Source organism: Bombina bombina, chromosome 3 (assembly GCF_027579735.1).
Source record: "Bombina bombina isolate aBomBom1 chromosome 3, aBomBom1.pri, whole genome shotgun sequence".
Lineage (NCBI taxonomy): Eukaryota > Metazoa > Chordata > Amphibia > Anura > Bombinatoridae > Bombina > Bombina bombina.
In genome coordinates this window covers 906,958,394-907,535,109 of record NC_069501.1, presented here as the reverse complement: position 1 = coordinate 907,535,109, position 576,716 = coordinate 906,958,394, and positions in this window count along the sequence as shown.

The following is a 576,716-nucleotide window of genomic DNA, read 5'->3' as shown; positions in this document are numbered from 1 at the left end:
TATAATGCTAACTCCCTGATATGCTCTACTTTACATAGACAAATATTATTATGATTCCTATAGAGACTTAGGGACCATCTCTAATGAAACAACAAAATTGAGGCATCATGATCATGTGTCCAGATAATAAGGCTTGTCGCACTTTAACCCCTAACGCTACCAATTACATATGCTATAAGTGATACAGCAGAGATATTAGATAGTATACCATAACCTCACTCAAATACTACTTTTTGGCTATTGACATTGTTATATTGCATAACTGAATTTTCTTTTTTTTTGGTATTTTTGGTCCTGGGTGTATCATGACTGTAAATACAAGTGTAGTGTCGATTTCTGTGCCTTAAGGATTAGATCAAACCTTACTTTTTGTACGTAAAATCTATACTTGACTTTACCACTCTTAATCTGCTACTGGACACATATCTTTGTTTTGTTATGTTACTTTTGCATTTTACCTCAATAAAAAATGTTATTTAAAAAAAAAAAAAAAAAAGCTACTTATTAACAGGAAGCCTGTCTTACAAAAAATGTGGTCTACAAAGAAATATACTCAAAGTAGAAGAGCAGCAATTTTGGATATATTTAGGACAGCAGTCCGTCCAAATAGGGTGTCACTGCACCTGTAGCTTAAATATATATATATATATATATAATAAGTGTGACCAAATAGGGTGTTGCTACACCTATAGCTTATTATATCTATATAAAATATTTTGGACATATTTAGAACAGTAGTCCATCCAAATAGGGTGTCGCTACATCTGTAGCTTAAAAAATAAATAGACTGCCCTCCGTTCAGGCTTATCACCTAGTAAATATATATATATATATATATATATATATATATATATATATATATATATATATAATTTTTATTATTTATTTTTCCCTGTATATTTTTTACAATAAAAACATTTTTTTTATTTTTTTAAATAATATTTAAAATGCATATATTATTAATACGATTCCCATTGATCTCATAATAAGGGAACCAACTTTAATGTAAAAATATTTTCCCACAGGAACTGCACCTGTGTACAGGTGTGGCTCTGTTAGTTAATTGATAGGTTGGGCCTTTCAGTTAAATAAGATGTGTTTTACCTCTGTAAAAGTAGTTCTTTATTCATGAAGCTTTTTATCTTTTGAAAAAGGCTTTTAATATACTTTTGTCTGTGAGTGTATTCCCTTTAGTAGTCCTGGTTGCCCGTGTGTTCTACACCATTTGGATGTTTCAGAGGTTATCCGGTGTGCTACCTGTGAACTCCATGCAGATTCCTGGGAAAGGCTGGCGCCACTACACAAACTTGTATCTGGTTAAGGTCTGGTTAAACTCTGGTTAACTGTTACCCAAGACAAAAAAAGTTACACAAAATACACCATAATAAAATTTAAAATACAGTAATAATAATAACACTGTCTAATAAAAAAAAAATAAAAAAAAAATATTAAATTTAAAAGTTATAAGAGCTCAAAGGTTTGATGCCTCAGATTTTAGAAAAAAGGTATGCAAGGACTTTAACCTAAAGATACATACATATACATGTCTAAATATATATCTGTATATATACACAGTATCTCACACTTTTCATGTGACAACATTGAAGAAATGAGACTTTGCTACAGTGTAAAGTAGTGGGTGTACAGCCTGTATAACAGTGTAAATTTGCTGTCCCCTCACCACACAGCCATTAATGTCTAAACCGCTGGCAACAAAAGTGAGTACACCCCTAAGTGGAAATGTCCAAATTTGGCCCAAAAAGCCATTATCCCTCCCCGGTTTCATGTGACTCGTTAGTGTCACACGGTCTCAGGTGTGAATGGGGAGCAGGTGTGTTAAATTTGGTGTTATTGCTCTCACACTCTCTCATACTGGTCACTGGAAGGTCAACATGGTACCTCATGGCAAAGAACTCTCAGAGGATCTGAAAAAAAAAATTGCTGCTTTACATAAAGATGGCCAGGGCTATAAGAAGATTGCAAAGACCCTATTAAACCCTATTAAGCATCCTTGGGGCATCCTCAAACAGAAGGTGGGGGAGTGCAAGGTCTCTAACATCCACCAACTCTGTGATGTTGTCATGGAGTAGTGGAAGAGGACTCCAGTGGGAACCTGTGAAGCCCTGGTTAACTCCATGCCCAAGAGGGTTAAGGCAGTGCTGCAAAATAATGGTGGCCACACAAAATATTGACACTTTTGGGCCCAATTTGTACATTTCCACTTAGGGGTGTACTCACTTTTGTTGCCAACGGTTTAGACATTAATGGCTGTGTGTTGAGTTATTTTGAGGGGACATCAAATTTACACTGTTATACAGGCTGTATGCTCACTACTTTACATTGTAGCAAAGTGTCATTTCTTTAGTGGTGTTACATGAAAATATATAATAAAATATTTACAAAAATGTGAGGGGTGTACTCACTTTTGTGAGATACTGTATATATATATATATATATATATATATATATATATATATATATATATATATATATATATATATATATACAGGGAGTGCAGAATTATTAGGCAAGTTGTATTTTTGAGGATTAATTTTATTATTGAACAACAACCATGTTCTCAATGAACCCAAAAAACTCATTAATATCAAAGCTGAATATTTTTGGAAGTAGTTTTTAGTTTGTTTTTAGTTTTAGCTATTTTAGGGGGATATCTGTGTGTGCAGGTGACTATTACTGTGCATAATTATTAGGCAACTTAACAAAAAACAAATATATACCCATTTCAATTATTTATTTTTACCAGTGAAACCAATATAACATCTCAACATTCACAAATATACATTTCTGACATTCAAAAACAAAACAAAAACAAATCAGTGACCAATATAGCCACCTTTCTTTGCAAGGACACTCAAAAGCCTGCCATCCATGGATTTTGTCAGTGTTTTGATCTGTTCACCATCAACATTGCGTGCAGCAGCAACCACAGCCTCCCAGACACTGTTCAGAGAGGTGTTCTGTTTTTCCTCCTTGTAAATCTCACATTTGATGATGGACCACAGGTTCTCAATGGGGTTCAGATCAGGTGAACAAGGAGGCCATGTCATTAGATTTTCTTCTTTTATACCCTTTCTTGCCAGCAACGCTGTGGAGTACTTGGACGCGTGTGATGGAGCATTGTCCTGCATGAAAATCATGTTTTTCTTGAAGGATGCAGACTTCTTCCTGTACCACTGCTTGAAGAAGGTGTCTTCCAGAAACTGGCAGTAGGACTGGGAGTTGAGCTTGACTCCATCCTCAACCCGAAAAGGCCCCACAAGCTCATCTTTGATGATACCAGCCCAAACCAGTACTCCACCTCTACCTTGCTGGCGTCTGAGTCGGACTGGAGCTCTCTGCCCTTTACCAATCCAGCCACGGGCCCATCCATCTGGCCCATTAAGACTCACTCTCATTTCATCAGTCCATAAAACCTTAGAAAAATCAGTCTTGAGATATTTCTTGGCCCAGTCTTGACATTTCAGCTTGTGTGTCTTGTTCAGTGGTGGTCGTCTTTCAGCCTTTCTTACCTTGGCCATGTCTCTGAGTATTGCACACCTTGTGCTTTTGGGCACTCCAGTGATGTTGCAGCTCTGAAATATGGCCAAACTGGTGGCAAGTGGCATCTTGGCAGCTGCACGCTTGACTTTTCTCAGTTCATGGGCAGTTATTTTGCGCCTTGGTTTTTCCACACGCTTCTTGCGACCCTGTTGACTATTTTGAATGAAACGCTTGATTGTTCGATGATCACGCTTCAGAAGCTTTGCAATTTTAAGAGTGCTGCATCCCTCTGCAAGATATCTCACTATTTTTGACTTTTCTGAGCCTGTCAAGCCCTTTTTTTTACCCATTTTGCCAAAGGAAAGGAAGTTGCCTAATAATTATGCACACCTGATATAGGGTGTTGATGTCATTAGACCACACCCCTTCTCATTACAGAGATGCACATCACCTAATATGCTTAATTGGTAGTAGGCTTTCGAGCCTATACAGCTTGGAGTAAGACAACATGCATAAAGAGGATGATGTGGTCAAAATACTCATTTGCCTAATAATTCTGCACTCACTGTATATATATATATATATATATATATATATATATAAAATCTATATGTGTGTGTATATATGTATTTATGTGTATATATATGTATATACACATATAAACACATACAAATATATGTATATATTCTTACATATTTAAATCTGCTGCCCTTAGCTGCTCAACTTACCCCCTGCTTGCGAAAGTCCAATTTTGCGCTCTACTTGTAATCAAGCCCTTGATCGTATATCATATATACATATTATATAGATAAGTATAAGTAAATAAGCTGCTTGCTCCATTTCTCATCCATTGCCACCCAATCAAGTGTGCAACCATGTCTGTTCTCATCAGCTAGGTAACAACTCAAAAGTTGTTGGTCAAATGTCCATTGTCCTCTTGGTTGCCTCTGCATTATACAGTTTGTATTTGTAATGGGTATATAACTTGCTGCTGAGCCTCATGTGACAGAGAGAGTATATACAACTCCCATTTTTTCACAAATTTGTTAGATCTTTTGAGCGGGTCTCCTAATGTGTCCCATTTTTCTTGTGTCAATAGATAGGTAATGCTAACTTTTAGCTATGTCAGCATTGGAGGATGCTGGGATGCCCAAAATTTATATAGCAATTTCCTATCTTTCTTGTAAGCGATATTAGTGAGACATGGCAGGAGTGCTTGCGCAATGCAGGGGGTAAGTAGCGCAGTGATGGCCAGCAATTTGTAAATATATATTTATATGATTATAAATATGTATTTATTATGTGTTAATATGTGTATATATTAACACATAAATATATATGTATATAGTCATATACATATATATTTACTTGGAACAAACATTTTACATAGACCTCAATGTAAAGGCACTTTCCAGTGCCGTTTTTTTCTAGTGCCGTTTTTTTCTAACACCCTACTCCAACCAACTTTAAAGCCTCAAAACTTTAAAGCCCCAAGTGCAGTTTTTTTTTTTTTTTTGCACTGGGCATCTGTCAATGTGGTCTTAGGAGCGCCATCTTGCCTCTAAAATTAAAGTATTTGACAATGACATGTCTTGGTTGTTTAGTGATATCACAGCCTCCTACGGTGTTTCCTAATTTGTTGGCCCTTTCCACCCTGCTTGGGGTGTCTGCATCTGGTATCTTGAGAATCTATGGAAGTATTTTTTTATTAGCAAAGTCTGTTATGCCTGAACTGAGAACAGACTCTGGTAAAATGTATAATATTCTAGGTCACCTGTATTACCTTTTCTCATATGTACAGGCCATACATTACATTTTGCTTATTTTGATGCACTGTCTTCTTTACACTTGAAGATGGCTGACACATTCTTGTAATATGCCTTGATTGGCCCCCATTGATTAGGACTGGTGTGATGTCATCAGTGAGTGTGTCATAAGCAAGTAGAGTGGCTGCTGATAGAGGCTTGTAGGGAGGTGGAGGTTGTACAATTGTTCTATAGGAAGCTATTTTATTAAATAAACTCTGATGGGCTAGATTTGAAGTGGTGCACTATCAACTGTGCAAGGTTTATGCAAAAGCATTTGCAAGCTTGTGGTCATGGTTTTAACACCTTACCCATTTTACTAGTTAAGCAGCGGTTAGATTATTGCAAACTATGTTTTGCAAGCTTTGGAAAAACATTATTCTGTGCTCGTATTACAGGTAGCTGGGTAATATGCGGGTACAATTTCAAGATTTTTTAACAACAGACTCCACATCTGGTTAAATAATTATGCTTCTATGTTTTCAATTTGTTTTAGCTGCAAATGGTCAAGACTCATTACTAAGGTTCTCACATAAGTCTAGTGTACTAAAAATTAAACAAATAGCCAATGACCAACTTGGCCTATCAGGCCGATCTTGCCATTTTGATCACCATTTAGTAGCACTGCTCTTTTGATTGACTAATTGACTTTGCTATTTGGCTTTGCAAATATGAATTTAAACCTTGCTTGTTCACTTGCGTGTGGACAACTCTGTTTCAGCACAATCATGCCAGCCGTCATGCCCACACATGCAGAGTGTGTGCTATCATTGATGCTGAGGTTTATGACAACTAGAGTATTTATACGCAGCACATTATGAGTTTATACCATGTCATAAAAGATTACTCAAGGCTCTTTCACTGTCGGAATTGGGAAGTTTAGGAATGCCAGCCTCAACAAGTGACATGTTTGCATAATACCCTGGATCCGCTCACAACTACCATATCTTCAGGCACTCATCTCTGTGGACACAGTTGGAGGGCACAAAGTGGCATTATGGATGGATTAGTGTTTAGGACTGATGCACAATGGATACATGCATTTACAATGGACAGTACAAGAATGGAGGTTCCTTTTAAATGCACTCAGACATATGTGTGTACTAAATATGTGCCAACCAAGGATTATTTTAATCTTTGAAGTGTATCTAATGTTCTCTACATCAATAAGCTCATCAGCACAGAAGGCTAGTGGCAGGGTGAGCAACGACAGTGGCGGGATATTAACAGGACATAGGACACTGACATTGGCAAACCTGAAAAATGCTAACTTCATTTTCATGGAACCAAAGACCTTCAGAGGGTAAGCATACTCAATTTATGTGTTTCAAATGTATGCTACTGTGTTAATGACATACCAGAGGCAGACATTTGGACAGAGCATTTAAGCCCAGTATTTTAAGAACTTGAGGCTTTGGGGCCGAATTATCATTGTGCGAGAGGACATGATCCGATATTGCAGATCATGTCCGCTGCACATCAATAAATGCCAACAGCATAGTTCTTGTGAACTGCTGGTGCAATAGCCCCCCTGCAGATTTGCCGTTAGCAGGGGGTGTCAATCAACCCAATAATATTCAATCTGGTTGATTTCTGACGATTTCTGTCCACCACCTCAGAGCAGACAGACAGGTTATAGGGCAGCGGTCTTTAGTTTGTGTTTCCAGCGACCCTGAAGGCTCACCAGAAACACTGGGCATTAAGCTCCGTATGGAGCTTAATAAATATTCCCCTTTGTATTGGAATATTCAGTCATACATTAACTTTTACAAGTACATGTATTTGTTTCAATTAAGGTCAGCCTTTGGTGAAAAGATATTAACTGACATAATATGCAATGCATTATATTACTGAATGAGATATATCAAGCACATATGGGAAACTTTGGAAAACATATTTTGAGACAACTTAAAGATAAATGTGCTTTGTAAACTTAGTATAATGACATGTAAATGAATCCCTGCACAACCTAGTGACTCATATGTACAACTAGCACAAGACGAAACACAAATGACAGGCCTTTGTAAAATGTAAAAGTGTGGTGCATGACATTCCCCCTCCCCAAATCAATTAAACGAATAAATAAGTCACTCCTAAGAAAGCATGGTTTTTCTTTTTACTAAAGTGCTTGAAGTATGACAAAGATATTTTTTTATAAAAGAAAAAACAGAATTCTATATTAGGTGCAAAACATGGAGGCTCCAGTTTCCTCACATTTTCTCCAGCACGGACATAATATAAGCCAATTGTGCTTTAAAGTTATTACTCAAATTACAAAGTTGAGAAAAGGAAGTGAGAGGGAACTCTGTTAAAAAAAGGGAGGCACATTAGATCTATACTCGGAATTTAATGCAACCTACATGAATGAATAAAGAGATAGATTTCTCAGTTTTCTTATAGTTAAGCATTGCAGTGTTAAGGATTGATTTTGAATCTTATATAAAAAAAATGTTTTGCTGATTTTATTTTGTATATAATGTTTTGCTACAATTGTTTTTAGTATGTGGTTTATAACTTTGGTATCTACAGGGTTAATTCATGTGTACAAGTGTATACATTTATTGAGACCACTGGGTGACCACTAGAAATTTGAAGCTACACTAATTGGGAGGAGCTAAAAGAGCTATTTAAATAGAGATTTAATGTGAAAAACCATACATGATTAAGGGCTTGTGACCTGAAATGTTGCATATGGCATGAGCCTAAGATGAAGTGTAAAGGTCTTTTATGAATTAAACATTTGGTGCTGCTGGACTTTGCTGTTTGTAAGAGATTGGGGAGGGGCTTTGACAGTAACCCCTGTCAGCTTAGAAGAGAATTGAATTAAACTGACCATTGGCCTTCTTTGTGCTGATCCTATAATTAAATTTTGTATATGCAAATGCACACAGTAGATGTTTTAATATTCAGTTGTTCTAAGTGCTTTTCCAACACATTAATGGTTGCCAACACATTTTAATTAATTTGTCTGTTTTAATTAATATCCCCTGAATTAATGATGTCACAGCCCAAGTAGGCCTTGAGAGCGTGTAAGTGGTGCAGCGCGCACATGATATCATAGGAAATCCCTGCACGATAAAATACAGTAACCCAAAAAAATAGTGCAATGTTTCTTGTAATTCTCAAATTACAAGTTTTGAGTTATGAGTTGTGCTCAATAATAACATATAACAGTGCTAAACATTTAGTGATACTGGAGACCTAAAGTAAAGTGATATGGCTACAAGAAAAGTGTAGCAAAACACATGTAAAACATATGAAAATAAAGTATTTCACTCAAAATTTACATGTTAAATATAAAATGTATATAAATGTATCAAAAGTGTTTCAAACTGATATAGTATATGACGTCTACATATGTGTACATATTTATGTGCACAAATACATACATAAATAAACATACAGCATATACATACACACATTCAAATATACACACACATACTGTATATATATATATATATATATATAAATATATATATATATATATATATATATATATATATACATACACTATTAAACTCTTCCCAGTCAAACTCCTTATCATATACCATGAAAGAACAACAGTGCTATTTAAACTATTTCTTAACGCACCTTCGGCTTTAGTGCACTTAGACTTAGCGCACCTTTGGGTTCTCACTCAAGGGAAAGCCAGAACAGGGTTTTGTAGTGTGCCCCATAGAAGTCTATGAGGAGAGGGATTTAGCACAATTGCATTATTTGACCTCCAGATGTTAGCGAGCCTGAGGTTTTCAAGGCTTTTCAATAATTTTGCAACTTTTAATCTTAGCACAAAAATAAGAGTGCTATTGATTTAACTTGAGCGGTGTTAGCACACAAAAGTGCTAATATTTTTGTGCTCCTCTTGTAATCTAGGCCATTTTGTTTTTCAAATTATTATTTTTTTATAAAAATAAAATGCTTTATTTTGTGAAGAGTATTTTATTTTTAAATCAACAAACTCATTTAAGAGGTTAATTCCATAGAGAAAGTTGCATTCCCTGATGCAGTGCTGCTTATAATAAAGAAGCTTTATTTACAATTAGTGATATCGCGAATTGTTCGCCGGTGAATAGTTCCCGGCTAACATAGCATGTTCGCTTTTGCCACGGCGGGCAAACATATGCGATGTTCGATCCGCCCCCTATTCGTCATCATTGAGTAATACTTTGACCCTGTACCTCACAGTCAGCAGGCACATTCCAGCCAATCAGCAGCAGACCCTCCCTCCCAGACCCTCCTACCTCCTGGACAGCATCCATTTTAGATTCATTCGGAAGCTGCATTGTTAGTGAAAGGAGGGACAGTGTAGCTGCTGCTGATTTAGTAGGGAAATCTATAGCTAGGCTAGTGTATTCAGTGTCCACTACAGTCCTGAAGGACTCATCTGATCTCTGCTGTAAGGACAGCACCCCAAAAAGCCCTTTTTAGGGCTGCTTTTTTTTTCCTGTGTAATCTAATTGCAGTTGCCTGCCTGCCAGCGTTTATGTCAGGCTCACAGCGTATACTGTGCCCACTTGCCCAGTGCGACCACTCATATCTGGTGTAACAGTAGTGTAGATTTTAAAAAAACAACACTTTTTGGACTGTGTTAATTAATAGCAGTCAGTTTCCTTCACACGTGTGCGTTTAAGTGCCTGCCTTCCTGCCAGGGCACAGTGTCACCCCAGTGCAACTCATATCTGGTGTAACAGTAGTGTAGATTTAAAAAAAAAAAAACACTTTTTGGACTGTGTTAAATAATAGCAGTCAGTTTCCTTTACACGTGTGCGTTTAAGTGCCTGCCTGCCAGGGCACAGTGTCACCCCAGTGCAACTCATATCTGGTGTAACAGTAGTGTAGATTTTAAAAAAACAACACTTTTTTGACTGTGTTAAATAATAGCAGTCAGTTTCCTTCACACGTGTCCGTTTAAGTGCCTGCCTGCCAGGGCACAGTGTCACCCCAGTGCAACTCATATCTGGTGTAACAGTAGTGTAGATTTAAAAAAAAAAAAACACTTTTTTGACTGTGTTAAATAATAGCAGTCAGTTTCCTTCACACATGTGCGTTTAAGTGCCTGCCTGCCAGGGCACAGTGTCACCCCAGTGCAACTCATATCTGGTGTAACAGTAGTGTAGATTTAAAAAACAACAACACTTTTTTGACTGTGTTAAATAATAGCAGTCAGTTTCCTTCACACGTGTGCGTTTAGGTGCCTGCCTTCCTGCCAGGGCACAGTGTCACCCCAGTGCAACTCATATCTGGTGTAACAGTAGTGTAGATTTTAAAAAAACAAAACACTTTTTGGACTGTGTTAAATAATAGCAGTCAGTTTCCTTTACACGTGTGCGTTTAAGTGCCTGCCTGCCAGGGCACAGTGTCACCCCAGTGCAACTCATATCTGGTGTTACAGTAGTGTAGATTTTAAAAAAACAATACTTTTTTGACTGTGTTAAATAATAGCAGTCAGTTTCCTTCACACGTGCGCGTTTAAGTGCCTGCCTGCCAGGGCACAGTGTCACCCCTGTGCAACTCATATCTGGTGTAACAGTAGTGTAGATTTTAAAAAAACAACACTTTTTGGACTGTGTTAAATAATAGCATTCAGTTTCCTTCACCCGTGTGCGTTTAAGTGCCTGCCTGCCAGGGCACAGTGTCACCCCAGTGCAACTCATATCTGGTGTAACAGTAGTGTAGATTTTAAAAAAACAACACTTTTTTGACTGTGTTAAATAATAGCAGTCAGTTTCCTTAACACGTGTGCGTTTAAGTGCCTGCCTGCCAGGGCACAGTGTCACCCCAGTGCAACTCATATCTGGTGTAACAGTAGTGTAGATTTAAAAAAAACAACACTTTTTTTGACTGTGTTAAATAATAGCAGTCAGTTTCCTTCACACGTGTCCATTTAAGTGCCTGCCTGCCTGCCAGGGCACAGTGTCACCCCAGTGCAACTCATATCTGGTGTAACAGTAGTGTAGATTTTAAAAAAAAAACACTTTTTTGACTGTGTTAAATAATAGCAGTCAGTTTCCTTCACACATGTGCGTTTAAGTGCCTGCCTGCCTGCCAGGGCACAGTGTCACCCCAGTGCAACTTATATCTGGTGTAACAGTAGTGTAGATTAAAAAAAACAACACTTTTTGGACTGTGTTAAATAATAGCAGTTAGTTTCCTTCACACGTGTGTGTTTAAGTGCCTGCCTGCCAGGGCACAGTGTCACCCCAGTGCAACTCATATCTGGTGTAACAGTAGTGTAGATTTAAAAAAAAAACACTTTTTGGACTGTGTTAAATAATAGCAGTCAGATTCCTTCACACGTGTGCGTTTAAGTGCCTGCCTGCCTGCCTGCCAGGGCACAGTGTCACCCCAGTGCAACTCATATCTGGTGTAACAGTAGTGTAGATTTAAAAAAAACAACACTTTTTTGACTGTGTTAAATAATAGCAGTCAGTTTCCTTCACACGTGTGCGTTTAAGTGCCAGCCTGCAAGGGCACAGTGTCACCCCAGTGCAACTCATATCTGGTGTAACAGTAGTGTAGATTTAAAAAACAACAACACTTTTTTGACTGTGTTAAATAATAGCAGTCAGTTTCCTTCACACGTGTGCGTTTAGGTGACTGCCTTCCTGCCAGGGCACAGTGTCACCCCAGTGCAACTCATATCTGGTGTAGCAGTAGTGTAGATTTAAAAAAAAAAAACACTTTTTGGACTGTGTTAAATAATAGCAGTCAGTTTCCTTTACACGTGTGCGTTTAAGTGCCTGCCTACCAGGGCACAGTGTCACCCCTGTGCAACTCTTATCTGGTGTAACAGTAGTGTAGATTTAAAAAAAAAACACTTTTTGGACTGTGTTAAATAATAGCATTCAGTTTCCTTCACCCGTGTGCGTTTAAGTGCCTGCCTGCCAGGGCACAGTGTCACCCCAGTGCAACTCATATCTGGTGTAACAGTAGTGTAGATTTAAAAAAAACAACACTGTTTTGACTGTGTTAAATAATAGCAGTCAGTTTCCTTCACACGTGTGCGTTTAAGTGCCTGCCTGCCAGGGCACAGTGTCACCCCAGTGCAACTCATATCTGGTGTAACAGTAGTGTAGATTTTAAAAAAACAACACTTTTTTGACTGTGTTAAATAATAGCAGTCAGTTTCCTTCACACGTGTCCATTTAAGTGCCTGCCTGCCTGCCAGGGCACAGTGTCACCCCAGTGCAACTCATATCTGGTGTAACAGTAGTGTAGATTTAAAAACAACAACACTTTTTTGACTGTGTTAAATAATAGCAGTCAGTTTCCTTCACACATGTGCGTTTAAGTACCTGCCTGCCAGGGCACAGTGTCACCCCAGTGCAACTCATATCTGGTGTAACAGTAGTGTAGATTTAAAAAAACAACACTTTTGGACTGTGTTAAATAATAGCAGTCAGTTTCCTTCACACGTGTGTGTTTAAGTGCCTGCCTGCCAGGGCACAGTGTCACCCCAGTGCAACTCATATCTGGTGTAACAGTAGTGTAGATTTAAAAAAAAAAAAACACTTTTTGGACTGTGTTAAATAATAGCAGTCAGATTCCTTCACACGTGTGCGTTTAAGTGCCTGCCTGCCTGCCAGGGCACAGTGTCACCCCAGTGCAACTCATATCTGGTGTAACAGTAGTGTAGATTTTAAAAAAACAACACTTTTTTGACTGTGTTAAATAATAGCAGTCAGTTTCCTTCACACGTGTGCGTTTAAGTGCCTGCCTGCCAGGGCACAGTGTCACCCCAGTGGAACTCATATCTGGTGTAACAGTAGTGTAGATTTAAAAAAAAAAACAACAGTTTTTTGACTGTGTTAAATAATAACAGTCAGTTTCCTTCACACGTGTGCGTTTAAGTGCCTGCCTGCCAGGGCACAGTGTCACCCCAGTGCAACTCATATCTGGTGTAACAGTAGTGTAGATTTAAAAAAACAACACTTTTTGGACTGTGTTAAATAATAGCAGTCAGTTTCCTTCACACGTGTGCGTTTAAGTGCCTGCCTGCCAGGGCAGAGTGTCACCCCTGTGCAACTCATATCTGGTGTAACTTTAGTGTAGATTTAAAAAAAACAACACTTTTTTGACTGTGTTAAATAATAGCAGTCAGTTTCCTTCACACGTGTGCGTTTAAGTGCCTGCCTGCCAGGGCACAGTGTCACCCCAGTGCAACTCATATCTGGTGTAACAGTAGTGTAGATTTAAAAAAAACAACACTTTTTTGACTGTATTAAATAATAGCAGTCAGTTTCCTTCACACGTGTGCGTTTAAGTGCCTGCCTGCCAGGGCACAGTGTCACCCCAGTGCAACTCATATATGGTGTAACAGTAGTGTAGATTTAAAAACAACAACACTTTTTTGACTGTGTTAAATAATAGCAGTCAGTTTCCTTCACACGTGTGCGTTTAAGTGCCTGCCTGCCAGGGCACAGTGTCACCCCAGTGCAACTCATATCTGGTGTAACAGTAGTGTAGATTTAAAAAAAAAAACACTTTTTGGACTGTGTTAAATAATAGCAGTCAGTTTCCTTCACACGTTTGCGTTTAAGTGCCTGCCTGCCTGCCAGGGCACAGTGTCACCCCAGTGCAACTCATATCTGGTGTAACAGTAGTGTAGATTTAAAAAAAACAACACTTTTTTGACCGTAACATAGTAACATAGTAACATAGTAGATAAGGTTGAAAAAAGACTGAAGTCCATCGAGTTCAACCTATACAAATCTAAAATACTTACAAAAAGCTCCAGTTAAGCTTAAATAACCCCATTAAAATGTGACCCATTTAATACTAGCAATCATATCCATGAATTTTGTTTATATACAGAAATTTATCCAGACTATTTTTAAATGTATCTAAGGTATTGGCATTCACTACCTCCTTTGGTAATGAGTTCCACAATTTTATTGCTCTTACAGTGAAAAAACGTTTCCGTTGCAGGAGATTAAATCTCCTTTCCTCCAACCTTAAATTATGACCTCTTGTCAGAACCAATTTTCTTGGAATAAAAAGAGCTTCTGCCATCTCTGTATATGGGCCTTGAATATATTTATATAAAGTAATCATGTCACCTCTCAAGCGCCTTTTTTCTAAAGAGAACAGACCCAGTTTGGCTAGCCTCTCCTCATAGGTTAATTTCTCCAATCCCCTTATTAGCTTTGTGGCCCTTCTCTGAACTTTTTCTAGTTCTGCAATATCTTTTTTAGCAATCGGTCCCCAGAACTGCACTCCAAACTCAAGGTGAGGTCTTACCAGGGCTTTATATAATGACAGAATTATGCTTTCCTCCCTTGAATCAATGCCTCTTTTAATACATGCTAGTATCTTATTAGCCTTTGAAGCCGCTGCCCTGCATTGTGCACTCATTTTTAGCTTGTTATCTATTACTACTCCCAAATCCCTTTCCTCCTGTGTTTGGCTAAGTCTTGTCCCATTTAAAAAATACATAGCCTGCTTATTTTTACTTCCAAAATGTAGAACCTTACATTTTTCCGTATTAAATCTCATTTTCCATTCACTTGCCCATAGTTCTAATTTTCGCAAATCCCTTTGCAAAGAGAGTTCATCCTGCTCTGACCTAATGACCTTACTTAACTTAGTATCATCTGCAAAAATAGAGATGTCGCTATTTAATCCTTGCTCCAAGTCATTTATAAAAATATTAAAAAGAACAGGGCCCAGTACTGATCCCTGGGGGACGCCACTGATTACCTTTGTCCAATCTGAGTATGATCCATTTACTGCTACTCGTTGCTCCCTATCTTTTATCCAGTTATTTATCCATGAGCTAACATTTTCAGCTATTCCCAGTCCCTTAATTTTGTGCATTAATCTCTCATGTGGCACTGTATCGAATGCCTTTGCAAAATCTAAGTATATCACATCAACTGATTCCCCTTTATCTATATTTTTACTTACTTCCTCGTAGAATCTAATTAGATTAGTTTGACATGATCTATTTCTCCTAAAGCCATGCTGATTAGAACTCATAATCTTGTTTACACGAATATGCTCATCAATATAATCCCTTATAATCCCTTCAAATATCTTCCCCACTATTGATGTCAGACTAACTGGTCTATAGCTTCCTGGATCATCCCTGCTTCCCTTTTTGAAGAGTGGCACCACATCAGCTTTACGCCAATCCTGGGGTACCATGCCTGAGGATAATGAGTCTTGAAAAATTAAGAGTAAAGGTTTGTCTATAACAGTGCTAAGTTCACTTAACACCCTTGGGTGTATTCCATCTGGGCCTGGAGTTTTATTTACCTTAATATTTTTTAGTTTTTTCCTGATATCCTCTAAACAAAACCCAGTTAGTGGTATGGACTGGCATGTTCTATTCTGTTCCAAAGTATCATTCAATGGTTCCTCTCTTGTGTATACTGAAGAAAAAAACTGGTTTAGTACCTCAGCCTTTTCCCTGTCATTATTTATCATGCTACCCTCCACACATTTTAATGTACCTATATTATCCTTCTTAGATTTTTTGCTATTTATGTACTTAAAGAACCTTTTAGGGTTAGACTTAGAATCCTTGGCAATTAATTTTTCATTTTCAATTTTGGCTAATTTGATTGCTTTTTTGCATGCTTTGTTACATTCCTTATAAATATTGTATGCTGAGTCTGTACTATTTTCTTTTAATAATTTAAATGCCCTACGTTTTTTCCTAATTTCTTTTAACACATTTTTATTTAGCCATAACGGCTTTTTTTTATTTTTATTTTTATAACCATATGGTATGTATTGATATGTATATTTATTTAACAAATTTTTAAATATTATCCATTTATCCTCTGTATTTTTATTAGAAAATACATTGTCCCAATTTATATTATTTAATGATTTCCTTAAATCGTTGAATTTTGCTTTCTTGAAATTAAAAGTCTTAGTTAAGCCTTTAAAACACTGCATATGAAAAGAGATTTCAAATGTGACCATGTTATGATCACTGTTACCCAAATGTTCTTTAACTTCTATGTTTGATATTATATCTGTATTGTTTGATAGCACTAAATCCAATATAGCTTTACTCCTAGTTGGTTCCTCTATTAATTGTGACAAGAAGTTATCCCTGAGAACATTTAAAAATCTATCCCCCTTAGCTGAATTACTAGTTTCATTGGCCCAGTTTATATCAGGGTAGTTAAAATCTCCCATAATTACAGCACTGTTATTAGCAGCCTTACCTATTTGGATAAGTAGTTGAGTTTCCTCTGGGTCACTAATGTTGGGAGGCTTGTAGCATGTTCCTAGTAATATTTTTTTAGGATTTTTCCCCCCACTCTTTATTTCAACCCACAGGGTCTCTACATTGTCACTTGTATCATAAATATCTTCCCTTATTGTAGGTTTAAGGTCAGGTTTAATATACATGCAGATTCCTCCACCCCTTTTATTATTCCTGTCCCTCCTAAATAATGTATACCCCTCTAAGTTAACTGCCCAGTCATGTGAATCATCCCACCAAGTTTCAGTTATACTGATAACATCATAGTCCTCTTCTGCAACTAAGAGCGTCAGCTCCCCCATTTTACCCGTCATGCTTCTTGCATTTGTTGTCATACATTTAATTTTCATGTGCTTTCTGCTGCTACTTGGTGTACTTTCCTCTATACTTTCTAATGTGACATTTCTTAAGTCATCCCTTCCTTGAGATATTAATGGAGTGACATATTCAGACACTGATCTCTCTGTTCTATTTTGTTCAAATTGACCCTCCCCCCCTTTGCCTAGTTTAAAAAGTTCTCTAAACGTGCTACCATCCTTTCCCCCAACACACCTGCACCCATGTCATTCAGGTGCAATCCATCCTTACTGTACAATTTGTACCCTAGTGAAAAATCAGCCCAGTGTTCTAAAAAGTCAAACCCCTCATTTTTACACCATGTTTTTAGCCATGAATTAACAGACCTTAGCTCCTTCTGCCTTACTGAGTTAACACACGGCACTGGTAATATCTCTGAAAATATTACTTTTGATGTCCTTGCTTTAAGCTTGCTACCTAACTCCCTGAAGTCATTTTTTAGGACTCTCCATCTCCCACTGATTTCTTCATTAGTACCAATATGCACCATGACTGCATGATCAGACCCGCATCCCTCTAACAATCTATCAATATGCTCCACAATATGCCTAACACGAGCCCCTGGAAGACAGCAAACTGTTCTATGTAAAGGGTCTGGATGACAAATTACCCTATCAACCTTCCTTATAATAGAGTCTCCTACCACCAACATCTGCCTCTGTGTTAAATAATAGCAGTCAGTTTCCTTCACACGTGTGCGTTTAAGTGCCAGCCTGCAAGGGCACAGTGTCACCCCAGTGCAACTCATATCTGGTGTAACAGTAGTGTAGATTTAAAAAACAACAACACTTTTTTGACTGTGTTAAATAATAGCAGTCAGTTTCCTTCACACGTGTGCGTTTAGGTGACTGCCTTCCTGCCAGGGCACAGTGTCACCCCAGTGCAACTCATATCTGGTGTAACAGTAGTGTAGATTTAAAAAAAAAAAACACTTTTTGGACTGTGTTAAATAATAGCAGTCAGTTTCCTTTACACGTGTGCGTTTAAGTGCCTGCCTGCCAGGGCACAGTGTCACCCCAGTGCAACTCATATCTGGTGTTACAGTAGTGTAGATTTTAAAAAAAAAACACTTTTTTGACTGTGTTAAATAATAGCAGTCAGTTTCCTTCACACGTGTGCGTTTAAGTGCCTGCCTGCCAGGGCACAGTGTCACCCCTGTGCAACTCATATCTGGTGTAACAGTAGTGTAGATTTTAAAAAAACAACACTTTTTGGACTGTGTTAAATAATAGCATTCAGTTTCCTTCACCCGTGTGCGTTTAAGTGCCTGCCTGCCAGGGCACAGTGTCACCCCAGTGCAACTCATATCTGGTGTAACAGTAGTGTAGATTTAAAAAAAACAACACTGTTTTGACTGTGTTAAATAATAGCAGTCAGTTTCCTTCACACGTGTGCGTTTAAGTGCCTGCCTGCCAGGGCACAGTGTCACCCCAGTGCAACTCATATCTGGTGTAACAGTAGTGTAGATTTTAAAAAAACAACACTTTTTTGACTGTGTTAAATAATAGCAGTCAGTTTCCTTCACATGTGTCCATTTAAGTGCCTGCCTGCCTGCCAGGGCACAGTGTCACCCCAGTGCAACTCATATCTGGTGTAACAGTAGTGTAGATTTAAAAACAACAACACTTTTTTGACTGTGTTAAATAATAGCAGTCAGTTTCCTTCACACATGTGCGTTTAAGTACCTGCCTGCCAGGGCACAGTGTCACCCCAGTGCAACTCATATCTGGTGTAACAGTAGTGTAGATTTAAAAAAACAACACTTTTGGACTGTGTTAAATAATAGCAGTCAGTTTCCTTCACACGTGTGTGTTTAAGTGCCTGCCTGCCAGGGCACAGTGTCACCCCAGTGCAACTCATATCTGGTGTAACAGTAGTGTAGATTTAAAAAAAAAACACTTTTTGGACTGTGTTAAATAATAGCAGTCAGATTCCTTCACACGTGTGCGTTTAAGTGCCTGCCTGCCTGCCAGGGCACAGTGTCACCCCAGTGCAACTCATATCTGGTGTAACAGTAGTGTAGATTTTAAAAAAACAACACTTTTTTGACTGTGTTAAATAATAGCAGTCAGTTTCCTTCACACGTGTGCGTTTAAGTGCCTGCCTGCCAGGGCACAGTGTCACCCCAGTGGAACTCATATCTGGTGTAACAGTAGTGTAGATTTAAAAAAAAAAAACAACAGTTTTTTGACTGTGTTAAATAATAACAGTCAGTTTCCTTCACACGTGTGCGTTTAAGTGCCTGCCTGCCAGGGCACAGTGTCACCCCAGTGCAACTCATATCTGGTGTAACAGTAGTGTAGATTTAAAAAAACAACACTTTTTGGACTGTGTTAAATAATAGCAGTCAGTTTCCTTCACACGTGTGCGTTTAAGTGCCTGCCTGCCAGGGCAGAGTGTCACCCCTGTGCAACTCATATCTGGTGTAACTTTAGTGTAGATTTAAAAAAAACAACACTTTTTTGACTGTGTTAAATAATAGCAGTCAGTTTCCTTCACACGTGTGCGTTTAAGTGCCTGCCTGCCAGGGCACAGTGTCACCCCAGTGCAACTCATATCTGGTGTAACAGTAGTGTAGATTTAAAAAAAACAACACTTTTTTGACTGTGTTAAATAATAACAGTCAGTTTCATTCACACATGTGCGTTTAAGTGCCTGCCTGCCAGGGCACAGAGTCACACCAGTGCAACTCATATCTGGTGTAACAGTAGTGTACATTTAAAAAATAAATACAATTTTGACTGTAATAGATTGAATAGCAGTTAGTTGTCTGCAAGCGTTTGTGTCAGGCCTACAGTGTCTACTCTGCCAACTTCTGCCAGTGCACAGTGCCACTCATATCTGTTGTCACAGTAGCTTGCATGCATAGTACAACTAATCGAAAAAAAAATGACAGGCAGAGGCAGGCCACCCCGCAGGGGCCGTCGTGTTCGTGGTGCTGTGATTCCCTTTGGCCCTAGAATAATGCCCAGTGTTCAGAGGCCACGTACTCCGAACTCGAACATTTCTGACTCTGAGGACATAGTTGACTGGCTAGCACAGGACACCCAATCTTCTACAGCTTCCGCTCGGAACCTTGACGCACCATCCTCCTCCAGCGTAGCTTCGGGCACCTCTCAAGTTACCACTCGCCCGCCTGCCGCCACCACCAACACTAGCACCACAGCCGCTTCACTTGATCCGTCAGAGGAGTTATTTACACATCAGTTGGAAGAAATGAGTGATAGTGATGCGCAACCATTATTGCCAGAGGATGTAGATAACAGGGATATGTCTCAGTCAGGCAGCATTACACACATGTGCTAGTAAGATGTGTGGTGATATATGTGCAGGACTCAACTGTGCAGCCCCTAATTCTGATATGCTCCCAGTATCAGAAAGTGTTAAGTCTAAAACAAGTTGGGGGAGGGGTGCGCTCAAATACAGAGCTGTGAGTGGGACTTAGTCTATTGTGTATGACTAGTATATTTATTTCTATATTTTTGCAACCTAGTTAAGGAACATATATTGTCGTGATAACATATGATTATATGGTGGGGGGATATTATATGTGAATCCTCAATAGGATAAGGTACAAGTGTGTGTGCAATGTGGTTCGTTACAAATTGTGATACAATATGTTGCAAGAAACAATGCTTAAAGTGCAATATATATGGTGGAAACAAACAACAATATGTGGTGTAAAAAACAGATATTTCCTAATTAAAACAAAACAAATATTCAATTGAATTATTATTCAGTTTATAGATATAAGCAAATAAAAACAAATGAAAACAAATAAAATGATCATATCTTTGCAATGGAGTATAACAAATAATTCACTAAGTTAGTGAAAATGGTGTCGGTAAAAATAACTTATCAGCATAGACAAAAATACTGGGATTTGGCTGATATGTTAATAGACACTCTTAGACAAAATATGTCCTTGAAAGGATATGATGATTATAGTTCAGCGTGAAATATAAAAGTTAAAAGTTGTGGCCACAACTATTTGTAAGGGATCCAAATAGCTCCAAAGAGCTGTTTCCTGTTAGGGTAGCTTGTGTAGCTTGTAATGTCCCGTTATTAAAAATGGAGTATACGGAGTTCTTATGATGCTCACCCCTACCGGACTACCGATATCCCTTACCTCCTCTTCTACTAGCGTGGGTTATGGGAAGGTTTGTAATTAACCCGGGATGTGTCTCAGTTCGGCGTGTTGCCGTGTAGCTGTTGTAGTATGTGAGCGTCTCACCTTCAAATTTCCCGGTCAGTCCTTCCTACCCTGACGTCTACGCAGAGTAGTCACGTGGTCCTCGGAGGTCCAATCGGATAGCCGGGTCGTTGGGGGGAGTGGTGCGATAGCGGTTCTATCGGATTTGCTTGCTGGAGCCAAATTCGGTGACCGAATTTGGCTCCAGCAAGCAAATCCGATAGAACCGCTATCGCACCACTCCCCCCAACGACCCGGCTATCCGATTGGACCTCCGAGGACCACGTGACTACTCTGCGTAGACGTCAGGGTAGGAAGGACTGACCGGGAAATTTGAAGGTGAGACGCTCACATACTACAACAGCTACACGGCAACACGCCGAACTGAGACACATCCCGGGTTAATTACAAACCTTCCCATAACCCACGCTAGTAGAAGAGGAGGTAAGGGATATCGGTAGTCCGGTAGGGGTGAGCATCATAAGAACTCCGTATACTCCATTTTTAATAACGGGACATTACAAGCTACACAAGCTACCCTAACAGGAAACAGCTCTTTGGAGCTCTTTGGATCCCTTACAAATAGTTGTGGCCACAACTTTTAACTTTTATATTTCACGCTGAACTATAATCATCATATCCTTTCAAGGACATATTTTGTCTAAGAGTGTCTATTAACATATCAGCCAAATCCCAGTATTTTTGTCTATGCTGATAAGTTATTTTTACCGACACCATTTTCACTAACTTAGTGAATTATTTGTTATACTCCATTGCAAAGATATGATCATTTTATTTGTTTTCATTTGTTTTTATTTGCTTATATCTATAAACTGAATAATAATTCAATTGAATATTTGTTTTGTTTTAATTAGGAAATATCTGTTTTTTACACCACATATTGTTGTTTGTTTCCACCATATATATTGCACTTTAAGCATTGTTTCTTGCAACATATTGTATCACAATTTGTAACGAACCACATTGCACACACACTTGTACCTTATCCTATTGAGGATTCACATATAATATCCCCCCACCATATAATCATATGTTATCACGACAATATATGTTCCTTAACTAGGTTGCCAAAATATAGAAATAAATATACTAGTCATACACAATAGACTAAGTCCCACTCACAGCTCTGTATTTGAGCGCACCCCTCCCCCAACTTGTTTTAGCATTACACACATGGACGTACGGTGTGATGATGATGATGATGATGATGATGATGTTGTACCCGCTGCTGCTTCCTTTGTTGACTTGTCAGATACAAGTGAAGCGGTTGATGATGACGATGCATCCGTAGATGTCACGTGTTTGCCCACTAGAAGAGAAGAAGAAGAGGGGGAAAGTACAGATGGGGAGACAGAGAGGAGGAGGAGACGAGTTGGAAGGAGGGGGAGGTCATTGCAAGGAGCTAGTGGCACAGTCAGACAGCATGCATCGGCACCCGGGGTCAGCCAGACAGCCCGCCAATCAATGCATGCTGTTGCCACCACCAGAATGCCGTCATCGCAGAGCTCAGCAGTGTGGCATTTTATTTGTGTGTCTGCCTCTGACAACAGAGATGCCATTTGCAACCTGTGCCAAAAGAAATGGAGTCGTGGGAAGTCCAACACCCACCTAGGTACAACTGCTTTGCGAAGGCACATGATCGCACATCACAAATGCCTATGGGATCAACATATGTGTACAAGCAGCACACAAACTCAAAGCCGCCATCCTCCTCCTGGTGCAGCATCTTCAGCCACATCAACCACTGCTGTCCTCCTTGTCCCCTCTCAACCATCCGCCACTCCGTGTCTCGCCTTGAGCAGTTCCTGCTCATCTGCCCACAGTCAGGTGTCTGTCATGGACATGTTTGAGGGTAAGAAGCCAATGTCACAAAGTCACCCCCTTGCCCGGCATCTGACAGCTGGCTTGTCTGAACTCTTAGCCCACCAGCTTTTACCATACAAGCTGGTGGAGTCTGAGGCGTTCCAAAAATTTGTAGCTATTGGGACACCGCAGTGGAAGGTACCCGGTCGAAATTTCTTTGCACAAAAGGCAATCCCCAACCTGTACTCGATTGTGCAAAAGGAAGTAATGGCATGTCTGGCACACAGTGTTGGGGCAAGGTTCCATCTGACCACTGATACCTGGTCTGCAAAGCATGGTCAGGGCAGGTATATCACCTACACTGCGCATTGGGTAAACCTGCTGACGGCTGACAAGCATGGATTGCGTGGCTCTGCAGGGGAGTTGGTGACACCGCCACGACTTGCAGGCAGGCCTGCTGCCACCTCCTCTACTCCTCCTACTCCATCCTCTTCCATAACCTCCTCGGCTGAGTCCTCTTCTGCTGCTGCGTCTTGCTCCACATGAACGGCACCCCCCCAGCTCCCCAGGTACTATTCCACATCCCGGATACGGCAGTGTCATGCCGTCTTGGGGTTGACTTGCCTGAAAGCAGAGAGTCACACTGGACCAGCACTCCTGTCCGCCCTGAACGCACAGGTGGATCAGTGGCTGACTCCACACCAACTGGAGATCGGCAAAGTGGTTAGTGACAACGGAAGAAATTTGCTGGCGGCATTAAAATTGGGCAAGTTGACACATGTGCCGTGCATGGCACATGTGTGTAATCTGATCATACAACGCTTTGTGCATAAGTATCCAGGCTTACAGGACGTCCTGAAGCAGGCCAGGAATGTGTGTGGCCATTTCACGCGTTCCTACACAGCCATGGCGCACTTTTCAGATATCCAGCAGCGAAACAACATGCCAGTGAGGCGCTTGATTTGGACAGCCCGACACATTGGAATTCAACACTCCTAATGTTTGACTGCCTGATCCAACAAGAAAAAGCCGTTAATGACTGGGGTGCCAGGACAGCCTCTGCGGAGCTGGGATTTTTTTTGCCACGTTACTGGATGCTCATGCGCAATGCCTGTAGGCTCATGCGTCCTTTTGAGGAGGTGACAAACCTAGTCAGTCGCACCGAAGGCACCATCAGCGACATCATATGTTTTCTTCCTGGAGCGTGCCCTGCGAAGAGTGCTGGATCAGGCCATAGATGAGCGTGAAGAGGAAGAGTTGTGGTCACCATCACCACCAGAAACAAAAATCGATGCCATATAAACGTCCCCTGATAGGGGACGTAACAGGGATTAAATTGATAAGAATAGAACTACTTAACACACCACTCCTATCTGGTGGCACATTAGATTGCACGTGCAGTGCCCCAAATTTGAAGTAGGAGGACCAACCAAGCATCTTTTTCCATCTCCTGGTTTCTAAAATCGATACCATATACACGTCCCCTGATAGGGGACGTAACAGGGATTAAACTGATAAGAATAGTACTACTTAACACACCACTCCTATCTGGTGGCACATTAGATTGCACGCGCAGTGCCCCAAATTTGAAGTAGGTGGACCAACCAAGCATCTTTTTCCATCTCCCGGTTCCTAAAATCGATGCCATATACACGTCCCCTGATAGGGGATGTAACAGGGATTAAACTGATCAGAATAGTACTACTTAACACACCACTCCTATCTGGTGGCACATTAGATTGCACGCGCAGTGCCCCAAATTTGAAGTAGGAGCACCGACCAAGCATCTTTTTCTATCTCCCGGTTCCTAAAATCGATGCCATATACACGTCCCCTGATAGGGGACGTAACAGGGATTAAACTGATAAGAATAGTACTACTTAACACACCACTCCTATCTGGTGGCACATTAGATTGCACGTGCAGTGCCCCAAATTTGAAGTAGGAGGACCGACCAAGGATCTTTTTCCATCTCCCGGTTCCTAAAATCGATGCCATATACACGTTCCCTGATAGGGGACATATCAGGGATTAAACTGATATGAATAGTACTACTTAACACACCTTATAATAATGCAGAGAGAGGCAACGCAGAGAGAGGAGTCTGAAGAAGAGGAGTCAGAGGAGGAAGGTGGCTTTGAGGAGGTGGAAGACCAAACACAGCAGGCGTCCTAGGGGGCTTGTTGTCACCTTTTGGGGACCCTTGGTGTTGTACGTGGCTGGGTGGAGGAAGAGACCTTCAATGACATCAGTGAGGACAAGGAACGGGACATGGCTAGCTTGGTATCCAACCTTGTGCAAATGGGGAGTTTGCGGTTGTGCAAATGGACTGTTTGCGGTTGTTTGTGGTGCGTTAAAGGGACAGTCTAGGCCAAAATAAACTTTCATTATTCAGATAGAGCATGTAATTTTAAACAATTTTCCAATTTACTTTTATCACCAATTTTGCTTTGTTCTCTTGGTATTCTTAGTTGAAAGCTTAACCTAGGAGGTTCATATGCTAATTTCTTAGACCTTGAAGCCCACCTCTTTCAGATTGCATTTTAACAGTTTTTCACCACTAGAGGGTGTTAGTTCACGTATTTCATATAGATAACACTGTGCTCGTGCACGAGAAGTTATCTGGGAGCAGGCACTGATTGGCTAGACTGCAAGTCTGTCAAAATAACTGAAAAAATGGGCAGTTTGCAGAGGCTTAGATACAAGATAATCACAGAGGTTAAAAGTATATTATTATAAATGTGTTAGTTATGCAAAACTGGGAAATGGGTAATAAAGGGATTATCTATCTTTTAAAACAATAAAAATTCTGGTGTAGACTGTCCCTTTAAACGGGGAGTTTGGTCTGTCACTGTGAAGCGGGCGTAACCCTTACACTACCTGATTGATACAACATCATACCTGATGTTTTAAAGCACGTTATTCCAAACAATGTAGCAATATTAAGTGATTTATGCCCTTTATGGATTAAAACCAGACTCTGCATCAACTATGTAATTTTCCATGGGAGTTTTGCCATGGATCCCCCTCCGGCATGCCACAGTCCAGGTGTTAGTACCCTTGAAACCACTTTTCCATCACTATTGTGGCCAGAAAGAGTCCCTGTGGGTTTTAAAATTCGCCTGCCTATTGAAGTGTATGGCAGTTCGCCCGGTTCGCCCGTTCGCGAACAGTTGTGGAAGTTTGCGTCTGCCGTTCGCGAACGCAAAATTTTAGGTTCGCGACATCACTATTTACAATTTCAGTTTAGGAGCACTAAACAAAAAGCAATACTATATAAGCATTTATCAATCCTCTCTTATATGATATGCATGTAGGTCATATAGCAGAATTACTTTCTAGTAATGTTTGGTCCCACAAAAATCACGCAGGACACAATCACTTTAAATATATTTTTCATGAGAATGTAGCCTTGTGCGCCTATTTTTAAAGTTATCATTTCTTAAATAGATTCTGAACTGTGTTCCAAATCGCTACATCCAGCATATTTTAAATCATGATCACTGAAGGAAAATCAGGGGACCAGACTGGTGCCTAGTAGAGCTAACTATAGATTATAGAGTGTGTGTATGAACAACACATTTATTGCTTCAACTATGGTAGGAGTAATACGAGCAGTAATGTAGCTTTTGGTAAATGTAAGCAAAAAAAAAAAAAAAGTTTGTACACCTGGCTTATATGACCAAGTTTTAAATAAAGAACAACTTTTATTTTTACTTTGGAGTCATGTAAATAACATTTTTGTGTCAGATGCCTTCAAATTTAACATCTCATTGATGGTCTTTGCAATCGCCTTTCTTTTTTTTATTGTACTTTTGGGCTCAATTGGGCTACTCTGGACACAAATGCCATGGGAATTCAACTTGATGACTTTCTTATAAATGGACACCTAAACCTCTTTTACATTTGATTAAGAAATAAAGTGACTTTTAACTAAAGTTCTTTGATATTGAATATTTATTATATTCTCTTCCCAGATACATCAAACTTTAATTTAACGCTTTTATGTATCTAGCTGTATTAAATAATAAGCCGTATAATTAAATTTACCTCATTTTAACTGCAGTTGTTATAGTGGCCCATAAAAAAAATCCAAGTATTTAATAGCATGATTTTAATCAGATTCTTGTTCTGCAATTACTTTACAGAAAACCATATATATTATAGGTTGATTCTTTCAACATTAATTCAGTTTACAAGACTACAGTGCTTTTAATATTAAAATTATAATACTTATTATTATTATTATTATTACTATTACTACTACTACTACTACTACTACTAATAATAATAATAATAATAATAAAAAACAATGTAGAAATGTTAACTGACTGTTATAGAAATGGACATCTGAAGTTTTACAGAGCTCTAGGGACAACAGTCTATACATAATTCTGTAATATCTCACATGCAGCTTAAATTTACACTAGAAATTTTGCAATTACGATATATCTCTTGAACATGTTGCCATGAACTATGAACAAGATGACATATGCAAGTTTCTATGCAGACTTAGAATAACTTTTTTTACAGGATTTTCATTTCTTTTAAACTGTAATTTGTGATCTCACTTCCTTGCTGCTTAATATTTTTTTTATTTTTTTAGTGAACTTAAACAAAGTTTGTGCAATCATGAATGGGTTTTATAGGAGATGATCCTCCATGCAGTGCATATATTATTGAACTTATGGTAACGAATGCTCATTCCAGATTACAAGTTCAAAAATATATGCAAGTTTGGGTTTTCTCTGAATACCTTTTGGATCTCTCTTGGATTTGATGTAAGATTGAACTGTTTTTTCTGTTTACCGAACTTGGCCTTGTACCCTGATTATTCTATTGGTTTTCTCCCTGGATTTTTTTACTTTTCTAACTGCTCTCAGGTATCTGACCCTGGGCTTGTCTCCTGGCTATTCACTCAGTACCAGCCTTTCTCTGCTTCCAGTCTTTCCTGTTGCATCATTGTGCTTCTCTTGCATCCTGTTCCTGTATCCTAATCCTGCAGAGGGTGCTTGTTAAATGCTGGTATCCTGTTTCAGTGTCTAGCCCTGCAGAGGGCATTTGACAAGTTCCTGTATCCTAGTCCTGCAGAGGGTGCCTGTTAATGCTGGTATCCTGTTTCAGTGTCTAGCCCTGCAGAGGGCATTTGATAAGTTCCTGTATCCTAGTCCTGCAGAGGGTGCCTGTTAAGTACTTGTATTCTGTTTCAGTGCCTAGCCCTGAAGAGGGAGCTTGCCAAATTCCTGCATCCAGCACATGTTCCTAAGCATTGCAGAGAGTATCTGTCGAGTACCAGTCACCCACTTCTGTATCCAAGTTCCAGAGAGGTTTCTGCCAAGTTCCAGTATCCAGCACCTGTGTCAAGCTATGCAGAGGGTGTCTACCAAGTGCCATCTTCTCTGTCAAGCATCTGTGTCCCGCACCTGTCCTGGCCTCCAGTGGGCATCTCCTGTCTCTGCCTCCAATGGGCATTCCTGTCTTTGGCCTAAGTTGGCACTTTGTTCCTGGCCTTACAGTGTGCACTCCTGTTCCTTGCCCTATCTTGGGCATGACCTCAGACTACAGTTCTGGTGTGGGCATGCCTGCTCAATTATCCTGTTTCCAGCCTCCAAGTCTCCAGTTCCGGTACAATAAACATACTTGCTTCTCTGTTACTAAACCATGCCTAAATGGGGTTATTCCATAAAGAAGCACATATCACTGGCCCCTTTCAGTATTACAGACAGTTATAAGCCTGCCACCACCTCACAAAAACTCCTTACTACTGAGCATGACAGTGACCTGAGCTCATGCAAGAACAAGGAATAGATATAGTTCTAAAAATACTCCCACAAGTCACATTTGCTTTCCTTACTCTGTTGCTGCTGGAGAGAGTTCTGTGTATCACTTCATAGTAGTGCATGCCATGCTGGATTTGGGTATACCTTTTATATTTCTGGTGAAATGCTTGTGCAATGCCGCCCCCTGCACATTCGCAGCCAATCGGCCGCTAGCAGGGGGTGTCAATCATCCCGATCGCAGCCAATAGGATGAGAGCTACTGAAATCCTATTGACTGATCTGAACAGCCAATAGGATTTTAGTAGCTCTCATCATATTGGCTGATTTGAATTTGAAGAATCAAATCAGCCAATAGGAATGGAAGGTATGCCATATTTAAATGTGTAACTTGCATTCAATATTAAGTGTTTGATCATACAAAGAGGATCCTCAGCGCTCCATGGCTCTGCGGGCGCCGGTCTTCAGTTCTGCGGTCACCGGTCTTCAGTTCTGCAGTCCTGGATGAAGATTGAAGAGGTCGCTGCAATGGAAGAAGATGTCACTGCTTGGAAGAAGACTTCACCGCCAGACTTCAGGAACCGTGAGTACATATCTGAGGGTTGGACTTAGGCTTTTTTAATTTTTGGAGGATTTTTATTTTTTAGATTAGGGATTTAATGGGCAATTGTAAAAAGAGTGGAATGCCCTTTAAATGGCAATGCCCATACAAATGCTCCTTTAGGGGCAATGGATAGTTTAGGATTTTTTAGTGTTAGTTTTTTTTTTATTTTGGGGGGTTTGGTGGGTGGGGGGTTTACTGTTAGGGGGAACTTGATTTTTTTAAAATGTAAAAGAGCTGTTTAATTTAGGGTAATGCCCTACAAAAGATTAGGGCTTGTTTTTATTTGGGGGGGGGGTTATTTTTTATAGAGGAATTAGATTAGGTTTAATTTTTTTATTTTGGATGATTTGGTTTATTTTTTTCTGTAATTGTAGAGTTTTTTATTTTTTGTAATTTTAGATTTAAGTATTGTAATTTAATCTTAGGTTTAATTTTTAAATTAATGTTAGTTTTTATATTTTAATTGTAATTTAGGATTATTTTAATTTATGTAATGGAGTTAATTTAGGGGGTGTTAGGTTAGGAGGCTTAGTGATTAGTTATTAGCATTGTGGGGCATGGCGGATTAGGGGTTAGTGATTTAAATAGATACTTTGCGATATGGGGTTAATAGTGGTTTAGGGGTTAATAGTATAAATAGTTAGATTGCGTTGTGGGGGCATGGTGGATTAGGGGTTAATAGATTTATTATAATTTGCAATGTGGGGAGGGATTGTGGATAGAGGGGTTTTGACGTGTCGGGTTATATTTCAATGGGAAAAAGTTCTCAAAAAGCACCTTTTTCCTGTTTTACACCTAGTTGAGCTGGGTGTAATTTTTGTTAATGAATATGCAGCCTCCAACAGTGTATTAAAGATTTGCGTGGGCATTGGAAACGTGGTATTTTTAAAAAATTAGTGGCTTTTGATAATTTGTATGGGACATGAAAATGTTTCGGCAGTCGGAGTCCGGTTGCCAAAATTGAGTTATAATAGGCTGTTGGAAACAGTAGGTGAACAATATTGCTTCCAACAGCTTATTTAAAAGTTTGTGAGTGCATGCAAACCTAATTCCGGCTCAATGGAAACAAGCCCTTAGTTGTCTATCCCTCATAAAGGGTTAAATGTTCAGTGTTGATAGATTTAATAGAACAATGAGTAATCCTTTATCAAACTGTGAATAATCTAAATGGCCTATTATGTCAAAGTACATGCACACATCTAATTTAAATTGTATCAAACTTTAATTACAAAGAAAATATTTTTTTATTCTAGACACCTGAATATAATTTGGGAATCAAGAATGTTTAATGTTCCTTTAAGCATTATTTCCTGCAGAAATGGTAATAATACCTTACATACCACCTCTTTTTTAATTTCACAAAAGATGTTATACATGTTAAATTTTGATGCACAAGGAAGTCCTTATGCAATGATAACTGCGGGTAGCAGACAAACAGAAACCACTGCCCGCATGTGCATCCATCCTTCAGATAGTGAATTGGGCCCTTTATGTTTACTCCAAAAGGGCACACTGAGGTAGAAAAAATATTAAATTTGACACATTGCATCCACGGGGCCTTTATAATTTGATCACTGCTCGTTGGTGTGCAATTTAATATAGTCATATTTTTTTCATTTATAAAATTGGTCTAGCATGGGCTATTCTAGTGACATGAGGATTACTGTGTACATTAACTTTTCTGTAATTATACTTCATGGCTTGAAGATAAAAATAATCTTTAAAAGCTGTTGTGGAAAATATGGCTCCATTTATCAATCTGCAAAAGCAGTTTGGAGCTTTTGTGCTGCAGACGGTTATACAAGTGAGCACCAGCAAGTTAAATAAAAAGCATTCTACATCTTTTTACACCTCAGAGGTGGCAAACTTACATCATTCCATAGTGATTCGTCTGGGATGTTTGACAAGCCCTCCTCTCATGCATTTGGTTGTGCAAGAGAAGAGGGAGGGGCATTATAAATGTTTACTTGTATGGTGATAAATGCTGGTGGTGGTTGCTACTTTGCTAGGGATCCTCAGGAACAGTAATGCTCTACTGGGAACTAGCGGCAGATTGTTGACTGCACATTCTGACTCTTGTAATTCTCACCTGATGTATTTAGTTGTCTCCCAAAAGTGCATAGTTGCTTCTTCAGCAAAGGTTAAAAGAGAATGAAGCCAAATTGATAAGAGAAGTAAATTGGAAAGTTTTTTTGAAACGGGTATGAGCTATCTGAATCATACAAGAAGAAAATTGCTTTTAAATCATCTCTCAACATAGTAACAGTCTCCAACCCACTTAAAAGTTTGCAATCAACCAAAGCCCTCAAAGTCATAAATTCAGCTCTTTCTACCCTGTTACTGAGGAAAAAGTTTCTCTTCTGCCCTTATACTGTCCTCTCACTACCTGCCCCATCCCATCACAGCTACTAAACCTCACAGTTTTCTACCCTTACTACCATCCCTCTCTTCTTCCCTTACTACCCCCCTCTCTTCGTTTCCTCACAGCTACTACCCTCCATCTCTTCTCCCTTGTCTCAAAACTTCTTGAAAGGCTATTATATACACGTCCATCAAATTTCCTTAAATGAAACTCCCTCCTTGAACCACTGCAATCTGAATTTCACCCCAACACTTCACAAACACTTCACACTTTCAAAGAAAGACTTTGATCTCTGTATTATCCTTTATTCAAGGATTCAAAGGTTTTTTATTTCATATATATATTTTTCATTTTTTATTTTTATTTTGTTTGGTCCTTGTGATATTTGAATTGTTCTGTATTATCCACGCATAGTGATTCATTTTTTGCACTGAGTTATCCCTGCACCTTTAGCGCCCCCTCTATTTTGTTGTTCCAACACTTCACAAAGACAGCAATCGTAAAGGTTGCAAACAACCTACAGCAAAATCAAAAGGCCACTTTTCTCTGATAATTCTCTTTGATCTTTCTGCAGCCTTTGATACTGCTGACCTCCCTCTTTTGCTCCAAATCCTCCAATCCATCGGCATTTGCTACACAGACTTTTCGTGGTTCTCTTCCTACCTGTCTAACCATACCTTTAGTGAAGCCTTCTCTGGTGAGCCCAGTTGTTGGTAGATCACCGTCATAAGAGCTGAGTACAACAGCACAACTCTCTGCAGGGCCCTCTATCCACTTAATACCTATAAATCGTACCTTGCACATCATGCCTATGTTTATAGTGCTACAGAACCTGTTGGCGCTCTACAAATAACTGATAATAATAATATTCTTTCTTTTGCAACAGTCGATTCATAAAGCCATATCTTTCTGAAATCTGGCCTATAGTTTCAAAGTACTATTTCACTCAGCTGTATGTATATATATATATATATATATATATATATATATATATATATATATAAATTCAGTACTGAGTGTGACACTCTGTAGTAGGCTTGTCATTTAACATTTTAAAGAAACTAACAGAAAACACATTTTCTAGCAGATTTTCAAGGAGAATGGATTTATCTTCATATAGTGTGAAATTATCAGGACATAACCAAAACAGAATTATGTTGATATTCTACTTAAATACAATAAGAAAAGCACCTGTATGGACAGAGAGAAAGAGAGGCGCCTCATGGGACAGTGTCGTGCCAGTAGAGAAATCAGACAGAGCGACAGCACGTAAGTAAATATACTCACAAGGATAGCGGCATATATGGATGCCTAGTAGAGCAGGACGGGACTTTCTGTCGTCCGACAGACAAACGCTCTGGTGCTTGGACGTAGGATCACGGGAACCGACAGACAATCGGCAGCCACAAACAGTCAGTGGTAGGAGCTGTTCCGGGAGTAGCCAATAGCCAGACGTCACAGATAGAATGGCGGATCAACGGACCAATCAGAAATAAGAGAGTGTAGAGCAAGTGGTAGTAAAAAACTCGTATTTATTGAGTTGAATTAAAAACAAGAAGCATACAGCAACGCGTTTCTCGACCTACGGGTCGTTTCATCAGGCTGATAATGCCTATATAAAAACTTGCTCTATTTATAATACCACTAAGCCTATCAAAAGCCGACCTGACCCACACACCCCTGTTGGGGGCCAATGAGGAGACCAAGTGAGGATTGGCCGAAAGCTGGCCAATCACAATATCCCAGTCAATAGAGTGTGTGTGTGACGTGAGCTATATACAAAAATAAAAAATCAGCATTTAAATACGTCTACAATCAACACTGCAAATTATTAAATAAAAATGAATTATTCTTATACATGATATAATATCAAAATTACTAAAAAATATTAAATAATAAAATAAAAGACCTTAAGCCTATACGAGCAAGACTCGACTTAAAAGTCACATCATTGGAAATCAATTAATTGGTCCTAAAAGCGCCACACACATATGTAGTGGAGGCACCCTATATATATGGATGGATACACAGTATATACGTTGGGGCAGCCAGGACTATTATTGAGATGGTATTTCAACAGATTAAAAAACATAAACATATATATAAACCTACATATGTGACCAGTAACATTCTAAACGAAGGGATTAGTATAATATTAAAAAGCAAAATAATATATAGATATTAACGATGCCTATCAGACCAATATATGGACAAATATAAACACAAAAACTTACATACATAATCCAATTATGTGATAGACCCATACCTAACATAGGTCACAGCCAAATTGTAATAGTAAAGTTAATATTATATTCAGAAAAAGTATATAAAAATAAAAATCAATAATAACATATGCAAATACATGTAACCTATAAAAACAATCCATATAAAATATATATATATATATATGTAAAAAGAATATATAAATATGAAAAACCAAACAAAGTGGGGCCTAAAATGAATATTAGGGGTGCATAAGAGACAGAGACTCATTGGTGGAGAGGGGGACCTAAAGGGGCCACTCACTGGAAGGCGGCCAGATACACACACAAATTCAGGCCGTCAGGGTGCATACTCTTCAGTACATGGATCCAATAGGTCTCCCTCTGCCTGAGTCTAAAAAAGCGGTTGTATAAATGAGATTTGGGTATGTGTTCAATGGGATTTATAGAGAAACATTTCAGGTCACCATTATGAGCATTATTACAATGTCTGGAGACACTATGCAGTCTATAGTTGTTTTTCATATTTTGTTGGTGTTCGGACCACCTAGTACTAAGACGCCTGCAGGTGCGCCCCACATACTGTAACCCACAGATGCATGTCAGTAAATAAACTACATAGTTAGATGCACAAGACACATGCCCAATTATAGTGTATGATTTCTTAGTAACACTAGATTTAAAAGTTTTCTGTTTGTTGTCAACAAATATTCACATCTTGCATCTATTAGACCTACATTTGAAAGAGCCTGATGGTAATTGGCATGCTATCGGTTGGTTACGTGTGAGTGGTGTCTTGTGTTTTACCACTTTACTTGGGGCCAACAAAGTTTTAAAGTGGGAGCTCTTCTATAGACTACTCTAGGTTTATTACCTAATTGTTTTCCCAAAATAGGATCTTTCATCAGAATATCCCAGTGCTTATTAACAATCCGTTTTATTAAATGATAGTTAGAATTATACTGAGTTATAAATAGGGGACACTTATTTAAATCTTCGTTCTTTTCCCCAACTTGAGGGGTGGGGCTAAAAAAATATTTCTCTCTATCATCAAATTTGGCCCTTCTATACCCATTATTAATAATGTGTATTGGATAATTTTTCTCAATAAAACGTTCTCGCAAAATGAGGCTTTGGGACTCATAGTCAGATAAAGAGCTACAGTTGCGACGGACTCTTTTAAATTGCCCATATGGCACATTTTGTTTCCATGAGTAATAATGGCAACTCTTAAAGTCCAGATAACTATTACAATCAACTGTTTTAAAAAAGGTGGTACTAGTTACCCTTCCATCGGTGAAACAGAGATTTAGATCTAAATACACGATAGATTTTTTTTTTTTTATTAATCATAAAGAAACATCATACATAGACAGAATGTTAAACCATCAGATAATATAAGAGAGCATGTGTTTGAAATTTTTGAAAGCTGAGTTCTTAACAAGTAAAGAAATGGTGGTATCAGTCCATCACGGTTCAGGGTCCAAGAATGGCCCCCTTCCGATATCAAGGAGGGTAAATCCTTCAGTTTGTTTGCTGAATTATCCATTGGTCGCAAGAAAGAAAAAGTATTCTGGCGTAACATTCTATATAGCAAAACTTGGTCTTTTGTCGGTAAACAGTTCAACATTTTTTGTCCTTTGCTTGTTTTTAATAAGAAGTATACATTCTAACAAGAACCATAAATACAGAAGATAAGAATTAAAGAGAAGAGAAGTTAAAGTACAGAGCACCGTGAAGGAAAGGGGGGGGGGGGGAGGTTGACTACAAGGAAGGGAAGGGAAAAAAACAAAACAAAAAAAAAAACACACCCTTGTTTATATTTGGAGTCATTAGCTCGGTCAGGGTTAGGTGAGTATAAGTAGTGGGTTGTCATTACATTGGGCGTGTAGGGGGAGGGTTCCAAGTGGCCAACATCAGTTCATATGTGGCCATTTGGTTACTCCTAAGGTAATGGAGCTTCTCTAGGTTCAGCAGATCCTCTACTGCCAAACGCCAGTCAGGGAGGGTGGGTGTTTCCCTAGATTTCCACAGCCTAGGTATTAATCTCTTAGCACCGGTAAGCATAATCAGGAGAAGGGCCAGAGTATGGCTGCTTTTAGTGTCAGGAAGGTGAAGGAATAGTAAAGTTTCAGGAGACATTGGGATATGTGTATTAAGTTTATCGCACATCTCCCTCAGGACCAATGTCCAATAACTAGTCAACTTGGGGCATTCCCACCATATGTGAATAAGAGTGCCCTGTTCTCCGCACCCCCTCCAGCAAGTGTCCTTAACTGTCGGGAAAATCTGATGGAGTCTGTGCGGAGTAAAGTACCATCTGGAGAGTAGCTTAATTTGTATCTCTTGAACTGTGGCTGAAACAGAGGAACGTTTAATTAGTTTAAATGCTTTGAGCCAGTCTTCTTCTTCAACAGTAGAGTTAAGATCTCTATTCCACGCTCTGGTATATGAGGGGAGTGGAGTGTCTGGTGGTGTGAGGAGTAATTTTTGAAATTAGACGTTTTGTAGGTAAAGTCCCTGTACAGAGTGTTTCAAAGGGAGTGAGGTCCCTAAGAAAATTTCCTCTGTCATTATGGTGTGACAAGTAGTGTGATAGCTGATGATATCTTAACCAGGAGGAAAAGACATCCCCATGGAGTTCCAACATCTCTTGTTGTGAACGTAGTCTACCGTTATTGAGAGCGAAATGTAGTATTCCTGATCTCAGATTATGTGGTGCAGTTTTGCGTTTACACAGTTCATAGTAGGGAATCTCAGGGTTTTCAAGAATCGGCAGCATTGGGGATGCTCTTGCCGAAATGTGTGTGCTGGTTGCTAGTAATCTATCCCATTCTAGAAGTGTTTCTGACGTTAGATGATATTTATGTAGGAGTTTAGGGCGTTTAGAAGCATGAATCCATGCGAAGGATGCTACATTGTTGGTATGAAGGATCTGCCCATCTAACCTAACCCATTGTTTCTGAGGTGTGTTGTGTGACCACTCCACTAGTCTCTGAAGGAGTATAGCTCTTCTATATAAAGCCAAGTTAGGGAAGCCTAGCCCCCCCCTGTCTCTGGGAAGGTATAATGTTTTTTTTGGAATTCTGGGTTTTACTCCAGTCCAGATAAACCGCTCTAAGGATCCCTGTAACTGTGGTAAGAAGTCTGGGGGCAAACGTATAGGTACAGTTTGTATGACATACAGGATACGTGGCAGAATGTTCATTTTGACTAAGCTTATTTTCCCCAGCCAGGATAGAGATTTGTTTCTCCATGAGGACAGGTCATTAGTTATTTCCCTACGTAGTGTGAGGTAATTATGTTTATACAAGTCTGAGGGGTTTGCTGTTAAGTAAATACCTAGGTATTTCAGTTTGGTTGTAGCTATGGGAACATTATAATTGGTTGCCAAGAAACGAATTTGTTCTGGTGGGGCATTAATGTTAAGGAGCTCCGACTTCGAGAGGTTCAGGTGGAAATTAGATATTTTGCCATAATCCCAAATCTCTCTCAGCAGCTCCGGGATGGACGTTTCTACATTGGTGAGGGTATAAAGGACATCATCAGCGTATAACGCCTGTTTGTGCTCTACATCACCCACCTGAACACCTTTAATATTTGGATTGAGTCTGACTTTTTGCGCTAGGGCTTCTATGGAGAGGGCAAAAAGTAGAGGGGACAGGGGACATCCCTGTCGGGTCCCGTTTGATATTGTAAATGTGTTTGATAGTGTCCCATTTATCCTAATTCGTGCATTTGGGGATGAGTATAGCGCAAAAACCATGTTCAGGAAGGGTTCACCAAAGTTCATAATCCTCATAATCTGACGCAGAAAAGACCAATCGACCCGGTCGAAGGCCTTCTCCGCGTCAGTCGAGAACAGCGCCATAGGCACATTCTCGGCTTGCGCATAGTTCAATAACTGAATCACCTTATTGGTGTTATCCCGCGCCTCTCTTCCAGGGACAAAGCCAACTTGGTCAGAGGAGATGAGATTCGGTAAGAGTTTGTTGAGGCGATTCGCCAAGATCTTGGCTAGGATTTTTATATCCAGATTTAGTAAAGATATAGGTCTGAAATTAGCTGGAGAGGTGGGGGGTTTTCCGGGTTTGGGGATAACTGTAATATATGCTTCGAGCATAGAGCTGGAGAGTGTGGGCTGTTCTGTCAAGTTATTAAAAAGCTGGAGCATTAGAGAACTCAGAGTTCCCCCGAATAGTTTATAATACCTAGGTGAGAACCCATCCGGGCCCGGACTTTTCCCACTCGGAAAGTCCTTAATGGCTTGTGTAAGTTCTTCTGCCGAGATGCGTTTATCGAGGTTATCTCTTTGTTCAGAGTCTAATTGAGGCAGATTTAGTGAGGTTAAATATTGGTTTGCCAGATGGTCTCTCTCAGTCACATCTCCACCAACTTCCCCCGGTCCCTGTGTGTGCGTGATGTTATATAGTGACTGATAGAATGAATGAAAGGAATTAGCTATGTGTTTAGAACCCTTTAATACCGAGCCGTCTGGGTTTTGTATCCAATGTATATGTGTTTTAAGTTGTTTTCTTCGGACAGCCCTAGCCAACAATTTGCCGGGTTTATTGCCTCCTTCATAGTATTGTTGTTTTAAAAACAACATTTTACGCTGATAGGCGTGTGTTCAAATCAGATTTAGCTTTCTCTAACATCGTTTTGATATCTAAGTCTGAAGGGTCTTTTTTGTGTTTTTCTTCTATTTGAATAATATTTTGAAGCAGATGTGTATGTTTTAGTCTGCGATGCCTGTTAAGTCTCGCCTGATGTTTGAGAAACTCACCTCGTATGACGCATTTATGTGCTTCCCATACTGTTATGGGCGAGGTCTGAGAGGGACAATTATGAGCTAAGTAGTCATTCAGTGAATTTTGTATGTCAAATTTTATTAGAGGATCATTAAGTAGAGTGTCGTCTAGTCTCCAGGTGTATGCTGTAGGCGGTAAGTCAGGCCACTGCACTGAGCAGGTAACAGGGGCGTGATCCGACCAAGTGATCGGTCCAATTGAGCAGTCGGTAACCATGTCTAGCCCATTAGAATCAGTGAAGATATAGTCTATACGGGAATATTTATTGTGTGGGGAGGAGAAAAAGGTGAAATCTTTGCTGGTCGGGTATAGTGTCCGCCAAATGTCATGTAATTGTAGGTTTGTGATTGTGGACCTAACTGATTTAAGTATTTTGGGTGGGATGCTAGCCAATCCATTTGATGTATCTAATTGTATGTCCATAGTGATGTTAAAGTCTCCGGAGAGAAACACTGGGCCCTTCGCATGATCCAAGAGAATCTTAGAAAACTGAGTCATGAATAGATGCTGGTCAGTGTTCGGGCTGTATAATGTGGCTAAAGTGATAGGGTGTTCATATAACAGGCCTGTAATGATCAAATATCTGCCCTCTGGGTCTTTTTCAACATGTAAATTCTTCAGTGGGACCGAATGGTGTATCAGAATTCCCACCCCTCCCCTCTTAGATGTTCCAGAGGCAAAAAGGGCAGTCGGGTATTGTGCGTTGAACCATTTTGGTTCCCTCCCCCTACGGAAATGTGTCTCTTGAAAGAAAAGAACATGACTGTGTAAGTGCTTGAGAGCTCTAAAAGCGATAGACCTCTTACCGGGATTATTTAACCCTTTGGCGTTGACTGTAGTCAATGTCAGGGAGTGAGCACCAAATCTGCTAGTTCGTTGATTCATTCTGGAGAGGGGAAAAGAGAAAAAAAAAAAAAGGGGAAGGGGTGGGAGGAGTGAGAGGTCTAAGGGTTGGAGTATAGAGGAGGTTAGGACAGAGCGGTTAAAGGGAAAATGAGGAGGTATCCGGTGCAGGAGAGTAAGTAGAGATATATATAGCGCAGTTTAGAGGTATGGAGAGAAGAAAAGGGAAGTGTACAGTCAAATACCGATGGTGTATTCGACAGTGACAGTTAAGGCAAAAATACAGACGGGGTAGTAACCCTCAGGCTAAATTAACCATTAGATAAATTCACATCCTCAAGTGTAGGTCTAGCCCACCTCCTAGAGGACAGTTGTACATTAGGCATAATAGATTATTTGGTGTGGGAAAGGGGGGGGGAAAGGGGGGGGGAGTGAGGGGGGTTAAGGAAGGGAGAGGGAAGGTTATGAGTAGAGGAATGAAATGGGAAGGGAAAAGGCTGTATGGGAAAGAGGTAACAATCTTATATTTTTAGCAGAGACATTTTAACTTACACCCAAAAATGGTAACACATTATGAACTAACATTAGAAACCTTAGAGTAGTCATCATTATATAGACTAAATGCACTAAATTCTGGAGTCCATAGGTCTCTGGACCATGGTAGTCTTAGTAATAAAGGCAACATAGCATACCATGAAAGGTCCATGACCCACTATTTTCAGGTAGGCCAGAAATGTCATGTGGACCAGAGTTTTTACATAAGAGCACAGTCAAATGAAAAAGGATACATTATGGGTGAGTCCTAAGATGTAACTTCTGTGTTCTCATTATGGAAAGCTTCCTGCTTTGATTGATCCCAATCACATATTTGAGGAAGTGTGTCCCTGAGCTGTCTCTAGTCCAGGCCGGGACTCAGCAATTGAGAGGCTTGTGTAGAAGGCTTGTAGGTCCACTCCTGGGCTGAACGTCGCAGTTTTGTTCTGATGTGTGGCCACAAGGGAGACCGGGAAGCCCCAGCGGTACTGAATTTTATGCGCCCTCAGTTTGGTTGTAACATGGCTTAGCTCCCTTCTCTTTTGTAGGGTAGTAGGTGATAGGTCTGAGAAGATTTGAATTTCCTCACCTGCGTGGTGTATAGGGTGCTTGAGACGGGCAAATTTAAGGATCTCTTCTTTGTCTTTATAGTTTAAGAAGCGAACTATTATGTCCCTGGGGGGTGCCTTAGGTGGTGGTTTAGCTCTAAGCGCTCTGTGTGCGCGTTCAAGCATTATATCTGGAGCCGATGGAGAGTCTTTTAGGGTTCAAAATAAGCTCTGGAGGTAGCCATCAATAGCAGGTGGATGAACGGATTCAGAGACCCCTCTAAAACGTAAATTGTTCCGGCGGCCCCTGTTATCCAGGTCTTCAATTTTATCTGACAGCTGCTGTATAGCTTCATTTTTGTCAAGGAGCTCTGTGTTCAGTAACTGTACAGATGTTGCTTGTTCTTGCTGCGTAGCTTCCACCTGTGAGACCCTGGCGTCCAGCACTGTGATGTCTTTTCTAAGGTCGTTAAAAAGGGTGCGCATCTCTTGGACCGCATTTTTGATGTCCTCTTTTGAGGATAGATGTTTTATATCTTCCTTCGTTATGCGATCACTATTAGAGGCCGGCTTGTCAGAGTCTTTTTGCTGTGCAGCAGAATGTAGCAGGTTGGCCTTCATAATATCAGTTGTTGGAGAGCAGGGTTGCTCCACTTGTTTTAGATATTTGTTTAATGTGCTTACAGGTGTATTTTTGTCGGTCTTGACTTGTTTCTTAAAAGGCATCACTCAGTCTCTTTCCCTTTTTTCTTTTTTTTATGTCTTTTGTCTTTTTTTGTTTGTTTTTGTTTTCCTTTTTTTTTTTTTCTCTTTGCCTCTTCTTCTCCTTTTATATATCTTTTACTCTCTATCTTTTTTTCTTTTTTGTAAAGCAGGTAAAAGTCTGGTGTTCTATATCTGCGTGGCCAGATTCACACACGATAGATGTATCATTGATAGCACTCGTGAAGCAAAGGCCTCTATTATTAGAGTTAAGGTGGTCTATAAATAGATTTGCAGTAGATTGTTCGCCCCTCCATATAAATATGAGGTCATCAATGTATCTGCCATAGAATACCAGGTTCGCCCCAAAGCCCGATTGGTATATATATTCCTGTTCGAAAGAGCCCATAAAAAGGTTGGCGTAGCTCGGGGCGAACCTGGTACCCATGGCAGTACCTCTTGTCTGTAGATAGAATTCATCCTGAAACACAAAATAATTGTGTTCCAGGATAAAGGAAATCAAATCGAGTAAGAATACTCTTTGATTCTCAGGAAGGTATATATCATGTTCTAAATAGTCGGACACTGCTGACAGTCCAAGTTCATGGGGGATGTTTGAATAGAGTGCTTGGATGTCGCACATAATCCATATCATATCTGGAGTAATCTTAAATGGTTCTATTTTTTCAGGAGGTCAGCAGAGTCTTGAATATATGATTCGAGGCCCAATACGTACCTCTGCAGAAAATAGTCCACATATGAAGATACATTGTCAGTTAGGCTGCCTATCCCTGCTATTATGGGCCGGCCCAGTGGACATTTATTAACCTTATGTATCTTAGGAAGATGGTAGTAAAAAGCCTGATTAGGCTCATTAGGGACCAAATAGTCTTTTTCCTTTTTTAGTAATATTCCTTCCTTAAAAGCACATTCTACAATATCTCTAAGAGTGGCTTTAAATCTCACGGTTGGGTCAGAATCAAGTTTCATATAATAGGAAGTATTAAATAAAATCTTTCTAGCTTCGAAGAGGTAATCATCTATATCCTGAAGGACCACCCCTCCGCCTTTATCGGCCTGCCTTATGATGAGAGATTTATTATCTCTAAGGGCTGTCAAAGCTCTTTTTTCATTAGGAAACAAATTATCCTGTCCCATATTTATCTTTTTTGAAATTTTTTCAAAATTATCGCTGACCAATTGCCTAAATATTTCAATATGGGCATTATTGTTAAGTTGTGGTAAAAAATTGGATTTATTTCTAAAAGGTGTATGTATATAGCCGTCACATAGTTGATCTATTAATGAATCAGGCTCATAGACAGCAATGGTTTGCTGTCTAAGTCTTGTTTCCATGGAATCAGTTAGAATGGGCCTCAGTGTGTTATTTTTTTAACAATTTCTCAGCAAAGTACTTTTGCATAGACAATTTCTGTGTGAATTTATTTAGATCTACAAAAAGTGAAAAGATGTTATGTTTATTTGTAGGGCTGTAGGAAAGGCCCTTACCGAGGACCGGTACCTCATCGTTTGTTAACGTATGAGATGAAAGGTTATATATACCTTTCCTCAAGGTCTGTATTTAGAACGAAGATCTAAATAAGTGTCCCCTATTCATAACTCAGTATAATTCTAACTATCATTTAATAAAACGGATTGTTAATAAGCACTGGGATATTCTGATGAAAGATCCTATTTTGGGAAAACAATTAGGTAATAAACCTAGAGTAGTCTATAGAAGGGCTCCCACTTTAAAAATTTTGTTGGCCCCAAGTAAAGTGGTAAAACACAAGACACCACTCACATGTAACCAACCGATAGCATGCCAATTACCATCAGGCTCTTTCAAATGTAGGTCTAATAGATGCAAGATGTGCATATTTGTTGACAACAAACAGAAAACTTTTAAATCTAGTGTTACTAAGAAATCATACACTATAATTGGGCATGTGTCTTGTGCATCTAACTATGTAGTTTATTTAGTGACATGCATCTGTGGGTTACAGTATGTGGGGCGCACCTGCAGGCGTCTTAGTACTAGGTGGTCCGAACACCAACGAAATATGAAAAACAACTATAGACTGCATAGTGTCCAGACATTGTAATAATGCTCATAATGGTGACCTGAAATGTTTCTCTATAAATCCCATTGAACACATACCCAAATCTCATTTATACAACCGCTTTTTTAGACTCAGGCAGAGGGAGACCTATTGGATCCATGTACTGAAGAGTATGCACCCTGACGGCCTGAATTTGTGTGTGGATCTGGCCGCCTTCCAGTGAGTGGCCCCTTTAGGTCCCCCTCTCCACCAATGAGTCTCTGTCTCTTATGCACCCCTAATATTCATTTTAGGCCCCACTTTATTTGGTTTTTCATATTTATATATTCTTTTTACATATATATATATATATATATATATTTTTTTTTTTATATGGATTGTTTTTATAGGTTACATGTATTTGCATATGTTATTATTCATTTTTATTTTTATATACTTTTTCTGAATATAATATTAACTTTACTATTACAATTTGGCTGTGACCTATGTTATGTATGGGTCTATCAGATATTTGGATTATGTATGTAAGCTTTTGTGTTTATATTTGTCCATATATTGGTCTGATAGGCATCGGTAATATCTATATATTATTTTGCTTTTTAATATTATACTAATCCCTTCGTTTAGAATGTTACTGGTTACATATGTAGGTTTATATATATGTTTATGTTTTTTAATCTGTTGAAATACCATCTCAATAATAGTCCTGGCTGCCCCAACGTATATACTGTGTATCCATCCATATATATAGGGTGCCTCCACTACATATGTGTGTGGCGCTTTTAGGACCAATGAATTGATTTCCAATGATGTGACTTTTAAGTCGAGTCTTGCTCGTATAGGCTTAAGGTCTTTTATTTTATTATTTAATATTTTTTAGTAATTTTGATATTATATCATGTATAAGAATTATTCATTTTTATTTAATAATTTGCAGTGTTGATTGTAGACGTATTTAAATGCATATAGCTCACGTCACACACACACTCTATTGACTGGGATATTGCGATTGGCCAGCTTTCGGCCAATCCTCACTTGGCCTCCTCATTGGCCCCCAACAGGGGTGTGTGGGTCAGGTCGGCTTTTGATAGGCTTAGTGGTATTATAAGTAGTGCAAGTTTTTATATAGGCATTATCAGCCTGATGAAACGACCCGTAGGTCGAGAAACGCGTTACTGTATGCTTCTTGTTTTTAATTCAACTCAATAAATACAAGTTTTTTACTACCACTTGCTCTACGCTCTCCTATTTCTGATTGGTCCGTTGACCCGCCATTCTATCTGTGAAGTCTGGCTATTGGCTACTCCCGGAACAGTAGGAGACCACTGACGCTGACTGTTTGTGGCTGCCGATTGGCTGTTGGGCCCGTGATCCTACGTCCAAAGACCAGAGCGTTTGTCTGTCGGGCGACAGAATGTCCCGTCCTGCTCTACTAGGCATCCATATATGCCGCTATCCTTGTGAGTATATTTACTTACGTGCTGTCGCTCTCTCTGATTTCTCGACTGGCACGATACTGTCCTATGAGGCGCCTCTCTTTGTCTCTGTCCATACAGGTGCTTTTCTAAACCGCATTGTTTAAGAGTGCTGCCTGCTCCTCCGAGAAAGACACTGGGAATTACCACTATCTGAATGTTTTGGAACTCTGCGCACCTTATATAGAGACTCTATCTACTCTATCTTTTTGTTAAATACAATAAAATTCTTATGGGTATATGGACCAAATTCATATAAAAAGTAATCACTAATAAATATTTACAAATTTGCTAATTAACATCATAGATTTTATTCTACAACAGACCTTTCAATTCAATCAAATATTTTAGCTGATTCACAGCTGTGAATATGATACGAAATGACAAAAACAGTCAAAAAACAACATTATGCTGTTGATTTAAAAGCCATATAATTAATCACAAAGAGATAACAAAATAATGAGATTTGTGTACTCACTATTAAAACTTGTTCTTTACCTGATCTGAGTAACATGTAGCAGTTCTCCAAGTAGAAGAATTCAAATTAACCCAGTTGTCTCTTGTTTCATGTACTGTCACAATGAATGTGAGAGAAACAATGTTTTAATTAAATAAATATGTATTTGTGTCATACAGAAACAAAAAATGTAAACAATGCTCATAAACAATTCTATTTAATACATTTTCCAAAATACAAAGAGCTGCAAAAAATAGATTAAGGATAAACAACTCCCAGACATCGCAAAAAATATTTACTATACTTTTTTAACATTAAGTGGATTTCCCTATATTGGGCTACATTACAAGTAGAGTGGTCTTGCTTATGAGCAACACCTAATTTCTCACTTGTAATGCACTATCATTTAAAAGTATGAGGTGTTCTAAAAAATGTTGGCTGTGCTAACATTTTCTGGTTAATATATTTTACCATTCACTTGTAATATTAAATTGTGCACTATTCTTAGTGCAGGTTCACAATATGGATAGCGCTCCACTTGTAATCATGGTGAAAATGTGTAATTAAGCAGAGTACAAAATGAATGTAAAGTTAATTCATTTTTTTATTTTACTTTACTGTCTTGTAATTTAGTTTTGAAAACTACACATTTTCTTCCTCTCAGAAAAGCAAGCGTGCATACAACATACTTAAGTATGCTGCTGAGTCTCTGACTCTGCTGAATGCTACACTGGGTGCTTAGTTCAGTGCTAGAGCTCATTTCCATTTGACCTTAAAGGGACAGTACACTGTAAAATTGTTTTTCCATAAATGTCTTTAAATGACTTGTTATACCAACTGCAGAGTATAAAATATTTGAGAAATTGCATTTTCAGGTTTATTTGTGTATCTGAAGTAACTGGTTTTGTGCTTTGAAACCACAGCCTATTACAATGGGTTGAGTTTCAGGTAATATCAGATCTCATTATGTTATCACTTTTATTTACACAGACTTGCTTCCTTATCTTATATTTGTCTGGAACACCAAAGCTCAATACATAGAGAGAACAATGGAAAATGATCATTTTATTACTTAACTATCCTGCCCCCCACTGAGGGTGTAATCTCTTCTGCTGGCTCTGTTTACTTAGGCTTGTCAATAGCGTATACGCCAGTATCAAAACTTTCAGTATAGGTTGGGAAACCACAAGCAAAATCAGCTATTTCAAATGCTGAAATATGAGTAAAGGAGCTACTTGCAACCAATTTAATACACTCTAGCAGGTAAAAAGGATCATTGGGAATAATTTAAAGGGGAGAAAGTTTTTGGGTGAACTGTCCCTTTAACTAGCTATAGTAAACAAATCAAATGCCAAGTTCAAATTCTTATGAAACAGTTATTTTGTATGCAGATCTTTTGCAGTCGAGTGCTTTACTGCTGATATATACTATATATATAAATAAATTGCTATAATATTCCTTTAAAGTAGGCCGATCATATTGCCGCTTTAAGAAGGAACACATATGAAAAATTCATATGTCAGGGTTTTTATACAAAACATTTCTTTAAACAGCCCTGAAAACAGCCCTGACATATGTATTTTTCATATGTGTCCCTTTTTAAAGCGGCAATATGGTCAGCCTACTTTAAAGGGAAATACAAGATCACTATTGCTTGCACAGAAGTATGGCCCTGAGCCAATCTTTTGATAATACAAAACAGGATTGGACATTTTTTTTTATGTTTTTAAGTTGAACAAACTTGAGCTTGATATCTCCTATAATATTCAATATTTATTCCCACACAGCTATACCATTAATAACCATTAATGGCTGTTGATTACCAAAAATGGAATTAATAAAACAAACAATACAAAAGAGCAACTAAAACACAAACTTTAAAAGTTGTCCAGTCCTTACAAGTAACATGGCTTCTACCAGTGAGTGTTTTTTTTTTATTGTGGGTTAATTGGATTAGGAGCCTGTGTGTGTGTGTTGTGCCAACGCTGTGGGTGTTGAGTGTTTAACAGGTGGCTTTGGCTGTTGAATTTGATGTGTCCGTTTTGTTGTTAATATTTAGAAATAAGGTGGTCAGGAGAATTGGTTAAGTCTCTGATATTAAATATATTTATCAAATACAAGAATGGTGTCATTATTTGCATTATGAATGTTCCAATGCTGTCGTGAAGTCGTATCATAAGCTGAAAAGCCGATGACAAATATGACTGACTAGATTGGAATCAGCCCCAATTTGTTTTACTCCCATAAAGTAGGGTATAGTATATCTACATTTAGCTCTAGTGCAGCAATGCACTGCTGGGACCTAGCTTAACACATCGGGTGAGCTAATGGTAAAGACGTATACAGTATTTGCTTAGCCACCAATCACCAGCTAACTCAAGGAGGGCATTATTGCCCCTATACCTGCTATATATATAAAACAATGCCAAGAGAACAAATCAGTTTAAAATTGTAAGTACACTTAAAAAAAATCATTTTTGTTCACTTTATTGTGAATCCAGGTTAAAGGGATAGGAAAGTAAAAATTAAACTTTTTAAAATTGAAGATAAAGAGGGCGCCACATAGCGTGATATTGTTTAACAAAAGAAAAGGATAACACAAGACAGAGAGGTAATGTGCTTACCAATATCTGTGGTACTGTTCTGTGACCAGTACTGTCTCGCCTGCTAGCACTTTAATCAGTGGCTAGTACACTGTTGGATGTGATCCTTCCCGGAGCTTATCCTTGGATCAGGGAATCGTGCTGTGAGCTTTTCTCTGTTCAGCTGTTTCCCTGTGTTGTTCGATTGGGTTTGTAACTCATAAGAAATCCAAGGATAAGCTCCGGGAAGGATCACATCCAACAGTGTACTAGCCACTGATTAAAGTGCTAGCAGGCGAGACAGTACTGGTCACAGAACAGTACCACAGATATTGGTAAGCACATTACCTCTCTGTCTTGTGTTATCCTTTTCTTTTGTTAAACAATATCACGCTATGTGGCGCCCTCTTTATCTTCAATTTTAAACAGTTATACCCCTGCTCTCTGGGAACAAGAGGAGCTGCCTACACAGAAGAACAGCCTATACATACGGTCTGCCATCCACATTTGTTCAAAGCAGTGGACTGAGTGAGAGCACTCGACGAAGACCAAGATCAAGTGGCTAGTTGTGAGAACATTACACTCTCTGGGATCACAGATCCATTTTCTATGTTTGTCTTATTTTGTTTTTAAAAAAACAGCGCGCCTTTTTATCTCCTTGTGAGATACCATACTAAAAATTAAACTTGCATGATTCAGATAGAGCATGTCATTTTAAGACACTTCTAAATTCACTTTTATTTTCAAATGTGCTTTGTTCTCTTGGTAACCCTTGCTGAAATAGAATATTCACATATCATACACTAGTGGGAGCTGCTGCCTGCACACATTTGTCTTTTGTGATTGGCTAACTAGATGTGTTCATAGTGCTGCCAGTAGTGCAATGCTGTTCCTTCAGCAAAGAATAACAAGAGAACAAAGCAAATTTGATAATGGAAGTAAAATAGAATGTTTTTCATAATTGTATGTTCTATCCAAATCATGAAATCATTTTTTGAGATTTCCTGTCCTTTCAAAGCAGATATACATAATTTCTTGCATCCAAAATTAATATGGCTGCCTGAGATGTGTATTTTGCTAGTGTGTGTGGGTTTATTGTATAATGTAAATTACAATTATATTTTTTTAGTTAGGTTAGAAGACAAAGAACAGTTTGGATTTTAATTACTAATTATATGTAAGATGTACATTATTCTAATAAACTTATGGTTCCCTCATAATGATACATAACAATGTCAGCAGGCTTATAGAAAATCTTTTTCTGAGCAACTGTGATAAAATAGTGATATATGTTACGACTGATTTTGAGAATTTAACACTGTCAAATTTTTAGATTTGTAATCTTAAAAAGTAGAAAAAATAAAACTTGTGAACTGATGTGCACTGGGAAAAAAAACAAGATTAATTTTTTATTGTTCCTTTGGATGTCATCAATAGAATCTGCAAAAAACACATATTGCTAAAATCAGTGACACCAGTTCTAATTGTCTTAAATTAAGAGTTCTATCAAGGTGAAAAGGATGAAGATTTACAATAAAACAAGTAGTATTTATTATTGATATAACCTACAAGACTGTAGATGCTTTGTGCTAGAATGTTGACATCTTAGTGTGCTAATTATATTCTAAATAAATGGTTAATTATTTAAATGAAGCATAACAATGTAGCATGACAAAAATACATTACATTACATATTACTTGTATTACATATGTCAACTCACCATGCTACATCTGTATTGACATAAGAGTGGAAGACAATATGATCACATTTGTAATAGCTGAAATCATTAAAGAGACAGAAAATGAACAATGTCAGCTTCAATCTCTTGGTATCCTTTGTTGAAAAGCATGCCTAGTTAGGCTAAGGAGAAGCAATGCACTACTAGGAGCTAACTAACTATTGGCGGCTGAAGATATATACTTCTTGGCCTTAGCATATAAATGGTTTAAAGGTCAAAATTAAACTTTCATTATTCAGATACAATTTTATACTTTTCAATGTTCTTATATTATCAATATATTATCAAATGTACCTTTTTCTCTTATCTCCTTTCTGAGACTGCATACTGAAGTGGGCCAAGGCCATGCATGTGTCTTGAACACACGTGGAAGCAGTATGTTTAGCAATGTTATACAAGCAATCCCACAGAAAGCTTTAGATTGCATTAGGTTCAGCCAGTCTATGGTAAATCTCTTTTGTAAACTAACGGCTAGATTTGGAGTTTTGTCGGTAACGACCCGAAAAACTAACGCCGGCTTTTTTCTGGCCGCACCATAAAAATAACTCTGGTATTGAGAGTCCACATAAAGGCTGCGTTAGGCTCCAAAAGGAGCGTAGAGCATTTTTAACGCAGCTTCAACTCTAGATACCAGAGTTGCTTACGGACGCGTCCAGCCTCAAAAACGTGCTCGTGCACGATTCTCCCATAGGAAACAATGGGGCTGTTTGAGCTGAAAAAAAACTTAACACCTGCAAAAAAGCCGCGTTCAGCTCCTAACGCAGCCCCATTGTTTGCTATGCGGTAACACTTCCTACGTCTGCACCTAACACTCTAACATGTACCCCGAGTCTAAACACCTCTAACCTTACACTTATTAACCCCTAATCTGCCGCCCCCGCTATCGCTGACCCCTGCATATTATTATTAACCCCTAATCTGCCGCTCCGTAAACCGCCGCTACTTACATTATCCCTATGTACCCCTAATCTGCTGCCCTAACATCGCCAACCCCTATATTATATTTATTAACCCCTAATCTGCCCCCCACAACGTCGCCTCCACCTGCCTACACTTATTAACCCCTAATCTGCCGACCGGACCTGAGCGCTACTATAATAAAGTTATTAACCCCTAATCCGCCTCACTAACCCTATAATAAATAGTATTAACCCCTAATCTGCCCTCCCTAACATCGCCGACACCTAACTTCAATTATTAACCCCTAATCTGCCGACCGGAGCTCACTGCTACTCTAATAAATGTATTAACCCCTAAAGCTAAGTCTAACCCTAACACTAACACCCCCCTAAATTAAATATAATTTTAATCTAACAAAATTAATTAACTCTTATTAAATAAATTATTCCTAATTAAAGCTAAATACTTACCTGTAAAATAAATCCTAATATAGCTACAATATAAATTATAATTATATTATAGCTATTTTAGGATTAATATTTATTTCACAGGTAACTTTGTATTTATTTTAACCAGGTACAATAGCTAAAATAGTTAAAATAATTACAAATTTACCTGTAAAAGAAATCCTAACCTAAGTTACAATTAAACCTAACACTATACTATCAATAAATTAATTAAATAAACTACCTACAATTAACCTAACACTACACTATCAATAAATTAATTAAATACAATTCCTACAAATAAATACAATTAAATAAACTTGCTAAAGTACAAAAAATAAAAAAGAACTAAGTTACAAAAAATAAAAAAATACGCCGTCGGGCCAGCAGGATGTTCCGCATCGGAGGTCTGCAAGATGGATCCGGAAGAAAGAAGATTGAAGATGCCGTTGATAGAAGACTTCATCCGGATCATGGACCTCTTCAGCTCCCTCTTGGATGAAGACTTCATCCGGATCATGGACCTCTTCAGCCCCCCGCTTGGGCTTGGATCAGGACATCGGAGGAGCTCTTCAGGACGGATCGGTGAACCTGGTATGGTGAAGATAAGGTAGGAAGATCTTCAGGGGCTTAGTGTTAGGTTTATTTAAGGGGGGTTTGGGTTAGATTAGGGGTATGTGGGTGGTGGGTTTTAATGTTGGGGGGCTTGGGTATTGTATGTTTTTTTTTACAGGCAAAAGAGCTGAACTTCTTGGGGCATGCCCCGCAAAGGGCCCTGTTCAGGGCTGGTAAGGTAAAAGAGCTTTGAACTTTAGTTATTTAGAATAGGGTAGGGCATTTTTTTATTTTGGGGGGCTTTGTTATTTTATTAGGGGGCTTAGAGTAGGTGTAATTAGTTTAAAATTGTTGTAATATTCTTCTTATGTTTGTAAATATTTTTTTATTTTTTGTAACTTAGTTCTTTTTTATTTTTTGTACTTTAGCAAGTTTATTTAATTGTATTTATTTGTAGGAATTGTATTTAATTAATTTATTGATAGTGTAGTGTTAGGTTAATTGTAGGTAATTGTAGGTAGTTTATTTAATTAATTTATTGATAGTATAGTGTTAGGTTTAATTGTAACTTAGGTTAGGATTTCTTTTACAGGTAAATTTGTAATTATTTTAACTATTTTAGCTATTGTACCTGGTTAAAATAAATACAAAGTTACCTGTAAAATAAATATTAATCCTAAAATAGCTATAATATAATTATAATTTATATTGTAGCTATATTAGGATTTATTTTACAGGTAAGTATTTAGCTTTAATTAGGAATAATTTATTTAATAAGAGTTAATTAATTTCGTTAGCTTAAAATTATATTTAACTTAGGGGGGTGTTAGTGTTAGGGTTAGACTTAGCTTTAGGGGTTAATCCATTTATTAGAATAGCGGTGAGCTCTGGTCGGCAGATTAGGGGTTAATAATTGAAGTTAGGTGTCAGCGATGTTAGGGAGGGCAGATTAGGGGTTAATACTATTTATTATAGGGTTAGTGAGGCGGATTAGGGGTTAATAACTTTATTATAGTAGCGCTCAGGTCCGGTCGGCAGATTAGGGGTTAATAAGTGTAGGCAGGTGGAGGCGACGTTGTGGGGGGCAGATTAGGGGCTAATAAATATAATACAGGGGTCGGCGGTGTTAGGGGCAACAGATTAGGGGTACAGAAGGATAACGTAGGTGGCGGCGCTTTGCGGTCGGCAGATTAGGGGTTAATAAGTGTAGGTAGGTGGAGGCGACGTTGTGGGGGCAGGTTAGGGGTTAATAAATATAATACAGGGGTCGGCGGTGTTAGGGGCAGCAGATTAGGGGTACATAAGGATAACGTAGGTGGCGGTCGGCAGATTATTGGTTAAAAAAAATTATTCGAGTGTCGGCGATGTGGGGGGACCTCGGTTTAGGGGTACATAGGTAGTTTATGGGTGTTAGTGTACTTTAGAGTACAGTAGTTAAGAGCTTTATAAACCGGCGTTAGCCAGAAAGCTCTTAACTACTGACTTTTTTCCTGCGGCTGGAGTTTTGTCGTTAGATGTCTAACGCTCACTTCAGAAACGACTCTAAATACCGGAGTTAGAAAAATCCCATTGAAAAGATAGGATACGCAATTGACGTAAGGGGATCTGCGGTATGGAAAAGTCGCGGCTGAAAAGTGAGCGTTAGACCCTATTTTGAGTGACTCCAAATACCGGCGGTAGCCTAAAACCAGCGTTAGGAGCCTCTAAAGCTGGTTTTCACGGCTAACGCCAAACTCCAAATCTAGGCCTAAGCTAGTAAACATGATAGCAGTACAGCTAGAAGCACTGTTTAAACCAACTAGAAGTTTGGAAGTGTGTATATCTTTTCATAGGAGACGCACAAATCTTTTGTGTGAGTAATTGAAGGCAGAACTCTCATGCTTTAATTACTGTATATCCAATTAGGGCATTTAGGCAAGAATTCCTGCTTGCTTTTCTATTGCATCTATTAGAGTTGCTGCACGTACCAATGAGATTTCTGTGGTTAAACACTGTACTGGAAGCAAAACATGAGATGATGTATAGCTTATTTGCATTTCTTACCCAGAGTTCTCTGGTGCATTGGTAATGGATTCTTTCCTAGATGTGCTAATTGGCTATACACTAATCTCTCTCTCACTCCCTCTCAGATCCCCACAGATGAATCAATATGTGGGTGTTTTCTTAATTAAATACAAACAGCATTGTATAAAATAAATATTGCTCACATATTGGGCTCACTGCTCAAAAACTCACAGGCATGTATAGAAATCATCATCTTATTTTACTGCTCATTATACTGTATTGCTATTGCCCTTAATATAAAGCATACTAGTAAACTCCCCTTAATGAGATACATAGTTCCTAATGTAAACATTGCCTTAAAAACAAACCCTAAGAGGTCTCATAATACTGATGAGGCAAGAATGATAGAAATGGGTCAGAGGATGGGGTAAGGGGAGTGCTGAATGTTGAACCTTGGATGTGCATTGTGGTAATCTCTGAAGATGCTTTATTTCCAAGTGCTTTGGCCTTCATCTTGTTTTTGTAAACTGACCAGTTTATCTAGACCTGTTTGTACTCTGCCTGGACTCTGAATATATTATCTGGTCTTAAAGGGACATGAAACCCAAAAATGTTCTTTCATGATTCAGATAGAGAATACAATTTTAAACAACTTTCTGTTTCTAACCGAACACATGGGTGAGCCAATGACAATCAGTATTTAAATGCAGCCACCATTCAGAAGATAGAACCTAGGTTATTTGCTGCTCCTGAGCTTTCCTAGATAAATCTTTAAGCAATGGATAACAAGAGAAGAAAGCAAGTTAAATAATAGAAGTAAAATGGAAAGTTGTTAAAATTGTATTTTCTATCTACATAGTAGCATAGTAACATAGTAACATAGTAGATGAGGTTGAAAAAAACCCGAAGTCCATCGAGTTCAACCTATACAAATCTAAAATACTTACAAAAAGCTCCAGTTAAGCTTAAATAATCCCACTAAAAAGTGACCCATTTAATACTAGCAATCATATCTATGGATTTTATTTATAGACAGAAATGTATCCAAACAATTTTTAAATGTATCTAGGGTATTGGTATTCACCACCTCCTTTGGTAATGAGTTCCACAATTTTATTGCTCTTACAGTAAAAAAACGTTTCTGTTGCAGGAGATTAAATCTCCTTTCCTCCAACCTTAAATTGTGACCTCTTGTCACAAACAATTTTCTTGGAATAAACAGAGCTTCTGCCATCCCTGTATATGGGCCTTGAATATATTTTTATAAAGTAATCATGTCACCTCTCAAGAGCCTTTTTTCTAAAGAAAACAGACCCAGTTTGGCTAGCCTCTCCTCATAGCTTAAATTCTCCAATCCTCTTATTAGCTTTGTGGCCCTTCTCTGAACTTTTTCTAGTTCTGCAATATATTTTTTTGCAATCGGTCCCCAGAACTGCACTCCATACTCAAGGTGAGGTCTTACCAGGTCTTTATATAGTGACAGAATTATGCTTTCCTCCCTTGAATCAATGCCTCTTTTAATGCATGCTAGTATCTTATTAGCCTTTGAAGCCGCTGCTTGTTATCTATTACTACCTCCAAATCCCTTTCCTCCTGTGTTTGGCTAAGTCTTGCCCCATTTAAATAATACACTGCCTGCTTATTTTTACTTCCAAAATGTAGAACCTTGCATTTTCCCATATTAAATCTCATTTTCCATTTACCTGCCCATACTTCTAATTTTTGCAGGTCCTTTTGTAACGAAAGTTCATCCTGCTCTGACCTAATGACCTTACTTAAATAGTATCATCTGTAAAAATAGAGATGTCGCTATTTAATCCTTGCTCCAAGTAATTTATAAAAATATTAAAAAGAGCAGGACTCAGTACTGATCCCTGGGGAACTCCACTGATTATCTTTGTCCAATCTGAGTATGATCTATTTACTACTACTTGTTGCTCCCTATCTTTTATCCAGTTATTTATCCATGAGCTAACATTTTCAGCTATTCCCAGTCCCTTAATTTTGTGCATTAATCTATCATGTGGCACTGTATCAAATGCCTTTGCAAAATCTAAGTATATCACATCAACTGATTCCCCTTTATCTATATTTTTACTTACTTCCTCATAGAATCTAATTAGATTAGTTTGACATGATCTATTTCTCATAAAAATATGCTTATTAGAACTCACAATCTTGTTTACATGAATATGCTCATCAATATAATCCCTTACAATCCCTTCAAATATCTTCCCCACTATTGATGTCAGACTAACTGGTCTGAATTATGAAATAATTTTTTGGGGTTTCATGTCCCTTTAACTCTCCCTGGACAAGCGTTATTTACCTGCCTTTACTTTGTACATCCTGTTTGGACAGTTGTTTAATTCAGTGGTTTTCAACCTTTATGAAACAGGTTCCCCTTCAGGCATACATGTTTGCCTTAAGCACCCCCAAGTGCAGCATATAAATATTATTAGTTTAAAAAATAATAGGAAAGTATGCATACCCCAGAAAATGAGAAATTGGTATATATGTTTTTAGTTTTCAGGAATTTATTTTAAAATCCAGTTTTACTGAATACAAATCCAGGAACTCTTTGGAAATATTAGAGCAACAAATAATAAAGACATTTAGTGACTCAAATGTCACTAACAAAACAGATTGAACTAATTGATTACAGGTGAGTCACTCACAATGAATGAGCAGCTGACCAGCCCAGGCAGGAAATTATAATCTGGCCTGGTGCTTGAGAGTAGAACTGAAAAACCCTGCTGTTTTTGATACACTGATGGCCAGATTACTAGTGACGTGCTAACTGTTTTGTGCATTTGATATCAGGTTTATTGCAGCTGTTTCCACCAATTGGAAGAAGTGTTCATATTGGAAGTTGAAAGTAAATGCATGAGCGCAATCACGATTTACGCTAAAATGATTACCACAACCTCAGAGAAACAAAACATGCCCAAAACAGAATGAGAAGCAGTCTGCCAGAAACGAACAGCAGCATCCATAGCTTGTTCTATGGCCCGGTTGCCACTTGGGAGTAGTTTCTTTCTGCCCAATTGTGCCTTTCACAGAGGAAAATTTTCCTGTAGTATATCAGTCTGATCCCACTGACATGGTCAGTCCAGACCAGAAATAACAGGCAATTCTCCTCTGAGCAAGGAACATGACAACCCAGACGATCGTTTCAGCCACCTTTGGGCCTCGTCAGTGAGGTGCAGCCATATCCCTCTAAGCACATTGGGCAAAGAGTCCACGTTTGGTTTCCCCCATCACCCTTAGGGAAATTATCCCCAGGGTCATATTTACATATGCAAAACAGAATGAGAAGCAGTCTGCCAAGAACGAACAGCAGCATCAAAAGCTTGTTCTATGGCCCGGTTGCCACCTGGTAGTAGCTTATTTCTGCCCAATTGTGCTTTTTACAGAGGAAAACTTTCCTGTAGTATATCAGTCTGATCCTGCCGACATGGTCAATCCAGCCCCGAAATACCAGGGCAGAAAGAAGCTACTCCCAGGTGGCAACCGGGCCATAGAACAAGCTATTGATGCTGCTGTTCGTTCCAGTCAGACTGCTTCTCTTTCTGTTTTGCATATGTAAATATGACCTTAGGAATAGTCTCCCTAAGGGTGATGGAGAAAACCAGACATGGACTCCTTGCCCATTGTGCTTATAGGAATATGGCTGCACCTCACTGACGAGGCCCAAAGGAGGCCGAAGCGATCATCTGGGGTTGTCATGTTCCTTGTTCAGAGGAGAATTGCCTGGTATTTCGGGGCTGGACTGACCATGTTGGTGGGATCAGACTGATATACTACAGGAAAGTTTTCCTCTATAAAAAGCACAATTGGGCAGAAAGAAGCTACTCCCAAGTGGCAACCGGGCCATAGAACAAGCTATTGATGCTGCTGTTCATTCTTGTCAGACTGCTTCTCTTTCTGTTTTGCATATGTAAATATGACCCTGGGGATAGTCTCCCTAAGGGTGATGGGGGAAACCAGATGTGGACTCCTTGCCCAATGTGCTTAGAGGAATATGGCTGCACCTCACTGACAAGGCCTAAAGGAGGCCGAAACAATCGTCTGGGGTTGTCATGTTCCTTGTTCAGAGGAGAATTGCCTGGTATTTCGGGGCTGGACTGACCATGTTGGCGGGATCAGACTGATATACTACAGGAAAGTTTTCCTCTGTAAAAAGCACAATTGGGCAGAAAGAAGCTACTCCCAGGTGGCAACCAGGCCTTAGAACAAGCTATTGATGCTGCTGTTCGTTCATGTCAGACTGCTTCTCTTTCTCTTTTGCATATGTAAATATTACCCTGGGGATAGTCTCCCTAAGGGTGATGGGGAAAACCAGATGTGGAATCCTTGCCCAATGTGCTTAGAGGATTATGGCTGCACCTCACTGACGAGGCCTAAAGGAGGCCAAAACGATCGTCTGTGGTTGTCATGTTCCTTGTTCAGAGTAGAATTGCCTGGTATTTCGGGGCTGGACTGACCATGTTGGCGGGATCAGACTGATATACTACAGGAAAAATTTCCTCTGTAAAAAGCATAATTGGCAGAAAGAAGCTACTCCCAGGTAGCAACTAGGCCTTAGAACAAGCTATTGATGCTGCTGTTCGTTCCTGTCAGACTGCTTCTCTTTCTCTTTTGCATATGTAAATATGACCCTGGGGATAGTCTCCCTAAGGGTGATGGGGGAGACCAGACGTGGATTCCTTGCCCAATGTGCTTAGAGGAATATGGCTGCACCTCACTGACGAGGCCCAAAGGAGGCCGATACGATCATCTGGGGTTGTCATGTTCCTTGTTCAGAGGAGAATTGCCTGGTATTTTGGGGCTGGACTGACCATGTCAGCAGGATCAGACTGATATACTACAGGAAAGTTTTCCTCTGTAAAAATCACAATTGGGCAGAAAGAAGCTGCTCCCAGGTGGCAACTGGGCCATGGAACAAGCTATTGATGCTGCTGTTCATTCCTGTCAGACTGCTTCTATTTCTGTTTTGCAAACAAAACATGCCACAAGACACATCAAAAATAAATTTAAAAGTACAGATAGGAGATCACACCCCTCTTCTCATGTCCTGGATGAAAACTAATGGCCATTAATACAGAGTTTCTGTTGGTTGGCTTTGAATATAGTGATGTACCAAACACATATCCATCATCCTTTTCCACCTTGGAGATGTTGATATCCAAAAAAGGAATTGAGACCATGCTAATAGAAGGTGTTGATTAGAGGTCTGTCCTTTGTCGCTTCTCCAAAGGTGGATACATTCCAGGTCAATGTTGACATTTATAGATTGCAAAGGCAACTTAAACTAAATAATTTTTTAAGGACAAAGCACAGGCCAAGTTCAACACCTTCAAGAAACCAACTAAGTTTGATCCTCCTAATTCAAATCCATCCATACTAAGTTTTTCACGGATGCTGATGAATGATTATGAACTTTCTAAGGTTGAAAAACAATTTTATAGCTTAACAAAGAGTGAGAAACAGGCATTATGGGCACTGCAAAATGATACATCAATCATAATACAGGCAGCTGACAAGGGTGGGTCTATAGTCATCCAGAACTACTTTGACTATAAAAAAGAGGATTTAAGACAACTTGCTGACAACAAGGTGTATACTAAATTGAAAGGTAACCCTACCACCACTTTCAAAAAGATCATAGACTATATACTAAGATATGGTTTTGAAGCTGGTGCCATTGATGATAATGAGTTTGGCTATATGGTGACTGATCATCCGGTGACACCAGTATTCTAATTCTTACCAAAGGTGCAAACATCTTTGATAAACCCTCTTTTATGTTTTACCTATAGTTGACTTCATTGACTTCAATCTGCAACCAGTGGTCAAAAAATATTTTTCTTTTCTATCAGACTCTTCAACTCTATTGAGGAGACTAAGTGAGGTTGGTTGGCTTGAGGGGGATGCTATTTTGGTTACCATGTAGGTAGACAGCCTGTATACTGTCATTCCCCATGTTGAGGGAGTGCAGGCTGTCAAGATCCACAGTAAGTTCTTCATCTGCATATGTTGGTACTCCAATAGAATTCTATTAATATTCTATTATTATTATTTGCAAACAGAAGGCACTACTATGGGTTCCAACACATATGCCAACCTTTATATGCTGTGATATAAGACCTATATCATGCAACCCCACCTGTAAAATAATGTTAAATTTTATGTAAGGTACATCAACAATATATTTTTGGTATGTAGGGGGTTTGCTGAGGCCTTAGAAATATGGATAAACAACCTTAAAAGCTTTGAGTCTCCAATACGTTTTAAATTTATATATAGCGTGATCTCAAATCCTTTTTTGGATCTCAACATCTCAAAGGTGGAAAAGTATGATGGATATGTGTTTGGTTCCTTGCTATATGAAAAGCCAACCGACAGAAACTCTTTATTAATGGCCAATAGTTTTCATCCAGGACATCAGAAGAGGGGTGTGATCTCCTCCCAACTCACAAGGGTGGCAAAAAATAACACTCTGGACAGCACTAGGGCCAGTCATGGGGTGGCTATGAAAGAAAAAATAAAGATGAGGGGCTATAGATGGAGGAATATTAAAGAAGCATCTGTGAAGCTTACAGGACAGACTCAAACTATGTTGCTTAACAGGGATAAGCCAAAAGAAAATTCTAAACTTCATTACCACATACACCCCCTACATAGGACATTGGAAAATTCTATTAAGAACAACTGGGATACTATACAAATGGTGTACAGAAGAGCTCCCAATCTGAAGGATCTGTTGGTCCACAATGACCCTATAAAATGCTACCAGAAGGCAACTTGTTTGGATGGAAGTAGGAAATTGAGGTTATAAATGTGGTGATTGTACAACATGCAACAGCATGATCACTGGCCCTATATTCCATCATCCCTTCAATGGTAGATGGTACAAGATCAGACACAGATTGAAATGCACAAGCAACTATGTTGTTTACACCTTGACCTGTCCGTGTTCTCTGTTAGCTCCTTCTGTGAGCAAATGGCGAATCATCGCTGTGCCATTAGGGAGGCTATTAAAAAGGGCACTTCAGAACAACCTGTGGCTCATCACTTCACACAGGCTGGTCATACAGAAGCCAGCCTATGCACATTCAGCTAGATTATGAGTTGTGCGTTCCTCTTTTAACACTGAAAATATGGTATTTTCAGCATTAAAACAGCAACGCAGCCATTACGAGTCTTGTTGATATACAGTAGGTGTACCGCAAGCCTTTTAGCCTGTAATGCAAAGTCAGTACCGCACTCTTAAAAATGACGTTTTTTCATGGGATTCCCATAGCGCTGCCATTACGAGTTTTGCGGTGAAACTAAAAAAACGGTGTTACAGCCTAAAACGACAAGATCCGTACCGCCATCTAAAAACAGTAGTTATGAGTTTTACGCTACAAATCTGTTACATAAAACTCATAACTAAACTGCTACAAAGTACACTAAACACCCATAAACTACCTATTAACCCCTAAACTGAGGCCCTCCCGCGTCGCAAGCACTATATTAAATTTATTAACCCCTAATCTGCTGCTCCCAATATCGTCGCCACTTTAAAAAAATATTAACCTTTATTCCGCCGCTCCCTGACATCGGCACCACTATAATAAAGTTATTAATCACTAAACTGCCGCCCTCCCGCATCGCAAACACTATTTAAATATTATAAACCCCTAATCAGCCATCCTCCCACATCGCCTCAATATACTAAAGTTCATTAATTAATGTGGCATACTGATAAATTCTGTTAATTATTAGTAAGGCATTGATTTTTAGGTTTGAAACTATTTTGTTTCTATTGATTTATTCATGAAATCTTATTTATTTATTTTACATTTTAAAAACCAGTAAAATACATATTTAAATTTTTGAAACCTAAAAAAGACCTAATTTGGTTAAGACCTAAAAAATCCTTATCTTTTGCTTAACCCCTTAATGACCACAGCCCTTTTTCCATTTTCTGTCCGTTTGGGATCAAGGCTATTTTTACATTTTTGCGGTGTTTGTGTTTAGCTGTAATTTTCCTCTTACTCATTTACTGTACCACCACATATTATATACCATTTTTCTCGCCATTAAATGGAATTTCTAAGGATACTATTATTTTCATCATATCTTATAATATACTATTAAAATATTTATAAAATATGAGGAAAAAATGGAAAAAAACACACTTTTTCTAACTTTGACCCCTAAAATATGTTACACATCTACAACCACTAAAAAACACCCATGCTAAATAGTTTCTAATTTTTGTCCTGAGTTTAGAAATACCCAATGTTTACATGTTCTTTGTTTGTTTGTTTTTGCAAGTTATAGGGCAATAAATACAAGTAGCACTTTGCTATTTACATTTGAACACTGATATCTTTCAGGAATCCCTGAATATCCCTTGACATGTATATATATATTTTTTAGAAGACATCCCAAAGTATTGATCTAGGCCCATTTTGGTATATTTTATGCCACCATTTCACCGCCAAATGCGATCAAATAAAAAAAATCGTTCACATTTTCGCAATTTTTTTCACAAACTTTAGGTTTCTCACTGAAATTATTTACAAAAAACTTGTGCAATTATGGCATAAATGGTTGTAAATGCTTCTCTGGGATCCTCTTTGATCAGAAATAGTAGACAATGTATAATCACATTCTGTAATTATAAGGCCGCTAAATGCCACTGTGCACCACACATGTATTATGCCCAGCAGTGAATGGGGTTAATTAGGGAGCATGTAGGGAGCTTCTATGATTAATTTTAGCTTTAGTGTAGTGTAGTAGACAACCCCAAGTATTGATCTAGGCCCATCTTGGTATATTTCATGCCACCATTTCACCGCCAAATGCGATCAAATTAAAAAAAACGTTAAATATTTCACAATTTTAGGTTTCTCACTGAAATTATTTACAAACAGCTTGTGCAATTATGGCACAAATGGTTGTAAATACTTCTCTGGGATCCCCTGTGTTCAGAAATAGCAGACATATATGGCTTTGGTGTTGCGTTTTGGTAATTATAAGTCTGATAAATGCTGCTGCACACCACACGTGTATTATGCCCAGCAGTGAAGGGGTTAATTAGGGAGCTTGCAGCGTTAATTTTATCTTTAGTGTAGTGTAGTAGACAGCCCAAAGTATTGATCTAGGCCCATTTTGGTATATTTTGCCACCATTTCACCGTCAAATGTGATCAAATAAAAACAATTGTTCCCTTTTTCACTAACTTTTTCACAAACTTTAGGTTTCTCACTGAAATTATTTGCAAACAGCTTGTGCAATTATAGCACAAATGGTTGTAAATGCTTCTCTGGGATCCCCTTTGTTCAGAAATAGCAGACATATATGTTGCTTTTTGGTAATTAGAAGGCCGCTAAATGCCGCTGCGCATCACACGTGTATTATGGCTATCAGTGAAGGGGTTAATTAGGTAGCTTGTCGGGAGCTTGCAGGGTTAATTTTATCTTTAGTGTAGAGACCAGCCTCCCACCTGACACATCACACCCCCTGATCCCTCCCAAACAGCTGTCTTCCATCCCCCACCCCACAATTGTCCCCGCCATCTTAAGTACTAGCAGAACGAAATAAATAAAGAAAAAAATAAAATAAAACATATAAAACAAAGGGCTGAGTGATGAATGGATAAAGGCGATCCAGAAGGAACAGACAGGATATCCAAACGATTTCTTCTAATGTCAGAAGGGAGCTGGAACGAGAATGGAGTCCAAATCAAAAACAAGTAGAGAGCCACATTAAAGGTGTTCAATTTTACTTACACCGGAGTGGTTCTCTGCAGCGGTACTCGGATCCCTCTGAGCAGCGGTATAGCCATCCGTGCCCTGGTTGCATTATCTGGGGAGCCGGTCTCAGAAAAGTCCTTACAGTTCAAAGGTAGAACGTTACCAAACAATGGAAGCTGGTCAGCATCTGTTTGGATGACAGTCAGTGGGCGGAGCAACGCGTTTCAGCCCGTTCAGGGCCTTTGTCAAGCTCCAGATACAAGAAAAGAGCAGCCTTTTATACCCACAGACCTGAATACTATAGGTCAAAGTAAAGTTAGTGGGAGTTGCTTACAGATATTTTGTTACGGTAGTATCGACAGTATTTCTTTCTAACTAAACAATGTATCAACTCTGTGTACCCATTAAACAAATGTTTCACCGTATTATTAATGTTAAAAGTATTAAAAAAGGGGATATATTACAAAAAGAAGCTTCTTATAAAAAATACCAATTTAATATCACAACTTAATAAAATTAATAAATATATTCATACAACTTGATATACTGAATCATAGATAATAAAAAAGGGGATTATTTCTTGTCTATGGGACCAATGGTTATCCGCCTAAGTAAAAAAGACATAATGCAACAAATAATAAATTACACAATTCATAAAAATCACCAACCTTAAAAAAAGTGGATCCCAAACCAAATAACCGTACAGTAGTTAAGCTGGGGCTCACAAAGATAGGCACTTAAGAATAAATAAATAGATGAAATTGATAATAAAATAGTGACTATTTAAGAAAAATACCTATATCAAAATCTAAGTTAAGGCCATTGGGTTGCAGTGTTTTTAACTCAAAAATCCACTTAGTTTCTTTTTTTTAAAAGTTCTGAATGTATATTGGGGAGTCTGAAAGACCCCTACGAGATCGGATCCATGAACACATATGGTCCAATGAAAAACATAATTTAGATAGAAACAAAGATCTCCCTGTCGCTAGACACTTTGCTGTTTGCAATAATGGTAATTTGGCTCACTTCTCTTACATGGGTATAGAAAAGGTTAAACATAACTGGAGAGGTGGTAGCATACATTGAGAACTTTTAAAAAAAGAAACTAAGTGGATTTTTTAGTTAAAAACACTGCAACCCAATGGCCTTAACTTAGATTTTGATATAGGTGTTTTTCTTAAATAGTCACTATTTTATTATCAATTTCATCTATTTATTTATTCTTAAGCACCTATGTAATGTGGGAGACAATGTGCTGTCTTCATCCACCAATGCAGAAGGGGCTGGGGTGGAGGCCCCGCTCCATGTTGCAATGCCATGCCCACAACTTCAAACCCACATCTCTGGGAGAGCAGACCAACAAAAACCATACCTTTTATTTGCCTCTGATACTCCCTGCTTACTTGGGGCTGGCTGTAGCCCTAGATTTACATCGGTACTTTACCCTTCAGACGATTCTCAGCAGCGGAACATATGCACCTCTGGAGAGACTTTATGTGAAAGCCAGTGCATCTGCAATAGCGACGTGGCCTCTCTTCTAGCCGCACACTTGGATCTGTTACCACGCAGTTCTGCTTTTCTAATGACACACCTGGATCAGCTGGAACATTTAACACGGAGAGATTGCCCTGGATTGCGGTTTGGTGTGGGGTGAAAATTACTGTAACATTGCATCACTTCACTGTCCCCTATCCTGCTTCAAAGACGATAGTGAGCCAATGTGTTTTGTGATTTACTGCATATTTACCCTCACCTCTATGATAGTTATTGCCTTGATGCTTCAGATGATGTCTCCTTTGGACTATTTAATCCTAACTTGCTTAATTGGTTCAGCTGATTTTTTTTTCCCATCAGATGCCTTGAGCTCCCACTGTTATTGTTATTACTATTATTATTCTACACATATTGAATAAGGTTCATATATATTTACTCTTTCTTATGTTCTATTAGGATAAAGTTTCTTGCATGAAAGGCATATTATTTATCAAATTCTGCTATCCTATATTTATGTCTGATATGAAAGGTTTTACTCACTAATGTTACCCTTAGAGGAAATCCTCACAACTCAGCATATAAGTCTGTTTTTGTAATATTCTTTTTAGCCCACTCACATGCCTAAAACTCCCCTATATGCGCCTGTCTGCAATACGTCCTGCGGATTTGCACTGGTTCGCATTACTAATAGACATAGATGACCGCAAATACACTTGACCTGGTACCTCTAGCTACACTCACTCCTGTAATGCTTTTGACTTCTAGTACATTGGGGGGCTTGAATATCTTCAGCCGGGATATCCAGGTCTGCCTACATTCTGATCTGAAGCTATAACGTGTGGACCACATGTAGATTTGACCCCAGAATCCCCAGGTTAATCTTCATATTTAAACAATTGATTTATGTCTAGACTCTTACACAACAGCTTAGGCATGGGTGTAGTATTTAAACTTGATGTGTTAAAATAGGGGGTTTGATGTCACAGAAGGCACATACGCAGTGTGCAAGTGTTAAGTTCTCCAATTTTTTGTGTGTGATATGATATGCAAAAATTGTAATCTGTTGGCTTGATCACTGTTACATAGGGCTGCGCAGACTTATTCTATAGCATAGGATGTACGCCTAGTGCAGGCCGGACCTGCACCTTTGTTGTATATGCTACCTATCACAGTTCTTTGATCACCTCCCCCCCCACCCCTCATAATGAACCTCCTAAGTCGGGAGGGCTATTTATGCGGCTCATCTCGACTATGCCGCACCTTCACAATTTTCAATTTGACCTACCATTTGAGGAAAAGCTCTTAAACGCAATCCTACTGTTCATTACACTCCCTCTAAGGATAATTAATGCATATTAGAGTCCTTTAGCGGCTCAAGATGATTTGAGAGGGACTTACATTATATTATGTCCACACCTTCACAATTCTCAATATGATCTACAAACTGAGTAAAAGCTCTTAAACTCCATCCTACTGTTCATTACATTCAATCTAAAGATAATCAATGCATATTGGGGTCCTTTAGGGGCCCAAGTAGACATGAGAGGGACTTCTGTTATATTGTATTTTATTATACCATCTTATATCATGTTATAATTTATCTTATCGTTCAAAAAGAGGTTACAACTTTGCCTGTGTATTTTTATTTTACTGTGCCATCCATTATTTTACAGAAAATCAGTCAAATGTATTACTTTGTACAGTGCCCTTGTGCTATGTTTTAATACTTTAATCACAGTGAACATGTTATTGAATAGACACTTCACATGTATATCTAATCTTTGTATTCTGTAATAACCTCAATAAAAAAAAATAATAATAAAAAAATGTTGTCAAATGTTGTCGAATATCAAATTCATGGAATAAACATATCCCCAAAGAAATTCAAAATTAATTTCTTTGGGGATATGTTTATTCCGTGAATTTGATATTTGACAACATTTGACAAAGGTGTTGAAATAACGCCAAAACGTTTTTTTTGTTATTTGATGTCTTTCAAGATGAATTAAAGATTTTAGATATTGTGCTGAAGACCAGTGAGTGCCTTTTTTCAAAGAGGATTGTCTACACTACTAGGAAGTGCACCCTGGCGGCTGTGGTTATACCGTAAGACTGTGCTTATATCTTCTGGGAATTACACATATATATATATATATATATATATATAGTCATGGCCAAAAATATTGGCACCCCTGTATTTCTGTCAGATAATGCACCACTTCTCCCAGAAAATTGTTGCAATTACAAATGTTTAGGAATCTTCGTGTTTATTTCTTTTGTTTGCATTGGTTTTGCACAAAAAAGTGGAGAAAAAAAAAGCCAAATCTGACACATTCAACGCAAAACACAAAAAATGGACTGGACAAAATTATTGGCACCTTCTCAAAATTGTAAGAAATAATTGCATACCAAGTTTGCGATGCTCCTGTAATTTGTAATTAAGCTCACCTGTTTCAATTAACAGGTGCTAACAATATATAAATCACACCGGCAATCAGTTAAAATGGTGAAAAATGGACTCAACCTTTCTGTTGTGTGTCTGTGTGCCACACTGAGTATTTTAGAACAAAAATTGTGGAAAAGCATGGACAATGTCATGTCTATCTCTAGAGATCTTAATGTTCTTGTGTCCACTGTGTGCAACATTGTCAAGAGGTTTACAGCCCATGGCACTATAGCTACTCTCCCTGGATGTAGACTAAAGAGAAAAAATGTTTAAAGATTGCAACAAAGAATAGTTCAAATGGTAAATAAAGAACCTTGATCAACTTCCAGACAAATTCAAGCTGACCTTCAGACATAGGGTACAAATGTGTCAGCTCAAACTATACGTCACCAGCTGAATGAAAAGGGACATCATGGTAGAAGACCCAGGAGGTCCCCACTGCTTACACAGAAACATAAAAAAGCCAGATTGGAGTTTGCCAAAACTTACCTGAGGAAGCCAAAATATTTTTTGGAGAATGTGCTGTGGACAGACAAAACAAAATTACAGCTTTTTGGTAAAGCCCATCATTCAACTTTTTTTTCAGAAAAAAATTAAGCTTTTAAAGAAAAGAATACAGTCCCTACAGTCAAACTGATGCTTTGGGGCTGCTTTGCTGCTTCAGGCACTGGATGTCTTGACTGTGTGCATGGCATTATGAAATCTGAAGACCATAGAATTCTGTGGCGCAATGTAGGGCCCAGTGTCAGAAAGTTGGGTCTCCGTCAGAGGTCACGGGTCTTACCGCAGGACAATGACCGAAAGCACACGTCAAAAAACAACAAGATATGGTTTAAGACAAAGTGCTGGAGAGTACTGAACTGGCCAGCAATGAGTCCAGATCTCATTCCCATAGAGCACCTGTGGAGATATCTCAAAACAGCAATTTAAAAAAGGAACCCTTCCAATCTGAGAGACCTGGAGCAGTTGGCAAAATCCCAGTAGAGAGGTGTAAGAAACTCATTGATGGTTATAGGAAGCGATTGAATTCAGTAATCTTTTCCAAGGGGTGGGATACCAAATATTAAATTGAGGGTGCCAATAATTTTGTACAGTCCATTTTTGGAGGTTTGCGTGGAATGTGTCAGATTTAACTTTTTTTTTCTCCACTTTTTTGTGTCATACTAATACAAACAAACACAATAAACATGAGAATGCCTAAACATTTGTAATTGAAACAATATTCTGGGCAAAGTGGTGCATTATATGACTGAAATGCAGGGGTGCCAATATTTTTGAACATGACTGTATATATATATATATATATATATATATATATATATATATATATAAAGAGAGAGAGAGAGAGAGAGAGAACAAGGTGTTTATAACAGTGCTTCTAAGTAACTCAGTTGAACTATTGGGAGGCACTACTCTTTTCAATAGGGTGGAAGTAAAGCTGCTGGTGATTTGCAAAAAAGAGTAGTAAGTAAGCCCTTATTACTAACTACTCCAATAGATATGGTGAAAAAAGAGTATGTAATCTCTACAGCGCTAAACCATTAAAGGCTTCAAAATATTAATCATAATATTCAATATCACTATTGATAGAAGCAATATGAATAAGTTATATGAATAATGAAATAATGAAAGAGTAGATGCAAAATAGGGGCGGAATGAAATGGCTAATGACAACGTCCCATCAAATGCAATGTATAGATATATAGAGATGGGTACACACAAACAAGAAACAAATCTATTTTACAATTAAACCTTAGGTCCATTCAATTTTAACAATGTATTTGGGCTCAATAATTGTGGTCTTGAAATTGATATACAATCCCACTTTCAAGATAGTCTGGGTATCCTTACAAACAGCTTTAATTTTCTACTTACATTCAACACCCTCAATCCTATGAGGTAAGTGTCGGGCTCATCAATCTGTGGATTTAGATGGCTTAAACATTCCTGTCAGCTCTATTGGCAGTGTAAGTTCCCTCGGATGTAGACGCCGGTTTTCTTTTGGGTTTCCCCTGTGTAGATTATCTCCCCATGGTAGTTTAAATATTCACGTAAGTAGGAGTGAAAGGAAGAATAAACATAGCGTAATTCTGTTTAAATGGAGTACTACTGAATTCAATACACTGTTATACTCACAATGGAGACCTCAATCCATATGAGGTATCAGTAGAGCCAATCCACTTTAAAGATCCACCTCGAGGGTAACACCTGTGACTCTATTTGCTCAGAAAAGGTGACCTTAATTTGTATGAGGTATTAGTAACACATGAAATCAATCCTTGATTGTGTTAGTTATCGGTGAGTCTCTGATTAAAAAGTTTTAATAACTTTGAAACGCGTCAGGCAATACAGGGTGTTGTTCCGGCTGGTTTTAAAATATACTGTACAGTAATTCTTATATAATTCCTAACATTTTCTACATTTTTAGTTTATTTTGCTATTTTGTTATTTTGTATTTTTGCACATCAAATGTTATTACTATCAGCTGCTGAACTCTGATGTGATTGATACCTCATATGGATTGAGATCTCCATTGTGAGTATAACAGTGTATTGAATTGAGTAGTACCCCATTTAAACAGAATTACGCTATGTTTATTTTTCCTTTCACTCCTACTTACGTGAATATTTGAACTACCATGGGGAGAGAATCTATACAGGGGGAACTCAAAAGAAACCCAGCGTCTACATCCAAGGGAACTTACACTGCAAATAGAGCTGACAGGATTGTTTAATCCATCTAAATCCACAGATTGATGAGCCCGACACTTACCTCATAGGTTTGAGGGTGTCGAATGTAAGTAAAACATTAAAGCCATTTGTAAGGATACCCAGACTATCTTGAAAGTGGGATTGTATATCAATATCAAGACCACAATTATTGAGCCCAAATACATTGTTAAAATTGAATGGACCTAAGGTTTAATTGTAAAATAGATTTGTTTCTTTTTTGTGTGTATACCCATCTCTATATATCTATACATTGCATTTGATGGGACATTGTCATTAGCCATTTCATTCCGCCCCTATTTTGCATCTACTCTTTCATTATGTCATTATTCATATAACTTATTCATATTGCTTCTATCAATAGTTTATATTGTACCAAAAAACACTATATATATATATATATATATATATATATATATATATATATATATATATATATACAGTATATATATAAATATATATATATACAGGGAGTGCAGAATTATTAGGCAAGTTGTATTTTTGAGGAATAATTTTATTATTGAACAACAGCCATGTTCTCAATGAACCCAAAAAACTCATTAATATCAAAGCTGAATAGTTTTGGAAGTAGTTTTTAGTTTGTTTTTAGTTATAGCTATTTTAGGGGGATATCTGTGTGCAGGTGACTATTACTGTGCATAATTATTAGGCAACTTAACAAAAAACAAATATGTACCCATTTCAATTATTTATTTTTACCAGTGAAACCAATATAACATCTCAACATTCACAAATATACATTTCTGACATTCAAAAACAAAACAAAAACAAATCAGTGACCAATATAGCCACCTTTCTTTGCAAGGACACTCAAAAGCCTGCCATCCATGGATTCAGTGTTTTGATCTGTTCACCATCAACATTGCGTGCAGCAGCAACCACAGCCTCCCAGACACTGTTCAGAGAGGTGTACTGTTTTCCCTCCTTGTAAATCTCACATTTGATGATGGACCACAGGTTCTCAATGGGGTTCAGATCAGGTGAACAAGGAGGCCATGTCATTAGATTTTCTTCTTTTATACCCTTTCTTGCCAGCCACGCTGTGGAGTACTTGGACGCGTGTGATGGAGCATTGTGCTGCATGAAAATCATGTTTTTCTTGAAGGATGCCGACTTCTTCCTGTACCACTGCTTGAAGAAGGTGTCTTCCAGAAACTGGCAGTAGGACTGGGAGTTGAGCTTGACTCCATCCTCAACCTGAAAAGGCCCCACAAGCTCATCTTTGATGATACCAGCCCAAACCAGTACTCCACCTCCACCTTGCTGGCGTCTGAGTCGGACTGGAGCTCTCTGCCCTTTACCAATCCAGCCACGAGCCCATCCATCTGGCCCATCAAGACTCACTCTCATTTCATCAGTCCATAAAACCTTAGAAAAATCAGTCTTGAGATATTTCTTGGCCCAGTCTTGACGTTTCAGCTTGTGTGTCTTGTTCAGGGGTGGTCGTCTTTCAGCCTTTCTTACCTTGGCCATGTCTCTGAGTATTGCACACCTTGTGCTTTTGGTCACTCCAGTGATGTTGCAGCTCTGAAATATGGCCAAACTGGTGGCAAGTGGCATCTTGGCAGCTGCACGCTTGACTTTTGTCAGTTCATGGGCAGTTATTTTGCGCCTTGGTTTTTCCACACGCTTCTTGTGATCCTGTTTACTATTTTGAATGAAACGGTTGATTGTTCGATGATCACGCTTCAGAAGCTTTGCAATTTTAAGAGTGCTGCATCCCTCTGCAAGATATCTCACTATTTTTGACTTTTCTGAGCCTGTCAAGGCCTTCTTTTGACCCATTTTGCCAAAGGAAAGGAAGTTGCCTAATAATTATGCACACCTGATATAGGGTGTTGATGTCATTAGACCACACCCCTTCTCATTACAGAGATGCACATCACCTAATATGCTTAATTGGTAGTAGGCTTTCGAGCCTATACAGCTTGGAATAAGACAACATGCATAAAGAGGATGATGTGGTCAAAATACTCATTTGCCTAATAATTCTGCACTCCCTGTATATATATATATATATATATATATATATATATATATATATATATATATATATATATGTATTTATGAATACATAGAACATATTCTGCTATGTGAAGAACATTAGCACACATAATAATATGCAATTGGGTTTGCACGAAAGTAGGATATTAGGTTTTTACCCACTCTTTTGCGCCATTGACTTTTATGCGGAAATACGTGAACGTGCATACAATATTCTAAGTTTGTGTTTTGTGCTAGTTGGGTTAGTGTGCAGGGGAAAAAAGTTTACTTTCAACTCATAATACGAGCGCAACCCAACAGCACAAAAAGATGTAATTCGAGTGCAGTTAACGTTTCAGCGGGAGCTTTGATTTCGCTCTACTAATCTAGCTATTTATGTATACAATTTATTTAATGGTATTTATGATATCTGGGGTTGAAATGTCAGGGATTTGACAATTGTGTATCTGTAGTTACTGTTGTTATAAATATAGTTTGTGTACTGCATTACTGCTGCTAAATTATTCTAGCATTAGGGACTTTATCACTAGTTAAAAAAAGTCAAGAACTGTATTATTAATATATGCCTAGATTTAGAGTTTTGTCGGTAAAGACCCGTGGTGCTAGCGCTGCTTTTTTTCCAGCGCTCCCTTAAGACAACGCTGGTATTTAGTTGTCTGAATGGCTGTGTTAGCCTCAGAAAAGGGAGCGTAGAGCATAATTTAGCTCCACTTCAACCCTCAATACCAGCGTTGCCTACGGTAGCGGTAAGCTGGAAAAACGTGCTCGCGCACGATATCCCCATAGGAAACAATGGGGATGAGCTGGATGAAAAAAACCTAACACCTGCAAAAAAGCAGCGTTCAGCTCCTAACGCACCCCATTGTTTCCTATGGGGAAACACTCTCTAAGTCTACACCTAACACCCTAACATTTACCCTGAGTCTAAACACCACTAACCTTACACTTATTAACCCCTAATCTGCTGCCCCCACTATCGCTGACACCTACATTATATTATTAACCCCTAATCTGCCGCTCCGGATAACGCCGCAACCTACATTATCGATATGAACCCCTAATCTACTGCCCCTAACATCGCAGACACCTATATTTATTACCCCCCTAATCTGCCCCCCCCAAGGTCGCCGCCACCTACCTACACTTATTAACCCCTAATCTGCCGACCGGACCTCGCCACCACTATAATAAATGTATTAACCCCTAAACCGCCGCACTCCCGCCTCGCAAACACTATAATAAATTGTATTAACCCCTAATCTGCCGTCCCTAACATCGCCGCAACCTACCTACAATTATTAACCCCTAATCTCCTGCCCGCAACGTCGCCGCTACTATAATAAAGTTAACCCCTAAACCTAAGTCTAACCCTAACCCTAACACCCCCCTAACATAAATATAATTTAAATAAAACAAAAAAAAATTCCTATAATTAAATAAATTAATCCTATTTAAAAATAAACACTTACCTATAAAATAAACCCTAATATAGCTACAATATAACTAATGGTTACATTGTAGCTATTTTAGGATTTATATTTTTTTTATAGGCAACTTTGTATTTATTTTAACTAGGTACAATAGCTATTAAATAGTTAATAACTATTTAATAGCTACCTAATTAAAATAAGTAAAAAATTACCTGTAAAATAAATTCTAACCTAAGTTAAAAATACACCTAACACTACACTATCAATAAATTAATTAAATAAATTAACTACAATTAGCTAAACTAAAATACAATTAAATAAACTAATCTATAATACAAAAAAAACAAACACTAAATTACAGAAAATAAAAAAATACAAGAAGTTTAAACTAATTACACCTAATCTAAGCCCCCTAATAAAATAAAAAAGCCCCCCAAAATAATAAAATGCCCTATCCTATTCTAAATTACGAACGTAATCATCTCTTTTACCAGCCCTTAAAAGGGCTTTTTTTGCGGGGCATTGCCAAAAAGTAATCAGCTCTTTTACCTGTAAAAAAAAATACAACCCCTCCCAACATTAAAAACCACCACCCACATACCCCTACTCTAACCAACCCAAACCCCCCTTAAAAAAAACTAACACTAACCCCCTGAATATCTCCCTACCTTAAGTCGTCTTCACCCAACCGGGCCGAAATCTTCATCCAAGGTGCGCAGAAGAGGTCCTTCATCCGGTAGAAGTCTTCATCCAGGCGGCGTCTTCAATCTTCATCCATCCGGAGCGGAGCAGAGCCATCTTCCAAGGAGCCGACGCGGAGCCATCCTCTTCATCCGGAGTCTTCTTAAACAATGACAGTACCTTTAAGTGACAACATCCAAGATGGCGTCCCTTCAATTCCGATTGGCTGATAGGATTCTATCAGCCAATCGGAATTAAGGTAGGAAAAATCTGATTGGCTTATTCAATCAGCCAATCAGATTGAAGTTCAATCCGATTGGCTGATCAGCCAATCGGATTGAGCTCGCATTCTATTGGCTGTTCCAATCAGCCAACACAATGCAATCTCAATCGGATTGGCTGATTGGATAAGCCAATCGGATTGAACTTCAATCTGATTGGCTGATTGAATCAGCCAATCAGATTTTTCCAACCTTAATTCCGATTGGCTGATAGAATCCTATCAGCCAATCAGAATTGAAGGGAAGCCATCTTGGATGACGTCACTTAAAGGTACCATCATTGTGTAAGAAGACTCCGGATGAAGAGGATGGCTCTGTGTCAGCTCCTTGGAAGATGGTTCTGCTCTGCTCCGGATGGATGAAGATTGAAGATGCCACCTGGATGAAGACTTCTACCGGATGAAGGACCTCTTCTGCGGACCTTGGATGAAGATTTCAGCCCGGTGGGGTGAAGACGACTCAAGGTAGGGAGATCGTCAGGTGGTTAGTGTTAGTTTTTTTTAAGGGGGGTTTGGGTGGGTTAGAGTAGGGGTATGAGTGGGTTTTAATGTTGGGGGGGTTGTATTTTTATTTTACAGGTAAAAGAGCTGATTACTTTGGGGCAATGCCCCGCAAAAAGCCCTTTTAAGGGCTGGTAAAATAGCTGATTACTTTGTAATTTAGAATAGGGTAGGGCATTTTTTTTATTTTGGGGAGCTTTATTATTTTATTAGGGGGCTTAGATTAGGTGTAATTAGTTTAAACTTCTTGTGATTATTTTTTTTATTTTCTGTAATTTTGTGGGGGGTTTTTGTACTATAGTTTAGTTTATTTAATTAAATTTAATTGTAGGTAATTGTAGTTAATTTATTTAATTAATTTAATGATAGTGTAGTGTTAAGTTTAATTGTAACTTAGGTTAGGATTTATATTACAGGTAATTTTGTAATTATTTTAACTAGGTAGCTATTAAATAGTTATTAACTATTTAATAGCTATTGTACCTAGTTAAAATAAATACAAAGTTGCCTGTAAAATAAATATAAATCCTAAAATAGCTACAATGTAATTATTAGTTATATTATAGCTATCTTATGGTTTATTTTCTAGGTAAGTATTTAGTTTTAAATAGGATTAATTTATTTAATTATAGGAATATTATTTCGTTTTATTTAAATTATATTTATGTTAGGGGGGTGTTAGGGTTAGGGTTAGACTTAGGTTTAGGGGATAATAACTTTATTATAGTAGCGGCGACATTGCGGGAGATTAGGGGTTAATAATTGTAGGTAGGTGGCGGCGATGTTAGGGAGGGCAGATTATCGGTTAATACAATTTATTATAGTGTTTGCGATGTGGGAGTGCGGCAGTTTAGGGGTTAATTAATTTATTACAGTGGCAGCGATGTCCGGTCGGCAGATTAGGGGTTAATTATTGTAGTTATGTAGCGGCGACGTTGGGGGGGGCAGATTAGGGTTTAATAAATATAATGTAGGTGTCGGCGATGTTAGGGGCAGCAGATTAGGGGTTCATAGCTATAATGTAGGTGGTGGCGGTGTCCGGTCGGAAGATTAGGGGTTAAACATTTTTATTAGAGGGTTTACGATGTGGGGGGGCCTCGGTTTAGGGGTACATAGGTAGTTTATGGGTGTTAGTGTACTTTATAGCACAGTAGTTAAGAGCTTTATGTTCCGGCGTTAGCCCATAAAGCTCTTAACTACTGACTTTTTTTGGTGGTAGGAGTCTTGTCGGTAGAGGGTCTACCGCTCACCTGTTCCAAGACTCCAAATACCAGCGTTACGCAAATCCCATTGAAAAGATAGGATACGCAATTGACGTAAGGGGATCTGCGGTAGTCTGGAGTTGCGGAAAGAAAGTGAGTGGTAGACCCTTTCCTGCCTGACTCTAAATACCAGCGGGCGGGAAAAAGCAGCGTTAGGACCCCTTAACGCTGCTTTTGACGGCTAACGGCAAACTCTAAATCTAGGCCATAGTTTCTGCCGTATCGCTTTAAACAAAATGCAGTTTTTGTTATCAAAATTTTCTCTCATGTCTGAGTATTTATTGCAAGTGCAGGGTACTCATCTACTCAAAGTGTAGGTACAAGATATCCTGATCCTCCAACTATAGTAAAAGCTCATGTCATCACTGGAAGTAGGGCAGAAAAAGGTAAATCTAAAAAGCTTTGAATTAGAAAATTTCCAAAAACAGTTGAAGGTGTTTTTTGTTGTTGGATTAGATTAAATTGAAGTATCTATAAAGTTTAAGTGATGTGAAGCCATTCAAAAGCCATGCTGTAAGTAATATGATTTTCTTATGGTTTAGATTTGCTTACAGTGACGATTCTAGAAGGTTACTTTTCAATCATATTTATTACTGTAGAATCTCCAAATCCAAATGGTTCCAGCTGCCCTGAATTTGAGTGAGATAGAAGATAAGGTTCACATTCAGCTCCGTTTGCACCATTTGATATTTAGCTTTGTGTTTATCTTTTTGCAATATTCAAATGTTGTGGTTTTTCAATTCCAATTCTCAGGGCACACTTATGAGCCAGGAGATTATTTTATTTGTGCTTTAGTTCAGATATCATAAGGCATATTAATCTGCAAAAGGTTGGCATTAAAGACCATCTTAAATATTGAAAGGGACCCTATGATACCATTCTTTCATTATTACGTATGTTTCACTTTAAACCTAAATGTAGGGATATAATTTCAAATAGATATTTGCATGTGGATCCTTCATGAGGCTCTGAATGCAGAAGTAGGTGACCACTCATACCATTCAACTCTTTTCAGAGCCGGATTTATTTTTGAGAAAGATCACCACATTGAGATCTGGATTTGCACAGATTTTAGTGTGGTGATCTTTTACAAGAATAAATCCAGCTCTGAAAAAGGCAGAATGGCTCAAGCAGCCATCTACTGATGCATTTGGATCCTACCAAAGGACCCAAATGCTAATATATAATTTCAAATAATATTTACAGAAAAATCTTATGTATGACGTAGATTAAATTGCTTTCCTATATTGCAAAATGATATAACATAAAAAGCAGACTTAAATAATAAACATGGTTGGGTTTGTATGAACACATAACTTATATATTTTATCAATATTCATAAACTTTATTTATTAAATATAAATAAAATTGGCAAATTAATCTTACCGTATAAGAATTGTCACATTTTTAAACTTTAACAAACACTTTAGAAATATGTTTCATACAATCATCACATATTTCTATTTGTTAAGATTTAGTGTTACCATTGTAGAGCACAGTGGCTTGTTTGTGGCTACACTAAAACATAACAAATATCCCAGAGCACAACCTTCAACAAATCAGAGATTAAGGTTTTGACACATTTTTTCCCATTGATTGTATTTTTTTTTATTTTTTTTACATTATATCAGGAGTGACTACACTTTAAACCAAATCTCTTAGGAAGATGAACAACTACTTTTTACTTTTAAAGCAAACATCAAGTGAAGGATAGAAAGTGACAGATTATATGCTTTATACCAAAATACATTTGATTTATATATAAGAACTGTGAATATCTTATGTCTTTTTCTGGCCTGTTTACAAAGTCTTTGCTATCCTTTTGTCAAGTATTGATCACTTAAGTCTGTTGTTTGCTTATTGCAGTGTAGCTAATAATCTTGTTTTATTTGTCTTCATGACTCTGAATTCTCATCATGGCCTTTTAGGTTTCTCTGGGACCTGTGATATCTTTTTTTTCCTCACTACAAATTGGGTATGGAAATTAAGTTTCCAGAATAGCTTTCTAGTTCAAACAGGCTTTTGTTTTCCATCAATTCACATGTCAAGTGGTTTGCATGAAGATAAGAAACATTTGAAAGCAGCAGGAGTCACCAGTCTCTGTGACTTTCTAATACACTTTATTTCACCTTTACTATTTCTGTGGCAATCTGCAGGGTAACCCCTTTATCCTCTATGAGACACAGAGCTAAGCCTATTAAAGTGGTCTCATCATTTAAAATAAAGTTGTTGTTTTTTAATCACTTTTGCCATTTTAGACTGCTGTTGTACTGCTATTTATTTTTATTGTTATTGTTGCTTGTAAAGCCCTGCAGCTGTGCAAGAAGGCAATATTGTGCTATTCGTTTCTGTTGCATTCAAAATGTAATTGAAGGAAATCTGCTTACTGTGTGCAAATAAAGAGATTTTAGCATAAATGTTCATTTGTGGAATTCTGCATAACTGTAAGTCTAAAATAAAGTGCTTACTATTATTGATAAACAAATAGCTTTTTGTGTAAGAAGCTAAATATTACATAGGGGATTAAAGGCTTACCATGTCGCTCCCAGGAAGGAAGGGGAAAATTAACCCATAACACATAACTTTAAATAATAACTTAACGGACCCTAAAAGGGCCAACCTTTAATGAAGACAGACACTTGGGTTTGGGAAAATTGGACCATCACTGGTCCCCTTTATTAACAGATAACTTAGTAAATAAATAAATAACCGACAGACTATAAATGGATGGCGCAAATGAGAAGCTAAGACCAACCCCCGGACTAAAGAGGTCAGCGGCCGGATCCAGAAAACAGCAAGTAACCCTGCTCAGGTGAAGATGCTACTAGGGGTGAGTTCTCCTGGCCTACCTACCCAGAGGGAGGGGCACTCCAGTTAACTGAAGTAATCAGCCCCACCCTCATCAGCCTGGCCATCACTCCCCCCGTTCACCATTTCCATGGGCAACTGGCCGCTACCTCCCGCCACAAGGGATAACATCTCAGTTATCACTTGCCACCACCCACCTGACCTGACTTACAGGAAGGGAGCGAGAGCCCTAGTTAAATCCCCTAGCAATAAATCTAACCATGCGTCAGTTAGGTTCACCCCATCGGGCCTATATAGCTCCCGCTTGTCAGCCGTAATGGCATCATGCCTTACCACAAAGCCCTGGGAACCAGTGACAGAAGCCCCCACATCCTGGTTTAACTTCTTACTGACTCGTTAGGCTGCACTAGAAGACCCCATGTGGCACCACTGACGTCTGGCTAATACATAAGACCAACCAAGGGTTGCCCTGGGAATCGAGGCCCTAATTCAGGCTAAATCAGATTGGATAATTTTAGGCAATTCTAGTGAAGGGATGGCACCCATATCGTTCCACCCCAGGTGGATTACAATAATGTGGGGTTTACCCCAACGCCTGTAGGCATCTGTTAGGACACTGGGGAGCAGAGGCCAGCACATACCCCTAAACCCTAGCCATAGAAAAGAAGCCCTGGATGTTGGAAAAAACAAATTCTGCCCCCCGGGAGTAGTGAGGGCATGGATCACCACCCAATGGATGAAAGAGTGGCCCACGCTCCACACTCTTGAGACCCAATGGATGAAAGAGTGGCCCACGCTCCACACTCTTGAGGCCGCCTTGCGAGCACCTAGAAAAACAAAATAAAATTAACTGAACATAGTACCAGAGATTAATCAAACAAAAAACCCAGGGCCCAATAAAACACCATTTTACCAGGCAAACTGATTGCATACTTATAGTGGGCGAACATATAGCTTATACCGATTGGAGCACCACTGCCCCAATTTTTGGATAGTATGTGCCGTAGCCCCTTGAAGGGCAGCATTAATGACCGCCCCAATCCTAAAATAATGGGATGATATTTTAGAGGGGTCCAGGCCAGACTTCTACACAGCTTGCGCTAAAATCCTACGGAATTGATAAGCAGAGAGAGCAGCTCCATTCTCATGCGCAAGAAACTGCCCACCCCCCAATGGCCTGTGCTGTAAATATGTTGACAGCGTAGCTAAAGAGCAGCAAGAATCCCCTTGGGCTGGGAAAGTGAGCCAAGCAAATCTGGCCTCCTGATCAGTTTTTGATCTTGAAATAAGCAACAATATTGAAGAGGGATAAATCCTGACATGATCTAACTGCACTCCCTTGTTCAAATGTTTTTTGGAAGGGGATACTAATTTAGTAATTTGTAGGGCCCCCGCAAATGCCAAAAAAAAGGCTGCCTTGAAAAGCAGAATCTCATAATAGTACAGACTCAGCATACAATATTTATAAGGAATGTAACAAAGCATGCAAAAAAGCAATCAAATTAGCAAAAATTGAAAATGAAAAATTAATTGCCAAGGATTCTAAGTCTAACCCTAAAAGGTTCTTTAAGTACATAAATAGCAAAAAATCTAAGAAGGATAATATAGGTACATTAAAATGCGTGGAGGGTAGCATGATAAATAATGACAGGGAGAAGGCTGAGGTACTAAACCAGTTTTTTTTCTTCAGTATATACAAGAGAGGAACCATTGAATGATACTTTGGAACAGAATAGAACATGCCAGTCCATACCACTAACTGGGTTTTGTTTAGAGGATATCAGGAAAAAACTGGAAAATATTAAGGTAAATAAAACTCCAGGCCCAGATGGAATACACCCAAGGGTGTTAAGGGAATTTAGCACTGTTATAGACAAACCTTTACTCTTAATTTTTCAAGACTCATTATCCTCAGGCATGATACCCCAGGATTGGCGTAAAGCTGATGTGGTGCCACTCTTCAAAAAGGGAAGCAGGGATGATCCAGGAAGCTATAGACCAGTTAGTCTGACATCAATAGTGGGGAAGATATTTGAAGAGATTATAAGGGATTATATTGATGAGCATATTCGTGTAAACAAGAATATGAGTTCTAATCAGCATGGCTTTAGGAGAAATAGATCATATCAAACTAATCTAATTAGATTCTACGAGGAAGTAAGTAAAAATATAGATAAAGGGGAATCAGTTGATGTGATATACTTAGATTTTGCAAAGGCATTTGATACAGTGCCACATGAGAGATTAATGCACAAAATTAAGGGACTGGGAATAGCTGAAAATGTTAGCTCATGGATAAATAACTGGATAAAAGATAGGGAGCAACGAGTAGTAGTAAATGGATCATACTCAGATTGGACAAAGGTAATCAGTGGCGTCCCCCAGGGATCAGTACTGGGCCCTGTTCATTTTAAGATTTTTATAAATGACTTGGAGCAAGGATTAAATAGCGACATCTCTATTTTTGCAGATGATACTAAGTTAAGTAAGGTCATTAGGTCAGAGCAGGACAAACTCTCTTTACAAAGGGATTTGTTAAAATTTGAACTATGGGCAAGTGAATGGAAAATGAGATTTAATACGGAAAAATGCAAGGTTCTACATTTTGGAAGTAAAGATAAGCAGGCTACGTATTTTTTAAATGGGACAAGACTTAGCCAAACACAGGAGGAAAGGGATTTGGGAGTAGTCATAGATAACAAGCTAAAGATGGGTGCACAATGCAGGGCAGCGGCTTCAAAGGCTAATAAGATACTAGCATGTATTAAAAGAGGCATTGATTCAAGGGAGGAAAGCATAATTCTGTCATTATATAAAGCCCTGGTAAGACCTCACCTTGAGTTTGGAGTGCAGTTCTGGGGACCGATTGCTAAAAAAGATATTGCATAACTAGAAAAAGTTCAGAGAAGGGCCACAAAGCTAATAATGGGATTGGAGAAATTAACCTATGAGGAGAGGCTAGCCAAACTGGGTCTGTTTTCTTTAGAAAAAAGGCGCTTGAGAGGTGACATGATTACTTTATATAAATATATTCAAGGCCCATATACAGAGATGGCAGAAACTCTGTTTATTCCAAGAAAATTGTTTCTGACAAGAGGTCATAATTTAAGGTTGGAGGAAAGGAGATTTAATCTCATGCAACGGAAACGTTTTTTCACTGTAAGAGCAATAAAATCGTGGAACTCATTACCAAAGGAGGTAGTGAATGCCAATACCATAGATACATTTAAAAATAGTCTGGATAAATTTCTGTATATAAACAAAATTCATGGATATGATTGCTAGTATTTTTTGAAAGTATTTTAGATTTGTATAGGTTGAACTCGATGGACTTCAGTCTTTTTTCAACCTTATCTACTATGTTACTATGTTATGTATAAGATGTCCTACAAATATTAGGTAAAACCGCCACCAGCCTCTCAAGGCGGTCCCACTTAATGGGCTCCCTAATGTCACTCTTTTTGAACTGTGTGCGACCCCAACCCTTAAGTGCCTGCCTAACAAAAAAGGACCCAGTGGAATCTTTGGTTCACAGAATTTTAAGGAAAAATTACACAGCCGTCAGGTGGGACTGGACTGCACCCTTGCGCAAACCCGCCTCTTGCATACACACTAGCCATTTAAACAACATCACCTGGGAGCTAGCAGACAAATTCGCCCAACAAGCACTGATGCGAGGGATGAGCAGATTAAGGGAATTAAGGAGAGCCATTTTCCTCCAGCTGCCAAAGAAAACTGGGACAGGTTAACCCGTCCTTGACTGCCTGTGGTACTAATTTCCTAAAAGTCACCCAATCAAACCTGGACAGGGCATCCGCTAGGACATTGTTAGCCCCTGGGACATGTCTAGCCTGGAAATGAATATTTAGCTGAAGACATCTTAAAACCAAATTACGCAACAGCCGTACCACGGTCACAGAGGATGCAGAAAGCCTTTTAACAGAATGAGGTTGTCCGTCCAAAAAAACACTGACTTATTCTGCAACCTCTGTCCCCAAAGCTCAACAGTGATGACAATGGGAAATAATTTGAGTAGCGTGAGGTTCCTAGTGAGGCCAGATGAACTCCATGTGCAGGGCCAAGGCCCCGCTCACCATTCCCCTTGAAAATAAGCACCATAGCCATGAGATCCTGCCACGTCTGTAAACAAATGCAGGATCTGGCTAGATACGGTTAGAACGCCACACGCTGACCCCATTAAATTGTATCAAGAATGCTTCCCAAACCTTCAAATCCTCTACCATGTCTCTAGAAACCATTATTCTATCAGATACCCTAGAGTTGCCTTTAGGATGCCTTTCTAGTCTCCTATTGAACACCCTACCCATGGAGAAATTTAGCAAACCAAGGAGAGATTGAAAGTTCCTCAAAGATAAATATTTTTTGGAAACAGCTGCACAAACTGACTCCAACATATTCTGTACCTTGTCTAGGGGCAGCGTACATACCATCTCTAAGGTGTCAATTTCAATGCCAAGGAAAGTCAATTTAGTACACGGACCCTGGGTTTTGTCCTCAGCTAGAGGAACCCGGAGCTGGGACATGAGGCCTCTCATTTCCATCATGAGCTGATTACACCTGTCTGTTTCCTTGTCCCCCACCAGGAGAAAATCATCCAGGTAGTGTGCTATTGGATCCGCTCCTACCAGTTTGGCCACTGCCCAATGTAAGAAGGTGCTAAAACTTTCAAACAATCAGCAAGAGATAGCACAACCCATAGGTAAACATCGGTCTATATAGTAACTACCCTCAAATTTACAGCCCATAATATGGAAAGATCTAGGATGCAAAGGCAGTAGACAAAAGCTTGACTCAATATCTAGTTTTGATAACAAATCACCTCTACTCACCCCACTAACCAATTCAAGCACCTTATCGAATGGCTGGTAATGAAATGAGCTAAGTTCAGGATCGATAGCGTCATTGACCGAGCTCCCTTACACAGTTCCTTCTTTGGAACCACTCCCAGAGGAGAGATAACCAAATCAGGAAAGGGCAGTACCAGAAAGGAACCCACTACCCTCCCCAAAGAAATTTCTCTCACTAGCTTCTCCCTTACAGCTTCTGGATGTTGATAATCTGATTTAAGATTACAATGTTTGTGCGAACCCAGGACAGATTTGGCTACAGGGATTACAAATCCATCTTTAAATTACGCCAAGAGCAGTCCTGCTGTTTGACGGTTTGGATATGTACCCAACCACAGCTCAAGGGCATCCACCCTAACTGGGTTCCTTTAGCTGCAGGGAGGGAAAAGGCTGCTGTTTGATCACTACTAGAGTCCTTCTTCTTGAAACAGTCTGCCCCTGAATGGAAGGCCCGCAAAATTTGCATATATGCCTGTAAATACAGGCCCCACCTTTGTCACAACTTTTCTCCTGAAAGGGCCAACACTCCCTGCCCCTACGTCAATTTCTATTTAGAAAATGAGACCCTGTGCTTCTACCGGTTGCTGGGGGGAAAGGAGATCTCTCTGGACCCAAACGGGACCACAAGTGCATCTCCTGTGACCCAAAGGTTAATAAAGGATTTCCGGCCATCTTTCTCCTAAACTCTGAGTAATACTCTCTCCATACCCCCTCCTTATGGTGCTGATAAATCCAATGGATGGTATCAGTGTGTTTCAGTAACACTTGGCCCTGATCTGGGTATTTTTCCTTGTAACACAATGATAGTATTCTAAAACATTTTAGCCACTCATCAAATATTTCTGGTCTTTTTATTGCTTTAGGACCTGTCCCATCAGAACTCCTCTACTTATGTCTATGGGCGTCTCTGGAGAGTTCAAAAATATTTACGTAGCGACCCTCCTGAATCCTACAGGTGGGGGGTGTGAAGCATGGGGAATGGAACTGTGCCTCCGGTATTCATGGTTGCAGCTCCGATAGAAGAAGTTGTTGAAAATGACAGCAAGGTTAACAAGTGGGTCCCTGTGCTTTCTGGGGATACCACTGACAATGCGTTGCCAGAGGGAATCTGCTTTCCTGAGAGAACCTCCTGCAAAATAGAAAGAAATTTGCTAGCACTTTGCCCAGAAGCCAGAGGAAACCCAGGGGTGACCTGAGAAGCACTATCTGCCACTTGCCCACAAACATTTTCCCCAACATTCACCAGAACAGGGCCCCAGCTGTCTTGAGGCCCATAATTCTGATACAGGCATACCCTCATTACCCCCAATAAAACCATAAATATTTGCAGTTGCGGCACTTGTTTGTTCAGTGGGTTTGGGTGTAACAGAGGGCTGAAGTACAATAGGCCCTTCATAAATATTGTGCATCCGAACACTCAAACCAGCATCACACACATTCATACTCTGCATGGTAACCTTCATAGAAGAATCACCACTGAGACTATCGTTATTGTTTGCACCAACATTCATACTGTGTCTGTGATCATTTGTCACGTTTTCATTACTTCCTGAATCAAAATTCACGTTTTGTGCCCTTTGGCTGTAATTAACATCTATAATGTTGTTAACTATATTCTCATTAATTTGGTTATTAACCCTTTCATGCACTGTAACATTATGGCCCAAATTTGTTAGGCTTTGATTAAGTTCCTTATGTGCCATTGCCCCCTGCTGCCCTATATTAGTACTGCCCTGTACCAAATTTCTATTGTGCCCGCTTCCAACAATGAATGCCCCAGCACCCTGCCTAGTGGAGATCTGGCCTCTAGGGTGACCCACAAGACGGCCTCTGGTTTATGGTGCTCACCTGCCAGAGAACTGCATTGGACCGCTGATTTCCCTTGTGGATTTCTAACGAAGTGGCCCTTGACGTCACCGGAAGTGAAGCAAGGCGTGACCGGAAGGCCTAGAGTAATGGGCCCAGCCGGCGGCACATGTGGTGGCAGGAGAACGGTGGTAGAGCTGGAAGGACGAGGGGCAATGTGCGCACAGTCCTGCTGCACCCCTGGAGGGGGAGAGGTACCCGTTTTAGGGGTAGATGTAGGAGGGGGATCTGCCATAGGTGCAGGTACAAGCTGGGCTTGAAGGCCGGGTATGGCCATGTGGGCGAGGTGATGTGTGGGCCCAGAGGAGATAGACAAATCTGAAGGCCTAGAGGGGGAATGTGACCTTCCGGAAACCAAATTAGGGATTTTCTGGCCTGAAGTTGTTGCAGCCTCAATATAATTAAGCAGGGATGCAACCGCACCTGCCGCAGGTGAAGGGAGGGCAGAAAAAATGGACAAATAGACCCTGCTGGATCCTGATACTGGGAGGTTAATGTTGGGGCAACAACAATTGCCCCTGAAACAGCCGTTTCATTAGGAGCCTGCTGGGTTTCGGGAATAACACTGAGGGGACTGGGAAGGGCAGTTGAAGGTGGGGGGGTGAATCTCTGCCATAGCAATGACCCTATTTTTTGGAACAGGAGGGGGTTTGTTGGCAGGGGGAGGAGGGGTGGAGAAGGGGAGGTCTAGATATCAATTTGGGATGGTGGAATATATTCTTCAGATTCAATAACACTTAGCTGCTAATCCTGTAAACCTCGCAGAGTAACAGGTATCTTTCCTTCCTTAAATATCAAAGGTGGAACTGAAGATAGTCTGGAATGCCTCATGATGAAAATGGAGACTTAATGATGGAGAGAAGAAATCAACTTGACAGATTCTTGTCCAGGATAAAAGAGGAACAGGAACTGCAGACACCAGCTTAAGAAAGGTAAGCCACTCCCTGTCCCAACAACATTGTTGCAACTCACAACATTCCCCTCCATCTTCCCTCTCTCTGCCAGCCTTAACACTTATGACGCTGCAAGCCTATCTGGCTCTACACTTACTTTTTTTTTTTTAAATAGTTTTTTATTGAAGTCATAAACAAATATAACAATAATGAAACGTCCAACAATAATAACAAAGGAGAATAGTACAATACTAATACCATGATCTTGCCAGATAAACAATACTAGATATGCCCACATTGTATAGATTCAAGAATATAAAGAGTAATACTCTATGGTGAGTGGTAAAAGAATGTAGTAGCTATAGCTAGTTAGTGTTATGAAGGAGCATGGAGGTTTACTAGGCAATAACTCTAAACAGACGGGGCATATAAATCCCGTTTATTAAAGGTATTAGTAAAAATTTTCATATCCAAATTGAGACTTTTTTTTATTTTTTTATATGGTATGTAGACTAGAAGTGATCCAACCTTGTGATGGACAAATACACCATAAGTTATCAATTTAGAAAATATAAACAAGGAATGGGTTGGTTTTATGGGGGTAGAGGGAGGGGGGAAATAGAGTATATTCTCCACATTATCCTGAAAAGCGTTTGTAGCATAATATAAACTAGTAAGGTTAAGATAAACATGGATTGGCTTGTGTTTGGCCACTTATGGGCCAATTTAGCGGGGAGGGGGAGAAGGGGCGCAGCGGGCAAGAGCCGCTCAAAGTGGAGTGGGGAGGGGAATGGGGGGGGGCGGAGCCAAATAGGGCATGAGAGCAGGTATGGAAAGCCTTATTGGATGGATATAAGGGTGGACTTCACAGGGAGGGCTTGTTATTTACATGACTACTGGGATGGACATAGCTCCATCAAAGCGGAATAATTATCTAAATAAAGAATTATGCCCATATAAAGAGAAAGCTATGACAAACATACAATGAGCTTAGTTACATTGAGAGAATACGTTGAAAATGCTAGTTGGAAGGACTGGGTTCCAGGTCATTACAGGTTTAAGCTAAACAGTATGGGGGGGGTATTATGAAGCTAATATAGACTAAATAATATGAGCCCCGGTCTAAGCCTGGGTGTGGTAATAGGGATTGGAGTGGGAGGGCAGAGCCAACAAAAACAGAATAACTATTTCTTAACATGAACATAATCTTGTTTGATAAAACCTCTGCGCTCAAATAAAGGGAGCATAGAAACATAGTCGCACATTCTAAGATGAAAAGCAATATTAGATTATTTTTAACCCCTTAATGACCGAGGACGTGCAGGGTACGTCCTCAAAAAAAAGGCAGTTAATGCCTGAGGACGTACCCTGCACGTCCTCGGTGTGGAAAGCAGCTGGAAGCGATCCTGCTCGCTTCCAGCTGCTTTCCGGTTATTGCAGTGATGCCTCGATATGGAGGCATCCTGCAATAACCTTTTACGGCCATCCGATGCAGAGAGAGCCACTCTGTGGCCCTCTCTGCACCGGACATCGATGGCCGGTTTCGTTGGTGGGTGGGAGCCGACTTGGGAGGCGGGTGGGCGGCCATCGGTGTGCCGCATGACGTCAAGGGGGGCGGGATCGGGGGCGCGATCGTCGGGGGCGCGCACGGGCGCGCGCGCGTGCACGGAGGGTGGCGGGCGGGCGCGTGCACGGGGCGGGAGCGGGTGGGAACCGCTACACTACGGAAAATGTTTTAATAATTAAGACCTAATCTTGTTTGTGCAAAAGCACAAAAAGTGATCATGGAGGGGTGGGGGGTTGGTTTTGTGTGGGGGGAAGCTACACTACAGAAACTTTTAATAAATGTTAAAAAAAAACATTTTTTTCTTCTAAACTGGGTACTGGCAGACAGCTGCCAGTACCCAAGATGGCGCCCATTAAGTTAGAGTGGGAGGGTTATAGAGCTTTTTAGGGGGGATCAGTGAGGTTGGGGTCTAAGGGGGGATCGTACACATCAGCATATGTAAATATGCTTCTTTTTTTTTTTTTAAAAAAGGGCCAAATACCTTTTATTTTAGTACTGGCAGAGTTTCTGCCAGTACTTAAGATGGCGGGGACAATTGTGGGGTGGGGGAGGGAAGAGAGCTGTTTGGGAGGGATCAGGGGGTCTGATGTTTCAGGTGGGAGGCTGAGCTCTACACTAAATCTAATATTAACCCTGCAAGCTCCCTACAAGCTACCTAATTAACCCCTTCACTGCTAGCCATAATACACGTGTGATGCGCAGCGGCATTTAGCGGCCTTCTAAATACCAAAAAGCAATGCCAAAGCCATATATGTCTGCTATTTCTGAACAAAGGGGATCCCAGAGAAGCATTTACAACCATTTGTGCCATAACTGCACAAGCTGTTTGTAAATTATTTCAGTGAGAAACCTAAAATTGTGAAAAATGTAACTTTTTTTTTTATTTGATCACATTTGGCGGTGAAATGGTGGCATGAAATATACCAAAATGGGCCTAGATCAATACTTGGGGTTGTCTACTACACTACACTAAAGCTAAAATTACCCCAAAAAGCTCCCTACATGCTCCCTAATTAACCCCTACACTGCTGGGCATAATACACGTGTGGTGCGCAGTGGCATTTAGTGGCATTCTAATTACCAAAAAGCAACACCAAAGCCATATAAGTCTGCTATTTATGAACAAAGGGGATCCCAGAGAAGAATTTACAACCATTTGTGCCATATTTGCACAAGCTGTTTGTAAATAATTTCAGTGAGAAACCTAAAGTTTGTGAAAAAATTTGTGAAAAAGTGAACGATTTTTTTTATTTGATCGCATTTGGCGGTGAAATGGTGGCATGAAATATACCAAAATGGGCCTAAATCAATACTTTGGGTTGTCTTCTAAAAAAAAATATACACATGTCAATGGATATTCAGGTATTCCTGAAAGATATCAGTGTTCCAATGTAACTAGCGCTAATTTTGAAAAAAAGTGGTTTGGAAATAGCAAAGTGCTACTTGTATTTATGGCCCTATAACTTGCAAAAAAAGCAAAGAACATGTAAACATTGGGTATTTCTAAACTCAGGACAAAATTTAGAAACTATTTAGCATGGGTGTTTTTTGGTGGTCATAGATGTGTAACAGATTTTTGGGGTCAAAGTTAGAAAAAGTGTGTTTTTTTCCATTTTTTCCTCATATTTTATATTTTTTTTTATAGTAAATTATAAGATATGATGAAAATAATGGTATCTTTAGAAAGTCCATTTAATGGCGAGAAAAACGGTATATAATATGTGTGGGTACAGTAAATGAGTAAGAGGAAAATTACAGCTAAACACAAACACCGCAGAAATGTAAAAATAGCCTTGGTCCCAAACGGACAGAAAATGGAAAAGTGCTGTGGTCATTAAGGGGTTAAATCAGCATAAAAAGTCTAGTGACTTTTAGCTAAGTTAGCTATGTAGATTGTTATACTGGAGAAAGTGGTATTTGTCACAAACATTAAATGGTAGAGACAAAATGTTTAGTAATTAACATAGTCGATAAGCTACTGTACAAATAGGCGCAACCAAGATATGAAAACATAAAGGGTCACTCATTTTACCAGCTTATGGCATTAATGTTAAGACCACTATGGGTAAGAAATGTAATCAGTATCTCCCCTCGGTGACGATTGTCTCCACTGGACACAGACGGAAAAGGGATAGTGGGTATGACCCACCCTGAAACACAGAGTGGGAAAGGGTGAGGGGAGATACCTTCTCTGTCTTTACAATTTTTGTGAGGTGTTTAGTCATATAGAGCATGAAAATAGGGTCAGATCAAATAGAATAAAGGCATATTCAAAAATCTCTGAGAGAATATAGTGAAGATTTACCAGAAGTGCTAGCCTAACACATGCTTAAGTGTTGGGGATCAATCATATACCTGATGTGCAGAATTGGATCTAGTGAGTGTGGATCTATAAAAGAAACACTATGGGCAGATTTTGTGACAAGAACGTAACAGATGTTGTAGTCAACATATCTTATAAGACTACTGTTTACACAATGCTAGATAGCCCTCAATTATATATGGGGGTGATTTGAAATGGGGTCCATAAGGTAGGGCCTATGGCCTCTAATAATATTCTATTATAACTATGAATCAGATATATGCATCAGTTATAAGATATAAGCAAGTGTATGCAACAACTCCAGCATTAATAATGGTTATGCTAATATAGGAATAATACTGGCATAACTAGATAATTAAGATCCCTATTAAAAGTTCACATAAGATAGGCTGTACAATAAAATAAGAATGGTGTATAAGTGACTCCCAGTATTTTACACGTACCCATACCCACATAAGAACAAGTACAACAAAATAAATCAAGAAGGAGCTAGTAGCATTAACAGAACTGTGAACATAATTTTACACATATACTGAAACATGTTTAGATAAAGAATTTGCTAACGCTGCATTAGGAGCTGCAGTTTACCCTGCTCCGGATTTTAAAGAAACAAGCAAGTTCCTTGGATAGGAGAAGGGAAAAGTCACTAGTCCCATGTCTCTTATATCCGGGATTACAAGGACCCCATATAGGGAATAGTGTAGAAACCTTAGTGCACTAATACGGAGATCACTCCTTTGATAGAAACCCAGAATCTTACTTTAACGGCCTTGCCAGTGTTCATCAGCCGTATAGTGCAGATCTGAGAGCGAGCAAGAAGAGGGGCCTCCCGGATCAAAAGAGCTCCGCACCATGTGAGTGTAGCATGTGGAATCCAGCCTGCCGGACCTTGATGATAGCCGTACCTGGGTGTTCAATGCGGTTATGGTGTGATCCCACCCTAGGCCACCACTACACTGAGGCCAAAGTCCTAGCCCACTCCAGTCTCCCAGAGCGGTGATTGCAAAGTAAGTGTAACCGTTGTTGTTCCGCTGGGTCTCAGTGCCCCGTAAAGGCTTTTTAAGAATCACTCTCGCCATGTAGCTGGATGTGGCGCTGTAAACTTGCGGGATAGGCTCCCTCAGGATACTCGGCGCAGAGGGGGGGTGCAGTGGCCGGATTGACGGAGGGGGTTCTCTCTGAGCAATTACAAGTTTAGACTTGCGGTCTCTTGTGCCGACTTCATCCTCCAGATCTAGTTCACGGTTAGGTGGGGTAAAGCTTGCAAAAACACCAGGTATATCCTCACTAAGATCTATTCTAGCCTCTGATATCTGCACCACACATTGAGAGAGCTGAGCTGTATCGGAATGGAGGCCTGTATTGCCCAGTCTGTTCCCAATCGAGAGTGACGGTTGTGCCATAGCGGTCCTCAGACAGTCTGAGAGATCATCATATCCAGCTGATATTTGCATAGTGAGCTCCCGCAAAGCTGCGCAAATGGTTGAGGAGTTTTCTTTAGTGTGGGTTGCCATTACTGCTGTAGGCCTCAGATGCCTAGGCGTTTCTCAAGACACGACGGCAGTATATAGTATAGTCCAGTAAGAAAAATAAAGGAAAGAGGTCCCCCGGTATTGTAGGGGTAAACCTATCTACTCAGGGACAATTTGAGATAAAATTACATGTATGTAGCTCCAGTTAATCATTATATTAAATGCTTTTCTTCAGGAGCTCTATAAAACACGTCCTCCATGCTTGGTTGATGGCTCCGCCCCCGTCTCTACACTTACTTTTTATATATTGGTAAAATATAAAACATGTTTAGCAGGCTTGATTATTATATAACATATCCATATATTTCAGTATCCACAAACTGCAATGAATGATATATACATATGTTAGTAATGGTATATTTTGGGGATATTGCAATTCATTATAAACTTACACAATGCACATTAAGTTCTAGATTACAAGTGAAGCGCTATTTAACATTTGCCTGTAAACTGGTAAATTCGCCCGATAAAAGGAAAATGCAATGGCAGTGCATGTAGGGGGATATTTATCAAAGTCTCAACTATGCTGCATTCGCCTGCACCAATACGCTCACCTAACATCACCTAACATCGCGGCCACAGACCTGAATACGATCTCCATATTTATAAAAAAAGCCATCAAAAAACGCGCATGGGCCGATGAGCATTGAACTGTTGTTAACTAACAGTCATCGATCTTGCGTCTATTCAGACCCTACTCTAAAAATAAAACCCACTCAAAAAACCCTTAAATAAACCTAACACTAACCCCCGATGATCCACTTACAGTTCTTGAAGTTTCGCTTGAATCCAGCCGGCAAGAAGTCTTCATCCGGGCGGCAAGAAGTCTTCATCTGGACGGCCTCTTCCATCTTCAATCATCCGGCGAAGTCTTCATCCAGACGGCATCTTCTATCTTCATACATCCGGCGCTCAGCTCCTCTTCAATACGGTCGCCGCCGTAAACTGGAACTTGAATGCAAGTGACATCATCCAAGATGGCGTCCCTTGCATTCCTATTGGCTGAAAGGTTCCAATCAGCCAATAGGATTAGAGCTGCTAAAATCCTATTGGCTGTTCCAATCTTCGGCTTTTTGCCAACTTTATTTATACCCTGTCACTAAACGTCACCACTATACTAAAATGTTTAACCCCTATCCCGCCGCTCCCAGCCCCCGCCGCCACTAAATAAAGTTATTAAACCTATCCCGCTGCTTCCGGACCCCACCATCACCTAAATAAGTGTATTATCCCCTATTACTCTGCTCCGGGACCCCGCCGCCACCTAAATAAATGTATTAACCCCTATCCAGCCGCTCCCCGATCTCACCACCACTAAATCAACATATTAACCCCTAAACCTCTGGCCTCCCACATCACTACCAGTAACTAAACCTATTAACCCCTAAACCACCAGCTCTCCACATCGTCAGAAACTAAATTAAGCTATTAAACTCTAAACCGCTAACTTTAAATTAAAATTACCACATCCCTATCTTAAAATAAATTAAAACTTACCTGTAGAATTATAATAAACTATTTTTAAACTATTAATTAACCTACCCTAACTATTATACTACACTTAAATTAAACTACCAAATAAATTAACTAAATTACATATTTAAAAAAATCTAACCCTACTCAAATGATTTAAATCTACTATTTAACCTAATTAAAAATTACTAAACTACAAAAAAAAAAAAACGCTAAGTTACAAAAAATAAAAAAAATAATAAAAAAAAATTACGAGAAAAAAAACCCACATTATCAAAAATAAAAAAGAATTACACCTAATCTAATAGCCCTATCAAAATAAAAAAGCCCCCACAAAATAAAAAAACCTAGCCTACATTAAACTATCAATGGCCCTTAAAAGGGCCTTTTGTGGGGCATTGCCCCAAAGAAATCAGCTCTTTTGCCTGAAAAAAAAGATACAAAAACCCCCCAACAGTAAAACCCACAACCAACCCTCCCAAATAAAAACCTTATCCTTTGCCCTGAAAAGGGCATTTGTATGGACATTGTCCTTAAAAGGGCATTTAGCTCTTTTACTGCCCAGACCCTACTCTAAAAATAAAACCCACTCAAAAAACCATTAAATAAACCTAACACTAACCCCCGATGATCCACTTACAGTTCTTGAAGTTCCGCTTGAAGGATCCATCCATCCGGCAAGAAGTCTTCATCCGGGCAGAAAGAAGTCTTCATCCGGACGGCCTCTTCCATCTTCATTCATCCGGCGAAGTCTTCATCCAGACGGCATCTTCTATCTTCATACAGCCGGCGCGGAGCTCCTCTTCAATACGGTCGCCACCGTAAGCTGGAACTTGAATGCAAGTGACATCATCCAAGATGGCGTCCCTTGCATTCCTATTGGCTGAAAGGTTCCAATCAGACAATAGGATTAGAGCTGCTAAAATCCTATTGGCTGTTCCAATCAGCCAATAGGATTTGAGCAGCACTCATCCTATTGGCTGTTCCAATCAACCAATAGGATTGAGCTCTCATCCTTTTGGCTGATTGGAACAGCCAATAGGATGAGAGCTGCTCAAATTCTATTTAAAATTGCTTGCTCTATCTGAATAATGAAAGTTTAATTTTTAACTTGAGTGCCCCTTTTAAGTAGATACCAAAGGTATATTTCATGCCATCATTTCACTGCAAAATGTGATCATATAAAAAAATATTGTTAACTTTTTCACAAACTTTGGGGTTCTCACTGAAATTATTTACATACAGTTTGTGCAATCATGACACAAATGATTGTTAAAGCTTCTCTGGGATCCCCTTTGTACAGAAATAGAAAATACACATGGCTTTTTGTTTTTTGGTAAGTAGAAGGCTACTAATTGCAGCTGTGTACTACACTTCTGTTATTCCCAGCAGTGAAGGCGTTAATCGGGTAGCTGTTAAGGTTAATTTTAGCTGTAGTGTAAAGATTACCCTCCCACCCCCGATCCCTCACAAACAGCTCCCCCCCCCCACCTATACTCATCCCCACCATCCTTAGTACTGTCACACAGTCTGCCAGTATGCAGGGGTTTTTATTATTATTATTATTATTATTATTATTATTATTATTATTATTATTATTTTCTGCAGAGTAGTGATCCTCTCAACCCTCCCACCTATCTGATCCCTCCCAAACAGCTCTCTTACCCTCCACAACGCACTAATGGTGGCCATATTTGGTACTGGCAGCTATCTGCCAGTACCTAATTTATACATATTGTTTTTTTTTTTTTCCTTTTTATTTATTTATTTATTTATATATATATATATATATACATTGTGATAACACAAGAAACTCAACAACTATTTTGCATGGGAAGCCAAATGCCATATCAGGAGCAAAATGTGATCGACCCTTATATGCTCTCAGAGAGCTGGTGATGGTGTGTTTGTATTGTGTCAGTGAAGACCTAATTTGTGTCATAAATAATGGCTGAATCTCTAAGAATATGTGGTGTTTGAATGCTGGCGTACAGAACACTTACAAGATATCTGCTTTGATGGTGAAAAATTGTGATAACTTTTGCTAGAAACATTTTTGCAAATGAAGGTATATTGTAAAAATTCCTCTATTCATAATTCAAATGCACCCACACATATTTATATTTGACATTTTTATCCCTTTAACATTTGTGTGTCTGTTTAATTCCTAGGATAACAATGGTATTGAGCTGGTTGTTCATTCCTGTGAGTGAATGTATGTATTTAGTCTTCCTATGGGAAAAAGGGGCCACCAGACGTGGCAAGAAGAATTTAAAAATGAGCCAATAGAATTCTATTGAAAACGGCAATCAGCTGCCAAGATGAAAACTTGCATTAGATATACATTTTGGATTGTTTGTATTGTATTTTATTTTATTCCATATACTTTTTTTAACATTGTTTATATTCATGTTTTAATTGCTTTTATAAGTTTTTTCTATATATATAAATTCTCTTGAAATTGCATATTGGAAATATATTTGTAAACACGCCCAATCGTTTGTTGTATATTAGTTACTCTTCGACAACTGTTGACCAAAGTTCACAATAGTAACTCATGCCGTTTTTGGAGGTATTTGGAATAAAAATAAGAATAAAACATTTGAATTTTTATTTTTAACAATCATTGATCCCATTACTACTATCTTTTCAATTCACACATAGAAATACCGAAATTGGTGGGTTTAAAGCTAGTTTGAAAAGAACAATTATTTAAAGGAGAACACACAAATTGAACCCTAAGTTTCATACACATCTTTAATTTTTAGCATTCCTTTTTATAACACAACCATTTATATTTGCGCCCACTGCAAACCTCCTACTATAGGAATTTGCATTAGATACTTATTTTTAAAAACTGTAGCACAATATTCAGAAATTTTAACTTAGACAACATTTGTACTTTAAACTAGCAATAGCTTTATTTACTGGCTAAATTCCCAAGCTGGAAATGTTTCATGATAGTGCTGTACTAAGACCAGACTTTGTACTTTGGCAATTCTCCTATAAATTATTTATCACAACCTAATGCCGATTTTAACACAAACATCCCTGAATGAGGATACAGTCATCATTGATTAGAATCTCAGATCTCAGGGTATATACTATCAATATATATTAACAAAATTAACCAAAAGATGATAGGACTTGTTAGGATGCCTTAGCAAACAAGAAATATGTGATCCATTATGAGCCAAAATAATTCTGTTAAAAACAGCAATCAGCTACCAAGATGAAAACTTGCATTAGATATAAATTTTGGATGGCATGTATTGTATTTTATTTTATTCCATATACTTTTAAACATTGTTTATATTCATGTTTTAATTGCTTTTATATGTTTTTCTATATATAGATTCTCTTGAAATTGCATATTGGAAATAAATTTGAAAACACGCCTACTTTAGTCCTACTGGCCCCATGGTAACTAATTGGAACATTTGTGTTAGTATATATTGTGCTCCTTATTTACACCTGTTACATGCCTGATGAAACAGCTAGTCAGCTGAGAAACGCGTTGCATGTTTTATATGTTTTAAAATAAAACTGTGATTTTAAGTAGTCTGACTTTTAACTACTTTTTCACTTTGGAGCACTCTGCACCACTTATTCAAACCACTTAAAAGAACAATTCCGATTATCCTAGCTTGTGAAGGTATATTCTAGATTTTATTAAAGACACAGAGACGAGTATTTTGCATTTCTTTCTTTATACTACTCAATGCAGCCTTTTAAAGTGATAATACAGAAGTTAATACAACATTAAAACAGTACAGATAAAACATGGTGAAAACAGAAAAAATGGACCAATCGGATGTGTCATAGCTCCCATAAACTGTCCAATACGAGCCCCAACTTACTCTTTCTTGCTTGATGCTGAAGATCCAGAGATTACAAAAAACAGAAAGAAGTTCCATTATGAAAACAAAAACCAACAGAAAAATTGCAATCCAACAAGACTTGAGAAGATTTCTTTTAAATCCAAAACTTTGAGGTGTAGAAGAAAACCAGGATTCTTTGAACTGGGAGAAGAACTTCCGAGGATTTGAAGGAATTGATTGTAGAGACGAATGAAGAGGGATGAAACCACTTTTCAATAAGTCTTCATGATTAGTTGGTAACTGAAACCAAACATAATGTTAATAATGAGAAAAATAAAATGGGGAGGGTACATGCAGAGGAGGGAAAATACTCGTCTCTGTGTCTTTAATAAAATCTAGATTATACCTTCACAAGCTAGGATAATCGGAATTTTATTACAAGACCAGAGACTCCTATTTTGCTAGTTTAAAGCAAATATTAAATAAGTAAATTGTTGGCTGGATGAAGAATGGGTTTGAAATAAAACTGTTTGAAACAAGAGTTCGAAGACCAATCAGCAGAAAATAATTTTTTTTGTAAAGGAGCCACTTTAAGAAAAGCTTTAGAAGCAGTGGAACCTCTAACAGAGTGAGCAGAAAATATTGAAATATCAATAACAAGTTCTTTCATAACCCACTTCACCTAGCGGGAAATAGAAGTATTAGTGACAGGAGCATGAGGAGGAACAAAAGAAATAAAAAGTTTCTGAGAACGCATTTCTCGGTTCTCAGACCGTTTCATCAGGCATAAAAAAAACCTTTTTATGCCTGATGAAACGGTCTGAGAACCGAGAAACGCATTGCAGCATTTGGGGGATCACTTGACACCCCATTATCCACTTATACCAGCAACTATTGTGTTGTTGTTGTTTTTTAAAACCTTGTATTTTTTAATAAATCTGGATATTATTTTTTTATACCTTGAGTGGATTTCATTCTACCCTATATCTGCCTATACCCATATACAAAGATCAGTTCAATACCTGAGTGAGCCAATTGGGATTTCTATATACCTGAGACATCACTACCAAGATCCTATCTGTTTGGGTGAGCTGCCACACCTACCTTAATCTGCAGCCTGCGTCCACAAGCACATTGGTGTGCTCTGTGAGTATGTGAGTACCCTCTGTACTAAGAAAATACTATTGGTTATATCATTAATAGTCTGCACATGTGGTGCTTGTATTTTATGTCTCTATTCTAGTACCTACACCTCTTGCCAAGAGCGCTTGTCAGTGGGTGAGCTGTCACACCTCTATAATTCTGCAGCCTGTCTCTACTAGCACATAAGTGTGCTCTATGAATATGTGAGTACTCATTTGGCCTGAGCTGTGTCATTTGTTTGTTGTATATTTGACGATACCACACATGAGGCGCCCCTCTGTTTTTCTTCATTTTTTCTAGTTTTACCTGGACCAGACAGTGAGGAGGAGGCAGCCATCCCAGCAACCATTTCTATCTTTTTTTGAAGGACTCCCTTCTAGAGGACAATCATACCTCATTAAATAACGAGTGAACTTTTTGAAGGTTTTTCTTTTCTACATTTGTTGTTACAAAGATTCATAAATTACTGTTCTGAAGCGCCCTCTCTGTGACTAGGTCACCTGCACATAAGTAACCCTACTATCCTGGCTATATTCCTGATGGGAACAAATTGAGCTGATAGGGTACGAGATATTTCTTTCTTGATGTTCTTTATTTTGTCTGGAGGTAGACTGAGAGTAGATTTGGAAGTATCTATGGAGAAACCCAGAAAAATTAGAGATTGTGAAGGAGTTAAGACAGATTTCTGTTTGTTTATAATAAAACCTAGATTCTCTCGAAGATTAATGGTAAGGGATAATTGATCTTGCATAGAAATGAAACTCTGATTCATGATCAGAATGTCATCTAAGTAAATAATTAGACGAACTCCTCTGAGTCTCAGCCAGGCCATAACTGGTTTTAACAATTTTGTAAATATCCAAGGAGCTGAAGAAAGACCAAAAGAAAGGCAAGTAAAGCTCCACAATTGGTCTTTCCAGGAAAAAGTTAGGAATTTCCGATGCTCCGGGGTAATTGGAATGGTCAGGTAAGCATCTGTGAGGTCTAAACGAACTAACCAATCGTTTTCTCTTAGACAGTCTCTTAACAGATGAATTCCTTCCATCTTGAAATGATGATAGGAAACAAAGGAGTTTAGTTCTCTTAAGTTTATGACCGGACGAAATTGTCCGTTTTTCTTTTTTACTAGGAAGAGATTGCTGATGAATAAGTCTTGAGAAAATTCTGTGTTTTGAATAGCCTGTTTTTGAAAAAGACTTAAAACCTCTGATTGAACCAGATTTTGATCCTCTATTGAAAATTGAATGGGACGAGGTCTTAAGATATGAATAGGAGGGGAGGAAAATTCTATCAGAACACCTTGAACTGATTGAAGAATCCAAGGGTCTGAAGTTATTAAATTCCAATTTTGAACGAAAAGAGAGAGTCTGCCACCAAGATTTTCTGTTAAAGAAGGAAGAGAAGAAGGAAAAAGTGGACTTACTTGCAGGGGGGCGAGATCTTGCTCTGGAGCGCTGACCCCTTTGGAACCATGGTCTGGATCGGGATGGAAAGAACTGTGAGGTGGAAGGATCTTGAAAAGATCGATGGAAGGGTTGTTGAAACTGTTGTTGCTGGAGGTCTTGTCTGATAGTTTGTGCGGCCAGGAAAGCGACCTCTGCTTTTACCGGCCCTGTCGGAAAAACTATTAGGGTAGAAAATTTTACGAACTGAAGTTCTGACTTTATTAAGATTAGAAAAGGTATTAATATAATTATTGAGGTCTTTTAGGAAAATATCCCCAAAAAGAAGACCATTAGCATCTGAGTCAATATCATTATTAGCATTGTCATAAATCTTGGGATCGATTTTTCGTAGAATATTCTTTCTACGTTCGATAATAATTGCTGAATTTGCATTTCCAACAAAAGAGAGGATTTGTTGAACCCATTCCCTAACTAAAAAGGGATCTAGAGGGGAATTTTCCAATACTGCCTGCTCAGAAATTTCAAAAAGTTTGGAAATTGGGCCTACTGAGTCTAAAAGTTTATCCTGGCATGTTTTCCATGCCAGATCCATGCCCTTCTTGACTTTATAGCCAGGGGAGCAAATACATTTTATAATTTTTTGGTCAATTTCAGGAGTTATGCAGGAATTCTTAGGAAGGAGGGGATGAGGACATTCGGCTCTCATTTTGTTGCGAGAGTCTTTTTTGAGGGGAAATTTTAATTGGAAATCAATAAAATTGGCCATGTCTAAAGAAGGGCACCATTCAGAGGATCTCAGGTGGTGGAGATCATCTGCACAAAATCTTGGGTTACCAAGACAATGAAAAAATTTAGAATTCTCATTTTTTGAAGACTTAGATTTTTTATTTGATTTTTTACATTTTTTAGCCTTAGGGGAATCTGAACTTGAGGATAAATTATCCGATATATCCTCAAAATCAGAATCAGAATTTTCTTCTGTAGAAGAAACTGAGTCGGAGGATAAGACCACTTTTTTAGATTTTTTCAGAGATAAAGACTCAGAAATTTTTGATCCCATATGTGACCCCTTGGGATTAGGGAAAGGTTTAGCAGATGTTTTCCTTCCTTTGCCGCCAGGAATTGCAGAGTCAGTTAAAGTCTGACGAGACTTAGATAATAATTTTTTGCTTGCTAAAACAGAGGCAGAAAAGGGTCTTTTCCTTTTAAAAATTGCTTTAGGAATAGTCTGTTGGGATACGAGATTAGTCATATGTGACATCATTTTTCCCATGGAATTATCAATCATATTCTGCACAGATTGTGCAGTAAGGGGTTCATTTGATTGAGGAGTTTGTGACATGTTAAAAGAAAATTAATAAATTTTATTAATAAAGAATATTTGTCTAATAATTTTTTTTATATTAAAGCAAAGAACTTCAGTCAATAAAATCTTATAAAATATTTTGTAGCAAACGTTTTTTAAAACAGAAAAACTGTATATCAAATAAAGAGCTTAGTATAAAAAATAAGCCTGTAACACCATCTAGTGGTAGCAATAAAATACTATTGAGGAATTAAAATGGATACTAAATATATATAGCTGTATCCGGAATGGCAAACGTCATGAAGAGAGGCTCAGCCGATATGAAGAGTGTGAGAGTAACGACGTCAGGGGGCGGGAAAAAGAGGCGGGAAGAAAGGAGAGAGGAGCTGTGACGTCACAAGATGGCGGGCGGCCGCTCGAGACGCAGCAAAAAAGGAAAGTATTTAGCAAGAAAAGTAACATAGAAATAAGATCGTAAGGGGGAAAGAATAACAACAAGCACCGGCGGCATGAAAAGGAAACGAAGGGTACAAGGGAAAAAGGGAAAAAGGAAAAGAACAAACGCCAAATTGCAAAATATATGAAATAAACCCAAAAGAAAAAAAGGAAAATAAAACTGAAAGTGCTAAACAAAGGAAAATCAGGAATACAAAAAGGGGAAAATTTATTTATATATACATAAAAAGGATATACATAAAAATGACAAACATATATAGAGCAAATTTATATATAACTTATCTGCAGCGAGCAGCAAAAGAAAGAGGAAGTTGGGGCTCATATTGGACAGTTTATGGGAGCTATGACACATCCTATTGGTCCTTTTTTTCTGTTTTCACTAAAGTACCCATTTCATTGGCTACTTACGTTTACCATGTTTTATCTGTACTGTTTTAATGTTTTATTCACTTCTGTATTATCACTTTAAAAGGCTGCATTGAGTAGTATAAAGAAAGATATGCAAAATAGGAGTCTCTGGTCTTGTAATAAAATCCAGGGAGACCTGATTCAGACAGCTGGTGTCTGTAACATCCAGCCTGCTTTGTTTGCACGATTTAATTGTGCAAACTGCAATGTGAGTATCCATTTTGTATATTTTCTTGGAATTAATCTATTAAAAGTTTAACCTGCACTAGAAGAAGTTTTGTGTCCTTTATATTTTTAAAGGTTACAACATCTAGTATCCAGTTTACTGAAATCTGAGGGAGACCTTGCCCCAATCAGTCAGCTGGTGACTGCAAAGCCCGGCCTGCACATATTGCACTTTATTAGTCCTTTATTATTGCCCTTGTGAGTAATCACTTGTTAGCAAATTTGTATTCACTGAATTTTTATTTTTGATAAACTGCACTATGAGGTGCTCTTCTTTACATCTTTTTTAGATTCTTCTTGCAAGTCCAATCCTGCCAGAAGAAGAGCAGACTCAGGAACTTTTAAAGCACATTTTTTTTTCTTTATTATAATAAAAAAAAAAATTCATTTAATTTTTAATTTTAATTTTAATTTTTTTCACAATTATTGATGGTTATGACAATTGAATTGTATATACATGATTGCACATAACTGCACATTTTCCCATTATTATTATCTTTTCGATTCACACATAGAAATACCCAAATTGGTGGGTTTAAAGTAGTTTGAAAACAACAATTATTTAAACCTAAGTTTCATACACATCTATTTAATTTTTAGCATCTCTTTTTATTTCCTTGTTCAGAGAGGAATTGCCTGGTATTTTGTGCTGGGCTGACCGTAATAGGCGAGATCAGACTGATATACTACAGGAAAGTTCTACTCTGTGGAAAGCATTACTGGGCTAAAAAAAGTTGCACCCAGGTGGTAAATTGCCATAGAACAGGCTAACAATGGTATTATGCTGGCTGTTTGTCCATGTGAGTGCACTTCTCTTTGTATGTACTTAGTCTTTCTATGGGGAAAAAGGGGCAACAAGACGTGGACTTCTTGTTCAGTGTGCTTAAAAGAATATGGCTAGACCTCACTGATGAGGCCCAATGAAGGCCGAAACGATTGCCTTGGGTTGCTGTGTTCTTTGTTCAGAGAGGAGTTGCCTGGTATTTCGGCACTGGACTGACCGTAATAGGCGAGATCAGACTGATATACAATAGGAAAGTTCTACTCTGTGGAAAGGATTACTGGGCTAAAATAATTTGCACCCAGGTGGTAAATTACCATAAAACAAGCTAACAATGGTATTGAGCAGGTTGTTTGTTCCTTTGAGTGCACTTCTCTCTTTCTGTTTAGTCCCCATGTCAACAAAACAGATAATTTTTTATTAAAAAGTTAAATTTACACTTTTATACTATTACATTTGTACACAAATTTAACATGATAATCTAAAAGTTAAGTTATGATTATGATGATATTTGGAGATTTATGATGTTAATTCTAAAAATAATAGAAATTGTATGACATTATTAATAACACACATTATGAATTTATGTTACTAATACAATAAAAAAAATCTGTATTAAAACATTTGACAGTCATCGTCAATAATGTGATAATTATATTTTATTTTTTATATTTGATTTGCTCGCTAATCTTTTGTTTCCATTAAGTAAAAACAATTTACTTGAAAAGTCTGCAATATGCCTGTTTATTACAGGTTTTCAATTGCATTTAACTCAAAGTTTTCTAATTGGAAATATTTTCTTTTTCCTAAAATTAAGTCATAATTTCTCATTGTTTGGAATAACTTTGAAATTAATAATAATAATAATACTAATACTAATAATAATAATAAAAATAATAATAAAAACTTGATATAATATATGATGTTGCAGTGTACAAATGCAAACATTTTTGAAGGTTTTACTTTTGTTATCAATTTTGCTTCATTCTCTTGGCATCCTTTCTTCAAGGAGCAGAAATGTACTACTGGGAGCTAGCTGAACACATTAGTAAGCCAATCACAAAAGGAATATTTGTGCAGCCATCAATCAGCAGCTAGCTGCCAGTTCCTGAGCCTACCTAGATATGATTTTCAACAAAGAATATCAAGAGAACAAAGCAAATTAGATAATAGAAGTAACATGCAAAGGTGTGTAAAAATGTATGCTGTATCTTAGTCATGAAAGAAAAAAAATTGGGTTTCATGTCCCTTTAACTGAAGACAAACAATTCCAGTTTGCTTATGAAGTACTGATGAAATCTTTCTTTTATAGGAAACAACCATTTTCCGTTGAAAAGTATATTTCTGCTTTATTGCCAATTACAAAGTAAAATGGTAATTATATACTCTGCCATCACTTGTTTGTTTCAGCTGTTTGTGTTAATATTCTATACTAAAGGCAAGTATTGTAACATTTTGTTTCTTATCTGCTTGTCAGTTTTGTCTCATGCTATCATTCTGTTCATCAGTCTATTACCTGCCTTTGTTTATCTCTATCTGCCTCAATTGTTAGCTCCCATGCTTATCCATCTCCTTCTTTTATTTTTACTAGGATACAAATCTAAAGGGAATACTATAAAGATAAGAATGTACTTGTGTGCTCTCCTTGAATTTCCTGAATAAAACTTGTTTAGTCACAGAAGAAAGAACAATATCACTTTCCTGCTTTGAGATAAAAGACAATTTCAGATAATTTTCTAAGGAAATATATTTATATCAGTGTAAAAAGAGCGTTGGTATAGCTATATAAAATCTAAATAAGTAAATATTATTTTGCAGTTGTGATAGGCTTATTCATTCTTGTGTGTTTTCACAAAGTAAAAAATATCTTTGAGAATTAGAACCCAGGCAGCAATTTAGATTGATGCTCTGTCCTCTGTGTTTTGAATTTTTTCTCTCTAAGACCTATTGAGTCCAAACAAAGCCATTTTTTATAGTTGTACAGAATCCTAAGAGATGTATTTTCAGGTGGTCGTAGCACTATATTTTATGGACAAATAGACACATTAAGATGTTGTTCTTTTTTTATATCAATTTATCTCTCTCTTTGGAAAATCCTTTGAACTTCAAGCATGAAACACAAAATATCAAAACAAATTTTAAAGTTTTTTTTTTTTCCTGATGAATTAATATGCAGTGGTTATTCATATAGGGCCAGATTATAAGTGGATTGCTATTTAATGCTTTTGCTCTATCGTTAATTGCGATAGAAGTAAGCTTTTTGCGCACGTCGGGTTGTGCTCGTATTATTATGAGTTGAAATTAAATTGTTTTCGCTTGCACTCCAACCCAAGTGCAAAAAGTCAAACTTCAAATATCGTGCGTGCTATAACCTATTCCCCCATAGAAGTCAATGGAGCAAAAAAAGTAGAAAAAATCTAACATCCTACTCGCAAGCAAACCCAAACACTTTTTCTCAAGTGCGCTAATCCAACATGAAAATATGAATATTTCACATTTCAATGTTCTTCACATAGAATAATATGTTCTATTTAAAAAATTAAAGTGCTCCAATGCACGTACATGTGTATGTATATATATATATATATATATATATATATATATATATATATATATATATACAGGGAGTGCAGAATTATTAGGCAAATGAGTATTTTGACCACATCATCCTCTTTATGCATTTTGTCTTACTCCAAGCTGTATAGGCTCGAAAGCCTACTACCAATTAAGCATATTAGGTGATGTGCATCTCTGTAATGAGAAGGGGTGTGGTCTAATGACATCAACACCCTATATCAGGTGTGCATAATTATTAGGCAACTTCCTTTCCTTTGGCAAAATGGGTCAAAAGAAGGACTTGACAGGCTCAGAAAAGTCAAAAATAGTGAGATATCTTGCAGAGGGATGCAGCACTCTTAAAATTGCAAAGCTTCTGAAGCGTGATCATCGAACAATCAAGCGTTTCATTCAAAATAGTCAACAGGGACGCAAGAAGCGTTTGGAAAAACCAAGGCGCAAAATAACTGCCCATGAACTGAGAAAAGTCAAGCGTGCAGCTTCCAAGATGCCACTTGCCACCAGTTTGGCCATATTTCAGAGCTGCAACATCACTGGAGTGCCCAAAAGCACAAGGTGTGCAATACTCAGAGACATGGCCAAGGTAAGAAAGGCTGAAAGATGACCACCACTGAACAAGACACACAAGTTGAAACGTCAAGACTGGGCCAAGAAATATCTCAAGACTGATTTTTCTAGGGTTTTATGGACTGATGAAATGAGAGTGAGTCTTGATGGGCCAGATGGATGGGCCCGTGGCTGGATTGGTAAAGGGCAGAGAGCTCCAGTCCAACTCAGACGCCAGCAAGGTGGAGGTGGAGTACTGGTTTGGGCTGGTATCATCAAAGATGAGCTTGTGGGGCCTTTTCGGGTTGAGGATGGAGTCAAGCTCAACTCCCAGTCCTACTGCCAGTTTCTGGAAGACACCTTCTTCAAGCAGTGGTACAGGAAGAAGTCTGCATCCTTCAAGAAAAACATGATTTTCATGCAGGACAATGCTCCATCACACGCGTCCAAGTACTCCACAGCGTGGCTGGCAAGAAAGGGTATAAAAGAAGAAAATCTAATGACATGGCCTCCTTGTTCACCTGATCTGAACCCCATTGAGAACCTGTGGTCCATCATCAAATGTGAGATTTACAAGGAGGGAAAACAGTACACCTCTCTGAACAGTGTCTGGGAGACTGTGGTTGCTGCTGCATGCAATGTTGATGGTGAACAGATCAAAACACTGACAAAATCCATGGATGGCAGGCTTTTGAGTGTCCTTGCAAAGAAAGGTGGCTATATTGGTCACTGATTTGTTTTTGTTTTGTTTTTGAATGTCAGAAATGTATATTTGTGAATTTTGAGATGTTATATTGGTTTCACTGGTAAAAATAAATAATTGAAATGGGTATATATTTGTTTTTTGTTAAGTTGCCTAATAATTATGCACAGTAATAGTCACCTGCACACACAGATATCCCCCTAAAATAGCTATAACTAAAAACAAACTAAAAACTACTTCTAAAACTATTCAGCTTTGATATTAATGAGTTTTTTGGGTTTATTGAGAACATGGTTGTTGTTCAATAATAAAATTAATCCTCAAAAATACAACTTGCCTAATAATTCTGCACTCCCTGTATATATATATGACTTGAAATTTCCAGTGGTCCAGTGGTCCCGTACAACTTAGAAATTGCAGCATACTTAGAAATGTGACTTTTCCTATCTTTAACATTGAGTGGACTACTAACTTTTTTCCTCTGGGCTAGTAGCTTTTAACCCCAGGCTAGTAAACCATAATGATATTTTTCTACCCCTGTATATATATATATATATATATATATATATATGACTTCCTCCAGTTTTGATTTTAAACATTACTGAGTATCTGCAGACGAGTGCCAGGTTTTCTGTGTGTTGTGTTTATAATGTTTGTAATTATTATTATCGGTTATTTGTAGAGCACCAACAGATTCTGCAGTGCTATAAACAAAGGGGGAGTACAACAAAACAATTATAAGGATCAAATGGGTAGAGGGCCCTGCCAAGAGTTGCACTGTTGTAGTCAGCTCTTAAGAAGGTGATCTACAAACAGCTGGACTCTTAGGCTTACATGCTAAGGGGGTTCAGGGGATAGCAATGGAGGAAAGGAACTGGTATTAGGAAAGGTTAGTGTAGGTTGTATGCATCCCTGAACAGTAGAGTCTTTAGGGAGCACTTGAAGCTTTTAAAACTAGAAGAGAGTCTTGTGGAGCAAGGCGGAGAGTTCCACAAGATGGGAGAAGTCCTGTAAATGGGAGTGTGATGAGGTGACAAGAGGAGTAGGAGGTCATGAGCAGAGCGAAGGGGATGGGAGGGAGAGTATCTGGAGGCAAAGTCTGAGATATAGGGGGAGCAGTGCAGTTGAGGGCTTTGTATGTCAGAATGAGAATTTTGTGTTTGATCCTAGAAGCAAGAGGAAGCCAGTGAAGGGATTGGCAGAGAGGTGCAGCAGATGAAGAGCGACGTATAAGGAAGATGAGTCTGGCAGAGGCATTCGTTATTGATTGTAAAGGAGCTAGGCGGCAGGTGGGGAGACCAGAGAGGACAGATTTGCAGTAATCAAGGCGGGAAAGAATGAGAGAGTGGATTAAAATCTTAGTTGTGTCTTGTGAAAGGAAGTGTCTAATTTTAGAGATGTTTTTAAGGTTGAAGCAGCAGGCTTTAGCCAAGGACTGAATGTGAGGAGTGAAAGAAAGATCTGAGTCAAATGTGACCCTGAGATATCAGGCGTGCGGGGTAGGGGTAATGATGGAATTGTCAACAGTTATAGAGCGGTTGGGGGTGGAGAGTTTTGAGGAAGGGGGAAAATAAGGAGCTCAGTTTTGGAGAGATTTAGCTTGAGGTAGTGAGAGGACATCCAGTTAGAGATGTGAGAAAGACAGTTAGTGACACGGGTTAGCAAGGAAGGAGATAGGTCTGGTGCAGAGAAGTAGATATGGGTGTTATCGGTATACAAATGATATTGTAGACCGTGGGACTTTATTAGGGAACCTAGTGATGATGTGTAGATTGAGAAGAGAAGGGGACCGAGGACAGAGCCTTGCGGTACTCCAACAGAAAGTGGTGATGGGGCAGAGGAGGCCCCAGAGAAGGCTACACTAAAGGTACGGTTTGAAAGGTAGGAAGAGAGCCACGAGAGGACTGTGTCACAGATGCCGAAGGATTGGAGGGTTTGGAGCAAAAGAGGGTTGTCAACAGTGTCAAAGACTGCAGACAGATCAAGGAGGATAAGCAGAGAGAAGTGGCCTTTTGATTTTGCTGTAAGTAGGTCGTTGGTAACTTTAACAATTGCTGTTTCTGTGGAGTGATGGGACGAAATCCAGATTGCAGTGGGTCAAGGAGGGAGTTTATTGTAAGGAAATGGGATAGGCGTGCATAAACTAGTTTTTTGAGAAGCTTTGATGCAAGAGGGAGGAGGGAAATAGGGCGGTAGTTGGATGGGGAGGTAGGATCAAGGGAAGGTTTTTTGAGGATAGGTGTGACCAGTGCATGTTTCAGCGATGAGGGAAATTTACCGGTGCTGAGGGAGAGATAGAAAGTGTGTGTGAGTATAGGGGTGAGGTTAGCAGAGAGGGAGTGGAGTAGCTGTGAAGGGATAGGGTCAAGGGAACAGGTAGTGAGGTGAGAGCGCAGTATAAGTGCCGAAACTTCTTCCTCAGTGACAGGAGAGAATGAGCTAAGTTTAAGGTTATGTGGGTTGTGGTTGATTGAGAGCATTTGAGGGGGTGAGAGAAAGAAATTATGTTGAGAGCTGATATAATTTGTGATGGAGTCGATTTTGTTATTGAAGTGGCTGGCAAAGTCTTGAGCTGACAGAGAAGTATTAGGAGGTGGGGAGGGCAGAGAAGGGTATTGAAAGTGGAGAGCAAATGTTTTGGGTTTGAAGAAAGATTAGAGATAAGAGTAGAGAAGTAAAGTTGTTTTTGGAAATTAAGGGCAGAATAGTAGGAGTTCAAGATAAATTTGTAATGTTGAAAATCATCTGAATTCCTAGATTTTCTCCAGTGCCGCTCAGCAGTACGGGAACATCTGCATAGGTATCGTGTCAGAGGAGTATGCCAGGGCTGAGGATGAATGTTTGATTTCCGAGCTATGGTAAGAGGGGCGAGATTGTCAAGGACGGATGTAAGGGTGGAGTTATAGTGACAGATAGATTGGTCAGGGCAGGAAAAGGAGGAGAAGGATGAAAGGGAATTAGAAAGCTGTTGTTGATCTAATGACATAATGCTTCTGTGAAGTTTGGTGTGAGGAGCAGAAGGAGGGGAAGTTGTAGGGAGGGATGATATGTTGCAAGTAAGGAGATGGTAGTCAGAAAGAGGAAAGGGTGAGTTTGTGAAGTTTGAGAGAGTGTATCGATAGCTAAAGATCAGGTCAAGGGAGTGACCATCTTTGTGAGTGGGAGAATTAGTCCATTGTGACAAACCGAAATAGGAAGTGAGTTGCAGAAGTTGTTTTGCAGAGGAGGTAGTGGGGTTGTCAAGAGGGATGTTGAAGTCACCAAGAATGAGGGAAGGGGTGTCTGAGGAAATCAAATAAAGTAGCCAGGCAGCCAAGTGATCTAGAAATTGAGTTGAGGAGCCAGGGGGTCAGTATATGACTGCAACAGGTATAGAAAGAGGAGAGAATAAGTGAATCATATGGGTTTCAAATGAGGAAAATGTGAGGGAAGAGATGGGATGTATTTGTTGAAAGGTGCAACGAGAGGAAAGTAAAATACCTACACCACTTCCTTGTCTATTACCAGACCAAGGAGTGTGGCTGAAGTGGAGACCCCCATGTGACAGAGCAGCAGTGGATGCTGTGTCAAGGGGAGAGAACCAGGTTTTCTGTTAGGACCAGAAGGTTGAGGGAGTCAGAGATAAAGAGGTCATGTATAGAAGTGAGTTTGTGGCAAACAGAGTGAGAGTTCCAGAGTGCACAAGTGAAAGGGGTAGTGGCTTTTGATGCAAGAGGAATGTGAGTAAGGTTGTCAGAGCTTTGTTTTTTTAGTTTGTGGGACGGTACACATGGTTTTGCACGGCTAGGCACTTGTTGGGTATCAGGATTAGGGGAGATGTCAACAGCAGTTAGTAAAAGCAACAGGGAGAGTGACATGAGATGAGATACAGATTTGCAGTAATTAGACTGCTTTTGAGACAAGGTGCAGGGGGGAGAGAGAGTGTTTAGGAATAGGTAAAGTTCGTAAATACAAAAATAAGGTGAGTTTAAGAGAGATGGGCTAATGAACAGTGCAGGTGGAGAGGGAGAAGGAGTAATTTAATAATGTAGTTTGTTATAGAGACAAAAGGCAGCAAAAATGAATATAAAGATGTTAGGCATTTTTACAAAAGAGGGAATCAGTTAACCAGTTAAACACATAATGTAATGGATGTTCAAGGGTTAACTGCTGGGAACTGTGCAGCTTTCTGTCAGTGTTCAGGGCTGTGGAGTTAACAGTGGCTTAGGATGTGTACCCAGTCCAGTCTGTGAATGTGGTCCATTCCTGTGTTTTATATATATATATATATATATATATATATATAGTTTTTCACATAGAAGAATATGTTCTATTTATTAATAAATTCAATAAGAGAAAGTGGAGGCTGCTTCCATAAAACAATTCCTTTATTGATTAGTTTAAAAACGGCAAAACACAGCAAGGTTAGGACAAGGTGTAGAAGGCGCAGCACAGTCTGGCTTACGCGTTTCGGATGAAATCCGTAGTCATAGCCTACTGTGCTGTGCTCTACACCTGTTTAAAACTAGTTAAAACAAGTGTGATTGGTGCACACATAAAGACACGCCTTCAGGTTATAACCAATGCCTACAATGTTTAAATTTAACCCACTAGTGCCTGGACCGCACCTTATAATACATAACAATAGCTTATACAATCGTGAAATATACACTGCAACAAATATGTGCAAAACCAATATTGTAGTATACTATTATACACAAGAAGTCAAATCTTGGGGATTAATTAATAATAAATTCAAAATAATGAATTATGAATAATAAATTACAAATTATAAATTATTACTTATAAATATATAAATATATATATTTTGCCCTAATCCTGCGCATAGAGGACTCCATTGGTAAAATTCTCAATATGAAAGAGTCAAATTTTCTTCCTGTCTTATCTAATGTGCTGGTGGGCAACAAAATACAAGTGGTGTACTTATTAAGAAAATATACTGCAATGCATGGATTTCGTGTGACAAGTGAATGAATATATTAACAAACTAATGAACATACAATGTATAGGTATGTCATAGGGGGAGGGACCTGATGAATATAGATGAAATAAAGATATCTATGCAAACTGACATCATACTGACATCAGGTGGGAAACCACAAACAATCAAGTGGTGCCTCCCCATGTGTAATTTGTAATATTGTACCGGTCAAGCACACCTGACCACCCGATGTGTCTAGCACTATTGTTAACACGGGAGATCTATTTGTTAATGTGATGAAAGTACCCTACTAATTCATTCCCACAGGTTCATTACATCATATCTAGAATTTAAAACTTCTGGCACCCGAGTGCCCAAGGTGAATATCCAAAAAGCCTCGCGTCTAGCGAGCAGTTGGTCCAAATTGCCACCCCTAGCAGGCCTGGAGACTTTCTCAATCGCACACCATGTAAATCCTTTAAGTTTATTATCATGGTAGACTCCAAAATGTTGTACTATTGGAGTCGTGGATCTCTTAGTCGAGAAAGAGGAGAGATGTTCCCTAATCCTAGAATTCAGGTCTCTAGAGGTGAGTCCCACATATTGAATCTGGCACAATGTGCATTCAATCATATAGACTACCGATTCCGTTTTGCAATTCATGCACGAATTGATCTTATAGCTTTTCTTTGTTTTTACACTCATAAATTCTTTGGTCACCCTGGCAAAATCACAGGGCTTGCACTTTCTGTGACCGCATCTATACATCCCAGTATGTCTCAGCCAAGATCCCTTCTCATCTTTCTCAGTTCTTAACAAGGTTGGCGAAAGAATGGAGCCCAAAGTGGGGCTTTTTCTGTACGCACATCTAAGTCCTTGTCGGACTGTATCAACCAATTTGTCCTCAGCCTTCAATATTGGAAAATGTTTCCTAATTATCTCACATACCTGTGGATATTGGGTACTATGTGTAGTGACAAAAGTAATTCCCTGTTTGGTTGTACTGTGCTTATCTTTTGTTTTTAATAAGCTCTCTCTTGGTATTACTTGTACAGATTCTTTTGCCCTTTTGATCACTTTTTTGGGGTACTTTCTTTCCTTTAATCTCATCTCCAATTTTTTTGCCTCATTATGAAAATACTCATTGGAGGTGCAATTCCTTTTGATTCGTGTATATTCACCTTTTGCAATAGCAAAGGGAACATGTCTTGGATGGCAACTTGTTCCTAAGAGTAAGGAATTACCTGAAATGGATTTTCTGAAAATCCTGGAAAGTATTCTGCCATTGGGACTACCCTCCATGGTGATGTCCAAGTAATTGATTGAACTCTGACTAGCTTCAAAGGTGAAGCTAAGTCCAATTTCATTTTGATTCAGATAGTCAATGAATCCCTGTATGTCAGATGAGTTACCTGACCAGTATTTATTAATAAATACATATATCTGACTTTTTTGTACAAATATATATTTATAAATTTGTATTTATAAATAGTATTGCCTTGAGCAATGATACTTTTTAATTCTCTTTTCTCTTTTATATCTCTTTTCTGGAGAAAAAAGCCAAAAACTGCACCTTCGGATGAACTTACACAGACACTCAATCCAAAACCACTGTGAAACAAAATACTGTACCTTGTTGGTCACAATTTGACCCAACCTGTCCACTCCATCCAAAACCTCCAAATCAAGATTCTCAGAGGCAACTTCAAAAACACCATGGAAAGAAAAACCTTAAAAAAGGAAAATGATAATGCACTTCAACTTGCTAAATTCTGGACTAAATGTGGACTCTGGTGGCTCTTTCAACATTAGACGCTTTTATTTTATTTTATTTTATATAGCACTGAGTACCTGCATCCCATCTTTAAGTCCCATTTTTAGCCTTATTTTAGTCTGTTCTTAGAAAAGACGATTTTAGATATTCATGAATCTCCAAGATAACCTCTTTTGTATTATGGATACCATTACTATATGTACCTTTATCGAATGTACACCCATTGTATCCCCCTATTATATCTCCTTTTTTAATAGATGTCCCCGGGTCTTATTTATGCATTTTATATATCTTAAGACCATAGTCTATCATTTTTACCAATTTACATCTATAATCATAATCTATAATTTTATGACTCCAGTTTATCATTTTTACAGTAATTTTAAACTTCTTTTAATCCTGAAATTTTAAAATTGTTACTAACTGTAAGATTGTTATTTATTTTGGGTTTTTATTATGTGTTATGTTTAAGTATTTTAAGAATGTTACCCACTGTATTTCGAATATTTGCCCATATTATTTATTATTTGTATACCCCAAATATTAACACCTCACATGGAGCTTACATTTGCCTAATTTGTTTATGTGGGAGTTCCATATATAGCATCAATGCCCCCATTACGAATATCGTTATTTGCCAAACTGCCATAGAAATAATGTAACCGGAAGTACAAATAACCGGAAGTAAACAAACATGACGTCCGGTCCGACGCTCAAGAATTTATTTGCCAAACTGCCATAGAAATAATGTAACCGGAAGTACGAATAACCGGAAGTAAACAAACATGACGTCACTTCCGGTCCGACGCCCACGAGTTTATAAACTGAGCGATCGGCAATATATATTTCCAAAGATCTAGTATGACAGAATGGAACAATATTGATCAGTAAAAGATATACTGATCAATTAGGCATGCAAAAACATTACCCAAAACGGAAGTATAACAGCAATAGAACTTTCGGTTTTTTGGCGCCAAACCTGTTTTTTGGCGCCAAAACGAAGATAATTCATTGGCTGTTGATATATATAAATAGAACCACCAATACTCACCTTTAGTTAGTCTTGAGAAAGGCCTTTTATAGAGGCCGAAACGCGTTGACAAAATTGGTGAGCATTATTTCATATCTTTTCATATGTTAAAACGTTATTGCACTATGTTGTTGTTTTTTTAAATTACAGGGATAATTGAAGTTTACATTGCAAAGATCAAGTAAAGTCATCTAGCACACAAAAGTCCATTACCATCACTCATATGGAGAAATTCATAAGGAGGATCATTCACTAATATATTTTTCTTACCAAATACCACTTGGATTTCAATCTCATTTTTATCACTTATATTTTTACTATTTTTACACTTTCACACAATTTTACACATTTATTGCACTTACCACTAGTGTTAGGGGGATCCCCCGTTCATATTACACTTTTATATATACACTTGGATTATTTCTATTGGATTTTATATATATTATTTTTTCACTTGATTTTTCATCACTGTTTTTTTTTTTTTTTTTTTTTTCCACTGGATTTCTGGACTCATTAGCTACAACTAAGAATTGTACCACAATTCCTTTGGACAATTTTCTAAAAAATTCTTGTTTTTTGTGTATCCCCGTAATTGGTGATATTAATCTGTGGAATATTGTATTTTTATTGCATTTTTATTATATTTTTATTGTATTTTTTACTGTATTTTTTATTGTATTTTCCACTGACCTGATTATGTATTTTTAACTACATGTTCACTGCATCTCATTTTCGTATATGTTACATGGATCCATGGTTTTAATATATGTTCAAATAAATGTTTTTGACTGTTATTCACTTTTTTGTTAGAATCTTCCTTTGCCTCTAGTTGGCGCTCTTGGATTGTATTGTTAATTATTTGTAATCTTATCAGAGTAAGCTAGATACCCCTTTATCCAGGAGCTGTGAGGAAGCAGGTTGAGCGCTGTCAGATTTTTTCCGTGGACTCTGGTTTCTTAACCCATTATTAATTACTTTGTATATTCCACACTCTCTATGCATAGGTACGCAGGTAAGCCTATGTCCACACTTTTGTTATTATTATTATTCCCCTTTTTTTTTTTGCTTTCTTTCCTTTCTCCTTTTTTGACTATCCTATATTATCCTGTATACATAATTTCACATCTTTATATATATATATATATATATATATATATATATATATTGATTCTATGTTGATATATAAATTTATCAGTATATATGCTTTGTGTATAACCATATATCTCCCCTGTCTGTTATCCTTTACTGACACTATCAGCCTCTGTCTCCTAAACCCCCATCATGATTTTTACGGCACCCTCTCCTACCCCTGCATTCAGACCTCTGTAACACTTTCTGTCTTTCTAGCCATCCTATGTTTTAAGATATAATCTGTAAATTCCATCGAATTGGTCAGTAATGCTTCAGACTTGAAAAAGGAAGACATTCTTCTGAAAGCTTGTCATCTTATAAAGGTATAGTTAGTCCAATAAAAAAGTATCATTGCTCAATGCAATACTCTTGTTATTTTGATATCTAAATCTCTGGACTAACACGGCTACTCCAAAAAATGTAAATAAATATAAATAAATAAATAAATATATATATATATATATATATATATATATATATATATATATATATATGATTATATATAGGTATAGATATATAAGTTTTCTGATTCACCTGATGGCTTTATGGAGAATTTCCAATCCTTTGATTCTGCCTCTGAAGGGGAAACTTCTGAATCTGATTCTCCCATGACATTTGACACTGAAACAATTTTCAGGAATTAAGGTTTCTCTGGGAATTGAAGATGAATTGACAGAAGTTTCATCTGATTGGTTTAATTCAAGTTCTGTATCTGATTAGTATCTCCCTGTCTCTGACACTTTAACATCAATGGGGCCGATTTATCAATGTCTGTCCAACATGATACGCTGTAGCGTATCATGCTGGACAGACATCCCTGAATGCCGACAGCATACACTGTTGGCATTTAACATTGCACAAGCGGTTCTGGTGAACTGCTTGTGCAATGTCGCCCCCTGCAGATTTTCACCCAATCGGCCGCTAGCAGGGGGTGTCAATTAATGCGATCATATAGGATCAGGCGTATTGATGTCCGCAGCCTCAGAGGCAGCGGACCAGTTAAGGAGTAGTTGTCTTAAGACCGCTGCTTCATAACTGCTGGGGCTATTGGGCCATTGATAAATTGGCCCCTATGTATTTAACTATTTATTCTAAAACTTAAAAACTGTTTGGAGTACCTGAGACAATTTTTACTTTCCCTTGGAAAAACATTTGCATACCCAGTTTGCTACTCCACCTAAGATCGATGCTGCAATTACTATTATATATGATACAGGTGACAATGTAGAGACCCTGTGGGTTGAAATAAAGAGTGGGGGAAAAATCTTAAAAAAAAATATTGCTTGGAACATGCTACAAGCCCCACAACAAATAATGCAAAGAGGTAAGACTGCTAAGAACAGTGCTGGGAGATTTTTACTACCCTGATATAAACTGGGCCAATGAAACTAGTAATTCAGCTAAGGGGGATATATTTTTAAATGTTCTCGGGGATAACTTCTTGTCACAATTAATAGAAGAGCCAACTAGGAGTAAAGCTATTTTGGATTTAGTGCTATCAAATAATACAGATATAATATCAAACATAGAAGTCAAAGAACATTTGGGTGGGGCAGAGCCGAATGCCGAAGCGACAAGACATGCAAGTGAAGAGCTCCTGTCTTTGACAGGCTTTCAAAGGCCAAAAAGGGGGTTTTTGACAATTTCAAAACCTTATATTTGTATATACATAGTGAAAGATCTGCCTACTAAAGCTTTGGAGTGACTATGGAGTTGGCAGTGTGAACAATATTTAACCTAGGATCCCTAATGAGAACACGAGGAGTGTGTGGACGCCATTATGGAGGCTGCTATTAGCTAAAGGGTCTGTAACACTGACAGGCCAGGTGCCAACCTCTTACCAGGAAACTGAATATACCCACTAATACAGAGTTTAATAACCTTTTGAAATATGGGACAACAGGCCTACAAGTCACTCCAGACCATTTTAACTGTGCACTTCACCTGTGTTGAGGCAGAGCTGATGGAGGCTCCATGCAATTGCCTACTTGGAATCCCACCGGCAGAAGCGGAAGACCTACAGAGTGCCAAACAGCAGACTTCATTCTTGATTCTTCTTAGCCAAGGCCCGTGCACGTCAGAGGCAGCAGTAGAGAGGCAGACCACTTCACTGAGGAAACCCCTATCAAATGATGGAACCCTCCCTGGACTGAAGCAGCAGAAGTGTTCAGTGGAAGGTGAAGAATCAGCGACATCAGATCCCGCCGTGAGGTGGTTGATCATGGAGGGACCAGCAGCCAAGCTTCCAACAGATGAGTGTGTAACTGGTAGTTTGCGGAGGCTGAGAACTCAATGACAACTGCTTCAGAATATGAGGGAGATCATAGACAAGGTTATTTTTGAAAGAAAGATTTTAACCATGGCGACTGTCGCCCAGAGACTCATACCTACCTTAGTTTGTCCTCACCCGGTAGCTGAGACTTATACAAAAACTGGAAGATGGTGTTTCCATGTCCAAACTGGTTTGGGGTGAAGTTAGCTTAGAGACACTGGGACAGTCTTCTGGTTTGACTGCTTTTTGCTGTCCATTACTTATATGAGTTGGCTTATGTTTCAAGCCCATTGTTATGATATATACTCTGTTAAATTTGTTTACAGCCTTAATAGTTTTGTTATATATTCAAACTAGGATTTTTGAAAGGTTAATACATTGGTTTATGAATATATTAGTCTATCTAACCTGATTACAGTCCTATACTAAATACTTTGATATCTCAGTTGCCTAACACATATAGTTTTATAGATGCACCATATTCTTGTATTCTAAAAGTATACCCCCATCATGAATAATGCTACAGCCTATACAAGATATAACAGTCTTTATGGTGGTGTTTGTACCTACATTCTTATGGCAAAGATGTGAAAATCATATGCCCACACTAAGGCAGTAAAATCTGATTGTATAGAAACAAGTTCTCTTTAGTATACTATATAACTACAATCTAGCCCTACCTATTGCAGGATTCACTATATATTACTAGACAGGAAATTCCCAATACCAACACCAAACAAGCTCCCTAACAACCCATAGTTGATTCACAGAGCACAGACACTACTGATCGTATATTGTCTAAGGATATAGACTACACAATTTTAGTTCTGTAACTCTGACCTGATCTATCAGAAGCGTTATGCCACTATAACAATTTCCTTTCAGGGGTATATATCCAGTGTACAGCTGTGACTACCTTAGTTTTCTTGTGTTCAGTTTGCCTGTTTTGTTTACAGATACAGCTACCTATATCCAATTTACAGCTACACCAAACCTACACTAGATACCTGATACCTTACGGGCTAAATGTTCATGTGCTATATATGTTTGATTTAGGTGTTTGCTTAAGATTTGATTTAAGACATCAGAACTGAAATGAGCACTTAATACATTCAGTGTTTTCGATGGTCCTATATTCTTATATAATGGTCCAAAGGTGGCCCTAGATGCTATTTAGAAGGTCTTCACTACAACAGGCTAGCTTATATCCCTTAACGTATAGGCCTAAACATGTGGTCTGCCTTTCTGTGGGGCATAGGGCCTGTGCCCGCAGGGAGGGGGAGCATAACATGTTATTGAGGTCAGCCTTCTTAGCAGATTTGCATAACAGAGTTCTGGACTTATAATGACCTCCTAGTGTTAGGGGTATTTATGGAATGATACCCAGCTTTATGTTAGACTTTAGGTTACGTGCCCAAAATATAATCTGTTATTTTACCCTGTTCATAGGCACTCATATATCTAGTCCTAGGCTATGTAATTGCTCATAAGATAGATCACAACTGCTGTGCTTCTACTACTAGGGGAAGATTGTTTGACTATTCTTTATTGCGGCAGTTATATGTGAATTGCTAAGTGTGTGGTTCTTAGATTATTTATATGTACTCCCTGTGGTCATAGCTTTTATATTTTTGGCTCCGCCCTCCCTATATTTGTGTTTATTAGTTAAACATAGGAACGCAGATTCCATAGAATTCTTCCCTGTTATCTATCATATATTTGTTTCATCATAGGGGCCACCGATATTCCCACCCCTTTTTTCTACAATATGGATAGTTTATTTTTCCCCCCTCTTTTTTAAGCAGCAGCTTCTAGTGTTTAAAGACCCAAGAGTGGCCTCTTTAGTTGGGGGATGGCTATCTAATTTACAGTTATAAATAAAAATGAGGATGTTATAGGTTCTGAGCGCTAACTGGATATAATGTTTGATCATATTATGTATGTATGTATGATCTCCCACTATACTTGGTTGCAATGTAATTGATGTTGTATTTTTCTATACCCAAATACCCATTATGCTATATACTGATATATGATGTTTGCATAGAAATTCCTCAATAAAAATATTTTTTTTAAAAAAAGAACATGTGGAACAGTAATAATAATATGGTCACATTTTAAATCTCTTTTTATAAGCAGTGGCTTAAAGGTTTAACTATGACTTTTAATTTTAAGAAAGAAAAATAAATGGATAACATTCACAATGTTGTTAAATAAATATACATATTAACAAATACCATATGTTATAAAAATAAAAATAAAAAATCCAAGCCTATGTGGCTAAATAATAATGTGTTAAGAAAAAATAGCAGAGTTTTCATGCCACTTGTAATCTAGCCCTTTATGTTATTTCATTAACATTTCTAAGTAAAACAATATATATCATTTGCATTTCTCTCTTTTTTGTTTTGTGTTTTAACAGTAAGACTCTTTTGCTCAAGCGGTAACCTTGCTTCCAGCATGGAGTCAGACTGTTTTTTCTACCCTGGCTGTGTTTTAACTGTTCAGCCTCCTGATGCATTTACTGCCTATTTTTCTGAAGTTAAGAATATTTTTTCCTTCTCTTGCAGACCTTGAGAAAATTAAACACTTTTCTCTGTCAGCTAAGTACTAGCTATTTTAACTTTTTTGCTGAATCTATGGTTTCCACAACTGGTAAGAAGTGCCTAGTGGCTCAGCTATCTGATTATGTCTCAGAAATTAATTACATTCTTTACATTTTTAGAAAACTTATATGTTTTAAATAAGGATTGTTTCACAGTTATTACGCAAGACAGAAATATAATTTAAATGATTGTAACCTAACTAAAAATGTTTATTTTACAACACTAGTGTTTTTAGTGTGTTTTGATTATAAAATAAATCAAATCTACTTTTCGTTACAGGCAAAGAAAGTCAGAATTTAGGTTCTTTTTACAGGATTACTTCATGAGTAAATTTTGAAGGTGGCACAATGGTTTGTGGTCTGGTCCAGAGTAAACCTTTTTGCTGTAGTCCTATTGTAATTTAAGGTACAGGGAAGTATCTCTAGTCACAGTATTTAACTGATGTTATTTACCGATCTGTCTTATACAAGCTAGTTGTGTGTTTTTCAATTGAAAAAACTAAACTTGCCTATATCAGCAAAGGTCTCTCTTACATAAGTATTTTCCTCTTCACTTTCAAGATTGAGATTCTCTGTCTCAGACTAGAGGCAAGAGAGATGATATTCCAATTCAGCACTTGATGTTTTTCAATCATATTTACTTTCAGGTGCCTCTGCTTGCAGGCAACTTTCAAGCTAGATGACATTTGATCTAGATTTCCACTCCCTAAAGAATCTTTGAAATTGGAGGTCAAATTTCAATTCATAATAAGTTTTTGAACATGCTAGGGGTTATATATTTCCAGTATTTTAATCTGTTATTTCTAGAAACATCTGGCTCTTTTTTCACTGCATCTGCCCTTTTCAGTTGTACTAAGGAGCCTCTTCTTTAGTGAATTCAGAATTTAAATCTGTCAGAAGTCTACTTCTGTTAGAGTCATATTGGTTTATTTTTGCTACAGAGAAACAAGAAGTCAGTTTGTCCTGAACAAGATCTTTTCTGTATTTTTGCGGGCTCAATGCAAGCTTCTGATAGCCATTCACATTTCTATGTATTTCAGAGCAGACTTCCTTTGCAGGAGGTACGTCTTTCTAATTGAATTGCAAATCTAGAATTTAGTTTTTGCAAAAGATTGTGGACAAATAGAATGTTCCATAGGTGGATCTATGGATTTTAGTTTCTATCGTCAGTTTTACAATATATCTGTGTTTCCCTGATGTTCAAACTCTAGAAGTGGTACTCTGTCTTGTGAGTTCACTCTAATCTATGTGTTTTCAACATTTTCTCTGATTCCTTATCTTCTAGGGAGTTGTAAAAGAAAAGATAACATGTTTTGTAATCCTTCTCTTTTCTGGTCTTGCAGACTTTGGTTTCCTGTAGTGCACTAATTTACAGGCCTGTTCTCAGGCCTTTCTAAGTGAGTCTCATTTGAGGATGTCTGAGCTGGAGCACAGGTGAAATAATCAGCTGATTACTAAACATGGTGGTTTTATCTGTTCTCATCCAAGGTAGTCCTGGAGGCCTGGCCTGTTAGGGAGGCCTGGGAGAGGGTTTGGGGACCAGTGTTCTAGTGCAAAGGCCAACAATTCAACTCCCATAGATTTTCCAAATTCAGAGTTTTATATTTAAGGCATGGCTGCTGAAAGCGTCTGTTTGCTGCAGTTGTATTTTTCAGCCTTAGTTTTTTTTACACTCTTGTAAACCTACAACTATTGGAGGTTTTTTTTCGATTCTGGGTCTGTTTTTTCTTCTTGGATGATCCAATATAATGCTTTCATAACAGATATTCTGATATCTGTTAGGGATCTTCAAGTAGCTTATATCTCAGATTGATTAGAATGTTGGTCTTTTTGAAATGTGTTTCTGTTCCAACACTTGAGGCTTAAAGGGACAGACTACACTAAAATTGATATTGTTTAAAAAAATGCTTTTACTACCCATTCCCCAGCTTTGCCCAACCAACATGGATATATTAATATACCTTATTAATATAACTGTGTTGGTTATGCAAAACTGGGAAATGGGTAATAAAGGAATTATCTATATTTTAAAACAATAACAATTCTATTGCAGACTGTCCCTTTATGATCTCTTGGTAATGCAATCTTTTCAAGTGTTGGACCATACCCAACTATGTTAGAGTTTTAGTATTTAATCCTGGGATCTTCCATTTGGATCCTTTTTAGTGTTATTTCTATCTGGTCTCATACTTTGAAAACCACTTTTCTATTGACTATTTCATCAATAGGAAATGTTTAGAATTTCAGGAACTTTATGTGAAGCTGTCATACCTTATTCTTTTATTATGATGGAATGAACTTGAGAACTGTTGCCAAAGTTGTCTCTGACTTTTTATTGGAGTAAACATATTATTTTACCTTCATTCAGTCCTGATAAGCAGGAGAATTGAAGGAAACCGTTTTTTACCTTCTGGTTGTGGTCTGTTGTTTTCAGATTTTTGCTAGAGGACTCTGTAGGATTTTGTAGCTAATTGTCTCTTTGTTTTGTTACAAGGTCCTCATTTTAGGTAGGCTGTCGCCTATTTGGATTGTTCAAGCTATTTTGTGATCATACAAATAATAGAATGAGCAAGTTCCAGAGGGGCTCATAGTATTCTTGTCAGGGTCAGGCCGCTTCATGATCTACCATCTCTGGTTGGGTTGTACAGATGATCTCTAAAGCTTACAGACATAAAGGGGAACAGGTACATTTGTTTCTAGTTAAAAGATTTTGTCCACAGTTTAATTTTAATACATTTTGTAATTCTTGCAGTTTGTTTTGAAGTCTATGGTTTTACTGAATTTTATTCTCACTGGTAAGTATTAACGGGGGGGGGGGGGGGGGGCAAGATAACTAGAACTTATCACAATATTTACCAGGCTCACTACCGTTTGACTGGTTCATCTACTTGGTTGGATGTTGCTAAGAGGAGAAAGGAGAAACAGTGAGTGGGGAACAGCAACCAAACAATCAGGCACAGGAGCAAGGTGTCAGCCATCTCCTCCGTATCAATAAGTCTTGAAAAAATGTACTCCAGCCTTGGCAGATATTATAAACTGACCTTTATTGTACCATGGTCCACAAAAAACAACGTTTCAGACCCTCATTAGGTCCTTATTCATGTCTACCTGAGTACACAAAGAGACTACCTTTATACATGTACACAGGTGCAAATCAAATACCAATTAATTATACTACTGCACCATCTAGTGTGAATAATTTGTATATCACTTTCAAAATGAGTGCTTCTGTTCTTAAAGTGGCAGTGTAAATAATGGGTAATAGAAGTGATACAGAATATACAATTAAAATATATACATAGTGGCCTCTATTTATCAAGCCGTCGACTTTCTTGCATTCTACGGCACCAATATGCTCGCCTAAGATCGCTTAACATCGCAGTCGCAGACTTAAATACGCTCTCCAAAATTATCTAAAAAGATGTCAAAAAGCCGTGCACCAAGTACGGAGCGATGAGCTGCGAACTGTTGTTAACTAACAGTCATCGATCTCGCTGCTCTTCGGCGATTTCACCGCTTTCTTGCTATACTGACACTAAGCACCCACACTATACCATACTGTTTAACCCCCTAAACCGCCGCTCCAGGAGCCCCCCGCAACTAAATAAAGTTATTAACCCCTCAACCGCCGCTCCCGGACCCCGCCGCAACTCTAATAAATGTATTAACCCCTAAACCGCCGCTCACAGACCCCGCCGCAACTAAATAAAGTGTTTAACCCCAAAACCACCGCCCCCGGACCCGCCGCCACCTACATTATACCTATTAACCCCTAATCTGCCGCCCCCTATACCGCCGCCATCTACATAAAGTTATTAACCCCTATCCTGCCGATCCCGGACCCCGCCGCAACTAAATAGTTTTACCCTAAACTGCCACTCCCGGAGCCCACCGCCACCTACATTATATTTATGAACCCCTAATCTGCCCCCCCCCACACCGCTGCCACTATAATAAACATATTAACCCCTAAACCTAAGTCTAACCCTAACCCTAACACCCACTAACTTAAATATAATTTAAATAACTCTAAATAAATATTCCTATAATTAACTAAATTATTCCTATTTAAAACTAAATACTTACCTATAAAATAAACCCTAAGCTAGCTACAATATAACTAATAGTTACATTGTAGCTATCTTAGGGTTTATTTTTATTTTACAGGCAACTTTGTATTTATTTTAACTAGGTACAATAGTTATTAAAATGTTATTAACTATTTAATAGCTTACTAGTTAAAATAAAGACAAAAGTACCTGTAAAATAAAACCTAACCTAAGTTATAATTACACCTAATACTACACTATAATTAAAATAATTAAATAAAGCAGTTTAGGGGTTAAACAATTTATTTAGTTGCGGTGGGGTCCGGGATCGGCAGGATAGGGGTTAATAACTTTATGTAGGTGGCGGCGGCATAGGGGGCCGCAGATTATGGGTTAATAGGTATAATGTAGGGGGCGGCGGGGTCCGGGAGCGGCGGTTTAGGGGTTAATACATTTATTAGAGTTGCGGCGGGGTATGTGAGTGGCGGTTTAGGGGTTAATAAGTTTATTAGAGTTGCGGCGGGGTCCGGGAGCGTTAGTAAGTATAATGTGGGTGGCGGTGGTGTAGGGGGGGCAGATTAGGGGTGTTTAGACTCGGGGTACATGTTAGGGTGTTAGTTGTAGACATTACCAGAGGAATCAATGGGATATCGGGCAGCAGCAAACATCAGCTTTCGCTGCTGTCAGACTCCCATTGATTCCTATGGCATCCACCGCCTCCAGGGCGGCTGATTGAAATTCAGGTACGCTGGGCAGGAAAAGTGGCGAGCGTACCTGCTAGTTCTTTTATAACTAGCAAAAGTATTCAGATTGTGTCGAACTTGTGTTCGGAACATCTGTAGTGACGTAACCATCGATCTGTGTTGGACTGAGTCCAGCGGATCGTATGTTATGTCACTAAATTCTACTTTTGCCGGTCTGTAGGGTTTGATAACTACGGCGAATTAGGCTTGCCACAAATACGCTGTGGAATTCCAGCATATTTGCTGTTGACAGCTTGATAAATAGAGGCCATAGTCACTATGCATACAATTAAAAAATGAGAAGCAGCATTGAAAAATCAAATGCCACTATAATCTATACAGAGTAACAGACACCAATCAAAAATCACAGGAAAAGCAGGGTAAATAATCATGTGGCATTATATGAAAATACATCTTGGAAATGCATTTCTACATGAGCAATACAATTAACCGTATCCTCAAAAGACTTTGGCATATTCTGAAAGATCTGAATCCACTGGTTAGAGCTTTTAATAATCCCCCAATGTCAGCGTATAAACGGAACAACAATATTAAGGACTATTTAGTCCGAGCTGACATAGGTAGTGAGGCTTTTTTTTTTTTTAAATACCTTTATTTGGATTTACTTTAAGGCATACAATAGTAAAATATCAATACAAATATATGCAAATAAATGATTCCAAAACATCAATTCAAGTTACAAACCTTTGTGAGATCAAGACGTGTAAGTTATACCTATCATGATATTTACCCTCTAAAGAACTATAAGGCCACTCTTGGACCTTTATACGATATAAAGAATATAATAAGTCAAAGAAGGTAACTGAAAACAGTACAGGACCTCTCATGGGTCTCAATCAGTGAATCTTATTTTTCTAGTTTTAAGGGAAGGTGTTTTTAAGTAACTTTTATGCATTTCAACCATCAGTAGTTTATCCACCAAAAATAAACATACATAATAAAAATAACAGTATTAGTATAATTAATCATTTGTCATTCTATCTAATGACTTTCCAACACAACCAGTGTATTGGTCCCACTGTAAAGACTATTCAGACTTGAACCTTTTTTGGGATCACCAGATTAGAAAAATGGTTGAGAAATTAAGTAGGTAATTGGAAGGTTTCTATTGGATTTAGTTTCCTTTGCTTACAAAGTAAGCTCATTGGTGTAAGGAAGGGGAAAGGTGAGGGAACATGGCCAACATAAACTCAGGAGGCTAAGGTTAGGGGTACCAAGAAAAAAGAATAATATTTTAAAGCTGGGCTAATGAAGAAATGGCATAGGGCTAACTGTTATATCTCCCCTCAGGGGTTACTGTCACCACTGGACGAAGTCGGAAAAAGGATATGGGATATGACCCATTCTCTCTCAAGAGTGGGAAAGGATGAGGGGAGATATCTTTAACCAGGAGGAAAACTAGAATGGAGTGTATATATGAACCGTGGTTATTGAATCATATAGAGAAAAGTATAACGTTTATCTTATCCTCAGTGAGAGGGTCGTTTATTGAGGGCTATCTGGGGATACGTTAACCTAACTCCTGTATAACCCATTTATGCGGCCTCTTGTCGAACAATTTGACAGGAACAGTATTTCTCCTATACATTAAGGGCTGTGAGCCAGAAGGTATCTAAAATAAACTCTGCTGAATATAGTTTAAATAAACACATTGTACAGACTTGTAAAATAATATTAGTAGAGGAAAATCAATCGTGTAAGCTAAGGGCCGGAATGTAATATATTGAGGATATCAAGTATTCTATGGGTCTACATTAATAAAAAGATCAAAGAGCAAGTACTATAAACAGATAGACCCCTCACTAGGTGCAATTTAACTTATAATAAATTTGGTAATATGTATAAACAAATAAAAAAACATAACAAATAAAGTAGAAGCCGATATGATATAACATACTAATCTCACATGAGCAATAGCATTCTAGATGGTGCCTTATGAAACTAGAAACATATAAATTTATATGAAGAGAGAGTCATCCTCTATCAATTGTCCCTTATAGAGACCATAGTCACATCTGGAAATATATATTACTTCCATAAGTGTTACAGAAGCACTGGTAGCAATCAATATGTACAGATGGCTTTAGGGCAAATAAAACTTAAAAAAATATGGGGATTCCGCTTGAAAATTATAGTTATGATCTAGACTGCGCCATCTTGGCCGCTGACGACACAGTAAGAGAACAATTATTTGTAGGAATCATAAATATAATAGCCCCCTCTAAGATGCCAAAGTCATACAGACATATTAAATGTAGTGACATGTAAATAGATATGTTATAATGTGATCCCATTATCATCAAGTAAAGCTGGAAGCAGGGCAACAGAGATAGTATTATCTGGCGAACTATGTATCAGAACCCGCCAGGTTTAAGAGGGGAGCTTTAACATATATCGATGATGTTGAGCTAGAAATGTATATATTCCTCTACTTTAAAAAGTATATAACCTTGTAAACACACAAAATGACAGAGTGTACAATATATTAATCCCTGGAGTTATCCCCCATCACCCTAAATAGATAACCTAACGTTAAGCCAAGCTGTGAGTACCATCTAGTGTTGAGAGCTGGGAGGAAGAATAGATCTCACATTGCTTTTCTATGAAAATCTCTATCGAGCTAACTTTGCTATAACTTAAAATCTAAAAGAGCAGATAAAACAACCTATATATGCAGTACCCATAGACCTATAAACTAACTGAAATTAGATAATTGTCCCATACATAGTTACAGGTCCGTGTTTTCAGACAAATGTTTTCATAGGAAGTTCCTGTAGTTGAGCGGCTGCTATTAAAGTGTGGGACAAGTCACCATATTCAATAAATGGTGAAGTCACTTTCATGTGGGGCGAAGTATCTCATCCCACCTCCAATGTCCAGAAGAAATAGAGTCCCACCGCGACTAGCCATAGTGTCCATCTATATGCTCCACATTTCTCATAAATCCCCAAAATTATACCACAATGTGGTGTTATGTTCCGATCAGCACATGATATGTTAGTCGCACACCAGGAAGCCCAAGGTTGAGGTTGCATAATGGCAGTAGCAATGGTTGTAATTTTATCTGCATAACTGCTTGTTTGCTGTGAAAATTGCACAACTGACATATTTCGGCCATTCCCTGAATCAGCCTGCTCAGCTTTGCTTCTCCTCACACCATCCATCATCTCATGGGCGCTTCTATATGAAGTAAACTGGCATGCAAAATCGCTTTGTAATAGATGTGAGTCTACGATCCCTTCAACTGGCATATTGCAGGAGAGTGTAGGTGCCTGTTGTTGAGCATCGGAATCAGCAAAGCCCCTTATAGGTACATGAGCAGCATTCAGGTTTAGAATATCAGCTGTGTTGTCTCCAGCGGGTGTAGTGAATGCTGCTTGTAAGGACACCACAAAGCTGGCTTGGTAGACATCTAGGAGATCGCCAAATTTAGCTACCCAGAACGTGACCGATTCCATAATTGTCACAGGATATCACCATTCTATGTCGTGGAGGGGATACTCTGTTGGCTGTACCTCGTTTTTCTATATTGAGGGGAGAGTTGTATAGAAGCCTTAACCTCACGATCTTTGAATGCTGCTCACCGTTGTCTGGTTTTTGCGTTCCCTTCTCAGCCTCGTGGCTTTACTGAAGAGCTTAGGTTACAAAACAAACTGAACGAGTGCTCTCAGGGTCTCTAAAATCTCAGCTAGGAAGTGCTTCAGAAAGGAATTATGAAGATAGTCCCCAAGTACTATATAATTTAGTAAAATACCTCTAAAAACTATATTGAGATCAGGAGCTCCCTCTGTACACGTCCATCCACTTTGGTAGCCGGCTCCGCCCCCCAGGTAGTGAGGAAATTAACATACAAAAGGCTATAGGCCCAGATCATACAGGTTGTTACCCATGTTTAAATTGCAGCAACTGCAATTCCATGATAAAGGGAGAATTCTTCTGTCACCCTACACAAGGCACAAAATATAGGATCAGACAATACTTAATATGTAGATCCAAGTTTATAATATATCTCATTAAATGTTCGTGTGGGCTTAATTATATTGGCGAGTCCTGTAGAGAAGCTAGAGAGCACATGGTTTTTGATCTGTGTCTGATACTCTGTATAGATTATGGTGCTAATATCTGCTAAGGCTGGAGTATCCTTTTTTCAAGACTAAGAGGTGGAAGGGGTGGTGTCTCTGAGCTACCTTTATTAGGTAACTAAGGGAGTTAACGGTTCTGTCCATGCCACTCTGGAGAGGGGTCTCACTGGTAAGTATTACCCAGGGTATGGGCCATGATATAGAAATTGCTTATATTTGGGTGATAATTTCTAGTTTTGTGCAATGTTTTTTTTTAAATATTTGTTATTAATTGGTTTTATTATTAGTATAACTGTACTTTGTAATGTATTTGTGATGTGTTTTGTGATTCTTTTTTATTTCACAAAACAGTTAACCAGATATTTGAGGATACGCTAACCCAATGAGTGTTAACTTAAATTGCAGTCAAGCGATTGCATTTACTTTCAACTTGTAATAGGAGCGGAAAACCTGATGCATGCAAGAACCCATGATAAACCCCTTATCGTTTGCGCATAACTGTTAGCACTCTAACCATAATCTAGCCCATAATTTGTGTTTCTACTATTGGATTCTTTTCTACTTATAACCTCAACACAAAAATAAAAACCCAGAATATTGTAAAATAACGTAACAATATGTGCGTTCAAATCTTTGTATTACATATGATAAATATTTGTTCAGTGTTTATCAAGAAAACGTTATCACTTGATACCTTATCTTTTATTCATTTAGCTATCAAACAAATTAGTGAAAAAATAAGTAACTTTTAAAAATAATATAATGTATTATTATTATTATTATCAGTTATTTGTAGAGTGCCAACAGATTCTGCAGCACTATAAACAAAGGCATGGTATGCAAGGTAAAATTTATAGGGATCAAGTGGGTAGAGGGCCCAGCCTAGAGTTGCACTGTTGTAGCCAGCTCTTTTGAAGGTGATCTTCAAACAGCTGGGCTTATAGGCTTACATGATATTTATATGTAGCAAATAATTTATTCCATTGCCAAAAACTTCATTAAAGTGTTAAATAATGAAGGGGAAAATTAGAACAGGACAGGAAAAATGAATGATGGATATACATCACTTTTGTAGTACTTACTATATTAAAATTAAAAAATAAATAAAATATAAATTTATAAAACAATGTTATGTTAGAAGTTAAGTTAGAGTTTTTTTTGTTAGAATCTAACAAAAGTGAATGTTACTGTGCAACTCAGCCCAAGAAAAAAATTCTGCCATATTGAAACCCAAAGACTGAAGAATTCCTAAAAAACATAAATTATGCTTACAATTTTATTTCCACCAGGAGGAGGCAAAGACACCCCATTCAAAGGCTTAAATACCTCCCCAACTCCCCTCATCCCCTAGTCATTCTGCCGAGGGAACAAGGAAAAGTAGGAGAAATATAAGGGTATAAATGGTGCCAGAAGAAAAACAAAAGAAATGTAGGTCCGCCCAACGGAGAACTGGGCGGGAGCCATGGACTCTCCTCATACAGATGGAAATTAAATTATCAGGTAAGCATAATTTATGTTTTCCATCTTAATATGAGGAGAGTCCATGGCTTCATTTATTACTTGTGGGAAACAAATACCCAAGCTCTAGAGGACACTGAATGAAAATGGGAGGGTAAAAGAGAGACGGCCCCTAGTTTGAGAGCACCACAGCCTGCAAAATCTTTCTCCCAAAAGCTGCTTCAGCTGAAGCAAAAACGTCAAATTTGTAAATCTTTGCAAAAGTATCTAAGGAGGACCAAGTAGCCGCCTTACAAATCTGCTCCATAGAGGCCTTATTCTTGAAGGCCCAAGAAGAAGCCACAGTTCTAGTTGAGTGAGCCGTAATTCTCTGAGGAGGCTTATGTCCCGCTGTCTCATAAGCCAAGCGAATCATGCTCCTCAAGCCTTCTGCCCTCTGCGCTTCCCTTAATAGACAACAAACAAAGCTGAAGTCTGTCTGAAATCCTTTGTAGCCTGAAGATAACATTTCAAAGCTCTAACCACATCCAAGCTATGAAATAACCGTTCCTTTGAAAAAGAATGGTTAGGACACAAGGAAGGAACTACAATCTCCTGATTAATGTTGCGATCAGATACAACCTTAGGGAGAAATCTCAACCCAGTGCAAAGGACAGCCTTATTGGCATGAAAAACCAGGTAAGGAGGCTCACATTGCAAGGCCGCCAACTCAGAGACCCTGCGTGCCGAAGCAGTAGCCAGTAGAAAAAGAACCTTCCAAGACAGTATCCTAATGTCAAGAGAATGCATAGGCTCAAACGGAGCCCTCTGCAAAACCCTAAGAACCAGATTCAAACTTCAAGGAGGAGCAGAATGTCTAAATACAGGCCTGATTCTGGATAGAGCCTAAACAAAAGACTGTATATCAGGAAGCTCAGTGAGCTTCTTGTGTAACAACACAGATAGAGCCAAAATCTGTCCCTTTAAGGAACTGGCGGCAAGTCCCTTCTCCAAGCCATCCTGGAGGAAGGAAAGTATCCTGGATACTCTGACCTTATGCCAGGAATATCCACGAGACTCACATCAGAGTAAGTAGGTCCTCCACACCTTATGATAGATGCGTTGGGTGACCGGCTTCCTGACTTGAATGAGAGTATCAATCACACTCTCAGAAAACCCTCTCCTGGCTAAGACTAAGCATTCAATCTCCACACAGTCAGCCTCAGAGAATCTATATTTTGATGCACAAAGGGGCCTTGTACCAGCAGATCCCTGCGACAGGGCAACCTCCATGGAGGAGACAATGATATCCCCACCAGATCCGCAAACCACATCCTCTGCGGCCACGACGGAGCAATCACTATAGTTGATACTTGCTCCTGCTTGATGCAGGCCACTACTCAAGGTCGAAGAGGTAACGGTGGAAATATGTAGACTAGGTTGAATCCCCAAGGCACTGCTAAGCCATCTATCAGTTCTGCCTGGGGATCCCTGGACCACGACCCATATCTGGGTAGCTTGAATTTGAGTCTGGATGCCATGAAATCTATCTCTGGAGTCCCCCATCTGTTTCAAATCTCCGCAAACACTTTGGGGTGAAGAGCTCATTCCCTTATTCCCCCGGATGAAATGATTGTCTGCTGAGAAAATCTGCTTCCCAGTTATCCACACCAGGGATGTGAATCACTGACAGTGAGCAGTTGTGGGTCTCCGTCCTCTCCAGAATCCGAGATACTTCCCTCATGGCTAGGGAGCTTCTTGTTTCCCCCTGATGGTTGATGTAAGCCACAGAGGTAATGTTGTCCGACTGGAATCTGATGAACTGGGAAAAACCCAGGAGGGGCCAAGCCCTCAGAGCGTTGAAGATTGCTCGAAGTTCCAGGATGTTGATCGGAAGAAGCGACTCCTCCCGATTCCACCTGCCCTGTGCCTTCCTGGCACCCCAAACAGCTCCTCATCCTAAGAGGCTTGCGTCCGTAGTCAAAATCACCAGGATAGTTTAAGGAAGGATGTCCTCTGGGACAGCTGATCTGGACAGAGCCACCAAGAGAGGGATTCCCTCGAATGGATGTCCAGAGAGATCTGTCAGGATAGATCTGAGTGATCGCTGTTCCATTGCCTCAGCATGCACAACTGAAGAGGTCGTAGATGGAACCTGGTGAATGGAACTGAGAACCAGAGAACTCTTTCCTAAGTTTATCTTCTATCCATGAGATCAAAGAAGAAGTAGAAGAAGTCTTGAATGGTCCTCTGTCAGCCGGCAGGACGGAGCCTGGACCAGGATGTCGTCCAGATATGGTGCTACTGCAATACCTCTGGATCTCACCACCATGAGCAAAGCTCACAGAACCTTCATAAAGACTCTTGGAACAGTAGCCAGACCGAAGAGGAGAGCTACAAACTGGAAGTGCTGGTCCAGAAAAGCAAATCTTAGGAACTTGAACTGATCCTTGTGTATTGGCACATGAATTTAAGCATCCTTCAAGTCTATCGTATCCATGAACTGACCCTCTTGAACTAAGGGCAGAATAGACCTTATCATCTCCATCTTGAATGATGGGACCAACAGAAACTTGTTTAAGCACTTTAGGTCTAGAATCGGGCGAAATGTGTACTCCTTCTTTGGGACCACAAAAAGGTTTAAATAGTACCCTAGACCTCTTTCTGCTAGAGGTACCATTACAATTACTCCTAGAGAGGAGAGAGCCCTCACGCACTCTAGGAATGCATCTCATTTCTCTGGTCCTGATGATAGATTTGACAAAAGGAATCTGCCCCTTGGAGGGTGAGTTTTGAAACATATCCTGTAACCCAGGATAAAAACCTCCATTACCCAAGGATCCTGTACTAGTGATGTCGCAAACTTAAAATTTTCGGTTCGCGAACGGCGGACTCGAACTTCCGGTATTGTTCGCGAACCCGCGAACCGCCATTGAATTCAATAGGCAGGCGAATCTTAAAACCTACAAGGACTCTTTCTCGCCACAATAGTGATGGAAAAGTTGTTTCAAGGTTACTAACACCTGGACTGTGGCATGCTGGAGGGGGATCCCTGGCAAAACTCCCATGTAAAATTACATAGTTTATGCAGAGTCTGCTTTTAACCCATAAAGGGCCTAAATCACCTAACATTCCCAAATTGTTTGCAATAACGTGCTTTAAAACATCAGTAATGATGTCGTATCTATCAGGTAGTGTAAGGGTTACGGCCGCATCACAGTGACAGAGCAAACTCCAAGTGTAACACACCGCAATCAACCGCAAACAGTCCACTTGCAGAACCACGAGATAGGTAGATTTGATAGATAGATAGATAGATAGATAGATAGATAGATAGATAGATAGATACATAGATTACATAGCTCAATCGATGCAATATACATATGATCAATACACTGTACATAGCTCAATAGATGCAATATACATTTGATAGATACGAATTACATTGATCAATAGATGCAATATACATTTGATAGATACGAATGTTATTGAATCAAAGTTGCAATATACATTTTATAGATACGAATGACATCAACCAAAATATGTAATATACATTTTATAGATACGAATTACATCGATCAAAAGATGCAATGTACATTTGATTGATACGTTTGTTAGTTCGATCAATTTCATATATAAATAAATGGATTTGAAATATATATAATTTCCCTGACAGAGTATAACAATAAGACATGTGGTCTGTGACCCGTGGTGTGTAAAGTAGTACTATTCTTAACATTTTACTACAAACTGTTACTCCCCCAATCGGTTGAGGTCTATATGGCCTTCATTTTTGGAACCGGGAGATGGAAGAAGATGATTGTTCTGTCCTCCTACTTCAAATTTGTCAGAAACACAAGTGGCTGTCTCCAAACAGTCCGGACAGAAGATAGATAGGATAGATATACATAGATTGATAGTTAGATAGAATCGACCGAAGAAAAATAGATAGATTTTTTAGATATATAATTACCCTGATAAAGTCTAATAATTAAACATGCGGTCTTGGACCCAACTAGGTTGTGTTAAGTAGTACTATTCTTCGCACTTTCAGCCCTGTAACTCCCCCTATTGGTGGAGGTCTATATGGCGGTTATGATTACCCTGACAAAGTATAACAACAAGACACGCGTTCTGGGACCCATGGTAATTTTGTTGTTTTAAGTAAAACTTTTCTTATCACTTGAATCCCTCTTACTCACCCTTTTGTTGGAGTTCTATATGGCCTGCATGATTAGCCTGACAAAGTATAATAAGAAAACATCTGGTCTGGGACCCATGGTAACTAGGTTGTGTTTAAGTAGTACTATTCTTAGAACTATAATCCCTGTTACTCCCCCTATCAAGGGTGGTATATATGGCCTGCATGATTACCCTGACAAAGTATAACAACAAGACACACAGTGTTGGACCCATGGTAACTAGCTTGTGTTAATTAGTACTTTTCTTAGCACTTTAATCCCTGTTACCCTCCCTATCGGGGGAGGTCTATATGGCCTGCCTGATTACCCTGAAAAAATATAATAATAAGACATGCGGTCTGGGACCCATGTTAACTAGGTTGTGTTTTAAGTAGTACCATTCTTAGCACTCTAATCTCTGTAACTCCCCCTATTTGGGGAGGTCTATAAGGCCTGGATGATTACCTATACAAAATATAATAATAAGACATCTGCTCTGGGTCTTGGACCCATGTTAACTATGTTGTGTTAAGTAGTAATGTCCTTAGCATTTTAATAGCTGTTACTCACCCTATCGGTGGCGGTCTATATGGCCTGCATGATTTCCCTTACAAAATATAATAACAAAACATGCGGTCTGGGACACATGGTAACTAGTTTGTGTTAAGTAGTAATTTCCTTTGCATTGTAATACCTGTTAGGGGAGGTCTATATGGCCTGCATGATTACCCTTACAAAATATAATAAAACATGCGGTCTGGGACCCATGGTAACTAGGTTGTGTTAAGTATTACTCTTCTTAGCATTTTAATACCTGTTACTCACCCTATCGTGGGAGGTCTATACGGCCTGCATGATTACCCATACAAAATATAATAAGACATCTGCTCTTGGTCTGTGACTCATGGTAACTAGGTTGTGTTAATTTGTACTGTTCTTAGCATTTTAATACCTGTTACTCACCCTATCGGGGGAGGTCTATATAGCCTGCATGATTACCCTTACAAAATAGAATAACAAGACATGCGGTCTGGCACCCATGGTAACTAGGTTGTGTAAAGTAGTACTCTTCTTAGCATTTTAATACCTGTTACTCACCCTATCGGGGGAGGTCTATATGGCCTGCATGATTACCCTAACAAAATATAATAATAAGACATATGCTCTAGGACCTATGTTAACTTTGTGTTAAGTAGTACTGTTCTTAGCATTTCAATACCTGTTACTCACCCTATTGGTGGAGTTCTATATGGCCTGCATGATTACCCTTACAAAATATAATAACAAAACATATGCTCTGGGACCCATGGTAACTAACTAGGTTGTGTTCAGTAGTACTGTTCTTAGCAGTTTAATACCTGTTACAACACCGAATTGTGGCAGGTCTATCTGGCCTTCATGATTAGCCGCACCCAAACCCAAAAAAAAGCCAAGCGGTCTTGGATTAACACCCATGGCTAACTCGGTTGTTTCAAGTCGTACTATTCTTAGCACTTTCATGTCATCCCTGTTACTTCCAGGCCTCTCAGTGGTGGTCTACATGGCCATCATGATTAGCCTAACCAAATAATACAATACAACCTTGGTTCAGTCTTCATAAGGCCCTTCATAGTCTGTATTTTGGTAGTTCTCTTCTTATTAGTTTAATAGATGATACAACACCGAATGGTGGCAGCTCTATATGGCCTGCATGATTAGCCGCACCCAAAACAAAAATAAAGCCAAGCGGTCTTGGATTAACACCCATGGCTAACTCGGTTGTTTCAAGTAGTACTATTCTTAGCACTTTCATCTCATCATCCCTGTTACTTCCAGGCCTCTCAGTGGTGGTCTACATGGCCATCATGATTAGCCTAACCAAATAATACAATACAACCTTGGTTCAGTCTTCATAAGGCCCTTCATTGGCTGTATTTTGGTAGTACTGTTCTTATTAGTTTAATAGCTGATACAACACCGAATGGTGGCAGCTCTATATGGCCTGCATGATTAGCCGCACCCAAAACAAAAATAAAGCCAAGAGGTCTTGAATTAACACCCATGGCTAACTCGGTTGTTTCAAGTAGTACTATTCTTAGCACTTTCATCTCATCCCTGTTACTTCTAGGACTCTCGTTGGTGGTCTACATGGCCATCATGATTACCCAAAACAAATACTACAATACAACCTTGGTTCATTCTTCATAAGGCCCTTCATTGGCTGTATTTTGGTAGTTCTGTTCTTATTAGTTTAATAGATGATACAACACCGAATGGTGGCAGCTCTATATGGCCTGCATGATTAGCCGCACCCAAAACAAAAATAAAGCCAAGCGGTCTTGGATTAACACCCATGGCTAACTCGGTTGTTTCAAGTAGTACTATTCTTAGCACTTTCATCTCATCATCCCTGTTACTTCCAGGACTCTCGGTGGTGGCCTACATGGCCATCATGATTAGCCTAACCAAATACTACAATCCATCCTTGGCTCAGTCTTCATAAGGCCCTTCATTGGCTGTATTTTGGTAGTTCTGTTCTTATTAGTTTAATAGATGATACAACACTGAATGGTGGCAGCTCTATATGGCCTGCATGATTAGCCGCACCCAAAACAAAAATAAAGCCAAGCGGTCTTGGATTAACACCCATGGCTAACTCGGTTGTTTCAAGTAGTACTATTCTTAGCACTTTCATCTCATCATCCCTGTTACTTCCAGGACTCTCGGTGGTGGTCTACATGGCCATCATGATTAGCCTAACCAAATACTACAATCCAACATTGGCTCAGTCTTCATAAGGCCCTTCATTGGCTGTATTTTGGTAGTACTGTTCTTATTAGTTTAATAGCTGATACAACACCGAATGGTGGCAGCTCTATATGGCCTGCATGATTAGCCGCACCCAAAAAAAAATAAAGCCAAGAGGTCTTGGATTAACACCCATGGCTAACTCGGTTGTTTCAAGTAGTACTATTCTTAGCACTTTCATCTCATCCCTGTTACTTCCAGGACTCTCGGTGGTGGTCTACATGGCCATCATGATTAGCCAAACCAAATACTACAATACAACCTTGGCTCAGTCTTCATAAGGCCCTTCATTGGCTGTATTTTGGTAGTTCTGTTCTTATTAGTTTAATAGATGATACAACACCGAATGGTGGCAGCTCTATATGGCCTGCATGATTAGCCGCACCCAAAATCCAAAAAAAGCCAAGCGGTCTTGCACTAACACCCATGGCTAACTCTTTGTTTTCAAGTTGTACTATTCTTAGCACTTTCATCTAATCCCTTACTTCCATGCCTCTCGGGGGTGGTCTACATGGCCATCATGATTACCCTCACCAAAATATAACAACAATACGTGCGTGCAGGGAACCATGGTAAGGTTACTTCCTTTCGCAAAATCGAGTATAACAGTTGCAGGCAGAGGTTCTGACCCTGCATTGAGGTTCTGACCCTGCATTATGGCTGTAACCTCTCCCTAAAAGAGGCATGCGTTACAGAGTCTGTGGGCATGTATGCAAAGAGCTGGCCTGCCTAAAAGGAGCAGCAAGGCAGTACAGGTCATTCTCCTTCAGCCGTTTTATACGCTGTCCCACGGCCACGACCCTCAACAGCCACAACAGAATGAAACACCACATATGCCATCCTTTTGAACAATAGAGTACAAGTATGGCATTGATTTCAGTTACACAGCGATATTTATTATGAACCGTGAAATTGAAAACAAAAACAGGATTGGACACCCAGTACAGTACAGGTCGTTCTCCTTCGGCCTTTTTAGAAGAGTGTTCGGGACCCTCAATAAAAACAACAGCAGGAAAGAGGACATATGGCATCCTTTTGAACAATAGAGCACAGGTACATTATTGATTTTAGAAAAGTACACTTCTTTATCCTTAGGCCTTTTTATAAGAGGGTCCCGGACCCTCAACAGAAACGACAGCAGTAAAGAGGACATATGGCATCCTTTTGAACAATAGATGACAGGTAAGACATTGATTTTAGAAACCCAGAGATAATTTGTTGCAACTGGCAAATCAAAAAAAACATTGATTGGACACCCAGTACACTTCTTTATCCTTTTGCCTTGTTATAAGAGGGTCCCGGACCCTCAACAAAAACAAGAGCAGGGAGCTGGGCATAGGAGTACAAGGGAGTGTGACAATAATAATGTGAAGGGGAAGATTGCGGAGTTGTGGCATTTTGAATTTGTTATCGTGGGAAGTACTTGCAATGACCTTGCTCTGGTGAATCCATATCGCAAATGTCTTTTTTAAGGCACTGTTTGTCTATTTTTTGAATATCAGCATTTGGTAAATGAAGCGTGACTTAAGGCTGGTGAGAACCGACCTTTCTTCTGGCTGTTTGAAAATGTTGTGGCTCTGGACAAACATGTGAATAAGGGTCCATCGGCCATATTCTGCACGCAACCCCTTTGATGATTGATGCTAAAAATGTGTCACCTGCAAGCAGAGATCGTTACTTCTGTCTAAATCTTCTTGGTATGGACAGGCCACTGTTTCCCACAGCAAGTCATAAGCTTGAACTACAAGCTTGTCTTGAGTATGGTAGGAAATCATAGTTTATTAAAGTCTGTACTATCACCACAAAAGCTGAACTTCTTGAAGCAATGAAAATGCCAGCAATTTCCTGTGCTTATGGATGACAAGGAGGACGTCCTGTCGTGCACAGCGATGGAGAGTATTTTTGGTTTCCCTGTACACAACACAGAGATGTCTCCAACATCACCATAAACACAAGACAGCAACTCTTGTGTGAAGTTCCTGGAGTGTTCCGGTAGCCATCTCTTTGCGCCCCGAAAGGAATACTTTATCAGTCTTTTTGTATACATTTGACATCAGATTTGGAGACTGTGGTGACGCACATTTTATTTACTGTTGTGCAAGCTGTGGCAATTTTAATTGGCATTAAAAAGTAAGATTTGGAGACTGGTGACGCACATTTTATGCACGCTGTGGCAATTGCAATTTGCAGTGAAAAGAATCTGCTAAGTAACAACCACTACCTAGGACCACGCCTGACTCCTGAAGTCATGCTTCAGTTAGTAACTCAAGTTAAATTAAATTATTTTTTTTTATTATTATTATTAAGCTCAGCAGATTCAAAACATACCATTCTTCTAGTCATATCACACGACATGTCAAAATGCTGCATGGAAAATGGCAGTGTCATAATCTTAGTGAACCTATAAGTGCATTAAATTTTCTAAAATAAACAAAAATACAGAGAAAAAAAAAAGGAAAGAGGACATATGGCATCCTTTTGAACAATAGATTAAATTTAAGGCATTGATTTTAGAAACCCAGAGATAATTTGTTGCAACCGGGAAATCTAAAAAAACATTGATTAGACACCCAGTACACTTATTTATCCTTAGGCCTTTTTAGCAGAGGCTCCAGGACCCTCAACAAAACCAGCAGCAGGAAAGAGGACATATGGCATCCTTTTGAAAATTAGATTACAGGAAAGGCATTGATTTTAGAAACCCGGAAATAATTTGTTGCAACCGGGAATTTGAATCAAACAAATGATTGGATGGACACCCAGTACACTTCTTTCTCCTTAGGCCTTTTTATAAGAGGGTCCAGGACCCTCAAACAAAACACCAGCAGGAAAGAGGACATATGGCATCCTTTTGAACAATAGAGTACAGGTACAGCATTGTTTCTACAAACCCAGAGATAATTTTTGGCAAATGGGAAATAGAAAAAAACATTGAGTGGACACCCAGTACACTTCTTTCTCCTTAGGCCTTTTTATAAGAGGGTCCAGGACCCTCAAACAAAACACCAGCAGGAAAGAGGACATATGGCATCCTTTTGAACAATAGAGTACAGGTACAGCATTGATTTTACAAACCCAGAGATAATTTTGGGCAAATGGGAATTGGGAAATAGAAAAATACATTGAGTGACTTCTTTCTCCTTAGGCCTTTTCATAAGAGGGTCCAGGACCCTCAAACAAAACACCAGCAGGAAAGAGAACATATGGCATCCTTTTGAACAATAGAGTACTGCTACGGCATTGATTTTATAAACCAAGAGATAATTGTTTGGAAAAGTGAAATTGCCCAAAAAACCATGCTTGGACACCCACTCCAGGTCGTTCTCCTTCAGATTTTTAATAAGAGGGTCCAGCACCCTCAACAGAAACAACTGCAGGAAACACCACCACATATGCCATCCTTTTGCACAAGCGAGTACAGGTATGGCATCCATTTTAGAAACCCAGAGATAATTGAGAGGAACCGGGAACATTTTTCACCCATTACAGGTCGTTCTCCTTCAGCCTTTTTATACCATGGGCCATGACCCGCAACAGGCACAACAGCATGAAACACCACATATGCCACCCTTTTGCACAATAGAGTACCGTTATGGCATAGATGGAACACGGAGATAATTTAGAGCAACCAAGAGACAGATAAATATGCTTGGTCGGTCCTCCTTCTTCAAATTTGTGGCAATGCGCATTTAATTTAATGGTCCACCACATATGAGTGGTGTGCTAAGTTGTACTATTCGTAACAGTTTAATCACTGTTATGTGCCTTATTTTTTTTATTTGAGTTTTGTACCCACAGAGAAGCAGCAGAGGCCAGAAAAATTAGGAATGTACAAATGACTGAAAAATTTGGGTATTGTTGTAGCAACTGCTGTAGCAGCGGCCAGAAAAATTGATGTTTGTAAAACATTTATAAAGTGCCCTAAAAGCTTGTGGCTTGAACACTAGTTGTTGGCGGATAAGTCAAGCAAGTCCTCCGGCTTTATAACAAAAAAAAAAAGGCCAGCCTGTGTACCAGTTGTAGCCCAAGCCAGCTCATCTCATCATCAGGCCTTTTTTATTCAAATGTATCGCCCAATGTCAGTCCCTTCGGGATCCAGCCCTCATTCATTTTTATAAAAGTGAGATAGTCAAGGCTTTTTTTGACCTAGGCGACTTCTCTTCTCAGTGACAAAACCTCCTGCTGCATTGAAAGTCCTTTCGGACAGGACACTTGAAGCGGGGCAGGCCAGAAGTTCCATTGCAAATTGGGATAGCTCAGGCCACAAGTCAAGCCTGCAAACCCAGTAGTCAAGGGGTCCACCACTCCTGAGAGTGTCGAGATCCGCAGTTAAAGCTATGTAGTCTGCTACCTGTCGGTTGAGTCTTTCTCTAAGGCTGGATCCCGAAAGGCTCTGATGATGCATGGGAGTTAAAAAGGTACGCATGTCCTCCATCAACAAGACGTCGGGAAAGCGTCCTGTCCTTGCCGCCGTGGTCGTGGGAGGAGGAGGATTAATTTCATCTCTTCCCCTGTTACATTCCCGTGGTGCTGTGACATCACCCTTATACGCTGTGTAAAGCATAGTTTTTAATTTATTCTTAAAATGCTCCATCCTTTCCGACTTGCTGGAATTTGGTAACATTTCAGGCACTTTATGCTTATACCGGGGGTCGAGTAGCGTGGACACCCAGTACAGGTCGTTCTCCTTCAGCTTTTTTATACGAGGGTCCCTCAACAGGCACGACAGCATGAAAGAACCCATTTGAACAAGGTTGGATGCCAAGCTAATCATGTCCCGTTCCTCCTCCTCACTGATCTCACTGAGGGTATCTTCTTCCCCCCAGCCACGTACAACACCACGGGTACCAGAGAGGTGACAACAACGAGCACCCTGGGATGCCTGTTGTGCTCGGTCTTCCTCCTCCTCCTCCTCAAAGCCACATTCCTCCTCTGACTCCTCTTCCTCACAATCCTCTTCCTGCGTTGCCACAGGTCCAGCAAGTGATGCTGATAAGGCTGTTTGTGGGGGTGATGGACACCACAACTCTTCCTCTTCATGCTCATCTACGGCCTGATCCAGCACTCTTCGCAGGGCACGCTCCAGGAAGAAAACAAATGGTATGATGTCGCTTATGGTGCCTTCGGTGTGACTGACAAGGTTTGTCACCTCTTCAAAAGGACGCATGAGCCTACAGGCATTGCGCATGAGCGTCCAGTAATTTGGCAAAAATATCACCAGCTCCCCAGAGGCTGTCCTAGCACCCCGGTCATACAAATACTCATTAACAGCTTTTTCTTGTTGGAGTAGGCGGTCAAACATTAGGAGTGTTGAATTCCACCGTGTCGGGCTGTCGCAAATCAAGCGCCTCACTGGCAGGTTGTTTCGACGCTGGATAGCAGACAAGTGCGCCATGGCCGTGTAGGAACGCCTGAAATGGCCACACACCTTCCTGGCCTGCTTCAGGACGTCCTGTAAGCCTGGGTAGTTATGGACAAATTGTTGTACAATTAGATTACACACATGTGCCATGCACGGCACATGTGTCAACTTGCCCAATTTCAATGCAGCCACCAAATTACTTACTTTGTCAGAAACAACCTTGCCAATCTCCAGTTGGTGCGGAGTCAGCCACTGATCCACCTGTGCATTCAGGGCGGTCAGGAGTGCTGGTGCGGTGTGACTCTCCGCTTTCAGGCAAGTCAACCCCAAGACGGCGTGACACTGCCGTACCCGGGATGTAGCATAGTACCTGGGGAGCTGGGGGGGGTGCCACAGATGTGGAGCAAGATGCAGAAGTTGAAGAGGACTCAGCCGAGGAAGAGGTTATGGAAGCGGATGGAGTAAGAGGAGTAGAGGAGGTAGCAGCAGGCCTGCCTGCAAGTCATGGCGGTGTCACCAACTCTTCTGCAGAGCCACGCAATCCATGCTTGTCAGAAGTTAGCAGGTTTACCCAATGCACAGTGTAGGTGATATACCTGCCTGACCATGCTTTGCAGACCAGCTATCTGTGGTCATATGGACCCTTGCCCCAACGCTGTGTGCCAGACATGCCATAACTTCCTTTCTCACAACAGAATACAGGTTTGGGATTGCCTTTTGTGAAAAGAAATCTGTGACTGACTGTGGGCAGATGACCAGGAACTGCTACGTAAGAGAGACTCAGTGGAGGATGGTTGAGAGGGGGCAAGGAGGACAGCACTGGTTGATGTGGCTGAAGATGCTGGAGCAGGAGGAGGAGGGTAGCTTTCACTTTGTGTGCTGCTTCTACTCATGTGTTCTTCCCATCAGCCTTTGTGATGGGAGACCATGTGCCTTCGCAAAGCAGTTGTACCTAGGTGGGTGTTGGACTTCCCACGACTCAGTTTCTTTTGGCACAGGTTGCAAATGGCATCGCTGTTGTCAGAGGCAGACACACAAAAAAAAATGCCACACTGCTGAGCTCTGCGATGACGGCATTCTTGTGGTGGCAACAATATGCGTTGATGGGCATCGGCGTGCTGTCTGGCTGACCCCGGGTGCCGATGCATGCTGTCTGACTGTGCCACTAGCTCCTTGAGACGACCTCCCCATGCTTCCAAATCGTCTCCTCCTCCTCCTCTCTGTCTCCCCATCTGAACTTTCCCCCTCTTCTTCTTCTCTTCTAGCAGGCACCCACGTGACAACCACCGACACATCATCATCAACCGCTTCACTTGTATCTGACACATCAAGAAAGGAAGCAGCAGCGGGTACAACATCATCAGCATCACACCATACCTCCATGTCGGTAATGCTGCCTGACTGAGACTGATCACTATTATCTACATCCTCTGTCAATGATGGTTGCGCATCACTCATTTCTTCCAACTGATGTGTCAATAACTCCTGTGAAAGATCAAGTGAAGCGGCTGTGGTGCTAGTGTTGGTGGTGGCGACAGGTGGGCGAGTGGCACTGGTCACTTGAGATCTGCCCAAAGCACAGCTGGACGTAAATGTTGCGTCAAGGTTAGGAGGACTAGCAGCGGAAGCTGAAGAAGATTGGGTGTCCTGTGTTAGCCATTCAACTAGGTTCACCTCAGAACTTTTCGCTTCCCTTCTGGCACCCTGCGTCTGAACAATGTGCATATTTGTAGGGTCTAAAGGAATCACAGCACCACGACCACGACCACGGAACCTGCGGGGTGGCCTGCCTCTGCCTGTCATTTTTTTTTAAATGGACACTAACAATACTATTACACCAATTATATGAGTGGTGGCACTGTGAAAGTGGGCACAGTATACACTGTGAGACTGACAACAACAAAAAAGACAGATGTTTTAAAAATCACAAATTGTTAATTTTTTAAAATATTAAAAGTACTGTGACAACTAATATGATTGTTGGCACTAGTTGGCAAATGGTCCTGTCTGGCACACATGCTGGGAGAAAGGAAACTGCAATTCAATGGCACTAGGAGACTGAAGAATCACAGTCAAAACAGTTATGATTAACAAAAATTCCAATCCTGTTACAATAAATATGATTGGTGGTACTAATTGGCTAGTTGGGACTGGCACACAGGCAGGCAGGCAGGAGGAAAATGCAATTCAAGGGCACTAGTAGACTGCAGATTGACAGTCAAAACAGTGATGATTTACAAATTTTGCAATACTGTTAAAAGAAATATGATTGCTGGCACTAATTGGATAGTTGGGCCTGGCACACAGGCTGGCAGGCAGGAGAAAAGTGAAATTCAATGGCACGAGCAAACTGAGGATTAAGAACAACAATCAAATTTTTTTTAATTTTAATTAGTAACAATACTGTGACAACAATTATGATTGGTGTAAATCGTTGGCAAGACGGCCTGGCACACAGGCTGCAAGGCAGGAGGTAAATGCAATTCAAGGACACTAGGAGACTGAATAGTGACAGTCAAAACAGTGATGATTGACAATTTTTGCAATACTGTTAAAAGAAACATGATTGCTGTGAATAATTGGCTAGGTGGGCCTGGCACACAGGCTGCAAGGCAGGAGGAAAGTGCAATTCAATGGCACGAGCAAACTGAGGATTCTGAACAACTATTACCAAAAATTTTAATTTTTAATTATTAAGAATACTGTGACAACAAATATGATTGGTGTAAATATTTTGAAAGTAGGCCTGGCACACAGGCTGGCAGGCAAGAGAAAAGTGCAATTCAATGGCACGAGCAAACTGAGGATTAAGAACAAGAATCAAAAAACTTTTAATTTTAATTAGTAACAATACTGTAACAACAATTATGATTGGTGTAAATAGTTGGCAAGACGGCCTGGCACACAGGCTGGCAGGCAGGAGGTAAATGCAATTCAAGGACACTAGGAGACTGAATACTGACAGTCAAAACAGTGATGATTGACAATTTTTGCAATACTGTTAAAAGAAATATGATTGCTGGGAATAATTGGCTAGGTGGGCCTGGCACACAGGCTGCAAGGCAGGAGGTAAATGCAATTCAAGGACACTAGGAGACTGAATACTGACAGTCAAAACAGTGATGATTGACAATTTTTGCAATACTGTTAAAAGAAATATGATTGCTGGGAATAATTGGCTAGGTGGGCCTGGCACACAGGCTGCAAGGCAGGAGGAAAGTGCAATTCAATGGCATGATCAAACTGAGGATTCAGAAGAACACTTACCAAAAATTTTAATTTTTAATTATTAAGAATACTGTGACAACAAATATGATTGGTGTAAATATTTTTCAAGTAGGCCTGGCACACAGGCTGCCAGGCAGGAGAAAAGTGCAATTCAATGGCACAAGCAAACTGAGGATTAAGAACAAGAATCAAAAAACTTTTAATTGTAATTAGTAACAATATTGTGACAAAAATTATGATTGGTGTAAATAGTTGTCAAGATGGCCTGGCACAAAAGGCTGGCAGGCAGGAGGTAAATGCAATTCAAGGACACTAGGAGACTGAATACTGACAGTCAAAACAGTGATGATTGACAATTTTTGCAATACTGTTAAAAGAAATATGATTGCTGGGAATAATTGGCTAGGTGGGCCTGGCACACAGGCTGCAAGGCAGGAGGAAAGTGCAATTCAATGGCACGAGCAAACTGAGGATTCAGAACAACAATTACCAAAATTTTAATTTTAAATTATTAGGAATACTGTGACAAAAAATATGATTGGTGTAAATATTTTGAAAGTAGGCCTGGCACACAGGCTGGCAGGCAGGAGAAAAGTGCAATTCAATGGCACGAGCAAACTGAGGATTAAGATCAATGATCAAATTTTTTTTAATTTTAATTAGTAACAATACTGTGACAACAATTATGCTTGGTGTAAATAGTTTGCAAGACGGCCTGGCACAAAAGGCTGGCAGGCAGGAGGTAAATGCAATTCAAGGACACTAGGAGACTGAATACTGACAGTCAAAACAGTGATGATTGACAATTTTTGCAATACTGTTAAAAGAAATATGATTGCTGGGAATAATTGGCTATGTGGCCCTAGAACACAGGCTGCAAGGCAGGAGGAAAGTGCAATTCAATGGCACGAGCAAACTGAGGATTCAGAACAACAATTACCAAAAATTTTAATTTTTATTATTAAGAATACTGTGACAACAAATATGATTCTTGTAAATATTTTGAAAGTAGGCCTGGCACACAGGCTGGCAGGCAGGAGAAAAATGCAATTCAATGGCATGAGCAAACTGAGGATTAAGATCAACAATCAAACATTTTTTTAATTTTAATTAGTAACAATACTGTGACAACAATTATGATTGGTGTGAATAGTTGGAAAGACGGCCTGGCACACAGGCTGGCAGGCAGGAGGTAAATGCAATTCAAGGACACTAGGAGACTGAATACTGACAGTCAAAAAAGTGATGATTGACATTTTTTGCAATACTGTTAAAAGAAATATGATTGCTGGGAATAATTAGCTTGGTGGGCCTGGCACACAGGCTGCAAGGCAGGAGGAAAGTGCAATTCAATGGCACGAGCAACTGAGGATTGAGAACAACTATTACCAAAAATTTTAATTTTTAATTATTAAGAATACTGTGACAACATATATGATTGGAGTAAATATTTTGAAAGTCGGCCTGGCACACAGGCTGGCAGGCAGGGCAAAAGTGCAATTCAATGGCACGAGCAAACTAAGGATTAAGAACAAGAATCAAAAAACTTTTAATTTTAATTAGTAACAATACTGTGACAACAATTATGATTGGTGTAAATAGTTGGCAAGACGGCCTGGCACACAGGCTGGCAGGCAGGAGGTAAATGCAATTCAAGGACACTAGGAGACTGAATACTGACAGTCAAAACAGTGATGATTGACAATTTTTGCAATACTGTTAAAAGAAATATGATTGCTGGGAATAATTGGCTAGGTGGGCCTGGCACACAGGCTGCAAGGCAGGAGGAAAGTGCAATTCAATGGCACGAGCAAACTGAAGATTCTGAACAACACTTACCAAAAATTTTAATTTTTAATTATTAAGAATACTGTGACAACAAATATGATTGGTGTAAATATTTTTCAAGTAGGCCTGGCACACAGGCTGCCAGGCAGGAGTAAAATGCAATTCAATGGCACTAGGAGACTGAATATTTGCAGTCCAAAAAATTATGATTTTTATTTTTTTATATACTGTTACAAGAATTATGATTGGTTCCACTAATTGGCTAGTTGGGCCTTGAAAACATGCTGGCAGGCAGGAGGAAAGTGCAATTAAATGGCATGAGCAAACTGATGAATCACAAGCGATCAATTTGGAATTTTAAAGATTAACAATACTTTTACAACAACTTGGATTGGTGGCACTAATTGGCTAGTTTGTGCCTGGCACACAGGCTGCCAGGCAGGAGGAAACAGCAATTCAATGGCACTAGTAGACTGAATATTTGCAGTCCAAAAAATTATGATTTTTTATTTTTTTGATACTGTAACAAGAATTATGATTGGTGCCACTAATTGGCTAGTTGGGCCTGGCACACAGGCTGGCAGATATGAGTCGTGGATGGTAGGTAGGGCAGCAATTTAACACAGTATGCTGTGTAAGTGACAAAAACACAGGCCTCATAGAAAAATAAGTTAGATTACACTAGCAAAATATTTTAAAATTTTAGATTTTAATATTAAAATTATGTTAAGAAGTGCAATGCACATATGAGTGGTCGCACTGGCTGGCTGCTACGTAGGGCAGCAATTAACAACAGTATCCTGTGTAAGTCAGATAGACAGTTAGACACAGGCCTGATAGAAAATAAAATTAGATTACACTAGCATAATGATTTAAAGACTTTTTTTGGGAATTTAAAGAAAAAGGTTAAGCACATACATATGAGTCATGGCTGATAGCCTTGGAAGGGCAGCTATTAAAAACAGTAGGCTCTGTAAGTCAGATACACACACGCCTGATAGAAAATAATATTAGATTACACTAGAAAAATGATTTAAATAATTTTTTTTGGGGGGGGAATTAAAAAAAAGTTAAACACATATGAGTCGTGGCTCATAGACTAGGGAGGGCAGCAAGTAAACACAGTAGGCTCTGTATGTCAGCAAAACACACAGGCCTGATAGAAAATGATATTAGATAATACTATCAAAAAATTTTAAACTTTTTTTTTTATATATTTAAATTAAGGTGAAGAAGATATGAATGGTGGCTGCCTGGCACAGACCAATTAACCAAAAGACTGAAAAAAATGAGGTATATTAATGCTGAGTGAGCCTGGCAGACACAGGCCTGATAGAAAATGTAATTAGATTACACTAGCAAAATTATTATTTTTTTTTTTTTTTTAAATTTAAAATTATGTTATAAATGTATATTAACACTGGTGGCTGGCACAGAGCAATGAACCAGAGTATATGCTGTGTGACACAGGCCTGATAGAAAATGAAAAAAAATTACACTAGCAAAATAATTAAAATTTTTGGTTAGTTAAATTTAAACTAATGTTGTTAGGGAGATATCAATGGTGGCAGTAATCACAGCATATGCTGTGAGCCTTAAACACACAGGCTTAAAGCCAGGCAAATGCTTCATGACAATTTTGTCTCAGCAGGCTTCTTGCTCTGCTTGGCTTTATTCCAAGACTGAGATGGTTTCCAAGATCCCTTGGACTGCTCGGGCTTCACGGCAAGCTGCTGTCGTTGGGACTTGTCCAAACGAAAGGGATGAAAATTAAGACCTTTAGATTTATTCTTCTTATCCTGCAGTAGAAAGGCACCCTTGCCCCGTGGATATGATAGAGTCCTGGCATGGACCAAAAAGAATCTTTACCTTAAATGGAAGGGAAAGTAATCTAGATTTGGACGTCATGTCAGCAGACCACGACTTCAACCACAAGGCCCTCCGGGCCAAAACAGAAAAGAGTGATGTCTTGTCATTCAAGCAAATAATCTGCATATTTGCATCACAGATAAATTAATTAGCTACCCTCAGGGCCTTGATTTTTTCCTGTATCTCATCGAGGGGAGTCTCCACCTCGATCATTTCTGATAGAGAGTCACACCAATAGGCAGTGGCTCCCGCCACTGCAGCGACCACCGCTGCAGGCTGAAATATGAACCCTGTGTGCTAAAACATCTTTCTAAACAGGGTCTCTAATTTCTTATCCATGGGTTCCTTAAATGACAAACTATCCTCAAGAGAGATAGTGGTGCACCTAGTGAGCTTGGAGATAGCTCCATTCACATTAGGGACAATTCTAGCTGAGAATCAGGAACCAGGAGCAATTTCTTAAATAAAGAAGAAGGGGAGAAAGATGCACCAAGTATCTCCCATTCATTCTTTATAATATTCACCATTTTCACGGGAATCAGGAAAGTCTGGGGCACCACCCTGTCCTCATAGACTTTATCAAGCTTAGGAATAGAAGGTTCCTCCGGTAACTTTGGCTCCAGAACCTCTAGAGTAGCTAAACCTCCTTTAATAAAAAGTGTGCTCCATCCTAAACCTAAAGTCTGGTTCCTCTACAGCCAGAGGTTTAGAGGCCACAGATTCCGACCCAGAGAAAGAGTCCTCCAAAGTATCAGAGTCCTCTGCATCAGTGGATAATCTAGTCTCAGATACATCCAACGGAGTAGATGACCCCTGGGAAGGATAGCAATGTTTAATGTCTTTTGCTTGCGCTTAGCAGTACAAGGTAAAGCACTGAAGGCTGCAGACACCACCATTTGCAACTGACCAGCAAAATCTGGTGGCCACAGGGGCCTTACCGCAGGAGGATTAGTAGTGCACTGGGGAGCTGCATGTGTAAATGGAGAGGATTGTAGGGAATGCACCTCGTGGGACGGAGACCCCTCAGATGTAACCTCCTCACAATAAACACAGGCATTAGATTTTGGCAAAGAAGGAGTTCCCTCTAATGCATCAGAGTCCTCCATAGCTTGTGCCTTTAATATGAACTATAGAAAAAATAAATGGCACCTTTATACCCCAATGGCTGGGGCACTCACCACCTCCTATGACACAGGCCCACAGAGAAACAGATGGCGTTTATTGCAGCCGACGGTCAGGAAAAGGAACAGAATGAGGCCACACCCGGTTACATGGAGTGCCATGCAGGACCGCCCCTGCAGAAGAGAAAAAGCGTGCCAAACTAAACAGGCTGGGGAGTAATCAAATGAAGTTAGAAACTGACTCTTCACACTTTGCCAGAGCCACATCTCACACATGCCGCAGCAAAAAAAATACAATAAATATGTATCATGTATAAATCCCCCCCCTGTTCAATAATCACCTTCCAGAGATATTACCCTTGATTCTATAAAGATAAAAGGAGTCACACTGTGACCCTATCTTCTTGCGTTATCATTACAGGTATAAAAAATGAAGTGATCTTACCAGAATCTAAGCCGTGGAACAGGAACATGCCCTCTCAAGTTTAACAGTGTTGTAGCATCGGTCCTGACATGGACTTGAGTTATAGAAAGCAGGCAGTGAAACTCGTCAACACTGATTGCTTAATGAGCTGTTAATATGAGTCTGGATGGTTTTGCAGAAAGACTCTCCCTGTATCTCTAGACCCTAACATTCATCAATGCTCTCACTGAGAGGCTGACAAGACTACTTAAAACTCCAGTCCCAATCCGAAGAGTACTACCCTCCATAAGAGACTACTCTGAATCTTTTGACACGTCTCCCTCCTGTGATGAAAGGCAAATAATGACTGGGGGATGAGGGGAGTGGGGGAGGTATTTAAGCCTTTGGCTGGGGTGTCTTTGCCTCCTCCTGGTGGCCAGGTTCTGTATTCCCACAAGTAATGAATGAAGCCGAGGACTCACCTCAAATTAAGATGGAAAAATGTATCCACCCCACATCACAACTATGAGCTGAAATGAATTCTTCATTATAATCAGTAGAGCCACATCTATATTGTAACCCTTTACTTGACAACACATAGCATAGCAGCATCACCAAAATGTCTTTAATAAATTATAGAACAAGTGAATCACTGGGAAACAAAAGTCTTCAAAAACTGTTCACTTGAACATATGCAAAAAAGAAACTTGAAGACTATTAAAGAGAAATAAAATAAATGTAAAAATGAGTAAACTTTGTCAGCTATGCAATAGTGACGCACAACCAAAAGATGAAATAACTCACAAGGGCACTGCAGTCTTTATGAATTACACATGCTCGACCGAGATATAGGTAAAAAATCCCAACCACTCCTCTAGAATGCCCCAGAATGCCCAATGGCAGCATCTGGAGAAACTTTTAATTCTATCCAGCAGGATTACTGTATGCTAACTAGACATGTGACTTTACATACACCATTTTGCTCATATGTTTCCTAAGTGTTGTGGTTGTTATTATTGTTTTTCCGTTCTGTTAGCTATTCATGTTTGATAAGAGAGGTATTATGTTAATTATACATGCTAATGTTAGGAAAACCCACTAATAAAACTGGGGAAAAGATAGATGGGTGATGCACATTTCATTTTGAAAGCTTTACAACATGGCCCATAGTACACCTCATAAGTAAATGTTGATATAGGATATTTTTTATTGGCTGATAAAGGCAACTCCAACAACTTCTTTTATGGATAGTGACACACCCAACAAGCAATAAAACAAAATATTATATATTTTTATCACAAGAACATCCTTAAAACATGTGGTGATAGCTAAACCAGTAGTTATAGGTAACCAGTATAGCACAACAAACACACAGATTCATAGGTCGACATTAACATGCTGCATGTTTTTGTCTATATTATAAATAAACAGCTGTGCAGTGACATTTACATATATAACAGTAGGCAATTATATAGATTTTATGAATTCATAAATAAAGTTACTTTGCATAATTTTAATTGACCCTTCTCTTTAGGGAGCAATCATTTGAAGATAGGGTTTTCTGTATTAAAATGTAATTTGCACTTTTATGTCATAAAATGTGTTGATTGTGAAAAAGCATTTGAATAAGTTAGTAAAGACCAATGCAGTAACTGAAACTGTGTGGATAAGCATACTCTTCTGTAATGAATAAAAACAGATTTATTTTGTTTTATAATCAAATCACTATAAGGTATACTAAATATAAAATTTAAATGATCATTTTGTTCATATATAGAGCTAGGTTATGGCATACTATAATGTCGTTTGCACTGGGGTGAGGGAGCATAAGGAGTTAATAGTTTATTTTAGTATTGCTTTTATATCCAAGGTTAAAATGATTTGCATTGTAATGTATAATGAACATATCAACAGACCAACGGACTGCGAGGCAGACAAGGCCAGAAAGGCAGTTTCTCAATGGTCTGTCAATGCTACTTCCTGGACTTTTTATAAATAAGGCTTCAGTAGGACAAATTCGCAAGGCAGCAACATGGTCATCCCTACATACCTTTACTTAATTCTACAATTTTTATGCTTTTTGTTTCTTTGAAAGCAGCTTCTGGTAGGAAAGCCCTCCAGAAATTAGCTGCCTGCTTTTTCAAAGATTTTTTTATCCCACCCTCAATACTCATAGACTCCACAGCTTGGGTATTAGTTTCCCAGAAGTAATGGACTCATGGACTCTCACCACCATATGAAAGAAAAAAAATATATTCTTACCTGATAAATTTATTTATTTCAAGGGAGTGAGCGACCACGAGGCCCGTGCTATTTATTTTATTTGTAATTTTCTGGCGACAGTTCTAGTTTTGCACCTCATTTACCTGTTCTGTCTTTTCCTACCTTTCTACTTCTCCTTACTTGGTTATACATAAGACTGGCTAATCAGTGAGGTGGGAGGGATAAAATACTCTTAGAGGTTTTGGGAATTTTTGCCTACTCCTAGCGGCTAGGAAGTGAATTCCCAGAAGTAAAAGACTTGTAGACTCACCACCTCAAAATAAATGAATTTATCAGGTAAGTATCATTTTTTGTTTTTCTTTTATTTACTAACAGCTAGATTACGAGTTGTGCGTTATGACTCAAATATCATCGTTATGGGCCATAACGCTTCATTTTCCCTACTGCTGCTATTACAAGTTTCTGTTTCACCACAAATATCCCCATCTACATTCAAATAAATGCCACTCACACAGACCCAGTAGTTAATGATATACTGATAACAAAAACATCCGCAAATCACTTCAAAAACATTACACAAAGTACACTTACACTCTACAATATTTATTTATTAAATTAAAATTTTTCATGTCAAAATATAACGGATCAAAGTTACGAGATCTCGGGTGTTTGAAAAAAAATGCACACAAACCCATTTTACATTGACTTACATAAACAAACGGGAACATACACTCATCTAGCTACATCTAACTACAAATATTATCACATACATACAGAATTAGATACATACAAACAATATACAGCATATTACGTACACAAAACATATTTTTATTATGAAATTAACATGATTTAGCTACTTTTTCACAGAAGAACATGACGTCACTCACTTTACACTTAACACAAGTGTTTGATTTTATTTCTCTTGAAATTTCTCTCCTCCATTGATTTCTATGGGGAATACGTGCTCGTGCACGCGAACGTCAGATTTACCTAACACACGCAAAATTTTTAGACTTTAAAACTCGTAATACCAGCATTAGAATTGTGGAGATAATTAATTAATTCTTGCGTTAGTCCCCCTATGACAAATAGATCAAGAAATTACTATGGAGTTATGGCTTTTACTTGTGTGAACATCACTACAAAATCAAAAACTTTTACAAAATTACATTACATCAACTAGAAATCACCATCAATTCTATCATCACCAATACGAAATTGGTTTCCAAAATTAAATCATATTTAAACGTACAGAAAATTATTTTTTAACATTTCATTATTCACAAACATTAGGCAATTGTAAACACGTCTCATATACGTCTATTATAGCATTTCATTTATTCAACTCATATGCTTGGATGAACAGCATATCTACATAGGCTCACCAGATGATGATTGATGGATGCACATACATGCCTTTTGTCATTGACTCATACATGTGCATTGATATTCAGGCAAAAAAACAGATATTAACAATGAACACATTTACATCATACAACTACATTGGAAGGTTGTTTAACATTGGATTCTCTCTCGGAATCACAGAAGATCAATCATGTATTTAGTGTCCCTTTAACATCACGATTCACTCATAATATACCATTAGGAATTGTGTACAATAATAACATATTATTAGAAAATATTAGTGCTGTCACTTTTTTGGAGGGAACAACAATGCTATACTGCTTTATATAAATCAGCATATGTGTAAGAGAATCACCATACATACATAGATGTACATAACACACATCACACAACAACAAAGCACACATTTATCTTTTTAATCAGCACACAATAATAATGTTGAAAAATACAACACAACGAAGATTTGCAAACTAGAAAGGCAGGTTGCTAATATGATAACAGCATTCTAAGCTTCAACCATACAGATTACAGCATTAGGACTGCACCGCCCCTTTCAGCAGTTTCTCACTCAATACTACATATACGTAAACAAGAGGGTTGGAAGTTCTTCATTATTATTGCGATATCAATGGGACGCGTAAAATATTGACCTCTTGCCAATCACTTATATATAGAATATTATAGATGTCACCCATTACTTTATTGTTTTGAAACAATATTGCATCAACATTGATCAGATTCTATCCCATGTCTATGCACACATTACACACAAGTATGCACTTTCATTCATGTTAGCGTGGACTTGTGCTTTTTACTATAAGATCGCGTTTACTATGTACAGTATCTATTACGCATATGAACAAACAATATGAAGGTGCACTGTATATGTTAGATTTTTCACTTTCACATTAATATTCATTGGGGGGGAAATAAATTTCATCAAACACAAGAAAATCCGCCCACTTTGAAAGCATTTGCGGCGCTCACATACAATCAAGTGTATACAATCAGCAATCATTACGAACATGCTACCATTGGACATATTGCACTATAAATCCTCAAAACAACATGACCAAACCGTCCATTGTGATCGACATTGTATCAAATCGCTTCTGTGTGTTTGCATACCTTGTTACTCCATGTGTGTTTGCTCTGCTGTTTAGCTTTGTGCTGCTTGGCTTGGCAAATATGGATGATCCACAGTTAGTTGGTGCTGGTGCTGTTGCACGAATTGTGTACAACAGAATCAGGCCTGCTCAGCGTTTCCAAGAGAGACATAGGGCTCATCTGATTAGAGGTCCTCGTGTTGAAAGGGTGAGGCCCACCTTGGATAACATGAGCAACTTTGAGGTTTATGACAAGTATAGGCTCAATCGCGAGCAGCTCATTAGCCTTTACGAAGTACTTAAACCTCATCTGGAGCCACATAAATGTATGCAGACTGCAATCCCTGGCATGACCAAGATGCTAAGTTGCATACACATCCTGGCATCCGGAAGTTTTCAATCCGGAGAGGGGTACATGCATGGGCTGTTTTATGGTACCTTCTCTGTGGTTTTTGACAATTTTTCTGGACGCCATGGTATGAGTTTGTAAGCTTTACATAGGATTCCCTCAAAATGATGGCGATTGGAGGAGTCTGAACAGGGAATTCTATGCAATAGTTCGAATGCCCATAGTCTTGGGAGCAATAGATTGCACCCACATTGCGCTGCGTGCTCCAGCAAATGACCAGCATTTCCGAAATCACAAACATTTTCACAGTCTCAACGCGCAGTTCATCGGTGATGCACAGATGTGGATTATGAATGTGTGCGCAAATTTCTGCGGGGCTTGTCATGATGCCCGCATCCTCAGGCAGTCGTCACTGTGGCGGCAGTTTGAGGACAGACAGTTTCCCCATGGGTGGCTCATTGGTGAGGTTCAGAATTTAGACAATTGCCACTGTAATGTTCAAAAACAGTTTTGTTTGGGTAATGTGCAAAATGTACAGCTATAGAATGCGCTTTAACCATTTAATTGTCTTTCAGCAAATGTCTATTTTTAGCTCCCAAAGGATATGTAGCAGGTCATAGCTTAAATGTCTATAGAATACCAATTGCATGCGCAATTGGAAGAATGTTCTTAAATAGCACTCAGCAGCACAGAGTCAAGTAATCACTACTGGTACCATAGGTAATGGAGCCCTAAGAATGGGGGATTTTTAAAACTTAACTTTTAATGTTAATGTTAAAATTGGGGTGTACAAATTAAAAAATCACAGACAGTGTGAGAGTAAATGAATGGAAACCTGAGGTTAAATTTCTCTCAGGGGTCAGAGGTATATATATTCAGGAAAACCTCAGTGTGTTCTCAAGAGGATACAACATAAATCAAATAGAGGCAAAATAAACCTTTTATATAACTCTGGTCATTTTATGACTTCTGTCACAATCGGTGGTATAATTGCCCCTATTAATGGTTTGTGAGTAAATAGAGGGTGTCTATAATGGTAAAATACCACAGTATTGCATGTATGGTGCAAGTTCCTCTAGGAGATCTGTGGGGGAAATGTTAATCGCCTGGTGTGTACCTGGGTTATAAGTAAACCCAGAACATCTATAATTATCTGTAGATCAATTATGATACTCTTGTGGGATATTGCGTGGTTCACCTCTAAATATCATTATCAGATAGTCCAGGTGGTATTGGGCTGCTGGTATACTCCTCACATATTAACGTGAAAACAAAGGTCAAATTCCCATAAGAAGTATTAGTGTCTTAGCTGTTCGGCCCCTTTAAATGGAATTCATCATCTGTCTGGTGAATTCCCCTCAGTTATGAAATTTCAAAAATTATTGTTTTTTTTTTTTAGTTTTCAAAACAAGCTTTATTGATTTGCAAAAAAAGAAAGAACGACATTACATAGGTATGACATTTTTACAAAGGGTACATTACATTGGAAAAATACTATCTGATATAAACAAATTTGCCCTTTTATGCTCCCTGAGCTTCTAAGAGCTAGTATTTATTAAGCAGAAGCAGGATATTCCTGTTTACAAATAGAATGTCTTCAACTTCTTTCAGTATTGTCTTTGAGCTTGCTTCAACGAGTAGGGAGACTCGTTGTATATAATTAGTCTCACGACTTTCGCGTGACATGTTCATTGTAGCTTAACATCAGAAATAAACTGTTTTAACACTAAAGCACTCAGCAGGGTTTATCTTATACTGCTGAGAATTGGAAGTTTCTGACATTATGGCCCAGGCGGGCTAAAGAGGAAAAAGAGAGAGAAAAAAAAAAAAAAAAAAGGGGGGGGGGGGAGGGGGACGGGACGGTGGGGGAGGGGAAGATAGACAGGGGTGGCTGAGTAGGCAGGGAAAGGTGTTTAGAGGGTTTTGGGGCGAGGGAGGGGAGGGCGGGGTGGTAGCCACACCCAAGGGGAGGGGGGTGTGTACGGCTGAGGTGGGGACATCTGGCACAGGTACAGGGTCTACCCCCCTAGTGCTTTGGGTAATGTTCCCATATGTTCAGCTTTTGGTTTCCTGTTAGATTTCACTAAAGCCCTTTGCCCGACCATGTTAATGTCATCATTTCATGAGTGGCTAGTCTGCCTGTCTTAAGGTAGTGATACCTTTCGAGCTTCAACAGCTCCTCTACTCTAGATCTCCACTCCTGCATGTCCGGCACTCGAGTTGCCTTCCAGTGCCTAGGTATTAGACCCTTCGCACTGTTTAGCATGAGCAGTAGGAGTAGGTACTTGTCTTCCCTCGTCACTTTAGGGAGTCCGTGGTAGATCAAATATGATGGTTTTGGTGGGATAATGACCCCTAGTATTCTGCTCATGTCTCCCAACACCTCCTCCCAATAGGGTTGTATTAGTGGACAACTCCACCAGATATGCAAAAGGGTTCCCTCCCCACCGCATCCCCTCCAGCATCCCCCACTTGTGTGTGGATAGATTTTTTGTAGTCTATGAGGGGTCAGGTACCACCTGCTGAGCAATTTGAAGTGGGTTTCCTGTATTCTCATTGACACTGAAGCTCTCCTGGCCCTATCAAAGATCTTGAGCCAATCTTTATGTTCTATTTTCTGATCTAGATCTGCCTGCCATGCCTGAGTATATCTCGGAAGAGAAAAGTCCCCCTTCAGTAGGAATAATTTGTATATTTGAGAGATAAGATGGGTCGGGGTCTGTGACATTGTACAAAGAGTTTCAAAGATTGTCCTTTGCCTCGCGAGTGAGGCCCTGTCTTTGTGTGTTTTAAAATAGTGTGTTATCTGTGCCGTTCTGAACCAAGAGGCAAAGATATCTGGGGCCCATTCCATCAATTCTGCATGTGTTTTGAGCTTATCTTGATGTATTATGTTGGAGATGGAGGCCTCCTGGAGAGTGTGGAACACTCCCGAAGCGTGTGGTGTGTTTTCTATTCCCAATTCTGGGTTGTCTCGAACTGGAGTGTTTGGTGAATCATGGGAAGAGAGCTGCGTGTTTTCGCTAAGTAGTCTATCCCATGTCTCAAACACCTCTTTCGTCAGGGGGTACATCTGTACCTCAGGGGGGCGATGCCTGGTAGGGATCTATGCTAAGGCTCCCGTGTTGTTCCGGTTTAATATCTCATTATCCATCTGGACCCAGGCCTTGCTACGCAAGTTCCGGCTCCATTCGACTATCCTCTGAAGGGAAATAGCTAATTGATGTTAGAGGAGATCAAAATCCCTAGGTATTTGATGGACTGGTCTGCGATTTTGATGGGACAGTCCGTGTGGTGTGCCGCAAACACCGTGGGTGGTTCTGTAATGTTTAAAATTTCTGATTTCTGGGGGTTAAGCAGAAAGTTGGATACTTCTCCGTAAGCGGAGAATTCCGACAGTGCTTCTCTAAGTGAGCTAGGGGAGTCAGACAGCGTCAACAGAATATCGTCTGCATACATTGAAAGCTTATGCTCTGTCCCCCCGATCCTTAATCCTCTAATGGTCAGATTAGCTCTTATTTTGCTCGCCAGTGCTTCAACTGTCAGGGCGAACAGCAATGGCGAGAGGGGGCATCCCTGCCTTGTTCCGTTTTGGATCTGGAAAGAGTTTGATAGCGTGCCGTTGACCCTAATTTTGGCGTTAGGTGTCGAGTAGATTGACATAATCAAATTGATTATGCTGGGACCGAATCCGAACCTCTCGAGAGTGTGACGCATGAAGGGCCAACTCACCCGGTCAAACGCTTTTTCTGCGTCCGTTGAGACCAGGGTGAGTGGCTGATTATGAATATGTGCGTATGTGATCATCTGTAAGATTTTTAGAGTGTTGTCTCTCACTTCTCGGGCGGGTATAAACCCTACCTGGTCCGTTGAGACCAGGTTTGGCAAGAGCTTGTTTATTCGGGATGCTATAACTTTGGCCAGAATCTTCACATCTGAGTTTAAGAGAGATATAGGCCTGTAGTTTTCAGGTTTGTCAGGTGTTTTTCCGGGTTTGGGGATTACCGTGATGTAAGCTTCCAGCATGGACCGTGGAAGGGTTGGGGATTCAGATAGTGTGTTAAATAGTTTCATCAGATTTGGGGCTTATGTATCTGCGTATTTTTTGTAATACTTAAGTCCAAATCCATCCGGTCCTGGGCTTTTACCGGCGGGGAGATCTTTGATTGCTTTTTTAATTTCCAATATGGAAATGGGAGCATCGAGTGCCTCTCTGTCCCCCTCTGTGAGCTTGGGGAGGGCTACCTCTTCAAGGTATGCTATGATTTTCCCCTCCTCTCGTCCCCCTCCCTGGTGTACCTCCGCTTCTCTATGTGTTTGTTTGAGGTTGTATAGTGAAGCATAGTACTGTCTAAAGGTATCCGCTATTGAGTCTGCGTCTGATTTGATATTACCTTCTTTATCCACTATCTGGTGCACATGTGATTTAATTCGCTTGCGAGCTAGTGCCCTAGCGAGTAGCTTTCCTGCCTTGTCCCCCTGTTCGTAATAGAGTTGTCTCAATTTTAGTGCTTGGTTCTGGTACTCTTCCTGCAGGAATTGCATGAGTGTCTTTCTAGCAGTGATCAGTGTTTTGGAGTGTGCCTCGCTTGTTGGCTGTGCTTTGTGTTTTGTTTCGGCATTGGTTACTTGTGTCAGCAGGTTTTGGTAGTGTTCCCTTCTAGCTCTCCTGAGACCCGCTCTCTTTTTGATAAGAAGGCCCCTGATAGTGCACTTGTGTGCCTCCCAGACCGTGGTGACTGGTAATTGGTCATCGGTATTGTGACGAAAGTACTCCAGGATAGCGTCACTCAGTTTCCTACCGAACAAGGGGTCATCTAGTAGGGTATCCTCTAACCTCCACATATAAGGTGTAACTGGGACAGTGGGCCATAAGATTGCGCACCCCACGGGGGCGTGATCAGACCATGTGATTTGGTGGATATTGCTACTTCTAGTAATTGTTAGCCCTATTGTATCTGTGAAAAGATAGTCTATCCTGGAGTACTTCCTGTGGGGGTGTGAATAGAAGGTGTAGTTCCTGTCTGCGGGGTGGTGTGTTCTCCAAACGTCATACAACCCTAGTTCTGTCAATGAGGCATTAATGTGCTTCAGTGTCTTATGGGGGGTGCTGGAGAGGCCGTCGGAGGTGTCCAACAAGGGGACAAGTGATGCATTAAGGTCCCCCCCTACATATAGAATGCCCACCTTAAGTTCTTGTATTTTTCGGATGACTTTTGGCAGAAAGAGATGTTGAGAGTGGTTGGGGCAGTAGATGTTGGCTAGAGTGATAGGCCTATGATATAGGAGTCCTGTGACCACTAAATATCTGCCCTCCGGGTCTTTGCATGTCTGTATGACCTGAAATGGGGTGTGTGCGCTGAACAGTATCCCCACCCCGTTCTTTTTTTTGGGGCCTGACGCAAAAATCGCTGTAGGGTATCGGTGGGAGCACCACTTAGGTTCGTGACTAACTGAAAAGTGTGTTTCTTGTAATAGTATGATATCCGCACTCATTCTGTGCATATCCCTAATGAGTATGGAACGCTTATTAGGACTGTTCATCCCCTTAGCGTTTATTGTGATAAGCTCTATAGGGCACGGTCTGTTCTGGATTGGTGCCATAGTGTGTGGGGAGGACTGATAACTCCCAGAGGGCCTGGAGGGGAGGGGAAACGGGGTGGGTCAGGAAAGGGGGTGAGTATCTATGGGAGAAAGAAAAGGGGGGGGGGGGAGAGAGAAAAAAAAAAATTTAAGAAAAGTAAAAAAGAGTGAGTAGGCAAGAAAAATGGAATAGGAAATGAGTTGGTGTGGAAAGGGGATGGCAAGAAAATGTGGGGGAGAGAGAAAAAAAAAAAAAGAAAGGTGTACTGTGTTAGGCGTCAATTGATAATTAACTGACTCTAACTAAACAGTTACTTCAGTAGATCGGGGGGGTAGTTGTCCCCGCACTTTCGCTATAAACATAAGCATTTGTAATCAAATTAGTAAACTAACGTTCTCTAATTACTCACTTCTAAACGGCATAACAAACCATAACTGTAAACAACATGTGAAACATGAACTCAAAGCAGTAAGTACAGAAACATTGAATCACATAACCTGTTTCTTCCGATATCTTATCCATAGGTCCATGCCTGTACATCCCATACCACTCCCTCCCCAGGCTACTTCTATATGTGTTGTTACTATAAATTCCGCCCTCTCAGCCCCCGGCGCCCAATCCGGCGCCGAGGGCCGCGAGGGCGGATCCCCCCTCTCTGTTTTCCATGCTATGTAGGTAGGTATGATTATGAGGGGAGGGTGTGTTAGGTCGTGAGTCTTCTGTCTGTTCCTAGTTCACTGGCTAGATACATTGTAAAGATATGTGTTGTCCGATAGGACATACCCATGTTATCTAGTACCAAATACAGATGTGAAAACATAACATCAGGTAAACATTAATATCTATGAATATCTGTGCAACATACGACCTGTAAGTGATCCAGGCAGTGCCAGTTCTGTATCAACAGGTTACTTATGTCTTACTACTAAGAGTCCTTCTATTCTTTGGATTTTTTGTTCACTGTGCCAATGGCCGGCGGTCTCCAGGGGGAGGCCTTCTCGGGGCCCTACGGTTGTCATCATCAATGTCCTGTGGAGGGGTGACGTGGATGTCCAGTGCCTGGGTGAAACCGGGTAGATCTATAGATTTAAGGACATGTGAAGTATTGTTCTTTGTTGCTATCAGACAGGTGGGAAAGCCCCACCTGTATGGGATCCTATTGTCTTTAAGGACTGCTGTAATGAACCTCAGGTCCCTACGCTTTTGCAGAGTTGTTGGGCAAAGGTCAGAGTATACCTGGATCTCGGATCCTCTGAATTCTATCGGGTGCTGTGCCCTGGCAAGCCTTAGAATATCCTCTTTGTCCTTAAACGACAGCATCTTCATTATGATGTCCCTAGGCGGGGCTCTGCTAGGTGGCTTAGGCCTCAGAGCTCGGTGTGCTCTTTCTATCTGTACTTCTGAGGCAGACTCGTCCTTATTAGATGTCTGACGAATTCCTGTATGTAGTTCTGCAGGGCAGGGGGATCGACTGCTTCTGTTACTCCCCTGAGCCGGAGGTTGTTCCTCCGGCTCCTGTTCTCCAGATCTTCCACCCTGTCCATGAGAGCCTGCACAGTGCCATCTTGGGCCTGCAAGCAGCTGTTCTGTTGTTGTAGGTCTGAGCTCAGTGTGTCCTGTTTCTCTTCTATTATAGTGACCCACTGATCTACAGTTTCAATATTCCTTTTAAGCTCTCCAAACATAGATTTAAAGTCCATCATAGCCTCTTTAATATCCTCTTTAGAGGATAGGTGTCTTATGTCTTCTTTGGTAAGGTAGAGTGAACTGCATGCTTGCCCCTCAGGTTCATGAACCAATGCCATTGTTACCTGTCTCGCTGTACTCTGACTCCCACCTCCAGCTGGTGTTGTAGGTTCAGAAGGGGTGAAGTAATTCTCCAAAGCTGAGGATTGCACACTTTTTGGCAGTTTGGCGCGGACCTTTTGCTTGTCATCTCTTATTGCAGTGTTGTGCTTTTATCTTTGTCTTTAATTGGACCAGAGTCCTGAAGATCTCCTGCTGTTCTGAGTGAAGCAGGTCTCAGTGCGCACTCATTAGATATTGTAGCTTATCTTTTGTGTCAGGTCAAGATGGTCTTGTTTGTAATGGATCACTTGTAGTGAGCTCGGGCTTCTAATTTATGCCCTGTATAGTGCTGCAGTCCATCTATCTCAGCCACCACTGGCCCACGCTTGTATGCTGTTGTCTTGTCAAAAGAGCAGTGATATAGATTGCTGTAGCTGTGGATCTTGTTATAATGGGCCTTGGGTATTTTCAGTATATAATTGTTCGTTTGGCCCTGCTGTCATAAATTGCTTACGGAAGGGTGTCTCTCCCTCCGCTCAGTTTCTCCTCTGCAGCGTGAGGTTACGATGTGCTCTGGGTCACGTGGGTGAGGCCTAGCGTTGCGGTACTATGCCGCGTCTGTGTTTGAGAGGCCTTCTAAGTTATGGTCCCGAAAGACCACAGCTACGCCGGGGATCGGGCACTCCTGTTCTTGGTATATAGGTGAGCTGTGTTATGGTGTGAGTCTCCCGATTCACTCCGGGCACCTTAGGCTTCAGTGCGTGCGATGTCCGCCAGAGTGAGGGCCAATTTGCTGTTCCGCTTGCTACTGCTTTAGATTTGGGATCCTGCTTGCCTCACCACCAGATCCGCCGCTATTAGAATTTATTTAAGTTAGCCTGAGAGCGTTAATTTTATGCGAAAGTTTAAGGGGACTACAGAGCTCTAAGGGGATGCTGCCATCTTGGATCGCGGCTAGGCTCCGCCCCCCAAAAATTATTGTTTTGAATCCGGAACAATTTTCCCAATAGTAAAGGTTCTTAAACCTATAATGACTCGAATTATACTAGAATAATAGAATACCACTTTAATATAAGTTTAAACAGTTAAAGGAGACTGTGTTCCTGTCAGGTAGTGGCTAATATATATTCTATCTCTCATACGTACTGTGAGAATTTGTTTAGTATAGCACAATGGGTTTATTTGTATTTTTCTGGTTATATGCACATAATCACATTTTATTGTACCCGGCACTCAAGTAGGCATGAACATTAACCCAGTACTCAATCAGCTGGTCTGTTGTTGGGTATCGCATACACCCTTATAAGGATATGTATATGTCTCCTGACAGTAGTTGGGTAAATGTTGAATAATTACCGTGTAATCTGGGCTTAGTGTGGATTTTACTGTGGAATCAGGTTATGCCCCGTTATTTGGGTTATGCTGCTGTGCTTTAGACCTAAGTGGTTAGATTAGTATACTGGATTGCCACTAGTTTCTATCCAGGCTCCCAGCTCCACTAATATCAAGCATACCACCGATTGAGTAACCGTTATGATATTGGGTCCTCACACTTGCTTGGATACCTAATCCTGTTGTAAATGTTATTCAAAAATAGTAGTTCAGGGGGTGTTTATCCTAGTCTTGGTGGTAATTGCGGTATACTGCTCAGGTGAGCAAAGGGTCTTATAATCACACACCACCCTGGTTTTTAAATTACAATTAATAGTAATTATAAAAGTTCTCGAATAAGTGATAATTTAAAAAATAATAGAATAATATAATACCACTGTATAGTGAGTTTAAGCAATTACAGGAGATTATATTCCTATTGGATAGTGGCTAGTATATATTTTTTCTATAACTTATATGCACTGAAAGACCACTGTTTATATGGTACAATGGGTTTACTTATCTTTGTCTGGTTTGATGCACATAATCGTATTATATTATACCCGCCAGTTAAACAGCATCAATATTGACCCGCTACTCGGTCAGCTGGTTTGTTTATGGGTATCGTATATACCCCTTTGTACATATATATACCATAACAGTGGTTGGGTGAATGTCGGGTATTTACCATGAAATCTGTGTTTTGTGCCGGTTTTACTGTGGATTCAAGTATTGCATTGTTGTAGGGGTAGAGCTTTTCTCGAACAAGGTTCCTCGGAGGAGGATCACGACCTGTTCATCCTTAAGTTATTGGAGTTTGTCCTCAAATACAATTTTTTCACTTTTGCCAACCAGTTCTACCTACAAGTTCAAGGTACGGCGATGGGCACGGCCTGCGCCCCAACCTACGCCAACCTCTTCTTAGGATTCTGGGAGAAACATGTGGTATTCAATGATCTCCACTCAGCCGAAACTGATCAAATACCATTTTGGATTCGGTACATAGATGATATTTTGTTTATGTGGGAAGGGAGCAAGGAAGAATTAGAAATTTTCCTCCAGAATCTTAATCAAAATGATCTGAATATCAAATTGACTTATACAATGAGCCAATCTGAAATCAACTTTCTAGATCTCAATATCTTCAAAGACCTGGAGGGAAAAATACAAACAAATCTCTACAGAAAAGAAACTGTGACTAACAGCATATTACATAACAGCAGTTCCCATGCTCCCGGAACGACTAAATCCCTACCGATTGGGGAATTCCTAAGAATAAGGAGAAATTGTAGTGATAAAGAGCTCTTTAACGAACAAGCCAAACTGTTGGAACAACGATTTCAGGATAGAGGCTACAGCAAAAGATGCATCAAAAGAGCCAAAACAAGGGCAATCCAAACCAATCGCACTGAACTACTACGCAAAAATAACAAAAAGAAGGATGAACAGACTAGATTGATCCTAACGTATAATCCACAGGTTCATGCAATAAGTGACATATTGAACAAGCACTGGCACATTCTTACTCTGGACCAAGATTTAAAGCCAATCGTGGGCAACAAAGTCCAAATAGGATACAGGAGAACCCAGAATATCAAAAATATGGTATCTCGCAGCCACTATCAAGTGGGGAAAACAAGGAATGCCATTCGGGCAGGATCTTTTCCTTGTGGCACATGCTCCACATGTAAATATATTCGGAAAACGGATATGATCCAGGACCGGTTTGGCCACACACACAAAATGAAAAATTATATCAGCTGCACATCAGAAAACATATATATGTACTGTTTTGCAGCTGTTCCAAGATTTATGTTGGGATGACCAGCCGACAACTCAGGGTCAGATTACAGGAGCATGTCAGAAACATTAAAAATGCTGCAAAGGATCTGGAGGATGGTAAATCTATATCTTCAGTGGCATCTCATTTTCTGATACATCATCGTTCTAACCCTAGAGACCTTAAGTGCCAAGGAATAGAAAAAATATCCTTAGGCATCAGAGGAGGCAATCTCGAACAGGCTAACAGAGCTGAGTGTAGATGGATATATCTACTAGACACTGTCTATCCCAAAAGGACTAAACGAACAAAACAATTATTATTGTTTTTTGTAAATCGGGGATAAAGTTCCTGATCTGAAAATACGCATAAATATGAATATGAGATAAATATTATTACATCTATACACTCAGGGAAATATATTACATAGTATATAAACGAAAGTAAACGCAGAGGGACACTGACATACAATATCATATACGCCTAGTACAGGTGGAATCTGATAAATTAACATGAAATGAGGGTATTGAGTACCCTGAGAAATATACTAGATTCCACCACAATTCAGGCACACTTTGGGAAAGAGCTACATGTTACCTACTAAACGCTGTGTAACAATTGTCGGATCTAGAGGACAATTATCAATGCAGAGCAAGGACAACAAGAATGGATGTCCTGTTTATCATTATTATTTTTATATATCAAAAAATCAATTGGGAGATTTTTGATATCACCTTATTCACTTATATCCTAATGACAATTATTCCAATAAATTCCCTACACAAAACATTGTTACACATCGTATACAAATGCACCTGTCACTATTCCTGTTCACGACACATCATTTGTCCCTCACTTTATCACCAGGGTATCCTTTCATGGAACACACCACTGGGTATATTATGACCCCGTACGTTAGTTCATTTTATTTTATTTGATTTCACCTTTCCTGATTAATAATTAAGTCAGGATAAGAATTCCCAGACTTATGACACTTTCTTCACTTCAGGGCAAGTAATGGGTAGGATGTTCCCCCGATTCTTAAGCTCACGAAAATGACACATATTTCTAGATTAACAATGTCTATCGCATCTTTATTATTATTTTGTCCATCGCTAGTTTCTATGCACTTTACAATAGCGGTTGCCACATTTTCATATTTTTGCACTTTTCCCCAGTTTGAGAGAGATTAGTCACATTACACCTTTTTATTTCAGTCACTTCAATTTTTATTTCTCCCTTCACAGAGTAATGCTAAAACTTTTAATGGCTTCTCAGAATAGTCTCATATTCTTGACGTTCTAGCTCACGCAGTGTATTAAAGTAGATTATCACCTGTGAACTCTCCCAGTGTCTGACACATCGTGACACATATTTCCGCCTCATATAAAACAACACAACCTGGCCTCTATGAGGTGCCAATCCTTAATATGCAGCTTCCTTTCCACAACCAGTCGGATGAGAAACGGGTGGTGACGTAGATACACACCTCCTTCCTGGCCAATAGAATATGAGATGAGAGGAACCAATCATCCAAGCCGATTGAGACAAGCCTTTTGCAAGTCAGCCAATAAAAGGCCAATGGAATGGCGGGCGCCCCACTTTTGACAAAGCCGCAAGGTGAAACATGTCAGGGCAGCCGGAGACTCTTTCTCCTTTTTAAACCTAACAGCAGTGTGATTTGCAGAATGAATGGTTAATTAGAATTTAATTTAAAAACCAGTGTGAGTGTGTGAATGCAAGATTTTTGGCTCACCTGAGCTGTGTACCGTAACTAACACCGCAATAAATAGGAGTACCCTCAGAACCACCATTACCTACTATTATTTGTACCAAGATTAGATACCCTAGTAAGAGTGGGGAGCTGATTCCTTAACGGTTACTTAACTGTTGGTTTGCTTGCTATAAGTGGAGCAGGGAGCCAGGATAGAAACTTGGGTCAATCCAGCATACTGATTTAACTACTAGTCAAACCTGCACAAAACACAGATTTCATGGTAAATACCCCACATTCACCCAACCACTGTTATGGTATATATATATATGTACAAAGGGGTGTATACGATACCCATAAACAAACCAGCTGACCGAGTACCGGGTCAATATTGATGCTGTTTAACTGGTGGGTATAATATAATACGATTATGTGCATCAAACCAGACAAAGATAAGTAAACCCATCGTACCATATAAACGGTGGTCTTTCAGTGCATATAAGTTATAGAAAAAATATATACTAGCCACTATCCAATAGGAATATAATCTCCTGTAATTGCTTAAACTCACTATACAGTGGTATTATATTATTCTATTATTTTTTAAATTATTACTTATTTGAGCACTTTTATAATTACTATTAATTGTAATTTAAAAACCAGGGTGGTGTGTGATTATAAGACCCCTTGCTCACCTGAGCAGTATACCGCAATTACCACCGAGACTAGGATGAACACCCCCTGAACTACTATTTTTGAATAACATTTACAACAGGATTAGGTATCCAAGCAAGTGTGAGGACCCGATATCATAACGGTTACTCAATTGGTGGTATGCTTGTTATTAGTGGAGCTGGGAGCCTGGATAGAAACTAGTGGCAATCCAGTATACTAATATAACCACTTAGGTCTAAAGCACAGCAGCATAACCCAAATAACGGGGCATAACCTGATTCCACAGTAAAATCCACACTAAGCCCAGATTACACGGTAATTATTCAACATTTACCCAACTACTGTCAGGAGACATATACATATCCTTATAAGGGTGTATGTGATACCAACAACAGACCAGCTGATTGAGTACTGGGTTAATGTTCATGCCTACTTGAGTGCCGGGTACAATAAAATGTGATCATGTGCATATAACCAGAAAAATACAAATAAACCCATTGTGCTATACTAACCAAATTCTCACAGTACGTATAAGAGATAGAATATATTTTAGCCACTACCTGACAGGAACACAGTCTCCTTTAACTGTTTAAACTTATAATAAAGTGGTATTCTATTAATCTAATATTATTCGAGTCATTATAGGTTTAAGAACCTTTACTATTGGAAAAATTGTTTCAGATTCAAAACAATAATTTTTGAAATTTCATAACTGAGGGGAATTCACCAGACAGATGACGAATTCCATTTAAAGGGGCCGAACAGCTAAGACACTAATACTTCTTATGGGAATTTGACCTTTGTTTTCACGTTAATATGCAAGGAGTATACCAGCAGCCCAATACCACCTGGACTATCTGATAATGATATTTAGAGGTGAACCACGCAATATCCCACAAGAGTATGATAATTGATCTACAGATAATTATAGATGTTCTGGGGTTACTTATAACCCAGGTACACACCAGGTGATTAATATTTCCCACACGGATCTCCTAGAGGAACTTGCACCATACATGCAATACTGTGGTATTTTACCATTATAGACACCCTCTATTTACTCACAAACCATTAATAGGGGCAATTATACCACCGATTGTGACAGAAGTCAGAAAATGACCAGAGTTATATAAAAGGTTTATTTTGCCTCTATTTGATTTATGTTGTATCCTCTTGTGAACACACCAAGGTTTTCCTGAATATATATACCTCTGGCCCCTGAGAGAAATTTAACCTCAGGTTTCCATTCATTTACTCTCACACTGTCTGTGATTTTTTAATTTGTACATCCCAATTTTAACATTAACATTAAAAGTTAAGTTTTAAAAATCCCCCATTCTTAGGGCTCCATTACCTATGGTACCAGTAGTGATTACTTGACTCTGTGCTGCTGAGTGCTATTCAAGTACATTCTTCCAATTGCGCATGCAATTGATATTCTATAGTCTGCTTCTCACAATGTAAAGCACCTAAGTCCCAGTGTGTATAATTATTCAACTAATTATCTCTCCTGCTACACAAGAGAAAAGAATATAACAAGGGACACAGCACTAGTAGTGTCGTCGTATTTTTCTTTTTTTCAATACATAGCTTAAATGTGCAGCTATAGGATGCAATGTAACCATTTATTTCTCTTTCAGCAAATGTCTAGTTTATACGAAAAATGCATATGTAGCATGTCCTAGCTTAAATGTGGATATAGGATGTGATTTAACCATTTAGTTGTCTTTCTGCAAATGTCTAGTTTTAGCTCCCAACAGATATGTAGCATGCCCTAGCTTAAATGTGCAGATATAGGATGTGATTTAACCATTTAGTTGTCTTTCTGCAAATGTCTAGTTTTAGCTCCAAACAGATATGTAGCATGTCCTACCTTAAATGTGCAGCTATAGGATGCAATTCAACTATTTATTTGTCTTTAAGCAAATGTCTAGTTTATGCGAAAAATGCATATGTTGCATGTCCTAGCTTATATGTGCAGATATAGGATGCGATTTTAACCATTTAGTTGTCTTTCTGCAAATGTCTAGTTTTTGCTCCAAACAGATATTTAGCATGTCCTACCTTAAATGTGCAGCTATAGGATGCGATTTAACCATTTATTTCTCTTTCAGCAAATGTCTAGTTTATGCTATTTTCGTGTACACAAATGCATTGTATCTTATTGAAATATATTTTAATATAATAATTTTTAAGATATTTTTAATATTTGCCATTTTGTAATGTTCATTATTTATAGGTGATTTGGGTTACTTGAGCCGGCCTTGGCTCATTACGCTGTTGCGTAACCCCGCAGATGAGACCCAGGAGCGCTGCAATCGGGCGCACAAGCAGACTAGGGCTGTAGTGGAGAGGATGTTTGGGCTCCTCAAATGCACTTAAGATGCCTGGACAGGTCTGGAGGAGCCCTCCGATACAGCCCTAGGAAGGTGGCAAAGAACGTTATAGCCTGCAGCATCCTGCATAACATAGTTCATCTGGCTGGGATGCTGCAGGCCCTCGAGGCACCCTGAGACCTCCTCCAAGATGTGGAGGACAACCCAGTTCTAGAGGGGCCATTCCGGGATGAGGGGCTCAATGTCAGAGACAACATCATCAACCGCAACTTCAGACGGTAAATACTAGAAGTTATATAGGAGCTGAGACTCTGACTGACAGCGGCACAAGCGGCAGTGAAAACTGTAGCTCCGGTCACAGAAGAGGTAAGCGGCTGTCTCTAAATGAGAGTTTGAATTGTAGGTGAGACAACCGGTTGAGTGCAATGTCAGAGGGCTTGATAAGATGGTAAGTGAAGTCCCACTGAGAAGGTGTGTGAATTTTAATGATATGAGAAGTAGATAATTGTGCAAAAATGTTACGACTGTTCAACAAATGATTATATCAAAATATAATTTTATATTTTTCTTATCATAGGTAATTTATACATCAGAGGATTCTGGCATTGGCTCCTGTAATGACATTGCCACCTGATTTTCAAAGACAACATCAGATGGTAAGTATACACAATGTATGGACGGGGGGGATTTTGCACAATGATCCATATTTCATACAATTTTAAATGTATTATTTAGTTTACACATTACTAGATTTTTAGATAGAAAGGGATACTCTAGCAATACCATGTGCTTCAAAGTCATACATCAGAGTTTAGGTCTGCACAATGTAAGACTCAGCTTCACACTTGATTGATAGAACATAACACAAAAGATGCTACATATGCTTAGTAAGCTATTTATAAGGTTTGTTTCCAGATTGTCCAGAAATATAGGAACTCAGCTGCAGACTTAATGAGAACTGAATATGTATCACTTTGTTGAACAGGCTATTAATAAGCATAGACTGTTTGATAAAGTGAAATAAAGTTAATGTAATTTACATAGGAGGAGATAGAGTTATAATTCACTCTATTATTGTAACTGATATCAGTATAGGAGTAAGATTCTGAAATGTAAGCAGAGTTCCAAATTACTCATACATAGATTAGCAAGCAGGTATTGAGGGGAGTAATGTGCACAGAGAGGATTAGCACAGTTCGTCCAAAAGGTAAGCTAGCAGATTTTAACAAAGGACTTAGGTGTTAAGTTTTCCTTCACAGCGTTACCATGATGAGGGAATTACATACGAGACACAGAGTCTTTGTACTAGCCCTCTATAGAGCCGAGATCAGTAACCTCTGGTAGGAGGAGCTGAGACTCTGACTGACAGCGGCACAAGCGGCAGTGAAAACTGTAGCTCCGGTCACAGAAGAGGTAAGCGGCTGTCTCTAAATGAGAGTTTGAATTGTAGGTGAGACAAACGGTTGAGTGCAATGTCAGAGGGCTTGATAAGATGGTAAGTGAAGTCCCACTGAGAAGGCGTGTGGCTTGTAAGCAGCTGCAGGGAAAGTGCCGATTACGGCAAAACATGAAATGTGATAAAACCTTTGTGCAGCAGAGGGTATTAGGAGCTATATGAAAGTCGCTGTGTTATAATCCTCCTGAGGTAAAAGGATAAGTAGAATCCAGGTGACAAAGGAATAAAGCTTTGTAATCCACAAGGAGAGCTTGATAGAGAACTCAGTAGCAAGGATAGCAGGACTGCTACAAACAGCTACATGTGCAATAACTAAGCACCTGTCTGCAGTCAGGTGATGACTTAAATGCAGACAGGTAGAGACCATGTGATTGAAAGGTAACTGGAAAAAGCGGACTGGAATCCTTACATACGCCCCCCTTCAAGGAAGCCGATCCTCGGCTTGATGCTTAGGACGATCAGGGTAGCGTCTATGGAACTGAGAGAGAAGACGAGGGGCATCAATGTGTGTATAAGGCTCCCAGGTGTCGTCGTCTGGAGAGAAACCCTTCCATCGAACAAGATACTGTAGTTCACCGTTCAGAATCCTGGAGTCAAGAAGGTCCTGAACTTCAAAGGAATCGGAGTCCATAGGCAAATCTGGAGGGGGTAGGATACTAGAAGTAGGCAACAAATCGGTAGCTGGTTTTAACAAAGAGACATGGAAGGTTGAATGGATGGGTATGGTGGATGGAAGTTCCAAAGTCACAGCATTGGCGTTGACAACTCTAGTAATGAGGAACAGACCAATGTACAAGCCAGAGAGTTTTTTACATGGAACAGGCATTTTGATGTTCTTTGTGGAGAGCCATACCCTATCACCAACAGCATATGTAGGAGCAGGTCTCCTACGTAAGTCGTAGTACTTGTTTTGAGAGGCTTGAGAGTTTTGCAAGTTCCGTTTCAAGAATTGGAAATTCTCTGCTATGGTTTGCAGAAGGTCATCAACTGTTGGGGAATTGACTGGTTGGTTATCATGGATGTTGAAAGAGGGATGAAAAGCATAGTTAGCGAAGAATGGTGAAAGGTTAGTAGAACTGTGGTTGGAATTGTTATAAGCAAATTCTGCCAAATATAAATACTGTGCCCAGTTGTTTTGGTGATACGAGCAGTAACAGCGAAGATACTGCTCAAGCCACTGGTTTAGCCTTTCAGTTTGTCCATTGGTTTGTGGATGAAAAGCTGTGCTTGGACGATGATCTATCTGCAAATGCTGTGAAAGATGTCTCCAAAACTTAGAGGTGAACTGCGTACCTCTATCAGTTGTTATGATACTAGGTAAGCCATGATAACAAACAACCGTATTCAGGAACAACTGTGCTGTTTCACTGGATGTGGGCAGTTTATGGTATGGAATGAATATAGCCAATTTGGTAAGAATGTCCGTGACAACTAAGATGGTATTGAAGCCCGAACTACTGGGTAGTTCTACTAGGAAATCCATACCTATGTGGAACCAAGGTCTATCAGGTATTTCGATAGGTAGAAGTTGACCATAGGGTTTGTTCCTGTCCTTTTTAGAGGTAATGCAAATCGTACAGGCTTGTATATACTGTTTAATAGTTGATATCAAATTAGGCCACCAATAACATCTACAAAGAAGGTTTTTGGTTCTATTTATACCTGGATGACCAAGAAGAGGAGGGTCATGGTGTTGCTTGATTAGATCCGTCCTAAGGTCTTCTGGCACGTATAACTTATTTCCATGGAAGTACAGGTTGTTTCGGAAGGTGAGTTGTCGATGAGGTATGCCGTTATCTGATTGTAGAGACCATTGTACTTGTGATTCAAAGGTAGGTAGGATACCTAGGAATCTTTCAGCCGGAATAATAGAGATGGTTTCTTGTGTGTTTGGTGGTCTAGGTAGGCGTCTGGAAAGTGCATCAGCCTTGCCGTTCTTAGCACCAGGTCTGTAGATGATTTGGTAATTGAACCTGCTAAAGTATAGGCTCCAACGAACTTGTCTACTAGAAAGCGTTTTATTTTTTTGGAGGTATTCTAGATTGCGATGATCCGTATAGATGAGTATCGGGTTAGTCGTGCCCTCCAACAGATGTCTCCAGTTCTCGAAAGCCCTCTTAATTGCAAGCAACTCCTTTTCACCTATGGAGTAATTCAACTCAGCAGGAGAAAGTAACTTAGAATAAAAAGCAACAGGATGTAGAGGCTCCTTTAGACTCTTCCATTGGGACAAAACCGCTCCAAGAGCATAGTCCGAGGAATCAACTTCGAGAATGAATTGGAGGGACGGATCAGGGAACTGTAGTATAGGGGCCGAGGTGAAAGAATCCTTGAGTGAAATAAAAGCTTGAGTAGCAGCTTCATTCCAACGGAATGGTATGTTAACACTAGTGAGTGTGGTGAGGGGTTTAACTTTATGGGAAAAGTTTTTAATGAACTTTCTATAGTAGTTGCTGAACCCGAGAAAACGTTGCAAATCCTTCCTGGTACTCGGTTGAGGCCAAGATCTAACGGCATCAACCTTGCTATCTTGCATCTTGATGCCATTCGGTCCAATAGTATAACCCAGAAAATCTATTTTAGTCGTATGGAAGACACATTTCTCCAACTTAGCATAAAGCCGGTGGACTTGAAGACGGGACAGTATCCAACTAACATGTTTGATGTGTTCATCCAAGTTGTTTGAATAGATTAAAATATCATTGCCGTAGACAACTACGCAAGTATCAAGAAGGTCATGGAAGATATCGTTCACAAAATATTGGAACGTTGCAGGAGCATTGGTGAGGCCAAAAGGCATGACGAGGTATTCGAAGAGGCCATACCGAGTTCTAAAAGCGGTAAGCCACTCGTCGCCTTCTCTAATCCTAACGAGATTATAGGCACCTCTTAAATCCAGTTTAGTGAAAATTTTGGCGTTTTGTAGCCTTTCAATAAGTTCCGGTATAAGCGGCAATGGATATCTGTTCTTGATTGTGATTTTATTCAATTCTCTGAAATCTATTATAGGCCGTAGAGAATTGTCCTTGTTCCTGACAAAGAAGAAACCAGATGCTGCTGGAGAAACAGAAGGATGAATGAAGCCTTTCTTAATATTCTCGTCCAAGTAGGTCTTAAGGTGATCAAGTTCTGGTTGTGACAAAGGATAGAGATGCCCAAAAGGTGGTGACGTACCAGGTTTTAGATCAATGGGGCAGTCGTAGGAGCGGTGAGGTGGCAGCGTTTCTGCCTCCTTTTTGCTGAATACTTCTGCAAATTTCGAATATACCTCTGGGACCTGAGTGGAATCTACGATTTGCAATAAAGGATAATGCTGGAAGCAAGTTTGTTTGCAATATGGTGATGTAAAATCAACCTTTAGGGAGCTCCAGGAGATCTGTGGTTCATGTAGGCGCAGCCAGTGTATTCCTAACACAATAGGGAAAAGAGGTGAGGTGATAACGTCAAAGGTGATGTATTCCTGATGTAAACCAAGAGTAGTAACAAGAATCGGGATTGTGTGGTGGATGATAGGACCAGAGGATATTTCAGAACCATCGACTACTTTAATAGAAACAGGAGACAATTTTTTAATTAGAGGTATTTTATTTTTCGCTACAAGGGAAACATCAATATAATTGCCCTGTGCTCCGGTGTCAATTATAGCCTCTGTCTTCATGTGCTTGTTGTCCCACTGTAATGAGAGAGGTAAGATACAGTGAGCAGGTTGATCATACACAATCAGAGAAGTCAAGGAAGAATAGGACTTACTAGTTTTGTTCTTGCGTAAAGAAGTGCACTCTCTGATTGAGTGAGAAGCTGATCCACAATACATACACAATCCTCTTGTCTTTCGTCTAAATCTTTCTTCAGAAGAGAGAGGGCCTCTGAAGAAACCTATTTCCATAGCCTCAGGATTACTTGAGGTAGCAGTATGAGAAACTGGTACATGAGCAGGTAGGGTAGACTTTCTAGGACTGGAGTCAGTGTATTGGCGTTCAGATCTTCGTTATCTCTCAACCTCCGGTCGAATTGCATGGAGAGTCTAATAAGTCCTTCCAGCGAATCAGGGAGCTCAGTGCGAGCCAACTCATCCTTTACCAGATCAGATAGTCCCAGGCGAAATTGATTCTTTAATGCGATGGTGTTCCACTGGCTGTCAGTAGTGTATTGTTTAAAGTCTGTTATATAAGATTCAACAGGCCTGTTCCCTTGTTTTAGTTTCCTCAGCTTGGTTTCTGCTGTGAGCTGTAGATTAGAATCTGAATATAGCTCATCCAAAACTGCAAGAAATGACTCAAGTGAGGACAAAAGGGGACTATCTGTCTCAAACAGGGTACAGCCCAGGTGTGGGGTTCATCGCGTAGGTATGTAATCATAGTTAAGACCTTCACCCTGTCATTTGGGTAAGTATGTGGTTTTAAATTGAAGGTTAAGAGACAAGCATTTCTGTATTGGCGGTATAGAGATCTATCCCCGCTAAATAAATCCGGGGGGGAAATATGCGGTTCCACAGATGACTCAGTAGTATATGATTTAGAGGGGGCTATGTCTTTAAGAGCCTTCCTTAAGCTGTTGTTTTCAGCCTTAAGTTCCCTCATACCTTGGGTGAGCTCATCTACTCTTTGAGACAGATTATACACAATGTTAGGTAAGTCTGCTGGTTCCATCTTAGAAGAGGCTTAGTTATTCTATAAGGTTTGTTTCCAGGTTGTCCAGAAATATAGGAACTCAGCTGCAGACTTAATGAGAACTGAATATGTATCACTTTGTTGAACAGGCTATTAATTAGCATAGACTGTTTGATAAAGTGAAATAAAGTTAATGTAATTTACATAGGAGGAGATAGAGTTATAATTCACTCTATTATTGTAACTGATATCAGTATAGGAGTAAGATTCTGAAATGTAAGCAGAGTTCCAAATTACTCATACATAGATTAGCAAGCAGGTATTGAGGGGAGTAATGTGCACAGAGAGGATTAGCACAGTTCGTCCAAAAGGTAAGCTAGCAGATTTTAACAAAGGACTTAGGTGTTAAGTTTTCCTTCACAGCGTTACCATGATGAGGGAATTACATACGAGACACAGAGTCTTTGTACTAGCCTGCTATAGAGCCGAGATCAGTAACCTCTGGTAGGAGGAGCTGAAACTCTGACTGACAGCAGCACAAGCGGCAGTGAAAACTGTAGCTCTGGTCACAGAAGAGGTAAGCGGCTGTCTCTAAATGAGAGTTTGAATTGTAGGTGAGACAACCGGTTGAGTGCAATGTCAGAGGGCTTGATAAGATGGTAAGTGAAGTCCCACTGAGAAGGCGTGTGGCTTGTAAGCAGCTGCAGGGAAAGTGCCGATTACGGCAAAACATGAAATGTGATAAAACCTTTGTGCAGCAGAGGGTATTAGGAGCTATATGAAAGTCGCTGTGTTATAATCCTCCTGAGGTAAAAGGATAAGTAGAATCCAGGTGACAAAGGAATAAAGCTTTGTAATCCACAAGGAGAGCTTGATAGAGAACTCAGTAGCAAGGATAGCAGGACTGCTACAAACAGCTACATGTGCAATAACTAAGCACCTGTCTGCAGTCAGGTGATGACTTAAATGCAGACAGGTAGAGACCATGTGATTGAAAGGTAACTGGAAAAAGCGGACTGGAATCCTTACACTATTTATCTAAATAATTTTGGAAATGGTTAGGGGGAGATGCAGAACCAAGTCACACATTTTTATTAATGATTTTATTTTCACTTTATTTTCCATTAGGGAGATGACTTCATCTACAGACTGAAAGTGAAGAATCCCAGACTGAAAGTGATGAATACCAAACTGAAAGTGAAGAATCCCAGACTGAAAGTGAAGAAATCTAGACTGAAAGTGAAAAATACCAATGTTATCATGTCTGTTGCATTGTCTTTCAACTGTGCTGACTTTGAAAAACAGGACAAAAAATTTATAAACCACAGTGCTAAGATTAAACACACAAAACAGCTGTATATAAACAAGGGATCCCTTTCTCCTTATTAGACAAAATTTTAGGAAAAAATAACTACACTGACTGCAGTATAAACTGCAGGCATGTAATTGGATACAGCTGCGCTGTCACACAGATAGCTAAATGTGTACAGTAACTAGGATAGTGTGTGAACGTCAATTGAGGATAGTCTAATTAAATAGAATAAAATAAAATAAATACAATAGAATCACCCAAATATAAAAACAACTTGATCATAAAAATAAAAACATCATAGATAAAAATATAACAATTATAACAAATAATCATAAATAGTAATTCATAACATTTCATAACATTACAATGAATAACAGTAAACCTACAATATATAGCTCAAAATAGGCTGAAAATCTTTTTCAGACACAAAAAAAAGCGTCTTAATGTTAGCAGGAAAGCCTTTTAAGCAGAAAAGTCTTTTAGGCAGATAAAAAGAGCGTGTTTGCTTTCAAAGCGTATTTCTTCAAGCAAGCTGGTGTCTTGGTTAGTTGTTAAGCTAGTTGCACAGAGCTGTACAGTTAGGACGAGAAGAAGGATAGAGAAATCCTTTTGAACAGTGGTAAAGTATAAATGGCAAGGCAAGGCAAGGCACTTTTACTTACACCGATTGTCGATAGTTGGTCTCCAGAGGTTTCTGTCCGAATGCCGCTTGTCTCTAGGGCACCTCCTAGTCAATCAGGGAGGAATAACAATGAATATAATCGAGCTCCAAGAACTCTCACATCATCAGACTTGTAGGACTACGGAAGCCCAAAGAGGTCACAATACAGAGCAACGAGTTTCGACTTAGAACAGCCTTTCTCAAGCTCAATACTGATGTGGTGTAGACTTAGCATATTTATACGCTTTTCTTAAAGGAATATTTCAAATTAATGCGATTCTATTGACTATACAAAATCAGAAGACTGCATTTTGATATATATATATATATATAAAAAGAATAAAACAAGAATATTACGGTTTGATACAAATGAGATGTACATAGAAATTAAGAATTAATTAATTTAAGCAATATGTATCAATATACCCTAAAGGATCAAACAGTTAATCTATAAAATAAGAAATAAATCTATACAATGACTAAACTAGAATTTATTAATTTATTTATTTGTATTAGCGATCGACTTACTGGAAACTAATAAATATGTTACGGTAAGGGATATTGAGGTTAATGAAGGGCAAACCGGATCCATTGCACGTTGTGAATCGATGTTTAATTCTAAAGATCAATCCTATAATTCTATCTAATTTTAAGATGGTTATCTAAGGATCTTTAACAATATGATAACTCTAATATGGATGATTTTTTAATAAAAGACCTTAATTCTTAATTTTAGGATGTTTTAAAATTCTGAAACTTAGGGCTGGGTATTGTAATTGGTCATAGATGGACTAAGACTCTTTTGTGATTTTCATAGATGTGAATAGAGGACATTATAGTAAAATCATAAAGTTAGGGAAGTTGTTCATATTTCTATACTCTAATTTATCATGTAATGAAGTTCTATAATTTGATTTGATCTTATTAGATGTTGTCAATTTGTTTAAAAAATACATATATAATTTTTTAAATATATAATAAAAATGGTTGCAGAATTTAAACATCGGACTGAATTTATTTTCCTTGAAAAATATTTACAACACAAAAGGGTCCCAAGAGGACTAAGAATAAAAAAAAGAATGTTCTTTTAAAAACAGAGGAAATTGAATTTAAAACCAAATGGAATGATATACTAGAGGAGGCCTCTTTTAAACTAATGAAGCTAATTAATATAGGGGAGAGATTTTAAAAAAACTAGAAATAGAAATTCGTACCCTAGAAGAAAAAAAAAATTAAAATTTTTTTTTTTTAGAATTAGAAGAATATAAAGTTAAAGAAAAAGAGATTAAGATACTTATAGATAAAACTAAAGAAGAAATGTTGGCATTAAAAATTAGAAAATTTGAAAGGGATTGTGATGACTATTTATCCCATGAAGATAAACCTGATATTGATAAATATATCTCCCATAGATGGAGACATTATGAAAAAATAGGAATGAATGATGTTAATGATGGGCAAACGGATGATAAATCCAAAAAATTAGAGAAGGTTCAGAAACCACAATCTAGTTTCCATATAGCAAATTATATGGAAATAAATGGTAATAATAGTCATGATTACTATCCCAAGATGTCTGAACAGGGACAATATCAGACAAATTGGAATAGAGCTTGAAACTACCATCAAAATAGAGGACATCATGATGGAGGTAATTTTAAGGAGGGTTATCAAAATAATTGGAACTATCAAGGGAATAGGAACTATAGGAGGCAAGAACACAGGGGAAGATTCAATTATTCTAGCCAACTTAATGGGAATTTTCATCAATATGGAAATAGGAGATATGAAGGAACAGATGGGGAGGGCTGGAGACAACAGTATTATAGTAATAGAAATAATGGACACTTCAGAAATAATGGGGGTCAATACTGGAAGCAGTCTTCTGTTAGAAATTATAATAGGGAACCTGAGTACATCTCAACTTCAAATAGATTTGAAGTACTGAATAAATCCAAGACACATTTTAAATCTAATACCCCAGTAGGTCAAAAGGTAAAAGAAAAAAACAAACATGTATTTGACAAGGATACCCCAATATTTCCCTCATCTACATCCCATTTTTTAGAATTAGGCCAATTAAAAGACACCAAACAGTTATCCCAAAGGGAGGGAAGAAAAAGAAGATCGTCAGAAAGAGAAGAGGATCAAGAAGGACCAAAAAAACAAAAAAAATCCCAAATATAGGTGATGTAACCAATAAAGGGATCTTTAACTTAAGTGGGCAACTGCTAAATAAATCACAAAAAGAAATTCTGAGTAAAGGGCTTACATTTGCACCTACTGCAAAATTGGATAAGTTTGGGACATATATAGATGCCCATAAATTTATTCAGAAATTGACTGTTAAGAGATGGTACATGAGAAATGAGCCAGAACTGAAGCAGGACAATTCATCACAAGATAAATTTAAACATACCAATTTAAAAGAGAAATCGTGTTCCTACCCAAAATATGATAAGGGTCCACAGGTAGAAACTTTTGAAAAAATGATATTAAAGGATATTGAAAACATTAATAAAACAAAAATAGATAAACTTAAAAATAATTTAATCAAAAAACAACTAAACACCATTCGTGCTCTAGAAAGAGATAACAACCTTATAATAAAACTTGCAGATAAGGGTGGGGGAATTGTGATTTTGAACAAAGATCAGTATATAAATATGTGCCAAAATATTGTAGGAGATAAAAACACCTATAAAAAACTAAGCTATAATCCAACAAGGGAATATACTGATTCCCTGAGGGAACTTTTAGACTCAGGATATAATATAGTAATATTAACAGAAAAAGAAAATAATTATCTATTACCCAAATACCCTAAAATACCTCTTCTATATAGTCTACCAAAAATACACATATCCCTTGCAAATCCCCTTGGGAGGCCAATTATCTCAGGGATAGGTTCAATCACCTCAAATTTATCAGAGTATATTGATTTATTTCTACAGCAATATGTTAAAAACTTACCATCATATTTAAAAGATTCTAAAGACATACTAAATCTAGTGAAAGATATTGACTGGCAAGATGGAGATTTACTCGTGACCTGTGATGTCACCTCCCTCTATACATGCATAGCACATATAGATGGGATTGAAGCTATTAAATATTTTCTGAATCAAGATGATGGGATACCTGAAGAACAAAAGGGATTTATTTTAGATTGCATAGATTTTATTCTAAGACACAATTATTTTTATTTTATGGATGTTTTCTATAATCAAGAGCAAGGTACCACTCTGGGGACCAGGTTTGCCCCCAGTTATGCTAATTTATTTATGGGTCTGTGGGAAAAGTGTTTCTTAGAGAGCAGCCAACTGGGGTCAAACCTGGTCACCTATAGACGGTACATAGATGACATATTTATGATCTGGCATGGGACTGAAGACAGCTTAGACAAATTTATTTCATCCATGAATGTGAATGAAAAAAATCTGAAGTTCACATGGGAAAAAAGTAAAACCACTATACACTTTTTAGACCTAGAGATTTTTGAAAGGGATAACAAGTTACATTTAAAAACCCATTTTAAACAGGTAGATGCAAATAACTATATACATCAGTTAAGTTGTCATCACACTCAGTGGAAAAACAACATCCCAAAAGGGCAGTTTTTAAGAATGAGAAAAAACTGCAGTACTCTACCTGACTATGACACTCAGTCGATAGTTCTAAAAGAAAAATTTATAGATAGGGGTTACCCCACAGATGTCTTAGAAACTGCAATGGAAAATGTGCAAAACCTAGATCGAGACAAAATTCTGAGTAACAAGAGAAATGACAAAAAAGATAATAATGGATTCATAGTCCTACCATTTATTACCACATATAGTGGAAATAAAAATATAATAGAACAACTATTAAAGAAACATTGGAACATCCTCAAATTAGATGAGAAGTTAGGCCCTCTTTTACCTAATCGACCCCGAATTGTATACAAAAAGGCCAGAAATCAAAAAACTAAACTTGCCCCCTCGGATTTAAAAAGAAAACAAGATAAAAGGAATAAAGATTTATGGGGGAAAGATCTAAAAGTTTTTTTTCCATGTCATAAATGTAAATCCTGCCAACATGGAATGAAGAAAAAAGAAATAAAATAAAATTCCACAGGGGAAAAATTTAAAATTTCACAAATGATAAGATGTATAGATAGAAATGTCATTTATATGATAGAGTGTAAATGTGCAGCTCAATACGTGGGGGAATCAGAAAGACCCCTACGAAATAGAATAAGAGAGCATACCCTGTCGATTGAGCACCACAATAAAGAACGTTATAAAGACCTTCCAATTCCTAAACATTTTGCTGCATGTAACAATGCGAGCCTTAAACACTTCAAATTTATTGGTATTGATAAAATCTCAAACCACTGGAGGGGAGGGGACCTCCTTAATGACATTTTAAAAAGGGAAGGAAAATGGATCTTCCAATTGGGCTCCCTATCTCCTCGGGGTCTTAATCTAGAATTAGACCTACACTGACATCTAAAATAATCAACCAAATTAAAAATATCCCAAAATATGAAAATTTCAATTATATATCCAGCTTTTTATATATAATATAAAATTTAAAAAAATATATGTATTTTTTAAACAAATAAACAACATCTAATAAGATCAAATCAAATTATAGAACTTCATTCCATGATCAATTAGAGTATAGAAATTTGAACAACTTCCCTAACTTTATGATTTTACTATAATGTCCTCTATTCACATCTATGAAAATCACAAAAGAGTCTTAGTTCATCTATGACCAATTACAATACCCAGCCCTAAGTTTCAGAATTTTAAAACATCCTACAATTATGAATTAAGGTCCTCTATAAAAAAAAAAAACATCCATATTAGAGTTATCATATTGTTAAAGATCCTTAGATAACCATCTTAAAATTAGATAGAACTATAGGATTGATCTTTAGAATTAAACATTGATTCACAACGTGCAATGGATCCGGTTTGCCCTTCATTAACCTCAATATCCATTACCGTAACATATTTATTAGTTTCCACTAAGTAGATCGCTAATACAAATAAATAAATTAATAAATTCTAGTTTAGTCATTGTATAGATTTATTTCTTATTTTATAGATTAACTGTGTGATCCTTTAGGGTATATTGATTCATATTGCTTACATTCATTAATTCTTAATTTCTATGTACATCTCATTTGTATCAAACCATAATATTCTCGTTTTATTCTTTTTATACATATATCAAATTGCAGTCTTCTGATTTTGTATTGTCAATAGAATCACATTAATTTGAAATATTCCTTTAAGAAAAGCGTATAAATATGCTAAGTCTACACCACATCAGTATTGAGCTTGAGAAAGGCTGTGCTAAGCCGAAACGCGTTGCTCTGTATTGTGACCTCTTTGGGCTTCCGTAGTCCTACAAGTCTGACGGCGTGAGAGTTCTTGGAGCTCGATTATATTCATTGTTAATCCTCCCTGATTGACTAGGAGGTGCCCGAGAGACAAGCGGCATTCAGAGAGAAACCTCTGGAGACCAACTATCGACACTCGGTGTAAGTAAAAGTGTATACCTTGCCATTTGTACTTTACCGCTGTTCAAAAGGATTTCTCTATCCTTCTTCTCGTCCTAACTATAAAGCTCTGTGCAACTCTGCAACTAGCTTAACAACTAACCAAGACATTAGCTTGCTTGAAGAAATATGCTTTGAAAGCAAACACGCTCTTTTTATCTGCCTAAAAGACTTTTCTGCTTAAAAGACTTTCCTGCTGACATTAAGACACTTTTGTTTGTGTCTGAAAAAGACTTTCAGCCTATTTTGAGCTATATATTGTAGGTTTGCTGTTATTCATTGTAATGTTATGAAATGTTATGAATTACTATTTATGATTATTTGTTATAATTGTTATATTTTTATCTATGATGTTTTTATCTGTAATGTTTTTATTTTTATGATCAAGTTGTTTTTATATTTGGGTGATTCTATTGTATTTATTTTATTCTATTTAATTAGACTATCCTTAATTGAAGTTCACACACTATCCTAGTTACTGCACACATTTAGCTATCTGTGTGACAGCGCAGCTGTATCCAATTACATGCCTGCAGTTTATATTGCAGTCAGTGTAGTTATTTTTTCCTGACTTTGAAAAACATACAAAGACAGGTTCACATGGTAAGTGGCCACAATTCTCTGGAACAAGACTGGGGATGCAGGATGCATCCTATGGGAGACACTTATGGTTCATAATGTTATTTTTTATTTTTAGATGGTATTTCACAATCCTCTATTTTGAAAATGTTGAATAGGACACCTAATGAAGGTAAACTGATATTTTGAATAGAATTGCCTTTCAAAGACCATACATCTAGGTTAGTTTGCACAATGCATGCTATTTAAGAATCATAGGAGGAATAATGTTCAAAGAATTCATAATATATACATGTCCTATTTTAGAATATGTTTATTTTATATACATTACCCCTACTTTGTGCTAGAGAGGACTCAGATTCTGACAAATCAGACAGATAAAGGGATACATTTAATAGTTGACATTTAGGTATATTATTATTTGAAGGGACATGAAATATTAAATTCAATTAGGTCCCTCATACAATAGAACAACATTTTTTCTTAAACAATTGATAGTATGCATTATTTTGTCTAATTTAAAATGCTAATATGTGTAATTCAAATATTGATTAGACCATTTAATGTGATTAATTTCAAATTATGGATAGATATAGATCTCCAGTCAGAGTGTAGACAGAAGATGAATTTACAATTATTATATTTAATGAATATTTTGTTAGTCATGTGTTCATTAAATAACCTTATTGACTAATGGCTAGATTATGAGTTTTGCGGTATGAGTGAAAAAGCAGTGTTATGGCTCTTTTTCACTACCGCTGGTATTACGAGTCTTGCAGGTATATCTGTACCGTACACTTTTTTGCCCGTAATGCAACGTAACTACCGCAGCTTTCCAAAAGTCCTTTTTCAATGGGACTTCCTTTGCGCCGGTATTACGAGTTTGCCTGGGATGCCAAAAAGTGAGCTACAGCCCAAACCGTCAAGATCCATACCGTAAACTGAAAGTCAGTAGTTATGACTTTTATGTTACAAAGCCGTAACATAAAACTCATAAGCAAAGTGCTAAAAAGTACACTAACACCCATAAACTACCTATTAACCCCTAAACCAAGGCCCTCCCGCATCACAATCACTAAAATAAAATCATTAACCCCTAACCTGCCACTCCGGACATCGCCACTACTATAAGAAACATATTAACCCCTAACTGCTGCACTCCCGCAACGTAAACACTAGTTAGATATTATTAACCCCTAATCTGCTGTCCCTAAAATCGCTGCAACCTACACTACTGTTATTAACCCCTAATCTGCTGCCCCAAAATCGCCCCCACTATACTAAAGTTATAAACCCCTAAAACTAACCCTAAGTCTAACCCTAACACCCACTAACTTTATAATATTTAAAATAAATCTAAATACAAATTACTATCATTAACTAAATAATTACTATTTAAAACTAAATACTTACCTATAAAATAAACCCTAAGCTAGCTACAATATAACTAATAGGTTAGGTTTTATTTTTATTTCACAGCTAAGTTTGTATTTATTTTAACTTGATAGATTAGTTAGTAAATAGTTATTAACTATTTACTAGCTAATAAAATAAATATTTACTAGCTGTACAATTAAACCTAACCTGAGTTTCATTAACACCTAACCTTACACTACAATTAAATAAATTATATTAATTATATACAATTAATTAAATTACAAAAAAACAAACCCTAAATTACACAAAATAAAAAAGAAATGATCAAATATTTAAACTAATTACACCTAATCTAATAGCCCTTTCAAAATAAAAAAGCACCCCCAAAATAAAAAAACCCTATCCTACAATAAACTAACAATAGCCCTTAAAAGGGCCTTTTGCATGGCATTGCTCCAAAGAAATCAGCTCTTTTACCTGTAAAAAAATAATGCAAACAACCCCAAATGGTAAACCCACCACCCACACAACCAAATCCCCAAATAAAATCCTATCTAATAAAACCTAAGCTCCCCATTGCCCTGAAAACGGCATTTGGATGGGCATTACTATCATTAACTAAATAATTACTATTTTAAACTAAATATTTACCTGAGTTAACACCTAACCTTACACTACAATTAAATAAATTACATTAATTAAATACAATTAATTAAATTACAAAAAAAACAAACACTAAATTATACAAAATAAAAAAGAAATTATCAAATATTTAAACTAATTACACCTAATCTAATAGCCCTATCAAAATAAAAAAGCACCCCCAAGATAAAAAAAACCCTATCCTACAATAAACTAACAATAGCCCTTAAAAGGGCCTTTTGCGTGTCATTGCTCCAAAGAAATCAGCTCTTTTACCTGTAAAAAAATAATACAAACAACCCCCCAACAGTAAACCCACCACCCACACAACCAAAAAAAAACTAAGCTCCCCATTGCCCAGAAAAGGACATTTGGATGGGCATTGCTCTTAAAAGGGCATTTAGCTCTTTTTCCGCCCAAACCCTAAGTTAAAAATAACACTAACCCCCGAAGATCCCCTAACAGCTTTTAAAGACCCGACATCCATTCTCAATAAAGTGGCAGAAGTCTTCATCAAAGCCGGCAGAAGTCTTCATCCAAGTGGGCTGAAGTCTTCATCCAAGCCGGCAGAAGTCTTCTTCCAGATGGCATCTTCTATTTTCATCCATCTGGCGCGGAGCGGCTCCATCTTCAAGACATCAGGCGCGGAGCATCCTCTTCAATCGACGTCTCTTCCAGAATGAAGGTTTCTTTAAGGGTGCAATCAGCTAATAGTATTGAGCTTCAATCCTATTGGCTGATTCAATCAGCCAAAAGGATTGAGCTTGCATTCTATTGGCTGTTCCAATCAGCCGATTGGATGCTGTCTGGATGAAGACTTTGGCCCGCTTGGATGAAGACTTCTGCCAGCTTCGATGAGGACTTCTGCCACTTCGTTGAGGATGGATGTCGGGTATTCAAAAACTGTAAGTGGATCTTCAGGGGTTAGTGTTAGTTTTTTTAAGGGTTTATTGGGTGGATTTTATTTTTAGCTTAGGGTTTGGGCGGAAAAAGAGCTAAATGCCCTTTTAAGGGCAATGCCCATACAAATGCCCTTTCAGGGCAATGGGGAGCTAAGGTTTTTTAGATAGGATTTTATTTTGGGGGGTTGGTTGTGTGGGTGGTGGGTTTTACTGTTGGGGGTTGTTTGTATTTTTTTTACAGGTAAAGAGCTGATTTCTTTGGGGCAATGCCATGCAAAAGGCCCTTTTATGGGCTATTGGCAGTTTAAAAGTGCATATACAGCGCCAACATCCAAACAGATAAAAGCTCCCAAAGTGAGACCCCTAAAAACTCAAAAAAAATAATATAAATATTGAAAGAGGGAGCGCCAGCTATAGGCTAAAGTATCAGATTAACAGAAAAATATTAAAATATTAAAATACATTTATTACATTCACATAAACTAGGGTACCCTATGTACATATAACAATTCAATTGAAAACAATTAAAAATAGTTAAAAACAATAGAGTAAGTGCCCCTCAGGAGAGAGGAATAACAAAACATATAACACAAAAAAATATGTATTAAAAGTCCCATATGATATAAAAAGTCTTAATAAGTGATGATATCCTTAACAAATGTCCTATGTAACAGATCCGGTGCCCTTGTGAATCCAATTAATCCTTTGTGTATGATGGGGTATCCAAGAATTCAAAAATCAAAATAAAGATGGTTGTCAAAAATATATGATAAAAAAATAAATAACAAAAATAACAAAATTTGAGAGAAGTGAATCAAGTGAAAAAAGTGAATAAGAAATCCTAAGGGTCCAAAAACTGCAGTACCTGGAAAAAACATAATTCACATAGTGCAATAACGCTAATATGAATATAAACATAATTGAAAATAGGCTTACCCTAGAGGCTTACCCTATATGTAAACTCGAGCAGTGACTACTTATAACATGTATAATAACTATTGGCAGTTTAGTTTAGGCTAGGGTTTTTTTTATTTTGGGTTGGCATTTTTATTTTGATAGGGCTATTAGATTAGGTATAATTAGTTTAAATATTCGATCATTTCTTTTTTATTTTGTGTAATTTATTGTTTTTTTATTTTAGTTAATTGTATTTATTTTTATTTTACAGGTAAATTTGTATTTATTTTAACTAGGTAGTTAGTAAATAGTTAATAACTATTTAGTAACTAGTCTACCTAGTTAAAATAAATACAAACTTGCCAGTGAAATAAAAATAAAACCTAAGATAGATACAATGTAACTATTAGTTATATTGTAGCTAGCTTAGGGTTTATTTTATAGGTAAGTATTTAGTTTTAAATAGAAATTATGTAGGTATTAATTGTAATTTTTATTTAGATTTATTATAATTATATTAAAGTTAGTGGGTGTTAGGGTTAGGGTTGGGGTTAGACTTAAGGTTAGGCTTAGTGGTTTATAACTTTAGTATGGTGGCGGCGACATTGGGGGTGGCAGATTAGGGGTTAATAAGTATAATGTAGGTGGCGGCGATGTCGGGGGTGGCAGATTAGGGGTTATTAAATTTATGTAGGTAGATTAGGGGTTAATAAGTGTAGGTGGGTGTTGGCGACATTGGGGGCAGCAGATTAGGGGTTAATAAGTGTAATGTAGGTGTCGGCGATGTCGGGGCAGCAGATTAGGGGTGTTTAGACTCAGGGTTTATGTTAGGGTGTTAAGTGTAAACATAATTTTTTTTTTTCCCCATAGGAATCAATGGGGCTGCGTTATGGAGCTTTACGCTCCTTTATTGCAGATGTTAGGCTTTTTTTTAGCCGGCTCTCCCCATTAATGTCTATGGGGAAATCGTGCACGAGCATGTAAAAGCAGATCAAAGCAGCGATGGTATTTGTGTGTAGTACGGAACTCAATTTTGCTCAACGCTCACATATTTCCTGCTAATGCCGGTTTATGAAAACCTGTAATAGCGGCGCTATAGGGAGGTGAGCGGTGGAAATAACTTGCAAGTTAGTACCGAGCCGCTCATAACGAAAAACTAGTAATCTAGCCGTAATATTTTTAAAATTTCTCTTCTTTCTTTTTCAGATTTTCATTTTTGATGAATTCCAAAAAAAAATTTTTCTTAATAAATTTATTTACATACTATATTTTTCAATTTTATTTATTGAAATACATATTATTTGATACACATCTCTATCCCAGTAAGATAATAAGAAACACATCCATCTAATATTCTGACATGTAAACAAAATATGTCCCATGGCTGTTAAAGTATCTATTTTACAAGCACATGCCTGATATCAAATATACTAATTTTGATTAATTTACTGAATGAAAAAATATAAACACAGCTTAAGCAGATAATGTTAAAGTCAAGTATCTTACAAAAGGTGGAGTTAGATACAGCCATTTATGATTTGGTTGTGAGATTTATAGATGTCAAAATCATAAAATGTTTATGACGAGAATAAGCAGTATAAATTATACATAACAACTTTGCTCATTTCACTTTTAAGAAATTAAAGTGTTTAACTTCTTACATTAAAGTGACAGTGTAGTTTAATGTTATATTTACATTCTAATCTCTATAATCTTTCTTAGGTAACAAAAAACATTCTTAAAATAAATATAGGTTATTATGCTTTCATTATTTTCAAGGTAATCTAGTTTATATTATCTTTAAATAAAACATAAGTTAATTTCACATTTATACCAAGTTAGTTATTGTATGCCATATTGATGACTTTTCGCTCTAGTGAAGTCATTTGAAGTGTCAGTTAACTATAGATATATCAAAATATAAATTCTCACAATTATACTCTTTACCTGTTGGAATGTATCACATTTCTATAAGTATTTCTGTTACCCTTTATTTTAATTTAGTTTTTTTCTCCCATGTTAACTCCACCTATTCCTAATGGTTTTGTCCTTAAAGGGACATTAAACCAACATTTTTATTTCATGATTCAGACAGAGAATACAAATTTAAACAACATTCAAATTTACTTCTATTATCTAATTTGCTTCATTTTTTAGATATCATTTGTTAAAGAAATAGCAATGCACATGGGTTAGCCAATTACACAAGGCATCTATGTGCAGCGAAGAATCAGCAGAATTAGAGATTATCTAGATATGCTTTTCAGGAAAGAATATCAAGAGATAAAAGCAAATGAGATAATAGAAGCAAATTAGAAAGTTGTTTAACATTGTATTATCCATCTAAATCAGGAAAGAACATATTCTGGTTTAATATCCCTTTAAGGCAAAGCTGTATAAATACAGCCATTGTAAGATATTTCACTCACAGTGGGGCAATACAAATTTGAAATGTTTTATGTTGATTGTTTGGCAAATATAAGAAGTATGTATATGTCTAAAAATGGGATAAAGTTAGGAAATAAGACTATGGCCTATAGTTATCAAGGTCTGGCGGACCTGATCCGACACTGCGGATCAGGTCCGCCAGACCTCGCTGAATATGGCAAGAAATACGCTCGCCGTATTCAGCATTGCACCAGCAGCTCACAAGAGCTGCTGGTGCAACGCCGCCCCCTGCAGACTCGCGGCCAATAGGCCGCCAGCAGGGGGGTGTCAATCAACCCGATCGTACTCGATCGGGTTGATTTCCGGCGATGTGTGTCCACCTGCAGGCGGAAAGGTTATGGATCAGCGGTCTTTGTGACCGCTGCTTCATAACTGCTGTTTCTGGTGAGTCTGATGACTCGCCAGAAACACGGGGCATCAAGCTTCATACAGAGCTTGATACATATGCCCCTATCTATCCAAGCTAATACACATATTTGTGGTTTTCACTTTCCAATAATAATTTATAGAACATCATGAACCATTTAATTTCATGCATTATATACACTGCTGATAATAAAATAATAAGGAATTGTAAACACATTCATTTCTCAAAATATTATAGTATACTGTCCCTTTAACCCCTTAGTGACCAGACCACTTTTCAATTTGTTGACCATCTGGGACCAAGGCTATTTTTGCATTTCTGCGATGTTTGTGTTTAACTGTAATTTTCCTCTTACTCATTTACTGTACCCACACATATTATATACTGTTTTTCTCGCCATTAAATGGACTTTCTAAAGATATGATTATTTTCATCATATCTTATAATTTACTATAAAAAAAATATAAAATATGAGGAAAAAATGAAAAAAATGCACTTTTTCTAACTTTGAGCCCCAAAATTTCTTACACATCTACAACCACCATAAAATACCAATGCTAAACAGTTTCTAAATTTTGTCCTGAGTTTATAAATACCCAATGTTTACATGTTCTTTGCTTTTTTTGCAAGTTATAGGGCAATAAGTACAAGTAGCACTTTGCTATTTCAAAACCATGTTTTTTCAAAATTGGCGATAGTTACATTGTAACACCAATATCTGTCATGAATCCCTGAATAACCCTTCAAATGTATATATTTTTTAAAAGAAGACAACCTAAGGTATTAAACTTGGGGTATTTTGACTTTTTTCATGCAACCATTTTACCACCAATCTATGCCAAAGTTTGGGGACGAAAAAAAAATAATTTGATTTTTTGACAAAATAGCAATTTAAGAATACATTTACTGATAATATTAAGGGTTACTGCCAAATAACACCCTCATATGTCTTCAGCAGCATCTCCTGGGTACAGTGATACCACCCATGTATAGGTGTGTCGGGTTCTTGGGGGGCTAAAAGCTCTTATTTTTAGGGAGCGCATTCCAGTTTTTCAACTTGGAATTTTCACATCGGTCATCATGCACCCATGTCCTATTTGGGACATTTCTGAAGCTGGTCAATGGAATTTACCCCCATCAAACCATATATTTTTGAAAAGTAGACACCCTAGGGTATTTCAAATGCTTGTATTTTAAAACTTTCCATGCACTAATTCAACCACCAGTCTTTGTCAAACTTTTGGGTAGTCATTATTTTGTGTTATTTTTCACACACATTGTACTTTAGGCATGGATTCTCAGTTCCTGTTATGTGTTACTACCAAAAAAAACCTCAATATGTGTTTAACAACATCTCCTGAGTACAGTGATACCACCCATGTATAGGTGTGTCGGGTTCTCTGGGGGCTAAAAGGCCTTAATTTTAGGAAGCGCATTCCAGTTTTTCAACTTGGAATTTTCACATCGGTCATCATGCACCCATGTCCTTTTTGGGACATTTCTGAAGCTGGTCAATGAAATTTACCCCCATCAAACCATATATTTTTGAAAAGTAGACACCCTAGGGTATTTCAAATGCTTGTATTTTAACACTTTCCATGCACTAATTCAACCACCAGTCTTTGTCAAACTTTTGGGTAGTCATTATTTTGTGTTATTTTTCAAACACATTGTACTTTAGGCATGGATTCTCAGTTCCTGTTATGTGTTACTACCAAAAAAAACCTCAATATGTGTTCAACAACATCTCCTGAGTACAGTGATACCACCCATGTATAGGTGTGTCGGGTTCTCTGGGGGCTAAAAGGCCTTAATTTTAGGAAGCGCATTCCAGTTTTTCAACTTGGAATTTTCACATCGGTCATCATGCACCCATGTCCTATTTGGGACATTTCTGAAGCTGGTCAATGGAATTTACCCCCATCAAACCATATATTTTTGAAAAGTAGACACCCTAGGGTATTTCAAATGCTTGTATTTTAACACTTTCCATGCACTAATTCAACCACCAGTCTTTGTCAAACTTTTGGGTAGTCATTATTTTGTGTTATTTTTCACACACATTGTACTTTAGGCATGGATTCTCAGTTCCTGTTATGTGTTACTACCAAAAAAACCTCAATATGTGTTCAACAACATCTCCTGAGTACAGTGATACCACCCATGTATAGGTGTGTCGGGTTCTCTGGGGGCTAAAAGGCCTTAATTTTAGGAAGCGCATTCCAGTTTTTCAACTTGGAATTTTCACATCGGTCATCATGCACCCATGTCCTATTTGGGACATTTCTGAAGCTGGTCAATGGAATTTACCCCCATCAAACCATATATTTTTGAAAAGTAGACACCCTAGGGTATTTCAAATGCTTGTATTTTAACACTTTCCATGCACTAATTCAACCACCAGTCTTTGTCAAACTTTTGGGTAGTCATTATTTTGTGTTATTTTTCACACACATTGTACTTTAGGCATGGATTCTCAGTTCCTGTTATGTGTTACTACCAAAAAAACCTCAATATGTGTTCAACAACATCTCCTGAGTACAGTGATACCACCCATGTATAGGTGTGTCGGGTTCTCTGGGGGCTAAAAGGCCTTAATTTTAGGAAGCGCATTCCAGTTTTTCAACTTGGAATTTTCACATCGGTCATCATGCACCCATGTCCTATTTGGGACATTTCTGAAGCTGGTCAATGGAATTTACCCCCATCAAACCATATATTTTTGAAAAGTAGACACCCTAGGGTATTTCAAATGCTTGTATTTTAAAACTTTCCATGCACTAATTCAACCACCAGTCTTTGTCAAACTTTTGGGTAGTCATTATTTTGTGTTATTTTTCACACACATTGTACTTTAGGCATGGATTCTCAGTTCCTGTTATGTGTTACTACCAAAAAAAACCTCAATATGTGTTTAACAACATCTCCTGAGTACAGTGATACCACCCATGTATAGGTGTGTCGGGTTCTCTGGGGGCTAAAAGGCCTTAATTTTAGGAAGCGCATTCCAGTTTTTCAACTTGGAATTTTCACATCGGTCATCATGCACCCATGTCCTTTTTGGGACATTTCTGAAGCTGGTCAATGAAATTTACCCCCATCAAACCATATATTTTTGAAAAGTAGACACCCTAGGGTATTTCAAATGCTTGTATTTTAACACTTTCCATGCACTAATTCAACCACCAGTCTTTGTCAAACTTTTGGGTAGTCATTATTTTGTGTTATTTTTCAAACACATTGTACTTTAGGCATGGATTCTCAGTTCCTGTTATGTGTTACTACCAAAAAAACCCTCAATATGTGTTCAACAACATCTCCTGAGTACAGTGATACCACCCATGTATAGGTGTGTCGGGTTCTCTGGGGGCTAAAAGGCCTTAATTTTAGGAAGCGCATTCCAGTTTTTCAACTTGGAATTTTCACATCGGTCATCATGCACCCATGTCCTATTTGGGACATTTCTGAAGCTGGTCAATGGAATTTACCCCCATCAAACCATATATTTTTGAAAAGTAGACACCCTAGGGTATTTCAAATGCTTGTATTTTAACACTTTCCATGCACTAATTCAACCACCAGTCTTTGTCAAACTTTTGGGTAGTCATTATTTTGTGTTATTTTTCACACACATTGTACTTTAGGCATGGATTCTCAGTTCCTGTTATGTGTTACTACCAAAAAAACCTCAATATGTGTTCAACAACATCTCCTGAGTACAGTGATACCACCCATGTATAGGTGTGTCGGGTTCTCTGGGGGCTAAAAGGCCTTAATTTTAGGAAGCGCATTCCAGTTTTTCAACTTGGAATTTTCACATCGGTCATCATGCACCCATGTCCTATTTGGGACATTTCTGAAGCTGGTCAATGGAATTTACCCCCATCAAACCATATATTTTTGAAAAGTAGACACCCTAGGGTATTTCAAATGCTTGTATTTTAACACTTTCCATGCACTAATTCAACCACCAGTCTTTGTCAAACTTTTGGGTAGTCATTATTTTGTGTTATTTTTCACACACATTGTACTTTAGGCATGAATTCTCAGTTCCTGTTATGTGTTACTACCAAAAAACCCCTCAATATGTGTTCAACAACATCTCCTGAGTACAGTGATACCACCCATGTATAGGTGTGTCGGGTTCTCTGGGGGCTAAAAGGCCTTAATTTTAGGAAGCGCATTCCAGTTTTTCAACTTGGAATTTTCACATCGGTCATCATGCACCCATGTCCTTTTTGGGACATTTCTGAAGCTGGTCAATGGAATTTACCCCCATCAAACCATATATTTTTGAAAAGTAGACACCCTAGGGTATTTCAAATGCTTGTATTTTAACACTTTCCATGCACTAATTCAACCACCAGTCTTTGTCAAACTTTTGGGTAGTCATTATTTTGTGTTATTTTTCAAACACATTGTACTTTAGGCATGGATTCTCAGTTCCTGTTATGTGTTACTACCAAAAAAAACCTCAATATGTGTTCAACAACATCTCCTGAGTACAGTGATACCACCCATGTATAGGTGTGTCGGGTTCTCTGGGGGCTAAAAGGCCTTAATTTTAGGAAGCGCATTCCAGTTTTTCAACTTGGAATTTTCACATCGGTCATCATGCACCCATGTCCTTTTTGGGACATTTCTGAAGCTGGTCAATGAAATTTACCCCCATCAAACCATATATTTTTGAAAAGTAGACACCCTAGGGTATTTCAAATGCTTGTATTTTAACACTTTCCATGCACTAATTCAACCACCAGTCTTTGTCAAACTTTTGGGTAGTCATTATTTTGTGTTATTTTTCACACACATTGAACTTTAGGCATGGATTCTCAGTTCCTGTTATGTGTTACTACCAAAAAAAACCTCAATATGTGTTCAACAACATCTCCTGAGTACAGTGATACCACCCATGTATAGGTGTGTCGGGTTCTCTGGGGGCTAAAAGGCCTTAATTTTAGGAAGCACATTCCAGTTTTTCAACTTGGAATTTTCACATCGGTCATCATGCACCCATGTCCTATTTGGGACATTTCTGAAGCTGGTCAATGGAATTTACCCCCATCAAACCATATATTTTTGAAAAGTAGACACCCTAGGGTATTTCAAATGCTTGTATTTTAACACTTTCCATGCACTAATTCAACCACCAGTCTTTGTCAATCTTTTGGGTAGTCATTATTTTGTGTTATTTTTCAAACACATTGTACTTTAGGCATGGATTCTCAGTTCCTGTTATGTGTTACTACCAAAAAAACCCTCAATATGTGTTCAACAACATCTCCTGAGTACAGTGATACCACCCATGTATAGGTGTGTCGGGTTCTCTGGGGGCTAAAAGGCCTTAATTTTAGGAAGCGCATTCCAGTTTTTCAACTTTGAATTTTCACATCTGTCATCATGCACCCAAGTCCTATTTGGGACATTTCTGAAGCTGATCAATGGAATTTACCCCCATAAAACCATATATTTTTGAAAAGTAGACACCCTAGGGTATTTCAAATGCTTGTATTTTAACACTTTCCATGCACTAATTCAACCACCAGTCTTTGTCAAACTTTTGGGTAGTCATTATTTTGTGTTATTTTTCACACACATTGTACTTTAGGCATGGATTCTCAGTTCCTGTTATGTGTTACTACCAAAAAACCCTCAATATGTGTTCAACAACATCTCCTGAGTACAGTGATACCACCCATGTATAGGTGTGTCAGGTTCTCTGGGGGCTAAAAGGCCTTAATTTTAGGAAGCGCATTCCAGTTTTTCAACTTGGAATTTTCACATCGGTCATCATGCACCCATGTCCTATTTGGGACATTTCTGAAGCTGGTCAATGGAATTTACCCCCATCAAACCATATATTTTTGAAAAGTAGACACCCTAGGGTATTTCAAATGCTTGTATTTTAACACTTTCCATGCACTAATTCAACCACCAGTCTTTGTCAAACTTTTGGGTAGTCATTATTTTGTGTTATTTTTCACACACATTGTACTTTAGGCATGGATTCTCAGTTCCTGTTATGTGTTACTACCAAAAAAACCTCAATATGTGTTCAACAACATCTCCTGAGTACAGTGATACCACCCATGTATAGGTGTGTCGGGTTCTCTGGGGGCTAAAAGGCCTTAATTTTAGGAAGCGCATTCCAGTTTTTCAACTTGGAATTTTCACATCGGTCATCATGCACCCATGTCCTATTTGGGACATTTCTGAAGCTGGTCAGTGGAATTTACCCCCATCAAACCATATATTTTTGAAAAGTAGACACCCTAGGGTATTTCAAATGCTTGTATTTTAACACTTTCCATGCACTAATTCAACCACCAGTCTTTGTCAAACTTTTGGGTAGTCATTATTTTGTGTTATTTTTCACACACATTGTACTTTAGGCATGCATTCTCAGTTCCTGTTATGTGTTACTACCAAAAAACCCCTCAATATGTGTTCAACAACATCTCCTGAGTACAGTGATACCACCCATGTATAGGTGTGTCGGGTTCTCTGGGGGCTAAAAGGCCTTAATTTTAGGAAGCGCATTCCAGTTTTTCAACTTGGAATTTTCACATCGGTCATCATGCACCCATGTCCTATTTGGGACATTTCTGAAGCTGGTCAATGGAATTTACCCCCATCAAACCATATATTTTTGAAAAGTAGACACCCTAGGGTATTTCAAATGCTTGTATTTTAACACTTTCCATGCACTAATTCAACCACCAGTCTTTGTCAAACTTTTGGGTAGTCATTATTTTGTGTTATTTTTCACACACATTGTACTTTAGGCATGGTTTCTCAGTTCCTGTTATGTGTTACTGCCAAAAAACACCTCAATATGTGTTCAACAACATCTCCTGAGTACAGTGATACCACCCATGTATAGGTGTGTCGGGTTCTCTGTGGGCTAAAAGGCCTTAATTTTAGGAAGCGCATTCCAGTTTTTCAACTTGGAATTTTCACATCGGTCATCATGCACCCATGTCCTATTAGGGACATTTCTGAAGCTGGCCAATGGAATTTACCCCATCAAACCATATATTTTTGAGAAGTAGACCCCCTAGGGTATTTGAAATGCTGGTATTTTCACACTTTCCATGAACTTATTTAACCACCAGTCTTTGTCAAACTTTTGGGTAGTCATTTTTTTGTGTTATTTTTCACACACATTGTACTTTAGGCATGGATTCCCAGTTCCTGTTATGTGTTACTGCCAAAAAACACCTCAATATGTGTTCAACAACATCTCCTGAGTACAGTGATACCACCCATGTATAGGTGTGTTGGGTTCTCTGGGGGCTAGAAGGCCTTATTTTTAGGAAGCGCATTCCATTTTTTACACTTCCCCTTTTCACATCCCATGCACCCATGTTCTATTTAAGACATTTCTGAAGCCGGCCAATGTAATTTACCCCCATAAAACCATATATTTTTGAAAAGTAGACATCCTAGGGTATTTCAAATGCAGGTGTTTTAACACTTTCCATACACTAATTCAACCACTAGTCTTTGTCAAACTATTGGGCATTCATTTCTTTGTGTTATTTTTCACATACATTGTACTTTAGACATGGATTCACAGCTCCTGTTATGTGTTACTACCAAAGAAGACACCAATATGTGGTCACCAACATCTCCTGAGTTCAGTGATACCACCTATGCATAGGTTTGGTGGCTTGTTTGGGCGGTGCAATGCCAAATGTCTGACATGTGTTTGTGATTTTTTTTCACATTTAACATATTTTCTTTGCCTATTGTCTTTTTTGGGGGTCTTTTAACATACCCCAATTTATTTGTTTTCCATAAATGTGATTATATTTAAAAAGTTGACCCCCCAAGGTATTATACATGGAGTGGTTTGATGACTTTGATGCAACCGTTTTAGCCCAAAAAATTGGAGAAAGTATATGGTGGTAATTTTTCAATTTTCATTGTTACAGACACATTGCTTTTTTACTATGATTTAGGAGAGACTGTTGTAAGTTATTGCAAAAGAATACTTCAGGTTGTTTTCTGCAAGGCACCCTGAGTACACCTATGCCCCCCATGCATAGGTTTGCCAGGATTTTGGGAAGGTTATGTTACATGATTTTAGTTATTAAAAATGACAGTATTTCTTCTGATAGGCCTATCTTTAGTTTGGGGCCTATCACATACCCCACTTTTATTTATTGCATTCAAAGTGTATATTTTTTAAATGTTGACACCCCAAGGTATTGTATATGGTGTGCTTTGATGCCTTTGAAGCAACCGTTTTAGCCCAAAAAATTGGAGAAAGTATATGGTGGTAATTTTTCAATTTTCATTTTTACAGACACATTGCTTTTTGACTATGATTTAGGAGAGATTGTTGTAAGTTATTGCAAAAGAATTACTTCAGGTTGTTTTCTGCAAGGCACCCTGAGTACACTTATGCCCCCCATGCATAGGTTTGCCAGGATTTTGGGAAGGTTATGTTACAATTTTATGACTTGTGATTTTAGTTATTAAAAATGAGAGTATTTCTTCTGATAGGCCTATCTTTAGTTTGGGGCCTATCGCATACCCCACTTTTATTTATTGCATTCAAAGTGTATATTTTTTAAATGTTGACACCCCAAGGTATTGTATATGGTGTGCTTTGATGCCTTTGAAGCAACCGTTTTAGCCCAAAAAATTGGAGAAAGTATATGGTGGTAATTTTTCAATTTTCATTTTTACAGACACATTGCTTTTTGACTATGATTTAGGAGAGATTGTTGTAAGTTATTGCAAAAGAATACTTCAGGTTGTTTTCTGCAAGGCACCCTGAGTACACCTATGCCCCCCATGCATAGGTTTGCCAGGATTTTGGGAAGGTTATGTTACAATTTTATGACTTGTGATTTTAGTTATTAAAAATGAGAGTATTTCTTCTGATAGGCCTATCTTTAGTTTGGGGCCTATCGCATACCCCACTTTTATTTATTGCATTCAAAGTGTATATTTTTTAAATGTTGACACCCCAAGGTATTGTATATGGTGTGCTTTGATGCCTTTGAAGCAACCGTTTTAGCCCAAAAAATTGGAAAAAGTGTATGGTGGTAATTTTTCAATTTTCATTTTTACAGACACATTGCTTTTTGACTATAATTTAGGAGAGACTGTTGTAAGTTATTACAAAAATATACTTCAGGTTGTTTTCTGCAAGGCACCCTGAGAACACCTATGTCCCCCATGCATAGGTTTGACAGGGGTTTTGGTTAAAAAAAAACAGGCCCAATTTTAGAAAAAAATAGAGTAGTGAAATGTAAAAATCTGGCACAGTAAAAGTAAAAAAAACAAAAAAACATCTAACTGTAAACATAACCAAAAAAATATATATATATATGTAACAGCAAATGTATTTATTTTTTTAAAAATTGACCATTGTATGGTACCGCTTGAAGCAGTCCCCAATGCAGAGTGCAGGCTGTCCAGGGCAATCAGGACAGTAATATATGGTGTCCCTTCTCTTCCCCCTCTTGGTACAGACTCTGCATTTTTTTTGTGGTTTCTGCTTTGTGGCAGTAGGGGGGATTTTAAAAATAAAATGGGTAGCCCCAACTCTGCTCTCTCCCATCACCGCCCGGGGAGCAGGTGCATCATGGTACAAAATCCCCGTAATAATCTGGAGCTGAAACTGTAAAAAAGTCTTTTTAACTCTGGGGTTTGCTTTTTTGAACAACAAAAAAGCGTTGTGGGTTGCAATCTGCATTAGGTAAATTGCAACCTTTTTGTACCAGGCCCTTGTCTTCCGCATAATTAGGTAGGGCTGCAGCAGCTGATCAGCCAGATCAACCCCACCCATATGCCGGTTATAAGACTTGATGCACACTGGCTTCCTTATGATCTCAGCTCTGCCACGTACAGAAACCGCCACCGTCCTCTCTGTGTGGATGGTGGTAAGAAGGTATACATCCTTCTTGTCTCTGTACTTCAGTGCCAACAGCTCCTCTTGGCGCAGAGCTGAGGTCTCCCCCCTTCGTAGCCGGGTGCGTACAAGCTGTCCTGGGAAACCTGCGCAGTTCTTTTTAATTGTACCGCAAGCTACTGTATCAAAGCAATACAGTAGCTTGAACAAAAGGACACTTGTATAAAAATTGTCTAAGTACAAGTGATACCCTTTGTTCATTAGGGGTAATATCAGGTCCCAGACAATCTTGCCAGTGGTTCCCATATGTTCTGGGCAACCTGGAGGGTCAAGGTGGCTATCCTTTCCCTCATACACCCGGAAGGCCTGAGTATACCAGTCTCGCTGTCACAGAGCTTATACACCTTTACCCCATATCTGGAGCGTTTGGAAGGAATATACTGCTTGAATCCCAGCCTTCCCTTATACTTCATTAGGGATTCATCAATGCATATATTCCTTCCAGGTGTATAAGCCTCTGCAAACCTGGCAGAAAAGTGGGTTATCAGGGGGCGGATTTTATACAGCCTGTCAAATTGGGGATGCTCCCTAGGGGGGCACAGGCTGTTGTCGCTGAAGTGCATGAAATGCAGAATCATTTCATACCTCTTCCTCGACATAGTCTGGGAGAAAATGGGGGTAGAGCAGATGGGGCTAGTACTCCAGTAGGAGCGAATGGAGGGTTTCTTTATGATGACCATCAGCATAGTCAATGCCCAGAATTTTTTGAATTCTGGCACATTGATGGGGGCCCATTGCTGCTTTGCCAAATATGTTCCAGGCTTTGCAGCACGGAACTGATGGGCATATAAATTAGTTTGGGCGACAATGTTCCCCAATATATCATCGCCCAGAAACACTTCCAGAAACTGCTGGGGGCTAAAACCTGCCACATCTATATTTATGCCAGCATTTGCTGTGAAGGGTGGGATATCTGGCCTCTGGAGATGAGGCGTTACCCACTCTTCTGCAGCAATGGCAGCAACACGCCTCCTTCTGGCAGGGGGGCTATCAGGGGGGCTGGCAGGGGGGCTGGCAGGGGGGCTAGCAGCCACAGATACATCACTATCAGTTGAGACTGCATCTAGTGATGTATCTGAGCACATGGCAGGGTCAAAATTGGGGTCTGAGTCAGAAATAGAGGCATCTGACTCTGACGCAAGGATGGCATACGCCTCCTCAGCACTATATCTTTTCTGTGACATTTTTGTATCTGTCACAGAAAACAATTACTAAAAAAATTAAATTAACTAAATTAATTAACTAAATTAACTAGCAAAAATGTACAGCTATGCTACTGCCAGTGATTTATAGCGATCACTGGCAAGCTAGAGGTTAATGGCTCTGAAAATTAAATTAAATTAACTAAATGTTTCTGAAAAGAGCCTTTGGGTTTTTAAAAAATTACAACAACAAAATTAACCCCTAAAAAAATGCACAGACAGCAAAAAAGTACAGCTATGCAACTGCCAGTGATTTATAGCGATCACTGGCAAGCTAGGGGTTAATGGCTCTGAAAATTAAATTAAATTAACTAAATTAATTAACTAAATTAACTAGCAAAAAAGTACAGCTATGCTACTGCCAGTGATTTATAGCGATCACTGGCAAGCTAGGGGTTAATGGCTCTGAAAATTAAATTAAATTAACTAAATGTTTCTGAAAAGAGCCTTTGGGTTTTTAAAAAATTACAACAACAAAATTAACCCCTAAAAAAATGCACAGACAGCAAAAAAGTACAGCTATGCAACTGCCAGTGATTTATAGCGATCACTGGCAAGCTAGGGGTTAATGGCTCTGAAAATTAAATTAAATTAACTAAATGTTTCTGAAAAGAGCCTTTGGGTTTTTAAAAAATTACAACAACAAAATTAACCCCTAAAAAAAATGCACAGACAGCAAAAAAGTACAGCTATGCAACTGCCAGTGATTTATAGCGATCACTGGCAAGCTAGGGGTTAATGGCTCTGAAAATTAAATTAAATTAACTAAATGTTTCTGAAAAGAGCCTTTGGGTTTTTAAAAAATTACAACAACAAAATTAACCCCTAAAAAAATGCACAGACAGCAAAATGCAGCAAAAAAAAAGTGCACCTATGCTACTGCCAGTGATATATAGTGATCACTGGCAAGCTAGGGGTTAATGGCTCTGAAAATTAAATTAAATTAACTAAATGTTTCTGAAAAGAGCCTTTGGGTTTTTAAAAAATTATAACAACAAAATTAACCCCTAAAAAAATGCACAGACAGCAAAATGCAGCAAAAAAAAAGTGCACCTATGTTACTGCCAGTGATATATAGTGATCACTGGCAAGCTAGGGGTTAATGGCTCTGAAAAGAGCCTTTGGTTCTATATTTTTTAACAAATAAAAGAAATAAATCTCTCTCTCTGCTAAATACAGGTCTCTCTCTCTCTCCAACAAAATGGCAAGTGAGGAGAGGGAGGGAGATCCACACTGATCATAGTCAATATTTACAAATATTGACATGATCAGACAAATGGGGTATTTTATTATTATTATTTTTTTTAGAGTGGGAGGCTCAGATTGGGTGACCCTAGCTTGCCCCTATGATGAGGCAGGCTAGGGACACCCCCAGAGGCCCCATGATGCACTGGTCATCGCCATCTTGGATGCCTAGTGAAGGGGGAGGGGGGGGGGCTATTTAGGGCTTTTTTTTAATATACGTTTTTTTTTTTTATTTATTATTACTTTTATTTTATAACTAACTAAGTGCCTCGACCCACCGAGGCACTTAGCACACAATCAGAGCATCGGAAGCGTGTCCGATCACTTCCGATGCTCTGAAACACTGCCGGGCTCCACGTGGAGCGAAACCGGAAGTGATCACTCGTGGGGGAGTGATCAATCCGGTCCCGGCACTCGGGAACAGTATTGCAGGATGCCTAGACCTCAAGGCAAGCCTGCAATACTGTTAGAGCAGCTGGAAGCGATTCCGATCGCTTCCAGTGCTCTGTTAAACCGACGACGTATGCCATACGTCCTCGGTCGTTAAGTGCTTTTTTTTTGAGGACGTATGGCATACGTCGTCGGTCGTTAAGGGGTTAAGAGTCTGCACTGAATCATTTAAAAGCTCAATGAAAGGATGGAGATAAGTGGCATTTTACAAACAAGGTTCTCACACAGGTCAAACTTATATTCATATAACGGGATTGAATATGCAATAATTAGTAGTGTATTAAATAAAATATCTTTTGGGTTTACTGTCCCTTTTATATGTATATAAAATCATATATTTAAACTTAGTTTTAGTTTAGAGCTTGTGATGGATATTTCATTTTTATTGAAAGAGAAATGACAAAATAATCTAATCTACAATTATTCAGACAGAGCAGATTTGAATCTAAAATAAAAATGGACTTTAATAATCACATATGGTTTATTCTCATGTTATCCTAAATTTGCACAAACGAGATGCATAGGCTTATGATCAGCAAATCATTACTGTGAAATATTTGTGGGTGGGCAACAATGCATATTAACAATGTTTAGACAGATGTCTTTAGATAAATTTAAATATTGCATATCAGCTCAATAAAGGGACATTAATCCAAAAACGTTTCTTTCCTGATTCCTATAGAAAATATAATTTTAAACATTCAAATGTACTTCTATTATCTAATTACCGTCATTCTTTTTATATACTTTCCTTTAAAACCATATCTAGATATGCTCAGTAGCTGAAGATTGATGGCTGCACAGAGATGCCTTGTGTGATTGGCTCAACCATGTGCATTGCTATTTCTTCTGTAAAGGATATCTAAAGAATAAGATAAATAGATAGAGTTACATTTTAATGTTGTTTAAAACGGTATTCTCTATCTGGATCATGAAAGAAAATATTTGGGTGTAATGTCCCTTTAAAAATAAAGACGCTGTTGCAAAAAAAAATATATATATGTGAGCAGTTCAGACCAATACAGGCTAGATTTTTATTTACTAATAATGAACAAACGTTGATATTAAAATTAAAAAACATTTTAATCCAAGTTACGTCCATTATAAATACAAATTACGCATTTCAGAAATATAGCGTGTTAAACGTATCTTGCATCACGAGATTCGCATATTTAAAAATTCTATTCTAATGTCACGCACTAGCACACAATCAATGTGCATTGTTGGGATTATAAATACATTTGATAGAGCAATGTCAATACTTCACAATGATTCACGATATTTCTTTAATAAACAATGAATACATACAATGTTTACTTTTTTAATAAAATATATTTATATTAAATAACCTGATCAATATAAAACATCGAAATGTGTAAAACATTTACTAATGTGACTGGATTATATTTACTATAGTGAGTAAAAATAAAATCGAGATCAAATGTAAACTTAATATATTGATATTTAATGGATCACGTATATTAAATATGTGTCACAGATATACGCATAACAGTCCCATAAATTACAAATAAGTGTACATGCCAAATGTAGTAACATCACCTCCAGGAGATATGTGTATGGAAGTTACAAAAATATGAATCCATGAAACATTAAGGATCGGCCAATCAGAGTTCATCACACAAATATAACTTGAGTCAGTATGGCCTCACAGACATGATAACAAAATTTCAATATTTTATTTTATGTACAAATACCATGTCCCATGGTGCATATCATGTTTACTTCACCATATAAAAGTCCTTTACACGTTGCCATTTTTGTTAGTTCTCTAATGCCTGCTGTTGTACCTATACAGTATATATATATATATATATATATATATATATATATATATATATATATATATATATATAATATATATTACTCAGCAGGCATGACTTCTCCCAGGTCCACACGGGCAGAAAGTGCTGCACTGGTCAACGCGGTCGAGGAGTTTTATCCGCAGCTGTTTGGAAACAAGAAGAAGTTGACAAAGCCGAAAATTAGGAGGGCCCTCTGGGTATCTATAACCCAAGATGTTAAATCTGTGTGTAACATCCAGAGGACCCTGGATCAAACCACGTGGAGATTCAGGGATACATGGTTGCGGCTTTGCAATAAAGTGTGCCTCATAAAGGAGTGGGTTAAAGACCGTCAGAGAGATGGAACGCAGGATCCACCCCCACGGAAACTATACCTGCAAACTTATGAGAAGACTTTATGCACCCTTCTCAATCTCCATTTCCCCAGCAGATTTGCATCCGCATGCTCCTCGACTTCTTCTCAATCCCCAGTTGCTGGCTCTGACACTCAAGACCCAGAGCCCAGTGCAGCTGATTCTCCAATCGGTGACCTGGGAGAAGGAAGTAGAGAGGCTGAACCAGGTAAATATCAGACTTTATATGATATATTAATATTTGAGTATATATTTAACAAATGTGTATATAGTCATATATTCACTCTATATAGATCTCACAACACACGCTACATATGATGTTTAGATATCTGAATTTAGATTCGTCACACATGATATAGGAATGATGTTTCTTGCGCTCTCCAGAATATGCGTCACAGAGCTAAAATGATATTGCGCATCCGTGAAATCACTATCATCCGCTATTTCATACACTGAATATAGAATCATACAAAAGTTAGAAATATTAATTGGTATCATTCAATCTTTACAAATATCCAATTAGAATATCATAATAAACCCAGTTGCAAATATATTTGAAGTCTTTAGAAATTGAACTCATCACACTACTATATCCAAATCAATTCTGAATCACGGATGCGCAATTACGCTTTCAATCATTGCGCAATGATCACGAAAGATATAATTGCGCAGAGAAGGGAACATGTGTTTGCTGTAACAGTGGCATTACTTTAGACATGTTGGTCAAATGTATATGTTAATTAGTATATATGTGAAGAATACAGTATCCTTATTTACATAGTAACATAGTAACATAGTAGATAAGGTTGAAAAAAGACTGAAGTCCATCGAGTTCAACCTATACAAATCTAATATACTTACAAAAAGCTCCAGTTAAGCTTAAGTAACCCCATTAAAATGTGACCCATTTAATACTAGCAATCATATCCATGAATTTTGTTTATATACAGAAATTTATCCAGACTATTTATAATCTTCTACATTAGAAAACCTATACTAGCAAGATCAAAATAAAAATTGAACATTGTCTAACAATTGATGACAATGCAAGAAGACAAAAAACTACTTAAAGTGACAGTCAACAACATAAAAGATTGTAAATAAGAATACATGATCTCTTTATTTATAAATTAATTTTGAAAACAATGAACTCACACAAAGACAAATATCATTTTACTTTGTCAATTATAAAAAAAATATCTGATTGTTCGTGTCCATGGCCTGATTTGTATTAATGATATCCAATCCTGATTAAATCTTTTACAGATATGGATCTTGGTGCTGGAACCTCGAGCCCGTGTTTGTCACAGCATAGTATGTCTCATTATAATTTACCTTTGTCTTACAAACTTGTACATAACATTACCTAATCCATTCACATTGATATATATTAACATGGATACTCTAATTCAATTTTCTTGTTACTTTAAGATAAGAATCACAAATCAGAGTTAGGATTCCATTGTAATACAAATCTCAATTTATGAGTATTTGAAGATATACTTTTTTCGATTCTTGATATCTTCATTTTAATGTAATCTTAGGGTCATGGCCATTTTGTATTCTTCCCCTGGGTAGTGGCAGTTTTTGGCTACATTTAGACAACACTAACATATTTTTTACATATGTACAGATTATATAAATATACATCTCATATGCTTTGATATTTTCTTCTTATCATTAAAGGGACATGAAAGACAACATTTTTCTTTTATGATTTAGACACAACATGTGATTTTAAACAACTTTCCAATTTGGTTCTGTTATCTAAATTGCTTCAGTCTATTGTTATCCTTAGTTGAGAAGCATATCTAGGTAGGCTCAGGAGCAGCAATGCATTACTGGGAGTAACCTGCTGATTGGTTGATGCACAAAATTGCCTATTTTCATTGGTTCAACAGATATCTTCAGATAATTCCCAGTAGTGCATAGTTGCTCCTTTAAAAAAAGATTCTAAGACATTGAAGCAAATTAGCTAAAATAAGTATATTTGAAAGTTGTTTAAAAGCGCATGCTGTATTTGAATTATGAAAATTAATACAATTACTCATTTGTAGTTTCATGTCCCTTTAAGAGAGGATAATTAAAGATTGTAATTGTAATTATATATGAAATTATATATTTGATTGTAATTACATGCTCTATCCAATTCATTACATCAACATATGGATTAGACAATTCATTATCAGTGACATTGTCAAATAAAGATATTTTTATTTTTAATATAAATACAAAATATCTTAATTAATCCTTGCACTGTTTTGCTGAAACAATATTGACATATAAATCACATCTTTCACTCTTGGACTACATATATATATATGTATACAAATATTCTAACAGCACCATGATGACATTGTTTTAAATATATCTTATGTCTTGCATTGTGATCAATATGTGTTGTGTCCTAAAACAGATTACTGTACATTGCACAAATGGATCTATGTGCCACATGGATTAGGTTCTAGTTGTCAATAGTTGTTATTCAAAGTGTTGTTTGTGTGTCTGTATTATTTTTTAAAACAGGGAACAATAGTTATATTTAGATACACCATCGATTCATATGATAAGAATTGGCTGTCTAATATAGTAAGAATTCCAACATATGTGAAAGACATCATTTTCTTTACAATCACCTTGATGAACTCAGACATTTATTGTTCATATTAGTGCTCTAGTCTTCACATTTCTAAGTATATTATTTAGAATATTTTAGACTAATGTGATTTAGTGATGTCCAAACTGTGTTCACTAATATATTTTAATATCATTAATATAACTAGTTATTGTGATGAGCACAGAGGGATCCAGCACTGATGGTGACCTGCCTTTGCAGGCTTCTGGTAAGTCCATTGACTCATTCATATGTCATTGAAGGTGTATTTTTCATAAATATTATGATCATGATTCTGATGAACCATTCCATTTGAATAAAACATATAATGTACTCCTCTGATGATATATATATATATATATATATATATATATATATATATATATATATATATATATATTATTTTTATTAGTTTAATATTAAGATCTCAAAGCTTCTTAGTCTACACCTTTGGGCTTCAGAACATGGCTAGCACATGTTTATATTTATTATACATTTAGACAACAATCATCAAGTGATACACACATGAGGACTCTTAAATGTTCCATGTACTCAGCTTTTGTGAATATTTTCAAAATACAGACACTAAAATGCAATTATTACTCATCGATAATTTCAAATATTATTTCATTTGCATGCACCATCAAAATGGTTCAGTATCTCTTTAATGCAACATTGATATGTGTCCTTGAGCACCAGTAACACAGTAAAATATTTGGTTTTAACATGTATACAACATATTATGTTTTACAGAGATTGATGTAACATGTACAATAAAGGAGGAAGTGGCTCCCTTGGAGTCTAATGGTATGTCAAATATTTCTAACATGTATATAACGTAGGTTGACCATATTTCCTCTTTAAAAAGGGACACATATTAAAAATACATAGGTCAGGGCTGTTTTCAAGGCTGTTTCAAGAAATGTTTTGTATAAGAACCCTGACCTATGTATTTTTCATATGTGTCCATTTTTAAAGCGGGATTATGGTCATCCTAATATAATGTGTATTGATTCTAAATCATATTATTGACGAAAAATAAAGTCTTCAGCTTTGTACCTTTCAAATATATTATTCAATTCTTTGCAAATACACTACTGCCCCACTTTCTATATCATGCAGCATGAACATATTTTTTTTAAATTAAATTTATGTATGATTTGTCATTAATGACATCATGATGTCACATGCATATTCGATGCAAAACCACAATAATCATCTTCTGATTGTACAGACAGTCATTGCCATTCATCTGAGTGCCTAGATGCAGACCATATCATTATGTCATCATTGTTTAGAACTTCTAAACCACTTCTAAGTATACATAAAATAGAATTGTGTTGAAATTCCTTGATTTAATTTAATGTAAATTGATTTTAAAAAGATTTATGTGTAGACTGTCAATTTCAATCAAACAAACATTAATATTCATCAAAACTAAAGCATGCATTTTAGAATGTGTCTATTAATATTGGGATGACATACATTTAATCCTAATGTAAAAGAGAGATTCACAAAAAATACTCCGAAAATGTAATATCAGCTAGATAAAATCATATTCGTAATATTTAATATGAACGGTAGTATCTACTGTGTATATATTCTGAATAGTAATTGATTGAACCATCAAGCTTCAAATTATTCCATTTAAAGGGACAGTCTAGGCCAAAATAAACTTTCATGATTCAAATAGAGCATGTAATTTTAAACAATTTTCCAATTTACTTTTATCACCAATTTGCTTTGTTCTCTTGGTATTCTTAGTTGAAAGCTTAACCTAGAAGGTTCATATGCTAATTTCTTAGACCTTGAAGCCCACCTCTTTCAGATTGCATTTTAACAGTTTTTCACCACTAGAGGGTGTTAGTTCACATATTTCATATAGATAACACTGTGTTCGTGCAAGTGAAGTAATCTGGGAGCTGGCACTGATTGGCTAGACTGCAGTCTGTCAAAAGAGCTGAAAAAAGGGGCAGTTTGCAGAGGCTTAGATACAAGATAGTCACAGGGGTAAAAAGTATATTATTATAATTGTGTTATAATCCACTCTCGGCCCTTCCTAAACTGAACCCTCTCCTAGCCCTTCCCATTTTTACTCCTGTCCTGTCCCTCCCAAAAAAACATTTCCTTGCCCCCACTCGCTGCTCTCCCCATTTGGCCCACCTTGCATCTCCCCCACCTGCACAGCCACCAACTCCCCAGGCCCCTGACTCCCCAGCTGTGCAGGCTCCACCGGAGTGGTAACCCAGTCCCCCACCTTGCCCCATCCCTCCCCCCCATTCCTCCCCATCAAGAGCTTTACCCTAATCCCAATATCCACCTTCATTGTCCTGGGTGTTGGATTGTCCTTCCCAGCCACCGATGTAAGTATCATTACAAATCAACATTAAAACATACTTTCTTAAAGGGACATTATACTGATCTAATTACAAATAAATTGAATTTTATTTGAAAATGTTTTGGATAAACCTTTTCTTTCTTTGATTAATGTAAATATTTCTGATCTTCAGTTTTGGAAATCAACATCCACATTTTCTAATATCTAAATGATATTGGCTAGATGTTGGATATCTATTATGTATATATGCCAATATTTTGGATTTGGTATCTCTGCCCTTTTCACAGTGTGTCATAAACCAAAGAAATATATTTTAAAAGAATAATAGGGTTTTGATTTGTCTTAATATCTTAATGGTTTATCTCTGCAGAACATATTTAATGTGTAAATCTTCTATATAGCATATTTAATTATACTAATGATTTGTATTTTAATAATTACAATGTCTCTTTGCTCTCTTTTTATTATGTTCTGTAATTATTATTAATTTGTATTATTTACTTTTGTTTAGGTTGTGACTCAGCATGGTTAACGCTAGAGTATATAGTACGTATAGAGCAGACCATGCTGAGTAACAATCAGTTGCTGGGAAGGATGCATGAGACCATGCGTATCCAGCTGCGGCTTGATCACTTGACTCTAGAACGCTTAATGCGGTTAGAGGAAATCCATGAAGCCACAGCTGGAGATGCACAGGACAATGAAGGTGATGCTGATGCCCCATAAGTAGAGGATCCGGGGATGGCCCAAAGGAGAACGAATAAATCCTCCATCCACATGCTTTTTTTGTTAATCTGTTGCCATTTGGCCTATTTTGTTTTTATTGTTGTGCCTTTTGCACTATTTCACCTTGTCAGATATTCATTAAGGGGCCTTGTTGGCCTTTGTTTGCCCTTGTCAACTCCCTCCAAGGACTGTGATGCACTATGTCACCTTGTCAGATGGCTCCAATGGGGCTGTGTTGGCCTATGTTTTCCCTTGTCAACTAACTCCAAGGACTGTGATACACAATGTCACCTTGTCAGATGGCTCCAATGGGGCTGTGTTGGCATTTGTTTGCTCTTGCCAACTCCCTCCAAGGACTGTTATGCACTATGTCACCTTGTCAGATGGCTCCAATGGGGCTGTGTTGGCCTTTGTTTGCCCTTGTCAACTCCCTCCAAGGACTGTGATGCACTATGTCACCTTGTCAGATGGCTCCAATGGGGTTGTGTTGGCCTTTGTTTGCCCTTGTCAACTCCCTCCAAGGACTGTGATGCACTATGTCACCTTGTCAGATGGCTTCAATGGGGCTGTGTTGGCCTTTGTTTGCCCTTGTCAACTCCCTCCAAGGACTGTGATGCACTATGTCACTTTGTCAGATGGCTCCAATGGGGCTGTGTTGGCCTTTGTTTGCCCTTGTCAACTCCCTCCAAGGACTGTGATGCACTATGTCATTCTTGTCAGATGGCTCCAATGGGGTTGTGTTGGCCTTTGTTTGCCCTTGTCAACTCCCTCCAAGGACTGTAATGCACTATGTCACCTTGTCAGATGTCTCCAATGGGGCTGTGTTGGCCTTTGTTTGCCCTTGTCAACTCCCTCCAAGGACTGGGATGCACTATGTCACCTTGTCAGATGGCTCCAATGGGGCTGTGTTGGCCTTTGTTTGCCCTTGTCAACTCCCTCTAAGGACTGTGATGCACTATGTCACCTTGTCAGATGGCTCCAATGGGGCTGTGTTGGCCTTTGTTTGCCCTTGTCAACTCCCTCCAAGGACTGTGATGCACTATGTCATTCTTGTCAGATGGCTCCAATGGGGTTGTGTTGGCCTTTGTTTGCCCTTGTCAACTCCCTCCAGGGACTGTAATGCACTATGTCACCTTGTCAGATGTCTCCAATGGGGCTGTGTTGGCCTTTGTTTGCCCTTGTCAACTCCCTCCAATGACTGTGATGCACTATGTCACCTTGTCAGATGGCTGCAATTGGGCTGATTTATCATTATGACTTTTTTGAAAGTTATCTTATTTCATTATGTTTTATGACATTCCTATATCATATTCATCATAATAAAAAGAAACTCATTAATACGTTATTTTTCATCTTTATTTATTAATGTAATTTATTAAAAACTATATTTTATGTGGTTAATCCTTAAAGGGACATGAAACCAAAAAATGGTCTTTCATGATTCAGATATATAATACAATTTTAACTAAATTTCATATATACATCTATTATTTAATTTGCTTCATTTTATTGATATACTTTGCTGAAAGGTTTTTCTTTGCAAGATCATGAGTAGCAGAGAACCTAGGTTCTAGATGTTGATTGTTGGTTGCATATATATATTGGTTGCTATTGGCTCATCCATTTAGAAACCATTAGTGAATTGATGCACCTTTAACAAATGATCCCAAGATTATTAAACTAATGAGATAATTGATGTAAATTATGAAGTTGATGGAAATAGTATCCTCTCTGTGAATCATGAACTTAATTGTTTGTATTTCATGTCCCTTTACGTGATGCTGACCACAATTTCTTAATTTATGGATATGCATTTCTAATGTATTTATTTACTTTTGACATCAACATACACATATAATATGTTTAAAACCGACTATTAGTTGAATGTTGACAGCACATGTATTCCAATTTCACTTATATCTTATTGTAGTAGTATAACAAAAGAAATAACTGTGTGTAATGCACATATTTTACATGATTAATATCTTTATATTATTATTGATTCTCTTTAATTATCCAACGATATATTGCTATAGGTAGGCTGACCATATTTCCGCTTGAATAAGTGACACATATGATAAATACATATGTCATTATTCTTATTCCAAAAAAATATTTAAATAACTCTGAAAACATCCCTGACATATGTATTTCTCATGTGTGTCCCTTTTTAAAGTGGAAAGATGGACACCAGAGCTATAGGTAACATATAATATATAACCAATCCACATTTTCATAATGTATCTCGTAGCATTCTTTCTCAGTTAAAGGGACATGAAACCCAATAAAGTATTTTATCATTTAGGTATAACATATTTTAAACAAATTAAAATTTTACTTCAATTCTCAAATTTGATTCAGTCTCTTTGTATAATTTTTTTAAGGAGCAGCAGTGCACTACTGGTTTCTAACAGAACACATAGGTGAACCAATGACAATCGGTATATATATGCAGCCACCAATCACCAGTTAGAACATAGGTTGTTTGATGCTCTTGAGATTACCTCGAAACACATTTCATCAAAAGATAACAAGAGAAAGAAGCAAATTTAAATTATATCAGTAAATTTGAAAGGTAGTTAAAATTGTAATCTCTTACATAATCATGTAACATAAAATGTGGGTTTCATGTCCATTTAAACCCTGCTGCTTCCTAAATAGTTCTGAATCCTCCTATTCTAATGAAATATATACTTATTACCAACAATGGATTATATTTCATATGAAAATGAGGAAAAGGAAACACTGGGTCTTTTCGTGAATATAGTTTATTTGGAGCAGGCTTCCATACAGGATATCAGGTAAGCTCCTATCTTACGCGTTTCACGCATTAACACATGCGCTTCATCAGAGATCATATATCGATATATAGATTTCATATATAACAGTATTACGTTATCTAGCGTGACATTATGTGAAGCTGTGCATTACATGAAACAAACACGCTTCATAGATAACAATATGTTTAAAATATAAATATGTTTCTTATTGACATGCAAAGCTATAAAATGCGTCCTTTGATTGGATGACGTTTTTACGTGGAGGATTTTGTAAATTACCTCAATAATAATGCAGTTGGTTTACAATTCACCTATGAGCTTAATTACAAAAAGATAGCATGTTTGGATGTGCTACTTAAGGGCAATTGTGATAAGAATAAAATAGAGAGTGAGCTTTATCGTAAGCCGCTTCAATCCAATACAATTTTTCATGCATGAAGTGCACATCCTAAACATACTGGTTTTGGAATTATTAAGGGCGAGTTCATAAGACTGAAGTGTAATTGCTCTGAACAGAGCAGTTTTTTGGCAGAGAGTCATAGGCTTAGGGACAGATTTTTAGAGAGGTTACCAAAATGCTGCAATAGACAGTGCTTTACATCAAGTACTAAAAATAGACAGAAAGGATCTATTGTCAGAAGTACCCAAAAACAAAAGACGACATGATAAAAAGAAAAAATTAACTTTTGTTACCACCTTTTCAAATCAATACGAGCAAGTCACACGCATCATAAAGAAACATCTGCCTATTTTGAAGGGAGATAAGGATCTATATGATGTGATACAAAAAGGTTGCCATTTTGCTCCCAAGAGAAATCGCAATTTAGGGAACTATTTTGCACCCAGTATGGTCACAGAGAAGGCCGGAGGCAAAAGCCATTGGCTTACCAGCATAGGCCACTATAAATATGGTTTACACACATGCAAAGCGTGTGGCCATGCATGGGTAGCCAAGCAATTCCAATCATGTGCAACACAGAAAGTGTATGATGTGACAGGTTACACTAATTGCAGGTCAAAATATGTGGTCTACCTGGTACAGTGTGTGGCATGTCACATGCAGTACATGGGTATGACCACTAGGGAGGCCAGAGTAAGAATAAGGGAGCATCTGAACGATATCTCATCTACAACTCCCTGCTCTGCTCTTGCAGAACACTTTATTGAGAAACATGACAGCCAAGTAAGCACATTTAAATGGATGGTTATTGAAAAGGTTAGGAGCCCAGTGAGGGGAGGAAGCTTGGATATGCTTTTGTCCAGAAGAGAAATCTTTTGGATCTTTAACTTAAATACCAGACTGCCCCAGGGTTTTAATACTGAGGCTGATATAATCAATGTATGGAAATAGAATATGAATTTTTATGCAACTATCTTTATACATCTTCCTTTTCATTTCCCCTTATCTATTTCCAGTTTAGGTCTCCTTTATATGCCATTAATTTAGCGGTAGTTGACCATTAACACATGCACTGTTTAATTTTACATATCTGTTAAATTACTTGTTTTGATAAGCACCTGATATAAGATGGCTTTATACTAGTACATTTTGTTTATCTATATAATTTTGTGAAATGAACTAAATAGTTTGGACATATGAATTTTGTACATGTGTCGGTAAATCATAACACATTTAATTATGGTAACTTTAAATGTACATATAGCTTATAATATATTCTTATAATTCTCAGGATGATAGTAATGCTTTAGCCAAAGTTTTTGTTTACTTATGTATGTAGCCAAAGATAGGGGTCTAAGGGTTTAAATGACTAGGAATGAAGTTATACTGATATGTATTAGGTTTTTCTGTAATGGCTATCAGGTGGTTCCTATTAGATTAACAGATGCCCATAAAAGGCTGAAGTATTTGTTACTATCTAGGTATCTGATGACGGCTTAGGCCGAAACGCGTCATACCACACAGTCTGTACTTGCAAGTATAATTTTATTCATCTTAAGAGTGCTGCTTTAACATAATAAATGCTTTATTACTTTTTTCCTGTGCTCCGTTTTTCTTCTGTTAATTTAGTTAAAATTGTAATCTCTTACATAATCGTGTAACATAAAATGTGGGTTTCATGTCCATTTAAACCCTGCTGCTTCCTAAATAGTTCTAAATCCTCCTATTCTAATGAAATATATACTTATTACCAACAATGGATTATATTTCATATATCACAGTATTACGTTATCTAGCGTGACATTATGTGAAGCTGTGCATTACATGAAACAAACACTTTTCATAGATAACAATATTGTACATACTAGTTTTTAAAATATAAATTTGTTTCTTATTGACATGCAAAGCTGTAAAATGCGTCCTTTGATTGGATGACGTTTTTACGCAATCTCAGATACGCCTTTGATTGGATGATGTTTTTACGCGATCTCAGATGTGCCATGTTGCTTAAGACGTCAAATGCAAAGTTTTAAAATGCGTCCTTTGATTGGATGACGTTTTTACGCGATCTCGGATGCGCCTTTGGTTAGATGACGTTTTTACGTGATCTTGGATGCGCCTTTGATTGGATGACGTTTTTACGTGATCTCAGATTCGCCATGTTGCTTAAGACGTCACATGCAAAGCTGTAAAATGCGTCCTTTGATTGGATGATTTTTTAAGCGATCTCGGAACGCTCCTTTGATTGGATGTCGTTTTTACGTGATCTCGGATGCGCCATGTTGCTTAACACGTCACATGCAAAGCTTTAAAATGCGTCTGATTGGATTATTTGATTATTTGATTTTCCATGTAACCTACGTTTGCGAATGAGAACACAAGTTTAAAACCATGACTTTCTTGGATTATGGATTGTGTCAATCATGTACATTGTTGAAACATAGCTGATAAAGAACACAAAATATCTTTTGATGGCTGTCTCATTGAAGAAACGAATGAAGGCAATATGTTTTTCATACAGAATAAATTTTGAGGCAAGTGCAAATCTATGAATATACTCCATCTTGTTTAATATGTTTGTCAACAATATTTTCAATTTACAAAATAATTAATGTGTTGTGTTGAATTTTCTACATATATAATTCCTAAAGATGCGCTTTTGTATTTGAATAAAATGATCAATATGCATTGACCTTTATCATTTGATAAATAAATATGAGATTTCTACTTATTCTAGATGTTATGTCCTGATATTTTTTCTTAAAGGACCAGTCAACACTGTACATTTGCATAATCAACAAATGCATGATAAGAAGACAATGCAATAGCACTTATTCTGAACTTCAAATGAGTAGTAGATTTTTGTTAAATAAATTGCAAAGTTATGTCTATTTCCACTCCCCCTGTATCATGTGACAGCCATCAGCCAATCACAAATGCATATACATATATGCTGTGAATTCTTGCACATGCTCAGTAGGAGTTGGTGACTCAAAAAGTGTAAATATAAAAAGACTGTGCACATTTTGTTAATGGAAGTAAATTGAACTTGAGTGTCCCTTTAATGTAAATGCTCAGTATCATGTCATGTATCTTATATTCTCAAATGTGTTTCAGTCTCTTGGTATAATGTGTTGAATGAGCATCAGTTCACTACTATATTTTAAGTAAACGCATGGATGAGTCAATGACAATCAGTAGGTATATGCAGCCACCAATCAGAAGAGCAGTCCTAGATAAACCTTTCTGCAAAGGATAACAATATAAGGAGTCAAAGAATATAAGTGTTAAGGTTGTTTAAAATGTTAGACTCTCTCAAAATCATGTAAGTTAATGTTCTGCTTTCATACACCTTCTAAATGAAATGTCTTTCTTAAAAAATTCAAACACTATAATGTAGCTTAAAAAGAATAGACTTTATTTAACACGTCAAGAGAAATATGGCATACAGGCTTAGTATCCTAATCAAATATTTTCTTGTTTTAACAAGTATGTGTAGATATACCAACAAGCCCTAAAGATTAGTATATGTTAGCATATGTTCTTGTTTAAAGAAACAGTCAAGTCAAGCAAAACATTAATGATTTAAATATGAAAAAAATCAATTTTCTTCAAATTTCTCTTAAACTTTTATCCCCAATTTATCGTTGTTCTCTTGGTGCTCTTATTTGAAAGCTAAACCTAGGATGTTCATCTGCTAATTTTTTAGACCTTAAAGAGTGCATCTAATCTGAGTGCATTTTGACCACTAGAGGGCATTAGTTAATGTGTTTCATACAGAAAACATTGAGCTCATGCAGTATAGTTACCCTGGAGTGATCACTAATTGGCTGAAATGCAAGTCTGTCAAAATAACTGAAATAAGGGGTCATTTTGCAGAGGCATAGATACAAGGTTAATCACGTGTATTTCTATAACAGTCTTGTTATTCAAAACTTGATAATGCGTAATAAAGTGTTTTCTTTGTAACCAACAATAATTCATGTTATGACTGTCCCTTTAAGCTGTGTTGTTTGCATCAAAACTGTGATATGCCATCATGTATAATTGCAATGGTAATTTTGTTTGAGATTAGGAGAACAGTTTGGACATCACATCACAAAAAACAATTAATGTAATTAACAAGGACAGAATGTGATGATGTGGTCTATACACACTTGTAAAACACACTCTGCAAACAATCTGCCTCCATGGACCCAGTCCCATAGGAGCCTATTAAATACAGAGTGTGCTCCACAAGTGTAAGAAGACCACATCATCACATACCTATCCTTTACACATTAAATAAATAAAAATATATACAAAATTACTTCCTCTTCCTTCCCCTCTTCCCACGAAACTGAGGCTCTGCAGGGGCTACTGCCCCCTCTGACAAGTTGTCATAGGAGATGTTTGGGGAAGAGGGGGAGGAGGAGTACTGTGAGTGGTTAAGGGATCACCTTTCTGAGGAGGAGATTGAGGCAGAGGAGAAGATGGAGGAGGCCCAGAAGCAGATGGTGCAGGAGCAGATGGTCCAGGAGCAGCTGGTGCAGGAGCAGATGGTCCAGGAGCAGCTGGTGCAGGAGCAGATGGTGCAGGAGCAGATGGTGCATTTGGCGCCTCCCGGAGGACCTCTGCTATCTCTGGGGGGAAGTTCTCCTGAGGAGCTGCTGCATGGCGGGCTGCTGATGCACGGCAGGCTGCTGGTGCACGAGGGGCTGCTGCAGGGATCTCTTCTGCAGCAGGGGCTTCTTCAGGGGATGATGGAACAGGGATGTCTTCCATGTCTCCCCGAGGTGGTGAGTCATCTGCACCACTCTCATGCCTGGGTAAAGGAGAAGCCTGTGGGTGCTATGCTGCCTCCTCCCCAGCCTCAGACTCTGTATATTTGAAAAAGAAAGAAATCAAGATATTAGCACAGTTCCAAATAAAGATGTAAATGTTGTATTTGAAAGTGTATTAATTAGGCTGCCTTCGTAATTCTATTGTAAGCAAAAGCAATCAATATGATTTCAGCATTTGCAAACCCATCTTTCTGATATCTATATGGTCAATCTGAATGTCTTTTTGCATTTGTCTTAAATCTGTTTAAATGCACACCTAATCTGTAGACTAGATAATAATATGATGGCTTTTCTTAAAATGCAACTTTCGCAAGGTAATTGTGAATGCGTTTACATAATAATGTATAAAAAAACTTAATTGCATTAGTTATATCCTTAAATAATGTTTGCGTGTGAATGGGTTATGAGATGGATATAAAGAGATTAGTAAATCAGCTTACCGTCAGATGAGAGGGGCAGGTTCCTGGTATCAACTCCTCCGATACAACTATGGCCACCTCCGAGATGTTGGGATACATCATTTCCTCCCAGCGGGAATATTCAAAGATTATTTCCAGACTGCCACCGGTCCCTGCTAGGTATTCCCTCTCCCTTGTGAGCTTTCTTTTCAGTTCAGCTCTGTAGTCCCGATAACGATGCTGAATAGACTTCACATTCCTGTTATAGACCCCCACTGCATTTACGGCATCCCTGATCTCGTTCCACCACTTCCTCTTATCCAAAGGGGTGGCCTTTGGTGTCTGAAGCCTCCTAGCCCTCTCCATATAAGCCTCTTTAAGGGTCTCCTTCTCATCCATGGTATATCTCTCCTCCCTCTGCCTGGGCTTCCCATGCAATGTGAGTTTCTGTTCCTCAGACTGTGAAGCTCCCTGTCTGCGCTGCACACCACTGGGCCCAGCCACTTGTTCATCTTCAACAATGTGGCCGGGTCCCCCCACCCCTTCCTCTCCCCCTTCCTGTCCCGTTCCTCTCCCCCTTCCTCTCCCCCTCCATATCTCCTGCCTAAACTCATGCCTAACCTCCTCTACAAGCTCATCCCTGAACTCAGCCCTAGCTTCCTGCCTAATGAACTGTAATAGCTGCGGTCTCCCGGCATACTCAAACAAAATGTGAAGGTGCCCAAATGAAAGGGGGTCAAAATAATGAACAAAAAGTAAAAAGTGCTGAAAGTGTGAATGGGATATAAATAAAAGAGGGTAAGGGGTATTAAACAGACAAACGTATATGTGGAAAAAGACGAAAATGAGTATATGTAAACAATAAGTTTTTTAATAAAACAAAAACCTATGGGATGAAAGGGAATGGGGTATGGAGTGTAGGATGAGAGGGAATGGGGTATGGAGTGTATGTAGTGTTACCGATAAGTGTATGTATGTATTGAATGTGTTTGCGTGTAAATGTGTTTATATAATGAATGTAGGAACAAAACACTTGCACACTGTAAGGCTCACAAGTCTGCCTGCAACAAAACAAAGTAAGGTTTGGACCACAGCCACTGAGTTGGCAGTATAATAAGTAATTGTAGCGAATTGTGTACAAAGAGCAGTTACATAGGCATTACCCCAAAGCAATGTGTAAAAGCACAATAGACACAGTTTGCAGTTGATTTATGAATAATAGCTCACAGGTAGGTAAGGCTTCACAAGCATTAGCGGGGAGACAGTGAAACAGCAACCTGACTGTGAGCTAGATGTCAGAGAAAAAATAGTAACTCAATATAAAGCTTATTTTATGCGCAAAGTAGAAAAATTAGTATTGGCCAAAATAATACATGAGTAATGAGTAAAGCGTATTGTAGTACCTGGTGATCTGAGGCAAAAGGCTTTAGGTAGAACAGAGTTTTCAGGGCAGCTCGGATGAATCAGTGTTGCTTAGAGAGAAAAGCTGAGAGGCGCTCTGCTTGGCGTGTGACGTCACAGAGGCGGCAGATCCGGTTGCGCTGTGTAGAGTTCAGACAGGAACAATGATTGTGAAAGGCGTGATACTCTGGTGCTGGAGAGCTAATCAGAGTACAGCTCAGTTAGTTGCAAATTGAAACAATACCAAGCAAGGAGGTAACTGGGAAGCTGGTATTTATAGAGATACTGAAGATTAGTTAAAGGGGCAGTAAAATAGGCATAAACCTGACAGGACTCCCCCCCTAAGAGCAACTCCGGTGCTCAAGAAGCGGGACGGTCTGGGTTGCGTTGATGGAATCTGGAGATGAGTTTAGGAGCTGATATGTTGGATGATGGTTCCCAGGAGTTATGTTCCGAGGAATAACCCTTCCATTTAATCAGGTACTCCATGTTCGGGTCAATAGAGACCGGAGGTAGGGATTGTCCAGTTGGATGATCACGTAGATGTTTATAGGGTTTAAGCAAAGATACATGAAATGTAGGGTGTATCTTGAGCGTGGAAGGTAGTGTGAGACGGACAGCATTACAGTTGATGATGCGCTGGATGGGAAACGGACCCATGAACAGAGGTGAGAGTTTCCTTGAGGGTGTAGATAAACGTAGATTTTTGGTGGAAAGCCACACAAGATCACCAACAGAATAAGCAGGAGGAGGAATATGTTTACGATCATAATACCTCTTTTGCACAACTTTAGCAGTGTCAATGGTTTGTTTGATGGTTGCAAAGTTGGTGACAATGGAGGAGGTGAGATCGGAAATATGTGGGTGATCTGGGATTTTTTCAGGGAGAAATTGAAATTTGGGGTGAAACCCATAATTAATATAGAAAGGAGTCTGTTTGGTAGTGGAATGTACAGTATTGTTGAATACAAATTCGGCATAATGGAGGTATTGGGACCAATTGTTTTGTGCAGTATGACAGTAAGAACGTAGAAACTGTTCCACCCACTGATTGCACCGCTCAGTTTGCCCGTTAGTCTGTGGATGATATGAGGAAGATAATCTCTTCTCGATGCAGAATTGTTCGCAGAAGGCAGACCATAGGGCACTGGTAAATTTCGATCCACGATCTGTGAGGATGTTAGAGGGCAATCCATGTAATTTAAATACGTTAGTCATTAGTAGATGTATGGTTTCAGCAGCTGTAGGTAACTTGTGAAATGGTATCAGGTGGAGCATTTTGCTGAATAAGTCCACAACGACTAAAATTGTTGTGTAATTACTAGAGTTTGGTAAGTCCACGATGTAGTCTAGGGCAATGTGCTGCCATGGCTTATCCAGAGTAGGAATAGATAGTAACAAACCGAAAGGTGGTCGTTTAATCCTCTTTGCAGTAGTACAAACATAACAGGAGTTAATGTACTAGGTCACATCAGATGTGATAGTTGGCCACCAATAGGATCTGATTATTAGTTCCTTGGTTTTAGTTATGCCACAGTGTCCCCCCATGGGTGAATCATGAGCAGATTTCAGTAAGTGGTTGCGAAGTGATGGTGGAATGTATATCTTGTCCTGGTAGCAATAGAGACCATCTGAGTTCTTGAGTAATAATTTAATAGGTATTGTTGTGTCTTTAGTTTGTTCTGTCCGTAGGTATGTAGTAGTGTCAACTGAGAAGAGAAGAATGTTTTCCTTGGGAATGACCAATTGAGGGGTAGGTGAGTGATGTTCAATACCTGGCAAACGTGATAGAGCATCTGCCTTTCCGTTCTTATTGGCAGGCCTGTAAGTGATGAGGTAGTTGAACCTAGAGAAGAACAGATTCCAACGTACTTGACGAGCTGAAAGGGTTCTGGTGGTCTTCAGGTATTGCAAGTTACGGTGATCCGTATATACTATGGTAGGTGTAGTGGAGCCTTCAAGTAAGTGTCTCCATTGTTCGAATGCTGCTTTGATTGCAAGAAGCTCTTTTTCGCCGATCGGGTATTGTCTCTCTGCATCTGTTAGAGTCCTGGAGTAGTAGGCAACTGGATGTAGAGGTTGTTGGAATGCATCTCTTTGTGACAGGACTGCGCCAAGAGCGAAATCAGAAGCATCGACTTCCAATACAAAAGGTAGTTCTGTGTTAGGATACCTGAGTATGGGGGCTGTAGTGAAACTCGTTTTTAGATGGTCGAAAGCATTTTGAGCGCAGGGTGTCCATGCAAATTTAATGTTCTGTTTGGTTAAATTAGTAAGGGGTTTTGCAAGCATGGAGTAGTTCTTAATAAACTTCCTATAAAAGTTTGCGAATCCAAGGAAGCTTTGGACCTCTTTCCTAGTGGTAGGAATCGGCCAGTTCAGTACTGCCTGGATTTTATTATTATCCATGCATATGCCTTTGTCAGATATAATGTATCCTAGGAAGGGAATGCTGTTGGTATGGAAAATACATTTTACTGCTTTCACAAATAATGAATTACTTTGTAGGTGTGTGAGAACTTGGCGGACATGATTCTTATTTTCAGCTAGGGTTTTAGAAAAAATGAGAATATCGTCCAGATATATTACCACAAAGGAGTCCAAAATATCCTTGAAAATGTCGTTGATCAGATGCTGGAATGTGGCAGGAGCATTGCAGAGACCGAATGGCATGACGACATATTCGAACAGCCCATAGCGTGTACGGAATGCCGTCAGCCATTCATCTCCTGCCCGCATTCTGATCAAATTATAAGCTCCACGGAGATCCAGCTTGGTAAAAAATTTGGATCCCTCTAGACGCTCTATTAATTCGGATATGAGGGGTAGGGGGTAGCGATTCTTTACAGTAACTTTGTTCAGTTGTCTGTAGTCGACTATCGGTCTGAGCGAACCCTCTTTGTTTTTCACAAAGAAGATTCCAGCGGCAGATGGAGAGGTTGAGGGTCTGATGAAACCCTTTTTCAAGTTATCATCAAGATATGTTCTTAAGTGTTGTAGCTCAGGTTTAGACAGTGGAAAAATATGTCCACAGGGTATGACTGCTTCAGGAAGTAAATCTATAGGGCAGTCATATGGTCTGTGTGGAGGGAGATTTTCGGATTCAGTTTTACTGAATACCTGGGAAAATTCTTGATATTCTGGAGGGACAATAGGTATGTGAGAATCTGTAGGTGGCTGTAGAAGTAAGTGTGGGAAACAGGTGGATTTACAGTAAGTAGAATTAAATTGAATTGTAAGTGAGGACCATGAGATACAAGGGTCGTGTTGCCTGAGCCACTCTAAGCCTAAAATTAGATGAAAATCAGGGGATGCGATTACATCAAACTTAACAAATTCTCTATGGTTACAGGGGGTAGACATGAGAATAGGAATGGTTTCATATAAGACAGGTCCTGAGGACAAGAGTTCACCATCTATACCCCTTAAAGGAACAGGACACAATTTCTTGAGAAGGGGTATTTTATTTATGTTACAGAAATTCACATCCAAGTATGAAAGGGAGGCTCCTGAGTCAATAATCCCTTTAACGTTCACTCGTGATTGGTCCCACTGTAATACAAGAGGCATATTGCAGTAAAGGCTAGATTTTAGTACAGTTTTAATAGAACAAGAGGGTGTGTTTTGCTTACCCTTTTTCTGACGGGGAAGATTTGGACAGTCCTTTACCCCATGATCATCTGCGGCACAGTACAAGCATAAGTTCAGAGACCTACGTCTTAGCTTCTCCTGAGTACTTAAGGGTCCCCGCAAGAAGGCTATATCCATTGGTTCCGGTAGGGATTTAGGGTATGTATTGACAGTAGTAGGTGTGGGTTTTTGCCTGAGGTATGAATCATGGGAGGATCTTTCGTGATGTCTTTCCCTAAGTCTCCTATCAATGCTAATGCTGAGGTCTATGAGCTGTTCTAAGGTTGGTGGTATTTGAGTACGTGACAACTCATCCTTAATGGCCTCAGAGAGTCCTAGCCTAAATTGTTTACAAAGGGACAAGTTGTTCCACTGGGTGTCAGGGGCCCACCTCTTAAATTCTGCTATATATTCCTCTACCTCTCTTTTCCTCTGCTTTAGGGACCTCATAGCATTTTCAGCTGTTTGTTGTTTGAAGGGGTCCTCATAAATTTGCGCTAAAGCAGAGAAGAAGGAGTCTAGAGAATTAAGGATATCATCATTATGTTCGAGGAAAATATTTGCCCATGCTCTGGGCTCAGCTCTGAGATAGGAAATTGTAGTCATAACTTTTACCCTATCGTTGGGGTAAGTGAAAGGCTTAAGGGTAAACAATAGGTAGCATGAGTTTTTAAATTCTCTAAAAACCTTTCTGTCCCCAGAGAAGGGTTCTGGGTAGCTGATATGCGGTTCTTGTGGGGGGGGTTTCCTCTCCACAACATCTTTAATGTATGTTTTTAAGTTGTCATTTTCTAACTTAAGTGTGTTAAGTCCTTCAGTAAGGATATCAACTTTAGTAGTAAGCGTTTGTATGTGTGAGGCCATTTCAGTTGGATCCATTTTATCTTTTTGGGCTTGGTATTTCTGTCAGGCTCACAAGTCTGCCTGCAACAAAACAAAGTAAGGTTTGGACCACAGCCACTGAGTTGGCAGTATAATAAGTAATTGTAGCGAATTGTGTACAAAGAGCAGTTACATAGGCATTACCCCAAAGCAATGTGTAAAAGCACAATAGACACAGTTTGCAGTTGATTTATGAATAATAGCTCACAGGTAGGTAAGGCTTCACAAGCATTAGCGGGGAGACAGTGAAACAGCAACCTGACTGTGAGCTAGATGTCAGAGAAAAAATAGTAACTCAATATAAAGCTTATTTTATGCGCAAAGTAGAAAAATTAGTATTGGCCAAAATAATACATGAGTAATGAGTAAAGCGTATTGTAGTACCTGGTGATCTGAGGCAAAAGGCTTTAGGTAGAACAGAGTTTTCAGGGCAGCTCGGATGAATCAGTGTTGCTTAGAGAGAAAAGCTGAGAGGCGCTCTGCTTGGCGTGTGACGTCACAGAGGCGGCAGATCCGGTTGCGCTGTGTAGAGTTCAGACAGGAACAATGATTGTGAAAGGCGTGATACTCTGGTGCTGGAGAGCTAATCAGAGTACAGCTCAGTTAGTTGCAAATTGAAACAATACCAAGCAAGGAGGTAACTGGGAAGCTGGTATTTATAGAGATACTGAAGATTAGTTAAAGGGGCAGTAAGATAGGCATAAACCTGACACACACTCACCAAAAAAATTATCGCTCACTAACTCACACTAACTCTCAAACTAACTCTCACACTAACTAACTCTCACACTTACTCACACTAACTCACAATAACTCACACTAACTAATTATCATACTAACTAATTCTCACACTAACTAATTCTCACACTAACTAACTCTCAAATCTCTCTACTCTCAAATCTCTCTACTCTCAAATCTCTCCAAACCCTCCAATGCCTAGACCTGCACCTAACTGGAAAAAGCAATACAGTCAAAGAAGCCATGCTTATAGCGTGCTTATATACCCTATGTAAATGTTTAATGATGTACTGGTTTGCAAAGTAAAAGAGGTTCAGGTGTGCTTTCTTACGGCTAGATTTAGAGTTTTGTCGGTAAAGACCCGCGTAGCTAACGCCGGCTTTTTTCTGGCCGCACCATAAAAATAACTCTGGTATTGAGAGTCCACATAAAGGCTGCGTTAGGCTCCAAAAAAGGAGCATAGAGCATTTTTAACGCAACTTCAACTCTCGATACCAGAGTTGCTTACGGACGCGGCCAGCCTCAAAAACGTGCTCGTGCACGATTCCCCCATAGGAAACAATTGTGCTGTTTGAGCTGAAAAAAAACCTAACACCTGCAAAAAAGCCGCGTTCAGCTCTTAACGCAGCCCCATTGTTTGCTATGCGTAAACACTTCCTACGTCTGCACCTAACACCCTAACATGTACCCCGAGTCTACACACCCCTAACCTTACACTTATTAACCCCTATTCTGCTGCCCCCGCTATTGCTGACCCGTGCATATTTTTTTCAACCCCTAATCTGCCGCTCCGTAAACCGCTGCTACTTACATTATCCTTATGTACCCCTAATCTGCTGCCCCTAACACCGCCGACCCCTATATTATATTTATTAACCCCTAATCTGCTCCCCACAACGTCGCCTCCACCTGAGCGCTACTATAATAAAGTTATTAACCCCTAATCCGCCTCACTAACCATATAATAAATAGTATTAACCCCTAATCTGCCCTCCCTAACATCGCCGACACCTAACTTCAATTATTAACCCCTAATCTGCCGACCGGAGCTCACCACTATTCTAATAAATGTATTAACCCCTAAAGCTAAGTCTAACCCTAACACTAACACCCCCCTAAGTTAAATATAATTTTAATCTAAGGAAATTAATTAACTCTTATTAAATAAATTATTCCTATTTAAAGCTAAATACTTACCTTTAAAATAAATCCTAATATAGCTACAATATAAATTATAATTACATTGTAGCTATTTTAGGATTAATATTTATTTTACAGGTAACTTTGTATTTATTTTAACCAGGTACAATAGCTATTAAATAGTTAAGAACTATTTAATAGTTACCTAGTTAAAATAATTACAACATTACCTGTAAAATAAATCCTAACCTAAGTTACAATTAAACCTAACACTATACTATCATTAAATTAATTCAATAAAATACCTACAATTACCTACAATTAAACCTAACACTACACTATCAATAAATTAATTAAATACAATATCTACAAATAACTACAATGAAATAAACTAACTAAAGTACAAAAAATAAAAAAGAACTAAGTTACAAAAAATAAAAAAATATCTACAAACATAAGAAAAATATTACAACAATTTTAAACTAATTACACCTACTCTAAGCCCCCTAATAAAATAACAAAGACCCCTAAAATAACAAAATGCCCTACCCTATTCTAATTTACTAAAGTTCAAAGCTCTTTTACCTTACGAGCCCTGAACAGGGCCCTTTGCGGGGCATGCCCCAAGAAGTTCAGCTCTTTTGCCTGTAAAAAAAACATACAATACCCCCCCAACATTACAACCCACCACCCACATACCCCTAATCTACCCAAACCCCCCTTAAATAAACCTAAAACTAAGCCCCTGAAGATCTTCCTACCTTATCTTCACCATACGAGGTTCACCGATCCGTCCTGAAGAGCTCCTCCAATGTCCTGATCCAAGCCCAAGCGGGGGGCTGAAGAGGTCCATGATCCGGCTGAAGTCTTCATCCAAGCGGGAGCTGAAGAGGTCCATGATCCGGATGAAGTCTTCTATCAACGGCATCTTCAATCTTCTTTCTTCGGGAGCCATCATCTTCCATCCGACGCGGAACATCCTCTTCTCCCGACGCCTACTAGCCGAATGAAGGTTCCTTTAAGGGACGTCATCCAAGATGGCGTCCCTCGAATTCCGATTGGCTGATAGGATTCTATCAGCCAATCGGAATTAAGGTAGGAAAATTCTGATTGGCTGATGGAATCAGCCAATCAGAATCAAGTTCAATCCGATTGGCTGATCCGATCAGCCAATCAGATTGAGCTTGCATTCTTTTGGCTGTTCCGATCAGCCAATAGAATGCGAGCTCAATCTGATTGGCTGATCGGATCAGCCAATCGGATTGAACTTGATTCTGATTGGCTGATTCCATCAGCCAATCAGAATATTCCTACCTTAATTTCGATTGGCTGATAGAATCCTATCAGCCAAACGGAATTTGAGGGACGCCATCTTGGATGACGTCCCTTAAAGGAACCGTCATTCTTCAGTTGGACGTCGCTGGATGAAGATGGGTCCGCGTCGGAGGTCTTCAGGATGGAGCCGGTCCTCATCGGATGAAGATAGAAGATGCCGCTTGGAAGATGATGGTTGCTGGTCCGGATCTACTCTTCTTCCCAGATAGGATGAAGACTTTGTAGCCTCTTCTGGACCTCTTCAGCCACCGGATGATGGATCGCCAGCCCCCGCTTGGGTTGGATGAAGATTTTGGAGCCAGGACGGATCGGTGATACCTGGTGAGGTGAAGACAAGGTAGGATGATCTTCAGGGGCTTAGTGTTAGGTTTATTTAAGGGGGGGCTTGGGTTAGATTAGGGGTATGTGGGTGGTGGGTTGTAATGTTGGGGGGGTATTGTATGTTTTTTTTTACAGGAAAAAGAGCTGAACTTCTTGGGGCATGCCCCGCAAAGGGTCCTGTTCAGGGCTGGTAAGGTAAAAGAGCTTTGAACTTTAGTAATTTAGAATAGGGTAGGGCATTTTTTATTTTGGGGGTCTTTGTTATTTTATTAGGGGGCTTAGAGTAGGTGTAATTAGTTTAAAATTGTTGTAATATTTTTCTTATGTTTGTAAATATTTTTTTATTTTTTGTAACTTAGTTCTTTGTTATTTTTTGTACTTTTTGTAGTTCGTTTATTTCATTGTAGTTATTTGTACATATTGTATTTAATTAATTAATTAATTTATTGATAGTGTAGTGTTAGGTTTAATTGTAGGTAATTGTAGGTATTTTATTTAATTAATTTAATGATAGTATAGTGTTAGGTTTAATTGTAACTTAGGTTAGGATTTATTTTACAGGTAATTTTGTAATTATTTTAACTAGGTAACTATTAAATAGTTCTTAACTATTTAATAGCTATTGTACATGGTTAAAATAATTACAAAGTTGCCTGTAAAATAAATATTAATCCTAAAATAGCTACAATGTAATTATAATTTATATTGTAGCTATATTAGGATTTATTTTACAGGTAAGTATTTAGTTTTAAATAGGAATAATTTATTTAATAAGAGTTAATTAATTTCGTTAGATTAAAATTATATTTAATTTAGGGGGGTGTTAGTGTTAGGGTTAGACTTAGCTTTAGGGGTGAATACATTTATTAGAATAGCGGTGAGCTCCGGTCGGCAGATTAGGGGTTAATGTTTGAAGTTAGGTGTCGGCGATGTTAGGGAGGGCAGATTAGGGGTTAATACTATTTATTATAGGGTTAGTGATGCGGATTAGGGGTTAATAACTTTATTATAGTAGCGGTGCGGTCCGGTCGGCAGATTAGGGGTTAATAAGTGGAGGCGACGTTGTGGGGGGCAGATTAGGGGTTAATAATTATAATATAGGGGTCGGCGGTGTTAGGGGCAGCAGATTAGGGGTACATAGCTGTAATGTAGGTGGCGGCGCTTTGCGGTCGGCAGATTAGGGGTTAATTATTGTAGGTAGTTGGCGGCGACGTTGTGGGGGGCAGATTAGGGGTTAATAAATATAATACAGGGGTCGGCGGTGTTAGGGGCAGCAGATTAGGGGTACATAAGTATAACCTAGGTGGCGGTCGGCAGATTAGGGGTTAAAAAAATTTAATCGAGTGGCGGCGATGTGGGGGGACCTCGGTTTAGGGGTACATAGGTAGTTTATGGGTGTTAGTGTACTTTAGAGTACAGTAGTTAAGAGCTTTATGAACCGGCGTTAGCCCAGAAAGCTCTTAACTACTGACTTTTTTCTGCGGCTGGAGTTTTGTCATTAGATTTCTAACGCTCACTTCAGACACAACTCTAAATACCGGAGTTAGAAAGATCCCATTGAAAAGATAGGATACGCAATTGACGTAAGGGGATCTGCGGTATGGAAAAGTCGCGGCTGGAAAGTGAGCGTTAGACCCTTTTTTGAGTGACTCCAAATACCGGAGTTAGCCTAAAACCAGCGTTAGGAGCCTCTAACGCTGGTTTTCACAGCGAACGGCAAACTCCAAATCTAGGCCTTATTAATTAGTATGTGTGCAATGTGTATTAGTTGTTTGAATTTGCGCATGCTCATATTGATTTTGTATTTGTGTAATGTGTATAATGCGATCATGTCATAGTGATCGTTTTACATAACATTGTCCAAAAGTAGTATCTGTAATGATTTGTGATGGTCTCGTATTTGTCAAGTGGTGTAAATGTTTATTTATACTAATGTTACGTAATCGGCAATGCAAATGTTTTGTTTGTGTTTCAGTGTGCAATTCTTTTTGCATGTTGTTTTGTTCTGTATTGCAAGATCGGAATGTATTTATCGATTCCTCGTTTAGTGTAAATGTTGTGCATTATTTTTTGGTTACGATTGTGAATGTTGAATGCGTAAGTGCTATGTTGCGTGAGCGATTGTTGTTTGGACAGAGCAGTGTGTATTTCTCGCAAGATTGAGTGTTAGATGAAAAATCTGTGATTGATTAGTTCATTTAGCATTGATGTCTATGGGAGAATCTTTAATGCGCCCGTAATTACGCTTATTAAATAAACGCGGTAGTCGTGTTACTGCGACGCATTACAAGGTTGTTTTCATACTCGTAATACCTACGTTATAAAAGATACACAATGGAAATAACGTACAAGTAATTAGCGAGCAGCCATAACGCAAAACTCGTAATCTGGCTGTAAGTTATGACAGTAATATTAGACAAAATTGTTTTGCAGTGCCTTATCTATCAATCTCTCATGAAGCAACTTAGGGACAGGTATGTGGTAGGGTTAGGCTTCTGAAACCTTTTTTTTTTTGGTCTTACAGTTGTTCTATTTGATTATCTATTTTCTATAACATTTCCACTAATACTATACTAATTTGATTTTTTTGGGGGAGGGGGGAAGGAGGGTTGGGGGCTGGAAGTGATTGAAGCTTAATATTCTATGAACTATGAAGCACTACCTTTAAAGAAAAATAGTGTACAAGAAACAGAAAATGAAAGAGAAGTTGTAAAACTCTCCCCATGACCTACCAAAACTAGGTAATTCTATATAGTCATTTACTCCTGTCTTATTTAAAGGGACATAATACTCATATGCATTGCTAAATCACTTGAAAGTGATGTAGTATAACTGTAAAAAGCTGACAGGAAAATATCACCTGACCATCTCTATGTAAAAAAGAGAGATATTTTACCTCAGAATTTCCTCATTTTAGCAGATTAAGTGCTGAGGTCATGAACTTTTTTACTGTGATCTCATGAGATTTCACTTAACTCTCATGAGATTTCATAGTAAACTTCCTTAAACTGAATAGGGAAATAATATAAAGTGTGCACAAAGCTCATTCCCTTGCCTGTCCCGGGACAGACATACTGATTTGCTACTTAAAGTCCTTTACAATGGGGTGTGGCTACTGAGGAACTTTTAAGGTAAAAGATCTTTCTTATATACATAGGGATGTTAAAGTGATATTTTCTAGTCAGCTTTTTTCAGCTATGCTGCATCACGTTCAAGTGTTTCAACATTTGGATATCATGGCCCTTTAAGCTAGCCCATAGCAGTTAGTCAGCAGTGGCTTGTTGACACAATTTATATAATACACACTACCACCAACTCTCTGAGCTTGAATACTGGTGCATGGGTCCTTACATCATATATGCGTATGCCACTGCAATACAGTAACAAATTTTACTAGAAGCATTTTTGCTGAAGGAAATATATTGCAAAAATGCTTCTATTTAAAAATGAGATGTACACATGCACATTTCAAATTTTACTTTGTTATTTCTTTAATATGTTAAAGACCAAAAACATTCACAATTTTGACAGGATTTGAACATATCAAAATCCTTTCTGTTCATTTAACACATTCATTTTTAAATACATTTTACAACAATGGTATATTTATTTATAGACACATATATACTAGCATGATCCAGGTATAAAATGAGTTAAGCTATAGGGCACAGCAGAATTTCTAGCCTCCAGGGAAATATTTTTCTGCAGTTAAACATTTTATAAAAAGCACAAACTGTTTACTGTCCTTTAAAGGGGCATGAAACACATTTTTTTATTTCATGATTCAGACAGAGCATATCATTTTAAACAACTTTGCATTTTACTTCTATTATCTAATTTGCTTCATTATCTAGGTATCCTTTGTTAAAAAGAATACCTAAAATAGGTAGGCTCAGGAGCTAGGAGCTAGATGCTGATTAGTGGCTGCAAAAACATGCCTCTTGTCATTGGCTTGCAGATATGTTCAGCTAGGTTCCAGTAGTGCTTTGCTGCTAATTCAATAAAGGATACCAAGAGAACGAAGATAAATTAATAATAAAGTAAGCTGTACATTTGTTTTAAATTGCATTCTTTATCTTATCGTGAAAGAAAAATGTGGGGGTTCATGTCCCTTTAACACATATTGCACAGCCAGTACATATTTGTGCTAATGCAATTCTCGTCCTTTGTTTAGAAATGTAGAAATACAAATATACATACTTTTAGAAAAAGGGACCACTGTGGGCAAAATAAAACTGTAAAGTAAACCTTTCTGGTGTTATTTTTAATAAAGAAAAAATAAATTAGGTAGATGATACATTATGCTAAATTATGAATAACAGAAGACCTTGTGATGTTATGTGAGAAAATCATTACTGCAGTAGTTAGATATGATAAAAATGTTATTGTGTAGACTATAATCAAAACAATAACTGGTAATTAAATGAAAAATAACAGATGTATTCTAACTTCTATATGAACCTACTATTCACATGAAACTTGTCTTTGTGATTCTGTTTTTATATAGCAGATATAGTAGTTATCTGCTTGAATAATCTTATCACACAGCGCAGGAGCTTTGACCAGAACACTACAAATGTTACTAAATTTTTCTGAATTATTAAGCACTTTAGAACTCTTTTAGAAACTGCAATCATAAACTTCCTATTAAGTAGACATTTCCTGCTTTAACTCTGACAGCATGAAACAATTTACTGCTCTATGAAATGAAAGAAGATATTTCCAGGCAGCCCCTAGAGGTTCCAGATCAAATCAGAATACCAAATATGGAGCCTAGATTGGACATGCCTTCCTTGTTTTAAACATGTAGTCCTAGATAGGAGGATAAAAATTAATCTAGTGCATCCATCTGTTGCAATTACCAATGAGAAGTGTGAAAAATTATTTGAAAACATAAGTAAAATAGTCTCAAAGGCAAAATAGAGAACTGACATCCAGAAAAAAAATCTGAACTTTTTTTTTTTTACCAGCAACTTCCAATTAAAATTTAAACCATTTCATGTACAGCTTTGAAATAAAATAATCTAGCAAAGCAATAGGAGGTATAGTTGTTTTGATTGCAAAAGTGTAAGACAAATAGACCATCTCTGGAGTTCTGCATACGCACCATGTGAAAATAAATACATTTTGCATTAGAACTGAAATTACCCTATTGTACATGCTTCAGTTGTATTTTTTATTAAGATAGAAAATCAGACTGCATTTCAAATTGAGATGATAAATTTTAGGGGATTATTTATTGTTTTTTTAATTTTCATTATTATAATTTAAACCATGTTTTGTTTGCTTATATTGTTCTATTAATACTAATTAGCTTTACTGTCACATAAATACTACTATATTATTTGCAATGTTTTTAAAGGAACATAAATCTTTAAGAATATGCAGCAATGCATTATTGAATTATTGTTCTTTTGCTTGCCTAATACCTATGTGTTTAACCCTTGCAATTCTCCCCTACTTAACAAACATTTTGCTACATTATCCATATCTGATTATATCAATCACATTTACGATAATTAAAGCAGGACTATTTTTTATTGGCTATATTTTGACCAAACAGAAACTACCAAACTACTGTCTGTTTTTTTGTTTGTTTTATTTTTTAAATTACTGTGATCTATGAGGGTGACTAAATAATAGTGGCTCCTTCCAGTTGGTTGCTATGACCAACCACCCAGAAATGTATCATCCAAATCACCCCAGCTGCTAATACATTGCTTAAATGGTATAGATGAATGTGTTATACACTCACCACACAATATCACCCTAACAAAAAGTAACTTTATCTGCAGCTGATTCAGTCCTCCAAGCTGCAATTAATTAATCTTATCCACCACGGACATTGCCAATCAAAACACAATTAACCCTAACTGTATCCTACTACTTCATCAACTAATTAATAAAGCATCCTCTAAATGATGTCCCCCTTTAATCTAAATACCCTCACCAGCAACTCCATATCTAAATGATATTCCTATATGTTGCCTCGCCAAAGCAATGACCCCACTTACACTTAACTAATAAGCCCACTGAACTCATCTTCCATCACAGCACCATAACCGCAAAACCTGAAAATCTAAACCTCTTATGGATGATTGATTTGATCTTTTAAATGAATGGCTTTCTATCTATTAAAGGGATACTAAACCCAATTTTTTCTTTTATGATTCGAATAGAGCATGCAATTTTAAGCAACTTTCTAATTTACTCCTATTATCATTTTTTTCTTAGTTCTCTTGGTATCTTTATTTGTAAAAGAAGGAATGAAAACTTAGGAGCCAGCCTGTTTTTAGTTCAGCACCCTGGATAGCGCTTGCTGATTCGTGGCTACAATAGTTATGCTATAAGATCACTATTGCAACCAAAGTGTTACTCCACATTCCATAAGCACATCTAGGACTTTTCGTTATTATTGATGTAAGTATATATACAGGGAGTGCAGAATTATTAGGCAAGTTGTATTTTTGAGGATTAATTTTATTATTGAACAACAACCATGTTCTCAATAAACCCAAAAAACTCATTAATATCAAAGCTGAATAGTTTTGGAAGTAGTTTTTAGTTTGTTTTTAGTTATAGCTATTTTAGGGGGATATCTGTGTGTGCAGGTGACTATTACTGTGCATAATTATTAGGCAACTTAAAAAAAACAAATATATACCCATTTCAATTATTTATTTTTACCAGTGAAACCAATATAACATCTCAACATTCACAAATATACATTTCTGACATTCAAAAACAAAACAAAAACAAATCAGTGACCAATATAGCCACCTTTCTTTGCAAGGACACTCAAAAGCCTGCCATCCATGGATTCTGTCAGTGTTTTGACCTGTTCACCATCAACATTGCGTGCAGCAGCAACCACAGCCTCCCAGACACTGTTCAGAGAGGTGTACTGTTTTCCCTCCTTGTAAATCTCACATTTGATGATGGACCACAGGTTCTCAATGGGGTTCAGATCAGGTGAACAAGGAGGCCATGTCATTAGATTTTCTTCTTTTATACCCTTTCTTGCCAGCCACGCTGTGGAGTACTTGGACGCGTGTGATGGAGCATTGTCCTGCATGAAAATCATGTTTTTCTTGAAGGATGCAGACTTCTTCCTGTACCACTGCTTGAAGAAGGTGTCTTCCAGAAACTGGCAGTAGGACTGGGAGTTGAGCTTGACTCCATCCTCAACCTGAAAAGGCCCCACAAGCTCATCTTTGATGATACCAGCCCAAACCAGTACTCCACCTCCACCTTGCTGGCGTCTGAGTCGGACTGGAGCTCTCTGCCCTTTACCAATCCAGCCACGGGCCCATCCATCTGGCCCATCAAGACTCACTCTCATTTCATCAGTCCATAAAACCTTAGAAAAATCAGTCTTGAGATATTTCTTGGCCCAGTCTTGACGTTTCAGCTTGTGTGTCTTGTTCAGTGGTGGTCGTCTTTCAGCCTTTCTTACCTTGGCCATGTCTCTGAGTGTTGCACACCTTGTGCTTTTGGGCACTCCAGTGATGTTGCAGCTCTGAAATATGGCCAAACTGGTGGCAAGTGGCATCTTGGCAGCTGCACGCTTGACTTTTCTCAGTTCATGGGCAGTTATTTTGCGCCTTGGTTTTTCCACACGCTTCTTGCGACCCTGTTGACTATTTTGAATGAAACGCTTGATTGTTCGATGATCACGCTTCAGAAGCTTTGCAATTTTAAGAGTGCTGCATACCTCTGCAAGATATCTCACTATTTTTGACTTTTCTGAGCCTGTCAAGTCCTTCTTTTGACCCATTTTGCCAAAGGAAAGGAAGTTGCCTAATAATTATGCACACCTGATATAGGGTGTTGATGTCATTAGACCACACCCCTTCTCATTACAGAGATGCACATCACCTAATATGCTTAATTGGTAGTAGGCTTTCGAGCCTATACAGCTTGGAGTAAGACAACATGCATAAAGAGGATGATGTGGTCAAAATACTCATTTGCCTAATAATTCTGCACACAGTGTATATATATATATATATATATATATATATATACATTTTATTTATTTATTTATTTATGAACTGTAAACAATACACATGGCACACATCTTTTAATTCATAAAGTTTATAATATAGGGGCCTAGTTATCAAGCCGTCAACCTCAAATACGCTGGAATTCCGCAGCGTATTTGTGGCGAGGCTGATTCGGCTTAGTTATCAAAGGCTAGAGACCGGCAAAAGTAGAATTTTGTGACGTAAACTTCGATCCGCCGGACTCAGTCCGACACAGATCGATTCTTACGTCACTCCAGATGTTCCGCACACAAGTACGGCACAATCTGACTACTTTTGCTAGTTATCAAAAAACTAGCAGGTACGCTTGGCACTTTTCCGGCCCAGTGTACCTGGTTTTCAAACCGCCGCCCTGGAGGCGGCGGTTCCCATAGGAATCAACGGGAGTCTGACCATAGCGAAAGTTCATGTTCGCTGCTGCCAGACATCCCATTAATTCCTATGGGAGATGTCTGCATCTAACACCCTAACATGTACCCCTAGTCTAAACACAGCTAATCTGTCTCCCCTACACCGCCGCAACTAAATAAAGTTATTAACCCCTAAACCGCCGCTCCCGGAGCCCACCGCAAGCTACTCTATACATATTAACCCCTAAACCGCCGCTCCCGGAGCCCACCGCAACTATAATATATGTATTAACCCCTAAACCGCCGCTCCCGGAGCCCACTGCAACTATAATATATGTATTAATCCCTAAACCGCCGCTCCCGGAGCCCACCGCTACTATAATATATGTATTAACCCCTAAACCGCTGCTCCCGGACCCTGACGCAACCTATATTAAATTTATTAACCCCTAATCTGCCCCCCTACACCGTTGCCACCTATAATACATTTATTAACCCCTATCCTGCCCCCCACTACACCGCCGCCACTGTAATACATTTATTAACCCCTAAACCTAAGTCTAAAACTAACCCTAACACCCCCCTAACTTAAATATTAATTAAATAAATCTAAATAATATTTATATTATGAACTAAATTAATCCTATTTAAAACTAAATATTTACCTTTAAAATAAACCCTAATATAGCTACAATATAAATAATAATTATATTGTAGCTATCTTATGATTTATTTTTATTTTACAGGCATCTTTCAATTTATTTTAACTAGGTACAATAGCTATTAAATAGTTATTAACTATTTAATAGCTTACCTAGCTAAAATAAAGAGAAATTTACCTGTAAAATAAAAACTAACCTAAGTTACAATTACCCCTAACACTACACTATACTTTAATAAATTATTCCTATTTAAAACTAAATACTTACCTGTAAAATAAACCCTAAGATAGCTGCAATGTAATTAATAATTACATTGTAGCTATTTTAGGATTTATATTTATTTTACAGGTAACTTTGTATTTATTTTAGCTAGTTAGAATAGTTATTAAATAGTTATTAACTATTTAATAACTACCTAGCTAAAAGAAATGCAAAATTACCTGTAAAATAAATCTTAACCTAAGTTACAATTAAACCTAACACTACACTATCATTAAATTAATTAAATAAATTACCTACAAATAACTACAATTAAATACAATTACATAAACTAACTAAAGTAAAAAAAATAAAAAAATCTAAGTTACAAAAAAATAAAAAAAATAAGTTACAAACATTTTAAAAATATTACAACAATTTTAAGCTACTTACACCTAATCTAAGCCCCCTAATAAAATAACAAACCCCCCAAAATAAAAAAATGCCCTACCCTATTCTAAATTTAAAAAGTTCAAAGCTCTTTTACCTTACCAGCCCTTAAAAGGGCCATTTGTGGGGCATGCCCCAAAGAATTCAGCTCTTTTGCCTGTAAAAGAAAAATACACCCCACCCCAACATTAAAACCCACCACACACATACCCCTAATCTAACCCAAACCCCCCTTAAAATAACCTAACACTAATCCCCTGAAGATCATCCTACCTTTAGTCGTCTTCACTCAGCCGAGCAGCGATGGAACTGAAGAGGAGACCGGAGCAGCAGAAATGATCCTCCAAGCGGCACTGAAGAAATCTTCCATCCGATGAAGTGATCCTCCAAGCGTCGCTGAAGAAGTCTTCCATCCGGGCGATGTCATCTTCCAAGAGGCGCTGAAGAAGTCTTCTATCCGGGCGATGTCATCTTCCAAGTGGGGTCTTCAATCTTCATCCCGCCGACGCGGAACATCCTTCTTTCCCGACGGACTACCGATGAATGAAGGCTCCTTTAAGGGACGTCATCCAAGATGGCGTCCCTTCAATTCCGATTGGCTGATAGGATTATATCAGACAATCGGAATTAAGGTAGGAAAAATCTGATTGGCTGATTGAATCAGCCAATCAGATTGAGCTCGCATTCTATTGGCTGATCGGAACAGCCAATAGAATGCAAGCTCAATCTGATTGGCTGAATGGATCAGCCAATCGGATTGAACTTGAATCTGATTGGCTGATTCAATCAGCCAATCAGATTTTTCCTACTTTAATTCCGATTGGCTGATAGAATCAGCCAATCAGAATTGAAGGGACGCCATCTTGGATGACGTCCCTTAAAGGAGCCTTCATTCGTCAGTAGTCCATCGTGAAAGAAGGATGTTCCACGTCGGCGGGATGAAGATTGAAGACCCCACTTGGAAGATGACATCGCCCGGATAGAAGACTTCTTCAGCGCCTCTTGGAAGATGACATCGCCCGGATGGTAGACTTCTTCAGCGCCGCTTGGAGGATCACTTCATCGGATGGAAGATTTCTTCAGCGCCGCTTGGAGGATAACTTCTGCTGCTCCGGGTCTCCTCTTCGGTTCCATCGCTGCTCGGCTGAGTGAAGATGACTAAAGGTAGGGAGATCTTCAGGGGATTAGTGTTAGGTTATTTTAAGGGGGGTTTGGGTTAGATTAGGGGTATGTGGGTGGTGAGTTTTAATGTTGGGGGGGTTGTATTTTTCTTTTACAGGCAAAAGAGCTGAATTCTTTGGGGCATGCCCCACAAATGGCCCTTTTAAGGGCTGGTAAGGTAAAAGAGCTTTGAACTTTTTTTTAATTTAGAATAGGGTAGGGCATTTTTTTATTCTTGGGGGGTTTGTTATTTTATTAGGGGGCTTAGATTAGGTGTAAGTAGCTTAAAATTGTTGTAATATTTTTAAAATGTTTGTAACTTATTTTTTTTATTTTTTGTAACTTAGATTTTTTTATTTTTTTTACTTTAGTTAGTTTATGTAATTGTATTTAATTGTAGTTATTTGTAGGTAATTTATTTAATTAATTTAATGATAGTGTAGTGTTAGGTTTAATTGTAACTTAGGTTAGGATTTATTTTACAGGTAATTTTGTATTTCTTTTAGCTAGGTAGTTATTAAATAGTTAATAACTATTTAATAACTATTCTAACTAGCTAAAATAAATACAAAGTTACCTGTAAAATAAATATAAATCCTAAGATAGCTACAATGTAATTATTAATTATATTGTAGCTATGTTAGGGTTTATTTTACAGGTAAGAATTTAGTTTTAAATAGAAATAATTTATTTAAGTATAGTGTAGTGTTAGGTGTAATTGTAACTTAGGTTAGTTTTTATTGTACAGGTTAATTTCTCTTTATTTTAGCTAGGTAAGCTATTAAATAGTTAATAACTATTTAATAGCTATTGTACCTAGTTAAAATAAATTGAAAGATGCCTGTAAAATAAAAATAAATCCTAAGATAGCTACAATATAATTATTATTTATATTGTAGCTATATTAGGGTTTATTTTAAAGGTAAGTATTTAGTTTTAAATAGGATTAATTTATTTCATTATAGAAATATTATTTAGATTTATTAAATTAATATTTAAGTTAGGGGGGTGTTAGGGTTAGTGTTAGACTTAGGTTTAGGGGTTAATAATTTTATTACAGTGGCGGCGGTGTAGTGGGGGGCAGGATAGGGGTTAATAAATTTATTATAGGTGGCAACGGTGTAGGGGGGGCAGGATAGGGGTTAATAAATTTAATATAGGTTGTGGCGGGGTCAGGGAGCGGCGGTTTAGGGGTTTAACTATTTATTTAGTTGCAGCGAGGTGCGGGATCAGCAGGATAGGGGTTAATAACTTTATTATAGAGGGCGACGGTATGGGGGGGGCAGGATAGGGGTTACTAGGCATAATGTAGGTGGCAGCGGTGTCTGGGAGCGGCGGTTTAGGGGTTAATACATTTATAAGAGTTGCGGGGGGCTCCGGGAGCGGCGGTTTAGGGGTTAATATATTTATAAGAATTTAGGGGTTAGTAACTTTATTTAGTTGCGGGGGGCACCGGTATAGGGGGTAGAACAGTGTAGTTAGTGTGGGTGCTTAGTGACAGGCTAGCAAGAAAGCTGTCAAAAAGCCGAAGAGCAGCGAGATCAGATGAGTGCTAACTCTCACAATCCGCTGCTCATCGCCCCGTACTTGGTGCGCGTTTTTTTGACAGCTTTTTAGATACATTTTTGCAGGTCTGCGGCGGCGATGTGAGGCAAGCTTAGGCGGGCGTATTGGGCCGGCGAAGGCAGGTAAAGTAGACACGTTGATAACTACTCCCCATAGTGTTCTCTTTCAGATCACCACCTGTCTGTTTTGCTGAATTTGCCTCAAGAACTGTAAAGACATTGGATACATTCTCTTGTTTTCTCCAAAACTGCATTTGTTTTCCTTTGAATCAAACAAAATGTTGAGACTTTTAAGGGCCCCTTTTATAAGCACAATATTTTCCTTATATTTTTATCAGAGTATCATATGGTTTTCTAAGAGCTTGAGAGTTGACAGTGGCTACTGGTTTTAGAGCTGCAATCAATTTTTGATTTTTTATTTCCCATCACTGTAATTGTGTCATAAGTAAACGTCTTGTCTGTTCAGATCTACTAACCTGTGATTAACTTTAAAGGGACATGAAACCCAACATTTTTCTTTTTCTTCTTTTTCAAGATTCAAAGAGAGCATATATTTTAAACAACTTTCTTTCCAATTTACTTCTTCTTTCTAATTTGCTTCATTCTTTTGGTATCCTATTTTGAAAGAGCAGCTATGCACTACTGGGAGCTTTTTAACAAAGAATACCAAGAGGATGAAGCAATTTAGATAATAGAAGCAAATTGTAAAGTTGCTTAAAATCACATGTTCTGTCGGAAACATGAAAGAAAAATGTTGGGTTTCATTTTCCTTTAACCTTGGTTTTGTGACTTACTATATAGCCCTATATCCTGATTACTATCTTCAATTTAAATAGGTAAATGTGTTTTGGTGTGAATTAGCTGTTTAATAGTATTTATAGAATAACCCTGTTTTCTTAAATATTACTTTTGCCACACAAAACAATAAAAACAAAGCATTCCATTATCTAAAGTTAAAGGGACAGTCTACACCAGAATTGTTATTGTTTAAAAAGATAGATAACCCCTTTATTTACCATTCCCCAGTTTTGTATAGCCAACACAGTTATATTAATACACTTTTTATATATGTGATTATCTTGTATCTAAGCCTCTACAAACTGCCCCCTTATTTGACTTCTTTTGACAGACATCCATTTTAGCCAATCAGTGCTGGCTCCTAGGTAACTCCATGTGCATGAGCTCAATGTTACCTATATGAGACACATGAACTAACACCCTCTAGTGGTGAAAAACTGTCAAAATGCATTCAGATAAGAGGCCGTCTTCAATGTCTAAGAAATTAGCATATAAATCTCCTAGATTTAACTTTCATCTAAGAATACCAAGAGAACAAAGCAAAATTGTTGATAAAAAATAAATTGTAAAGTTGTTTAAAATGAACTGCCCTATCTTAATTATGTAAGTTTATTTTGGACTAAACTGTCGCTTTAAGCAATGGGCAAATGTATATTGATACTATGGTGCCGAATTATCAAGCTCCGAAAGGAACTTGATGCCCCTTGGGCTCGCGGGGAACAGAAGTTATGAAGCAGTGGTCTAAAGACCGCTGCTCCATAACTTGTCCGCCTGGTCTGAGGCGGCAGACAGAAATCAACTTGTTTGGGTTGATTGACACCCCCACTAGCGGCTGATTGGTCGTGAATCTGCAGAGGGCGGTATTGCACAAGCAGTTCTGGTGAACTGCTTGCACAATGATAAATGCCGACAGCATATGCTGTTGGCATTTATCGATGTGCAGCGGACATGATGCGCTACATTGTATCATGTCTGCTCGCACTTATAAATATGCCCTTATATGTCATTGTACCATTGATTACTAGAAAGTATTCCTGAATTTAAAGGGATGGATATAAAACACTCTATTAATTGTTGTAATAAAAAAACACTAAGCAGTGGGATGTACTTAATAGAAATCACTTCATTATGTATTAAAAGGATTTTACCTTTTATATTATTATTTTTTTGTTTGCAAATGATCCTTTTCTTCCTGTCCCAGCCCCACAAAGCGCCTGAGGTCTCTACAAGAAGGAAATCATGCAGTTTTTTCTTTGAAGTGTTGCTAGTAGACATCGACTCTAGCTGTAGTCAGTTTATTCCCAATGCTCGGTAAAGGATTTTTGCAGCAGGAATCATGTGACAGTATAACTTAAACAATGTCTGTTCTTTTATCTTGTTGCAGGCAGTGGCTACACTGATCATTTCTAAGTGCTAATTTAAGTGAAGTAAGTTGTTACTGTTTTTTTAACACAACTGGTTTCTTTTTATTTTCACTTTGTTTTAAAATATTTTCATATCTCTTTATACACTTCTTGCTTTTGAGTAAAAACTATTGACCCCAAATTAGGCATACATTACGTTTGAATGAGACAACACACTAGAGAATGGGGTATAAAGGCCGCAGCCCGCATTTATTAAAACATTTATTCAATAAATATCATAACGTATAAACTCACTAATAAATCTGAATAACGTATAAACATATCAACATAGGAACCATAAGTTGCTTGCCAACAGAGATGTACCTTCCACATGCTTACATGCCAGGTACATCCCCCAAACAGCTCTTCCACCTCCTTAGGGAGGATACCAATTTAGTGCCAACTTTCAGAAACTAAACAAGCACCTCTGCCATAGCACGTCACAGATAAGCACGCCCCAATCGGGCTAAGGCCTTTAACACCCCCTCTCTCATGTTAAAGTTAAAAAGGTAAAAACCAATCTCATTAAGATGAACCCTATCCTTCAAAAAGAAACAACAGCCCGATTCCCCTTCAAATTCCATGTGCCTAATGCCAAATCCCCCAATCTTAGATACAAAACTGGTAATGGTTCTGTTAATCTTTTTTCTAGAGGCCTCCAGCTTCCGAAAATCCTAAGCAGCATACAGAACGAGGTTCTATATCTTACCATACGATAATTAAATCAGGAAACAACTCTCTTAACCAAATCCTTCCTTATGCACTCAATCAGATTCCTCTTAGCCATAAAACCCAGGTCATTTCCCCCAGCATGTAAAACAAAAATAGCTGGAGGCCGAAACAACCTAGCATAATCAACCACTTTTCTAAAAATCTGGTCCCATTTTAAACCCTGAACTCCCAACCAATGTAAAATCACTGACTTTTCAGAGAAATTCAACTGCATCCCTTGACTCTTCATTGCAGCAGCCTTATGGGCCCAATAAATTTAAGAATGGCCCACAATCCAATACTGAACTGGACCTGTTAAAACAAATAAATACGCTAAACTCTCAACTCTGGTCTAACATACAAACAAAAGCATCCAGACTTCCAACCACCAATCCTTCTAATCACACTCTCACCTAAACACAAACTGGCAGCTTCTGTGGCAGCCCCAATACGAAAAGAATGCTTCCCAAACTCACCCGACGCGTACCCCAGCATGGACAAAACCCGTCGAAAAACTGCCGGAAACGGGTTAACGACTGTAGAATCTGCTAACTTTTTAGTTACTGTTTCCTCACTAATGTTACCTTTATCTTAGGAAATCAGGACACTGCTTGACTAAATTATTTATTTTATTATACAAAAAAAAAGTATTTACAAAGAAACAAGTTACTAACTAATGTAAGGCAAGGAAAGGGAATGTGGAAAGGGGGAGAGAGGTGAAAGGGAAGAGTGAGGAGAGAGCTTAGCCTTACATACAATGGCAACTAACTTATATAGTCATTCATTCTCTCACACAGCCCAGCCCACACTCAGCTGTAAATTCCTCAGTCAGAGACAAGATGACATCCTTAGATCCGTGGGGATAGAACGTCACTTCCTTAGGCTATTGGTGGTAGGAACAGAGATACAATCAAGGCATTGTAGTTTATGACACCACCTGTGGTGAAATAATAAATGTTGGTAAGGGTTGAAAAAATTCCTTAGTGAATCCTGTGGTATCCTTTTGATGCATTATTTTCATACAGTGTTTGATCAGATTTCCAACTGGTTTTCACAAAACTTTGTTTTCACCTCTGAACTGGAAACTGTAGGTCAGTCTGCATTTAACTCTTTATGTCCTTGATGTTAGCATTTCAATATCCAATAATGTCCATGGAAATAAGAGTCTGATATTAAAGTTAGGTGTGTTCATAAAATACAACATCCCCCTCTTTGATCATTAAATCATTTATGATCATAACTTGTACTACTCGCTTTATAGTTTCTTCTGTGAGTGGGGCAACCTGAAATAAAACCATTCATCACATCCATAATCTAAATTTGAGCTAAATATTAAAACACAATTCCCTTACAATGTGTTGCACATTCTATCAATCACATTATGAATAGGATGATTAAATTAATTTTACATCCAGCCATTCTGGAAGAGCATTGAGTCTCACTTTAAACAGATCCTCAATAATGGATTTACCTTGACCTCCCAAATAGCCTTACTAAACGATATCCAAAAATATTACTGCAAGCTTCGATCACATTTCCTACAAATCGGACTAAATGGAGAACATTCATTAAATGATAGATCATGGAAATCTAAAATAATCCCATCCAAACAAACATGGATGGACTCTACCACAGAGCTTTTAAACTTGGAAGAGTATGGTTATCTCAAAAAGGAAAAAACTCAATTATTTTCTGGACATAAAACTATATTGGGAACAATAACCATGCGGAACCTGACTTACCTAGACTAGGCTCATGTACACACTTGACAGTTCACTGGCCTGAATGATCAACTCTGCACATTATATCCTCCACCTCGACTTTCTCTCTCTCTTTTTCTTTCTTTCTCTCGATCCTCCTCTCCCTCTCACTTTGTCTCCTTCCCTATGTCTCCCCCCCTTTTTCCACCCCTCCACCCTCCCCTTTTTCTTACCTCAACCCCTCCTACTCTATTTACTCCTAGTTTTAGAATGTAACTGTGTTTACAAGATCTAGTTGTTTATACTCGAACTCGTATGTTAATATCTGTTAAAAACGGACAAATGGACCATTGAGGCAGTGCACGGATATATCCTGATAGTAGCACTCTGCTAATGTGTGACGATGAAGTGTACTGCCCCATGTATCAGAATATAATGAATGTTATTGTCCTTACATTGATTTCTCAATAAAAATTAACAACATTTAAAAAAACATTTTTTTTTACAAAGACAATACATATTTTACACCGTTAGAATTAACAATCATCTGAGATGTATATAAAATCATCAGCATATTCAGAATAATTATAAAATATGATACAAATTAATTGTTACATATCACACACAAACTTTATGACTTCTACTAAGAGTAGTGCTCGAAATTTGCAAATTATTTTCTGGCATATTGTGAGATTTGAATAGCATACATTTGTGACAGATTATAATTTATTAATACAAAACACCTGCTATCTGAGGTCATAAACAAAACGTAGCATACAGCTTGCGAAACATTTATACTACTATCTTTAACACTAAGTCATAGTATAATCAACTTCAAGGCATGCACACAGTCTTTTATAATCTACTGGTCAGCACTTAGAGACCTATAAGTAGACAATGTGGCTTATGGAAATAAAAATACTGAAAAACATCGTCCAGTGTGGCAAAACAGAAAAGAAATTTAAAAACTAATATGGAAGCATTTTAAAAAATGTTACCTGTTGAAATAAAAAGGCAAAATGAGATAAAAAATGTGCTTAAAAATAAAAAAAATTATAGTGAATATAAAATTTCCTTAAAAAACAAAAATGGTAGTGAATAAAAATGTCCTTAAAAATACAAAAATGTTAGTGAAAGGATCTCCCATGTGGTTCCTTGATAGAAAAGGAACCATATTTAAAAAAAAAAAAAAAAACACAGACACAGAACAAACACAACATAAAAACAGTACGTCACACAAAACATGTTGCTGCTCTCTTTAAATATAACAACATTCTTAAATAATTAAATTTGGGTTTTGCATTGAATTATCCAATTTAAAATATTTAGTCTTCTCAAAAGAAAAGGATTTGTGCTTCTTTGGGTGATGGTGTAGGTTGCTTCTGTAAATAATCAGAATTGTTAGTTCATGACATTAAAGTAGCATAAACAAAAGAACATAGACATATAAAACAGTGCTTGTGCTCATTCAAACCGTGACTTTTAAAATAAATTGGTTATGATCAATTGTTTGCAAACAATTCATTGTAGCTATATCACATTTATGTAACTGATGAGCTCATCATAAAGTACCACGTCGTCTTTAAGAAAAAGGGGGAAAATGCATTTCCTTATACTATAAAGATTTTATTCATGAATAGCAACCTGTGAATAGAAATAAACAATTACAAAACGATTAATTTCTTGAAGAAGGCTGTACAAATTTCCCTTCTCTTCAAGTAATATCCCTAAAAAAAAAGAAACATAACATTAATATAGTCATATATACCAAGTAAATATATGAAACAAAATACATCTCTACATGCCTAAGGTAAAATTCTACCATCACTATACATGGAATAAAGGTTGATAAAAATGTAGAGTAGAGACAGATTTTTGCAATTAATTGGCAATATACACAGACGGAGCTAAATTGAATATCAATAGATGCATTGCCAATTGTGTATAATTAAACAGTGCCCAAAATGGCCAGTTTATGTAAGGCATCTGAAATGGAGCATTTGTCCTTTCTTTTTTATATGGGGGCTCTTTGCAGTTTTGCTGAGATTCTTTTTTAGAAGGGGGATCTTTGCAAGTTTACTGACATTTATTATCCTTCTTAGTAATTTCTTCTATGACTTATATCTTTGTTAAAGGAGATATATTCTGTTCCTATTCCCCTTCAAATATATTACTATATTTTCCCTCCTTACTTAAAATATGATATTTTGTTCTATCTGTTAATGTAATTTGTATTACTGGTTCCTCTCCTGGACGTCACACATTCTCTCATGATGTGCCCAAACTTTCCACTGTCTCAAAAATCTCTGCTTTCCCTGACTCTCAGTTAGCATAGATATATTGTTTTGAGTAGCATTCTTATGCTTTAAGTCTTTAAACCAGTCTTTAAGTATGTTAACAAAGTTTGTATAGGAGCTGGCATTTCTAAGAGCGATTCTTGTGATACTGTCAATTAATGTGCATTTAATTGCCATAGAATACAGAAAATCATTATCTGGAGACATGTTAGGGCAGTTATAACTTATCTTATACAGTGCAAAGTACCCAATGCAAAACAAAACCGGGTCATCTCCTTCCTTTAAAATAGCATTTGCTATGGCACTGGTACCTCTGGCATCATGACAACACATACTATACTGTAATTCCTTTAATCTGTCCCCTGAATTTCCCCAGTTTGCATCAATATCAGGAGACACTACATTATGGGTGGCTACTGGTGCCCTTAGCTGTGCAGCTAATTGTGATGGCAACCAGGCCCTGAGCAAAGCACAAGAATCTCGGTTGCCTAAATTATACTGAGTAGTAACAGCCTCTAACTTATTAGAAAGGATTACTGGTGGTGTGAAGGTATCAAAGTGACCTAACATATGGCACAAATTATTATGGTCTTGTATTGTAAGGGGGCAAAGTTAGTATGATTATTTACTTTAGTCTGTAATTGAGGGTTACTTTCTCTGCATTCTATTTGAGTAGATAGAATAGAGGGAACATTAACAAAGGACTGTCAGGATTGTTAGGGGTTTGTACATCTAGTTCTATAGTTCGACTTTCATTACCATCTACTTCTAAAGGACACACATGTGCTAGACTACTCCTGTAATGGTTACATTTGTTTTGTATCTCCTGTGCTTTTAGATACAAGATACATTGTTCCTTATTTAACAGTTGGGATTTAGACTCCAATAAGTCTGCCTTAAAGTGAATGTCAATTTTATCTGCCTGGACTAGGTATACTGATTAGTGAACTAGTAACTAGTTAAATCGCTAAGTTTTTATTTTAAAAAATATATAGTTTATTTAGATTTATATTACCAACATTCAATACATTCGCAGCAGGACTCCTCCTACTTGCAACTTCCTGTTTCAGAGCAATGTGACGTATAGAGCGGTCCCACCCGCTCTACACGTATGTCTAATGCGCGCACCAGATAAGGCTCTTACTACACGCATCTGATCCTTGAAATATGCGCATGCGTTCTATACACTATTAAATTACTCTGCGCATGCGTTAACGTTTGTCACTCGATCTGCGCATGCGTTACCCTTGCATATACTCAGCGTGGACGCGCATCTCTTCAGAAGGTGGATAATATCGGCTAACGCATGCGCAGAAGAAGCTGATGACGTTGCAAGAAAGTGGCTGGACGCCACGGGAGGGAACAATGGATTGGCAATAGCTCTTGTCAATCATTCAAGGAAAGAGGGACAAAAATGACGGGCGGTGGAATCATGAACCAAATTATAATAAAAAAAATGATATTTGTGCATTTCAAAGTTTGAATAAAAAAAAACGATGAATTAAAGTCCCCATGATTTGGAGAGATCAATAATATGGTGTAAAGCACAACTGATGAGTTTACATTCACTTTAAGTGATGCAATAACATTTTCTCTCTGCATTTCCTTTTCTTCCATACATGTTACTAATTGCTCTCCAATTCCACACCTCGCTTCACATTCATTAAGCCGCTCTTGTAGCTCAGCATTTAGTTTAGTAAGTTTGTCTATCTCTTCACTCAGTTTATCACACTCACCTCTCTTTTCAGAGGAACTAGCAACAACCATAATATATTGACCAAGTTTATCAGCTGTTCTATGATAGCAATTCTTTCTGCCTTCCATTCCAACTCTTTCTGTTCAGCAATCTTTCATTCTTAGAAACAGGTGCAGAACTACCGGTGGTGCAGAAGTCGCAATTGTGACTGGGCCTGGCAGGTCCAACCCTTAGGGGGGCCCCAGCTTCAGCACAATAACAACAAAACATTTCAACAAACTATTTTTTTCAACTTTAATTTTTTTTTCCAGTTTTTTTCCAGCGGCAGTTTTAAATCAGAGCATTGCCGTGGGTTACCATGGCAACACTCTGAAACATTTGCTCATTTTGCTGCACCAACTATTATGGGCACTGCCACTCTGAGCGGACCTCTGCATTAGACTGGGAGTCGGAGAGAGGAGAGACCTGCTCCCTATACCCCCCACACGAGTGGCTCTAGTGGATCCTAAAGAGTGTATAACTGCCAGCCTGCCATATGGATCTCTCAGATGACCCACACAGGCACAGTGAGTACATTTATATGTGAGATGGTGGAGGAGTCTAGTCGCCCCAGAAATTGCTCCCGGCTATGGACATGCAAGCCTGGCCAGGCTGGCCCTAATCCCGCTTCCCACACTGGCTGCTGCGGAACTTCAAGTAGCTTGAAGGAAGTTTCTCCTGCGTGGCAGCCAGTGAAGGAAGTGTGGCAGCCGCGCGGGAGAAACTATAGGATTAGTTTTGCAATATGCTGACACAGCAGAACACTGTCACATTTCTTACTGAAACATGACTTTGTCCTAAACTGATAACGCAAAGGTTCCAATGTTCACTCATATACAAACTGCAGATAGTAACCTGCACCATGAATGATATAGTAAAAGGATATGTTTTATGTTACACTTTCCTTCAGTGTTTAGTGCTGGCACATGTGATTGAGCCTCTACAAAGTAATTCTGCTTTTCTCCTTTAAGCAATAGTGAAACTGCAGTGCAGTCACAAAGGTAAAGATTCTTGCACTCGAACAGTCATTTTCTTGGAGCTCTTATATAGTCTTGAAACATTTTACCCCATTGGCTGCCAAAAAGGGCATCCAATGAGATACAAATTACTAGCAAAACAGAACTATCTTTTGTTATCCTCTAGTCTAGGTAACAATACTATTATCAATATCATAAATATGCAGGCAGTATCAGATTCTTGCATTACACTGTCAAACTATTGAAAATTATGCATTATTAGTAGTTACTACATGTCTTATATTTGTCATTGTTTACACGTATTTACCTAAATCCCAAAAGAGATGGGTTAATGTTTTAATCAACAAAACAACACAATACAATACAGGTGTATGATATGTGACTATGTGTGGTATATACCCTTATACACAGTACACTGACTGTGGTGCATGAGATTATTGTGTTCTACTGTCTCTCTGCTATTTATTGTGTGTGTTGTTGCATACTATTTAGTAACTTAAGTGTGAGGAGCTCTCTGTAGCTCAGTGAGGCAGTTTCACAGGACCATATGGGACAGGGAACGTCTTACTCTCTGAAAAGTTGTAAGTTTAGTTCACTTCACTTTATTTAGTTCACTTTATAATATTCTAATGGGAGTCATTTTAATCTATTAATATTAAGTACCTAACTTTATTGTACTTATTGTATTGTACTTGTTATATTGTGTGTGTGTATGTGTGAGTGTGTAGTGTGTGTGTTTGTGTAGTCTGTGTAGTGTGTGTGTGTGTGTAGTTTGTAGTGTGTGTGTGTGTAGTGTGTGTGCGTAGTGTGTGTGTAGTGTGTGTGGTATGTGTGTAGTGTAGCTGAGGATCTGACATTAGCCTTACGTCCGATCTAAAGCTTATCTAAATGATCCAAAAGCACATAAGATAAAATATAATGCTCAAAAAGAGTGATTTTAGTTTTTTCTCCATGCCACTAGTTTTTAATCAGGCACTATGTGTTTGCAACTCCAGTGGCTCATTTATAAATATATTTGCTTTAAATACACAATTATTTCTAGCATTTATTTTCTCCTTTCTCCTTTAAAAACATTATGGTATTGGATGAGGTAATAATTGCAACGGTTAATATATATGTGTGTAAACAGCACAGTCAGATAGATTATATATATATATATATATATATATATATATATATATATATATATATATATATATGTATGTGTGTGTGTGTATACAGCATAGTCAGCTATATATATGTGTGTGTGTGTGTGTGCAGCACACACAAAAATGTTTTTTTTCCCTGTGTTAAATGTGTGTGTGGTGGGGAAACATATTAAATTAACTTTTTTTTTTTTGGGGGGGGGGGGCGAGGGGGCAGAGGGCCCTGCTTGGATTCTTGTACCTTTGCCCTATGATTTCTAGTTACGCCTGTGCTTAGAAACATACTCAGTAAATTACTTAGCTCTCTTTTTTCTATGTCTTTCTGAAACAGTTTTCTGCTTTGTTCATTATTGTTCTTTTCACGTTGTTTAATTACATCATAAAACTGATGTGTCAATGGATCTTCTGCACATGTAATAAATGTGACAGAGGGGCATATTTCTTAATGTATTTCTCAACCAGTTCCATTCTTACTAACAACACACACAACAGATCCACACAACACACTATAAACAGTAAAAATGTGCACCCTCACAAGTACACATCTAACATCAACATTTTCTTTTGCATTGTTAGCCTAAAATCTAAACCTAGAGGGATCTCCTTTTGAGCTGCATGTAAAACTGGGCTATGCCTATTACATTTTACACTCAGAGATGTCTGGTTACTCTCTAGTTTTCGGATTTTAGTAAACTTAATTCAGCAATAAACAATTGATACATTTACTTTTCTCTAGCATACAGAGACATATCATAAACACAAAGAAACATATACTTATGGTACTTGCAGCTTTTTCATTACACAATGCCTTGTAGATCTGAACACATCCTACACAGAAAGGTCTGGCCTCGATTCACAAAGATTTCTTGCAGCTCCAGTACTTTAGTTTAGCAAATTCAGCTATAGTTTAACGTGGAATTAGTGATTTATCCATGTCCCATCTGGGGTGCCAAATGTAGAATCTGCTGACTTTTTAGTTACTTTTTCCTCACTAATATTACCTTTATCTTAGGAAATCAGAACGCTACTTGATGAAAATATTTCTTTTATTAGACAGAAAGTAAGTATTTACATAGGAACAAGTTACTAACTAATGTTAGGGAATAAAAGGGAAGGTGGAAATGGGGAAAGAGATGTAAGAGAAGAGGTGAGTGGGGAGAGAGCTTAGCCTTACAAACAATGGCAACTAACTTATATTGTCATTCATTCTCTCACACAGACCAGCCCACACTCAGCTGTAAATTCCTCAGTCAGAGACAAGATGACATCCTTAGATCAGTGGGGTAGAACATTACTTCCTTAGGCTATTGGTGGTAGGAACAGAGATACAATCAAGGCCTTGTAGTTTATGAAATGCTAAATGTTGGTAAGGGTTGTAAAATTTCTAAAGTAAATCCTGTGGTATCCTTTTGATGCATTCTTTTCATACAGTGTTTGATCAGATTTCCAACTGGTTTTCACCAAACTTTGTCTGTCACCTCTGACCTGGAAAAGCTGGTAACTGTAGGTCAGTCTGCATTTAACCCTTTGTTACAGTTTGTGAAATTGCTTATGTTATAGTTCTATTTCTTTGTATATATTGTTTTTATGTATGAGCATATTTATGTACTGGTATAATATTCTTGTCATATTAATTAGCCATGAGAAATATAGAAGCTGTCTATTTACTATGCCTTATTTCAGTTACAAAAGCCATAAAGCCGTTTGTTTAGCATGCTCTTTTTACATGAACAAAAACCTCAAAGAAGGTCAGGGATGGTAAACATGGGGAGTTATTTCTTCAGGCTTCCTCCCATTCAATAGATTCACCAAATGTTTACATGTAAATAGGAGTCTTTTCATGTAGCTGTTGGCGTGGAGGTGGTAAATAACAGGTTATCATGGACAAAAGAACTTCTAACCTTACAATCAGAACAGCTGTCCAAGCCATATGATTTATAGATATCTACCCCCTACAATAGCCCCTATTTGGCGTTAAGTTTTCCAAATATGTTGAGAGCAGGAACATTGAACCAATTAAATCAAAAGTAATTTTAACAGATGGGGCATGGTTTAATTATAAAGAAGAAGATTTAGTCAGTAGGAAAAACAGAAAGAGAGAGTCAGAGAGTCAGAGGAAGGAGAGAGAAGAGAGGGGAGGATGAGGACAGGAAGCTAGCAGAAACATCCAGACTGTCCCAGACAACCCTATTACAACATCTGAATAAGGTACCTGTATCATGTATATTTGTATAAGTGTATATTTGTCTTGTAAGTAAATGTAATTGTTATTGTAGTTAGGCCTAAAGCCTTGAATATTGTGTCATTTCATGTTTTTTTAGCTGATCTAATAAATAATTGTGTATTTTGAAACCAACAGTAATTTTAAGAGTATTATTACATTGAGTTATTTATAATTTTCTCATCTATATGTGTATGTATGCAATATTTTAGGCTAGAACCTAGTCAATTCTGCCTAATAATATAATATAGAAATATCTAATCCCATAGCTACAAATTGTATATTGTAAACCTCTTTTTAACTAAATAATAAGCCAGATGTCATATACAGGGAGTGCAGAATTATTAGGCAAGTTGTATTTTTGAGGATTAATTTTATTATTGAACAACAACCATGTTCTCAATGAACCCAAAAAACTCATTAATATCAAAGCTGAATAGTTTTGGAAGTAGTTTTTAGTTTTTTTTTAGTTATAGCTATTTTAGGGGGATATCTGTGTGTGCAGGTGACTATTACTGTGCATAATTATTAGGCAACTTAACAAAAAACAAATATATACCCATTTAAATTATTTATTTTTACCAGTGAACCAATATAACATCTCAACATTCACAAATATACATTTCTGACATTCAAAAACAAAACAAAAACAAATCAGTGACCAATATAGCCACCTTTCTTTGCAAGGACACTCAAAAGCCTGCCATCCATGGATTCTGTCAGTGTTTTGATCTGTTCACCATCAACATTGTGTGCAGCAGCAACCACAGCCTCCCAGACACTGTTCAGAGAGGTGTACTGTTTTCCCTCCTTGTAAATCTCACATTTGATGATGGACCACAGGTTCTCAATGGGGTTCAGATCAGGTGAACAAGGAGGCCATGTCATTAGATTTTCTTCTTTTATACCCTTTCTTGCCAGCCACGCTGTGGAGTACTTGGACGCGTGTGATGGAGCATTGTCCTGCATGAAAATCATGTTTTTCTTGAAGGATGCAGACTTCTTCCTGTACCACTGCTTGAAGAAGGTGTCTTCCAGAAACTGGCAGTAGGACTGGCAGTTGAGCTTGACTCCATCCTCAACCCCAAAAGGCCCCACAAGCTCATCTTTGATGATACCAGCCCAAACCAGTACTCCACCTCCACCTTGATGGCGTCTGAGTCGGACTGGAGCTCTCTGCCCTTTACCAATCCAGCCACGGGCCCATCCATCTGGCCCATCAAGACTCACTCTCATTTCATCAGTCCATAAAACCTTCGAAAAATCAGTCTTGAGATATTTCTTGGCCCAGTCTTGACGTTTCAGCTTGTGTGTCTTGTTCAGTGGTGGTCGTCTTTCAGCCTTTCTTACCTTGGTCATGTCTCTGAGTATTGCACACCTTGTGCTTTTGGGCACTCCAGTAATGTTGCAGCTCTGAAATATGGCCAAACTGGTGGCAAGTGGCATCTTGGCAGCTGCACGCTTGACTTTTCTCAGTTCATGGGCAGTTATTTTGTGCCTTGGTTTTTCCACACGCTTCTTGCGACCCTGTTGACTATTTTAAATGAAACGCTTGATTGTTGGATGATCACGCTTCAGAAGCTTTGCAAGTTTAAGAGTGCTGCATCCCTCTGCAAGATATCTCACTATTTTTGACTTTTCTGAGCCTGTCAAGTCCTTCTTTTGACCCATTTTGCCAAAGGAAAGGAAGTTGCCTAATAATTATGCACACCTGATATAGGGTGTTGATGTCATTAGACCACACTCCTTCTCATTACAGAGATGCACATCGCCTAATATGCTTAATTGGTAGTAGGCTTTCAAGCCTATACAGCTTGGAGTAAGACAACATGCATAAAGAGGATGATGTGGTCAAAATACTCATTTGCCTAATAATTCTGCACTGCCTGTAGTTATGTCTTGCATGGTCAAGAAGCATAAATATATATTTCTGGATTAGTTAGAATTTAATTGTTAATTCCTCAATGAGCCATAAAAAGCTGTGTAAATAAACAGAAATATTTAATGGACATAGCTAAATTTCCACTCTGGGATGAAATCAAATAATATTGCATAGATATACATATACATATATAAATATTTGCACTTTACAAGTCAGATTAAGGAACTAAAATTCCTCATATTATTAAATAACCCTTAAGACTAAATATAATATTTGTACTCATATCATTTTTAAGAGTTATAATTTTTAAGAATTGAACGAAATATATTTTTAAGACCTTTATGTCCTTGATGTTAGCATTTCAATATCCAATAATGTCCATGGAAATAAGTGTCTGATATTAAAGTTAGGTGTGTTTATAAACTACAACAACGACAAACCATAAACAAGAAGGGGGGGAAGCCAACAGGCCTAGCCTTCATAAATGCCTCCAAAGTGGCCACCGGACAACAACCCCCATGCATTTTGAAAATTCTAATATACAGCCCCAACCCTTCTGGATCGTTTTTTTACTTTCTGAGCCAAATCCACAGAACCCCGTCTCGTATTGAAACATCTTTAGCCTGAAGGCCCCCAACATCCCCCCTATTAGCTCCGACAAATTCTGAGATGTGAAAAGCCCCAAAGAATGCTAACACAGAGACGGCCCGAAACAATAAAGTTTTGAAACTGGATGAACACACCGTCACCAGATTTTCAGTTGAACAGACCTTTCCCTTACAAACACCCTTAACTGCCAATTTCGCTACAAACAATTAAGTTAAGTCCTTCCACCATAGCTACTTGAGAAAAAAGGCCAACACATCAACGTTCCTTCTTACCACTGATTTTGATAAACTTCTGACCCTCCATTTGTCAATCCATGCCAACAATACCTGAATCAATCCCCTTCTTGATTCACCTAGTCCTTTTTCTTTTAAAACCTGAAGCCACTGCCCCCATGTTTTAACATACGCCTCCCAATTCCTCTGAGCTAAAGCTCCCCTTGCCACCTCCACCAACTTCAAAACTTCAACTCCCACAGTTCTGTCGGTCAAGTAACTCCCTCCACCTCTGGGGCTGCTTCCTAAAATCGTGACCACTGAAAGTGAGAGAGGGCATCAGAGATTACATTAAGACAACCAGGTACATGGACAGCACGAAAGAACACATTCAGCTACATGCATTCCAACACAAACAACCTGAGCAACGCACAACTGGCAGCGAGCTAGATAACAAACTGTTAAATGCATACACCACCCCAAGATTATCCATGTGGAAAACCACCCTCCTGTCCCGCAACCTCTTGTGCCAAACTTTCAACGCCACTTACAAAGGGAAGAGTTCCAAAAATACCACATTTTTTTTAAGCCCATTCTCATTCCAACTGCCTGGCCATTCCCCCGCATACCAACTCCCTGGACAATATGCCCCAAAACCCAACAAACCTGATGCATCAGTGAACAGGAACAGCTCCTCATTAGAGACCACTGCTTCCTAAACCATCATTTTGCTGTTAAATTCGGCCAAAAATGCCAGTCAAACCTTAAGATCCTCTTTTAATTTTGGCTGACAAACGGATCCGATGATGGGGTTCCTTAACCCCCGCTGTTGCAAGCAAAAGTTTCCTACAGAATACCCTTCCCGCTGGAATCACCCTGCAAGCAAAATTGAGCTTATCCACCAAAGATTAAATTTCCCAAAGTTGCAGCTTCTTTTTACTCATCGCCCCTTCGATTGTACGCCTCAGATCCTCCACCTTGTCCACAGGCAATCAACATTCCATCTGAATCGAATCAATCTCGATACCCAAAAAACTCACGAAGTTGAGGGGCCATCTGTATTCTCGTGCACTACTGGGATGCCAAAGTCATCAGTCACCTGAAAGAAATGCTGCATTAATTTACCACAATCTCCTGACTCTGCCTTCCCAATGAAGAGAAAATCATCCAAGTAATGGACCATAGATGACAAACCAAAACTCTGCCGCACCACTCAGTCCACAAAGGAGCTGAATTTCTCAAAATAGGCACACGAAATAGAACAGCCCATCGATAAGCATATATCAACATAGAAGGCCCCTTAAAAGAAACAGCTTAACAGATGATGACAAACCTGATAAACCGGCAACAGCCAAAAGGCAGCCTCTACATCAACTTTCCCCATCAACGCTCCCCTACCCACTTTTCTGACCAAACCCACCACCTTGTCAAATGAAGGGTACCGTACTGCTGCCAAAACCGGGTCAATGCCATTATTAACTGATTCCCCAATTGGGTATGAGAAATGATGAATCATACAAAATTGCCCTTTTCCTTTCATAGGTACGACCCCTAATGGAGAAACCATCAGCTTCCTGAAAGGGGGATGAGTAAATGGGCCTGCCATTCTCCCCAATGCCACCTCTTTATCTAGCTTTCTTAGAATCACCCTCAGAAATTGTTTAGCTGACCGAATATTCCCTGAAATTGAGACCTCCCCTATCCACAAACGGGATCCAAAATCTGAACTAAATCCCATAAGCAATAATTCTGCATCTCCAGACTTACCCCTGACCTTAGCATAATGGTCGAGCCATGGCCCCATCCTTCTTATTCTCACCAGAGTCCTTGCCCTTAGCAGTGGATTCCCCTGCTTTTCCAGCTCCACTACCCCTCTTGAAACATCGTACCCATGGATGGGCTCCCTCACATCCCAAGCAAGCATGCTTATACTTACAACCATTCCCAAATTTACACTTCCCTTCATTGAATTAAAATCAGAGGCCCTTCCGAATGGCCACCGCTGCTCATTCAATCGGATTAGCCTCCAGTTACGGTACCCCTCCCCAGTGTTCCCCTGAATTATGAAAGGAAATACCCCCACGCAATGGAGTCATCAACTCCAATCATGTTCCTATCATCCCATCTCATCTTGGCCTAACCTCCATTCTGTGATGGAACAGCTCATCGTAACACCACCACGCCAACCCACCATAAGTCTGATAAGCCCGCGCAATGTTGTCATAATAACAGATCAGCTCTGAGCACTGTTTGGGAATTTCTCCCCTTTTACTGTCGCTAAAATGCAAAAGTCCTTTGACCAGTTGTTCAATGTCTTCAGTAACTTGCGGTACCTTTTCTTCCTCTCATATTCTTCCTTCTTTTCCTTGTCCCCTTTTGCATCCTCCTTAATTTCCAACACCTAATCCAACGGTTGCAGGGAAAATATTTCCAGAAATTCTCTTTTCCATATCTTTTCCTTCACTTCCTGCACAAGGTGTATCCCTAACGGGCCTATTGTACAAACACATGGTCTCCTCATGGTGTTATCAGCCACCTTCAGTGTATTTGTGGTGCTGGATCTGCCTCCCTGCATCTGCCCTGTGCTGCCGTCACTGGGACCCCTACTCCCACTGCTGCTCCCCAAGCCGACCACATCCTCACCCTTCTCCCCCTTGCTACTCTGCCAGTTGTTTCTCAAATTGTGCTACTAGATCCCTCAAACCATTCACCAATGAACTCTGAGACACATTTAAACCATGCACACTTGCATCCAGACTCCGCCCTTTGTTAGCACCCTCACCTTCACTCCTAAGTGCCTTTGCCGCTCCAACCACCTCCACTCCCTGGTCAACTACCCTTGTAGCCATTTTTCTCCCTGACATGCTAGTCTCCGGCCTGCTGCCTTTTCACCCGATATCTGGGTCGCGGACTGCTCCTCCTGGGGGCTGGGAACTTGGACCTTCTGCCAGACCTGTCAGCTGCCCTCTCCAGCCTGCCCCATGTAGGCAATCTTCTTTCCCCACATGTCCTCCCATGGTCCCTTGGTGATCTGGATTTCTCCCACCACCATCCTGATCCAGACCTCTGAGGGCTATGGTGCACCAAGGTCTCCCTGCCTTGCGGCCGTGTCTGTGGAGTGGAGGCAGTGAAAACCCTACCCTGCGTTTCCTCTTCCCTCTCTCTCCTAATACTCTCAGCCCTAGGCCCCATCCCTACCCTATCCTCCTGTACCCCTTCTACCCTTTGCTCCCCCTGCCCAGGTACCAAAGAATGGAGCAATTGTTCCAACGCAGCCAGGTCCCCTACCTGAAGATACCAGTCCTGTTGATGGCCCCTCCCCAGGGTCTCCGAGATCAAAGTTGCAAATGGAGTGGTCCACCCACAGTGTGTCCGGATCCAGGTTCTGCATTGTTGTCTCTGCAGAAGCCTCTGCCCCTCCAACCATAAGCCCCTCAGACTCATCCCCCGAATCTGCCATCTCTCTGGTCCTGATCACTGTCCACCACCACAGCCTACTTGGCCATCCTCTCCTGCACCTCTGATGCGCTGCTCCTCCTCCCGCTCCAGCAACTGTGCCCACAGATCCTTCTGCAGACCCATTGCCACCTCGACTCCTCAGGCATGTCCCACTATCAGGAGATAGCCGATCCAGAAGCCTTGACCGCCTCTGCAGTCTGCCGTGCCTGTCCTCGCTCGCCGCCTATTCGAGTGGAGCCCCTGCCGATTCCGCCACCTCCAGGTAAATCAGCCCATACCCTTAGCCTCAGCCATCCACCGAACTGCAGTGATCAGGTCCTCCATGCTGCAACTCTCATTGAACTTCTCTTTGTCAATGTAGGAAATAAGGAGGAGGCTGCAGCTTCCGTTCCCCACTTAAATCCCCTACAGGCCCACCTCCCACAACACAGCTCCACCCACTTCATTGCCGAAATTGGGGTCAAAATACCCTTTGGTCGAAGGTCTCCTTCAGGGAGAATGCTTTGTCACAAACTCACTAAAGGGGCCAAAAAGCAAAATCAGTAACTTAGAATATATGGAAGTTTAGAATATATGCTAAGCACATATGCTTATATGATTTATCATGTTTATAATAGAAATGAAATAGTTTTTTTTCTATGATTTTGATGTTATGTAAAATGTATTAAAAATCATATAGTTCATATTTAAAAGTATTTGACTAGACATACATTTTTAATTATCACAAGTTAAAGGGATATGAAACAATGCTCCATTAGCATAAACAAAAATGTTAATTAAAATTAAACATAACAAAAAAGAGATTGTGTTAAAAACAGCAAACAACTTAATTTATTATACACAATGAGCTCTTAGAAATTCTCACTGCAGCCACTTCCTATAGTGACACAAAGAATCAGACATGCTGAAAACTTGCATTCTGTCTCTTCTGAGCATGGGCAAGAAATGGACTTTCTGTTTCTCCAGCATTCAGAGAACAGTAAACCAGCTCAGGTAACTCTAGAAGATTTATGACATAAAGCTATCAAGCATAGCCTTTCTGTAAAGATCCAAATCCCTATTGTGACAGAAAATAATGGACCCTGCACAAATGAAATAAAAAATAAATTAAAAAAAATAAAGAGTGAAATACTTTTAAAATGATAAAAAATACTTACTGCAAAGATTTCTATTAAGTATAAACCAATGCTTAGTGTTTTTTTTTATTACAACAACGAAACATACTGTTTAATATCCCATTAAATGCTTATGAGAACCATATATAAATCAACAAGTCAGTATGACAAATGGTGTGTATTAGAGTATAAACACAAAAGGCTAAACTTACAAAAATTACATACAAATGTGTAAAATAAATAAATGTAAGCATACTTATCTCTGATAAATTGTTGGGCTAAATATGTAACAACAAAATAAAAATTGCAGAATATTATGAGAAAAAAATAAGAAACAGATGCTCTACAAAAATTAATTAAAATGACACACAATAACAGCAAGATCATTTAAAGCAATAATTCTCATTATGTCTGATTATGGTTGCATGTCAGTGAGTAATTAGTTCAAGAATGAGTGTTCATTGTAAATCCTTTCATTGAAATGCTCATAGTTGTGTAAATAGCAATAAAATCAGCTGAAATGTTGAATTCTGTGACGTTATTAAAAATGTCAAACCCTTTTTTACTTATTTAGTTATTTGAGTATAGAATTTATGTATTTACTTTCACACATGACATTATTTCAAAATTTGTTATAACTACATTACATAAATTTACTTCAAATTTGACAGGAACAGTTTGCTGAAGGCTTATGGTGTCTTAGCACACAGGCAAGTAAATAAGTTTAGTAGTTCCTGACTTCCTACCATATATAATCTTGTTAAGTTTTAATGATATACGCTAATTTGTAGCATTGGGAAAAAATAGACCAAAAAAACAAAAACAGTGCATCTTTAGCAGTCTGTTCCTTGTTTAAAAGACAGTAAAGTCAGAATTGAACTTGCATGATTTAGATACTGCATGAAATTTGAAATAACTTTGCCATTACTTTTATTAGCTAATGTGCTTCATTCTTGTGGTGTCCTTTGTTGAAAAGCATATTTTAGTAGGCTCAGGAGTAGCAATGCACTACTGGGAGCTAGTCTGTGATTGTTGTATGCACATATAGGCCTTTTGTCATTGGTTCACCTGATGTGTTCAGCTAGCTCCCATTAGTGAATTGCTGCTCTTTCAACAAAAAATACCAAAAGAATAAGGAAAATTGTATAATAGAAGTAAACTTGAAAGTTTTTAAAAATGTTTGCTCTATCTGAATCATTAAATAAAAAGTGTGGGTTTCATGTTCCTTTAAGCTGTGTAACTTAGATTGCAATTTTTAACAATAATTAATAACTTTTAGGACTGATTATTTCTCCATCAGCTGTGAGTGAAGAAAGCATCTCTAAAAAAAACTTGTGGTGAGAAAATAGTTTTTAGAGATTCACCCCTCATTGTAATTTAGTTGTGAAAAATTAGATCCCAAGAGCATTATGGTATTGCAGGTTTCCACCCCCTTATGCGAGACAAGACTAAATGCTGTAGGCAGCTAAAATATACATGAGATGGTGAAAAAAGAAAGAAACATGACACTGGTATTATTAAAGGGACATTCAACATATTATATATATATATAAGCAATTATACAAGAACACTAGTAGAGGGTAAACTCAGAGAACTGGAACAAAGATCAGTAACCAGGAAATAATTTGTCCATGAATGTGGTATTGGTAACAGAAGTCAGAATGGAAAATCAGGGACAAACCAGGATATCCAGAACCAGAATAACAAAATGCAAGAATGCTAAGAGCAGGTGACAATCAATCAACGATAATAGAACGCTTAGTTAATTAGAATCTCCTAATCAGGACATGCACAATAAACTCCATTACCTCACTAAGTTATGATCTCCCTCCCAGCCTCAGCTCAGAATGCAGACATGGCCCTCTTAAGAGGGGGCATGGACATGTGCACACCTACAGCCCCTGTCAGCAGAATACACTCACCTGGAGCACTCCACTTGCCATGAACCAGGAGCAAACCAACAGATAAGTACATTGCACATAGACCTATCTTCTATTCAAAGCACAAAAGATAAAAGCATAAACTAAGGCCAGAGTATCAAAGCCAAAAATCTATACAGAATCCAGTCAAGAGTTAAGGATCTAATCAAGCAGAAAAATAATACAGAGTCTTCTAGACAAGTGCTAGCTTTCAGATCAGAAATCCTTACACAGGCAAGGAAGTGATCTTGCATGGCTGATTAAATAGTGAGCAGACATCATACAAGTTTGATGGAACAGAAATACATGCATTCATGACTATGGGGGCACAAAGCTTTTCACCTAAATTACAGATGTTGTGAGGGTGTGAATCCTGGAACTCCAATTCAGACCAGTATTTATGCACCTTTATTACAGACTGATATTGTAAGTAAGGTAATGCAAAATGCAATATTTATTGCTGTGCTTGAATGCTGTTCGGTACATAGATTGCTGAAATTATTTCTGCACCTCCATTTTTTAACCAATAGTTATGTGCTTGTATACATTAAAATAATATAATTTTAGTGCTCATTAATATGTTTGTTTGTTAAGTCACAATATATATATATATATATATATATATATATATATATATGATATTTATGATGATTAGAATACTGATTCCTTAAGGTTTAAACCCATGCATTAATGGGCAGTTGCCTTGAGCTAACCAACAACCCCTAACACTTCCTATAAACAGTAAATAAATACACAACTCAGGAGCTGAATGTAAAGACCAACATGGTCACTTTATTAACAATAACTTGCAAATAAAAGGCATGACTAAATTTTTTAGGAAGACTTTTTTTTCTTCCAGCAAAATAAGGGAGATGGCAACTGAGTTCCTATGAGAACCCAAGCAACTTGCTGTTGCTTAGGTTCTAAAAGGAACTCAGTTGCCGTCTCCCTTATTTTGTTAGAAGAAAAAAAAGTCCCAAGTTAATCGCACTGCAAAGCCAATTGGGGCAACGCAATAAACAATTGATTGCCGGATGCCCTCAGGAGTCTTGAGCCAGCAGACCCATGGGGAGGGGCACCCCAGGCTCCGACCTGGAATATCTTGCCTCTCTCCTTAGCTAGGCCCTTACTCCATCCAGACCTTGGCAGTAAAAATTTAAGGTTGACAGCGCCTGCAAGGATGACAGTAAGAAAAATTCCCAACCCGGTAGGGAACAAGTCCATACTAGCTAGAATTCCATAAAATAAATTACCATAGTGGACTTACAACAGAGAGCTAGCACGACTGCCCATGCTTCTGCCACCCTCAACTAACACAACCATAAGGAAGCTGATGCTCAGTGCCGCCTTCCTGTCATACAAACCTAAAACAAAGTTAAGGGGGTAAAGGAAGGAGGGAGAACAGATGAAGCAGACCCAGCAGGAGAAAGAGGCAGGTTCACAAAACAATGCAGCTTGTAAGGTAAGCTCAAAACCCCACCTACATAATGCAACAATATAACAGATACAAATCTGTGCAGCATCTGCCCTAAGGGAATGTTAACTTAAGGCATTTCAGTCTAGGATTCCTTACACTTTACTAAAACCCAACCCATCTAGATGAGCCAACAACCTATGTATGCATTCTGACCATTAGCAGTACTGTAGGTTGTAAAACAAAATAATTTACGCAATTGTATCCTCTTTGCAAACTGAATCAGTGGCAGCAACTTTAGAAGTGAACATCTAGATTTTTTAGCATCATTATTTTTAATGCATTACCTATATAGAGCCATATTACAAGTGGCGCACTTTTAATCGCTTTTGCTTGCTCAAACACTAACCCACATATTACAAGTTGAAAGTAAATTGTAAATTCAGGACTATGGATATTATGACTATGCTATCTTCTTCACCCCAAAGACATTAATGGAGCATGCATTAAAAAAGAAAGCTAACACTTAACACTTACACGCTAACCCAACAACGCTTTGGAGCTACAGCACTAAACCCAAACAGCTAGGTGACGGCGGTATTTTACCTCTCTATAGCACTACTATTACAGGTTTAAAAAAAGCAGATATTGTGGCGTTGAGCTCCATACCTCATCCAAATCCAAGCGCTGCTTTGACGTGCTCGTGCACGATTTCCCATTAGACATCAATGGGGAGAGCCGGCAAAAAAAAATCCTAACATATCGTGGAAACAAAAGCTCCATAATGCAGCCCCATTGAAGTCTATGGGGAAAGAAAAAGTTATGTTTAAACCTAACACCCTAACATAAAAAAACACGTCTAAACACCCCTAATCTGCGCCCCTAACATCGCAGCCACCTACATAATGTTATTAATCCCTAATCTGCCGCCCCAAACATCGCTGCCACCTATATAATGTTATTAACCCCTAATCTGCCACCCCTAACATTGCCGCCACCTACATTACAGTTATTTGCCCCTAATCTTGCCGCCCCCAACATTGCAGCCACTTACATAAATGTATTAACCCCTAATCTGCTGGCCCTAACATCGCCACCACCTACCTATACTTATTAGCCCCTAATCTGCTTCCCCAATGTCGCCGCCAATATACTAAAGTTGTTAACCCCTAAACCTCTGGCCTCCCACATCACTAACACTACATAAATATGTTAACCCCTAAAACTATCCTTAACCCTAACACTCCCTGACTTAAATATAATTAAGATAATTCTAACTAAACCTTAACATTATTACCTAAATAATTAATATTTCAAAATAAATACATATTTACCTATAAAATAAAAGCTAAGCTAGCTACAAAATAACTAATAGTTATATTGTATCTATCTTAGGTTTTATTTTTATTTGACAGGTAAGTTTGTATTTATTTTAAATAGGTACACTAGTTAGTAAATAGTTATTAACTATTTACTAACTACCTAGTTAAATTAATTACAAAGTTACCTGTAAAATAAAACTTAACCTGTCTTACACTAAAAACCTAACATTACAATAAAATAAAATAAATTAAATTAATAAAATACAATTATCAAAATTACAAAAAAATAAACACTAACTTACACAAAATAAAAAATGAAATTATCCAAAATAAAAACAAATTACTCCTAATCTAATAGCCCTATCAAAATAACCCCCCCCCCAAAAAAAAAAAAAAAAAAAAACCCTAGCCTACACTAAACTGCCAGTGGCCCTTAAAAGGTCCTTTTGTGGGGCATTGCCTCAAAGAAATCAGCTCTTTTACCTGTAAAAAAAAAAATACACCCCCCCCCCCTTAAAATGGCATTTAGCTCTTTTATGGTGCCCAAACCCTAAGCTAAAAATAAAACCCACCCAATAAACCCTTAAAGCAACATGAAACCCAAATTTTTTCTTTCATGATTCAGATAAAGAATACAATTTTAAACAACTTTCTAATTTACTTCTATTATCTAATTTGTATAATTCTCTTGGTAAAATGTATTGAAGGTGCAGCAATGCACTAATGGTTTCTAACTGAACACATGGGTGAGCCAATCACAATCAATATATATATATATATGCCACTACCAATCAACAGCTAGAACCTAGGTTCTCTGCTTCTAATGAGCTTGCCTATATAAACCTTTCAACAAATGATAACAAGAGAAGGAAACAAAATAAATAATAGAAGTAAATTGGAAAGTTGTTTAAAATTGTATTCTCAATCTATTTTTTGAATTTCATACCCCTTTAAAAAAAAAATAACACTAACCCCCGAAGATCCACTTACAGTTTTCGAAGACCGGACATCCATCCTCATCCAGGCGGTAGAAGTCTTCATACAAGCAGGCAGAAGTCCTCATCGAAGCCGACAGAAGTCTTCATCCAAGAGGGCAGAAGTTTTCATCCAAGAGGGCTTCTTCTATCTTCATCCATCCGGCGCGGAGCGGCTCCATCTTCAAGACATCCGGCACGGAGCATCCTCTTTTTCCAATCGTCGGTGGAAAATTAAGTTCACTTTAAGTGACGTCATCCAAGATGGCGTCCCTTACATTCCGATTGGCTGATAGAATTCTCCAATCAGTCAATAGGATTGAGCTTGCATTCTATTGTCTATTCCAATCAGCCAATAGAATGCGAGCTCCATCCTATTGGCTGATTGGATCAGCCAATAGGATGAAAGCTTAATTCTATTGACTGATTTCAACAACCAATAGGATTTTTTCCCCTTTAATTCCAATTGGCTGGTAGAATTCTATCAGCCAATCAGAATGTAAGGGATGCCATCTTGGATGGCGTCACTTAAAGTGAACTTCATTTTCCAGCGACGATCGGAAGAAGAGGATTCTCCGGGCCGGATGGATGAAGATTTCTGCAGCCTGGATGAGGATGGATGTCCGGTCTTCAAAAACTGTAAGTGGATAGTCGGGGGTTAGTGTTAGGTTTTTTTTAAGGGTTATTTAAGTGGGTTTCATTTTTAGCTTAGGATTTGAGCCCCGTAAAAGAGTTAAATGCCCTTTTAAGGGCAATGTCCATCCAAATGCCCTTTCCAGGGCAATGGTTAGCTTAGGTTTATTAGATAGAATTTTATTTGTGGGTTTGGTTGTGTGGGTGGTGGGTTTTACTGTTGGGGGTGTTTGTATTTTTTTACAGGTAAAAGAGCTGATTTCTTTGGGGCAATGCCCTGCAAAAGGCCCTTTTAAGGGTCATTGGCAGTTCAGTGTAGGATAAGGTTTTTTTATTTTGGGGGGCTTTTTTTATTTTGATAGGGCGATTAGATTAGGAGTAATTTGCTTTTATTTTTGATAATTTCATTTTTTATTTTGTGTAATTTAGTGTTTATTTTTTTGTAATTTAGATAATTGTATTTTATTAATTTAATTTATTTTACTGTAATGTTAGGTTTTCGTGTAAGGCAGGTTAGGTTTACATTTACAGGTAACTTTGTATTTATTTTAACTAGGTAGATAGTAAATAATAACTATTTACTAACTAGTTTACCTAGTTAAAATAAATACAAACTTACTTGTGAAATAAAACCTAAGATAGATACAATATTATTATTAGTTATATTGTAGCTAGCTTAGGTTTTATTTTACAGGTAAGTTTGTATTTAGTTTTAAATAGGAATTATTTAGGTAATAATGTTAAAGTTTATTTAGATTTATTTTAATTATATTTAAGTTAGGGGGTGTTAGGGTTAGGTTTAGGGTTAATATATTTATGTAGTGATATGGGAGGCCAGAGGTTTAGGGGTTAATAGTTTAATTTAGTATATTTCTTTGTGGGGGGCTTGCAGTTTAGTGGTTAATAGGTTTATTATAGCGGTGGTGTGGGTGGACGGCAGATTAGGGGTTAATAATATTTAAATAGTGTTTGCAATGTGGGAGGGTGGCGGTTTAGGGGTTAATAGGTTTATTATAGTAGCGACGATGTTGGGGAGCAGCGGAATAAGGGTTAATACATTTTAATAGTGGCGGCGATGTCCGGAGCAACAGATTGCGGTTTAATACATTTATTTTAGTGTTTGCAATGCGGGAGGGCCTCAGTTTAGGGGTTAATAGGTAGTTTTTGAGTGTTAGCGTACTTTGTAACACTTTAGTTATGAGTTTTATGCTACAGCTTTGTAGCATAAAACTCATAACTACTGACTTTAGATGGCGGTACAGATCTTGTGGTTATAGGGGGTACCGCTTACTTTTTGGCCTAACAGGCAAACTTGTAATACCGGCGCTATGGGAGTTCCATTGAAAAAGGACTTTTTTTAAAGTGCGGTACTGATGTTGCATGACGGCCAAAAAGTTGTACGGTACACCTATACCAACAAGACTTGTAATAGCGGCTTTAGGGAAAAAGCAGCGTTATGAAGCATAACAATTCTTTTCCACTCATAACACAAAACTTGTAATTTAGCTGAAAGGTAGTTATCAATATTTCACATTCCAATGTTCTTCACATAGAAGAAAATGTTCTATTTTATTTTTAAATATATATTTTTAAATATACAGACATACCTTAGAGATCTACATACCTTAAAGGGACAGAATTGTTATTGTTTAAAAAGATAGATTAACCCTTTATTACTCATTCCCCAGTTTTACATAAACAACACGGTTATAATAATATACTTTTTACCTCTGTGATTACTTTGTGATTACTGCAGACTGCCCCCTTATTTCAGTTCTTTTGACAGACTTGGATTTTAGCCAATCAGTGCTGACTCATAAATAACTCCACGGTAGTGAGCACAATGTTATATATATTGCGCACATGCACTTGCGCTGTCCGGCTGTGAAAACATTTCATATGTCAAAATGCAAATGAGAGGTAGCTTATAAATTGGCATATAAACCTACCTAGGATTAGCTTTCACCAAAAAATACCAAGAGAACAAAGCAAATTTGAGGATAACAGTAAATTGAAAAGTTGTTTAAAATTGCATGCCCTATCTGAATCCTGGAATATTAATTTTGACTAAACTCCCCCTTTAAGTAAAAAATACTTTATTGCTAAAACATATTAACCATCATCTGAGTCTTCAGCAGATCATAATTTTTTTTGATGATGGTTTTTGTATATATATATATATTTATACTGTATCTCCATTATAGTCCTTCTCTGTCAAAAGTATCATATACTTTTTAGAATTTGTATTAAATATTTTATCAGACAGTGTATATATTAGTGTAACACTTTATTATAATGTATTTATGTGGTGTTTGGTGAACTTTTTTTTCACTGTTACTCTTCGGTCTGAAGCATGCTAAAGGTCTTTGCACTCAAGTGCCACTTGTATTCTAGCTGTTGCACATAACTATGAAATCTCCATAGACAAACATTGGCTGTACAAGGTGTCATACTTTGTATCGACTCATACAAAGAAAGAGTATAAGATACAGAGCCGCATTAATTGCAACTCAAAGTTTGTCATATATTTAATAACCTGTAATATTTGCAAAATGCAATATATAGGGTTAACTTCAAGGCTTTTGAAAGATAGAATTCGGGAGCACCCTCTGTCCTTGGAAGTTGAAATACCAAAACACTTGTAGCAAAACATTTTGCAAAACACAAAAATAAGCTTGGAGCTTTCAGCTTCCAGGGAATAGAATGTGTTACCCTAGGTCTGAGAGGAGGAGACAGGTTTGCTGCCCTGAGCAAGCGTGAGATTTATTGGATCTACACTCTAGGTACAGGACACCCGCATGGCATAATAAAATAAGTGATCAAAAGCTATTTATTGATCAAACCTGAAGTGGACTAATTAACACAAAAAATTATTCATATAAATGTAACTATACTATCACTTAAGGTGAGAGTCTAACTGTAACTCTCTGTCCTCTCTATCTCTCTTCTTCTATCCTGATTTTTTTTTCATTTTTCAATTTTCAATATTCAATTATTAATTTTTAATTTAATTATTTTCATTTTATCTTATTCTTGATCTAACGTCTTTTTGCTAACATTAGACATTAACTCCAGCAAACATACTGTAGAATAAAACAAATGCATTGATTTTGGATTAACATTTAAAGGAGCGATAGTAATACAGCAACACAACATAGGGAAATTAAGATAACAGTAAGATATCATGAAATATAGATTATTTGCAACACTCCATTTAAATTTGTATAAAAATTGGAGTATCTTGCAAACTATAGATGTTCACAGAAACTTTTTCATTACTTAGGTTACATAGTCCCAGTCTCCCAGAATCATTTCCACAATACAACACTAACGGCTAGATTACGAGTTTTGCGTTAGGCATAAAAAGCACCATTGGCCGGTCCCAAAGATGCTTTTTAATGCACGCTGGTATTACGAGTCTTGCAGGTACAGGTGCATAACCTATATTTTCAATGGGACTTTCATAGCGCCGGTATTACAAATCTAACCAAAATTGAGCGGTAGACCCTCTCCTATCAAGACTGGTACCGCATTTAAAAGTCAGTAGTTAAGAGTTTTACACTACAACGCCGTAGCATAAAACTCTTAACTAAAGTGCTTAAAAGTACACTAACACCCATAAACTACCTATTAACCCCTAAACCGAGCCCCCCCCCCACATCGCAAACACTAAAATAAAATTTTTAACCCCTAATCTGCCGAACCAGACATTGCCGCCACTATAATAAATATATTAACCCCTAAACCGTCGCACTCCTGCCTCGCAAACACTAGTTACATTTTATTAACCTCTAATATGCCATTCCTAACATCGCCGCAACCTACCTACATTTATTAACCCCTAATCTGCCGCCCCCAACGTCGCTGCCACTATATTAAATTTATTAACCCCTAAATCTAAGTCTAACCCTAACCCTAACACCCCCTAACTTAAATATAATTTAAATAAATCTAAATAACATTACTATTTAAAACTAAATACTTACCTATAAGCTAGCTACAATATAACTAATAGTTACATTGTATCTATCTTAGGGTTTATTTTTATTTTACAGGCAAGTTTGTATTTATTTTAACTAGGTAGAATAGTTACTAAATAGTTATTAACTATTTAATAACTACCTAGTTAAAATAAATACAAAAGTACCTGTAAAATAAAACCTAACTTAAGTTACAATTACACCTAACACTATAATTAAATAAATTAAATAAATTAAGTAAATTAAATACAATTAAATAAAATTATCTAAAGTACAAAACCCCCCACTAAATTACAGAAAATAATAAACAAATTACAAGATTTTTAAACTAATTACACTTAATCTAATCCCCCTAACAAAATAAAAAAGCCCCCCCAAAATAAAAAAGCCCTACCCTACACTAATTTATAAATAGCCCTTAAAATGGCCTTTTGCGGGGCATTGCCCCAAAGTAATCAGCTCTTTTACCTGTAAAAAAAATTACAAATCCCCCCCCAACATTAAAATCCACCACCTCCACAACCAACCCTACTCTAAAACCCACCCAACACCCCCTTAAAAAAACCTAAAACTAACCCCTTGAAGATCACCTTACCGGCAGACATCTTCACCCAACCGGGCAGAAGTCCTCAACGAAGCCGGGAGAAGTCTTCATCCAAGCCAGGCGAAGTGGTCCTCCAGACGGGCAGAAGTCTTCATCCAGAAGGCATCTTCTATCTTCATCCATCCGGCGCAGAGCGGGTCCATCTTCAAGACATCCGACGCAGAGCATCCTCTTCTTCCGACGACTAACACTGAATGAAGATTCCTTTAAATGATGAAGATAGAAGATGCTGTCTTGATGAAGACTTCGGCCTGACTGGAGGACCACTTCGCCCGGCTTGGATGAAGACTTCTCCCGGCTTCGTTGAGGACTTCGTCCCGGTTGGGTGAAGACGTCTCCCGGTAAGGTGATCTTGTTGTGTGGGTGGTGGGTTTTAATGTTGGTGGGGGATTTGTAATTTTTTTACAGGTAAAAGAGCTGATTACTTTGGGGCAATGCCCAGCAAAAGGCCCTTTTAAGGGCTATTTGTAATCTAGTGTATGGTAGGGCTTTTTTATTTTGGTTGGACTTTTTTATTTTTTTAGGGGGATTAGATTAGGTCTAATTAGTTTAAAATTCTTGTAATTTGTTTATTATTTTCTGTAATTTAGTGTTTGTTTTTTGTACTTTAGATAATTGTATTTAATTGTATTTAATTTACTTAATTTATTTAATTTATTTAATTATAGTGTAGTGTTAGGTGTAATTGTAACTTAGGTTAGGTTTTATTTTACAGGTACTTTTGTATTTATTTTAACTAGGTAGTTATTAAATAGTTAATACCTTTTTAGTAACTATTCTACCTAGCTAAAATAAATACAAACTTGCCTGTAAAATAAAAATAAATCCTAAGATAGATACAATGTAACTATTAGTTATATTGTAGCTATCTTAGGGTTTATTTTATAGGTAAGTATTTAGTTTTAAATAGGAATTATTTAGTTAATGATAGTTATATTTATTTTGATTTATTTTAATTATCTTTAAGTTAGGAAGTGTTAGGGTTAGACTTAGATTTAGGGGTTAATATGTTTATGAATACATATAAGAGCAGGAGCGCTGCAGCTAAAGGTGGATAGAACTAAACAATAAAAATTATAAAATTATGTGAAACAAGTGAGTGAGCCAAACTAAAATTAATAATGTGGATCAGTATATGTATAAATATCAAAAAGTTAATTCGCAAAGATAGTTAATAATGGCTATGCCAAGATTTAATAAAGGTACAGTAAGAACAATATGAGCAATAAAAAACAAACACTAATAACAGCTAAAAACTAACACTAATATTAGCTAAAAACGGACGTCTCCATATAAAATAAGGGGAAAAGGTTGCCACCACATTAATGGATTAACAAACAGTCATAAAGTGTCACAAACTTCAGATACTGCAAATAGCAAATCCGGATAAGTAATAAAATAACTCCTTTAAGTTCTGGTAACCGTCTTACCCTCGGGCAGTGTGTGGCTCTGGGGCCTCCGTGAAAAACTTACAGCCGTGGCCAGATTACGTCACCTTTATGGGCGCTGTCCCAAAGAAGCAATCTGATTGGTCTTATAGCAATCCTCTTGAAAGAGATAACAATATAGCTGCCGGACTCCACACAGTAAAGTAACCGCTCATCAGTGCCTAATAGCATGCAAGGAACTTGTTGGAAATAATGTGTGGGAAGTGCAAATGGCAATCTTGGTTTAAATAGCAATCTTGGTTCACAGTGATTCAACTGCAGATTAGGTCAGTGACCTAGCTGTAAATTGAGTCAACCGTCTCAGTGCACAAATGAATTCCGGTACAATGATAGGTCATGCTGGCTTGTTAGATAGTTTTTTAAATCTTTCCAACCAGGTCTCACAAGCGTCACAGTTCCAACAAAGTGGTGTAACTAATGTAGCTCAAACTACAAAAATAGAAAAGTAGATATACAACGTCTGTAGGTTGCAACTTCACATCAACGCGTTTCTCCCTATACAGGGCTTTCTCAAGATGAAGTTGTTGCAACATATGGACCTTTTTAAAGTTGTTTCCTGTTTTTTCATTGGTCAAACTGAATAAGTGAGAATTATGGTATGACCTATTAGAAGTGGTATTGGCAAACCTGTGGTGTTAAGGCAACCAAAAAGTTGTATATATCTATACATATAAAGCTCCTAATAAATAAAGTAGTTAAATAAATAAGTGCATATCAAACAAGACATAAGATGATTTAAGTGTGTAATTTTAAAGAGCAATAGTGATACTTGTAGCAATGAATATCAAAAATATATATGAGAGAGTAAATAATAGTAACAGAAGTCCTGCCTGTAATAGTGCAAATAAAAAGATAGTCTGCTAAGGAATTAATAAGAGATCAATCCATTGACGAATTGAAGACTTAAAACTTAAACAAATATTTAAAAAATATGTAAAAAAATACAAAATTTATATTAAAAACATAACAAATTAGTCCAATAAAAACTGGGAGATATCCAACTGGCCTAAATTCAGAGTTGGATATCTCCCCGTTTTTATTGGACTAATTCCTTATGTTTTTAATATAAATTTTGTATTTTTTAAATATTTTTTAAATAATTTTTTAAGTTTTAAGTCTTCAATTCAACGCAACTGCAACACTATTAAGCACCGATCCTTTGTTCTATGTCATAATGAATAACTCAGTAACTTTAAATGTAGCACTGTTATAGGATGCCACCTTTGCCAAAAGTCATTTTGTGAAATTTCTACTAGATCCCGGGTCAACTGAAAGTGCTATTATTGTGTAGTAGAAGTGTCTAGGAGCAAAAGCAGCCAGCCACAAAGTTGCACACCACAGAATATCAGAGAAGAGCCAATGAGTGCTGAAGCAAATAGAGTGTACAAATCTTCTGTTGCATTACTTACTACAAATTTGCAAACTGCCTCTAGAAGCAACATCAACACCAGAGTTGGCTGAAGTGAAGCAGTGGAAACATGTTCTCTGGAGAGATTAATCATGCTTACATATTTGGCAGCCTGATAGAAGAAAACGAGTGTGGCAGATACCAGAAGAACAGTATCTACTGGAATGCATAGTCCATACTGTAAAGTTTGGTGGAGGAGGGATAATTTTCTGGGGCTGTTTTTCAGGGTTTGAGCTGGGTCCCTTAGTTCAAGTAAAATGTCATCTTAATACAAAGATATTTTAGACAATTGGGTGCTTCCAAATGTGTGGCAACAATTTGGGAAGGCCCTTTCCTGTCCCAGCATGAATGTACCCCTGTGCACAAAGTGATGTCCATGAAGACTTGGTTTGATAAGTTTTGGTGTATAGGAACTCAAGTGGCCTGCCCAAAGCCCTGACTTCAATCCCATTTTATACCTTTAGGATGAATTGAAATGACAACTGGCTGAATAGGCATAAAGTTTCACAGACATACGCCTAAATCTTGTGGAAAGCCATCCTAGAAGGATGGAGGCTGTTATAGCTGCAAAGGTGTGTGTGTGTGTGTGTGTGTGGGGGGGGGGGGGGATACCATATTAATAATAACTTCATATTAATACCCATGGTTTTGAAATAGACTATAAATGAACATTTCTTTAATTCTCAAAGATTCATACAATACTTTTGTTAAGCACATTTCATTAAAGCTGAAAGTCTGCACTTCAGTCTGATCTTAATTGATTCATATAAAGTCCATTGTGGTGGTGTACAGAGCTAAAACTATGAAAACTGTGTCATCATCCAAATGCTTATGGGCCTAACTGTATTACAGTCATCCAGACACCTAATCCTCATTTTAAGAAATCTGAATCAGTTTATTTCTTGTCTTGTTCTCACATTTGCCTCATTAATTTGCACACCATAGAAACAAATTTGATGGCAGATAAGAACCATAGGCCAATAAGTCTGCCCAAAATTTCCTAAAAGTGTAAGCTTATTTAGTTTGTAGGACAGCCTTATGCTTATCCTAGGCGTTCTTGAAGTCCACCCATAGGGGCCAAATTATCAAGATCTGAATGGAGCTGGATGCCCCTTGTTTCCAATGAGCGTGAAGGCTCGCCGGAAACAGAAGTTATGAAGCAGCGGTCTTAAGACCGCTGCTCCATAACTTGTCCACCTGCTCTGAGGCAGTGAACAGAAATCAATCCGATTGAGTATGATCAGGTTGATTGATACCCTCTGCTAGCGGCCGATTGGCAGCAAATCTGCAGGGGGCGGTATTGTACAAGCAGTTCTGGTGAACTTCTTGTGCAATGCTAAATGCCGACAGCGTATACTGTTGCCATCATCTATTGATGTGCAGCGGACATGATATGCTACATTATATCATGTCCGCTCACACTTTGATAAATATGCCCCATAGTGTTTGTCCTTACCATATCTAAAGGAAGTTTATTCCATGAATCTATCACCCATTCTGTTAAGAAGTGCTTACACCAATTACTCTTAAAACTACTATCCTTCAACTAGAGATCATGTTCCCTTGTACTACAATTGTTCAGAAATACTGACAGTCTCAGCTTTACTAAACCCCTTAACCCTTTGGCTGCTAAGCAATTTCCCACCTGTGTGCTAAGCTGGTTTTGAGCTTTTTGTTGCAGCTCACATTTAACACTTTTAGAAGTAAAGTTTATATGAATAAACTATACAAACAATATATTGTTTTTTTCAGCAGACCCAGAAGATTCAAAATATATAATTTGTTATATGTGTATGTATCATCAGATTGAAAAAATACTGCATAAAATGTGAAAAAAATGTATTTTTCTACTCCTCACTCAATACATAATAGTATGTAATTTTATTTTTCTAAGCTCTATCATCAAAACCTGTGTGGATAAATAGTTGTAGTAGGTAACCTGTCTGAAATAAGTAGAAATTAATTAATATTTTACAGTTTTTTTCCCCCCACGGTATTATTGCATGCATGTCAATTTAATAAATGATCAAAAACAGCATCTTAGAATGTATTGTACTGTTTTCAGCAATTAAACAGTTCTTGCCACCTGAGAAATTAAAATGGTGTACACAAAGCACACATATGCAGAAAGTACACCCCTTGGTGCATCAAATGAGGGGCTTCAAGAATTTCTAGGATGAAATTGGGGTGCACAGCAATTGATGGAATAAGTTGCATTGCTTAAAAAAGGAAATTCTAAGCAAAGAGACATATTCCACCTATTATTACTTAGTCTATTTTAAAGCTAGTAATACAGGTATCCCCTCATTAGTGATGTCACGAACAGTTCGCCGGAGAACAGTTCCTGGCGATCTTAGCTTGTTCGCATTCGCCGCGGCGGGAGAACATATGCGATGTTCGATCCGCCCCATATTCGTCATCATTGAGTAAACTTTGACCCTGTATCTCACAGTCTGCAGACACATTTCAGCCAATCAGCAGCAGACACTCGCTCCCAGACCCTCCCAGCTCCTGGGCAGTAGCCATTTTAGATTCATTCTGATCCTGCATTCTTAGTGAGAGGAGGGATAGTGCTGCTGCTGGTGATTTTATAGGGAAATTGATAGCTAGGCTAGTGTATTCAGTGTCCACTACAGTCCTGAAGGACTCATCTGATCTCTGCTGTAAGGACAGCACCCCAAAAAGCCCTTTTTAGGGCTAGAACTTCAACCCAAAATGGTAGTGGAGGGCCCTCTAGTGGGCCTGGAACAAAATTAAAATTGGGAAGGCCCAGACTAGTGGGGTTAAGGAGGTAGCATCCAGCCCTGGGCTGCAGCCCGGCAGGGTTATCCCAACTTTGAGGGGTTCTATGGTGGGAACTGAGAGGGGGTCAAATGCGGTGGCCCCAGCGGATGCAGGGGCCAGCCTAGCAGGGCAGATTGCGGCCTTGCCGCCGGCGGCCTTGGTGGCAGTCTTGGCCTTGGCCCAGTCTTTCACTGGGGGCTCTCCTCAGGGGGATCAGGGCCTTGGCGTGGCTGGCGCGGGGGCCGGCGGTGGTATGGGACCAGGCCCAGAGCGCAGCCACATTGCAGAGTGCGCAGCGGAGTCTGGCCCTTCGGGTGGCGGTTCCCGCAAGATCTCCTCCGAGAGTTCTGAGGAGGAGGAAGATCGCGGCCGCCATTTTGAGGGAGGACATGGAGGAGAACGGACCGGCTCGTGTGACCGGAGCCCCGAAGGTAACTTGGGGGGACTCTGGGTCACGAGCGGGTCACCAGGGGGGCAGGCAGGGAGCAGTGTTGGCCACTTACCAGGCAGGAGTATGGCTGATGGTCTGGGTGCCGGGAGGAGAACGAGTGGCGCAGTTGGTTCCCACGTGGGTATGCCTGTTGATAGTGCGCGCATTGCAGTAGATCGCGGTCCTCATGCGGGCCCATCAGGTGTGTCAGGCAGATCAGTGTGTTCAGGGGAAAGGCCTTCAGAGCGGCCTAGCACAAGTGCACAGGTGGTGGCTACAGATAGAGGCAATGAAGGGCAAAGGCCCGCGGTTGTTGTGAGAGAGAGTGGAGACACATTACGGAGCGCTGGTAGAGGGGTCACATCGGGACAAGCTTGCATGAGGGGGGGTGTGAACCTGAGGTATGAAGGCGCAGATGCAGTATCAGAGGCCGGTGGGCCTATGGGGGCATATGGTCGATTGGAGACTGGAATGAGTTATGAACCACATAGGGGTTGGGGACATGCGGGGATAATGCATGTATATGAGGGAACTTCTCAGTTTAGGGCTGGGGGAGTTGTGAGACCGAGTGATGTGCCGAATGATACGCAGTATGACAGGGGGCAGATCCCTAGAGGTGGCCAGACAGATAGTGGGGTGGATGAGGATATGATCAGGAGAGCTGTTGAGGCAGCGCTACGTGCAAGGGATACTGCGAGGCCCCAGCCTGGGTTTAGTGGTTTCGCCCGGGAGGGGGCTGCGCAGGAGGCAATTATTAGGAATGCTGTGGCTAATGTGCTGGGTATGTCAGTTGGGGGGAGGCCGGGGGAGGGGAGAGAGGGAGTTTCACCTGTTGTCCCTCTCGCAGACCAGAGTACCCCCCAAGTTGTTTTGTCTCAACAGCAACAGGCGAGCACAGCAGAGATGGCATCAAGCCCAAGCAGCGCCCTGGCAGTGGCAGGGCCCAGCAGAATCCAGAGTGCTGCAACCCATTCCGGAGCAGGGACTCAAGGCGAGGGTGAGTGCAATGCACCAGACATCATGCACACTGACACGGGGTCATCCTCTAGTGAGTCAGGATCAGATAGCGGGGAGGATCTTGGATTAGTGGGGAAGGGTCAGCGCAGGATGTTTAGGTGGATAAAGAAGATGGCGTCGGCGCAAGCTAAAGACAAGGCAGGCGCTAGAGATCAGGCACCTGAGCTGCAGGGGTCGCAATCTTTAGGGGGCGCTATAATGCAAGTGGGACCAGTGCCACGTAAAGTGGCGGCACAAGGGGATACGTACCCCTGTTTGGTCCACTCGCTTTACGGCCATTTGAAAGTGAAGGTCATTAAAAAGATACAGGAGGGAAGATACGTTAATGTATTTGAGCTCTCTCTAGACACGGGCCAAAGAAAGAGCGGCGGACGGCTCAGGCCCAAAGAAAGTGCGTAGGACGGAGATGTACGAGGAATGGCTTAAATGCTTCCGTGTGCTGGCTGCGTGCTATGTTGACAGATGGCCATTGCAGGGGCACAACCTGTTTAAGTACCAGGATACCATAGAGGATATCCGTACGAGATTTAAAGAAGGTGCATGGCGTGAATATGACATGGCCTTCAGGAGAAAGATGGTAGGGAACCCTCTACTGCATTTTGGGACGCAGGATATGCACTTGTGGTCCAAACTGGGAGTGGAGGGCGGTCCCCCCTCCCCCTTGGCGTCATGTCAAGCACCGCCGTGCCAAGGGCCGCGGATGGGCAGGAAGGGGAGGGAATGCTGGAAATTCCAGGATAGGCAGTGTGATAGGGGGAGCAGTTGCTCCTTTCGTCACATCTGCAAGTTCTGTGCAGGACCTCACCCAGGAGCTGATTGCGGAAAACAAAAGGACCAGGGACAGCCCGAACTCACGCCTAAGTCGGGAGTTACAGTCAAGGGCACCAACCCCGCTTAGGTTGAAGGCCATGTTGATATGGCTGGCGAACTACCCCGACATAGAGGCAGCTGAGCTGCTGAGGTCGGGGTTGGAATGGGGTTTCCGGATACCGGTCATGGGACGGGTGGTGGGTTCTTCAGTGCACAGAAATTTGAAAACGGCCTACGAATTCCCACACGTAGTTCGGGAAAAGTTGGCAAAGGAGGTGGCACTGGGCAGGGTGTCAGGGCCATTCTCCACCTGCCTGATGGAAGAACTGGTGATCTCCCCATTGGGAGTGGTGCCCAAGAAAGAGGAAGGGAAGTTCAGGTTAATACAGCACCTTTCTTTCCCGAAAGGGGAGTCAGTTAACGACGCAATTGACCCAGTATTGAGTTCTGTGCACTATCAATCATTTGATCATGCGCTGAACGTGGTCAGGGCGTGTGCGGGCCGGCGGTGTTGTTGGCGAAGCTAGACATTGAGTCGGCCTTCCGCCTACTGCCGCTGCACCCCTCGGCATTGAGACTCATGGGCATGAAGTTTGAAGGGGAATATTATGTGGACAGGTGTTTGCCGATGGGCTGCTCATTGTCCTGTTCCCTCTTCGAGTGTTTTAGCTCGTTCCTGCATTGGGTAGTGTACAAGGCGTCCAGTGGGGGAGCAGTGGCACACTACTTGGACGATTTCTTGTTGGTTGTGAGGGCCGGTTCCACGGAGTGTGAACGGCTTATGGAAGTCATGCAGGACATGATGTCACGCTTTGGAGTGCCGCTCGCGGATGACAAAACGCAAGGGCCTTGCACCTGTCTCACATTTCTGGGGATAGAAATAGACACAGTGCAGTCGGAATGCAGGCTGCCCATGGACAAGGTTATCCAGATGTTGGATGCGGTCCGAAGGCTGAAAGGGGCAAGCAGGGTGGCAATAAAAGAGGTGCAGTCACTGCTGGGCCTCCTGAATTTTGCGGGTAGGGTGATCCCGATGGGAAGAGCATTTAACCGCAGATTGGAGGGCCTTCTGAAAGGCCCTACCGGTCTGGCAAAATGGGCAAGCATTTCGGCAGAAGTCAGGGAGGACCTGGAGATATGGGAAAAATTCTTGGTGAATTTTAACGGGGTGTGCCTATGGAGGGGTAGGAAAGTACCTAACAAGGCAATAAACTTGTACACGGATGCAGCGAGGGGTTTCGGGTATGGAGCATACCTGGATGGTGAATGGAGCGCTGCTCCATGGCCGAGGGACTGGATATCTGCGGGATACACCAAAAACCTGATGCTTTTGGAATTATTCCCGATAGTGGTGGCTGTGGAAATTTGGGGGGATAGATTGGCTAATAAAGTGGTGGTGTTCTGGACGGACAACCTGAGTGTGGTGTACGCCATTAACAGGCTGTCTGCGTCATCGCCAGCGGTTATGTGCTGCCTGCGGCATCTGGTGTTACGATGCTTGCAGTGCAATATACATTTTACCGCCAAACATGTCCCGAGAGTGCAGAACATTATTGCGGATGCACTCTCTCAATTTAAATGGGAGCAGTTTAGAGCAGCGGCACCCATGGCGGCAGAGGAGGGGTTAACATGCCCTTCTTCTCTTTGGCAGCTGGTGAAGGTTGGATGAGCATACTGGCCTTGGTTAAGGCATCCTTGGCGCCAAGGACATGGTCAGCTTATAAGAGTCACTGGGACTGCTGGGAGGCGTTCTGTCAATGCAGAGGTGTGCAGGTACAAAGGGCTTCTAGAGTACTGGTGTTAGATTGGATGGCTTTATTGCGGTCAGAAGGGGTCAGTAAGGCTGGCGCGAGCGGTAGGCTATCGGCGTTGGCTTTCTTTAACAAGGTGCTGGGCTTTGAGGACCACTCTGGAACATTCGTAGTAAGGAAGGTGTTGAAAGGGTGGGGCAGGTTGGCCCCCCGTCAAAAAGATCGGAGGGAACCCATTACCCAGGAGAGGCTGAGGGCATTGGCAAAGGGCGTGACAAAGGTTTGCACCTCAGATTACGAGCAGCTTCTTTTTAGAACGGCATTTGTATTGGCGTTTGCAGGAGCACTCAGGGTGGGGGAGCTTGTGGCGTCGGCCAAAGATAAGGGCCGCAGTGGAATACAGTTAGAGCACGTCCGTTTGACGGATGGGGGGCTCCTGCTGTTTGTACCCAGGTCCAAGACAGACCAGGAGGGGGTGGGGGCATGGTTACCCCTAGAACGATAGGAGTTTGAGGATTGCTGCCTGGTGTTTTGTGTGGAGCAATACCTTAAGGTGAGGCCAGAGGTAGGGCAACTGCTCCTGATACATGAGGACGGTTTGGCCCTGTCGGTCTTTCAATTCCGCCAGGTACTGGCAAGATGGCTAAACATGCAGGGCTGGATCCGAGCAGGATCGCCCCGCATTCTTTTAGAATAGGCGCAGCGACCAACGCAGCTCAAAAAGGAGTTGCGGTGGTGGAGATTAAGCGCTTGGGTAGATGGAAATCCTCCCAGTACAAAACGTATATTAGACCGGCAAAAGGGCACTGCTAGAGCGCAGGCATGTTGAGGGTCAATATTCCAAGGAGGGGGTTTTTTCTTGGGGGACCCAGGATGTGCAGGGGCAGTTTGTTCATGGTGGTGTACTCTGTTTCATCAGGTGTTGAGAATGTGAAAGCGCCTCCGGTTCGTGTATGGATAGTAGGCCATTCATACATCCACTGGGCTCATCTCAGGGCGTTGCGATCGCCGGAGGGACAGCAACTTGGATTCCCAACGTCCAAGGCAAGCTTTCGGTGGTTAGGGCGCAGGGGATTGTCGTGGGCCAATTTGCCGGCACTCTTACAGGAGGCGCACAAAAGGTGGGGGCAGCCTAACATTTTAGTGCTGCATCTCGGGGGAAATGACTTGGGGGCATTGCCCGCGCTGGATTTGATCAAGAGAATGACAGCGGATGTGCAATGGATGCACACTTGGTTGCAGGGTGTGACTTTGGGGTGGTCAAATGTAGTTGCTCGACTGCACTGGCGACACATTGTCACACAGAGGGCTGCATATAATGTGCGCAAGAAGGTGAACAGGGTGATGGGAAGAGCGGTCACGGGCATTGGGGGTTTCGTGGTTAGGCACGAAATGATAACGGCCGACAAAAGGGACCTATTTAGGCCAGATGGAGTAAACCTTATGGACGTAGGGTTGGATATGTTCCTAAGGGACGTCAGGGGAGCATTGTTGGGGGTTATTCGTTAATATAAGTGCTGAAATGGTTGGTGTTGCAATCTGTTAAATCATTATATTGTTATTGTTATGTTAGTTAAATTATGGTTAATTACTGGGTTCCTGTTGGTTTTGTTTGGCGACAAGAGTTCACCTGGCTCTTGTGGCGGGTGGTCAATGCCCTGGGGAGTGGGCACAAGGAGAGAAGAGTGACGGTCCTGGAAAAGGGAGGGGTTATGCCTGCCAGGCGCCGGCATGGGGGTCCTCTCCCTCGCAATGGGACCGAAGACCTCTGAACATCACAGCTCTCTCTGAGTGCCATGGGGCATGACAGCCGGGTGTCACGCTGCAGGTATCGAAAGGGGCCTTGACCATCTGCTAGTAGGGGCTAGGTTAGGGTGAGATGCCGCCAACGTTTAGGATCACGAACTTGTTGCCAAGTTTCATTGATAGGTTGATCACGTGACCGTGGAGGGCCCTCTAGTGGGCCTGGAACAAAATTAAGGGTTTACCAACTTGAAGTCTGGAGTAATGCTAAATGGTGTTGTTACAATGTTGCAAAGTGGAGAGGAAGTGTCTGTTTCTTACCTTTATAGGGTCCTGCAACAGTGAGATCAGCCTCTTTCGGTTTCCAGACTTCAAGGAGAAGGTTTCCCCGCCCACCCGTCCCTGGATGAGGAGATTGGCGGCTACGATGCAGCTTTGTAGGGTGAGTTGGCTCGGCAGGGGTGGGTTTAATTGAGCTAGCCCGCAGTAAGACCGAGCCTTTAATGTAGCCATCCACCCCTGCGGTTGAGTTGCACGATTCGGCTGGCAGGGGGTGCCTTACCAGGCTGGTTGGACATGCCTCAGCTGGTGAGTGGTCAATGCCCTGGGGAGCGGGCACATGGAGAGAAGAGTGACGGTCCTGGAAAAGGGAGGGGTTATGCCTGCCAGGCGCCGGCCTGGGGGTCCTCTCCCTCGCAATTGGACCGAAGACCTCTGAACATCACAGCTCTCTCTGTGTGCCATGGGGCGTGACAGCCGGGTGTCACGCTGCAGGTATCGAAAGGGGCCTTGACCATCTGCTAGTAGGGGCTAGGTTAGGGTGAGATGCCGCCAACGTTTAGGATCACGAACTTGTTGCCAAGTTTCGTTGATAGGTTGATCAAGTGCCTAAGGGTAATTTGAATGACGCTTAGGCACAAGTTAAAGCGTTTATGTAATAAACGTGAACCGTGACCGGTTCTTTCTCCCAAACAAGTGGTGTTGTGTCTTATTTACTAGATAAGGTACTAGACAGTAAGAAGGATGGAATAGATGGTTTAAACCTTAAGCCCTTTTTAGGGCTCAGTCATTTTTTTTTTGTAATCTAATTGTATTTGCCTGCCTGTCAGCCTGTGTGTGAGGCTCACAGCAAATACTGTGCCTACTTGCTTACTGCCACCACTCATATCTGGTGTAATATTAGTGTAAATTAAAAAAAAAAAAACTTTTACATCAGTTTGCTAGTGTAATCTAATTTTATTTTCCAGCAGGCCTGTGTGTCAGGCCCACAGCATATACTGTGCCTAATTGCTCTGTTTTCCACCAGTCATATCTGGTGTAACATTAGTGTAATTTTTTTTAAAAATAACTTTTACATCAGTCTGTTAGCGTAATCTAATTTCAGTTGACAGGCCAGCCTGCCACTGCCAGCCTCAGTGCCACCACTCATATCTGGTGTAACATTAGTGTAAACATTTTTTTAAATAAACTTTTACATCAGTCTGCTAGTGTTATTTAATTTTAGTTGCCAGGGCAGCCTGCCACTAGTGCCAGCCTGTATGTCAGGCTCCCAGCATATACTGTGCCTACTTCCAATCCTCAGTGCTACCACTCATGTCTGTTGTAACATTATTGTAATTTTTTTTTTACAAAATTTTTACATCAGTCTGCTAGTGTTATTTAATTTTAGTTGCCAGGCCAGCCTGCCACTAGTGCCAGCCTGTGTGTCAGGCTCCCAGCATAAACTGTGCCTACTTCCATCCTCAGTGCCACCACTCATATCTGTTGTAACATTAGTGTAAATTAAAAAAAAAAAAACTTTTACATCAATCTGCTAGTGTGATCTAATTTCAGTTGACAGGCCAGCCTGCCACTGCCAGCCTCAGTGCCACCACTCATATCTGGTGTAACATTAGTGTATTTTTTTTTTTAAATAATTTTTTACATCAGTCTGCTAGTGTTATTTAATTTTAGTTGCCAGGCCAGCCTGCCACTAGTGCCAGCCTGTGTGTCAGGCTCCCAGCATATACTGTGCCTACTTCCAATCTTCAGTGCCACCACTCATATCTGTTGTAACATTAGTGTAATTTTTTTTACAAAATTTTTACATCAGTCTGCTAGTGTTATTTAATTTTAGTTGCCAGGCCAGCCTGCCACTAGTGCCAGCCTGTGTGTCAGGCTCCCAGCATATACTGTGCCTACTTCCATCCTCAGTGCCACCACTCTTATCTGTTGTAACATTAGTGTAAATTTAAAAAAAACAAAACTTTTACATCAATCTGCTAGTGTTATTTAATTGTAGTTGCCAGGCCAGCCTGCCACTAGTGCCAGCCTGTGTGTCAGGCTCACAGCATATACTGTGCCTACTTCCATCCTCAGTGCCACCACTCATATCTGTTGTAACATTAGTGTAACTTTTAAAAAATCTTTTACATCAGTCTGCTAGTGTTATTTAATTTTAGTTGCCAGGCCAGCCTGCCACTAGTGCCAGCCTGTGTGTCAGGCTCACAGCATATACTGTGCCTACTTCCATCCTCAGTGCCACCACTCATATCTGTTGTAACATTAGTGTAATTTGTTTTAAAAAAAACTTTTACATCAGTCTGCTAGTGTTATTTAATTTTAGTTGCCAGGCCAGCCTGCCACTGCCACTTTCCAACTAGTGCCACCAATCATATTTTTTATAACAGTAGTGTAAATATTTAAAAAAAAAAACTTTTTTGACTGTGAAACATCAGTCTGTTAGTGCAATCTAATTGAAGTTGCCTGCCTGCCAGCGTGTGTGCCAGGCCCACTTGCCAAGTTAGTGGCACCACTCATATTTGTTGTAACAGTAGTGTAAATATTTTAAAAAAAACTTTTTTGACTGTGAAACATCAGTCTGCTAGAGCAATCGAATTGCAGTTGCCTGCCTGCCTGCCAGCGTGTGTGCCAGGCCCACTTGCCAACTAGTGCCACCAATCATATTTGTTATAACAGTATTGTAAATATTTAAAAAAAACTTTTTTGATCGTGAAACATCAGTCAGCTAGTGTAATCTAATTGCAGTTGCCTGCCTGCCTGCCTGCCAGCGTGTGTGCCAGGCCCACTTGCCAATTTAGTGGCACCACTCATATTTGTTGTAACAGTAGTGTAAATATTTAAAAAAAATCTTTTTTGACTGTGAAACATCAGTCTGCTATTGTAATCTAATTGAAGTTGCCTGCCTGCCAGCGTGTGTGTCAGGACCACTTGCCAAGTTAGTGGCACCACTCATATTTGTTGTAACAGTAGTGTAAATATTTAAAAAAAAAACTTTTTTGACTGTGAAACATCAGTCAGCTAGTGCAATCAAATTGCAGTTGCCTGCCTGCCAGCGTGTGTGCCAGGCCCACTTGCCAACTAGTGCCACCACTCATATTTGTTATAAAAGTAGTGTAAATATTTTTTAAAAAAACTTTTTTGACTGTGAAACATCAGTCTGCTAGTGTAATCTAATTGAAGTTGCCTGCCTGCCAGCGTGTGTACCAGGCCCACTTGCTAAGTGCCACCAATCATATTTGTTATAACAGTAGTGTAAATATTTTAAAAAAAACTTTTTGGACTGTGAAACATCAGTCTGCTACTGTAATCTTATTGCATTTGCCTGCCTGCCAGCGTGTATGCCAGGCCCACTTGCCAAGTTAGTGGCACCACTCATATTTGTTGTAACAGTAGTTTAAATATTTAAAAAATAAACATTTTTGACTGTGAAACATTAGTCTGCTTTTTTGTGTCAGACTCACAGCGTATACTGTGCCCACTTGCCCAGTGCCACCACTCATATCTTGTTTAATAGTAGTGTAAGTGTACATTTAAAAAAAATAAACTTTTTGGATTGTAAAACATCAGTCTGCTTTTTTGTGTCAGGCTCACAGCGTATACTGTGCCCACTTGCCCAGTGGCGCGACTCATATTTTGTTTGATAGTAGTGTAAGTCTACATTTAAAAAAAAAAAATGACAGGCAGGCCACCCCGTAGGTGCCGTCGTGGTCGTGGTGCTGTGATTCCCTTTGACCCTACAATAATGCACAGTGTTCAGAGGCCACGTGCCATGAACGTGAAAAGTTCTGAGGAGGACCTAGTTGAATAGCTAACACAGGACACCCAATCTTCTACAGCTTCCACTCCTAACCTTGATGAACCATCCACCTCCAGCTTAGCTTCGGGCACCTCTCAAGTGACCAGTGCCACTCGCCCACCTGCCACCACCACAACACTAGCACCAACGCCGCTTCACTTGATCTGTCAGAGGAGTTATTGACACATCAGTTGGAAGAAATGAGTGATGCGCAACCATCATTGACAGAGGATGTATATAACAGTGATATGTCTCAGTCAGGCAGCATTACAGACATGGACGTACGGTGTGATGATGATGGTGATGTTGTACCCGCTGCTGCTTCCTTTGTTGATTTGTCAGATACAAGTGAAGCGGTTGATGATGATGCGTCCGTGGGTGTCATGTGGGTGCCTGCTAGAAGAGAAGAAGAAGAGGGGGAAAGTTCAGATGGGGAGACAGAGAGGAGGAGGAGGAGACGAGTTGGAAGCAGGGGGAGGTCGTCGCAAGGAGCTAGTGGCACAGTCAGACAGCATGCATCGGCACCCGGGGTCAGCCAGACAGCACGCCAATCAACGCATGCTGTTGCCACCACCAGAATGCCGTCATCGCAGAGCTCAGCAGTGTGGCATTTTTTTTGTGTGTCTGCCTCTGACAACAGCGATGCTATTTGCAACCTGTGCCAAAAGAAACTGAGTCGTGGGAAGTCCAACACCCACCTAGGTACAACTGCTTTGCAAAGGCACATGGTCTCACATCACAAACGCTGATGGGATGAACACATGAGTAGAAGCAGCATACAAACTCAAAGCCACCATCCTCCTCCTGGCCCAGCATCTTCAGCCACGTCAACCACTGCTGTACTCCTTGCCCCCTCTCAACCATCCGCCACTCAGTCTCTCTTACGTAGCAGTTCCTGGTCATCTGCCCACAGTCAGGTGTCTGTCAAGGACATGTTTGAGTGTAAGAAGCCAATTTCCCAAAGTCTCCCCCTTGCCCGGCGTCTGACAGCTGGCTGGCCTGAACTCTTAGCCCACCAGCTTTTACCATACAAGCTGGTGGAGTCTCAGGCATTCAAAAAATTTGTATCTATTGGGACACCACAGTGGAAGGTACCCGGACAAAATTTCTTTTCACAAAAGGCAATCCCCAACCTGTACTTAATTGTGCGAAAGGAAGTAATGGCATGTCTGGCACACAGCGTTGGGGCATGGGTCCATCTGACCACTGATAGCTGGTCTGCAAAGCATGGTCAGGGCAGGTATATCACCTACACTGCGCATTGGGTAAACCTGCTGACGGCTGACAAGCATGGAATGCGTGGCTCTGCAGAGGAGTTGGTGACACCGCCATGACTTGCAGGCAGGCCTGCTGCTACCTCCTCTACTCCTCCTACTCCATCCTCTACCATAACCTCTTCCTCGGCTGAGTCCTCTTCTGCTGCTGCGTCTTGCTCCACATCAACGGCACACCCCCAGCTCCCTAGGTACTATTCAACATCCCGGATACGGCAGTGTCACGCCGTCTTTGGGTTGACTTGCCTGAAAGCAGAGAGTCACACCGCACCAGCACTCCTGTCCGCCCTGAACGCACAGGTGGATCAGTGGCAGACTCCGCACCAACTGGAGATTGGCAAAGTTGTTTCTGACAATGGAAGTAATTTGGTGGCGGCATTGAAATTGGGCAAGTTGACACATGTGCCGTGCATGGCACATGTGTGTAATCTGATTGTACAACGCTTTGTGCCTAAGTAGCCAGGCTTAAAGGACGTCCTGAAGCAGGCCAGGAAGGTGTGTGGCCATTTCAGGCGTTCCTAAACGGCCATGGTGCACTTGTCAGATATCCAGCGGCAAAACAACCTGCCAGTGAGGCGCTTCATTTGCGACAGCCCGACACGTTGGAATTCAACACTCCTAATGTTCGACCGCCTGCTCCAACAAGAAAAAGCTGTTAACGAGTATTTGTATGACCGGGGTGTGGCTTTGAGGAGGAGGAGGAAGACCAAGCACAACAGGCATCCCAGGGTGCTCATTGTTGTCACCTATCTGGTACCCGTGGTGTTGTACGTGGCTGGGGTGAAGAAGATACCTTCAGTGAGATCAGTGAGGACGAGGAAAGGGACATGAGTAGCTCGGCATCCAACCTTGTTCAAATGGGGTCTTTCATGCTGTCGTGCCTGTTGAGGGACACTCGTATAAAAAAGCTGAAGGAGAACGAACTGTACTGGTTGTCCATGCTACTAGACCCCGGTATAAGCATAAAGTGTCTGAAATGTTACCGAATTCCCGCAAGTCGGAAAGGATGGAGCAGTTCAGTTCAAAAATAAATTAAAAAGTATGCTTTACACAGCGTATAAGGGTGATGTCACAGCACAATGGGAATCTAACAGGGGAAGAGATGAAAGTAATCCTCCTCCCACGACCACGCCAGCAAGGACTGGGGGCTTTCCAGACATGTTGTTGATGGAGGACATGCAGACCTTTTTAACTCCTATGCATCGACACAGCCCTTCGGGATCGAGCCTCAGAGAACGACTCAACCGACAGGTAGCAGACTACCTCGCATTAACTGCGGATCTCAAAACTCTGAGGAGCAATGGACCCCTTGACTACTGGGTGTGCAGGCTTGACCTGTGGCCTGAGCTCTCCCAATTTGCAATCGAACTTCTTTCCTGCCCCGCTTCCAGTGTCCTGTCAGAAAGGACCTTCAGTGCAGCAGGAGGTATTGTCACTGAGAAGAGAAGTCGCCTAGGTCAAAAAAGTCTTGATTATCTCACCTTTATTAAAATGAATGAGGGATGGATCCCGAAGGGACTGACATTGGGCGATACATTCGAGTAAAAAAGGCCTGATGTTGAGATGAGCTGCCTTGGGCTACAAATGGTCCACACGCTGCTGTATTTTATCTTCGAATGCCGGATGACTTGCGTGACTTATCCGCCAACAACTAGGGTTCAAGCCGCAATGTTTTAGGGCACTTTCTAACTGTCAAACAAACATAAATTTGTCTGGCCGCTGCTACAGCAGCGGCTGCAACAATACCTAGTTTTTCAGGCATGTGTACACTGTACATGCCTAATTTTTCAGGCCTCTGGTGCTGCACTGTGGCTTCAAAACCCAAACCAAAAAAAAAGGCACATAACAGGGATTAAACTGCTAAGAATAGTACTACTTAACACACCACTCATATCTGGTGGCACAGTAGATTGCACGCGCAGTGCCTCAAATTTGAAGTAGGAGGACCGACCAAGCCTCTTTTTCCATCTCCCGGTTCCTAAAAATTATCCCCGGGTTCCTAAAAACTATGCCATAACTGTACTCGATTGTGCAAAAGGAAGTCATGGCATATGGGGTCTTTCATGCTGTCATGCCTGTTGAAGGTCGGGGACCCTCTTATAAAAAGGCTGAAGGAGAACGACCTGTACTGGGTGTCCAAGCATCTTTTTCCATCTCCCGGTTCCTAAAAAATATCTCCGGGTTCCTAAAATCGATGTCATACCTGTACTCAATTGTGCAAAAGGAAGTCATGGCATATTAGGTCTTTCATGCTGTCATGCCTTTTGAAGGTCGGGGACCCTCTTATAAAAAGGCTGAAGGAGAACGACCTGTACTGGGTGTCCAAGCATCTTTTTCCATCTCCCGGTTCCTAAAAAATATCTCCGGGTTCCTCAAATGTACATAGATCAAAAGATGCAATATACATTTGATAGATACGAATTACATAGATCAATAGATGCAATATACATTTGCATCTTTTTCCATCTCCCGGTTCCTAAAATCCATGCCATCTACAACTCCCCTGATAGGGGGAGTAACAGGTATTAAACTGCTAAGAATAGTACTACTTAACACACCACTCATATCTGGTGGTACAATAGATTGCATGCGCAGTGCCCCAAATTTGAAGCAGGAGGACCGACCAAGCATCTTTTTCCATCTCCTGGTTCCCAAAATCCATGCCATATACACGTCCCCTGGCTCCGCAACTTCCTCTGGGAAGCTTACCATGGGTCTCAGACCACACGTCTTGTAATTCTATGTCTGGGAAACTATATATCTATCAAATCTATCTATTTATCTATCAAATCTATCTAAGTATCAAACTTATCTATCAAATGTATATTGCATCTATTGATCTATGTAATTCGTATCTATCAAATTTATATTGCATCTATTGATCTATGTAAATCGTATCTATCAAATGTATATTGCATCTATTGATCTATGTAATTTGTATCTATCAAATGTATATTGCATCTATTGATCTATGTAATTCGCATCTATCAAATGTATATTGCATCTATTGATCTATGTAATTCGTATCTATCAAATGTATATTGCATCTTTTGATCTATGTAATTCATATCTATCAAATGTATATTGCATCTATTGATCTATGTAATTTGTATCTATCAAATGTATATTGCATCTATTGATGTATGTAATTCAGATCTATCTAATGTATATTGCATCTATTGATCTATGTAATTCGTATCTATCAAATGTATATTGCATCTATTGATCTATGTAATTTGTATCTATCAAATGTATATTGCATCTATTGATCTATGTAATTCGTATCTATCAAATGTATATTGCATCTATTGATCTATGTAATTTGTATCTATCATATGTATTTTGCATCTATTGATCTATGTAATCTATGTATCTCTCTATCAAATCTATCTATCTCGTGGTTGTGCAAATGGACTGTTTGCGGTTGTTTGCGGTGCGTTACACGGGGAGTTTGGTCTGTCACTGTGAAGCGGGCGTAACCCTTACACTACCTGATCGATACAACATCATACCTGATGTTTTAAAGCACGTTATTCCAAACAATTTAGGAATGTTAGGTGATTTAGGCCATTTATGGCTTAAAACCAGACTCTGCATCAACTATGTAATTTTCCATGGGAGTTTTGCCATGGATCCCCCTCCGGCATGCCACAGTCCAGGTGTTAGTCCCCTTGAAACAACTTTTCCATCACTCTTGTGGCCAGAAAGAGTCCCTGTGGGTTTTAAAGTTTGCCTGCCTATTGAAGTCAATGGCGGTTCGCCCGGTTCGCCGGTTCGCGAACAGCTGCGGAAGTTCGAGTCCGCCGTTCGCAAACCGAAATTTTTAGGTTCGCGACATCACTACCCCTCATTTGATGCACCAAGGGGTGTACTTTTCAAAAATGTGTACTTATTTATTTAATGTATCTTAGTTTCCCAGGTTTCTACAGCAGTCTGATTGCAGACATAACCCTTAAATGTTGAAAGGCTATTTATTTTAGACAATTTCAAGATTGCCATGCCTGCAAATATTCTAGCCACTTGGAAAATTAAAATATGGTACACAAAGCACACATTTGTAGAAAGTACACCCTTTGGCGCATCAAATGAGGGGCTACATGGAATATGGTGCTTTGCATAAAAAAAAGTTTTTTTTAGCAAAGAGCCAAATTCCACTTATTATTACATTGTCTATTTTTGTGCTAGCAATACATGTGACCCCTTATTTGATGTGCCAAAGGGTGTACTTTCTAGAAATATTTAGTTTATATACCATATGCATCATCAATGAAGGAATCAGAGTCTGAGTTCATAGAGAACTCAGCTGCTTCCTCAGCACTGAGATGCTTCACCATAATTTTCTTTACAAAGTAAATAGATATTTTTAAAGGAATTATGTAGCTAGAAAATATACTGGCCCCTATTTAACAAAGGTCTTGTGGACCTGATCCGACAGTGCGGATCAGGTCTGCAAGACCTCGCTGAATGTGGAGAGCAATACGCTCTCTGTATTCAGCATTGCACCAGCAGCTCACAAGAGCTGCTGGTGCAACGCCACCCCCTGCAGACTCGCGGCCAATCGGCCGCCAGCAGGTGGGTGTTAATCAACCCGATCATACTCAATCGGGTTGAATTGCGGAGATGTCTGTGCGCCGGCTCAGTCTTTGTGACCGCTGCTTCATAACTGCTGCTTCTGGCGAGTCTGAAGACTTGCCAGAAACACGGGGAATCAAGCTCCATTCGGAGCTTGATAGATAGGCCCCATAATTTTTATTGCAAAAAATAAGTTTCTTTGAATAAAAAATACAGAAGTTTTGAAAGATGGACAGAGCTGCGTAAAGAGGGTGTTTTTACTCATCTTCCACACACACTAAAAGACTGATTATAAAAATATTATTTGGTGTTTTTTTTTTAAATAGCATTCCTCTATCATTTATTAATTTGTAACCACACTATCCAGGTGATCATGGGATTACAAATATAATATCAGCTAGGTGATCACTGCAGTAACCCTGGTTACCACGGTGATCATTTAAAGGGACAGTCTACACCAGAATTTTTATTGTTTTAAAAGATAGATAATCCCTTTATTACCCATTTCCCAGTTTTGCATAACCAACACAATTATAATAATATACTTTTTACCTCTGTGATTATCTTGTATCTAAGCCTCTGCAAACTGCCCCTTTTTTCAGTTCTTTTGACAGACTTGCAGTCTAGCCAATCAGTGCCTGATCCCAGATAACTTCTCGTGCACGATCACAGTATTATCTATAATATATGAAATACGTGAACTAACACCCTCTAGTGGTGAAAAACGGTTAAAATGCAATCTGAAAGAGGTGGGCTTCAAAGTCTAAGAAATTAGCATATGACCCTCCTAGGTTAAGCTTTCAACTAAGAATATCAAGAGAACAAAGCAAAATTGGTGATAAAAGTAAATTGGAAAATTGTTTAAAATTACATGCTCTATCTGAATCATGAAAGTTTATTTTGGCCTAGACTGTCCCTTTAACTATAATATTTAAACTGATATTTATTTTTTTAAAATGTATTTTGGGGGTCTCTAGGCCATTTTGATCTTTATTTATATGCCTTTAAAGACCCCCAAATCCGTTTTTTTTTTTTCACTTTTTTAAATATTTTTTTTTAACTTTTTTATTTGTTATTGTATACCCCAAATACTTGAAACATTAGAAAGGGTTGACGATTACCTTTCCAATGGTGGGTCTTGGATGTCTGTAGCTGCATGCCCCCATCTCCCTATAACTGACAATTGTCAGTTTTAAATAAAGTTGTGTGATGATGTCATTGCGTCATTTCGCGTGACCTCACTGCATGTAACGTGAAGCCCTGGCGATGCCTGTGAGTATCCAGCCCAGATCACTGGGGTAGGAGTGGATGGTGGTCCTCAGACCTCCATCAAGGTGGAGGAGTGCTAGTGACGGCTTTGAGCCATCGTTAGCACCTGAGTGGGAAAATTTGCAATGGCTCAGAGCCATCATTAGCACTCAAGGGGTTAAAATACTTGAAAGTTACCATCATATCCCCTACTTCCCTTCTCTCCAGTAAGCTATAAATATGTAGGTTATTTTTATCCCTTATTTTTTTATTGTTTTTAAACATTATGACAACACATACAGCAAGATAGCAGAGAAAAAGAAAAAAGAAAAAGAATACAAAATGTTTATCCACAGTGTTATCCAGCTATAGTTATTTACCAATCTGCTAGTACATCATAAATTCTCTAAGGCATAATAAAATATAAATGTGTGCAGAAGATACATAGATGCATATAGATAGTAAATAATCATAAGAATCAGTGCAATATTATCAACAGTAACATTACTTCATAAAGATTTCAATTATTGATAAAAACCTTCCAACTACTTATCTCTTTGAGCACAGGTTATAAAAACAATGGTCTAGATTACAAGTGAGCACTAAATTACCGCACTCCCGCAAACGGACAAATTTGTCCATTTACCGGACTGAGATAATTAACCACCCATTGCAAGCTTGCAGTAGCAATTGGCGCTAATAAATCGGATCTCTGGTTAATTTTATTAATCTGCCCCAAATGCCCCCAAAATACTGTCAATTGTAATTTCTTAAAATATATATATATATATATATATATATATATATATATGCTTATATACATATATGTATGTGTTAATATGTGTATATTACCACATAAATCTATATGTATATCAGCATATACCTGTACAATGTACATATATATTTTATTGCTGCCATCTCTGCTTGACTTACCCCTTTTGCTGGCGCTGAAGTTATGGTGCCGTCTCTGACAGCATCAGAACGAGGCTCCCAAACTTGTAATAACACATTATTGTGCGCTGGTATTACAAAGGGGAGCACTAATATTGCTTTCATGAAAGTTATATATAGAGCTCCACTTGTAATCTAGCCCATATTCAGGTTTCATAATTATATATCAATACATCCAGAAGAATTCCTGATGACAACCCATAAAACTTATACCACCTATATATGTAGGTTATTGGTGTTAATAAAAAAAAATGTAGGACTACTGTGTTACTTTGCCACTGTGTCATATTTGGGCTTCCTTGCATCCAGAACTGCCCAGTCGAGCTGGACTTATGTGCCAACACTGAAGGGGTTACATGTGGAGCAGACCTGAGCTAATTGTTATCATGTCTTGGTTTTATCCAAACTTAACGGTAAATATATTGGTCATATATAGGGATGGGCGAATGTTTCTAAAAATTCGAAATTTAAAACAAATTTGATACATTCGTTCGTTCAAATTGAATTTCGAATGTTTATGTAACATTCTAACATTCTATTTTCAAATTTTCGTTTTTCGAATTTTTCAATAAAATTCGAAAATATTAATTTGAATAATAGAATGTTTAGCTATGTATTCATTCAATTTCGAAATGTAATATTCGAATTTGAATGGGATATTGGAATTTGAATGTGACATTCAAATTTTAAATAGTATTTCTAGTCTAATACTGTGTTTTAAATGTGATATTCAATTTGAATGTGATATTCTAATTCAAAATAGTATTTCTAGTCTAATACTGAGTTTTATAAATGTAATATTCGAATTCGAATGTGACATTCGATTTGAATGTGATATTCGATTCAAATGTGACATTCGAAATAGTGTTTCTAGTCTACAATTGTGTTTTATAAATGTAATATTCGAATTTGAATGTGATATTCGAATGTAACATTTGAATTCAAATGTGACATTCAAATTCAAATGTGACATTCGAAAACTGTAAATAACATTTGAAAATCGAATTGTTAAGAATATCCGTTCTTATCAACATTCTATTATGTAAATCGAATTTCTACAAAAACATTCGTTCTAACATTCGAATTCGGATATAAACACATTCGCCCATCCCTAGTCATATATTAGTCATCAACCCACAAACTAGCTATAAGATTATTTTTTTTTCAAAGTTCTACCACACACTTAAATGTATTGAATCATTTGTACTGCTAGCGCTGCAGAATCTGTTGGCGCTCTATAAATACTTGATAATAATAATACAGTCATGACAGGCTACAGATACATTATTTACATTTATGGCATTTGAAAAAAAAAATCTTAGCATCTTCACTTTCCTGGCTTATTTTAGGGAATGTGATACATGGTTGACTACTGCTCTTTGTTGAAATTAAAACAACTTCTTGATAGCTGAATGTGCTCATTAGGTTATCCTACCAACAAGTGTCTTCATTAAAGGGATAGTAAACCAAAATATTTTCTTTCATGATTCAGATAGAGCATGCAATTTTAAGACACTTTCTAATTTACTCCTATTATCATTTTTTCTTCTTTCTCTTTCTATCTTTATTTAAAAAATCAGAAATAAAAGTTTTGGAGCTGGCCCATTTTAAGTTGAGAACCTGGGTTGTGCTTGCTGATTGGATGGCTAAATGTAGCCACCAATCAGCAAGTCCTATCCAGGGTACTGAACAAAAAATAGGCCGGCTCCAAAGCTTTCATTCCTGCTTTTTCATATAAAGAAACCAAGAGAACGAAAATAAATTGATAATAGAATTAAATTAGAAAGTTGCTTAAAATTGCATGCTCTATCTGAATCATGAATGAAAATATTTGGGTTTACTATCTATTTAACCCTTAATGACCAACATCTTACAGGGTACTTCATACAAAAACTGGTCATTAACAACCAACGACATACCCTGTATGTCGTCAGGGGTTTCAAGCGGTGGAAGCGATCCTAATCGCTTCCAGCCACTTTAAAAGTATTGCCTTGATGCCTCAATATTTAGGCATCACTGCAATACTTTTGTTTTTACACAACAATGCAGAGAGAAATGGGTATGGAAGGGGGAGGGGGTATTTCATTGAGTGGGGGGGGGGGTCTTCTACACTACAGAAAAAGTGGGAATAGCAGTAAAAAAAGCACAATTTTATTGCAAAGTGGGTACTGATAGACAGCTGCTAGTACCCAAAATGGTGGCAAATAGTTAGTGGTGGGAGGGTGAGAGAGCTGTTTGGGGGGGCTCAGGGAGATTGGGTGGTAAGGGGGGATCCTACACTGCAGAAAATATATAATTTACATTTTTAAAAAAAAAAAAAAAACGAAACAAAACCTTTTTATTTTTATACTGGCAGACTTTCTGCCAGTACTAAAGATGGCGGTGACAATAGTGAGGTGGGGGAGGGAAGAGAGCTGTTTGAGAATGATCAGGGAGGGATCAATGGGTGGGATGTGTCATGTGAGAGGCTGATCTCTACACTAAAGCTAAAATTAACCCTTTAAGCTCCCTACAAGCTACCTAATTAACCCCTTCACTGCTGAGCATAATACACGTGTGGGGCGCAGCGCATTTAGCGGCCTTCTAATTACCAAAATGCAATGCCAAAGCCATATATGTCTGCTATTTCTGAATAAATGGGATCCCAGAGAAGCATTTACAACCATTGTTGTCATAATTGCACAAGCTGTTTGTAAATAATTTCAGTGAGAAACCTAAAGTTTGAGAAAAAGTGATTTTTTTTTTTATTTGATCGCATTTGGCGGTGAAATCGTGGCATGAAATATATAAAAATGGGCCTAGATCAATACTTTGAGTTGTCTACTAAACTACACTAAAGCTAAAATTAACCCTACAAGCTCCCTATAAGCTACCTAATTAACCCCTGCTGGGCATAATACACGTGTGGTGTGCAGTGGCATTTAGCGGCCTTCTAATTACCAAAAAGCAATGCCAAAGCCATATATGTCTACTATTTCTGAACAAAGGGGATCCCAGAGAAGCATTTACAACTATTTGTGCCATAATTGCACAAGCTGTTTGTACATAATTTCAGTGAGAAACCTAAAGTTTGTGAAAAAGTTTGTGACAAAGTGAAAAAAAAAATATTTGATCGCAATTGGCTGGTGAAATGGTGGCATGAAATATACCAAAATGGGCCTAGATCAATACTTTGGGTTGTCTGCTAAAAAAAATATTTACATGTGAAGGGTTATTCAGGGATTCTTGACAGATATCAGTGTTTCAATGTAACTATCGCTAATTTTGGAGAAAAAAAAATGGTTTGGAAATAGCAAAGTGCTACTTGTATTTATTGCCCTATAACTTGCAAAAAAGCAAAGAACATGTAAACATTAGGTATTTCTAAACTCAGGACAAAATTTAGAAACTATTTAGCATGGTTGTTTTTTAGTAGTTGTAGCTGTCTAACAAATTTTTGGGGTCAAAGTTAGAAAAAGTGTGTTTTTTTTTAATTTTTATCATATTTTATAAAAAAATATATAGTAAATTATAAGATATGATGAAAATAATGGTGTCTTTAGAAAGTCCAGTTAAAGGCAAGAAAAACGGTATATAATATGTGTGGGTACAGTAAATGAGTAAGAGTAAAAACACACACAGCTAAACACAAACACTGCAGAAATGTAAAAATAGCCCTGGCCCTTAAGGGTAAGAAAAGTAAAAAATGGTCTGGTCCTTAAGGGGTTAATTGGAGGCGATGGCCAGAAGGGGAGGAGCTACACATAGCATGCAGCATGCGCTCTGGCTGGGATATAGTGGGCAACAGGCCCCAAGTGTTCCGAGGAGCAGGGTAGCTGGATACCCGTGGGGAGGGCTAGCACTATGGCCGTCAACAACAGGCGCATTGACCCGTCGCCTGGGTCACCTCTTGGAGGAGTGCCAAAGCGGAGCTGAAGCAGGAGTCTGCATCCGTCATACAGATGCAAGACCGGAACAGCTGAGACAAACTGCGGAGTACGGTACTAAAGTGAAATAAACCAAAGTCAAGGTGAATGGGGAGAACGAAGAAAAATATATTAAAGTGATGCACAAACGCTAAGAAACATGTATTGATAGCCCGTAATAGAGCTTGAGCAGTGTCCTGAAAAAAGAGTATAAATTGCAGGAACGCTCTGGCTAGTCATCTGTTGGCAGACATTTAAGGCCCAGGGTGGAATTATGTAAAAAAGTAATAAGCCCCATCACAGAGAAATAATCTGTTCTACAATAAGGGTCCCCCCCCCCCCCATAAAGAATAATATTGCCAAACGAAATTGTGGTAAATAAATAACTGAGCTGGCTCTGAGAGATTTATACTGTTAAGGTCGATTCCTAAATTTAAAAGGAGGGTGTTAAGCTTCATATCCCTCAGGCTAATCTGAATTGTCGGTTATTCAAGCTAGGTACCACAAAGTGGGTGAAAGGGAAGAAGTTGCCTTTTTTTTTCTTGTGGTTTCTCTGGTCTCTTTGCTCAGATAATCAAACTGATTGCAGTAACAGAAATCAAAGAACTATCTGACCAGACAGTTTAAGCTAATGAGCCTGTTTGGTTAGATCTGTTAGACATTACAAACTGAGTTATTAATTCCATTAAAGGGGTATTCCAGCTTGCAGAAGCAGTAACAGAGCATTTAAGTTTGCAATGATATTCTGGATAAACAACTATCCCCTACATAAGACAACCTACGGAATGGCGGTTTGACAAGTCCCTTGTGAATACTGCCCTGGAAGATATTGTGTTTTAGGTCATTAGGTGATCTGAAAGGGGAGTGAAGGGGACATTATCAAGCTGGACTGCTTATAGAATTGTCTGGAATGTAAAATATGCGCTGTATAACTCATATTTGATGTGACAATAACCAATAAGGTTTATCTGTAGTCTGACACTGTTTACACAATGGGAATAGTGTTGTGAGGTGAACAGCTGAGAACATAGTTAGTACCAAGGAGATGTTCATCTTAGAAAATTTTATAGTTGTATACAGGCTTTATGCCTTAAGAGAATCTGGAACCAAAATATCTATTGTGTATGGTATTTGCCATTGGGAATAATAAAAAAAAACATATTGTCTAGGCAATTAGAAATCGAGCTGAGTGGGACAGTAATAAGGGGTCCTGGTTCTGACTATAGAGACAATAGAAAAGTAAATAAGTTTTTTTGCAGACATTACGCTGTACAGGTAATAGCTAACTATTGTGTGATAAGTTGATAATGTTTATTCATTAAGTTACACCTGCTAAAAGGTCAACAGGTGGAAGGATGTGAACCTCATGAGAACTGTGGTTTATGTCAGACGAGGTTAGAGATATACATACATATAGAGGCATATAAGAGACAACAGTAAGGTAAAATAAGTTTTTGTAGACACTATGTTGTACTGGTAATAGCCAATAATTGTACGAAAATTGGATAATGATTACACAATAAGATATAAGACACTTTTAGTTATTAACTGTATAAATTGTTAATGGCAAGCGGATTTAATTATTTGAAATGTCTGTGTTATAAAAAGATGCTATTATTGTATTATCAAAAGGATAATTCTTTATAAGGATTAAGAAAGGAAAAGAACAGAGAAGTGACCATAGTGTTTATCTATATCTAAAGGGAAGTTGCATAAACCAACAAGGGTGGTGCATGGGGGGTAAGCTATAAGGATAACTGTTCTGGCTACTGGTTTTGGCATTGCCAGACACACTTACAGTACACAAGGTTTTGGAATCACCACACTAGGGATTGTCCCCATGTAAATTACACTTAGGGCTCACCCCTACACCAATTTGTTAAACACCTTTTTTTATTTTTTATATATATATATATATATATATATATATATATATATATATATATTTATTTTTTTTTCTCTCACATGGCCGGCTCTAGGCCCTTAACTTATTTTACAGTTTTTTTCACACAGACTCATGGAAAAGTTTGTCGCTATTAAAAACAAATCTCCAGCAATGCCACCTGAAGGGAAGGACAAAAAAAATGTGAAAAAGAACAGTTTAGATACAGCTAATGGAAGTATAGTGGAAACAACAAATATAAATATGCACCAAATGGAGTCTCAGGATTTGGTAAAACAGTTATCAGATATTATGTTACCCCAATTTGACCAGGTCAAGAAGGATATTTAAGAGTTAAGATCAGAAGTAAAACAATTTTTAGAGAGGCTGTTGGAGGCAGAAAACAGAATATCTGATATTGAAAATACTAGTATAAGGCATGAGACAAGGATTAAAGAACAGACTAGCCAGATACTCTTATTACAGAATAAAGTGGAGGAGCTAGAAGACCGCGCAAGATATAATATAATGTTAGAATTATAGGACTTCCGGAATCAGAAGAATTTCAGGATTTAATCCATGTTCTGTTGAACATTTATGAAGAAGCTAACGCATTCTGGGGTACAAAGCAGAAGGCTTAGAGTAAGCGCTGGAGGAAGTAAAATAATTGCGAGTTACTAGTGTAAATAAGAGCTATGGAAGCCCAAGATAAGATCAGTGACTCATGCTATAGGTTTAGGAGGGTAGGTCCTCCTAGAGGTGTGGTTATTTTAGGAGTATTTGAATGTAATCTAACTGGTTGTCAAGAGACGTCTAGGGGTGTTATCCCCGATACACTCTTTTTATTTGTTGAGAATTATAAATGTGTTTTCTTTTCCCTTTTTTTTTCTTCCCCTTTTTCTTTTGCGCTCCTCTGTCCCCTTCCCCTTTCGACTCACTGTCCCCCTACCTACTATATGGGTCCGAATGTTAGACTAGTCTAAATGACTAGTCTAAATGGCTGACCAATTAAAATATATATCATGGAATGTGGGCGGGATACATGGAAAAGGAGAAATATCTTGAAGCAATGTAAAAAATACTCGGCAGATATAGTTATGTTACAAGAAACCCATTTGAAAATGCAGGAAATAGGTAAACTCCAAGTAGGCTGGGTAGGGGAGGTGGTGGCAACACCATGTATAGCAAGGAAAAGAGGAGTGGCAATAATATGTAATAAAAAGTTGGATTACAAAATCGTGGCAAAAGAGTTAGATACAGAGGGGAGATTAATAATCTTGTGTATTGAAGTCCAGGAAAGATCGTTGATTTTGTGCAGTATCTATGGCCCGAATGAGCTAGACAAAACCTTTTGGAACGAGATGCAATTTAAGATAATGAATTTTGGTGTGGAAAACATAATTTTGAGAGGTGACCTAAATATGGTAATGTACCCAACTTTGGATAGGTTAAAACCTTCCATGAATAGAAACAGTTGAATGGAAATGAAACTACTTAAGAATTTTTGTAAAAATTTAAGACTTAAAGATATTTGGAGGATTCAGAATCCTGATAAAAAATGTTTCTCATGTATATCACACAGCCACAAAACATTGTCTAGAATAGTTGCTTTCCTAGTCTTAGAAAATCTGTTAGGTACAGAAATAGTTGCAGATATTAAAGAGATTATGATATCTGACCATGCCATTATTGCAATAAATTTTAAATTCAAAAAGATTAAAAAAGATCATGCAAAGTTTTTTTCCCCACTTATCTTAGCTCTAATACCCAATTTAAGGAGTGGCTAAAGAAAAAATTGTATGATTATTGTCATTTCAACAAAGAATATGAAAACAAAAGGAATGCATGTGATATATAATCACTAGAGGGCGCTAAAGTGCAACTGGGAGGATATATCTCTGGTTATCGGAGCCCATATGGATATGGGCTCCAAACAAATTCAAATGAAGAACCTTTTCACAAATATAGTGTGTTCTTGACTATGACACTATCTATGTGATCAAAGAGATTAGATAAAAAATGATGAATAACGACTAAATATATATAAAACTACAGCTGCACCTCTCAACACATATACTATAAAAGTAATGTAAATCAGAATCCTAAAACAAGTGCAAGAAACACCAGAGGGCGCTAATGTGACTAAAAATTGTGTACACCATATATAAAAATATTATAAAACAAATGAACAATTGATTAATTAAAATGGATAATGGCACCTCATTAAAACGAATGTCCCAGTATAAAAGTCCCCTATAGAATGTGTAGTCTTATGATTTGACCAAAAAGTTCAAGATTTTTTTCAACCGTCAGCAGTGGACTCTCCCTACTGCAGAATCAAAATCCTTCTTTTTCGGATAGAAGCCAATCTGTGTAGGATTTAAACACAAACAAGATCGACCATTGTGTGCATCCACAGCCCCAATATATCTCACACAGCAGTATTCAAATTCCAGGGTACTCACACTTTTGCAGAGCACACCAGTGTGCTTGTGGAAATGGACTGGTTATCAGAGCAAACCAGCTTGCTCTCTCCGGTATGCTCTCTCCTCACAGGTGTGGAAAAAGACAGATCCACTGGCTCCTCACAGCAAATCAGGATACTAAGACTTCACTTAGCAGCGGCTTGGTAATGAGAACCTCACTTGTCAAGGAATGGCAGACAATGATCATAAAAAAACAAGTCTTTAATCATTAGTAAAACCAAAATCCTTACAATACAAGTAGGTGGACAATGTGTAACAATAAAATTTGCTACGCGTTTCTCGGCTCACTTGGCCGTTTCCTCAGGCATCTGAGGAAACGGCCAAGTGAGCCGAGAAACGCGTAGCAAATTTTATTGTTACACATTGTCCACCTACTTGTATTGTAAGGATTTTGGTTTTACTAATGATTAAAGACTTGTTTTTTTATGATCATTGTCTGCCATTCCTTGACAAGTGAGGTTCTCATTACCAAGCCGCTGCTAAGTGAAGTCTTAGTATCCTGATTTGCTGTGAGGAGCCAGTGGATCTGTCTTTTTCCACACCTGTGAGGAGAGAGCATACCGGAGAGAGCAAGCTGGTTTGCTCTGATAACCAGTCCATTTCCACAAGCACACTGGTGTGCTCTGCAAAAGTGTGAGTACCCTGGAATTTGAATACTGCTGTGTGAGATATATTGGGGCTGTGGATGCACACAATGGTCGATCTTGTTTGTGTTTAAATCCTACACAGATTGGCTTCTATCCGAAAAAGAAGGATTTTGATTCTGCAGTAGGGAGAGTCCACTGCTGACGGTTGAAGAAAATCTTGAACTTTTTGGTCAAATCATAAGACTACACATTCTATAGGGGACTTTTATACTGGGACATTCGTTTTAATGAGGTGCCATTATCCATTTTAATTAATCAATTGTTCATTTGTTTTATAATATTTTTATATATGGTGTACAAAAATTTTAGTCACATTAGCGCCCTCTGGTGTTTCTTGCACTTGTTTTAGGATTCGAATATGAAAACAAACATGAAATATTTTGGGAAGCGTTTAAAGCATTCATTAGAGGGGAAATTAAGGCTTATTTAGTTTGGATCAAACGAGTAACTCAACAGAAAGATTTACAGCTAGCAGGACAAGTACGTAACAGCTATAATGCTTTTCTAAGTGATAGATCGGGTGAACTATGGGACAAATATATTAAGGCTAGACAAGTAAGATAAACTTTCCTAATGCAAAAATCAAGACAGGAGAATCTTAGAACAAGGGCCTTCTTTTATAGACATAGTAGACAAGCAGGGAAATTCCTGGCAAACCTGGTTAAAATTAGGAAGACAAAACGTGACATACAGGCCATCAGTAAGGGAACGGAGAGAGTGACAAATTTGGAAGAAATAAATGATTGTATCTATAAATATTTTCAAAAAATTTATGCAGCAGATAACATAAATTTGGAAGCAAAGGCAGAGTTTTGGGATACAATTAGGCTACCTAACTTACGCCTAGATTTAGAGTTCTGCATTAGCCGTCCAAACCAGTGTTAGGGGGTCCTAATGCTGGTTTTGGCCGCCCGCTGGTATTTAGAGTCAGTCAGAAAAGGTTCTAACGCCCACTTTCCAGCCGAGACTTTTCCATACCGCAGATCCCCCTACGCCATTTGCGTATCTTATCTTTTCAATGGGATCTTTCTAACGCCGGTATTTAGAGTCTTGGCTGAAGTGAGCGTTAGAACTCTAACGACAAGACTCCAGCCGCAGAGAAAAGCCAGGAGTTAAGAGCTTTCTGGGCTAATGCCGGTTCATAAAGCTCTTAACTACTGTGCTCTAAAGTACACTAACACCCATAAACTACCTATGTACAACTAAACCGAGGTCCCCCCACATCGCCGCCACTCTATTAAATTTTTTTAACCCCTAATCTGCCGACCACACACCGCCTCCACCTACATTATCCCTATGTACCCCTAATCTGCTGCCCCTAACACCGCCGACACCTACATAATATTTATTAACCCCTAATCTGCCCCCCCAACATTGCCGCTACCTACAATTATTAACCCCTAATCTGCCGACCGGACCTCACCGCTACTATAGTAAATGTATTAACCCCTAAAGCTAAGTCTAACCCTAACCCTAACACCCCCCTAAATTAAATATAATTTTTATCTAACGAAATAAAATAAATCTTATTAAATAAATTATTCCTATTTAAAGCTAAATACTTACCTGTAAAATAAACCCTAATATAGCTACAATATAAATTATAATTATATTGTAGCTATTTTAGAATTCAAATTTATTTTACAGGCAACTTTGTATTTATTTTAACTAGGTACAATAGCTATTAAATAGTTATTAACTATTTAATAGCTACCTAGCTAAAAGAAATACAAAATTACCAGTAAAATAAATCCTAACCTAAGTTACAATTAAACCTAATACTACACTATCAATAAATTAAATACAAATACCTACAAATAAATACAAATAACTAAACTAACTAAAGTACAAAAAATAAAAAAAGAACTAAGTTACAAAAAATAAAAAAATAATTTACAAACATTATAAAAATATTACAACAATTTTAAGATAGTTACACTTACTCTAAGCCCCCTAATAAAATAACAAAGCCCCCCAAAATAAAAAAAATGCCCTACCCTATTCTACAATAAAATTTGTAAAGCTCTTTTACCTTACCAGCCCTTAAAAGGGCCATTTGCGGGGCATGCCCCAAAGAATTCTGCTCTTTTGCCTGTAAAAAAAACCATATAATACCCCCCCCAACATTACAACCCACCACCCACATACCCCTAATCTAACCCAAACACCCCTTAAATAAACCTAACACTAAGCCCCTGAAGATCTCCCTACCTTGTTTTCACCACACCGGGTATCACCGATCCGTCCAGAAGAGGGTCCGAAATCTTCATCCTATATCCGGGCGATGTCTTCATCCAAGCGGGGGCTGAAGAGGTCCATCATCCGGCTGAAGTCTTCATCCAAGCGGGGGCTGAAGAGGTCCATCATCCAGCTGAAGTCTTCTATCAAGCAGCATCTTCAATCTTCTTTCTTCCGGCTCCATCTTCATCCCGCCGACGCGGAACATCCTTCCTCCACAACTAACTCCAGACGAATGAAGGTTCCTTTAAGGGACGTCATCCAAGATGGCGTTCTTTGAATTCCGATTGACTGATAGGATTCTATCAGCCAATCGGAATTAAGGTAGGAATAATCTGATCACGTTCAATCCGATTGGCTGATCCAATCATCCAATCAGATTGAGCTTGCATTCTATTGGCTGTTCCGATCAGCCAATAGAATGCAAGCTCAATCTGATTGGCTGATCCAATCAGCCAATCGGATTGAACTTGAATCTGATTGGCTGATTCAATCAGCCAATCAGAATATTCCTACCTTTATTCCGATTGGCTGATAGAATCCTATCAGCCAATCAGAATTCGAGGGACGCCATCTTGGATGACGTCCCTTAAAGGAACCTTCATTCATCGGGAGTTCGTCGTGGAGGAAGGATGTTCCGCATCAGCAGGAGGAAGATGGATCCGGAAGAAAGAAGATTGAAGATGCCGCTTGATAGAAGACTTCAGCCGGATGATGGACCTCTTCAGCCCCCGCTTGGATGAAAACTTCAGCCGGATGATGGACCTCTTCAGCCCCCGCTTGGATGAAGACTTCGTCTGGATGATGGACCTCTTCAGCCCCCGCTTGGATGAAGACTTCAGCTGGATGATGGACTTCTTCAGCTCCCGCTTGGATGAAGACTTCAGCCGGATGATGGACCTCTTCAGCCCCCGCTTGGATGACGACATCACCCGGATTGGATGAAGACTTTGGACCATCTTCTGGACGGATCGGTGATACCCGGCGTGGTGAAGACAAGGTAGGGAGAGCTTCAGGGGCTTAGTGTTAGGTTTATTTAAGGGGGGTTTGGGTTAGATTAGGGGTATGTGGGTTGTAATGTGGGGGGGTATTGTATGTTTTTTTTACAGGCAAAAGAGCAGAATTCTTTGGGGCATGCCCCGCAAAAGGCCCTTTTAAGGGCTGGTAAGGTAAAAGAGCTTTACAGTTTTTATTGTAGAATAGGGAAGGGCATTTTTTTATTTTATGGGGCTTTGTTATTTTTTAGGGGGCTTAGAGTAGGTGTAATTAGTTTAAAATTCTTGTAATCTTTTTTATTTTTTGTAATTTAGTGTTTTTTTTGTAATTTAGTTTAGTTGATATAATTGTAGATAATTGTAGATAGTTTATTTAATTAATTTATTGATAGTGTAGTGTTAGGTTTAATTGTAACTTAGGTTAGGATTTATTTTACAGGTAATTTGGTAATTATTTTATCTAGGTAGCTATTAAATAGTTATTAACTATTTAATAGCTATTGTACCTGGTTAAAATAAGTACAAAGTTGCCTGTAAAATAAATATTAATCCTAAAATAGCTACAATATAATTATTATTTATATTGTAGCTATATTAGGGTTTATTTTACAGGTAAGTATTTAGCTTTAAATATGAATAATTTATTTAATAAGAATTATTTTATTTCATTAGATAACAATTATATTTAATTTAGGGGGTGTTAGGGTTAGACTTAGCTTTAGGGGTTAATACATTTATTAGAGTAGCGGTGAGGTATGGTCGGCAGATTTGGGGTTAATAATTGTAGGTAGGTAGCGGCGACGTTGGGGGGGGCAGATTAGGGGTTAATAAATATAATATAGGGGTCGGCAGGGGTTAGGGGCAGCAGATTAGGGGTTCATAGGGATAACGTAGGTTGCGGCGGTGTACAGAGAGGCAGATTAGGGGTTAATTGTATAATGCAGGTGTCAGCGATAGTGGGGGCGGCAGATTAGGGGTTAATAAGTGTAAGGTTAGGGGTGTTTAGACTCAGGGTACATGTTAGGGTGTTAGGTGCAGACTTAGGAAGTGTTTCCCCATAGGAAACAATGGGGCTGCGTTAAGAGCTGAACGCTGCTTTTTTGCAGGTGTTAGGTTTTTTACAGCTCAAACTGCCCCATTGTTTTCAATGGGGGAATCATGCACGAGCACGTTTTTGAAGCTGGCCGCATCCGTAAGCACTGCTGGTATTGAGAGTTGCAGTGGAGGTAAATTATGCTATACGCTCCCTTTTTGGAGCCTAACGCAGCCCTTCTGTGAACTCTAAATACCAGTGTTTTTTAAAAGGTGCGGGGGGAAAAAATACACGCGTAGCTAACGCACCCCTTTGGCCTCAGAACTCTAGTTTACAAAATAATGGAGGGGGAAATAACCTCAACATTAGAAGCTCTTTTTAATAAACTATACATAGAAAATAAGATGGAATCCAAGTATTTCACTACATCAACAATTTCGCTAATCCTCAAAAAAGATAAGAACCCGGAAGAGATGGGTTCATATAGACCCATCTCATTACTAAATAACGATTACAAATTATTAATGAATGTGATTTCTCAAAGATTAAAAAAGGTGATGGCCCCACTAATCCATAAAGATCAAGTTGGCGTTATGCCAAATAGAAGTTCAACGACCAATCTGAGGAAATTGCAATTGATAATCAAGTCATACTGGAATCAAACAAAAAAAATGGAACCTGAAAACAAACAGATATGGCGATTACATCTATTGATGCTGAAAAAGCTTTCAATATGATCACATGGGATCATTTATTTACGACAATAGGAAAATTTGGAATCTCAGGCCCTTTCCTCAGATTGGTACAAATGATCTACAAAGACACTCAGGCCAACATTTTAATAAACGGTAGTACAACACCAAATTTCATGCTTCAGAAGGGAACTAGACAAGGCTGCCCACTTTCCCCTTACCTGTTTAATTTAGCCATTGAACCATTAGCTATTTATCTGAGGAAAGAAATAGAGGGTATTTGGTTGGGGAGGAGAAGAATGACACTATTATTATATGCCAACGACTTGTTGGTGTTCATAAAAGACACTAAAAGTAATATCCCCCTGCTAATTCATATATTAGAAAAGTTTGGTATGTTTGCAGGTTATAAAGTTAATATTAACAAGTCAGAGATTTTATGGCTACAGAAACAGAAAAATAGCTATAAAAATTCCCCATTTAAAGAAGCAAACGGAAAGCTGAAATACTCGGGCATTGTATTGACTAAGGATCCAGAGAAGTGGTATATATCTAATTATCCCCAAATATGGAAAAAAATGTCTAAAGACCTGGCAAACTGGTCCAATTTCCCGCTATCTCTGACAGGTAAAATTAATCTAATTAAAATGGTATTATTTCCCAAAATTTTATATATCCTACAAAACTTGCCTTTATTTATCAAACGCAAGGATCTTATATTGTTCAGACGGGATTGCCTAAAGTTTTTATGGGGAAAGAAACGCAAGGCATTGGCTTTACATAATTTGACCTTGCTTAAAACAGGGGGAGGTTTGGAGTTTCCGGACATTGAAATATATAACCTAATATGCACAGGGAAATTCGTACTTGAGTGGTTAACGAAGGTTAACTATTTCGCCACATCTGAATTAGAGGAGTATTCAGTGGCCCCATACAGTTTAAAAGCATTGGTACATTGTAAAGGGAATTTACCAAATAAAGTGAAAAAAAATTCTACGATAAAGAATGTAATCGTGGCATTGCACAAACTGTTGAAAATTTTACGAATAAGCCCTGAATATTCTAAATATTTGACAATAATGGGGAATCCTAAGTTTATAACGGCATTAGAGTCGAAAATATTTCATAGATGGAAAATGAAGGGCTTGACCTTTGTACAACAATTAAGAGACAAAGTAACGAGAGGCTGCAGAACATTCCAAGATCTAAAAAAAGAGTTTAAAATCACCAATAAAGAATTCTTCGCCTATATGTAGGTACGGCATTTTTTGAAGCATTAAATAAAGACAATATAGAAGATAATCTGGGGGAAGGGATAAATATGGTTATAAATTTGTACAGTCAAGGAACCCATTCTATTTCCTTTTTTTATAAGACAATTACAAAATTTCAAGAAATAACAAGAATCGGGGCTTTAGCAGCGAGCTGGCGACAGCCAGTAGAGAGGTTACGAAAGAGCTTTGATATGGTAGAGAAAGCAACTTTGTCTATGGGATGGAGAGAATCCCATGTCAAAGTAATAAATAAGGTATATATTACACCAGCTGTAAAAGCAAAATGGTAAAAGAATATAGAAAACAAATGCTGCAAATGCAGCCTACCATTAGCAGATTTAGTTCATTGTCTATGGAAATGTCCAAAAATTCAAAAATTTTTGGGAAAGCTGAATTATTGGTTCAATAAAATTAACAGGAAGGAGATCAAATTAGATACAGATGATATCTTGTTTATATTCCAAACACCCAAAACACAAGTTAATTTAAGATTTGTGAATACAGTAATTCTAGTAGGGAGATCTCTAATATTGAAATACTGGAAAGCAAAAAAATGCCCCAATCTGGTAGAGTATATTAACAGAATTAAGGGACAATTGATAGTGAAACAATATGATACGACAGTTAATTCTGAATCACAGATTAGATGTTTCCTTAGTAAGTGGAAAAGGTTTATCCAGTCATTTTCAGAGGAAGAACAAGCGCGGATAATATATCCTTTCAGGAACTCAGAAACTCTGACTAATACGATTGCTAGAAACAAATTCCCCAATTGTGATTAGGTTAGACAAGGATTGGGACGATGGGGGTCGGGGTGAGTGGGGAGAGGGAGGGCACAGAATATTTAATTCTTTTTTTTTTCTCTCTCTATCTCTTCTTTAATTCGTTTTGTTTTAATTTATTTTATGTTATTTGTGCGTTTGATTTCAAGAATATAAGCAGAAGTATGATGTATTAGGTTGAACTAGCATTAATCTAGAGAGGATTTTTGAAATGTAAATGGACTGGAATAAGCAAGGAAGAAATTCAGTTTGTTTAAAAAAAAAGAAAAGAAAAGGGGTTAATTGGAAAAATCCACTTTCAAAAAATTAATAGAACTTTTGGGTTGCAGAGGTGTGACGGGTTCAAAGACAGGAAACAATTCTTAAGGTGAGTGAGTTTCTTGCTATGGAAGAGGGTTTTCTCTGTGGCCTTCTGTTTCATAAGGTTCTAATCTCATACTGATAGCCAGCATAGCATTACAGAATCACCATGTTTTTTGTTTTATATTAGAATACTTCCACCTTTTTTAAATTAACATTTTTTCAATAAGGATGTGGTTTAAAGAATGATCTGACTTTATGAGAATTTTTATTTGTCACAACTGAAAGTGAGAGCTTTTGATAAGGTCTCAAATAATAGCAACAAGATTGATATGTTCTCGCTATTATTTTTTTAGCAGGTCCCTTAGACTATTGTTGCTTTTTCATTTTTTGTGCCATTCATTGTCATTCAGCTGCAAGCTATTTAATTGTTAGCAGGATTTAGTCTGAGCAAACCATAAATGTTAGCAACAGTGTTGTCACTATGCTTTTTATTATTAAATAACAGTAATTACATTTAGAACTGGTTTTATAGTTGATGAATTATTTAAGTGTATCTCAGAAAAGAATAGCTAACTTACTTAAATGTAATTTTAAGCAGATTGTACTTTTCCCTCAAGACCAATTGTAGGTCTCGATATAGATACAGTTTATTTCACATTGCTAAAACTATGGATTTTATTATTTGGATCCTAGTAGGCATTACAATAATATGTAAAGCTTGATTTAAATTTTTATAATAATCAAAATAATCTTTTAGTATATTGTAAACTTCATGGCAACTTAAAAAAGGATTATTAAACAGCGCTCCTTTGGTAAATATGTTAAATCAAAGTAAACATAAAAATAAACAGATTGTTTACAAAAAACAGCAGACAACTTATTTGTTTTCTTGCAATATGAGCACTTAGAATTTCTTAGTGTAGCCCCTGCCCCCAGTGTGATAAGAGAGCTGATATCTTGGCAACTTATGTTATATTATGACTGATCTGAGCATGATTTTTTTGAATTTCGGTTCGGAGCGATTCAAATTCGGAAAAATTTGAATCAATTCGTTTCGGATTTGTTTCAGATTCATTTGGATTCAAATAAATTCGTCTGGATTCGGTTCGATTTGGTTCGATTCGGTTCGAAAATTCGGAATTTCGGTAAGTGTTAGGTGGGATTAGACTAGTATTATGTACTGTATATTAGGTGTAACCCATAGCAGAGTGATACAACCTAATATACTGTACAATACTAGTGTAATCCATGGCCATCCAAATCTACCGAATAAATCCGAATAAATCTGAATAAATCCGAAGTAATTCTATTTGGGAGATTCAGCACTATTTTAATTCGGAAATTCGGTTCGATCCGAATCGCTGAATTTTCCGAATTTTCCGAATTTCCAAATCGAACCGAACCGAATCGCACATGCCTAGTATCTAGTCTTGTCAATTCACTTTATAGTAAACTATAGATAAACCCTCCAACAGAGGCCACAGCTGTGACAGGAAGTAATGTACACTGCACAAATGTAGCTTCAACTAAAGGGGCCCAAAGGCATTACTGAGGATGAAAAAGGGAATATCGTTATTGATAATTACAACTTTAGAGGGGAATTAATTGGGTTCCCTCGCAATAAGTAACTAATAATGTAGTAATATGGTGCTATGTACATTGTCTAAACTAGAAAAACATCTTGGAGGTATGACCTCCAAAAAAAAGTACATATAGGTAGCACTCAAATTCCCTTTAATAATGGTATCGACAGAGATGTGAGTGGCGGATAAACTAGGTTGTTTAAAATATAACTTTTATTGGGACTTTTAAAATAATGGTATGACAAAACAATTAAAATTTCAGAAACTTGGATCCATTTATTTAGGGACAGGGATGAAAATTTCCCTGGAGGTGAGATTTTCTAAATAAAGATATACTAATATATTGAATTGGTAGCTCTGGTTTATCCAATTATTGGTAAAAGTATATACTAGTGGTAATACAGGCACAATCCACTAATATAAAATATATTTCTTAAGTTGTGAATAGTTGTACACACTGTTTTATTTCCACAAGTTGAAGGTGGTTATGGTATATTGTGATATACCATGTATTTATTATTCACCGAATCTATGGAGCATAAAGAGATAGGTTTGTAGATTCAGTAACTCGATATACTGCCCTTATAGTTGTGTAACTTGTAAATATAACAGATGGTATTTGTACTAAGTGAATAACTTTATACTGATTGGAGTTACACCAAAACTACAACCACTAGATGTTAGTCAAAATGATATCCACAGTGAGTAAAGTGTGTTTTCACTGGATGATTAAAATACTGATAATGCGACCACTTCAAATACTAGGATATACCTCTGTGTGTTATAACAACTGTAACATATAAGATACTACCCTTATAGTTGTGTAACTTGTAAATATAACTGATGGTATTTACGCTAAGTGAATAGCTTTACACTGATTAGAGTTACACAAAAACTACAACCACTAGGTGTTTAGTCAAAATGATATCCACAGCGAGTAAAGTGTATTTTCACTGGATGATTAAAATACTGATAATGCGACCACTTCCAATACTAGGATATACCTTTGTGTGTTATATCAACTGTAACATGTAAGATGGTATATCGTTGGTAGACTATAGTCTAATGGTTGTCAGGGATAGATTTAAAGTAGTTCTACAAAATATTTAACTTCTTAAGTGTAGTTATTACACCCAGTACTGAAGACACTGTTGTTTGATCAACCAATCTCCTGGTTTTGATATTAATATGTAAATCACACCACCACTTTAAGCGTTATGTTAAAACCAGTGCTTTAAGCTGTAAGCACTGGCATGCTATATCAAGTTGCTAATAGTTAGGTGATTAAGTAAAGCAAAAATGTATGTCTCATCACCACTAATTTGGAATTCAAAACCAAATTAACTCACTTATAATAAGTAAGGTTGCCATTGTATAAAGTTATAAAGGTCCGTATACCTTATTACCCATATAAAGAAATAGCAACACTGTATATAGTTAGACTAAATTGAAACGGTACCGATATTGCTATAATCTTTTAGCTATATCTTTGATAATGGTTAGATGTATATTTAGTTCTCTCCAGTTCAAAGATTACTTTGTCCCACTGTCCCTATATATAATAAGTATAATAATTCATCTTAGCTTATAAAATAGCTGTGGCTATAAATGTCCACATTAACTGTTAATCAGCTTGACAAATTAAATCAATATTATCCAAATTATGAATTTAGGTTTCTGCTACATTAAAACCACATATAAACGGAGCCCATCAACTCCCAACCTCCCCTGACATGTTTCGTCGACAAACTCGGCTTTCTCAAAGGGTTTACCGAGGTTACGGTCTGGCGCGTATTTGTGCCAAGTGACTCCGCCTAATTCAGGTGATTAACCAATGGACTGCTCTGGGTGTGAATGTTTTGCTGGTGACGTACCAGCAGTTCTCCTCCAATCCTAATCGGTGGGTGTGAATATTATGCTGCTAACATTACAGCTGACTTTATGCATCTGACAAGTGTGATGTTTTCTTAGCAACGGCTTATCAAGCCAGATCGCCGTGTATACTTTACGATATTAAATAAGTTATCCTCCAATTTTAACAAGAGGGTATGCATAATGTGCTGGTGACATTCCAGCTGACTTTATAAATCTGACAAGTGTGATGTTTTGCTGGCAACGGCATGTCATGCCCGATCGCCGTGTATACTTTTCAATATTGAATGAGTTCTCCTCCAATCCTAACAGGTGGGTGTGAATATTATGCTGGTAACATTCCAGCTGACTTTAAGAATCTGACAAGTATGATGTTTTGCTAACAACTGCAAGTCACGGCCGATCGCCATATGTACTCTTCAATATGTCCTCATGTCATAATACACACTTTTGCTCTGCAATAGTCCACTAAATAATTGTATTATAGGAGTCTTAGTATAATACTATGTCAATGACAACATATCTTAGCCCAATCTTCCTATATGTCGTAAGATGCCACATCACCGTTATTATGTCTAACCAAGCCTGTGTAGCTCATTCATGTCTATTGTAAACATTAGCCTGACATCGTGTTTAAGTTTTCAAAAACAGTGGCTGTATCTACCATAAGCAACGTATTGGGCACGATTGCCTGTATTGATCCCTGGCTACACTTAACATTGTTTGATCCCTCTAAGCATCAACAATGTAAATACTGCATGTCCAAAGTATCATACATTTATTATATAAATATCTTCATGAAAAGTAATCAATAATGAATAAAAATATTCAATTATTATGTCATTTTAATCTACTAGAGCCGCAATCTAATTCCTTAAATTCATTGTATGTAAATAATATCCAAAGGAAAAGTAATCCTAAAATATTCCATTTATTGATTATCAACATATGCTGTTTAATTTGTTCTGGGTTATCTCATAATAACGAGATTAAAATGTAATAGATAACAGCATATAAGTTTATCTCCCTAGGGTGTTATGACACTAATGTTGCCAATGGCCAATACAGATAAAATAATACATATTATCTTGTTGATATTGCTGTTACTAAGTAATAAATGAGAGCAGTGCAATAGAGCCTCATGATGTCTTATAATTATTTTATGTAATAAGTATTACATCTGGGAAATATGTTCATACCTTATGAGCATGCTTTATAAGGACGATTGCCCCATTTTGTTAAAGTTCAACTACTCTCCCTTAATAACATAGGTTATGTGTGGATTGAAAAAATATATATAATAACTAATAATTACTGTGATACAATCATAAGGGATTTAATATATACATGAATCCTATGTGTGGTGTTCAATTAATTTAAATTTTGATAAATACTGAATAATATAAGGTGTCTGTATGTGTAAATATGAAATCTAATTAGAACACAAAAGTGTGTATTATGACATGAGGACATATTGAAGAGTACATACGGCGATCGGCCGTGACTTGCAGTTGTTAGCAAAACATCATACTTGTCAGATTCTTAAAGTCAGCTGGAATGTTACTAGCACATTATGCATACCCACTTGTTAAAATTGGAGGATAACTTATTTAATATCGTAAAGTATACACGGCGATCTGGCTTGATAAACCGTTGCTAAGAAAACATCACACTTGTCAGATGCATAAAGTCAGCTGTAATGTTAGCAGCATAATATTCACACCCACCGATTAGGATTGGAGGAGAACTGCTGGTACGTCACCAGCAAAACATTCACACCCAGAACAGTCGATTGGTTAATCACCAGAATTAGGTGGAGTCACTGGGCACAAATACCCGCCAGACCGTAACCTCGGTAAACCCTTTGAGAAAGCTGAGTTTCTCGGCGAAACATGTCAGGGGAGGTTGGGAGTTGATGGGCTCCGTTTATATGTGGTTTTAATGTAGCAGAAACCTAAATTCATAATTTGGATAATATTGATTTAATTTGTCAAGCTGATAAACAGTTAATGTGGACATTTATAGCCACAACTATTTTATAAGATAAGATGAATTATTATACTTATTATATATAGGGACAGTGGGACAAAGTAATCTTTGAACTGGAGAGAACTAAATATACATCTAACCATTATCAAAGATATAGCTAAAAGATTATAGCAATATCGGTACCGTTTCAATTTAGTCTAACTATATACAGTGTTGCTATTTCTTTATATGGGTAATAAGGTATACGGACCTTTATAACTTTATGCAGTGGCAACCTTACTTATTATAAGTGAGTTAATTTGGTTTTGAATTCCAAATTAGTTGTGATGAGGCACACATTTTTGCTTTACTTAATCACCTAACTATTAGCAACTTGATATAGCATGCCAGTGCTTACAGCTTAAAGCACTGGTTTTAACATAACGCTTAACACATTTTTGCTTTACTTAATCACATAACTATTAGCAACTTGATATAGCATGCCAGTGCTTACAGCTTAAAGCACTGGTTTTAACATAACGCTTAAAGTGGTGGTGTGATTTACATATTAATATCAAAACCAGGAGATTGGTTGATCAAACAACAGTGTCTTCAGTACTGGGTGTAATAACTACACTTAAGAAGTTAAATATTTTGTAGAACTACTTTAAATCTATCCCTGACAACCATTAGACTATAGTCTACCAACGATATACCATCTTATATGTTACAGTTGAGATAACACACAGAGGTATATCCTAGTATTGGAAGTGGTCGCATTATCAGTATTTTAATCATCCAGTGAAAATACACTTTACTCACTGTGGATATCATTTTGACTAAACACCTAGTGGTTGTAGTTTTTGTGTAACTCTAATCAGTATAAAGCTATTCACTTAGCGTAAATACCATCAGTTATATTTACAAGTTACACAACTATAAGTGTAGTATCTTATATGTTACAGTTGATATAACACACAGAGGTATATCCTAGTATTTGAAGTGGTCGCATTATCAGTATTTTAATCATTCAGTGAAAACACACTTTACTCACTGTGGATATCATTTTGACTAACATCTAGTGGTTGTAGTTTTGGTGTAACTCCAATCAGTATAAAGTTATTCACTTAGTACAAATACCATCTGTTATATTTACAAGTTACACAACTATAAGGGCAGTATATCGAGTTACTGAATCTACAAACCTATCTCTTTATGCTCAATAGATTCGGTGAATAATAAGTACATGGTATATCACAATATACCATAACCACCTTCAACTTGTGGAAATAAAACAGTGTGTACAACTATTTACAACTTAAGAAATATATTTTATATTAGTGCATTGTGCCTGTATTACCAGTAGTATATACTTTTACCAATAATTGGATAAACCAGAGCTACCAATTCAATATATTAGTATATCTTTATTTAGAAAATCTCACCTCCAGTGATATTTTCATCCCTGTCCCTAAATAAATGGATCCAAGTTTCTGTAATTTTAATTGTTTTGTCTTACCATTATTTTGAAAGTCCCAATAAAAGTTATATTTTAAACAACCTAGTTTATCCGCCACTCACATCTCTGTCGATACCATTATTAAAGGGAATTTGAGTGCTACCTATATGTACTTTTTTTTGGAGGTCATACCTCCAAGATATTTTTCTACTGCACAAATGTAGTATAACAAAATAAATAAAAGTACTATCCATTTACAATGAGGAATAATACATATTACAATGATTTCTATTAAGTCAAGCCACTGTTTGGAGCTATTTTTTACTAAAACAATGAAACAGATGTCATTATAGAAAAAGTGCATACAAGCATTAAAAACTGTATACAAACATAAGACAACTGTAACCATAATAGCTCCCTTACAACTTCTCCAATCTTACGCCTAGATTTAGAGTTTGGCGTTAGCCGTCAAAACCAGTGTTAGGGGCTCCTAACGCTGGTTTTGGGCTACCGCTGGTATTTAGAGTCAGTCAGGAAAGGGTCTAACCCTCACTTTGCAGCTGCGACTTTTCCATACCGCAGATTCCCCTACACCATTTGCGTATCCTATCTTTTCGATGGGATCTTTCTAACACCGGTATTTAGAGTCTTAACTGAAGAGAGCGTTAGAAATCTAACGACAAAACTCCAGCCGCAGCAAAAGCCAGGAGTTAAGAGCTTTCTGGGCTAACGTCGGTTCATAAAGCTCTTAACTACTGTGCTCTAAAGTACACTAACACCCATAAACTACCTATGTACCCCTAAACCGAGGCCCCCCACACCGCCGCCACTCTAATAAAAATTTTTAACCCCTAATCTGCCGACCGCACACCGCCACAACCTACGTTATCCCTATGTACCCCTAATCTGCTGCCCCTAACACCGCCGACCCCTATATTATATTTATTAACCCCTAATCTGCCCCCCCAACGTCGCCACTACCTACCTACAATTATTAACCCCTAATCTGCCGACCGGACCTCACCGCTACTATAATAAAGTTATTAACCCCTAAGCCGCCTCACTCCCACCTCAATAACCCTATAATAAATAGTATTAACCCCCAATCTGGCCTCCCTAACATCACCAACACCTAACTTCAAGTATTAACCCCTAATCTGCCGACCGGACCTCACTGCTACTCTATTAAATTTATTAACCCCTAAAGCTAAGTCTAACCCTAAACCTAACACCCCCCTAAGCTAAATATAATTTAAATCTAACTAAATAAAATAAATCTTATTAAATAAATTATTCCTATTTAAAGCTAAATACTTAGCTGTAAAATAAACCCTAATATAGCTACAATATAAATTATAATTATATTGTAGCTATTTTAGGATTTATATTTATTTTACAGGCAACTTTGTATTTATTTTAACCAGGTACAATAGCTATTAAATAGTTAATAACTATTTGATAGCTACCTAGTTAAAATAATTACCAAATTACCTGTAAAATAAATCCTAACCTAAGTTACAATGAAACCTAACACTACACTATCAATAAATTAATTAAATAAATTACCTACAATTATCTACAATTAAACCTAACACTACACTATCATTAAATTAATTAAATAAATTACCTACAAATACCTACAAATAAATACAATTAAATAAACTAACTAAAGTACAAAAATAAAAAAGCTAAGTTACAAAAAATAAAAATAAATTACAAACATAATAAAAATATTACAACAATTTTAAAATAATTACACCTACTCTAAGCCCCCTAATAAAATAACAAAGCCCCCCAAAATAAAAAAATGCCCTACCCTATTCTAAAATAAAAATTGAAAAGCTCTTTTACCTTACCAGCCCTTAAAAGGGCCTTTTGCGGGGCATGCCCCAAAGAAATCAGCTCTTTTGCCTGTAAAAAAAACACAATACCACCCCCAACATTACAACCCCCCACCCACATACCCCTAATCTAACCCAAACCCCCCTTAAATAAACCTAACACTAAGCCCTTGAAGATCTTCCTACCTTGTCTTCACCACGCCGGGTATCACCCATCGGTCCTCCAGAGGGTCCCGAAGTCTTCATCCTATCCGGCAAGAAGAAGTCCAGAAGAGGCTCCAAAGTCTTCATACTATCCGGGCAGAAGAGGAGATCCGGACCGGCAAACATCTTCATCCAAGCGGCATCTTCTATCTTCATCCATCCGACGACGAGCGGCTCCATCTTCAAGACCTCTGGCGCGGATCAATCCTCTTCTTCCGACGTCCTAACACAGAATGAAGGCTCCTTTAAGGGACGTCATCCAAGATGGCGTCCCTCGAATTCCGATTGGCTGATAGGATTCTATCAGCCAATAGGAATTACGGTAGGAAAAATCTGATTGGCTGATGGAATCAGCCAATCAGATTCAAGTTCAATCCGATTGGCTGATCCAATCAGCCAATCAGATTGAGCTTGCATTATATTAGCTGATCGGAACAGCCAATAGAATGCGAGCTCAATCTGATTGGCTTATTGGATCAGCCAATCGGATTGAACTTGAAACTGATTGGCTGATTCCATCAGCCAATCAGAATTTTCCTACCTTAATTCCGATTGGCTGATAGAATCCTATCAGCCAATCGGAATTCGAGAGACGCCATCTTGGATGATGTCCCTTAAAGGAGCCTTCATTCTGTGTTTGGAAGAAGAGGATGGATCCGCGCCGGAGGTCTTGAAGATGGAGCCGCTCGTCGTCGGATGGATGAAGATAGAAGATGCCGCTTGGATGAAGATGTTTGCCGGTCCGGATCTCCTCTTCTGCCCAGATAGCATGAAGACTTTGGAGCCTCTTCTGGACTTCTTCTAACCGGATAGGATGAAGACTTCGGGACACTCTGGAGGACCGATCGGTGATACCTGGCGTGGTGAAGACAAGGTAGGAAGATCTTCAGGGGCTTAGTGTTAGGTTTATTTAAGGGGGGTTTGGGTTAGATTAGGGGTATGTGGGTGGTGGGTTGTAATGTTGGGGGGTGGTATTGTGTTTTTTTTTTACAGGCAAAAGAGCTGATTTCTTTGGGGCATGTCACGCAAAAGGCCCTTTTAAGGGCTGGTAAGGTAAAAGAGCTTTTCAATTTTAATTTTAGAATAGGGTAGTGCATTTTTTTTATTTTGGGGGGCTTTGTTATTTTATTAGGGGGCTTAGAGTAGGTGTAATTAGTTTAAAATTGTTGTAATACTTTTATTATGTTTGTAAATTATTTTTTTATTTTTTTGTAACTTAGCTTTTTTTATTTTTTGTACTTTAGTTAGTTTATTTAATTGTAGATAATTGTAGGTAATTTATTTAATTAATTTATTGATAGTGTAGTGTTAGGTTTAATTGTAACTTAGGTTAGGATTTATTTTACAGGTAATTTGGTAATTATTTTAACTAGGTAGCTATTAAATAGTTATTAACTATTTAATAGCTATTTTACCTGATTAAAATAAATACAAAGTTGCCTGTAAAATAAATATTAATCCTAAAATAGCTACAATATAATTATTATTTATATTGTAGCTATATTAGGGTTTATTTTACAGGTAAGTTTAAATTTAGCTTTAAAAAGGAATAATTTATTTAATAAGAGTTAATTTATTTTGTTAGATTTAAATTATATTTAATTTAGGGGGGTGTTAGGGTTCGGGTTAGAGTTAGCTTTAGGGGTTAATACATTTATTATAGTAGCTGTGAGGTCCGGTCGGCAGATTAGGGGTTAATTATTGTAGGTAGCTGGCGGCAACGTTGTGGGGGGCAGATTAGGGGTTAATAAATATAATATAGGGGTCGGCGGTGTTAGGGGCAGCAGATTAGGGGTACATAGGTATAATGTAGATTGCGGCGGTGTACGGAGCGGCAGATTAGGGGTTAAAAAAAATATGCAGGGGTCAGCAATAGCGGGGGTGGCAGATTAGGGGTTAATAAGTGTAAGGCTAGGGGTGTTTAGACTCGGGTTACATGTTAGGGTGTTAGGTGCAGACATAGGAAGTGTTTCCCCATAGGAAACAATGGGGTTGCGTTAGGGGCTGAACGCTGCTTTTTTGCAGATGTTAGTTTTTTTTTAAGCTCAAACTGCCCCATTGTTTCCTATGTGGGAATCGTGCACGAGCACGTTTTTGAAGCTGGCCGCGTCCGTAATCACCGCTGGTATTGAGAGTTGCAGTGGCGGTAAATTATGCTCTATGCTCCTTTTTTGGAGCCTAACGCAGCCATTCTGTAAACTCTAAATACCAGAGGTATTTAAAAGGTGCGGGTCGTTACCGACAAAATTCTAAATCTAGCCGTTAGTTAAGCCAACCTATATACATATATGATACAACATTTATAATGTTTTCAAGCACTTGGATTGAGTAAGCAAATGAAAAACTACAAGAATCAAGGGCTCCATTACATATGTGGCATCGCCCGCAAAAGCTTGCGCCGCCGGATTTTGCGCAATTTTGGTATTACATATACGGCGTAGCATACAAGTTATGCGCGTATATTTCACCCGTCGGCCGTATTTTTTTCTCCCATAGATTAACATAGAACAGCCACACAATTTGGTATCCAATATACAGCGTAAGAACTTATGCGCGCAGAATTCAGAAAATCTACTCCATTCTCATCTCGCCACACATTGCACACGCAGCAACCCTTGCACTGACTAAAAAAACAATGTAACTCACTGGAAGCCTTAGCAGACACATACATATTTTGAAGCCACAACCTAATCAAATGCATGGAGCTTGTAGGTATAATCATATCTCATTACTTTATCACATTGTGTACATGTACTTGCTTATTTACTTTATATTTCTCCTTAAAACAATCATCAATACTTGGAGAGAACAATGGGCAATCATAATTGTATTACCTTTATCTCTTTAGAATGCATTGGGAGTGTAATTTATTCTACTGTTAACACAGCTTGGCATTGATGCTACAATATATAATGGGACAGTCAAGTCCAAAGAAAACCTTCTTGTTTCAAATAGGGCATGTCATTTCAAACAACTTTCCAATGTAATTCTAACACCAATGTTGCTTTGTTCTCTTGGTATTCTTAGTTGAAAGATAAACCTAGGATGGCTCATATGATAATTTCTAAGACCTTTAAGGCTGCTTCTTTGCAATTGTGTCAAACAAATCACAAACAACACAACCTCTCACCTGCAGCCTTAAAACACATGATAATGCACACCTATCAGTAACATCAGTATTATATATACCCATGTGTCAATTTATATTGGATGTGAGATATATTGATTTACATCTTAGAAGTGAATATTACTATATGTACCCTTCATAAACAACTATTGTGGATGTGAGTTATAGTACAAGAATATGTCATAAACATGATAATATTACCTGTTGTTATTGCCATTTCCACACAGGTCATATTATATGTTTTAACAATATTAGTGTAATAAAACACACCTTACAGGAATGTGTATGACAATGACATGGTAAATAAAAGAGGACAAGGTTTATGGTGAACTATAATAATATTTATTAATTTTTTTGGCTTCTTGGATGAGGGAACTGAGGTGCCTGTAGTGTATTTCCTTGTTTTCCTGTTTTTAGAAGATTCTGGTGTTTCTGCTGGGGTGCTGGCCACAGATGATAGGCTGCAAGCAGTGTCCTGCTGGTGTGTAAAGTGCTCAACCAACACAACCAAGAGTTGATTTTGTTCTCGCCATCTATTGTCCATCTGCATCTGCATCTGCATATCAGACAGAATTTGCATCATCTGTGACTGGTTCTGAACACTTGCACTTAACTATGCTGCCATGTCCCTCTGCAGCTCTATGCAACATTGTTGTATCCTCTCTTGCCTCCTGAAGAACCTCTCTTGGCCTCTTTGTATGCTCCAAGTGCTTGTTATGAGCCTCCTTTTGAGTCCAATGTATTCCTCACCCAGGGGAGAATGCAATGTATCCACAGGCTCTTGAGCAACAGGGCTTCTAGTTGCTTGTTGGGCATGTTCACCTGCATCTGCTTGTGCTCATGGGGCAGGTTCAGCTGCATCTGCTTGTGCTCGTGGGGCAGGTTCAGATGTATCTACTGGTGCTCGTGGGGCAGGTTCAACTGCATCTACTGGTGCTCATGGGGCAGGTTCAGCTGCATCTACTGGTGCTCGAGGGGCAGGTTCAGCTGCATCTGATGGTGCTTGAGGTGCAGCTGTAGTTTCGGATATATTTCCATTTGCAGATGGTGGAGCTTGTCCCATGGATGAGGATGGGGGATGTCGTCCCATGGATGAGGATGGGGGAGGTTGTCCCATGGATGAGGATGGGGGAGGTCGTCCCATGGATGAGGATGGGGGAGGATGTCCCATGGATGAGGATGGGGGAGCTCTCATGGTTGATTGATAGTCCTACTGATGACCAGTGTGCGACCACTCAGCCTCTCCAATTGGCACTTCTTGTGACATGTCAGTAAAATCCATGACTAACATGAGATTGTGTTGTGTGGAGGGGGGGTAAATACATGGACCCTTTGTGGCTGTCTTGGCTCCCCCTCAAAGCCAAAATAAGGATATTTCTCTGGCCAGGAATCTTGCCAGGGGTCATATGTCATATGCATCACTCCCGGGTCCTCAACTGAAGTCATCCAACCATGCTCATGCCTGGGAGCATACTGTTCTCGCGGTTGCCTAAAGACTGGTGGTGGTGGTGGCATGGATGTTTGCATCCTCGTGACAGGAGGTTCTGTGGAGTCAAAGGATGAGAGGGATTAGTACAGTCAGATATATGTCCATGTGTGCATACAATTACATGTGGCTTGTGGCCTGTGTTACTCTTAGACATGTTAGTATTGCACTATTCCACCTCATATCATGAATTGCATTGTGTTAAGTAGCAGTAATGTCAAGTAAAATTGTAGATGTTTTTTTAGTACACCAAATACCATGATCCTCATCATGTACATGAATAAGTGATATTAAAGGATGATATATCTCAAATACATATAATACTGTTGTGTGGGATGATACTCACCAGCATGCTGTGTTGTGGTTGCAGCCCCTGAGTCACGAGCCCCTGAAAGTCAACGGACTGCTTTGATACTCAGGGACCTGCGTATCATCAGAGTGTAATAAATTGCAGGCACTACTCAGTTAGTGAAAAATAAAAATACAAAATGTATTAGTTCCAATTAAAACATGAAGTGTTCCCAGACAGGGGTCAACACAAAAGTAAGGTCTGATGCGTTTCACGCCCCCTAGTGGTGCTTAATCATAGACTGTGGTTATAGGAGAGGGGCCACCCTTTTATGAAAAAACAACAAATGTTTTACCCCTAACAGACCACAAAAAAGTTAAAGACATGCTCAATGCAAAAACAAAGTGTATAAAAAAGCAACATTGCTTAAACTGTATAATAACTGAGATATGGCATAGGGCAAAAAAGGGTGCATAAATATGTAGTAATATTAAATTATCTTCAATCTATAAACATAATAAATTTAAGTTCAAATGCTGAAAATAAAAATCTAAGAGAAATGATACTTCTGTGTTAATAACAAAATAGATATTAATCATCAATGAAATAACTAATATTGAATTATTTATTCATAGCTAAGGGTGTGTTTGTTTGTAATTTCAAAATCCAAAATAATTATTTTTTTATCAAGGATTTTGTGTTTATTGCCCCCTCTGATGGGTACCCGTGCTAAGTCTATTACTTGTACAAATATGTCTGCTTTATTTGTGAAATTAATACCATTAAAGTGGCTAGCGACAGCAGAATCCTTAGCATAGTTTTTTACATCCCTAACATGTGCTTTTTTTCTTAATTCTCCAGATGTTTGTCCTGTATATTGATTGTTGCATAAATTGCACGTTAGCAAATATACAGCCCATTGGGTACTGCAATTGGCATAAAAATCAATATCAAATATTTGATAAGTGACACTAGATGTGAATGACTGGCCCTTTAAGATCAATGCATATGTTTAGCAGTTCCTACTTCCACACTTAAAATTGCCTTTTTTGGATAACCAGCTAAATTCAGATTTATGTGTGTTCCTTTGGACCAGAGAGTGACTGGCTCAAAGTTCTTGTTTTTTTGGGGACGAATTTGCAGTTATCAACACAGGATTTTAATATATCATCTCCAGATAGGAGATGCATGTATTTTTTAAGTATTTTGACAACTGAGTCAAATTGTGTGGTATATTCAGTGGTAAACACCACAGAATCTGATAGGTCATTATTATTTATTTTTTTCTTCTTGGACTGCTTATTATGATCAATATTTAGATTTTTAACATGTTGGCAACATTGAACTAAGGTATCCTTCTTATAACATCTCTGTGCCAGTCTGTTCTCAAGTTCTGTAGCTTGTTGGTCATAAATTTTATCTGATTTGGTGTTACATCTAAGTCTGATGAACTGACCTTTTGGGATAGCTGTGACAAGATGTTTAGGGTGTTGTGATGTGGCATGTGATATTGTGTTCCCTGCTGTGGGTTTTCTAAAAGTTTTTGTGCATATTTGTCCATCTTCAATATATAAGGATAAATCTAGAAAATTTACCTCTGTACTACTGTGTATGCCAGTACATTTTAACCCCATGCTGTTAGTATTGAGATAATGCATGAATCCATGGAATGTGGAGTCATCAAAGGATCTGAACAACAAATCATCAATGTATCTTACAAACATGATGATATCCTCATGCCATGGGTTTTGCAAAATATAAATATGACTAAGTTCCCAAAATTGGCAAACAATGGGGAAAATGTTGCCCCCATCGCCGTGCCACAAATTTGTTGGTAAAACTCTTAATCAAATAGAAAAAAGTTGTGAGATAACAAGTACCTGAGGATATCACCAATGAAGGATGTGGTGATATCATCCTGATTTTCTTTAGTTAGAAAAGACTCAATGATTTGTACTCCCAAAAAGTGAGGAATGCACGTGTATAATGAAGAAATATCAACGACTATCCAAGTGAAATCAGACTGCCATTGAATATATTCCAAGCTTTCCAATAAGTGGGAGCTGTCCTCCAGGTAGCTCAACTGTCTCTTGGCAATGAGTTATAAGATGGCATCCAGCCATGTTCCCATAGGTTCAAAAAGGGAGCCAATGCCAGAGACAATTGGTCTACCCGGAAGATGCTCACAATCCTTGTCCACCTTTGGCATGTGGTAAAAAATTGGAATTATAGGATTTGCTGGAACCAAAATGTTTAAATCCTTAGTGTCAAAGATGCCCAGGGAAATACCGTCTTCCACTAGACGTGACAATTCATTGGTGAATGTCACGGTCGGATTAGATGGCAATTTGCTATATGTGTCTCTATCAGACAATTGTCTATTGGCTTCTGAAAAATAGTAATCCTTGTTCATAATGACAATGCTCCCTCCCTTGTCTGAATTTTTTATGACAATGTTGTGATTATTTTGTAAAGATTTTATTGCCATGCGTTCTTTATAAGTCAGATTAAAGGCAGGAGCATTGTCACTAGTGTTTTTTCTAACTTTAAACTATCATCCTGCACAGCTTTTTGATAGGCTTTAATAGAGCGCCTCTGTGTTCGATGGGATAAAAGTGCCTGAAGTGGATGCATCAGTACAATATAGTTCATTCAAGGTGTCTAGCATACAAGCGCCTGGAAAAGGTAAGTGAGGATGGATATGAGAGATATGCTGGATTTCACCACTTTCTGCATGATCAGAAATGTCACCAAAGTCAAGTGAGAGAGAAAAAAACCTCTTTAGTGCTAATTTTCTCATAAATTTGTTTACATCCAAGAGAGTGGTGAAGCCAGTAAATCTATTTGTGGGGGCAAATTCTAATCCTTTTGCTAATACAGATTTTTCACAAGCAGTAAGATTATGTTGGGACAGGTTAATACTAACATTTTCAGATAGGCAACAGTTGTCATTTAATGTACCTTTTTCTTCTTCTTGCATATCATCTCCTGCCAGGTATTATACTCTATATCCATGGATGGACCACCGCCTGTTCCCTTCTGGTGCATAGCTTCCTGCCCCATCTTTTCTTTGACCCGCCTCTTGCAGTCATTCCAGCGCTTTTTCAGGCCCTCAACAGTCCTCCTCTGTGGGGTCACACTGTTGACAGCATGCTCTACCGACAACCATGCCATGTTTCTCTTTTTGGCAATGCCTTTGACCTTCTCCTGCCCAAAGAGGCCACTATAATTGTCCATGATGGCCTGGACAAGGGCAACATTTGCCACAAATGAGAAGTTGGGACATCTCAGCCTCTCATCCTCCATGGCCACTTGGCTTCCTTTCTGTGATGTCCCTGGTGTGGGTTCCTCCCTATCCTCTCCCTCCTCCGCCTTCTGTCCCCATGTTCACCCTCTGTCCCTTTTCTGGATGTGCCTGCTCTCTGGGGCTCTCGGGCATCTTCCCATCATCCCTTCTGGCTCTCCCTCTCCCCACTCCACTTACTCCCTGATGGAGACTCCACTGCTGCTCCTGTCCTCTCCAATATTCTCCCTGCCACTCCTCTCCCCTCCTCCCTACCTCTCCCTACCATCCTCACACTAAATCAAACACTCAAACTCCCAGTTCAATCACACACAATCACAACCAAACACTCAGCCTATCACACTGTAAAACTCAAATAAAATATGTGTGAGGAAAAAAGTGGGGCGTATTTGTATATGTATGTATGCAATGTGTGCAATATGTAAGAATATGTGTAAGTATACAAGCTTACTCAACAACAATGCGACCTAACTAACTCCTCTGTTTGTGCCTATCTCTCTACTCTCACTAATCCTCCACTCTAGTGTAGTGTGTTGTAGCTCAACGAACAATCCAAACAAACTGAAGAAAATGGCGGCTGCACATGGGTTTATATATGAATTTTAATATCATAATTATGTGTCGCATTTTTATTTGAATTCCGGGTATGTTTTTACGCGTGTTAACCTAATTTGCATAAAACTACTCTTTATTGACACTTTCCGTGAAAAAAGACTGGCATAAGTTACTTGCGATGACTAAAATGTGTATTTGCGTACATTTCAGAAGATCGCAAGTTTGTCCTACTTACGTCAGTCTAGCATCTAACGGCACAGTATATGTAACACCCCGATGTGTGAGGTGAAATTATGGGCGGTGTGGGTTTCAACGCTTGCACCGAAGCCTGCGGCATATATGTAATGGAGCCCCAAGCTTTTCTTATGACTTTCCTAAGGGTTATTTTACTGCTGTTTCTGCGGAGCTGCAAAAAAAAAGAAAATGATAGGCAGCCAAAGAAAAAGGAAAATGTGCTGGTTAGTAGACTCCATATTGATATCAGCTATCTGATGTGGTTGAATGCATATTTTTTCCACTTAACTTTTAGTAATAAAGATGTGTAATTAACAGATTCATATAATGCTGTGTCATTTTATAAATAATATTTTTATTTAAATGGGGTTTATGCAATCACATTTTGGGTTAGATTACAAGTGGAGCATTTATTTGTTGTGTGCCCACAAATGGGCAAATTTGCCTGTTTGCATGCACACAATAAATAACCAGCCATTTTACAGGGAGTGCAGAATTATTAGGCAAATTAGTATTTTGACCACATCATCCTCTTTATGCATGTTGTCTTACTCCAAGCTGTATAGGCTCGAAAGCCTACTACCAATTAAGCATATTAGGTGATGTGCATCTCTGTAATGAGAAGGGGTGTGGTCTAATGACATCAACACCCTATATCAGGTGTGCATAATTATTAGGCAACTTCCTTTCCTTTGGCAAAATGGGTCAAATGAAGGACTTGACAGGCTAAGAAAAGTCAAAAATAGTGAGATATCTTGCAGAGGGATGCAGCACTCTTAAAATTGCAAAGCTTCTGAGGCGTGATCATCGAACAATCAAGCGTTTCATTCAAAATAGTCAACAGGGTCGCAAGAAGCGTGTGGAAAAACCAAGGCGCAAAATAACTGCCCATGAACTGAGAAAAGTCAAGCGTGCAGCTGCCAAGATGCCACTTGCCACCAGTTTGGCCATATTTCAGGGCTGCAACATCACTGGAGTGCCCAAAAGCACAAGGTGTGCAATACTCAGAGACATGGCCAAGGTAAGAAAGGCTGAAAGACGACCACCACTGGACAAGACACACAAGCTGAAACGTCAAGACTGGGCCAAGAAATATCTCAAGACTGATTTTTCTAAGGTTTTATGGACTGATGAAATGAGAGTGAGTCTTGATGGGCCAGATGGATGGGCCCGTGGCTGGATTGGTAAAGGGCAGAGAGCTCCAGTCCGACTCAGATGCCAGCAAGGTGGAGGTGGAGTACTGGTTTGGGCTGGTATCATCAAAGATGAGCTTGTGGGGCCTTTTCGGGTTGAGGATGGAGTCAAGCTCAACTCCCAGTCCTACTGCCAGTTTCTGGAAGACACCTTCTTCAAGCAGTGGTACAGGAAGAAGTCTGCATCCTTCAAGAAAAACATGTTTTTCATGCAGGACAATGCTCCATCACACGCGTCCAAGTACTCCACAGCGTGGCTGGCAAGAAAGGGTATAAAAGAAGAAAATCTAATGACATGGCCTCCTTGTTCACCTGATCTGAACCCCATTGAGAACCTGTGGTCCATCATCAAATGTGAGATTTACAAGGAGGGAAAACAGTACACCTCTCTGAACAGTGTCTGGGAGGCTGTGGTTGCTGCTGCACGCAATGTTGATGGTGAACAGATCAAAACACTGACAGAATCCATGGATGGCAGGCTTTTGAGTGTCCTTGCAAAGAAAGGTGGCTATATTGGTCACTGATTTGTTTTTGTTTTGTTTTTGAATGTCAGAAATGTATATTTGTGAATGTTGAGATGTTATATTGGTTTCACTGGTAAAAATAAATAATTGAAATTGGTATATATTTGTTTTTTGTTAAGTTGCCTAATAATTATGCACAGTAATAGTCACCTGCACACACAGATATCCCCCTAAAATAGCTATAACTAAAAACAAACTAAAAACTACTTCCAAAACTATTCAACTTTGATATTAATGAGTTTTTTGGGTTCATTGAGAACATGGTTGTTGTTCAATAATAAAATTAATCCTCAAAAATACAACTTGCCTAATAATTCTGCACTCCCTGTAAGTGGTTATTGCTACCACAAATTTGATGTAGCAATTAGCGCATATAAAATTAACAAGAAATCAGATCTCTAATTAATTTTATAAATATGCCTCAAATGCCCACAAAATACAGTGTGGTGTATTTTATTAAAAATTAAAATTGTAGCAATTTTATTTTTTAATAAGTTGGCGGGAGTGGGGTGTTAGAAAAAAAAAAAAAAACAGCACTGAAAAGTGCTTTTACATTGCGGTCTATGGGAACTGTGTGTTCCCAGTAAATATATATGTATAAGATTATATACATATCTATTTATGTGTTAATATGTGTATATACACATATTAACACATAAATATATACACATATTAACACATAAATAGATATGTATATATGTATTTAATATTACCCCCTTATCTGCGCTTAGGTTCTGTGGCATCTCTGACGGCATCAGAATGAGGCGCCCAGCAATGCAAATGTGAGTTTGCGTTTCCATCGCTGTCAGCTTGTAATAATAGAGCACAATACGGTGTGCTTGTATTACTCAGTGGAGAGCAAATATCGCTTTCACGAAATCGTTATTTAGCGTTCCACTTGTCCCTTTGTTGTGTACTAGTGCCTGATGATATAAAGCTCTCTGCTCAAATGAGATGATATAAAATGATCATACAGCTTTGTGAAATCCCTAGTAAAAAAAGTCAATTTTGCTAAAACTTCTCCAAAGGGTGTTCCCTTAATTTCAGGATATGAAAGAGAAACGAGGCCAGTGCATGACATGAGAGTTAGGATGCATTTATTCTTTGTGCTTTGCATTTTATGTTAGACTTCATATTAAGCTTTATTTTATTTAAACTTTGCACTCTATTTTATACTTTAATGCATTTAGATTATGTATACAGCAGTGTATTTAGGATTGTAATTTTACAAAATCTGTATGCTTTGACGGTTTCTGTGTAACTTTAATAAATTAGGGTTATTCTTTGTATATGTTTGTATATATTTTACAAATTACATTACACTTTCCAGGCAGACTCATTACTTTCTATGGGCCCAATAACCAAAGATTCTCTAGTTTTGAGAGAAATTATAGGGGCTGCACTCACTGAGTTATATAAGAAAAAGTGTGGAACTTGGAATTCCCATGGAGATGAGAGATTCCTTTCACAGAAAATAATGGGCTCTCTATTATACAAAATTTCACACAGGAGAGTTAATGTAACAGGAGAACATCTGGGGGTAATATAAATGTTCAGTTTGCAGCAAACACAAATTAAACTAAATGTTTTTACTATGATTTAATATTCTTTTTTTCTAGTTTAGTATATGTTTATTTTCTGTCAGTAAGTGTATTTTGAATTTTGAGCAATCTTCACCTGCATAAAGCTGCTGTCAGTGTGACCAGCTTGAGTAAACTGCTTACAGCATTTCATGAAAATTGTGAGAATGCTTCAGACATACCCAGGAAATTCCCCTGTTCAGCCCAGAGAGATCTCATGTCCCTCCCGCATTCTGAAGCTGTCATTTTTTTTATTTAACTATTTTTATTGAATATATTAACAGGCAATGGAAGTAAGTACTTAATTAAATGCCCTTGTGGGCGGGGCTACGTCGGTGAGACAACTAGAACTATCAAAGATAGGATAATTGAACATAAAAGCTCTATTAGAACTAAGAACTTAAAAGCCCCGGTAGCACAACATTTTGTGGAAATAGGCCATTCAATTGGGCAACTGCGTTTTCAAATTATTGAGAAAATAGTAATGCCACGTAGGTTAGGGAATAGAAAACTCCTCCTTAAACAGAGAGAGTGCTTTTGCATTTGGAAACTAGGCACTATGGAACCGAATGGGTTAAATAAGGATCTAGATATGTCTGTATTTCTATAAGTGGTTATCTATATATATGTCTGTTATTGAGATTGTGTTAAGATTCTATTAATACATTGTATTATTGGTTTTAAATTGTTTGCATAAGCATAATAAATAATGTACATAAAGGTTTAATAGGAAGCTGCATTTGCAGCGCCACCTAGTGGCGATAAGGTATAAATAGAATCATTTGAGTATGATGTTTAGCATGAATAAGGTAGCAATACCGAAACGTTCCTGACAGTGTTGTGTTGTACCCAATAGACACTAACTTTTGCTGCTACTCTCTTTGGATTTCTTTTGATTGATGATTCAAAGATTGGAGTGGGTCTCTGGAGTGGCTGGCAAAGGGGGTCGTTGTGTGCTGGGACATTGCTTTGAATCTAAGCAAATAAACAGTGACAGCTGGTGTAAATGTGATATAACCAGTACCGGAGCCGCATGTATACTCATCTAGCACTAGAATTTTGTTTGTTGAACAATACGTATCATAAAAACACATGGAAAACATATTAAAATAATGTTTTTAACACAGACACACAAATAAATATAAAATATAAAATATATGTTTATTATTAAAAGTGTTTAAAAGGGATATGGTATACATCAAGCTGTTTGACTGGGAAAAGTTTAGAAATATATCTATACTCTGTGGGAAAAGGGTTTTAGCATGGTTGTGCTGTCTGGCCTCCAGATGTTAGCATGCCTGAGGCTTTTGCTCATGTACTAACATTTTACATTGTAACTTGTAATAGCTGTGCAAGAATATGAACGCTATTGATTTAACTTGAATGCATTTAGCACTCAATAGTGCTAATATTTTTGCACTCCACTTGTAATATTGCCCTATCTCTTTAGTGCAGAGGACAAACACATATTTTTGTCTGTTGGAGGTGGATTTCAGAGCTAATTGCAGCCCCCCACATATAAAGTGGCTTAAGAGAGCTGGATGGAGTGTTAAGTAATCAAACTCATCAATCTCTGCTCACTTAAGACATAGAAACAACCAATATCCACTATTTGAAAGGAGATTGCCTGTTGCTCAAATAGTATGTGTTGTGGGCATATAAACTTAAAACACAATTTAAAAAAAATAAATAAAATCATCTACATTTAAAGATATTTACATATTTACATATTTATAAAATAGAGCCCCTACATAAGTTTTAGTCACCAAGTGATCATTTTAGTAATAGTGATCACCTGGAAAAAAAGAATTACATTTATTTGAGTGCATTTATATGAAGATAACCCCTTCTTCTTTTGACTATAGTGTTAAGAAAAAAACAAGAAGCAAAATGTATGCTTACCTGATAAATTCACTTATTTCATGGTGGTGAGTTTCCATGAGCCATTACTTCTGGGATTCAACTCCTGACCACTAGGAGGAAGCAAAGATCCTCAAATCTTTAAGAGAACTTAATCCCTCCCTACTTTCTGGAATTCTAGTCTGACATATAGCCAAGAAAAAATAAGTAGAAAGGTAGGAAAGGCCAAAGTAGGGAAAATGAGGTGCAAAATAGAGCTGCCACCAAAAACATAATTATATATAATTATATAAAAAAGGAAATTGGGCAGGTCTTGTGAACTAAAATGAAAGAAATGAATTTATCAGGTATGCATAGATTTTGTTTTCTTTTAGGTGGTGAGAGTCCACAAGCTGTGGAGTCCATCAGTAATTGTGCAGGACAAACATTTTTTAAAGCAGGCACCTAATTACCAGACACTGCTGCCTGAAGGACTTTGCTACCAAACACATCAAAGTGGTAGAATTTAGAGAAAGTATTTTGCTGCCTTGCAAATTTATTTAATATAAGCCTCATTCTTGAATTCCTCCAAGAAGAGGAAACTGATCTAGAAAAATGAGCAACAAAATGTTTTGGAAAAAAACAACCTCCAATTAAACCTTGGTAATCATGAGATTTGGCCAAAAAGCTTAAGAAATGGGTGTACCCTCTGACCTTTACGTGGAAAAACAAATTAAATTATTTTCTATAAAACTAATAGAATAATTATTTAAAAGTAGAATAATAATGCTTTTATAATATCTAAATTAAGTAAAATGTCATCAAATGAATTATTTGGATTAGGACTAGGAGATTAGCTATAATTTCCTGATTGATGTTATCCGAAAAAAACTAAATTTATGCTTGCCTGATAAATTTCTTTCTTTCTGGATAGGGTGAGTCCACGGCATGATCAATTACTGTTGGGAATATATCACTCCTGGCCAGCAGGAGGAGGCAAAGAGCACAGCAGTTAAACTGTTAAGTGTCACTTCCCTTCCCACAAACCTCAGTCATTTGACCGAAGGTAAATGGAGAAAAGGAGTAACACAAGGTGTAGATGTGCCTGACGTTTTAGTTAAATAATCTGTCTTAAAATAAAGGGCAGGGCTGTGGACTCACCCTATCCGGAAAGAAAGAAATTTATAAGACAAGCATACATTTTGTTTTCATTCCTAATATATGGTGAGTCCATGGCATCATCAATTACTGTTGGGAACCAATACCCAAGCTAGAGGACACAGATAATTATGGAGGGACAAGACAGGTAACCTAAACAGAAGGCAACACCCCTTGAAGAACTTTTCCTCAAAAAGGAAAACTCACCAGAGGCAAACAAAATTAAATTGCACAGAAGACCAAGTTGCAGCCTTGCAAACCAATCCACAGAAGCTTCATCTCTGAAAGCCCAAAAAGAAGAGACAGCCCACGTGTAATGAGTCATAACTCTCTCAAGAGACTCTAGCCCCACAGTCTGAAAAGCAAACAAAGTAAACTTCTCAACCAGAGAAAAGAGAAGTAGCATTAGCTTTCTGCTACAGACAAAACAGAAGAAAAAATATTAAGTAGGCACAGCATCCAAAATGTGCACACATGTTCCTCAAGAGATAAGAATGAGGACACAGAGATAGAACAACAATTCCCAAACAAAATTTCCACTTAGGAGAAAACAACCACCTTATCCGAAATAAGATAAAGAGAATCACACTGCAAAGTCAAAAGTACGTAAACTCTCCGAGCAGAAGATATATCAAAAAAGAAAACTATAATCTATGGAATTTTATGTCTCAAACTGAGCCTGCTGCAAAACTTGAAACCAAGGATAAAACTCCAAAAGGAGCAACAGACTTAAGCACAGGCCTGATACTAACCAGGGTCTGACAAACAGATTAAATGTCTGGCAGACATTTGTGTAAAAAAGGATAATGCTGAAATCTGACCCTTCAGAGAACTGTCTGACAAACCATCCTCCAGACCTTCCCGGAGAAAGGACAAAACCCCTAGGAATCTGGACGCTACTTCCAAGAGATGTCCTGGGATTCAAACCAATCAGGGAATTTACCCCATACCTTATGGTAAAAATTACCAGTAACAGGCTTGCAAGCCTGAATCATGGTCTTAATGAATGATTCAGAAAAAACATGCTTAAACAGAAGTAAGCATTCAATCTCCAAGCAGAAAGCTTCAGAGAAAACGAAATTTGGATGAAAGAATGGACCCTGAATTAGAAGGTTCTTCCTCAGGAACAACCACCAAGGTGTAAGAAATCCATCTCCGTTATGTCTGTATACCAGATCCTGCAAGACTATGCAGGAACTATTAAAATATTGATGCTCATACCCATTTGATATGAGCAATGATTCGTGGAAGGAGAGCAAACGGAGGAACAGGTATTACAGACTGAAATCCCATGGAACTGCCAGGGTATTTAACAGAGAAGTCTGCTGATCTCTTGACCTTTAACATAATTTATAAGCTTGGCATACTGCCATCTCCAACTCCAGCACCCATCGTTTGAGGGTTAACATGGAGTACACCTCCGGGAGAAGTGCCCACTCCCCGGGATGAAAAATATGACTGCTCAAGAAGTCAGCTCCCGGTATTCACTGCTGAATTTTGAATAGTGGATAAGCAACGAATGTGAGCGTCTGCCCACTGAACAATCCACGCCAATCATGGCAAAGGAACTCCAAGTTCCTCCCAGGTTGTTAATGTAAACAGAAAGTCATCAGATCTATGTCTTGGAGACACTAATGTTCCACAATCTAGTAGAAAACTACTTGAAGGAGAAACCATTCCTGTGGAAGGGATTGCCTATTAAGGAAATCTGCTTCCCAGATTATTTTACATGGATGCAAAATATAAAATATGTTTCTGTGTCATGACACATTTCATTGTTAAGGAACTGCAAGTTCTCCCTTTATAGCAAATATAAGCTACAGCTGTAACATTGTCTAAATTAAAACTGGAATGTTTCTCCTTTCAGAAGAGGACAGCTCTGAAGGAAACTAGGAAACTAAAGATTGCAAATCCAATATTATTATTGGTAATCTCGTCTCCTGAAGAAAAAAAACTCCCTCAGTTATCCTGGATGCCCAGACTGAACCACAATTAGAAAATGGCATCTGCAGAAATTATTTTCCAAATTGGTGGAATAAAGGTTCCCCCAGTATAATAGTTTGGAAAACTATCCAACAGGACAGAGATTTCTTCACTGAAGAATCTCTAAGAATTATATGGGATAGTTTAGTGAAATTTTTTGCACCACTGTCGAATCATGCAAAGTTGAAGAAGTCTCATTTGAAACCAAGCAAAAGGAAGAGCATCTGAATGCTGCAATTATGAGACCTAACACTTTCATACACTGAGCTACTGATGAGTTGGAAATTTAGTGTAGTTCTGAAATGTAACTTTAGTATGACTTTCAAACATAGAACTTGTGCATAGTATTTGAGGAATTTAAAAAAAGAAAGGCAAATAGTGCAGTTACTAACTGCTGTGCTAATTCAGTGCACAAAAAAAAAAAGAATACACAAAGAAACTCCCCTTCACAATGCCAAACAGTTCAATTAATTTGACTGTATATATAACAGAAACGAAAGTCACTGGTGAATTAGCTGAAAAAGAATAAAGTAGCTATTACCAAATAATAAAGTTTTGTTAGTATATTTATAAGAATCCTAGCAGAACTTTCCAAGCAATATGTGAGTATAGGGCAGGGTTATAACTTGATATATTTAACAATCTTCTTTAAACTAAACCCACAATCAAATATGTATTTACTAATACAAGAAAATTAATATAAATATCTGAATTCTTTATTATTAGTAAATAACTATGAACACATTGATATATATATATATATATATATATATATATATATATATATATATATATATATATATATATATATATTTGTAAGAATTAAAATATGAGTCAGTATTATATGCGTTTAAACAAAACTATTCAAATATGCTATGCAGAGTTCATACACGTTTACCTTTAGAACTGGCCTTATTCACAATAGCCTTTCATTCAGAGTTGCATTTAAAATATCACAGTGAGACTTAAAATAACAGCTACTAATATTCAGCAATACCATTAACAGTGCTAAGAAACAATAGGACAATATATATATACGCAGCTATTTAGCTGCAATTGATTCTAATACAATTCTAATTAAGATACTAAAAATACATGTATTCTTAATGTGAAATGTCTATTTATTTAAACTGGCACAAATTTTTAATCACTTATAATTAAAATCAATTCTAAGATATATATATATATATATATATATATATGTATATATATATATATATATTCTATATTTTGCACAGATTAATTATTTAGCATCAGGGATATATGTTTAACAATATACAGGCTTATGAAATACTAACTTAAAATACAAACTACTTCTTTAAATCTGCTATATACAGCAATAACCAATGTTTACTTTAAATATTTGTATACAAAAAGTAAGCTAAGAGCTATTCAATACTATGAAATACAATTTAAAAACGCTGAGTGCTCCTTTAAATCTTCTAATCATAATTTAAATATGGTCTTACCAATAACCTTTGTATACTTTACCAAATAGAAAAAATCAATATCCAGTTTCCAATGTTTCTAAATAGGAATTATCTCACCTCAGAATACCAATAATAAGTATATTTTGCAATCAATGAGAAAGGCAGATCAGCTTTGCTAGAGTAAAATGGTATTTTCACATCCAGTAACCAGTTACAAGTTAGCCAGCAGAATCTGTGTGTATTTGTGTCTTTCTCCCTCTTGCATTGACTTACATAAGCTTTCAATCACTGGTGAGTTTGGAAACGCCCAAACAGAAACCTTGTCTCGGATTGACCCTCGTGTCCCTGCTGATTGGATATCTGGAATATCTTATTTTTAACAGCCTAAAAAGCCTTCTGGCTGTAGTTCTTGCATCATAACACCGGGGGCAGCATTACAAACAAACACAGCAATACATGTAGCATGACAAACAAACACAGCAATACATTTACTACCCAACATTGAAAGAAAATACTTCTTTAAAATGTGTAATAAATGCCATAATTTCCTTACATTAATAAGTTATAATGTTAATATGCATTGGGCTAGGTCACACTATTTATTCTGATTATTTGGATATGAAATATCATGTGCCTTTAGCATTATACTATATTTAAATAAATCAATACTGCTAATTATTTTGAAATTAATGGCATTTATACATCTGTTATACATGCATTTAACCAAATACAGCATGTTTCACATTTCTGTGTATTTCGTTCTGGATATATGAATTAATGCCCATATCCAACTGTTGTATGTAACCAAAGAGATAATTGTTAGAATGCTCATGTTAAATCTCAAGATATTCTATGCTTCCAAAAATATATATAGGTATATACACATTCATTTCTATGCAGTGTTCAAAACCATACAAAAATCCAGCAGATCACACACTGTCATATATTCATTCATCCAGATATCTCATTAACTCAGTTGCTCTTATAATTTTCATTAGATTTCTGGAAAACAGAGAGAATAAAAAAAAAAATTTTTTTTTTTTTTTTATTCCATGTTTCAGTGCTTGCATACCCTATCTAAGTGTCAGAGCCACACAGCAGGGTTTATTTGCATTTGAAATGCACAGGGTTACTTTCTCACAAAATATGTCGCCTGTGTCAGACTCTTAGGCAACATTGTGAGCGGTAAGAGATTTTATCTTACATTTCCAGGCAGTCACACATATGGTCTCCTGAAATGGTTGTTAAATTTTAATTGAACCAAATGCTCTATTGTTCTCACTTGTATGCCCTTTTAACTTTTGCATCCTGAGTGGGGGAAAGCTGACATGAGTCAAGTCAATTTTTCTGAATGAATTGAATCATTTTCTACTGACCAGTCAAACATATGATCAAAATATGTATATACATTCATTAATCTTTACATATACCTTGACAGTTTCCATAATTACTAGACTAAGTATAAAAAGTCTATGTAATAAAGTTGGAATTAATCCGGCACATGTGTATGTCCCCTGGCTATGATATACCTCAAAATTGGTGCACCTACTAATAGCCTGTTGGCTTTGTGAGTGCAAGAAATGGCTGCAATCTAGTGTGCATAGTAGCTGCAGAATAGACTGCTTCTGATAGAAAGCCCATCCAGTGCTGTGTATGTCACAGCAGAAGATCTAAGTAAAGGGTATATTGATGACCCAAGCTGAGAAGGCTAGGGGACCGGCCCCTAAGATAACTGTGGCAAGCTTGTGACTAACTCCTTCACTAGGAGTGGTTCTGTCACTGCTACATACACCCCTCTGTCTTTCTGTAGCACCTCTCTGAGGAGAAAATTGGCTTCAAATCAGTCTGAGGGCCCCTCTCAACAAATAATCTGGAGCACCTCAATTCTTCAACTACCTCATATGCAGACAGTAATAGACTAGGACAGTGTTTTTCAACCAGTGTGCCATGGCACACTAGTGGGCCATGAGAGATCCTCAGGTGTGCCGCGGCAGACTGACAACAGTGCGGGGGTGTCCCTCTTTCAAATTTTGAAATAATGGGAGGTATGTGACAGGCTCATCAGGCATCATTTAAAACCATGACATTGACATTCATTCACAGACAATGATTATGATTGTTTGTGAATGAATGTCAATATGTCATGTATAGTTTGTAGGAGGCATGGCATGACAGCACAGTACAGTGTGTGTATATATATATATATATATATATATATATAAATACTGTATATATATCCTGTATTAGGCTACAATGTGTGATTTTGTAAAATTTTGGAATGGTGGTGTGCCACAGGATTTTTTAATGTAAAAAAGGTTGCAAATCACTAGACTAGGATATGGGAAAGGTGTTAGGGATTAAGTGCTTTTAGAGCTTTTGGAATCTTTGCCTCCCCTAGTGGCCAGGAGATGAATCCCTGGAGTAATGACTCGTGGGCACTTACAACCTTACTAAAGAAAAACACACACAAGCACACATAATATTTTACAACCTTGTTATATAATATGTCTGGGTTTCTAACTAAAAAATATCCTACAATAAGGCTTAAATATGAGCAGCTTCCAAAAACTTTTAAAACCATTAAAGGGACAGTCTACTTTTTATCATTTATAAAGATAGATAATCCCTTTATTAGCCATTCCCCAGTTTTGCAAAACCAACTTGATTATATTAATATACTTTTAATCTCTGTGATTACCTTGTATCTAAGCTTCTGCAGACTGCCCTCTTCTCAGTTCTTTAGACAGACTTGCATTTTAGCCAATCAATGCTAACTCATAAATAACTCCACTGGAGTGAGCACAATGGTATCTATCTGACACACACAAACTAGCACTGTCTAACTGTGAAAAACTGTCAAAATGCACTGAGATAAAAGGGAGCTTTAATGGCTTAAAAAAACAGTTTATGAGCCTACCAATGTTTAGCTTTCAACAAAAAATACCAAGAGAAAAAGGCAAATTGGATAATAAAAGTAAATTTAAAGTTTTATAAAATTGCATTGCATCTAAATCATGAAAGGTAAATTTTGACTTGACTATCCATTTAACGGGTTAAACCAAGAAATTGCCATGTTTATTAAAGGAATAGTTTAGTCAAAATTAAACTTTCATGATACAGATAGAGCAGACAATTTTAAGCAACTTTTTAATTTAATCCTATTATCAATTTTGCTTTGTTCTCTTGATATGTATATTTGAAAAAGCAAGAATGTAAGAGTAGGAGCCCGGCCCATTTTTAGTTCAACACCTGGGTAGCACTTTCTGATTGGTGTCTAAATGTAGCGACCCATTAGCAATTGCTACCCAGGTGCTGAAACAAAAATTGGATTGGCTCCTAGGCTTACATTCAAATAAAGATACAAAAAGAACAAAGACAAATTGATAATAGGAGTAAATTAGAAAGTTGCTTAAAATTGCCTTCTCTATCTGAATCATATGTGTTTTAAGATGTGTGAGTAGAAAATATATCAAATATGTCCCTGAGGGGAGGGATATTGCCCTTATCCACAGGGGGTGCTGGATACAAATTGCAAAGTAAATTAAAACAAAAGAAAATTAAGTTGCATCCCCAAAGCACTCACCAAATGCAACAATATACCCTAGACAAAACAAAGTCTCACCCCACCTAGAGTGGTGGGGTGAAACTTTGTTTTGTATAGAGAATATTGTTGCTTTTGGTGAGTGCTTTGGGGATGCTACTTATTTTTCTTTTGATTTAATCTATCTGGATCATGAAAGTTTCATTTTGACTAGACTATTCCTTTAATGTGTGTACCAAGCATACCCAAAACTGATGTTGAATAAATAAACAAATACATTATTATTATACTTTATTTATATAGCACCAACATAAGGCTACAATTTGTTTAAATAAAACAATGATAAAAAACTTGAAAGAGACAAGACAAATGTTGTTAAATACATTCAGGAGGAGTTGAAGGCCCTATTCCCGTGGGAATTTACAATATAGAATGGTAGGAGTGCCATTCTTCTAAACAACAAGCCAAAAAGTGTGCAAGAAAAAAATTGCTAGTGGATTAGGATAACATTGGTTTGGTTCTTAATGTTTAATACCCATGTGAAATTAAAAAAAAATGAAAACCATGTGAAAACAGGGATTTCTATTGTTTGTGAAAAGAGTCACTTTTGAAACCCTGACAAAAATCTATTGAAATTACTCAATAAACTATTCCAATGGATTAAAAAAAAGGAGTAGAATAAAAAAAAAAAGAAAATTCTTATTGAATTATATTACTATGCGTATCAAAATCATTCTGCAGTCATGTTTGACATTCATCTATATGTGACATTAACAAATTGGGTTGCATGTTATTTATTTGTAGTGTAAAATAAATACTCCATAATAGGATTTTAGGTTTAGTATTCTTACATTAAAATGTTTCAGAAACAGTTTGCCAGTAAAATTAGATGACCAGGAAAATGGAAACATTTATTTGATTAACTTTTCCGTTTCATCTTCCTTAATTGCATTAATGTTTGCAAAAACACTGACAGTGTTAGCTGCAATAGCTATTTAACAGTTTAATTATTACCATAACTCTTGTGCATTAATTTTTAGAATTCTACTTAAAATGCTTGGTTGTGTAATAATATAAAATATGTCTTATTTAGAAATTGATTGTACTCCTCTGGGAAATACTCCATTTGATTTTATTTCTAAACATAAAGCAATATGCCATCCCATGTGAATTGAGAAAATAAATTATCAAAGTTCATTTTAACGAACCTTAATTAACTTAAGGGTAAGTTTTGTTTATTCCATCAGCATCATTGATTGACATTGCCTGTGTTTTTTGTTTTTGTTTTGTTTTTTGTAAATCATCCTTACATATTACAGACATTTCTTTATACTCTGCAATTTAATGACAACTTTACAATATATTCAAACTATTTCTAAAAATACTTAAAGACAGACAATGGAAGTGTCAGTAAACATTTTTTCATGACTGAAAGCCCTCCTTTAGGATTTGCAATGTTTAAATAAACAGTCAAATGCTAACATCTAAGAATAAGTGCAACCTTCTATCAAGAACACAGTGATATTTCTTTTAATCCCTTAGCTGGTTGTCAATTCAAAGAGCAACATCACAGGTAAAATACAAATGCAAACAAGTTGTTTCCTTTTATAAAGGTGAAGTTAGCAAATTAAATTGTGAAACAAGATCTTTTACTTAAGTGACAGGCATTTACTCATTTAATCAATATGTTACTGAGAATAAATGTACAATTAGGGCCACCTTGGCTAGATGAAATAAATCATAGACACAAATGAATGTCTCTACAGGTTCATTGTACTGTGAGCAAGCGAAAAATGATTAAAGACACACTGAAAAATATTTTACAATTACTAAAAATAATTAAACAAACGTTAAATAGTGTTAGTACATATGATACAAAAATGTAAGCACTTACAAAAACATGGAAAAAATGCAATTGCTTAATTTTTGTTATTTTTATTTTATTATTATATTAAAAACATATTAACTAACAGCCTATGGAAAATAGCATTGTGCACTGCAGTTTTCTATAGTACAGGTGACCCAGTAACACATTACAAAGTACAGTAATTAAATACATTATTGCAGAAGCTCACTTTTATTTGGCTCCTGGCTTGCCACAGAAAAAAGACATAGGGCGCCATGTACTAAGATTTGAAGTGACCGTTCGTCTGTATTTCCACGTCAAAACTTGCTTACGATCTGCATCTCGTATTTACCAATCTGCGATCGAATAGAAAAACCACTATTTTTCATCAGCTATTGTAATTTTATGCAACTGATCGTTCCTAAGCCTTTTTCCACTTACTACATGTTCAATCACACGTAAATTCACTTTAATCGGAAATTATGAATGTTACAACTAATCCGTCTGCTCCAACTTTCACTGTAACTTCGCGTGATTTGCTTCACGACCGTTTAGGTAGCGAATACAATAGAAAACTATAGGGGGTATCAACCTGACCCCAGGTAAAAGTACTTAAGTGAAAGGACTAGACTACTATTGTATCATTATTGGTTTTTGGATCACTGAATGAAGATGGAGACACTTTTTCACATGTTTCTTTTCCGATTGATTCAATTACGAGGAAGAAGGGCTATACAGGCACCGGTTGACAACAATGGATTGCAAAGAAGGAGAGGTAGAAGAATCAGAGTCCCTAGAGTTTTCCTTCCACATATGGGTTTGGAAGGCATTTCTGATAGGGAGATTATCCAGACATTCCGTTTGGACAGAGAAGCTATTATCAAACTTTATAATGAAATAGCAGAATACCTTGAGCCTATGACAGCGCGTTCACAAGCCATACCGGGACTATTAAAACTTTTGTCAGCCTTACACTTTTTTGCCACCGGTTCATTCCAAGCTGTGTCTAGCGTTATAATTGGCATCAGCCGGTCTGCTTTTTCGAGGCACTTACCCAAAGTAATTGATGCATTGATGGTCCTCTTTCCAAGGTACGTGTGCCTTCCATCCACTCCTGAGAATTGGCAATCTGTGTCCAATTTTTATAGAATGTCCGGAATGCCCAATGTCCTTGGAGCCATCGATTGCACCCATGTTGCAGTCAAACCATCACGAGAACGTGAGGAAGTTTTCAGGAACCGAAAACAGTACCATTCCCTCAATGTTCAGATGGTGTGTGACCATAACATGAAAATAATCAGTGTCCATTCTAACTTCCCTGGATCCTGTCATGATTCCTATATCTTGCGTCAGTCTGGGTTATATCGGAAGTTTGAGGAGGGAGAGATGCCTGAAGGATGGCTGTTAGGTAATTATATTTTGTTGTTGTTATGTAAAATAGATGATTATTTTTATTATCAAATTTCGTTAATGTTATGGAGTTAGATTATATATGTAACTCAAAAACATAGTTAATTCTCTTTAAAATAGATGAAGAACTAAACCAATTAGGTCGCAGACTGCTTCGTAACTTTGCTCTTTCTCGCCGAACGAAGCTTCAAAGTTATCAATAATCCGATTGTCTTCGAGACACAATAGATGCAAAATTTTACAGCTTGGTTTTTAGTACATTCATGTAACGAAGTTCTATCCGCATGGTGCGAATTCGATACGGTCTGTGCGAAAAGGTAGTTGAACTGTATAAAACAGGAAAGGGATATCCAAGGAATTGAGAATGCAAATCAGCAGTGTTCAAACTCTAATCAAGAAGTGGAAAATGAGGGGTTCTGTTGAAACCAAACATCAGTGCAGCACTGGATGAAGATGCAAGGGTCTGTCAGGAGTCCAAAAACTCATTGACCATTTATAAACACAAACTAATTACAAGCAAACAGATCACGGGTGAGGATGGTTCCCTTTAATAGCCATTCAAACCCCTTTGTGTCAACTTGTGTGCATGTTATCAGGCCAAAATCACCAGGGTATGTAAACTTTTGATCAGGGTAATTTGGGTAGCTTCTGTTGTCATTATGATTTAAAAAGAGTAAACACAGTTGATTTATAATAAATGACTTCAGCCAAACACTAACCATGAGTGTAAGAAAAGTGTTTGTGTTATCATTCATATTCTCTGAAAAATGGCCAAGAAATCATAAATTCTGCCAGGGTATGTAAACTTATGAACACAACTGTATGAAAATGCAGGCAGTTATACGTTTGGCTCCTATTAGTCAGAAAAATCAATTTATGAAAATGAAGGAAATAATATGTTAGATGATAGAAGAAGATGAAGAAGGGGACATTTTTTAGACAGAGAAAAGATGAGTTTAAATGAAAAGCCTGGAGGGGAGGAAGAAGGATACACATGAAGGGAAACTGGGAGACAATGCAGATATGCTCTGCAGAGCTTCTAGAATACCACCTAGAAAAAGTGGGAGGTCTGAAAGTTGTGAATCTATCCGACAAGTGATGACAAAGGCATATAAAGCCTTATTATTAAAGGCAGTGGTGCATTTAGGTTTTGTGTTGCCCTAGGCACTTTCTGCTGCCCAACCCCCCATGGTTTTAGGCCTTTTTTGGCAATAATATAAGTTACAGATACTTACACACACAGAGTCATACACATGTACATACACATATACAGATACACACACATGCACATGCGCACATACACACACATATACACACATACATAAACGCACACTCATCTATCTATTGCTGCAATATACATAAAAAACTCACAAACAAATGTCTTGAAACAATACTTCCACACACACAATACTATGTTCTGAAAGCCATCAAATCTAAAGGCAATAACTAGCTGAATAAAACAAGGGTTCAGAGCTACCTCTAAACTGTACTTCCCTAGAATGTTAACTTTTTGGGCAAAATTATATATCTGTATAATACTTCTAAAATAAATGTAAGCTTCTTACAAATAAAGCCATAAAATGTGCTGCCCCCTCCAAATCTGCAAGTGCCTTGTTTGCCTAGGCCAAAATATGCCCCTGATTAAAGGGACAAACTTTCTGTCCAATAAATAGATTGGATAAGTTCACAACTGTAAAGGACCTCCATATGTTTGCAAGAAAGGTAGCATTAAAAAAGAAGTACATTAAAAAAATGAAAAAGAATCATTAGATATGCATGATCACAAAACATTGAGTGAATAAGAAGCCCTCCTACAAGAAAATGAAGGACAACTTAAATGTGAATGAAAATATAGAGGTTTTAGTAATCTCAAACCAAAATCAAAATAAATGCCAGAACTCTCCTTAGCATAAAATGTCCAACAATTTTGTAAAATTAGTGGAGAAAGATATAAATGATATGATGAAAAATATAGAAATAAATCATAATATATCTAAAGATAAAAGAAAGATACTAGATGCATTGATAAAAGATCCCATCATAATAATTAAACATTTGGATAAGGGAAGAATATAGTTGTAATGAATAGGCAAGACTATGTCTTAGAATGTAAAAGACAATTGGGATGTAAAATACAATATGAATATCTGAAAATGATCCCATAGAAGAATACAAAGATGCAATTCTCCTTACTACTTAAGACATTTGATGAAGGCATAATTAATAAAGATGATTTTAATTATTTATTTTTGTAATCAAAGTTTTTTTTAATTAGGCTATTTAGTAATACAACATTCTCATCACGTCATCATGAATACCATCTCTACATCATAAAGACAATCCTCTGTGCAAAATGAGAGGAAAAAAAAATCACAAGTAACCTCTGAAATAACACATCTAAAGGATCATTACATATGAAAAGTATTATAACAGCCATTTTTAGTGCAAGTATTGGAAACCAAATTGATACCTTGGGTTTTTATTATGTTTATCAAGATTTCTGTAGTACCTCTTTATTAGGATATACTGCCTAGTAGGGTGATACTTTAAACATGAATACTTAGAGTAATAGCATACAATATGAGAGGTTCAATCCTTGATTATGATGGAATATTTTAACTCTCTAACATATGTTCCTCACATAATTAGAGGGTAATTATTGGACCTTGCTATACTATTGATATAGGCAAGAGGAATTATAATATTAACAATGACCACTCTTGGGCCTTATCAGAATTCACTATCCAATGATATGAGAACCACGCATGCTATCTTTCATATCAATAAATGAATAATAATATAGCACCAACATAAGACTACAATTTGTTTAATTGACAATAAAAACATTTTAGTAACTATTAACAAAATTAACAAAATAAGCGAATAATTAGCCAGTAATAACTAGCCATGAAGATGTTAAGAATTAGCGAATTGACAATTATAAACTAGGATAAAAGCTTATGTCTTGTGGGTGAGCAGGTATAGCACATATGTGGAAGGAGTCTATGATATCTCAAAAATTGTAGTGTGATAAAAACAGATAAGGTTATGTAGCGTTGCGCTACGTAATAGGGTATTATGACTTAACTTATGAAGCACAGTTGGTGACTATTTGGAATATGGTAGTGTAGTTAGGGGAATAGGCAAGCTACAAGTATGGTTCTGGGACAAGATGAGAGATATATATTGTACATATATAATGTTATAGGGGTTAACCTACAGGGCTGTTATAGTTTAGGCATTACATGGTAGCTTCTAGAGTGAGTTGGAGAGGCATTAATTGCTGATGTATGAGTAAAGGTATTCATGTGTTTGTATCTATATGGGTTTTCAAAGTATAATAATTTGATTCACCTTACCTCAACCCGTTCTATCTGCTAGCAAAAGGAGCTTGTAAGGCTCTCTACTTATGGTACAGACTAGTATTGTCTAAATGCTAAGTCCCCATTAAATAAAAGTGCATACCAACATTGAACATTGCAACTATAGTTAAACATGAATATAACAACATACAACACTATGAACAACAACATTGAGTAAATAGCTGGAGATAAATCCGTACCATTTGTATGGAGGTTCAATACCAGGGAGATTCCATCGGCTAAAGTCTTGGGGCCATTTTAACTGTAGTTGGTTACGTGATATATGTTTTGTGACAGATAGCATCACATGTTTTGGTCTGTGGCACCAAGCTCAAATTCACTTGCTTTGTACTGTTGGAGACTGCTCTGGTTTACTCACTTCTCTAGCTAAATTCCTCTGACATACTCAGAGGTCGGCCGCGCCATCGCGGGTTTCAACCAAAAAGGACTCTTAATGTGGGCTTATAGCTCAAGTAGAAGTGCGATAGCCCAGCGTGAAACGGGAGGTTATTAGCTCTTCATAGAAGGGGATGTTTCCTTGTTCCTCTATTGTCTCCACTTTCGTTGATCTAAGATCTGTGAGAGGATGGTGATTCTCGTTGGTTGTTAGAGCTGCTTTTGACAGATCATCGCTTAGATTGTTCACCCTTTTAGGTATGTCACTATGTTTAGTTTCCCTCAAGACACGTATTGTATGCGTGAGATCCTCATAGTCATAGCAAATCCGGTGCTCTAGATCATTTAGAAGAACCTGTATCTGTAGCTATAAAGTCCTTCTTCATGTGGAGGTATATGGAGTGGTAGCAAGTTAGCAGCTGCTCATCCCCAATATAAATACAGCTTTAACCGGGGGGGATAGCTGTTATTGTGAGATAGGCCACTGCTCTCTGGATTAGTTTATTCAGCTTCTACTTAGACCTTTTCAATGGAAACTGTATCTATTGATGCAGGAGTGACTCCTCAAGAGGTAGTCGCATATAAGATGCCGAAATTTATATATATAGCTAAAGAAAAACTTTTAAGTATTCAAGTAGAGATCAGAGCTCAAGAGTTATGCATCTCATCATGGCCGCAGCTTAGTCATCCCCCCCATTTTAATTTTGTGACAACTGATTTCCCCATATTTCCAACATTTTACAATTTTACACCACACCCAAGCTACACAAAAACAGAACACCTCCCCCAGGTCGACCAATTATTTCAGGCCAGGGAATCCTGAATGAGAATAAAGGGAAATATATAGATTGGTTCTTAAAGGGACAGTATACAACGATTTTCATATAACTGCATGTAATAGACACTTCTTTAAAGAATAATATGCACAGATACTGATATAAAAATTCAGTATCAAACATTTTAAAAACTTACTTAGAAGCTTCAAGTTTAGCACTGTCTTGAATTGCAGACACTCCCCCCTCCCCAGCATATGAAAAGACAGATTATGCAAACTGAAGCCAGCAGTAGACTGGAAAAGCGCATATACTTCTGACACTTAGGGGCTTGGTTAGGAGTCTGAAAATCTGCACAACGTTATTAAAAAAAAAAGCAAAAAAATACATTGTTACAAAAACACTTCCAGATGGGCTGTATAAATGGATTATCTACAAAACATTTAAGCAAAGAAAAATGTGGTGTATTAAGTGTATTAATATTAAGGCCAATATTGCTATCTCTCCCTTCCTATGTGAAAGATAGTACAGAGGTGCTGAAAAAACTAGATAAAATTACAGTCTCAAAAAATACCCTATTAAAGTCAATTGATGTTGAGACATTTTAATCCTCAATTCCCCATAAAAATGGCCTAGAAGCAGCTCAAATATTTTTAACTCAAAGAGGGAGTAAATATGAAAATCATACAACATTTGCATTATCCCTACTGGAATTTATACTGAAACACAATTGTTTGAAATTTAATGCAAAAGGTTATAGACAACTACTAGGAACAACAATGGGTGTCTGCAGTTCCCCTACATATGCTTGTTTGTATTTAGGTAAGTGGGAATCAGATAATATCATTGGTACACCACATAAAATTTGAAGAAATTAGCTTTGGAAAAAGGTATATCAATGATGTCCTTTTCTTATGGGAAGGGCCTCTAGAAGATCTAAAAAAGTGGATGCTGTTTATTAATAACAATAATTGGAATTTAAAATTAAGGTTTAACCTGCCAAGATCTAAAAATAGGAAAGGAAGGGGGAAGAATAGTGACTAGTGACTAATAGTGAATAGAATCCTTTAGAAAAACAACAGCAGCAAATACTTTACTAGAAACAAGTAGCCACCATCCTGGATCTTTGGTTAGTGCATTTCCCATTGGCCAATTTTTGAGACATATGCAAAATTGCTCTACAATAGAAGACTGTAATTATCATGCAAAAGAACAGCAGTTGAGATTCAAAGCACATGGATATTCAAATCAAAATATCATAAAAGGCTTTAAAAGGGCAAAAGAGACAAGTAGCGAGGAGAGCAAGTGGATATACAGTTTAGAAACATTACAACCAATAGGCCTGAATGAGGAAATATATTTTTATACGAAGGAAACTAATGCAGTATTTAATGTGAAAAGGACTATAATATATCAAGTGTAAAAGATGTGGTTTTTGTTATTGAGTTGTTGAATTTGAAATAAAGCCTCTCAATTTAAAATATAGAGGATATAATTTGCTAAAAATAAAATTCAAAGTATGACAAAAGTGTAAGGAAAAAACGACACATGGTTGTATCCTTTTTTATCTCTTCATAGAAAATGTCATGATTCAGGGAAAATGTACATTGGATCAAGAACTGACTCTGTACTTTTAAGATGTATTATTAATAGTATGAATTGTAAAACCCATTGTAAATATGTAAAAATATGGAAGTATTAGATCAGTTAAATATAATATATGAATCATTCCCACTCCTTTTGTTTTTTAATATTATATAGCTAGATTGATGTATTTTAAGTATAAAAAATTGTTAACAAAAATTCTGGCAACTAACAGAATATTTCACCAGGCAAGTGAATAGGTATTTAAAGAAACTAATACAAATCAGCAACAGGTGACACTTGAGAAAGCCTCAATGTTACTGGAGGAAGGGGTGAAACCTGCATTGTGTTTACTAACCACGTCCCATCAATCGATGGCGTGGTTTTGAGTTTTTCAGCCCTTACAGAAGGGATGCCCCTCTGTTTGATGAAGCACCCCACTTTAAATTTAACCTAGCCAAAGGATTGTGGTCCAGTGGGTGTCAGCTCTGAGAAATTATGCTGGAGAACCAGTGAACACTATCTGGAGTCCAGTAAGCACAGAAGTATCTGGTAAGGGTGTGACTTTATTGTCTACCACTAGTAGGATCCTCTAACTGACTTACTCTGCACTAACAGCATGAACTGCTTGTTATACTAATAACAATTCTGACTGATGATCCTATGTTAAACAAACTAAGTCAACAATACTGATAACTTGATTATATACAAGGCTGTTAACAGTATAATATATTTTTTTTCTTATGCATTTATTAAAAACTTTCATTCAGGGATCCAAGAAAACTAAATTTTCCAGCGATATTTTGTATAGTGCTTAAGCGCAACACATAGAGTGATACTAAACCCATTTTTTTTCTTTCATGATTCAGATTTAGACCTCTAGTTATCAAGCCATCAGCGAGGCTGATTCGCCTTAGTTATCATGTCCTACTGCCCGGCAAAAGTAGAATATAGTGACGTAAGCTTCGATCCACCAGATTCAGTCCGACACAGATCGATGCTTACGTCACTCCAGATGTTCCAAACTACTATCAGGTACGCTCGCCACTATTCCGGGCCAGCGTACCTGGATTTCAATCCGCCGCCCTTGAAGGCGGCGGATCCCATAGTAATCAATGGGAGTCTGACAATAACGAAAAGCTCATGTTCGCTGCTGCCCGATATCCCATTGATTCCTATGGGAGATGTCTGCACCTAACACCCTAACATGTACCCCGAGTCTAAACACCCCTAATCTGTCCCCCCCTTACACCGCCACAACTAAATAAATGTATTCCCCCTAAACCACCGCTCCCGGAACCCGCCACAACTATAATAAATATGTTAACCCCTAAACCGCCACTCCCGGAGCCCACCGCAAATATAATAAATATGTTAACCCCTAAACCGCTGCTCCCGGAGCCCACCGCAACTATAATAAATATGTTAACCCCTAAACCGCCGCTCCCAGACCCCGCCGCAACTATAATAAATATGTTAACCCCTAAACCGCCACTCCCGGACCCCGCCGCCACCTACGTAATACCTATTAACCCCTATCCTGCCCCCCCATACCGCTGCCACCTATAATAAATGTATTTAACCCTATCCTGACCCCCCATACCACCGCCACCTATAATAAATTTATTAACCCCTATCCTGCCCCCCCTACACTGCCGCCACTATAATAAAATTATTAACCTCTAAACCTAAGTCTAACACTAACCCTAACAACCCCCTAACTTAAATATTAATTAAATAAATCTAAATAATATTACTCTTATTAACTAAATTATTCCTATTTAAAACGAAATACTTACCTATAAAATAAACCCTAATATAGCTACAATATAACTAATAATTACATTGTAACTATTTTAGGATTTATTTTTATTTTACAGGCAACTTTGTATATATTTTAACTAGGTATAATACCTATTAAATAGTTAATAACTATTTAACAGCTACCTAGCTAAAATAAATACAAAATTACCTGTAAAATAAATCCTAACCTAAGTTACAATTAAACCTAACACTACACTATAATTAAATGAATTAAATAAATTAGCTACCAATATCTACAATTAAATACAATTAAATAAACTAAACTAAATTACAAAAAACCCCCACTAAATTACAGAAAATAAAAAAATATTACAAGAATTTTAAACTAATTACACCTAATCTAAGCCCCTTAATAAAATAAAAAATCACCAAAATAATAAAAGCCCCTACCCTTTTCTACATTACAAAGTAATCAGCTCTTTTACCAGCCCTTAAAAGGGCTTTTTGCGGGGCATGCCCCAAATTAATCAGCTCTTTTGCCTGTAAAAAAAAATACAACCCCCCAACATTAAAACCCACCACCCACATACCCCTACTCTAACCCACCCAAACCCCCCTTAAATAAACCTAACACTAACCCCTTGAAGATCTCCCTACCTTGAGTCGTCTTCACCCAGCCGGGCTGAAGTCTTCATCCGATGGGGCAGAAGAGGACATCCAGACCGACAGAAGTCTTCATCCTATCTGGGCAGAAGAGGACATGCAGATATGTGTTATTATCAGATATATATTGCACCATATCTTTGAAGCTATAAGGCTAGATGGTAATCAATTGGATGCTATACAAAGATTTAGAAAAACTTTTTTAAAGGGACATTTAACTTCTAGTATATGTCACCAATTATGTTTTGCATTGCAAAACAAATGTGTTAAATGGACATATATGCTAAATTACTTGAAAGTGATGCAGCGTAACTGTAACAAGCTGGCAAGAAAATTACAATTAGAATAATCTTTATGTAAAATAGGAAGATATTTTACCTCACAATTTCTTCACCTTACAACATTAAGTTCTCTGCCAACAGTTATTCTTTAGCTACTGTCAGCTGCATGTTGAAACAAATAAATAAAACAGCTTTATCAGTACTTATGCCACACTTTATGGTGATCTCATGGGATGTTACTGAAATCTCGCAAGATTTCATAATAAACGTTTTTAAACTGAGGAGGAAAATCAGATGCACATGCCCTTGCAATTCCCAGGACTAGCATTTTGATTGGAAGCTTAAAGTCCTTTTACAATAGGATGTTAATACTGAGGAAATGTTGAGGTAAAATATATTCCTTTTATACATATTCTGTAGATGATAAGATGATATATTCTAGTCATCTTTTTAGAGCTATGTTGCATCCCTTTCAAATGCTTCAACATTTGGGTATCATGTCCCATTTAAACTATTAAACACAATTATTTTAGCATAGCTTATAAGGTTTTGCAAATAAAGAGCAGTTCAGAGATACTGCTTTTGAAAAGCTTGTTTGTTTCCTTGTTACTTGTTTCCTTTACATCAGCATATGCTGTCCACATTCAGCAATGTCTGTCGGACATGATACGCTGCAGCGAATCATGTCAGACAGACATTAGTAAATTAGCTCTATAGCATGAACTCTGCACATATGCAGTTGAAAGAGAATGGGTAAGCCTGTCCTTATCTTTTCCGTTAAGTTGGTTTAGCACTGATTCAACTTAGTAACTTTTGCAAAGAATAATTACCCTATTATGATTGTTGATGCAAAACTGATAACCCACTTTTTACAAACATGTGACTGCTGAGAATCTTAGGGGGAGGGTGAAGTAAATAAAAGCTTGCATTAACTGCATAAAAAGTATTAAAGTGATGGTAAAGTTACCTCTATGTCTATCAAGCATAGCATTATGGCTGAAAAAACAATATAAGTTTAATTCATCATTTTATATATGGTATTGTATATATTAAGTTATTACCTTTAGAAAGCATTTTCTTTGTGTCCTCTAATTCAACCCATATATTATTATTTTTTTCCGCTCTTGATCACATTTTTTTTAGCACAATTGACATTTCAGCCGTTAGGCGGCCGTCCCTCCACGTCATCCACCCCTTTACTCATATGCACATGCGATATTGAATTTATTAACATTTTTGAGCATGCATATTACTTACAAGTAAGCAATCCTTTCAATAGCGATCTATCCAGCTGCTGTCTGTCTCGTATCAAATAGTAATGAATGGAGTAATATTCATTCAATACTATATTGCAATGCAAGTTAGCGCGTGAGCATTTGGAAATCTTGAATGGCGATTGGCTCATTCGCATGTAGAGACTGCAGCGTGAACAAGCATTTTACAGATGCAGAGAGCGGATCGGACCGCTGAAGATATCAGAAAGATTAAGAAGACGGAAGTAGGGTTTGGGGGGAGTCGTGAGTGAAGCGGTAGGGATTTTTAAATATAATTTTTAATGAAAAATATAAAAGTAATAAAATAAAAAACTTAGCGACTAGATTAGGGTCAAATGGATAGATGCTAGGTTGTGTTGAATAGTGTCAAACTTCACCTTCACTTTAACCCACACGTGCCTGGGAGAAGGTAAAACAAGCACATTTTTAAGATGTGTTTTACAGCAAAAGGTAGCAAAATAAATAATGAATGTATATTGCAACAATGTTTCACTTGCAATAATGAAATATTTTATGCATTGTTGAAATGTCAGTTTTAATGGTCCTTTAAAGGGATAGGAAGAAAAAATTATACCAGCATGATTAAAATAAAACATGTATTTTTAAGACACTTTTATATTCACCTCTATTTTCAGATTTACTTTGCTCTTGGTATCCTTTGTTGAAAAAAAAATATATATATGCATATCCTACACAGCAGGGAGCTAGCTGGAGGGACCACACACATTTGTCTAATTTCACAGGCTCACTAGAGGCCTGATGATATAAAGCTCTCCACTCTGATGAGATGATATACAATGATCCTCCAGCACTATCCCTAGTAAAAAAGGAAGATTTTGCTATATTTCTCCAAGCAGTGTTTGTTGCATTTCTGGATGTGAAGGAGAGACAAGCCCAGTGCAATGTAGCCCTGCATAATAAAATAATTCTGCTAAACTAACACTTATTGCTTGTATTTTATATTTTGCTTTACTATTCAGATTACGTTTCATTACATTATTTAAACTTTGTACTTTCTATTTTGTATTTTATATATGGTAGTGTAATTTGGATTGTGATGTTACAAATACTGATTATACTTTTACAGTACCTGTATAACTTTAACAAAGAAAAACTACAACATGCTGGTTAGTACACTCCATATAGATATCAGATACCTAATGTGTTTGAATGCAGATTTTTTTTTAGTAATAAAGATGTGTAATTATCAGATTCATATAATACTGTGTCATTTTATAAATAATATTTGTAAAATATCCAAATTGCAATCACATTTTGTTGTAGTGCCTGATTATATAAAGCTCTCTGCGCACAAAAAGATGATATAAAATGATCATCCAGCTTTGTGAGTTGTGAGAAAGGCAGATTTTGCTACATTTCTCCAAATTTCCTTAATTTCTGGATATGAAAGAGAGACAAGGCCAGTGCAATATTGCACTGCATGTCATGAAAGTTTGGATGCATTTACTCTTTGTGCTTTGCATTTTATGTTACGTTAGAAGTCGGATTACATTTAATTAAATTTAAACTTTTTCGCTTTCTATTTTTATTTTATATTAATTTTGTGTTTTATATATGGCAGTTTATCTAGGATTGTGATGTTACAAATACTGATTATACATTCACAGTATCTGTATAAATTTAACAAATTAAATTTGTGAATTTATGTTTATCTTTTACAAATTACATTGCACTTTGCAATTCTTATATTAACAATAAAACTGAAAAACTGACAGCTTCAGTTTCCCAGGGAGCCTCATTGCGTTCTTTGGGCCTGATAACCAAAGATTGTCTAGTTTGAAAAATTATAGTGCAGACTTCACATGGAATATACCTTACTGAATTCTATAAGAAAAAGGAGAGGATCTATAGAAGTCACAGAGAGGTGAGAAATGCCTTCCGCAGAAAGTAATGATACAGAATTTCACAAGGGAGAGATAATTTAACAAGAGAACACCTGGAATTGATATAAATGCTCAGTTTTCAGCATACAAATTTAATTGAAATATTTTTACTACAATTTAACTTGTTTTTTAACCAATAATTTAGTATGTATTACTTGCCTGTCAGTTAAATTTGTGTATTGTGAATTATGAGCAAGCTTCACCTGCATAAAGCTGGAAAGACTATTTAATGAGATCAGCTTGTGTAAAATGCTTACAGCATTTCATAAGAATTGTGAGAGAGCTTCAGACATATACAAGGATCTCCCTTGTTTAGCCTAAGAAACTCCCCTGTCCCTCCTACTTTTTGAAGCTGTCAGGATTTTCGTTTTTAATTTTACAATAGAGCAGCTACTGTAAAAGAAACACTGGGATACACACAGTATGATCCTAATTTGTTAAAGTTACACAGAAACTTTCAAAACATAATCAGAATTTGTAAAATAACTGCAGGATCTAAATCTAAATGTATTAAAATACAAAATAGCAAGTATTAAACATAAATCTAATAATACTGAAACAACTAAATCTGAGGTATAAAGTAATATAAAATACAAAGCACAAAGTGTAAGTGTAACAAAACTCTCATGTCATGCAGTGCTATATTGCACTGGGCTTGTCTCTCTTTCACATACAGAAATGAAGAGAACACCACTTAGACAAGTATAGCAAAATTTGTCTGTCTAAAATCTGGTGAGGGATCTATCAGTGCAGTAAGATTGTGACCTTTTTCTTTTAGCATTCAATGAATTAAGCCCCTGTGAAGTATACACTACAATTTCTCTACAAGCAGGAAAATATTTAATTATCAGGCCCTAGATATTTTCAGCTAGCTGCCAGTAGTATTGTTCATTCAGCATAGAATACTGAGAGAATGAAACAAATTTCATAAATTAAATTGCAAAGTTGTTAAAAACTGTATCTCTCTCTGACTCATAAAAGAAAAAAAATGGGTTTTATGTCCCTTTAAGCGGGAATTAAAACACTGCTTGTACCCTGCATGTGTGTGGTGATGTCATTGAGCCCCAGAAACCTTTAAGGAATATTAGAATGACTGAGAATGACCACAGGGATTAAGGGAGCTGGATGAGGGGAGCCCCCAGGTTTGAAAGCTAATCGCCTGCTCTTTCAAGCATTGTTGGTTTTGGAAGGGAGGGTTAAAATCTAAGCATATTTCTTATTAATAAAAAATAAAAATAGATAAATTTCAATATATTTTACAGATATCTACCCTATAACAGACCATCAAAACTTGTTAAGACCCCCAGACCACCTTTAAAAAAAAGCCAAAATATAAGTCTTAGGGGCCGAATTATCAAGCTCCGAATGGAACTTGATGCCCCTGTTTCTGAAACAGCAGTTATGAGGCTGCGCCTGATCCTATACGATTGGGCTGATTGACACCCCCTGATAGCAGCCGATTGGCCGTGAATCTGCAGGAGGTGGCATTGCACAAGCAGTTCTGGTGAACTGCTTGTGCAATTTTAAATGCTGACAGTAGACAGACTGATAAATTGGCCCCATAATATCCAGGTGATCAATATGGTAATTCTCACCTGGGGTGACTAAATATCCATTTATTTGCATACAGTGCAGATCAAAGTTATATAACTATACCATAAAGGCTCTTATTTATATGATGATAACCCCTTATTTTTACTATAGAGTTTAGGGTAAAGCATATACACATACTATTACTTATAACCTTGATGATTAACATTTTAATTAAAAATGCGTCTTCACACTTTTTGTTGCAGGTTTCTTACATGTCAACATTTTTACACAAAGTAATGGTATCACTTGAATCCTTGCACTCCTTAAAAAAAGAAGAAAAATATATTTATAATTATGATTTCTTGCTGAAAAATAGCCTTCAGTAGTGCCTAAATGTGAGCAGTTTCTAAAAACTGCAAAAATGGGGCGCGATCCGATATAGATCGTAGTTTGCGGCGCAAGCGAGGGAACCCGCATCGCCCGCAGTTTCAGCTCGCAACTCGAGCTATCCCATATATGTCGCCGTCAGATGCTAACGTGCCGTAAGTCTGATAAACCAGCGATGTCCAGAAATCTGCGCAAGTACAAATTTCTGGCGTCGCCAGTGACTTGCGGCACGTTAGAAACTGCCGGCGCCTACAAAACCTGACTAAAGTCTAAATCACCCGCACTGTCTAACACGCCTCCCTAACATAGCCTGACACGTCTAACACGCCTCCCTAACATAGCCCGACACGTTTAACCCTCTATCCGCTATCCCCCTTCACTAGCCTAACAATAAAATATGTATTAACCCCTAAACCACCGCTCCCGGAGCCTGCCGCAACCTAATAAAGTTATTAACCCCTAAACCGCCACCAGCTATACTAAATCTATAACCCCCTAAAGTGAGCCCCTAACACCGCCGCTATCTACCTTACCTACCCCCTAAAGTGAGCCCCTACCCCGCCGCTATCTATTTTAAAATTATTAACCCCTAATCTAATCCCCCTATCCCACTGCCATCTATATTAAATTATTTAACCCCTAAAATACTAAACTATCCCTACCACTAAACCTAAGTCTAACCCTACAAATAGCCCTGAAAAGGGCTTTTTGCGTGGCATGGCCCCAAAGTAACAGCTCTTTTGCCAGCCCTTAAAAGGGCTTTTTGCGGGGCATGCCCCAAAGTAACAGGTCTTTTGCCAGCCCTTAAAAGGGCTTTTGGTGGGGCTTTGTCACAAAGTAAACTGCTCTTTTGCCTACAATCTACATCCCCCTACACCGCGGCCACCTATAATAAATGTATTAACCCCTAATCTAATCCCCCTACACCGCCACCAGCTATATTAACTATATTAACCCTAATTATTTTAGGGTTAATATAGTTAATATAGTTATTATATTATATATATTAACTATATTAACCCTAATTATATTAGGGTTCATATAGTTAATATCGTTATTATATTATATATATATTAAGTATAATAACCCTATCTAACTCTAACATCCTAACTAAACTCTTATTAAAATAAATCTAATATTAATATTATTAATTAAAATATTCCTATTTAAATCTAAATACTTACCTATAAAATAAACCCTAAGATAGCTACAATGTAATTAATAATTACATTATAGCTATGTTAGGGTTTATATTTATTTTACAGGTAAATTGTTAATTATTTTAACTAGGTATAATAGCTATTAAATAGCTATTGGCTGATTGGTTCAGCCAATCGGATTGAACTTGAATCTGATTGGCTGATTCAATCAGCCAATCAGATTTTTCTACCTTAATTCCAATTGGCTGATAGAATCCTATCAGCCAATCGGAATTCGGCGGACGCCATCTTGGATGACGTCATTTAAAGGAACCTCATTCGTCGGGAAGTCGTCATGCCGGATGGATGCTCCGCGGCGGAGGAGCGAACAAAGAAGATTGAAGATGCCGATTTTCTTGAAGACATCGCCGATGGAAGAAGACTCTCTGCCGCTTGCTTCAAGACATCGCCCGGATGGAAGAAGACTTCACTGCCGCTTGCTGGAAGACATCGCCCGGATCGGATGAGGAGTTCTGCCCGGCGGGGTGAATACAAGGTAGGGAGATCTTCAGGGGTGTAGTGTTAGGTTTATTTAAGGGGGGTTTGGGTTAGATTAGGGGTATGTGGGTGGTGGGTTGTAATGTTGGGGGTGGTATTGTGTTTTGTTTTGCAGGCAAAAGAGCAGTTTTCTTTGGGGCATGCCCCCACAAAAGGCCCTTTTAAGGGCTGGTAAGGTAAAAGAGCTTTGAACTTTTTTTTAATTTAGAATAGGGTAGGGAATTTTTTTTATTTTGGGGGTTTATTATTTTATTAGGGGGCTTAGAATAGGTGTAATTAGCTTAAAAATCTTGTAATCTTTTTTTATTTTTTGTAATTTAGTGTTTGTTTTTTTTTGTAATTTAGTTTAGTTGTTTATATATTGTTTATATTATTTAATTGTATTTTTAGATAGATATTTGTAGTTTATTTAATTTATTGATAGTGTAGGTGTATTTGTAACTTAGGATTTATTTTACAGGTAATTGGGTAATTATTTTAACTAGGTAGCTATTAAATAGGTAATAACTATATAATAGCTATTATACCTAGTTAAAATAATTAACAATTTACCTGTAAAATAAATATAAACCCTAACATAGCTATAATGTAATTATTAATTACATTGTAGCTATCTTAGGGTTTATTTTATAGGTAAGTATTTAGATTTAAATAGGAATATTTTAGTTTATAATATGAATTAGATTTATTTAATAAGAATTTAGTTAGGGGTGTTAGGGTTAGATAGAGTTAATATAGTTAATATAAATACTATAGTAACTATATTAACTATATTAACCCTAATATAATTAGGGTTAATATAGTTAATATATATATAATGTAATAACTATATTAACTATAATATACTTAGGGTTAATATAGATAATATAGCTGGCGGCGGGGTAGGTAGATTAAATTAGGGGTTAATAATTTTAATATAGATGGCGGCGGCGGTGTAAGGGGTTCACATTAGGGGATAGATCAGTTAGATGGTGGCGGTTTTAGGGGCTCACAGTAGGGGGTTAGTTTATGTAGATGGCGACGGTTTAGGGGTTAAATACTTTATTATGGATTGCGGCGGGAGATCGCGGTCGACAGGGAGATAGACATTGCGCATGCGTTAGGTGTTAGGTTTATTTTAGCAGATCGCGGTTGACAGGGAGATAGACATTGCGCATGCGTTAGGTGTTAGGTTTATTTTAGCAGATCGCGGTTGACAGGGAGATAGACATTGCGCATGCGTTAGGTGTCAAGCGTAAGGCTTCTTACGGCTGCTTTTTGTGGCGAGTTGAAAATGGAGTAAGATTTCTCCATTTTCGCCACGTAAGTCCTTACGCTGTATATTGGATACCAAACTGCGCGGGTTTGGTATACCTGCCTATGGCCCAAAAAACTACGGGCGACGGCAGAAATATACGCACGTAACTTCTAGGTTACGCCGTATATAGGATACCAAACCCGCGCAAATATTGGCGTCGCCGACTTTTGCGGGCGACGATTTTTATCGGATCGACCCCATGCTCTGCACATGGCTGGAAGTGACATTTAAAGAAACATTTGTATTGCAAACCTGGCTATAGTGCTGAGCTATTAACCCACAAATGCTCTTTAAGAAGCTGATCCCTATAACAGCTATACAGAGCAACACAAAAAAGAAACCTTAAAAAGCACTAAAAAGGTAAGGATTAAACCTATTTAACAGAGAGAACAAGGTAAAATATCCAAAAAGACAAATGGATTAATATCAATCCAAATATTTAATCAATTATATATAAACAAGAACAAATAGGAGTAAAAATAAAATATTTGTTTGGATATTTTGGATATCCATTTGGATATTTTACTTTGTTCATTTTGTTTAATAGGTTTAACCCCTAGCTTTTTAGTGCATTTAATGTTTCCTTTTTGGGGTTTTCAGCAGTTAAAGGGTTAATTAAAAATGTTTAGGTACATTAAGGGTTCCATTTATAAAACTGCAAACGCAGCTTCAGAGTCCTTGTGGTTCAGGAATGCTTATGTAAGCCTGAAACTGATAGTTAAGAATCACCATCTGACCACTGTGAATAACAAATGATTGGTTAAGCAATAGCATGGAGCAGGGCTACCTAAATAGAGTTAGCAGGGCTACCTAAATAGAGTTATTGTGCAACCTAAACTTCTGTCAGCAGATGCTGCATTGCTGGAAGTGGACGTGGCTGCACAGGTTCTCTATAATGGGAACCTTTTCTCCCGACACTTCCTAAAGCCCTAATTGTTAAATTTAATGTCCTTTTTAATGGTGACTCACAATTACCACCATTACCTCAATGAAGCAATACTTTTACAGTGACAGCTTGTTAAATTTGCTGGTGTTAACAGTAGCTGTCCTTCTGACATTTCCAAAGTCAGAGCTCTTATTTTGATATGCCTCTCTGTTGATTAATTTCAGCTGTGGTTTCACCTTGGTCCACTTTTGCCCTATAGAGTAGTGTTTCTCAACTCCAGTCCTCAGGACCCTTAACAGGCCAGATTTTCATTATATCTTAACTAGAGCACAGGTGAAATAATCATGTGAAGGGTGAGAGCAGGTTAGTAACCATGGTTACTGATCAGCTTCCTATTTTTTGCTTCTGTGCTCTAGTTAAGATAATGAATATCTGGCCTGTTAAGGGTTCTGAAGACTGGAGTTAAGGAACACTGCTATACGTAAAGTATAGAATATTGTCATTTTCTTTTTACAGAACTGGTGGCCTATTGAAATATGAACCTAAATAGAAAAATAAAAATAACCATCTGTTTCGGCATCAGATTTGACTACATTAACATTTTTTTAAGATGTTAAGATGCAACGAGTAACTCCATATAAGAGTATGTTTTGTATTGCTTTCTTTTTAATTGTAGCTTACTGTGGTCTGTTTTCCACAGAGATGTTTAATTGGAAACATGATGTAAGTTAAATAAATATGTGAAGAAAAGCGTTCCTATAAATGCAAATTGTTATAGATACACTCAATGCATAAATGAGTAGATGCCATCAAATCCAAGTTTTTTTTTTTCTTAACAGACAATAAATCAGGAAAATAAAATAAAAAGCAATGATGCATAAATACATTTAATTCTTAGAAACCTATTGTGTATTCAGTTTGCTTTGTTAAACATTTTAAAGTAATTTTTAATTGACAACATATGTTTAACATCAAACAGCAATGTGTGCAGAACTCTTTGCATCTGTCATTGCCTCGAAATGATAATCCTCTTTTTAATGTGCTTTTGTTTTTTCCTTTTTTTATTGCTGCTGGCTTTCTTTCTGTTTACAGTTTAGAAGGGAATCAAATAAATGCCTTCATCAAAACAACTATCTTGTTATATACATTATTCTATTAGCCTATTTACTGGTTGTCATACAATTTACCTGCTTTCTCTTCTGATACAAAATATTGTTATTTATTTATAATTTGGTAAGTGAATGCCTTTGAAAATGGTTTCCTTAATATATTGCTGATTATATTATTTTAATTTGATTTATGTTTTTGGCTGTATAATATTCTACATAAATATTGTCACAAAAGTTGATATATGATTTTTCATTATCAATCACATTTTCACATATTTTGCAGGCTAAAATGTTTTCATCAAGGAAACATTTTAGCCTGCAAAATATATAGGAATTATTATACCACTGCATACTCTATTATTCATTACATATTTTAAATAAAACTAATTTACATTATATTTTAATAGAAAAACGTAATAGTTGATTAATTAACTTTTATATTTCCGTAAAATAGGGTCTTTTTTTTATGAAGTGTGTCCATGTGATCTATTTATGCATGTGCAAGTATAAGAAAATCTGACACTGCACATGAAATTGATCTTCGATTTACACAGGCAGTAATATTTGTTATATGTGATACACATTGTTACATTTCTTTCAACTTGAGCACAAACTATAACTATTAAAAAGAAAATGGAAATCACGCAATAGTTTTTTGATCTTCTGGTTAGCAGTTAGAGAGCTACTGGTTTCTCGCAATCGCCTTCATAAAATGCAACATTTACATAGTATATTTATTTATATAAATATTGCAGTAAAATCTTGTAATGAAAAACAGTGTTTACTTCACATTTAAAGGGATATAATTTAATTGAAATAAAAAACATAAGAGGTATGTTATACTTAACAGAAATCACTGCAATGTGTATTATTGATTATTTTAAAAGGATTTGACATTTTATGTATTTAATTTGTGCAATGTCCATTCCCTCTATTGAAGTTAAGGGCTTAAACAGCAGAAATGGTACAGAAAAGTATCCAACTAGCTGATACTGCAATATGCTCGTCATCATGGAGAGAGTCACACTTTAAATTAATAAATAGATCCTACATCACCCCTAAGATACATGCTTACTGGGATGAGGCAGGGGCGTGTTGCTATAAATGTAAAACTAGAAAGGCAGACTTACGTCATTGCTTTTGGAGTTGCTATAAAATAAAGAAATTCTGGCATAAGGTAAACTATTGGCTTAATGTAGTAAATTTGAATCAAGATAGAATAACAGAGAATCAGGTCTTCTTTTTAGCAGACAACCATAATGAGAATCAACGTCGAAATAATCGACAGATGAATGCGGTAATAATATTGGGCAGATTACTAATTTTGAAATATTGGAAATCTAGAAAGGTGCCCAACTTGTTGGAACTTAAACAGAAAATATTAAATTTAATAATTATGGAACAGATGGATACTTCTACCAACTCAGAATCCCAAATTAAGCACTTCTTCCATAAATGGAAGAATATTATTCTAGCATATCCTATAGAAACTCAAAAACAACTTATTGCCCCTTTCAAGGGCACAGTATATTTAGAGCTTGCCATTATGGACAATGTATTCCCAGATATATAGAGGCTGGAGAGGGCCCCATTTGTTGAGACAGCGCCTGGGGGTCCCATTTCCCCTTTTTTTTTTTTTTTTTTTTTTTTTGTTTGTTTGTGTTTTTTTTTCTTGTGTATGTAATATAGGTGTTTAAAAAAGGTAAAAAAAACAGCAGCAATATATATAAGGCACTGAGTGCATGAAACTTAATTGTCTATGCTAATCTATTGATATATTTCTTTCTGTTTTTTTTTTTTCTTTCGTCTCCATGCTTATTTTTGATGTTCTATTGACGTAGCATCCTGCGTGATGCGGCAAGCTGTTAAACTGTATAATAGTATAGGCTGCTGGCCATAAATAAAATTTATAAATGAAGTTAAGGGCTTAAAAAACTTGTATCCAGGCACGACTATGTCCCTTTCATGAGAATCATTGTACCGTGAATCCATTATAACTACAAGAGGGGGCTGTCAATCATCCTGATACGATTGGGATGATTGCAATCCGCAACACTTCTTGTGGTGTAGAGGTTAAGTAGCAGTGATCTTAAAGACGCTGCTAGCGGCCATGTAACATAGAAAATGTCATCCACAGGCAGGCTTATTACAACAATTCTCTACTCAGCGCCTTTGCGCTTATAAGCTGCTCCCAAATGAAACAAAGTACATAAACAGCAGAGGACATCCCGTCCTTAACAACACATTACTGCCCACACCGGCCCAGTTTTGTATGTAAATCATGCTACTTAATGCTTATGTACAGATACCATAGCGCTTGCACTTTGTGAGATCTAAGGCTTTTGTAATTATGTAGGACAGATGGATTTATTTATACTGCCCCCTTACTACTTTAAACTAATAAACCTGTTAAATATCTCTCCCAAATATTTATTTTGCATCCAAATGCAAGCCAGCTCTTTTCAATAACCTACTATCTTGCCAACCAAGCTATAATGGACAATAAAACTAAACCTTCTTTCCCTGCAACAGTAATAGTTACATTGTATTATTTACTACATCTTTCATTTCTATACACAGGTAAAATAGCAGATGATACAGTTGATGCCACATGATATAAATGATTGCCTAAGTCAAAATACTCTTTCTGAACAGCAGCAACATCATTACTTGTGTTAGAGAAAGTCCAAGCAAAAGTAATGAAATTGACAACTGCAGAGACCGATTTAAAGGCAGACCCCAAGGCCCTGATTCTAAAAAAATCAGGGCCTTGGGTCTTAAACATATGTGGTAAATGAGCTTACCAGAATCAAATGCACCGTACTGTGACCGGTGCCAGCAGGCAGACTAGCACTCAGAGTAGTGGCTAGTACACTGGTCAGGAGATCCCCAAACTACCAGGCAAATGGGCCTCGGCACTTCAACAAATCTCTGAAAGGCTGTGGGCACTCTCTCTCTGCTTCCCGCTGGAGTCAATGAAACGATAAAAGCAAAAGGACAACTTCCAAATGTTTAAAAGATAAAAGAATGCTTTATTTTCATGCAACACGTTTCTCGACCGCAACTGGTCGTTTCTTCAGGCAAATAAAAGCAGATACAAAAGGTATTAATCAGCAACATTATATACACTTGTAACATTAAAAACGGAAGTTGTCACATCTGAGGAAAACCAATGCTAACAAAGGTAATAAAGGTGTGTTAAAACATGAAATGAAAATAAAGCGTTGTTTTATCTTTTAAACGTTTGAAGTTTTCCTTTTGCTTTTATCATTTCATTGACTCCAGCGGGAAGCAGAGAGAGAGTGCCCACAGCCTTTCCGAGATTGGCTGCAGTGCCGAGACCCAGTTGCTTGACAGTTTGGGGATCTCCTGACCACTGTACTAGCCACTGTTGAGTGCTAGTCTGCCTGCTGGCACTGGTCACTGTAGGGTGCATTTGATTCTGCTAAGCTCATTTACAACATATGTTTAAGACCCACCTGGGATATACGATTCTTTTTGCTTTATCATCCTTGTAATTTTTGTATGCATATGTTTTTCATTCATAATAATTATTGTTTTGAATATTTTGTTTTGAATATTTTGTTTTGAGAAAAAATACAGATGTATACAAAATGTAGTGTGAAATGTTTATAGAATTATGCTGGGATTTGAGAGAAAATGTAATATATGCCCATTGAACACACATGTCCAGTCCATTTTAGGAAAAAAAGAAACAATTATGCTTTGAATTTTGCTTTTTTTTTTTTTTAACAAACTTTACTGACTTTTTAAAGCATAAGAATCATCTGACAGACAATTACACAATTATCTTATTGATTTTTCCATACAGAACGATACAATTAGTCATAGCTACCTTCATCTTGAAGGGATAGATGATCAAAGAAGAAAGTGTCAGGCATAATTTGACAAGGAGAAACTGACAGATGAAATTTGCATTATCGTAGAAATGAAAATGAGGATTAAAGCATTACAAGAAATATGTATTTGAATGTAACGTAGGTAAACATAATAAAGGTTGGCACTGATTAACTGATTGAGGCTCATATTCAATATATGTCATTGACTAAAGAGGTCAGTATTGTATTTTGTACTTATAACAAGTACAAATTTATTTTATTTTGCACATCCAGTGTACTTAAATCGCGATTTTTGCTGTGCATAGCTAATACGATTTATTCCTGTGTAATTTACCTACGATTTTTATTATAAAATAATAATTTTGATGCACCTTAACAATACACTTATTCCTGTGTATTTTTTATGTGAATGGTTCAATTATTCATTTAGTAAGATTTTAAAATTACAAATATTATTGTGCACTTTTGTAATGTATGCATCTCCTTCCCATACGAAAATGCAGCATATGCCCCTTAGCGAGACAACCTGTTTTCATGGTAAAAAGCTGATTTATATCATTCAACCAGGGAAATAGAAGGGCTGGCGAGCATTTTTATAGCATCTTTTTAGAATCAGGGCCCAAATATCAAGTGCCAAACAAAGACATGTTCACAGACAGGAAACCCAGCACAGAACAAACAAGAAAGAAAAACTCCTATGCCAGAGCAAGGATTAAAGGCCTAGTCTGTTTTATATATAGTCACAAATCAACTCCTTAATTGACTGACTTTCAGAGAATGTAAAGCTGGGACACACTTACTAAGACAAAGTTTTTCTACAAACTTCCGCTAGAAACGATCCTGTAGTTGCACAATTAAAGTAAGCTGTACTCTGAACCTGGAGTCTCCTGGTTTGATCCCTAGAAGGACAGTGGGGAAAGTCACCAGCATTGTCCCCACCATCCAGTTTGCATATTAGCAAATAATCACATCTAACTCACTTTCCTTTCTTGCTACCTTAACAATTCTCAAAATACTATTCTTATCCCTGTGAGCAGTAGCTCCTGGAAGACATGTAACATTACCTTGCTTCCTCTTTACTTTTTACAATTTTATAGTAAGTTCTGGATACAAAAAACAAAAACAAAACAAAATACATGTAAACAAGAGGGTTTAGATAGAATAATGCTCCCAGTTAGTGTCTGTGACAGAGATACTAAAATGTTAATTCTTCATTATTCAAAACCTTGCCTCACAGGCGAGATATTCTAAGAAGTGTCATTGGTACGGCGAGGCCCTTAAAAAAATGTAGAAACACAAATTTTATCTTGAGAAATGTTTATGTTGCTTTCTAGTGTTCTTTATGTGATACAGAGATTTCTACATTTCATTACAAGTTCTAAAAAAAATCTCTAACAGAGAAGATAAGGAGGGCTTGTATAAATAATAAAATCGATTATATAATGAGGTCAGCTTTCACTGCTATCTATAATCATTTGGGGCTAGATTACAAGTGGTGCCTTATTTTTTTCCACAATCACGAAAACTCCACTAGAGTTAAAGGGACAGTATACACTCATTTTCATATAACTGCATGTAATAGACACTACTATAAAGAATAAGATGCACAGATACTGATATAAAAATCTTATTTAAAAGCTCTCAGTTTAGCTCTGTTGAAAAGGTAGGGGTAGCTGGAAAGCCCACTGCAAGTGGGAAATAGCAGACACTCCCCCCTCCCCCTTCTTTTGCATATGAATTTGTTACCTTGAATAGTGCAAAAATCCTAACTTACGTTTTCACGTGCACAGTCATGTATTCCCCCATAGAAATGGATAGAGAAAAAAAAATAGAAAAAAACTAACACCCGAGATTGCACAAACACCATTGCATTTTTGCATTTCCCATGGAAGTCAATGGAGAAAAAAAATGTTGAAAAAAACATCAATCGCACAAACAACATAGCATATTCGCATTAGCGAATGTGAAATATTTACAGTAAATAAATAGTTAAAATCTTTATTAAATCTGAATATTGCATAAATATGTATTTTAATGTTTTCATCTACTTAATGGCAAAGGGCTATAATGCACTTATATATATGTCTATATGTGTGTACATATACAGTCTATTAACATTTTATATGTGTATATATGACTGTAAATACATATATGAACATATAAATACATTAATACACATATATAAACATATATATATATATATATATATATATATATATACATACAAATACATATTTAGTAATGTATATGTAAGTATCTCAAAGTTAAAGTCATTTGCCTGACTTTAACACCCAAGATCTCATATCTTTGAGCCCTTATAACTTTTTTGTGCAATATTTATTTAAAATAATTTTTGTTAGACAGTGTTAATACGAGTGTAAATGAACTTTGTAATGTATTTTTTTAATTGTTTTTAAGTTTTTTTTTATTTGTGAGTCCCTTCACTGGCTCCCAATTCACAGCAGAATCAAATTAAAAATTCTCACTCTAACCTAAAGAGACCTTACCAATGCAGCCCCCCTACCTGTCCTCACTCATCAACAAATATACTCCAGCCGCCCCCTAAGATCCAACAATGATCTACGCCTTGCATCTTCTGCCATCACCTCCTCCCATACTAGACTACAAGACTTCTCTCGTGCGGCACCAACCCTCTTCCTAAAGCTATCAGACTTTTCCCCAACCTCTCCTCCTTTAAAAGCTCCCCAAAGACCTTCTTGTTTAGGGATGCTGATCACCAAATCAGTAACTAATGAATTCCATGTGCCTAATAGTTACCCTCACCTAACTCCACACTAATATCTTTCCCACCTTTGCAGTCCCCACCTCCTGTTTCTCACCCTCTTACCCATATAGATTATAAGTTCCCACGGAATCAGGACCCCCAAATCCCCCTGTATTTGTTTGTTAAATTTTGTCTGGTGTCTCATGTTGTGAGACAGCCAATTGTACTAGACAGCCAATTGTATGGAGCTTAGCATCTGCTGTTCAAAACAGCCAATAGGATGAGACCTACTGAAATCTTATTGGCTGTTCAAATTAGCCAATAGGATTTCAGTAGCTCTCATCGTATTTTCTGCATTCAAATCAGCCAATAGGAATGCAAGGCACGCCATTTTGAAATGGCTACCTTGCATTAAACTTCAGTGTATGATGGCGACCGTATGAAGAGGACGCTCCGCGCAGGATGTCTTCAGCTTCCAGGATGGCTCCGCCCTGCGCCGCCGGGATGAAGATAGAAGACACCCCCAGGATGGATGAGGACCTTGTCGCCTGGATGGAGATGGATGTCCGGACTTCAGAAACCGTGAGTAGATTTTCTGGGGTTAGTGTTATTTTTTTATTTTTTTTGGGGGGGGGGGTTTAGATAAGGGCTTTGGGCTTGGAAAAAGAGCTGAAATCCCTTTTAAGGGCAATGCAAAAGAGCTAAATGCCCTTTTAAGGGCCCTTTAGGGGCAATAGGTAGCTTAGTTTTTTTGGAGTTAGGTTTTTTATTTTGGGGGGTTGGTTTGGTGGTGAGTTTTTCTGTTGGGGGGACTTTGTATTTTTTTACTTGTAAAAGAGCTGACTTCTTTAGGGCAATGCCCTACAAAAGGCCCTTTTAAGGGCTATTGCTAGTTTATAGTAGGTTAGGGGGTGTTTTTATTTGGAGGGGGCTTTTTATTTTTATAGGGCTATTAGATTAGGTGTAATTGTTTTTATTTTTGATCATTTCATTTAGTGTTGGTAAACTAAGATTTTTTTTATTTTTCGTAGGATTTGTTTTTAGTTGTAATTTTAGATTTTTAAATTTTTTTAAATTTTTTTCTTAGTGTTTGCAATTTAGATATTTTAATTGGTAGTATTTTTTATTTTATTAGATTCGTTATGTTAGGTTAATCTATAGTTTAATGTTAGGTTTATTTTTATTTCACATGTAAGTTTTTATTTATTTTAATAGAGTTATATTGTCATTTTAATTTAAAGTTAGGGGTTTAATTTAGTGTTTTGCGATGTGGGGGCCAGCGGTTTAGGGGTTATTAGGTTTATTTAGTGGCGGAGATGTGGGAGGCAGGAGGTTTAGAGGTTAATAATTTTATTTAGTGGTGGCGATGTCGGGGAGCGGTGGTTTAGCGGTTAATATATTTAAATAGTGTTGGCAATGTGGGTGGGCAGCAGATTAGGGGTTAATAGGTTTATTTAATACTCGCGATGTGGGGCAGATTAGGGTTTAATCAATTTAATATAGTGTTTGTGATGCGGGAGGGTGGTGGTTTAGGGGATAATAGGTAGTTTATGGGTGTTAGTGTACTTTGTAACACTTTAGTTATGAGTTTTGTGAAACATTTTTGTTACACAACATCCATAACTACTGGTCTCAGATGGCGGTATGGATCGTGTCAGTATAGGCTGTAACGCAAGCATTTTAGCCTCACCACACAACCTGTAATACAGGAGCTATGGAAATCCTACGCAAAAACGTCATTTTTTTTGAGTGCGGGATTGACGTTGCGTTACAGGCTAAAATGCTTGTGGTATAGCTATACCGACACGACTCGTTATATGCATTCCTGGCCATTATGCTGAAATTGCCATTTTTTCACCGTTAAAAGCCTCAACGCAAAACTCATAATCTAGGTGATACAGAGAAACGTAAATTGATGTTTCAGCTGCACTGGCTTCTTTTGATTATACACATTTAGGAACTATGAGCAAAATAATTCAGAACAAAAAAGGAATAGGATTTATTCTATTGGACTGCTGGAAAATGTTACAGTGACAGTCTAGTGAAAATTAAACTTTCATGATTCAAATAGGGCTATGCAAATTTCCAATTTACTTTGTTCTCTTGGTATTCTTTGTTAAAAGTTAAGCCTAGGTGGTCTTACATGCTAATTTCTATGCCTTTAATCTTTAATTGACAGTTTTTTCATATGTTCATATGTATAAGTTCATATGTGCCATACAGATAACATTGTGCTCACTCCCATGGAGTTACAATGGAATCGTGTTGATGGGCTTAAATGCAACTGTCAAAAGAACTGAAAATAAGGGGGCAGTCTTCAGAGGCTTGGATACAAGGTAATCACAGAGGTAAAAATATATTAAAGGGACAGGAAACCCCCAAATTTTCTATCATGATTTGGATAGAACATAACATTTTAAACAACTTTCCAATTAACTTTTATTATCAAATTTCATTCTTTTGTTATCATTTGCTGAAGGAACAGCATTGCACTACTGGCAGGTACCTGAACACATCTAGTTAGCCAATCACAAGAGACAAATGTGTGCAAGCATCAATCAGCAGCTAGCTCCCACTAGTTTAGGATTTGTGCATATTATTTTTCAACAAGGGATAGCAAGAGAATGAAGCACAATTGAAAATAGAAGTGAATTTAAAAGTGTCTTAAAATAATATGCTCTATCTGAATCATGCAATTTTAATTTTGTCTTTCCTATCCCTTTAATATAACCAAGTTAGCAGTGCAAAACTGGAGAATGGATAATGAAGAGATTATCTTTTTAAACAATAGAAATTCCGGAGTAGATTGTCCCTTTAACTTTGCTAGCAAATATATATTATTAGTTACACAATAAATTTTATAGTTTAGCAAGACCAATGATGACTTCAAAAATACAAATAAACAATATTAAAAATGAAACTGATGTGTTTGCATAAGATAATGATAATTATTATCTTTTTCATGTTAACAGGATATTACATTGGGTCAGACCAATTAATGCAAAAATAACCCATGTAATAATGACCAATGGTATTAAACTGTAAATTTAAATTGGTAATTAATAATATCCATTTTATGAAATGCTGACAAAAGTTTTAATAAAAATGCAAACTAGGTTTCAAATGTCACAGGCATTATTTTGGCATTTAAATTGTCTTGATAATGCTAAATACATTTACAGGCATTAAACAGTAAATGATAATGCATGACAATGACTATTCTTTTTTTTCTTTTTTTAAGCCCTTAGTAGATCAGGGGTAAAGTCAGGCGATTGGATTAACTCACTTTCATAGTTTTAATCCTGTTTGTAATAGAAAAACTCAGCGTGATTTCAGCAATATACAAAATGAGTCCTTTATCTCACATTGCAGAGAACAAGGTTTCTGATTAAATAATAAGCAGGGCTCATCATGCTTCATTTATTATTTCCAGCATAGAGAAGAAATGGTCTGTTTCTCATGCAATCTGTTAGAAAAATGACTACTTTTATAGGCAAATGATGCATAGTTTCTTTGGTTCAATTATTTTGCTGTACAGACTAATAAAAGTGACTGTTTCTGAGATTATTTGCTATTTTTTTCTATTCAGAAAGTTCTACAATTGCTAAAGAACAGAAATGAAGAAGCGCCAATTATAATTAAATAGTTCTGATAGCTCTGTATGTTATACGCAGTTTATGTTCATTACTGTTTGTATTTTCCTATATATGCAAACACATATTTATACATATTTACTTAAACCAAGGCACCTATGAAAAAAAACAACTTTAACTCTAATTTACTGGAATTCCGATTAAGATCCTGAATAAAAGAAGATAATAATTCAATTGTAATATATTTATACTATATATATTTGTAAGAGTGCACCTTAAAAGAGACATTAAAGTTTATTTTATTTATTCTAATATAAATATAGTATTGTAATATAAATCACAGTTTGTTTTTTTATAATGCTGGACAAATAAAAACAAAAACTTTTTTAGTCAAATGTCCTTTAAGAATAACATTTTCTTTCCTAAGACATGGTCGGCTAGATTTAGAGTTCTGCGGCCAAAGGGGTACGTTAGCTACGCATGCTTTTTTTCTCCTGCACCTTTTAAATACTGCTGGTATTGAGAGTTCACAGAAGGGCTGCGTTAGGCTCCAAAAAAGGGAGCGTAGAGCATATTTACTGCCACTTCAACTCTCGATACCAGCGGTGCTTACTAGCGGTGCTACAAAAACGTGTTCGTGCACGATTCCCCCATAGAAAACAATGGGACAGTTTGAGCTGAAAAAAACCCTAACACCTGCAAAAAAGCAGCGTTCAGCTCCTAACGCAGCCCCATTGTTTCCTATGGGGAAACACTTTCTAAGTCTGTACCTAACACCCTAACATGTACCCCGAGTCTAAACACCCCTAACCTTACACTTATTAACCCCTAATCTGCCGCCCCCGCTATCGCTGACCCCTGCATATTATTATTAACCCCTAATCTGCCGCTCCGTACACCGCCGCAACCTACGTTATCCCTATATACCCCCAATCTGCTGCCCCTAACACCGCCGACCCCTATATTATATTTATTAACCCCTAATCTGCCGCCCCCAACGTCGCCTACACCTACCTACAATTATTAACCCCTAATCTGCCGACCGGACCACACCGCTACTATAATAAATGTATTAACCCCTAAAGCTAAGTCTAACCCTAACCCTAACACCCCCCTAACTTAAATATAATTTAAATCTAACAAAATAAATTAACTATTATTAAATAAATTATTCCTAATTAAAGCTAAATACTTACCTGTAAAATAAATCCTAATATAGCTACAATATAAATTATAATTATATTGTAGCTATTTTAGGATTAATATTTATTTTACAGGCAACTTAACCAGGTACAATAGCTATTAAATAGTTAATAACTATTTAATACTTACCTAGTTAAAATAATTACAAAATTACCTGTAAAATAAATCCTAACCTAAGTTACAATTAAACCTAACACTACACTATCAATAAATAAATAAAATAAAATACCTACAATTACCTACAATTAAACCTAACACTACACTATCAATAAATTAATTAAATACAATACCTACAAATAAATACAATTAAATAAACTAACTAAAGTACAAAAAATAAAAAAGAACTAAGTTACAAAAAATAATAAAATATTTACAAACATTAGAAAAATATTACTACAATTTTAAACTAATTACAACTACTCTAAGCCCCCTAATAAAATAACAAAGCCCCCCAAAATAAAAAAATGCCCTACCCTATTCTAAAATTAAAATAGAAAAGCTCTTTTACCTTACCAGCCCTGAAAAGGGCCCTTTGCGGGGCATGCCCCAAAGAATTCAGCTCTTTTGCCTGTAAAAAAAACCATACAATACCCCCCCAACATTACAACCCACCACCCACATACCCCTAATCTAACCCAAACTCCGCTTAAATAAACCTAACACTAAGCCCCTGAAGATCTTCCTACCTTGTCTTCACCATGCCAGGTATCACCGATCGCTCCAGGATCCGAAATCTTCATCCAAGACCAAGCGGGGGCTGGCGATCCATCATCCTGCTGAAGTCTTCTATCAAGCGACAGCTGAAGAGGTCCAGAAGAGGCTCCAAAGTCTTCATGCTATCCGGGCAGAAGAGTAGATCCGGACCGGCAACCATCTTCTTCAAAGCGGTCACAAGCGGCTCCATGTTGAAGACCTCCGGTGCGGATCCATCCTCTTCTTGCGACGTCCTAAGTCCGAATGAAGGTTCCTTTAAATGACGTCATCCAAGATGGCATCCCTCGAATTCCGATTGGCTGATAGGATTCTATCAGCCAATCGGAATTAAGGTAGGAAAATTCTGATTGGCTGATTGAATCAGCCAATCAGATTCAAGTTCAATCCGATTGGCTGATCCAATCAGATTGAGCTCACATTCTATTGGCTGATCGGAACAATTCAATCAGCCAATCAGATTTTCCCTACCTTAATTCCGATTGGCTGATAGAATCCTATCAGCCAATCGGAATTCGAGGGACGCCATTTTGGATGATGTCATTTAAAAGAACCTTCATTCAGACTTAGGACGTCGCAAGAAGAGGATGGATCCGCGCCGGAGGTCTTCAACATGGAGCCGCTTGTGACCGCTTTGAAGAAGATGGTTGCCGGTCCGGATCTACTCTTCTGCCCGGATAGGAGGAAGACTTTGGAGCCTCTTCTGGACCTCTCCAGCTGTCGCTTGATAGAAGACTTCAGCCGGATGATGGATCGCCAGCCCCCGCTTGGGCTTGGATGAAGATTTCGGATCCTGGAGCAATTGGTGATACCTGGCATGGTGAAGAAAAGGTAGGAAGATCTTCAGGGGCTTTGTGTTAGGTTTATTTAAGGGGGGTTTGGGTTAGATTGAGGGTATGTGGGTGGTGGGTTGTAATGTTGGGGGGGGGTCTTGTATGTTTTTTTTACAGGCAAAAGAGCTGAATTCTTTGGGGTATGCCCCGCAAAGGGCCCTTTTAAGGGCTGGTAAGGTAAAAGAGCTTTTCTATTTTAATTTTAGAATAGGGTAGGGCATTTTTTTTATTTTGGGGGGCTTTTTTATTTTATTAGGGGGCTTAGAGTAGGTGTAATTAGCTTAACATTGTTGTAATATTTTTATTATGTTTGTAATTATTTTTTTTATTTTTTGTAACTTAGCTTTTTTTCTTTTTTGTACTTTAGTTAGTTTATTTAATTGTATTTATTTGTAGGTATTTTATTTAATTAATTTATTGATAGTGTAGTGTTAGGTTTAATTGGTTAACTTAGGTTAGGATTTAGGTTTAGGATTAGGTTAGGTTAGGATTTATTTTACAGTTAATTTTGTAATTATTTTAACTAGGTAACTATTAAATAGTTATTAACTATTTAATAGCTATTGTACCTGGTTAAAATAATTACAAAGTTGCCTGTAAAATAAATATAAATCCTAAAATAGCTACAATATAATTATAATTTATATTGTAGCTATATTAGGGTTTATTTTATAGGTAAGTATTTAGCTTTAAATAGGAATAATTTATTTAATAAGAGTTAATTTATTTCGTTAGATTTAAATTATATTTAACTTAGGGGGGTGTTAGTGTTAGGGTTAGACTTAGCTTTAGGGGTTAAAACATTTATTAGAGTAGCGGTGAGATCCGGTAAGCAGATTAGGGGTTAATTATTGTAGGTAGGTGGAGGCGACGTTGGGGGCGGCAGATTAGGGGTTAATAAATATAATATAGGGGTCGGCTGTATTAGGGGCAGCAGATTAGGGGTACATAGGGATAACCTAAGTGGCGGCGGTGTACGGAGCGGCTGATTAGGGGTTAATAATAATATGCAGGGGTCAGCGATAGCGGGGGCGGCAGATTAGTGGTTAATAAATATAACTACTGACTTTTTTCTGCGTCTAGAGTTTTGTCGTTAGATTTCTAACGCTCACTTCAGCCACAACTCTAAATACCTGCGTTAGGAAGATCCCATTGAAAAGATAGGATACGCAAATGACGTAAGGGGATCTGCAGTATGGAAAAGTCGCGGCTGCAAAGTGAGCATTAGACCCTTACCTACACGACTCTAAATACCAGCGGGCGGTAAAAACCAGCGTTAGGAGCCTCTAACGCTGGTTTTGACGGCTACCGCCAAACTCTGAATCTAGGCCGGTGAGTCCACAACGTCATTCCAATTACTAGTGGGATGTTCACTCCTGGCCAGCAAGAGGAGGCAAGAGCACCACAGCAAAGCTGTTAAGTGTCATTCCCTTACCCATAATCCCCAGTTATTCTCTTTGCCTCTGTCAATGGAGGAGGTGAAGTTTGGTGTCTGAAGAATTTGATTGCTTTTTTGGGTACTTTTCCCTGCAAGCAAGGATTTGGGTTTAGCTGGGTCCATGTCAATCTCTTGAGTAAGAGTAGTGCTGGCTTTTAAGCAGTTAGAAAGTGATGATGTGGTCTTTGCTTGATTTTTCTAACATATTGCTGCCCTTGGTATAGAAAACCAGAGTTGCTTACTCTGCTCTTTCTTTTTCTACAGGTCTCTGATAGGAGTATGTGTCCTGTCACGCCTTGTGAGCTGTCTTCCTGCCGGACAGCTGAATATGCAGGTAAATGCTTTTGTCTTTTAGGTCTTGGAGACTTGCACTTGAGAAGAATTTACTAGATCTAAAAATAGTGCACTTCTCTTCTGGCTGAGTGCCTGAGTAGAGCGACAACATTTTAAACAGCTCCTTTGTGTTGGATTGTTTATTGATTGATGGTGCAGCTGTTTTTTTCTATCAACTTGGGATTGAAGGGTCAGGTAGGGCACCTCAGTCAATCTGAGGTGTGGAGGCAGCTTGTTAACTTGTACTTAAGATTCGTTCTGAGCGTGTATCGCTCTGAGAGATTAAATGTTATTTCTTAAAGTAACAGTGTCATTTTTATTTTACAAGGGTTTGCTCCTAGTCATTCCTTTATTTTTGGGATTCTTAGTGACCCAAATTGTTTTACTATGGACACGTAACAGGGGTCTGCTCTTATGGGTAAATGTTTATTGTGTCTTGAGGCCCAAATTGTTTTACCTATGCAATTTTGTTCCTCATGTTTAGAAAAGACTTTAAAATATAAAGATAAACTTTTGGTTTCTGAACCTCATGTCTCTCAGGATGATGCTGTTCAGGCAATGCCACAGCTTTCTCCTCAAACGTCCCAAGCCTCAATGGCTACACATATAGTGCCCTGCAATTCCTCTCAGCCTACTGGAGGAGTTTATTTGCCATCAGATTTTGCCACACAGATATCTTCAGCGGTATCTGTGTCTTTCTCTGCTTTCCCCATGTTAGGGAAGGGCAAGAGGAAATCTAAAGATGTCTATTCCGACTGCTGCTACACAGGTTGCTCTCCCTCATAAGTCTAATGAGGAGGATACCTCAGTAGCCTCTAAGGGCGAAATCTCAGATTCGGACAGTATAATTCCTTTGTCTGACTCTGAAGAGGTAAACTTCAGATTTAAGCTTGAACACCTCTGTGTACTATTAAAGGAGGTATTGGCTACTTTGGACGACTCCGATTCTTCTGTCACTGTCAATCCTAAAAAATTTTGTAAGCTTAACAAATACTATGATAATCCTTCCTCTGTGGAAGTGTTTCTTGTTCCAGACCTTGTGACGGAGATTATTACACAGGAATGGGAGAAGCTAGGGATACCTTTCTCCCCGTCTCTCGTCTTTAAAAAGATGTTTCGTGTTGCAGACTCAATTAGAGATTCATGGTACACGGTGCCTAAAGTAGAAGGGGCTATTTCTACTCTGGCTATGAGAACTACGATTACTATTGAGGATAGATGTTCCTTTAAGGATCCCATGGAGAAGAAGCTGGAGGCATATTTGAAGAAGATATATGTTCATCAGGATCTTCAATTGCAACCTGCAGTTTGTATTGCCATAGTAGAAAGTGCAGCATCTTATTGGTGTGATGCCTTGTTTGAATACATTTTAGAAGAGACTCCCTTGTAGTAGATCTAAGATAGGATTAAGGCTCTCAAATTAGCCAATTCATTTATATCTGATGCTAACATGCAAATTATTAGACTGGGAGCCAAGATGTCTGGCACTTCCTTACAAGAGTAAGACCTTGTTTGTTCCTGGTCTGGCAGTAATAATTTCTGATATTACAGGTGGAAAAAGATCTTTTCTACCACAAGACAAGAAGAATAGATCTAAAGGACATCACAGTCATTTTTGTCCCTTTTGTAATTTCAAAAATACAAAAGTCTTCCTCTCCCTCTTCCAAGCAGGAGCAGTCCAAATCTTCTTGGAAACCAAATCAGTCTTGGAACAAGGGGAAGCAATCAAAGAAACACTCAGCTGAGTCTAAGTCAGCATGAAGGGTCTGCCCCTGGTCCGGGATTGGATCAAGTGGTTTGTCAAACATGTATACGGGATCTCGTCCTCCCAAGGGCAGATTTCTCCTCTCAAGGTTATCTTCGGATCAGTGATTGTTCCAGTTCTAGTAAGAGCACAGGGATTTTATAGAAATCTTTTTGTGGTTCCCGAAAAAGAGGGAACTTTTCTACCCATCCTAAACCTAAAATGTCTCAACAAGTTTTTTAGGGTTCCATCCTTCAAAATGGAAACCATTCATTCCATTCTTTCCTTGGTCCAAGAGGGTCAGTTCATTGCAACCATAGACCTGAATGATGCCAATCGGCATGTTCCCATCCACAGGGATCATCACCAGTTCCTGAGATTTGCTTTTTAAGACAAGCACTTTCAATTTGTTGCTCTTCTGTTTGGCCTTGCCAAAGCTTCCAGAATTTTCTCAAAGGTTCTGGGGGCTCTTTTGGCAGTTGGCAGGTCTCGTGGAATTGTGATGGCACCTTATCTGGACAACATATTGGTTCAGGTGCCATCTTTTCAACAAGTAAACTCTCATACAGAGATCTTGTTGTCTTTTCTACATTCCCATGGATGGAAACTGAATCTGGAGAAGAATTCCCTTGTTCCAGCTACAAGGGTTTGTTTCTTAGGGACCATCATAGACTCTCTATCTATGATGATATTTCTGACGAAGGTCAGAAAATCCAAACTTCTTGCCTCTTGCCTCTTTCTACAGTCTACTGTTTGGCCACCAGTGGCTCAGTGTATGGAGGTAATTGGTCTGATGGTAACTTCCATAGACATTATTCCTTTTGCTCGATTCCATTTGAGAGCTCTGCAATTATGCACACTTAGACAATGGAACGGAGACCATTCAGATCTGTCTCAGAGAATAAATCTGGACCAGTTGACAAGAGACTCTCTCTCGTGGTAGCTTTTTTTAGGATCACCTGTGTCAGGGCACATGCTTCAGGAGACCTTCCTGGGTGATTGTGTCCATGGACGCCAGCCTGCTAGGCTGGGGAGCAGTCTAGGACTCATTAAAGGTGCAGGCCTATGGACTCAGGAGGAGTCTTCTCTCCCCAAAAATATCTTGGAGTTGAGAATGATCTAGAATGCTCTGATGGCTTAGCCTCAATTGTCCTTAGCCTGGTTTATCAGGTTCCAATTGTACAACATCACCTCGGTGGCTTACATCAACCACCAGGGAGGAACTTGGAGTTCCTTAGCCATGAAGGAGGTGGCACGGATTATTCAGTGGGTGGAAGCTCATAATTGTTGTCTATCTACCATCCACATTCAAGGAGTGGACAATTGGGAGGTGGATTTCCTGAGAAGACAGACTTTTCATTCCGGGTAGTGGGCTCTCCATCCGGAGATGTTTTCCATGCTAACCCTCAAGTGGGGGGTGCCTGTTTCCTCCGTTTGCACTCCTTCCATGAGTCATTGCTCGTATCAAGCAGGAGAGAGCATCTGTAATTCTAATAGCTCCTGCATGACCTCACAGGATCTGGTATGTAGACCTAGTGAAGATTTCATCTCTTCCTCCTTGGGGGTTTCCTCCATCCAAATCTCGTTTCTCTGAAGCTAAGTGCTTCGAGATTGAACGCTTAGTTCTGGCTAAGCGTGGGTTTTCTTGATACAGGTCCGCAAGCCTGTTCTCGGAAAATTTACCATAAGGTATGGCGTAAATACCTTTATTGGTGTGAATCAAAGGGCTACTTTTGGAGCAGGGTCAGGATTCCTAGAATTTTGTCCTTTCTCCAGGAATGTCTGGAGAAAGGGTTGTCAGTCAGTTCTCTGAAAGGTCAGATTTCTGCACCATCTATTCTTTTACATAAGCGTCTGGTGAATGTGCCAGATGTTCAATCTTTTTGTCAGGCCCTGGTCAGAATCAGGCCTGTGTTTAAACCTTTTGCTCCTCCTTCGAGCCTTAACCTTGCTTTTTCCCTCTGGTTGAGAAGTATGATTCGTTTTGCAGCTCATTCCACTAGGGTTGTCTCTTCTTCGTGGGCTTTCAAAAATGAAGCTTCTGTGGAACAGATTTTCAAGGCTGCAACTTGGTCCGCTCTGCATACTTTTTCAAAATTCTACAAATTTGATACTTTTGCCTCGGCTGAGTCTTCTTTTGGGAGAAAGGTTCTTCAAGTAGTGGTGCCTTCTGTTTAGGTCTTGTTCTCCCTCCCTATTCATTCCGTGTCCTCTAGCTTGGGTATTGATTCCCACTAGTAAGTGAAGTGACGTTGTGGACTCTCCATGTCTTAGGAAATAAAATAAAATGTATGCTTACCTTATAAATTTCTTTCTTTCCAGACATGGAGAGTCCACAACCCCACCCTTCAGATTAGACAGTTATTTTTTACTAAACCTCAGGCACATCTACATCTTTGTGTTATCTTAATTTTCCATTGGGCTGAATGACTGGGGGTTATGGGTAAGGGAAGTAACACTTAACTGCTTTGCTGTGGTGCTCTTTGCCTCCTCCTGCTGGCCAGGAGTGAATATCCCACTAGTAATTGGAATGATGTCGTGGACTCTCCATGTCCGGAAAGAAAGAAATTTATCAGGTAAGCATACATTTTATTTTTATTATAAAGCCCATTTAGATAATCATTATGTTTGCAGCAGATAAAAAAATCTTTTGTTTTGAGGATAAAAATACAGATTAAGCACACTCACTAAAAGGTGCAAATGAAATACTAGCTGTTGGATTATAATGGTGAAGTTTGGAACTTAACTATTTTATTTACATGTTGTTATTGTTAACATTATTGCTAAAATGTTTTCTTAAGATACACCTTTATATATATATATATATATATATATATATATATATATATTGACTTTAAACGTGTTAGCTCAAATGCAACTGAAATGTGCACTTGCAAGAATTAATTTCTTGATTCTGAGGAAAAGGAGCAACTTATTAAACTTATATATATAAATACTTTAGAAAAAATAATAAAGTAGAAAATAGGGCAAATGTGGTCATTGGTATGATTTTTCTCTATTGGTGGGGCATAACAAACTATCGGCTAGATTATGAGTTTTGCATTACGGTGCGTTACTGCTTTTAACACTGAAAAATGCTGGAATGGCCAGGAGCGCATATTACGAGTCGTGTCGGTATAGCTATACTGCAAGCATTTTGACCTGTAACGCCATGTCCATTCCGCACTCAAAAAATTAAATTTTTGTGTGGGATTTTCATAGAGCATGTATTACAGGTGGTGCGGTCCAGCTAAAATGCTTGCATTATGCTCTATACCGACTCGATCCATACCGCCATCTGAGAGCAGTAGTTATGGATTTTGCAAAACAAAAATGTTTAAAAAATCTCCTAATTAAACTGTTACAAAGGACACTAACACCCATAAACTACCTATTAACCCCTAAACCGCCACCCTCCCACATTGCAAATACTATATTATCTTTATTAACCCCTAATCTGCCACCCACCCACATCACGACTACTAAATAAAGTTATTAACCCCTAATCTACGCCGACCTACATCGCCAAAACTATTTAAATATATTAAACTTTAAACCGTCGCTCCCCAATATCGCCAACACCTAAATAAACCTAACAACCCCTAAACCACCGGCCCCCACATCGCCAACACTATAATAAAGTATGAACCCCTAAACCTTCAGTACTCCACAAAATGACAGTGATTTCTTAAGGAAGATGGAGGGCAACCTAATTCTGACTTTTGGGGTCAAGGACCTTGATTTATGGTCTCAACTGGGATCAGAGTGGCCAGCAGCGCAGGGGCCACTACAGCACACTGGTCCACCCAAGACTCAGGGCACCATACAATGCAGGGGAAGGGAGTTCTGGAAGTTTAACAAGTGATAGTGTGATAGGAGAGCAACCTTCTCCTTTCGGTACAAATGTATGTACTGTGGTGGATTGCACCCAGGGGTTGACTGCCCGAAACAGAGAGAGAGATCAACAGCTAAGGGTAACCATAGAGGATTGCCTAACAACAAGGGCGCCAACGCCTCTGAGGCTGGATGCACTTAGGCTGTGGCTGGCGGCCTACCCGGATAGGGATATGGCAAAGTTGTTGCTGGAGGGTATCCAGGTGGGGTTTAGCATCCCTGTCCAAGGAGTGGTGAAAGAGTCTCCGACACAAAGGAACCTTCAATCGGCCTACAAATTCCCTGAAGCTGTTCAAGAAAAAGTTAATAAGAAGCTGGCCATGGGTAAGTTTGTGGGTCCTGTCAAGGTTTCCCCATTGCCATCTTAGGTGGTATCTCCCTTAAGGGTGGTCCCAAAGAAGGAGTCTAGAAAAACCCACCTCAATTAGCACCTGTCCTACCCGAAGGGTGGGTCAGTGATTGACGCAATAGACCCAGAACTTAGTTTGGTGCGGTATCAAACGTTTGATCATGCTTTGGCCCTCGTACGGGCAGGGGGCCCAGGAGCATTGATGGACAAGCTGGACATCGAATCAGCCTTTTGACTGCTACCTATTCACCCGTATTCGTTTGGGTTGATGGGATGCAAGGTAGGCATGTGCTATTACATTGACAAATGTCTTCCAATGGGCTGCTCCATCTCGTGCACGTATTTTCTCATGCATCTCGTACATTTTTGCACTGGGTGGTGATCATGGCGGCAAGAGGGGGCATGATAGCCCATTACCTGGATGACAAACTCATTGGAATGCGAGAGGTTAATGGGGGTCATGCGCACTAGGATGTCTGAATTTGGGGTGCCATTGGTAGAGGACAAAAAGGAGGGCCCATGCACACAATTAATGTTCCTGGGGATAGAGATCAACACCGTGGTATGGTGTTGTTGTCTCTCGGATGACAAAGTACGATGCATGCGGGCGGCTGTGGGAAACCTGGAAGCCTCACACCGGGCTAGCATTAAGGAGTTGAAATTGGCTCTGGGACTTCTTAACTTTGCATGCAAGATCATCCCTATGGGCAGGATACTCAATCGGAGGCTTGAGGCTCAGTTATCCAGGAAAAATAAGGGGAGGTACTTTGTGGTAACCGGCGAGATGAGGGAGGACTTGGTTATATGGGAGACCTTTTTGACAGGATTCAATGGGTTGCTGCTATGTCGGCAGCCACCCGTGCCCAGCCAAGTTATGCACCTGTTCATGGGTGCTGCAGGCACTTCAGGGTACGGGGTGTACCTAGATGGGGAATGGAGTACGGAGGTTTGACAAGGAACTTGACACTGCTGGAATTGTTCCCCATAGTGGTGGCCATTGAGTTGTGGGGTCCGCGGCTAGGGAATAGGTTTATAGTTTTCTGGATGGATAACGCCAGTGTTGTGTTCTCCATTAACAGGTTGTCGACATCCTCACCAATAGTGGTACGCTATCTGCATCACTTGGTGTTGCAGTGTTTGCAATTTAATATACAATTTGCTGAGGAACACATTCCAGGGGTGAATAACACTTTGGCGGATGCCTTGTCTAGATGCCTTGTCTAGTGATAGTGATGTCGCAAACCTAAAATTTTGCGTTCGCGAACGGCGAACGCAAACTTCCACAAAAGTTTGCGAACCGGCGAACCGGGCGAACCACCATAGACTTCAATAGGCAGGTGAATTTTAAAACCCACAGGGACTCTTTCTGGCCACAAAAGTGATGGAAAAGTTGTTTCAAGGGGACTAACACCTGGACTGTGGTATGCCGGAGGGGGATCCATGGCAAACTCCCATGGAAAATTACATAGTTGATGCAGAGTCTGGTTTTAATCCATAAAGGGCATAAATCACCTAACATTCCTAAATTGTTTGGAATAACGTGCTTTAAAACATCAGGTATGATGTTGAATCGTTCAGGTAGTGTAATTGTTTTTTTTGTTTTTTTTTAAATGTACACGTGTGAGGGAAACTGACTGCTATTATTTCACAATAAAAAAGTTTTTTTTTTTTTAAATGTATGTACACTACTGTTTTAGCAGATATGACTTGCACTGGTGTGACACTGTGCCCTGGCAGGACCTGGAACGCACACGTGTGAGGGAAACTGACTGCTATTATTTCACAGTAAAAAAAGGGTTTTTTTTTTTTTTTAAATGTATGTACAATACTGTTTTAATAGATATGACTTGCACTGGTGTGACACTGTGCCCTGGCAGGACCTGGAGTGCACACGTGTGAGGGAAACTGACTGCTATTATTTCACAATAAAAAAGTTTTTTTTTTTTTTTAAATGTATGTACACTACTGTTTTAGCAGATATGACTTGCACTGGTGTGACACTGTGCCCTGGCAGGACCTGGAATGCACACGATTGAAGGAAACTGACTGCTATTATTTCACAGTAAAAAAAGTTTTTTGTTTTTTTTAAATGTACACTACTGTTTTAGCAGATATGACTTGCACTGGTGTCACACTGTGCCCTGGCAGGACCTTAAACGCACACGTGTGAAGGAAACTGACTGCTATTATTTCAAATTAAAAAAAGGTTTTTTTTGTTTTTTTTAAATGTACACTACTGTTTTAGCAGATATGACTTGCACTGGTGTCACACTGTGCCCTGGCAGGACCTGAAACACACACGTGTGAAGGAAACTGACTGCTATTATTTCAAATTAAAAAAAGGTTGTTTTTTTTTTTTTTTTAATGTACACTACTGTTTTAGCAGATATGACTTGCACTGGTGTCACACTGTGCCCTGGCAGGACCTCAAACGCACACATGTGAAGGAAAATGACTGCTATTATTTCAAATTAAAAAAAGTTTTTTTTTTTTTATTTTAAATGTACACTACTTTTTTTAGCAAATATGACTTGCACTGGTGTCACACTGTGCCCTGGCAGGACCTCAAACGCACACGTGTGAAGGAAAATGACTGCTATTATTTCAAATTAAATAAAGTTTTTTTTTTTTTTTTAAATGTACACTACTGTTACACCAGATATGAGTGGTGGCACTGGGCAAGTGGGCACAGTATACGCTGTGAGCCTGAGCTGGCAGGCAGGCTGCAATTAGATTACACAGGGAAAAAAAAAAAAAAAGCAGACTGATGTTCTAGCCCTAAAAAGGGCTTTTGGGGGTGCTGTCCTTACAGCAGAGATCAGATGAGTCCTTCAGGACTGTAGTGGACACTGAATACACTAGCCTAGCTATCGATTTCCCTATTAAATCAGCAGCAGCTACACTGTCCCTCCTCTCACTAAGAATGCAGGCTCCGAATGAATCTAAAATGGATGCTGTCCAGGAGGTGGGAGGGTCTGGGAGGGAGTGTCTGCTGCTAATTAGCTGGAATGTGTCTTTTGACTGTGAGCTACAGGGTCAAAGTTTACTCAATGATGATGAATAGGGGCGGATCGAACATCGCATATGTTCGCCGTCTGCTGCGAACGCGAACATGCTATGTTCGCTGCAAACTATTCGTGGAAGAACTGTTCACGACATTACTATCTAGCGACCCTCTTTGAATTAATTCTGGATTCATTGGCGCCATCCACATGGCAAACATATACTAGGCATTGGAGCGAGTGGACTAGGTTCCTGGAGGGGCATAGGGCCTTAGCAGGTAAGGGCTATCAGGTAATATTATTTCAATGGATGGCCAGCCTTAGACACTGGGGGGTCAAGAAAGTGGCAGTATGCGGCAGGTTAGCGGCCATGTCATTTTTCTGCAGCTTACTGGGATACCCCAACATCACCAAGGGGTTCATGGTTTGCCAGATTTTGAAAGGCTGGTGTAGGATGGAGTTCAGACGATGTGATAGCCGTGAGCATATCACTTTAAACAAACTTTACGTTCATCCACCATTATAGAATGGACACTAACAACTGGGGGTAGTAGGGGACGTATCGGGAAGGTAGGGGCCAATTATTTGGTTATGTGTTAACAGTTTTGTTGCGTTGTAGGTCTTGGGAAGGCACCCTTGCGGGTGTGGGTAGTGGGGCACAACTATGTCCACCGGGCTGCTTTAAGGGCACTATCCCTTCCAGACGGTCAACAACTGGAACTGCTGGCGTCAAGAGCATCTGTTAGATGGCTGGGTCATAGAGGTTTGCTGTGGAATAGCTTGCCGACCCTCCTTCAGGATGCAGGTGGGGCCAAACCCATGTAATCCTACTACACATGGGGGGAATGACCTAGGGTCAGCAGCGGCTTTAGACCTAATCAACAACATGAGGTCTGATAGCACTCCAGGGTCATATATCTTAATAATAAATAAGTGTAGGAAGTAACTTTAAACTAACTGAACGTTAGAGAGTAGAAATGGGAAAAAAAGAAACAATATTTAAAACATAGCTTTTATTGGGGTCAAATAAAATTAGGATACATTTATTAAAAACACACTTAGGTACCTAATGTAGTGAATATATAAGATTGCAAGGTAATTCTCGTGATATATGGTCTTACGTTCAAGAATATTCGATACTGATATTGTAAATCACAAATGCCACTTAATATCGTGGTTTATTACCCAATAATAGGTGAAAATCTATGTGGTATTATTGCATTCTTGATAGTGAATGTAAATTAATATCGAGCTTAGATAGTAGACTGAGAGTTACTGTATCTTTAATTGAATGTATCACTGTTACATGTTATTTAACCAGTGTTCCGCAAGTATAGGGATAGTACTTATTGCTGCATTGTGAATTACACTGATATAGAAATTTCTATCGCAAGAAATGTACATTATATCATGCTAATCGTACTTAGCACCAAACACATGTGTCAGTAAGTGTGCTAAAGGTTTTTTGTTGTGACTGATATTATAAAATAATAGATAATTGATTCACAATTTGCTGGCTAGAAGGAGAATGCCCTTAACATAATACAGGGTTCAATACTGCTTAGTAGTATGTTATAGTTACCAAAGTTAAGTCACTGTTTAACATTAATACTATGCGTTTGCAGTTTATGGTATACTTAAGATATATTGATTATACAGGCAATATCTGCTTTTAAGTGTTGTAACACTCTGAAGGTATAGAGTAATCTTCAGTATATTGCTTTTAATGTGTAAAAAAGAAAGATCAAAAGTATATTGTGTGTCAGTAATATGATTTAAGTAACGTAATAACTCTTAATCTTGCCCGATATTGGCGTATTAGGCTAAGTAACAATTGCCATATCATTGACCGCACAAAGACGGCACATGTATGTCCCACCTGTATACTCGGTTAAATATTATATTACCGATATAAAGAATCAGGAATTACACTTATTCTATGTTAAGGTGCAGGAACACGGATACAGATAAACAGTAACTGCCATAATGCGGAAATACCACAATCTCACTATACCGATGGTATCATGTTATCATTCACTCCGTATCAAGTAGTTACTGGAATTGCCCGTTATTAGTAATTACCCATTATGTCACCAATACACCACAGTAAAGTTAGGTAGCCTAAGGCTTGCTAAAAACACAGGAGCTCCTAGGACTCCTCACCAATGCCCTAGCATCCCTAACATGTTTCGCCAAAGAAATGGCTTTTTCAAAGGGTAAGCGCGCCGCACTGTAGTTGGCTATTTAAGGCGGTTTGTATCACACCCCCAATAGGCGTGTTAGTATTTACCAACCAATCCGTTACATATGTGTCTCATCTTGTCAAAGGAGGGTGGGTTAGAACGTGTTAGGATATTAACTGTTTGATGTCATGCTGAGGATTTATTAAGCATATTGATAGATCGTAATGGTGGAGAAAGCTGATGAGATTTTAAGATAAACATCTTATGCTAATGTATAATGCCAGATGCATCACAAAGTAAATAAAAGTTCACATACAGATAACTATCAATTGTCACAGCGTATTTATCAATGTAGACTATTGATTTAATACGGCATGTGTATAGTGCTCCTGAGTTGAGTATTACAATTCAATGTTAATATATGCTGGTAATATGTCACAAGATATTGGAAGCTTAGCTGGTGTATGCGTTTAGAGGGGGATGTCGGTATAAACAAGACTGATAAGTCATCCAGATAAATATAAGTATGAGTATAAATATATTTCCAACATCACTGGATGCTTATCTGGATAAAGTATGAATGAATGATATACCCTTCACATATCAGATTTTAAAGGATACGGTCGCATTTGTATATTCATCAACAGAAGAATCAAAGTCTATTTATTGTGACACTACACATTAACTCAATATATGCTTCAATATTAGTAATACTGTATATAGAATTTTGAATCTCATTTAGGTCAAAAATTGTTTCTACAGCATAGAAGAAGATATTTTATACCTGGTAAAATTAATGGCATTTTCTACAATTACCACTACCTAAGAGGTGAGGTGCTCAAAGTGTCTATTTTGGCTGATGCCAAAACGTAGGAATCAGGAGTGTTTAATAACATATTATAATATGAACAATTATAAGGGTTTTAATTCTAAATTAATATTGTGAAAATAGTGTCTACCGAATGGTAGAGTATAATGTGATGGTAATGATACCAAATAAGAGTGAAATAAAACCTCAGTTGGATAGGATGCCAAATGATCCAAAGTGTTGTTAATTTGATTTACAGTAAATGTTTAAGACTAATAATACACTAACTGTTTTAAGATTAAGTGCAAACTCAAAATAAAAGTGACAATAAAACCAAACATAAGTGTGATTGTGTGAATCCTAGTAAATATGTTACTAATAGTTAATGCTACATAAAAAAGTTTATAAAACCTGAATGATATCAATATTATACCAGAAATATATAACTGATGCATATATGATGTACACTACTGCTGTTGAAAAAACTTTCTCTCACTAACTCTCTTCTAAAAAGTTAATATATTTGACTACAATTAGAGGAATGGAATGAAATTATTTTGTTCATTCAGTCCAAAAGGTTGGACTGTGTTCAGTAGAAATATCCATTTCCTCTCTACTTGTAATAGAATCTTTTCTAGATTCCCACCTCTTATTCCCAGTTGTATTTTCTGAATTCCGAAACATTTGAGCTCTGACTGTTTAGAATTATGTCAATTGCGAAAATGATGGGCCACTGACGTAAGGGTTTTACCTGCTTGTAAATCTTTAGTAGCATTTTTAATGTTCCTCAGATGTTCTTGAAGTCTTAACCTGATTATCCTTGTCATCATGCCTACATAGGTCTTATTGCCATTACATTGGAGGGCATAGACGACTCCCTCTGTGTGACAATTGATGTATGAATTTATCTTATGAATTTTGTGAAAGCGATCAAGAATTTCATGTTTTTTCACCATGAAACGGCAGGTGCTACATGTGCCACATTTGAATGAACCCTGTTGGAAGGCTCTTGTTTTAGATCCTTGTAGATGACCTGGGCTGATGAGGTCTTTTAGGTTACGAGTTCTCCTAAAGCCTGTTTGAACTTTTCCCCCTATAATATGTGATATAATGGGGGTCAGATCTTAGGATATGCCAATTATATTGAAGGATATTCAGAATGTGCAGACTCTTCTGATTATAGGTAGAGAGTAACCTGATTTGTTCTTGTTTAGGTTTGTTCTTTTTCCCTTATTTTATTAAGGGGCTTAGAGTAGGTGTAATTAGCTTAAAATTCTTGTAATCTTTTTTTAGTTTTTGTAATTTAGTGGGGTTTTTTTTAAATTTAGTTTAGTTTATTTAATTGTAGGTAATTGTATGTAATTTATTTAATTAATTTATTGATAGTGTAGTGTTAGGTTTAATTGTAACTTAGGTTAGGATTTATTTTACAGTTAATGTTGTAATTATTTAAAACAGGTAGCTATTAAATTGTAAATAACTATTTAATAGCTATTGTACCTAGTTAAAATAAATACAAAGTTGCCTGTAAAATAAATATAAATCCTAAAATAGCTACAATATAATTATTTGTTATAATGTAGCTATATTAGGGTTTATTTTACAGGTAATTATTTAGTTTTAAATAGGAATACTTTAGTTAATAAGAGTTAATTTATTTTGTTAGATTAAAATTATATTTAATTTAGGGGGTGTTAGGGTTAGACTCAGCTTTAGGGGTTAATACATTTATTAGAGTAGCGGCGAGGTCCGGTCGGCAGATTAGGGGTTAATGTTTGAAGTTAGGTGTCGGCGATGTTAGGGAGGGCAGATTAGGGGTTAATACTATTTATTATAGGGTTGGCGAGGCGGAAGTGAGGCGGTTTAGGGGTTAATAACTTTATTAGAGTAGCGACGAGGTCCGGTTGGCAGATTAAGGGTTAATAAGTGTAGGTAAGGTAGTGGCGATGTTGGGGGGGCAGATTAGGGGTCAATAAATATAATATAGGTGTCGGCGATGTTAGGGGCAGCAGATTAGGGGTTCATAGGGATAATGTAGGTGGCGGTGATGTGCTGTCAGCAGATTAGGGGTTAAAAATATTTATTATAGTGGCGGCGATGTGGGGGGACCTCGGTTTAGGGGTACATAGGTAGTTTATGGGTGTTAGTGTACTTTAGAACACTGTAGTTAAGCACTTTATAAACCGGCGTTAGCCCGGGAAGCTCTTAACTACAGCCTTTCCATGGGCGGTAGGAGTTTTGTCGATAGAGTTGTACCGCTCACTTCAGCCAAGACTCTAAATACCAGCGTTAGGAAGATCCAATTGAAAAGATAGGCGTAAGGGGATCTGCGGTATGGAAAAGTTGCGGCTTGAAATTGAGCGGAACACCTTTTTCTACCTAATTCTAAATACCTGCGGCGGCCAAAAGCAGCGTTAGGACCCCTTAACGCTGCTTTTGACGGCTACCGCAGAACTCTAAATCTAGGTGATAGTTACTAGGATTCACACTATTGTCACTTTTATTTTGAGTTTGCACTTAATCGTAAAACAGTTAGTGTACTATTAGTCTTAAACACTTACTGTAAATCAAATTAACAACACTTTGGATCATTTGGCATCCTATCCAACTGAGGTTTTATTTCACTCTTATTTGGTATCATTACCATCACATTATACTCTACCATTCGGTAGACACTATTTTCACAATATTAATTTAGAATTAAAACCTTTATAATTGTTCATATTATAATATGTTATTAAACACTTCTGATTCCTACGTTTTGGCATCAGCCAAAATAGACACTTTGAGCACCTCACCTCTTAGGTAGTGGTAATTGTAGAAAATGCTATTGGAGCTATCCATTAATTCTACAGGTATAAAATATCTTCTTCTATGCTGTAGAAACAATTTTTGACCTAAATGACCTAAATGAGATTCAAAATTCTATATACAGTATTACTAATATTGAAGCATATATTGAGTTAATGTGTAGTGTCACAATAAATAGCCTTTGATTCTTCTGTTGAATATACAAATGCGACAGTATCCTTTAAAATCTGATATGTGAAGGGTATCTCATTCATTAAGACTTTATCCAGATAGGCATCCAGTGATGTTGGATATATATTTATACTCATACTTATATTTATCTGGATGGCTTATCACTCTTGTTTATACCGGCTAAGCTTCCAATATCTTGTGACATATTACCAGCATATGTTAACATTGAATTGTAATACTCAACTCAGGAGCACTATACACATGCCGTATTAAATCAATAGTCTACATTGAAGACGCACATTGATAAATACACTGTCACAATTGATAGTTATCTGTATGTGAACTTTTATTTACTTTGTGATGCATCTGGCATTATACATTAGCATAAGATGTTTATCTTAAAATCTCATCAACTTTCTCCACCATTACTATCTATCAATATGCTTAATAAATCCTCAGCATGACATCAAACAGTTAATATCCTAACACGTTCTAACCCACCCTCCTTTGACAAGATGAGACACATATGTAACGGATTGGTTGGTAAATACTAACACGCCTATTGGGGGTGTGATACAAACCGCCTTAAATAGCCAACTACAGTGCGGCGCGCTTACCCTTTGAAAAAGCCATTTCTTTGGCGAAACATGTTAGGGATGCTAGGGCATTGGTGAGGAGTCCTAGGAGCTCCTGTGTTTTTAGCAAGCCTTAGGCTACCTAACTTTACTGTGGTGTATTGGTGACATAATGGGTAATTACTAATAACGGGCAATTCCAGTAACTACTTGATACGGAGTGAATGATAACATGATACCATCGGTATAGTGAGATTGTGGTATTTCCGCATTATGGCAGTTACTGTTTATCTGTATCCGTGTTCCTGCACCTTAACATAGAATAAGTGTAATTCCTGATTCTTTATATCGGTAATATAATATTTAACCGAGTATACAGGTGGGACATACATGTGCCGTCTTTGTGCGGTCAATGATATGGCAATTGTTACTTAGCCTAATACGCCAATATCGGGCAAGATTAAGAGTTATTACGTTACTGAAATCATATTACTGACACACAATATACTTTTGATCTTTCTTTTTTACACATTAAGAGCAATATACTGAAGATTACTCTATACCTTCATAGTGTTACAACACTAAAAAGTAGACATGTGCATTTCGATTCGGAACAAATCGAAATTCGGACGAATTTGTTAAATTCGGAGATTCGGATCGATTTGAATTTCCGAATTACAGTAGTACCGAATTTACCGAATACATCCGAATTAGTTCTGATTTATTTGTTACATTTGGATGGCCATGGATTACACTAGTATTGTACAGTATATTAGGTTATATCACTCTGCTATGGGATACACTTAATATACAGTACATGATACTAGTGTAATACACAGCACATCCCACCTAACACATACCGAAATTCTGAAATTCCGAATCGAACCGAACCAAATCCTTCTGAATTTATTTGAATCGGAATGAATCTGAAACAAATCCGAAACGAATTCATTCAAATCGATCCAAAACTAAATTCGAAAACATCCGAATCGATCCGAACCGAATTTTCCGGCCATGCACAAGTCTACTTAAAAGCAGATATCGCCTGTACAATCAATATATCTTAAGTATACCATACACTGCAAACGCATGGTATTAATGTTAAACAGTGACTTAACTCTGAGATATTTATGCTCACTAGTTTTTGCAACTTTGGTAACTATAACATACTACTAAGCAGTATTGAATACAATACAAAGTGGTGAGGAAAGAGTGCTGTGGTGTGGAACCAGTCCAGAGGGGATAGGTATCAAAGAAGTGTTATGCAAAAATAATCCCTGATGGATAAGCATCAATCCAAACTGCTCAAGTATCCAAAGTATAAGGGCATCCAATGAACCTGATTTCTCCTTATGCAGTGATGCAAAGCTATCCAGAAAATAACACTAAAGTTCAAATCATTTGACCCCCTGTGTGTGGGCGCTTGAAGCAACAGCGGGGTTCCTCCCCCCCGTATTTAGTAATATGTGGAGAACAGACCTTAGGGTTACTAAATACAGCATACAATATGCATGTAAAAACAAGACAGTAACACAGCTCCCCGGACTCGGTTATCAATCATACCTCTTCTTTTCAACGGCGTTGTGATAGCAGACGTATTGCTACTCCATGATCGTGTTTCCGTCTGTGTGAGCTCCGGTCCCTTATCTCCAACAGCGCTCCAATAGGATAAATACCCCTGCAGCCCTTTGCCGTAAGCTCTGTGCTCACTCTGGCCCAGGATTAATCAAGACTAAACAAAAACATGAGAAGCACTCGAGCAGCAGCAGTATAGTGCATTTATTTGAAATTCCAGTGTACAAAAACAAAAATGGTGCAAAAAGCAACAAAATAGGGGTAACATAACAAAGGTAAAGAAGAGACAATGTAATTTGGAGTGTCTTAAGTGAACGGCTTACGCGTTTCGGCCTAAGCCTTACTCATAGCATGAAATTTGCGTGCTTTAAAACCTCACTCCAGCGTGGCTAGGCCACCAGGATCCCTGCCTGTCTTTTACTGGCCAATCAAGAAATCATAAACATACACACCCCCACGCCATTCATTCAAGTGAATGAACACATGCGCACACAGAAACACCCTAGGGAGATTCAGACTGCCCTATGTAACCTAGCAACCGGCAGTGCATTCCCTAACAACAGGTGCGTTAAGCCTCTCCGTCTCCCCGCTGGGTACTATCCACTAGGCAGCCCATAAATTTCAAGGATTTTCAAGATCCCGATGGGCTATTACGCAAATTACAAGTTAGTGCTTGCGACACAGCAAGGATGACTGAGAGGGTGAAAGAACGGAGATAATGAGTACATGCAAAAGACCAGTTTAGTGCCACACTCCAATAAACCGTGAAGTTGAAACTTGAAGATAATAATAATCTAAATTTCTCATGCTAAAGAATCAATTGCAAACATTCATGACAAGTGCAAGGAGGCTAAAGTGTCAATCATAATGCACACAAGGGGAAAGGGGTGCAAAAATAAGTTCTGCATACAACGGATAAAAACAAGGAAAATAGATAGCAGTGCAGGGAGGAAAATGCTGTCAATTGTGAATATGCAGGCCATTACAACTTGAGGTGTGCTAAAAATGACAAGTTAAGCATAGGGCCACCCACTTCCTTTGAGGAAACCAAAAGAGTTATAGACCGGATCCTCCCTACAAAGCAAACAAAGAAAACAAAAATAGCAATGAATAATGATAATAATACATAAAAGAAAAATAAACAAACAAAATTAGGGGTAAAAGATAAGCAATACACATTGTAATTAAAGAGAGTTATCCAAATTATGGCTATGAGTAAGGCTTAGGCCGAAACGCGTAAGCCGTTCACTTAAGACACTGTTTTACCTGGGTTATGTTACCCCTATTTTGTTGCTTTTTGCAACATTTTTGTTTTTGTCCACTGGAATTTCAAATAAATGCACTATACTGCTGCTGCTCGAGTGCTTCTCATGTTTTTGTTTAAGCAGTATTGAACCTTGTATTATGTTAAGGGCATTCTACTTCTAGCCAGCAACTTGTGAATCAATTATCCATTATTTTATAATATCAGTCACAACAAAAAACCTTTAGCACGTTTACTAACATATGTGAGTGGTGCTAAGTACAATTAGTATGACATAATGTACATTTCTTGTCTATAATTACAACTGATAGAAATTTCTTTATCAGAGTAATTCACAATGCAGCAATAAGTAGTGTCCATATACTTGCTGAACACTGGTTAAATAACATGTGATACATTCAATTAAAGATACAGTAACTCTCAGTCTACTATTTTAGCTCGATGTTAATTTATATTCACTATCAAGAACGCAATAATACCACATAGATTTTCACCTATTATTGGGTAATAAACCATGATATTTAGTGGCATTTGTGATTTACAATACCAGTATCGAATATTTTATTGGTATCTTGAACGTAACACCATATAACACGAGAATTACCTTGCAATCTTATATATTCACTACATTAGGTACCTAAATGTGTTTTTAATAAATGTATCCTAATTTTATTTGACCCCAATAAAAGCTATGTTTTAAATATTGTTTCTTTTTTTCCCATTTCTACTCTCTAACGTTCAGTTAGTGATAAGTTCCTTCCTACACTTATTTATTATTAAGATATATGACCCTGGAGTGCTATAAGTGTATCCTTTTCTTTTCCTTGTGTTAATTAAATTTATACACAGCACCCATTCCCTGTCAGACTTGGTGACTAAATCAAAGAATAAGGGTCTATCCAATTTAAGTAGTGCCATTGGTATTATCAAATATAACATGAGGTCTGATCTCCGCTGGATTTGCACCATCTTCCCTAGGGTGAGGTTAGGGTGGTCCAATATTATCTCCCGTCTTAGATGGAGAAACTGCCTATAGGGTGAGGAAGAAAGTTAACAGGTAGTTAGGTAGAGCTGTCATGGCCACAGGGGATTTTTGTGGTCCACCATGAGCAGATCTCCACTGATAAAAAGCAATTGTACTGACCCGATGGGGTAACTTATCGGATGAAGGCTTGTGGATCTTCTTGGCGGACCCCAAAAAGGGGTTAGTTACCCATATTTAAATGTTGGCGGCAAGAGGCTGCCTTTACAGGTAAAGTTGTCTCTTGTGGTGGGAGGTCATGGCCATAAGCGAAAGTGCAGGACCTGTAGGGGTGACAGCCGAGCTAATGGGTGGGGTGATGACCCCAGGTCATGCCCTGGGGGTACCCCGACCCGCGGGCCTGCTGGCTGGAGATCCTTTAGGGCATCTGGGACTATCAAGGAATGGGGCGGAGCGCAGTTTTGGCCTCCCCCTTTTCGTCATCAATTCCAGATATCATTGGCCTTGACCTCTGGCTGTATGGAGTTAATTTCCTAGGCCTCGAATGCTGCCACAAGTTTATATTGTGACTTTTGAAGTCGGAATAGTTAATTTAATCAAGTTAAATAAATGCAGCCATGATATGGTTTTATACCAAGCTCTGAGTCTCTGTTTGTGTTATTTATTTACAAGTTTGTTAGGTTAAGTGTAAGGTTAAAGGGGTGGTTAACTATCAAGTAGGACATCAACAATTATGTTTTGATTGTTTAAACATTATTTACTAAATAAAATCATATAGTTTAATGAACTTAAGGAATACATAAATCATACATCACATTAATTGATTGTTCAGCACAATTAAAAAAAAAAAAAAAAAACTATTTTACAAAAAGGAATCTAAAGAAATTTTAGTAAGAGTATGTTAGGAAAAAATATTTGTTAGATACAAATAGTTTTAAGCTACTAGCTTTTCTAGAAGAAAATCTAAGTAAATGGGAGGTGACCTATTATTTGCAGCAATTAAACAGTAACAATGCATCTGCTGAAGCAAGTCATTGCAGAGATTAAATATTATTATCAAGGAAAATGTGTGCATTTATATATAAAGTAAAGTAAAGACCTGCAGTTGAAGATGATTCCTATGTTTTGAGCTCTATAGTGAGGCTCCCTAATAAATCCAGAGATTGGACTTCCAATTATATGTCACTTGTTGATTTACAGAATAATGTGTCCCAATGAGTAGACCCAATCCAAGGGTGGTGAACCTTGGCAAATTTACCTTAGATAGCACTTTACAAAATTATGGTGGCAAGTAGAGATCAGTGCTGAATCTTAGATAACACCATAGCATGTTTTTTGAAGATTACTGCTAATTTTGGGACTTACTCTCAAAAAAGGTTAAAGTCATACTCTTAAAAGGTATATTGGCTTTCTTATAAATTAGATAATATAATAGGTTTTGTATTAGTGAGCTAGGCAGGGCATGCTCGGTAATTGGACTGGTACAATGGGACAATAGGACCTAGGGAAAAAGGGGTGAAACCGGTTGAAGGACAGTATCTTGGACTAATTGGGGTTTGTGATTATCTTAATTTGAGCATTAATTTTCCTGCATGTCCTGTGCACCAAGTGCAGGATAATAGATGAAAGACATGAACTGTAGTTTGTGAATAGATTACTTTAAGCAATGAATTTCCTGTGTGCCCTGGTGCACTAAGTGCAGGATTGAACCTTTTCTACTTGCTGCTGTGATACGAACGAGAGCATTAGCCAACATGTTCCTGAAGTGTGCAGATCACGTTACCAGGTCAGCAAGTGTCTGGAGCAGAGACACTCAAAGTAATTGAAGATGCATTAGCAGTCTGATGTGGAATAACAAGTTATGCAGGAGGTTTAAAGTAATCTGTTTTGTAGCTCTAACTACCGGGACTCATAACATACAGGTATATCATTTGTGGCCAACTTGTATATATGTTTGTGAGCAAAAGTGTCTCATGTGAGTCTGTTGTCAGAACGGCTTTTCAAGAACTTGATATTGTAATAAGCTGTACCTAAGGGCAGACGATATTGCATAAGCATTTTAAATTGGACTATATAAGCCTCTTTTTTGTGTGAGAGTGTGGATGCTAGTGGTTTGGGGAGACATCCTTATGTTTGTTGGGTATTAATTTATTTTTATGCTTTTTTCATGTGATTTTCTAATTATTAAATCTATTTTAAATTCTAACTGCTAGATTTAGAGTTTTGTCAGTAACGACCCGCGTAGCTAACGCATGCTTTTTTTCCCCGCACCTTTTAAATACCGCTGGTATTTAGAGTTCACAGAAGTGCTGCGTTAGGCTCCAAAAAGGGAGCGTAGAGCATAATTTACCGCCACTGCAACTTTCGATACCAGCGGTGCTTACGGACGCGGCCAGATTCAAAAACGTGCTCGTGCACGATTCCCCAATAGAAAACAATGGGGCATTTTGAGCTGAAAAAAAACCTAACACCTGCAAAAAAGCAGCGTTCAGCTCTTAACGCAGCCCCATTGTTTCCTATGGGGAAACAGTTTCTAAATCTGCACCTAACACCCTAACATGTACCCCGAGTCTAAACACCCCTAACCTTACACTTATTAACCCCTAATCTGCCGACCCGCTATCGCTGACCCCTGCATATTATTATTAACCCCTAATCTGCTGCACCGTACACCGCCGCAAACTACGTTATCCCTATGTACCCCTAATCTGCTGCCCATAACACCGCCGACCCCTATATTATATTTATTAACCCCTAATCTGCCCCCCACAACGTTGCCTCCACCTACCTACAATTATTAACCCCTAATCTGCCGACCGGACCTCACCGCTACTATAATAAATGTATTAACCCCTAAACCGCCTCACTCCCGCCTCAATAACCCTATAATAAACAGTATTAACCCCTAATCTTCCCTCCCTAACATCGCCGACACCTAACTTCAAGCATTAACCCCTAATCTGCCGACCGGAACTCACCGCTACTCTAATAAATTTTTTAACCCCTAAAGCTAATTCTAACCCTAACACCCCCCTAAGTTAAATATAATTTAAATCTAACGAAATAAATTAACTCTTATTAAATAACTTATTCCTATTTAAAGCTAAATACCTGTAAAATAAACCCTAATATAGCTACAATATAAATTATAATTATAGTGTAGCTATTTTAGGATTAATATTTATTTTACAGGCAACTTTGTATTTATTTTAACCAGGTACAATAGCTATTAAATAGTTAAGAACTATTTAATAGCTACCTAGTTAAAATAATTACAAAATTACCTGTAAAATAAATCCTAACCAAAGTTACAATTAAACCTAACACTACACTATCAATAAATAAATTAAATAAAATACCTACAATTATCTACAATTAAACCTAACACTACACTATCAATAAATTAATTAAATAAAATACCTACAAGTATCTACAATTAAACCTAACACTACACTATCAATAAATTAATTAAAAACAATACCTACAAATAAATACAATTAAATAAACTAACTACAAAAAATAAAAAAGAACTAAGTTACAAAAAATAAAAAAATATTTACAAACATTAGAAAAATATTACAACAATTTTAAACTAATTACACGTACTCTAAGCCCCCTAATAAAATAACAAAGACCCCCAAAATAAAAAAATGCCCTACCCTATTCTAAAATTAAAATAGAAAAGCTCTTTTACCTTACCAGCCCTGAAAAGAATTCAGCTCTTTTGCCTGTAAAAAAAAAACATACAATACCCCCCCCAACATTACAACCCACCACCCACATACCCCTAATCTAACCCAAACCCCCCTTAAATAAACCTAACACTAAGCCCATGAAGATCTCCCTTCCTTGTCTTCACCACACCGGGTTCCGATCAGTCCAGAAGAGCCTCCGATGTCTTGATCCAAGCCCAAGCGGGGGGCTGAAGATGTCCATGATCCGGCTGAAGTCTTCATCCAAGCGGGAGCTGAAGAGGTCCATGATCCAACTGAAGTTTTCTATCAAGCCGCATCTTCAATCTTCTTTCTTCCGGATCCATGTTCATCCCACCGACGCGGAACATCCATCTTCACCGACGACTTCCTGACGAATAACGGTTCCTTTAAGGGACGTCATCCAAGATGGCGTACCTCGAATTCCGATTGGCTGATAGGATTCTATCAGCCAATCGGAATTAAGGTAGGAAAATTCTGATCGGATGGAAGATTTCTTCAGCGCCCCTTGGAGGATCACTTCTGCCACTTCGAATCTCCTCTTCAGTTCCATCGGTGGCTCGGCAGAGTGAAGACGACTCAAGTTAGGATGATCTTCAGGGGGGTAGTGTTAAGTTTTTTTAAGGGGGGTTTGGGTTAGATTAGTGGTATGTGGGTGGGTGGGTTTTAATGTTGGTGGGGTTGTATTTTTCTTTTACAGGCAAAAGAGCAGTTTTCTTTGGGGCATGCCCCGCAAAAGGCCCTTTTGAGGGCTGGTAAGATAAAAGAGCTTTGAACTTTTTAAATTTAGAATAGGGTAGGGCATTTTTTTATTTTGGGGGTCTTTGTTATTTTATTAGGGGGCTTAGAGTAGGTGTAATTAGTTTAAAATTGTAATATTTTTCTAATGTTTGTAAATATTTTTTTATTTTTTGTAACTTAGTTCTTTTTTATTTTTTGTACTTTAGTTAGTTTATTTAATTGTATTTATTTGTAGGTATTGTATTTATTTAATTTATTGATAGTGTAGTGTTAGGTTTAATTGTAGATAATTGTAGGTATTTTATTTCATTAATAAATTGATAGTGTAGTGTTAGGTTTAATTGTAACTTAGGTTAGGATTTATTTTACAGGTAATTTTGTAATTATTTTAACTAGGTAGCTATTAAATAGTTATTAACTATTTAATAGCTATTGTACCTGGTTAAAATAAATACAAAGTTGCCTGTAAAATAAATATTAATCCTAAAATAGCTACAATATAATTATAATTTATATTGTAGCTATATTAGGGTTTATTTTACAGGTAAGTATTTATCTTTAAATAGGAATAAGTTATTTAATAAGAGTTAATTTATTTCTTTAGATTTAAATTATATTTAATTTAGGGGGGTGTTAGGGTTAGGGTTAGACTTAGCTTTAGGGGTTAATACATTTATTAGAGAAGCGGTGAGGTCCGGTCGGCAGATTAGGGGTTAATATTTGAAGTTAGGTGTCGGCGATGTTAGGGAGGGCAGATTAGGGGTTAATACTATTTATTATAGGGTTATTGAGGCGGGAGTGAGGCGGATTAGGGGTTAATAACTTTATTATAGTAGCGGTGAGGTCCGGTCGGCAGATTAGGGGTTAATAATTGTAGGTAGGTGGCGGCGACGTTGTGGGTGGCAGATTAGGGGTTAATAAATATAATATAGGGGTCGGTGGTGTTAGGGGCAGCAGATTAGGGGTACATAGGGATAACGTAGGTGGCGGCGGTGTGCGGTCGGCAGATTAGGGGTTAAAACATTTTAATAGAGTGGCGGCGATGTGGGGGGGACCTCAGTTTAGGGGTACATAGGTAGTTTATGGGTGTTAGTGTACTTTAGAGCACAGTAGTTAAGAGCTTTATGAACCGGCGTTAGCCCAGAAAGCTCTTAACTCCTGACTTTTTTCTGCGGCTGGAGTTTTGTCGTTAGATTTCTAACGCTCACTTCAGCCACGACTCTAAATACCAGCGTTAGAAAGATCCCATTGAAAAGATATGATACGCAAATGGCATAGGGGGATCTGCGGTATGGAAAAGTTGCGGCTGGAAAGTGAGCCTTAGACCCTTTCCTGACTGACTCTAAATATCAGCGGGCGGGTGATGGCTAACGTCAAACTCTTAATCTAGCCGGAACTTTCCTAGCTTCCTTAAAATGGCCTCCTTCATTTTTGTCTATTTTTTCTGTTCTAAAAAAAGCCAACACCAAAATAAAATAAAAAGTATACTAACACTAAAACCAACTCTAAAAATTGCCCTGAAACGGGCATTTGTCAGGCAGTGCCCCAGTTGAAGTGATTATCTCATTTGCATCCAAAATACCTTATACTACAACCAAAATAACACTCATCCCCCCAAAAAACCTATCTTTAACCCCTTAGCGACCAGAGCACTTTTCAATTTTCTGACCGTTTGGGACCAGGACTATTTTTACATTTCTGTGGTGTTTGTGTTAAGCTGTAATTTTCCTCTTACCCATTTACTGTACCCATACATATTATATACATTTTTTCTTGCCATTAAAGGGACAGTATACACTAATTTTCATATAACTGCATGTAATAGACACTACTATAAAGAATAAGATGCAAAGATACTGATATAAAAATCCAGTATAAAACTGTTTAAAAACTTACTTAGAAGCTTTCAGTTTGGCTCGGTTGAAAAGGTAGCTGAAAAGCCCACTGCAAGTGGGAAATAAGACACTCCCCCCTCCCCCTTCTTTTGCATATGAAAAGACCCTTTACACAAACAGGAGCAAGCTGGAGAAGGTAGGACGGTATTCACATAAAACTTTGGGGCTTGGTTAGGAGTCTGAAAATCAGAGCAATGTTATTTAAAAATAAGCAAAACTATACATTCAACCTTGGTTAACGGTCAAATGGAGATACTGACTTGTTTTTCAAAATATATTTACAAAAACATATTTGTCTATTATAGCTTAGTGACGAGTGCCATCTTCCGAGGGAAAAATATTCTGACTGCTAAACCTTAGCTCATTAACAAAATTTTTAATTAATCTGTAATTAGTGTTAGCTAATCATTTACGTGAACCTTACCTTATAAGTGGGGGTGGTGTTAAAAGTTTTCCATAAAATACACACTTACCCACAAGAGGGGGGATGAGGAAACACAAACAGACGGTGATAACCACACCCTATCCAGAGGAGACGGGAGGCTAAGCTGACCAGATAGACAAGTCAGGATAATGGCCAGAGAGGGTCCAGGGGTAACCTAAGAGGGTCTATTTACACTGAACCCCAGTGAAGGATCCTACCATGTTGATAAGTATTAAACAAACCCACATGAAACAGTTTTGTTAATATGGTTTATGTTCTTTACATTTATATTCAAAGTTTTAATAGTGAATCAGGTGAGTTAATCAATTCTGGTTTGCCCTTTATAGTCACAAATATTTTTGTTTGGTAATTCCTGTTAACCCGGTCTTATCTGTCGACAATAACACTGGATCAATCAGGAATCTGGTAATAATATCATTTCTTATGGTTTGCCAGGATTATTAGTTTACCTGATTCTTGCCAGCTATGCTGAGAATTTAAATAACAAACATTTCTGTTTCTCTATTATGCAAGCTACTGCAAATAAAATCATTTAGTGATTGTTTTTATTAGTTTTAACCTGATAATCATTAAATCATTGTAATGATGTATGCTTATTGATTTGCTTTATTCAAATATTGCTTATTATTTCCAATAACTCTTTAAATAAACTAGTGGCTAGATTACGAGTTTTGCGGTAAGAGGGGTGCGGTGCTAACGTGCATGTTATTGTCGCCGCTCACTTACCTACAGCGCTGGTATTACAGATTTTTATAAACCCGGCATTAAAAGATAAGAAGTGAGCGTAGAGCAAAATTGTGCTCCATACAGCACTCCAATACCAGCGCTGCTTAAGTCAGCGGTGAACTGCTTATACACGTGCACGATTTCCCCATAGACATCAATGGGGAGAGCCGGCTGAAAAAAAGTCTAACACCTGCAATAAAGCAGCGTAAGGCTCAGTAACACAGCCCCATTGATTCCTATTGGGAAACACATTTTATGTTTACATCTAACACCCTAACATGAACCCCGAGTCTAAAAACTATTAACCCCTAATCTGCCGACTCCGACATCGCCGACACCTACATTATACTTATTAACCCCTAATCTGCCGCTCCGAACATCGCCACCACTATAACAAACATATTAACCCCTAATCCAACACACTCCTGCATCACAAACATTAGTTAAATATTATTAACCCCTAATCTGCCGCGCCTAATATCGCTGCCACCTACCTACAATTATTAACCCCTAATCTGCCGCCCCTAACATCGCCGCCACCTATCTACATTTATTAACCCCTAATCTGACGCCCCCAACGTCGCCGCCACTATACTAAATTTATTCACCCCTAAACTTAAGTCTAACCCTAACCCTAACACCCACTAACTTAAATATAATTAAAATAAATCTAAATAAAACCTAATATTAATAACTAAAAATTCCTATTTAAAACTAAATACTTACCTGTAAAATAAACCCTAAGCTAGCTACAATATGACCAATAGTTACATTGTATCTAGCTTAGGGTTTATTTTTATTTCACAGGCAAGTTTGTATTTATTGTAACTAGTTAGCATAGTTACTAAATAGTTATTAACTATTTACTAACTACCTAGCTAAAATAAATACAAATTTACATGTAAAATAAAACCTAACCTGCTTACACTAACACCTAACCTTACACTACAATTAAATAAATTACCTAAATTAAATACAATTACCTAAATTAAATACAAATACCTGAATTAAAAAAAACACTAAATTACACAAAATAAAAAACAATTACAAGATATTTAAACTAATTACAACTAATCTAATAGCCCTATCAAAATAAAAAAGCCCCCCCAAAATAAAAAAAAATCCCTAGCCTAAACTAAACGACCAAAAGCCCTTAAAATGGCCTTTTATGGGGCATTGCCCCCAAAGAAATCAGCTCTTTTACCTGTACAAAAATACAAACAACCCCCTCAACAGTAAAACCCACCACCCACACAACCAACCCCCAAAATAAAACCCTAACTAAAAAAACCTAAGCTCCCCATTGCCCTGAAAAGGGCATTTGGATTTGCCCTTTAAAGGGCATTTAGCTCTATTGCTGCCCTAATCTAAAACTAAAACCCACCCAATAAATCCTTAAAAAAACCCTAACCCCCGAAGATCCACTTACAGTTTTGAAGACCGGACATCCATCGTCAACGAAGCTGGGAGAAGTCCTCAACGAAGCCGGGAGAAGTCTTCATCCAAGCCGGGAGAAGTGGTCCTCCAGACGGGCAGAAGTCTTCATCCAGACGGCATCTTCTATCTTCATCCATTCAGCACGGAGCGGGTCCATCTTCAAGACATCTGGCGCGGAGCATCCTCTTCTTTCCGATGACTCCCTTCGAATGAAGGTTCTATACATGCAATTGGTTGGTGATGCTGGCGATATTGGGCATATTGGCGATGTACAGTAAACGATCCCTTGGAATATCACTGCTGTGCCTAACCACTAACCATAAGTACCCCTAAATCGAAGTACCCCACAATCGCAAACTAACACTATACTAATAAATATCTAAACCACCACATACCTACTGCAAGTACCTGTCTATTCTATTAACCGCTCAATTCCAGTCCAGCGCTCAGTTCCAGGAGCCCTGCTAGGCCTCCAGCAATTAGCACATCTCAGTGACACATCATTTATACATTGTTTATAATTTTAGTGACATAGCTCCTATAGTTATAATGGGGAGGTTTAGTATTTAGTATACTTTATTATAGTAATGTAGTTTACAGACAAAATGAGTATTTGGGAGTTAGCTGTGATATTCCAGTAGAGTGTAGGTTAGACATTATGTAAGTATAGGCAGTATTAGGGACTTAACTGGGTGTTCCAGGAGTGTGTAAGTTAGGCATGACGTAGCTGCTGTAGGTTGTCAGGGGGACTTAGCTGGGCGGTGCAGGGGGGTGTAAGTTAGCTCTGATGTAGGTGTAGGCAGTCAGTGGGGAGGTAGAGAGGTGGAGCAGGAGGAATGTAGCTTAGATGTGATGTAGGTATAGGCATTCAGCGGGAGTTTGTGGGGCATGCTAAAGGGAGTAGGCTGCAATTTTATTTATATATATCTCCACCAGTGAAAAATGTTTGAATAATAAGTATAGGTTTCAAGGAGAGTAGCGTTTTATCTTTTGTTTGTTACATCACCTAAGGTAGTTAGCTTAGGTGTAGTGCAACTTAGGTCTCGCCGGCAATATTTTGAGCAGTTCTATATGAAAACTATTTTGGTTTGTGAGTGTCACTATTTTGTCAGTGAGTGCACTGTCTGTGACATGCAGGCCCACTTAAAATAGAGCCCCCTCCCCCGGCTGCAGCAAAATACTGGAAATGCTCCCATTGACTTCTATGGGTGAGACATCCCTGCTTGCCAGCACTGCTTGGCCACGCCCTTTTCTTTGAAAATATTGATGCTTAGTCAGAACTTTAAATGAGTATTAGATTTCAACAAATTTCAAAGTTACGTCTATTTCCACTCCTGCTGTTTCATGTACAGCCATCAGCCAATCACAAATGCATATTCATATATTCTATGTATTCTTGCACATGCTCAGTAGGAGTGTAAAAAGTGTAAATATAAAAAGACTGTGTACATTTTGTTAATGGAAGTTTAACAGTGCATGCTGTTTCTTAAACATGAATTTTAATTGTGACTCGACTGTTCCATTTAACATATTCTCACCTTCATAACATGGCCCCTTTGGCAAACTCACAAGCATCTATTAATCTAGACAATTGTTTTGTAATTAAGGCAAATTTTACAAGGTTACTGCACAGACAACAAAACTGAGTGAAAGCTGAAAGCTGGAAAAAAGACTCTAGGGAAAGCAGGTGTAAGTGAAGAAAAAATGGAAATGTCAGCTGAGAAGTAATCACACAGGTACAAAAATAAATACTTTTCAGCTGAGGAGAAATCCAGGTAATTGTGTAAACAGGAACAATTATTTAAAATGAAAATATGTAGGACTTTAGATAACAAGGGTTGATTGTTTAACTAGACCAACAGGGGTGCAGAGTCAAGGTCCAATCAGTAGTAAGAATAGTACAGTACATGCTGTTTCTAATTTTTTTATTTTGTATTTTATTGAGGTTTTTAGCGATATCAAAACAAACATTCAAGAAACATAAACAGTGTCTTTTAGGTAATACAGGTTACACAATAAGCTGTACTATGTTGGAGGTACAAGGAAAAAGATAAAAATTATTATCCTATTAACAATAGTGACCTATATGGCTGAAATCTCTTTACCTTATGAGGTCCTCCCACTGGTCAGGAGGCCTAAACTCATTTGTCAATGTTATGTTTGGGAGTCTAGCATCTGAAAGGATTCTCTGGGGCCTAGTGAGAAGATAATGATAAAAGAGCTATATAATGTGAAAATTGTAATAGTAAGGTCTAACATTAACTATGTAATGGTACAATATTATATAGGTCTCTTGAGTTGAGCTCCCTATTTCCCCCCTTCTTCCAAAATCTCCACCCCCAATCTCTCTATAACTGTCAAGAACTCCATCATTACCCCTACCCCGCATGCCCGATGTCTTGGGGTCACATTTAACTAAGATCTTTCTTTCACTTCTCACATTCAGCTCTGACTAAAGCCTGCTGCTTCCACCTTAAAAACATCTCTTAAATTAGACATTTCCTTACACAAGACACAACTAAGATTTTAATCCACTCTCTCATCCTTTCCGGCCTTCATTACTGCAACTCTGTCTTCTCTGGTCTCCCCACCTGCTGCCTAGCTCCTTTAAAATCCATAATGAATGCCTCTGCCAGGCTCATGTTCTTTACACGTTGCTCTTCATCTGCTGCACCCCTCTGCCAATCCCTTCACTGGCTTCCTCTTGCCTCTAGGATTAAACACAAAATTATCACTCTGACATCCAAAGCCCTCAACTGCACAGCTCCCCCCTATATCTCAGACCTTGTCTCCAGATACTCTCTCTCCCGCCCCCTTCGCTCTGCTCATGACCTCCTACTCTCCTCCTCTCTTGTTACCTCCTCACACTCCCATTTACAGGACTTTTCCAGACTGGCTCCCATCTTGTGGAACTCTCTGCCTCACTCCACAAGGCTCTCCCCTAGTTTTGAAAGCATCAAGCACTCGCTAAAGACTCTACTGTTCAGGGATGCATACAACCTACACTAACCTTTCTTTATACCAGTTCCTCTCCTCCATTACTATCCCCTGAACCCCCTTAGCATGTAAGCCTAAGAGTCCAGCTGTTTGTAGATCACCTTTTTAAGAGCTGACTACAACAGTGCGACTCTTGGCAGGGCCCTCTACCCATTTGTCCCTATAAATGTTTTGTTGTACTCTGCCTTTGTTTATAGTGCTGCGGAATCTGTTGGCTCTCTACAAATAACCAATAATAATAATAAGTTTGATGAGAAAATTATAGGAGCTGTATACTGTTTTAATTATAGTAAGTATGAGCTAAAATGAATAATATGGTGCTCAAACCTCCAATTTAAGGTATAACATTATACATGTGCACCCATCAACACCAAGGTTAGATATTACATAAGAACTTGTAGAGCAAGATAGGTATAGCTGAAACCTCTATATTTTTTTTCTTCTTCATAGAATTCCCCTACTAAATAGGAGTCACTCTTGGACCTCAAGATTATCACTTTACTTGTATATAAGGGGTCTAGTGAACTGATATAATTAATTGTTAGAAAATAAAATGTTAAGGAAAGTTGCATGAATGTTTAGGAGGAGAGCCCTTGTAATTAAAGGCTTAAGAGACATTTGATGGGGTATTCAAATATAAGCAAGTTCTGGACCTGAGTGTATGCATAAGCTAGAGCTGATCAATAAATGCTAACCTCTAGGTATGAACATTGCAGTGCTTAAAATAGATAAGAAATGACATTGAGATCAAATTTTTATAATGGATTGCTTAGCTAGTATAAAATATTATCTAACACTTTCAACCAAGACAGAATGAAACTGAGGGGAGGTAAGCCTCAGTATGTAATAAACTATTTTTATAAAATGATCCAACTGACCAACTGTTACTACTTGAAGCTAGATGAGGATTTACACTAAATGTGCTGTACTGCCTCTGCCGAAGACAGCCCAGCCCTTGAAAAAGTAGGAAAAAGAGTGAATATATATTATGTAAAATAAAAAGGTATTGTATTGGAGAGTAAATAACAGTTATTTGAACAGGCTATAACAATATTCACGTCATTTTTTTTTTTTACCCCTTATATACTATATTGTAGCTGACAGAAAAACATTAACTATTTGTCTCACTTCCAAATTATTCTTCAAAGTATGTTTGGGTCTTAACCTTTATGCATAAGAAATATTGTCTTGCTTTGTTCATATATAATAAAGGAATCCAGATCCGCAGAATTTAAAGCAAAAAACACTCTGGCTGGAGACTTCCGGTGGGCGGGCGTAACGGCAAGTCGCACTTCAGCAGAGCTCCGTGCGGCTTGCGGTTTAAGAGGGATATTTTAACCCCTAATTCAGCCCAGCTTACCTATCCTTGGCAGTACACCACCTTCCAACTGCCGGAGCATTACAAAGCGGGAGCCAACATCGAGCTCCACTGCCGGAAGGGCACATCAAGCGTAACGCCGCAAGAAGGCGGAAAGCCACTGCTGCCGATGCAGCGAGACACGGAGACCAACAGCACATAGAGCGGTCCGTGAGTACGGGGGATAAACCTCCTCTCAGGCAGAAAAGGTGGAGAGAGAGGGGGATAAAGGTGCAGGAACCAGGTGGTAACTTTCTGGGAAAGGCGCGGGAATAAGCGCCATCTTAGGGCCTTCACTGCCCACCATAGACTCACTCACGGCAGTCACTCAGAGGGGGCCACATTATAGGAAAAGGGAGGGAAGTGCTCACAAGACCCATTACTGCACCGGAGGCCCCCTAAGGTGTTCAAGGGACAGAGCTAACTTGCTAGGCCTGGAGAACAGCAAGAAACAGGCTCCATCTAGGCCCCACTCAAGATTAAAACACAACAAATAGAAGCCTCCAAGAAATAAAGCTTGGTGAATCAACCCCCGACATGGCATACTAGGCATACTAAAGGTTGGTGAATCAACCCCCGACATGGCACACTAGAACGGAGCCAGAGGCCTCCCCCCCCACCCTCCAAGTCCCTCCATCTATAAAGAATTAACTGCATTGGTCAAGCCGGTGAGGATTAACACACTACCTTTAGCGCATCAGAATCCTGAGAACTGCTTGTATGCAAAAATATTTTTTTCCTTATAATAAACAGACTGACAAAATGGCGGGAAGACAAAAACAATCCGATAGGCACCAAAAGCATCAGATTGAAACCCAAGGCGGTCTACAGTCGCAAGGGGATATCCCAGAACTCTCCCAACAAGACACACACCCTATAGTTGCCCAGCTTTCAACTCTGTTCCTGCCTAAAATTGAGCAACTTCAAACGGGGGTAGACACCCTTTCTACAGACTTCAAGGCCTTCTCATCTCGACTACAGAATGTGGAGCAGAGAGTGGCGGAGGGTGAGGAAAGACACAGAGAGGCATCATCTGCTCTTTCTACGCTACAGAAACAAAATAAGATGTTGCTAACTAAGCTGGATGACTTAGAAAACTGGTCACGTCGAAACAACATTCGCATTGTAGGGGTTCCAGAGTCTGTCCCACCTAGAGCACTAATTGACTTTGCAGAGAACATTCTCCCCAACCTGCTTAAACTTCCTACCTCCTGTACGCCATGAATAGCAGAGAGGGCTCACAGAATAGGAGCTCCGCTCCGGGAAGGCACCGCTGCTCAAGGCCCGAGACAAATCATGGTGCGCTACTTAAATTTTAAAGACAAAATGATGCTGATCAGAGCTTACAGACAGATGCCATCCCTCATGTATGAAGGAAAGAAAATTCACATTTTTCAGGACTACTCGGCAGAGGTTGCCAAGAAGAGGAGAGACTTTTCACCATACTGCAGAGACCTGATTGCGCAGGGGGAGTCTGTGGCTCTTCTATATCCAGCTCGCCTACGATTGCAAACAGCGCAGGGTCCCCTGTTTTTTGACACACCTAAACACCTACAGGCATTCCTGGCGATATCTGAGAACTATGCAGGGACATCATGGAGAATACATCAGGAGGAGGAAGAGGAGACCTGATGAAGGCAGAAGCACCACAGCTTGCAGAGACTATAACCTAAGTTACTATATTGGCCAAATGGAGGGCCGCTAGAGACTCAGAGTGGTGTAATCCATCCACTACCTAGAAGTTCTTTTCAAGTTATGGGGGGGGGCTGTTGGGTCGTTGCAGAGTTTACGTGTTTTACTGTTTTATTTTATTTTGCCAGTTAGGAGAACAGCTATAAGATAATTACCTAGCTTGTAACTTACTGTAATAGGGAACGGGAGGAACGTTTCCATTGCAAAAGTATTGCATTGAATTGTTGATTTTCTTTACAGCTCTCCCAATACACCTCTGAGAGTCAAATCCAGCACCGGGTAGGTTAGCGCCTTCTCCCTTGGCCGGCTAACAGTGAGTACCCAGGACAGATCACCCACATCATATAAATACCGCACACCACATATAAACAAGTAGCACACTAGCATAGCAAGTCATGGAAATCATCTCATGATATGTGGGAGGTATCACCTCACCCATAAAACGGAAAGCCATACTCAAATATCTCAAAAACCAACACACAGACTTAGCGATACTGGAGGAAACACATTTGTCCTGCATAGAGCATCAGAAACTGAGACAGGGCTGGGTGGGTGAGGTCATACACACCGCTTACGAGGAGAAAAGGGCCAGGGGGGTTGCAATTCTCCTTAGGAAAAATCTTGATTATCGCATTGACAAACAACTAGTAGCTCCACAGGGTAGATACGTCCTCCTGAAGCTTAGGATTGAAAATAAAGTTATTGCAGTTGGGGGGGGGGGGGTATATGGTCCTCACACTAACAAACGAGACTTTTGGAGGGACTTTCATAGTGTGGTGCTAAAATTTACAGATGCACCCCTGATACTGGGAGGGGATTTCAATATAGCACCCCAGACGCCAGCAGATAGATACAGAGACCCCAGTACACGATCCCTACAACGAACACAACACCTTAACACTAGGAGAGACTCACAAATCCTGTCCAAATTCAAATTCTCACTGAAATTAACAGACATCTGGAGAGACAGACACCCAGAAGAACGTAACTTCACATGTAACACACTAGCCAAACACACCCTTTCCAGGATTGACTTATTCCTGACAACAGACTCTTTAGGACCATTCATTACAGCTGCAGACATAGATGTAGTGACAATATTGGACCACGCTCCGATTAGCCTAAAAATAAAGCTGACACCACCAAGAGAGGGGCCATGAAGGTGGAGGTTCCTGTCGTATCTCTATGGGGACATCAACTTTAAGAGACTGCTTACGGGGGAGTGGAAGACATATACATCACTAAATGCCGCACATATTCAAGACACGCTTCTGTTCTGGGAGGCGGGCAAAGCGGTAATGAGGGGTGTCATTACCTCATACGTAACTGGCAAATTGAGGCAGATGAGGAATAGGACTGAAGCACTGCTGCAAAGGGTTATCAGTTCTAGGAACAAATATCTAAGACAGCCTAACCAACTCACAAAGCAGAAATACATAGAAGCAAAAAGACATAGAGACATGATACTGCACCAGAATGCGATAAGGGAAATGACAGTGACGCAGGCAAAATTTTATAGACATGGCAGTAAGACGGGCACATTCCTGGCAGACTTACACAATTAGCTGCACTTAGTAAATGTATAGGTGCAATTAAAGTGAAAGACTCCATATGCACCACAACAGTGGGGATTCAAGCAGCTTTCAAAGACTATTATCAGACATTATACTCCGGACAAACAGTGAATAAACCCGAACAGACAACATTCTGGGAATCCATACAAGCCCCCCTTATATCGGACGAGCATCTAACACTCTTAAATTCACCCATCACAGAGACGGACACATTGCGAGCTATAAACTCCTTGTCTCTAGACAAGACTCCAGGCCCAGACGGTCTGCCCGGGGAATACTACAAGCTGTTAGGGCGGGAGGTGGTGGGGGTGCTCACTAAACTGCCTGTTTAACAAAATTATGACAGGGCAGATAAAACCGAATGAACGCTTTACGGAAGCTAATGTCACAGTAATCCCCAAGGTGGATAGAGACCCACTCTTGCCCAATCTCCTTGATGAATCAAGATTATAAACTACTCACAAAAATTATGGCAGACAGGCTGGCAGTTGCGCTCCCTTCTGTGATCAGTCAAGATCAAACTGGCTTTGTCAAAGGCAGATCTTCCGTACTGAACCTAAGGAAGCTACAATTCATACTGATCCATTTCTGGAACAAGACAAGAGAGGGGGAGGATACCCCGGAGGCCTGTGCCCTCCTGGTGGACGCGGAGAAGGCTTTTGATATGGTCCTTTGGGACCATCTCTTCTTCACCCTTGAGAAGTTTGGCATCTCTGGTCACTTTGTGCACACGGTGAGGGCATTGTATGCTAATCCTAAAGCTTCCATCATAGTTAATGGCGTGCCCTCCCCTCCTTTCCAATTGGGTAGGGGGACTAGGCAGGGGTGCCCGCTGTCACCTCTCCTCTTCGACTTGGCCATTGAGCCCCTTGCCATTAAGATAAGAGCAGAAACTGAAGGGCTGTGGGTGGGAGGAGAACAGTACCACCTATCCCTTTTTGCGGATGACATGATACTTTATGTACAGAATCCATCTAAAAACATCCCAATAATATTGGGAATTATTCAGCAATTTGGCCTAATATCGGGGTACAAAATAAACATGCACAAGTCTGAATTAGTCTGGCTACACAAAAAATCAACACACCCGCATTTGCAGCACTCTTTCAAACAAGTCAACCATTCTTTTAAATACCTGGGGATCGTGTTATTCACGAACCCAGGGGAATGGTACAATCTCAACTATGACCATCAAATAAAAGACATTCAGGACATGCTAGTCAGGTGGGGGGGGCTGCCCCTCACAATGTCAGGTAGGATAGCCCTCATAAAAATGATCGCGTTCCCGAAACTCCTGTATCTGTTCCAGATGATTCCCGAAAACATCCATAAGTCTGATCTGAACAAACTTAACAAATCATTTATCTCCTTTGTGTGGGCAGGGAAAAAACACAATATCAAGGTGAGCAGGCTGATGGCAGGGGTCTCCGCAGGGGGACTAGCGCTCCCCAATATAGGAGCATACTGTAGCGCAGCACAGATTAAATATGTGATAGACTGGCTGACAGGGAAACAAAACTTTACACTACCTTAACTGGAGGAACAGGGGATTCACTCTTGGTCCTTGCAGGCGGTTCCCCACATGTCCCCAGCGCAAGCGGAAATGTTTGTTAAAGACTACCCACTGATACTGCAGCCCTTAAGGGCGTGGTGGAAGCTGTGCAAGATGCTAAAATTCGACCACCAGTACACAAGATTTCTCCCACTAAAGGGAAACCCAGAGTTCCCTGCGGGTATTGATTCCAGGGTGTTCGGGGGGTGGAAGGCTAGAGGTCTGACAACGGTTTCTCACATGATAAACAAACTAGACGCGACTGTTAAGACATTCCAGGACATGCAAAACCAGTTTCAGCTACCTAACTCTCACCACTTTGCCTATCTGCAGGCTAGACACTATGCTAGAGAGCTGACCAAGAGGGAGAGCGTTGTAAATAAAAATCTAGGAATAAACAAGTTGCTCTGTGCGGCTGAGCAGGGGGCGACTTCCATAACCCGCATATGGCTCCACATGAAAGACACTAGTGATTCAACTTTAACCCACATCAGTAATACTTGGACAAATATACTTAACACTGATATAACCACAGAAATGACCCAGTTGAGTATCCAACTGTCAGGTACCTGTTGGAGTGTATGTACCTTTAAACAAAACCTTCATAAGGCTACTCCTCCCCCTTCCACCTGCCAATTAATTTGGTTGTGTTACTGAACAAGCTACCTTGATGCAGGCTCTGCTATCACTCTGCAAAAGATAAATTCTACCAAGCTTCAAGTTTATTATCCGTGCACTTGCTAAGTGCTTTATCCTCCATTTCACCCGTCTGACTGGAAGTAGTTAGCAAAACGGACTGCATTCTACCTGGGCATTGTCACCTAATTTAACCCAGTTCAGGACACCACAGTTGTTTCAACTGCCAACACCTTACCTTAACAACCGCTTAAACCGCTGTCATAGTAGCTGTGATTCCTACGAACTCAGAACCTGTTACAGGCTACTTTGCTTCCAGCCTCTTCCTGTCTCTCGCGGCTCCCAGCCGTCCGCTCTCAGTGCGCTAAGCGTGCACACAGCCTGTCAGCAGTTCCAGCATTCTGATTGGTCTGACCGCTCACACCCTCCACAGACACTGCCGCTGCAGCACCAAGCACCTCTCCTCTCTCCACACACGCTGCCGCTGCAGCTCCAAGCACCTGTCCTCTAACAGTTACAACGGATTCTCTTGTGAAATCACTGTTACTATTTCCTTGATTCAAGATTAATACCAGCTCCCTCAGTGAGTCTTCAGCCTCCTCCTAGCTGTTATATAAGGCGACTAGCCTCTGAACTATACTTAAGCCTCTGTTAGCCAACTACTCTGGAAAAGGCACGCTTCCCTTCACATTGCAGTTAACCTCTTAACCGCTGCTCTCTTGCTAACTGCAGCCTGACTATCTCCTGTAACAAGATAACAGGAGTCTCCCTATAATACCTTATCCTGTATACTCATACCTGGTCTGCAGTTGAGATTCACTGTATAGAGATCTCGTACCTCACAGCACCTGACATATTAATTGGCCATAATAATGGATCCAGCAGACCTCCCCAATGTCGTGTATAACCTCACACAATGTGTGGATCAACTCTCACAGGCTTTCAGAGAGCTCCAACTGCAAAATGACAACCTGAGGGCAGCTTTAAGGGATAACACACCAGAACCTCAAGTCTGCTTACCCGAAAGATTCTCAGGTGACAGGAAGAATTTCAGGCAATTCAGGAATGCCTGTTATCTTCTGTTTCAGATGCGCCCAAGGACATATCAAACAGAGAGACTAAAGGTTATGACAGTGATATCCTTTCTGTCTGGTGAAGCCAGGATTTGGGCTGATAATTTATTCGAAAATAATGATCCGACCCTCACTTCCCTGACTGATTTCTTTACACAAATGAGCTTGCTCTACGAAGATGCTCAAAAACAGCTCACGGCGGAAGCCAAGATGCGTTCCCTCAGACAGGGCAGACGTCCAGTGGAGGAATATCTCTCATAATTCAAACTGTACATCAAAGACTCTGAATGGAGTGAGGTTGCGCTACGGAATCAGTATCGTTTGGGACTATCTGATATCCTGAAGGATGAGCTAGCCCGACAAGCTTGTTGGAGTTTGTTCTTTACAAGGTTTAATTTTCAGATCACCTACCGACCTGGAAGCAAAAACGGGAAGGCAGATTCTCTATCCAGATACTCACAACGTCCAAGCTTCTCTACCCAGCACTCAAGTATCCTAAACCCCCATCATTTTCTGGGATTCCCTAGTCTTGCTTCCTCTACCCTATGGGCTCACCAACAAGCTGACAGCACTCTATCTAAACACCTACAGCATCCCGATTCCAGAGGTATCAATCATGTGTATGGCAAAATATATGTTCCACCTACATTAAGACAGGAAATTCTCCAAGAACACCATGACTCTCCGCTCGCTGGCCACTCAGGTATTCGCAAAACCAGCGAACTCATTACAAGAAACTTCTGGTGGCCGAACCTCCAGCGAACTGTGGATTCATACATCAAGTCTTGTCAGGTTTGTGCAGTATCCAAGTCTGACAGATCCAAACCTTTTGGCGAACTCCAACCACTTCCGATATCCGAAAGGCCTTGGCACACAGTGGGTTTTGATTTCATTGTGGAGCTACCAGAGTCTAATCATTCCAACATTATCATGGTAGTGGTGGACTTCCTCACTAAGATGGCCCACTTTATTCCACACCACAAACTATCCACAGCTTCGGAAACCGCAGCCCTCTTCCTAAAACATGTTGTACGTCTCCATGGCTTGCCTTCAATCATAGTTTCTGACAGGGGCTCACAATTCACTTCCAGATGTTGGAGACACTTTTGCTCCGTATTGAAAATAGACCACCGATATAGCACGGCTTTCCATCCACAAACTAACGGACAAACGGAGAGAGTCAACCAATGGATAGAGCAGTATGTACGTTGTTACTGCTCCCACCAACAAGATAATTGGGAGAGTAACATACCTATGGCAGAGTTCGCGTACAATAACACCTTAAACTCCTCCATAAAATGCTCACCATTTTATGCAAACTACGGATTTCATCCGACCTTCCATCTCTACCCGCATCTCAATACCACATCTCCACATGTGGACGATACTTCCAGAACCTTATCGGACATCATCGTATTCCTCAAGGATAATATCAAGCTGGCTCAGCAAACCCATAAAAAGTATTATGACTCTAAGAGACGTAAGCCCCCTTCTTACCTTATAGGAGATAAGGTATGGCTCTCAACAAAATACTTAAAACTGAAGACTCCATCAAAGAAATTCTCCCAACTATACATAGGACACTACGAGATTACTAAACTAATAAATGAAAATGCCGTCAGGTTGGCTCTTCCTCCTGAGAAACCTGTGCATCCCACATTCCATGTTTCTCTTTTGAAGCCCTATCTCTCCACCAGACAACAGACATCTGACCAGCCAACCCCTCCGGTGGTCGTCGATGAAAGTGTATATGAGATCTCAGCTATACTCAACTCCCAGATACACCATGGTCAGTTGCAGTATTTAATCCGATGGACAGGTTACACCGCCGATGAGGATTCCTGGGAGCCTGCTGCTAATGTTAACGCCACTCGCCTCATTGCCCGATTCCACAGGGATCATCCGGAAAACCCAAAAGCTGGTACTGCAGTGCAGCACCTTTGACGGAGGGATCTGTCAGGTACCTGTTGGAGTGTATGTACCTTTAAACAAAACCTTCATAAGGCTACTCCTCCCCCTTCCACCTGCCAATTAATTTGGTTGTGTTACTGAACAAGCTACCTTGATGCAGGCTCTGCTATCACTCTGCAAAAGATAAATTCTACCAAGCTTCAAGTTTATTATCCGTGCACTTGCTAAGTGCTTTATCCTCCATTTCACCCGTCTGACTGGAAGTAGTTAGCAAAACGGACTGCATTCTACCTGGGCATTGTCACCTAATTTAACCCAGTTCAGGACACCACAGTTGTTTCAACTGCCAACACCTTACCTTAACAACTGCTTAAACCGCTGTCATAGTAGCTGTGATTCCTACGAACTCAGAACCTGTTACCGGCTACTTTGCTTCCAGCCTCTTCCTGTCTCTTGCGGCTCCCAGCCGTCCGCTCTCAGTGCGCTAAGCGTGCACACAGCCTGTCAGCAGTTCCAGCATTCTGATTGGTCTGACCGCTCACACCCTCCACAGACACTGCCGCTGCAGCACCAAGCACCTCTCCTCTCTCCACACACGCTGCCGCTGCAGCTCCAAGCACCTGTCCTCTAACAGTTACAATGGATTCTCTTGTGAAATCACTGTTACTATTGCCTTGAATCAAGATTAATACCAGCTCCCTCAGTGAGTCTTCAGCCTCCTCCTAGCTGTTATATAAGGCGACTAGCCTCTGAACTATACTTAAGCCTGTGTTATGCTGTGGGACGATCAAACCAAGCGCTTGGGGTATACCTAAAGTCGCTCTACACAGAGGTGTTCTAGCTCACCTATAAGTTGTAATGTGGATCAAATAAACAACGTGTAAAGCGCCAATAGGAAAATACAAAGGATTTAATATAAAATCAAATATAAAAACATGTGGTCTATCTGACCAACTGGGAATATATCCAAACACAGTCACAGTAAATAACGCATTAAACAGTATATGCAAAAATAAAACAAACCAGATAAGATAAAACAATAAAATTAGGTGCACCTAAAGATGTATAGAGTACCGTCTATAGGTAAAGGCGGAGACGTGTCCTACTCCGTATAATCCATAAACAAAGTCAAAGAGTTACAATGTCAATTGTGTCCAAGAAGTGAATAAAGTGATGAGTGGCTCTGATGTGTGTTCGTGAGTAATCCAGTGGGTGTGCAAAAAGTAAAAAATAAAAATCAAAAATGAGAAAATACAACAATATAAAAATATATAAAACAATGTTGAACCTTCAAAATGTGTACAGAAAAAATGTAAAAAACCAAATGGAGAACAAAAAAGTGTGGTTAGTTGTTCCTTTGGTGTATAGGATCTTCTAATCTTCTTCAAATACCTGTGGAAAATAATATAACATAGTGCAATATTGCTAGTGATCCAATAAAACAAATTGAAATAAGGCTTACCAATACTATCAACGCGTTTCGGCCTTCTGTCATAGGCCTTTATCAAGACTAGTGTATGGTAATGCCTCTAAGCCTTATATAGTGTTTGTCCTAGTATGTTAATTGGTCCGTCCTGTGTTATTTTGGCGCCAAAAGTATCTGTTAACTTCCTGCGTCCCATATAACTCTTCCCCTTCCTATTGTGTGAAGTATGGGCAGAAGTGATGTCATAAGTTGATAGTATGGGCAGAAGTGATGTCATGAGTTCAAAGTGTCCCTCTGGTTATGCAGCCTCTCACATGAGCGTTTCCCCCTTCCTATTGTGTGAGGTATGGGCGGATGTGATGTCATAAATAGATATTGTCCCTATCGTTATCCAACCTATAAGAATGAGCATTTACCCACCTCTAATGTCATTACAGTTCTTTATTGGGTATCATTTTTGCCTTTCTAGTTGTTTCTAACACTATTATGATTGCTTTTCCTTTCAAAATTAATACCGCGACTTACTGGGATTTGCATTCGTCACTTCCGGTTTCATGCGGTTGGATTATTCTAATTGTTAGTGACATTGATGGTTACTTTCTCTATCACTTGCGCGTGGCGAATCGGAAGTGATACACACACTTACATCACTTCCGGTTCCCCGAGTTTATGTGGCACAAAGTATGTCCCTTATTTACTCTATACTATGAGATTCCGTCTCATCGTTCCAGAGCTATTGGGATCTATTAAGCCTAAGTACTTCTTTGTTAAAAATAAATAACAATCAGTGGCTATAGATATTTGTGACCGATCGGCTCCTATTTTGAGTGTGCATGTTATTACTCCGTTGTTAAGGAGATTGCGTCTTGTTGTCTTGGTAACTAGTGTTAAGACAATATTGCGTCTCGGCACTGGTTACGGATATTCCGCTATAATTGTCAAGCCCTTTCTTTTAATGGTGAAATATATATAAGTACATTAGTTGGATATATTGTGTAAAAGGGGATATTAGGATGATACTATGTGATGTTATATAACGGATACCTGATATTGACATGTAGTGCACAAAATCGCCAGGCGTGCACAGATATATATTCATTCTATCGTGACTATATTTAAACTCTTATATATGGTGTTATATATGTTGTGTCAAGGGGAGATCTGATAGAAGTAAAGCAGCCTTACTATATGTTGATTGGCGCTGCGTGATTAAATATAAAATTGAGTGAGTAGTACAATAGAATGATTCGAATGTATACCATCGAGCCTAAGAGTAAGACAGATACATCAATACATTTGTTTAGATAACGCACATAGGTGCGGTCGGATATGGATGGCTTAAATGTCAGTATTCACATATATATTATTATATACATGAGTGGTCAAATTTTATGTTATGTGAAACATCTGTTATGCACACGCAATTGGTGGTATTGAAATATCATGCTCATCTAATTGATGAAGTCTAGTGGTATCTAGCTATCTATTTAGCAGACTTCCCGCTACTACGGGTGGACGTGCATCATTATATAGCTTGTAAACATTTTTCTATGGGTCATTCCTCTTATATCTCATTACTATTTGGAGTTGGTGGCTATCTATAAACATACGTTTAAGACACATATAGTCTAGCGGAGTTAGTGTGAAGACACATACATAACTAGATGTAATCTATATATAGCCATATGTGTATAGTGCCTTGCCTATGGATAGATCTTGGCGTGGGTTCTTATCGTGTTGATATTTGAAAAACCTATACCTCCTCAAATAGATCGTTATACAGATAGAGATGGTCGTGGTGGTAATAATACTACTTGTGTACCTGAATCCAGCTATGTCATCTACCTAAATGGTAACTTGCCTATGGATAAATCTCGGCATGGATTCTTATCATGTTGATAATCAAAAAACCTATGCCTCCTGTTTTCATCGTGTTGATAATCAAAAAACCTATACCTCCTCAAATGGATAGTTATACAGATAGAGATGGTCATAGTAATAAAAATACTACTTATGTACCTGGATCCAGCTATATCCTCTGCCTCAATGGTAATCAAGACTAGTGAACCTTGGCAGGGATTTGTATCTTATTAATAGCAGTAAGCCTGTGTTGAATCCATTGGATAATAATACATGTGTTATTACAACCCTTCTGATTTAGATACAGTTTGGTCAAATTCCTAGAGTATATTGGTCGCAGGCGACTTGGCTGTTCGAGGATGTTATATACTAATCCGGTCACTTGATTGTGGCCTCCTTGGATGTATGACCTCATAGAGATTTCGATATTATAGCTTGTATTTGTCTGTCATGGACTTCCACATGTTTATAAGTGTGGGACAGACTTGTTTACTTATGGGAGAAGAGAATGTGGTTACAATAGTGTGTTCCATGTGGTATCTATAGAGGTATATGTATAGATATATATGTGGACAGTCAGGTATTTCCACTTCTAGGGCACTTTCATTGTCCCCATGTCCCATAATATGTTCCATGTGGTTTCTATAGAGGTGTATATATAGAGATATATGTGGACAGTCTAGTATTTCCACTTTTAGGACACTTTTATCGTCCCCATGATCCATATGTCTTATGATGCACATTTTATCTACATATATGTGCTAAGATTGTTCAAGATGTTTCCTCATCTACACTGGAGGTCCATATGGTTATGCTTATAGTTCATATGATATTAATCTGTGTGTGGTTTTATATCTATATTATGATATAGCCACATCAGTCTTACTCAGACCTTCATATTTATAAGATGTACTAGGTCTTCCTTATGGTTAAGGCCTTTAGGGAACAAGCAGTCTAGATAAAAAAATCCATCTGGATTCAGCAATAAGGAGTCTTTTTTCATAATCTCCTCCTCTCCAGTTTTCATTTATTTTCTGGATCCCTAGGTACTTAAGGCTTTTTGTGTCTCCATTATGTTTCATCGTAAAATGTTTGTAGAGTGGTGTTTCTACATTGTTTCTCTCTATCAGTAGTAAGTGCTCTCTGATTCTATCTCTGAGAGGTCTTGATGTCTGTCCGGCATATTCCAGTCCGCAGGGGCATTGTAAACGATATATTACCCCTTTGTCCTGGCACCTGATGAGATTTTTAATTTCATATTTTACTTTGGTATTATTGGAGATCAAATGACTTGCCTTAGTCCCACATTTGCAGGCTTTACAGCTTAGGCATGGGAAAAAGCCTTTAAGTTTTTTACATCACTTCTGCCCATACTTCACACAATAGGAAGGGGAAGAGTTATATGGGACGCAGGAAGTTAACAGATACTTTTGGCGCCAAAATAACACAGGAAGGACCAATTAACATACTAGGACAAACACTATATAAGGCTTAGAGGCATTACCATACACTAGTCTTGATAAAGGCCTATGACAGAAGGCCGAAACGCGTTGATAGTATTGGTAAGCCTTATTTCAATTTGTTTTATTGGATCACTAGCAATATTGCACTATGTTATATTATTTTCCACAGGTATTTGAAGAAGATTAGAAGATCCTATACACCAAAGGAACAACTAACCACACTTTTTTGTTCTCCATTTGGTTTTTTACATTTTTTCTGTACACTTTTTTCATTTTTTTACACATTTTGAAGGTTCAACATTGTTTTATATATTTTTATATTGTTGTATTTTCACATTTTTGATTTTTATTTTTTACTTTTTGCACACCCACTGGATTACTCACGAACACACATCGGAGCCACTTTATTCACTTCTTGGACACAATTGACATTGTAACTCTTTGACTTTGTTTATGGATTATACGGAGTAGGACACGTCTCCGCCTTTACCTATAGACGGTACTCTATACATCTTTAGGTGCACCTAATTTTATTGTTTTATCTTATCTGGTTTGTTTTATTTTTGCATATACTGTTTAATGCGTTATTTACTGTGACTGTGTTTGGATATATCCCCAGTTGGTCAGATAGACCACATGTTTTTATATTTGATTTTATATTAAATCCTTTGTATTTTCCTATTGGCGCTTTACATGTTGTTTATTTGATCCACATTACGACTTATAGGTGAGCTAGAACACCTCTGTGTAGAGCGACTTTAGGTATACCCCAAGCGCTTGGTTTGATCGTCCCACAGCATAACTTTCCTCTCTAGCAACTACCGTAGCAGCTAGGGTTTCGAGCCTCTTTAAGTTATCTGTTATATTACATACAGACCTTACTCCACACCATCCACAGCTCTAGTTTACTGGAAGTGATTTTTCACACCTAGAGCTATAGCATATATCTATAGTAAATTCAATTTTATAGTGCCTTACACCTATATTTATTTTGCATACATTTAGAAAGTTCCATTACGGCCTAGGGCTTAGATATATACTCCCTGGAAGTCATACTAGTATATCCATTCGCTCATACTACATAAGAATATGGAATCACTAAGAACCTTAAGGCAAGATATAACATTTAATATACTAGATACAAATGGAAATGACAATTCTAGGGAAACAGATACTCTTGACATTATATCTATCTTCAAAGACTTAGAGAAACTGTTAACATCAGAAGTCAAATATAAAGCAGAAATCTCATTTTTGAAGAAATGTCTGGAGTTAGATATAATTCCTAAAGGTTTGATTATGAAAAAAGATTGTGATTTCCAATTATCTAAACCAGAGTTTCTTGACAAATGGGCAAAAATTCTAATTGCTACATCCAGGCAACTAATGGGACTTATCATAGAGTACAGGGAATCTCTAATAAAAGACCTAGACTATGAAATAAAAGAGGATGAAGAAATACTACTAAATATAGAGAGTTCATCCACCGACTCGACAGATATACCAGAGAGAAAAAACAACCTTATTAAAAAAGTAACGAAAATAAAAGAATATATTATAAGTAGAAAAACAAAGAAACTAAACAAAGAGATAGAAAGTCAAAACAGTATGTTAGAGCAAAGACAGACAATATACACGTAGACAAACCAACTACTAATAATAAGACTAACGAACCCCAAAGAGCAGAAATAAATAATGATAATCAAGATTCTTGGACTGAAGTAAAACATAACAGAAAAGGTAGAAATTCAGCCAAAACATCACAAAATTTGGCATCTAGAAACAATTACAATGAATACTACACACAACCATTTAATCAACAATACAGACCGAATAGACACAATGGGAGAAATTATCAACATGATTGGCCAAATCCTTCCAAGGGTCCACAGAGGTACAATAGACATGAAAGTTATAATATAGAATATTGGAATAAGGGCCCACAGAGATACAATAGACATGACGACTACAATGCAGAATATTGGAATAGTAGAGACAGAGGCCAGCACTTCCCACATGGAAAAAGCAGATGGCACCCAAATAACCAACACCACTATAATGAATTTGACAATCATTACTATCCCTCTAACAATAGAGATAGAAATAGAAACGGTGAGATATACCCAAGGGGAAACAAGGGATACTATCCCCACAATAGGGATACACACAGGTATGATGAGACCTCATCATGGGACAATAGGGGGTATGAACCTAACAGACAAGAAAGGAACACATACACCCAAAGAAAAGGGGAGAGGCAGAATGGTCAACACTTATATGAGGATAACCATGCCGAGCAACAACCAAATAACAGACAGCACTGGAGAGACAGATACATCAATACAAGTAATAGATTTTCCCACATACAAAATGAAGACAATGAATGCACACCAAACGAAAGCAATCAGAGAACTCACACACAGGGAAATGATGAGAGATCTATAGAATCCTCAACATCAGATGCAGTTTTTTTAGGGATAGGCCAGAAGGCACCCAGAGAGAAAGAGAAAACTTTGGAAGGAAGAAGGGATACCAGATTAGAACAACAAAGAACTTTAACCATCTAAGAAAGGCCCGCAGGGGTAAAAGAGGGGGCACTAGACTTAGTAAGAAACAGAAGACACCAATGTCCAACAAGAAAGAGAGTGCAGCAGATAGCGACTCACTGGGAAAAGGCATATATAACCTTAGCTCAAAAACACTTACTGAGAAAGAAACAAAGATACTAGATCTTGGGCTCAGTTTTGCACCATCAAGAGGTCTAGATAAATTTCAGACATTTGTACACATTAAGGAATTTGTTAGGAAACTAACATTAAAAAGATTCTTCACAAAAACACCTTTTGAAAACAACTCCTCATTTGGTAGGAATTATGTCACCCAAGACCAATTTATTCACACAGATTTAAAACCCAAATCTAGTTTTTATCCCACCCAGCACAAAGGTAATGCGATTGAGACTTTTGATACAGTGGTATGTAACGAGATTAGAAACATTCACAATAAAAATCATAAGCACAATCTTTCCAAGGTCCAAATAGAAACTATTCGGAGACTAGAAAGAGATAGTGGGATTGTTATCAAACCTGCAGACAAAGGGGGAGGTATTGTCATCCTAAATAAAGCAGATTATGAGAATGAAAGCAAGAGAATACTGAGCGATACCTCAACATATCAACGCCTACTCAGTAATCCTGTTAAAACCTATACTAAAGAACTAGATGATATACTAGAGAAAGCTAAAACACTGGGGATCCTAAATGATAAAGAACATAGATACATCGGGGTTAAACACCCCATTACCCGGTGTTTTACTACCTACCCAAAATACACAAATCCCTAACAAACCCGCCCGGAAGACCAATAATCTCTGGCATAGGATCATTGACATGTAATCTATCCGAATATATAGATAAAAACCTGCAAAAATACGTTACTAACCTCCCTTCATATACAAGAGACTCCACACACATACTTAGAATTTTGAAAGATATTACCTGGGACAGCGAATATATAATAGCCACATGCGATGTGGCATCACTTTATACAAGTATACCGCATAAAGAGGGATTAAAAGCCGTAAGCCATTTTTTAAAGAAAGATACGAGTGTACCCAAGACACAATGTGATTTCATTTTGGATGGTATAAACTATATACTGACCCACAATTATTTCAACAACGATGGGAAGTATTATAGACAGATTTGTGGGACAGCGATGGGGACCAGGTTCGCGCCGAGCTATGCCAACTTGTATATGGGCAAGTGGGAACAAGCATTCTGGGAATCCTGCCCAGCCGACGCGGACCTGGTCCTCTACCAAAGGTACATAGATGATATCATTATGATATGGAAAGGGACACTAGAAGATCTGCAGTATACCATCAAAATAATGAATCAAAATGTAGCCAATTTAAAATTTACATATGAATACAGCCAGAAAGAGATCAACTTCCTAGACATTAAAATAGAGATTATCGATGGAAAGCTTGAGACTTCGACATTCTTTAAAGAAGTCGATAGCAATAACTATATACATAGACTAAGCTGCCACCACGAGAAGTGGAAATCTAATATCCCAAAAGGACAACTGCTTAGAATTAGACGTAACTGCTCAAAATTGGAAAAGTGGGAAGAACAGGCTACCATCTTGAAAAAGAGGTTTATAGATAGAGGATATGATGAAAACACTCTAGACATCAGAATAAATGAGGTAAGAGATATAGACAGAAACACACTGCTCCAATATAGAAACAAAAACACTAAGGAACCTGAGAATAATATTATACAAGTCCCCATGATCACTGAATACAGTGAAAATAGACACCTTATTGAAAAGATTTTCAAAAAACATTGGTCCATTCTGAAAGATGACGACATAATAGGTGAACAACTAGCTGAAGCGCCAAAATTCATATATCGGAAAACAAACAATCTAAGGAACCACATAGCTCCAAGCATCCCTAGAAAGAACAGCAACACTGAAAGAAACTATACGGGTAAAAAACTTAAAGGCTTTTTCCCATGCCTAAGCTGTAAAGCCTGCAAATGTGGGACTAAGGCAAGTCATTTGATCTCCAATAATACCAAAGTAAAATATGAAATTAAAAATCTCATCAGGTGCCAGGACAAAGGGGTAATATATCGTTTACAATGCCCCTGCGGACTGGAATATGTCGGACAGACATCAAGACCTCTCAGAGATAGAATCAGAGAGCACTTACTACTGATAGAGAGAAACAATGTAGAAACACCACTCTACAAACATTTTACGATGAAACATAATGGAGACACAAAAAGCCTTAAGTACCTAGGGATCCAGAAAATAAATGAAAACTGGAGAGGAGGAGATTATGAAAAAAGACTCCTTATTGCTGAATACAGATGGATTTTTTATCTAGACTGCTTGTTCCCTAAAGGCCTTAACCATAAGGAAGACCTAGTACATCTTATAAATATGAAGGTCTGAGTAAGACTGATGTGGCTATATCATAATATAGATATAAAACCACACACAGATTAATATCATATGAACTATAAGCATAACCATATGGACCTCCAGTGTAGATGAGGAAACATCTTGAACAATCTTAGCACATATATGTAGATAAAATGTGCATCATAAGACATATGGATCATGGGGACGACAAAAGTGTCCTAAAAGTGGAAATACTAGACTGTCCACATATATCTCTATATATACACCTCTATAGAAACCACATGGAACATATTATGGGACATGGGGACAATGAAAGTGCCCTAGAATTGGAAATACCTGACTGTCCACATATATATCTATACATATACCTCTATAGATACCACATGGAACACACTATTGTAACCACATTCTCTTCTCCCATAAGTAAACAAGTCTGTCCCACACTTATAAACATGTGGAAGTCCATGACAGACAAATACAAGCTATAATATCGAAATCTCTATGAGGTCATACATCCAAGGAGGCCACAATCAAGTGACCGGATTAGTATATAACATCCTCGAACAGCCAAGTCGCCTGCGACCAATATACTCTAGGAATTTGACCAAACTGTATCTAAATCAGAAGGGTTGTAATAACACATGTATTATTATCCAATGGATTCAACACAGGCTTACTGCTATTAATAAGATACAAATCCCTGCCAAGGTTCACTAGTCTTGATTACCATTGAGGCAGAGGATATAGCTGGATCCAGGTACATAAGTAGTATTTTTATTACTATGACCATCTCTATCTGTATAACTATCCATTTGAGGAGGTATAGGTTTTTTGATTATCAACACGATGAAAACAGGAGGCATAGGTTTTTTGATTATCAACATGATAAGAATCCATGCCGGGATTTATCCATAGGCAAGTTACCATTTAGGTAGATGACATAGCTGGATTCAGGTACACAAGTAGTATTATTACCACCACGACCATCTCTATCTGTATAACGATCTATTTGAGGAGGTATAGGTTTTTTGAATATCAACACGATAAGAACCCACGCCAAGATCTATCCATAGGCAAGGCACTATACACATATGGCCATATATAGATTACATCTAGTTATGTATGTGTCTTCACACTAACTCCGCTAGACTATATGTGTCTTAAACGTATGTTTATAGATAGCCACCAACTCCAAATAGTAATGAGATATAAGAGGAATGACCCATAGAAAAATGTTTACAAGCTATATAATGATGCACGTCCACCCATAGTAGCGGGAAGTCTGCTAAATAGATAGCTAGATACCACTAGACTTCATCAATTAGATGAGCATGATATTTCAATACCACCAATCGCGTGTGCATAACAGATGTTTCACATAACATAAAATTTGACCACTCATGTATATAATAATATATATGTGAATACTGACATTTAAGCCATCCATATCAGACCGCACCTATGTGCGTTATCTGAACAAATGTATTGATGTATCTGTCTTACTCTTAGGCTCGATGGTATACATTCGAATCATTCTATTGTACTACTCACTCAATTTTATATTTAATCACGCAGCGCCAATCGACATATAGTAAGGCTGCTTTACTTCTATCAGATCTCCCCTTGACACAACATATATAACACCATATATAAGAGTTTAAATATGGTTGCGATAGAATGAATATATATCTGTGCACGCCTGGCGATTTTGTGCACTACATGTCAATATCAGGTATCCGTTATATAACATCACATAGTATCATCCTAATATCCCCTTTTACACAATATATCCAACTAATGTACTTATATATATTTCACCATTAAAAGAAAGGGCTTGACAATTATAGCGGAATATCCGTAACCAGTGCCGAGACGCAATATTGTCTTAACACTAGTTACCAAGACAACAAGACGCAATCTCCTTAACAACGGAGTAATAACATGCACACTCAAAATAGGAGCCGATCGGTCACAAATATCTATAGCCACTGATTGTTATTTATTTTTAACAAAGAAGTACTTAGGCTTAATAGATCCCAATAGCTCTGGAACGATGAGACGGAATCTCATAGTATAGAGTAAATAAGGGACATACTTTGTGCCACATAAACTCGGGGAACCGGAAGTGATGTAAGTGTGTGTATCACTTCCGATTCGCCACGCGCAAGTGATAGAGAAAGTAACCATCAATGTCACTAACAATTAGAATAATCCAACCGCATGAAACCGGAAGTGACGAATGCAAATCCCAGTAAGTCGCGGTATTAATTTTGAAAGGAAAAGCAATCATAATAGTGTTAGAAACAACTAGAAAGGCAAAAACGATACCCAATAAAGAACTGTAATGACATTAGAGGTGGATAAATGCTCATTCTTATAGGTTGGATAACGATAGGGACAATATCTATTTATGACATCACATCCGCCCATACCTCACACAATAGGAAGGGGGAAACGCTCATGTGAGAGGCTGCATAACCAGAGGGACACTTTGAACTCATGACATCACTTCTGCCCATACTATCAACTCATGACATCACTTCTGCCCATACTTCACACAATAGGAAGGGGAAGAGTTATATGGGACGCAGGAAGTTAACAGATACTTTTGGCGCCAAAATAACACAGGAAGGACCAATTAACATACTAGGACAAACACTATATAAGGCTTAGAGGCATTACCATACACTAGTCTTGATAAAGGCCTATGACAGAAGGCCGAAACACGTCGATAGTATTGGTAAGCCTTATTTCAATTTGTTTTATTGGATCACTAGCAATATTGCACTATGTTATATTATTTTCCACAGGTATTTGAAGAAGATTAGAAGATCCTATACACCAAAGGAACAACTAACCACACTTTTTTGTTCTCCATTTGGTTTTTTACATTTTTTCTGTACACTTTTTTCATTTTTTTACACATTTTGAAGGTTCAACATTGTTTTATATATTTTTATATTGTTGTATTTTCACATTTTTGATTTTTATTTTTTACTTTTTGCACACCCACTGGATTACTCACGAACACACATCGGAGCCACTCATCACTTTATTCACTTCTTGGACACAATTGACATTGTAACTCTTTGACTTTGTTTATGGATTATACGGAGTAGGACACGTCTCCGCCTTTACCTATAGACGGTACTCTTTACATCTTTAGGTGCACCTAATTTTATTGTTTTATCTTATCTGGTTTGTTTTATTTTTGCATATACTGTTTAATGCGTTATTTACTGTGACTGTGTTTGGATATATCCCCAGTTGGTCAGATAGACCACATGTTTTCATATTTGATTTTATATTAAATCCTTTGTATTTTCCTATTGGCGCTTTACACGTTGTTTATTTGATCCACTTAAGCCTGTGTTAGCCAACTACTCTGGAAAAGGCACGCTTCCCTTCACATTGCAGTTAACCTCTTAACCGCTGCTCTCTTGCTAACTGCAGCCTGACTATCTCCTGTAACAAGATAACAGGAGTCTCCCTATAATACCTTATCCTGTATACTCATACCTGGTCTGCAGTTGAGATTCACTGTATACAGATCTCGTACCTCACAGCACCTGATACCAACTGTCAAGAAGGGCGACTCTGTCAGCGGTCTGTCGTGAGTCACACACTAGATTACTGCAGGTGGCATATGTCTCTCCAAAACTCTATAAAAAATGGAGACCGGAAGCTGAGGGAACATGTCAGAAATGTAAACATCCAAATGCAGATTTATTACACTTGATATGGAACTGCCCAAAGATTCGCAGATTCTGGGGTATGACAGCTCACTGGTTGAACACCGCACTACACATAAACATTGATATGTCCCCCAAACTGATAGTTTTCCTAGACTCATCTGACTCGGTGTCGAAACCTTTTAGAAGGTTGGTTAATGCCATCATACTGCAAACTAGGAAGCTCATCTTCCACAGGTGGATTATCCCAGAGGCCCCCACATTAACACAACTCAAATCTGAGATACTCAAACAGGTAACCTACGAAATAGCAGACGCCATGCAGGACACACAAGGGAGAACAAACTCACTCATGAGAAAATGGGGAACATACATCGAGACGCTAGAACCAAAAGTACAAAGACATCTCCTGTACCCCTTAAGGGACACAGAATTTCTGATGGAAGAACACCTCAGGGGAAAGCGGAGCACCCTTTACTCAGTAGGCAGAGACTCGCGGGTAGACACAAATTAGAATACACACAGACACGATCTGTCCTGTGGTGGAGGTGGCTGGGGGAATGAGGGGATGAATGGTTCACCATGCGAGAACCTTTAGTGTTCTAATCGGGAGAGTAAAGCTAAAGCATTGTTGTTTGTTATCTTTATGTATTCTGTAAGACTAGGGAGATGCACTGAGCAATTCATTGAAAGTCAGTGAGGCCATCATCCAAGCTCCCGTTGGTAATGAATCCTGTTGGAAGGGAGGAGGTTAATAAAGTGGAGGGGAGGGAGGGAAAAGAGAAAATAGGAAAATGAAGTTGCCATGATAGACTCGTGAGAGGACACTTGCCTTACAACACAACTACAAAGACTCATTTAAATAAACGGTGATTCACCGCTCCTTGAAACTCAAGAGACATTGTACAGTTTAACTGATCAGGTGATCACATGTATGAATATCCTTTGTAAATATTGTTATGTACTCATGGTAACTTGAATTGAAAATAAAAGTCTTAAAAAAAAAAAAAACTCTGGCTGCACTCATGACATCTAGTTTAGCCCACTCCTTTTCTGTGGAACACACCATCTCCGCTTGAAGGCCTCCAGCTCGAGTGTCCACTCCGCCCGTCACCATTGCTGTAATGCTCAAAATTGGTGGAGACAAGGAAGCTGAAGAAGGCGGCATGAACTTCTGAGCTCCAAACAACTGTAAGAAGAGATTGTCTTCTAGCTTCTCCACCTAGACGCGGATGAAGTGTACAGTAAGTTGAGCTTGTCACAGCACGCATTATCTACTGGATCGTGGTGATTGCCATTCACCAGTATAATACTGCTTCCTGACGATGGGGGTTGCGGCCAGTACAGCTCCGTTTCCTCCCTGTCTTCCAGCAGGGTAATCTTAGGTAAGTCACCAAGGTCCTGGTCATTATCTATACCTTCCGATGTAGTGTGGGAAACATCCTTCACTGCACCGGAAAGGCCTGGGAGGCATGCATCTGCAATGGTCCTCTTGAGACTCTCAAAACGGTCTGCAAGAGCCTTAAATGAGCTAAGTATGCCATCTGTCATAGTAAAGGGCTCTCCTTCTCTGTGGTTCATAAGGGTAATACAGTAGTATAGTTTAACTTGCTTAACCAGGGAACCTGGAGTGTGCTGTTTTGGTAGTCATCAGGGTAGGCCGCCACCTCAACCTCCATCAACCTCCAACAGTCCAATTCAGAGTTTCTGTATAGGCAAATCGGGAAAATGATCAATGTTAACAGATCAGTGATACGTCTTATATGGGTCTCCAGCTTATGATAGTGTAGATGTCTGAAAGATCAGTGGATAACTGACAGATTATTTCTGCGACCAGTCATGGCTGTTGCTCGGACATGCCCCCCCAGCACATGCTGTTTTTTAAGCAACATTACAAGTGGCTGGTTATTGCTACCGCAAGCTCGTGTGTGTTGTTATTACAAAGTGGAGCACAAAAAATGCTTTCTAGAAAGCGATATTTAGCGCTCCACAAAATAAATGACTACAGCTAGACATTTGGTGAAAAAAAGAAGACAGAATAACAACAGCTTCAAATAAAGAACTACCTTTTTGGTTAACTCAGGCATCCTAGATATAACCATGAAGAATATATATGTCTAATAGAGGATGTCATCAAACAAGGCAGCAAGGGAGGAAATGGTGCATGGGCTTAAAATCGTAATTGAAAGGCTGCTGTTAGATATCAAATTAGTTTTAAAAGAAAATTTAAAAAACGTGACAGTTTTACCGGTTGATGTAAAATTGATTTAGTGGGAGGAAAAGATCAATAAGTCTGTATAAAAGGTGTCTGTGGAATTACCAGAGGTAAGGATAAAGAAGATGCATCATGTGTCAGATGGATTAGTGTGCAAAACATCAACAAAACACTTTCCCAGGTCTAAGCTGAAATTACTGACGTTAAACATTTTATGCATTGATGATGAAGTATACTGGATCTGATCCAAACAATCTGCAACACATAGCTGTAGGTTAATCCAAGTAAGCATCAATATTATAAAAAGGCACAAGTCCAAAACTTTCAGGCACAAAACCTAGGCCTCGCTTCCAATGAGTCGTAATTCAGTTTGCGTGCACTCGCAAACCGTTAAATATGCTGTCGAAAGCAATAGCGTTTAACGACTGTTTCCAATGGCGCGTTATACCTCAATATCGGCTGCCGGACTTCGGCTGCCGAAAAGATTTTCGCGTCCCATAGAAAGTAATAGAAGCCGTTAATCGATAAATTATACCAGGTTTCCATTGAAAGCGCTAACCGTTAATACACTGTCGGAGGCTGTCGATACATTGAGACATATTACCCCCAGCTCAACTAGGTGTAAAGGAGGAAAAAGAGCTTTTTTGAGGCCCGTTTCTCATTGAAATTGCAAATCCCAAAGAAATTATGAGTGTTTCAATGTACAAATAACATTATATTTGCTACATTTATTGGTCCTATGTATAGGAATATTTGCACCCATGTTGTCATAGAAATATCAATATGTATGTACATATAAAAATATATGCAAGCACCACAATTATGGAGCGACCTCCCGCACACTTTCAAACCTTCCCCATGCCTAATATTCTTTAAGAGATCCCTCTCTACATATCTCAAAACAGAATGCACCTGTCATTGTTGATTATATATTTCCTACCTGTTCTATGTTAAATTTTTGGGCATATGTATTATTATTTTTTTTTTATTTTATTGTACCCATTGTATCAATGCAATGTTTTGTGTACCCAGGACATACTTGAAAACTATAGAAATCTCAATGTATCTTTCCTGGTAAAATATTATAAAAATAAATAAAATATCTACCTATTCAAAATGAAACCTTTGCCCAGGGATGCTATATATAATCTCAATACATATAGAAAAATAATTCAAAGGAAATAAGTTGTTTATAATGAAGATGAGTTTTATTATTACAGATTTACCCTCATTCAAATGTAATTTTCAATGTGAAAATCATATTTATTCAATACAAAACGATAACACATTAAAGTTATAATGTGTCATAGTACCAATATTTATAAAATATATGTAATGTCATGTCTGCTAAAGCAGATAATACATTTGCAATATTTAGACTATTAACCAAAATACATACGTGCTTAATATTACATACTTCAAGAGATATGAAGTATTGTCTTTAACATGGAATTATTGAAACAATTTAAAAGTGCATTGTGCATTGGTCCCAGGGAGAGTCTGTGTCTGTTCATATGATGTCAATTAAAATGTATTAATCACCTCTATATCATGGCAATCACATATATGTTGTGTATACATCATTGCTTAAATATCATAAAGATACATTTATCTAATTATTCTAAATATTGAATAATAATCTTGACAAAAAGGAGTGCATTAGTCATGATAGGTATTAGTCATGATAGGTATATATTTCAGATATTACATTCCACATAGGACTAGAATGAATGCAAGGTGTTTGGCCATATCAACAGGAAGGAATATTTACTTTTCAACTCTTCTATAACTGTATAAGCCTTATTAGCTTAATCTGAAGGAGCAAACAACATATGCTTGTGGAATATAAATCATAACATTTACACATGTCACGTTGACCAATGTTAGATAGCATAAACTGTATAAATTTCAGACACGTATCCCCAAGTATTCTTAAACGGCATAATATCCTCAATAAAAGGACACATACATTTATCAACAATGTACACCTGCATATTAATTGACATCATGTGAAATAAAAATGAAAAAAGCTGTTAATGTTTTGAAAATAAACAGCTATTAAAACAATTTTGAAATATATTTTCTAATTTTGATTAGAAAAATATATGCATATTTATGAGATGGAAATCACACTTAAGAAAGTGCTTCATACAAAAAAATTAGATATTATATATCTGGAAATAATTTAAAAAGAAAAATACTTATTAATGCTTGCGGCGGGATTTGGCCTTTGGAGGAGAGGTACTTGGGATGGAAGTGTGGCGTCTTGGGCGACGCACACCAGCTGACTGGGAGGCTAAAACATGCGATTCAGGGTCCTGCAGGGAGATAACGGAGGATGCAAGTGAGGAGGGAGTTTGCGGCCTATCTGCAAGCCTCTCCACTGCCTCTGCCAGGCGGACGAGTGCGGCATTATGTATGTCCATCTGGCTCTGTAGCCTCCTGAAATCATGCTGCTGCTGGAGCCTAGTAAGTCTAAGCTCCCTGTGAATGAGCCTCAGTAGAGCATCCTGCTGGGACTGTGCGGGGATATTGGATTCCATGGGGGGCACTTGTGGCTGTATAGGTGTCTCTGGCACATATTCCTGGCTCTGTGTGAGGTTGTCGTCACTCAGTCTTGGGGACTGTGTGGGTGGCTCAATATCCAATTGAGGACAGACATTGGTGGGGGGGTGGTGATTGTTGTTGTGGTGGTAGTGGTGGCGGCATTTGTTGTGCCATGGGAGGGTGCTGAATCTGTTGTTGAGGTGGCATATAGTACATATGCTGCGGTGGAGGATGCATCTGCTGATGCTGTGGTGATGAAGGAGGCATCTGCTGATGCTGTGGTGATGAAGGAGGCATCTGCTGATGCTGTGGTGATGAAGGATGCATCTGCTGATGCTGTGGTGGTGGAGGATGCACTTGATAATGCTGTGGTGGTGGAGGATGCATCTGATAATGCTGTGGTGGAGGATGCATCTGATAATGCTGTGGTGGTGGAGGATGCATCTGATAATGCTGTGGTGGTGGAGGATGCATCTGATAATGCTGTGGTGGTGGAGGATGCATCTGATAATGCTGTGGTGGTGGAGGCTGCATCTGATGATATGTCCTCCCAGATGAATATGGGGATGGGCCAGGAACATTTTCAACCTCATAGGCCAGTGGCTGTTGCTCATCTCCTTCAAGTATGCTGAGGTAGGAGTATCCAGCTTCAATAACATCCCCCTCCTCCTCCTCACTGAATTCCGGAACATCACTGGCCTCCGGTCTTGTTGAGGACTCATACTCGTGTTCCAATTCTGAAAAATAAATTGTAATTATAAATTAATCTGATGAAACATCTAACATTTGAAAATCAAATTTATAGATATAGATATAGTTTTATATATATATATATATATATATATATATATTATTTCTGTATGAACTTAAACATATTTAACCAGAGGTGTATATTTAAAGATTGTGCCTCCAAGCGACTCTTTGTATTACACATAGTCCATATATATGATATAGATAGAAAGAATTTAAATCTATACCCTTGCTTGTTTGAGCAGATAGCCACTCCAGAAATCAGGATGAATATATCCACTACAACTATGTTAAGATGCCATTAAAGGGGCAATGAAGTACAAATTAAACTTTCATGATTCAGACAGAGCATGCAAATTTAGTCAACTTTTTATATTTTACTCCTATTATCATATTTTCTTCCTTCTCTTGGTATCTTTATTTGAGAAGCAAGAATGTAAAGCTTAAGAGCCAGACAATTTTTGTTTCAGAACCTGGGTTGCTGTTTCTTATTGGGTGGCTAAATGTAGCCACCAATCACGAGCGCTAGCCAGGGTTCTGAACCAAAAATGCAAAGTCTCCATAGCTTACATTCCTACTTTTTCAAATAAAGATACCAAGAGAACAAATAAATATTGATAATAGTAGTACATTAGAGAGTTGCTTAAAATTGCTGCTCTATCTGAATCATGAAATAAAAACATTGGGTTTACTATCACTTTACGTTACTGTGCAAATTAGACTTTGAACCATGTAAAACATTACTTGTACTAATCCTACCTAGGTATGTTTTCCACTGATGCTTGAACACAATTGATTACTAAACATATATAATATATGAAAATTCTATATTCTGTATTACACATGTGTATGATTACATTTATATTTTAAAAAACAAAGCCGATATATATTTCTGATGTTAACATATATTTGTTAGAAATAAAACATTTATTACATATGATATTTAATATTCACCTTCATGGACCTCTTCATCTGGCACTGATGTGTCCATTGTCCCCTTACATCCTAGGACAGATTCATCTGAGATGACATTGGCCATCATCTCCTCCCATGACCTTAGGTGTATTCTCTTGCTAGGACCACCACCTGTCCCACGTGCATATTTGGCCTGCTGTGCCAGCTTAGCTTTGGTTTCCCTCCTGCAGTCATGATAGCGGTGTTTAATGCTGGCAGTAGAACGATTACGTCCTAAGCAGCTGACTGCCACTCGAATCTCCTCCCACAGCTTATTCCGGACAGCCGGCCTCAGGTTAGGGTTCTCCAGCTGAGCTGCCCTCTCCAAGTATGCCTCAACAAGAGCCTCCTTCTCCTCCTCAGAGTACCTCTCCTCTCTTAGCCTGCCCTTCACACCTGAAGGGCCAGCAGACACAGACTCTCCCTCCTGTGACTGGGGACCAGCCCTCTCTACCTCCTCTGTCCCTGCAGGCTGTGACAGGCTACCACCAGCCCCACCCCCAGTTGCCACAATCTGCCCCACTTTCCCTTTTCTTTTTGTGCCTAGCTGAGGCTGACTCCTCCTCACTCCTCCCACCTCCATTCCTCTTCCACCCTCTCTCCTTCCCTCCTCTGCCAGGGTTTGAGGAAGGACAAATCCTCCACCCAAACCTCGGCCTCTATTCCTGCCCATACTACTCCCTACTTCCCCCCTCCCCCTCCCTCTATCCACCCTCACCACTGCCCTCCCCCTAGCCACCCCCTTCCCAACTCCACTAGGCCTATCCATCCCTTTCTCCTTCCTCCCTAACTCTAACCTAACACTAAAGTCCCTAGCTTACCTAACTACACCAATTCACCTAACTAAACCCTAAATTAAATAGCCCCAAAACTAACTACCTAACCTATATAGACACTAACTATCTCTATTCTATATCCCTCAAAATAAAAATAAAATGTGGGGGTGAAAATAAACAAAGGGATGTAAATGAAAAAGGAAAAACTAAGGAGGATTAGAACAAAATTATAGAAAAATAATAAGGGATGCAAATTAAGAAAGGGGTGAGCTATATAGTCATATGAAACAAAAAATATGGGATGTTAAAAAAAAAAAAATAGGATGGGCAAAATGTATATATAAAAAAACAAGTTATATAGTGAGGAAGGGAAGGGTAGTCAAAGGGGGGATGGGAAGTGGAATAAGGGGATTAATGAAAGGAGTAATAAAGGAAGATGGGGATATGGGGGTTAATGAAATAAAAAAAAATGTGAATGTGTTTGTATCAAATAAAAGTGTGTATGTGTGTGTGTGTGTGTATTTGTGTGTATAAACTAATGTGTGTTAATTAACTAATGTATGGATGTGTGTGTGTGTTCCTAATATTATATGAGGCCTACAATAAGAATATATGAAAATAAAATATCAAACTCTCCACTAACTCTCAAACAACTCTCAAAAACCCAAAACTCCTACCAACGCAACTAGCTCCCGTGTCTTTCTCTCTAGAGGCGATCACAGGTAAAGAGCGCAGGCGCAAACCGTTATTCTTATAGACAGAGGTCGGGTTACCATGGCAATGCACTTGTTATGGCGCGCTTTTCGACAAATCCGACATCGGTTGGCAACGCAAACTTACGTACGGCCGAAAAGAGCGACTGCGCGCAACACGCTAATCTTTTCAATGGAAACCTGGTACTAAAATGGAGCCGTAAATTACTTTTAGCTGTCGTCCGCTTCGGTAGCTTACGGCTCCATTTTTAACGACTCAATGGAAGCGAGGCCCTAGTTGGCAATCAAAAGAGTTTACTAATATTTAAAAAATAATTATTATTTGCAAGAGGTCTTACTCTTATGTACTTCGGGTTATAACCATCCCGTGGGTTCACCCCAAATAAGCACTATACATAGGGAAGTCACCATCCATTAGGATATTGCTAAAAAAATATATAACTTCAACTACATGAAGAATTTATATGATGCAGGTAAAGAATTCTAAAATGAATTATAAGCACAGATACTTTCAAAGATATTTCCAATACCCTTTTTACACTCTTAAATGCATAGTCCCTTTTACATATGTATCAGGAGACCAACATAGATGATCAAGTATAATTTTATAATCTAAATCCCCAGGTGGCATTTTAATACAGGTTATATCTGATTTTACCTGGAATTTGTCAAATGAACCAATCCACAATAGCAGAGCAGTTACATATTCTGGTGAAAACATGCTTGCTGCCATGAACTGAAGTTAATGGTGCTTGAAAAAACACAATGCAACAGTAGAATAAATCTTGTAGGCAGACACACAGCAATCTCTGAAGACAAGAATACTAGCAAGGAAATCCAAAACTGTGGAAACACAGGAACACATGTGACACAAAGGATACAAAGGAAAAGTGAAAAGTAGCATTACAAGGAGTTTCCTTAAATAGAACTAGCTAGAGGTCACTTTTTTGAAGTCCAGCAATGTAAAGATCTAGTTGTTTCAAAGAAATAGTAACACTCAGAAAAGCTTGATAGACACTTTAGGAACACTTGTGAAATTTTAAAAAGCTGCATTGCTAGTAGGACTAAAACTAAAGAGAATAGAGGATGTACAAGCAGGTATTGAAAGTCTGAAAAATTGATAAAAGAGCAAAGCTGGGGATATACAGGGAGTGCAGAATTATTAGGCAAGTTGTATTTTTGAGGATTAATTTTATTATTGAACAACAACCATGTTCTCAATGAACCCAAAAAACCCATTAATATCAAAGCTGAATAGTTTTGGAAGTAGTTTTTAGTTTGTTTTTAGTTATAGCTATTTTAGGGGGATATCTGTGTGTGCAGGTAACTATTACTGTGCATAATTATTAGGCAACTTAACAAAAAACAAATATATACCCATTTCAATTATTTATTTTTACCAGTGAAACCAATATAACATCTCAACATTCACAAATATACATTTCTGACATTCAAAAACACAACAAAAACAAGTCAGTGACCAATATAGCCACCTTTCTTTGCAAGGACACTCAAAAGCCTGCCATCCATGGATTCTGTCGGTGTTTTTATCTGTTCACAATCAACATTGCGTGCAGCAGCAACCACAGCCTCCCAGACACTGTTCAGAGAGGTGTACTGTTTTCCCTCCATGTAAATCTCACATTTGATGATGGACCACAGGTTCTCAATGGGGTTCAGATCAGGTGAACAAGGAGGCCATGTCATTAGATTTTCTTCTTTTATACCCTTTCTTGCCAGCCACGCTGTGGAGTACTTGGACGCGTGTGATGGAGCATTGTCCTGCATGAAAATCATGTTTTTCTTGAACGATGCAGACTTCTTCCTGTACCACTGCTTGAAGAAGGTGTCTTCCAGAAACTGGCAGTAGGACTGGGAGTTGAGCTTGACTCCATCCTCAACCCAAAAAGGCCCCACAAGCTCATCTTTGATGATACCAGCCCAAACCAGTACTCCACCTACACCTTGCTGGCGTCTGAGTCAGACTGGAGCTCTCTGCCTTTAGCAATCCAGCCACGGGCCCATCCATCTGGCCCATCAAGACTCACTCTCATTTCATCAGTCCATAAAACCTTAGAAAAATCAGTCTTGAGATATTTCTTGGCCCAGTCTTGACGTTTCAGCTTGTGTGTCTTGTTCAGTGGTGGTCGTCTTTCAGCCTTTCTTACCTTGGCCAAGTCTCTGAGTATTGCACACCTTGTGCTTTTGGGCACTCCAGTGATGTTGCAGCTCTGAAATATGGCCAAACTGGTGGCAAGTGGCATCTTGGCAGCTGCACGCTTGACTTTTCTCAGTTCATGGGCAGTTATTTTCCGCCTTGGTTTTTCCACACGCTTCTTGCGACCCTGTTTACTATTTTGAATGAAACGCTTGATTGTTCGATGATCACGCTTCAGAAGCTTTGCAATTTTAAGAGTGCTGCATCCCTCTGCAAGATATCTAACTATTTTTGACTTTTCTGAGCCTGTCAAGTCCTTCTTTTGACCCATTTTGCCAAAGGAAAGGAAGTTGCCTAATAATTATGCACACCTGATATAGGGTGTTGATGTCATTAGACCACACCCCTTCTCATTACAGAGATGCACATCACCTAATATGCATAATTGGTAGTAGGCTTTCGAGCCTATACAGCTTGGAGTAAGACAACATGCATAAAGAGGATGATGTGGTCAAAATACTCATTTGCCTAATAATTCTGCACTCCCTGTATATGAAACAGTATATTTCATGAGAGTGCTGCAAAAGCATTATGCATGTGCACAGAATGTTTCAAGAGTAATTCCACATTCATGTACCTGCCTTCATATACATAAATAGCCTTTCTGGTACTGAACCATCTTTGACATATTAACCCCTTCAGGATGTTAGGATGTTCCATGCTATCCTGAAAGTGCTAGGCTTTAATGCCATTAGGACGGCATTGAACATCCTAGATTGTGCGGTCCCCTGCTCCACCTTTGTGTGAAAATCAGTGCTGGTTCTGACTGGGGAACTTGCCTAACCCCCAGGATACAATCAGCACATAGATTCAGTAATGATGAGTCACTGATACAATGTGACAGTTAATGAGTTGAATCATTGGCTGTCAGAACTTTCTCTGCTCCCTCTTTTGCCTCAGTGCGATCTGAGGAAAGAAACGAAGACAGATCAATGCTACATAGTGTCCCAAAGTATCCCACAGTTCTATGCAGTAGTAATAAAAAAAAATATATTAAAAAAATTAACCATTTCAATGCTGATCACAGCGTTACTAAAGTGAATGTAAAATTTCATGAATGAGTTCTCGTTTTTTAAAAATAGTATTAAAAACAGGGGCACTTTCATTAATTAAAATTTACATTGCAGTGTTTTTTAAAAAAAATAAAACTTACCTTTTTCATTATAAAACCCTGACCGGCAATCCTCCACCCGCTGCTCCTTTGTTCTTAGCATATCGATGACGAAACCGGCTTCCTCCAAACGTTGCGTGGCCTCACAAGATGGATGTTCCGGGCTGCACACCATGATTGGAGGAAGCCCGTTTTGTCATTGCTGAGGTAAGTACAGAGGAGCTGCGTGTGGAGTATCGCCGGTCTGGGTTTCATAAAGAAAAAGGTAAGTATTAAAAAACAACGCTGCAATGTAAAGTTTAATGAATGAAAGGGCCCCTGTTTTTAATCGTATTTTTAAAAAACGGGCACTCATTCATTACATTTTACATTCACTTTAAGCAATATATTCCACCCAAGCATTCAAGCTATGGAATCATATTTTATAAATTGTGAAAATGCACTACAGGCTATACCTGGTCATTTTACATTTATAAAGGGAAATATAGCCATCTTGATGCATCTGGTTGCCCAAATTCTATTAGCACAAATGATAAGTTTGTGTGAGATCTCAACCCTTGCTGAACAAAGGCTACCATCTATGGCTGGAAAACTACTATACCAGCTTAGATTTGTTTAAAGGGATACTAAAGCCAATTTTTTTCTTTAAAGGGACAGTCAAGTGCAAAAAAAACTTTCATGTTTCAGATAGGTCATATAATTTTAAACAACTTTCCAATTTACTTTTATCACCAATTTTGCTTTGTTATCTTGGTATTCTTAGTTAAAAACTAAACCTAGGAGGTTTATATGCTAATTTCTTAGACCTTGAAGGCCGCCTCTAATCTAAATGCATTTTGCTAGTTTTTCACCACTAGAGGGCATTAGTTCACGTGTTTCATATAGATAACATTGAGATCATGCATGTGAATTTACCTTGGAGACAGCTCTGATTGGCTAAAATGCAAGTCTGTCCAAAGAACTGAAATAAGGAGGCAGTCTGCTGACGCTTAGATACAAGGTAATTACAGAGGTAAAATGTGTATTATTAGAACTGTGTTGGTTATGCAAAACTGGGGAATGGGTAATAAAGGGATTATCTATCTTTTAAAACTAGCTTAGGATTTATTTTTATTTTACAGGCAACTTTGTATTTATTTTAACTAGGTACAATAGTTATTAAATAGTTATTAACTATTTAATAAATTCCTAGTTAAAATGAATACAAAAATACCTGTAAAATAAATCCTAACCTAATTTACAATTACACCTAACACTACACTATAATTAAATAAATTACCTAATCTACAATTAATTACAATTAAATTAAATAAACTAAAGTGCGGAAAAAAACCAACACTAAATTACAGAAAATAATAAAATAATTACAAGAATTTTAAACTAATTACACCTAATCTAAACCCCCTAATAAAATAAAACAGCCCCCCAAAATAATAAAAATCCCTACCCTATACTAAATTACAAATAGCCCTTAAAGGGGCCTTTTGCGGGGAATTGCCCCAAAGTAATCAGCTCTTTTACCTGTAAAAAAAAATACAATAACCCCCAACATTAAAACCCACCACCCACACACCCAACCCTACTCTAAAACCCGCTCAATCCCCCCTTAATAAAACCTAACACTAACCTCTTGAAGATCACCCTACCTTGAGACGTCTTCACCCAGCCGGGCGCAAGTGGTCCTCCAGAGGGGCAGATAGAAGATGCCGTCTGGATGAAGACTTCTGCCCGTCTGGAGGTCCTCTTCAGCCCGGATCGGATGAAGACTTCTGCCCCTCTGGAGGACCACTTATGCCTGGCTTGGTAAAGAAGTCTCAAGGTAGGGTGATCTTCAAGGGGTTAGTGTTAGGTTTTATTAAGGAGGGATTGGGTGGGTCTTAGAGTAGGGTTGGGTGTGTGGGTGGTGGGTTTTAATGTTGGGGGGGGGTATTTTTTTTTACAGGTAAAAGAGCTGATAACTTTGGGGCAATGCCCCCCAAAAGGCCCTTTAAAGGGCTATTTGTAATTTAGTATAGGGTAGGGATTTTTATTATTTTGGGGGGCTTTTTTATTTTATTAGCGGGATTAGATTAGGTGTAATTAGTTTAAAATTCTTGTAATTATTTTATTATTTTCTGTAATTTAGTGTTTTTTTTCCGTACTTTAGTTTATTTAATTTAATTGTAATTAATTGCAGTTAATTTAGGTAATTTATTTAATTATAGTGTAGTGTTAGGTGTAATTGTAACTTAGGTTAGGATTTATTTTACAGGTATATTTGTATTTATATTAACTAGGAATTTATTAAATAGTTAATAGCTATTTAATAACTATTGGACCTAGTTAAAATAAATAGAAAGTTGCCTGTAAAATAAAAATAAATCCTAAGATGGCTACAATGTAACTATTAGTTATATTGTAGCTAGCTTAGGGTTTATTTTATAGGTAAGTATTTAGTTTTAAATAGGAATCATTTTTTTAATTGTAGTCATTTTATTTTGTTTTATTTAAATTATATTTAAGTTAGGGGGGTGTTAGGGTTAGGTTTAGACTTAAGTTTAGGGGTTAATACATTAAATATAGTGGCAGCGATGTTGGGGGCGGCAGATTCGGGGTTAATAAATGCAGATAGGTGTCGGCGATGTTAGGGACGGCAGATTAGGGGTTAATAAAATTTAACTAGTGTTTGCGAGGTGGGAGTGCGGCGGTTTAGGGATTAATATATTTATTAAAGTGGCGGTGATGTCCGGTCGGCAGATTAGGGGTTAAAAACTTTAGTTAACTGTTTGCGATGTGGGGGGGGGGCTCAGTTTAGGGGTTAGTAGGTAGTTTATGGGTGTTAGTGTACTTTTTAGCACTTTAGTTAAGAGCTTTATGTTACGGCGTTAGCCCATAAAACTCTTAACTACTAACTTTTAAATGTGGTATCAGTCTTGACAAGAGAGGCTGTACCGCTCACTTTCTCCAAGACTCGTAATACCGGCGTTAGGCAAATCCCATTAAAAATATAGGATACGCAATTGACGCAAGTGGATTTGCAGTATGCTCGAGTCGCGAAGAAAAAGTGAGCGGTACACCTGTACCTGCCAGACTCGTAATACCAGCGGGCGTTTAAAAGCAGCGTTGGGACCTCTCAACACTGCTTTTTAACCCTAACGCAAGACTCATAATCTAGCCTATTGTGCATTGTTCAGTACAGCAAATATATGAAGGAGTAGATTTAACAGATCAGTGCATACATCCATATCTGGTTCAGTACAAGACCAAAGCCTGGTACAAAAAGATTAGTCATATACTTAACACTAATAGCAGTCTATAATTCATATGTAGGGACAGACTGGGAATGAAAAGCAACCCTGGAAAAATTTGAAGACCAGCCATAATTTCCATTGAGTCTGCAGAATGCAAACGCCCCGTTTTTTTTTTAAAAGATTACAGGGATACACCTTCTTACAATATTTTATTTTTTTCAGAATTAAAAGGACACTCAAGTCAAATTAAACTTTCATGAATCAGATAGAGCATGCACTTTTAAACAACTTACTAATTTACTTCCATTAACAAAATGCACATATTATTTTTATATTTACACTTTTTGAGTCACCAGCTTCTACTGAGCATGTTCAAGAATTACAGAATATACGCATATGCATTTGTGATTGGCTGATGGCTCTCACATGATACAGGGGGAGTGGAAATGGACATAACTTTCCAATTTGTCAGAAAAAAAAATCTACTACTTATTTGAATTTCTAGTGCATTTTTTTATCATGTATGTGTTGATTATGCAGATCTATTGTATTTACTGGTCCTTTAAATTATATTAGTTTTTTATATATAAAAAAAAAAGCCAGAATGTTGTTATATAGGCACCCTACACGACTCCCTTTCAAAGTGTGAAAATGATTATCCATAGGGCTCCATTTATTAAGCAGCGGATGCTGCTTCGGGGCCCCATCATTTCAGGTCCGCCTGAAACGGAAGTTAAGAAGCAGCGTTTTGTCCTTTTAGGTGGCAAACTGAAATAATCCTGATCCGATACAATCTGGATGATTGACGGCCCCTGCTAGCAGCCGCCAGTGAGCAGGAGGTGCCATTGCACAATAATTTCACCAGAAATGCTTGTGCAATGTTAAATGCCGACAGTGTATGCTGTCGGCATTTAGCAAGGCTGAGCAGACATGATTTGCTACAGTGAATCATGTCCGCTTGACTGTTGTTAAATCTACCCCATAGTGTGATCGTTACAGTGTTACTTGACTAGACACTAGAAACCAGTTAAAGGAGGGCTAGGTACATGGAGAGGTGATACAACTACATTGCCTCAAAAGCAGCACCACCCCTTTAAATGGTAGCAAGGCCAGCCCTAGCTACTGTGGCCCACTGAGAAATCTCTGTGTTTTCCTGGTAGGCCAATCCAGTATTCTTTGTATGTGCTGTACAAAAATACAGGCACAGGGAAGCCATTCACTTTCCTAGAATTTACACTAAAGCTTTTATCAGGTATTGGGCTAAATTACAAGTGGAGCAATATTGCTTTTGCTGGAGCGCTAACTGTGCTAGCGGTAAACCTTTTGTGCTAGTCATTTTTGTGACTAAGTTCCTACAAAAAAGACTAGACGTACTCCTTCTGCAATACCCTGGGTTGTCTTCTTTTGCAAATGCTATACCATCATGGGGCAATTTTGTTTACTGGGCTGCCATGTTGCCATATTGCCTTAAAGGCCATAAAGGCCCAGAAAATAAATTTGTTGAATTTCAATGTAAATGGACAAGCCCCATATTTGGGCTTGTAACAACCTGAAATTTAAGAAAAACTGTACATGGGGAGCATTGTTGTACTTGAGGGACATTGCAGAATATTAGATATTCACAATAAAATATAAAATAAATAAAATATGTGTGCATGCTTAGAAAACATAAAGGGCCAAATTACAAGTGGAGCACTATTTTACTCCACTAGAAAGAAAACTAACACCCTACTCGCGCGCAAACCCCGATTGCATATTCTCAAGTTCTCTAATCTGACATGAAAATAGTAATATTTCACAATCCTATGTTCTTCATCTAGAAGAATATGTTCTATTAATTCATAAATACATATTTCTACATACAGTATATCTGATGGTATTTTGGTACAATATATATATATATATATATATATATATTTATATATATATATATATATATATATTTATATATACAGTATATATATATATATATATATATATATTTATATATTTATTTATATCTATATATACTATGTATATATACACATGATTATATATAAGTGTAGATATATATAAATACTTATAGGAACGCCAATTCATAAATACATATTTTATGTGCAGAACTTTGGAATGTTCAATATTTAGAGTAAATACACAGTATAACTGAGTAATTGATATAATTTATTAAATATGAATATTGCATAAATATACTTTTTCATGTTTTCATCTACTTAACTGCAAAGGGCTCCAATGCACACACACACACATATATATATATATATATATATATATATATATATATATATATACATAAGGCAATCTCACTCTCTGGATTTAAAGCAGGAAAAAAAAAACAGTTTATTTTGAACGTTTTCGGCGAATTCTCCCCTTCCTATATGTCTATATGTGAACATATTTGTTTATTGTTCATATGTGTATATAATTTTAATTGTTGTTGTATTTTACCTAGAAATCAACTTTACCCAGAAGTGATTCAACCTACTCCCAGCTGATGAGTGGCAAAAACACAGCTGTTCTGGGATTGGTCTAAATAACTGTACTAACCCTAGCTAATCTTAAAAGCTGTGTAATACGGCGATGCTATGGTGTAAAGGGAAGTCTGCCTTAAAAAACAGGCTAAAAGTAAAAATGTGAGTCATTGTAAACCTCATTTGCATATCTTACCCAGAATCCTTTGCTGCATTGGAAACAATGTATTCAGAGAGTTTCTATAGGAAAAGCAAGTCTTCTGACTTGTCTAGATTTGTAAAGGGGTTACACATTGAGTTATTTTCTCTACATTATATATGTCTGTAAATACATATATACACATATAAATAAATAAATAAATATATATCTGTACATACATGTATACATTTTTATATGTATATGTGTGTGTGTATATATATATATATATATATATATACACATGTATATGTACAGTATGTATTTGTTTGTTAAAGCCCTTTGCAACATTTTTTTTCTAACACCTAAGACCTCATATCTTTTTTTATACCATTTTTCTTAGATAGGGTTATTATAAGTGTAACTTACTTTGCAATGTATTTTTGATGTGTTTTGTTAAACTTTTTTGTTTTTTGCGAAACAGTAAACCAGAGCCCCAAGGACATTATCCCAATGCACGTTAAGTTTAATTGCCCTGAAGCGATCATGTTTACTTTCAACTTGTAATACAAGTGATAAAACCAATGCCCAAACACCCATGACAGACCCCTTTTATCTTGCACGTATGTTAGCTCATAAAATTTCTTAATTTCTCACTTACGGCTAGATTATGAGTTGTGCGTTAGGCTGCAAAAGCAGCGTTAACAGGTCCTAACGCTGCTTTTTCCCTACCTCTGCTATTACGAGTCTTGCAGGTTTAGGGGCACCGCACACTTCTTTGGCCTTACCGCAAAACGACTTACGTAAACTTTGTAAAGTCTTTTTTCTATGGGACTTCCATAGCGCTGATATTACGAGTCTCTCCAGGGATGCCAAAAAGAGAGCGGTACACCCTCTACCTCCAAGATCCCTAACGCATTTAAAAGTCAGTAGTTAAGAGTTTCATGGTACAACACCGTAACATAAAACTCATAACTAAAGTGCTAAAAATACACTAACACCCATAAACTACCTACTAACCCCTAAACTGAGCCCCCCCCCCCACATCGCAAACAGTTAACTAAAGTTTTTAACCCCTAATCTACCTATTTACCCCTAAACCGAGGCCCAACCACATTGCAAACACTAAAATACAATTTTTAACCCCTAATCTGCTGCTCCGGACATCGCCGCAACTATAATAAACATATTAACCCCTAAACTGCCGCACTCCTGCCTCGCAAACACTAGTTAAATAATATTAACCCCTAATCTGCTGTCCCTAACATCGCCGCCACCTACCTACATTTATTAACCCCTAATCTGCCGCCCCCAACGTCGCTGCCACTATACTAAATGTATTAACCCCAAAACCTAAGTCTAACCCTAACCCTAACACCTCCTAACTTAAATATAATTACAATAAATCTAAATAAAAATTAATATTATTACCTAAATAAATCCTATTTAAAACTAAATACCTATAAAATAAACCCTAAGCTAGCTACAATATAACTAATAGTTACATTGTAGCTAGCCAAGGTTTTATTTTTATTTTACAGGCAAGTTTGTATTTATTTTAACTTGGTAGAATAGTTACTAAATAGTTATTAACTATTTAATAACTACCTAGCTAAAATAAATACAAAAGTACCTGTAAAATAAAACCTAACCTAAGTTACAATAACACCTAAACCTACAATTAAATAAATTAACTAAATTAAAAACAATTAAATAAATTAAATTAGCTAAAGTACAAAAAAACCCACTAAATTACAAAAAATAATAAACAAATTACAAGATATTTAAACTAATTACACCTAATCAAATAGCCCTATAAAATTAAAAAAGCCCCCCCGAAATAAAAAAAAAACCCTAGCCTAAACTATCAATAGCTCTTAAGTCGATTTTCAGGGGGTTAGTGTTAGGTTTTTTAAGGGTGTATTGGGTGGGTTTTATCTTTTAGATTAGGGTTTGGGCTGCAAAAGAGCTAACTGCCCTTATAATAACTATTTTGTAACTATTCTACCTAGTTAAAATAAATACAAACTTGCCTATAAAATAAAAATAAACCCTACGCTAGCTAAAATGTAACTATTAGTTATATTGTAGCTAGCTTAGGATCTATTTTATAGGTAAGTATTTAGTTTTAAATAGGAATTATTTAGGTAATGATAGTAATTTTTATTTAGATTTATTTAGGGGTTAATAGTATTTAACTAATGTTTGCGAGGCGGGAGTTTAGGGGTTAATATGTTTATTATAGTGGTGGCGTTAGAGGCAGCAGATTAGGGGTTAATAAGTGTAGGTAGGTTGCGGCGACATTGGGGGCGGCAGATTAGGGTTTAATAAATATAATGTAGGTGTCGACAATGTTGGGGGCAGCAGTTTTAGGGGTTCATAAGTATAATGTAGGTGGCGGAGGTGTCCGGAGCGGCAGATTAGAGGTTAATAAATATAATGCAGGTGTCGGCGGGCGGCAGATTAGGGGTTAATAAGTGTAAGATTAGGGGTGTTTAGACTCGGGGTTCATGTTAGGGTGTTAGCTGTAAACATGAATTTTATTTCCCCATAGGAATCAATGGGGCTGCGTTACTGAGTTTTACGCTGCTTTTTTGCAGGTGTTAGACTTTTTCTCAGCCGGCTCTCCCCGTTGATTCCTATGGGGAAATCGTACACGAACACGGTCGACCAGCTCACCACTGACTTAAGCAGCGCTGGTATTGGAGTGTGGTAAGGAGCACAATTTTGCTCAACGCTCACTTTTTGTCTTTTTATGCTGGGTTTGTAAAAACCCATAATACCAGCGCTGCAGGTAAGTGAGCGGTGAGAGAAAACTGCTTGTTAGCGCCGCATAGCCTCTAAAGCAAAATTTACAATCTAGTCATTTGATTTTATTCATATTAAATTATAGTTTATATATAAATATTTGATGTCAAAAGAAAGCCCTATTTGTCCTCTAAAAACAATATATATGGGGGGGCGGAGCTGGAGAATGGCTGCATAGGTGAAGAGCTTTGTGCAGTATATTAGGCATAGAGACACATAAAGAGATGTAGGTGGCAAGAACACTTGTCAAAAGGGAGACATAGACAGACGGAAACATCTGGAGTGAACTCAGGAGAGCTGCAGCTCCTCGGATACGAACAGCCCCACAGCGGAGAATACAGAGGCGGCCGGGACGCCATTACTACAGCCCACGTGGCATCGCTCAATAGACGGCTCTCAGAGGGAGAGCGCTCAGATTGCCTGAGGGAATCGGAAGAGGAATCGGAGGAGCAGCAAAGTGCTCCATATCTATGTGACAGGCAGAGAGCTGCAGGGGAGAACGGAGGACACGGAGGGAACAGCTTCTACAGCTCCTAGGCACCGGAGCCACAGGTACCTTGGAAGGGATTGTTAGTGAGAGCTAGATTGCCTGGGGGCTGCTACGGAAAAGTTTACAGAGAGGTTCAGGAGCAATTACTAAAGGGACAGACCTGCTTATAGTATAAGGGGCTCTGCAATACGGAAGACATTATTCCCACTAGCCCATAAACTGTTAGTAAAGCCCACATGCGGTATAGAATCCCAGGGCATGGAGGGAGTGACATGGATTTCTATTCTATATAAAAGCAGCAAGCTCTGCAAAGTAATTAAGAAGAGGCTTCTTAGCTTATATGGATCCAGTTTCTTAATAGAGACTCACTGGGAGCCCATACTTCATAATACATATACGACAGCACTGGCCTTCAGGGACCTCATTGGGTTCCAAGCATATCAAGCAATATTTGGTCATATACACGATGGATCTTTAGTGACACATTGGCCTTTTAAGATACACTATATATTGGAAGGTGTGTGAGGAGGTTTCATTTGCATCCTTGATAAGAATACAGGTCTGGGAACTTCTTCTATATACGGCTAGACTGCTCTCTTGAACATTATAATATTACCAGTCACATGTGATAGGGGGTCAAAGGCAATCTAAGATGGCTGCCAGAAAAAATTCTAAAGCAACTCCATTAAACAAACAATCTACAGCTAAACTCTTTTTCAAACCTGTGAAGGGGGATAAATTATCTGATACTCAAATGCAAGATTCGGATGAAGAAAGAGAGGTAGAGGAGGGCCCTAAAGATAGACCAGAGGACTTGAGGCCTATAACTAAAGCAGACTTGGATCACCTTGTTTCAAAACAGGGCATTAATGTTAATTTTGAGAGACTGCTAGCAAAAATGGAAACCTTCCAAAACTCTGTTACTAATAGTATATCAGAATTAAAACAAGAGATAGTTGATTTGGGGTCCCGAGTTAACTCCCTAGAAGAAAGTGGGGACACAATGGTGGAGGATCTGAATACTGTAACAGATGTCACTTCCCAACAATCAGAAATAGAAGATATATACGATAAACTAGAGGACCTAGAGAATCACAGCAGAAGATCCAATCTGCGACTAAAAGGGGTTCCAGAATCGATAGGCCCAAAAGAACTGAATGCATATTTGCTCAACCTATTCCGGAGCATTACTGGTTCAGGAGGAGATGATAGTTTTCAAATGGAAAGGACACACAGGGCACTTCGGCCTAAACCGAAGGGGGAAGAACCCCCTAGAGATGTTATTATCAAGATGCTCCGCTTTCAATAGCAGGAAGAAATACTAACAGCTGCAAGAAAGAACCCCACCTTTAAATACCAGGGGAACATCATCCAGTTCTTTCAAGATCTTTGCTTGAGGACCCTACAGAGAAGAAGCTCCCTCAGACCGCTTACCTCCTTGCTGAGGAAAAATCAAGTCCCATACCGTTGGGGCTTTCCTTTTGCTCTCCACATAACATGGGAGAACAGGGTATTTTCTATCAAGGACCCCCAAGAGATCCCAGAAACGTGTCATAGGATGAAAATGGACCCGCCAGCTTTACTATAGCAGGAAGCTACCTCTGATCAATCTATTCAGGGAGGAAGGCCTCGTCAGAAGCAGTGGACTAGGAGACCTGAGCACAACAGAGTCCATAAAAGGTTTACTGAGCTGAGGGAATTTTCTTCCTTCTGTATGGACACAATTCGGTGGAAGTGGAGGTACTGGTTCTGATCTACAGTGGAGTGTAAGGACACATACCAGGGGTCAGATAAGTATAAAGACTTTTGTGCAAATGTTATGTTTTATGCAATATGTTTGTTTCTAGTTATTACAGTTTGGATGGGGGAGGGGGGACCTGTCTCTTTATGGATCCTACCCAGGAGATTAATTCTGCAAGCAAGAAAAATATATTGGAGGATATAGACATTTCTCCTTGTTATGTTCTCTTTTCCCCAAAGCAGGTAGCAGCGATGGACAGACTGCTGCAGATGTTATTTTTGTTCCTGATTCTATTCAGAATAATTGTTTCATTCTAAACTGTTAAAGTTATTGCCATGTCATGTTTTCTCTTTCTTTTTATTCTTACCTATACTTTAGAGATATGTGATGCCATAATGAGTAAAAGATGTTGTTATCTGCACTTAGGTATACAATGTATTGGAATCCTGACAGAATTGACAAAGGTTATGTTGTCATTAGTGATGTCGCGAACTTAAAAATTTCGGTTTGCGAACGGCGGACTCGAACTTCCGGTATTGTTCGCGAACTGGCAAAAGGCGCGAACCGCCATTGACTTCAATAGGCAGGCGAACTTTAAAACCTACAAGGACTCTTTCTGGCCACAATAGTGATGGAAAAGTTCTTTCAAGGGGACTAACACCTGGACTGTGGCATGCTGGAGGGGGATCCATGTCAAAACTCCCATGGAAAATTACATAGTTGATGCAGAGTCTGCTTTTAACCAATAAAGGGCCTAAATCACCTAACATTCCTAAATTGTTTGCAATAACATGATTTAAAACATCAGTTATGATGTTGTATCTGTTGTATCTATCAGGTAGTGTAAGGGTTACGCCCGCTTCACAGTGACAGACCAAACTCCAAGTGTAAGGCACCACAAACAACCGCAAACAGTCCATTTGCACAACCATGAGATAGATAGATTTGATAGATACATAGATTACATAGCTCAATCGATGCAATATACATCTGATCGATACAAATTACATAGATCAATAGATGCAATATACATTTGATAGATACAAATTACATCGATCAATAGATGCAATATCCATTTGATAGATACGGATGTTATCGATCCAAAGATGCAATATACATTTGATAGATACGAATTACATCAACCATAGATGTAATATACATTCTATAGATATGAATTACATCGATCAATAGATGCAATATACATTTGATAGATACGTTTGATAGTTAGATCAATTTTTTAGATAAATAGATAGATTTGAAATATATATAATTTCCCTGACAGAGTATAACAATAAGACATGCGGTCTGTGACCCGTGGTGTGTTAAATAGTACTATTCTTAGCAGTTTACTACAACCTGTTACCCCCCCTATCGGGGGAGGTCTATATGGCCTGCATTTCTGGAACCGGGAGATGGAAGAAGATGATTGGTCTGTCCTCCTACTTCAAATTTGTCAAAAACACAAGTGGCTGTCTCAAAACAGTCCGGACACGAGATAGATAGATTTGATAGATAGATATACATAGATTGATAGTTAGATAGAAATGATAGAAGATAAATAGATAGATTTGTTAGATATATAATTACCCTGACAAAGTATAATAATTATAAAAAGTGTATATAGGAGCGCCTACAGGCTAAGGTATATCACAGGGCTAAAAATAGGTCAAAGAATGATAAAGGGAACAGCTAGAATAGTAAAACAATCCTGACCAAATACTCCGTATAAAATCATTTTAATCAATCGGGTAATACACAATTATCTAATGTATACCGATGATATTTCAAAATATGGACAAATACAATAATACAATAAAATTACAATTGCAATGAAAATATAATAGAGCACACTAGTTAAAATACTCGATACAATATAGATATGAAATCTAAAAATATCTGAGTTTGTGGGCTACAGATTAGGATACACTATTTCCACAGAAGAATAGTAATGATACTTAGAGGACCATAATGGTTAAAAATATAAAGAATCTTATTGGCAAATCTTGGGCATTATTAAATGCAACTAAATCCACAGATGGTCTAGTTAAGGTTGGTACAATATTAAAAGTGATATCTATTATTAAACCATAAAAAGGGATAATATCTATTGGTGAACCAGTGAATAAAACACTCAAAATTGTGTCCAATGTATCAAAAAAACAAAATCAAACAAAAATCAAACAGAAAATCACAATATGCAAAAAGTCAGTGCTTAATCAAATCATGTGAATCCTAACAAAAGATAAATCCTAACAAAATATACTCTACGTGTCCTATCCTAAATTCGAACAATACCGGTATGTTCTAGTGTAACTTATCCGCTTCCCTAGCGGTAATTCAAAACACCAAAAATAAAAAACAAATCACTGACATAAAATCTCTAGTGCCTAGTGCGATAAAATTGCCCCTTAAGGGATCCTAAATTATCATAAATGTTATTGTGGTGGTAAACATTACAAAAAAAGTGAAATACAAAGGGGTAAAAAACAAAACTTAACAAACAAATATACGTATTAGATAGATACTAAAATGGAATGAATAAAAGTCAAATTAAAGTCCAAAAGTCTTTTGATGTCCCTCGATAGGGTCCGAAATGGCCAATAATCCTGGGAATGTAGTAATCCAAGCAAATACTGTGTAAAATAATCCTGAAAAAGAAAACAAAGTGCACTAAACAAAAAAGCCTATGAAGTTTCAGATTATCGGTAAATAAACTTACCCCATTAGGTTATATCCTGGAGATTTAGTTGCATTTAATAATGCCCAGGATTTGCCAATAAGATTCTTTATATTTTTAACCATTATGGTCCTCTAAGGATCATTACTATTCTTCTGTGGAAATAGTGTATCCTAATCTGTAGCCCACAAGCTCAGATATTTTTAGATTTCATATCTATATTGTATCGAGTATTTTAACTAGTATGCTCTATTATATTTTCATTGCAATTGTAATTTTATTGTATTATTGTATTTGTCCATATTTTGAAATATCATCGGTATACATTAGATAATTGTGTATTACCCTATTGATTAAAACGATTTTATACGGAGTATTTGGTCAGGATTGTTTTACTATTCTAGCTGTTCCCTTTATCATTCTTTGACCTATTTTTAGCCCTGTGATATACCTTAGCCTGTAGGCGCTCCTATATACACTTTTTATAGTAACCATCCACCAGATCTGATAGGGGATCTTCCTTATAGTGAAGCAGGTATATTAGTCATTTTAGGCACTTGAAACTTAATCTCTGTTGTTTATAAAGTATAATAATTAAACATGCGGTCTGGGACCCATGGTAACTAGGTTGTGTTAAGTAGTACTATTCTTAGCACTTTCAGCCCTGTAACTCCTCCTATCGGTGGAGGTCTATATGGCATGCATGATTACCATGACAAAGTATAACAACAAGACACGCAGTCTGGGACCCATGGTAACTAGGTTGTGTTAAGTAAAACTTTTCTTAGCAGTTTAATCCCTCTTACTCCCCCTTTCGGTTGAGTTCTATATGGCCTGCATGATTACCCTGACAAAGTATAATAACAAAAAATGCGGTGTGGGACCCATGCTAACTAGGTTGTGTTAAGTAGTACTATTCTTAGAACTTTAATCCCTGTTACTCCCCCTATGAAAGGAGGTCTATATGGCCTGCATGATTACCCTGACAAAGTATAATAACAAAACATGCGGCCTGGGACCCATGGTAACTAGGTTGTGTGAAGTAGTACTATTCTTAGCACTTTCATCCCTGTAACTCCTCCTATCGTGGGAGGTCTATATAGCCTGCATTATTACCCCGACAAAATATAACAACAAGACATGCTGTCAGGGACCCATGGTAACTAGGTTGTGTTAAGTAAAACTTTTCTTAGCAGTTTAATCCCTCTGACTCCCCCTTTCGGTGGAGGTCTATATGGCCTTCATAATTACCCTGACAAAGTATAACATCAAAACATGCGGTGTGGGACCCATGGTAACTAGGTTGTGTTAAGTAGTACTATTCTTAGAACTGTAATCCCTGTTACTCCCCCTATCAAGGGAGGTCTATATGGCCTGCATGATTACCCTGACAAAGTATAATAACAAAACATGTGGTCATGGACCCATGGTAACTAGGTTGTGTTAAGTACTACTATTTTTAGCACTATAATCCCTGTTACTCCCACTATCGGGGGGGGGGGGGGTCTATATGGCATGCCTGATTATCCTGGCAAAATATAACAACAAGACATGCGGTCTGGGAACCACTGTTAACTAGGTTGTGTTAATTTTTACTATTCTTAGCACTTTAATCCCTGTTACTCCCCCTATCGGGGGCGGTCTATATGGGCTGGCTGATTATCCTGACAAAATCTAACAACAAGACATGCGGTCTGGGAACCACAGTTAATGTTAACTAGGTTGTGTTAAGTTGTAATATTCCTAGTTAACATTACCCTGACAAAGTATAACAACCAAACATGCGGTCTGGGAACCATGGTGGTTCTGGTACAACTAGGTTTTCTTAAGTATTACTATTCTTCGCAGTTTAATCCCTGTGATTGGTCTGTCCTCCTACTTCAAATTTGTCAAAAACACAAGTGGCTGTCTCAAAACAGTCCAGACAGATGATAGATAGATAGGATAGATATACATAGATTGATAGTTAGATAGAATCGATAGAAGATAAATAGATAGATTTGATAGATATATAATACCCTGACAAGGTATAATAATTAAACATGCGGTCTGGGACCCATGGTAACTAGGTTGTGTTAAGTAGTACTATTCTTAGCATTTTCAGCCCTGTAACTCCCCCTATCGGGGGAGGTCTATATGGCCTGCATGATTACCCTGACAAAGTATAACAACAAGACACGCGGTGTGGGTCCCATGGTAATTAGCTTGTGTTATTTAGAACTTTTCTTAGCACTTTAATTCCTGTTACCCCCCCTATCGGGGGAGGTCTATATGGCCTGCCTGATTACCCTGACAAAATATAATAATAAGACATGTGGTCTGGGACCTATGGTAACTAGGTTGTGTTAAGTAGTACTGTTCTCAGCATTTTAATACCTGTTACTCACCCTATCGGAGGAGGTCTATACGGCCTGCATGATTACCCTTACAAAATATAATAATAAGACATATGCTCTGGGTCTGGGACTCATGGTAAGGTTGTGTTAAGTAGTAATGTTCTTAGCATTTTAATACCTGTTACTCACCCTATCGGGGGAGGTCTATATGGCCTGCATGATTACCCTTACAAAATATAATAACAAGACATGCGGTCTGGGACCTTTGGTAACTAGGTTGTGTTAAGTAGTACCGTTCTTAGCATTTTAATACCTGTTACTCACCCTATCGGGGGAGGTCTATATGGCCTGCATGATTACCCTTACAAAATATAATAATAAGACATATGCTCTGGGACCCATGGTAAGGTTGTGTTAAGTAGTACTGTTCTTAGCATTTTAATACCTGTTACTCACCCTATTGGGGGAGGTCTATATGGCCTGCATGATTACCCTTACAAAATATAATAATAAGACATATGCTCTGGGACCCATGGTAAGGTTGTGTTAAGTAGTACTGTTCTTAGCATTTTAATACCTGTTACTCACCCTATCGGAGGAGGTCTATATGGCCTGCATGATTACCCTTACAAAATATAATAACAACACATGCGGCCTGGGACCCATTGTAAGGTTGTGTTAAGTAGTACTGTTCTTAGCATTTTAATACCTGTTACTCACCCTATCGGGGGAGGTCTATATGGCCTGTATGATTACCCTTACAAAATATAATAACAAGACATGCGGTCTGGGACCTATGGTAACTAGGTTGTGTTAAGTAGTACTGTTCTATTAGTTTAAAACCTGTTACAATACCTAATGGTGGGATGTCTATATGGCCTGCATGATTAGCCGCACCAAACAAAAAAACAAGACATGCGGCCTTGGACTAAGACCCATGACTAACTCAGTTGTGTAAAGTAGTACTATTCTTAGCACTTTCATACCTGTTACTTCCAGGCCTCTCGGGGGTGGTCTACATAGCCATCATGATTAGCCTAACAAAGTACAACAATAAAACCTTGGCTCTTGAAAGCCTGTTAATTGGCTTTATTTTGGTAGTACTGTTCTTATTAGTTTAATATCTGTTACAACACCTAATGGTGGGAGGTTTATATGGCCTGCATGATTAGCCGCACCAAACAAAAAAACAAGCCATGCGGTCTTGGACTAAGACCCATGGCTAACTCGGTTGTGTAAAGTAGTACTATTCTTAGCACTTTCATCCCTGTTACTTCCAGGCCTCTCGGGGTTGGTCTACATGGCCATCATGATTAGCCTAACAAAGTACAACAATAAAACCTTGGCTCTTGAAAGCCTGTTAATTGGCTTTATTTTGGTAGTACTGTTCTTATTAGTTTAATATCTGTTACAACACCTAATGGTGGGAGGTCTATATGGCCTGCATGATTAGCCGCACCAAACAAAACAACAAGACATGCGGTCTTGGACTGGGACGCATGGCTAACTCGGCTGTGTAAAGTAGCACTATTCTTAGCACTTTCATCCCTGTTACTTCCAGGCCTCTCGGGGGTGGTCTACATAGCCATCATGATTACCCTCACAATCGAGTATACCAGTTGCAGGCAGAGGTTCTGACCCTGCATGATGGCTGCACCTCTCCCTTAAAGAGGCATCCGTTACAGAGTCTGTGGGCATGTATGCAAAGAGCTGGCCTGCCTAAAAGGAGCAGCAAGGCAGTACAGGTCGTTCTCCTTCAGCTGTTTTATACGATGGCCCATGACCCTCAACAGCCACAACAGCATGAAACACCACATATGCCATCCTTTTGAACAATAGAGTACAGGTATGGCATTGATTTTAGGAACACAGAGATAATTTTTAGGAACCATGAAATTGAACAAAAAACCATGCTTGGACACCCAGTACGGTACAGGTCTTTCTCCTTCGGCCTTTTTATAAGAGGGTCCAGGACCCTCAACAGAAAAAAATGCAGGAAAGAGGACATATTGCATCCTTTTGAACAATAGAGTACAGGTACAGCATTGATTTTAGAAACCCGGAGATAATTTTTAGGAACCGGGAAACTGAACAAGAAAAATGATTGGACACCCAGTACACGTCGTTCTCCTTCTGCCTTTTTATAAGAGGGTCCAGGATCCTCAACAGAAACAACAGCAGGAAAGAGGACATATGGCATCCTTTTGAACAATAGAGTAAAGGTACGGCATTGATTTTAGAAACCCGGAGATAATTGTTAGGAACCGGGAAATTGAACAAAAAAAATGATTGGACACCCAGTACACTTCTTTCTCCTTCAGCCTTTTTATAAGAGGGTCCAAGACCCTCATATGAAACAACAGCAGGAAAGAGGACATATGGCATCCTTTTGAACAATAGAGTACAGGTAAGGGAATGATTTTAGAAACCCGGAGATAATTTTTAGGAACCGGGAAATTGAACAAAAAAAATGATTGGACACCCAGTACACTTCTTTCTCCTTCAACCTTTTTATAAGAGGGTACAGGACCCTAAACAGAAACAACAGCAGGAAAGAGGACATATGGCAACCTTTTGAACAATAGAGTACAGGTATGGCATTGATTTTAGAAACCCAGAGATAATTTTTAGGAACCGTGAAATTGAACCAAAAAAATGATTGGACACCCAGTACACTTCTTTCTACTTCAGCCTTTTTATAAGAGGCTCTAGGATCCTCATATGAAACAACAGCAGGAAAGAGGACATATGGCATCCTTTTGAACAATAGAGGACAGGTACGGCATTGATTTTAGAAAATCAGAGATAATTTTTAGGAACCGGGAAATTGAACCAAAAAAATGATTGGACACCCAGTACACTTCTTTCTCCCTCAGCCTTTTTATAAGAGGGTCCCGGACCCTAAACAGAAACAACAGCAGGAAAGAGGACATATGGCATCCTTTTGAACAATAGAGTACAGGTACTTCATTGATTTTAGAAACCCAGATATAATTTTTAGGAACCGGGAAATTGAACCAAAAAAATGATTGGACAACCAGTACACTTCTTTCTACTTCAGCCTTTTTATAAGAGGCTCTAGGATCCTCATATGAAACAACAGCAGGAAAGAGGACATATGGCATCCTTTTGAACAATAGAATACAGGTACGGCATTGATTTTAGAAACCCAGAGATAATTTTTAGGAACCGGGAAATTGAACCAAAAAAATGATTGGACACCCAGTACACTTCTTTCTCCCTCAGCCTTTTTATAAGAGGGTCCCGGACCCTAAACAGAAACAACAGCAGGAAAGAGGACATATGGCATCCTTTTGAACAATAGAGTACAGGTACGGCATTGATTTTAGAAACCCAGATATAATTTTTAGGAACCGGGAAATTGAACCAAAAAATGATTGGACACCCAGTACACTTCTTTCTCCTTCAGCATTTTTATAAGAGGGTCCAGGACCCTCAACAGAAACAACAGCAGGAATGAGGACATATGGCATCCTTTTGAACAATAAAGTACAGGTACGGCATTGATTTTAGAAACCCAGACATAATTTTTAGGAACCATGAAATTGAACCAAAAAAATGATTGGACACCCAGTACACTTCTTTCTACTTCAGCCTTTTTAAAGAGGCTCCAGGACCCTCATATGAAACAACAGCTGGAAAGAGGACATATGGCATCCTTTTGAACAATAGAGTACAGGTAATTCATTGATTTTAGAAACCCGTAGATAATTGTTAGGAACCATGAAATTGAACCAAAAAAACGATTGGACACCCAGTACACTTCTTTCTACTTCAGCCTTTTTATAAGAGGCTCCAGGACCCTCATATGAAACAACAGCAGGAAAGAGGACATATGGCATCCTTTTGAACAATAGACTACAGGTAAAGCATTGATTTTAGAAACCCGGAGATAATTGTTAGGAACCGTGAAATTGAACCAAAAAATGATTGGACACCCAGTATACTTCTTTCTACTTCAGCCTTTTTATAAGAAACTCCAGGACCCTCATATGAAACAACAGCAGGAAAGAGGACATATGGCATCCTTTTGAACAATAGAGGACAGGTACGGCATTGATTTTAGAAACTCAGAGATAATTTTTAGGAACCGGGAAATTGAACCAAAAAAATGATTGGACACCCAGTACACTTCTTTCTACTTTAGCCTTTTTATAAGAGGCTCTAGGATCCTCATATTAAACAACAGCAGGAAAGAGGACATATGGCATCCTTTTGAACAATAGAGGACAGGTACGGCATTGATTTTAGAAAATCAGAGATAATTTTTAGGAACCGGGAAATTGAACCAAAAAAATGATTGGACACCCAGTACACTTCTTTCTCCCTCAGCCTTTTTATAAGAGGGTCCCGGACCCTAAACAGAAACAACAGCAGGAAAGAGGACATATGGCATCCTTTTGAACAATAGAGTACAGGTACGGCATTGATTTTAGAAACCCAGATATAATTTTTAGGAACTGGGAAATTGAACCAAAAAAATGGTTGGACACCCAGTACACTTCTTTCTCCTTCAGCATTTTTATAAGAGGGTCCAGGACCCTCAACAGAAACAACAGCAGGAAAGAGGACATATGGCATCCTTTTGAACAATAAAGTACAGGTACGGCATTGATTTTAGAAACCCAGACATAATTTTTAGGAACCATGAAATTGAACCAAAAAAATGATTGGACACCCAGTACACTTCTTTCTTCTTCAGCCTTTTTAAAGAGGCTCCAGGACCCTCATATGAAACAACAGCTGGAAAGAGGACATATGGCATCCTTTTGAACAATAGAGTACAGGTAATTCATTGATTTTAGAAACCCGTAGATAATTGTTAGGAACCATGAAATTGAACAAAAAAAACGATTGGACACCCAGTACACTTCTTTCTACTTCAGCCTTTTTATAAGAGGCTCCAGGACCCTCATATGAAACAACAGCAGGAAAGAGGACATATGGCATCCTTTTGAACAATAGACTACAGGTAAAGCATTGATTTTAGAAACCCGGAGATAATTGTTAGGAACTGTGAAATTGAACCAAAAAATGATTGGACACCCAATATACTTCTTTCTACTTCAGCCTTTTTATAAGAAACTCCAGGACCCTCATATGAAAAAACAGCAGGAAAGAGGACATATGGCATCCTTTTGAACAATAGAGGACAGGTAAGGCATTGATTTTAGAAACTCAGAGATAATTTTTAGGAACCGTAAAATTGAACCAAAAAAATTATTGGACACCCAGTACACTTCTTTCTACTTCAGCCTTTTTATAAGAGGCTCCAGGACCCTCAAATGAGACAACAGCAGGAAAGAGGACACATGGCATCCTTTTGAACAATAGAGTAAAGGTAAGGCATTGATTTTAGAAACCCGGAGATAATTTTTAGGAACCCGGAAATTGAACAAAAAAAATGATTGGACACCCAGTACATTTCTTTCTCCTTCAGCCTTTTTATAAGAGGGTCCAGGACCCTCAAAAGAAACAACAGCAGGAAAGAGGACATATGGCATCCTTTTGAACAATAGAGTACAGGTATGGCATTGATTTTAGAAACCCAGAGATAATTTTTAGGAACCGTGAAATTGAACCAAAAAAAGGATTGGACACCCAGTACACTTCTTTCTACTTCAGCCTTTTTATAAGAGGCTCTAGGATCCTCATATGAAACAACAGCAGGAAAGAGGACATATGGCATCCTTTTGAACAATAGAATACAGGTACGGCATTGATTTTAGAAACCCAGAGATAATTTTTAGGAACCGGGAAATTGAACCAAAAAAATGATTGGACACCCAGTACACTTCTTTCTACTTCAGCCTTTTTATAAGAGGCTCTAGGATCCTCATATGAAACAACAGCAGGAAAGAGGACATATGGCATCCTTTTGAACAATAGAATACAGGTACGGCATTGATTTTAGAAACCCAGAGATAATTTTTAGGAACCGTAAAATTGAACCAAAAAAATTATTGGACACCCAGTACACTTCTTTCTCCTTCAACCTTTTTATAAGAGGGTACAGGACCCTAAACAGAAACAACAGCAGGAAAGAGGACATATCCTTTTGAACAATAGAGTACAGGTATGGCATTGATTTTAGAAACCCAAAGATAATTTTTAGGAACCGTGAAATTAAACCAAAAAAATGATTGGACACCCAGTACACTTCTTTCTACTTCAGCCTTTTTATAAGAGGCTCTAGGATCCTCATATGAAACAACAGCAGGAAAGAGGACATATGGCATCCTTTTGAACAATAGAATACAGGTACGGCATTGATTTTAGAAACCCAGAGATAATTTTTAGGAACCGGGAAATTGAACCAAAAAAATTATTGGACACCCAGTACACTTCTTTCTACTTCAGCCTTTTTATAAGAGGCTCTAGGATCCTCATATGAAACAACAGCAGGAAAGAGGACATATGGCATCCTTTTGAACAATAGAATACAGGTACGGCATTGATTTTAGAAACCCAGAGATAATTTTTAGGAACCGTAAAATTGAACCAAAAAAATTATTGGACACCCAGTACACTTCTTTCTACTTCAGCCTTTTTATAAGAGGCTCCAGGACCCTCAAATGAGACAACAGCAGGAAAGAGGACACATGGCATCCTTTTGAACAATAGAGTAAAGGTAAGGCATTGATTTTAGAAACCCGGAGATAATTTTTAGGAACCTGGAAATTGAACAAAAAAAAATGATTGGACACCCAGTACACTTCTTTCTCCTTCATCATTTTTATAAAAGGGTCCAGGACCCTCAAAAGAAACAACAGCAGGAAATAGGACATATTGCATCCTTTTGAACAATAGAGTACAGGTACGGCATTGATTTTAGAAACCCAGAGATAATTTTTAGGAACCGTGAAATTGAACCAAAAAATGATTGGACACCCAGTACACTTCTTTCTACTTCAGCCTTTTTATAAGAGGATCCAGGACCCTCATATGAAACAACAACAGGAAAGAGGACATATGGCATCCTTTTGAACAATAGAGTACAGGTAAGGCATTGATTTTGGAAACGCGGAGATAATTGTTAGGAACCATGAAATTGAACCAAAAAAATGATTGGACACCCAGTACACTTCTTTCTACTTCAGCCTTTTTATAAGAGGCTCCAGGACCCTCATATGAAACAACAGCAGGAAAGAGGACATATGGCATCCTTTTGAACAATAGACTACAGGTAAAGCACTTCTTTCTACTTCAGCCTTTTTATAAGATGCTCCAGGACCCTCATATGAAACAACAGCAGGAAAGAGGACATATGACATCCTTTGAACAATAGAGTACAGGTAAGGCATTGATTTTAGAAACCCAGAGATAATTTTTAGGAACCGGGAAATTGAACAAAAAAAAATGATTGGACACCCAGTACACTTCTTTCTCCTTCAGCCTTTTTAAAGAGGCTCCAGGACCCTCATATGAAACAACAGCAGGAAAGAGGACATATGGCATACTTTTGAACAATAGAGTACAGGTACGGCATTGATTTTAGAAACCCAGAGATAATTTTTAGGAACCGTGAAATTGAACCAAAAAAATGATTGGACACCCAGTACACTTCTTTCTACTTCAGCCTTATTATAAGAGGCTCCAGGACCCTCATATGAAACAACAGCAGGAAAGAGGACATATGGCATCCTTTTGAACAATAGAGTACAGGTAAGGCATTGATTTTAGAAACCCGGAGATAATTTTTAGGAACCAGGAAATTGGCCAAAAAACCATGCTTGGACACCCAGTACAGTACAGGTTGTTCTCCTTCAGCCTTTTTATAAGAGGGTCCAGGACCCTCAACAGAAACAACTGCAGGAAACACCACATATGCCATCCTTTTGCACAATAGAGTACAGGTATGGCATCTATTTTAGAAACCCGGAGATAATTTTTAGGAACTGGGAGATGGACAAAGATGCTTGGACAACCAGTACACTTTGTTCTCCTTCAGCCTTTTTAGACAAGGGTTCCGGACCCTCAACAGAAACAACAGCATGAAACACCACATATGCCACCCTTTTGCACAATCGAGTACCGGTATGGCATTGATTTGAGGAACACAGAGATAATTTAGAGTAACCGGGAATATTGAACAAAAAGTGTGCTTGGACACACAGTACACTTTGTTCTCCTTCAGCCTTTTTATATGATGGCACATGACCCGAAACAGGCACAACAGCATGAAACACCACATATGCCACCCTTTTACACAATTGAGTACAGGTATGGCATTGATTTGAGCAACCCGGAGATCATTTAGAGGAACTGGGAATATTGACCAAAAAAAGTGCTTTGACACCCAGTACAGGTTGTTCTTCTTCAGCCTTTTTATAAGATGGCCCACGAACCTCAACATGCACAACAGCATGAAACACCACATATACCATCCTTTTGCACAATCGAGTACAGGTATGGCATTGATTTGAGGAACCCGGAGATAATTTAGAGGAACCAGGAATATTGAACAAAAAATGTGCTTGGACACCCAGTACAGGTCGTTCTCCTTCAGCCTTTTTATACGATGGGCCACGACCCTCAACAGGCACAACAGCATGAAACACCACATATGCCACCCTTTTGCACAATACACTACTGGGATAGATGGAACCCGGAGATAATTTAGAGGAACCAAGAGACAGATAAAGATGCTTGGTCAGTCCTCCTCCTACAAATTTGGGGCACTGCGCGTGCAATCTAATGTTGCCACAGAGCAGCAGCAGAGGCCAGAAAAATTAGGAATGTACAAATGACTGAAAAATTTGGGATTGTTGCAGCCACTGCTGTAGCAGCGGCCAGAAAAATTGATGTTTGTAAAACATTTAGAAAGTGCCCTAAAAGCTTGCAGCTTGAACACTAGTTGTTGGCGGATAAGTCACGCAAGTCATCCTGCATTATAAGAAAAAAAAGCCAGCATGTGTACCAGTTGTAGCCCAAGGCAGCTCATCTCATCATCAGGCCTTTTTTACTCAAATGTATCGCCCAATGTCAGTCCCTTCGGGATCCATCCCTCATTCATTTTAATAAAGGTGAGATAGTCAAGACTTTTCTGACCAAGGCGACTTCTCTTCTCAGTGACAAAACCTCCTGCTGCACTGAAGGTCCTTTCAGACAGGACACTTGAAGCGGGGCAGGCCAGAAGTTCAATTGCAAATTGGGATAGCTCAGGCCACAGGTCAAGCCTGCACACCCAGTAGTCAAGGGGTCCATCGCTCCTCAGAGTGTTGAGATCCACGGTTAATGCTAGGTAGTCTGCTGCCTTTCGGTTGAGTCTTTCTCTGAGGCTGGATCCCGAAAGGCTCTGGCGATGCATAGGAGTTAAAAAGGTCCACATGTCCTCCATCAACAAGACGTCAGGAAAACGTCCTGTCCTTGCCGCCGTGGTCGTGGGAGGAGGAGGAGGATTACTTTCATCTCTTCCCCTGTTACATTCCCGTTGTTCTGTGACATCACCCTTATATGCTGTGTAAAGCATAGTTTTTAATTTATTTTTAAAATGCTCCATCCTTTCCGACTTGCAGGAATTTGGTAACATTTCAGGCACTTTATGCTTATACCGGGGGTCTAGTAGCGTGGACACCCAGTACAGGTTGTTCTCCTTCAGCTTTTTTATACGAGGGTCCCTCAACAGGCACGACAGCATGAAAGAACCCATTTGCACAAAGTTGGATGCCGAGCTAATCATGTCCCGTTCCTCATCCTCACTGATCTCACTGAGGGTATCTTCTTCCCCCCAGCCACGTACAACACCACGGGTACCAGAGAGGTGACAACAATGAGCACCCTGGGATGCCTGTTGTGCTTGGTCTTCCTCCTCCTCAAAGCCACATTCCTACTCTGACTCCTCTTCCTCACAATCCTCTTCCTGCATTGCTGCAAGTCCAGCAAGTGATGCTGATAAGGCTGTTTCTGGTGGTGATGGACACCACAACTCTTCCTCTTCCTCTTCATGCTCATCTACGGCCTGATCCAGCACTCTTGGCAGGGCATGCTCCAGGAAGAAAACAAATGGTATGATGTCGCTGATGGAGCCTTCGGTGTGACTGGCAAGGTTTGTCACCTCCTCAAAAGGACGCATGAGCCTACAGGCATTGCGCATGAGCGTCCAGTAATTTGGCAAAAAAATCCCCAGCTCCCCAGAGACTGTCCTAGCACCCCGGTCATACAAATACTCATTAACAGCTTTTTCTTGTTGGAGCAGGCGGTCAAACATTAGGAGTGTTGAATTCCACCGCGTCGGGCTGTCGCAAATCAAGCGCCTCATTGGCAGGTTGTTTCGACGCTGGATATCGGACAAGTGCGCCATGGCCGTGTAGGAACGCCTGAAATGGCCACACACCTTCCTGGCCTGCTTCAGGACGTCCTGTAAGCCTGGGTACTTATGCACAAATCGTTGTACAATCAGATTACACACATGTGCCATGCACGGCATATGTGTCAACTTGCCCAATTTCAATGCCACCACCAAATTACTTCCATTGTCAGAAACAACCTTGCCAATCTCCAGTTGGTGCGGAGTCAGCCACTGATCCACAAGGCGTTTAGGGCGGTCAGGAGTGCTGGTGCGGTGTGACTCTCCGCTTTCAGGCAAGTCAACCCCAAGACGGCGTGACACTGCCGTATCCGGGATGTGGGATAGTACCTGGGGAGCTGGGGGGTGCCATTGATGTGGAGCAAGACGCAGAAGCAGAAGAGGACTCAGCCGAGGAAGAGGTTATGGAAGAGGTTATGGAAGAGGATGGAGTAGGAGGAGTAGAGGAGGTAGCAGCAGGCCTGCCTGCAAGTCGTGGCGGTGTCACCAACTCTTCGGCAGAGCCATGCATTCCTTGCTTGTCAGACGTCAGCAGGTTGACCCAATGCGCAGTGTAGGTGATATACCTGCCCTGACCATGCTTTGCAGACCAGCTATCCATGGTCATATGGACCCTTGCCCCAACGCTGTGTGCCAGACATGCCATTACTTCCTTTCACACCACAGAGTACAGGTTTGGGATTGCCTTTTGTGAAAAGAAATTTCGGCCAGGTACTTTCCACTGTGGTGTCTCAATAGATACAATTTTTTTGAAAGCATCAGACTCCACCAGCTTGTATGGTAAAAGCTTCACTTGTATCTGACACATCAAGAAAGGAAGCAGCAGTGGGTACAACATCATCATCATCACACCGTACCTCCATGTCTGTAATGCTGCCTGACTGAGACATATCACTGTTATCTACATCCTCTGTCAATGATGGTTGCGCATCACTCATTTCTTCCAACTGATGTGTCAATAACTCCTGTGACAGATCAAGTGAAGCGGCTGTGGTGCTAGTGTTGGTGGTGGCGACAGGCGGGCGAGTGGCACTGGTCACTTGAGATGTGCCCAAAGCACAGCTGGACGTAGATGGTGCGTCAAGGTTAGGAGGACTAGGAGCGGAAGCTGTAGAAGATTGGGTGTCCTGTGTTAGCCACTCAACTAGGTCCTCCTCAGAACTTTTCGCTTCCTCCCTGGCACCCGGCGTCTGAACAATGTGCATATTTGTAGGGTCTAAAGGAATCACAGCACCACGACGGAACCTGCGGGGTGGCCTGCCTCTGCCTGTCATTTTTTTTTAAATATACGCTTACAATACTATTAAACAAATTATGAGTGGTGGCACTGGGCAAGTGGGCACAGTATACGCTGTGAGCCTGACAACAAAAAAAAGACTGATGTTTCAAAGTCAAAAATGTTTATTTTTTAAATATTAGAAGTACTGTAGCAACAAATATGATTGTTGGCACTAGTTGGTAAATGGGCCTGTCTGGCACACACGCTGGGAGGAAGGCAACTGCAATTAGATTATACTAGCTGAGTCATGCTTCTTAGTCCAAAAATTTTTTTTAAAAAAAAATTGACAATACTGTTAGAACAATTATGATTGGTGGCACTAGTTGGAAACGGAAAGTGGGCCTGGCACACACGCTGGCAGGCAGGCAACTGCAATTCAATGGCACGAGGAGACTGAAGATTCACAGTCAAAAAAGTTATGATTTAAAATATTTTCAATACTGTTACAACAAATATGATTGGTGGCAGTAGTTGGCTAGTGGGTCTGGCACACACGCTGGCAGGCAGGAGGAAACTGCAATTCAATGGCACTAGCAGACTGATGATTCACAATCTAAGAATTTTTTATTTTAAATATTTACAATACTGTTACAACAAATATGATTGGTGTAACTATTTGGCAAGTGGGCCTGGCACACACGCTGGCAGGCAGGCAACTGCGATTCAATGGCACTAGGAGACTGAAGATTCACAGTCAAAAAAGTTATGATTTCAAAATTTTTCAATACGGTTACAACAAATATGATTGGTGGCACTAGTTGGCTAGTGGGCCTGGCACACACGCTGGCAGGCAGGAGGAAACTGCAATTCAATAGCACTACCAAACTGATGATTCACAGTCTAAGAATTTTTTATTTTAAATATTTACAATACTGTCACAACAAACATGATTGGTGTAACTAGTTGGCAAGTGGGCCTGGCACACACGCTGGCAGGCAGGCAACTGCAATTCAATGGCACTAGGAGACTGATGATTCACAGTCAAAAAAATTATGATTTAAAATATTTTCAATACTGTTACAACAAATATGATTGGTGGCAGCAGTTGGCTAGTGGGCCTGGCACACACTGGCAGGCAGGAGGAAACTGCAATTCAATGGCACTAGCAGACTGATGATTCACAATCATACAGCTAGATTTAGAGTTTTGTCGGTAACGACCCGCGTATCTAACACTGGCTGCGTTAGGCTCCAAAAAATGTGCGTATAGCATATTTAACGCAACTTCAACTCTCGATACCAGAGTTGCTTACGGACGCGGCCAGCCTCAAAAACGTGCTTGTGCACGATTCCCCCATAGAAAACAATGGGGCTGTTTGAGCTGAAAAAAAACCTAACACCTGCAAAAAAGCCGCGTTCAGCTCCTAACGCAGCCCCATTGTTGTCTATGTGGAAACACTTCCTACGTCTGCACTTAACACCCTAACATGTACCCCGAGTCTAAACACCCCTAGCCTTAAACTTATTAACCCCTATTCTGCCGCCCCCGCTATCGCTGACCCCTGCATATTATTTTTAACCCCTAATCTACCGCTCCGTAAACCGCCGCTACTTACATTATCCCTATGTACCCCTAATCTGCTGCCCCTAACAACGCCGACCCCTATATTATATTTATTAACCCCTAATCTGCCCCCCACAACGTCGCCTCCACCTAACTACACTTATTAACCCCTAATCTGCTGAGCGGACCGCACCGCTATTATAATAAAGTTATTAACCCCTAATCCGCCTCACTAACCCTATAATAAATAGTATTAACCCCTAATCTGCCCTCCTTAACATTGCCGACACCTAACTTCAAACATTAACCCCTAATCTGCCGACTGGAGCTCACCGCTATTCTAATAAATGTATTAACCCCTAAAGCTAAGTCTAACCCTAACACTAACACCCCCCTAAATTAAATATAATTTTAATCTAACGAAATTAATTAACTCTTATTAAATAAATTATTCCTATTTAAAGCTAAATACTTACCTGTAAAATAAATCCTAATATAGCTACAATATAAATTATAATTATATTATAGCTATTTTAGGATTTATATTTATTTTACAGGTAACTTTGTATTTAGATTAAACAGGGAAAAATAGCTATTAAATAGTTAAGAACTATTTAATAGCTAAAATAGTTAAAATAATTACAAAATTACCTGTAAAATAAATCCTAACCTAAGTTACAATTAAACCTAACACTACACTATCAATAAATAAATTAAATAAAATACCTACAATTATCTACAATTAAACCTAACACTACACTATCAATAAATGAATTAAATACAATATCTACAAATAAATACAATTAAATAAACTAACTAAAGTACAAAAAATAAAAAAGAACTAAGTTACAAAAAATAAAAAAATATCTACAAACATTAGAAAAATATTAAAACAATTTTAAACTAATTACACCTACTCTAAGCCCCCTAATAAAATAATAAAGCCCCCCAAAATAAAAAAAATGCCCTACCCTATTCTAAATTACAAAAGTTCAAAGCTCTTTTACCTTACCAGCCCTGAACAGGGCTCTTTGCGGGGCATGCCCCAAGAAAATCAGCTCTTTTGCCTGTAAAAAAACACATACAATACCCCCCCCCCAACATTACAACCCACCACCCACATACCCCTAATCTAACCCAAACCCCCCTCAAATAAACCTAACACTAAGCCCCTGAAGATCTTCCTACCTTATCTTCACCTAACCAGGTATCACCGATCCGTCCTGGCTCCAAAATCTTCATCCAAGCCAAAGCGGGGGCTAGACATCCATCATCCGACGGCTGAAGAAGTCCAGAAGAGGGTCCAAAGTCTTCATCCTATCCGGGAAGAAGAGTAGATCCGGACCGGCAACCATCTTCTTCAGCCAATCGGAATTCGAGGGACGCCATCTTGGATGACGTCATTTAAAGGAACCGTCATTCGTCGTCTAGTCGTCGGAGAAGAAGGATGGATCCGCGATGGAGGTCTTCAAGATGGAGCCGGTCCTCATCGGATGAAGATAGAAGATGCCGCTTTGAAGAAGATGGTTGCCGGTCCGGATCTACTCTTCTTCCCGGATAGGATGAAGACTTTGGACCCTCTTCTGGACTTCTTCAGCCATCGGATGATGGATGTCTAGCCCCCGCTTGGGCTTGGATGAAGATTTTGGAGCCAGGACGGATCAGTGATACCTGGTTAGGTGAAGATAAGGTAGGAAGATCTTCAGGGTCTTAGTGTTAGGTTTATTTAAGGGGGGTTTGGGTTAGATTAGGGGTATGTGGGTGGTGGGTTATAATGTTGGGGGGGTATTGTATGTGTTTTTTTACAGGCAAAAGAGCTGAATTTCTTGGAGCATGCCCCGCAAAGGGCCCTGTTCAGGGCTGGTAAGGTAAAAGAGCTTTGAACTTTTGTAATTTAGAATAGGGTAGGGCATTTTTTTATTTTGGGGGGCTTTGTTATTTTATTAGGGGGCTTAGAGTAGGTGTAATTAGTTTAAAATTGTTTTAATATTTTTCTAATGTTTGTAGATATTTTTTTTTTTTTTGTAACTTAGGCCTAGATTTGGAGTTTGGCGGTAGATGGGCTGTTAACGCTATGCAGGCTTTTTTCTGGCCGCACCATAAAATTAACTCTGGTATCGAGAGTCCCAAAAAATGCTGCGTTAGGCTCCAAAAAAGGAGCGTAGAGCATTTTTACCGCAAATGCAACTCTCGATACCAGAGTTGCTTACGGACGCGGCCAGCCTCAAAAACGTGCTCGTGCACGATTCCCCCATAGGAAACAATGGGGCTGTTTGAGCTGAAAAAAAACCTAACACCTGCAAAAAAGCAGTGTTCAGCTCCTAACGCAGCCCCATTGTTTCCTATGGGGAAACACTTCCTACGTCTGCACCTAACACTCTAACATGTACCCCGAGTCTAAACACCCCTACCCTTACACTTATTAACCCCTAATCTGCCGCCCCCCGCTATCGCTGACCCCTGCATTATATTATTAACCCCTAATCTTCCGCTCCGTAAACCGCCGCAACTTACATTATCCCTATGTACCCCTAATCTGCTGCCCCTAACACCGCCGACCCATGTATTATATTTATTAACCCCTAACCTGCCCCCCACAACGTCGCCGCCAGCTACCTACAATAATTAACCCCTAATCTGCCGACCGCAAAGCGCCGCCACCTATGTTATCCTTATGTACCCCTAATCTGCTGCCCCTAACACCGCCGACCCCTATATTATATTTACTAACCCCTAATCTGCCCCCCTCAACGTCGCCTCCACCTGCCTACACTTATTAACCCCTAATCTGCCGAGCGGACCTGAGCGCTACTATAATAAAGTTATTAACCCCTAATCCGCCTCACTAACCCTATCATAAATAGTATTAACCCCTAATCTGCCCTCCCTAACATCGCCGACACCTAACTTCAATTATTAACCCCTAATCTGACGACCGGAGCTCACCACTATTCTAATAAATGTATTAACCCCTAAAGCTAAGTCTAACCCTAACACTAACACCCCCCTAAATTAAATATAATTTAAATCTAACTAAATTAATTAACTATTATTAAATAAATTATTCCTATTTAAAGCTAAATACTTACCTGTAAAAAAAATCCTAATATAGCTACAATATAAATTATAATTACATTGTAGCTATTTTAGGATTAATATTTATTTTACAGGCAACTTGGTAATTATTTTAACTAGGTACAATAGCTATTAAATAGTTAAGAACTATTTAATAGTTACCTAGTTAAAATAATAACAAAATTACCTGTAAAATAAGTCCTAACCTAAGTTATAATTAGCTGGTTAGGCTCCAAAAAAGGAGCGTAGAGCATTTTTACCGCAAATGCAACTCTCGATACCAGAGTTGCTTACGGACGCGGCCAGCCTCAAAAACGTGCTCGTGCACGATTCCCCCATAGGAAACAATGGGGCTGTTTGAGCTGAAAAAAAACCTAACACCTGCAAAAAAGCAGTGTTCAGCTCCTAACGCAGCCCCATTGTTTCCTATGGGGAAACACTTCCTACGTCTGCACCTAACACTCTAACATGTACCCCGAGTCTAAACACCCCTACCCTTACACTTATTAACCCCTAATCTGCCGCCCCCGCTATCGCTGACCCCTGCATTATATTATTAACCCCTAATCTTCCGCTCCGTAAACCGCCGCAACTTACATTATCCCTATGTACCCCTAATCTGCTGCCTCTAACACCGCCGACCCATGTATTATATTTATTAACCCCTAACCTGCCCCCCACAACGTCGCCGCCAGCTACCTACAATAATTAACCCCTAATCTGCCGACCGCAAAGCGCCGCCACCTACGTTATCCTTATGTACCCCTAATCTGCTGCCCCTAACACCGCCGACCCCTATATTATATTTACTAACCCCTAATCTGCCCCCCTCAACGTCGCCGACACCTGCCTACACTTATTAACCCCTAATCTGCCGAGCGGACCTGAGCGCTACTATAATAAAGTTATTAACCCCTAATCCGCCTCACTAACCCTATCATAAATAGTATTAACCCCTAATCTGCCCTCCCTAACATCGCCGACACCTAACTTCAATTATTAACCCCTAATCTGACGACCGGAGCTCACCGCTATTCTAATAAATGTATTAACCCCTAAAGCTAAGTCTAACCCTAACACTAACACCCCCCTAAATTAAATATAATTTAAATCTAACGAAATTAATTAACTATTATTAAATAAATTATTCCTATTTAAAGCTAAATACTTACCTGTAAAAAAAATCCTAATATAGCTACAATATAAATTATAATTACATTGTAGCTATTTTAGGATTAATATTTATTTTACAGGCAACTTGGTAATTATTTTAACTAGGTACAATAGCTATTAAATAGTTAAGAACTATTTAATAGTTAACTAGTTAAAATAATAACAAAATTACCTGTAAAATAAGTCCTAACCTAAGTTATAATTAAACCTAACACTACCCTATCAATAAATTAATTAAATAAAATACCTACAATTACCTACAATAAAACCTAACACTACACTATCAATAAATAAATTAAATACAATTTCTACAAATAACTACAATGAAATAAACTAACTAAAGTACAAAAAATAAAAAAGAACTAAGTTACAAAAAATAAAAAAATATTTACAAACATAAGAAAAATATTACAACAATTTTAAACTAATTACACCTACTCTAAGCCCCCTAATAAAATAACAAAGACCCCCAAAATAAAAAAATGCCCTACCCTATTCTAAATTAATACATTTAAAAGCTCTTTTACCTTACCAGCCCTGAACAGGGCCCTTTGCGGGGCATGCCCCAAGAAAATCAGCTCTTTTGCCTGTAAAAAAAAACATACAATACCCCCCCCCCAACATTACAACCCACCACCCACATACCCCTAATCTAACCCAAACCCCCCTTAAATAAACCTAACACTAAGCCCCTGAAGATCTTCCTACCTTGTCTTCACCTCACCGGGTATCACCGATCGGTCCTGGCTCCGATATCTTCATCCAACCCAAGCGGGGGCTAGACATCCACTGAAGAAGTCCAGAAGAGGGTCCAAAGTCTTCCTCCTATCCGGCAAGAAGAGGACATCCGGACCGGCAAACATCTTCATCCAAGCGGCATCTTCGATCTTCTTCCATCCGGTGCGGAGCGGGTCCATGTTGAAGCAGCCGACGCGGATCCATCCTCTTCTTCCGGCGTCTCCCGACGAATGACGGTTCCTTTAAGGGACGTCATCCAAGATGGTGTCCCTCGAATTCCGATTGGCTGATAGGATTCTATCAGCCAATCGGAATTAAGGTAGGAATATTCTGATTGGCTGATGGAATCAGCCAATCAGAATCAAGTTCAATCCGATTGACTGATCCAATCAGCCAATCAGATTGAGCTTGCATTCTATTGGCTGTTCCGATCAGCCAATAGAATGCGAGCTCAATCTGATTGGCTGATTGGATCAGCCAATCGGATTGAACTTGATTCTGATTGGCTGATTCCATCAGCCAATCAGAATATTCCTACCTTAATTCCGATTGGCTGATAGAATCCTATCAGCCAAACGGAATTCGAGGGATGCCATCTTGGATGACGTCCCTTAAAGGAACCGTCATTCGTCGGGAGACGCCGGAAGAAGAGGATGGATCCGCGTCGGCTGCTTCAACATGGACCCGCTCCGCACCGTATGGAAGAAGATCGAAGATGCCGCTTGGATGAAGATGTTTGCCGGTCCGGATGTCCTCTTCTTGCCGGATAGGAGGAAGACTTTGGACCCTCTTCTGGACTTCTTCAGTGGATGTCTAGCCCCCGCTTGGGTTGGATGAAGATATCGGAGCCAGGACCGATCGGTGATACCCGGTGAGGTGAAGACAAGGTAGGAAGATCTTCAGGGGCTTAGTGTTAGGTTTATTTAAGGGGGGTTTGGGTTAGATTAGGGGTATGTGGGTGGTGGGTTGTAATGTTGGGGGGGGGGTATTGTATGTTTTTTTTTACAGGCAAAAGAGCTGATTTTCTTGGGGCATGCCCCGCAAAGGGCCCTGTTCAGGGCTGGTAAGGTAAAAGAGCTTTTAAATGTATTAATTTAGAATAGGGTAGGGCATTTTTTTATTTTGGGGGTCTTTGTTATTTTATTAGGGGGCTTAGAGTAGGTGTAATTAGTTTAAAATTGTTGTAATATTTTTCTTATGTTTGTAAATATTTTTTTATTTTTTGTAACTTAGTTCTTTTTTATTTTTTGTACTTTAGTTAGTTTATGTAATTGTAGTTATTTGTAGAAATTGTATTTAATTTATTTATTGATAGTGTAGTGTTAGGTTTTATTGTAGGTAATTGTAGGTATTTTATTTAATTAATTTATTGATAGAGTAGTGTTAGGTTTAATTATAACTTAGGTTAGGACTTATTTTACAGGTAATTTTGTTATTATTTTAACTAGGTAACTATTAAATAGTTCTTAACTATTTAATAGCTATTGTACCTAGTTAAAATAATTACCAAGTTGCCTGTAAAATAAATATTAATCCTAAAATAGCTACAATGTAATTATAATTTATATTGTAGCTATATTAGGATTTTTTTTTTACAGGTAAGTATTTAGCTTTAAATAGGAATAATTTATTTAATAATAGTTAATTAATTTCGTTAGATTTAAATTATATTTAATTTAGGGGGGTGTTAGTGTTAGGTTTAGACTTAGCTTTAGGGGTTAATACATTTATTAGAATAGCGGTGAGCTCCGTCGTCAGATTAGGGGTTAATAATTGAAGTTAGGTGTCGGCGATGTTAGGGAGGGCAGATTAGGGGTTAATACTATTTATGATAGGGTTAGTGAGGCGGATTAGGGGTTAATAACTTTATTATAGTAGCGCTCAGGTCCGCTCGGCAGTTTAGGGGTTAATAAGTGTAGGCAGGTGAAGGCGACATTGTGGGGGGCAGGTTAGGGTTTAATAAATATAATATAGGGGTCGGCGGTGTTAGGGGCAGCAGATTAGGGGTACATAAGTATAACGTAGGTGGCGGTCGGCAGATTAGGGGTTAAAAAAAATTAATCGAGTTGCGGCGATGTGGGGGGACCTCAGTTTAGGGGTACATAGGTAGTTTATGGGTGTTAGTGTACTTTAGGGTACAGTAGTTAAGAGCTTTATGAACCGGCGTTAGCCCAGAAAGCTCTTAACTCCTGCTTTTTTTCGGCGGCTGGAGTTTTGTCGTTAGAGCTCTAACGCTCACTTCAGAAACGACTCTAAATACCGGCGTTAGGAAGATCCCATTGAAAAGATAGGATACGCAATTGACGTAAGGGGATCTGCGGTATGGAAAAGTCGCGGCTGAAAAGTGAGCGTTAGACCCTTTAATCACTGACTCCAAATACCGGCGGTAGCCTAAAACCAGCGTTAGGAGCCTCTAACGCTGGTTTTCACGGCTAACGCCAAACTCCAAATCTAGGCCTTAGTTCTTTTTTATTTTTTGTACTTTAGTTAGTTTATTTAATTGTATTTATTTGTAGATATTGTATTTAATTCATTTATTGATAGTGTAGTGTTAGGTTTAATTGTAGGTAATTGTAGGTATTTTATTTAATTTATTTATTGATAGTGTAGTGTTAGGTTTAATTGTAACTTAGGTTAGGATTTATTTTACAGGTAATTTTGTAATTATTTTAACTATTTAATAGCTATTGTACCTGGTTAAAATAAATACAAAGTTGGTGGGGCGGAGCCAACAGCCAAAGAAACAGGACGTGTACCTCTGGAGCTCTCTGTTTCACAGATAAATAACCCTATATATTCGACAAGAAAATATCTAATTTTGGGTTAAGACTTATGGTACTTGGCTCAAGACTAAAAGGACATAATATCTAAGACAACTTTTGCAGCAGATGTAGCTTGTGTGACCGTTAAACGGAGTAAACATTTGTCTCTCCCTGGAGAGTAGATCATGGTCTTGCTCTAATCAAAGCCGGCATGCTCCAGCACAGAGTGAATCCTTAGCTAAATGTCCTAATTCGCAGGCTATACCTGAGACTTATGTATACTGACCCAGTCTACTGTGAGCGCAACTAGGGGCCTAAAATAGAGCTTACAACGCTTCATCTCCACGGCCTCCTGAGCCATATTACAATCTGAGCCCGAGATACTATATTTAAGGTAAAATATGGAGATAGACTATCTACTACTAAAGACGCTACTCGGTAGGTTTGATCAGCAGCTTTCTAACAATTTCCACGATCTCATGCATACTCTCCAAGATACTATGGGAACACGTTACACCTGCGCACCCAAAATGGCGGACAACAGTGTTAACAGCTTTCCTAGTGCAGAGTCTCAACCTGTCGCAAACCACAACTACACCTCAGCTGCTGTTTCGGAAGCCCAGCTTGGCGGTCGGGACACAGAGATGCCGAAACTGCAAAATCCCTCTCTTCTCGAGGATGGACCCACCTCCTGTGGCACTGATCTCCCTGCTGCGTGGAACTACTTCTAGGCAGTAATCAGGATGAGGCGGCTGGCCGTTGGTCGGATTCCGATGGCAGCTCAAATGTTGGGTACCGTAATGACCACACTTGTCACACAACCAGACCTCAAGAAATAGACTATCCCAATCTAAGGAAGCAGTTTGATCAGATACCTCTATCCAAAGTAGCTGCAAACAGACTGACTATTTTATCTACACAAGTATGGTTGTCAGAGACGCTTGCATACATTTTGTTCGGACACATCACTACAAAGATGGCTGAGTGGACTTACTATTGCCCGCTTATTCTGAAAGGGTTGACATGGGATCCAGGGAGGTTCCCCTATTCCTGCTTGATTTCCCGGCTTTACTGAGCTAACGACATAGAGAACAACAGCTAGTTTCCACAGACTGAGCCGGTATATTTGAGAAAATGTATTGTTGAACGAGGAAACAGCACTTTACTTAGTTTTCAGATTGCTTGTTACTCCGCAGTATTTATTAACTGTGCCTAGATCCACTTACATGCATAGCTAATTTGTTCTAGACAAACTAATCCCCTAGTTATACACTACTCCTGTCTGAAGATATTATAGTGTAGTCAGGTGTGGCTGGACAGCAGACTTTTTCATATAGCTTTGTAAGTTGTTAAGCTGTCCAATGTACAGCTAACTGCCGTACTAGTTGTAAAGGGATTTCTAAAATTATTATCTGTATTTTTAGTATGTAATATGCATATATATGTTTCATAAGATTTGTTTTTGATGGTCCTATTCACCTCCCTATGTTTCAAGGAGATTAATCCAGTAGTTAAATGCTCTTAGCCTAACCTAACTTGACCCTGGGTTATCTCAATTTGCTTCAGCTAAGTCTCTCCATTTTTAATTATGTCTAGTAGTTGGGCTCATCTAATACTGAGAGGTAGGTGCTGTTTATATTATATGCTTAATCTATTCAATCTGTAACCCCTATTTAACAGAAGTAAATAGACTTGTGAGACAACTTAAAAGCCAATCGTTATTTTACACAGTGTTAAACTTGGTTGCAGAAATCTGGTCATTTCTCTTACTATCAACTCTCTATGTTATAATACTAATGTTTAAGCCCTACTACCTATGTACAAGAGACAAGAGTATTTTTACATGCTCCTTCCATATACTATATTACCATTCATGTAGCAAGCAGCTATCTATGTTATATAGGTAATGTACTTTTATATGTTAGATGAATGTATCCTACCACCTTTTTTTTATTTATTTTTCATATATAGCTAATTTTTATCCATCTGTTGATATAATGTTTGAGACAATATTCCCCAGGAGAATGTATATTAAAGCTCTACTGTTATACGCCACCTTTAATAGGCCTATATTAGCTGCATTGTACAAGTTCTGCCACTTTTTATGAGGAACTATGTATGTAGCACATAAAAAGGGTACATGCTCATTATATCTCTATGTTTCTAGTAACCTGATTATATGCCTATACAGCAATGTTATATGTTGAGATCATGTAAGATCTTGGTTTGTTCTTTTGGTTAACACGCACACTTGTAGAATCTTGGAGCATAGTAGTTAGTCTATCACTACAATGCGATTACTTATAGGTCCTACCATACTCGCTATTATCTACGCAGAGACATAAACTTCCCTGTAGCTATCCTACGCATACTACTTTGAAAATCCCAACTCTTATCCTTTTTTTAATTTAACCTCTCTCATTATAAGACTCTGCATAATATTACTCTTAGGCTGTTTTGCCTGACATGAAGAGTACTAGAGTGTATCTTATAGTTCAACTGATAAGGTTAATAGTACCTCATTTAATATGTGATATGTACCTGGCAGAAGGATAGGACTCATGAGACAAACTCCTAGTTATCTTGTTCTACCTAAGCTAATCCCTAGAGACACTCTTCTAGCCAAATATCACTTATTATTATATAGTGTTAATTTTAATACAGTGTGCTCAATACTTAGATACTCAGTCCTCCCAATGCCTTCTAGAGCTGCTCTCTCTTCTATACAATGTTTTGCACATGTTTACAATTTGATAGAGGTGCTGAGTCTGTTAAATTATATTGTACTTCCGTTATTAAGGTCACGGAGCTAAAACTGAGTATATATTTTGGAAATACCTAATATGATGTTGTCAGTATTCAGTGTCACAATATGTTTTATTTGGGTAATATTCAGATAGCGCTTAATGTTCTCTGTCCTATAATGTTTGCAGCTAACGTTAACTCTGATACATAATCCTATCCTACTAGGTCATATTTGCCTATAGTCCTTTGAATTGCCAATATTACTGCAATGTGCTAGTATTACATGTACTGAATATCCTTATTCCTAGCTGTAGCAATCTTTGGGGATACTAATTTGTTTGGGATCAATGATTGTACATGGTTGCATCCTTATGTTACAGGGGATTATAGTGGAAAGTGTTATGTTGCATTACATTAGAATTTCTGAGACCCCAGTATATTTTGGCATTTTTCCACACTGCCAGCGGCCGAGGCAGTGTGATGTGTTAACAATTCACACCCTGTTACTGTTGGGTTCCTCTCCTCCCTTTCCCGCCGGTACTGGTTGCCTGCGGGTCATATCCCTTTTCCTTTTTCCCGCACCGTCTATAGCTGACATCTCCCCAGGAGAGGAGCTCACCCAGTGACCCTGTATAATTCATACATACTAATATCTTTCCTCTCCATATAACTTTCTTAAGAACTTCCCTTATTTATCTTATTGAAAGCCCCTCAACTATGCATATAAACTCCTATATCCTGAGTAACCCATGTTTATAAATTTGACATACTAACTGGCTCCGCCCTCCACCCCCCCTTCTACATATTTAAGCGGCTTTCGCCCGCTGATAGTCCCCCCCCCCCTTATATATTTCGGCCCAAGAGTGGCCGTCTCATATGCTAACCCTCCACAGGCAGATACCTTGATTCAGATATGTCAATAAGTGTTTCCTATCAGGTAGTGGAGATCATTTGCTAGTACTATAATATAAAATGAAGTTCTAATTCCTTTCACCTAAGCTTTTGCCTAGCACCATGTTAATCTTTGATATGTATTTCTCTTATTACAGGCGCATTATGTGTTGTCACTAATATTTGCTTATAGGCATTGTAATACTTATTGGATGTAATATTATCTTAAAGGTGAATACTGTTTGTCAATCTTTGTTTCAACTTCAATAAAAAATTTATTTGCAAAAAAAAAAAAATTAATACAAAGTTACCTGTAAAATAAATATAAATCCTAAAATAGCTATAATATAATTATAATTTATATTGTAGCTATATTAGGATTCATTTTACAGGTAAGTATTTAGCTTTAAATAGGAATAATTTATTTAATAAGAGTTAATTCATTTCGTTAGATTAAAATTATATTTAACTTAGGGGGGTGTTAGGGTTAGACTTAGCTTTAGGGGTTAATACATTTATTAGAATAGCGGTGAGCTCCAGTCGGCAGATTAGGGGTTAATGTTTGAAGTTAGGTGTTGGCGATGTTAGGGAGGGCAGATTAGGGGTTAATACTATTTATTATAGGGTTAGTGAGGCGGATTAGGGGTTAATAACTTTATTATAATAGCGGTGCGGTCCGCTCGGCAGATTAGGGGTTAATAAGTGTAGGCAGGTGGAGGCGACGTTGAGAGGGGGCAGATTAGGGGTTAATAAATATAATATAGGGGTCGGCGGTGTTAGGGGCAGCAGATTAGGGGTACATAGCTATAATGTAGGTGGCGGCTCTTTGCGGTCGGCAGATTAGGGGTTAATTATTGTAGGTAGCTGGCGGCGACATTGTGGGAGGCAGGTTAGGGGTTAATAAATATAATATAGGGGTGGCGATGTGGGGCGGTGTTAGGGGCAGCAGATTAGGGGTACATAAGTATAACGTAGGTGGCGGTCAGCAGATTAGGGGTTAAAAAAATTTAATCGAGTGGCGGCGATGTGGGGGGGCCTCGGTTTAGGGGTACATAGGTAGTTTATGGGTGTTAGTGTATTTTAGAGCACAGTAGTTAAGAGCTTTATGAACCGGCGTTAGCCCAGAAAGCTCTTAACTACTGAATTTTTTCTGCGGCTGGAGTTTTGTCATTAGAATTCTAACGCTCACTTCAGCCACGACTCTAAATACCGGAGTTAGAAAGATCCCATTGAAAAGATAGGATACGCAATTGACGTAAGGGGATCTGCGGTATGGAAAAGTCGCAGCTGAAAAGTGAGCGTTAGACCCTTTTTTGACTGACTCCAAATAACGGCGGTAGCCTAAAACCAGCGTTAGGAGCCTCTAACGCTGGTTTTCACGGCTACCGCCAAAATCCAAATCTAGGCCTAATAATTTTTTAATTTAAATATTTACAATACTGTTACAACAAATATGATTGGTGTAACTAGTTGGCAAGTGGGCCTGGCACACACGCTGGCAGGCAGGAAAACTGCAATTCAATGGCACTAGGAGACTGAAGATTTACAGTCAAAAAAGTTATGATTTCAAAATTTTTCAATACTGTTACAAAAAAAATGATTGGTGGCACTAGTTGGCTAGTGGGCCTGGCACACACTGGCAGGCAGGAGGAAAATGCAATTCAATGGCACTAGCAAACTGATGATTCACAGTCTAAGAATTTTTTATTTTAAATATTTACAATACTGTTACAACAACAAATATGATTGGTGTAACTATTTGGCAAGTGGGCCTGGCACACACACTGGCAGGCAGGCAACTGCGATTCAATGGCACTAGGAGACTGATGATTCACAGTCCAAAAAGTTATGATTTAAAATATTTTCAATACTGTTACAACAAATATGATTGGTGGCAGTAGTTGGCTAGTGGGCCTGGCACACACGCTGGCAGGCAGAAGGAAACTGCAATTCAATGGCACTAGCAGACTGATGAATCACAGTCTAATATTTTTTTATTTTAAATAGTTACAATACTGTTACAACAAATATGATTGGTGTAACTAGTTGGCAAGTGAGCCTGGCACACAGGCTGGCAGGCAGGCAACTGCAATTCAATGGCACTAGGAGACTGAAGATTCACAGTAAAAAAATGTATGATTTAAAATATTTTCAATACTGTTACAACAAATATGATTGGTGGCAGTAGTTGCCTAGTGGGCCTGGCACACACGCTGGCAGGCAGGAGGAAACTGCAATTCAATGGCACTAGCAGACTGATGATTCACAGTCTAAGAATGTTTGATTTTAAATATTTACAATACTGTTACAACTAATATGATTGGTGTAACTAGTTGGCAAGTGGGTCTGGCACACAGGCTGGCAGGCTGGCAACTGCAATTCAATGGCACTAGGAGACTGAAGATTCACAGTAAAAAAAATTATGATTTAAAATATTTTCAATACTGTTACAACAAATATGATTGGTGGCAGTAGTTTCCTAGTGGGCCTGGCACACATGCTGGCAGGCAGGAGGAAACTGAAATTCAATGGCACTAGCAGACTGATGATTCACAGTCTAAGAATTTTTTATTTGAAATATTTACAATACTGTTACAACTAATATGATTGGTGTAACTAGTTGGCAAGTGGGCCTGGCACACACGCTGGCAGGCAGGCAGGCAACTGCAAGTCAATGGCACTAGGAGACTGAAGATTCCCAGTCAAAAAATGTATGATTTAAAATATTTTCAATACTGTTACAACAAATATGATTGGTGGCAGTAGTTGCCTAGTGGGCCTGGCACACACGCTGGCAGGCAGGAGGAAACTGAAATTCAATGGCACTAGCAGACTGATGATTCACAGTCTAAGAATTTTTTATTTGAAATATTTACAATACTGTTACAACTAATATGATTGGTGTAACTAGTTGGCAAGTGGGCCTGGCACGCACGCTGGCAGGCAGGCAACTGCAATTCAATGGCACTAGGAGACTGAAGATTCACAGTCAAAAAAGTTATGATTTAAAATATTTTCAATACTGTTACAACAAATATGATTTGTGGCACTAGTTGGCTAGTGGGCCTGGCACACACGCCGGCAGGCAGGAAACTGCAATTCAATGGCACTAGCAGACTGATAATTCACAATCTAAGAAATTTTTATTTTAAATATTTATAATACTGTTAGAACAAATATGATTGGTGTAACTAGTTGGCAAGTGGCCTGGCACACATGCTGGCAGGCAGGCAACTGCAATTCAAAGGCACTAGCAGACTGATGATTCACAGGCAAAAAATAATTTATTTTAAATATTTACTATACTGCTATAACAAATATTATTGGTGGGAATAGTTGGCAGCAAGTGGGCCTGGCACACACGCTGGCAGGCAGGCAACTGCAATTAAATAACAATAGCAGACTGATGTAACAGTTTGTTTTTAAAAAAGTTACAAAAATGTTACAACAGATAGGGGTAATGGCACTCAAGATAGAACTAGGCACAGTATGTGCTGGCAGCCTGACACACAGGCTGGCACTAGTGGTAGCAGGCTGGCCTGTTAACTAAAATTAAATAACACTAGAAGAGTGATGTAAAAGTTTTTTTTTACAAAATTTAATATAATGTTACAACAGATAGGAGTCGTGGACTGGCACTGAGGATGGAAGTAGGCACAGTATATGCTGGCAGCCTGACACACAGGCTGGCACTAATAGCAGCCTGGCTGGCCTGGCAACTAAAATTAAATAACACTAGAAGAGGACTGATGTAAAAAAAAAATTTACATAAAATTTACACTAATGTTGTTACACCAGATATAAGTGGTGGAAAAAAGAGCTATTAATCTTTGTCACACTATATGATGTGGGCCAGAAACACACAGGCCTGATGGAAAAAGAAATTAGATTACACTAGCAAAATGATTTAAAAAATTATTTTTAACTTTAAAATTATGTAACGCAGATATGAGTCGTGGCTGGTAGGTAGGGCAGCAATTAACCACAGTATGCTGAGTAAGCCAGAAACACACACGCCTGATAGAAAATGAAATTAGATTACACTAGCAAAATGATTTAAACATTTTTTAGAAAAAATTTAAAATAATGTTAAGCAGATATGAGTCGTGGCTGGTAGGTAGGGCAGCAATTAACCAAAGTATGCTGTGTAAGTCAGAAACACACAGGCCTGATAGAAAATGAAATTAGATTACACTAACAAAATGATTTAAAAGTTTTTTTTTTTAATTTAAATTAATGTTAAGCAGATATGAGTGGTGGCTGCTAGGTAGGGAAGCAAATAACCACAGTATGCTGTGTAAGTCAGAAACACAAAGGCCTGATAGAAAATGAAATTAGATTACAGTAGCAAAATAATTTTAAAGTTTTTAATTTAAATTTTAAATAATGTTAAGCAAATATGAGTGATGGCACTGGCTGGCTGCTACGTAGGGCAGAAATTAACCACAGTATGCTCTGTAAGTCTGAAACACACAGGCCTGATAGAAAATAAAATTAGATTACACTAGCAAAATAATTTAAAGGTTTTTTATTTAAAAAAAGGTTAAGCACATATGAGTCGTGGCTGCTAGCCTAGGTAGGGCAGCAATTATCCACAGTATGCTCTGTAAGTCAGAAACACACAGGCCTGATAGAAAATAAAATTAGGTTACACTAGCAAAATGATTTAAAGGTTTTTTTTTTTAATTTAAAATAATGTTAAGCAGATATGAGTGGTGGCTGCTAGGTAGGGAAGCAAATAACCACAGTATGCTGTGTAAGTCAGAAACACAAAGGCCTGATAGAAAATGAAATTAGATTACAGTAGCAAAATAATTTTAAAGTTTTTAATTTAAATTTTAAATAATGTTAAGCAAATATGAGTGATGGCACTGGCTGGCTGCTACGTAGGGCAGCAATTAACCACAGTATGCTCTGTAAGTCTGAAACACACAGGCCTGATAGAAAATAAAATTAGATTACACTAGCAAAATAATTTAAAGGTTTTTTATTTAAAAAAAGGTTAAGCACATATGAGTCGTGGCTGCTAGCCTAGGTAGGGCAGCAATTATCCACATTATGCTCTGTAAGTCAGAAACACACAGGCCTGATAGAAAATGAAATTAGATTACACTAGCAACATGATTTAAAGGTTTTTTTTTTTAATTTTTTTAAAAAAAGGTTAAGCACATATGAGTCGTGGCTGCTAGCCTTGGTAGGGCAGCAATTAACCACAGTATGCTCTGTAAGTCAGAAACACACAGGCCTGATAGAAAATGAAATTAGATTACACTAGCAAAATGATTTAAAGTTTGTTTTTTTAATTTAAAAAAAGGTTAAACAGATATGAGTTGTGGCTGCTAGCCTTGGTAGGGCAGCAATTAACCACAGTATGCTCTGTAAGTCAGAAACACACAGGCCTGATAGAAAATTAAATTAGATTACACTAGCAACATGATTTAAAGTTTTTTTTTAATTTAAAAAAAAAAGGTTAAGCACATATGAGTCGTGGCTGCTAGCCTTGGTAGGGCAGCAATTAAACACAGTATGCTCTGTAAGTCAGAAACACACAGGCCTGATATAAAATAAAATTAGGTTACACTAGCAAAATGATTTAAAGGTTTTTTTTTTATTTTAAAAAAAGGTTAAGCACATATGAGGGCAGCAATTAACCTCAGCATGCTCTGTAAGTCAGAAACACACAGGCCTGATAGAAAATGAAATTAGATTACACTAGCAAAATGATTTAAAAGTTTTTTTTTTTATATATGCTGTGTGAGCCGGAGACACAGGCCTGATAGAAAATGAAAATAAATTATACTAGAAAAATAATTTCACATTTTTGTTGGTTAAATTTAAACTAATGTTAAGCAGATTTCAGTGGTGGCACTAATCACAGTATATGCTGTGAGCCTCACACACAGGCTGAAAGCCAGGCAAATGCAAATAAAAATACAAAGAAAAAAAACAAAAAAACGACTGAAGTTATAGCTCTGAAAAGGGCTTTTTGGGGTGCTGTTCTTGCAGCAGAGATGAGATGAGTCCTTCAGGACTGTAGTGGACACTAAATACACTAGCCTAGCTATCTATTTCCCTATAATGTCAGCAGCAGCAACACAAAAGCTTCTCTCACTAAGAAAGCAAGATCGTAATGAGTCTAAAATGGCTGCTGCCAAGAATCTGGAAGGGTCTGTGAGGGAGTGTCTGCTGCTGATTGGCTCAAATGTGTCAGAAGGCTGTGACATACAGGGTCAACGTTTCCTCAATGATGACACATAGGGGGCGGATCGAACATTGCATATGTTCGCCCGCAGCGGCAAACGCGAACAAACTATGTTCACGGTGAACAGTTCGCGGGTGAACAGTTCGGGACATCACTAGTTGTCATGTTTACTTTTTTTTTGTTGTGTTATTTAATTCTGGTTCTTTTACACCAGGTGTTTCCTAACAGGGGTAGAGGAAGGAGGTTGAGGACGTCTCGGAGTAAGCGAGGAAGTCAGGTATTAGGGAATAATGAGGGAAAGGGGGTTTTCTGTGGCTCAGACAGACTTTATGAGATGGGTTTTACAGGGAGTCTAGGGCTGAAGACGGTAGTGTTTAAGCATGTCACATAATATAAAACTAATCTCCCATAACATCAGGGGTTTAAATTCAGATACTAAAAGGCGCACAGCAATGACACACTACCTAAAGTTAAAGGCAAACATTATATTTCTACAGGAGACGCACTTTATAGCCCAGACAATTCCAAGATACTGGACACAACAGTTTCCACATCATTTCCACTCTACGACAGACTCAAAGAAATGGGGGTGACAATCTTGGTACACAAATCTTTAGACTTTATACTAGAGAGCGAAACTAGGGACACAGATGGAAGGTTTGTGATAGTAAGAGGCACATTCCAGAACACTAAGTTTACTTTTTGTAATGTGTATGCGCCCAATGAGACACAGAATGCCTTCTTTGAAACTATTTCGCAACACCTCAATCAGTGGTTACAGGATAGAATAATTTTGGGGGGGATTTTAATGTCTCTATGACCTCCTTTTCGGGTGAGGGAACTAAAGGACAGTCTAGTAAGCAACATCGTCACAATGCCATCGTAAAATCGAAAGAGAATCGATGGGTGCCCATAATCTTTTAGACTCATGGGTAGCGGTGGGCAACTCTTCTCATGATTACACATATTATTCACCGGCACATAACTCCTAACCTAGTTGCATCCAGTACGCAACCATGCATTTGGTCAGATCACTCTCTAGTAATTTTGGAGTTGGCAGGAATTATAAACTTTACCTGACCTAGATCATGGACATACAATCCAACACTCCTTAAGAATCCAGTAGTTTATGAGAGTATAAGAATAGCATTGAAAGAGTATTGGCAAGTGAATGTAGGGACCACGGGTAAGCCATTAATGATTTGGGCTGCACACAAACCTGTGCTGAGTGGTTTGCTCATTAAAGAGAAATTGATGATGATAAGGAAATCTACACAAACAGTGCACACACTTCAAAGAGAGGTTGAGAAGCTTGAGCGAGAACATAGACGCAATCTATCCCTAGGGATATACAAGGCCCTTCAGTCTAAATGACAAGAATTGTCCACTATATTGAATGAAAATTCAATTTGCGCTGCCTTGAGGCTGAGGGCTCACTATTATGTGTACGCTAATAAGCCAGACAAATATCTTGCTTATAAACTGAGGGAGAGAACTAAGCTTTTTGCAATACCCTCTATTTACAGGCAGGACGGGGCTCCCACTTCAAATCCTCAGGAGATTACTGAAACTTTTGCTCAATATTATGAGAATCTTTATGATGGGAAAAAGGTGGCCGTGTGGGATCTCACGCGGCAGACGAACAATCTACTAGGGCAGGCAGAATTACCATCAATCCAGGACTCAGATCTTGCAACACTCAATGCAGATATTACAGCTATGGAAATATTGACAGTAATAAAAGACCTTAAAATGGGAAAAGCACTGGGCCCAGACGGACTAACAGGGGAATATTATAAATTATTTAAGAGAGAGCTTTTACCCCACTTGTTGAGTTTCTGCAATGGGATACTTGTGGGAGGGGAACTACCTAGAGATATGTTACAAGCCAAGATAGTAGTGCTACCCTGTCATTAGAAAGGATTTAAACAACTGCTAAAAGGGTAGGTTTTAATGGTACGAGAGGTTGTCGGCTATAAAAATGAATGTCCTACCTAGGATTTGTGTACCTCTTTAGAGACCTGCCGATTGGGATTCCCCTGGCGGAACTGAAGGTCTTACAAACTTATTTATTTCGTTTTTTGAGGGGGGATGAAAAGGCAAGAAAAGCGTCACAGCTGTTGACACAACACAGACAGAGGGGTGGAGTGGGGGTCCCGAACCTAGTGGACTACTACCAGGCGGCCAGGATGGCACAATCAGTTATTTTGGGGAAAAACTTTCAGGGGGCAATCTGGCCAAAAATAGAAGTGGATATTGAAGGGTGTGAGAGCCCGGCAGATGTCTTTTGGGATCCTTCATGGAATGTTAAAAAAACTCACATATAGGTCGCCAGTGACATATGAGTCATTACACACATGGCATAAGATAGTCAAACAACTACATTTAGTGAATCCTCATTCTCTATTAATACCCCTGAAGTTTTTGTTGCCTGTGGAACTTAGAAAAGCAGTGGGAAAATGGCAAAATAAGGGCCTATACAGGGTGGCGGACTTCCTAGAGGGGACAGCAATCCTTACCTTTAATCAGATTAGAGACAAGATCCAACCAAGCACATTGAACTGGTTTCTCTACTTACAGATCTCATCCGCTATCACTAAATACATGACTAACAGATCAAACCAGCCTCTGACCTCCCTGGAAAGGTTATGCCACACACACTCTAGGGGGAAACAGGTGATATCTCAGTTATACTTGGTACTACAGGGGAGGAAAACTAACCTTAAGTTCTCCCTTGTAGAAAGGTGGGAGAGAGATGTGGTAGAGGTGCGAGAGCTGGAAAGTTGGGAAAGGATACTAGCGGAATCCGGAAAAGGTATGATTAGTGCAAATATGAAGGAAAATTGTCTGAAGGTGGCCTTCAGATGGTACCTTACGCCAGTTAGGAGAGCTCATATTCCCTCCCTGAACAGTGCCTTCTGCTATAGAGGGTGTGGGGAGAGAGGAACGTACAGGCACATTTGGTGGGACTGCTCAAAGGTACGACCACTATGGGATAGACTTTCGAAACTACATGAAAAGGTGGGGTCGCTGAATTTGGCGATCAACACTTTCATTAGGAATCTCTGTACTTGTGTGCGTATATGTAGAGCTAGACACTGGACGGTGGGAGCACCGGGGTGGACGGAAGTAATGGATAAAATAAAAGATATATATAGAATGTCAGAATTAGCAGCATGGGCGCAGGGGAGAACTGAGCAGTTTCGAAAAATATGGTTTTACATGGTCCTGAAGGGCTATACTTGACCATATGTCACTTAAGACAGAGATGAGAAGGAGGGATCACGATAATAGTGTGGTTAAGATAGGATCAGAGGAAGTCCCCTATTACAAAGCAGATCATGTCTGTAACCGATAGACATACCTGATTTCTGTAGCAAGGTTTAGTTAGCAACTTCCTTTTTCTTAGATGAAATCGAAAACTATGAGCTGTATGACGAGAATGAAAACACCTGGTGTGGGGGGGGGGGGTTAGGGGAAGTAATGTTTTTTAGTTTATAATGTTTTGTTTATTATGTGTTGCTGTAAAGAAGAAGGTGGATTGAGACCGGCTAGTTCCGGTACGCTGTGACTCTAATACTTGATGTAAGTGAGAGGAAGTCATAGTATGGTTTGTTTGATATATGTATATACAGTGACTCTTTCACTCTTGATACCTGTGATTTGTACAATGGTTATAAGAAATTCAATAAAAAGTGTTTAAATTAAAAACAATATATATAACAAGTGGGGGTTCAGTTTATGTGAAAGAGGTAAATTATGGTTGAACAAACATTTATCTAAAATTTTAGATTTTTTTTTACATTGGATAATTACTTGGATAATTGCCTTTGTTCTTATGGGGTTAAATATGTTTTTAAAATACTTTTTGTTTCATTTAATTTGAATACAGGGTTTGTGTTTAATTAAATGTGAAATTCTTATTGAAATAAAATGTAAAATCTTGTAAAGAATCTTGATGTATTTATTTTAATTTATATAAATCATGGGCTATATTACAAGTGGAGTGCTATTTATTGCTCCCAAAAGTAAAAAGATTTTGCATGAACACTAACCCAACGCATAGAAAAAGCCAACTTGGAATATTGGGACCGCATTAACATATTCACCCATAGGAGTGAGAAAAGTAGGGGGAAAAATTATAGTAAGTATAAGCGATTCACTGTGTTGTCTGCGCTCCTCCCGCAGTCCTGTGTAGTGAACGGAGCCCGGCACAATGGAGAGTGGGCGGGGGACACACCCCTGTTGTACTCCAATCAGGTAGGCAGCCACTTCAGGCGTGTCTGCCACACACGCCCCAAACAGTAATAATATGCAAGGTGCAGAGATGGCGCTCTGATAGAAAGGAAAGTTATTATGAAGGCGCAATAGAAAGCGCTGTATACACAATGAAGGATTCCAGGCAGCAAAGTAAAAAGTAAAAAACAAACTTTATTCCAAAAGCTTAAAAAGGACAAAACCAGGATGTCCTATACAGAGCCAGCAGTGACTCTAGCAATCAGGCAAGTGAGCAGATCCCCATGCAGACATGTTTTGTGCACCAGGTGCACTTGTTCACTGCTTACCTGGGATCAGCTCATCCGCCCCTTTAAGGCTGAGCTAAATCATGACATCACAGTAATTAAGTACCTAATTGGATACCTATATCCACAGGACAGGTAAACAAGTTTTTCAACATTTTAAAAAATACATATTAACAGTGGAAAAGAAAAAACCTATAGTCATTTTAATATTTATCCTCTCCCTATTTTTCTTTTTTTTTTTTTTTTTTTTTTTTTTTATATTTTTTTATTGAGGTTTAGTTAAAGGCATACATAGAACATCATAGCAAATTCTTATGTCACATGAACTAAGACATCAATGTTTCAGGAGTAATAAAATAGACATAAAAAAGACGTATAGCCAACAAGTTACATATCTTGCAAACATTATATAGATAGGGTGCTAATCCTTCAGGGACCTTCTAAATGACACAATTAATTACCTTTGGGCCAACAAAAGTAACAGGTAGTAATAAAGCGAGAGAAGGAAATTGTACCTAAGGGGACCACTTTTGGATCTCATTAATAAACCTCGAAATTTTAATTTTCTCTTTTTTTTCTTTTTTTTAGAATAGTTAGTGATTGGTGTTGTAAGCAATAATAAGAGTGAATATATAAACTTGCTGTGTAAATAGTGTGGTAAAGTATGTAGGTGTAAATAGAGTATGGATAACAAGGAAAAATAAGGTGTGGTATTGGATAGAGAAACCACATAATTCACTCTCCTGAAATAGGAGATATATTAAGGGGGGGGGGGGAGGTGGTAAATTAAGTGTGTTAGACCAAATATTTAAGTAAAGCTCCATATTACATAAAAGGGAATATCAATGATGCAGGACCTGCCTGCTCTAAAAACTTTGTAAAGGAAGCTGTGTATATGTATTCTAGGCCTTTTTACTAAATTGTTGATATCATTTAGGCAAGGGCTATATGTAAGTTGGAGTGTTACAGAAATGGGCCAAAGGTAATAGACTTAGTAGGGCACGGGGTCTGGTTGTAATTGTGGGAATCATGTAGAGGTGATATATTTGGAGTAGATCATTCTCTGGTATAGAAAAATTGGGATATTTACATAGATTATAAGCTAGGGCACAAATAGACTATAGTAGTTAGGATGGGACTAGCTTAAAGTGCAATACATATAGCTATACAAATTTGTCCCCAGAGCAACATGGAATCCAAAATTGAAGTTGAGGCAGATTTAAATTATGCAATCTATGTGTCCTAGGTAGCAGCAATAGAGCTGTAGCATTAAAATGAAAACAGCAAAACATAACAATTGGGCCTTACAAAACAACTGCAAAGTGGAGCATACCAAATGTTAGGACGCAGCCTCGGCCGCTGGCTACGTCTGTACTGTATTGAAAGAAAGAAACCCACTATACAGCTGCCCTAATATAGTGTGTGGACATTATAAGTATTCTATATGACCCCATTCACAATTCTGCCAGATTAAGTAAGTATATACAACAGCAGGATCTATCTAATAGAACATAGAGCATCTCTGAACACTTCAGTGCAATAACAACAGGAGGGATGCACTGAGAAAACACACATTGCATACAGATGTCATATTAAAAACAAACATAACTCTATAAGCAGAGATTGTCAAGGGAGTATAAGGGAACATTTCTACCATTCAGTTTCCTCATGGCAGTAGCCTAATAAGGGTCCATAAACAGCAAGATAGTGGGGTACAAAGAACATATACATAACTGCAAAAACATAGCAATACAGTCTATGTTACCCTGTAAGCGAATGAAATTTCAGTTCAGTAATTAGGGACGCAATTGTAGAGCTGTTATAAACAAGAAGCCAAAAAGCCTTATTACAATAGTTTAGCAAAGACATACAGTCTATAGATTGTAGCACAACAGGCAGTCCCACTGGTCATTAAAGAGTAAATGTTCAAACCCCCTATATGCGGTAACTGATATAGAGTACATATAACTTTAGGGGAAAATATATGTAAGATAGAACAGAGCTTATTGTATTAATTAAACCATCTAAACTTCGTGGGGTAATAAACACATAAATGCAGCTGCGGCTGCAATAACGGTGAAGCAATGTTCTGCAAGTTTACCCCACACCGGTGGGCAGAATTGTTGTTAGAGTCACCTCTCCTGATCTCAGCACGGGCCTCAGCATTGTAGTATGATGCGCAGCACATGGAGGCAACAAGAACTGCTTTTTAGGGGTATCGCTCTCGAACTCCCGATGTAGAGTAAAGGCTGAGTGGGCGACAGTGAAGCTTTCCCAGTTGCGCATAGCGGCTATGGTGGTAGCGGGTTCCAAGCTCTTAACGTATGCGACCACATTCCTCTCCGCTTCTGCTAGAAGTAGTGCGCCGACCAAGATCGGCTCTCTCTTGGCGCTGTGACAGGCGTAAGGTAAGTCCCTGGGCTCCGAGCCTCCACCGTCATCTCGGACCATCATACCCGGGCTTTGTACAGGAGGTAAAGAGGTAATTGCAGGCTGGAAAGCAGCAAGCAACGCCGCTTCCAGAGCAGTATGGTGGTCCTCCACGAGACATAGCAGATCTTCTAAGAAGCCGGTAGTAAACTCCATGTGAGGCTGCCTTTTAGCGTTGTACTGAACGCAATTTATAGCCTTTTACTTTAAATTAATTAGTGTCCTCGTGGTCCTCAAAATGGCCGGCCTGGAGTTGTGCAATAGTCCCTTCGGCAGATATTAATCTCTTATTTCAAATATCTTAAGGCATCTCAAGTAGCACCAATCTATTCCTTGCTGTTAAATGAATCTGTGATGTCAGTTTAAGCCGGGTTGAACAGTCTGAAAATAAAATAATAAAATTTTGCGATGGAGCTGAAGTGATATGCGTCTGTTCAGTTGCTAGGCTTGCTCCACCCCCTCCCCTCTCCCTATTTTTCTAAGGGAAACATTTACAGCTTAATAAAATCATAGGATTTCTACATGATGTAAAATATTCACAAATGAAACATAAAAGAGCGCAACTTATCATACAATCACTAAAAAAGAAACAGGATAGATTCTAAGTGAAAGCAATATATAACTACAGCTTCGTAATGTCAATTTAATTTATGAACTTTAAGATAATGTTTTTAAGCAAACACTACTCTCAGTGGCCTATGTTCATGTTATAGACTTAAGTAAACACATCTAGATCACGTCTGATATTTAGACCCTCTGGTTCACTAGTTTGTAATCTAAACCTCCAAAAAATCTCCTTCTTGTTCAACAATGTTTCCCTATTACCTCCTCTCTTCCATTTAGTGACATGATCAATTGCCTGTATTTTAAGAGAAGAAACATCTGAATTGTGTTTTGTTTTGAAATGTCTTGACACAGGTGTGTCGCTATCTTCCTCCTCAATAGACCTAAGGTGTTGCAAAAACCTATCTTTTAGGGACCTTTTGGTCTTCCCTGTGTATTGAATTTTACAAAGATCACAAGTAAGAAGATAGACGACATGTGTTGTAGCACAATTGATGAAAAATCTAATATCATTCTCCATACTGGATACAAATTTATCGCCTTCATGTATAAAACTACATGTCTTGCATATGGGACGTCGACATTTGAAACATCCCTTCTTCTGTTTCAACCAACATTTGTTTTTCGTAGGTTTTATATCTGAGGGCGACAAATAGTTGGCTAAAGTTTTTGCTCTCTTAGGATTAAATTCACATCCTGAATCTAGAATTTCTTTGATGATTGAATCAGAGTACAGAATGGGAAGAGATTCCTTGATTATATTACATATTTTAGTGTATTCTACACTATATGTAGTGATAAACTTGATCTTACTCATGTCATCCTTGTTACCTTTGTGTCTCTTGGGCTTATATTGAAGTAGCTGTTCTCTGGGAATCTGATCCACATCTTCTTTTGCTGTTAGGAGAATTCCATCTCGATACCCTCGCTGTTTAAATCTGTTTGTAGCCTCACTGGCCTGGCGCTGATATTCACCTTCTTTAGAACAGTTTCTTTTAATGCGGATGTATTCCGCTTTTGGTATCCCCCTCAAGACATGTCGTGGATGACAAGATTCAAATTGTAGCAGGGTATTACCCGCAGTTTTCTTTCTATACATCTTGGTTTGTATGAGAGACCCAATTTCCCCACCCTGGACAGTGAGGTCTAAAAAATCCACACTGCTTTGACTGTGTGTGCCAGTAAATGCAATGCCTTGCTGGTTGCAATTGAGGTATTGACAGAAAAGATCTGCCCTAGTAGCATCACAGTCCAGGATGAAGAACAGATCATCAATATAACGATGATATTGGATTATCTCTTCCTTAAATGGATTACTGTCTCCAAAGACGTGGGACAGCTCCCACCAGTCCATAAATAGGCTGGCATAGGATGGGGCAAATTTTGCCCCCTCGCTGTCCCACGTCTTTGGAGATAGTACTCTGTTTGAAACATAAAATAATTATGTGTTAGCAGATATTCAATTGCTCTCATCAAAAATGTCTTGGTGGCTTCTTCAAAGTCCCACACAGAATTAATGAATAATTCTATAGCTTTAAGGTCTTTAGAATGCTCTATAGATGTATATAATGAGGTAACATCCACGACCATAAGTCTATAGTTAATTTTCCATTTAACTTTAGCAATTTTATTTATGAAAGATGTGGTATCTTGTATATAACTAGGCAACTGACATACCAACGGCTGCAAAAACGTGTCAACAAGTTCAGAGAGTGCTTCATTTAGAAACCCTATACCCGCAATAATTGGTCTACCAGGCGGGGATAGGGGATCCTTGTGAAGTTTAGGCAACTGATGAAAAATTGGTGTCACCGGATGTGACACTATCAATTTTTCCCCAACAGATTCTGAATATATATATATATATATATATATATATATATATATATATATATATATATATATATATATTCCTTGACAATCTGACCCCTTTTACCATAGCTCGGAAATCCCACACTGATCCTCAGCCCTGGCATACTCCTCTGACATGGTACCTACGCAGATGTTCATGTACTGTTGAGTGGCACTGGGGAAAATCTCGGAGTTAAAATTATTTTCTTCATTACAAGCTCATCTTGAACTCCTACTATTCTGCCCTTAATCTCTATAAGCAACATTACTTCTCTACTCTTATTTCTACTCTTTCTTAAAATCCAAAACGTCTGTTCTCTACTTTCAATACTCTTCTCCGCCCACCACCACCTCCTAATACAATTTCTCTGTCAGCTCAAGTCTATGCCAGTCACTTCAATAACAAAATTGAATCCATCAGAAATGAAATCAGCTCTCAACATAGTTCTATTCTCTCACCCCCTCAAACTTTTGCATTCAACCACAACTCACATAGCCACATAGCCATAAATTTAGTTCTTTCTCTTCTGTTACTGAGGAAGAAGTTACTGCACTTATATTGTGCTCTCACCTAACTACCTATCCCCTTGACCCTATTCCCTCACAGCTACTCCCCTCACTCTCGAAAACCTTCTCTTGATCCAACCTTCCCATCCAACTACCGCCCTATTTCCCTACTCCCTCTTGCATCAAAGCTTCTCGAAATGCTAGTATATGCACGCCTATCTCATTTCCTTACATTAAACTCCCTCCTTGACCCACTGCAATCTGGATTTCATCCCCATCACTCCACAGAGACAGAAATCATTAAGGTTACCAACCTACTTACAACAGAATCAAAGGCCACTTCTCTCTGCTTATCCTCCTTGATCTGTCCGCAGCCTTTGATACTGTTGACCACCCTCTTTTGCTCCAAACCCTCCAATCATTTGGCATTTGTGACACAGCCCTCTCATGGTTCTCTTCCTACCTGTCAAACCGTACCTTTAGTTTAGCCTTCTCTGGGGCCTCCTGTGCCCGGTCACCACTTTCTGTTGGGGTACCGCAAGGCTCTGTCCTTGGTCCCCTTTTTTCACTCAATCTAAACATCATCATTATGTTCCCTAATGAAGTCCCAGTGATTCCAATATCATTTGTATGCCGACAACACCCAAATCTACTTCTTTGCACCAGACCTATCTCCTTCCTTGCTAACCCGTGTCACTTACTGTCTTTCTCACACCTCTTCCTGGATGTCCTCTCACTACCTCAAGCTAAATATCTCCAAAATTGAGCTCCTTATTTTCGCCCTTCTTCCAAAATCTCCACCCCCAATCTCTCTATAACAGTCGACAACTCCATCATTAACCCTACCACGCATGCCCGATGTCTTGGGGTCACACTTGACTAAGATCTTTCTTTCACTCCTCGCATTTAACTAGATTATGAGTTTTGCGCTAAACAGGGTGCGGGGCGAATGCAACAAAAGTTGCGTTATTTCACCCTCCCTAGCGCTGCCATTACGAGTTCTTGAAAAGCCTCCTTGTGCATATGGGCTGCTTTGACATGCTTGTGCTGGCTTTCCCCCATAGACATCAATGGGGAGAGTGTGTTAGAAAAAAAACTAACACCTGAAGTGCGGAATGGCGATCACAGTAACGCAACACCATTGATGTCTATGAGGGAAAAAAGTTATGTTTAAACCTAATACCTTAACATAAACCCCAAGTCTAAACACCCCTAATCTGTTGCCCCGACATCACTGCCACCTAAATAAAGTTAACCCCTAATCTGCTACTCCCGGCATCGCCAACACCTAAATAAAGCTATTAACCCCTAATCTGCTGCTCCCGACATTGCCGCCACTAGTAAAACTTATTAACCCTTATTTAGCAACTAGCCGACAATGCCGCCACTATAATAAATTTATTAACCCATAAACCTCTGGCCTCCCACATCACTGCCACTAAATAAACCTATTAACACCTAAACCACCAGCCCCCCACATCACAAAAAAACTAAATTAAACTATTAACCCCTAAACCTAACAACCCCCAAACTTTATATTAAAATTACAATATCCCTATCTTAAAATAAATACAAACTTACCTGTGAAAGTAAAAAAAAACTAAGTTTAAACTATAAATTAACCTAACATACCTATTATATTAAACTATTATACTAAAATTAAAATAACTACCAATTAAACAAAACTAAATTACACATTCAAAAACTAACACTATTAAAAAATTAAGTCTAAAATTACAAAAAATAAGAAATACTAAATTACAAAAAATAACAAACAAAATTATCAAAAATAAAAACAATTACACCTAATCTAATAGCCTTATAAAAATAAAAAAAAGCCCCCCAAAATAAAAAAACCCTAGCCTATAATAAACTACCAATAGCCCTTAAAAGGGCCTTTTGTATGGCATTGTCCTAAAGAAATCAGCCCATTTACCTGGAAAAAATACAAAGACCCCCCAACAGTAAAACCCACCACCCAACCAAACCCCTCAAATAAAAAAAACCTAACTCTAACAAAAACCTAAGCTACCCATTGCCCTGAAAAGGGCATTTGTATGGGCATTGTCCTTAAAAGGGCATTCAGCTCTTTTACCTAAAGCCCAAAACCCTAATCTAAAAAAAAAAACACCCAATTTAAAAAAAAAAAAAAAAAAACCTAACACTAACCCCTGAAGATTCACTCACAGTTTCTGAAGTCCGGGCATCCACCCTCATCCAGGCTGCGAGAAGTCTTCACCATAAATTATATTTTTGATAATTTTGTTTGTTATTTTTCGTAATTTAGTATTTTTTATTTTTTGTAATTTTAGACTTAATTTTGTTTAGTAGTGTCAGTTTTTTTAAGTGTAATTTTTTTAATTGGTAGTTATTTTAATTTTAGTATAATAGTTTAGTATAATAGTTATGTTAGGTTAATTGTTAGTTTAAACTTTTATTTATTTTAAGATAGGGATATTGTAATTTTAATTTAAAGTTAGGGGGTGATAGGTTTAGGGGTTAATAGTTTAATTTATTAGTGGCAATGTGGGGGGCTGGCGGTTTAGGGTTAAATAGGTTTATTTAGTAGTTGAGATTTGGGGGGTGTATGCGGTTTAGGGGTTAATAGGATTAGTTAGTGGCGGCGGTGTCGGGAAGCGGCAGAATATGGGTTAATAACTTTATTATAGTAACAGGGATGTGGGTGGGCGTCAGATTAGGGGTTAATAGGTTTTAAATTGTGTTTGCGATGCGGGAGGGCCTCGGTTTAAGGGTTAATAGTTTATGGGTGTTAGTGTACCTTGAAACACTTTAGTTAAGAGTTTTGTAAAACATTTTTGTTACACAAAATCCATTACTACTGCTTCCAGATGACGGTATGGATCATGTCGGTATAGGCTGTAACGCAAGCATTTTAGTCTAACTGCACAACCTGTAATACCGGCGCTATGGAAATCCCACACAAAAACATAATTTTTTTGAGTGCGGGATTGACGTGGTGTTACAGGCTGCAATGCTTGCGAAATATAGCTACACCGACATGACTCGTAATGGCTGCGTTACTGGTTTTACTCTGAAATTGCCATTTTTTTTTTCAGCGTTAAAAATGTAGTGCACGGGGGGCGGAGCCAGCAGCCAACTCAGAAAGACGTGCTATATCAGAGCTCCTGATGTTTGATTATAAAACTCTTATATTTCTAGTATGATGGGATCATTTATACCTCAATCCTTGACCATTTATATGATATACAGCAAGAGGACACATAATATGGGTCAATGAAGCGGAATAGCTGGCAAAACAGAGGATGCAAGGACTTTTTCTGTTTGCAGCGACTACTGCATGAGGCAAGCCACCATTTTGGAGACACCTAAGTATCATTATTTTACTCAAAGATACAACCTCTCCCTCCTAAATGCCTTTTCAGCTATATTATGGAGAGGCAAATTGTATCTGCACTTCACCGACTGGGGCTCTTACTAGACAACCACCAGCAAGCCCTTACTAGAGAGTTGAAAGCTGCTATGAACCCGCAGCTGCCTGAGCCACTGCCGGTGGTAATAAGGGAGGTTGCCGGTCCCTATGAGCTCAATACGGCACATCGGAAAATTATTTCAACTCAGGAGATAGAGGAGAAATGCATCCCAGCAATTCAGAACCCCAGTCCTGAGAAGCCGGTACGGATGCGTCTTGGCAAGCGATACAGCGCTCCACAGTTTTCCGATGTGCACACAGATTCAGAGCTGCATAGTGTCCTGCAGATAAAGGAAACCCGGAGACAGTGGAAAGAAAGGAATCCGTCATGTAAGCTAACAGCTGCAACTAGCGCTCCTACTGACAATGTGGATTTAGCCTTGATCAGAAACTCAGACCCAGAGGTGCTACTGAGCGAGTTACTGGAGGCTGAGACTCGGCTGGAGCTATCTTTCAAACAACGCTCCCTGCCTGTGTTATCTTTGAGCCATGCCTACCGCTCCAGTGAGGGATGTCCTGATGCTCGAGCTGGAATCGGGTAAACATTCTTTTTGTGAGGCCCCGGACAGATCAGGAGAATTGATTTGTGGTCAATTGACTGATCTTTTGGGGGAATAAGATAAAAACCTGTTAATTACAACCCTCGGACTCCTTCACCGATTGTCTATCTACAGCAGGGTACACGCGGTCCCTAACTGCGCTCATACTTAGTTTTGTTTAGAACTGTTGTTGAAACGGACACAGACTGCCGGTTCTTTTGAGTGCTACCATCAAGAAAGAAACTGCATGAATGTGTACCTAAGATTTTTATATGCAGCTTTATATATTTTGTCATGTTACATCCTATAATAACCCATTACCACTAAATGTAATGTCTCAAGATAGCCCCTTATATCTGCTTAATGTATACAAGAACTCTTTTTCCTTTATGTATGTAATTTATTATATACCAGCTGTACTCTTCACCTAATTTGGTGGCGTGCATATTATGCCTGTTATCATACGGTTCTTTAGGCTGGGACATCTTAATGAGAGTTATTTAACTGGATATCGATGCCTAACCTATTATACCAGCTAATTGCCTAATGCAGACAATGTCTAATGATTTCCCTCCCTCAGCAATTCTTACTTACTGCCTAGTAAGCTTGGCGTGTATATTAAGCCTATTAACATACGGTTCTTTAGACTGGGACATTTTAAGGGGAGTCATTTAACTAGATATCGATGCCTAATCTCTTATAGCAGTTAATTGTCTAATGCAGATAATGTCTAACGATTCCCCTTCCTCAACATCTCTTACTTACTGCTTAGTAAGCTCATATAGCAACCCCTTCCTACCTCTAGCTAAACTTACTATTACTATAAGTTAAAAGTAAGATGCTCCCATTAGAAAAACCTAAGGAAATGCATAAACTATGTATAGGATTGGAAGCCCCTTTTAAGTACATTGCATACATCAGCTGGGACAGTCACTGAGTATAGTCTGTATGAATCTAATATACTCTATAATTGTGCTGTCCGTGGCCGAGACAGTGTAATGCAACTTCTTTAGGGAATGTAGACTAGTTCAAACTATATTACTCAGTCTCACGTACTAATTATTAAGTAATAAAACTTATTGTGTTTAGTAGGTTAGCATTATTTCAACAGAAATCTGCATATTGATGATAGGTTCCTATGGTATGCACCCAATCATCTTAAATGGCATACAGTGACTCAATTCATATGCCAGCCTCATCACTATGTTTATGACAGAGAGGCATGATTTCTTATTATATAACCTGATAATAGTTAGATCTTATTTAGTTTATGTTGTTTTCATAACTGATGTCTCGCCTTCTTCAGTATATATATATATAGAGCAGAAGAGCATTGTTATATATATATCTAGTTAGTTCCATATTGTTCTGAACAGAATTATATCCCATTCGCACTAGATCATGAGTATAGTTAAATGTATTTTGTTAGCCATCACACGAGCAGCTGTAATAATTCCACCATCATACTAGACCCCCTAGCCTTACATAGCTTGTGTCTTGAGTACTCATATAGTCCCTAGTAGAGAACTGAGCATTAAAATTGTTTCCTCCTACCTATATAAGAGTCCAACAACCAGTTTCTGCTTCCATCCCTCAATGTTTGAAATATAGCCATGTTTAAATTTGTTTTCTTATCTTTGTTATATACTTCGTGTTCGGTTTAATGTCCTGGTCAGATCCATAATGCATTCCTTAACTTAGCTCCAGTATAACTTGTTAACAGATGGAAAATACGCTGCTTAGATGTTTCCAAACAATACTTTTCAGTTTGAGGGCCTACTCTCGATCTACTGTGGTCTCTCAATATATGTTATAATGGATGCTGCTGGGCTGTGTTAGCTGGGAAAGCACGGCTCAGCATATCAGATAAATTAATGATCTTGATTTGGGGTATGTATGTAGTAACTAACAGTATACATGGTGTTGGAGATATCTGACTATGTGGGTACTCTATTTGTCTCTGTTTTTCATATACTCAGTTATTCCCCCCTGTTTATATCCTTTTTAGGAAGCTACCCTTATTTTTGCATACCCTAGCTTAAATTTACTCACGATGTAAAGAGAGGGTAATTCTTTTATTTGTAGTGTATTTTAAAGCTCTGAGTTATCAGCGCATTTACAAACGCGATATACTAACTGGCTCCGCCCTCCACCCCTCCTACTTTATTTTGAGCGGCTCTCGTCCGCTGTATCCCCCTTCCCCATAAAACTATAGAGCTACCTCCTCCCTAGCCCTATCCTTATCTGAATAGATACCCTAATCTTCTTCTTATATAGCTAGGAGAGGACCATTCTTATTTATATTACATTTATGATACTCTATAATAAAACTGAAGTCTCTCTATGAGATAGCCCATATTTTAAAGTAACGCTTGAGATATTTGACTACATTACATTGCTAATTATAATGTGTATTAATTGATCTGTAAATGTTTTGGGGCATACTCTATATTTTGTATTTGTTTATGACTTCAATAAAAAATATTAAAAAAAAAAAAATGTAATGCACAACTCGTAATCTAAGTGATTCAGTCCTTGGCTAAATCATGCCACTTCCACTCTAAAATTAGACATTTCCTTACACAAGACACAACTAAGATTTTAATACACTCTCTCATCCTTTCCCAACTTGATTACTGAAACTCTGTCCTCTCTGGTCTTCCCAGTTGCCACCTAGCTCCTTTAAAATCCATAATGAATGCCTCTGCCTGGCTCATCTTCCTTACACTTCGCTCTTTATCTGCTGTACCTCTCTGCCAATCCCTTTACTGACTTCCTCTTGCCTCCAGGATTAAACACAAAATTCTCACTCTGACATACAACGCCCTAAACTGCACTGCTCCCCCCTATATCTCAGACCATGGGGGATAATTATCAAGCAATCAACCTGAAATACGCTGGAATTCCGCAGCATAATTGTGGCGAGCTTGTTCCGACCTAGTTATCAAAGCCTACAGACCGGCAAAAGTTTAAATCTGTGACGTAACATACGATCCGCCGGTCTCAATCAGACAGAGATCGATGCTTACGTCATTACAGATGTTCCAAATACACATTCGGCACTATTTGACACTTTTTCAAAGTTATCAAATAGTTAACCGGCACGCTCGTGGCTATTCCTGCCCAGCATACCTGGTTTTCAATCCACCACCCTGGAGGTCGCGGATGCCATAGGAATCAATGGGAGTCGGAAAGCAGCGAAAGCTTATGTTCGATGCTGCAAGATATCCCGTTGATTTATATGGTAGAAAACCAGTTACGTTTACACCTAACACCTTAGCATAAACCCTAAGTCTAAACACCCCTAATCTGCCACCCCGACATCGCCACCACTTACATAATGTTACTAAATAAAAGTATTAACCCCTAAACCCCTGGCCTCCCACATCACTACCACTTACTAAACCTATTAACCGCTAAACCACCAGCCCCCAACATCACCATAAACTAAATTAAACTATTAACCCCTTAACCTAACAACCCGCTAACTTTATATTAAAATTATAACATCCTTATCTTATAATAAATTTAAAATTACCTTTAGAATTAAATTAAACAATATTAAACTATTAATTAACCTACCCTAACTATTATACTAAAATTAAATTAAACTATATTAAACTATTAATTAACCTACCCTAACTATTATACTAAAATTACATTAAAATACCAATTAAAATAACTATATTACATATTTAAAAACCTAACCCTACTCAAATTATTTAAATGTACAATTAAAAATTACTAAATTACAAAAAATAAAAACACTAAGTTACAAAAATAAAAAACACTAAGTTACAAAAAATAAAAAACCATAGTATCAAAAATAAAAAAGAATTACACCTAATATAATAGCCCTATCAAAATAAAAAAAAACTTAGCCTACAATAAACTACCAATGGCCCTTAAAAGGGCCTTTTGCTGGGCATTGCCCCGAAGAAATCAGCTCTTTTACCTGTAAAAAAGAAATACAACCCCCTAACAGTAAAACCCACCACCCACACAACCAACCCCCCAAATAAAAACCCTATCTAGAAAACCTAAGCTCCCATTGCCCCGAAAAGGGCATTTGTATGGACATTGCCCTTAAAAGGGCATTTAGCTCTTTTACTGCCCAGACCCTATGCTAAAAATAAAACCCACGCAAAAAAAAAACCCTTAAATAAACCTAACACTTACAGTTCTTGAAGTTCCGCTTGAAGGATCCATCCAGCCACAAAGAAATCTTCATCTGGACAGCCTCTTCCATCTTCATCCATCCGCCGAAGTCTTCATCCATGCGACCTCTTCTATCTTCATCTATCCGGCGAGGAGGGAGTCCATCCTGAAGATATCCAGCATGGAGCGGGTCCATCCTGAAGACATCCGACGAGGAGCTCCTCTTCAATACGGTCTCCGCCGTAAACTGGATCTTAAATGCAAGTGACATCATCCAAGATGGCGTCCCTTGCATTCCTATTGGCTGAAAGGTTCCAATCAGCCAATAGGATTAGAGCCGCTAAAATCCTATTGGCTGTTCCATTCAGCCAATAGGATTTGAGTAGCTCTCATCCTATTGGCTGTTCCAATGTATGTGGATCGTCGGGGTTAGTTTTAGGTTTATTTAAGTTTTTTGGGTGGGTTTTATTTTTAGAGTAGGATCTGGACAGTAAAAGATCTAAATGCCCTTTAAAGGGCAATGCCCATACAAATGACCTTTTCAGGTCAATGGGGAGCTTAGGGTTTTATTTGGGGGGGTTGGTTGTGTGGGTGGTGGGTTTTACTGTTTAATGGGGGTTTATTTTTCTTTTACAGGTAAAAGAGCTGATTTTTGGGGGGCAATGTCCTTCAAAAAGGCCCTTTTAAGGGTAGTTTATTGTAAACTAGGGTTTTTTTTATTTTGGGTGGGCTTTTTTATTTTGATAGGGCTATTAGATTAGGTGTAATTCTTTTTTATTTTTGATACTGTGGTTTTTATTTTTTGTAACATACACCTAGATTACAAGTTTTGAGGTAACAGGGATGCGGTGCTAACGAGCAGTTTTCCCTCACTGCTCACCTGCAGACAGCGCTGGTATTACGGGTTTTTAGAAACCCGGCGTTAGCCGCAGAAAAGTGAGCGTAGAGCAAAATTTTGCTCCACATCTCACCTCAATACCAGCTCTGCTTACGGTAGCGGTGAGCTGGCAAAACGTGCTTGTGCACGATTTCCCCATAGGAATCAATGGGGGAGAGTCGGCTGAAAAATAAACTAATACCTGCAAAAAAGCACCGTAAACCTCTTAACGCAGCCCCATTGATTCCTATGGGGAAATACATTTTATGTCTACACCTAACACCCTAACATGAACCCCAAATCTAAACACCACTAATCTTACACTTATTAACCCCTAATCCGCCACCCCCGACATTGCCGATACCTTCATTATATTATTAACCCCTAATCTGCCGCTCCGGACACCGCCGCCACCTACATTGTACTTATTAACCCCTAATCTGCTGCCCCAACATTGCCGACACCTACATTATATTTATTAACCCCTAATCTAAAATCTAAATAAAATAACTACAATTAACTAAATTATTCCTATTTAAAACTAAATACTTGCCTAAAATAAAACCTAACCTAAGTTACAATTACACCTAACTCTACACTATAATTAAATTAATTCGCTAAACTAAATACAATTAAATACAATTATCTAAAGTACGGAAAAAAACACTAAATTACAGAAACTAATTAAACCTAATCTAATCCCCCTAATAAAATGAAAAGCCCCTCAAAATAATAAAAGCCCTACCCTATACTAAATACTAAATTACAAATAGCCCTTAAAAGGGCCTTTTGCGGGGCATTGCCCCAAAATAATCAGCTCTATTACCTGTAAAAAAATGTACAATATCCCTGCAACATTAAAACCCACCACCCACACACCCAACCCTACTCTAAAACCCACCCAATACCCCCTTTATAAAACCTAACACTAACCCCTTGAAGATCACCCTACCTTGAGAAGTCTTCACCCAACCGGGCCGAAGTCCTCAACAAAGCAGGGCAAAGTGGTCCTCCAGACGGGCAGAAGTCTTCATCCAAACTGGGAAGAAGAGGTCCTCCAGACGGGCAGAAGTCTTCATCCAGACGGCATCTTCTATATTCATCCATCCGGTGCGGAGCGGCTCCATCTTCAAGACATCTGACGCGGAGCATCCTCTTCAAACGATGTTCAACTGAAGAATGAAGGTTCCTTTAAATTACATCATCCAAGATGGCGTCCCTTCAATTCCAATTGGCTGATAGAATTCTATCAGCCAATCGGAATTAAGGTAGAAAAAATCCTATTGGCTGATGCAATCAGCCAATAGGATTGAGCTCGCATTCTATTGGCTGATCCAATCAGCCAATAGAATTGAGCTTAATCCTATTGGCTGATCCAATCAGCCAATAGGATTGAACGAATAAATCACAGCACTCAATTTAGCAAAAAATCAAATTGAATACAAAATAAAAAAATAATAGAAACAGTTTGCTATACTCCAAATTAGTCCTAAAAACATCAGACTGGGTGTCCCCAGTCTAATAAAAACCCAGCGCCAGTAACTGTCTGTACAAAATATACAGTATAATCAAGTATATCAAGAATGCCTAAATGGGCATAAAATAAATAGTGATACACAGTAAATAAATTAGATAATGCAAAATGCTGGAGAGGTAAGCCACAGTTCATCAAGATGACAATTCCTGGATTCACTAGTTATAGATGCTGGTGGCAACAATCTATGAAGCTAAAAGAGCTGATATCAAGTCCCATGGACCAGTACAAAGTATATACCAGTCCAATAATATGTGATACTGCTGTTACATAGTAGATGCAATGCTCAGTATGTATCCGATCTTACTAAAATGTGGACAGTCTAAACTGTCTTCTCCAAATTGTACTGTAGTGCAGCACTCCAGGGATGACACCCGCCACTTGTTACAAATATGTAAAATGTAAATACTACCCTCAGCATTATTCTATGTAACGCCGATCCTAAGATGTTATCAAGTTGTGGCACTTAAGAGTTTATACCCGCTGCAGTATACACACAGTCCCAAAATAGTCTCTGACAAGTATCACATAGATAGTATGTAACAATCTCAACCATCCATTGTAGGGGCTTCTCTTGGAAGCTGAAAGTTGCAAACCGGAATTTTAATGTCCTTTGTATTACCGCCTGCTCACATCAAACAACATGGATCCTGGCATTGTCATTCAGAGGCGACAGGTGTTTTGGGCGTTTTTATGTGTTTATATGTATAGAAATGACTGTAAATACATATACACACAAATAAAAATAAATAAATGCATCTGAACACACAAACAAACATATACAGTGTGTGTATATATATATATATATATATATATATATATATATATATATATATATATATACTGAGGCAATATATATGTACTGAGGCAATTCATTATGGAGGATGTATTACTATGTTCCACTATCTATCTTATTGCTAATAACCATTGCAATAGCTATTCTTCATACTTGCATGTAACTCACTATCTATCTTATTGCTAATAACCATTGCAATAGCTATTCTTCATACTTGTATGTAATTCTTTGTAATTGTTGCTATACTGCCATTATTGTTGTTCCTGAAATCTTTACAAAGCACCTATCACTACTTAGATCCCTAAAAATTTACCTGTCCGGTAATTATCCCTTGTATTGACTTGGGTACCATGTACAGCTTGGGTGTAGCAGTGTACTAGGTGTCTTTGTATTGTATTTTTGCCAATATTATGATTATGATGTGCACATCTTCAGGGTTTTAATTGGCCACATGTACTATATTGTTTGTTCAACATACTTTACTTTGTGTTGCTAACATATACCCAAGGCCAGCACACAACTGGCCTATTGCTATGTTTAGACAGTTAGGATTTACTTCTTTCTGTACTATTAATAAATTATTTTTTGTTCTCAGTGATTGTACTGGTCAGAGATTCATTCCAATTGTTTAATTTAGCTACACTTTTGAGCTATTTTTTATAAAAAAAAAGAGTGCTTGATTCCCTATCTATACAGGGCCTTAAGAAATGTTTGATGGTCCTTGTTCTCCTCTTGTAGTTTGTTGAAGAATATATATATATATATATATATATATATATATATATATATTTACAGTATATATAGATATATATACATAATACATACATATTTAGACATGTATATGTATGTATCTCTATGTTAAAGCCCTTTTTCCCGAACACCTGAGACCTCACATCTTTGCAATTTTTTAAAATATTTTTTATTAGATGTTATTATTAATTTAACTAAACTTTTAAATATAATTTTGATGTGTTTTGTGCAACTTTTTAGATGAGAGTAACATTTAAACAGACCTCTGAAGTCGTGCTATCTTGTTGTGCGTTACATTAAGTTGCGCTCAAGCGAATGTATTTACTTTCAACCTGTGATACGCGCGCTACTTCTGACACAATGAACCCATTTGCACTCACACACAACAGTTAGTGTGCACCTTTCAAGAACTGCTGGTGCAATGATAAATGCCGAGAGCGTATTCTGTCGGCATTTATCGATGTGCAGCGGACATGATCCGCAATATCGGATCATGTCCGCTCTCACATTCATAAATAGGCCCTAAAGACATTGGAAATAAATATATAAAGCAGCCACATGGAAAAATGAATGGAAAGTACTCAGAATACTATTCATATTCAGTACAATTTATAAGTGGAGTTTACACAGAATACTGCCTTTCCAAAACCATGCAATTACTAGCTGTTATGATTGACTAGCTTTTATGATGCACTTCAACACAGCAAAATGTACAAAAAGGCAAAACCTATAACTTCACATATTAATAGATTAGAATTTGCATCGCTGTAGCAACCATTTCTTCTTGTTTTTAATACATACATAAGCTGGGTTTCTTATTCATTTGAAAAGGATAAGAAGGCTGTCTTAGATCTTTTATCCTCTTTGAAGCCATGTGCTTAATGTTTTAAAATTGGGGTCTAATATCTAGGATTCAAAATATGACCCTGGAGAACAATTTTCAGCAATCCCACATTTTGTAAAGTGGCCTAGGAGGTCATGTGACATCTGAGCATTTCTTGTCTGTTATTTATATTAAGACCCTAACCCACATACATAGCATGAGGCTTAGTGTGGTCAGGGCCATGCTGATAATTTCATTGTATTTAGTGCAAATCATAAAAAAATAGTTGCTACATCTGAGTCAGTAAGTAGTTTTATTAGTAAGTCAATAGAGTTTGTATTTTCTTATTTTAAACACAGTATGTATAGATCATAATGCTAAAGCAGGCAGTATTTCTTGGCAGCTTATTCTTACTGAAGAATATGTTATTTCCTCAACGCTTCCATACCCTGGCTCTCAACACTCTTGGGAACCTCTCATGACTGTATTGTGATTATGGGAATGAGAGTTTATTTATTGAGAGCTATTTATTATAAGTGCAGGTAAACTGAAGCAAAAATAAAAAAATAATAAATATGTGGAAATGTATTTGGTAAACGTGTTAAGCAAAAGGAAATGTTATAATTCATCACCACACTTTAAAATTACTACCAGTGCTCATTGTAAATAAAATGGGACTCAGTAAAAATATAAAGTTGAATGTGATTAGACCCAAATCACTAGAATACACCTGGATACAGGAGAAACATAGCCTAGAGTTCTGTTATTTCAGATAATTCATGGATAACAAACTTTCGCCAATATGTATTATAAGGCGAGCAGACAAGCTTCTCAATTTGAGAAGCTTACCGGTCACCTTTGCGTCATATGGGCAGTGGATTCTGTTTGGCCATTGTCCTTATGTATCACTACACGCTCAAGCGAGCATGTAAAGCCCATCCCTTCTTTCGTGCAAACAACAATCGTGTGAAAGAAGGGCTGGTCAATCACCCCAAGCAAGCGAGCTTGGGGGGATTTCTTTCCGCCACCTCAGCTGTCTGATGATCGCTGCTTCTTACAATGCGGGAATGATCAAACATCAACATCATGATGAAATGATAAAACTAATACTAAAATACTGTCTTTATTGTTAAAACCACATTCTTAAGAGAATGCAAAAAATAAATCTACAATAACTTAGTGTATTGGGGCTTTAGGGAAATAAACTGTTTTTATTTGCATGTTACCAGTTATCAGTGCACAGACGGGATCATCATTTCAAACCTCCATTAAATTGCTGCTATTTATTACACAGTGGCTGTCTGGCACTAACTTACACAGGCCATCTACCCCTGTCAGAAAAATGATTTATCACTGTCAAAAGCTTAATTACACAATTAATTAATAGCCTCACTTTTAAAATGCTTTCCAATGCAACTTGACACTCATTAGTTTAATTTATGAATAATTAGTTTCAAAGTATATTAGTCTGCCAAGTACTATCGCTAAAAGAAATACATAGACTATTTAGCATTATTAGTAAATATGATTTTAAATACTTTCTGATCCTTTTATTTTTTTAAAAAAATAGTAAAAAAAATTAGGATTTCATTATTGTTTAATCAAAAATAATAGTAAAAATAATATTGCACACCAAGATAATTTAAATGATAGAAACATATATTTGTGAATAATATAATTTTTTTTATAAAATGCACTCAGTCATTCATGCAGATTAGACTTGGAAAAGGAAATATACTAAAAGTATAAGAATTAATTATAATTCTTTGAGTAATAGTAAACTTTGTTTTCCAGATTTTTAAGAAATATTTATTTGCTGAATTACTTAATACATGTGCCTAGATTCTGAACAGCCCTCAGTGAAAAATACATATGTGCTATTGCCAGCTCTTCTTGATTCGGATGAGTATCATTCATATTTGGTAAGGGATAATAACGCTGTTATCTACAAAGACTATACAACTCTTCTGTGACAACATAAATCATTTAGATGTTTCAATACACACACACAAAAAAACACAAATAAATGCCCCCTTATGTGCTCAAAGTTGTCACTGTGGTTAGTAGAACAAACACTCCAAAGAAATATATGTCAAACTGTCCACTCTCTACAACTCACCTTATTCAGTGGATTACATCTCCAACTCTCTGTGAAGAACATTTAATTAACTATATCCATCACCCATCTTTGTTAAGTCTTTCAGTTGTCTAATATTCCTTTCATTTTTCTGATCACTGTCTTTTTACATCATTTTACATCATTTTTTTTAAAGATACAGCCATATGTTCCCAATATAAAAATAAAAAAAGACTGACCATCTTTACCATCCTCACCTTTGTTCAGCACCCATGAGCTTCTATCCCATCTCTGGTTTTTTAAGACAACCTCCTCATAATAAATGAAGTTCAAAAACATTGACAAAACATACTATAATCTTACGTTACAATCCATTATACTTCACTTTTCTTTATAAAATATATATCCACATTATAGCAACTTATACATATCAGCCTTTAATATTAAACCTATTTATTAACCCTTGTTTGTTTGATTTTCATCACATCCTAGAGTACCCTTCAACACTGCTCTTTTTGTGTTATTTGTTCTAGGTTAGTTAAACCTATGTGCTATTTATTTTGTTGGCAATAAGTTAAAGGGACATAAAACCCAAAATTAAGGTTTAATGATTCAGATATAGGCCTCTATTTATCAAGCTGTCAACCGCGAATACATTGGAATTCTGCAGCATATTTGTGGTGATCCTGATTCACCCTACAGACCAGCAAAAGTAGAATATAGTGATGTAACATACGATCCGGCGGACTCAGTCTGACACAGATAGATGGTTACATCACTCCAGATGTTCCGAATGCAAGTTTGGCACAATCTGACTACTTTTGGAAGTTATCAAAAGTCTACTAGGTACGCTCGCCACTATTCCGGCCCAGCGTACCTGGTTTTAAATCCGCCGCCCTGGAGGCGGCGGATGCCATAGGAACCAATGGGAGTCTGACAGCAGCAAAAGATCATGTTTGCTGCTGCCTGATATCCCATTTATTTCTATGGGAATGTCTACACCTAACACCCTAACATGTACCCCGAGACTAAACACCCCTAATCTGCCCCCCTACACCGCCGCCACCTACATTATACATATTAATCCTTAAACCGCCGCTTCCGGCCCCTGCCACATCTAAATAAATTTATTAACCACTAAACCGCAGCTCCCGGAGCCCACCACAACTCTATTAAAGTGTTTAACCCCTAAACCGCCACTCCCGGACCCCGCCACAACTCTAATAAACGTATTAACCCCTAAACCGTCGCTCCCGGACCCCGCCGACCCTAAATAAACTTATTAACCCCTAAACCACCTCTCCCGGACCCCGCCGCCACCTACATTATATTTATTAACCCCTAATCTTCCCCCCTACACCGCCGCCACAATAATAAACATATTAACCCCTAAACCTAAGTCTAACCCTAACACCCCCCTAACTTAAACATAATTTAAATAAATCTAAATAAATATTACTATAATTAACTAAATTATTCCTATTTAAAACTAAATAATTACCTATAAAATAAACCCTAAGATAGATACAATATAATTACACTACACTACACTACACTACAACACCGTAGCATAAAACTCTTAACTAAAGTTCTAAAAAGTACACTAACACTCATAAACTACCTATTAACCCCTAAACCGAGGCCCTCCTACATAGCAAACACTAAAATAAATATTTTAACACCTAATCTGCTGAACCGGACATCGCCGCCACTATAATAAACATATTAACCCCTAAAGCTCCGCACTCCCACCTTGCAAACATTAGTTAAATATTATTAACCCCTAATCTGCCGTCCCTAACATCGCCACCACCTACCTACATTTATTAACCCCTAATCTGCTGCCCCTAACGTCGCCGCCACTATATTAAATGTAATAACCCCTAAACCTAAGTCTAACCCTAACACCCCCTAACTTAAATATAATTACAATAAAATAAAATTAATACAATCAACTAAATTATTCCTATTTAAAACTAAATATTTACCTATAAAATAAACCATAAGCTAGCTACAATATAACTAATAGTTACATTGTAGCTATCTTAGGATTTATTTTTATTTTACAGGCAACTTTGTATTTATTTTAACTAGGTAAAAGAGTTATTAAATAGTTAATAACTATTTAATAACTACCTAGCTAAAATACATACAAAATTACCTGTAAAATAAAACCTAACCTAAGTTACACTAACACCAAACACTACACTATAATTAAATAAATTAATTAACTACAATTACCTACAATTAAATAAAATTAAATAAAATTATCCAAAGTACAAAAAATAAAAAACACTAGATTACAGAAAATAATAAAATAATTACAAGTTTTTTAAACTAATTATACCTACTCTAATCCCACTAATAAAATAAAAAATCCCCCAAAATAATAAAATTCCCTACCCTATACTAAATTATAAATAGCCCTTAAAAGGGCCTTTTGTGGGGCATTGCCCCAAAGTAATCAGCTCTTTTACATGTAAAAAAAAGAAATACAACCCCCACCAACATTAAAACCCACCACCCACACACCCAACCCTACTCTAAAACCCACCCAAACCCCCCTTAAAAAAACCTAACACTAACCCCTTGGAGATCACCCTACCTTGAGCCGTCTTCACCCAGCCGGGCACAAGTGGACCTCCAGAGGGGCAGAAGTCTTCATTCGATCCGGGCAGAAGAGGACCTCCAGACGGGCAGAAGACTTCATCCAGGTGGCATCTTCTATCTTCATCCATTCGGAGCGGAGCGGGTCCATCTTCAAGACATCTGATGCGGAGCATCCATCTCGGCTGACGACTAACGACGAATGAAGGTTCCTTTAAATGACGTCATCCAAGATGGCGTCCCTTGAATTCTGATTGGCTGATAGGATTCTATCAGCCAATTGGAATTAAGGTAGGAAAAATCCTATTGGCTGATGCAATCAGCCAATAGAATTGAGCTTGCATTCTATTGGCTGTTCCAATCAGCCAATAGAATGTGAGCTCAATCCTATTGGCTGATTGGATCAGACAATAGGATTGAACTACCTTAATTTCCTACCTTAATTCCGATTAGCTGATAGAATCCTATCAGCCAATCGGAATTCATGGGGCGCCATTTTGGAGGAACCTTCATTTGTAATTAGTCGTCGGCCGAGATGGATGCTCTGCATCGGATGTCTTGAAGATGGACACGCTCTCCGCCGGATGGATGGAGATAGAAGATGCCGCCTGGATTAAGTCTTCTGCCCCTCTGGAGGTCCTCTTCTGCCCAGATCGGATGAAGACTTCTGCCCCTCTGGAGGTCCACTTGTGCCCGGCTGGGTGAAGACGGCTCAAGGTAGGGTGAACTTCAAGGGGGTAGCATTAGTTTCTTTTAAGTGGGGTTTGGGTGGGTTTTAGAGTAGGGTTGGGTGTGTGGGTGGTGGGTTTTAATGTTGGGGGGGTTGTATTTATTTTTTTACAGGTAAATGCCTCGCATAAAAATCCCTTTTAAGGGATATTTGTAATTTAGTATAGGGTAGGGAATTTTATTATTTTGGGGGCTTTTTTATTTTATTAGGGGGATTAGATTAGATGTTTAGTTTATTTAATTTAATTGTAATTAGTTTTATTTAATTGTAGTTAATTTATTTAATTATTTTAATTATAGTGTAGTGCAAGGTGTAATTGTAACTTAGGTTAGGTTTTATTTTACAGGTACTTTTGTATTCATTTTAAATAGGAAGTTATTAAATAGTTAATAACTATTTAATAACTATTCTACCTAGTTAAAATAAATACAAACTTGCCTGTAAAATAAAACTAAACCCTAAGATAGCTACAATGTAACTATTAGTTATATTGTAGCTATCTTAGGGTTTATTTTATAGTTAAGTATTTAGTTTTAAATAGGACTTATTTATTTAATGATAGTAATTTTATTTAGAGTTATTTAAATTATATTTAAGTTAAGGGGTGTTAGGGTTAGGGTTAGGGTTAGGTTTAGGGGTTAATATGTTTATTATAGTAGCGGCGGTGTAGGGGGGCAGATTAGGGGTTAATAAATATAATGTAGGTGGCGGTGGGCTCTGGGAGCTGCGGTTTAAGGGTTAAACAATTTATTTAGTTGCGGCGGGGTTCAGGATCGGCAGGATAGGGGTTAATAACTTTATGTAGGTGGCGGCGGGATAGGGGCGGCAGATTTGGTGTTAATAGGTATAATGTAGGTGATGGCGGGGTCTGGGAGTGGCGGTTTATGGGTTAATACATTTATTAGAGTTGCGTCGGGGTCCAGGAGCAGCGTTTTAGGGGTTAATACATTTATTAGAGTTGCGGCAGGGTCCGGGAGCGTCGGTTTAGGGGTTAATACATTTATTAGAGTTGCGGTGGGCTCTGGTAGCAGCGGTTTAGAGGTTAATATCTTTATTTAGGTGCGGGGGGCTCCGGGAGTGGCGGTATAGGGGCAAACAGTTTAGTATAGTGTGGGTGCTTAGTGACAGGGTAGCAAAAAAGCTTTTAAAAAGCCTAAGAGCAGTGAGATCGATGACTGTTAGTTAACAACAGTCTGCTGCTCATCGCACCATACTTGGTGCACATTTTTTTTGACAGCTTTCTTGATAATTTTGGCGAAAGTATTCAGGTCCGCGGCGGCGATGTTAGGCGATCTTAGGTGAGCGTATTGGTGCCGGTGAATGCAAGAAAGTTGACGGCTTGATAAGTAGGGGCCAGAGAATGCAATTTTAAACAATTTTCTAATTTAGTTACTGTATATTATCAAATTTGCTTCATTTGCAACAATACACTACTGGGACTTGGCTGAACACATCAGTTGAGCAAATGACAAAAAGGCATATATGTGCAGCCACGAATTAGCAACTAGCTCCCAGTAGTGCATTGTTGCTCTTGAGTCATGCTATGTATGCTTCCAAAAAGGATATCAAAAGAATTACGCCAATTATATTAAATAAAAAGATTTGGAAAGCTGTTTAAAATTGGATGATCTATTCTAATCATGAAAGTTTAATTTTGACTTTACTGTCCCTTTAACTGCACAGCTGTGAGAAGCAACAATAATATAAAAATGAAAATGAGCAAAGTTGGTGAGAGGGGGTATAAGAATTATGTGTGCCTATGACATAACAAAACTGTGAAAGGTGAGTGACATGAATAAAAGGCTCTTCAAATAAAAGAACCAATGAAGGATACTTTGAAACAAACTTGAACCTACAAGAACATATTATTAACTAAGTTATGTCTAGAGGATATCAGGAAAAAACTGGATAATATTAAGGTAAATAAAACTCCAGACTCAGATGGAAAACACCCAAGGGTTTTACGGGAACATAGCACTGTTATAGACAAACCTCTACTCTTAATTTTCAAGACTCATTATCCTCAGGCATGGTACCCCAGGATTGGCGTAAAGCTGATGTGGTGCCACTCTTCAAAAAGGAAGCAGGGCTGATCCAGGAAGCTATAGACCATTTAGTCTGACATCAATTGAAGGGATTAAATTGATGAGTATATTCATATAAACAAGACTATGGGGTAGATTGATCATAGTGCAAGCTGAAATGATGCAATGTAGCACGTCATGTCCGTTGCACATTCTTGAGAACTGCGGGTTCAATGCCGGCCCCTGCAGATTCGCGGACAATCGGCCGCTAGCAGGGGGTGTCAATCAGCCCAATCGTATTCAATCGGGTTGATTTCTGTCTGCGGCCTCAGAGCAGGCAGACAAGTTATGGAGAAGCAGTCTTTAGACCGCTGCTTCATAACTTCTGTTTCCGGCGAGCCTGAAGGCTTGCGTGGAAACGGGCATCAAGCTCCATACGGAGCTGGATAAATAGGCCCCTATGAGTTCAAATAAGCATGATTTTATGATAAATAGATCATGTCAGACTAACCTAATTAGATTCTACAAGGAAGTAAGTAAAATTATAGCTAAAGGGGAATTAGTTGATGCGATATACTTAGATTTTGCAAAGGTGTTTTTTACAGTGCCACATGAGCAATTAATGAACAAAATTAAGTGACTGGGAATGGCTAAAAATGTTAGCTCTTGGATAAATAACTGTATAAAAGACAGGGAGCAACAAGTGGGAGTAAATGGATCATACTCCGATTAGAGAAAGGTAATCTATGAAGTCAATATAAAAAGGAAAGGTCCTAGGCTACAAAGCAATGCATTTTTTGCTATCGGAATCACAGTGCAGTGCCCTGTTTTTGTAATATTTCGTTTGATAGAAATATTTTGCACTCCATAGTGTGGTGTTTAAAAGGTCATTAAAGGCGTGTCTCTGTTGAAACAATTGTGCTTTTCCCATACATTCCCTAGAACTCCACTAACATTCAGGGCCTTATTCTCAAAAACTCACTATCATTGAGAGAACTCATCAGCTCATTTTTTTTGAGTATTGTAAAGTAAATGTCTCCTCTTCATATAAAGAAGGCAAAAATTGCATTTACAACAAACCCTGAGCGGCCTTGTTATAGTGGTGAGGAATCTTATAGAATCTCACCAGAGCAGAAAGCTTTAGAAAATTGGACTTTAAGTATTGAGAGACCATGTAGCAGTATTCCAATTCATAGGAAAACATTTTCTTATACATGCTTTGCATGATGTTTGGATTTCCCTAATTAGACTATCCTGACTTTCCTGCTTTGTAGCCCTTGTTACCGCAATATAAGAAACAGAGCAGGGGGCAGGCAGCGAACATATAGCATCCACTGCCTATTCACCATGAAGGAGGGAACACATTTTCCCAAGTTGGGAATCTTTTCTGTCCTCTAAAAAGTAGTACATGGAGCACATATTAAAAATATGGAAATCCAATGAAACTCATCACCCAGCCTAGTTATTTTATTGAATTGGTAGTTTAATTTAATTTTAGTATAATAGGGTAGGTTAAATAATAGTTTAAAATTAGTTTATTTTAATTCTACTAGTAAGTTTTAATTTATATTAAGATAGGGATGTTGTAATCTTAATTTAAAGTTAAGGGGTTGTTAGGTTTAGGAGTTAATAGCTTAATTTAGTTTTTGGCGATGTGGGGGGCTGATGGTTTAGGGGTTAATAGGTTTAGTTAGTGGTGTTGATGTGGGAGGCCAGAGGTTAAGGGGTTAATAAGTTTATTTAGGTTGCAGCAGTGTCGGGGAGTGGCGGAATAGGGGTTAATAACTTTATTTAGGTTGCGGCGGTGGCAGGATAGGGGTGCACACTGTTTATATGATGCAAGCAGGCATTATCCAATGAATGCAAACTAGGAAAGAGCAGCAGAATAAATTGACAGTTTCTCTCAGCCCTACAGTGGAAGTCTGTGATATTTTCTAGCCAACCAGCATTCTCAGGGGAGGGAGGGAGGGAGGGAAGTGAAGGGACGATTTTAAACTTATTGCAGAGTGCTCAGAGTCTCAGATTTGTGGAGGAACTGGAGGAGAATATACACATCCGGTGGTACTTGCGCTGCTACTTTTTTTAAGTGTGTCAGTCACAAATAATTAATTTATTTTCAATTAAAACAGACTGCAAGTTGTTCCACTAGTTTTCTCAACTGGTAGCTGTGGCTGAGAATGATTCAACAAAGGAAGCCTACTTTTAAAGTGGTTTGGTGCCCCGCCACCTCTGCTGGTCCCAGTCAGTGAGCCAATATGCCGTCCCTCTCTGACTCTCTAACAGTACAGATGGTAGTGGTGGCAGTGGCAGAGGGTTGCACCATTGCATTTGCTGTCATGTCTGTGTGGGGTCTGCCACTGATGTTCTTGTGGCTCCTTTGATAGCTGGGGAGGGAAAGGTTCTGCGGCCGCACTTTGGGGGTTGGGCCCTTTTTTGTGCGATTGTTTCTCAGTATTTTTGTTTTTATTTTAATTAAAAAGAAATGGTTGCTGTCAGCAGAATTTTTTTTTTTAAATAGTATAACTATGAAAAAAATCTAACTGTATGCAGCTTCAGAACAAACAGACTCAGTAAATCAAGTACAATAAAAGCCAACAGAAGCTTATTTATGCAACCAAAAGGTTAATACATTTTAAAAATTAAAGTGGGTATGTAAGAGAGTGTGTGTGCGTTTAGTAAAAATGGTTATTGGTTGATACAATACCATGGTGTTACTGACACTTGAAGAGTAAAACCACATTGCGCTTAGTCAACCGATGACTAATATACGATTGTGTGGACACAGTAAAATGGTTGACACAATAACATGGTGTTACTTACAGTGCACGAGTAACACCAAATTGCGCTAATTCAAACGACAAGTATGTGTGGTATGGAAAATGAGTGTGTATATGTATGTATGTGATTGTGTACTGTGTTGTATTTGTTATTTGTTTTAATCATTTGTAACCTAAAAAGAAAGTAATTATTATTAACAAAAACATGACCATTCCGGTGGAGAAGGCCATGAGAAATACAACCAGAGAAAACATTTGTAATCAACTTTTCATTTTATTTCTATTTTCAATGTTGCTCTATTATCTTGGTATCCTTTGTTGATGGTGCAAAAATGCACTACTTCATAAATAAATCATAAATAAAAATAAATGTCCCATTAATTATAGACACTTTCAGTATACTATACTAGTTAGTGTTACTGTACCTTCAAGTACACTGTTTAGTTTTACCAAAAATGCAGGGCACAAAAACTAGATGTATAAATAAAATAATAAGTTAAAAGGGATAAGGAAATCAATATTTAACTGGCAAGAATCGGAAAGAGCATGCAATTTTAAGACCCTTTTAAAATATCTTCTATTTTCAAATGTGTTTTGTTCTCTTGGTATCCCTTGTTGAAAATGAGTATGCCCATATACTGCACTAGTGGGAGCTAGCTGGTGATTGGTGCCTGCATAAATCTGTCTCTTGTGATTGGCTAACTAGATGTGTTTATCTAGCTGCTAGTAGCGCAATGCTGTTCCTTCAACAAAGGATAACAAGAGAATCAAGCATATTTGATAATAAAAGTAAACTTGAAAGTTTGAAAATTGTATGTTATACCTGAATCATGAATTGATTTTTTGGTGTTTACTGTCCCTTAAGAATTATATAGAAAGACAAAAGTAAAGCTAATATAGCTGATTGCAGCTTCAGATAAAGTATATGGCAAGATTCTGAACGAAAACTTTAGTTTGAAACGAATATTAAAAAATGAATTTGATATGAATATGACAATGAATGTAAATCATCTAAAATGAAAATTTATATTTTGCTGAAAAGAAAATGTCAAAGAAACAAATATTGTTTTCCCGTGCACACCTCTATGCAATGCTCCCCCTTAAATTAACACTGAAAAGAAAATGTTTGTGTAATCCAGCCCCCTGCTCTTGCACAACCGATTGAGTCATAAGTCCACAATGAGTTATCTCTATCATCTCAGAGGTGTGTTGACATTGTAAGACTGCTGCTAGTTAACTTTTTCTAAAAGGGACATGAAAACTATTTTTTCTTACGTGGTTCAGATAGAGAATGCAATTTTAAGTAACGTTCCAATTTACTTGTATTATCTAATTTATTTAATTCTCTTTGTATTTTTTTGTTGAAGAATCAGCAATGCACTACTGACTGCTAGCTGAGCACATCAGGTAAGCCAATGAAAACGTCATATATGTGCAGCTACCAATCAGCAGCTAGCTTCCAGAAGTGCTTTGCTGCGCCTGAGCCTACATAGGTATGCTTTTCAACAAAGTATAGCAAGTGAACAAAGCAATTTAGATAACAGAATTACAATGAAAATTAGTTTAAAATTGCTGTTGGGTTTTATATCCCTTTAAGCAAACTTGCCCCTACAAGGGCCCAAAGTTACATTCACAGCTTCATACATGAAACCCAAAGACTCAGCTACTGAATTGCAATTACAAAGAAAGTGAAGGCAAATACCACATGAGTATGAATATACAGTGCATGTATAGCAGACTCTAATGGATTGGATTTGGGCCCCTTTATTTCAATACTCTCAATACCCCTTTATTGTCTGTACACAGAAACAATCTAGACTTTTTCATTGCTAATGACACTTTCTAGATAGAATTACTTCAAATACAAAATATGTAACCTGAAAATAACAGTAATTAGCTCAAAAGTGGAAGAAAATGTCATTAGATAAATTTAGAACACAATGATCAACAAATCAAAGAAATTCCATTTATAGCATGATGTGTAATGAAGCTGGATAAAGCATTGCTACATGTTAATCGGTTTTAACATATGGTGACATTTGTTGGAATTTCGTAAGGTTACATTACTAATAAAGCTACAAATGTAATTGGACTCCTAGTCATCTAGTTTCCCTTTTTCTAATTGTCAGTGTATCTACGTACATTACCAACACTAGAAGTATTAGTTGTCAGAAAAATGAAATCCCCCTAGGTCTTTTTATAGTATTCTGCATATGAAACTTCTTGCAGACTTTCGTTATGCAGACAGTAAGCACTAGACTCAGACCAATCTAATTAGCCCTGCAGTATTGTCTCTTGAGGAGAGGTTACATTTGCCCTTGCATTATTTATACATTTTGGGCATTTACCTTTTACCAGCATAGTTAGACTCTATTTGAACTCTAAATGCATTGCAATTTCACAGACTCCAACTGTGTTTAATTCAATTTCATTTATCTAACTCAACACAATGTTCAATGCTAGGAGGCACTAATGCAACCCCATACTGTCATTAACCTGTCAATGTTTTTGTGGGCAGATGCTATAAATAATAAAACAATGTTTATTTGATATCTAAAGTGGACTCAAACTCAAAGCTTAAAAAGTATTTAAATGAAGCACTTACTGGTATATGCAACACACATACATAAGTCCTATACACACACACATACACAGTTTAGCATGTGAATATATTGAGTATGTCATAAGAAATACATTCCCTTCTACAGATTGCATTCATCAAGCTCATACCAGCTTTGTTTGCTACTATTTACATTTGAGGTTTAATAAAAAAATAGTTGTTTATGCTATTCCTCATTTTTAACAGATACAATTGTAATTGTAGTTCGAAATACTGTGTTATATTTCTCATAATAGCACCATACTATCACTGTAAAGTTTTTAATACAGTCAAGGTTGAACAACTCAAAGGTTTCTTTAGATACTTCGATAAATCTTTTATAAACCAAAAAACTGAAATTTTGTCAGTTTTGAAATCCACTCATCATATTATTATTATCATTTATTTGTATAGCACCACCAAATTCCGTATCGCTGGGTACAATGATATACAATATATAGGGGTATACAATGACAAGGATTTGTGATAAAATACAAAAGATAACAAAACTAAACAAATCTAGTACAGGAGGAAGAGGGCCCTGCTCTGGAGAGCTCACATTCTACGTTATGAATACTTGAAATTCCTCTGTCCTTCGCTTAGAAGAAAATTGTATTTTATTTTAAAAAAAGTAAAATATACATCTATACTTATCTATCTATTTGGATATATATTGTATATGTATGTGTATATATATATATATATATATATATATATATTTTTTAAATAAAAATAAAAAATATCTAAGTGAATAACATAGTAATTTCAAGTATATCTATTAAGTATTTGACTGGGAAAGGCTCAAACGTGTATATATTGTGACAGAGTATATGGAAAGGTAGTAAATGGTGTGTATTTAGGACCCAAAGCCTTACACAGTTTCTACCCTGGAAGTGGGATAAGCATATAAGACTAGTGGAAGCTATATTATTTATTTGCACTGTGTCTGTATGTTTGCACTTAGGTTCCCTGGGGTGCAGTATTCAGGAGAGCATGGTGGGACAATTTTCCTGCCGGCCCACTAAGAGGTAGACTGTGAAAGCCCCGTTCAGATTTTCCACTAGACTGAGTACTTATGGTGATTAGGTTCATCTGATACTGGTTTGGTTCCTTCAAAAGGCTGGGGATAACCTACGTAACCAGAGAGAGACAAGGAGCAGACAAGCTGCCCCATAATAGTCAGTTACAATTTGTTTAGTAAGAGCTCAGAGGAGCAAGAACTTTTTTATGTTCTGTTTGTGTAAAAGTGCTATTTTGTTGCCAGAAATTAACAGATCACAGGCCTATAAAACATATAAAGTGTGTGAAGTGTTCCTGTCCTAGAAGACTGTGCAATCACTGAAAGATCCCTTGGTAGGCACACATGGACAGGTGTGGTCTGTTACAATATATATATATATATATATATATATATATGTGTGTGTGTGTGTGTGTATATATGTGTTTATATGTATGTATGTGTACACATATATCTAAAGGCCCTGTTTATTAACTCTACTCTGCATATATATGTATTTGTTTGTGCATTTGTTTTTCTGTTATTGTCCCTTTCAAATAGCCGGTAGGATGAATCAATTTTATATTTCTCTTGACAAAGTCCAATTAAATATCGACAAAATGCTTGTCGAGATTTCCTATTCACTCATCGGTCCAGCAGATTAGGCTTTCCATGGTACCTTCTTCCACACTCGGTTGCATACGGCTGTGGTGGGAGAGGATCACTGAGAACCAACTATAGCCAGCAAGGACCGAAGTAACTATACCTACACCGTCAGTGGATGGTTTTTATGCTGTTATTGTTTTTATTTCTTGTAAGTAGCCATCTGGAGTGTGCTCACTTACTGTATAATAAATAATCTGCACCTGGATTTGGCTGCACTTGTCTCCTTTCTTTTTTTCTAGGCTATAAGAAGATTGCCAAGACCCTGAAACTGAGCTGCAGCATGGTTGGCAAGAACATACAGAGGTTTCACAGGGCAGGTTCCACTCAGAACAAGCCTCGCCATAGTCGACCAAAGAAGTTGAGTGCACGTGCTCAGCGTCATATCCAAAGGTTGTCTTTGGGAAATAGATGTATAAGTGCTGCCAGCATTGCTGCAGATGTTGAAGGGGTGGGGGGTCAGCCTGTCAGTGCTCAGACCATACGCCGCACACTGCATCAAATTAGCCTGAATGGCTGTCGTCCCAGAAGGAAGCCTCTTCTAAAGATGATGCAAAAGAAAGCCAGCAAACAATTTGCTAAAGACAAGCATACTAAGGACATGGATTACTGGAACCATGTCCTGTGGTCCGATGAGACCAAGATAAACCTATTTGGTTCAGATGGTGTCAAGCGTGTGTGGCAGCAAAGTACAAAGACAGTGTATCTTGCCTACAGTCAAGCATGGTGGCGGAAGTGTCATGGTGTGGGCCTGCATGAATGCTGCCAGCACTGGGGATCTACAGTTCATTGAGGGAACCATGAATGCCAACATGTACTGTGACATACTGAAGCAGAGCATGATCCCCTCCCTTCAGAGGCTGGGCCGCAGGGCTATTGAGCATCTGTGGGGCATCCTCAAATGAAAAGTGGGGGAGCGCAAGGTCTCTAACATTCACCAGCTCAGTGATGTCGTCATGGTGGAGTGGACAGTATCAAAGTGACTCAAGCACCAGTAGTGTAGATAAGGTGTGCAAAGCTGGAGGAGCCACTGCTCAAAGACTCCCATATAACAAGTGCAAATAAAATCCAGCAGCACAACAGTGGTAAATCTTTTCAAATTTATTTGGTACCTGGAGGTAAAGAAATGACGTTTCGGGCTCAGTAGTCCTTATATGATTAAGGGCTACTGAGCACGAAACGTCATTTCTTTACCTCCAGGTACCAAATAAATTTGAAAAGATTTACCACTGTTGTCCTGCTGGATTTTTTTTGCACTTGTCATGGTGGAGTGGAAGATGACTCCAGTGGCAACCTGTGAAGCTCTGGTGAACTCCATGCCCAATAGGATTAAGGCAGTGCTGGAAGATAATGGTGGTCACTCAAAATATTGACAATTTGGACCCAATTTGGACATTTCCACTTAGGGGTGTACTCACGTTTGTTGCCAACTGTTTAGACATTAATGGCTGTGTTTTGAGTTATTTTGAGGGGACAGCAAATTTACACTGTTATACAGGCTGTACACTCACTACTTTACATTGTAGCAAAGTGTCATTTCTTCAGTGTTGTCACATGAAAAGATATAATGAAATATTTACAAAAATGGGAAGGGTATACTCACTTTTTGAAATACTGTACATATGCATACATATCCACATACTTACACAAAACTATACCTGCAACAAAACGTGTACCAATGAAATAAGGTTAGAAAAGATATACAAGTCTTTAAATATGAAGGCCTAATCATAGAAAATGAGAAACTAGACTGAAGTTTTACTCACTGTCTGAGCAATAGTGCTCTAAAAGGGAAGTATGGGGAAACCAAGTTAATATATAAAATGAATTAAAATTGATTGATGCAGAAAAGAGATTAGACATCAAAATTATATTTGTTTCAAACATGTGATCCTGTTTGGTGGTAATTGCTTTGGGATGTCCATAATAACGGTCATGTACAGATACACATATACATGCCCCCTTAAGGGGTTGACATGGTTCATTTGTGTTAGGTAGGAGCTATATAAAGCAGGTGATTACTATGCCTGAGGATATGGCCTTATAGTGCCGAAAAACGCGTTGCATGTATAGGGGGATATTTGAATACCCTTATTCCACTCTTTGTATTTGTTTTAAAACTTTTTAAACCTTTTTAATAAATATCGTTTTTTATAAAAAACTATATTTGAGTGGCAACACCTTACCTACCACGTGTTGACTGATATCCTATTGGAGCACAATCATCAGTACTTCCCTGCACCTGGATCTTGTATAAACGGAGAACCCTAGTGGGGTGAGCTGATACACCTTTCCTAAATTTATGAAACAAAAAGGAGAAAAGTGACAGCATACTAGCACTCTATGAAGAAATTAGTTATCCTAGTGTAGAATGGCAAGGAGAGTTACCATGAATGGGTTAAAATATAACTTTTATTCTATACCGTTAATATATACATATCAATGTATAATGTGAATACATCAATGAGCGTGTGTGTCTTAAAACTTACATTAAAAATATATATGCAGGGGACAGTTGATAAACAAAAAACTATTTTCAATAACAATAGTTCTAAGCCCCACACAGTTTCAGTGCAAACTGAAATATGCTCCAAACTGCAGAAAATTAACTATAAAGGGGATTGACCCCAACAACAAAATTAACTGGCTAATAGCAGTAGTGAGCAAAGGTAAGCACCGGTCTGTGTGAGTGCCCAATAGCCTAATCCAAGGTCCAACCAAAAATGAATATATTAATTTAGAAGGACTGAAAAGGCCTGCGGCGCATTTGTGGTTACCCTGCGATCCACGTGTACATGTAGAAAGCCAGGATCGCTTGGAGGAGGAGGCCAGAAGTGGCCGGATGGCAGAGACACAGGGCACAAGCCGAAACCTCTTCCAAACGATTTCAGTGACTAGTGGGAGATATCCTGAGCAGGCCATAAGAGAGAACGGGTCTTGCTCATTCAGGAGAAATACGTGCAGTGTGGAGAGAGCAAACAGCACACCCCTGCATGCACTATATCACCAATGACATAGAGAAACCAAAGGCATGATTTACTTGCACGTCTTTCTTTAAAATAACTAATTTAGATATTCTCCCAAACCTACATCTGACTGTACTAAACCAGCAGCTCATGCATCCTGCCATGAAAAACTGCAGCCTGAAGTGTGTCTGCTGAAGGATAAGGAGAAGTAAGTCAGGAGGCCCGAAGCGGGCGCAGCTGCAATTGGTAACATGGATCGTGTCGGAATTGATAAGGGGAAAAGGCCAGAAGAGGCCGGATGAAGCGCAAGAAATTTTTTGTTAAAGAATTGACTCTGAAATTCCTCTTTCCCGATGACATGAGGATTAGAAGGTAAGTTAACAGAAAGATCAAGAGCACCGGAAGCTAAACACGTGCAGCGGCAATTCCTTTTAACTCATAGAATATTGCTGCACGCACTAAACTACAAACGAAATGGTTTAATCAAAAGCATATATATCTAAACAATATAAAATAAATTGTTGTAAAGAAAAAGGATACATAGATATTCTCTTATAAAGAATCACATAATACTATACTCTCATTGAAATAAAAAAATAATAAATAAGTCTAAGTTGAAATAAATAAACTAAAAGCTGTTCAAAATACAGTGGCCTAGATTACAAGTTGTGTGTTAGGGTTAAAAAGCAGCGTTAAGAGGTCCTAACGCTGCTTTTTAACGCCTGCTGGTATTACGAGTCTTGAAGTTACAGGTGTACCGCTCACTTTTTTGGCCAGACCCGGAAATACCGCAAATCCACTTACGTCAATTGCGTATCCTATATTTTCAATGGGACTTGCATAGTGCCGTTATTACGAGTCTGACCAAAAGTGAGCGGTAGACCGTCTCCTGTCAAACCTGATACCGCATTTTAAAGTCAGTAGTTAACAGTTTTACACTACAACACCGTAGCATAAAACTCTTAACTAAAGTGCTAAAAAGTACACTAACACCCATAAACTACCTATTAACCCCTAAACCGAGGCCCTCCCACATAGCAAACACTAAAATAAATATTTAAACACCTAATCTGCCGAACCGGACATCGCCGCCACTATAATAAACATATTAACCCCTAAACCGCCGCACTCCCGCCTTGCAAACATTAGTTAAATATTATTAACCCCTAATCTGCCGTCCCTAACATAGCCACCATCTACCTACATCTATTAACCCCTAATCTGCTGCCTCTAATGTCGCTGCCACTATATTAAATGTAATAACCTCTAAACCTAAGTCTAACCCTAACCCTAACACCCCCTAACTTAAATATAATTACAATAAAATAAAATTAATACAATTAACTAAATTATTCATATTTAAAACTAAATATTTACCTATAAAATAAACCATAAGCTAGCTACAATATAACTAATAGTTACATTGTAGCTAGCTTAGGGTTTATTTTTATTTTACAGGCAACTTTGTATTTATTTTAACTAGGTACAATAGTTATTAAATAGTTATTAACTATTTAATAACTACCTAGTTAAAATAAAGACAAATTTACCTGTAAAATAAAACCTAACCTAAGTTACAATTACACCTAACACTACACTATAATTAAATTAATTACCTAAATTAAATACAATTAATTACAATTAAATAAAATTATCTAAAGTACGAAAAAAAACCCCACTAAATTACAGAAAAAATAAAGAAATTACAAGAATTTTAAGCTAATTACACCTACTCTAATCCCTCTAACAAAATAAAAAAGCCCCCCAAAATAAAAAAAGCCCTACCCTACACTAAATTACAAATAGCCCTTAAAAGGGCCTTTTGCAGGGCATTGCCCCAAAGTAATCAGCTCTTTTATCTGTAAAAAAAAATTACAATCCCCCCCCAACATTAAAACCCACCACCCACACAACCAACCCTACTCTAAAACCCTCCAATCCCCTCCTTATAAAACCTAAAACTAACCCCTTGAAGATCACCCTACCGGGAGACGTCTTCACCCAACTGGGCGGAAGTGGACCTCCAGACGGGCAGAAGTCTTCATCCAACCGGGCAGAAGTGGTCCTCCAGATGGGCAGAAGTCTTCATCCAGACAGCATCTTCTATCTTCATACATCCGGCGCGGAGCGGGTCCATCTTCAAGACATCCGACGCGGAGCAACCTCTTCATCCGACAGAATGAAGGTTCCTTTAAATTACGTCATCCAAGATGGCATCCCTTCAATTGCAATTGGCTGATAGAATTCTATCAGCCAATTGGAATTAAGGTAGAAAAAATCCTATTGGCTGATGCAATCAGCCAATAGGATTTAACTTCAATCCTATTGGCTGATTGGATCAGCCAATAGGATTGAGCTGGCATTCTACTGGCTGATCCAATCAGCCAATAGGATTTTTTCAACCTTAATTCCGATTGGCTTATAGAATTCTATCATCCAATCGGAATTGAAGGGACGCCATCTTGGATGACATCATTTAATGGAACCTTCATTCAATTGTCGGCCGTCGGATGAAGAGGATGCTCCGCGTCGGATGTCTTGAAGATGGACCCGCTATGCGCCGGATGGATGAAGATAGAAGATGCCGTCTAGATGAAGACTTCTGCCCATCTGGAGGACCACTTCTGCCCGGTTGGAAGAAGACTTCTGCATGTCTTGAGGTCCACTTCTGCCCAGTTGGATGAAGACTTCTGCCCATCTGGAGGTCCACTTCTGCCCGGTTGGGTGAACACATCTCCCGGTAGGGTGATCTTCAAGGGGTTAGTGTTAGGTTTTTTAAGAGGGGATTGGGTGTGTTTTAGAGTAGGGTTGGTTGTGTGGGTGGTGGGTTTTAATGTTGGGGGGAATTGTAATTTTTTTTACAGGTAAAAGAGCTGATTACTTTGGGGTAATGCCCCGCAAAAGGCACTTTTAAGGACTATTTGTAATTTAGTGTAGGGTAGGGCTTTTTTATTTTGGAGGCTTTTTTATTTTGTTAGGGGGATTAGAGTAGGTGTAATTAGTTTAAAAATCTTGTAATTTCTTTATTATTTATTTTTTAAACTGTAATCTAGTGGGGGGGGGGTTCAGACTTTAGATAATTTTATTTATTTGCAATTTATTGTATTTAATTTAGGTTATTAATTTAATTGTAGTGTAGTGTTTGGTGTAATTGTATCTTAGGATAGGTTTAATTTTACAGGTAAATTTGTCTTTATTTTAACTAGGTAGTTATTTAATAGTTAATAACTATTTAATAACTATTGTACCTAGTTAAAATAGGTAAGTATTTAGTTTTAAATAGGAATAATTTACTTAATTGTAGTAATTGTATTTAGATTTATTTAATTTAGATTTAAGTTAGGGGGTGTTAGGGTTAGGGTTAGACTTAGGTTTAGGGGTTAATAACTTTATTATAGTGGCAGCGACGTTGGGGGCAGCAGATTAGGGGTTAATAAATGTAGGTAGGTGGCGGCGACATTGGGAGCAGCAGAGTAGGGGTTAATAAATATAATGTAGGTGTCAGTGATGTTGGGGGTGGCAGATTAGGGGTTCATAAGTATAATGTAGGTTGCGGCGGTGTCCGGAGCGGCAGATTAGGGGTTAATAATATAATGCAGGTGTCAGCGATGTCGGGGGTGGCAGATTAGGGGTTAGTAAGTATAAGATTAGGGGTGTTTAGACTCAGGGTTCATGTTAGGGTGTTAGTTGTAGACATAAAATGTGTTTCCCCATAGGAATCAATGGGGCTGTGTTAGGAGCTTTACGCTGCTTTTTTGCAGGTGTTAGGGTTTTTTTTTCAGCCGACTCTCCCCTATTGATTCCTATGGGGAAATCGTGCACAAGCACGTTTTAGCAGCTCACCGCTAACGTAAGCAGCGCTGGTATTGAGGTGAGATGTGGAGCTAAATTTTGCTCTACGCTTACTTTTTTGCGGCTAACGCAGGGTTTGTAAAAACTCGTAATACCAGCGTTGTCTGTAAGTGAGCATGGAGCATAAACTGCTTGTTAGCACCGCACAGCCTCTAACGCAAAACTCGTAATCTAGGTGAGCATTTCTCTTGTAACAGTTATAGGTAAGATGCATTACAGAAAAACAGTACAAATTTAAGTTATGAAAATGATTGCCCAAGCAAGATACATCACCTGCTTTCTGAAAGGCAGCAAAGAAAAGAGGAAGTTATTTCCTCTTACTACTTGGTTATATTATCTGCTCTTTGCTGATTGCTTGGTTGTTTTTTGTTTCTATGTTACTGGTTTCTTTGCTGCTGTTTTGGAAGTCAGTAAAGATTAATGCAAAATATGAAGCCTCCTGTCTTGCCATAAACATAGAGATGTTTCGGCAAATACCCAATACTGGCTGTGAGTCTTTGGAGATTTCTTGCAATTTTCTGTAAAATGTTTACATTATATTATAAATATTATTATGTATTTATTTTTCTATCAGGTTTTAAAAAAAAGTACATCACCATAAAAAAGGAAATTTATGCTTACCTGATAAATTTCTTTCTTTTACAATATGACGAGTCCACAAATTTCATCCTTACTTATGGGATTACGCCTCCTGGTCAGCAGGAAGTGGCAAAGAGCACCACAGCAGAGCTGTATATATAGCTCCTCCCTTCCCTCCCACTCCAGTCATTCGACCGAAGTTAGGAAGAGAAAGGAAAAGACAAAGGTGCAGAGGTGACTGAATGTAACAAAAAACAAGTAAATACCTGTCTTAGAAATGACAGGGTGGGCCGTGGACTCGTCATATCGTAAAATAAATAAATTTATCAGGTAAGCATACATTTCCTTTTCTTTTACAAGATATGATGAGTCCACGGATTTCATCCTTACTTATGGGATACAATACCAAAGCTATAGAACACGGATGAAAGGGAGGGACAAGACAGGAACCACTGCTTGAAGAACCTTTCTCCCAAAAACAGCCTCAGATGAAGCAAAAGTATCAAATTTGTAAAATTTGGAAAAAGTATGAAGGGACAACCAAGTTGCAGCCTTGCAAATCTGTTCAACAGAAGCATCATTTTTAAATGCCCATGAGAAAGCCACAGCCCTAGTAGAATGAGCCATAATTCTTTCAGGAGGCTGCTGTCCAGCAGTCTCATATGCCAGACGGATGATAATCTTTAGCCAAAAAAAAAAGAGAGGTAGCCGTAGCTTTCTGGCCCCTACGCTTTCCAGAAAAGACAACAAATAATTAAGATGATTGACGAAATTCTTTAGTCGCCTGTAATTAAAACTTCAGTGAACGGACCACGTCCAAGTTATGCAACAGACGCTCCTTCTTAGAAGAAGGATTAGGACATAATGAAGGAACAACAACTTCCTGATTAATATTCTTATTAGAAACAACCTTAGGAAGGAAACCAGGCTTGGTACATAAAACTACCTTATCAGAATGGAAAATAAGATAAGGCAAGTCACATTGTAATGCTGAAAGCTCGGAAACTCCCCAAGCAGAAGAAATAGCAACCAAAAATAAAACCTTCCACAATAACAACTTAATATCTATGGAATGCATGGGTTCAAACGGAACCCCTTGAAGAACATTAAGAACTAAATTCAAACTCCAGGGTGGAGCAATTGGTCTAAACACAGGCTTGATTCTGGTCAGAGCCTGACAAAAAGACTGAACGTCTGGAACATCTGCCAAAAGCTTGTGTAGTAAAATCGACAAAGCAGAAATTTGTCCCTTTAAGGAACTTGCTGATAACCCCTTCTCCAATTCTTCTTGGAGAAAAGATAAAATCCTGGGAATCCTAACTCTACTCCATAAGTAGCCCATGGATTCGCACCAATAAAGACATTTACGCCATATCTTATGGTAGATCTTTCTAGTGACAGGCTTACATGCCTGAATCAAAATATCAATGACCGAATCAGAGTACCCCCGCTTAGATAAAATTAAGCGTTCAATCTCCAAGCAGTCAGATGCAGAGAAACTAGATTTGGATGTTGGAAGGGTCCCTGATTGAGAAGGTCCTGCCTCAATGGAAGCTTCCACGGCGGCAGAGAGGACATGTCCACTAGATTGGCATACCTAGTCCTGCGAGGCCACGCAGGTGCGATTAGAATTACCGAAGCCCTCTCCTGTTTGATCCGTGCAATCACCCGGGGAAGGAGAGCAAATGGTGGAAACACATAAGCTAGGTTGAACGACCAAGGCACTGCCAAGGCATCTATCATTTCGGCCTAAAGATCCCTTGACCTGGATCCGTATCTTGGGAGCTTGGCATTCTGACGAGATGCCATCAGATCCAATTCCGGTCTGCCCCATCTGAGAATCAGAGTAGCAAAGACCTCCGGATGGAGTTCCCACCCCCCTGGATAAAACGTCTGTCTGCTTAAAAAGTATGCTTCCCAGTTGTCCACTCCTGGGCTGTAGATTGCTGACAGATAATAAGAGTGAGCCTCCGTCCATCGAATTATCTTGGATACTTCTGTCATCGCTAAGGAACTCCTTGTTCCTCCCTGATGATTGATGTAAGCCACAGTCGTGATGTTGTCCGACTGAAAACGGATGAATTTGGCCGAAGCCAACTGAGGCCAAGCCTGAAGCGCATTGAATATTGCTCTCAATTCCAGAATATTGATTGGAAGTAGAGACTCTGACCGAGTCCACACACCCTGAGCCTTCAGGGAATTCCAGACTGCACCCCATCCTAGTAGACTGGCGTCTATTGTCACTACCACCCATGAGGGTCTGCAGAAGCACGTCCCTTGGGACAGATGATCAGGCGACAACCACCAAAGAAGAGAGTCTCTTGTCTCCTGATCCAGATCTATCTGATGAGGCAAATTTGCATAATCTCCATTCCACTGCCTGAGCATGCTGAGTTGCAGTGGTCTGAGATGAAAACGAGCAAACGGAATGATGTCCATTGCCGCTACCATCAATCCAATCACCTCCATGCACTGAGCCACTGATGGCTGAGGATTGGACTGAAGGGCTCGGCATGTATTCAGAATCTTTAACTTTCTGACCTCTGTCAAAAAAATTCTCATGGATATGGAATCTATTAGAGTTCCCAAGAAGGGAACCCTTGTCTGTGGAATTAATTAACTTTTTTCTAGATTCACCTTCCACCCGTGAGTCCTCAGAAAGGACAAAACCATGTCTGTATGAGATTTTGTCAGATGTTAAGATGACGCCTGGATCAGAATATCATCTAGATAAGGCGCCACTGCAATACCCCGCGGCCTGAGAACCACCAGAAGGGACCCTAGAACCTTCGTGAAGATCCTGGGTGCTGGGGCTAACCCGAAGGGAAGAGCCACAAACTGAAAATGTTTGTCCAGGAAGGCAAACCTTAGGAAATGATGATGATCCTTGTGGATAGAAATATGAAGGTATGCATCCTTCAAGTCCACAGTAGTCATATATTGACCCTCCTGGATCAATGGTAGAATTGTTCGAATAATCTCCATCTTGAAGGATTGGACTCTGAGAAACTTGTTTAGACTCTTGAGATCTAAAATGGATCTGAACGTTCCCTCTTTTTTGGGAACCACAAAAAGATTTGAGTAAAACCCTTGCCCCTGTTCCAGTATTGGAACGGGATGGATTGCTCCCATAGTAGAGAGGTCTTTTATACAACGTAAGAACGCCTCTCTTTTTATCTGGTCTACAGACATTCATGAAAGAAGAAACCTCCCCCTTGGGAGAGAATTTTTGAATTCCAGTTGATACCCTTGGGACACGATTTCCAGTGTCCAGGGGTCCTGAACATCTCTTATCCAAGCCTGGGTTAAGAGAGAAAGTCTGCCCCCTACTAGGTCCGGTCCCGGATCGGGGGCCGCCCCTTCATGCTGTCTTGGGAGCAGCAGTGGGCTTCTTGGGTTGTTTACCTTTGTTCCAAGCCTGGTTGGGTCTCCAGACGGACTTGGCTTGAGCAATATTCCCTTCCTGTTTAGTGGAAGAAGAAGCAGGGACTCCTTTGAAATTCCGAAAGGAACGAAAATTATTTTGTTTACCCCTCAGTTTAGCTGCTTTATCCTGAGGTAGGAGATGACCCTTACCTCCCGTAATGTCAGAAATTATTTCTTTCAAGTCAGGCCCGAATAGGGTTTTCCCTTTGAAAGGAATAGCCAAACGTTTTGACTTAGATGACACATCAGCAGACCAAAACATTAACCATAACGCTCTACGCGCTAAAATGGCAAATCCGGCATTCTTAGCCGCCAACTTGGCAATCTGAAAGGCGGCGTCTGTAATAAAAGAATTAGCCAGCTTAAGAGCTTTAATTCTATCTAAAATTTCCTCTAAAGGAGTCTCAGACTTAAGAGACTCTTCTAAGGCGTCAAACCAGAAGGCCGCCACAGCTGTGACTGGCACAATGCAGGCCGTCGGTTGTAACAGAAAACCCTGATGAATAAATAACTTATTTTGCAGACCCTCCAACTTTTTATCCATAGGATCTTTGAAAGCACAACTGTCCTCAATAGGAATAGTAGTACACTTAGCCAGGGTAGATATAGCTCCCTCCACCTTAGGGACTGTCTGCCAAGAGTCCCGGATGGTGTCAGCTATGGGATACATTTTCTTAAAATTAGGAAAAGGTGAGAACGGGATACCCGGTCTTTCCCATTCCTGCGTAATAATTTCCGAGATTCTCTTAGGAACTGGAAAAACATCAGAGTAAGCAGGCACCTCTAAATATTTGTCCATCTTACACAATTTCTCTGGTGGAACCACAATAGAGTCACAGTCATCCAGAGTCGCTAAAACCTCCCGAAGTAACAGGCGGAGGTGTTCAAGCTTAAATCTAAATGACATTACGTCCGAGTCCGTCTGAGGTAACACACTTCCCGAGTTGGAAAGTTCCCCCTCAGACAGAAGTCCCCTGACCCCCAATTCAGATCCCTGTGAGGGTACATCGGAAATAGCCATCAAAGCATCAGAAGTCGCAGGAATCAGAGTGGCCTCTGTCCTGCTGCGTTTGCCCTGCAATACTGGCAACTTAGACAAAACCTCTGTAAGGGTAGATGAACATAACAGCAGCCATATCCTGCAGAGTAAATGAAGTGGACGTGGTTGAAGAACACAGCGTCACTTGGGTGGGCGTTTAAGGTAGTGACGATTGGGGAGAAAGTAGCGGCATACCCTGATTCTCATCAGTCTGAGAATCATCCTTAGACATATTTGCATTAAAGAAAATCTGTTCTTTACATTGTAAGGCCCTTTCAGTACAAGAGGGACAAAAAGTAAGAGGGGGTTCCACATTGGCATCTAAACACATAGAACATGTAATTTCCTGAAGTTCATACATGTTAAACAGACTAGCAATAGCAATAATAGTCCTTCTTTACTTGATATATTGAACTCTGAAGTCAAAACATATACTCAAAAATTTAGAACTAAAAAGTGTACTGCGTTTTTAAATAATAAAAGTGCAACAATTTTTCTGTTATCTCAAAAACAACGTTTGCAGCAATAATAAATGTCCTTATGTGCCTAAATTAGCTTAACAATATTGCACCGCTTGTTTGGATATGTTATATATCAATTTATATCAATTTTATCAGTTATTTCAACTTTTTATCAATTCAGGCCCCTGCACCTCACCACAGCTCTAATGTAGCACCTACCTGCCCTCAGATCACACTGATTCTGCTTAAGTAGCGCTCCTAAGTCTCTTCCTTCGTTTACAAAAACAACTTAGGCCCTACCGGAGTCTAGGACCTTGCTGACGATCCGAATGAATACTGAGCGGCTGAACGTGCAAAATTAGGCCCCGCCCACAGTGGGCATAACTCGAGCCATACTGAGACCCGCATGGGAAGTAAAACAACATGTCGGTTCCCAAATAAAATGTTAAAAGCCATGTGCCCCTCTATACATACATCTCAATAATAAAGCGTAACTTCATGAAAAACTGCACTCTCTCAGGCCAGTTATAGTGATATAACAATGACAGCCCTTAGACAGCAAACCGCATCTCCCAGCGTCTAGCCTAGACTGAATATACATAAGTGAAACATACTGATAAGCAATCAATATAAAAGGGAATTCCAGGTACACCATTTCCATACATATAGTGCATACTGATTACCCCTCCCCAGATAGGGAATAATGTCAGCCTGTTCTGATGTATCAAGTCTCCCCAGAAACAAATGACTGAACATACCTCAATGCTGCTTGTAGCATGACACGGTTCTCCACACTGAAGATATTTCTTTACACTACCTTCAACTGCTCTGTGGAAACCAGCAGGATCTTAGATAATGTTTGCTAAGATCATCAACATCAGGGCAGAAATAAGATGTCTCCACTCTTCTTAGGAATTAAGTTACTGACTATTTCTCCCAGAGAAAAATAGTACTCACTGGCACCATTTTAAAATAAAAAACCTCTTGATTGAAGAATCTAAACTAACAACTCACTTTACCTCTTCCTATCACTAACACAGGCAAAGAGAATGACTGGAGTGGGAGGGAAGGGAGGAGCTATATATACAGCTCTGCTGTGGTGCTCTTTGCCACTTCCAGCTGACCAGGACTCGTAGTCCCATAAGTAAGAATGAAATCCGTGGACTCGTCATATCTTGTAAAAGAAAAGGTATCCAATTCTATTATAACGTTAAATATTCCAATATTCTTCTACATCCTTAATTAGATGTCCATAGAGAAGCTAAGATTATTTAGTAACTGGAAATAATGAATATAAAATGTACCAAATTTTACCACAGACTATTTCCATTTTTTAAAGTTTGAGACATTTTCTGTGTAGAACTAAAATAATTGCTCAACAAATATTCGTGGTAGAGAATTATGTACTTCTGCATGACATCAAATTTAATTTCAGCCCTTGGTTTAGCATATTATCTTTTATTTCCTGTGTTTTAGAGAATTTAGATCTAACCTAATAGATCTAATTGAGTTATGCTGTTCGGGAGAGGTCAAGTGGCTATGACATTAGGATTTGGCATTTGTTGTTTTCATTTCTTCTTCTTTTTTTCCATTTCTTCTTTTTTTTCCATTTATTATTTTTAGAAAGTAGCTTTTTGTGACAGATAAGTCTAAGTACCTCTTTCCTGAAAATCTGTTTGCTAAAATTCCTTGCATCCCGAAATGTATGCAATTTGTCAGTCACTTATGTTTTAAGTCTATAAATATTTTAAATAGTAAAGATGTATGTTAGATTTTCAGATGCAGAGCTGGTTTCATATGTTTACCCTCACAAAAATGTCTGGTAAATATCAAATTAACCATAATAACAAAAGACAAGTGAATATTCATTAAGACCAATCTTAAATTGGGATTTTCCTAATATACTTGATGGAATATTCTGATTTATGTTAGATTATCTCATTAAGAGCTTGTTTGCTATGTTTACCCTCAGAAAAGTATGGTAAATAGCATCATTAAAGGGGTATGAAACCCCAAATGTTTCTTTCATAATTCAGACAGAGCATGTCATTTTAAAGAACTTTAAACTTTACTTGTATTTTCTAATTTGCTTCATTCTCTTGGTATCCTTATTTTCAAAGAATACCTAGGTATGGTCAAGAAAAGCAAGACACTACTGTGAGCTAGCTACTGATTGGTGGCTGCACATATATGCCTCTTGTCATTTGCTTACCTGTTGGATAGAGCTAGCTCACAGTATTATATTTCTGCTCATTAAACAAAGGATAACAAGATAATTAAGCAAATTTGATAATAGAAGTAAATTGGAAAGCTGTTTAAAATCGTATGCTCTGTCTGAATTTTGCTAGAAATATTTGAGTTTTTCCTATTTTACTTGATGAAATAAACTAGATATTATTACAAGGATGTTTCTTATTAGGCTTCTATTAAACAAACTGTCTGTTGATTAAGAACGATTGACTTATTTAAAAATCCATAAAACATACAGGTAGGTTACAGTAATGAGGTAACTTAAATCTTACTTACCCATTTCACATTCCTGTTTAATTCAGCTAGTAGTTCCTTATTTAGCTTTGCTTCCATTTGGTATGAGTTCTTCAAACGTGTTTGAGCACGACAGATTTTCAAGCATTTGAAATACCCTGTAATAAAACATGGACAATTATATTTCCCTTAACAATAATTTCTGACTATGCCTGCATAAAGGGTGTTTCTGCAAGTTTTATCATGTAGCCTATAGTGAGGTAAGTGTTTGCCCAGCAGGTGAAAAGTGACTTTAGCAACACTATCTCAACACCCAGGATGTGACTACTAGGTTAGGGGAAGATCCATAAACGTAGTACAGAGACAGAAGTCAGCAACTTTTGGTAGCAGACGTAAAAATTAATAAATGAAAGACAGGTAATTTTCAGATAGAGGTCAGTTTGCTAGAAATTACGGTGCAAAATCATGATCCAAAGAGAAGGTCAAAAACAAGATCAACGGTCAAACACAGAACAACAATCAGCATCAGCACAGCCAGGAATTCAATCCAATCAAAGGGCAAAACATGACTTCTAATGAATTAACAATAGCACAAAAAATAAAAAATACCCCAAATCATGAGAAACTAATGTAAAATGACAATACATATGATGATAAATGATATGCCACTTGCTCATAAGGGGTGATTGGCAGGGGGCAGCGCTGCACAATGAAATAGTTATGCAATGCTAAATGTAGGCAGCAGATGTACAGAGTCCGCTGCCTGCTCACTGCAATCACAGGTGAATAGGTTTCCAAGTAGGGAACATTTTCCATCTGTGAATTGATAAATAGGGCCCATTGTTTTACACTATATTGGACCATGTTCAGCTCTGGAATTGGGACATGTAGGTAGACGGTAAGAGAGAAAGTAAGGGGGAGAGCAAGTATACAGGGAGAGATATAGTGAGAGGAGATCAAGAGAGGGAATAAGAAGAGAAGAAAAAGGTATAGAGAGGCAGACAGTAGGAGAGATAATGAGAATGATACAGGCATGATGAGAGCTTGTAAGAGGCTGTGAGGCATGAGGAGAGTTTGTAAGAGGCTGAGAGGCATGAGGCGAGGTTGTGAGAGGCTGAGAGGCATGCAGAGAGGTTGTAAGAGGGTGAGAGGCATGAGGAGAGGTTGTAAGAGGCATGAGGAGAGGTTGTAAGAGGCTGAGAGGCATGAGGAGAGGTTGTAAGAGGGTGAGAGGCAAGAGGAGAGGTTGTAAGAGGCTGAGAAGCATGAGGAGAGGTTGTAAGAGGGTGAGAGGCATGAGGAGAGGTTATAAGAGGCATGAGGAGAGGTTGTAAGAGGGTGAGAGGCATGAGGAGAGGTTTTAAGAGGCATGAGGAGAGGTTTAAAAGGCTGAGAGGCATGAGGAGAGGTTGTACGAGGCTGAGAGGCATGAGGATGCAAAGAGACAAACACAGTGATTTTGAGAGTTAAGCATGGAGTGACATCGGGCATGAGGAAGATCACTGAGTAGGATGATAGAGTAAGGAATGGTGAGTGAAATGTGTGAAAGATAAGTAGAAGTGGGAGAATAAAAAATAAAAAAACTGGATCAGAGCCGGACTAGACCAAAAATAGGCCCAGGAATTTTTAAGGCAGAGCAGCCCCCCAATCTGTTATTTGACCATACACCAAGAATAAAAAGTATAATATACTGATATATATGAAACAAGCCACCAATCAAGGCACAGGCCCTCACAGCATATGTGTATGTGCTGAAAAACTGTAAATAAAGCATTTGTTGTTAACTAAAGAATATTGCAATTGTAATTTTGACTTTTCTATCATTTTAACTAGTGCTGGCCGTCCAACACACTAGTGCACATCATGCCTGCTCTGAGTAAGGAAATCCAGAGGAGAAAAAAGCCAAATTTAAATTTTATGCATAGCATACACATACTCTAAGTGCACTTTACAGACTCACCAAACTACAAAGCATACAACCCATACACACACATGCCACACTATACAGCATAAACTTTACTCCCACTAGACAGCCACACTAGCATACACAAATATGATAAAAGTATGCAGCAAGTATACATACATTTATACACACTACACTGGATTTACACTAACTCACACACATACTATAGATACAAAAGTGACACACACAACACACTTACTACACAGCACACACATACTATACAGTATACACACATATAACAACATACACATACACACTGTCCAGCATACACATATATATGTGCACAAACGCATTAGACACACCAGACAGTGTACAGATATATGTGCATACATACTAAGTATACACAGTCTACAAAATACATACATGTACACACACACTGCACAGCATAAAGATATAGGGACGGATTACAAGTAGAGCAGTATTTAATGCTCCAACTCGCATGCTAACTCCGCTAGAAGTAAGCTTGTTTTGCGCGTCATGGGTAAAACTCGTATTACAGGTTGAAAGGAAAATGTTTTCTCTCACATGCTAACCCGATACAAGCAAAAAGCTGTATATCAATACGCGCAAAAAGCTTTATATGTCTGTAAATACATATCCAGATATAAAAACATAAATGCATCTGGCCAAATGGGAAAGCTTGCATTGTGTGGCTGATTTAGGGTCCCAGGTATTGGAAAGGACCTTGACGAGGTACCTGGGCTTGTCCCATTTGACCAGATGCGGTAACTAACCTTTCCATTTTTGCTTTTAAATCTTAGCTGAGAGCTTGTAAGTGAGTGCTGGGTTTTCTCTGTGTGTTGTATTAATTTGTTTTGTAATTTTCCCTATGGTTCTTGCACCCAGACCTGACTGGGGTTAACTGCCGTGACTCTGGGAACAGCACAGCTTCCTGTGAGTGCCAGTGGCACCCAGGGCTGAGCATGTTGCAGGGTCATGGGATGTGTACCCGGTCCAGTATGAGAGTGCAGTTCCCTTCCATGTTTTGCATATGTCTAGGGTGATTACATATTCCTGTGCACCCATCCCTTGTTCCCAGTTTGTTTGGATTTGAAAGCTTGCATTGTGTGGCTGTTTTAGGGTCCCAGGTATTGGAAAGGACCTTGACGAGGTACCTGGGCTTGTCCCATTTGGCCAGATGCGGTAACTAACCTTTCCATTTTTGCTTTTAAATCTTAGCTGAGAGCTTGTAAGTGATTGCTGGGTTTTCTCTGTGTGTTGTATTAATTTGTTTTGTAATTTTCCCTATGGTTCTTGCACCCAGACCTGACTGGGGTTAACTGCCGTGACTCTGGGAACAGCACAGCTTCCTGTGAGTGCCAGTGGCTCCCTGAGCATATAGGGAGTGCAGAATTATTAGGCAAATGAGTATTTTGACCACATCATCCTCTTTATGCATGTTGTCTTACTCCAAGCTGTATAGGCTCGAAAGCCTACTACCAATTAAGCATATTAGGTGAGAAGGGGTGTGGTCTAATGACATCAACACCCTATATCAGGTGTGCATAATTATTAGGCAACTTCCTTTCCTTTGGCAAAATGGGTCAAAAGAAGGACTTGACAGGCTCAGAAAAGTCAAAAATAGTGAGATATCTTGCAGAGGGATGCAGCACTCTTAAAATTGCAAAGCTTCTGAAGCGTGATCATCGAACAATCAAGCGTTTCATTCAAAATAGTCAACAGGGTCGCAAGAAGCGTGTGGAAAAACCAAGGCGCAAAATAACTGCCCATGAACTGAGAAAAGTCAAGCGTGCAGCTGCCAAGATGCCACTTGCCACCAGTTTGGCCATATTTCAGAGCTGCAACATCACTGGAGTGCCCAAAAGCACAAGGTGTGCAATACTTAGAGACATGGCCAAGGTAAGAAAGGCTGAAAGACGACCACCACTGGACAAGACACACAAGCTGAAACGTCAAGACTGGGCCAAGAAATATCTCAAGACTGATTTTTCTAAGGTTTTATGGACTGATGAAATGAGAGTGAGTCTTGATGGGGCAGATGGATGGGCCCGTGGCTGGATTGGTAAAGGGCAGAGAGCTCCAGTCCGACTCAGACGCCAGCAAGGTGGAGGTGGAGTACTGGTTTGGGCTGGTATCATCAAAGATGAGCTTGTGGGGCCTTTTCGGGTTGAGGATGGAGTCAAGCTCAACTCCCAGTCCTACTGCCAGTTTCTGGAAGACACCTTCTTCAAGCAGTGGTACAGGAAGAAGTCTGCATCCTTCAAGAAAAACATGATTTTCATGCAGGACAATGCTCCATCACACGCGTCCAAGTACTCCACAGCGTGGCTGGCAAGAAAGGGTATAAAAGAAGAAAATCTAATGGCATGGCCTCCTTGTTCACCTGATCTGAACCCCATTGAGAACCTGTGGTCCATCATCAAATGTGAGATTTACAAGGAGGGAAAACAGTACACCTCTCTGAACAGTGTCTGGGAGGCTGTGGTTGCTGCTGCACGCAATGTTGATGGTGAACAGATCAAAACACTGACAGAATCCATGGATGGCAGGCTTTTGAGTGTCCTTGCAAAGAAAGGTGGCTATATTGGTCACTGATTTGTTTTTGTTTTGTTTTTGAATGTCAGAAATGTATATTTGTGAATGTTGAGATGTTATATTGGTTTCACTGGTAAAAATAAATAATTGAAATGGGTATATATTTGTTTTTTGTTAAGTTGCCTAATAATTATGCACAGTAATAGTCACCTGCACACACAGATACCCCCCTAAAATAGCTATAACTAAAAACAAACTAAAAACTACTTCCAAAACTATTCAGCTTTGATATTAATGAGTTTTTTGGGTTCATTGAGAACATGGTTGTTGTTCAATAATAAAATTAATCCTCAAAAATACAACTTGCCTAATAATTCTGCACTCCCTGTATATACTGTTTATATACACACACACATGTACATGTATGTATCTCTATGTTAAAGCCTGTGCCTGTATTTTTTCTAGCATCTGAGACCTTATATCTTTGTGCTCTTGTAGCTTTTTTGTACAATATTTTTTTTAAATATTTTTTTTATCAAATGGGGTCTATTTATAAAGCTCCGTATACTGTCGGGATGTATCGATGTGCGGCAGACATGATCCGCAATATCGGATCATGTCCGCTCTAACCTTCTTAAATAGGCCCCACAGTGTTATTATGAGTAACTGTACTTTGTAATGTATTTTTTATATCTTTGTAATGTATTTTTTATATCTTTGTAATGTATTTTTTATATCTTTTTTGTGAAGCTTTTTTGTTTTGTGAAAACAGTTAACCAGAGCTCTGAGGATGCGCTATCCCGATCTATGCTAACTTCAATTGCGCTCAATCAATCTTGTTTACTTTCAACTTGTAATACGAGTGATGAACCCGACAAACACAAACAACTGAGATAAACACCTTTTTGCTTGTACGTAACTGGTAGCATGCACTTGTAATGTGGCCCATAGGCAGCAGAAATGAGCTGAAGATTGGTTAGAACACTTACAACTAACTGCCCTAGCAGAGACTGGCATGCTGGCAGCAATGGGTGGGAGATTAAAGAAGAAGAATAATGTATGCTATAATATACATTATTTTTAATGAAAACTGTTACTATGTCAAAACTGCAACTAACTTGGTCTGTTAGGGAGGGCAGATAGCACAGACCCTGTAATACTTTATAAGAGGATCCTGCATTAGTGTGGAGAGCCACCAGCTGGTGTCCTGATGGCTTTTGCTCCCTTATCGAATTTTGTTACCTCAATGTGCGCATGCACACAATTACATAATCAGACATATGTTTCAAAAGAATGTGTGGAATGTGATAACATAATGAAAAGCATGTGCACATCATGTGGTAGAACATTTCGAAGGTCAGCCTAATTATCCTTGCCTTCATTGATAAAGTGGTTTACACGAACATGCATGCATGCACAGTTCAAGGTAGCCAATTTCAGCAGTCTATCTTCATACAATCACATAACGTTCCTACTAGTGTACATTATCATCGCCATGCATGTCAATAGTGTTTATAAGTCTAAAAAATACAATACACCCTGTTGAATAAAAATTATATATACACAATCAAGAACATGCATGGCGATAATGACGTAAGCTAGTAGGAACGTTATGTGATTGTATGAAGTTAAATAACAATTCAGCAGGCCCAGCATTAATCTGCAAGTAAGGGTGCACGTTTCAAAGGTTCTGCCCAAACCTTAAGTAAAAGTGTAAGTCCAAAGTAGGAGCAGCACCACAACGACAGCAGTTAAAAATTACTTTATTGGGACATCAATAGATGCACAGCACGACGTTTCGGTCTAACTGACCTTAATCACATGATTTAGGTCAGTTAGACCGAAACGTCGTGCTGTGTATCTATTGATGTCCCAATAAAGTAATTTTGAACTGCTGTCATTGTGGTGCTGCTCCTACTTTGGATTTACATTGTATGAAGTTAGACCATTGAAATTTGCAACCTTGTACTGCACATGTGCACATGTCCGTGGACGCCACTTTAACAATGAAGTCAAGGACAATCAGGCTGTCCATCAAAATTTGCTACCAAACAATCACCTAAATTACAAGTTTGGCGCTAAACAGGGTGCAAAAACAAAGACAAAAAATTGCGTTATTGCACTCTCCATAGCCCTGCCATTATGAGTTACTGAAAAACCTCCTTGTGCTGTGCATTATGGTACATTAAGCTCCATACCACACAAAAGCCAAGGGCTGAGTTTACGTGCTTGTGTACACTTTCCCCCATAGACATCAATAGGGAGAAAACCTGCAATCGTGGAATGGAGATCACCGTAATGCAGCCCTATGATGTCTATGGGGGAAAGAAAGTTACGTTTAAACCTAATACCCTAACATAAACCCCAAGTCTAAACACCCCTAATCCACCACCCCAGACATCGCCGACACTAATAAAAGTTATTAACCCCTATTCTGCTGCTCCCCGACATCACCGACACTAATAAAAATGATTAACCCCTATTCCGCCACTGCCCAACATTGCCAACACTAATAAAAGTTATTAACCCTTATTCCCTATTCTATTAATTCATAGACAAACTCAAGAAGGGATCCACTGTCACCCCACCATATGCCAAAAACGTCATCTATTTACTGCCACCATATGGCACCATATTTTACAAAAATTTTATTCTCATAGATTACCTTTTTCCTCAAATTCATTCATGAAGAGCTTGGCATATGATGGGGCGACATTGGATCCCATGGCCATACCCCATGTTTGTACATACCAGTCGTCCTGAAAGAGAAAGAAATTGCAATATAGTATTAGACTGAGTAACTCGCCAATAAACTCCCCTTGTGGAGCTGTAAATTTCTTAATTAAAAATAAATTTTTAAGTACTATGGCTATTCCAGTCTCATGCTTGATGGAAGTGTATAGACTCTTAACGTCTGTAGTAAATAAAATAAATTTGTCACTTGGTAACTCTAAAGCTTTGGCCTTATCAATAAAATGTCCAGTATCTTTGACATATGAGGACATTTTAACTACTTCTGGTTAATAACTTTTATTAGTGTTGGCGATGTTGGGGACCGGAGGATTAGGGGTTAATAGCTTTATTTAATAGTCGCAATGTGGGTGGTCAGCAGATTAGGGGTTAATAAGTTTAATATAGTGTGTGTGATGCGGGAGGGTGGCGGTTTAGGGTTAATAGGTCCTTTATGAGTGTTAGTGTATTTTTTAACATTTTAGTTATGAGTTTTGTGAAACATTTTTGTTTTGCAAACTCCATAACTACTGCTCTCAGGTGGCGGTATGGATCGTGTCGGTATAGGCTGTAACACAAGCATTTTAGCCGGACCGCACAACCTGTAATACAGGCGCTATGAAAATCCATCACTCAAATGTCATTTTTTGGAGTGCGGAATGGACTTTGCGTTACAGGCTAAAATGCTTGTGGTATAGCTATACCGCTGCAACTCGTAATATGTGTTCCTATCCATTCCACGTGCAATGGCCAATTTTTTAGCAGTTTAGCTATACCGCAAAACTTGTAATCTAGCCGAATGTGCGCAAGTTTTAATTGCGTAATCGCATTCCACATATTCTTTTGAAACATATGTGGAGTGTGATTACATCATTGTGCGCATGCACACATTGAGATAGCAAAAATACATAAAGGAGCAAAATCCGACAAAACACTGGCTGCAGAACAAGGCTAAAATGTGATTTACTATGTGGGAAGCAGGTTACAGAACAGCAGCTGCGCACAGCAAAAAACAACTGTATGTATCAGGAGGATCCTAAAAAGTGCAAACACTACTCAATTAGTAAAATATGTAAAAATGCAGTAAAAATAAAACTAAGCTGTTGAGTTAGCAACTTGAAAAGCATTTACAACAATACAAGACTTCCCTTTTAAAACTAGCATCAGCAGACACACAAAATCCAGCTTATAAGATTTTATGAAAGTATAAACATAATTGTAAAACTGCAGCCTCATATTGAAGACTTGCTGGATGCTTCAGCATTCTTATTTAGAGACAGCCCTTGTGTAATAAGATCTGTCACTAAATCATGAATCCTGTGCAAATACAAAATGTTACACTTCAAAGCAATAATACATATACCCTGTGCACCAAATGAGCCTTCATCTATTTGATGCATTAGCCATAGTAGATGGAGTATAAGTGGCATCCCACATGTCAATCCATCCTCAATTATTCAACATAACCACACCAGTCTGGGAGTGCATTTTATATTCCAGCTCAGACCACCCACTGTCCTCCCTCTTATATATCTCCAGACACAGGAGCTGCAAACAATTTTATGATTTCTCCAGGAAAAGAAATTTAGAAAGGGTTATATGTGATGCAACAAAATAACAAGTCACCTCCTCTATAATACTAGTGTATTTTTCTGGGTACACATAACTCCACACACAAAACATTTCTTAGGGATAACAAGAATTAAAAGCTTTCAGTCATAAAAGTACATTTGTTGACTTTTACAAAACACCTGAAAAGAATGGTGTTTGCTAATTGACATGTCTATCTACAACGTGAACAGAATAGAGGAGCACAGACTGGTGTTATGCAAGTGAACAAGTTTATTTACACAGTTGCGCCATAGCACTGAATGAGTGAACAATAGCACATAAAGTGGAGGGGATAGAATCCCCGTTGTTAAATACAGGAATAATGTCTCAAGAGCTGAATATTGACAGGTAGACGCGTTTCAGCTTATAGCCTTACTCTTTAACTGAGTTAAAAGTGTACAATGTGCTTGTTAAAAATATCAGTTCTGTTTCCCATTGGATAACGGGTTCACACACCCTTCTTTGTATTATCCAATGGGGCCTTTTCGGAAACCCTAAGCTCACTATGGAGTAATCATTAAGTAGAAATGACCTGTGGATCAATAGCAAGTTACTCGCAACCGGCTAAATCAACCGGTGTATTAAAATTGCAATTACAGTTTACCTGCAAGGACCCACAGTCAATGTCCATACCAGGTTCTGCTATGTGCGCTAACCCACACACTGCACATATTGCGTTAATCAGCAATACTACCACAGAAAGCACTCCTGCTTCTTTAACTGCATAATAGTGCTGTGTTCAATGGGCGCAGCATAGACAAGAACAAAATCACCTAATACCCATACTATTTCAGACCTATTCTGCCTCCCTGCTATCCCCGCTCTTACCATAATTATGTGAAACACCATATTCTCTGTTGCCCAAATTAATGGATAAAGCTAGAGGGCAGGGAAAAGAACCCCCCCCCCCCCAACAGTAAGATGGGTGTAGGTAGATTGGTATGGGATTAGTGTGTACTCCCTCACTTACCAACACAGTCACCATAACAATTAGTAAATGGACTGAGAGTATTAATAAACAAACAGATCAACCATACTTAAAGAATCATGCCAAACTAAAGTGGAGGAAGCAATGGCTATGGGTATTTACCCAGTATGTACAGAGATTATTTTGTATTGAAAAGATGAAAATTAGCAGATCATGGAAATAAACAACAGATATACAAAGTTACACACAAATAAATGAATGAATAAATGAATAAATAAGTAGAGACCCAACCCCTCGGGGTGAAGAAGGATAACACCTGATATAGCGGATAACATTCACATAACGGGTGAACTTAACATCTATGGGGAAAGTAGGGTCTCACCAAAAATCGATGAGATCAAACTCAGAGTTGAGGCCCTCTGGAACCCTTTTCCTCAACATAAAGATCCACAAGGCCTCCCTCTCCCATAGCTTACGTATCCTATACTGGACCCCCCTGAGTGGTGGGATCCTCTCTATGATAGTCCATGTGAATGATGCTATACTTTTCAGGTGTATGCCAGAAAAATGGTTCACTAAGGGAGTTGTGAGTACACCTGCCCTTATGTCTGCTAGATGCTCTTTGATACGGGTTCTTGTGAAAAAGTGAGGGAATGTGGTGACATTTTTATCACAGAGATATTGGAATATAGCTCACAGATTTTATAACTGGCAATTCACATAGCTGGTTTATTCAAGTAGTTCTTTTGTCTAGTGTCTGTCTAGAAAGACACACCCAATGGTCTTTTTGAGTGACATTTGATAAGCCACTCCCTTTTGAATTGGGGTATAAAATACTGTAACACCATAGCCTCTGTCTCTTTTTTATCCTGCTCCTGCTAAAAGATGGATGATGTTGGACACAGAGAATCTGGCTAAGTATTTCTGGGATAATATTCTGTGTAGCAGTATTGCACAATTGGGGTTAGTGTAGAAAAATTGCCCTGTATCTTAAAATGTGGACTGTATCTGTAAAATAGATTTATATATATATATACCTGTAAATATTTATCTTATTATTAACATATATTGATTCCTAAATAAACAGTTTGACAAATAATGGAGGCCCTCTCATAGAGTTTATTTCACAATTTATCTGTGTTGGTTTTAGTGGTTTCACCATAGAGATTTAGTATATTATATTTAGTAGAAAGTAAAGATATTTTAAATTAATAGATAACCACAAACCCAACATATTGAAGGGAACAATCCTTACAGGTAATCACATATATAACATATGTCGACCTGCAGTTAAGGCAAGAGTCTATCTTGAATGTCTGACCTGTGATCACTGAGCTGAAAGTTTCCCCCGTGGCAAGCCTTTCACAGGCCACACAGGTACGGTGATGGCAATGAAAGGTTCCCTTGCAGCTCAACCAAGAGGAGGTGGAAGACCTCTTACTTCTGAGTCTAGTGGGTGCTACTATGTTACCAACTGACCTATTCTTCTTATAAGAATATCTTATTCCTTTCTCAACCTCTTCCTGTAAACTGCTATCTGCAGATAGTAATTTGAAGTGTTTATCTACTATCTGACAAATGTCACTATACTGTCTGGAGTACTCAGTAATAAAAGTCACTTTTTTCACTGTGACCTTCCAAGTACTTATGTTTATCTGTCCTACCCTTAGAGGGTCCTAAGAGACTATCTCTAGAAATACCTCTCACTGTAATTCTGGCCTTGGATATCACTGAACCACTATACCTTCTGTCCCGGAGTCTCCTGGTGAGATTGTCCGCTTGTTTCTCATAGACTTCTACCTCAGTGCAATTTCTCTTGAGTTGAATGAACTGGCCTTTGGCCACACCCTTAAACAGCACTTGGGGATAGCAACTATCCGCATGCAGTAGTGAATTCCCTGAAATGGGCTTGCGATAAGTTTCCTTTGTAATACTGTGGCCAGGAGTGCCCCTCAGTGTTACATCAAGGAAATTGATAGTGGTGTGTTGTATTTCATTGATGAAGTTAATACCCAAGATGTTATTATCAAGGCTATCTATGAAGGCATGTAGTTCAGTCTCAGTACCGCCCCGAATGAAGAGGAGATCATCTTTAAAACGACTATACCAAACTATTTCTTTTCTGAAGGGATTCCCCTCCCCATAGACGTGGGACACATATTCCAGCTCAGACCACCCACTGTCCTCCCTCTTATATATCTCCAGACACAGGAGCTGCAAACAATTTTATGATTTCACCAGGAAAACTATTTTAGTAAGGGTTATATGTGATGCAACAAAATAACAAGTCACCTCCTCTATAATACTAGTGTATTTTTCTGGGTACACATAACTCCACACACAAAACATTTCTTAGGGATAACAAGAATTAAAAGCTTTCAGTCATAAAAGTACATTTGTTGACTTTTACAAAACACATGAAAAGAATGGTGTTTGCTAATTGACATGTCTATCTACACCTGTGAAGGATTGACAATTTTCAAAATTTTTCGAATGCGGGACAGACCTTAAAAAATAAGTGTATATATGAGTGTAATACTTTATTTTTATATGTTTTGTAAAAAAAAGTTTTTTAATCCTTACACTTTAATTCAGGTTTCAAGCCATGCTAAATATTTGAGGGCAGTTTGGCTTTTGCTCGAGGAAAATCCATTGAAAGTTTAGGTTGCGCTAGAGTGATAATGGCTGTGCTATCCCATTTCTGGTAAATCTAATCTACCATGGATTTGTTATATCAATTTGTGCATTCATTTTAGTACGGTTCAGCAATACTAAAAATAAATATATATATTGTCATCACACTGCCTGGGATTGAACCTGGGACTCCTAATTTTAATTCTGTAGCCCTGTCTCTGTGCCACCAGAGGGCTTTATTTGCTAATGCTTTGGGATACTTGTTGCCTGCACTGGTTGTGCTCTGTAGCTCCAAATGCAGGCAATAACCTTGTCAGCACTGCTATGAAAGGCAGTCTCCCAGACCACTCCCTGCCCTGACAATGTGATTCTACCAGTCTGTTAGTGCCTCTGACCTTTTCTGGTTTACTGTTTGGATTTTTCCTATGGTTCCTGAATTTGACTTGCCTCTTGTCTACTCTCTTTGATTTTCCTTTTGTTTTGATGATAGATTTGAGTGCTATTCTGGTATAACGAACTTGGCCCTGTCTCCTGACTACTTTAACAAATTCTCCCTGTATCTGGTGACTTCTCTCAGGTATCTTACTCCCGGCTTGTCTCCTGGTTATTCGCTCATCCCCAGCCTGCCACTGCTACCTGTTATCCTGTGTCACCATTCTGCCTTCTCTGGTATCCTGCTCCTGTACACAAACCATGCAGAGGGTGCCTGCCAAGCACTGGTGTCCTTTGCCAAGTTCCAGTCTCCAGCTACTTCACCCAAGCTTTTCAGAGGTTGTCTGTCAAGTTCCTGTACCCAAGCTCCGCAGAGAGTGTCAGTCAAGTTCCTGTACCCTAGCTCTACAGAGGGTATCTGCCAAGTGCTAGTCTCCAGTTCCTGCTTCCAAGTTATGCAGAGGGTATCTCTGACAAGTGCCAATCTACAGTTCCTGCTTCTAAGTTCTGCAGAGGGTATCTGCAACATACCTGTATCCAGCTGTTGTACTCAAACTCTGGAGTGAGTGTCCACCCAGCTTCTGTATCCTGTTTTGTGGGCATTCCTGTCTTCGGCCTCAAGTGGGCATTTTACCACATTACACTACATTCTCAAAGAGAAGCCCTGGGGCTAAAGTTAAGTTATTTAGGGGTCAGGATGATTTTGTTAAGATTTTAGTAAATGATATTGAAAATGACAATGTGACGACTGCTGTTACCTTGCTCACCATACTAAATTGTCATCAAGGGTAGCCACATGTGAAATAGATGCCCATATAGGCTTTTGGTTGGTTATAATATAGATATAGAGAGGCCCCTTTGTGTAGTACAGAAAAAAAAGTACTTTTTTTCTTGCAAGGTGTTTACTGTTACCATAGTGATCACCTGATTATACTGAAAAATTGCAGATCTTTTTAAAGAAAGGTACTTGTCTAATATAAATGTTATTAGCGGTCCCTAGATACAACAGAATTTTTTTATTTGGCTTACATGTTTCCATTACCCAGCAAAACCCCATGTGTTGTGCTTTTTACTTTATTCCATAGATCTGGATTTTTGTGGCTTTCCAAGAACGCTGCCATTTGACAAAGCAGGTGATTCTCTTTCAAATGAGGGGGTTTGGAGGTCTGTGTCTTGTAAGGGAGCTGAGATTGAGGGGTTTTGAACTGCCACCCCACCCCCATTTCAGCTCCCTTACCTGTCAAAGTGTGCTCTTGCCCCCTCTGTGATGTCACTACACATTTTCGGGGTGACTTAAATGGCACTCCCATATAGCTCTTGGAGTGGCATCCACTATAATACCGAATAACGATCGGGCCCGCAGTGCAGGCAAATTGCTGTAATCAGTTATTCCCCTTAATAGTGAGAAGGGGATGTTATGCGATTACAGTCAGAGATTTCCATGATGACCTGTTCTTGTCATAAACATCAATGCTGTTAAAAGGGAACAGATCAAAATAATAGATAAAAGAAGGGCAATGGATATATAAATTAAGAGCAGGCTGTAGGGCATCCCCCATGGTAATCAGAACCTTTCAACAGTCAAGCATATGTCATAAGAAACATTTCCAGCCTGCATGGGTATTCAAGCCCCTGGGCACAATAGTATCAAGTTCATATATCCATCTGGATTCAGTCTAGAGAAGGAGTTTTGCTTTATCCTCAAGCGGGGGATTATGATCAATAATAATAAACCGCAAGTCTGTGACGGAATGACCTGAAGAAGTGAAGTGTCATGCCACTGGTTGGTCTGACTTGCCACTATGAATGTTAGCATGAATCGTTGACCTCAGGGGCGCAATCCGATAAACGGCGTAGTTTGCGGTGCAAGCAAGGGAATTTCACCTCGCAACTCAACCTATCCAATATACTGTGCCGTCAGATGCTAAACTGGCGTAAGTAGGAAAAAACGGCGATCAGCTAAAATGTGCGCAAATACACATTTTAGTCGTCGCAAGTACTTACGCCAGTATTTTGTTAACGTAAAGTCTCAATAAAGTGTAGTTTTATGCAAATTAGCCTACGAATCGTAAAAAATAACGGCCAGTTCTAAGAGATGCACCACGTAATTACGACATTCAAAATTCATACTTAAACCCCTGCGCAGCCGCCATTTTCTTTAGTGTGTTTAGTCAGTTCTTGGAGCTACAGCACACTACAGTGAGTAGGAGAAAGTGGTTAGAGTAGAGAGAGAGGCGCATTGCATAAAATTTAGTTAGGTCGGATTTGGTGGATTTGTTAAGCTTGTACATTACTGTCACTTTTTTACATATTGCACACATTTTGCATACACACATATACAAAATACACAACACTTTTTTTTTTTATAACCCCTTACACATTTTATTTATCTTTTACAGTGTGAAAGGCTGAGTGTTTGGTTGTGATTGTGTGTGATTGAAATGGGAGTGAGTGTGAGTGTGTGAGTGTGTGTAGTGTGAGGATGTCAGGGAGAGCTAGGGCGGGGGGAGGAGGGAAGGGGAGTTGCAGGGAGAGGATTATGGACAGGAGGAGCAGCAGGGTCCCCGTCAGGGAGTGAGCGGAGTGGGGAGAGGGATAGCTAGAAGGGAGGATGGGAGTGGGGTTGCCCCAAGGCCAGGCACACTCAGAAGAGGGATAGAGGGTGCACATGGGGATAGAAGGGGGGAGGAGGGAGAGGATAGGGAGGAACCCACACCAGGGACATCCCAGGGAGGGAGCCAGGCGGCCCAGGACGATGAGCGTATGAGGTGCCCCAACTTCACATTCGCTGAAAACCTCGCTCTAGTCCAGGCTGTCCTGGAGAACCATACCACCCTCTTTGGCCAAGAGAAGGGCAAAGGAGTTGCCTGTAGGCGTAAAGATGCCTGGCTGAAGGTGGAGGAGGCCGTTAATGGTGTGTCCCAGCAGAGGAGGAATGTGGATGACCTGAAGAAGAGGTGGAACGACTGTAAGAAGAGAGTTAAGGAGAAGATGGGCCAAGAAGCAATGTCCCAGAGGGCAACAGGAGGTGGGCCTCACCATGAGGCGGAATATAACAAGTGGCAGGAGCTGATTCGTAGGTCCCTGAGCGTCACAGCAGTCCGTGGACTTCCAGGGGCTCGTGACTCAGGGATTGCAACATCAGCGCAGCATGCTGGTGAGTAACATCCCACACACCAGTATTATATGTATTTGAGATATAACATCCTATAATGTCACACATTCATGTACACAATGAGGAGCATGGAATTTGGCCTACTAACTAAAACATCTACAATGAGATTTAACATTAAAGGGACATGAAACCAAATCTTTTTATTTCATTATTCAGATAGAGAATACAGTTTTCAACAACATCCCAATTTACTTCTATTATCTAATTTGTTTCATTATTTTCTTATTCTTTGTTTATTAAATATCAATGCACATGGGTGAGGCAATCACACGAGGCATTGATGTGCAGCCACCAATCAGCAGCTTCTGAGCCTATCTAGATATGCTTTTCAGCTAAGAATATCAAGAGAATGAAGCAAATTAGGTAATGGAAGTAAATTACAAAGTTGTTTACAATTGCATGCTCTAGCTGAATCATGAAAGAATCAAAATGGGTTTAATGTCCATTTAATGCTACTTAAGACATTGAAATTCATGATATGAGGTGGAATAGTGAAATACTAACATATCTCAGAGTAACACAGGCCACAAGCCACATGTAGAGTTTTCAGTAAATGGACACTATAGTCATCACAACCATAGTGTCACTTAAAGAACACATTTTCTCCATCACTGACATGTACACAGAACTATTGTATAAGACACATACATGTATACTTTGCATATTAAAAACCCTCATATCACAAATCTCAATGTGCACATGCATGTTATAGAGTTTGACATGAGAATGTGTATAGGCCCTACATGTACATTGTATGCCCACATGGATATATATCTGACTGTACTAATCCCTCTCATCATTTGACTCCTCCACAGAACCTCCAGTCACCAGGGTGCCAACGCCCATGCATCCCCCTCCACCACCGCCACAAAGTATTTCTCCACCTCGACCACCGGTCCGGAGAGTCCAGCAGGAGTATGCCAGGCATGACCTGGGTTGGACTGCCTCAATTAACAATCCGGATGTCATGCCGCCAGCATTACATGAGGATACCTGGCAGGAGCCCTGGCTGGAGGACTATCCCTTTGGCTTGGAGGGGGAGCCAAGCCAGCCCCGAAGGGTAGATGCCTTTACCCCCCACCAACAATATCAGGCCACTCAGGGATTCTACCAGCAGGCTGAGTGGGTGCACACCAGCCGGAAATGGGAGTATCAGTCCATCCGGACATCTCCACCATCTGCTGCACTTGGAAGAGCTCCGGCAGCTGAGATCATCCCACAGGCAGCACCAGCAGCTGTGATTCCACAGGCAGCACCAGCAGCTGTGATCATCCCACAGGCAGCACCAGCAGCTGAGATCATCCCACAGGCAGCACCAGCAGCTGAGATCATCCCACAGGCAGCACCAGCAGCTGAGGATATTGAAATTGAACCGGTGCCTAGAGTCCCTGCTGGGGAAGAGCCCATAGATGCGCTGACTTCCGCCATGGGCGATGAATACATTGCCCTACAGAGGAGGCAAACAGTAACCTGCGAGAGTCTCACATCAACCTGCGAGAGAATGCAAAGGGACCAACGCAGGTTTTACAGGAGTCAACAGACTTTACAACAGCGTTCCATTGAGCTGCAACGGGACATGGCAGCATCTTTAAGTGCTATGGTCCAGAATCAATCTCAGATGCTGCGAGTTATTTCTGACATGCAGATTCAGAGTGACAACTTATGGAGGAGGGAACAGAACCAACTGTTGGGTGTGTTGGTGGAGCATTTCACACACCAGCAGGACATTGCCTCCAGCATCTCATCTGTGTCCAGCACTCCTGCAGGATTCTCGGAATCCACACAACCCAGGAGAGGCAGGAGACCCACTCCAGGCCCCTCAACCCCCTCATCTAAGAAGCCTAAAAGAAAATAAATCTTGTTATATTTCATCCTAAATCTTGTCCTCTGTTATTTACCATATAATTGTCATCCACATACATGTGAGGGGTGTTTTAGTACACTAATATCTTTGAAAAATATAATAAGGCCTGTGTGGAAATGGCCCAGAAAAGGTAATATCATCATGTTTATGACATATTCATGTTCTCTAAACCACATCACATAGTTGTGTATGAAGGGTACATATAGTGATATTCACTTTTAAGATGTAAATCAAGGTTTCTCACATCCAATAGAAATTGACCCATGTGCAGGGATAGGCACGAGCCAAGGCTGTTGCTGACATTTTCTAATGTAAAGAGTTTTAGTGAAGGACACTTTGCCTATCCCTGCACATGGGTACATATATCTAAATAATAATGTTTTTACAGAAGGTGTGAACATAAGGTATAAACATCCATTTTCATTCCTCTAAATGATAGTCGATAAATCATAGTGACCAAAACATGAATTGAACTAATGATATATTTTCAGTAATTAGGGTGGTTAAGGGAATGGGGGTGGGATGTAGTAGTTTCACTTACATGCAGTGGAACTCTGCAGTATGTAATTTGATGACCAGCTGCAGCAGGGGCAGCACCATCACCATGGACCTCAGCAGCAACTATAGAATCAGCATGTGTAGACAGAACTCCAGCACCCCTGGGGCCCCATGATGTCCCCCTGGGCCCCATGATGTCCCCCTGGGCCCCATGATGCACCCCTTTGTGATTGGTTTGACAAACTTGCAGGGGCAGGGATAATAAATGCTTTTAAGAGGTTAACTATTGTGATCAAGCTGCTGATATGTATGTTGTTAAGCATGCGCTTGTTAGGCCTTCCGAGAGTTACGTTGGTTTCTAAGTCAGTGCAAGGGTTTCCTGCGGCTGAAATTTGTGGCGAGATGAGATTGGAGTAGATTTTCTGAAATCTGCGCCCGTAACTTCTAAGTTATGCCGTATATAGGATACCAAACCCGCGCAAATATTGGCGTCGCCGGCTTTTGCGGGTGACGATTTATATCGGATCGGGCCCCAGGTCCTAGAATCATCTGTCATCTTGCCCACTTATAACAGTCCACATGAGTAATTAAGTATACATTTTATATATATAAATATATTAAAAAAAACTTTGAAAATGATCATCCAACACATTTATTTCAGAGGAAAAATGAGCTTTGGAAATTGAGCAACTGATAATTCTCAGAATTTGAAATGCAGCCTGAATTGTTAAGTTCTTCAGATAGTGTAAAATTAAAAAGGTTGGTTACAATCTATCAGCTATCGTTTCCCAAAAAATAATTTTGCTTACTGGCCAAATTGGGAGCAAAGTTTCTTAAATGATCACAATGCTTTATCAAATTGTTTGTTAAAAACCCACCATTGCAAACAATCTTTCAACAGAAAAGCTCCTGAAAATGACTTTTCAAGTTATAAGTACCTGTTTTAAAACTAGAAACTGGAAGGTATCCAGAAAATGAAACATACAATTACCCATTGACACCTCTTAAAGCTACAGCAAAGCTCTATTCATGTAACCCCTTTGTTCATTTATCAAGAAAAATACTAATTTGTATGTATGGCATTAACCTATTATTATAAGAATGCCTCCTTAACACTCAGGGGTCAATTTATCAATTGCCGTGCGGACATGATTCACTGTAGCGAATCATGTACGCCCGACAACGTTAAATGCAGACAGCATACGCTGTCAGCATTTAACATTTCACAAGCATTTCTTGTGAAATGCTTGTGCAATGCCGCCTCCTGCACATTTGCGGCCAATCGGCCACTAGCAGGGGATGTCAATCATCCCAAACGTATCATATCGGGATGATTGCAGTCCATCACCTAAAAGGTGGCGGACAAGTTAAGGAGCAGTGGTATTACAACCACTGCTTCTTAACTTACATTTCTGGCAAGCCGGAAACTACGGGCGTAGAAAGCAGCCTCCGCTGCTTGTTAAATCTACCCCTCAGTATCCATACGTATCTTGGCAGGATAAACATACTTCTATATGCACAAAGCCCCGATGTTTGAAAGTGCTTAGAGGTGGCAAAATATTCCAAGTGATCCACCTCTATGTCAAGCAAACTTATTGGAATATTCCAAGCTCCCAACATAGCCACATTGCTGAGAGGCATTTACTATAAACACTATTTGTTGTTGATGCCTGCTTAAGCTACACCCAGCATTGCTGACCATATTGGCAATGTATAGTAAACGATCCCTGGAATATTACTGCCGTCGGTCTAACTGCTACTCCTAATACCCCTAAACTGAAGTACCCCATGATCCCTACATACCCACCACAATTCGCTAACTATTAACCTATAAGCAGTCACATACCCACTGCAAGTTCTATCTATTAACCCCCTATGCCACCATGAACCCACCGCAAATTCTCTCTCTTAACCCCCTATGCCACCACATACCCACCGCAAGTGCTAACTATTAACCTACTAAGAAACAGTTAACAATTGCACCATTAAAGACAATTTCCCTATGTCATAAATCAATTGCCCTTTATTAGTATGCTGGCTTAGAAGTGGTGCTTTGCATCAGAGAGAAAAATAGGTTTGTTAGTGGAAAAAAGAGAGAGCCACTGCCGGATGCATTACAGCACTCTACGCACAGACTATCAAGGCAGAAAAATGAGGTGTGTTGTAAAATATAACTTTAATTAATATATAAAAAAAAAATGGGAAAAACAAGATAAAAATCAGGAAAAAGGGTAAAGTTCTGCTGGTGCGAGAGTGTATTATGATATAGTTATGCCTTTGGATTGAGTACAATAGAATAACCCAACTCCCACTTAATAATAAAGTAGATGTAACTGTCTGAGTACAAAGTGTTAATGATATAGTACTGTCATCTAAATATTCAATATAAATCCCCAAAATTGTAAAATAACAGTAGTTAGCTGATAACTCCTGTGGTATGCTGGCTACAGGCTAATAAAATACTCCCAGTTATCCACGGATTCTTAAAATATCGGTTTTAAATATAATATATACAATAGGGGGGAATGCAATAAATAAAAAGGCTGGCAGTGACGGAATAAAGAATAAATGCAAAAAATTAAAGAATTAGGTACACAAAGAACAAGATATAGTTGTTAAACTCAGATTCTTATGAATCAAAAAGGTTAAATTGTATTCCAAGGGGTAGATTTACCATTGTGTGGACGGACATAATCCGCTGTAGTGATCATGTCCGCCGCACATCGATAAATGCCAACAGCATACTTTGTCGGTATTTATCATTGCACAAGCAGTTCTGGTAAACTGCTTGCGCAATGCCGCCCCCTGCCAATCCATATTTGCCAACATTTGAAAACATTTTCCAGGGACACCTTCCAGATACCAATTACCTGCATGAAAATTTTTACCACACCCCCTGCCCTAACATACCGCCCACTTTGTCAAACCCAGATAATTAGCATAATTTAGCCCTGCCTATTTATTATGATACAGATTTTATATATACTGTATAAATATATATATATATATATATATATATATATATATATATATACACACATATATATATTTGTATATAAATGAAAGGGAAAGGGGATAAACAGATAACATATAAGGGAAAAAACTCAAATGGCGCAACCTATATTATTGAGTAAGAGATAAATAAAATATATCAAAGATGTTAATCTAAGATATGTGCAAATAGATTAGTATGTGTGTGAATACACTTCCCTATAACCAATGATCACATGAACAATGTAACAGTTGCATATATAAAAAGAGCAAAATATAGCAAATTACTGTATACAAATGCATCAGGGTCAATAAATAAAACTTGGTTACAGAACATTAATAGCAAATAGCCACTCTAGAGAGAATATGGAGTTCCTTGAATAAAGGAAATACAGTGTTAACAGTACATAAACTATAACAACAATATGAAAAAATTGCTTAAATAGTGTCCTTTTTTATATGGAAGTCAGAGTCCAAATTAACTCTTCATAGTTCCTATATTAGTGACATAGAGCAGAACAGACAGTAGCGGCTCCCATTGGGAGTTTACTCACACTCCTTCACCTCAATCATATGAGGTAAGTGCCGCGTAGTGAGAGGAAAAAACCCTTGGGGATGTGGATCGATATCGTCTGATTGTATCCTTAGAACTTGCTGCTTCTCCTCCAAGAAGGACATCCTCCAAACATATATCGTGTAAAAACACAAGAAAAGAGAAAATAATAGTGCAACCCTGTGTGTTCTAGTTACACAAAATTAAATTTCAAACGGTTATGTGCTTACAGTGTAGGACCTCAATATAGTATGAGGTAATTAAAAGCAATAAAGCTATATAAAAAATGCCTTTTACAGCATCTACGATAATGGAAACGTCCTTTTACATGGAGAGAGCACTTGTTGTAAACAGATAGTGTCCTAACGCGTTTCAAAGGGATCACGTCTTTCACCCTTCTTCCTCAGAGGCTATCAACATTTGCCATTCAAGGATTGTTTAAAAAGTCTTTCCCGGGGCGGTGGCACGCACCCCCTTGTAATTCATTGGTTACTTGTGCTGTGATGTACCACGTGATCAATGTCACGTTGTACTTGATTCAAGTGATTGGTCAAACTATCTCCCGGCATCGTGACTGCACGCCCCCGTGTCAATCTTAGAGTGACGTTATGCCGTACGGAGCCATACAGAGTATACCATTGTTAAATCGTTTAGGCACAGAAGTTTTTTCTACAAAGTTGTTAATTTGGAGTACTTGTATTAAAAGTATATAGGGGTATGTCATGTGTATTACATTTCTTTGTGAAATGATCACACTATTTCTTTGTTCAATAAATGTGTGTGTTTCTTCTAAGTTTGAACAAATGTATTTTGTATTCTTTATTTATTTGTGTGCCTTCTAATATTATACCTGATCTGTGAGGATGAAGGAACCATTCATTCTTACAAAAGCTATGATTGTTATTTAAATTTCATCCTTAATATGAGATGAATATAGATAATATATGTCCTAACAGTTATAAAATCCTTATCTATTATCTATTATATATTTATTTATCCTATAATGAGTGCTTGATATTATTATTAGCAAGTTTTGGTGATTCCTAAGTGGTGTACAATAGCGAATAGTTGATAAACTCCTACTCTGCGATACCTACTATCTGAACTATATTTCTATAGCTTATAAAAGAAATTAATTGATTCATAATACAAAAAAATACTAAAAAAAAAAAAAATTATAAAATTAATTTATAGTGTGTTATAACTGTTTACTAGAAGTCTGTACCATATTGTACCTTATATGTATTTGATTGATATTTTATTTTCTAGAATAGTATTGATATTATCAAGCCTAATATCTCACTTTAATTAGTTAGATATTTAATGTGCAAGTTATAAATAAGTTTCTAATACATAGTTATATTTATATTTGCATTCAGGGTAATAAAACTACCAATTTTGGATGAAATTGATCTTTAGACATTAGTTAAAACAGTAATTATACTTGAAAGGATAAATAAACGGAGTCCCATTTTACTCTAAAAATACAGTTTCTATAATTAAAAATTAAAAAATTAAAAATTAGAGCATAGGGTATATATATATAGAAGCAAGTATATCATTGAGCCTTTAGAAAATTTTAAACAATACATATTAGTATTAAAAAAAAAATTGTTTTGCCTCTTTATCTTTATTTGTAAACTAAATATTTAGAGCTATGGAATAAATGTGGTTAAATAGTTAAAATAAACTGATTAGTTAAGAACCTATTTAGTTAAAACCTGCTTTATGTAGTTGTTTGAACTATAGCTAAAATCTCCCTAATTTGTTGTATAATGTTGGATACAGGAGAACAGAGCGAAAATGGGGAAATAGACTACACAAGAAGAGCAGCCAAATCAATCTCTTTGTTTAGTCCTTGTGGTACCAGTGTTTTTAGAGTGTATATCCAGAAAGTTTCTTTCTTGTGGAGTTCCAGTTCTCTGTTTCCGCCCCTTTTTCTTTCTGGAATAAATTCAATAACCGCCCCCCTTAGACAACTAGGATTTTTGTTATGTTTTTTCAGGTAGTGTGCCGAAAGGTTATGGGACGTAAAAGCCAATGGTTGATTTGTTTAGCCATGTCTTTTTTGTACCTGTTATTCCTTTCAACTGGCTTGGGGCTAGTAGATTCTTTAAACTACGATTTTTTCTGTATATTACTCTGGGTCCCGATTCAGTTATTTCTTTCAATATTTTGTCCTTTCTCAGGATACCCCAATGCTTTTTTATAATATTTCTTATTTCAGCAGAGCCCTCATTAAAGGTAGTAATGAAGTTAACCATATTATTTTTTCCATCCGGTTTCTCAATTCTTTTGTGGTTACCTGTGTCTAGAAGGTCATTTCTATTCATTTTATTAACTTTATCTAGAGTATTCTTCAACTTATATTTATTATACCCTCTTGCTAAAAATCTATTCCTTAGGTTTTTAGCCTCCCGATCAAAGTCTTCCTTTTTGGAACAGTTTCTCTTGATTCTTTGATACTGACCCATCAGGATATTATCAATCTATTTCCTGTTATGGCCACTTTGGGCACACAGATAGCCATTGCTATCCGTGTCCTTTTTATATAGTTTAGTTTGAATGGATTGATTTTCGTGGAAGAATATAATATATAGAAATTCTATGTCCACAGTACTCCTTTTCCCAGTGAACGTTAGATTATATTCATTCAGGTTTAGGTGTTCAATGAATTCGTTTAGGTTATTTTCTGTCCCTTACTAGATGAACACAATGTCATCTATATATCTTTTCCAAGTAACTATATTGGGAAGATATACATTATTGTTCCAGATTACTTCCTCTTCCCAAGCTCCCATATACAAATTGGCATAGCTGGGGGCAACTTTTGTCCCCATTGCCGTGCCATTTGTTTGGAGGAAATAGATGTCTTCAAATAGGAAAAAATTCCTTTCTAGAATAAATTTGGTTGAGTTCAATATGAATTTCTGCTGAATTACAGGTAATGATGTATTTCTCTTTAGCCAATATTCTATAGTCTGAATTCCCTTTCCATGCAGTATATTTGTATAGAGGGCACTAACGTCCAGTGCTACCCAGACGTATCCCTTTTCCCATTTGATGTTTCTGATTTTTTCCATAGTGTCAGGGGTATCTCTTAAGTAGGATTTGAGGGTTGGCACCAAAGGCTGTAAGAAAATGTCTATATACTCTGAGAGTCTCGAAGTTAAGGAATCAATTCCAGACACTATTGGTCTACCTGGAGGGCTGTCTAGGTTTTTATGAACCTTCGGCAGATGGTAGAAAATTGCTGTAGTTGGTGTATCGTTACTAAGATATCTGAACTCTTCTTCTTTTAGAACGCCTTGATGCTTTGCATCGTCTAAAAGATGTTTATATTCTGTGAGGAAAATTTTTGTAGGATTACCTGTCAGTTTTTTTATAGGTGTTTATATCATATAGCATGTGAAAGGCTTCTTTGAGGTATTCCTCCCTGTTTTGAATAACCATACCTCCTCCTTTGTCGGCTTCGCAAATAACTATATTTTTATCTTTTTCTACGTTTTTTTAGAAATTCCTTATCCTTCTTATCCAAATTATCCTTTTTTATTTTATAGTTTTTGCACAGACTATCAAAATCTTCTAGGACACTATTTAAGCTATTTTTTCATATTGTTGTTTTAGTTTATGTACTGTTAACACTGTATTTCCTTTATCCAAGGAACACCATATTCTCTCTAGAGTGGCTAATTGCTATTTATCTTCTGTAACCAAGTTTTATTTATTGACCCTGATGCATTTGTATAATTTGCTATATTTTGCTCTTTTTATATATGCAACTGTTACATTGTTCATGTGATCATTGGTTATAGGGAAGTGTATTCACACACATACTAATCTATTTGCACATATCTTAGATTAACATCTTTGATATATTTTATTTATCTCTTACTCAATAATATAGGTTGCGCCATTTGAGTTTTTCCCTTATATGTTATCTGTTTATCCCCCTTTCCCTTTCATTTATATACAATTACTATTATCTATCTAATGATAGGGTATTAGGGTTCCTTATCATCTAGTTACTCTTAGGCTGCAATTTTACCTATATTTCATACTAGGCTATATCCAGCGCCATCCCTATACACATGTTACATACACATATATATATGTGCCAGGCATGTTTGTTTCTATATTTTTAGTGCTACTTAGTAGATCACTATTATAGTTGTTGCTGATCAAAAGATTAATTTCTCTATTAACAGAAATTAGTTTAGATTTTTACCATTATCTTTACACCTGATTTATTCTTTTGCAAAATGATTTTAAAGTTCTAAGATTTCAATAGATCTGTATATATCTTATTTTGCTTTAAAATTCTAACGGTGCCTTGCACAGATAGAATAAAATATCTACTGTTGCTTATTTTAAGCTTAAAAATTAAAGGGACATAAAACCCACATTTTTAATCAACTTTCTTATTTACTTCTATTATCTAATTTGTTTATTTCTCTTGGTATCATTTGTTGAAGGAGCAGCAATGCACTAATAGTTTCTAACTGAACACATTGGTGAGCCAATCACAATCAACATATATATATATATATATGCAGCCACCAATCAACAGCTAGAACCTAGGTTCTCTGCTGCTTCTGAGCTTGCCTAGATAAACCTTTCAGCAAAGGATAACAAGAAAAGGAAGCAAATTAAATGAAACAAGTAAATTGGAAAGTTGTTTAAAAATGTATTCTCTATCTGAACCATGAATGAAAATGTGTGGGTTTAATGTCCTTTAACCCAAAATAACCTAAAAGTGTAAATTTAGTGCAAACAGTTTAAACTGGGCATGCTTTAAGTAGAAAGGTAGACAGCGCTGCAAAAAGATTCACACTATATCACATTAATAAATGACATTAAAATAAATAATTTGCTGTATGCTGATTAAATTGTGAACCTTGCACAATTTAGATGAATAAAAGGAAACAGGAAGGAAAGTAAAACCCTGAAACATGAATACAAAAATACTTAACTAACCTAAGCAGATCTGCTTTCACAGAGCTAACTACTGAAATGTCACCCAGCTTGCAGCACTCAGATATGATAAAAAAGAATAGTGAGTGGGCAGTACACAATAGTGCAATATTGATAAACCTCCAAAGCTCAGACCTATCTCACTGTCCTCTAAACTAACTGAGTTCAACCATAACAAATATTCACTCACCTCACTACAGCTACTAAATATCTGTACCCTGCACAAACACTTCCTAGCACAGTAAGTTTCCATGGTGATTGATAATGATCCATAGTAATTGATTTATTCTCTATTAGGCTTACCACAAGATCCTTTGTGTGAAGCATGTTAGAGCTGAATCAGAAGCAGGAAAGTTATCGTCTTAATCCCCACGGCAAGAACCTCTGTAAACAAGCAGCTACCATACAGTTTCCTGCTATGCTTCACTTTATTGACACCTGATAGCGGAACTCGGAATTGCAGCAAAACATTTCTTTTTTTTTAAAATAACATGAGGAACGGACGTTTTGCAGGCATCCGTGTGCAGGTAAAGTCCGGGACATTTAAAAAGGCCAGGACTGGGTGCCAAATTCCAGGACTGTGCCAGCAAAAACGAGACAGTTGGCAACTATGGGCCAATCGGCCATTAGCAGGGGTTCTCAATCAACCCGATCGTATGTGATCGGGTTAATTGCTGTATGCCACCTCAGAGGCGGCGTACGAGTTAAGGAGCAGCAGTCTTAAGACCGCTGCTTCTTAACTCCTGTTTCCTGCGAGCCTGAAAATATTTTGCACAAGCGGTAACCCGACTAGCGCAAAGATCTGAACATTGAATATTGAGTGCGCGTTCACATATTCTCCCATAGAAGTCAATGAAGTAAAACACATTTTCGCGATTGCGCTAACCCAACATGAAAATATGAATATTTCATAGTCCAATGTTCTTAACAAAACGGAATGGACGAGATTACATATACGGTGCAGGGTTCAGCGCAAGTGTAATTTCACCTCGCACATCGGGGTATCCAATAAAAACCCCGCCGGCAGTTCATAAAGTTCCGTAAGTCGGATAAACTAGCGATGTCCAGAAAAGATCGTAAATACAAATTTCTGGAGTCGCCAGTGACTTACGGCACTTTAGAAACTGCCGGCGCCTAAGAAAAGTAAAAAAATATATAAAATCTCCAGTAAAAGTCTAACACGCTTACCAAAAATAAGCCCGACACGTAAAACCCCTATATCCGCCATCAAACCCACATCGGAACTAATAAAAGTATTAACCCCTAAACCAAACCCCCCACAACACAATTAAACTATTTAAACGCAATTAAACTATTAATCCCTATATCCGCCATCAAACCCACACCGCAAGTAATAACTAAACTATTAACCCCTAAATCCGCCAACCTCAACATTGCAAACTACCTATTAAAGTATTAACCCCTAAACCACCAAAGCCCACAACGCAATACACCTATCAAAGTATTAACACCTAAACCGCCAAAGCCCACAACGCAAATAATTAAATTACTAAGACCCTAACCTAACACCCCCTAACCTAATGCCCTCTAAATGAACCCAAATTACAAAATACTAAAGTTACTATTAAAATAAAAAAATCTAACACTACTTTAAAAATAAAAAAATAAACTTAGCATAAATTAAAGGGACAGTCTAGTAAAAAAAAAACATCCTGGGGGTTAGACTTAGGTTTTTTTTTTTTAAATGTTGGGGGGTTTATTTATTTAGATTAGGGTGGGCATTTTGTAAAAGAGCTAAATGCCCTTTTAAGGGCAATGCCCAACAAATGCCCTTTTAAGGGCAATGGGTAGTTTAGGTTTTTTAGTGTTAGTTTTTTTATTTTGGGGGGTTTGGTGGGTGGGGGGTTTTTACTGTTGGGGGGACTTTGTGTATTTTTAATGTAAAAGAGCTGATTATCTTGGGGCAATGCCCTGCAAAAACCATTTTAAGGGCTACTGGTAGTTTATTCTTAGAGTAGGGGGTGTTTTTATTTTCATAGGGATTAGGTATAATTTTTTTATATTTGATAATGTTGTTATTTATTTTCTGTAATCTTAGATTTTTTTATTTTATGTAATTGTAGTTTAAATGGACAGTCAACACCAGAATTTTAATTTTGACTACACTGTCCCTTTTATTTATGCTTAGTTTGGCAGTTTAGGGGTTAATACTTTAATAGGCAGTTTGCGTTGTTGGCTTTGGCGGTTTAGGGGTTAATACTTTAATAGGTAGTCCGCGTTGTTGGCTTTGGCGGTTTAGGGGTTAATACTTTAATAGGTAGTTTGGGTTTTGGGTTAATGGTGGATTAGGGGTTAATAGTTTTATTAGGTAGTTTGCGATGTTGGGGTTGGCGGATATAGAGGTTAATACTTTAGTTGTAGTTGTGGTGTGGGTTTGATAGGGGATATAGGGGTTAATATATTTTATTAGTTATTGCGGTGGGGGTTGGCGGTTGACAGGTAGCTAGATATTGCGCATGCGTTAGGTGTTAGTTTATTTTTAAAAGGAGTTACCGGGAGTTACGGTGCTCACATACTTAGCGCAAGGCTTGCTGCGGCTGCCTTAGTATGGCGAGGTGAAAATGGAGTAAGATTTCCCCATTTTCGCCACGTAAATCCTTGCGCTGAATATTGGATACCGATTTGCGACACGGTCCCATGTTAGCTTATGGAAGTAAAAATTGCAGGTGACGAGTGAAATATACGCGCGTAACTTGTATGCTACGCCGTATATGTAATACCAAAATCTCATTAAAAACGTCATCACCGGCTTTTGCGGGCGACACCGCATATGTAATGGGGCCCAATATGTTCTATTTATTCAATATTAAAAATTTCTACATATATCCGAC